Source organism: Schistocerca americana, chromosome 6, assembly GCF_021461395.2.
Source record: "Schistocerca americana isolate TAMUIC-IGC-003095 chromosome 6, iqSchAmer2.1, whole genome shotgun sequence".
Taxonomy (NCBI): domain Eukaryota; kingdom Metazoa; phylum Arthropoda; class Insecta; order Orthoptera; family Acrididae; genus Schistocerca; species Schistocerca americana.
The window spans coordinates 419434552-419983460 of NC_060124.1; the positions used below are offsets into that span (position 1 = coordinate 419434552).

At 42.8% G+C, this 548909-nt stretch overlaps 2 protein-coding genes and 2 pseudogenes across 4 annotated transcripts; all 4 read left to right on the plus strand.

Annotated features, from left to right (window-relative positions):
• The first annotated feature begins 84346 nt into the window (after positions 1-84346).
• LOC124620783 lies at positions 84347-84487 on the plus strand (annotated as a pseudogene).
• Positions 84488-89273: 4786 nt separating this feature from the next.
• On the plus strand, positions 89274-172324 carry LOC124620180. Its single transcript, XM_047146850.1, has 3 exons — positions 89274-90243; positions 171948-172105; positions 172238-172324. The coding sequence occupies exons 1-3, from the start codon at positions 89274-89276 to the stop codon at positions 172322-172324; spliced, it is 1215 nt and encodes a 404-aa protein (XP_047002806.1).
• Positions 172325-199009: 26685 nt separating this feature from the next.
• LOC124619552 (formin-2-like) lies at positions 199010-444201 on the plus strand. Of its 3 annotated transcripts, XM_047146025.1 has the most exons (19): positions 199010-199273; positions 308755-308940; positions 360734-360909; positions 368820-368985; positions 370257-370334; positions 380142-380350; positions 389050-390073; positions 390350-390370; positions 391397-391481; positions 391700-391926; positions 392010-392071; positions 399455-399664; positions 400165-400359; positions 408184-408313; positions 417464-417556; positions 417641-417692; positions 423768-423917; positions 443653-443725; positions 443873-444201. In XM_047146025.1, exons 1-19 carry the CDS (start codon positions 199135-199137, stop codon positions 443915-443917), a joined length of 3321 nt encoding a protein of 1106 aa, XP_047001981.1. In that variant the 5' UTR covers positions 199010-199134; the 3' UTR covers positions 443918-444201. The 3 variants fall into 3 exon arrangements, with proteins under 3 accessions (XP_047001981.1, XP_047001982.1, XP_047001983.1); XM_047146026.1 differs by lacking the exon at positions 390350-390370; XM_047146027.1 differs by lacking the exon at positions 370257-370334.
• LOC124620395 lies at positions 365988-366105 on the plus strand (annotated as a pseudogene).
• Positions 444202-548909: the final 104708 nt, after the last annotated feature.

The window sequence follows — 548909 nt, forward strand, 5'->3', positions numbered from 1 at the left end:
TGAAAACTGTTGCAGTTATATTATGTAGCAAAACATTTCAATAAATTAACTGATTCACTGTTCAGTTTGTCATTGTGTACAAAAATTTTGAGTGCTTCCGTTAAATCCATTGCACGAAATTTTTGGAAGTGGTGGGCTATCTTAAGATCTTCTTCTGTGTTTTCGAATGGGTGTTCAGTGTTTCTTTATTTGTGTTGCTGATGTGACTAGGTTATGTGCGTACCAGTTGATACTTTTATTGTATTTAATTTGAAAATTCCTGCCAGTTTGTTCCAAGTAGTAGCTCGAGCACGTTTTACATGTTACTTTGTGTTTTCCTGAGTCTGAGAATTTATCTTATTTATTGTTTAAGATGTGTACTAGTCTCCATTGCAGTTTGTTGTTTGTGGCGAAAGCTGATTTCACTAAGAAGGTTTGTTACTTTTTGAAAAATGTTACTACATAAGGTATGCTAGCCATACATTTGATTGTATTGTTGGTTCCTTCTAAAGAGCTGGCAATTTCGTTCTTTTTAGTTGTTTGACTCTGTATACTGTCTATCATTGAGCTGGGAATGTCATTGGCCACTGCAATTTGCTTACTGATGTCTAATTCTGTTTCCCTGTTCTCTTTGTTCATTAGTATTTTGCTTCCTCTGTGTATCATCGTTTTGTTTGCAACTTGCTTGTGTACATCTGAGTGAAATGATATGGCAGGGATTGTGTTGCTGGAGGTTGTCTTTTCTGAATATCTTGAAATTGTGCCTGTTGCTTTTGTTTTATATGCACAAATTTAGAAAATTAATGCTATTTTTTAAATTCAGTTGTAAAATTTTTTCTAGTTTACATTGTTAAACAAATCTATGATGTGACTGGTGTCTTGGGTGTCACCTTTGTTTAAAATTAATATATTATCTATGCATCTTATGTAGCACACTATGTTTTTATAAGAAGGGTTCTGCCTGCTGATATTTTCTGTTCTAGGTTGTTTATGAAAATATTTGCTATTGTGCCAGATATGGATAAGCCCATGTCTAACCCATCTGGATGTTGATAAATATTACCACTGAATGCAAAGCAGTAGTAGTTGATTATTATTATTAGTAACTCTGTAAATTCAATAATTTCAGCTTATAAATAATCTCAATCAGTTACTAAAAAGTATTTCACATATGAAACAACATATACCATAAAAACAGTACCACATTAGCCTTTGAAATAATAGAAATAAACATTCCAGATAGTCTCCAAATTACATCATTAGAAATCACAAATGTATATTACAATATCCCTGTCATAGAAGCCATTGAAGTAATAAAGAACAAAGTACTAAAGCAGAAAAAGTGTTCACTAGCTGAAATTATTGAATTTATATAATCACAAGTAATAATCCTCAGCTACATTTACTTTGCATTCAATGGTAACATTTATCAACAACCAGATGGGTTAGCTTGGGCTCATCCACATGTGGCACAGTAGCAGGCATTGTCATAATCAACCTAGAACAGCCAGGATCCCCAACTAAAAAACATAGTGAACTACATAAGATGTGTAAATGATACCTTAATATTACACAAAGGTGAGACTAACATCATAGATTTATTTAATAACACACACAAGAAGATGTATCTTGCAGCTGAATACCAAAAATGCAAAAGTATTAATTTTCTACATCTGTGTACAGAAAACAAATGCAACAGGCACATGTTCAAGATATTCAGAAAAAAGACAGCCTCCAGCTACACAACCCCTAGCAAAATCATGTCATCCAGAAGCACACAAGAAATCGGCATACAAAATGATGATATACCGAGCACACAAAATCCCAATCAACAAAGAGGATAGGGAGAAAGAATTAGACATCATTGAGAAAATTGCAGTTATACACAGTATTCAGAGACAAATAACAACAACAAAAAAGAAATTCCTGGCTCTCTAGAGAGAACCAACAATACAATCAAATGTATGGCTAGCATACCTTACATAAGCAACATTTCATGAAATAACAACCCAATTTAGGACACATAAAGTGAAAGCAGCTTTCTCCACAAACAAGAAACTACAACAGAAACTAGTTCACACGTTAAACAATAAGTAAGGTTATTCTCAGGCTCAGGAATATACAAAATAACATGAAAATTGTACTCAAGCAATTACTTAGGACAAACTGGCAGGAATTTTCAAAGTAGGTACAAGGAACAAATCAACTGTTATACATATAACGAATTCACAAAATCAGCAATAGCAGTACACATAAAACACGCTGGACACCTGTTCAAAAACATAGAAGAAGATCTTAAGATACTTCACACAACTGCTCCACGTAAATACATTTATCAGTCTGTTATACACATCAAAAATAACATTGATAATTACTTCACAAACAACTCTGTCCATGACCATGCAACAAGAGAGTGACTCAACTTACATTTACCAAGAAAAAATAAACATAAAATTCAAAACACCATTATCTACCAAGGAATAAAACTGTACAATAAATCACAAAAAGAAATTAAAGAAATTGCAAAAATTCACTTATTTAAAAAGGCAGCTAAAAGTACCTGTTGCACAATACATTTTATACATTGAAGGATTACTCAGATAAACCACAGTAGGGGTTTGGTAAAAAAATGTTGTACAAATAAATAATAATAATAATGATTATAAAATGTCCAACATTCCACATAACACCTTCACTTTATGTTTTTTCCTTCTTTTTTCCTTTCTAGAACTACTTATCCCCATGATACGCATAGCATAATACTAACACCTCTTCCTCTTTCTGAGCTCAACATATCACTCATCATGGAAGGATGCTGACTCAGTTTTTCAGGATAATCAAATGGGAAGTTGTGATATAGAAAAAGTCCCAGAGATCACCAGTGTGTGTGTGTGTGTGTGTGTGTGTGTGTGTGTGTGTGTGTGCAGTGAGTGAAGTGTTATAAAACAATGTGTGTATAGCGTGTGCAGTGACTGATAGTGAGATATGAGTGAACGGTGTGGCATTACATTGTTTAATAAGATATTTGTAAAAAAATGTATTGTATACCAGGAATAAATGTAATGATTATGTCTAACTAGAAGTCTGTAAATATATGTGTATAAGAATTAGCTTATTTTAAATTTGTCTAAACTTGTAAATACTTTGACATGTCCTATATCCTTGTACAAAGAGATCTATGGATGAATAAAGCTCCTCCTCCTCTTCCTCCTCCTCCTCCGACTACTACTTAAAAAAATCTCATGCAAGTGATTTAATGGAGTAGCTCGAAATTTTTGCACACCATAAAAAGAAAGAAGAGAAAATTCACAAAGACAAACCAGATAGTGGATCCGTTAATTTCTTCAAATGTTTTGCCTGCTTATGATAACTGTAACAATTCCATAAATATGTACATTTCGTCATTAGCAAAACAAAGTAATCCATAATTTAGCAGTCAATAGTGGTGAAAGTGCTTTTTAGAGTTTACAACCTTACACATGTACATAATGTAATCCAATAATATTGCAAAAATTCTGACTTTGTACGGACTCTTTGTGAAGCCGTAGTGTCGAAATATCTTTGTAGCATGTTTTGTAAACAAACAGTGTAAATGATGATTTGTGAGTGTGAGATATTCTGTATGATGGAGGGACACAACACCTGCGAGTAGTCAAACAAAAGTACCTTTTCTAACATTAGCTTTAAATATAATCAATGATTCATTTTGTCCGAATTTCCGATAGCAGTCTAACTTCAAAAAGACGCAAGAGAGGCAGAAAATCACACACGTAAACCTCACCAAACTTATTCATGTTAACAAATGCACTCGAAAATAATAAATTCTCGAAACGCGTTGTATTAAGTATCGAAAAATAAGTAAGCGGTGCACATTTCAGTATTTAATTCATTAAATAATTTCGCGACCAACACTGTTTTCATTTTGAAATTAAAAATATTTATGTAATCTTGGCTTTTGAATATTTTCAATAGTTCTGGAAGATACAATGTGTGTGAACAGGGACCCGGTCGTCTCGGGACTCAGTATCACCATTGGGGAACAAACTTTGTACAAAGAGACTTGATCAGCCGATTTCGTCACATAATCCTTGGCAGTAGCGCGATATTGGTTGCCCAAATCTTCACCAAATCCCAGCCATGTTTCACTCTTGGGACCGAAAATCGTTCAGAAGTCTGACACTGTGTGAAAAGATACTCATTCGATCAAATGACTTTCTTCCACATCTTCATAGTCCAGGTTTTATGACTTCAGCACCACATTTTTCTGTCAAGGGTATTTGCATCACTTATGAGTGGTTTTGGAATCCCAGCTCGCGCTGCAATTCGCTGCGTCTAGACTCCCTTCGTGGTTCGGTGCAGACAAGGTTCGCGAGTGCGGCATTGGGTTCTGCAGCGACTTTTGCAGCTGTCATCCCCTAGTTTTCGTCACAATCCTCTTCAATGGACGTCTGCCACCATCACACAACACACTTTTTCGTCCGAGTTGTGACTTAGCGGATGATGAAATATTTCGGCATTCAGAGGAGAAAGTTGGGGACTGAAATTTCGTGAAATGACTCCACTGCAACTAAAACCGTTTTTCCATGATTGCTACATCAACTCGTTTATCATATCTGTGACACACTCACCCCTATTTCGCGATTATATAAGACGAGATGCCCTTTCTACAGTCCCGATGTCCTCCATTTATCCTAACTGGTAAAAATCCCACCCTGCACGGCAATAATGCAGAACAGGAAGGAGAAGCGTAGTGTAGATAGTCTCTTTAGTAGATCTGTGTACCTTATAAGACTTCTGTCCATAAAAAACAGTCTTTTCTCGCCTCCCCCCACAACATTTTCTATGTTCCAGTTTAAGTTGTTTGTAATTGTAATTCCTAGGTATTTTCTTGATTCGACAATCCTTAAATTTTTGTTACTTATCTTGTGACCACAATTAACGGATTCGTTTTAGTACTCGTGTGGGGACATCGTAGTTGTTGTTGTCTGGAGTCAACCGGAGGTATCTTGTCTAATTCATCTTCCACTCGGGTTTTACCTTCGGATGACTTTACTAGAGGACAAACGGCAGTATCATCTGGAAACAATCTGAGAGCACTGCTCATTATCTCCTAAATCGCTTATATAGATTAAGGAAAGCAGGGGGCCTCTAAGACTACCCGCGGGAGCTCCAGATCTCATTCGCTTTCACTAGATGACCATCCGTCGGATTCTGCTAATTGTGACTTTTCTGGCAGGAAATCACAGATCCAGTCGCACAACTGAGACGATACTCCATGAGATCCCCTGTAGATAATATTCATTATATTGTGTGAATAAAGAGCCAGTAGAGTTTCGCAAGAACGAAGTTTCCTGAACCCGTGCTGTTTATATGCCAATAGAACGTTTTCTTCGAGGTACTTCGTAATGTTGGAACGCAGTATATGTCCCAAAATCCTGATACAAATCGACGTCAGTCATATGGGTCTGTAATTCGTTGGATTATCCTTGCTTTCTTTCTTGAGTAGTGGTATGACCTGCGCAGCTTTCCGATCTTCAGGTACGGATTTTCTGTCTAGCAAACAGTATATACGATTGCTAAAAATCAAGCTATTTCATCAGCATGCTCCGATAGGAACCTAACTGTAACATAAATTTGACAGGAAAACTTGCTTTTATTGAGTGACCTAAGTAGCTTCGCTATAGCAGTAGTATCTGCTTCGATATTACCCATATTAGTAACTATTCTTCAATCGAATTCTGGAATATTTAATGCACCTTCTTTCGTGAAATAATTTGAGAAAATCGCATTTAGTAATTCTGCATTAGTAACGCTGTGGTAGGTAGCTTTACCATTACCATTAAGCATCGAAGATGATTGTTATCTTCCCGCTGGTATACTTTGCGTTAGACCAGAATCGTTTTGGATTTTTTGTCAGATTTCGAGACATCGTTTCGTTGTGGGAACTATCAAAAGGAACTCACACTGGAGTCCGCTCGAAGTTTCGCGTCTTGAAAACCGTTGTCAACTTTGGATATTTTGTGTTCTCTTAAATCTGAAGACCCTCTGCCTTGTGTAATCCTTACTACTATGTCTGTCTTGCATCTTCTTTCTCTATTCTGCTTCCGATATAGCAAAATTCGCCAATCTCTAACGAGACGTAAAACACTGTACTAGTCTCACTCAGGGGTTAGGAGGGCAGTGGACATAATTTATGGCGCATTACTCACTTTTCAAATTACATGCATGACACATGCTAAAATGTGGGGGGCGTCCTTCAAGTTATCAGCTCAGAGCTTAACCTTCCACCGCCTCCTTTATGGCTTCACGCATAAAAATAGAAAATGCTTCAGTACGCAAACTGTGAGCAAAACCGCCTCTGTTCCATTGCTGCATTGCCCAGGAGAAGTTCGTGTATGGGCCTTTCAAAACATCTGTTTCAGGAGCTGAGTGCGTTACAAATGCATTTGGATGTCAAACATAGTGTAGTAAATGGTTGAAAGTAGCATGTTCCTGGTGGTTGTTAAATGAGTTGAGCAATTTATTTGAAATGCTTAGGCAACAAGTGAATGGGGGAGAACACGGAATTTACAGCATACTTTTTTAAACTGACTTCTACCTTGGAGAACTATTATATCTAAGGCCTTGGAGTAGTACACAAAGCTAACCTCTTCATCTCAGAGTGGCACTTATACCAAAACATCCTCAAACCTTGTTACTTGTATTCGAATCTCTGTCTTGTCATCTGATTTCAGAAGGTCACTGAAAGCGCAATTTTTGCTTTGCTAACACCGCGTGCGGCAGGGAGGGAGGGGCGTGGGGAGGGGGATGTTGAATCGGCACGTATTTTACCTGGAATCAGAGCACGAGGAGGTATGGGGAATTTGTGGGAATGCTAAAGAACGTCCGCAAATAAATACAGCTAAATCTTCATCTACAGACATACTCCACAAGCCATGATACCACTCCTAAATGTTCCCTTTCCCGTTTCACTTGCAAACGGAGCGAGTGTAAAATGACCTTCTATACGCTTCCGTACGAGCCCTGATTTCTCTTATATCGTATTCGCTGTTCTCGCGTGAGATGTGTGAGAATGGCTGTAGAACTGTTCTGCAGTGCGTGGCAAATGTCGGTTCTCAAAGCTTCCTCAATTCTCCCCTCCAGCGATAGCTTTTGAGTTGCCGGCCGGAGTGGCCGAGAGGTTCTAGGCGCTACAGTCTGGAAACGCGCGACCGCTACGGTCGCAGGTTCGAATCCTGCCTCGGGCATGGATGTGTGTGGTGTCCTTAGGTTTAAGTAGTTCTAAGTTCTAGGGGACTGATGACCTCAGCAGTTAAGTCCCATAGTGCTCAGAGCCATTTGAACCATTTTTTTACTTTTGAGTTCATGGAACATTTCCGTAATTCCCACGTACTGATCGATCCTACCTGTAGCAAACCTATCAGAACATTTCTAAATTCGTTCCATTGGTCTTCCTTTCATCCGGCTTGCTGGGGATCCCAAATATTCGAGCAGTACTCAAGATATGGTTCATACAAGGGCTATGTGTCTTTTAAAAATTAAGACCTATGTTTGATACCAGTAGACTTCCCTTGGCCAGGAATGCCTTTTTGCCAGTGCTAGTCACCCTCTTGCGCTCTCCTTGCTCCGTCCGTCATTGGTTATTTTGCTTCCTAGGTAGCAGAATTCCCTAACTTCATCTGTTTCGTGAGCACCAATCCTCGCTGTTCTCATTTCTGCTGCTTGTCATTACTTTCGTATTTCTTCCATTACTTTCAATCTATATTGTGTACTCATTAGACTGTTCATTCCAATCAGCAGATCCTGTAATTCACCGCTTACACTGAGGATAGCAATGTCATCAGCGAATCTTATCATCGATATCCTTTCACCTTCAATTTTAATTCCACTCTTGAATCTTTCTTTTATTTCCGTCATTGCTTCTTCGATGTATAGATTGAACACAAAGGGCAAGAGATTACACCCCATCTTACACCCTTTTCAGCCCAAGCACTTCGTTCTTGGTCTTCCACTCTTACTGTTCCTCTTGGCTCTTGTACACATTATAGCTTATCGCTATTTTTCTAATAGTTTCGAACATTTTGCACCACTCCACATTGCCGCACGCTTTTTCCAGTTCGACAGATCTTACGAGGGTGTCTTTATTTTTCTTTAGTCTTGCTTCGATTATCAACAGCAATGGCAGAATTGCCTCTCTGATGCCTTTACCTTTCCTAAAGCCAAACTGCTCCTCACCTAGCACATTATCAATCTCCTTTCCCATTCTTCTGTGTATTATTCTTGTCAGCAGCTTGGATGCATGAGCTGCTAAGCCTATAGTGCGGTAGTTCTTGCACTTTTCGATTCTGGGAGTCATCGGGATTGTGTGGATCATGTTTTTCAAAAAGTCTTATGGTACATCGGCAGACTCATATTCTTCATACCATCGTGAATCGTCGTTTTGTTGCCACTTCCCACAATGATTTTAGAAATTCTTATGATATGTTATCTATCTCTACTGAGTTATTCAGTTTCAAGTCTTACAAAACTCTTTTAAATTCTGATTCTAATATTGGATCTCCTTTCTCTTCTGCTGTTTCTTCTTCCATCACGTCATCAGACAAGTCTTCCCCCTCATAGAGGGAGTGTACTGTTTCTATCCATCCGCTCTGGAATGCCCATTGCACTCTTAGTGTTACTACTCTTGCTTTTATTTTCACCGAAGGTTGTTTTGATTTTTCTATATGCTGAGTTAGTTCTTCCGACAGTCGTTTATTTTTCGATTTCTTCACGTTTCTCGTGCAGCTACTTCGCCTTAGCTTCCCTGCACGCCCTGTTTATTTCATTTCTAACTGCCTTATATTTCTGTATTCCTGAATTTTCCTGAACATTTTTGTACTTCCTTCTTCCGTCGATCAGCTGAAGTATTTCTTCTGTTACACATGGTTGTTTCGCAGTTACCTTCCCGGTACTTTCGTTATCATTCCAATCTCTGTGGTTGACCTTTTTGGAGATGTCCATTCCTTGTCCACTGAACTGCCTTATCGCAGTGTCTATAGCCTCAGAGAACTACAGGTGTACCTTTTCATTCCTTAGTATTTCCGTATCCTACTTCGATGCGCAATGATTCTTCCTGACCAGTCTCTTAAACTTCAGGCTATTCTGCATCGTTACTAAATTGTAACGTGAGTCTGTATCTGCTCCTGGGTACGACTTACAATCCGGTATCTGATTTCGGAGTCCTGCTTGACCCTGATGTGAACTAACTGAAATCTTCCCGTATATTCCGACCTTGTCCGCTCATGACGGCTCATTTTGTGGTTCTTGAGCAGAGTATTCGCTATTACTAGCCGAAATCTGTTGCAGAACTTAGTCTTTCTCCTCTCTCATTGCTAGTACCAAGCCATTATTCTCCTCTAACCTTTTCTTCTGCTCTTTCCCCCACAACAACATTCCAACCTTCCATGATTATTAGATTTTCATATTCCTTTACGTACTGACTTACTCGTTCGATATCATCATATACTTCCTCCACCTCTTCGTTTTCTGCCTGCGACGTCGGCATGTTTACTTGAACTATCGGTGTCCGTGTTGGTTTGCTGTCGATTCCCACTGAATTACTCACAGGAAATCACTCTCTGCCCAGCCTACTTCTTCATAAAGAATCCTACTCCAATTTTCTGCTGCTGCTTGTAGTACCCTATATTCATCTGACCAGAAATCGGTATTTCCTTTCTATGTCACATCACTGACCTCCACTATATCTATATTGAGTCTTAACATTTCCGTTTTCAGATTTGCTAGCTCCCTACCACGTTCAAACTTCTTACATTCCACGCCACGAGTTGTAGAACATCCTTTCGTTGGTTGTTCAATCATTGTCTCGTGGTTTCCTCCCCCATCTCTGTCCCCTACCGGAGATCCTAGTGGGGGACTATTCCGGAATCCTTTACTAACGGAGGGATGATCATGACACTTTTCCAATTACAGGCCCATGCCCTGTGGATACACATTACGAGTCTTCAGTGCATTGGTTTCCACTGCCTTCTGCATCCTCATGACGTTGATTATTGCTGATTCTTCCGCTTTAAGGTTAAAATGGTTCAAATGGCTCTGAACACTATGGGACTTAACATCTGCGGTCATCAGGCCCCTAGAACTTTAAACTACTTAAACCTAACTAACCTAAGGACACCACACACATCCATGCCCGAGGCAGGATTCGAACCTGCGACCGTAACGACTGCGTGATTCCAGACTGTAGCGCCTAAAACCGCTCGTCCACACCGGCCGGCCCACCTTAGGGGACAATTTCCCACCACAAGGGCAAGAGTATACCCTGAACCTCTCTCCGCTCCTCCGCCCTCTTTGACAAAGTCGTTAGCTGAATGAGTGTGATTTCTTACGCAGGAAGTCTTCGGCTGCCATTGCTGATGATTTTTATTCAGAGATGGTGGCGGGGTTCGAACCTGGGAGCGAGGACGTTTTGATTGCTAATCAAAGACGCTATCCCTAGACGATGGTTATAGCCACGAATACTGTTAAATAGAAGTAATTTAAAACCTGAGGCACCTTTATTATCTTCCCGAAACAGATTTGTAAGAAAAACCACATAGTTAAAGTGACCATTGAAGATGCTCCAGAATAAAACGAAACACGTATGGTCTAAATAAGATTTCTGTTACTGCTGCAAAAAGAGAGTCAGATATGAAGTCAGAGGTGCAATTTCATTCGGAAACTCAGACATTTCGGAGTCGGACGCGAAGCTCAGCTACATCTCTTGTGCAGAAGATATCAGAAAAGAATAGAGGACACAAGTGGAGTAGCGCCCAAAGTTGAAAGAATGGCTGGTGAACATTATGAGTACCGCGTTCAAACAGATACCTAATCTGGAGGAAGACACATATAACGGCGCCGCTTTAATTAAGAAAGAAGCCGATCGACCCTACGGACTCTCATTCAGTTTATTTACTGACTCTTACGTCTAAAGGCCTTGGAAGGGTGGTATATCCACACGATGGTATCAGCTGGTGAAATCCAGGAAATGGAGGCCAGCCAAGTACTCCGACACGGCATGCCGAAGATGGCTATGAAAAGTAACTGATCACTGCTTTAGCTTTTACGTATCGTAAGGCAGCGTGCGATATGGTAAACCAGAGAAAGAAATAATAGCCAGAATTTTCAGTCAGATCCAAATTTCAGCGAGTATCAAGAACTGCGGCAGTATCAGACCTTTTCACAAAGTTTTACGCCTTCAGGAAGATGAACTACATTAATGTTGTCAAAAACGAGGAAAATGTATCAGATAAAATAAGTGTGAAGTGCTTTATCTCGGTAAACGCCCAGTGACAGCTCCATATCTGTTTCCTTACTCTTTCTTCGAACACGCGCTACCTCTTGAAAGTGAAAACCGTCAACCTCTTATCATAGCATCACACGTTGGGATCTCACTTAGTGTGCATTTTTCCCCTCTATATATGTTTTTTCATTCCCTATATGAAGACTAATTAGTTATCTCTTAGAAATAAATAGAATACTGACAGTTGATGTTTGATGGCTGGCATGCACACATCGTGTAAACGGAAATCCATGAGACCAGTGAATATACGGGGTACCTGTCCTAATGCACGGACGGTTGGATATCACCATTTGGTTTGCAAAGGACCTGAAGATGACACTAATGTAGTATTGAAACTGATTGCGTAGTTGCTATATTTTTTAAAAGTTTTGATTGTTGGTATTTGTCATTTCTACAAGTTTATGACCAGTTGCAATTCTACTTCCACTTTAATGATGGATCATCTAAAAAACAATTCCTTACCTAGTCTTTGAAACTTCCCTTCTTCGATGTTCAGTAAAGTCGATGTGCTATCAGTAGTGAAGCGATGAAAATGTCATCCTTAGCGTGTAACGGCTCGTCCACACTGAAGTCACCGGGTAAAGCGCAATAGAAAGTCATGTTGAAAACACCGTGCCGGCCGGTGTGGCCGAGCGGTTCTAGGCACTTCAGTCTGGAACCGCGCGACCGCTACGTTCGCAGGTTCGAATCCTGCCTCGAGCATGGATGTGTGTGATGTCCTTAGGTTAGTTAGGTTTAAAGTTCTAAGTTCTAGGGGACTGATGCCCTCAGATGTTAAGTCCCATAGTGCTCAGAGCCATTTGAACCATTTGAAATCACCATATTTAGAAGCTAATACGAATCCCTTCACTTTCCTATTTAGATTATAAACGAACATTCTGAGACACACGAATCGTCATATGTCTATTGGTAAACGGTCGTGTTGTTTGAACCGATCATTTCGTCTTTAATCAGTTATTGCAATGCAGTATTTGCTCAGACAATGTTCACTCTCAGTAACATTTCTGACTCGCCCGGATAGCCTTACTTGTTAAAGCGTTCGCTTCCGGAACGCTGGGAGCCGAGACAGCCCCAGATCGATCCAGCCGGCGGATTAACAGCGCTGGCCTGTGTGCCGGCCAGCCTGGATGTGGTTTTCAGGCGGTTTCCCACAGCCCACCAGTTAAACACCGGGCTGATTCCCACGTTTCGCACCACAGACACGCTACGCAAACATTGAGACAACGTTCTCACACTTGAACATGAGATATTCTCAAGACGAAGACAGATATGGTACACAGACTCCATCTCGTGGTGAACTAGTGGCGTCAGTAAGCGCGTCCAGCCATCGTCTACTGCGAACATTGCCACAACCGAAGTAACATGGTGATTCCATTGCAACAGGGGAAAAGCCAAAGGAGAAGAGCAAGACCCTCATAACACTTTTAATCAAATGCACTGAGATTACGAAAAGATTTGTTTGTAAAGGAGATTTGGCTTCATAAAAAATTTTTTTCTACATAAAATGATTACTTTCGACATGACTGTTAATGCAAGGCACGCCCTTTGGTGACCCGCAGGCCTTATTGACATACTTAAGCTCGCGAACTGCGACAGGAGCGTTCCTAGCGCAGGTGTTGAGTACTAAAGAGTCCGCGTGGTTAATATCTATGCGGTAAACCGCCGATACGAATTGCACCCTTTTAGCGACACTTCTCACCAACAAATTACGCATTAAAATTATGTTCATCCCAGCTTCAGAGTTTAGATGTAGTTACGCGCTGTGAACATTTTTTATTTAAAACTTTCTGGCAGATTAAAAAGGTGTGCCGGACCGAGACTCGAACTCGGGACCTTTGCCTATTTACTTGCGACATTTTGCAGCAGCTGTCTTAAAACCTTGCATTGCAAAATTTTGCAACGCTTTTAGTATATAAACAACCTTCACGATATGTAAATAAATATAAACATCTGAATGTGGATTGCCAGGCATTTTGAAACGTTGTCATGCAAAATTAATGCCTGTAAAAGCAACTGGTTGGAGCTCAATCATTACAAATTACCCTATACTTCAACAGCTGCAGTGTTCTAATACGTCCACAATGGACAACAGTTATTTGCTAACGATAATATCAGAAAGGATATTGTTTGTTGTTGTTGTGGTCTTCAGTCCAGAGACTGGTTTGATGCATCTCTCCATGCTACTCTATTCTGTGCAAGCTTCTTCATCTACCAGTACTGACTGCAACCTACATCCTTCTGAATCTGCTTAGTGTATTCATCTTTTGGTCTCCCTCTACGATTTTTACCCTCCACGCTGCCCTCCAATGCTAAATTGGTGATCCCTTGATGCCTCAGAACATGTCCTACCAACCGGTCCCTTCTTTTTGTCAAGTCGTGCCACAAACTCCTCTTCTCCCCAACTCTATTCAATACCTCCTCATTAGTTATGTGATATACCCATCTAATCTTCAGCATTCTTCTGTAGCACCACATTTCGAAAGCTTCTATTCTCTTCTTGCCCAAACTATTTGTCGTCCACGTTTCACTTCCATACAAAAATGGTTCAAATGGCTCTGAGCACTATTGGACTTTACATCTATGGTCATCAGTCCCCTAGGACTTAAACTACTTAAACCTAACTAACCTAAGGACATCACACAATACCCAGTCATCACGAGGCAGAGAAAATCTCACTTCCATACATGGCTACACTCCATACAAATACTTTCAGAAACGACTTCCTGACACTTAAATCTATACTCAATGTTAACAAATTTCTCTTCTTCAGAAACGCTTTCCTTGCCATTGTCAGTCTACGTTTTATATCCTCTCTACTTCGACCACCATCAGTTATTTTGCTCCCCAAATAGCAAAACTCCTTTACTTCTTTAAGTGTCTCATTTCCTAATCTAATTCCCTCAGCATCACCCGACTTAATTCGACTACATTCCATTATCCTCGTTTTGCTTTTGTTGATGTTCGTCTTATATCTTCCTTTCAAGACATTGCTCTTCCAAGTCCTTTGCTGTCTCTGACAGAATTACAATGTCATCGGCGAACCTCAAAGTTTTTATTTCTTCTCCATGGATTTTAATACCTACTCCGAATTTTTCTTTTGTTTCCATTACTGCTTGCACAATATACAGATTGAATAACATCGGGGAGAAGCTACAACCCTGTCACACTCCCTTCCCAACCGCTGCTTCCCTTTTATGTCCCTCGACTCTTATAACTGCCATCTGGTCTCTGTACAAATTGTAAATAGCCTTTCGCTCCCTGTATTTCACCCCTGCCACCTTTAGAATTTGAAAGAGAGTATTCCAGTCAACATTGTCAAAAGCTTTCTCTAGGTCTACAAATGCTAGAAACGTTGGTTTGTCCTTCCTTAATCTATTTTCTAAGATAAGTGGTAGTGTCAGTATTGCCTCACGTGTTCCAACATTTCTAAGGAATCCAAACTGATCTTCCCCGAGGTCGGCTTCTACCAGTTTTTCCATTCGTCTGTAAAGAATTCGCGTTAGTATTTTGCAGTTGTGACTTATTAAACTGATAGTTCCGTAATTTTCACATCTGTCAACACCTGCTTTCTTCGGGATTGGAATTAGGAAAGGATAGAATCACAAAATACGGCAATGAGGTACATTGTCAGTCCCATTAGACATGCAGTCAGGAGTAGCTGTGCTACTGATTGATAGCCCCATTGGCTCTTCTGGTTGGTCAGTTGCTCAACAGTTGCACGTCTATTCCCCCATACACATCTCTACAGCCGTCGGTCACCCGTGTCACCTACAGCCCGCGGAGCAGCGAATTTGTCTCAGTGCCGGTCTTGGACGGCGACATTTTGGAATGCACGGTTCAAATGAACCATGGCGGTTTACAAACTGAACCATTCTGGAAATCCTTCCGCGCTTGACTCGAAAGCCACTGGCCTTCTTGAAGTCAGAAAGATTACTCAGTTTCTGCATTACGACAACGACTGCACGGTTTTCAGCGCCCCCCCCCAGCCCCCAGCACGCTTTATATGTATACCCTCCACTGCTAGTGCTGCCAGCTGCCGCATTTGAGTGGTTATTGCACACTGACTCAAACGTCGTCACGTCGTCACGTGACGTTTCAGGACAATAAAGATTTATCAAAAAAAAAAAAAAAAAAAAAAAAAAAAAAAAAAAAAAAAAAAAGAAACCATAATTAAAGTCAGTCTGTGATATATCGTCGGTGAAACATATACAGGTAAGCCGGGTCTAGTGTAGCAGGGGATACAACCCGTCGGCTTTGAACAATGACGTCATTCGTTAGTCATAGATAGTAATGTCTTCACTTCGAGGCATAGATAATAAAGCAGTTCTGTGTTCTAATAAGCGCTATCATTAAAATAATTGAATGTGAATCTAAAAGCGATCGCTTGATATTAGATACAGATGCTTCAGTAGCTGATAAGTGTTTTTTGGCTTTTTAAAAAAAAATCTCACGAGATAGAATAAACTGATCCTAAGATACAGATGCTTCAGCAGCTGATAAGTGTTTTTTGGCTTAAAAAAAAATCTCAGGAGATAGGATAAACTGATACTACTTTATGTTAGTAATAGCGGAGACGAAATAAACATCACATCTACAATTTGTATCCCGTGTTCCACTTAGGGTTTACTGAAGCGGAGGATACATCGTTCAGGTGAAGAACAGGACAGTAATGCTAGTGAAAACGAAGAAATCGCCTTACGACAAACTCGTATTCCGGACTGTACTTAAGCAACACACTTCGAATGAGCTTGTAATTTGTATCCGGTTTCATTTGCGGTTTAGTGAAGCAGGGGATACATAGTTCAAGTGAACAACAGGACAGCAATGCTAGTTGAAACTAAGAAATCGACTACGCTGAACTTGTATCCCGTACTGCACTTAAGCAATACAGTTCGAAAGACTTTCGAGATACAACTGACATACATGTAACGTGATGTATTCTTTGCTAGTAATTTCATTCATTTCTTTCCATTGTATTTTGCGGAGAAATACTAAGATACAAACACCCGATATCGTTAACGTGAAAATACTACTGGCCCTTACATATGTGAAATAAAGTTTATCTCTCTCGCATCCCTTTGTTTCTCAACATTCTCCTCAGCTCTTTCATCTTTTTAATACATGCTCTCTGGCGACTTATGACGTCATTGTTCAAAGCCGACGGGTTGTATACCCTGCTACACTAGACCCGATAAGCCGAATGATTATGACCACTACTCACTGTGGGACTAACAGCCGCGTAGTGGTCCTGCGAACACGTGGCGCGTCAGAAAGTATACGAACGGAGCAGAGACAAATGAGGATTCTTTCTAGAGACGATACGGGCCGTAAAATGAGGAATTCCATTGACATATACAACTTTGACAAACGGCGAATTGTTGTTGTCCGTTGCATGGGAACGAGCATCTGTGAAGCAGCGAAGCTAGTCGGCTGTTCGCGTGCTTCTGTCAGGAGCTCTCGAATGGTTCAAATGGCTCTGAGCACTATGGGACTCAACTGCTGAGGTCATTAGTCCCCTAGAACTTAGAACTAGTTAAACCTAACTAACCTAAGGACATCACAAACATCCATGCCCGAGGCAGGATTCGAACCTGCGACCGTAGCGGTCTTGCGGTTCCAGACTGCAGCGCCTTTAACCGCACGGCCACTTCGGCCGGCTAGGAGCTCTCGTGGAAAGTGGTTGAAGGACGGCGAAGCCATGCGTAGGACGACCGCGCCACATCATTCAACGTGGAGGTCGGAGGCCTGCCCTCACTGTAAAGCGCGCCAGGCGGCGGTCTGTGGCATCTGTAGCATCATCTTCACGCCCCTTCGTAAATTGAATGCTGATGTCCAACTTTCGGAGTATTATAAGAGGAACCATGTAAATTCAATGGTCTCATGGATTTCTGCTTACATGATGTGCGCATTTCAGTCATCTACTAACAACTGTTCAGCTGATACTATCGTGTAAATATAAATCATGAAACAAGTGAATATACAAAGCACCTGTCCCGGTGCACCGAAGAATGGATATCACCGTTCAGTTTCCATAGAGGCCTGAAGATGACACTACTGGCCATTAAAATTGCTACACCACGAAGATGACGTGCTACAGACGCGAAATTTAATCGACAGGAAGAAGATGCTGTCTTATGCAAATGATTAGCTTTTCAGAGAATTCGCACAAGGCTGGCGCCGATGGCGACACCTACAACGTGCTGACATGAGGAAAGTTTCCAACCGATTTCTCATACACAAACAGCAGGTGACCGGCGCTGCCTAAGGAAACGTTGTTGTGATGCCTCGTGTAAGGAGGAGAAATGCGTACCATCACGTTTCCGACTTTGATAAAGGTCGGATTGTAGCCTATCGCGATTGCGGTTTATCGTATCGCGACATTGCTGCTCGCGTTGGTCGCGATCCAATGATTGTTAGCAGAATATGGAATCGGTGGGTTCAGGAGGGTAATACGGAACGCCGTGCTGGATCCCAACGGCCTCGTATCACTAGCAGTCGAGATGACAGGCATGTTATCCGCACGGGCTGTAACGGTTCGAGCAGCCACTTTTCGATCCCTGAGTCAACAGATGGGGACCTTTGCAAGACAACCATCTGCACGCACAGTTGGACGACGTTTGCAGCAGCATGGACTATCAGCTCGGAGACCATGGCTGCGGTTACCCTTGACGCTGCATCACAGACAGGAGCGTCTGCGATGGTGCACTCAACGACGAACCTGGGTGCACGAATGGCAAAACGTCATTTTTTGGCATGAATCCAGGTTCCCTTTACAGCATCATGATGGTCGCATCCGTGTTTGGCGACATCGCGGTGAACACACATTGGAAGCGTGATGGTATGTGGTGCCATTGGTTACACGTCTCGGTCACCTCTTTTTCGCATTGACGGCACTTTGAACAGTGGACGCTACATTTCAGCTGTGTTACGACCCGTGGCTCTGCCCTTCATTCGATCCCTGCGAAACCCTACATTTCAGCTGGATAATGCACGACCACATGTTGCACGTCCTGTACGGGCCTTTCTGGATACAGAAAATGTTCGACTGCTGCCCTGGCCAGCACATTCTACAGATCTCTCACCAATTGAAAACGTCTGGTCAATGGTGGTCGAGCAACTGGCTCGCCACAACACGCCAGTCACTACTCTTGATGAACTGTGGTATCTTGTTGAAGCTGCATGGGCAGTTGTACCTGTACACGCCATCCAAGCTCTGTTTGACTCAATGCCCAGGCGTATGAAGGCCGTTATTACGGCCAGAGGTGGTTGTTCTGGGTACTGATTTCTCAGGATCTATGCACCCAAATTGTGTGAAAATGTAATCATATGTCAGTTCTAGTATAATATATTTGTCCAATGAATACCCGTTTATCATCTCCATTTCTTCTTGGTGTAGCAATTTTAATGGCCAGTAATGTATTTTGTAAAAAGTGTAGATGTAGGCATTCCTTTTTTCTACAAGTTTATGACCAACGCAGTCCCATGTTAACATCAATGCTAGATCATCTAAAATCCAGGCGAATAGTTGCTCGAAACTTGCACTGCTCCACGGACGGTGGCAGTACTGGTGGTCATGCGGGAGGTGGAGGAGGAGGGGTTTTACCGTGGGATGAAGTGTCACCTCTACTAGTAATCGAAGGCATGATAGCGTGAACATTATCGCAGACCACCTGCATCCCTTCGTGCTTGATGTCTTCCCTAACAGCGTTGGCACCTTGCAGCAGGATAACTGTCTGTGTCACAAGAACAGAATCTTGCTACAGTGATTTGAGGAACATTATATTCAACTTACGTTGAGTCATGGCCGCGTAATACGCCTAATATGAACTCAGTGGAACGCATCTGGGACGCTATCGCGCACCGGTCCTGCCTCGACAAACCATCGTCCCCTAATACGTGGGTACTGCGTGACCTATATTTAGACATGTAGTCGCTTTTGCACTGTGGTTCATTAATTGGTCCATTAAGTAGGTGATCGTAATGTTTTGGCTCGTCAGGGTATGTAATTGATGGTATAACGGCGTAGGTTCCTTTCTGAACAGCAAAACATGGCAGAGAGGCAGAGAGAGTATCCGTGTACAGATCAAGAAAAGGCTTATTCTCACTACAATCGACAGAAAGACGACGCCACGAACAAGAGTTCAGGTTCACATGCAGCCGTCACAAGTTTAAGACACAAATACAGAGAGAGTATACAAGCATGACGACACTGAACGGGTAACTCTGGATGTAAAAGGAGATAAAAATCTAACAATCATGGTGGACTGGAAACGCTATTTTAGGGAAGGCATGGAGTCAGAGTTGTGGGAGGACACAGGCTGGGTAGTGAGAATGAGAGAAAAAAAACCCTTGAATTTTGCAATGCACTGTTCAAAGATTACTATACACGTGGGAAAGGCCTGGAGATGTAATATTCCGGCTACAAAGTCTTTCGCGAGGGAGCCCTTGCATAAACAGTCGTGAGTCAGACTTAGCCCCTGACGACAAAGGTCGAAGTAGTCATCGAAAGCTTGTGATTTTATACGAATTTGACCCAGCAAGGGCCGGCCGTTGTGGACGAGCGGTTCTAGGCGCTTCAGTCCGGAACCGCGCTCCTGCTACGGTCGCAGGTTCGTTTCCTGCCTCGAGCATGGATGTGTGTGATGTCCTTAGGTTAGTAACGTTTAAGTAGTTCTAAGTCTAGGGGACTGACGCCCTCAGATGTTAAGTGCCATTGTGCTTAGAGCCATATGGACCATTTTGACGCAGCAAGTAAACGGAGAACTTTTTGTGCGCAGGAAAAGTCAAGATTCTAGCTGAATCATATCATGCCGAGACAGAAATACCGAAATTACACACTGTAATCTAAAGCATGATTGTAGAATACGTAGAAGTTTAAGAGAATCCTCAGCAATAACAAATGTGATACCCTGAAGTTTGGTTCAAATGGCTCTGAGCACTATGGGACTCAACTTTTGAGGTCATTAGTCCCCTAGAACTTAGAACTAGTTAAACCTAACGAACCTAAGGACATCACACACATCCATGCCCGAGGCAGGATTCAAACCTGCGAGCGTAGCGGTCACGCGGTTCCAGACTGCAGCGCCTAGAACCGCACGGCCACTTCGGCCGGCACTCACTGAAGTACTGAGAACGATCATGTAGCGCGGCACTATGGTTATTTGTGCTCGGCTTAATACGTTAGGAATGGCTGGAATTGTTTGGCACTGTCCATTTAAAACATTTTTTAATTTATTAGGCCACAAAATTATTGTTATTAGGAATGGCTGGAACTGTTTGGCACTGTCCATTTAAAACATTTTTTAATTTATTAGGCCACAAAATTATTGTTATTACAAATTCAAGTTTAGCGACAGAAAATTCGTGTGAATTAAGTTGATTTTAACAAGGGAACCTCTATTTCATAAGAAAGAACATGAAATAGTACCATTAAAACTTATAAGACGGCATACAGAATTTGGGTGCTCTTTCAGGACTTGCTTAAGTTTTATCCAGATGTCCTAATGAACAGGTTTAACATTCTTTGGTTAAGAAAAAATACACACAATAGTAAACTTTACGAATGGTGAAAGATAAAAATACCAAACATGACGGGCAGAATACAGACAGAAGCGGTACCTGTAAGGCGTGACTAACTGTGTGTCCTGAGACTGGTCACGGCTCCCAGCTGACATCAACCAAGACAGGCATGGGCAAGGTCCGCCCAGGCCGCACCAAGCCTGACGTCAGGGGCTACATTGTAACTGACTTCTGTAACGCACCAAAACTCTTTAAGACAAGTGAGAAAACGCTTATTACAACCGCCCTATTTAACGTAATTAGAGGGTCTCAAGAGAGGCTGCAACTTCTGACATATTCGAACATGAAATACCAAAAGGTGGCTCAAATAGACAACAGGCCAAAAAAAAAAAAAAAAAAAAAAAAAAAAAAAAAAAAAAAAAAAAAAAAAAAAAAAACTTTGCAGTGGGTACACTAGCCTGAAGATAATAACATATAAAGCGCAGGCAACAGGTGAACACAATGAAACAGTAACGCTTGGCAATTTAAGTCAAAAGCCGAAACAAATTACATGCAAGAGGATTGCTGAGCATAGTGTTACTTGATCGACATGAACACGCCAAAGATGCACTAAATAAGTGTAGAAATAAAGAAGAAAGTGACGCACCACAACGGGGCAAACGGGCAAGCTGCCGAATAATATTCCAAGAATTGTACTATTTACTCCACTGCCGTATCTGAGGAAAACCAGCAACGCACGAGGATAATTACACCGCTCACGCCAGAGTGGCCGAGCGGATCTAGGCACTACAGTCTGGATCCAGGTGACCGCTACGGTCGCAGGTTCGAATCCTACCTCGGGCATGGATGTGTGTGATGTCCTTAGTTTGGTTAGGTTTAAGTAGTTTCAAGTTCTAGGGGACTGTGACCGTGTGGTTCTAGGCGCTTCAGTCTGGAACCGCGTGACCGCTACGGTCGCAGGTTCGAATCCTGCATCGGGCATGGATGTGTGTGATGTCCTTAGGTTTGTTAGGTTTAAGTAGTTCTAAGTTCTAGGGGACTGATGACCACAGATGTTAAGTCCCATAGTGCTCAGAGCCATTTGAACCATTTCTAGGGGACTGATGACCTCAGAAGTTAAGTCCCATAGTGCTCAGAGCCTTTTGAACCATTTTGAACACCGCTCATCCAGTTTTAATAATTCCAGAAGCAGCAAGGTTTCTTCCTCTGGATAAACCAGCACCAACCGCGAGATCTAGAAGACGGAAGCTGCCACACACCGCACATCTTCTGGTCACAGCGCGTCCGTGGTGCAGGAACGTCCTCCTGGCGTGTTTGTATTGTTCCTCCTTACCCGGCCAGCCAGCTCCAAACTGAGTACTTCCGTACCGACCGCCTCGTAGCCAAATCAGACAACCAGCGACCTCTTTCAACAGCAACCACCAGAAAATACCTCTCCGCGCCCTGCCTTAGCCTGCTGTTTCTAAGCAAACCAAAGAGAGCCTCAAATCGCGGCACCACAAACATCCTCGCGAGGTACGACCTAGCAGCGTTGCTCAGATGATGTACTTTTGAACTGTCTGCGGCTGTAGATACTGGGATAACGAGTACCACAACAGACTGCGCAGTTGATGAGAAAGTGCCGTCTTCGCAACAGATAATCACAGACGCTAGGCAAATAAATCTAAGTACAAGGTGGTTATAATTAAACATTTACTACCTGAGCCACAGTAGACAGAAAACTATTTACAATATCGGCACCCAACTTTATAGGAATAATATTCAGATTGTGGGGTGCAGGATTTGTGTTGTTGGTAGTGTCAGAGTCAATAATTGCCGTTAGGCGCCCGTACTGGTACGGCGACGTATGGTTGAAGCACAACCATTAGTGTGCATCACAGTTTCAGACAGTCAATATTGGTCTGGACAAGTTGAGCAGGGTAGCAATAGTGCGGCTGCTCTTCGCGAATACCGACGCATTAAGAGCATACGGAGATATCCTCTTTCCACGCTGGGGTTGAGGCATGTTTTGGAAGTTTGGGAATTGCGTCACAAATTGTTGAGGAAGTTACTGTTGCCCTGGCTGAAAATGCTGTACTTGGTGGCGATCTTCAAGCAGTGCAGGGCCCTAGACACGTCAGCTGGATATTCCATGGTCCACCGTTCGCAATGTGCTGCGACAATTCTGAAGTGGTGTCAATAGCGGATTTCCAGGCTGTCGTGGCTGAAGTTGGTTGTCACACTGAATAACGTTTGTAACCTGGTACGTAAACATGTGACAGTGAAAAATAGTGCAATACGTTCGAAATTCTGAGTAAAATAGGGGTTAGCTATAAGGAAAGGCGAGTAATACACAGAGTGTACAAGAAAAAGAGGGAGCAACAAGAGTGGAAGACCAAGAAGGAACTGCTCGGATTAAAAAGGGGCTAGACAGGGATGCAGTGTGACAGGCTGCAATGACACCATTCGCTGATGACATTGCTATCCTTAGTGAGAGTGAAGAAGACTTACAAGATCTCTTGAATGGAATGACAGCCTTACGAGTATAGAATATGGTCTGAAAGTAATTCGAAGAAAGATGCAAGTAATGAGAGATAGTAGAAATGAGAACAGCGGGAAACGTAGCATCAGAACTGATCATCATAAAGTAGACGAAGTTAAGGAATTCTGCTACCTATGCACCAAAATAACCCATTACAAACGGGCCAAGGAGGGCAATTCTGCTACCTATACACCAAAATAACCCATGACAAACGGGCCAAGGAGGGCATAAAAAGCATACTAGTACAGGAAAAAAGGGCATTACTCGCCAAGAGAAGTCAGGCAGTGTGAAACATAGGCATTAATTTGAGGAATACGTTTCTGAAAATCTGCGAGGGTGAGTCAAATGAAAACCTTAAAGATGTAATAAAAAATTGAAATTTCGCGCCGTTATCCTGTAAGCTGGTAATCGTGATACAAACAGCGTGCAGAATGGCCTGTAGATGGCAGCATAGTGCAGGTGCACACATACCGTGGCACTATCAGTATAAAGATGACCGCCCCACTTGCAACTTGCACCAGAGAAGAATAGCGTTGTGTTATTCCGTTTTTGTGTAGTGAAGGTGTGAAATCTATTGGAATTCATCGACGAATGAAGGTTCAGTACGGTGATACATGTTTGTCACAGCAGCAAGTCTACGAATGGAGTAGGAAGTTCGCAAATGATGTGACTTCAGTGGAAGATGCTCCTCGTCCAGGTCAGGCACAACGAGTTGTGACCACAGAACATTGCAGCAGTTGGAGCCATAGTGAAGCAAAACAGCCGAGTGACACTGAATGACATTACAGCATGTATACAGATTAGTCATGGGTCAGCACACCACATTGTGCATGATGTGCTCCAGTTTCACAAAGTGTCTGTAAGATGGGTGCCACGGCAGCTGACTCCTGGAATGAGAGAACGACGTGTTGATGCTTGTGAAGAACTTCTTCGGCGCTTTGAACGAGAAGGTAATGGGTTCCTTGCAAGAATTATTACTGGGGACGAAACCTGGTTTCAGTTCCACCAACCGGAAACAAAGAGAGTGAGCAAGGAATAGCGCCATTCCTCATCACCAAAACCAAAGAAGTTTCGAACAGAACCTTCAGTAGGGAAGGTTATGCTGACTCTCTTTTCGGACGAAAAAGACGTCATTTTGGAGCATTACATGCCTAGAGGGACCACTGTCACCAGTACATCATACACAGATCTCCTAAAAAATCATCTTCGGCGTGCAATCAAATCACAGTGACGTGGATTGCTGTCAGCAGGTGTCCTTTTGCAACATGACAATGCAAGACCCCACGCTGTCCATACAACAATTGCAACAATCATAGACCTGCATTTTGAGTGTAATCCTCATCCACCATACTCACCAGACCTTGCCCCAAATGATTACCATATGTTTGGACCACTCAAAAACGCAATGGGAGCAAAGAAGTTTCATTCTGATAAAGAGGTACGCCACGCGGTGCATGAGTGGTTGCGCGGACTACCAAAAGAATTTTTTCTAAAGGAATTTATGCACTTTGTAAGCGCTGGAAGACTTGCATTGAGCATGGGGGAGATTATGTTGAAAAGTGATACAGCTTGTGCCACTTCTGAACAATAAATAATATTTTAAAAAGTATTTAAAGTTTTCATTTGACTCACCCTCATACGTTTGGAGCATAGCATTGTATGGTAGTGAATCATGGACTGCGGGAAAACCCAACTAAAGAGAATCGAAGCATCGGGATGTGGTGCTACAGAAGACCGTTGAAAACTAGGTGGACTTACAAGGTAAGCAATCAGGGTGTTCTTCGTAGAATCGGAGAGTAAAGGAACACATGGAAAACACTGACAAGTAAGAGGGGCAGGATGATAGGACATCTGTTAAGACATGAGGGAACGACTTCCATGGTACTAGAGCGTAAAAACTGTAAAGGAAGACAGAGATTGGAATGCATCCAGCAAATAATTAAGCACATGGGTTGCAAGTGCTACTCTGAGTTGAAGAGGTTGGCGCAGGAGAGGACTACGTGGCGGGCCGCATCAAACCAGTCGAAGACCGACGCAAAAAAAAAAAAAAAAAAAAAAAAGTAAAAGAAAAGAAAAAATAAAGTCGAAGATGATACTGCTATTTCATATACAATTAGAATTTAGCGCTCTAAAATCTGCAAATATAAGACACTTTCAATAAAACGTTTGTTTCATCGTTGGTCAATCACAACTGGAATGAGCGAAAAGGCAGAAACTGTGGCATTCCTTAGAATCGTTAACGATCGACTACAACTTGACGGTGGCCGCCATAAGTCTTTCATGGCCTATCTACCTGCGGTCGCTGCCTGTTCCTGCGAGCATGATTGTTAATTAACCATGAGAACGGCAAGGACTGGTCGATGCTCCAGTTCTCCTGTACTGCTTTTGCCATAGCGGCATGGGAGGCAAAGACGATTTAGAGTTTTAAAGACGTTAGATTTGGATGTTAATGGTTAAATGGTCTTGCGTTTTTGTAGGTTTCTAAACAAATATTTCTTTGTTTAGATAGAGCTGTGGACAACCTGCGCTCAGTTTGATGCTATATTCCTTGACTTCAGAAAGGCTTTTGACACCGATCAGCACTGCCGTTTAGTGAAAAAAAAACACCAGCTTACCTAGTGTTGGAGTAGATTTTCGACTGGTTTCAAGACATCCTTACACATAGGACTCAACACGTCGCTTTTAATGGAACAAAGTCGATAGATGTAAAGGAAATTCCCCGAGTACACCAAGGAAGACTGATAGTACCATGGCCGTTTAAAATGCATATAAACGATCAAGTAAAAAGTGTTGGAAGCGCTTTAAAACTGCTCGCAGGTTATGCAGTTGTCTAGGATAGTAGCAACGTCAGGAGACATAATCCATTTGCAGACTGATCTGCAGAAGATTGATGAATGATGCATGCTCTGTCAGTTGACCGTGAACGTAAATAAGTATAACATGTCGCATACATCGGAAAAAAATTCCACATCATGCAGCTACACTACTGATGACGAGTTGCTGAAAACAGTATCTGCTGCAAAATATCTAGGAGTGACTATCCAGGGCAACCTTAAATGGAAAGACCACAAAAAACAAGTAGTGGGGAAAAGCGAATGCCAGAGAGATTCAGAGGAAAGATCTGAAGGCAATGTAACTCATCCACGAAGGAAGTGGCTTACAAGGCGCATGATCCACCGATTCTTGAGTATTTTTCAGTAATTTGGGACCATTACCAGATAGGGCTGATAGAAGAGATAGAGAAGATCCAACGAAGAGCGGCGCGTTTCGTCACGGGATCGTGAAATCGACGCGAAAGCGTTTCAGAGATACTCAGCAAAGTCCAGTGGCAGACATTACAAGATAGGCGTTGTTGTACGTCACGGAGACGTTTGCTTCTGAAATTTCGAGAGAGCACTTTCCGGGAAGAGTCGGACGACATATTCCTTCCTCCCACATACATCTCGCGAAATGACCACGACGAGATAATTCGAGGAAATAAGGTAAATACATAGACTTACTAACAATTATCCTCCCACGCGCCGTTCGCCAGAGGAACAGGGGAGGGGGATCAGCTAGTGATATCGGAAGTATGCTCTGCTACACACCGTTAGGTGTCTTTCGAAGTAAGATGTAGTGGTAATGCGTATAAATTATATAGGAGTAAAACTTCCTGGCAGATTAAAACCATATGCCGGACTAAGATTCGAACTCGGGACCATATTCTCCCCCCTCCCCCCCCCCCCCCGCTTTTTTTTTCCTGATCTCATTTTGTCCGTGAATGTTCGTTGTATTTGTCCGGAGCGGGCGTCCCATGACACCTGTTCAAGTTCATCGTTGATCCGTTCACTCAGTTTTTTTTAATTACAGAGGGCAGCTATGTCCATTATAATTATCCGGGCTGTTATGCCGTGGTCGGTTGATGAATTCTGTGGTGATTCCCAACGTTTCGTCTCCGACTGCGGGAGACATCTTCAAGGGGGTCCGTAGCTTGATGGAAGGTCCAACGCACACACTGGCTCGCTACTGACTGCCACTAAATTCCGTGTCCGCGCGCCCCCGCGCCGCGGTGTGACGTCACGTGTTTTGAAAACGTCAGTGCAATTGGCCGCTGTCCGTCGCCGTCGATCGCCGTTGCCATCACCCAGTAGTGGACGAGTGGTACACATCATCTTTAACACCGGCATCCATATACCGTTTAATTTGACGCCCTCCTCCTTTCGGTTGAAATTATTTGGGTGTTTAGCGATTTCGATTGCCTCCCTGTAGAGCCTTTCGTAGTAGCCGCTCGTGGCCGCTAGTACTTGCGTCTCCTCGAAACGAATATTGTGGTTCCCTGGCTGGAAAGCATGCTCCGCAACAGCTGATCGTTCCGTTTCTCCTCTTCTACAATTTCCCTTGTGCTCTTCCAAATGGACATGATATTTCCGGCCGTGAAAGTTTACATTTTAGTATCAGAGGGCAGCTAACCCTCTGAGCGAACACGCTGAGCTACCGTACCGGCTCCAACGGGGGTACCCAAGCACGACTCAAGACCCATCCTCACAGCTCTGATTCACCCAGTACCTCGTCTCTAACCTTCCAAACTTCACAGAAGCTCTCCTGCAAAACTTGCAGAACTAGCACTCCTGGGAGAAAGGATATTACGGAGACATGGCTTTACCACAGCCGGAATGAAATTTTCACTTTGTAGTGGAGTATACGCTGATATGAAACTTCCTGGCAGATTAAAATTGTATGCCGGACCGAGACTCGAACTCGGGACCTTTGACTTCTGCGGGCAAATCCTCTATATAGGAGTATGTGTTGGGGGTAAGTATTTTAAGAGTGAACGGACAGACAAATCTAGCTGTGAGGAATGTAGATGCATCGCAAGAATCAGAAACAAATGTGATACTACCATAATTAATATCTCTTATAATTATCTTATGTTATTCGACCTGTTCTTCAGTATTGTTCACTGGTGTGTGACCCTTAACGATTGTATAGTAGGAGAGAGAGAGAATATTCAGTTCTACAACAGCCCACAATCGGAAAAGACCATGTGCTTTAGCAAGTATACACGAGAAACGCGCTTCTACAGTTCCGTAGCTTACGTTCAAGAAACATATTTTAATGTTTCTTTCTCAATAGTTTTTTTTTAATTAGAGATTCGGTGATTGTTTTAAAAAATGGCTGCTAGCATCGTTGCGACGTAAAATGCAGTCCACATTATTTCTGCTGATAAATAAGTACTATTCACGGCTACTACAAATGCTTCATTCGTTTTCAGTGTTCCGTATTGTACCAAGTATTATGTGTACTAATAAGACTGTTGCATGAAAAAAACCGTAAACTGGCGCAAGCTGTCTGTTGGAATATGCGAGATGTGTATCTTTTGCAACAGTGCAGCACGCATTCAGAAGGAACTATGGAAAAGAACCGTCATGTAAACAGACGGCTGTGCGTTGATATCGGCAATTTTGGGCACTGGTTGTTTCTGAAAACGGAGAAGTACTGGCCTACAAAGTGTGCCAGATGCAACCGTGGAGAGCGTGAATGAGGGCAGTGAGGAGTTCCTCTTACCTTGATGTGTTGCTGTTTTGGATGTTTCCACAGCTGACTGCTGATTCCGAATATTTCATCTTCCAACAAAATGCGGCACCCTCTCAATGGAGCATCGATGTTCGCCGCTACATAAATGACGTATGGTGAAGATTTTGTGGCTCTGTACCCACTCCCTCCCCGCCACAGGTCGCCTGACCTGATGCTAATACTTTGTGACTTCGGCCTTTGGGGCTGCAGTAAAGACCATGATTACGTATTCCCTAGACAGAAGTAATAAATATCTGAACACATTATATAACCATTTCACGCGGAAGCAAAAAAATATATATACAAAAATTATTGCTATGCTTGGATCTGTATAAAACAAGTGATAGATATTTGCTTGTTTATAAGACAGCTGCACAAGCAGTAAGCAATCGGAGAATGAACTTCGCTGGGGTTTCTATTCCCTCTGCTGTTGTCATACGCCTACTTCTAGGCATGCAAACGATACATCCAAAGACACATATTTTCATCATCTCTGTATCCCTACAAGAAACGATGATAATCGATCTTAACTCCTGTTCTTGTATGAAACACCAGCATCCGTTGGAAATGGTGCGTTCTGTATTACTTCAACTAACAATGCACCGACCCATTCACTATATCTTTGTCTAGCTAGTTCAGTAGGCTCAAATGGCTCTGAGCACTATGGGACTTAACATCTGTGGTCATCAGTCCCCTATAACTTAGAACTACTTAAACCTAACTAACCTAAGGACATCACACACATCCATGCCCGAGGCAGGATTCGAACCTGCGGCCGTAGCAGTCGCGCGGTTCCGGACTGAGCGCCTAGAACCGCTAGACCACCGCGGCCGGCCTAGTTCAGTAGATTACAAGCTTCTCTTATAAGGTGAGTTGGCAGAACGAACAATGTTCGATTGTAATAAAGCAATGAGTGTCGGTTTAAGAAATTGGTGTGCGTCCTTGACCGTTTTTAACTTGTGCTTCAGCTGTATTAATGTTGTGTTACTGCAATCATTGAAACATACGGACGAAATTCTGACAGATCTGTTGTGGAGTCGAAATATAAGAGAGGTTGAGGGTGTGGACGAAATAACACGAGCACCATGCAATGTAGTACACTCACGTTCAGAAAAAACAGAACAACTTGAACGACTTGAGATAGGACGTTCATATTCAGAAGACATGTACGTTAATATGTTCTTCAGTCACCTCGGTTCAACATGTGTCCTGTTGCCTAGCAGCCACAGGGTCCGCCATGGACCCTAATAACTTGTTCCATGCGTAATGACATCGACGCATCCTGTGGTATAACCATCCATGCTGCATTTACCTGGTTCCAAAGTTCATCAGTGGTTCTTAGCATCGGGTCACAGCGCTGCACCCTTCGTTTCACCATACCCGACACATTTTCGATTGGCGACAAGTCTAGTGATCTGCGGGCCACGGCAAAAGGCGGACATTCTGCGACGCCAAGAAGGCACTCGTTCGTACAGCAACATGCGGTAGTGCATTGTCTTGCTGAAAAATGGCGTCTAGGGAATTTTGGAGAAAGGGTACGGTTACGGGTCGCAGGATGTCATTCACGTAGGTCACTGTGACCTAGACACGAACCAACTGTGATCTGTGGTTGCACCCAATAGCACCCGACTCCATAAGACCTCGACTTGGTGCTGTACGTCTTGTGCGAATGCAGTCACTGTGATGCCGCTCCCCCTGTCTGCGGCGAAACAAACAGAACCCGGATTCGTCCTAAAACACTATCTGATGCCACTTCTGTCCCCAGTGGCGTCGTTTCATGCACCATTGCCGTCTATCATGTTTCTGCATGTTCGTCAGAGGTAGGTGAAGAAGTGGACGACACACACGTAACCGACGCCGTAATAAACGGCAACAGACTGTCACCCCTGACAGTATACGATGTGTTTCACTGTACCACTGTTGCGCCAGAGACGAGGAGGACGCAGATCTGTCCTGCAATGCCATTCGGATGAGGTATCGATTTTCTCGAGGTGTGGTCTGGATGGTGAGACCTGACCCATCTCGTCGTGTTCTACGACCTTCCGTAAATCGTTCTGCACACACCCGTTGTACTTCCGAAAATCTTCGTCTCACATGCGCAGCCATTTCCCCGATGGATGCATCACTTTCTCTCATACCAATAATGATTTGACGGTGCGGTTCGCGCTTACGTCTGCGAGGCATCCTGCACGTCTGCTCAGATCAGACTGATACATTGCACTCGATTTATAGTGACAACGAGAGCCGCAAGCACATTTTAGCGGTAGGTGGTGCCGTGGCGTTGCGCCGCGATACCCTAATCATTTCTGCAGAACATATTGTATTGTGTTGTATGTTAGCCGGTGGCCTAGAAACGACGGAGAGGCTCCCTCCCCGCCGCAGCCGCAGTGGTCCACAACCCCACGACGACTGCCGCAGTCCACTTCACCCCTTTGCCACCCCACGCCGAACCACTCTTTCAGGGTTATTGTGCGGTTTGGCCCCCGGTGGACTCCCTCAGGGCACGTCTCAACCAGACGAGTGTAACCCCTATGTTTGCGTGGTCGAGTAATGGTGGTGTATGCGTACATGGGGACCTTGTTTGCGCTGCAATCACCGACATAGTGTAGCTGAGGTGGAATAAGGGGAACCTGCCAGCATTCGCCGAGGCAGATGGAAAACCGCCTAAAAACCGTCCACAGATTGGCCGGCTCACCGGAGCTCGACACAAGTCCGCCGGGCGGATTCGTGCCGGGGACCAGGCGCTTCTTCCCACTCCGGAAAGGCGTGCGTTAGACCGCACGACTAACCGGGCGGCCTACACACTAATGTACATGTCCAGTAAATATTTCTAGTCGTACAAAGTGTCCTGTTTTTTTCTGAATGTCAGTGTACATCTTGTTGCAAACTGGCACCCCTGCGTACGTATAAATACTGAGGCGCAGCTGTCGAGCACAGTTGACGTTATCTTTCAGTGTATTATAAGCTTTGTTCTGCAACGGTTAACACAGGCGATCCGTGAAATGAGTGATCTCTCAGACTTCCAAAAGGCGTAATTCGTTGGTGCGCCGTTAGCGGGAGCATCTGTGACACAAACGGGTAAACAGTTTAATGTTTCATGAGCGACTGTAACCACGGTAAGACAGCATACACAAAACATGGTCACACGTGTGCGAAGAGGAATAGTGCGCGAAAGCCGAAGTTAACTGACAGAGACCGACGAGCATTAAAAAGAATTGTAGCCAGACAACATAAAACTTCCGGGGCAAAAGTGACTGCAGAACTCAACACTCAATTCAGTAGTACTGTGTCGGCAAAAAGAGTACGGCGGGAGTTTCACAAGGCTAACGTTGATTAAAGGGGTGCAATTGCGAAACTCTTAATAGCGGAAGCCAAAGCAAAGCTGCGAAAGAAGTGGTGCCACGATCATGAAACTGGACACTTGATGACTGAAAGAATTTAGTATGGTCCGATGATTCATCGTTTACATTGTTTCCTACAATCGGCGGGGTTTATGTAAGGAGAACCACTAAAGAAACCTACGATAAGGCCGGCCGCGGTGGTCTAGTGGTTCTAGGCGCGCAGTCCGGAACCGCGGGACTGCTATGGTCGCAGGTTCGAATCCTGCCTCGGGCATGGATGTGTGTGATGTCCTTAGATTAGTTAGGTTTAATTAGTTCTAAGTTCTAGGCGACTGATGACCTCAGAAGTTAAGTCGCATAGTGCTCAGAGCCATTTGAACCTACGATAAGGCCTGCCTGCTTCCTACATTCAAGCATAGGGATGGTGCCGTTACGAGGTGGGCGGTTAAATCTTGGTATTCAGTTGGTCTTATCGTTATCCTCACTGGTCCAATCAAATATAAGTTATGTCAATCGTAGAGTTTATAACTAAAATCTGTTCACTTTTTCTCGTTCGCTGAACAGAGGCGAGATCTGTAGCAGCCGCCACAGCTTATTACTGCATTATCAACGGCATAGTCGTCGCTTCTGCTGTACAAAGCGGATGGTCACAGTGCAGCGAGTGACCTACATATAACTGCTTCATTTGTTGAAAAAAAGTGTATGAATCGCAAGTGAGTCTTTAGTGTCTCCGTAGTGCATAAAGGAAAAATGTCTATGGTAGAATATCGAGACGGCGATATTTCCGATATGGGTCAAAACGAGCAGTTTTGAAAACATTTCTATTTATTGTCATGAAAAGTATCAGTTATACGCTAAATGAAGTTGTTGAGACGCAAACAGTGTCAAATCCTTCGAAACTGAATAAACTGTGCATTTTAATTACTCCAGCGCCAAAATAAGGTTTTAGAGGCCTTTTCCGTATTATTGTGAATATTAGTATATATTAATTATAGCTTCGGCGCCGAGAAGGAATCCCTGGAGGGAAGGCGACGTTCTTTTCGAGAAACATACTGAGTAAATTCAGAGAACCGGTATTTGAAGCTGACTGCCGAACAATTTTACTGCCGCCAACATACACAGCGCGTAAGGGCCGCGAAGATAAGAAATGAGAAATTAGGGTTCATACGGAGGCATATGGACAGTCGTTTTTGCCTCGCTCTATTTGCGAGTGGAACAGGAAAGGAAATAACCAGTAGTGGTATAGGGTCCCCTCCGCCACGCACCATATGGTGAGTATCTATGGAGATGTAGATGTAGAGGGCGTAATACAACAAACTTTATGCAGGCGATTGGCTTTATACATCATTTATTGATAGTTTATTTACGGTTGCTGCTTTCAGCTATGTTTAAAATTGTAAATAATGGTAGTATGTAACATGTGCCGTAACTTAAACCCTTTCAAAATATACAGCTAAGCCTGCCCTTCACGGTCTCCCGGCCAACCATGCCATATGACTTTAATTTACTTATTCAAATATGCTTACACAAAGAGTTTGTATACTTAGTTTATGATTACTATTTTAGAAACTGGAATAAGTTTTAGCTTAGCTGTTAAGATTCCTTGGAATGTAAACAATTGCGTATGTGTAAGTGTGAAGACACAGTGATATGTTTGTTCTTGCGCTGTGTGTGCCATAAATGTAAGTAGAGACATCACTGAAATTAGTCAAACATACAACACATATAATGGAGCGCACTAAAACAAATAAATTCTTCTGCACAGGGAGGAATATCAACACATAACACCACTGACATGCCAAGTAACCAGTTAACATCACACTTCAAAGGAATATATAAGTAAAAATTTATGTACATGTAACAGTTCGGCACCCGATTATAACAGCGTACTGCCTAAACGCGTTGTACGAATAAATGTTGTAAATAAACGTAGCAAAACCTGAAAAACTATTTTATAAATGACTACAGAATATTCTGCTAATCGTTGTCATACCAAAGAAAAAGGTTTGGTGTTCACGTTCTAATTCAATACCTTATATCCGATCTTTTCTACTATGAAGAAGTTCTTCGTTGCAGTTTCTGTTCTTCACCTGTGGTATCCATCTACATTTCCCTTATTTTAAATTATGCGTTTCTTCTTCGTTTTGGGCAATAATGTAGTGTTATTTTCTCCAACCTGTTGCCCTTAAACAAAATGCACTCAGCAAATATGGATGGAGTTCTAGTGCGCTTCTCTGACCTGGAATGAAACGACCGTTTACTAATCGCCAGTTAAAAGAGCCCACGTACCTCATTAAACGATTTTTTAAAACTTGAGACGGGATCTGCAAGAGGAAAATAAAAACCGTAGCCTTGGAACTAGGCATCACGAGATACGAACACAAGGTAACACTAGCCACTCGGCAGCTCGAGTAACAGTGAGTGGGTTTGGGTTACTAGGAGACGACTGCCCCACCTCGGCCGAGACTTCACATTGTGTCGAGTGAGCCTGTTGCAAGAGCTCTGGCAGTGCATTACATGTTATTTTTCTTCTAAATACAGTCAAAAGATGGAAGCTGTAGATTAGGTACCTCGCACTTTTAGGCCTTCGTCAAATCGAGAAATGCGACGAATAGACACGCAATGGGACGAAAGATTACAGTGCGAAATTGAAAATCGCTGGTCCAATTCATAAACTGCAACTACGCCCTCTTAACGTAGCGGCGATCTTGAACATTAGCTAATATTTTCATTGTGTCACACAAAATCTCAGATTGCAGTAAACTGCATGGGATAAGATTCAAATGAGTATGTATGACTTCAGCCCCGCTTCCGCCAAAACAATTATTTTAAATTATGCTCCTGGCATAATACGTAACAAACAAAGAAACTATTCCATGTAAAATAGCTCTATATCACAACATTTAAAACAAGGACGTTAAACGATATAGGGAAGAGTAATATTGATACCGTGCGGTGCCATTACTTAAAATGATGTGATTTGTAATTGTGTTGTATTCTACCATTTTCTGTTTTTCTAAATATATTTTACGTCGGTACACAGATTCAAGAAGCTACATAAAAAACATATAGACGACGTTACAAGAGCGTACTCTGGGAAGTAGGGTAGGCAGTTTGACGTCCAGCAGATTAAAAAATGCGATTCTTTTATCCGAATACCAAGCGAGCTAACAAATAAGTGTAATACAAGGGACATTCGATGTTCGGATTACTTAATATGTGGGTTCAGTAAACACAACTTGCCTTACTTCAGTTACACATATTTGATTCATTCAGTCGGCCAAAAAAAATTCAACTCGTACAACACAACTTCAGTGCCGCGACTAGTATGGAAAGTGCTTGTTATATCTTAAGCGACTGCTAGAATGACATTAAATACGCGCATTGCTTGTGTATCTGTAAATGCGTGAACTTCGCTCACTGTAAATATTTAAATTAAATAACTAAATTTCGGTTTATAGATGCTAATACAAAATATTTAGTTTTTATGTTTTTGGAAATCCACGAAGCTACTGAAAAATCATCTTGATACCAATGTTTACGATGAGAATGTTACAACCTGTGGTGAGAATTCAATCATGCTTCTCTCAATACAGCGAAGGACTGTGCAGCAGTGGTGGTAAGTTCTTTGGTCTTCTTTGCCTCGAAGTGTACCGTTAAGGTTCCATTTTTTTATTTCAGATTAACATAGCCCAACAGAGGGAATGCTTTTAACAATGTTGCCACCCAAACTTGTGGATCATATTTGTGACACTCTCTCCCGTTTCGCGTTAATACAAAACGATTTGCCCTTCTTCGAACTTTTTCGAAGTCTACCGTTAGTTCTATCTGTTACGGATCCCACATCGCACAGCAGTAGTCTAGCAGAGGATGGACAAGCGCAATCTTCTGTTATGCCAATAAAACGCTGTCTTTCCATCTAAACCGTTTGTTGCTGTATGCGCTCTATTTTTCACGCCGACAGACAATAGGTTTGGAATGTTAATCATAGTAAGAAGCACAAGAGCAACGAAACAACTACTCCCTTTAGCTTTTGCAGAGGCCAGAAAACAATTGTAAAGCAAGTCGTAATTAGAATCTCACGAGCAAGTTTTCTCACTGAAGTTCGTCCTTCCAGCGACGTTACGGTATAAAACAGTAATACCAGGTGGTCGCTATATTTCAAATTTATAATGCTGCGTGCACAATTCGTTTGTGAAACTGTATTTGGAAATACAGTAGGAGATTATGGAAATGCCACAAAGCGACGCTCAATATCAGCTTTCTTTGATGGCTTCCCTGTGTGGAAGATAGCTCGTAGATTGTTCGTTACTGAGACTGAACATGTAGAGAATTTATGAGGAAATGGACTATTGACACAGTAATGCTTCTGCTTGTGAAGATTATGGGTTGTATCAAAGTAGATACGGTTTTATGTAGTTTTCCGCCTCTGTAAAGTAAAGAGACCTGCTGAGGGACAGATCTCCGCATTTGAGATCTACTACGTCTTGGTTGATACCAATAATAAAACAATACGAAGTCAAAAATATCCGTACCTGTTATGTGAATTTTCACCTTGGGTCGATCTTAAGGTCAGACAGGAGGGAGCGATAGGGTGAGCCATTTTCGGTTAGAAGTGTAAAATGAAGCAAGTCTTCGTCAGTCTTAATGCTCAACTGAAGATAACTGGTAGGTGCCCAGTTGAAAAATCTCAAACTACGACCGGCAGCAATCCCGAAATTTGTTTTAGCAGGGTAAACGTCTTTGAGCGTGTATTTTCAAGACAGAGGGCGTAGAAAAGCTTGAGGTTTAGCCAATCACCTCGAGAAATAACATAAATCCAGCTACCTGGTCAGTGTTTCGCTAACTTGGCTAACCGAAGTCTCCTCACATACACAGCACTAAACAAAACTGAAACGCTTTAAGTGGTCGAAGGATAATTAATATGTAGGCGCTATGGAAAATGCGGCAACTGTGTAACGACGAACTAAGACGTAACTGGCATATCTTCTAGTCAATATACATAATGAGAACGAATACTTTCGCGACGGGACTGTTGTATAAGACATTCTCGGGCTCTAACTGCGTCAATTCAGGCTAAAACCACAAACTTCCGACGACTATCTCTATCATCTTCGTCATGAGCAACTGACTGTCTATACTACTGCGTTGGCTGCTTCATATAGTTCATATTTAAGTTCCACACTATGTGTTTTTGTGTGAAACTTAGCCCAGATTTACCTCCCTTTATAAAAGTCTATGCATTACCAGAACTATGTACTCACAAGCTGTTATCCAACTTAAACTCGTATGCTAACCTTTGACTAAAAAGAACCTATTTTGAACTGAACTGTAACTGGTCTGAATACAATTTGTCTTTGTATTAAGTGCGCAATTGAAGTAAAATAATATCTGACCCTTACCTCTAGTCTTGACAACATTGTTGCAGATTTCTCGAAAACGCAACAGCAAAAACAGCAGGCAGGCAGCGGCTAAGCTAGATTTCTATTTTTAAATAAAATTTCCAAACAATATTCAAATTATTACGTACCATATAGTGCAATTTGGTAATACGTAATGATAAACCTTCTTTAAACAATGGGATGTGGAAAGTAACTATTTCTATGACACGATATCCCAAGACAACGATTCTAGAATGAAGTATGCATTCAGAAAGACATAGCAAAACTTTGCTTAATCTTCACTCATAACAATGTTCTGAACAATATTATGCTTAACAAAGTGAACAATCGTTTAAAAAGTGTACAATGTTAAGAGAAAATTTCTATAAAAAGCAAACTGCTTTATCAATTGTTATGTTAATGCATGACTCTGGGAAATGGAGTGGTCCTTCTCTCAGCTCTGAGCGAATAAGCATCGTATTCATCCTCACTATCCTTTACAATAAATCTTTCTTCATCTGACAGATACAATCACAAGTCAACAACAATACTGCACACGTCACTTACTTACCATAATTCAACTAAGAATATATCAGACTGCGCAGAGGCAGAGGCTGTGCCACAACAAGACCAAAGATTGTGTAACAGTAACATAACTGTTCTCTCTCTGATGTGCACATCGATAACTTACAAAAATCAAAATGAAATGCCCACCTTACGGATAGACGGCATCCGACTGATCAATAATTACATAATGCTGTCGCAGATGGTGACAGCGTCTACACTGGTGGCTCCATCGCTCCCGTAGTAGCGTAAGCATTGTGACGTATATCTCTGCGTCTTCTCCATATCCAGAGCTCGTTTCCACGCATCGCCATCATGGTGATCTTAGCGGTGGATAGACGCGAGCTCTCGATGCAGAAAAGAGGCAGAGATATACTTCATAATGTTTACGCTACTACGGGAGCGGCGGCGTCACCAGTGTAGACGCTGTCACCATCTGCGACAGCATTATGTAATTAATGACCAATCAGAAGCCGTCTATGCGCTACATAAAGCCACCACAGCAGCAGTTAGACTGTCAGTTGCTCCTGACGAAGACGATGGAGGTAAAAACCGAAAGCTATGTGTTTTATCCGGTACTGATGCAGCAAGAAGCCCGAGGATGTTTTATAAAATGGTTCAAATGGCTCTGAGCACTATGCGACTTAAATTCTGAGGTCATCAGTCGCCTATAACTGTGAACTACTTAAACCTAACTAACCTAATGACATCAAACACATCCATGCCCAAGGCAGGATTCGAAACTGCGACCGTAGCGGTCGCTCGGCTCCAGACTGTAGCGCCTAGAACCGCACTGCCACTCCAGCCGGCGATGTTTTATACAAACATTCATTAGTCTGCACTACTATGCTCTACTACAGCATTTAATAGTTTACAGCAAGCTAATTGTACCTCACACAGCTCCTACGCTAATTTCTAAGAGCACACTCGCAGACTTCGTGTACAGTATGCTCTCTACTCTTGCTTTGGATCTATATTTACCCTACCTCTTACGATTCTGTGATCACCAGCGATTATAAAATAATTTAGGGCGTCACATCATACACAGTTTCTACATTGCTTCATAAAATTTAATTGATATCATTTTTCGTTCCAGTTGGTCCTTGTCAGGCCAATTCTCTATTTGATTCATTCTGGGAGAACGTGTCAAGGACAGACATGCAGGTCGGCCGGAGTGGCCGAGCAGTTCTAGGCGCTTCAGTCTGGAACCGCGCGACCGCTACAATCGCAGATTCGAATCCTGCCTCGGGCATGGATGTGTGTGATGTCCTTAGGTTATTAAGTAGTTCTAAGTTCTAGGGGACTGATGATTTTAGATGTTAAGTCCCATAGTGCTCAGAGCCATTTGAACCATTTGAACAAACATACAGTTCGTCTTCGTAAATACCACTAATAATGACCTCTGTCACTCTGGAATGATACTCAGCGAATGAGGGTGGTTAATCTAGGTATTGCTCGATTTCCTAAAGGCTTTACCAGCTGAAACACTAAAGCTGTTGAGAATAATATTCAGACTAACCAACCTCAGCAATAGGAAACACGATGAGGGAATTTGATCAAAAGCTCCAGTTGAAACTATTCTGCACAGTCCAGTTACACTAGTGTGACCACCGCCTTTATTCGACGCCAACATACAATAACCATTCACAGACAGCAGGTGGCAGCATTAGCAGTCGATGGTATATAAAATGTGTCGGCTGGACGAGGAAAACAGTGCAGTCGCTGTTATAATGCGTAAATGGAACGATTTATCTGACGTCCAAGCGGTCATGATCATTGGCTACATGTAACCAGTTCGCGTGCCGCTTTGCTTAAAGTATACCGTACACGGCAAAATGGCGCTATTTAAAACCGACGACAAGGCAACTGTGGTGAACCACGGTACATCCATGACACTAATAGACGTACAACTGTTGAGCAACTCACTGCCAGATGAACCGAGGGGCTACCAATAGTGTCTCCTCAACGACCGTTCAGCGAACGTCGCTGAGTGTGGCTCTCCGCAGCAAGTGCCTGGCTCATTTATCCACGCTGACTGCCGTATATCGGCGACGAAGGCTGGAACTTGGACGCCACTGTTCTCTGTCAGTCGGATGGCCTTTGGCGTGTACGGCGTGATACGCTTGAGAGCAAAATTCTGCAACCACGGGGAAGCACTGTGGTCTGGAGAATGTTTTCGTGGCATTTCCTGAGGTCATCAGTCCCCTAGAACGTAGAACTACATAAACCTAACCAACCTAAGGACAGCACACACATCCATGCCCGAGGCAGGATCCGAACCTGCGACCACAGCACATCATTCTGGAATGCACAGTGGGTCATCCGAAGTACGCATCTATCCTTCTGGACCTCGACCACCTCTAAGTGCAGTTTGTGTTTTGTCTCCATTATGACATCTATCAGCAGGACAATGCAATGTGTCACACAGTTCGCACAGTACATGTGTGGTACGAAGAGCACTACCATGAGTTTGCCGTACTCCTCTGACCACCAAACTCCCCTTAGGACCATCTCAATCTGGCTGTTTGCGCTATGGATCCTCAAACGGGAAACCTAGAGCAGCTGGCCACGGTGCTGGAGTCGGTATGGCTTCACATCCACGTCGGTACCTTCAAATGGGTCAAATGGCTCTGAGCACTTTGGGACTTAACATCTCAGGTCATCAGTCCCCTAGAACTACTTAAACCTAACCAGCCTAAGGACAGCACACACATCCATGCCCGAGGCAGGATCCGAACCTGCGACCACAGCACATCATTCTGGAATACACAGTGGGTCATCCGAAGTACGCATCTATCCTTCTGGACCTCGACCACCTCTAAGTGCAGTTTTTTTGTCTCCATTATGACATCTATCAGCAGGACAATGCAATGTGTCACACAGTTCGCACAGTACATGTGTGGTACGAAGAGCACTACCATGAGTTTGCTGTACTCCTCTGACCACCAAACTCCCCTTAGGACCATCTCAATCTGGCTGTTTGCGCTATGGATCCTCAAACGGGAAACCTAGAGCAGCTGGCCACGGTGCTGGAGTCGGTATGGCTTCACATCCACGTCGGTACCTTCAAATGGGTCAAATGGCTCTGAGCACTTTGGGACTTAACATCTGAGGTCATCAGTCCCCTAGAACTACTTAAACCTAACCAACCTAAGGACAGCACACACATCCATGCCCGAGGCAGGATCCGAACCTGCGACCACAGCACATCATTCTGGAATGCACAGTGGGTCATCCGAAGTACGCATCTATCCTTCTGGACCTCGACCACCTCTAAGTGCAGTTTGTTTTTTTGTCTCCATTATGACATCTATCAGCAGGACAATGCAATGTGTCACACAGTTCGCACAGTACATGTGTGGTACGAAGAGCACTACCATGAGTTTGCCGTACTCCTCTGACCACCAAACTCCCCTTAGGACCATCTCAATCTGGCTGTTTGCGCTATGGATCCTCAAACGGGAAACCTAGAGCAGCTGGCCACGGTGCTGGAGTCGGTATGGCTTCACATCCACGTCGGTACCTTCAAATGGGTCAAATGGCTCTGAGCACTTTGGGACTTAACATCTGAGGTCATCAGTCCCCTAGAACTACTTAAACCTAACCAGCCTAAGGACAGCACACACATCCATGCCCGAGGCAGGATCCGAACCTGCGACCACAGCACATCATTCTGGAATACACAGTGGGTCATCCGAAGTACGCATCTCTCCTTCTGGACCTCGACCACCTCTAAGTGCAGTTTTTTTGTCTCCATTATGACATCTATCAGCAGGACAATGCAATGTGTCACACAGTTCGCACAGTACATGTGTGGTACGAAGAGCACTACCATGAGTTTGCTGTACTCCTCTGACCACCAAACTCCCCTTAGGACCATCTCAATCTGGCTGTTTGCGCTATGGATCCTCAAACGGGAAACCTAGAGCAGCTGGCCACGGTGCTGGAGTCGGTATGGCTTCACATCCACGTCGGTACCTTCAAATGGGTCAAATGGCTCTGAGCACTTTGGGACTTAACATCTGAGGTCATCAGTCCCCTAGAACTACTTAAACCTAACCAACCTAAGGACAGCACACACATCCATGCCCGAGGCAGGATCCGAACCTGCGACCACAGCACATCATTCTGGAATGCACAGTGGGTCATCCGAAGTACGCATCTATCCTTCTGGACCTCGACCACCTCTAAGTGCAGTTTGTGTTTTGTCTCCATTATGACATCTATCAGCAGGACAATGCAATGTGTCACACAGTTCGCACAGTACATGTGTGGTACGAAGAGCACTACCATGAGTTTGCCGTACTCCTCTGACCACCAAACTCCCCTTAGGACCATCTCAATCTGGCTGTTTGCGCTATGGATCCTCAAACGGGAAACCTAGAGCAGCTGGCCACGGTGCTGGAGTCGGTATGGCTTCACATCCACGTCGGTACCTTCAAATGGGTCAAATGGCTCTGAGCACTTTGGGACTTAACATCTGAGGTCATCAGTCCCCTAGAACTACTTAAACCTAACCAGCCTAAGGACAGCACACACATCCATGCCCGAGGCAGGATCCGAACCTGCGACCACAGCACATCATTCTGGAATGCACAGTGGGTCATCCGAAGTACGCATCTATCCTTCTGGACCTCGACCACCTCTAAGTGCAGTTTTTTTGTCTCCATTATGACATCTATCAGCAGGACAATGCAATGTGTCACACAGTTCGCACAGTACATGTGTGGTACGAAGAGCACTACCATGAGTTTGCCGTACTCCTCTGACCACCAAACTCCCCTTAGGACCATCTCAATCTGGCTGTTTGCGCTATGGATCCTCAAACGGGAAACCTAGAGCAGCTGGCCACGGTGCTGGAGTCGGTATGGCTTCACATCCACGTCGGTACCTTCAAATGGGTCAAATGGCTCTGAGCACTTTGGGACTTAACATCTGAGGTCATCAGTCCCCTAGAACTACTTAAACCTAACCAGCCTAAGGACAGCACACACATCCATGCCCGAGGCAGGATCCGAACCTGCGACCACAGCACATCATTCTGGAATGCACAGTGGGTCATCCGAAGTACGCATCTATCCTTCTGGACCTCGACCACCTCTAAGTGCAGTTTTTTTGTCTCCATTATGACATCTATCAGCAGGACAATGCAATGTGTCACACAGTTCGCACAGTACATGTGTGGTACGAAGAGCACTACCATGAGTTTGCTGTACTCCTCTGACCACCAAACTCCCCTTAGGACCATCTCAATCTGGCTGTTTGCGCTATGGATCCTCAAACGGGAAACCTAGAGCAGCTGGCCACGGTGCTGGAGTCGGTATGGCTTCACATCCACGTCGGTACCTTCAAATGGGTCAAATGGCTCTGAGCACTTTGGGACTTAACATCTGAGGTCATCAGTCCCCTAGAACTACTTAAACCTAACCAACCTAAGGACAGCACACACATTCATGCCCGAGGCAGGATCCAAACCTCCGACCGCAGCGGTCGCGCGGTTCCAGACTGAAGCGCCTAGACCCGCTCGGTCACAGCGGCCGGACGTCGGTACCTTCCACAGGCTCACTGTCTGTCTTCCTGCCATGTCTCGCGCTGCAAAAAGTTGTTATTCACGCACCGGACCGGTGTTCCCATTAATGTGATTGAACAGTGTAGTTTCTTCACCACAGGTACACAAAGCGAAAAAATGCAGACATTATAGGACATTTCATATGACCCATCGTAAAGGTCTTGCGTAGCCTTGTAGTCACATGATTAGAAATAATAGCCGGCCGAAGTGGCCGTGCGGTTAAAGACGCTGCAGTCTGGAACCGCAAGACCGCTACGGTCGCAGGTTCGAATCCTGCCTCGGGCATGGATGTTTGTGATGTCCTTAGGTTAGTTAGGTTTAACTAGTTCTAAGTTCTAGGGGACTAATGACCTCAGCAGTTGAGTCCCATAGTGCAAGGAAAAAAAAAAATTAGAAATAATAATTGAAGAAAACATGGGGAAGGATTAGGTTCAAGTCTGGAACGGAAGAGGAACATGCTCATGGGTAGATGAGGATGATAGGACAAATGGTGCTATAAGTTAATACGGAAATGTACAATCGTGCACAGAATTCGCGAGAATACGCCTTTAGTTATGCTGGTCTGCAAAGCTTTACTGTTACGCAGCCTAACAAGCGAGGATAAACGGTGCTAACAACATACTGCCAACTCACATGTGTTTCTAGTTTACCCTACAGTACCCACATAATGGTTGGGCCAAAGCTAGGAATTAATAGAAACGAATTTTAAGCAAAAAGAGTTTAACAAAAACGTCAAATTCATTCTAATTTACCACACGGAAGGAAAATAGTCGTCTGAAAGAACCAGTAATAACAAATTTCTTCGCGTTGCACGCTTTTTTTTAATGACACGATGTGAACCTCGTAAACTGATTCTCACCTGCTGTGAAGTATTATTTTCCCACAGCATCTTAAGCCCTGCATGACTGACGCATTCCTTTCGACGTCCCTGACATCGTAAACTCAGTGAGAGAAGACAGCAATAAGATGCTGCAGTTCTGACATTTCTCACACAAAGGAATGAAACTGAGCTTACATAATACATAATTCCATACATAAAATGACGGGGACAAAACCATACAGGATACGAATGTTGGGTTGCTCGCTGAGCTACCGGTGAAGATGTATTCTGAGAAAAATAACACACAACCAGAGTGCGTATTCTTTTTACCGGTATTAACATAAATCTGCATCTATATGGAAACCAAGTTATATTAACAATCGCTAGCATAGTTGTACTGAGATCCTGATAAATCATTTTGTTGCTAAGAGTCAAACGTTGAACTATAACGAAAGCAACAGCAAATTTCGCCTGGACGAAGATGAGGACAGGTCCAAAACTCACACCCTGGCTCTGGCTGACACAGTCGTACGGAACAATCTGAATTCTATCGGAGGCGGCTTTCTCCTATTCAGTGTGGCCATTCCAGTGGGCACTAGAGCGCGAGTCCGTAGCCGCGAAGCCTCAATTTTTGAAATGCCGCAACGTATACCTTCCTCTGAGAAAATTTATGTATCGATCCCAGTTGCCACAGAAGAGCCAGTTAACTAATACGTGCTGCACCACCACGCTCGCTGAACCCGCACCAGAAGCACTTACTCGTGTTGGTTTTGCGGGACAGACAATAGGGTTCCTGCTTTACACCCTCTGTTACGAGTCGCTGGAGGCCACGGGGTTCCACAATTTTTGTGGCCAGCTACCAGTTTTGTCCGGTGCTAGGACAGCGCCGACTGTTCGGCGTGGTCAATTACGGTACGGAAAAAACGAACGAAAAGTCTGTAGCAAGTGTTTCCATAAAACAAGTATTAGTAATACAAGCGTTCCTCTAACGCATTAGTAAGATGTTACTCAGTTTTGACCTGAAAGTGGTCTGTGTCAATGTTGAGTCTTGTGTCACTCTCAATTTGCATTACAGTACTTCCACAGATTTTTAAAAACTTTGCAATGGGAGTAAACACGTCATGAAACCTAGGTAACTGGTAATGGGGTCACAATCTCATTAAAAAATTATCTAAAAATTATATAGGTCGAAGCAGTAACTTATGGTCATTAACAAGTGTGCCATTCTGAAATATAAAGAGTTTTCCATTTAGCCCGGACAATTTTTCTTAAGATTTCCTTATGCCGTCGGCACAGGGACTGTGGTGTCGAATGTCAACACTGAGCGCGCTGAATACAACGTGCTGCTGAACGTTCAGAAACGATGTGACTTGTGCATATGGTGCGTGGACCCCTTCGTGGTATAGGCGACCGCTTCGCACTCCAGCGGCAGTTGTCTGCTGTACCTGGCTCGTAAATCACACCGTTTACAAAATGGACGGGCGTAAAATTCCTGTATTAGCTCTATTAAAACGTACTTGTTTCCCTTGACACGTTGTCATTAAGGACATCGGCTGATGAAAGTTCCATTACAAATAGCGCGATACAAATTAACAATAGTTCTCCACATAAAATAAACATTATTTCATCGTTTCGCGTTTTAGTAAAACCATAACGTTATTCTTACTTCATCACTGTTCCTACTCACCAGCAGAATCTCTAGATTTTAATTACAGAACCTTAAAGGAAAAAGAATGGCAAAATATCTTACTGCAATTAATGCAAGGTGTACTGCAGATTAAGCCAATCGAACAAAGTCACCCCTCACAAAGAACGCACTTATACTTACATAACAGTGTATTATTACAGTATATACATACATTAAACTAATAAGAAAGTATCAGAACCTATTATAGACAAAAAAAATTTGGATCTAATGGGACGCGAATCACCAACAGTTCAAAGTTTCACTCCTCTGCTGTGAAACTACGCATTACGCTAATGCGGCATCAGATGCCTGCTGATCATATCTAGCTTCTTACCATGTTCTGAAAGCTTTAATTATAGCTATCTTGTTAATTGGTATTTAATTATAACAAACTGTACCCAGAAGAATGCGTTTTTAATGGATCATCGACATATCGTTGCTTTCAAATGGCATACTCTCATAATACGCAAGTTACAATAATTCTTTTACTACGAATATGACGTTTCTCGGCATTTTATTACAACGAATATACAATTAACGGCGGATTTTCGAGAGTTCCACATTGTACATATGGGCTTCAACTGGAAGACCATATGACGCCTCACAACACTGCACCAAAGAGAGATGGTGTGCATGTGACGCAGATGGCGACCTGCCATCTCATTGGTAAACGTTCAAATGCACGTTCAGAATATCTGACATGCTAGATATTGCTCTGCACGTTCAGAAAGACTGCCCAATATGCTATTTCACTCTATGACGTCAGAAACTCGGAAAAAACAACGCCCAACGTTCGGATACACGGTCCGTGTGCCGACGGCTTTACTGATTTTCGATCTGGCTTCTTGTACCTCAGTCACAGAAGAGATTAAAACATTGTCTCCATTAAGGCAACACAGACTCCGCGTTAATCGCGCCAAGTTACGGTGGCACATTTTTCAAAGAATTTTTACTGCTGATTCATATTTAAATATTTGTACATCTAATTATAACAGTGCTATAGGCTTATTCAAAGCTCAGTCTACAGAGAAAATTTATGAGAATAAGTATTTGTTTCATGCATAGTTTAAAAGTTTAGAAATTAACACAGCTCAGAGAAACTGATCCAGTTACTACTAAAACCTCTGACAAATATTAGACAAGATTATCGATATCACATACATCACTTAAAGTATGAAGTCAGGACACATTCAGTGCCAAGGAATATCTGAAGTAGAAACTCATATCACGTACATCCATGAGCCAAGAACACCAGAAATCAACAAAAATAAGTCTGTACACATTAATGAGAATATTACTTTGCAACATTTTACATGTCTCTGCAGTCTACATTAAAATGCTCTTAAACAACTCCTCAAAAAAATTACGTTTTTGTTCTTCTCCCAAACCAGAAATTGTATCTGACTTGCTATTAGAACCTTGCTTAGGAGGCTCCTTGGCTGGAGATTTTCCTTTTTGACTGGTTTGTTTTTCTTTGTTTCAGCTTCTTGTTTTTGATCCTTATCAGAGGTTTGTTCAGAATTGACATTTTCCGTTTCTGATTCTTGTTGCATTTCACTCGACTCCTTAGTTTTTGGAGGATACATCGATAAAACACAAAACTGATATTTATACATGTTGCTCATGCTTCAGATCTGCAAGTTTATGTGCTGGCATGATTTCTGCAAAGCATCATCGTATGTCTTCTTTGCAATATATTGTTTGTAGCAAAGTACTATAATTTTCTTGTGGTTCTTTTTCTTAAACTGTTTATAGAACTCTGTTACAAAGTTGCATTTGTAATCTTCAATGCTGTCCCAACTTTTTCATGAATGACGAAATTAACGAAATTCCTATAGAACGTTATTTTTTCGTTTCAGGAAGTACCTCAAATCCGGAGCAATTAGCTCTTCTGTAGTGATGAATGTATCACCATTTCTTCTGAAAATTACTACTAACTCCTTTATTCATGTCTTTGTGGCCTGTGCGAGTTAACCTATCAATTGTGTCAACAATATTGTCAACAAGTCCACATCTGAGAAACAAGTGTGATTCAAACAAGTCTGTAGCATTCAGCCTTTCGTGTGTTGCTACAATTAACAATTGTACAGCTAACAACCTGATTCGACATCGACAGTACTTCTGTAGTTAGGATTATGTTACTAACGTTCTTCCATATAATATCCCAATGTTTCGTGGGATATTTTTCTGTATTCCTGGCTATACTCCTTCGTAGTCTATGAATTACAGATGATTGACTTTTACTGCCTGTATTGTTGTGAATACTCTCCTGATAACTTACCTCAATGAAGTACGTTTTGACATGGTTCATTTTGAAATTTATGGAAGCCACATTTACGGGGGGATCTAGACTCTTCGGTTCTGTTATTTTAGAGAGACATGTCCTAATGACTTGTGGGTAATTGCGGAGAATTTGAGTCCTCTTTATAAATGAAGGTGTACTCTTTGGCACGATGTCTGTTAACCCCGCACATCCTTGCCAGATCAGTTGACAAACGGCTCTTGCAACATTTTTTACAATGCCCAAGAAGATAGGCATAGCTCCGGATAGATTGCTTTTGACAGGATAGTGCTGTTAATTAGCTGTCCTCTCTGAGTTAAATTGAGATCCCTATTTCTGTTCTCTTGAGAGTTTTGTGAACATCTCCTTCTAGCTGGCATCTTGTTGCGCAACAGAACTGCAAAATGGTTCAAATGGCTCTGAGCACTATGGGACTTAACATCTGTGGTCATAAGTCCCCTAGAACTTAGAACTACTTAAACCTAACTAACCTAAGGACATCACACACATCCATGCCCGAGGCAGGATTCGAACCTGCGACCGTAGCAGTCGCGCGGTTCCGGACTGAGCGCCTAGAACCGCGAGACCACCGCAGCCGGCAACAGAACTGCAGCATTCATTTCTATCTCCCTACCTTTGTGATGGCAACAACTAATAATTCCTACCGTAAAAATAAGACTTCCTGTAGTTTCTGCGTGGATCGACCATCCTATACTCAGAAATGTAAAATTACTAACTCGATGTTTCACCTTAAGCGAGAGTAACTCAAAATATATAATGGAAATGACAAAAAATCAGAATTCTGAGTCACTCAAGGTTACTAAAACGGCAGTAACAGAGCCGCCAAACATATCCTGCAAAGTTTTAATGCTCCATTTATACTAGAAGCAGGAAATATTGCTTTCCAAAGCAACACTTTCTTGAGGTGCAATGTTTGTCAGTAACGCTGCACAGACAGCCGCTGACTCGATTTAGGACCAAAATATCAAACCAATAGTCCAGTGAGTTTTATTCCCATTTCTATAACTAGGGGTTAGAGCTAAAGCATAGCTAAGAATAATATTCATATTTATCCTCTGCAATGTGAGCACAATAAATTGAGTGGTTGTCCCCTTCAGTAGCTGCTAAAATTTTTTTTATTTTCCTGTCTTAAGCATGCTGCAAACTAGCAAACTGATTCGCCAGAGGCAATTCGCTTTCTTTTTTTACTTTCCGTTATTTGTAGTGGATGTACTGTAAACATTATGAGTAGATACCACTTCCTGATCTTAAAAAAAGAGTTTATCTTAGGAAATAATTTCATTGATATCATCCCGAAAGCTATGAATAATTTTAAGTTACAAAGCAATAAAGAGAACTTCGCGAGAAAACTATATGTATTGTCCAACTGAGCGAGCTCAAAAATCTCTGAAGAACTGAAACCAACCGCTGTGGGCAGTACAAATTAGATTCCAGCCTCTGCTAACATGAATGGACAAACAGCTGCCATAAGAAAATGTCGAAATGAACTCCAAGTTCTTACAGTACTGTCTAGAAAACGTCATTTGTTAGCGAAACTGCCATTGAGTCTCTAATAATCAAAAGAACAAAGCATTATCTTCTAGTAAAGATAACAGGAACTCCTATACCGCTGCATTGTCGTTAAAAGCGAAAAGCATCTGATGAATAGACCTGCTCATCTTCACTATGCTTACAACAGACAGAAATCAATAACAGGAAGTTTACCAATCGGAACGCGGAGTGAAGTTTCAATGAAGCATCTCGCGGTTGCCAACGTGTACTCTTAATTTAATCCCTGTTGATTTCATACTAATGAAGCCTCTAGGCTATGAGAATATTCGTGTCAATATTTTCTAGGTGCATTTGGGAGTACAGTTTGCTACGTTTTGGTAGTACCCTACTTGTGGCTGAATATGGCAGTCGGTGACGCTATTTTTAATTTCGTTGCATGTGCTGACGAAATTCAGAATGGGTTGTGAACTGCTCTGACTGTTGTGTTGTCTGCTGCGTGAAATTCTCCAGGACAGTGTTTCGTCGGATGGCAATTGTGGCGAAATAAATAAAAAACATTTTATATTTTAAATTCCACGTCATTGTTGATTTAATCAGAGTTCTCACCTTAGACGTAGAATTAGTCCTTCTGCCACAATATTAATTCATTAGTCGCCATCGATGTTCTTCTCTTTGTTGACCGTGTGTACCATCATGAGTCGGCATCGGTTCACTTCACGAAGACGGTGGAAACCAAGGAATACTATGCTACGTCGCTATAAATAATTTTCGTAACACTTCGATACTTTTCACTATTTTTTATTCACAACACAATAAGACTTGCTGTGCTCATCGTACAAACCATAATTACCAACCACATGGCTGCCTTTCCGCACAGTCCAAAATCACGTCCATCCTCCACAAGGCAACAATCGAAAGTGCCCCTTAGCTCCTTGGAGTATCAAACAAAAGAGAATCCAATGTGAACTTTACAAAGATTATAATATACATGCCTCTCAATTTATCTTTGGCGCAGCTTTTAAGATATTGTATGTCTCTGCATAGGAATGTGTCATTACAACTGCCCCCCTACTGTATACTGTCACTAGAAAATTTTATTTGATTGACAGGATACAGTAGTCGACCTTGCAATTGATAGGTTTGGGGGTCTTTTATTTACAAACTTCATTTTTATTGTCTCATTTTCATGGCACTGTGAATTCTTTGGTATTTCTGAGTGTGTGTCAGTTTTTTGGTATACTTATGCTAATATTTACAAACCTTAATCCTAATATACAAAGTTCTGGTTAATACTGAGAAAATGACATCATGTAGTAAAGTTTGTACAATAAAATATACACTGAATACAACGTTACATACAAATGTTTCCTTCCTCATCAGAGGTGAAAATTAAGTCCTTGTATTGCCTTCTGTATTTATTCTGGGGCGACGAGCTTTGTTCGCTAGCCCGTGTTGAATATGGGCGGGTGATAGGCGCGCCTGATTGTTTGGTCGTCCGTTAGCGGGCGACGTTGGTTGAATACGCGCGCCAGTGCGCTGAATATACACCGACGTGCGGGTACCGTCGAGACTTCCGAACCTCAGTATGCGTGTGCTTTTTGTAGTTCCTTCCAGTACTTAGATTGGATACGACGAGGTACATTGGAATATGTGCCCCGAAGAACACACCACACTATGTGCGAGGCGGAGGATGATCCCGTTGATGCAGCTCCTGGTAAGAAGCGTACCATGTCAAACTTGTTTGGCATTGTCCTTTCCTACTGTGACGCCATGGGTCGTTTGACGATACAAGCTTCAATTTTCGATGTCACTTGTTTAGGCTCGCTGACACTTGCAACGTAGCACTACTTTGCACAATTTTAATTTCTACACACACACCACTTTAACCGCGAGTATTGCGATCGAAACTTCCTTTTCACTACACTTTTTTTTCTTCGCATTAACCCCTTTTACCTATTGTACTGAGATTCATTCCCCTCAATACTTCTGGTCAATGCACATAATTTGTAAGTCACGGGACTTGGCATGAAATACAAAATACATCACATACAATGGAATAACATATAATACATACAATACATTGTTTACATTAACTACAGGAAAAAACTATCGACTAAAATTGAAAAAATTTTTGACCACTCATAGTGGCTTCTTCGTCTTGGATTTTACTGACACACACGCTCGCCTTTTTCCATTAATCTGTTAGAAGGAACAAGTCCTTTGTTTTCCTTCTTGAACTCGAGTATAAGTTAAGGTTTACCTCCGTTACGTATTCTTCATACGTAACGACATGCATCAGCATGCTGAGAATACACCTGTAGCCGCTCCACTGAAGCTTGGGAAGGGAATTTTCTACCTTCTACTTAGGTTAGTGGCAACGACTACGTGTATGCTACGGTTTTTCGCGTATAAAATCTGAAAATACACGAAATAATCATTTATATGCAGCATAACCCTAATATGTACAGTGTTTTGGGCGTAAGCACATTCTGGTGTGCTTGTAAATCATTAACCCTAATAAAACTTCCTACCTTAACATGGACATATAAACATAAAATTTTGAAGTTCAGGGTGTAACTACTATTACTATGTACAGAGTTTCATAATAGCGGCACGCCCTTGTTTGCGTGTATCATCTTCAATTAAAGTGCGCTTATAGGCGTCTTGTGTTATCATGGGAGAAAAAATACAGACATTTTAATGCATCGGTTGTCATGAAAATCTATGTACACGAACAATCAGACTTTCATAGCTTCAGTGCAGCATGAAATTCTTTACGACGCTTTTGTTCATAATTCATTTTATAGACGATTCCTTTGCTTACAGGTCGTCGATCACACTACTTACCTGTTTCTCGTATAGCGGCGAGATCATTTTCATTCTTTGTGACTGTAAATTGTAATATGTGTGAAACATATAATTTTGACATGATTTTTTCCTTTCATGTTTCAAGTGGGTAAAGTAATTCATACCTTCCTTTTGCATACATGAGTGAAGCATCGCTAATATTGCACTTTGTGTCAGGTTTTTCACCTTTTCTCGTACACTCGTAGAGTCTTACAGTTTTAATTAAGTTGTTTCCTGACGTTAGGTATACCTGTTTATACGAGGTTATCTTACAGTTTAATTTTCCTTATACACTTCTACGTTGTTTAAGTTCCGTACATGTACAGGGCTTCTTTCGCCTTTCACACATTCTTACATACGTTTATACACAAAAAAATATCTACCACTATAATATACACTTTGCTGGTGGGGCCCTTTTTCCGTACCCTGCACCATTCCTTCAATATTCCAAAATAATTCAGGGTGTGCTGAGCATCGTCCCTTATACTAATAATACTTACAACTAAATATTTCTTCTTACATACATAACTGCCTTACAGTCCATTAATGCGCAACATTCCCTATTTTCCTCCTTTACACTTTAGCTTTCGTACATGTACCCTCGTGTATAGCTTATATATTCTACAAAGTTGTTTGCTGAGTGCTTCAGGTGTTTCCTAACGTTAATGTGTGTCTCTCTCTCTCTATAAACTCTAGGTATTTGTTTTGAGAGCGATTCAGTTCATTACTCACGCTGCATAGATCTGTTTATTATTTTCCTATTTAAAATAGCTTGTGTCACTCTTTTCCTTAGTCACAAAAATTCCCGCGTTTACCTTGTTGTTCATTCTGAAAATCGCTATCTACTGTGTAATGTAAATGTATGCGTTATCTCTTTGATTTCCTCTTTGCTGCTTTTTCCCTATATGTAATTGTGTGCTGTTCTCGTGTACATAGCCTTTCTTCCGGTTATATATCTGCATTATTTATCTATTTATTTTTTTTCTATTTTCTTTCTCCTTCCGTACAAGCTAAGATTTTACTCAGTATAATATAATATTACAATACCGTCCATGACCAGTATGTACTTGCATGTTCACTTTTATTACGTAATACCAGCTTATAATTAAATTTTCTAAGTTACTATTTACAAGACTTATGTACCCTTTCCTTTCTTGTTTTTGAATGACTTTCGTCTCTGTGTCTCATAGTAAGAGTGGTCTCAAAACTTTTAAACGTTCCGCGCATGCGCGCTTACGTACCACGACTGGACTGTAGGCGCAGGGAAAACTCTGCATTGTTGGTGAACATTATTCGTGATAGCCACCATCGTGTAATAGTCACGTGACACCTGGACTCGACCGCGCATGCGCCTTCGCGCTTTGTATACGCTCAGCTGATCGGACATGGAAGGGGGGAAGATTTCTCCCCGGCTCGCTGCCTACAGCGCGGCCAATGACCTCGTCTTGACATGCAGTTATCGCGTGCTCATGAGCTGAGCATTGGATTGCAACTTCGACGCGTGGTTTCTTGCTCGTCTCAAGCGAACAAACTCTGACCGTCGCGCTAATTTGTCTTTGTTCCCCTCTCTTAAATAACTGAGTTAGACTACAAAAGTACTGTATGGTTTATTTTTATAGTGTTAAGACTCACAGTAACACATGTTTCATTAGGTTTGGTTAAATATGCGCTTTTAAGCTGGCATATGCCCCCAGTTGTTCGCAAGTTTCTTAGGTTAATGACAGCAATTTTACTATGTGATCCAAGGTTGTACAATTTCAATTTTACTAAAATAACATATAACCTTTAATGAAAAAATTCCTTGATTTCCTTGTGAGGGTATAACCCTTTCACCTTGCTCGTTCGTGTGTTACCTAACAGATAACATCCTGGGTGAGGTTTGTCTATTATAATGAAAGGGCCATCATACAACAACTGCCACTTTTTGTTTAATGCCTTAATTTTAGAGGATTTTGGGTGGGTACGTAATAGTACTTCCTGTCCAATGTTAAATTCTGTAACCTTTTTTATCTTTTTGTTGTCATTACAGCCTGCACGAGGTCACTTACCTTGTCCGGTGCTTTCGTCTCTTCTTCACATAGATCATCTTCTACGGTCGCATCCTGATCATATCTTAAAAATAATTGTCTAAGATGTAATGTGTGCTTGCTTGTGCCCCCTGTTGTCAAATCGGTCGGCCGGTGGGGGCTCATTACGACCGATTGTTGTTTACCGGGGGAGACAACGGCGTTGCTTCAGTAGTGTCCGTTACCTCTACAAAGTGTACTGAGTGGTTATTCTGTCGCCAATTAGTTTCCGGACCGCTGCGTGCAACATTTTCTTGCGACCGGCCGTCGCTATTCCTCCTTGGTCTATCATTCCTATTACTGTAACTATTGTAATTTTCATTTGTGTGCCGCCTTTCATCACGCGGGCCTGACCAATCATTCACGTGATTTCTATCATTTCCATACCGGCGTGGACCGTAATCTGTACTATACCTTCGGTCTTCACGTCTCTGTGGCGCCGAATTCCTCCGATTTCCGTAATTCCAGGTTCCATTATTTGGCCTTGTCGCATACGGATGCCAACTGTGTGGGTTTTGTCCACTGCCATTAAAATGATATCCGTTACCGTTGTTTTGATTGGTTCCGGAATATTCATTCCGATTACTTGTGCTCGGCTCTTCGTATATTAGATCAATTGAGTCAAGCACGGAAAGAAAGTATTCAAGGTCGTTCTCCGGTATGGTTACCAATTTTTCGCGTAAGTTCGCGGGTAGTTTGTTTTTCAGAATTTTGAGAACGTCTACGTGCGGTATTGGATTGTTCCAATAGCGCGTCTTATTCAAGTACTTTTCGAAATACTTTCTCAACCCGCCGTTTTTGAGGTTGAACGGTTGTGGGTTGAATACTTCACGGCGCAGTCTTTCTTGGACCCCAGCAGACCAATATTTCTCCAAGAAAGCCCGCTCAAATTGTTCGTAGGTGATGCACTGTTCAGCCATGTCTGTGGCCCACAAAAGTGCGTCGCCTTGTGTGAAGCCTACTACATATCTAATCTTCTGTGCCTCAGTCCAGTTTCTTGGTAAGACATTTTTAAATGCTCTTACAAATACGACTGGATGAGTTTTTCTGGATTCTGTGGAGAAAACTGGAAACTGTCTATGTTTCAACAGGCTCTCATCGACTAGAATCGTCGAGATGCAAGGCGACACGCCTACTGCCTGTTGCAGCACCGCGTTTGGCGAATAGCCATTGTTTGCCTGTGCCGGTGCGTGCACATACGCCGGACTGGGCGCGTGATGTTCTGCGTTATTGACATCGTAATCTGGCACGGGCGAATAAGTGTCGCACTGCCTGTTGCTTGACGTAGGCATGTCATTTGAAACATTCAGTCTACCAGCAATTTCCTTGCGTATTCTGTCCTCGGCTACTTTGATTTCATTACCTAATTTTTCAAAAAGTTTTGTTTCCCGGTCAGTTATTGATTCATTTACGCTACCGTTTTCTAAAGTTTCATTTATTTTGATAATGTCCGCGTTGATACGTCGAGTCTCCTGTTTCAGAAAACCGACTTCTTCGTTAACTTTATTAACTTGGTCAGGTATTTCTTCACATGCGGACTGTACTCTTGTTAAATTTAATTGAATAGCCTGTACGTTTTTATGTATTTCTTTTTGTACGGTTTGTGTTTGATTGTGTGTTTCTACTATTTCTGACAGTTCCTGTTCCTGTTTGGTTGTAAGATCTGACAATTTCTTTTCTAAGTCATTTGCCAATACATTGTATACACTATTGACGGTTTTGATGACTTTGTCTTCGATCTTTTGATCGATTTCATTGGTGAGTTTATTTAAGCGTTGATCGAAATGTCTGTGTATGTTTTCAAATTGCGTGTTTACACTTGAAAACTGCTGTTGGAACCCAATTTCCATGTTTGACAATTTTGTGTTTGTCGTTATTTCTAGATTCGCCAGTTTCTCGCTCACATTTGACATCAGACTATATAATGCCTCAAGCGTAACTGACGAAGCTTGTGTGTTTGTATTTATGCCATTATTTGTTGCCATTGTTTCTCTGCCACGGTCTGATTGAATCGAAACCGGGCTAGGTTCACTGACTTCACGCGAAATATTTTCATCTGATCTGGTAATCGACGCTTCATCGACTGTGCACAAGGTTTCATTTGCAAGTGGTTCGTTATTGTTAATCCCTGTGGAGTGCAATTGAATTGTATTTCCTTCTACATTATGTTGTGCTGAAAAACTAATTGCGTCATCATTTACGTCACTATTGTCAGAATCGGTGACGTGTCCATGAACATTTGTCAAATTAAAGTTCTTCGATTCCATTGTGAAGATATTATTTTTATCTGTACTTTACTGTTAATCTAAATCTTTAAATTCTCTCGCAGTTGAATTAATAAAAATATCTCGCGATTGTTATTTGTTGCGCGTCGGAAATTTACAAGATGGCGCACTACGTCTTCTAATTCTGCGATTGTTGAACATAAAAAAGTAATTATCAAAGTGTAATTGTGTGTTGCCACAAACACTACCAGGATTTTAATATGGACAGGAAAAGGTTCTGCTTTAAGTGGAGCTAAGCCAAGGTGCAGCCACTGCATGCGTTTGCGCTTTCCTACCTTAATTCCGACTGAACTGCATCACTCACGATTACGTTAGTTTTGTAAATCCTTGTCCTTGTTCCTTCTGGTTATTGTGCCATCCGTTTATACAGTTAATATTGTTTCACTTTATTCGTCATTTTCCATGTGCGTCATGTAACAGAGAAACAGTAATTAGTACAAGTACATTTGTAGCACAACAATGAAGTACTTACTCTTTGTTCCACCAGCACTGTCCCTGTCAGCGGTCGCCAGTGTGGCGATATAAATAAAAAACATTTTATATTTTAAATTCCACGTCATTGTTGATTTAATCAGAGTTCTCACCTTAGACGTAGAATTAGTCCTTCTGCCACAATATTAATTCATTAGTCGCCATCGATGTTCTTCTCTTTGTTGACCGTGTGTACCATCATGAGTCGGCATCGGTTCACTTCACGAAGACGGTGGAAACCAAGGAATACTATGCTACGTCGCTATAAATAATTTTCGTAACACTTCGATACTTTTCACTATTTTTTATTCACAACACAATAAGACTTGCTGTGCTCATCGCACAAACCATGATTACCAACCACATGGCTGCCTTTCCGCACAGTCCAAAATCACGTCCATCCTCCACAAGGCAACAATCGAAAGTGTCCCTTAGCTCCTTGGAGTATCAAACAAAAGAGAATCCAATGTGAACTTTACAAAGATTATAATATACATGCCTCTCAATTTATCTTTGGCGCAGCTTTTAAGATATTGTATGTCTCTGCATAGGAATGTGTCATTACACAATCTGAACTGGTTGCAGATGCGATTCTTCAATGTCGTGGATTATCTCTTCTTAGCAGCTTATTGCTCCCTACAATAATTCCTAAAATACAGTAGTGCTCATTCCACTGAAGGGCTGAATGACAACAAACCCATGAGTGAGAGACTAAATAACTAGAGCGCATTTACACACTGTATCTTGCAGTAAATGAACACGACGGTGCAGATGAGCCTACGATGCTGAAAGGGATGGAGCTTATCCCTATCGTCCAGACACATATCGTCCAGGTACATGAAGCCAAGCAACAATCGTCATTCAACAGCGGACGTTGGCTGCTTCAATATAACTCAGACAAAATTTCTGTCAGACAAAGTGGTTGTGTGTGAATACCATTGACAACTGTGCACTCAATACACTATACAGATATGCACGGTGGTTGTTGGATATTTCACTGGATACAACCTAATATTCTGTTACCTGAATATAATATCGAGTTTAAGTTTAAGTCTTTCTGTGAAGACGTGTTGCAGGAAGACTTGACGTTTGTAGCAGATAAAGTCACAGAGAAAGAAAATAGCTGATCTCAAATGGCTCTGAGCACTATGGGACTTAACATCTCAGGTCATCAGTCCCCTAGAACTTAGAACTACTTAAACCTAACTAACCTAAGGACATTACACACATCCATGCCCGAGGCAGGATTCGAACCTGCGACCGTAGCGGTCGCGCGGTTCCAGACTGAAGCGCCTAGAACCGCTCGGCCACCAGCGGCCGGCTAGCTGATCTCAAATTTGAAGCATTCGACACATCAAAATTCAGTGCAAAAGGAAAGAAAACTATTGTAAGTGCTTAATAATGCCATTTTGTTAACTCTTGGTCCCATCTACTTGTTTCCTGATATTGTTCTACAACTCATGTTCAACTGAATGAGAGGACGGTATATTGATAATTTTTACTTATGGACCGTCTGACAGCAACTGAATAAAACACAATTTTAGTGCCATACGCGTTTCGCCTTTATTTTCTGCAAGGCATCATCAGTGGCCTGGAGTATGTACATATGTTTGCTATTTAATTTAGATTTTTGTCACTATACCTATAGGTTATAAACAGTTCTGGTGGTCGGTATTTCCTATTAAGTAGTAATGTTTTGAACTGTACTTACAGGTTGCGTGGCCAATTTCTTACATATTACGCTCCTGTTGCATTTTTGGTGTTGTTCTTCTTCTTATGAGTGACAATTTGCGGTTTTTTCCCCCATTCCACAGCACTATGAACGCTTGTTTCAATGCAGTTCATAGTGCTGTGGAATGGGGAAAAAAATCGCAAATTGGCACTCATAAGAAGAAGAACAACACCAAAAATGCAACAGGAGCGTAATATGTAAGAAATTGTCCACGTAACCTGTAAGTACAGTTCAAAACATTACTACTTAATAGGAAATACCAACCACTAGAACTGTTTATAACCTATAGGTACAGTGACAAAAATCTAAATTAAAGAGCAAACATATGTACATATTCCAGGCCACTGATGATGCCTTGCAGAAAATAAAGGCGAAACGCGTATGGCACTAAAATTGTGTTTTATTCAGTTGCTGACAGACGGTCCATAAGAAAAAATTATCAATATAACGTAATATTACACGCAACTGAGGAAGACAGGACTATAAACGTTGAAGATGTGAATAAGAGAATTCCACATAAATAAAGACAGAACAACATTTGTCACGCCGGCCGGGGTGGCCGAGCGGTTCTAGGCGCTACAGTCGGGAACCGCGCGACCGCTACGGTCGCAGGTTCGAATCCTGCCTCAGGCATGGATGTGTGTGATGTCCTTGGGTTAGTTAGGTTTTAGTAGTTCTAAGTTCTAGGGGACTGATGACCTCAGAAGTTAAGCCCCATAGTGCTCAGAGCCATTTGAACCATTTTTGAACAAATGTCGCTTTCGCATTTTGTCTGTGAAAATAGCTGCGAGAAAGCGTACCAACTCCTGTGCACGCACAAAGTTATGTTAAATCAAAAAAGTATATACCGTACAAATGGGGAAAAAGGCGAATACCAAACTAGATTCCTAATGCTTACTAACGTAACCTTATCCTGGCAACAAAGAACTCATTCCGTTTGTCAACATCTCACGTCGTTTTGTACGACCTGTAGCATCCAAGAGTAGAATAAAGGGCGTCGCAGAAATCTTTCCCTGATAACAAACTTGCTTAAGGCAGAAAATCTGACATAGAGAGACATATCTTTTATCTTGAACTGCAGGTAACATATTCAAGTTTTTACGTACACACACACACACACACACACACACACACACACACACACACACACACACACACACAATATTAATAAATTTCAACATGTGCTCTTTTCATTGCCCGAAGGATATCCAGGCGATATTCCAGTTCCATCGATGTGTTTTGCTCAATATTTCGTGAAGGATGGATGTTATCACGTCAATAATTCAGCGATGTTGTTCACTGATATTTGGTAAACCTGGTCCTTGGCATAACACCGAAGGAATAAATCCAGTGACGTTATGTCCAGTGATCGCGGAGGCCAGTTGATGGGACACCACGCCCGATCCCTCTTGCCGAAAATGTTGTATCCAAAGACGCACGAACATCTAACCCCTAATGAGGTGACTCACTATCTTGTTGGAAAATTAAATCCAGAATGTCCTGAATCTGTGGCACAACTAATAACTGCGATATTTCAAGATAGGTATTGGCTGCGACAGTCGATTCGCTGAAGAAAAAAAGGTCCTATGATTTTATTGAGCCTGAGGCCGCACCACATGTTCAGCAAAGATCTGCCTATGACGGTCTGTCTATGGTGTGCTGTCTGGAAGTTTCCCTGGACTGTTTTTGGTGACTGTGTCTCATGATACCAGAGAATACATTGAACCTGCTGCTGGTTTGAGTATATCTTCTTTGCAAATGGTGTCTGATTCAGCTGTTGTTACATCACTGGACACTGTGACGAACAAAGCAACAGTGCACCAAAACTTTAATATGTCACATGCAATTCAAATTATAAAGCATTTGTCTATGGGTCATATACTACGTCTTGTGAATGTTTGTAATTAAGGAAAGACTTCTGGGACACCCTGTACAACTTCAGTCGATACATGGCAGTCCGTATCAGATTCAAAATGGAGTGGGGCGCAGCAAAGCAGCGTGGCGTATCGCGTTTTGACGTCCATTGATCTTCAAGGGTCTTCGCCAGCTTCTTGTTCGACGGTTAGACTTGAACCTACACGAACACGGAGCTTCCGCTCCAAGCGCTATAAGCGGTTAAATTTGGGTACCTTATAAACATTTTCAACAGTCTTAACGTAAATTAGTTTCTGAGCCAATATGTTTGCTTGCTTGTGTCTCGCAGTCATATCAAGTACTACATAGAACCTCTACGAAAAGTGTCGGTAAGAATTGGCGAATAGGAAACACATGAGACAGATACTGGAAGAGGAGCTAGACAAGGGTGGTGTTCGTCGCCAATGCTTTTCAATACTTATTCTGAGATACTGACAGGCAAAGGCATTAGAAGAGGCATAACAGTAGGAGGAGAGAGGGTAAAGTCAGTTACACGTAGACGATCAAGCTGTGTTGCCTGAATCGGGAGTAGAGCCACAGTTTATTATGGAAGGGATCGCAACAGCATGGAATGTGGATAAACTTAGAAAAGAACAAAGTGAGGACAATCAGTAAACGTGAAAATTCTGTCGCAATATTATCAGAAGCAAAGATCTTGGAATGATTAACGTTTTTTAAGTGGTGACAGGAAATGGTAGCTTTGTGGAAGAAATAAGGAATAGATTATCTGTTGGTTTATTTATTTATTTAATCGAGTCTGAACTACATCAGTAGTTAATATACTAGGTTACAAATACAACTAAATAATAGTTTACATGCATTCATATATATATATATATATATATATATATATATATATATATATATATATATATATATTCATGATCTTCACATATGGTAAGTCGTCATTATTGTCTATAGCAAGTCTACTATCTGTCTCCTGTGTTCGGCACACATCACTGCTGCGCCGTTGGCCAACCACAGGCCTTGGAAAGTGCATGGGGCCAGCAAAGATGGACAGGTCAACAGGTGTGTCATAGTTTGTTTTCCTCCACATTGGCAGGGCTCTTCTTCGGCGTATCCCCACTTGAACGGGTTGTCCATTGATCTTCCCATTTTACACCTAAGTCTATTGAGCCTCTTCCAGACTCTCCATTCCAACTGTGATCAACCAGGATGTTTTTCTTTAATGTTCCAACTTTTCAGGCTGCCTTCATCCAATTTCTGTTTCCACATTGATTCTCTGGTTGTAGTTTGACTTTCGTTTAGTGGACGTTCAACTTTTATCGAATCTTTCCTAGATTTAAGTCTGGTAAAACAGCATTTGAAAAGGTGAACAGTTTGTTGACTGCAAAAAGAATTAATTCCTAGAGAATTTATCTGGCATATAGTGTTATACGTTTGCGAATTAAGGACATCAAAAAACAAGACGTAGTTCGTTGGTTTTGATGTATGGCTGTAGAGGACAATGTTAGAAGTGAATATGGACTGATAAAATGACGAATCAAAATGCACTCACCAGCATAACGGTGGGTTCTTTGGTTTTCTCCAGGAGGGGATTGAGTGGAACTATAACATGCAAAATATTAGTCCACGTTTTGTAGTTTTTCCCCCTCTATAGCTGCCTCTAGTGCCATGGAAGTCATACCCTGATGTCTTAGCAGATATTCTGTCATCCTGTCCCTTCTCCACGTCAGTGTTTTGCACATATTCCTTTCCTCTCCGATTCTTCACAGAACCTCCTCATTCCTCACCTTATCAGTCCAACTAATTTTCAACATTCGTCTGTAACTCAACATCTCAAATGCTTTGATTCTCATCTTTTTCGGTCTTCCAATTTCTTACAATATATAGATACCAATATTTGCTTAACTCCGTGCAATCCATACCAGGAATCTACGGAGTATTAACAACTGCCTCTAAATATTAAAATAGCACTTGATACAGACAAATTTACGAGACTCTTCACTTTAAGAATAACTGACATAATGTTCACATTACTTTTTGCCCAAAACATGTAATACACTGGCACCGATTTTGTCGTTTTGATCGTTGGCTACCAACTGGGCCAGCATTCCTTTACTGACGAGCCCTTGCGCTGGCGTGGAGAAGCTCTAGGAGGCATGGCTTCTTCTGCATTTCTCATTCGTCAGTGTGGTATGCAGCTACTATACTGCGAGGTGCTAACCTTTCTTTGGCACCTCCCTCTTCGTACGGCGCCACAAAGACGTTCTTCTAGGAAAAGGAGAGGAAAGGAAACAAGTGGCAACGATGAGAATGAGGAAAACGCCTTGGCTGGGACATACGAGTGTACCGCGAAGCAACTGCGTCAAACTGGGAGTCACTGAAGGAAATATTGTTGGAGAGAAAGAAGAAGATGACAGTAAAAATGGACCGAGTCAGCAGTAATTTAAGAAAGAGGCACAGAACAGAGAGAAGTGGAGGCCGTCCAATCGATACCTGCCGTAAAACATATGCAGGGTGTTCGGAAAATACCGTTACAAACTTCTAAGACTTTTAGAAGGTAGTGAGTAGATAACATTTTGAATTGGAAACCATTGCCAGTAACGTACCGATTCCGTGCTAGAAACATTTGAAAACATTCTGGTAACGCTACCAAGTAACTGATTAGGCATGACCAAGTAGATCACTTGTTTCACAGTTCCACTCATTAACAGCCAAAGAAATTGCTCCTGTACTCGTTGACGGGTTCTCTTCAACGTGGTGCAGTACAGCCTCTTCTCGTTCGAGCACCACAGTCACGCCTGCTGACCGTGAAGGTACCCTTCTCGAAGCCGTTGCGTAATTGTGGCAAAAAGGGTATGTGATGGAGTCGGACGTTGTGAAGAATGATCTTGATTAAGATGACGAGCAGCTCTTCAATTAGCGCGAGCTTCGCCATTCGTGTCTGTGTACTCTCAACCCTGTCACAGACACATGGATGAGGCCCGAAACCAGGTCAGAGAGGTAGGATACACGTCAAATGACATCAACTGATCAGAAGTAACGGCCCCCCACCACGATGACCTTGCTGCACACGTAGCAAAATGTTTTGCAGCGATGCAGCACGTAAATGGTACATTTCTGACATGGGTTCCCTTTCAAAAATCATGTACTCACTCCCTCCTACAAGTCCTAGAAATTTGTGATGGGAATTTATGAACACCATATATAACGAAGAAGATCTGTTAAAACAGCACATTTACGCTCACAGCCGTCCGGAGTGGCTGTGCGGTTCTAGGCGCTACAAAAAATGGTGCAAATGGCTCTGAGCACTATGGGATTTAACTTCTGCGGTCATCAGTCCCCTAGATCTTAGAACTACTTAAACCTAACTAACCTAAGGACATCACACACATCCATGTCCAAGGCACGATTCGAACCTGCGACCGTAGCGCTCACGCGGTTCCAGACTGTAGCGCCTAGAACCGCTCGGCCACGCCGGCCGGCTAGGCGCTACAGTCTGGAGCCGAGCGACCGCTATGGTCGCAGGTTCGAATCCTGTCTCGGGCATGGATGTGTGTGATGTCCTTAGGTTAGTTAGGTTTAATTAGTTCTAAGTTCTAGGCGACTGATACCCTCAGAAGTTAAGTCGCATAGTGCTCAGAGCCATTTTTGAACGCTCACAATGCTCTTGCCTAGTCATAATTTGAAAATGAAAGAGAACGAGCTTCTGTATTTGGAAATTGTTAAAAACGTCCTGCTGCTATCTATTTGGACTCGGTTAACTCTGAAGACGGAATGTAAATAAGTAACTACAGAGATATGGAAGATATTAATATAAGGATAAATTCCCTAAACCAGTCGGCGAAAAGTGTGTACTTTTGCAAATAAAGCTGACTACATCGTTAAACACATTTGTGTATTTATAACGACGTTCATCTGACGACGTTCGTAGTAGAAGTGTTATAAAAATAGGAATATACACTCCTGGAAATGGAAAAAAGAACACCGTGAATTCATTGTCCCAGGAAGGGGAAACTTTATTGACACATTCCTGGGATCAGATACATCACATGAACACACTGACAGAACCACAGGCACATAGACACAGGCAACAGAGCATGCACAATGTCGGCACCAGTACAGTGTATATCCACCTTTCGCAGCAATGCAGGCTGCTATTCTCCCATGGAGACGATCGTAGAGATGCTGGATGTAGTCCTGTGGAACGGCTTGCCATGCCATTTCCACCTGGCGCCTCAGTTGGACCAGCGTTCGTGCTGGACGTGCAGACCGCGTGAGACGACGCTTCATCCAGTCCCAAACATGCTCAATGGGGGACAGATCCGGAGATCTTGCTGGTCAGGGTAGTTGACTTACACCTTCTAGAGCACGTTGGGTGGCACGGGATACATGCGGACGTGCATTGTCCTGTTGGAACAGCAAGTTCCCTTGCCGGTCTAGGAATGGTAGAACGATGGGTTCGATGACGGTTTGGATGTACCGTGCACTATTCAGTGTCCCCTCGACGATCACCAGTGGTATACGGCCAGTGTAGGAGATCGCTCCCCACACCATGATGCCGGGTGTTGGCCCTGTGTGCCTCGGTCGTATGCAGTCCTGATTGTGGCGCTCACCTGCACGGCGCCAAACACGCATACGACCATCATTGGCACCAAGGCAGAAGCGACTCTCATCGCTGAAGACGACACGTCTCCATTCGTCCCTTCATTCACGCCTGTCGCGACACCACTGGAGGCGGGCTGCACGATGTTGGGGCGTGAGCGGAAGACGGCCTAACGGTGTGCGGGACCGTAGCCTAGCTTCATGGAGACGGTTGCGAATGGTCCTCGCCGATACCCCAGGAGCAACAGTGTCCCTAATTTGCTGGGAAGTGGCGGTGCGGTCCCCTACGGCACTGCGTAGGATCCTACGGTCTTGGCGTGCATCCGTGCGTCGCTGCGGTCCGGTCCCAGGTCGACGGGCACGTGCACCTTCCGCCGACCACTGGCGACAACATCGATGTACTGTGGAGACCTCACGCCCCACGTGTTGAGCAATTCGGCGGTACGTCCACCCGGCCTCCCGCATGCCCACTATACGCCCTCGCTCAAAGTCCGTCAACTGCACATACGGTTCACGTCCACGCTGTCGCGGCATGCTACCAGTGTTGAAGACTGCGATGGAGCTCCGTATGCCACGGCAAACTGGCTGACACTGACGGCGGCGGTGCACAAATGCTGCGCAGCTAGCGCCATTCGACGGCCAACACCGCGGTTCCTGGTGTGTCCGCTGTGCCGTGCGTGTGATCATTGCTTGTACAGCCCTCTCGCAGTGTCCGGAGCAGGTATGGTGGGTCTGACACACCGGTGTCAATGTGTTCTTTTTTCCATTTCCAGGAGTGTATTAATCGACCTAGACGGCTTTATATGCGCAGATGTTTTGGAGAGACATGTTTGTGTTGGTGTTGATCTCCAGTCCTACGACTGGTTTGATATCGCTCTCCATGCTAGTCCATCGTATGCAAGCCTCTTCATCTCTGCATAGCTAATGAAACCTACATCCGTTTGAACCTGGTTACTGTATTCAAATGTTGGTCTCCCCCTACAATTTTGACCCCTCACACTTCCTTCCATTATCAAATTACAAATTCCTTGACGCCTCAGGTTGTGTCCTATTATCCATACCCTCCTTTTTGTCTCGTTTTGGCTTCAATTTATTTTTTCCACAATTAAGCTCAGTACCTACACAATTGTTTTGCGACCTGCTCATCTAATCTTCAGCATTTTTCTATAGCGCCACATTTCAAAAGCTTCTGAGCTGCTTACTGCCCACGTTCCACTTCCATACAACGCTACACTCCAGTCAAATACTTTCAAAAAACACTTCCTGCAACATAATGTTAATAAATTTTATCTTAATAAATTTCTCTTTTTCAGAAATGCTTTTCTTGCCCCTGCCAGTACACATTTTATAACCTCTCTGCTTTCGCCACCATTAATTATTTTATTGCCCACATAGCAGTTTCTCATTTTCTAAATTCCCTCAGCATTGCCTGACTTTAATTACACTCCATTGCCTTTGTCTTACTTCTGCTGATAATTATCCTATAATCTATTTTCAGAGGGCTATCCATTCTGCTCAAGTGTTATTCTCAGTCTTTTGCCATCTGTGTCAGGATTGTAATGTCATTGGCAAACCTTAAAGTTTTTATTTTTTCTCCTTGTAAATTACAAATTGCTCCTTGGCAATGTTGGTCCAGATTGTCCCACTACTCCACGCTGATTCGGCGTACATCCCTCAGAGTGGTTGGTGGGTCACGTCGTCCATAAACAGCCCTTTTCACTCTATTCCAGACATGTTCGTAGGCTTCATGTCTGGAGAACATGCTGGCCACTCTAGTCGAGCGATGTCGTTATCCTGAAGGATGTCATTCACAAGATGTGCACGAAAGTGGCGCGAAGTGTCGTCCATGAAGAGGAATGCCTCGCCAATATGCTGCCGATATGGTTGCACTATCGGTCGGAGGATGGCATTCACGTATCGTACAACCGCTTCGGCGCCTTCCATGACCACCAGCGGCGTACGTCGGCCCCACACAATGCCACTCCAAAACAGCAGGGAACCTCCACCTTGCTGCACTCTCTGGACAGTGTGTCTAAGGCGTTCAGCCTGACCGGGTTGCCTCCAGACACGTCTCCGACGATTGTCTGGTTGAAGACATATGTGACACTCATCGGTGAAGAGAACGTAATGCCCATCCTGAGCAGTCCATTCGGCATGTTGTTGGGCCCATCTGTACTGCGGTGCATGGTGTCGTGGTAGCAAAGATGGACCTCGCCATGCACGTCGGTAGTGAAGTTGCGCATCAAGCAGCCAACTACGCACAGTCTGAGTCGTAACACGACGTCCTGTGACTGCACGAAAAGCATTATTCAACATGGTGTGTTGCTGTCGTTCTTCCGAGCCCATAATCCGTAGGTAGCGGTTATCCACTGCAGTAGTAGCCATTGGGCGGCCTGAGAGAGGCATGTCATCGACAGTTCCTGTCTCTCTGTATCTCCTCCATGTCCGAACAACATCGCTTTGGTTCACTCCGAGACGCCTGGACACTTCCCTTGTTAGAGAGCCCTTCCTGGCACAAAGTATCAATGCGGACGCGATCGAACCGCGGTATTTACCGTCTAGGTATGGTTGAACTACAGACAACATGAGCCGTGTACATCCTTCCTGGTGGAATGACTGGAACTGATCGGCTGCCGGATCACCTCCGTCTAATAGGCGCTGCTCATGCATGGTTGTTTACATCTTTGGGTGGGTTTAGTGACATCTCTGAACAGCCAAAGAGACTGTGTCTGTGTTACAATATCCACAGTCAACATCTGTCTTCCGGAGTTTTGGGCACCGGGGTGATGAAAAACCTTTTTTTGATGTGTATATAAACGTTTATATGATTGGGCACATAGTGGCCACTTCTCCCTGTGGTCTCGCGGTTGTGTTCTCGCTTCTCGAGCACGGGGTCCCGGGTTCGATTCCCAGCGGGGTTAGGGAATTTCGCCAGTCTCAAGATAACTGCGTGATTGTGTTGTTCTCATCAATTCATCATCATTCATGAAAGTGGCGAGATTGGACTGAGCAAAGATTGGGAATTTGTACGGGCGCTGATGACCGCGCAATTGCGCGCCCCAAAAACCAAAACGCCATCATCCGACATTCTATCCACTCAGTCTTTGCCTGCCAGACTCTCATTTGAAACGATGTGGTATTTTGTTATGCTCTGCCAATTGGAATGCTAATCGCCGCAGGTCATTCACTGTAATTTCATAAAATAAACTCTGTTTTTCCATAGACCTCTTCTTTTTAGCGTATTAGCGGAATACTGAAATGTTTTGCTGCTGAAAAATTATCTTTTGTATTGCAAGAGGGTCCCATGTTTGTTGCTCTGTTTTATGGATGTGTTTTCTTGGCATCTTGAAGCTCTTGCAAACTCTTGCAGAAGAGCAGTATAACGAATTATGCAGTCGCGCTATCCTCTGTGCCCTCGGTGGCTCCGGTGGATAGAGCGTCTGCCATGTAAGCAGGAGATCGCAGGTTCGACTCCTGGTCGGGGTAGACATTTTCATCTGTCTCCGTTGATATATATCAAGCCCGTTAGCAGCTGAAGGTATTAATATAATTCTAATAAAGTATAACGAATATTAGTTTTCCGTATAAAGCGATTTTTAGTATTTCAATTTCAATTGTTCGCATAAAGTACGGAATTAGCTTATTATCATTGAGAAATACAGATTGAAAATAAATTGTCGGGAATAGTGGCCATCTGTCGAGAAAAGTGGCCACCTTGGCCACTTTCCCGACGTGTAGCGTGGCCAGTTTTCCCGATCGAACGCCATGTCTGTATCAGTGGCTCACAAACGGAACAATGCAAGCGAAGGAAACGACAGTGACCTATATTTGCAAGCCAAAAGGCATTGCATGAACGGTGATATGGCAAAAATCTATTGCTCTACATATAAGTGAAGCAGCTGAAGTAAAATAAGTGACTTACATCAAACGATCGAAAAACCTAAATGTTTTCACAGAAAGGTAAGACAGAAAGCTTCCATTGTCAACGTCACTAACAACACTAGTGGGGTCGGTAACACGTAGTTTGGCCACTTCTCGGTAGGAAGCAGCAGTGTTGAAGACATCAAATAAGCAATAGCCACATTTCTCAACCTCCACACATTTCCCTTTTCTACCCTACATATTTTTCCGAGAAAACAAATGTTTATGTTTTGAAATATCTGGGCGACATTTTTCCTATTCTTCCACTTGTCAGCAGTGTGGTAAATTTACCACACTAGGTTTGCCAAAAAAGTGTATCATGACTTTTTCGATGCTCAGTAATATCTTTCCCTGCCATTGCTAGTTCCTTATTAGTCTCTGTAGTTCTGTACGTTCCAACTGTTTGTATGGCGAACGTTATCTCATAACTTCAGTGTTGCCATTCAGTGCAGGAGTACGTAACGTTACATTGGTGTTCCGTTTAGCGTGAACACACCGCCATTTGATGGTAACATTCCGTTCCATAGACTTCCCGTGTAAATCGACCTTTACACTGCTGAAACTTCCTCTATCGTGAAAATGGAGGGGCAAGTGATGAGCACCCAACTCGTTCGGGCGTTGATATCAGTTTTCAGCCTCAATGCACGCGCTGCGCAAACTTGGCAACAGAAGACTAACTTCGTTTGAAGCACGGAAACCATTATAGAGGAAAAGCCAAACAGTCGTGTAGTTTTGAAAAGTGATAAGAATGGTATTGTCATGAAAATGATAATCTTAGAATGTAGAAGAGGCTGGATACATCGAAGTGCTCTAAACTACAATCTAAAAGAAACAAACATCACTTCAGGTAAATCAGAAGCCAATTTGTATAGGACATGTGCCTGAAAAAAACCGACCACTCGTAACATGGTTCTAGATAAGACGACGTTATAAGTAGGGCATGACTGCATAAATTATCTGCACATAATGGCGCCTCGAATGGTCGCCTGAAACAAATCAATAACAACACAAAAAGGCTGTACTTAGAGGAAATACGATGGAGTGGTGGACCTGTTAAAGTATTGATGTCGCGTGTTTCGAGGTCATTCCGAGATTTTTCCTTCCTCTACTGTATAATGAGAAGGTCAACTCTTCTCCACTTTCTTCTTACCCTCAGTCATAAGACTATACACCAGAGCTGAAAATGCAGTTTTCTCACGTATGCGGTTAGTATGTAAAAACGTGAAGTAGTAGCTTTATATTTGTATGTACCAACCTGCCGTGCAGTTAAAGGCGCTGCAGTCTGGGACCGCAAGACTGCTACGGTCGCAGGTTCGAATCCTGCCTCGGGCATGGGTGTTTGTGATGTCCTTAGGTTAGTTAGGTTTAACTAGTTCTAAGTTCTAGGGGACTAATGGCCTCAGAAGTTGAGTCCCATAGTGCTCTGAGCCATTTGAACCATTTTTTTTGTACCAACCTGAAATTTCGTGGCAGATTAAAACGGTGTGCCGGACCAAGACTCGAACTCGGGACTTTTGCCGTTTGCAGGAAGGGCTCTACAATCTTTTTTTTACGCCTACTTTATGAGTAAGATGTTTTGGATAATGACAACGCAAATAAAAATCTTTGGTGTTCTAAAAAAATGACGTCTTCTTCATAAATTAAAAATATTTCTTGAAAACGTAAATAAGTATACGTTTTCAACATCAGTGTTTTTCTTCAGATCATGTATCACACCAAGTTTGTTTTGTTTAGATCACACAATGATGTGTAATTAGCATCAATAACAAACAATACATAAAGGGAATTAAAGAAAACGCCCTTCTGGCAGAACTAACGAAATGGCATCCGCGTTCCGTCAACTTGTGAGTAGACGCACTCTGAATCCCAAGGCAGTCAGGCGTGTTCCAGGCACATCTCTGCGACGAATATTGCATTTTGCCGGTGCATTGGATCGAGTCCTGGTATTACACAATAACACTGAAATCATCCACCCCAGCTGCAGGGGGGATCGAAGAAGGCACTCTCCAAAAAATTGGCATTGTACTGACGGTATTGCGAATGGTGCACGAGAAAAGTAAAGCCATCTTGCAGGAACGTCCAAAAATCAAGGACACTCTTATCACCTTCATGGAACAAATAAGAGATCGAGTGGCCTTTTATCCAGATCACAGCATTGGCCTTCGTGCGTGGGAAGTAAGTCTCATCTGGGAACAGAAGTGATTTCGGTGTAATCCATCTGAGTTACCTAAGCATAACTCACAACCCGTTCTCACAGCCCCAATTCCGCCCGTACCTCGTCTCCTGTCTCCTGCCTTCCAAACTTGGAGCTGTGAGACAGGTCGTGAGTCGTGCTTGGATAGCACTTCTGCCGGCACGGTAGCTCAGCGCGTTCGGGCAGAGGGTTAGCTGCCCTCTGCAATAAAAAAGTGAGTGAACGAATCAGCGAGGAACTTTAACTAGTGTCATGGGACGTCCGCTCCGAACAAATGCAACGAACATTAACGAACAAAATGAGAGGATAAAAAGATGGTAGAGCACTTGCCTGCGCAAGGAGAGGTTCCTAGTTCGAGTCCCGGTCCAGTATACAATTTTAATCTGCCAGGTAGTTTCACAGCAGCGCACACTCCGCTGCAGAGTGAAAATTATTGCTTTTTTTTTTTTTTTTTTTTTTTTTTTTTTTTTTTGCAGTTTGTGCCGCCACAACTATAGCGGGTGAAACATATGTTGGATCACTGTTGCACTTTTCGAAAACAACTTACTACATATGAAAATGTGGACTGTAAATAGCCAGTATCCAGCATGATTTTAGTAAACACAGACTCTAATAACAGTTCACACCAGTGAGTGAGCGTAACACACTGATGAGACAAAGAATTGTGGCCGCTGTCCACCACGAGACAATGCCTCCTGGTGACGTTGTGATCAAGTGATGTGGTAAGGAAACTATACCGGGCGTCCCAGAAATGTTGCGACAAACTTCGAGGAGTTGTAGGGGGTGTCTTGAGGAACAAATCAAGGAATTGAACCCATGTCTGGAAGCGTCATCCAACAACGATATACAGCTTCAAAGTTATAAGCGCTGGCGCCTGCAACTAGGCCAACCCTTCGGCAGCAAATGTGACTGTCGGGACGAACCGTAGGCGTACCATCTCGCAATGTTGTTTCTTATTCAGAGATAACAACTGATTACCACGATCGCTAAAGGACAAGATGGACCTCGTTGCTGCTTAGAAAGGCTTTGTCCCTATGAATGCGATGCTCTGTTGCCCCGGTGCAACGGTTTCAGACACGGGTCTCCATCAGCAGTTTATTTTTCTCCTGGAACCCTTCAAAGTCTCCAAAGTTTTCGGGATACGGGAGAAAAATAAACTGTGGGTGGAATTCGTGTGTCTGAAACCGTCATCCACCTGGGCAACAGAGCATTGCATTCATAGGGACAAAGCCTTTCTACGCAGCAGCTAAGCTCCATCCGCTCCACTGGCGATCGTGGCAATCAGTCGTGATCACTGGATAATAAACAACATTGCGAGATGTTCCGCCTATGATCCGTCAGCGTACAAAGTCACGTTTGCTGCCGAAGGGGTGGCCTAGTGGTAGGCACCATCGCTTACAACTACGACTCTCTGGACGACGTTCCGGACATGGCTTCCCATCCTTGATTTGTTCCTCAAGACACCCTCTACAACCTCTCGGAGTTTGTTGCAACATTTCTGGGTCAGCTTGTTTAAGTAGAGAAGAGACGGATGGGGGATAATTCTATGGGAAAAGACGCTGACATATGCACCACACTACGCACGCACACCGACATGCATGTGAGCTTCCATGGGACCTATGGCACTGTAGTAACCGAAGGCACAAATGTCGGCTTGTGGATTACACAAACATTATTGCGAACCACGGTTGTCCCTTTACACTTGTTGTCTTTCCCGATCGCGATGATATCTTCCGTCGGTATAATTGTCATTGCTGCAAGCCCAGAATCGTGTTGCAGTTGTCTGAGGAGTACAATAGTGAACTCAAGTTGATGTCTTGTTCGATGGAACCACCGGCCAATAATTTACGCGAATTCCGTGCCACTTATTAGACACCTGGTGCCACGTATCTCTGGAAACCTACGAAGGACTTGTTGAACCCGTGTCATACACAGAATTGCTGCAGTATTACTTCCCAAAGGTGAACCAACGCGTTATTAAACAGGTATTTCGGCACACCAGTGTATGTTGTTGTTGTGGTCTTCAGTCCTGACACTGGTTTGATGCAACTCTCCATGCTACTCTATCCTGTGCAAGCTTCTTCATCTCCCAGTACCTACTACAACCTACATCCTTCTGAATCTGCTTAGCGTATTCATCTCTCGGCCTTCCTCTACGATTTTTACCCTCCACGCTGCCCTCCAATACTAAACTGGTGGTCCCTTGATGCCTCAGAACATATCCTACCAACGGAACCCTTCTTCTACTCAAGTTGTGCCACAAATTCGTCTTCTCCCCAATTCTATTCAATACCTCCTCGTTAGTTATGTGATCTACCCATCTAATCTTCAGCATTCTTCTGTAGCACCACATTTCTGAAGCGTCTATTCTCTTCTTGTCCAAACTATTTATCGTCCATGTTTCACTTCCATACATGGCTACACTCCATACAAATACTTTCGGAAACGACATCTAATCTCGATGTTAACAAATTTTTCTTCTTCAGAAACGCTTTCCTTGCCATTGCCAGTCTACGTTTTATATCCTCTCTACTGCGACCATCATCAGTTATTTTGCTCCCCAAGTAGCAAAACTCCTTTGTACTTTAAGTGTCTCACTTCCTGACCTAATTTCCTCAGCATCACCCGACTTAATTCGATTACATTCCATTATCCTCGTTTTGCTTTTGTTGATGTTCGTCTTATATCCTCCTTTCAAGACACTGTCCATTCCGTTCAGCTACTCTTCCAAGTCCTTTGCTGTCTCTGACAGAATTACAAAGTCATCGGCGAATCTTAAAGTTTTTATTTCTTCTCCGTGGATTTTAATACCTACTCCGACTTTTTCTTTTATTTCCTTTACTACTTGCTCAATATACAGATTGAATAACATCGGGGAGAGGCTAGAACCCTGTCTCACTCCCTTCCCAACCACTGCTTCCCTTTCATGTCCCTCGGCTCTTATAACTGCCATCTGGGTTCTGTACAAATTGTTCGGAAATTTGTTTAGGTAACGTATTTAAAGTGATTAACGTTGCAAGTCCGTAGTTCAATGTAACCATGACAAAATCCATTGCTTATTTCAAATCTGCTACATAAATAACCGGTGTAGCCGCCAGCATGTTGAATGCAAGGATGCATAGTGCGTGCATTGTGTCGTACAGGTACCGGATGAAAGTTTGTGGGATGGAGTTCCATGCCTGCTGCACTTGATCGATTTACTATACGAGGGACGGTTAATGCTGGCTGTGAATGATGCTGGAGTTTTCATCCGATGGTGTCCCTATGTGCTCGTTTGGAGACGGATATGGTGACTGAGTAGGCCTAGGCAACATACTGACACTCTAATGTTGGGTTCCAACAGCGGTATGTGGACGAACGCTATCCTGATGGAAAAGACCCCCGAGAGTGTTGTACGTGAGTGGCAGCAGAACATATCGAATCACCTAGACTGACGTACAGATTTGCAGTCAGTGTGTGTGTGGGATTCCCACGAGTGTGATACTGCTGTCGTACGAAATCGCGCCCCAGACCATAACTCCAATGTGTCTAGGTCTACAGGTAGGTCTGTTGTAGAGGCTCATTTGGCCAACTTCTGACCAACACACGGCCGTTGCTGGCACCGAAACAGAACCGGCTTTCATCAGAAAGCATGATGGACACCCACCCTATCCTCCATTTAGCTCTCGCTCGACATCACTGAACTCGCAAACGGCAGTGGTTTTGGGTCAGTGGAATGCACGTTACAGGGCATCTGGCTCGAAGATGTCCTTGAAGTAACCAATTTGAGGTAGTACGTTGTGTCACTATTGCACCAACTGTTGCTGCACGCGCAGTTAAGATGCGCCACAGCCGTAAGCCAAACACGATCATCTTCCCTCTCGGTTGTGCCACGTGATCGTATCTTCCCGTGACCACCGCTGCCAGCAATCATATAAGTGGCAGCATTCCTGCCAAGTCTTTCTACAGCGTCGCGGAAGGAACATCTAACTTCTCGTAGCCGTACGACCTTGTTCAATCCCAGAGAACTGTTGATAGTGGTGTCTTCGTCTTCTTAAAAGCATTCTTGACTATTGTCAATTCATTATGTCCAGTGTAAAAGGTAACAAGCCCACGACCGCTACAGCACGTATTTAAAGCAAACCTGATCTGCATTCTCGTAGTGGCATTACTAGCACCGCTCTTATTGCCACTGGGGTGAAATCTGAATAGACGTCATCTTTCTGATGTAGAAACGTGTCTACCAACTTTCGTTTATCTCGCACAACTCCTTCTTGGTGTTGGTATTTTTTCGATCAATGTAAATGGAGGTAAGGGAGACAGATCATTATTTTCTCAGAAAATGCGATTGCGGCCTTACTCACGAGATCTTACGTACTCCTGAAGAAAGTGACGTTGGTAGAACTGTCATTTCTTCAGTTGCTGCAAAAATGATACTGAAAGCCAACACACTTGCTACACATTTTTGAATTCCTGAATTTCAGGAATCTTGCATCAAACCTGACTCATCTTCGCCTCAGTCTCAGTGGTGGAAAGTAATTTCGACGCGTCTAAAGATCCGTTGGTGCAATTAGTGCTCCTTATTGACTTTATGTAACAGTTCTGTAACACTGAATTTGCATTTTACAACTGGGTTATCAAAATAGTCATTATCGTTTAACACGAAGTCTCTATAATGTCATCATCGGTATCGTAAGATCGTTGAAAGCTATGCTGCACAACTCGAGAAGACAGAATACCCATAGGCAGCAGCTGCAGTAGCAATGTTTGTAACATACAAATTGTTGTGGCTGTGCCCTCCTGTAATTTTTGTGTTTCCTGGCTGGACGACGAGACGGTGGTATTATAGGTGGGTGGCCGCTCCCTCTCACTACAACACAAAATTCACACGTGGTTGAAACACACTTTATAACAGGAACTAACTGAGTACTTAACCCCAATGAGATCCAATCTGAAGTACTGTGGTTAACTGCAATCAAACATAGTATAGTAATTCTTGAATCTTGTCCGTGTCCATATCACAACTATGTACAATGACTTACGTCCCCTCACAGCTGGGCGATGACTATCACTGTGGAAGACTAGAGCACAGTGCGACGTATTGAGGTGCAATGTGAATTGAGTCCCGATGCGTCCTGCTGAGGTACTGAGATTGAGAAGTTGAGACAGCTCGGTCGTCGGCGACGACCTATATGCGCGCTGTCCAGGGGGCGTTATCGGCATATAGCCTGGGAGACGTGCCTTTGTCTTCTCTTGTCATAGGCGCGCTTAGTTCAACGCCTGTTATACAAGGTTTCCTAGTGCCGACCGGTGTGCTGGCGAAAGCGTATGTCTGTACACAAATAACAGCGTTTGATGTATCCTACTTACTACAATACGAACATTTCACTGTCTTAAATTATCAGTATTCTACGTTTTTGAAATACTTGTAAAGAATAGAAGCACTGAGAAACTGTCTTTTCCTAGATTACTGTGCATGTCTACATCTACATATACATGGTTACTCTGCAATTCACACTAAGTGCCTGGCAGAGGGTTCATCGAACCATTTTCGTACTACTTCTCTACCATTCCACTCTCGAATGGCGCGTAGGAAAAAGGAACACCCCAATTCGCGTATCACATCAGTGACATTCTCACCCCTATTGCGCGATAAAACGAAATGAGCTGCCTTTTTTGCACTTTTTCGATGTCCTCCGTCAACCCTACCTGGCAAGGATCCCTAACCGCGCAGCAATTTTCAAGCAGATGACGGACAAGTGTAATGTAGGCTGTCTCTTTAGTGGGTTTGTCGCATCTTCTAAGTGTTCTGCCAACAAAGCACAGTCTGTTTCGCCTTCCCCACAATATTATCTATGTGGTCTTTCCAATTTATGATGCTCGTAACTGTAATCCCTAGGTATTTAGTCGAATTGACAGCCCTTAGATTTGTGAGATTTATCGTATACCCTAAATGTATCGCATTTCTTTTAGTACCCATGTGGATGACCTCGGACTTTTCTTTGTTTAGTGCCAATTACCACTTTTCGCACCATGCAGAAATTCTCTCTAGATCATTTTGTAATTGGAATTGACTGTCTGATGATTTTACTAGACGGTAAATTACAGCGTCATCTGTAAACAATCTAAGGGGGCTGCTCAGATTATCACCTAGATCATTTATGTAAATCAGGAACTGCAGAGGGCCTATGACGCTACCTTGCGGAACGCCAGATATCACTCCCGTTCTACCCAATGATTTACCGTCTATCACTTCGAACTATGACCTAATCACGAATCCAGACACACAACTGAGACGATATTCCATATCCACGTAATTTGATTAATAATCGCTTGTAAGGAACGGTATCAGAAGCCTTCTGGAAATCTAGGAATATCGAACCGATCTGAGATCCCATATCGACAGCACTCATTACTTCATGGGAATAAAGAGATAGCTGTGTTGCACAACAACGATATTTTCTGAATCTGTGTTGGTGATGTATCAATAAGTCATTTTCTTCAAGGTGATTCATAATGTTCGAGTACAGTATCTGATCCAAAATCCTACTGCAAATTGAGGTCAGTGATATGGGTCTGTAATTCAATGGGTCACTCATATTTCCTTTCTTGAATATTGTTGTCGTAAAAGCTGCTGTACTGATACCGATCATCACTGGAAGAGGAGAACCACAATATACTGTGTAAAATTTGGGTGCTGTTTGTGCTGAATGGACATGTTCATGTGATTTATCTACCTAGGACAGGTGTTCGAAATTCTCATTTCATTTTTGTTTCCAGAATCGAATCTGTAATCCTAGTATCTACTTTAAAAGCTGAAGCAAAAAAAATTAAATTGTAAGTTAAAGCTCGTGTGAGAATAAAGTGGTTTACCTTACTATGAGTAGCCTGTTGTTTTCATAAAGTTTCTGCAGAGAACCTCCTCATTTCTTACCTACACTGCGCAACACAGTTAAGAGATTTTTTTTTTTTTTTTTTTTTGAAATCTCCTGTCACGACGCATAAATTTGAAATTTGGCTCAAAGGTGTCTAAGACCTTCCTGTGAAATGGTGCAAAAGCATGGTGCCCTGCGACATCACTCTCGAGTTAGGCAACGCTTCGAAGAGCAATGGTCGAAAAGTGCGAAACAAAGGCCGCAGCTCAGAGTTTCATGTGTGGTGTATGAAGGGTTAATGACGTCACGTTGGTACCAAATTTCACCACAATTCTGCCCAGCGCCACCGTGGACGCATCACACGATGGAAAGGCCGTCACACCCCCTCTTACACAAACTTCAGCCCTTCTTTTGACGCCTCGGCGTTGGTGGTCAGAACCGTGCCTCCCAACGTTGAAATCATGCGTTTTTCGTATTGATGGTCGAGGAAAACTGTCACTCGGAATCGACACGACAGGGCCTTAGGGGTGGTTTAGAAGGAATCAGTGAAAACATTGCCACCCTTGGGGCGTTGATCCCCAAACACTTCACAGTAGAAAACGACAGTTGGCAGTGCATTGAGCAACAGGGCGACGTTCTTGAGATGATTTGAGCCGACCGGCGTGGCCGAGCGGTTCTAGGCGCTTCAGTCTGGAGCCGCGCGACCGCTACGGTCGCAGGTTCGAATCCTGCATCGGCCATGGATGTGTGTGATGTGCTTAGGTTAGTTAGGGACTTACGACCTCAGTTGTTAAGTCCCATAGTGCTCATAGCCATTTTGAGAAGCTTTGACACTGCTGATATCCCTTGAAGATTCAATCGTTCTCTAAGGACAGTAAGGGCCATCGACCCCTCTGAAAGTGATCGTATCCCTTTGGGCTGTAGTGCAACCATAGTTTTTGATCTGGTGTACAGACTGGAACCACTAGGAACCGTTCTAAGCCATTCGACCAAAACTGAACACGGTAAGAAGCGGCAAAAGGTGCCTATGCTTCTACAGTCCTCTTGTTTCGATCCATCGTGTGGTGCTGAGACATTGGCACACGAGCGTAAATAGAACGGTAAGGAGTCGGTATAATAGCCCCCAGTTCGACAACACCCTCGGTGCCACCTGCCTGTCTTTGTTGAGCACTATAAAAATGTACCTCGACGGGGAAAACCGATGACGAGAGACCTAGGATGCTGTAGGCTGGCGACTTTACTACTCTTGCAGCTGCTAGTAGTCATCTGGAACCAGAGGATTGTCGAAGAGGTTGCTTCTCTGTTAGCACATTTAGAGTCCGTCACAGTTTTTCTCTATTCAGGTACATTCTTTTAGTACTCGTAAAAGGCAGGCAGGTGGCACCAAGAGTATTTTCGAGCTCCGGGCAGGGGCAAGGGTGTCTAAGAGAAAATCTTTGCAGTTTTATTTACACGTTTGACATTACCGCACTCCTTCGTGATCGTGCCACACGACATCGCAGAAACAGGACGGCTGGAAAAGAATCAGCATCCTATGCTGCCTCCTGCCGCGTTTAAATTTCAATGAATGGTTTTGAATGGTCCCTCGTGATTCCGCACGGTACACCAGAGCAAATATTGGGGTTGCATTTCACTCCAGAGGTGTGCGGTAACGTTCAGTGGGGTTGCTGTCCCCGATGCCCTTAGAGAAGGGTTGAACGGTCGTTGGGTGACAGCAGTCTCAAAGGTTGACAAGAACGCCGCCCCCTTGCTCAACACACTGGGAACCGCGAAATGTGTGGGTAGCAACGTCCCAAGGAAAGCGATGGTTTCACTGACGCCCTGCATGCGACCTTCTAAGCCGCTTCGTGTCGATTGTGAGCGGCAGGGTCTCTGCAATGTTTACCTCGGCCACCCGTAAGAAAACTGCGTGATTTCAACGCCGGGCGGCGCAGTTCTGACCTCCATCACAGAGGCGTCAAAAGAAGGACTGAATTGCGAGGAAGACGGAATGTGACGACCTTGTCAGCGTATGACACGTACACAGCGACATTGGGCAGAATTGTGATGAAATTTGGTTGCAATGTGATATTATTAACCCACCGTACACCTCACATGAACTTCTGAGCTCTAGCCTTTTTCCCGCATATGTAGACGCCTTACTGTTGGCAGCGACGCCGTGCCCGAGGGTGACGTTTCAGTGCCGCCACGTTTTTGAATCGTTACAGAGGGATGTTGTAGACACCTTTCAACCAAGTTGCATACTTCTGCGTCGCAATGGGGGGCAATTATGGAGTTTCGAAAAAGTGATCCTTTAATTGTGCCCGGCCGGTGTGGCCGAGCGGTTCTAAGCGCTTCAGTCTGGAACCGCGCGACCGCTACGGTCGCAGGTTCGAGTCCTGCCTCGGGCATGGATGTGTGTGATGTCCTTAGGTTAGTTAGGTTTAAGTAGTTCTAAGTTCTAGGGGACTGATGATCTCAGATGTTAAGTCCCATAGTGCTCAGAGCCATTTGAACCTTTAATTGTGTTACACAGTATACGAATCCATTTTGGAGCATACTTGTTAAATCCACACAAAAAAATTTTTTGAAAACGATTGCCAACAGCTGTTAGGCATTTAATAAAATGCATGAAACACAGCTGTCTATGCGTCATTTATCATTAGTACCAATACACTCATCAAAAAACGTTTTGCATCACCCCGGTTCCCAGAACTCCTGAAGATAGACGTTGGCTGTGGATATTGTATCACAGACACAGTCCCTTTGATTGTTCAGAGATGTCACTAAACCCACCAAAGCTCGCATCTCGTGGTCGTGCGGTAGCGTTCTCGCTTCCCACGCACGGGTTCCCGGGTTCGATTCCCGGCGGGGTCAGGGATTTTCTCTGCCTCGTGATGGCTGGGTGTTGTGTGCTGTCCTTAGGTTAGTTAGGTTTAAGTAGTTCTAAGTTCTAGGGGACTGATGACCATAGATGTTAAGTCCCATAGTGCTCAGAGCCATTTGAACCATTTTTGAAACCCACCAAAAGATGTAAACAACCATGCATGAGCAGCGCCTATTAGACGCTCAGTTCTAGTTATTCCACCAGGAAGGAGGTACAATGCTCTCGTGTTGTCTGTAGTTCAACCATGCCTAGACGGTCAATACCGCGTTTCGATCGCGTCCGCTTTGTTGTTTTGTGCCAGGAAGGGCTCTCAACAAGGCCAGTGACCAGACTTCTCGGAGTGAACCAAAGCGATGTTGTTCGGACATGGAGGAGGTACAGAGACACAGGAACTGTCGATAACATGCCTCGCTCAGGCCGCCCAAGGACTACTACTGCAGCGGATGACAGCTACCTACGGATTTTGGCTCGGGGGAACCCTAACAGCAACGCCACCATGTTGAATAATGCTTTTCGTGTAGCCACAAGAGGTCGTATTACGATTCAAACTGTGCGCAATAAGCTGCTTGTTGCGCAACTTCACTCCCGGCGTCCATGGCGACACCATGCAGCGCGGTACAAATGGGCCCAACAACATGCCGAATGGACTGCTCAGGATTGGCATCACGTTCTCTTCACCGATGAGTGTCGCATATTCCTTCAACCACACAATCGTGTTTGGGGACAACCCGGTCACGCTGAAGGCCTTCAACACACTTTCAAGCGAGTGCACCAAGGTGGAGGTTCCCTGCTGTTTAGAGGTGGCGTTATGTGGGGCCGACGTACTCCGCTGGTGGTCATGGAAGGCGTACGATACAAGAATGCCATCCTCCGGCCGATAGTGCAACCACATCGGCAGCATATTGGCGAGGCATTCGTCTTCACGGACAATTCGCGCCCCCTTCGTGCACATCTTGTGAATGACTTCCTTCAGGATAACGACATCGCTCGACTAGAGTGGCCAGCATGTTCGATGGGGTTCATGTCTGGAGAACATGTTCTCCAGACGTGAACCCTATCGAACATGCCTGAGATAGATTGAAAAGGGCTGTTTATGGACGACGCGACCCACCAACCACTCTGAGGCATCTAAGCTGATTCGCAATTGAGGAGTGGGACAATCTGGACCAACAGTGCCTTGATGAACTTGTGGACAGTACGCCAAGACGAATACAGGAATGCATCAATGCACGAGGACGTGCTACTGGGTATTGAAAGTACCGGTGTGTACAGCAATCTGGACCACTACCTCTGAAGGTCTCGCTGTATGGTGGTGCAATATGCAATGTGTGGTTTTCATGAGCAATAAAAAGGACGGAAATGATGTTTATGTTGATCTCTATTCAAATTCTCTGTACAGGTTCCAGAACTCTCGGAACCGAGGTCATGCAAAACTTTTTTTTGATGTGTGTATATTATTTACGTGTCATGCCACGTCATACCAATACTGGTAATTTTGTTTATGCAGCCCCATCAGGAGTACTCTACATTATAAGAACAAACAGCTATCCTTACTCGAAACGAAAGCACAGTTACAACTTGCATCTGATTCATCAACTCTTGAGTTCGGAAACCTCTTCGTACTTTTCATGATAAGCAGTTCCGATGGAGCAGCATTAACGACATTGTCATTTTGGTATGACATGACATGATACGTGAATAAAACATGATCTTTTATACTGTTATGATGGTTATTAGTAAAATACCTACTGACAGTTGCGTGTTATGCATATTATAAAATATGTCCATACTATTTGTACCTGAAATGTGTATCTGGATCGTCGTATAGCGGACGGAATATTTTATTTATTTATATATTTATCGTGATCTGATATTAGAGGACTGATGACAGTTAGTAACGTATCTACTAAAGCAACTACAAGGATTACCACTGTCCCTGTACACACTCGTCACCCTCGCACATCGGATCTCTCATACCGGATTAGGGTTTCGCATATACAATACGGTTTTTACATCATATTTACCTCAGAAATAACAATTTCAGTGTGACAAATAGTATTAAAATGATCTGAGTTTCCACAACGTCAGTGTGAGTAAAATAAAAATATTGACCAAGAACTGATAAATACTGGCAATACTTGTACTACGCTATGAGTGGTAACAGAAACAATAATAATAAAGACAATAATAAGACAATAATAACAATAATGATAGTGGCAGATATAAAAAGAATTAATAGGCGTACCAGATGTTTTCTGATAGGGCGAGTTCTGGGGAAAGGACATTTAAGGAGAATCCACCAGCTAAGAATAATGGGAAATGAGGAAGATCTGGTTGGAAAGAAGGATGTGCGAGGGTAACGAGTGTGTACAGTGACAGTGGTAATCCTTTTAGTTGCTTTAGTACATACGTTACTAACTGTCATCTGAAGCTGGAAATGTTATTCAGTCCTCTAATATAATGTAAGGGGTTTATCCAAAGTCGAGTGCATGCTACTGAGGAAGAATTCGAGAAAGTGGCTGAACGATGGAGTGAGACAGAAAGGATTTTGCTCTAATGGGAATGGGTGTTTCTGCCATGTTGTTGCTAAGATCAAAGTGTAGTATCTGTTCTTATCAGCTTAATATCTGATTAACTCATTTTTGGCTCATGACGGAGTGCTAGGGGCTTGCTCCACCTCCGTCGCGGGTTGGCCCGACATTAAAGGCAAGAGCACTAACGTCGTGAAGAGTTATGAGCGACGGTGTATGTTGATAAAATAGTAGAGAAGGCAAAGGATATGGAAATCTTAGCACTTGTCTGCATGTAGTAAGGGTTGCTGTGCATTTGGTTGTGAAATGTGATCAAAGAGTCAAACATCACAGATAACATAGGCATTCGTAACTAGTTCTAGGTGCTATGAGCTTTCCTAAGAAAGACCTTGCAGGATAATATCGGTGTAATCAATAACTGAACATGTAAGTGTTTGTATAAGTTTCTTTTTCAGGTCAATATCTTCATTCATTTATTGAATTTTTTTAAAATATGAAATGGAGAGATGTTGATACCTCCTTGCACATTGCAATTACGTGCTAGGTCCAATTTAGATTTTCATCTGTTGCTAAAAGCAACTGGAATCACTCAACAGAGGAAAGTCCACTGGACCTGACGGGATACCAATTCGATTCTACACAGAGTACGCGAAAGAAATTGCCCCCCTTCTAACAGCCGTGTACCGCAAGTCTCTAGAGGAACGGAAGGTTCCAAATGATTGGAAAAGAGCACAGGTAGTCCCAGTCTTCAAGAAGGGCCGTCGAGCAGATGCGCAAAACTATAGACCTATATCTCTGACGTCGATCTGTTGTAGAATTTTAGAACATGTTTTTTGCTCGAGTATCATGTCGTTTTTGGAAACCCAGAAACTACTATGTAGGAATCAACATGGATTCCGGAAACAGCGATCGTGTGAGACCCAACTCGCTTTATTTGTTCATGAGACCCAGAAAATATTAGATACAGCGTCCCTGGTAGATGCTATTTTTCTTGACTTCCGGAAGGCGTTCGATACAGTTCCGCACTGTCGCCTGATAAACAAAGTAAGAGCCTACGGAATATCAGACCAGCTGTGTGGCTCGATTGAAGAGTTTTTAGCAAACAGAACACAGCATGTTGTTATCAATGGAGAGACGACTACAGACGTTAAAGTAACCTGTGGCGTGCCACAGGGGAGTGTTATGGGGCCATTGCTTTTCACAATATATATAAATGACCTAGTAGATAGTGTCGGAAGTTCCATGCGGCTTTTCGCGGATGATGCTGTAATATACAGTGAAGTTGCTGCATTAGAAAATTGCAGCGAAATGCAGGAAGATCTGCAGCGGATAGGCACTTGGTGCAGGGAGTGGCAACTGACCCTTAACATAGACAAATGTAATGTATTGCGAATACATAGAAAGAAGGATCCTTTATTGTATGATTATATGATAGCGGAACAAACACTGGTAGCAGTTACTTCTGTAAAATATCTGGGAGTATGCGTGCGGAACGATTTGAAGTGGAATGATCATATAAAATTAATTGTTGGTAAGGCGGGTACCAGGTTGAGATTCATTGGGAGAGTCCATAGAAAATGTAGTCCATCAACAAAGGAGGTGGCTTACAAAACACTCGTTCGACCTATACTTGAGTATTGCTCATCAGTGTGGGATCCGTACCAGATCGGGGTGACGGAGGAGATAGAGAAGATCCAAAGAAGAGCGGCGCGTTTCGTCACAGGGTTATTTGGTAACCGTGATAGCGTTACGGAGATGTTTAACAAACTCAAGTGGCAGACTCTGCAAGAGAGGTGCTCTGCATCGCGGTGTAGCTTGCTGTCCAGGTTTCGAGAGGGTGCGTTTCTGGATAAGGTATCGAATATATTGCTTCCCCCTACTTATACCTTCCGAGGAGATCACGAATGTAAAATTAGAGAGATTAGATCGCGCACGGAGGCTTTCAGACAGTCGTTCTTCCCGCGAACCATACGCGACTGGAACAGGAAAGGGAGGTAATGACAGTGGCACGTAAAGTGCCCTCCGCCACACACCGTTATGTGGCTTGCGGAGTACAAATGTAGATGTAGATGTAGAACCTAGACTGTTCGCTGAAGGAGGGATGTCGATATTCGTTACATTTAGGGTCAAAGATGGCAGGGATTCCCCTTATTTCGGGCCAATGAGCCTAGAATGACCAACCAGTACTGCTTGGGTACTGCTTTAACCCGTAGGGTTTTGATAGTGCACGCAGGAAGGTATTAAGATTCTCGATAGCTGACTTCAGGTTTACATGTTTTGCTTTTTGATATAACCGGTGGTCTCAGTGTACATGTAGTACTTGCTGTAAGACAAAACTGATGGCACATCACTGACGTACAATGAACGCCAAAGCTTGGGGGATGCCTGATCCAGCTGCCTCCATCGTGACTTTATGGTACCGCACGTGACGCAATGCTGTCGAGACGTCAGGTGTGAGTAAACCCATTGTACTGCACCTGGCGAGAACTCCAGACTGCTAAGTTTGGCAAGTGAAATGTCGAAGTCGGCAGTGTGAAAGGCTTTGCTGAAGTCTAAGAAGCGTATGGTAGTTGTGTCTTGCGCACCCATGGCAAACTGCGGGCCATCTGTAACCTTTATTAAGGAGGTATTGTGCTGTGATGTTTACGGAAACCTGATTGCTATTCTCCGAGCGCTATTCGGAAAATAAGGTCCGATCGCTCACGAAATGGAAAACACAGCGAAAATCCGACGAAGCTTTGCATAGATGTGTTGCACAGTGTCCCTACTATGCCTGTCGATCGTGCCACGTCTCTCTTTTCCGTTCGGAGAGCACAGTGATGCCTAGTAAACGGTGTTTCCCGCCAAGTATGAGTGCCTATGAGAGATTTCGGCTGCTTTCATGTAGCCCACACAACGTGTCTCTCATGCATCTACACTACTGGCTATTAAAATTGCTACACCAAGAAGAAATGCAGATGATAAACGGGTATTCGTTGGGTAAATATATTATACTAGAACTGACATGTGATTACATTTTCACACAATTTGGGTGCATAGATCCTCAGAAATCAGTACCCAGAACAACCACCTCTGGCCATATTAACGGCCTTGATACGCCTGGGCATTGACTCAAACAGAGCTTGGATGGCGTGTACAGGTACAGCTGCCCATGGAGCTTCAACACGATACCACAGTTCATCAAGAGCGTATTGTACCGAGCCAGTTGCTCGGCCACCATTGACCAGACGTTTTCAATTGGTGAGAGATCTAGAGAATGTGCTGGCCACGGCAGCAGTCGAACATTTCCTGTATCTAGAAAGGCTTGTACAAGACCTGCAACATGCGGTCGTGCGTTATCCTGCTGAAATGTAGGGTTTCGCAGGGATCGAATGAAGGGTAGAGCCACGGATCGTAACACATCTGAAATGTAACCTCCACTGTTCAAAGTGCCGTCAATGCGAACATGAGGTCACGGCACTCCATACCATCGCGCCGGGTTCACCGCGATGTCGACAAACACGGATGCGACCATCATGATGCTGTAAACAGAACCTGGATTCATCCGAAAAAATGACGTGTGGCCATTCGTGCACCCAGGTTCGTCCTTGAGTACACCATTGCAGGCGCTCCTGTCTGTGATGCAACGTCAAGGGTAATCGCAGCCATGGTCTCCGAGCTGATAGTCCATGCTGCTGCAAACGTCGTCGTCGAACTGTTCGTGCATATGGTTGTTTCCTTGCAAACGTCCCCGTCTGTTGACTCAGGGATCGAGACGTGGCTGCACGATCCGTTACAGCCATGCGAAATAGATGCCTGTCATCTCGACTGCTAGTGATACGAGGCCGTTGGGATCCAGCACGGCGTTCCGTATTACCCTCCTGAACACACCGATTCCATATTCTGCTAACAGTCATTGGATCTCGACCAACGCGAGCAGCAATGTCGCGATACGATAAACCGCAATCGCGATAGGCTACAATCCGACCTTTATCAAAGTCGGAAACGTAATGGTACGCATTTCCCCTCCTTACACGAGGCACCACAACAACGTTTCACCAGGCAACGCCGGTCAACTGCTGTTTGTGTATGAGAAATCGGTGGGAAACTTTCCCCATGTCAGCACGTTGTAGGTGTCGCCACCGGCGCCAACCTTGTGTGAATGCTCTGAAAAGCTAATCATTTGCATATCACAGCATCTTCTTCCTGTCGGTTAAATTTCGCGTCTGTAGTACGACATCTTAGTAGAGTAGCAATTTTAATGGCCAGTAGTGTACTTCCTCGTGACAGTTCTCGGCCGCACACTGCAGGGGCAATGAGGACGTTCCTGGAGCTTTTTCGACAGGAAGTGTTTGACCACCTACCATACAGCCCGAACCTGGTTCCCTCTGATTTTCATTGCTTTGTTCACATGAACCGCTAGCTCTGAGTACAGCATCTCGACACAGACGACGTGTTGCAGACCAGCGTAAAGAATTGGAGGAACAAACCGACGGATGCCTTCTATGACGAGGGTATCGGAAAGTTGATACAATGCTACGACAAATGACTAAATAGGAGCGGCGACTATGTAGAGAACTAGCTGGAAGGTATAGCTAACTGCTGTTTGCATTTCGCAACCGTTCGGATCTTACTCTCTGAATAGCCCCCGTAGTATTGGTTGCAACACTGTCAGTAGAACGAAGATGACCACCTAAACTGTCAGGAAGTTCCGTATAAAAGTGTGTTGTAAGTTTTGTGGGAATCATCAAAATAGGGGTGTTGTAACAAGCTGGGTTTGGGCAAGTCGTAGTACCGTCGCTTCGAACTGCAGCCGCGCCATCGACAAGCGACGTACTTGTGCTGCCTGTCAACGCGCAGTCGCCACGGCGTTGTTTGGTCGACACGAGCGTTTCGACCCCGAATTTTCTGTTGCAGTGGTGCCAACCTCGGGACCTGCAGCCACCTGAGGATCGGGGTGCCGGCGTATCGAACGAAGGATGGGGGATGCGGCGCCCGGGCAGCGCGCACGCGCGAGGCGGGCGGCCGTCGATACGGAGGCGGCGCGCGCCGTCGACGTCTGCGCCGCGGGCGCCCGGCGCCGGCGCAGCCACGGCGCGCTCTCCTCCTCCGCGCCACCCCGCCTGCCGCTGGCCAAGACGCGCTCGCTGGGTGCGCTGCACTCGCCCCCCGTTTGCGCTGGCAGCCCTGCCGACGCCGGGGGTGGAGGGGGGCGTGACTCAGTGCAGTGCACCGATAGCGAGCCGGCCGGCCGACCGGAGCCCAAGGCGTCCATATTCGACACAGTCAGGCAGCGCTTGCTCGACGCGGAGCTCGTGTGGCCGCCGCCGCGGGGTGTGTCCGACGATGACGCCGCCGCGGCGGTCAATACCGCGCTGCTGCAGAACGCGCAGAGAGATCTGATCATCGAGAACACTTTCCTCGCGCTACAGGGTAAGTACGGTGTCCGCTACTCGCGCGGGAGCAGCAGCCCTGCGCCGTCCGAGGGTGACAGCGGCGACGACGACGATGACAGCGACGAGTCGCTGAGCTCCGGATCGGACGAGGCTGACGGCGACTTCAGGTCGATCTTCCTGCGGCCGCTGTCCAGCCTATTTAGGCGCATCTATACCGGCCCTTCGTCCGCGATGGGCAACCTCCAGGCGTCCGAGGGCAAGAAGGGCGGCACGGGTGGCAAGAGCCCGGCCAAGAACAAGAAGGACAAGGGGCTGACGGGGGGGCGCAAATCTCCCGGCCAGGCCAAGTCGGCGAAAGCTGCAGCCGCCGCCGCCGCAGCAGCAGCCACTGCTCGCCCCCAGCAGCAGCGCCGCCAGACCGCCGACAGTGCAGCCGCGCCGCCGACAGATGGCTCCGCCGTCGCGGTCACCTGTTCCGAGCGCGTGGAGGACGCCGGCAGTCGCACGCGGCAAGCGGTCGCCGGGGCTTCCGACGAGAAGTCAGACGCTGCAGGTACGTCGACGAGTTACTGGCCAGAGCGTCTTGTCACAGCTCGATCGCCAGTAGTTGTCACTATAAGCAATGTCCGTGTCGTGAGATACTCCCCCTCAATTCTGTAGATCGTGCTTGTGTGACAAGAGGACCTATTCCCGCGCTATTGTCAAAACTTGTTTGTGACCCTAATAATCGAAGACAGCTCAAGAGGAACAGTGGCTGGTTTCGGAACCGTTAACAGGATAGTACAGGTAAAGTTCTCATTTCTACCACCTTCAGTGAATATCCTATAATCGCTTGCTAGGATAGATACATTATGAGGATTCAGGTCCGCTTGTTCATTCTTATGCCCAAACATGTTTCAGAACATTTGAACGATCATCAGTCGTATCTCTTTCACAAGCTGCGACATCGTCGCGAAAAAACACAGTGACCCGTATGTGTAATAAGTTTCTTTAATTTACGTCTAAGGTCGCAATCTTTTTTGTTTAACAGATTACCGGTTTCGGTCTTTAATGACCATCATCAGATCTGTTTCATAAATTAGATCTGTTTCATACATTAGGACTGTTTCATAAATTAGATCTGTTCCATACATTAGATCTGATGATGGTCATTAAAGACCGAAACCGGTAATCTGTTAAACAAAAAAGATTGTGACCATAGACGTAAATTAAAGAAACTTAGTCGTTTCTCTTATTCAGATCTGTGTAGTGTAAACACAGTTTAAGTAATAATTGTTTGGAACGAAAATAAGGTCTAACATCTATTGTGACATGCACCTTATGGTAGAAGCTCACATTTTGCCCATGTACATAATTACGGACATATATTTCTGCCTTGAGCCAACACTATCTTCTTTAACACCCGTGTGTGTTTCGGAAACGTTTCATCATTACCGCTTGTTCGTTGTATTTTATTACTATCACATATTTGTTTCTGTGTGGCTGTCTTGTCATTCGCAGTGCAGCCGATATTTTGATCTAATTTGTCATTGTTGTTTGCACGTTTTAGTGCTCCTATGCAAACTGTACTTTCTAACACGCACTGTGTCAGTGTTTACAAGATCTTTGCCTGACGAATCTCCTATAAACGGTGATACAGAGCGTGTTAGAAAATGCAGTTTTCAAATAAACAGTGACAAAACTAGAGCAACAATCAGGTGTACTACAAACGACATACATATATTGATAGAATACGATGAATCCACTGAAAATGATGAAACTTCACCAAAACCTACACAGACGTTTAAGAACAAATTATTTAGACAAGAAAAATCTTCAGAATAACATAAGTCTGTTGTAATTTTCATCTTTCGGAATGTCAGGTTCTGTAGGCCCCATTTTGTGTTATTATGCAGCCTGTCATCTGCCACGAAATGACTTATAGTGGATTCAAATGGTTCAAATGGCTCTAAGCACTGTGGGGCTTAACATCTGAGGTCATCAGTCCCCTAGACTTAGAACTACTTAAACCTCACTAACCCAAGGACAGCACGCACATCCATGCCCGAGGCAGGATTCGAACCTGCGACCGTAGCGGTCGCCCGGTTCCAGACTGAAGCGCCTAGAACCGCTCGCCCACACCGGCCGGCACTTATCGTTGAGCCATTTGTACAATTTGAACTTATCGTTGAACTGGATGGCGTGTTAACAAATCACATTTCTTATAAACGTAGTTTTGTTGCACATGTTATTTCACGGCCCTGTTTTGCCATTGCTTGTGTTAGCGATACTTTTCTGTTACCTGTCCTCACCTGCCACATTCATATGTCGTAGGGACAAACACAGGAAACCAGTAAACATTATTGATCAGTCACACTTTTTCCTCAAAATGCGAAAATATTTTGTTGACGTCGATCTACATAGGAAGAAACGAACACCATAATAAAGTAAGGGAAGTCAGAGCTCCCACGGAAAGATACATGTGTAGATTTCTTCCGCGCGATGTTCGAGATTGGAAAGATAGAGAATTATTTTGAAGGTGGTTCAATAAACCATCTGCCAGGCACTTCAGTGTGATTTGCAGAGTATCCATGTAGATGCAGACCGTTTATTAGGGTTCCCTTCCTCAGTCTGTTTACCCTTACAGGATCGCTTTCTTGTCCGTCTGTCTGTCCGACTGTTAAGAAACCCCTCTTCTCCGGACGTGTTAGGCGGTGTAGAAAATTGAAGCTTCGAAGTCAGTGCAGCCAAAAGATAAAGCCATTTAGGTCACATGTTTTACATTCACAAACTCATTCATCAAAACCCATGGGGTACTTTCTGTTGTCCTAGAATCATGAAATTTTGCGACATCTTGATAGTATCAATGTCGACAGGCAAAAATGCTCGGGATTCTCGATTCCCGGAATGGGTGGACTGTCTACATACATAATTAAGTCTGTACGGACCCCTTAGTGCGCTTATCGTACTGGCACCTGGACATTTTTTTAAATTTTTATTTGACCTCCTTAACATAGTGGTGTTGAGAATGAGATGTCGGCATTTATCTATAGTACCGAAAAATTTCTTCGCGATTTGGTGCTGTCGAAAACACGGTGTCATTTCTTGACGATCAAAGTCTATGTCTAAACTCTAAATACATCATATTGCTAAGCATCGTTAAGTTAAACCAATACTATCTCAGGTCGCTCCTGGGAGCTGGCTCCTGTGATCCGATGGCCAATGTGCTTATTTATCTGATTTTTGACAGCACCTCCAATCAAGCAAACTTTAACCACAGCAATAGATGACTCAATCAGAAGATATCAAACAAAACGTGTACTACAATTATGAGAAACTAGGCTTTGCACGCGAATTTCACTGACATCTTCAGCCGGAAATGACGTGTAAAGTGACCGAAACGTAATTTCAAGACGATTGTGAAACTCAGCTGATGACCTGAGAATGATCAGCAAAATCTGACTGTCATCGGAAGATACAGCTGCTGTTCCGAAACTGGTGGTGCGTCTGTTTTGAATAAACAGAGTAATTAACAGGAATTTGTTGCTGATTTACTCTTGGTGGGAAAAAAAATCGCCGTTAGCAAAAAGACACTTCAGCATACTGCGAAGAGTGCCTTAATGTTCCAATTAGTTAACAGCTGACCTTTAACTCTTAAGTAATTGCCAGTTAGTGATGCACGAGGAACAGGAAAACTGCTCTCCATCTTTCGATACAGTATTTATTATCCGCCAGCTCTTATTTTTGGTGATTGCCTGTTTCGGTTTATTTAACAAACCGTCTTCAAGAGCTCGTCAGACGTAGGCCTACTTAATAATTTTGTGTGTCATATCATACGATATATCGTTTGTAATTAGACCCTTTACAATATTTGTGGGAGATTACGTTAAATAAAAAGGAATCGATAATTAAGAGAAATCTGCACTCATTCCAGTGGATAGAAATAATGCTCACGCTGTTTTCCCAGACACAGTGATCCACCCTCACCTCACACTGAACCCAGGACGTATCTTACTTCAATAGTATATTTATGTCAGGTTTAATGCCTATTCTTGGGTATCTTATATACGAGGGCTATACAGGAAGTAAAATATGGTCGCGAAATGGAAAACTCAATAAAGTTCAAAAATGTTTTATTAGCAACAATTAGTTACACCTTCAAGCTACTTCTCTACATAGTCACCGCTCTCAGTTAGACATCTGTCGTAGCGTTGTACCAACTTTCCAATATCATCATCATCATCATCATAGAAGGCACCCGTCTGTGCGCTCTGCCAAATTCTCTACTCCGATCTGCAGCTTTTTGTCTATGCCAAAATGTTGTCTTCATTATGGTGGATGTCCAAACACCACCGAAAACGCTGCAAGAGCGTTCTTATTGCCCCTACAGTGTACGGCCGAGAATTATCATGAAGAAGGAAATGAGTGACAGTCACGTTGTGTGGGCTGCATGAAGTCAGGCGAAATCTGTCACAGGCATTCATATTTGGCGGGAGACATTACATTGTAGGCATCTTTACGTGGTCACTGTGTGCTCAGAACTGAAAAGAGCGACGTGGCGCGATTTACGGTCGTACTACAGACACTGCCCAACAGATCTATGGAAAACTACATCGGATTTTCATTGAAGTTTCCATTTCGCGATCGATTGGACCTTGTTTTCCGAATAGCCCTCGTATTTGTGTCTGTGCTCAAAGCTAAATTTTTATTGTTCCATATTTTTCTAACCTTTTGTATCTCTAAACTTTTTATCTCAGATAGTAAATTTTATATACATATCAGGTTCGGCTGAAATTCCTCTAGCCCAGAGTTATTCTGGGAAATGCCTCCACATATATGCATATGTATACTGCATAACAGCTTCGTGTTGTGTTTTGAATTGCACAGTGCGGATTTAGTTATCAAGTCTGATGACTATCTGTATTTGTTTGACCAATGCCTTGTGATATACGACCACTTGGATGCGGATAATATCCCATAACTGGCTGTTAAGTTAAACATTCTTTCACATAATATGTATACGGACTTGCGTCAGAATGTCTCCATTAGAGGCTTGACAATTCTGGAATGAATAGCAGTCTGTTGATGGTAATATGTTGTCATTTAGTAGTAAAGAGGCGCTGTAGTATTTCGCTTTCTACGATCCAAGCATTTTGTTACTTGCTTGAGCGAGGCCCCTCCACCACCTGCACCTCTGGGTCCCCTAATCAATCACAAATAATTTAATTGCTAAAGTGGTCGTGTTGCAAAGGTTATACATTTCAGCTACTTGGCACTTTATATGGCTGCAGAGCACTGCTGGGTGTTTCTAGGAATTGCGAGTTGCCAGATGCAACAGGTGGTCTGCAGTAGACTTAACAGAACAGTAAATCGAACCCCCGCCAAGTAGTTCGCGCCTGATGGAACTGTGAGTGAGTACTTTGCTAGCAGGCCCGCTTAGGCAGGTCCAGCCCCCTCTGGAGGAGTGGCGTTCAGACCCCATATGGCCGTCCAAAATTAGAGCTTGCACTACTTCCGTAAATTCACTAACAAGGGGAGGCCGCCAATTGTGAAATTCAGATTCGATTCATACTGTGCATAATAAAAGCTCATGGCCAGAGGTGTAATGTGGCAAAGCACCAAGATGCACTTCTCAGCCGTTGTCGAGAAAATCGACAGTTAAAAGAAACCGTTGCGGTGAAATACTCTCGACGATTACTAATTTTCTACAGCGTCGTGGCGCAGCGGTAAGCGCTCGGTTTCGTAATCCGAAGGTCGCCGGATCGAATCTCACGCCATGCAATTTTTTTTTATTATTAGTTTTTTGTAATTAAAATATATATATATATATATATATAAAGTATTAATGAATTGCTTATGCATGTTGGTGAAGGCGGATCGCTCTCCAATTGTACCGCCTCCATTTTTCCGTTTTTTTTAGCAGGGGGTACCAAAGATCTCCCGTCCGCACTGATCTTCGACAATGTTATAAGTTGCGCTAGGGACCGCATCTACCTTCTTTCGAAGTTAGCAGGCAACTACGCTGTTATGCGGCGGCTCGTTTCGGCCCATTCAACATCTGTCATTCAAGTGTAACGAGCGAGTAACGGAGTTTATATCTCATACCTGCCACAGCAAATTTGTGTTCGTGGGGTCGCTATTCTAATTCGAACGTTTGACTTACGCTATACGTATTCGTTGCGGAATATCGTTTCTACGTCTTCCGTTAACTATACGTGGTTAACATTATGAAGACAATTAATAACATTTGTGAAATACAACTTGTTTGCGGAAAACATGATGATGTTCGAAGTTACCAGTTTTTCCACGACAAACGACTTTCAACAACTTATTATATGCATAATTGTTGCAATTGATTGCCGGGAATTTTATATATATATATATATATATATATATATATATATATATATATATATATATATTTGAATTATAAAAAACAAATACTAAAAAAAAAAGTTGCATAGCGCGAGATTCGATCATGCGACCTTCGGATCACGAACCCGAGCGCTTACCGCTGCGCCACGACGCTGTAGAGAATTATTAATCGTAGAGAGTATTTCACCGCAACGGTTTCTTTTAACTGTCGATTTTCTCGACAACGGCTGAGAAGTGCATCTTGGTGCTTTGCCACATTACACCTCTGGCCACGAGCTTTTATTATGCGCAGTATGAATCGAATCTGAATTTCACAATTGGCGGCCTCCCCTTGTAAGATAAATGTCGGGTCTCTTTGAAAGGGACGTGACGGATTTTCGTGTCCGACATTGATCTATCCGATCTTCTGACACGTCACCGGGAAGCTCTGATTTCCTGTCCTTTTAATAGGCACGAGACAAATTTTCAAGTCACTGTCTCCCCTGCCGAGAATTCTTCCGGGTTGTATGGCCGTGGTCCATGGAACTCTTCTATCCCTGACGTTTCGTCCGGAGCTAAGTCGGCAAGACTCAACACAACCAGGAGCACCTCCGAAGATGTCCAACGTAGTTTTGGACGAAACGTCAGGGATAGAAGAGTTCCAAGGACCACGGCCATACAACCCGGAAGAAATCTCGGCAGCTGAAACAGCCGGTCGTGAAAGCCTTCATTGTATCATTGTCTCCCACCCAGCAACATCGTGCGGCGTATTAGACCTTCCCGTTTCGCGCACATTGGTACTTGTCCTTCACGTAGTATGTATGTTGTATTTTAATGGTAACTATTCAGTGTAGGTGATTGTCTGGTGTCGCAAATTGTCGGTGTCGATCAAAGACAGAGTGAAATGAGTAATGAGAATGCGGTATCTGGTGCCTTACACGCAGCCTCTCCCTGTTTTCCGCGTAGCCTAACGTCGCAGAAAGATAATGCATTCTCCGTGAGGGCATGTCTGCACCAACAAAACTTTCAAACTACTCTAGTTGAATTCCTTCTATGTAGATGGTTCGGTGTTTCCCCAAATGGTTATGGACCCTTATATTTGTCTGCGAGACACTTCAGGAGACCGGGAAAACGAAGTAAATGTATATTTCTGGACAAGAAAATTGCATCTTAACGACGTAGTCTTTGAGAGAATGAAACTGGTGCCAGTGTGGCCAGTGATACACGTAAACGATCAGAATTGGGCCAAACCTTTGTTACAAATCTCTGTTACGATTAACTGATCGAATACGGCCTTTACATCTCGAAACTGAATGTGAGATGTGTTTGATGCGGTTTTGGAATGTTATTGCACGCAGTTCATTGTCTTAGTATTGTGAAGATACTGACCAGGGAATTCTTAATTAACCACTATCTGTATAGACTACCATGCTTGAATATCAGTGTAATTTTGTAAATAAGATGTCAGTTTCTGACGAGTAACGCGTAGGTAAAGATATAGGCTGTAAAAGCAGCACGTTTTCTTTCTTTCTTTAAATATGGCAACGTATAAGAATGGATAATAGGTTGTTTGTTGTCTTTCCCCATGGGGTTTGCAATAATTTAGGCTGTAGTCCTTAGTATGGACGTTTGAGGAGCGGAATGGAATGATGATGTCACGCACTGAAACCAAGTAAAGGCAACCACTTAGTGGCCAGTACGCTTTATCACCAGAACACGCTGCGTTGGGAAAGCGAAGCGATTAAATGCCCAAAACAACAGATAACCATAACGCTACAGGCTCTTCCTTATAAATCCATCTTTCCCGTTTGTTGCTGCTAATGTGACATGCGTGACTACTGTCAGGATATCTACAGTCTTACATGTGAAAGCAACTGGGCCGCGACCTTTCGACATTTACAAGATAAGATAAAAGCTTAACGTATTAGGATAGCACACATTAGGAAATGCTGGTTTGTGGAAACTTGTGAAATTTGCAACAGAATTTCAAAGGAACATCGAAGCATCCGAGTTCCGAGCACGTGGGTTTTCCATCAGAAGAAACGTTTTACCAAGCGGAGCGACAGATGGCGAGGAGGCACCGTAAGTCTTCATCCCATTTCGCAGAGTACTGTTTATTTGTGTCAGCCTTCATTCTACACCAGAAATGGTTCTTTATATTCCAGGGACAAGGTCTTTCCTTTTTGCCTTTTCTTCAGACTTGTCTACAAAGACCCACCGCAGTCTCGGAAAACATTTCCTAACCCTTACATTTATATCAGATGTTACCATACTTCTCGTTTTCAGGTTACTGAAAGTCGGCTTTTTGTATCTGTCTACTTCTATCATTGTCAACTATTTTGTTGCCTTGATAGCAAAACTCATCAATTACTTCAAATGTAATTACAATGAAATGAATACTCCTAGCTGCATATAGGCTTTGATATGTCAACGGGGACAATTGAAAATGTGTGCCCCGACCGGGACTCGAACTCGAGATTTCCTGCTTACATGGCAGACGCTCTATCCATCTGAGCCACCGAGGACACAGAGGATAGTGCGACTGCAGTGAATTATCTCTGGCACGCCTCCCGTGAGACTCACATTCCCAACTTATTGTCCTGCACTATATTCATACTGTCCCTGCCCATTATACTCATTACTCGCGGCTTTTTGGCCAGTTCCCGTAAAAATTTGGGCACTGTTTGTGCACCCGCACAGAAGAAGATGGTCAAATGGCCGGTGAGCCTTAACTATTTATATGTGAAGATGGTATCTGTTCTTTCGGACATACCCAAAAGAACAGATACCATCTTCATGTATATACTTCAAATGTTCCATTTCCTTATCTAACTCCTTTGCAATCTTTACTTCCTTAGATTTAGTTCCTTCAGTAGCCTATCGTTCAGCATTTTCCTCCATCGAACTCAGATCAGCTGCCAGGTTTTAAGCTTCCTCCCATTTCATGTCCACATACTGAAGATCTCTTGCAAAAGTTCATTTCCAGCTGTTGCGATGTATTCCTCTTCTCCTGTATCCATCTCCTGGTTTCTCTCTAATTTTATAGTTATGGTCTCCGCGAGGTGTACACTGATGAGCCGAAACGTTATGACTACCTGTTTAATAACGTGTTGTTCCACTTTTCAAACACAGAACAACAGAGATTCTGCTTGGCATGAATTCTACAAGTCCTTGACAGCATTCCAGAAGTATGTGGCACGTGATGTCTATTCTCAGGTCAAGCAATTCACGCAAATTAGGGGATGATGGTCTAGGGGCACGCAGCTGGCGCTCGATATGTGTTCCCTTTGGTACAGATGAGAACATTTGCTGATCAAGACATTGCTGTGAGTTCACTATAATGCCCATCAAACAATTGTGGCGCGATCCTGACCCTGGAACACGAACACTTATCCTGCTGGAAGATGTCATCGCCATAGGGGGAGACTTCAAGCGTGAAGCGATGCAGGTGGTGCGCAGCAGTGTTCACATAGTTCATTGTTGTCATGACGCCTTCGATTACCATCGCAGATCCCATGGAAGCGCAACTCAGTGTACCCCATAGCATAATTCTGCCCTCACCGGCCTGCATCTGTGGCGCGGCGCATGTTTCGTGCAGTCATTCGCCTGGATGTCGGCTTGTAAGGACCCAGCCATCGTAACAAGAGCTGCTATACATTCGACAGGCGACACGTTTCTATTGACCCACAGTGAAAACTCAGTGATGCTGTGTCCAGTACAACCGAAACTAACAATGTCTTTTGGGTCAACACAGGTCGTGTGACGTGGAGCTCCAAGTTCAACATTGGGCTTTGAACTGTACGCTCCGAGCCGGCCGGAGTGGCCAAGCGGCTCTAGGCGCTTCAGTCTGGAGCCGCGCGACCGCTACGGTCGCAGGTTCGAATCCTGCCTCGGGCATGGATGTTTGTGATGTCCTTAGTTTAGTTAGGTTTAAGTAGCTCTAAGTTCTAGGGGACTGATGACCTCAGATGTTAAGTCCCATAGTGCTCAGAGCCATTTGAACCATTTTTGTTTTGTACGCTCCGAAACACTTGTGCGTGCACCAGCATTGTACTCTGACTTAATATCTGCCACAGATCGCTGCCTATCCTGGATTACACATTAGGGGATCCCACGACAGCTACGTCTTGTGAACACTGGACTCGCATTCGGGAGGACTACGGTTCAATCCCGCGTCCGGCCATCCTGATTGAGGTTTTCCGTGATATCCCTAAATCGCTCCAGGCAAATGCCGGGATGGTTCCTTTCAAAGGGCACGGCCGAGTTCCTTCCCCGTCCTTCCCTAATCCGATGAGACCGATGACCTCTCTGTCTGGTCTCCTCCCCCAAACAACCCAACCCAACCCTCTAGTCTTGTGATGAGATGTGTCGTCCAATACCACACGGCATATTAGTTATTTCACCATCCTCCAGCCGCTTTCCTTAGGTGCTCACGACAGTAGTACGCCTACAAGCCTCTTCTGTTAGAAGTAAAGTATCTATCGCAATTCGTCCACGTAACTGTCAGTGTATTGTTAGTGGTAAGTCTAGGAGGCTTGTATAGGGGAGATCGAGACCTGGGAGAACTCCCCTGAACCAACAAGATCGAGGTGCTGTCTTCCAGGCGACCAGCTGCACCGTTTCAGATATTGTCCTTTCCAGCCGCAGCGCCACAACAATGTGGCCTTTGTCAAAACCGTTTATATCAGTGGATTTCACCATTTGTGGCCCGTATCATCGCTGTAATGACTGCCCATTCGTTGCTCTTCCACATAAGTTCTTTCCTTACTGCGTCACGCGCCCGCAGAACCACCAGGCCGTTTTCAACCCCACGGTGGGCAGTGGTCGTAATGTTTTGGCTCATGATTGTACCTCGGATGGAGCAATATATTGGTTGTCTCTTCTCGGAATTTTAATAGTAGACCTTACCGTGACGCAGAATGCATCTCTTGCAGCGTCTGCCACTGCAGTTGACATCATCTCCATGACGCTTTCGCGCTTACTAAATAAAACTGTAACGAATCGTGTTGCTCTTTCTGGATGTTCTCTATTCCCTCTATCAGTCCTGTCTGGTTCGGATCCCGTATTGACGAGCAATATTCAAGTATTGATCGAACGAGTGTTTGGCAAGCTACCTGCTTTGTGGATGGACTGTATTCTCTGACGATTCTTCCGATGAAAGCCTGGTATTTGCCTCACAAGCGTTTAATTTTATGTGGTTGTTCCACTTCAATCGCTCAGTACACAGTCTCCTAGACATTTTATGGAAGTAACAAGTTGCAGTGATTGTTTTCAGTCGTGTAATCATACAATAAACGGTCTCTCTCCCTGTGTAAATGCAATTCTTTACATTTGCTTGTGCTGAGGGCCAATTGCCACTCCATGCACCAGGCTTCAATCCTCTGCAAATCCTCCTACATTTCTCTCAAATCCTCCAGCGTTGCGACTCTTCTATATATATACAACAGTCCGCCCCGATAGCTGAATGCTAACCGTGACGGACTACCGTCTCAAGGAGCCCGGGTTTGATTCCCGGCTGGGTCGCGGATTTTCTCTGCTCAGGGACTGGGTGTTGTGTTGTCTTCATCATCATTTCATCCCCATCCGGCGCGCAGGTCGCTCAATGTGGCGTCGAATGTAGTAAGACCTGCACCAAGGCGGCTGGACTTGCCCCGGCTAATGACACCAAACGGTCATTTCCATTTTTTCTATACAACAGCGTCATCCGCGAAAAGCCTCATGAAACTACCGACGTTATCCAATAGGTCGTTTCTATACAAGGTGTTTCAAGCCGGCCGGTGTGGCCGTGCGGTTAAAGGCGCTTCAGTCTGGAACCGCGTGACCGCTACGGTCGCAGGTTCGAATCCTGCCTCGGGCATGGATGTGTGTGATGTCCTTAGGTTAGTTAGGTTTAATTAGTTCTAAGTTCTAGGCGACTGATGACCTCAGAAGTTAAGTCGCATAGTGCTCAGAGCCATTTGGCCAAGGTGTTTCAACATGAATTTACGCGTTTTAAGGCTTTGTAACATTAATTACATTCAAATTACAGTTATAAATGATACATCAAATGAAAAATCAACTTAGTTTTCCATGCGAGTACCATTTGTCACAGAGCATGCATACATGGTGTTGACAGGCGAGTTCTGCCCAAACTTTGATCAGTGTATCTGGGGTAATTTTTGTAACAACTGCTTCAATATTCGCATGGCGTCAGATCGGGTGACTGTGGAGGCCATGCAAAACAAACTATGTCATCTGCCCCCTTGTGGCCAATCCAGCGCTCAGGTACAAGCCGTTTAACCAATCGCATACTGAGTTATGCCAATGAGGCACCATCTTGCTGCCAAATAAAGTTCTGTGGTTCAGCTCGTTTCAGTTGAGGACAGAACAACAGTTCTAACGCATCAAGATAAGAAATACCAAGTACAGTTACTTCTCCGAAAAAAGAAAGGCCCGTGAACTTTACGCCGGGATATGACACAAAAAGTATTCAATTTATGGGAGTCTCGTTGCAACTGTACCATATCGTGGGGATTTATTGAACCCCAGATGCGCACATTATGTGTGTTCACAGTCCCACGTCGGTGAAATTCATCGCTGAAGACGACAGGACCCAGATAATCTTCGTCATGCAGCAACATACCGTTTGCAAAGCTGGAACGTAAACCGTAGTCTGTATACTTTAGAGATTGTGACATCTGCAAAATATGACGATGTAGCTGTAAGCCTCTTCGTAAATCCCACACAGACGTCAATGATGACTAACCTTCCGAACTTAATTCTTGGGTCTACGCGTGTAACACTCACACTCGTTCACAACCTTCTTCAGTCACTCTTGGTCGTACTACACTCTTCCCTTTGCGTACAGATGTATAAACAAAACTGTTTAATCATACAATGTAAGCTTTCACGGCTGGTACTGACATCAGTTGAAACTTTCAGGCAAATAGACTTTCTCCTAACGTTTCCTTTCCAACCAGAGCTCGAGGGATCGCCCAATATGCGGACAGTGTAGAGGGCGCCAGTCGATCACGTGATGCCGGCCGGCTAAGAGATTATCTCTGGTAATGCCAACATTCTCGATTGAAAATAATCGATCGTCATTCTTACATTGCAATATTCACATCCAAATTTTATTTAATTTAACGCTTTTCTTTTCTGTTGTTATTATTACAGTGTATTATAAATCTCAATAGCCTCTCTATACATAACCGCATGATAATGCAATGTTTTCCATATGACATTTGTCTCACAAGGGGAGACCGCCAATTGTGAAATTCAGATTCGATTTATACTGCGCATAATAAAAGCTCATGACCAGAGGTGTAATGTGGCAAAGCACCAAGATGCACTTCTCAGCCGTTGTCGAGAAAATCGACAGTTAAAAGAAACCGTTGCGGTGAAATACTCTCGACGATTAATAATCTTCTACAGCGTCGTGGCGCAGCGGTAAGCGCTTGGGTTCGTAATCCGAAGGTCGCCGGATCGAATCTCGCGCCAAGCAATTTTTTTTATTATTAGTTTTTTGTAATTCAAATATATATATATATATATATATATATATATATACTTACTTACTTATCGCGAATGGACCCAGAAGGATCACGCAAAGCTTTCTGACGTCGTTTCTTCCATACTTCTTTCATTCGTTCTCCATGTTTTCTTTTTCTTTCTTCTGTCCATTTTGTTCCTGGTCTCTTTAGTGCTTCCTTCTCCGACAATACAATCCGCTTTTCCACCTTATTTCTAAAAGTTTTTCTATCTTTGACATCTTTAAGTTCAATATTTGCTTTTTGTAAATCTAATTTTACTTGGCTAATCCATGGTGTTGTTGATTTGACTTTTTCTATGTAAGTGAGAATTCTGTTGGTGAGTCTTGTGGGGGGAAGTCTAGTGACATGTCCATAAAATTTTAATCTTCGCCTTCTTATGTCTGCTGCCAGGTTTGATATAGTTTCTGTGGTTCTTCTTGATTGTATCCGGTATCCTTCTTCTGTTAATTTTGGACCTAAAATCTTTCTCATAATTTTGCGTTCTTCTTTTAGTATTTTTTCTAAATCACATTTTGTGTGGAGTGTGAGCGTTTCACTAGCTTATAGTGCTGCTGGCTTAATTACTGCGCAGTAGTGTCTGATTTTTGTGTTCGAGGAGATGCTTTTTTTATTGTATATTTCATGTGTCATACCATATGCTCTCTTCATTTTCTGTTGTCTGATCTTCTGTGCAACTTTCTCTCCTCCGGTTGGCTCCAAAATTTCACCTAGGTATTTAAAATGTTTTACTCTATTTATTTTTCCATATTTTGTGTTCAAACTGTGTATATGGAATTTCGTACAGAAAAATTCTGTCTTTTGAAACGAAATTTGTAAACCTACTTTATCCGCGCATTCCTTAAGGATCTCTATTTGTTTGGTGGCGATTTCTTCATCATCTGCAAGTATGGCCAAGTCGTCCGCGAATGCTAAACAAGATAGCTCCACGTTGTCTTTGGTTCTACCAAGATGGATTGGTTTCCAGTAGGATTGATTTTTTAATTCTTTTTCCCATTCCTTAATGACTTTATCCAGGACTATATTAAACAGAAGTGGAGATAGCCCGTCACCTTGACGTACTCCAGTTTTTATGAGAAAAGGTTCAGAGATTTCTCCCCTGAATTTAGATACAGTGTCTGTCAGTGATTCTTTGATAAGCCTTAGTGTTTTGGAGTCAAGTCCAAGTTCCTCTAAAATGTTACACAAAGATTGCCGGTCAATTGAGTCATAGGCTTTCTTAAAATCTACAAATGTACAAATTATGGGGGCGTTTCTAATTGCTTTGTGTTTTAATATTGTCTTTAAATTAAATATTTGTTCTATGCATGAGCGACCGGGGCGGAAGCCTGCTTGATAATCACCAATTTGGCGTTCCAGCTGCTCTTGTGTTCTTTTCTGCAGGCATGTTGAGAGAATTTTGTAGGTGACTTGTAAAAGTGAGATTCCCCTGTAGTTATTGACATTTGTTCTGTCTCCTTTTTTATGTAACGGGTGAATAAGGGCAAATTTCCAATCCTCTGGTAATTTTTCTGTTTCCCATATTTTTGTTATTATTTTTGTGAGCTCTTGCAACGTCTTTGGCCCTAGGTTTTTTAATAGCTCTGCAACAATGCCATCTTCGCCAGATGTTCTATTATTTTTTAAGTTTTTAATGTGACATTTGATTTCTTCCTGTGTTGGTGGTAATGAATCCGGTTGAGCGTTGGCACTGATTTCTTTGGGAAACCTTAAACTAGGTTCTGGGCAATTTAGTAGGTTAGAAAGATATTGAGCCAATACTTGACAGTTTTCCTGGTTTGTTAGGGCTAATTTACCATCTGGTTTTCTGAAACATAAATTTTGAGGGATATATCCTCGTATTTTATCTGCGAAAGTTCTGTAGAAGTCTCTTGTATTATAGTTTTGGAAATTTTCTTCTATGGCATCCAGTTGTGCCTTTGTGTACTTCCTTTTTGCTTGCCTAATAGATTTTGAAACCTGTTTTCTAACCTCGTTAAATAAATGTAGACTTTCTTGTGATTTTTTACTGTTATATTCTTGAAATGCCTTTTTTCTCCTTTCCAATGCATTTTCACAGTCTGAATCCCACCAAGGGTGTTTGAATATCTTTTTCAAGGGAATAGTTTCCTTAGCTATTCGCGTGATTTTAGAATGAAATTCTTCCCATGTGTTTGCCTTTTCCTTCTCCCATTCTTCTTTTACTTTAGATTCTTTAATCTTCTTGGTGTCATATTTCTGTATTTCTGTTTTCTTCTGATGACTTCTTCGTGCTGTAAACTTGATTTTAATTCTAGTTAGGTAATGGTCTGAATCAATGTTTGCTCCTCTGCGTACTTGGACGTCGTAAATTTCTTTTTGTACTGGGTATGAAATCGCCACATGATCTATTTGAAACTCGCCAATTTGTTGTATAGGAGATCTCCATGTCTTTTGTTTTCTTGGACATTTTCGTAGAGATGTTGACATTATCTTCAGGTTATTCTGCTTACATAGTTCGACGAGCCTTGTACCATTTTTATTGGCAAATTTATGTGCAGGATATTTGCCTACGGTTTTTTGGTGGATTTTCTCTCTACCAATTTGGGCATTAAAATCGCCGAGTAGAACTTTTGTATCATCTTTTGGAATCTTGGCCATTATATTCTCCAAATTTTCCCAGAACTTTTCTGTTTCTATGGGGTTTTTCTTGTTGTCTCCGTTTGTGGGAGCATGAACATTAACCATTGTGTATGTTTTGTTGGCACATTGTGAGCGCATCGTCATTATCCTATTATTTACGGGAGTAACTTCCTTGATGGAGCTGAGCACGCTCTTGTGTATGATAAACGCCATCCCGAGATGGAGGGCTCCTCTTCCGATTCGTTGCCATAATCTGATGTTTCTTCATCTGTAAAACGTGTCTCCTGTAAAGCTAGTATTACTATCTTTTGCTTTTCAAGTTCTGTTGTAAGGTTTAGAAGTTTTCCTGGTTGGATTAATGTATTTATGTTAAAGGTTCCAATGTATGTAGGTGTTTTAAGTGGAAGTTTGCCAGAGAGCTCCGACTTTCTCTGATGTAATCGTGTAAGTCCAGGTTCCCCAGAATCCGAATTCCCGGTTGCCATCTGTTGATGGGTGGATTGGTTACCACCTGGGGTAATGTTGTTATTACTTGCACGAGTCATACTTGCTTGTAATCAAGTTGGTCCAGTGTTTCCACTGGGTGTTTAGAACCAGGGATTGTTAGTTCCTGGTGCATTATGACCAGCCGCACATTGTGTGAACAGACGCTGACCAGGATGCCGATGGTTCCCACTTCAGACGCGTCCTGGATTTGGGTGTTGACAGTGCTTATTGTATTGGCGGCACTTACTCGCCATGACACAGCAACGTCTTCGGGTTCTGTGGTTTTGAATGAGTGTGACCCTTGCCAAAAGTCACCCTCCCACACCCTCGTGATGCTGCCGCCTCGGTCCGGGCCTGCTTATTTGGGTTTCCCCTTATTCGCAGCTGTCCACCATATCTGATGGATCGTTCGCTATCCGCCACCTGCGACCCGCCCTGTACCTGAGGCTCGGCTAGGGTATATATATATATATAAAGTATTAACGAATTGCTTATGCATGCTGGTGAAGGCGGATCGCTCTCCAATTGTACCGCCTCCATTTTTCCGTTTTTTTAACAGGGTATACCAAAGCTCTCCCGTCCCCACTGATTTTCGACGATGTTATAAGTTGCGCTAGGGACCGCATCTACCTTCTTTCGAAGTTAGCAGGCAACTACGCTGTTATGCGGCGGCTCGTTTCGGCCCATTCAACATCTGTCATTCAAGTGTAACGAGCGAGTAACGGAGTTTATATTTCATACCTGGCACAGCAAATTTGTGTTCGTGTGGTCTCTATTCTAATTCGAACGTTTGACTTACGCTATACGTATTCGTTTCGCAATATCGTTTCTACGTCTTCCGTCAACTACAAGTGGTTAACATTATGAAGACAATTAATAACATTTGTGAAATACAACTTTGTTTGCGGAAAACATAATGATGTTCGAAGTCGCCAGTTTTTCCACGACAAACGACTTTCAACAACTTATTATATGCATAATTGTTGCAACTGATTGCCGGGAATTTTATATATATATATATATATATATATATATTTGAATTATAAAAAACAAGTACTAAAAAAAAAAAGAAGATTGCATGCGCGAGATTCGATCAGGCGACCTTCGGATTACGAACCCGAGCGCTTACCGCTGCGCCACGACGCTGTAGAGAATTATTAATTGTAGAGAGTATTTCACCGCAACGGTTTCTTTTAACTGTCGATTTTCTCGACAACGGCTGAGAAGTGCATCTTGGTGCTTTGCCACATTACACCTCTGGCCATGAGCTTTTATTATGCGCAGTATGAATCGAATCTGAATTTCACAATTGGCGGCCTCCCCTTGTCAGTGAATTTTATTTCATGAGCACCCACTTGGTAAAGATGGTCTGCTACGGCTGATATATCCGTATACCCCAGGCGGCAATTTGTCTTGCGCAGACAAGGGTAATCCCACGGTCCTGGTGAGATGTATGGACTATCATGAAAAAATCACTAATATTTTGGATCCAGCTTCAGGAGGGTCCGACTACGAAGTTTTTAAAAACCGCCAGTCGATTGGTGAAAAGCGTCTTCACTCTGTTCTGACGATAAGTATCTGCTCTGAAAAACGGAAACGTACCCGCCTAGGCTCTATGGATTACCCAAAGTGCACAAATCACAGATTACTTTGAGGCCTATTGCGAGTGCTATGATAGCTCCCACCCACAAAGTAACTGGACGCCTTGCCTCATTACTGCAACTTTGTTGCTGGAACTGACAGCCATGTTAAAAACATATATCATTTCATTAACAAATCAAAAGAAATGCACGTGGCCAAGGTGATACCCTTGTTAGTTTTGATGTTGTGTCATCTTGATTCCAGTGAACGAAGCTATCTCATGTGGAGCGGATATTTTTCCAGCAGATATTGTGGAGTTATTCAGACACTGCCTCACCACGACCTGTTTTCGGTACAATAATGATTTTTATGAACAGATTGACGTGATGGCTATGGGCAGTCCTCTCAGTCTGGCTGTGGCCAGTTTGTTTATGGAGACCCCTGAACAACGGGCGTCGCAGACTTCCAGTAAAAGACCAGCCAGTTGGTACCGCTATGTCGATGATACTTTCGTAGTATGGACTCACGGTGTAGAGGAACTGGATGCCTTTCTGATACACCTGAACAGTGTCAGTCCGAAAATACATTTGCTTTGGAGGCGGAGAATAATGGCCAACTGAATTTCTATGATGTGGCAGCTATCAAGCGAGGGAAAGAGACCTTGGGCCATAGGGAATATAGAAAAGCCATCTGCGTAGAGCTTCTAACCACCACCCCAGACAAGAAAGGGCAGTTATTAAAACCTTGGTAGACAGGGTGCACAAAATTTGTGAACCGACTTATTTCAAAGATGAGCTTGGTTCAAATGGCTCTGAGCACTATGGGACTCAACTGCTGTGGTCATCAGTCCCCTAGAACTTAGAACTACTGAAACCTAACTAACCTAAGGACATCACACACATCCATGCCCGAGGCAGGATTCGAACCTGCGACCGTAGCAAAGATGAGCTTGAAGTTGATATTCAAGAAGAATGGTTATTCTAACAAGGAGATAAATCGACCTAGGGAGAGAATCAGGATCGACGAGAAACGACGGCCGCTCTAAGGGCAAGATTTCCTTCCGTTCATCAATACAATTACAGATGGCATTGAGAAAATGTTGAGCAAGTGTGGTGTGGAAACTACCTTCAGACCCACCAGGAAGATAAAGCCGACAAAAAGTATATGACGCTCTTTGGCTACACTGGGCATATATAAAATCCCCTTTAGTTGTGGACTGATTTATATTGGTACCACAAAAAGAAGTGTTAACGCCCGTCTGGTCGAACACAAGGCGAATTGCCGCCTGGGACATACGGATAAATCGGCCGTAGCGGAACATCTTTACCAAGAGAGTGAACATGAAATAAAATTCACTGAGCGTCTCCTGACAGGTCGGAGAGGGAAAAAGGGATTACTGGTCAGTCTGCGCTCCCGAGCGGTACAGAGCAGAAGGCAGGAGAACAATTCACAGTGACAGCATTTGATTGTTTTCTTCTATCTGAGCCAACAGTGATACAGGCATTTACTAGAATTGCAGGTGGTGAGACTCGGTAGGAAACTCGTTGTGGAGACTCTTGGACAAACAGGGTTTTGAAATAGTTGTTTATTCCAGACAGGGCTAACTAATACCCTTGAGGCTAGTTCTAGGTTTAGAAAAAGTATGAATAACACTGTTACAACAGAACCCAGTGCAGAAGTCCCAGGAGAGGATGCTAACCACAGTAGCAAACACTAGCAGCATCTTAAGACAACAAACTTAGTTGCAAAACAAAACATACTGAATGTGACACTGTTCACTGAGGCATTCCAAGAAAGAGAGAGAGAGCAGACTTACGTGGAACTGGACCGAGGCTGGAGTCGACAGACGCGGATTCGGCGCCCAGATCGTCTGACGGAGAACTCCGCCAAAATGCGGAATCTAGGGGTTTTAAAGAGTCGCGTGGGAGCACTGTTTTTCCCACTTAAAGCCACCCAGCCAATCTCGTAGGTCTCTTGCAGGTCCCTGCCAATCATCTCCTAAGGCGGAGATGTTAATGCAGTTGCACTAACTAAGTCCGTATTTGGTATCAACATTGTTCAGCTGAAAGCTAAACCCAACTGATCTGCCAAATAAGGCTTGCAACATTATTGTTATACGTCATTTAGCCCCGCCTCTCAGGCTCCCCGGAGTAGGGACTGCTAGGTCAACAGTTTTTTGGCGTTTTCGCTCTCTTTCTAATCCTTGTGAGCCTACTGACGTTGCTGTTCTCAGGGCTGGTATCATGCTGGCTTTATACGCTACTACGTGCCTGTTGGTTACAAAGTTCTACGGTGGCAACCTACTACAGCGTCTATACGACATATGAAGTCACATATTAATTCCTTGAAGAGTAAATAGCGCCCTGGGGCCGCTTCTGGGGGCGTCTGAATTTTCGCAAGGCTCTCCCCATACGGTTTTCTTCATGTAACAATATCTCTCCGAGTGTCGTCTGCCCTCAGCATCGTCTCTGCTTCCGCGCCTTGGAACGCCTGTCCTCCTTTCTCACAGCTTCAAGATAACACTATAGTATGAAGGAATAATCAATATATTACAGAATGTCATATCGAAAACATCGCATTATCGTGCGCGTATGTAGAGAGAGGCCATTGAGATTTATGAACACCATAATAATTTTAACAGAAAAGAACGAAGTGTTATATTATATAAAATTTGGATATTAACACTGCAACATAAGAATGTCGATCGATTACTTTCAATCGAGAATATTGGCATTAAGAGATATTCTCATAGCCGACGTCACGTGATGGACTGTGGTGCCCTCTATATTGCCCATATATTTGCTCTCCCTCGAGTTCTGGTTGCAGTTCGCAACTTTACATCTGAAAATACCTACCGAAGATTTCTTCCTCAGACGGAGAGGAAACGTCAGGAGAAATTCTTATATATAAACCACGGCCTATTAGTCCGGAAGTTTTAAGTCTGTTTGAGTTGCTCTTTCATTTGGTGTATTATTTATAATTGTAAGTTGAATGTAATAAGTAATACAAATCCTTAAAACCCATATATTCATTTTGGAACACCCTTTATGTTTTCCTGATTTGGGGTTTCTTACGTCTTTCAAGCATTTCGTGTAGGCTGCGTAGACCACTTCTTTCACAGAACTTCATCATTTGAAACGTGATCGCTTCGCCTCAAGCAGCATCGTCCGTGAAAAGAATTGAGCTTGTATGCCGCTTTTGCTGACATTTTCCAGATCTCACATGCATGTACGGTCGTCGTTAGGATGACAGGGGAGTGCAATCGAACCTTTGTCTACATACTTATAGAGTCTAATTACCATGTAGATGACTTACGTTGGAAGACTGCAGAAGCTTTCCCAATGGTACTGGTGATGTCTGCATCTACGTCCCCATTATTGCTTGGTTGATTCAGAGGAGGGGACCAAACAGCGTCGTCATGGGTCCCATAGGATTAGGGAAGGATGGAGAAGGAACCATGGCGGCATTTGCCTGAAGTGATTTAGAGAAATCACGTAAAGCCTAAATCAGGATGGCCGGACGCGGGTTTGAACAGTCGTCTTCCCGAATGTGAGTCCAGTGTGCTAACCACTGCGCCACTGCACTCGGTTTCCCGTTATTACAGATAAGGCTGCCGAGATGTGGAAATTCGTCAACTCTTGTAGAGCCTTCTGTTGCATTATAATTTGAGTAGATACATTCCACTTTTTATGTACATTGTTTCTGTTGTGACACTACTATTTTTGGTCATACAGAACTGTCCATTCCATCCGGGTTGGCTGGTCATCAGCTGCAAACTTCGTGCGGTTTCTGCCAGAAGAAGGATGTCATCAGTAAAATCGGATTCACAAGCCTTAATTCTGCTGCAGTGCACATGTTTTCCTTTTCAAAATACAGCTACGGTCGCAGGTTCGAATCCTGCCTCGGGCATGATGGATGTGTGTGATGTCCTTAGGTTAGTTAGGTTTAAGTAGTTCTAAGTTCTAGGGAACTTATGACCTCAGATGTTCAGTCCCATAGTGCTCAGAGCCATTTGAACCATTTTTTCTTTTCAAAACATTATTTTGTTACACTGCTCTTGAAAGCCAGGCTGAATTAAAAGATCATCGACAAACTCCTTTCGTTTCTTCTCTGAGACCTTTAATTCCGTTTCCATATTTCTAGATTCTTTTACTGCTTACAATCTTTGTGAGTTGAATAACATGGTGGTACACAATACCCCGGTTTTACTCCTGTCTCTATTACTGCCTCCGACTTAAAGAACTGTAGTATGGTTTTTGCGCAAGTTGTGAATAACCTTTCACTCTGTGATAATTTCAGGATTTGGGAGAATGTGTTCCACTCAACACTGTCAATTTGTTTTCTAAATATACAAATTAGGTCCTTCATTCTATCTTAGGAGGTGGGTCTTAGGTCCAAGCTGATACGAATGCCACACACTTGTTCAGTAATTCAGTATAGGTCGTACAAACGTCTTGTAAGTAACTTCTTTTGTATACAACCAACAGTTCCCCATTGCCTTACCGACCAACGTCATTTGCTATTCCTCCAGATGAGCCTACAGGGTAGTTCTACTTCGTATCTCTATATTCCTGCTATCAGATAAGTGTGCGGTACGACGGACTCAAGTTCTGACTCATTACCCGAATAGTCAACAGATGTGTCACACTAGTAAATAATTAAACTGCTGGTTTAGGGGACACCAGTATTCACTACCGCTAACGCACACCTCTGCAATAGTGCACGATTCGGAGGTGGCTTGTTATAATCCTGAAGGCGGAAGGAATTTTCACCGCTAGTCTTTGGCCGGCAAGGGGAGTCCAGTTGGCGGTGTGATATAATTGATCATTAGTCTTTTGCGCCAGTGTCCTTGGTTACATTTCGAACATTTCTTCAGTACCTCGTGTTGTGAGGGCAGGTGAATCTGTTGTTGATTCGTTTGTTGGATACTGCGTTAATACTCCAGTTTTTGTTGTTGTTTTTATCTTATGGGACTTAACTGATAGCCGGCCGAAGTGGCCGTGCGGTTAAAGGCGCTGCAGTCTGGAACCGCAAGACCGCTACGGTCGCAGGTTCGAATCCTGCCTCGGGCATAGATGTTTGTGATGTCCTTAGGTTAGTTAGGTTTAACTAGTTCTAAGTTCTAGGGGACTAATGACCTCAGCAGTTGAGTCCCATAGTGCTCAGAGCCATTTGAACCATTTGAACTTAACTGATACGGTCATCAGTCCCTAAGCTTACACACTACTTAACGTAAATCACTCTAAGGACAAACACACACACCCATGCCCGAGGGAGGACTCGAACCACCGCCGGGACCAGCCGCACAGTCCATGACTGCAGTGCCCATGACCGCTCGGCTAATCCCGCGCGGCAATACTCCAGTCAAATTGTGTTTTCATCAGGGAAGTTGTGGGGAAAAAATTAGTTGTGATTTCGTCCATTCTATATGTTTTTTGTGGGTGCTGAATCGGAAACGGTTTGCAAACAAAACTGAGTGACGTAACATTGTAAAATCGAAAAAAAAGGTAAAAGATCGCAGTTTTTGGCGGATTTTTTCTTATAATTCGTAAATTAACAACTTTTCATAAATAACCTCGCCATTCGAAATGAAAGTACATAATTTCCAGCAAATTTTGCTATTGAGCTTTCTTTTCTCCCACGAACCTTTCGGACACAAGGGCTAGTTGAAAATTGGCGTATTTCGGCACTTTTTTCACCACATAACTCTATTTTTAATTGCTGTCAGTGAATTCCTCCCTGTTCTCACCACATTCTTTGTTTAGATCGTATATATAAGGTAAAGCTCGTTATTTCAAAAATTACATAGCATTGAAATTATTTAATGAAGACTGGAATTGCGCAAATTAATTTACAAAAAAGTTGAAATCTGAACGAAAAATCGTGAAAAATTATTACATATTATTATATTACATATTATGTGTATTACATTGTTATACGAGCAAAAACTGTATGCGCCGTTGTCGTTTAGAGGTTCTTCGAAAGTGATGGGTTGTTCAATCAACGTTAGGGCTTGTTTATCTGGAAAATAAGAGGCGGCAAGAAAACAACTTTTTATCATATTTGTGTGTGTGTGTTTCAATTATAAGTGGAATGATGTTTACCTTATCGTTCCTTTCATTAAATTTAACAGAGGGTGGTTGGTTCAAATGGCTCTGAGCACTATGGGACTTAACTGCGGAGGTCAGCAGTCCCCTAGAATTTAGAACTACTTAAACCTAACTAACCTAAGGACATCACACACATCCATGCCCGAGGCAGGATTCGAACCTGCGACCGTAGAGGTCGCGCGGTTCTAGACTGTAGCGCCTAGAACCTCTCGGCCACTCAAGCCGGGCTAATAGAGGGTGGACTGGGCGTTGTGCTCACCATCATCTCATTATAACTGACTCGCAAGTTGCCCAATGTGGCGTCACTGAAATAAGACTTGCCACCCAGCGGCCGAACTTCGCCGGATGGGGCCTAATCAATGCCACATGATCATTTCATGTCATTTCGTCTGTCACAGAGATCGTAGAAATACGATGACGGGCCGTACGGAGGCGAACAAATTTTTTTCCTCACTTCATACACTAATGGAACAAGGAGGGTGTTGGAGTAAACTTCTCTGCTTCATGCACTGTAAAAGTGCTGGTGGAATATGTAGCGCAGCGCTAATGTAGTAAGAGTCACTGGACGTGGCCCATGTGAGTTGCAGAAACGATAAAAACATCGGGTAATACTGATTCACAGCCAACTTAAATCGTTCATTGTAATTTGGGCGGGATTAGCCTGGCGGTCTCAGGCGCTGCAGTCATGGACTGTGCGGCTGGTCCCGGAGGAGGTTCGAGTCCTCCCTCGGGCAAGGGTGTGTGTGTTAGTCCTTCGGATAATTTAGGTTAAGTAGTGTGTAAGCTTAGGGACTGATGACCTTTGCAGTTAAGTCCCATAAGATTTCACACACATCTGAACATCATCATTGTAATTTGAACCCTAATGTAAACAAACGCCCGCTCCGCACGCTCAGCGATCGGTAGTCGGGAGTATTGTACCAGATGATGTGACTACACTTGAAATAGGCCCTACTTCTGCATCAGTTGCTTTGGTTTCACTCTGGCGTGAATGACACAAGAGGGCACAAGTGAAATGTTTAGTGCATGTAGTTCTTGTTCCGAATCTGATAGGACATTCGTTTTCTCCGGCCCGCCAGTCGTGGAAGAGGTGGACGAGGAGGAGAGCAGTGTTTAAGGTCCCGCCGACAACTAGATCATTACAGACGGAGCTCTAGCTGGGACGAAGGAAGGATGGGAAAGAAAAACGACCGTGCCGTTTCAAAGGAACTATCCTTGCAGGGAAATCAAGCAAAAGCTAAATCTGGATGGCCGGACGCGGGTTTGAACCGTAACCTTCCCGAATGCCAGTCTAGTGTACTGACTACTGCTCTACCGCGCTCGAGCCGGCCGATATGGACGAGCGGTTCTAGGCGCTTCAAAACTTCGCTGCTGCTACGGTCGAAGGTTCGAATCCTGCCTCGGGCATGGATGTGTGTGATGTCCTTAGGTTAGTTAGGTTTAAGTAGTTCTAAGTTCTAGGGGACTGATGACGTCAGATGTTAAGTCCCATAGTGCTCAGAGCCATTTGAACCGCTCTCGGTCCGCCAGTCGTGCACATGGCTTGGTGTTCGTATGCTCTGTGAAAATGTTTCTTCGTGCTCTCTAGCAAAACACAAGCGAAAAAAAACCGTTAGAAAAGCAGCCAGAAACAAATGTGCTTAAGTTGATCTAGAAGACTTTCGGAGGGGGGAGTCTCTCCCGATACGGTAGACTCCACAGAACATCATTTAAATTTACCAGAGTTTTTTGTGTCGTGTGTAGTAGGTACATGGAAAGAAAGAACCTACCCCAAGTAAACTGCCTACTTCCGTCAAGAGGAGAATACGGTAGTTGCGTGCGGTAGGAGAATGTGGCAATTTTGTAAAAAGTGCTGTGCGGAGAATGTGCATGCATATGAATTGAATAGGTTCTTGGGTGCTGTAGTTGATCGAATGCTTATCAGTTCACACGGACGTGAAAAAAGTCATGGGGTACCTCCTTATATCGTGTCGGAGATCCTTTTGTCCAGCACAGTGCAGCATGGACTCGGCGACACATGTGCTCAGCGAGACATGGGCTCAGAGAGACATGGGCTCAGCGAGACATGGGCTCAGCGAGACATGGGCTCAGCGAGACGTGGGCTCTACAAGTTGTTGGAAGTCCTCTGCAGAAATATCGAGTCACGTTGCCTGTATAGCCTAGCAAAAATGCGGAAGTGTTGCTGGTGCAGGATTTTGTGCACGAACTGACCTTTCGATTACGTCCCATAAATTTTAGATGGGACTAATGTCGGACGAACTGGATGGTCAAATCACTCGCTCGAACTGTCCAGATTGTTGTGCAAGCCAATTTCGAAAAAAAAAAGTTCAAATGTGTGTGAAATCTTATGGGACTTAAGTGCTAAGGTCATCAGTCCCTAAGCTTACACACTACTTAACCTAAATCATCCTTAGGACAAACACACACACCCATGCCCGAGGGAGAACTCGAACCTCCGCCGGGACCAGCCTGACAGTCCATGACTGTAGCGCCCTAGACCGCTCGGCTAATCCCGCGTGGCCCAATTTCGAACAATTGTGACCCAGTGACAGCGCATTGTCACCCATAAAAACTCAATTGTTGTTTGAGAACATGAAGACCATGAATGACTGTAAATGTATGCGATTGCAGTCTTTCTCGGCGTATTCCACTGATGAAAAAAAAAAAAGGTTCAAATGGCTCTGAGCACTATGGGACTTAACATCTGAGGTCATCAGTCACTTAGAACTACTTTAACCTAACTAACCTAAGGACATCACATACATCCATGCCCGAGGCAGGATTCGAACCTGCGACCGTAGCGGTCGCGCGGTTCCGGACTGAAGCCTCTAGAAACGCTCGGCCACATTGGCCGTACCTATCATCTTCTCGGTGAAGATGATGGGTACGAAACTCATTGAAACTTTTCGACAAGACGACGCCACCACTCGGCTGATAACCCGAAAAGAATTCATCAGTGACTGTAAATGGTTTCGAAGTAGCCGAACATAACCATAGGACCCAGTCCATTCCATGTAAACGCAGCCCACACCATTATGAAGCCACCACGAGCTTGCACAGTGCCTTGTTGACAATTTACTGTAGGTTCATGGCTTCACTGGATCCGCGCCACACTCGAGCCCTACCATTAGTTCTTACCAACCGAAATCGGGACTCATCTGTCTAGGCCACGGTATACCAATCGTCTAGGGTCCAGCCGACATGGCGACGAACCCAGGACAGGGGCTGCAGGCGATGTGCTGTTAGCACAGGCACTCGTGTCGGTCGTCTGCTGCCATAGCCCATTAACGCCAGATTTCGCCACACTTTCCTAACGGACACTTTCGTCATACGTCTCACATTGATTCTTGCAGTTATTCCATGCAATGTTGTTTGTCTGTTAGTACCGATAACTCTAAGCAAACGCCACTGCTCCCAGTCGTTAAGCGAAGGCCATTGACCACTGCGTTGTCCGTCGTGAGAAGTAATGTCTCAGATCTGGTACTCTCGGCACACTCTTAACACTATGGATGTACGCCCCCGGTAGCTGAGAATGTCAATCCTAAGGACCCGGGTTCGATTCCCGCCTGGGTCGGACATTTTCTCCGCTCAGCGACTGGTGTTGTGTTGTCCTAACCATATTTCATCCCCATCGACGCGCAAGTCGCCGAAGTGGCGTCAAATCGAAAGACTTGCACCCGGCGAACGGTCTACCCGACGGGAGGCGCTAGTCACACGACATGTACATTTTAGAACACTATGGATCTCAGAATATTGAATTACCTAACGATTTCCGAAATTGAACTTCCCCTGCGGCTAGCTACAACTGCCACTTCGCGCTCAAAGTGTATTAATCACCTGAGTACAAATGACAGCTCAACCAATGCATTGCCTATTTATATATACCTGGCGTACGTGATACTGCCGCCGACACTCTATGTGCGTATCGCTATCCGATGCCTTCTGTTATGTCAGTGTAGCAGATGACAGCTCCAGTTGTGAATTGGTTTCACGAATTCTGGCATCGAAAGAATTCAGAGATTACCAACGACTAATGCTCAGTATTGTCTTTCATGATTTCGCTATTTGTCTATACAGTGAAATTTCGACAGTTCACTATTATACATAACTCACGCTGGTAAAACATCCTATTTCTTGAAATATGTATTTCTGCTGTTCGTTCTCTCTAGTAGCTATCGCTTTCCGTCTGGTCTCTCGTGAAGTATTTTACAGAGTTTTTCCGTATATTATTTCATCCTAAGTGTGCTAAACGGAATGTGGATTTGTGCTGATTCCGACTATGCATTGTGTTTAGAACCCTCACAGATACGAGGAATGTCACCTACTCGTCCAGGATGCACTTCACGTGCTTGCGCGCAGACCATCCTTCAACCATGTTGCGGGTAGGTCAGTGGCGCCAAAGATCAATTGACTGTGTCGAGTGTAGAATTCTAGAATCTTGGAGAGGCTGTACACTGTGCATGTACAGAAATAGTGGACTGTGGCATTATCTGCTGACATCGGAAGTTAATTCTCGTCAAGTACCGTAATGGATTGCGTGCTTCTGTGTCTCATCAATACTTATCTTGTTGTTTGATTTGTTTTCACGACACATTGCAAAGGTTCCACGAGGCCTGGTATTTTTCTGACTAGGTTTTTCTCACAAGACAGACGAAATATCTAAAAGAAAAGAGGTATTTACATTTTACAATAGTTGGAGAAAGGAAACACCTGCAGTATGCCGGTCTGAGTGGCCGAGCGGTTCTAGCCGCTACAGTTCGAACCGCGCGACTGCTACGGTTGCAGGTTCGAATCCTGCCTCGGGCATGGATGTGTGTGATGTCCTTAGGTTAGTTAGGTTTAAGTAGTTCTAAGTTCTAGGGAACTGATGACCTCAGAAGATAAGTCCCATAGTGCTCAGAGCCATTTGAACCATTTTTGAACCTGCAGTATATATCAATAATAAGGTAAATAGGTGAATGTGTTTAATGAAAATAGTTTCAACACTGAAGAAGTCAGATCCGTTTAACGGTAAAAGTAGTCTTCGATGTCATTTGGTATTTACAAGGAAACGTCACTAATTTGGACCTCACATTTTAAGCAGAGAAATTGGCCAGGTGCAAGTAAGGTTCAGTACAAACTTAACTATGTACATACACAGTTCATCCATCCCAGGAACCGAGAATCTCGCCGATTTTTGCCTATTATCGACACTGATACTGGCAAGATATCAGTCGCAGGAATTCCAAGACGTTCGAGAATGTTTTTATATTGACTTTGAAGTCTGATAACAAAGAAATCTTTTTTTATGTGATAGAATTACAAATTAATAAATTTCGGAATTTTTTTCCTTTATTTTCATTGCGAAAGCATGGTGCCAGCCAAATTTCATTATTCTAGATCAACGTGCAGTACCGTGAGTGAGCTGGGCAGTATCAAAATACGTGACATAAATAGCCGTACCTACTGATTGCATTGACTTAGAAGCTTACATTTATTACACCGCCAGGGTAGCACAGATCGTAGTATGTGACATCAATTTCAACTTTATACGTGTACCCGTTCCTGGGAAGAAGTCTTAACAGACGGGCGGACAGACAGACAGTCGGGTAACAAGTGACGAAACCTTTTTTTTTTTTCTTCATGTGATTTAGTTACAAATTAACAATTTTCGGATTTTTTCCTATAGCTGTACTGTGAAACCTTCCTTTTTGCCAAATTTCATGACTGTATGTCTGCGGAAAGTATTGTGCAGCTTTTGGTGAGTGAGTTTGGTAATATCAAACTGTGTGACAAAAATAGCTTTATCTTCTGATTGCGTTGACTTACAAGCTTACGTTCACTACACCGCCAACGAACTACAGGCCTTGGTGTGTGACATTCATTTGAACTTGATACCTCTAACCGTTTATGAGAAAAATAGTTTTTAGCAATCGGACGGACAGACATACGGACAATAAAGTGATCTGCCCTGTATAAGGGTTCCGTTTTTTACCGAATAAGGCAAGATATCAGCCCCGCAATGGATCGTGGACGAATAGTTGGGCGATAATTCTGACGGTACCCCGTTACGACCTTCTTAAAGTACAGCCTTTAATCTATCGCGCGCAGACGTTGTTTGTCACTCGCTCTGCTCCACTGCAGCCGCTTAATGCGCCGGCGCGATTTATTGTACAGCGGAATGACAAACAGAGCCTTTCTATTCGCGGGATGTTGGAGCCGAGGGAAGGGCCGAGGGTAAGTGGACATATTTGCCCAACATGTTCTGAAGTCTTGTTCGAGAACAGTCCTGTTATTCTATGCGAAAAATATAAAGTAATGTGAGTACGTAATATGTCAACATCACGCACATACGTTCAGTATTATTTTAATAATATTCTCATATTGAAGAACTATAGAGGCCTCAAAATCCAAGTGACTAAACCTAAGCAACTGACTATCACTTTCAAGATTGGCGCTCTACTGCAAATTTACTTAACCTGGCAACACAACAGCGATTTTAATAATTAAATAGCGCTATGCTATTTCTTTAATGGCACTCTAATTCATTTCATTCATTTACACTGCATTTGTGAATGGAAACTTAAAAACGTTCAAACCAGAGAGATCTCACGTACAAGCTACAGATAAGAGACGACTCACTTTGACACAGTGAACAAAAGTCTTTCACAAACCTCTTATACGCTCCGCTGTACAGTACATACAACTCGTCCATTATGCAGCTGCAGTAAAGCGGAGCGAGTGACAAACTGTGCGGGCCAAAGTTTAAAAGCTGTACTTTCAGAAGGTCGTAACTGCATACTGTTAGAATTAACGCCCAAGTGTTCTCCCACGCTCGATTGCTGGAGCCAATATCTTGCAGGGGTGCTTTTATCTCCTTAAAATATTAGGTCGGTTTCCTGATCCTTCCTTGTTAGAAAGGAAAGATGATGTGTACAAATGGTAAAGTAAAAAGGCGCCATATATTCCAGTTTAAATATTGTTTGATATTTAAATATTTCTCATTTATTGTTCCGTCTCAGTTACACATTTTTAATTAGATTATATGTTTCTATTGCTCAGGATTATCTTCAGATCTAAAACAAAACTAAATATATTACCGTATAATATTTTTAAAATATCAGAAAAGAAAAGAATTGTACATATATTTAGAATTTACGTAAGTAGCTGCGTCCGCATCCCTGTTGTCTTCTGAGAACCATACATGAGAGTACAGCGTCTATGAACTGCGGAGAGAGGGTCTTATACTAAAATTGCAAAAACTCAGTTATGTAAAAAAACCTTCTGTTAAAATATCAGAATGGATACGTAAGACTGTAAGACTGAATAAAAAGTAGATTATAAAAGTGGAAATAAAGTAACGAAAACTGAATTAGTACCTTAGAAGACAGTCAAAGTGCGAAACCCTAAAAGTATAAAATCATAAGGTATAAAAATAAAGCATAAAAATAAAAATTCTATAAAAAATTTTTCGTTAAAATATTAAAAGCAGAGGCCTCGAACAATGAGTGTAAAGAATGTAAGACATAAAGATGGCAGAATTACGGAAGTTGAATTATGTAAAGTATCTAGAACAGCATGAAGTATCAGTAAACATTATAAATTATAAATATATTGAAAAGCCGGTCTGCACGCTGGCCTGCTGCTAGGACGGTGTGTGGGCCGACGCTCTGCCGGTTGGAAGAAGCTTTCAAAGTGTCTAAAAAATTCACTGTTAATAAAATCGTTCTGTTGATTTAATATGTTGCCAGGCTCTTGCAGCCGGTGTGTAAAAATCTCAGTTTATTCCAACTTTGTCAGGTTTTCCTTACGTTCATTGTGGCGCGCTTCCAAATGCGTTTCAGTAGTTCCACCAAGACGCTTCGATGTTACATGATGTTCAAAAATGGTTCAAATGGCTCTGAGCACTATGGGACTCAACTGCTGAGGTCATTAGTCCCCTAGAACTTAGAACTAGTTAAACCTAACTAACCTAAGGACATCACAAACATCCATGCCCGAGGCAGGATTCGAACCTGCGACCGTAGCGGTCTTGAGGTTCCAGACTGCAGCGCCTTAAACCGCACGGCCACTTCGGCCGGCCATGATGTTCACCAAACGCTGTTTTTTTACTGTAAAGTGAAGCGTGTTCTTTGAAGCGTATTTCAGACGTCTTGCCTGTCTGAACTACGTAAACTTTTGGTCAGTTTCCACACTGTAGTTTCCACACTTGAGTTTCCACACTGTAGTTTCCACACTGTAGTTTCCACACTGTAGTTTCCACACTTTAGTTTATATACACCCACTGCTGTGAGTTTCGAGGTTTTCTATTCACATGGTGCCTCAGTCTGAAGCAAAAATTGTCATTAGTCTTAAACATTATAGTTTGGAAGGGACTTGCTCTATTCTTTTCTCGGGAGTGTGGAGGATTTACCGCACGAGCTTTATCAAGAACATCTACCATGCATTTTGCTTTGGCCGTTAATTATCATTGCTAGTTCTTGCATCCGTCATAATTTGCCTTTCATCTTTCTGGTAGCAAACTGCACAGGAAACAGCTATCACTACATACGCAGTCTTGGCACCGTCGTAAACGTAAACTGTCACTTGTGAAGAAAACTCCAGGGTACATTATCACCACAAGTAGAGAACAAAGTCGCTTGTTTAAAAGGGCTTCAGGCGATGAGCGAACTGCAGCACAAGCGTACCTTAAAGATGCATTTACACATGTGTGACTTCCGTGCGCGCTACGCGTATGTAGCCGTTGCACGAAGAGGCAAGGAGGTGCATGCACAGTTGCAAAGTCGCGAATGTCTCAATTTTGCGCGGGGACGCAGGAGTCTCCCCACAGCAGAAGGGAAGACAAGTGTATCTACTTGCCGACTATGGACTGCCTGCTACAGAAGGAATAAAGCTCTGTCCGCTGGAACCGGCTTTGACACTTGTTCACCTCTCATACGTTCCATACGACGGTCATCGAGTTTGATTCTTTTTGACAACGATCTTCATACTCAGTTGTCATATTCCAGTCTATTATTTTAATATAAACTTCTTGGAAAGTGCTAATGTCAATAGTAGATCCAGTGGCCAGATTTCCTCTGTGTATATACCGACGGATTCAAAATTCCGCAGCCGGCCGCGGTGGTCGAGCGGTTCTAGGCGCTTCAGTCCGGAACCGCACTGATGCTACGGTCGCAGGTTCGAAACCTGCCTCGGGCATGGATGTGTGTGATGTCCTTAGGTTTAAGTAGTTCTAAGTCTAGGGGACTGATGACCTCAGATGTTAAGTCCCATAGTGCTTGGAGCTATTTTTTCGGAATATATTCGCAGCACGCGGATGGGACGGGCTATCCATTCGCTGTGGGGAAGCTGAGCGACATCCTTAGGCACTGTCCTGGATCTGAAATTATCTTACACAGACTACTTAGATGAGATCAAGGCTCATGCATACCAACAATGGCAAGAGATGTGGAACTTTCCAAGCAAACGAATTTCGCTTTTCCTCAACATCTACATCGGACAAACGTTTACGCTTCGCCGGCATGTGAGTGTAGTTCTGAGTTGGAAGCTGATGTCAGCCACATCTTGTTTGTACGTCCCAAATGACAGCGAACGATTGGACTTTATGAAGACATTGCTGAGTACGAGCTACCATCTTACTCAGTCAGCTACTTCTCTTATTTACCAAAGACATTGGCCTTTATAATGTGGTTAAGTTCCTTAAGAGTACTGAGCACAGTCTGTGGGTTTTAATGGTTACATACGCCTTTTTTGTCTTGCTTCTGAAGATATTTCAGGAGTGGTGTGAACTATAACTCAATACACTTTTAACTACCTTTTAATCTAATTGTTGCAAAAATATAGTGGACAGAGCTGTGACAGATTGAGCTTCTCTACTTGTAGGTATGCATTTGTGTATTTTTTATTCAATTCTATGTCCCTTGTACCTATGTGTTATTGATGGTTAAATCGAGTTGCTAGTCGGAAGGGCAAGTAAATAAGTAAATAGATGCCCCTTCTTGCGTGTGCGGCAAGCGCAGCGACGCGGCGACTGGTCTCAAGGCGCTCAGGTGTAAACGCACGTTCTTAATCGTATGCGACTGTATTCGACAGGGCGTGATTTACGATCTACGCGAAGCACACTCTAATGAGTCAACAACAAAGGCAGGGGAACACAAAGTGCAATGTTTACTTCGGTCCTAAACTTAACGACTAACAGAGTGTAGCAGTCAATACTGCGTTCTGTGAGTGGATCAATACTCGGAATTATCGGTCATTGAAATACTTCGTGTAATTGTGTTTGAAATTGTCATTATCTACCGTTTCCATTCCCTGGTTGAGTCTATTTAGAACAGAAGCCTGTGCACTTTTCCCTGTTTTTCCAGTGCGTTCCTCTCTCCATTCAGTCGCAGTTCTCTCCCCTTACCACCACACAGAAGCATGGTCTGCAGAATGAATGTACTGCCAAAAAGTAAGGAACTGCTATACCGCGCGCATTATGCTCAGGTATTCACGTATGCATCTGAAATGTGTGTAACGAAGAAATGGCGGGTGAGCAGGAAACAGGCTTCTGAGATGAAATTTCAAAGAAGGAGAATAAGACATACTGGAGTTGGACAGAGTAAGGTTGGTTGGTTGTTTGGTGAAGGAGACCAGACAGCGTGGTCATCGGTCGCATCGGAATAGGGAAGGAAGTCGGCCGTGCCCTTTCAGAGGAACCATCCCGGCATTTGCCTGGAGTGATTTAGGGAAATCACGGAAAACCTAAATCAGGATGGCCGGACGCGGGATTGAACCGTCGTCCTCCCGAATGCGAGTCCAGTGTCTAGCCACTGCGCCACCTCGCTCGGTCCAAAGTAAGGAATCAGACGGTCAGAGAAATAGTGAAAGAGAAGCTACAGAAAAGATAAGATTAGTATGGTATGGGCATGTTAAAATACACTACTGGCTATTAAAATTGCTACAACAAGAAGAAATGCAGATGATAAACAGGTATTCATTGGACAAATATATTATACTAGAACTGACATGTGATTACATTTTCACGCAATTTGGCTGCATAGATCCTGAGAAATCAGTACCCAGAACAACCACCTCTGGCCGTAATAACGGCCTTGATACGCCTAGGTATTGAGTCAAACACAGCTTGGATGGCGTGAACAGGTACAGCTGCCCATGCAGCTTCAACACGATACCACAGTTCATCAAGAGTAGTGATTGGCATATTGTGACGAGTCAGTTGCTCAGTCACCATTGACCAGACGTTTTCAGTTGATGAGAGATCTGGAGAATGTGCTGGCCAGGGCAGCAGTCGAACATTTTCTGTATCCAGAAAGGCCCGTACAGGACCTGAAACATGCGGTCGTGCATTATCCTGCTGAAATGTGGGGTTTCGCAGGGATCGAATAAAGTGTAGAGCCACGGGTCGCAAAACATCCGAAATGTAACGTCCACTGTTCAAAGTGCCGACTATGGAAACAAGAGGTGACGGAGACGTGTGACCAATGACACCCCATACCATCACGCCGGGTGATAAGCCAGTGTGGCGATGACGAATACACGCTTCCAATGTGCGTTCACCGCGATGTCGCCAAATACGGATGCGACCATCATGATGCTGTAGACAGAACCTGGATTCATCCGAAAAAGTGACGTTTTGCCATTCGTGCTCGCAGGTTCGTCGTTGAGTACACCATCGCAGACGCTCCTGTCTGTGATGCAGGGTCAACGGTAACTGCAGCCATGGTCTCCGAGCTGATAGTCCATGCTGCTGCAAACGTCGTCGAACTGTTCGTGCAGATGGTTGTTGTCTTGCAAACGTCCCCATCTGTTGACTCAGGGATCGAGACGTGGCTGCACGATCCGTTACAGCCATGCGGATAAGACGCCTGTCATTTCGACTGTTAGTGATACGAGGCCGTTGGCATCGAGCACGGCGTTCCGTATTACCCTCCTGAACCCACCGATTCCATATTCCAACAGTCATTGGATCTCGACCAACGCGAGCAGCATTGTCGCGATACGATAAACCACAATCGCGATAGACTACAACCTGACCTTTATCAAAGTCGGAAACGTGATGGTACACATTTCTCCTCCTTACACGAGGCATCACAAAACGTTTCACCAGGCAACGCCGGTAAACTGCTGTTTGTGTATGAGATATCAGTTGGAAACTTTCCTCATGTCAGCACGTTGTAGGTGTCGCCACCGGCGCCAATCTTGTGTGAATGCTCTGAAAAGCTGATCATTTGCATATCACGGCATCTTTTTCTTGTCAGTTAAATTTCGCGTCTGTAGCACTTTATCTTCGAGGTGTAGCAATTTTAATCGCATGTAGTGTACTTCCTGAAAAAGAACGGAAAATCGTCAACACTAAAATCTGAAATTAGCAGTAGCAGGCAAATTACAAACAGAAAGCACTGTGGTATCCCCGTCTGCGGATGCGCGGTTCGAACGCACTTAAATCTTGATGTCCGCAGCTCGTGGTCGTGCGGTAGCATTCTCGCTTCCCACGCACGGGTCCCCGGGTTCGATTCCCGGCGGGGTCAGGTATTTTCTCTGCCTCGTGATGACTGGGTGTTGTGTGATGTCCTTAGGTTAGTTAGGTATAAGTAGTTCTAAGTTCTAGGGGACTGATGACCATAGATGTTAAGTCCCATAGTGCTCAGAGCCATTTAAATCTTGATAACATGCGATTGTAGCAGCGGTACCCGATCTAACAACTGCGCCAGACACTTGTTGTCTTATATCATTACTGGCCGCAGCGACGTATTCTGCCTCTTTACATATCTCTGTATTTGATTATGCATGCGTATACCAGTTTCTTTGGCTGTACAGTGTATATTGAGTTAAATCTTTATTAAATATATCCATATTCATTTACATACAACGTTCATCATTATATACATATTGTATATCGCTCATCGTTTCGTAGCCGGCCGGTGTGGCCGTGCGGTTAAAGGCGCTTCAGTCTGGAACCGCGTGACCGCTACGGTCGCAGGTTCGAATCCTGCCTCGGGCATGGATGTGTGTGATGTCCTTAGGTTGGTTAGGTTTAATTAGTTCTAAGTTCTAGGCAACTGATGACCTCAGCAGTTGAGTCGCATAGTGCTCAGAGCCATTTGAACCATTTCATCGTTTCGTACCGGCTAAGCGACTTTGATATGCTGAAGTTCCGTCTAATGCAAACGCGTCGCCGCTTGACAGTGAATCGACCTTGAGCCTGATGCGCGACTGAGCGGACGGCGAGCGGGTAATTATACAGGAGTAGTAGTGAGGACGGCCGCCCGAGGGCAGTCGGGATCAGCCGCGCAACCACAGGCCGCCTCCCGCTGCTCGGCTCTGCCGCCAGGAGAACCGGCTACGTGCCAGTGTGTTCCTGAGCGCAGCGCGACACATTCCACAGGTCGGCCCTAGGGCGGCGCGAGGGGCCGTGCAGCTCACGGCCGGCGAACAGGTTACGTCAGAGGGCAGGGCTTCGGGTTCGCTGAACCGCTGCACGTACCTGTATAACTAAGCCGCTATCCCCGAACCCAGTACCAGTTGCAGGCTGGCTATCTTCCAAGGCAACCCAAAATATTGATTTTTAGTATTTCGCGTAACTTTTGACCGAACTAAAAAATTTGAAATGCTGTGATAAACTAGTCATTACGACATAAATTCTTCAGTCAAAAGTCTATCTCAGCAGGACAAATATTACAGTTAGAACTGAAAGTTTGTGTTGAGGCTGCGTTGCTGACTGTGTGCAAATACCCAGACTATATTCATCCAATATCTGAAAATGACAGCACTTAGCTGCTTCCAACAGACCTTACATATACTTCAAACCTTCACGAAACAGTTTCTCGCTCATACCACTCCCCTCTCCTCCTCTCCATAAAATGATGAAGGAAGAATATTTTTCGCGTGATAGTATGGGGTGCCATTGGTTACACGTCTCGGTCACGTCTTGTTCGCATTGACGGCACTTTGAACAGTGGACGTTACATTTCAGATGTGTTAAGACCCGTGGCTCTACCCTTCATTCGATCCCTGCGAAACCCTACATTTCAGCAGGATAATGCAAAACCGCATGTTGCAGGTCCTGTACGGGCCTTTCGGGATACAGAAAATGTTCGACTGCTGCCCTGGCCAGCACATTCTCCAGATCTCTCACCAATTGAAAACGTCTGGTCAATGGTGGCGGAGCAACTGGCTCGTCACAATATGCCAGTCACTACCCTTGATGAACTGTGGTAACGTGTTGAAGCTGCATGGGCAGCTGTACGTGTACACGCCATCCAAGCTCTGACTCAGTACCCGGGCGTATCAAGGCCGTTATTACGGCCAGAGGTGGTTGTTCTGGGTACCGATTTCTCAGGATCTATGCACCCAAATTGCGTGACAATGTAATCACATGTCAGTTCTAGTATAATATATTTGTCCAATGAATACCCATTTATCATCTGCATTTCTTCTTGGTGCAGCATTTTTAATGGCCAGTAGTGTAGAAGTCTGGGATAATACATACTTGGGCTCACCCGATACTCATATAGCAAGAAAATCTTTGAATAAGGCTTTATACACCTTACAATGCAAAACACTGTAGGACAGAACACTTGAAACAGAGGTGGGGATGCGTATGATAAATCACTAGCACTAACAGTGAAATTCAATCCGAACTGGTCTCATCATTTATTCAATGCAGACGATGAGGAAAACATGATACATTTACGTAGAAACGTAATGGTTGCTGGTACCTGCCCTAGAGGGCACATAGTGAGTGCAAAAAGAAACCAAGTACCTTGCCCGTGGAGATTGTAAATCATTGGAAAATCGTAAAATAGCAATAATTTTATGCTAAGGGAAGCACACACTCCCTCCACATCCACACTAACATCACGCAAGAGGCGGAAAAGAATCTAGTAGAATTACAACTTTCACCACGAATACATACAGTCGGTAAAAGTTTGATCCATCGCCTAATGTTTCAGCGATTGACACCGAAAACATATACCGTAGAAATGAGTGGTAATCACGACATGAAACATTATTCAGATTGGAAATACTCAGTAATGCACAGGGATACGGATAAGCCTCGTACGGACTAGAAAAAAGCCACTTGTCCCAAACCACACAAAGAGAGACCAAGAGAAAATATGAAAATTCTGAAAATTGTTAGAGAATTAGCCCCATAAGAAAATTACCGCAAGTTAACTGCAAGAGGAAACAGATTCCGAGAACTGGCGGCTCAGTAATCCACATCCTAGCACGTGGGATATAGCAAACAAAGGCACACGTACAAACGGATAGGATTTACAGAAGGAAAATGAAGCTAACGAGACAGAAGAATTCAGAATATAAGAAAAGGAAGCACACACATTCGCACTGAGGAATACGAATTCTATGGATCCCAAACATAGCTCGTATACTACGATCTCACATTCCTAAGTTACGGCTGAACAATGTCACTCCCTGTAAAATCGACCAGTTACTCAAACTCTATCACAACCTAAACCCAATAAAATGTTCGATATGATTATTAAGATCAGAAGCTGTAAAAGGAATGATAATAATGATATTTGGTTTATGGGGCGCTCGTCTGCGTGGTTATCAGCGCCCGCACAAATTCACAGTGTTTGAACTGTGCAGTCTCGCCACTTTCCCGAATGATGATGAAATCTCCGAGCGGAAAAATCCCCGACCCGGCCTAAGACTTGAGCGAGAATGAAACTTACACAAACTCAATTACTGTACTCAGTTACTGGAAACGAGCTCCACAAGAAACCTCACTGGTCGAAATCCCAGGAACGACTGAAAATCCCACTAGCAAACTCTGGGTCCACAGAGGTAGCTGAAGAGATCAGAGAGAACCCTTTCCGCGCCTTGCGAACTTAAGCACAACAGCCCTACGACCGAAAGAAAGCACACCTCTTTGCCTCTCCATTCGCCTGTACGCCTACAGTAGTTGACTAAACTGCGGCAGTATTAGACATGAAATTTACCCATCACCAATCACTGTGAAAACCCGTTTCACAGACACATTAACTCACTCTGTCATTCAAATAGGAGAGGAATTGGAAAGAAGGATAGGAGTGTAACATTAAGACATCACAATCAAATGTGGGGGAGATAAAGGAAACACGGATACGTAATAGGTCGACATGTATGTTTGTAAAACATACCAGAAGCTGGTGCACAGATGCGCCAGTGCTCCTCAGGCCAGTGATGAAAGAAGCGACACGTCACCGATACATTGTGCCCAACATTTGCAGCAATTCGTCGATACGTCCATCCAGCTTTCTGCAGGCCCATAGTGTAACCCCATTCAAATGGCTGTAGCTGTTCAACAGGAGTACGTTCTGGTTGGTGGATCATGGTTGTACCCTAAAATGAATGTTGCAAACACTGTTCACCTCTAAACTGAGCACAGTTATTGCATATAAAATCAAAATATAGGGTGCCCCTGAGCGCCATCTGATCGCTTACGACCGTGACAAATGAATAACACTACAGCCACTCAAAATGAACATGTTGTACCCTGGTGCCACTGTCCACGAGGTTGTTGAATTTTTTTCCCGGCGGCATACGAAAAGAGAATAAGTAAAAACCGCGTTAAATACATAATGAAATAAATTCTAGCAATACCTACTAATTATCTTACAAAAGTGTCAGATTAATCTGATTCTAACGGAAAAGCTGGCCGGAGTGGCCGAACGGGTCTAGGCGCTTCAGTCTGGAACCGCGCGACTCCCTACGGTCGCAGTTTCAAATCTTGCCTCGGACATGGATGTGTGTGATGTCCTTAGGTTAATTAGGTTTAAGTAGTTCTAAGTTCTAGGGGACTGATGACCTCAGCTGTTAAGTCCCATAGTGCTCAGAGACATTTGAACAATTTCTAACGGAAAACTGATCCGTGTATCAGCCCACGTATATTCGTTTTACCAAGGCATAGTCTCCTGATCTGGTTCTCTGTGACAAATACCGCTGGCTCCCATATGCACTACTTGTCAAACATATGTTTTTGCTCTGTAATATATCCGTCCGGATAACCGAGCTCATTAACGCGCCTCTTCCCGGATGCAGGGAGACAAGTCTGCCCACAATCGGATGCACCCCCTAGACTAGTGACGAGGGCTTGCAAGCCGACAAGCCTGGATATGAGTTTTTAGGTGGTTTCCCACACCCAGCTAGGTAAGAACCGGTATCCACGTCCCGTCTCAATTACACGCTTGGAAACGGTTCTCACACATGCACATGAGATCTAGTCTAGGTGCGAACAGACAGGGTGTGTAAATTCGTCCCGGGGAGGAGTGGTGGCATCACGCAAGGTACCCGTCCACCAGCTGTCACTAACATTGCCAGAACTGATGTAACAAATGTCGACCTCAAACGGGAAAAACTAAGAGAGGAGAAGAGGGAGAAGGTACTTCCTCTGTAGTAAATATTCAACTTCTTGTATTTGGACATTGTGGTCTTGTATATTTCACAATGGTTGACTTGCACATTAGATTCGCAGGAAGTGCAAAATGGCTAAGCAGCAATGTCTAGAGGACAAATCTAAGGATTTAGAAGCAAATTTCACCTTAGAAAATAGATTAAAGAAAGGAACCTACGTTTCTAGCATTTGTAGACTTAGAGAAAGCTTTTGTCTATATTGACTAGAATACTCTCTTTCAAATTCTAAAGGTGGCAGGGGTAAAATACAGGGAGCGAAAGGCTATTTACAATTTGTACAGAAACCAGATAGCAATTGTAAGAGTCGAGGGACATAAAAGGGAAGCAGCGGTTGGGAAGGGAGTGAGACAGGGTTGTAGCCTCTCCCAGATGTTATTCAATCTGTATATTGAGCAAGCAGTAAAGGAAACAAAAGAAAAATTCGGGGTAGGTATTAAAATCCATGGAGAAGAAATAAAAGCTTTGAGGTTCGCCGATGACATTGTAATTCTGTCAGAGACAGCAAAGGACTTGGAAGAGCAGTTGAACGTAATGGACAGTGTCTTGGAAGGAGGATATAAGATGAACATCAACAAAATCAAAACGAAGATAATGGAATGTAGTCGAATTAAGTCGGGTGATGCTGAGGGAATTAAATTAGGAAATGAGGCACTTAAAGTAGTAAAGGAGTTTTGCTGTTTGGGGAGCAAAATAACTGATGATGGTCGAAGTAGAGAGGATTTAAAATGAAGACTGGCAATGGCAAGGAAAGCGTTTCTGAAGAAGAGAAGTTTGTTAACATCGAGTATAGATTTAAGTGTCAGGAAGTCGTTTCTGAAAGTATTTGTATGGAGTGTAGCCATGTATGGAAGTGAAACATGGACGATAAATAGTTTGGACAGAAGAGAATAGAAGCTTACGAAATGTGGTGCTACAGAACAATGCTGAAGATTAGATGGGTAGATCACATAACTAATGAGGAGGTATTGAATAGAGTTGGGGAGAAGAGGAGTTTGTGGCACAACTTGACAAGAAGAAGGGACCGGTTGGTAGGACATGTTCTGAGGCATCAAGGGATCACAAATTTAGCATTGGAGGGCAGCGTGGAGGCTAAAAATCGTAGAGGGAGACCAAGAGATGAATACACTAAGCAGATTCAGAAGGATGTAGGATGCAGTAAGTACTGGGAGATGAAGAAACTTGCACAGGATAGAGTAGCATGGAGAGCTGCATCAAACCAGTCTCAGGACTGAAGACCACAACAACAATATTCACCAGGGGAAAGATCGATATCGCCTACAGAAAAATTAAAGAGGACTTTGGAGAAAAGAGAAGCAGCTGTATGAATGTCATGAGCTCAGATGGGAAACTACCACCAAGCAAAGAAATGAAAAGTGGAAGGAGTATATACAGGGTCTACACCATAGAATGCGTATATCTATGGGGTGAGTATAGCCTACTGTGTATGTTAGCAACATCAAACCGGGCTACTCATGTGATTTTGGGACGACGCTGCTTCTCTAAAAGTTGCGGTAATAGCGACACTTGAATATTACATGTATTGGCCTTGTTTTGGATACGTTTCTGCACGTTTGAGTTTTAATAACAGCTATGGTGCAGTATTGTCGTTCCTACGGATGTAAGGAAAAGTATGTGAAAGGAAGACCCATTACTTTTCGTAGGTATGTAGGACAAATGTACGACTGTAAATGTCGTATTGATATGAGGCACTTTATACGTCGAAAAACATCGAGACACAGTATTACAAAGTCTTGTATTGTAGGGATAATTTCTGTGATTTTTATTGTTATGTGTTTACAAGTGCTACACTACTGGCCATTAAAACTGCAACACCACGAAGATGACGTGCTACAGGCGCGAAATTTAACCGACAGGAAGAAGATGCTGTGATATGCAAATCATTGGCTTTTCAGAGCATTCACACAAGGTTGGCGCCGGTGGCGACACCTACAACGTGCTGACATGAGGAAAGTTTCCAACCGATTTCTCATACACAAACAGCAGTTGATCGGCGTTGCCTGGTGAAACGTGTTGTGATGCCTCGTGTAAGGTGGAGAATTGCGTACCATCACGTCTCCGACTTTGATAAAGGTCCGATTGTAGCCTATCACGATTGCGGTTTATCGTATCGCGACATTGCTGCTTGTGTTGGTCGAGATCCAATGACTGTTAGCAGAATATGGAATCGGAACAAATCGGGCAGTCACATCTCGATCCCTGAGTCAACAGATGGGGACGTTTGCAAAACAACCATCTGCACAAACAGTTCGACGACGTTTGCAGCAGCATGGACTATCAGCTCGGAGACCATGGCTGCGGTTACCCTTGACGCTGCATCACAGACCGGAGCGCCTACGATGGTGTACTCAACGATGAACCTGGGTGCACGAATGGCAAAACGTCATTTTTTCGGATGAATCGAGGTTCTGTTTACAGCCTCATGATGGTCGCATCCGTGTTTGGCGACATCGCGGTGAACGCACATTGGAAGCGTGTATTCGTCATCGCCATGCTGGCGTATCACCCGGCGTGATGGTATGGGGTGCCATTGGTTACACGTCTCTGTCACCTCTTGTTCGCACTGACGGCACTTTGAACAGTGGACGTTACATTTCAGATGAGTTACGATCCGTGACTCTACCCTTTATTCGATCCCTGCGAAACCTACATTTCAGAAGAATAATGCACGACCGCATGTTGCAGGTCCTGTACGGGCCTTTCTGGATACAGAAGATGTTCAACTGCTGCTCTGGCCAGCACATTCTCCAGATCTCTCACCAATTGAAAACGTCTGGTCAATGGTGGCCGAGCAACTGGCTCGTCACAATACGCCAGTCACTACTCTTGATGAACTGTGGTATCGTGTTGAAGCTGCATGGGCAGCTGTACCTGTACACGCCATCCAAGCTCTGTTTGACTGAATGCCCAGGCGTATCAAGGCCGTTATTACGGCCAGAGGTGGTTGTTCTGGGCACTGATTTCTCAGGATCTATGCACCCTAATTGCGTGAAAATGTAATCACATGTCAGTTCTAGCATAATATACTTGTCCAATGAATATCCGTTTATCATAAATTTGCATGTGTGTTTGAGTAAACTGCCAGCAAATGTATATAAGTTGCTGATATGTTCATAAGCAGACAAAATTTTAACATGACAGCCTGATTAGTTTCCTCCAATTTATTCAGGTTCTCAAACCTCTGTGCGTATCTATGTATTTCTGCATGAGACATCTTCCCATACAATATCATTGTAACGTAATTAAAAAACCGATTCAACAGTATGAAAAGTGCAAAAGAGAACGTTAAGAAGTATAGTTGGCTGTCAATTCTTATCCCGCTACCGAGAAAGCATAAATGAACTGGAATCTCAGCTCTGATACTGTGGCGAAAGAGCACAGTACCATTGTTCTTCACATCTTTGAGTCAACTTAAGTACCTGGTATCAGATTATTAAGATGTGTGTGTAACGCATATAAACTATATAACTGCACTTCTGAAGGTGATCTGTCTGTAGCAGCGAAGTAATAACACTCAAAACAAGCTAAGCGCTATATCGCTAAATTACGCCATTCCAAAATCACGTGATTTGTGCTGTAGCAGATGTTGCGGACAGAATTCTCGTTCTGCGCATCCCAGCGCTCACACCATATATAGTAACGAGATGAAGCCAGTATTACAGAGAAACCAGTACTAAGCAAAGAAGCCAAAGCTGAAATGTGGAAGTAGTTTATAGTGGGTCCATCAAGGGAGGTTAAAGCAATATTACAGAAGAGGAAGAGGAACAGATGATCAGATGGGAGATATGATATTGACAAAGCACTTACAGATCTAAGTCCAAACAAGGCCCCGGAAGTAGACGACATTCCATCAGCTTTGGGAGACCCAGTCAAGACAAAACTATTCCATCTGGTGTGCAAGAGGTATAGACTGGTGAAATACTCTGACTTAAAGAAGAATGTAATAATTCGAATTAGAAAGAAAGCAGGCGCTGAGGGGTGAATATTACAGAACTATCAGTTTAATAAGTCATGGTTGCAAAATAGTAAAACGAATTCTTTACAGAAGAATGAAAAAGCTGTAGAAGCCGACCTCGTGGAAGATCCGTTTGGATCCCGGAGAAATGTAGGAACAGGGATGCAATACTGACACTACGAATTCTTTTAGCAGCTAGGTTAAGGACAGCAAACCTACGTTTATAGCATTTATAGACTTAGAGAAAGCTTTTGACAATGTTGACTGGAGCACTGTCTCTGAAGTCCAGCAGTAAATTGCAGGGAGCGAAAGGCTATTTACAGCCTGTACAGAAACCAGAAGACAGCTGTAAGAGACCAGGGCCTTGAAAGGGAATCAGTGATTGAGAATGGAGTGAGACAGGGTTGTTGCCTATACCCGACATTACTCAATGTGTACACTGAAAAAGCAGTAAAGGAAACCAAAGAAAAATTTGGAGTAGGAATTAAAGTTCAAGGAGAAGAAATAGAAAACTTTGAGGTTTGGCGATGGCATTGTAATTCTGTCAGAGACAGCAAAGGTCTTGAGAGAGCAGTTGACCAGGACATAAGATGAACATAAAAAAAGCGGAACAGGGATGATGCAATTAAATCAGTGACACTGAGGGAATTACGTTAGTAGATGAGTTTCGTTATTTGGGCAGCAAAATAAATGATGATGGCCTTAGAAAATGTATCCCATCAACAAAACCGGCCGCGGTGGTCTAGCGGTTCTAGGCGCTCAGTTCGGAACCGCGCGACTGCTACGGTCGCAGGGTCGAATCGTGCCTCGGGCATGGATGTGTGTGATGTCGTTAGGTTAGTTAGGTTTAAGTAGTTCTAAGTTCTAGGGGACTGATGACCAGAGATGTTGTCCGATAGTGCTCAGGGCCATTTGAACCATCCAGCAACAAAGGAGGTGGCTTACAAAACACTTGTTCGACCTATACTTGAGTATGGCTCATCAGTGTAGGATCCGTACCAGGTCGGGTTGACAGAGGAGATAGAGAAGATCCAAAGAAGAGAGGCGAGTTTCGTCACAGGGTTATTTGGTAAGCGCGATAGCGTTACGGAGATGTTTAGCAAACTCAAGTGGCAGACTCTGCAAGAGAGGCGCACTGCATCGCGGTGTAGCTTGCTGTTCAGGTTTCGAGAGGGCGCGTTTCTGGATGAGGTATCGAATATACTGCTTCCCCCTACTTATACCTCCCGAGGAGATCACGAATGTAAAATTAGAGAGATTCGAGCGCGCACGGAGGCTTTCCGGCAGTTGTTCTTCCCGCGAACCATACGCGACTGGAACAGGAAAGGGAGGTAATGACAGTGGCACGTAAAGTGCCCTCCGCCACACACCATTGGGGACTGTGCGGCTGATACCGGCGGAGGTTCGAGTCCTCCCTCGGGCATGTGTATGTGTGTGTGTGTGTGTGTGTGTGTGTGTGTGTGTGTGTGTGTGTGTGTGTCCTTAGGACCATTTAGGTTAAGTAGTGTGTAAGCTTAGGGACTGATGACCTTAGCACTTAAGTGCCATAAGATTTCACGCACATTTGAACACACCGTTGGGTGGCTTGCGGAGTATAAATGCAGATGTAGTTGTAGAAGTCGAGAGGATATAAAATGTGGATTGATAATGGCAAGAAAAGCGTTTCTGAAGTAAAGTTCGTTAACATCGTATATAGATCTATGTGTTCGGAAGTCTTTTCTGAAGATATTTGTCTGGAGTGTAGCCATGCATGGAAGTGAAACATGGACGATAAGCAATAGAGAATAGAGACTTTTGAAATGTGATGCCACAGAAGAATGATGAAGGTTAGATGGGTAGATCGCATAACTAATGAGGAGTTACTGAATGGAATTGGGGAGACAGGATATTTGTGGCACGACTAAAAGAAGGGATCGGTTGATAGGACACAGTCTGAGACATCAAGGGATTACCAATTTAGTACTGGAGGGAAGTGTGGGGGGTAAAAGTAGTAAAAATGGCTCTGAGCACTATGGGACTCAACTGCTAAGGTCATTAGTCCCCTAGAACTTAGAACTAGTTAAACCTAACTAACCTAAGGACATCACAAACATCCATGCCCGAGGCAGGATTCGAACCTGCGACCGTAGCGGTCTTGCGGTTCCAGACTGCAGCGCCTTTAACCGCACGGCCACTTCGGCCGGCTAAAAGTAGTAAAGGGAGACTATGAGATGAGTACTGCAAGCAGATTCAGAAGGATGTAGGTTGCAGTAGTTATTCAGAGATGGAATAGGCTTGTACAAGTTGGATGGTTGGTTCATTTGGGGAAGAGGACCAGACAGCGAGGTCATTGGTCCCATCGGATTAGGGAAGAATAGGAAGGAAAGTCGGCCGTGCCCTCTCAAAGGAACCATCCCGGCATTTGCCTGAAGGATACGGATGGCCGGACGGGGGTTTGAACTGTCGTCCTCCCGAATGCGACTCCAGTGTGCTAACCACTACTCCACCTTGCTCGGTTATTTGCGTAGGATAGAGTAGAATGTAGAGCTGCATCAAACCAGTCCTCGGACTGAAGAGCTCATCAGCAACATCATGTCTTGGTATGACCTCGCGTCCGCCAAGTGGCACCGTCACGGATTCTTGCAGCCTACTTCCAGAACGTGACATCATTCACATGTTTCTCACTTAACATCCGGAACGTGTACGGAGCGGTGACCTGAAGTCTCCTGAAGTTGGTACTGTGTTTATTCGCAGCCGTACACACTACAGACATTGTCTCTTTGCAACTTTCTAGGGGTGTTGTTGTTGTGGTCTTCAGTCCTGAGACTGGTTTGATGCAGCTCTCCATGCTACTCTATCCTGTGCAAGCTTTTTCATCTCCCAGTACCTACTGCAACCTACATCCTTCTGAATCTGCTTAGTGTATTCATCTCTTGGTCTCCCTCTACGATTTTTACCCTCCACGCTGCCCTCCAATACTAAATTGGTGATCCCTTGATGCCTCAGAACATGTCCTACCAACCGATCCCTTCTTCTGGTCAAGTTGTGCCACAAACTTCTCTTCTCCCCAATCCTATTCAATACTTCCTCATTAGTTATGTGATCTACCCATCTAATCTTCAGCATTCTTCTGTAGCACCACATTTCGAAAGCTTCTATTCTCTTCTTGTCCAAACTATTTATCGTCCATGTTTCACTTCCATACATGGCTACAGTCCATACGAATACTTTCAGAAATGACTTCCTGATACTTAAATCAATACTGGATGTTAACAAATTTCTCTTCTTCAGAAACGCTTTCCTTGCCATAGCCAGCCTACATTTTATATCCTCTCTACTTCGACCATCATCAGTTATTTTGCTCCCCAAATAGCAAAACTCCTTTACTACTTTAAGTGTCTCATTTCCTAATCTAATTCCCTCAGCATCACCCGACTTAATTAGACTACATTCCATTATCCTTGTTTTGCTTTTGTTGATGTTCATCTTATATCCTCCTTTCAAGACACTGTCCATTCCATTCAACTGCTCTTCCAAGTCATTTGCTGTCTCTGACAGAATTACAATGTCATCGGCGAACCTCAAAGTTTTTATTTCTTCTCCATGAATTTTAATACCTACTCCGAATTTTTCTTTTGTTTCCTTTACTGCTTGCTCAATATACAGATTGAACAACATCGGGGACAGGCTACAACCCTGTCTTACTCCCTTCCCAACCACTGCTTCCCTTTCATGTCCCTCAACTCTTATAACTGCCATCTGGTTTCTGTACAAATTGTAAATAGCCTTTCGCTCCCTGTATTTTACCCCTGCCACCTTTAGAATTTGAAAGAGAGTATTCCAGTCAACATTGTCAAAAGCTTTCTCTAAGTCTACAAATGCTAGAAACGTAGGTTTGCCTTTCCTTAATCTTTCTTCTAAGATAAGTCGTAAGGTCAGTATTGCCTCACGTGTTCCAACATTTCTACGGAATCCAAACTGATCTTCCCCGAGGTCGGCTTCTACCAGTTTTTCCATTCGTCTGTAAAGAATTCGTGTTAGTATTTTGCAGCTGTGACTTATTAAGCTGATAGTTCGGTAATTTTCACATCTGTCAACACCTGCTTTCTTTGGGATTGGAATTATTATATTCTTCTTGAAGTCTGAGGGTATTTCGCCTGTTTCATACATCTTGCTCACCAGATGGTAGAGTTTTGTCAGGACTGGCTCTCCCACGGCCGTCAGTAGTTCCAATGGAATATTGTCTACTCCGGGGGCCTTGTTTCGACTCAGGTCTTTCAGTGCTCTGTCAAACTCTTCACGCAGTATCATATATCCCATTTCATCTTCATCTACATCCTCTTCCATTTCCATAATATTGTCCTCAAGTACATCGCCCTTGTATAGACCCTCTATATACTCCTTCCATCTTTCTGCTTTCCCTTCTTTGCTAAGAACTGGGTTTCCATCTGAGCTCTTGATATTCATACAAGTCGTTCTCTTATCTCCAAAGGTCTCTTTAATTTTCCTGTAGGCGGTATCTATCTTACCCCTAGTGAGATAGGCCTCTGCATCCTTACATTTGTCCTCTAGCCATCCCTGCTTAGCCATTTTGCACTTCCTGTCGATCTCATTTTTGAGACGTTTGTATTCCTTTTTGCCTGTTTCACTTACTGCATTTTTATATTTTCTCCTTTCATCAATTAAATTCAGTATTTCTTCTGTTACCCAAGGATTTCTACTAGCCCTCGTCTTTTTACCTACTTGATCCTCTGCTGCCTTCACTACTTCATCCCTCAAAGCTACCCATTCTTCTTCTACTGTATTTATTTCCCCCATTCCTGTCAATTGCTCCCTTATGCTCTCCCTGAGTCTCTGTACAACCTCTGGTTCTTTTAGTTTGTCCAGGTCCCATCTCCTTAAATTCCCACCTTTTTGCAGTTTCTTCAGTTTTAATCTACAGGTCATAACCAATAGATTGTGGTCAGAGTCCACATCTGCCCCTGGAAATGTCTTACAATTTAAAACCTGGTTCCTAAATCTCTGTCTTACCATTATATAATCTATCTGATACCTTTTAGTATTTCTAGGGGTGTGCCTTCAATATTCAAGACTTTGCAAGATTAACTATTTTATGGAACAAGCATGTGTCGTCGCAAATTTTTGTTCAGAGGAAGGAGGGAACTCGCAATGATCATAGATGAAATTTGACATTGTCAAATGGAGCACACGCTCTATTTGGAGTACACTCTTTTATTTATTTATAAATGTCTTGATCGTATGTTCATGATGTTATGTACGACTTTTGATTTTGATGATGTTGACGCTGTAGTGCCGAAACTGTAACGAATAAAAAGTTTGGTGAAGGTAGGGTTTACTAATGGGCATAGCAAAAGTCATATTACATGCTTTTCACAAAAGTCATATGGTAAATTTTTCGCATTACTGCAAATTGATAGCGAAAACTGGCATAAATGAAAGTGTAAACAGTAAACAAGCGTTCGCAAAAAATCTATCTGAAATACTATCCTAATTAATGCAAATGCATTCGAAATGTAATCTTTTTGATTAAATTCAGATAAAGTTGGGTTCAAATTACACCTACGGCTTGTGGTTTCGGAATCTGGTGGCTCAATGACGAGGAATCGGCATATGTCGCTGGTGATGTAAGACGAAATCTGCTGCTTTGAAGAAACTTTTAGTGGTCAAGATCGCAGTCAATACTATTTATTCCGGATGGCCTGTTTCAACAGTTGAGCCTGTTACCGGGAGATGACAGGCAATGGCAGTCTTAGCTGATGAAGCGGACCTTAGGCGTAAATACAGATCCCTACTTGTCATCTCTAATTATGAGAAATTTCAGTGAAATCGAATGTGTCAGTATGGTCTACGGACGAGACCACCGAGCAGTCGGATTTTTTGTAATTTTTATGTGTGTGGTACGTGAAGGCAGAGCTCAAGTATCAAACTTCCAAAGCAGTTCGATGAAACTCTCAAAAATTCTTAAGAAATTCGACTCTGAAGTTTTCCGAGAGTATTTGTCACTAAAATTAGGAAATTTCTACGTTGGGCTACGTGGCTGTCATGTGACCAGCCTTGTCTCCGATTGCTGGCCGAGATAGAATTTTTAAACAAAGACCCATGTTCGACGAACATTTCCATGAAGCGTAAAATACATACAGATAACAAAAAATCCGTAGAACTGGAGACTGGGACTCGCTGGTTCGAATCTCGTTTGTCATTTTTTGTTCTTTTTCAAGTTAAATTAGAATACCTACGTCATTTAAACATAAAAGTCATGGAATATTTGATAATTATCTAATTATCGTTTTTATGCTTATCACATGTGAATTGAGGGGCAAAACGATAAAAGGACAGCATATGCGTAGTGTGCTCGATGCCGTATTTTTACGACGATTATCACTACGCTGATGTGAGACCACATGTGTGGTATAATCCAGTGGACAGTGTCCAAATAGAATACATAATTTTTCATTTTACCCATAAAATTTAATTTGTAATGTTTCGTTAAACAATATTAACTAACAATCTTTTCTCACATGTCCGTATTAAGAACTTATACACTCCTGGAAATTGAAATAAGAACACCGTGAATTCATTGTCCCAGGAAGGGGAAACTTTATTGACACATTCCTCGGGTCAGATACATCACATGATCACACTGACAGAACCACAGGCACATAGACACAGGCAACAGAGCATGCACAATGTCGGCACTAGTACAGTGTATATCCACCTTTCGCAGCAATGCAGGCTGCTATTCTCCCATGGAGACGATCGTAGAGATGCTGGATGTAGTCCTGTGGAACGGCTTGCCATGCCATTTCCACCTGGCGCCTCAGTTGGACCAGCGTTCGTGCTGGACGTGCAGACCGCGTGAGACGACGCTTCATCCAGTCCCAAACATGCTCAATGGGGGACAGATCCGGAGATCTTGCTGGCCAGGGTAGTTGACTTACACTTTCTAGAGCACGTTGGGTGGCACGGGATACATGTGGACGTGCATTATCCTGTTGGAACAGCAAGTTCCCTTGCCGGTCTAGGAATGGTAGAACGATGGGTTCGATGACGGTTTGGATGTACCGTGCACTATTCAGTGTCCCCTCGACGATCACCAGTGGTGTACGGCCAGTGTTGGAGATCGCTCCCCACACCATGATGCCGGGTGTTGGCCCTGTGTGCCTCGGTCGTATGCAGTCCTGATTGTGGCGCTCACCTGCACGGCGCCAAACACGCATACGACCATCATTGGCACGAAGGCAGAAGCGACTCTCATCGCTGAAGACGACACGTCTCCATTCGTCCCTCCATTCACGCCTGTCGCGACACCACTGGAGGCGGGCTGCACGATGTTGGGGCGTGAGCGGAAGACGGCCTAACGGTGTGCGGGACCGTAGCCCAGCTTCATGGAGACGGTTGCGAATGGTCCTCGCCGATACCCCAGGAGCAACAGTGTCCCTAATTTGCTGGGAAGTGGCGGTGCGGTCCTCTACGGCACTGCGTAGGATCCTACGGTCTTGGCGTGCATCCGTGCGTCGCTGCGGTCCGGTCCCAGGTCGACGGGCACGTGCACCTTCCGCCGACCACTGGCGACAACATCGATGTACTGTGGAGACCTCACGCCCCACGTGTTGAGCAATGCGGCGGTACGTCCACCCGGCCTCCCGCATGCCCACTATACGCCCTCGCTCAAAGTCCGTCAACTGCACATCCGGTTCACGTCCACGCTGTCGCGGCATGCTACCAGTGTTAAAGACTGCGATGGAGCTCCGTATGCCACGGCAAACTGGCTGACACTGACGGCGGCGGTGCACAAATGCTGCGCAGCTAGCGCCATTCGACGGCCAACACCGCGGTTCCTGGTGTGTCCGCTGTGCCGTGCGTGTGATCATTGCTTGTACAGCCCTCTCGCAGTGCCCGGAGCAAGTATGGTGTTCTTTTTTCCATTTCCAGGAGTGTATTTGCAATGAAAACCGCAATTTTGCTGCGATATGCAATTCGAAATAAGTAGACGTCCTATAATAATAATAATAATAATGGTAATTAGGTATTATCAATTAGCATATACAGGGCGATTCTAATTAACATTCAAAAACCTCCGAAGTGACGTAGATAACGCCAAGGCAAGTAATTTGACTTAAGACACGCGGGCCCGCAAAGATCAGGAAATACCTCGGAATGGGCCGGTCGCTGTGACCGAGCGCTTCAGTCCGGAACCGCGCTGCTGCTAAGGTCGCAGGTTCGAATTCTGCCTCGGGCATGGATGTTTGTGATGTCCTTAGGTTAGTTAGGTTTAAGTAGTTCTAAGTCTAGGGGTCTGATGACCTCAGATGTTACGTCCCATAGTGCTTAGATCCATTTGAACCATACGTCGGAAGTGGATGACAAAGGTTGAAAATGTGACGTCATCAAATGACGTACACCGCTGCGCGTCCAGCTGTTGAGCCTATCGGTCTGCCGCACCCAGTCATCCCAACCCAAGTCATGTATTGACGTGAGTGTGATTCCGGACCTATTTGCGCTGTTTTAGCGCGTGCGGTTCAGGGTTCGAGTCTTGCGTCTGACAGGCGGTATGTTTTTCATTGCGTTAGACAATTGTGTGTTTACATTGAGGTGTTTTATTTACTGGTCTGGTGGTCTCAGCTTGTTTAATGCAAATTACAGTACAACAAAGAACTACAGTATTGCGTCACACGTAAATGATCAGTATAATCTTCTAAACTGTGTTTAAAAAGAGGATGGGACAAAAGGAAACTCAGAATAAAAACACCTTTTACTTGGTTACAGCGAGAACAATAATTTGGTACCTTTTATGTTTACAGCAGATCAGTTTACAAAAAGTGTTCGAAATTTGCAGTTTGCCCGAAAGCACGTGTTGCATCGCTCAATCATCCCTTCACGCCCAAGTCCAACCGCTGCACGTGCGGTGAAGTACGTCGTGTGGTGTCATGTTCAACATTTCTCATCCCATTTTAGGGTATCTCCGGATATTTGTGACACCATGTGTGTTTTATGAAATTATTTGTTCCAGCGTCGTCTACATCGCTTCGGAGGTTTTGAAACGTTGATAAAAATGACCCAGTGTATTTGATGAATTTTGTATTTGAGTGATATATGTAGCTAAAATGGATGGAAAAATACGAAAAAGATGACATAACCGAGACTCGAAACAGCGGTTACCAGACTCGGGCACTAGTAAATGTTTTTCATCTTAATGTATTTTATGCTTTACCGAAATACTCGAAGAACATGCACCTTCAGTTTAAAAATTCTACACAGCCCGGGAATCGAACCCGGACCGCGCCTTTGACAGGCAAGCCACGCGCCCCCCCCCCCCCCCCCCCATAAAAATATCCTATTTTAATGAACTGAAGATGCTTGGAAAACTTGAAAGTCGATTTTCTCTAGTGTTTTTGAGAAAGCGTGCATCGAAATATTTAGGCGGATTGTATTTGAGCTCTGAACTTAACTACCATAAATATAAAAATTGGAAAAGAAATTCGTTGCCGTGTGGTCTCCGAAGATGGACAGATCGAGCAGGGGTTGTGTCTTGGACTCCAAGGTCACTTGATGTCAGTACACTCGATTTTTCGTTCAAGTGGTTCAAATGGCTCTGAGCACTAAGGAACTTAATTTCTGAGGTCCTCAGTCCCCTAGAACTTAGAACTACTTAAACCTAACTAACCTAAGGACATCACACACACCCATGCCCGAGGCAGGATTCGAACCAGCGACCGTAGCGGCCGTGCGGTTCCAGACTGTAGAGCCAAGAACCGCTCGGCCACTCCGGCCGGCGATTTTTTGTGTCTAGGCTCATTGAAGAAGTGAAGTTTATAGCACTCACGTCGATACGATTGAAAAAGTAGTGCAGCGAGCTACATGTCAGGATTTACGAGATGACCCGGGATATTACGAGGGCGTGCTCTAAATGTAGAAACTCTTAAAGCTTTTGAAATAAAACAAATCTGATTAACAAAAAAAATGGTTCTGAGCACTATGGGACTTAACATCTGTGGTCATCAGTCCCCTAGAACTTAGAACTACTTAAACCTAACTAACCTAAGGACACCAAACACATCCATGCCCGAGGCAGGATTCGAACCTGCGACCGTAGCGGTCACGCGGTTCCAGACTGAAGCGCCTAGAACCGCACGGCCACACCGGCCGGCGTCTGATTAACGTTCTACATCTTTATTCGTCATGTCTCTACTCGTATATCTGCACCACTCTGCCGCTAGAGAGCTCCGAGTTGTAGCATGTAAAATGGCGGTGTGTAACATAACGTAGTCGGTGAGTGAGAAATAGCGTGCCCTAGTGTTGTTTCGGATTCTAAGAGTTCGTCCTTCAGCATGACAATGCCATACAACGGGTACCACACACGAGCGCTGCGACGCCTTAGATTCACTGTCATCGATCATCTTCCACACAGTCCCGACTTCACCCCCATCTGATTTTCGTCTCTTTCCAAAACTTAAAATAACACTTTCGAGGACTTCATTTTGACAGTGAGAAAGCGGTACAAACAGATATGAGGTTGTGGCTCTCTCGACTAAGTCAAGGATTCTACAGTGACGGTATGAAGAAACTGGTCTCTCGTTGGGATAAATCTGTTCGTCGCCAGGGTGAGATATAAATATGTAGACACTAGGAATAAAGCTGTACAATGTTAAACGTTTTTGTCGTCTTTAAAATACTTTAAGAGTTTTCACATAAAAAATTCGGAGGCATACTTCTGAGCACGCCATCTTAGAAAGAATTCGTAACTCACTACAGATACAAGTGCAGTATTGCATCTGAACATGAGGTCGAACTGGGGAACAGCTCCTTCAACAGGCACGAATGTACAGTGAACTGTAACATGTCACGTGCTAAAGCAGTACTGAAATTCTTGTGACGCAGGCCGTGGGATACAATCCAAAAGTTTGTTTCAAATACAGGGTGGTTATAATTAAGCTTTCCTTATTTAAAACGTTCTAACACGGAAAGTAATTATTGTACGGGTACCAAACTAGGTAGCATTAATGTAAGGACATGGGGAAGAGAAATAATGCAGAATCATTTCACTTGAAACACTTTTAATGTGCTGCTGCAGTACACCATACCATTACTACAAAGGGGGCTCAATATGGCGCTTATCCGTGTCCAGAAGTCTGAAGGACAGGATTGCATTCTGAACAGTAGAACGAAGCATCTCCGTAGATATGCTGGCTCTCTCTCTTGATACGCTGCGCTGCAGATCAGCACATGTGTGAATGTTCCCCTGGTAAACCCTGTCCTTCAGGTAGCCCCACATCCAGAAATCACAGGGAGTGAGATCAGGTGATCGTGCTGGCCAAGCATTTGGAAACGATCTGCTGATAAGTCAACCGTTTCCAAATATGTTTCGGAGAAGCAGGAGAACTTCACGAGCGATGTGCGGTCGGGCTCCATCTTTCATGAAAATTGTTGTGTTCAATGCGTCTCTCTCCTGTAGGGCTATCACATGCTAACTAAGCATATTGCACTAACGCTTGCCAGTCTCACTGCACGCCAATCTGTTCAAAAACCAATGGACCAATGATGAATGCAGCCTTGAAGCCACACCATACGGTGACACGTTCACCAAACAGAGGAACTTCATGCACAGTGACTGGAGGTGAAGATCCCCACACTCGGCAAATCTGTGTGTTTACCTCATAAGTCATAGAAAAATGAGCTTCGTCTGTCCACAGGATGGTCCAGGGCCAGCCCTCCTCAACTTCAATCCTTGTGAGAAAGCGGAGAGCGAAGTCAACACCTCGTTGTGCGTCCTGTGGTGCAGGCTGCTGTACGATATGGATCTTGTATGGATACCATTTGAGAATGGTTCGAAATACCTTCCGTACAGTGGACCACGGGATGTTTAACTGTCGTGACACCGCACGCGCACTGCCTGACGATCGGGAATTGCGCGCGGCGTTGTCTGCCGTAGCAACAGCGATTTCATCAACCACCTGTGGTGCAACTGGTCATCGGCCACTTCCCGGAGCGACGCCCAGTTCTCCAGGTGATTCGAACTTCATCATGCTCCGCACAGCAGGTGGAGAAAGGCGACCCTTCCGAAATCCTTTCAGCCGGCGATATTCTTGAAGTAAATGTCGTGTGACTAGGGCCTCCCGTAGGGTAGACCGTTCGCCGGGTGCAAGTCTTTCGATTTGACGCCACTTCGGCGACAGTTGTTTTCATAATAGAGCTTCGCCAATAATGCCCCGCTCCTTTTGTCCAACTAGGACTGTATGCCCGCGGGGGTCGTCGTACACGGACGTGCGGTGATCGCGTCCTAGCTGCGTAGTGGCGGTCGAGCGAGGCAAAGACCCATTCAGGGGCGTACCGCATTCAACGGCGACAACTAAGTAAGCATCTGCAGAGGATATACCGAACATGGAAGAAATTCGGAACAGTACGATCAGATTTAGCTTCCCATATGATTGCGCCATGGACTGATGACTGACTTTTTGGGAAAGTGAGTGTATCTTCAAAGTGAACAGGCCCTCTCTTTCATTAGCAATATAGAACTGAAAATTTGAAACTTACTTGAGACTAAGATATATATGTTCATTTAGAGTAAATTTTAAACAAATTAAATACAGCACAAGAATATTATGAACTCAGAACAATCATGAACTCAAGAGACACGACAAAATTACGTTCAGACTCAGGAGTACATTGGAACGTAACCCAGAGGCTACAGTTTTAAATTTACAGCACTTTATTACAATCTTCTACATCGCAAATGAAATGACATAATATCAGAGACTTCACTGGTCTCATACAGATACGATTTTATGTATACAGACTGAAGCGGCGAGTAAAAATTTTTACCAAAGCCTGGAATCAAACACGGATCTCCTGCTTACTATGCAAATGCGTTTGCCATATTTTTGATTGTTTTAAAGTTTATAAAAATTTATTCATCAACAGGATTCACAAAGCGTTAACATTGGCTTTAAATTAGATGTATAAATGGTAAGAACTTCCCTTTTCCATTTGTTGTTCAGGATTTCTTGTTTTTCGTTCTTCAACTGTTGTTTCAGTTCATATGTAGACTCTCCTCCCTCGTTGACTATGTAGTTTATAATATACTATATGAATCTTGTAAGTGTTCTTGTCTTGGATGCTGGAAACGCTTTTACGTCCATATACCTTATTTTCTTGTCGTTTACTTCGTTAACAATGGTTGACAGCAAACTTGCTGATTTAAACTTAATCCGTTTCCAGAAACCTGCAGCTCTGGAGCAGCCTACCGTTCAGTGAACGGCAGTGTCGATCATTACACAGTACTGACAGTATGGATGACTAGTTAGTTTTAATCTGTGGCGTCGTGCAGCGGTCGGGAACAAATCATTTATAAACATGTAAGCAGCTGAAAGCGACCTCGAATTTAAGTATTTGTCTGCAAAATTTGACCAGACCTTCTTCCAGTTAAGTCTTGGCGTTTCATTTGGTTTGGTGGAGGACGTGGAGTTTTTTTGCCCAATAATTTCGATTATTTTCTTTGCCGGATAGAATCTTGCGTAGACTCTTGCATTGTGAGTCTTCTCTAAAACATATGTTGTAATTGCCAAGGCACGAATTAAATTTGCTGGCATCCTTCTACCATCTCTATTTTCTGTCACTATACCCCAGCCATCCTTTAGTAAGTCCGTCTGACTAGTCAGTAATTTGAGGGTTCGTATGAGACTTCTCACTATAAGGACTGAACATTTTGCCGCTTGTAGCCGAGCGGTTCTAGGCGCTACAGTCTGGAACCGCGCAACCGCTACGGTCGTAGGTTCGAATCCTGCCTCGGGCATGGATGTGTGTGATGTCGTTAGGTTAGTTAGGTTTATGTGGTTCTGAGTTTTAGGGGATTGTTGACCTCAGGTGTTAAGTCCCATAGTGCTCAGAACCATTTGAACCATTTTGCCGCACAATCTGTTAAAGCTAGACCCCCTTCGTTAAGTGGTTTCGTTAGTTGATCCATGGCTTTTCGAAACGACATACCTTTCCAAATAAACCAGCCAATGTACTTGTTAATTTGTGCTATACGTTTACTATCGACAGGTATGATATGTGCAACATACCACATTTTGGACAGGACCAGTATGTTTACACATTCAATCCTTTGAATAATGTTTAAGTTCCTTGTACTGCTCTCTATCAGGGCACCTCTTACCTTTTCTACCAGTCCTTTGGAATTGGCGTCAATTAACTCGTTTAGGTTTTTCCTTAGTTTCAGTCCCAGCACTTCCGTTTCAACACATCCGGAGAAGGGATGTGGAATGGGGGCGAGCACTTTCATTTAGCCACAGTAGCTGTGTTTTTCCATTGTTTGTCGTTGCCCCTGTTGCTAATTTATAATCATCCATTATTTCTGACACTTTTGCGGTGTCTTGGGATTCTTTAATTATAATCCTCACGTATCAGCATAGGCGTTTACAGTGAATCGTTGTGCACCAGCATGTAATCCTTGTACTGAGTTGCTGACTGTACAGTTTAATGGTTTTAAAGAGATGACAAACGGTATCATTGATAAGGAAAAACCCTGTCTGATAGAACGTTGGACTGGGGGTGCCTCCGTGAAACATCCGTTTATTGCACCTTGGAAAAAATTTGGTACTGGTATTGGTTTGGTACCAGTAAATCTATTGTTGCTTGTGGAAATTTGAAGTGCTCCTTAGATATTGATGACTGGCTTTATCGAACGGTTTCTGTAAATCGACGTCCAATAGCCCTAGTGTTTCTTCCTTATGCTTCCATGAGTAGAAGGTCGTATCTCTTAAGGAGCAGATACCATCTGTAACGCTTTTGTTAGGTATGCTACACGTCTGCTCCGGCCCAATGACGTCTGGAAGCGTTGCTTTAATCGTGCCGCTGTGGCACGAGATATTATTTTCAAGTCTGCGCACAACATCGTTATCGACCTGAAATTCGTTCTTCCTCGAGGTATCGGTTGCTTAGGGACGAGTTCGAGAATTCCGAGTCTGCACTCCTGTTTCTCTCTTACCACTTCCATGAGTTCTTTTTTAATAACAGACCACAAAACTTTATAAAATTCATAGGGAATACTGGCTCCTCCTGGGTTCCTACGTTTTGGCAAGCCTTTGGCAACATCTTAAATTTCTTCCTCAGATATTCCTTCTGACAACATACTTTCGTTCGTTACATGTGACATACAAATTTGTAGTAGCTGTGCTGCTTTTAGAGGATTAGATGGTCGTACTCTGTACAGTCCTTGGAAATGTTCTTTGGTCCCTTCCCGACTAATATATTTATTCCCACCCCTCGACAGTATGAAACTAATATATCTCTGTTCGCATCTTTTCTATTCTCTTGTGAGCTGGTAAATACTCCACTTCTCATCTGGCATACGTTCATAATCCTTGCAGGGAAATTATCACCTTCTAGTTCACTTTCTTGCAGTTATAAAATGTTCTTTTTGCATCTTTTCAAAGTATTTGCTCGCTCTTCCCCGTTGTATACTTTTGCTTGCAGTTGAAGAGTGATACACTGGTAACAATCGATGTTATTTATCCTGTTTTCATTAATTCTATAGACAACATTTATAAATAATTTCCAAACACAGGGTTTTACAAGATTTTCGCGCCACTCAGTCGTGTCACGGAAGAAACGTTTCCAGCACACCCACGATTTGTAGCTAGCAGCGAACTCCATATTCACCCATGTTATGCGGAACAGGTTAAAAGTATCCTCTGCCAATTATTTTGGGACGAGGCAGACCTTTTGCTTTAACAATAACAGCGTGATGGTCGGAAAATCTGACAGGACCTACGTCGTAACCTTGCACATTTACTCCTGTTGTGCTGAGATTCTGTCAAGCCTTGATGCTGATCTTGCCGAGACATCCGAGTAGTGAGTGCGTGTAAGCAAGTCGCTCGACTACATCTTCCATGTTCAGACCTCCAATCAAGGGTATCACAGAAGGGTGTTGTGCATTTTGAGTCTATCTCCCTTAAAATGCAATGTCCTACGATAACGATGTCGCCTTTTCCCTGTCTGAGAAAATATGGGATTTCATCGCTGAGAAACCTTTCCCTTGCCGCTCTGTTGTTTCATCCGGAGGAATGGTAGAGGTTTAAAAAGGGAACCCCATTCAGAACGCCTTCGACAATACGTCCTCCCGACTCTTTTTCTACATCCTTTAGTTCTAATCCATTTCTGGTTAAAATACAGCAATCTCTCGTACCATAATCAATATTTTTATATAAATAATATGTCTGAAAGAATTCTACCTCTCCGAAGACGACTTATTGCAAGGAGGCAACATCAATATCGTTTGTGCTAAGAAATTTCTCCTAAATGTTCATCTTTTTTTCTTTTCTAATCCCACAAATATTTAACGTTATAAACGCGAGCACTATTCTAATTTCCATGCAGTTAATAGTTAATATTTTCTAACGATAAGTTTTATTTTTTTTTGTTCGAATTCAGATTCTATTTGTTCACTTTCCATATCAATCTTCTCTGTGCTTTTGTGTTTTTTCCTTGTATTGCGTACCAAGGTTAAGTTTAGTTTGACCTACACCTTTGATGAGTTTGCTCCACTTTGGTGTTTTAGAGACATGGTTGCTGGTGACTTTGTTTCCCTAGCAGTGCGCTTAGTGATTCGTCAGTGACAGTGAAAGTTTTTTTTCAAAGCGTGTTCCGCTTTGTTTCCTTGCTAGTTGTTTTCAATTTCATTTGCAACTGTTGAAGTCTTAGTCAAGCGTTCCTGCATAGTAGCCGGTTGTGCTCCTTCGTCTATTAACTGTTGTTTACTTTCTTGTGGGGTTAGGCTCAGGTGGTCTGTTATATCTGGTTGATGTGACTGGTGTACCACAGCTTGCACTTCATTTTCTGCTTGCATCTCACATTCGTTCAGTAAATTAATTGCTTTATCAGACTTTTGCTTTGTTGGTGTTTGTTATGGTTTCCCATCATCTTCTTCTCCTGAGTTCAAACTTTCCTTTTCCAGTGGCCGCTTTTTGTTTTTGTGAGGCTCGTTTGGTGTGAGATAATCCTCCACTCTCGTTTCAGGGCACTACCTTCTAGGATGTAAAACATCGTGACAAACTGAATTACATCCTTCCGACAGGTTAACTCCCAGCAATAAACTTTCTCATCAGCATCGTTTGGTTGCAGATGACAAGCTACCTGTAGTAACTGACACACAAGTGATCCAGAAAATTCATGCACACCAAATGTACAGGTATTTACAAAAAGAAACGATCTGTTGTTTGAACTAAAGATGCACATAATTTTATAATCATTTATCAAAAATGTTCACATTGCAGAATAAATAAAAACGAAAACCCACTGATGATGGCACAGTGGTTCCGAAACATGTTTGGGTACTGAGAAAAAAAAAACTGGTGGACCTCACATCCAATACTTCAATAAAATTGAAAGGCACAAAAGCAGCAAAGTGTTACGGACTTGCAAATGTTCATCCATAACATGCCGAAGCAAAGCATACAGAAGAACGCCTTCCCAACTTGACACCAACTAAAGGCGCTTAGCGTAGATCGTATTCCACCTTAGTGATTCATCACAATGCATTCGCCCAGTACGGTTACAATGACCAAGTGAAATCTGTGCAACGAGGAACTTCCTTCACGCTCACTCTCTCTCTCTCTCTCTCTCTCTCTCTCTCTCTCTCTCTCCTCTCACTCTTCATTTAAGGCCCTACCCGACGGCTCTATAACAAGCAACAACATTGCTCGCCTTTCCACTGCTGTCTGCTAGAAGTATTATACTTCAGTATCATCTCGCGTCTGCTGAAAAATCAGCTTCGACGAAGCTGTAATCCGCTCGGTGGTGAACCGTCACATTTGCTTGCACGTCCGCAACTGTCTCCACCGGGCCGCGCTTTTTTCCTTTAAAGTGTGGGCCTGCATGCGCGCCACCGCGCGGTGAGCGATGCATCGCGGGTCGATAGCAAGACCCTCTGCAACCGACTACGGACCCTCTCAAGAGGATATATAGGGTGAACCAAAACTCCACGGACAAACTTTCACAGGTTATTCCGGGACACCTTCTGTTGCGTCTAGGAATCCTGCATATTCGGTTCGCTAGACAAACAACCAAACAACTTGTATTAATGAGTTTTATTACATCAAGACGATTACAATACTTAACTGTGATAGATGTGTCGCAAGCAGTAGGCGACATACAAAATAATCAGTCTTCACCAGAACAGACAAACACTTGTCTGTGCTACGTATAGATTTGCTAATGATAGTCTACGATGCGGCGACTAACAGAGTGGCTAACGTTGGAACTGCTATCGAAGTGGGCTGCCACCAGTAGGACGCGGTGCTTAGGTCCTCTTCACTTAAGGATCGCTGCTGTCGCATTGTCGTCCTGGAGGGATGTCAGCGTGCGATTGGCTGACCTGTTCTCTGTCGTTCCCGACTGGCGTGCGGGCGCTGACTTTACGCTGTACGACCTGAATATTTTGGCATAAGGGACTTACGGTCTCCGCCAGCTCGTTCAGAGTTATTGCATTTAGTTTGTTTTCTTGGCTCAACTAAATCTGCATCTGTATTGCAATGGAAACAGCGTGCAACAGTGTAGGTATCAACGGTATGCGCTGGGTGTCTTGTTTCCATTCGCTCACGGTACCTACTGTTAACAACAGTAGTACCTTTACTCTTCATTTTCAGGCTTCTATTCAATCTTGCGTTGGTTTTTCCGCCAACGTTAGTTGTAACTTAACAGCGATAGACAGCTGTATGGATAGGCTTACTAATGAAAAGTTGGCCGATAAGTATTTCGTGTACGGGTTCACTGAATTCAGTGTAAAAGCGGCACAACTACGCTATGCTCAGCTATTCGCTCTATGGACGGCGAACACGCCACAGTACAGTGTTCCGTCCAAGGGTTGTTCCATTACTCTGTGTTGAGTGGTGTACGTTCTGGTTATTACATATTAAAAGTTCTTCACTGATGTGAAAGTATTTTCTCAGAAAAAATGGCGATTGTGGCAACATACCGAAGAAATCAGTTACTCTGTAACGAGCCGGTCTAGACTTCGGGTCCTTCATACCAAAATACTCAGAAGGTATCGATGAACATCTGAATATTTGTCGGTGGAGTTACGCTTCACGCTGTATATGGATTTCAGTTTGATTTACTTCAGAACGCAGTTTTGTTACACTCAGAACTAATATGCCAACGACTCATGGATAAGACCGAAAGAGAGACTGATATTGTGACCTTGTAGGGCAAAATCAGGGTATCAGTATTGCTGCCTGGATAGCAATTATGCACCGTTTACGTACATATCGTTCCCCTTTTGAACTGAATTGCCAGACGAATACATTCTGTCGGCGTTGACGGCTCATGACAGGGTTCTTCAAATAAAACAGAGAAGTGGCCAACGAGTACCAACTTAAATGTTTGTATGTGTTCGAGCGGGCCTTAATGATGTAGATGTCTCGCTTTACATTGATGTTAAAGATTCTCTGGCTCTGGCCGTATATGAGAGTCTTCCCGAAAGACGTCGGTGCGGTACGTGGAAAAATTCGTCACATGCAGCTCCAATGCATTCGCATGCGTAGTCCAACTACAAACAGCCATAACCATAGAAGACACACGCAAAGTAAGGTAACCAACGTATCCTGCCGTGTCTACCAATTAAGTCAAATTAGTAAAGTTGGCTAGCAACACGTTAGAACAAGGAAACATCGACCAAATCCAAAGCCGCGGGAGCGCAGAAAATTTAGCACAGAATACCACGCCCACAGCCAAACAGCGTAGTACAGAGACAGAAGAGTCAATGACACAATCACCTTCGTTCCAATTGCAACCGCATTTATAGCCGGGAGAATTCCAGCTAACACTTAAGAACGTCATGAACAGTCACACAACCGCAAGAATCTCCTTTTTTTGACGAGGGTTACACAGAAAGGAATTCCCCGCATTTTTTTTTCTCAGCCGAAAACAATGCTACGAATTCGAAACGTTATGTGTTGTATGTATTATTTAAAGTCTCCTGAGTGAGTGCGCCAAGTTTCCGTCACTTCCGACAGATAGCGAAGCTGCAGGAAAGTTTCAAAATGGCGTCTGTTGGTGATGTACGTTACAAGCATTGAATTTCTCACTGCAGGGAAGAAATTGTGTGGAATATTCACAAACGCTTATGCAAAGTCTATGGGGCGTCTGCTGTCGACATAAGTGCAGTTAGTGACAGGACACGGAGTGTGAGGTCATCAGAAGGCGGTCGGCGCAACTCCATGGTTTGCGGCGGTCGGGGAGACGATCCACAGCTGTCACACCTGAAATGTTGCAGCGAGCTGATGATGTCATTTCCCATTAAAGGATGCCATTCGTGGAAGACATTCTGAAGACGGTGAGGAGGCGATTCACACAGTGAAGCACTGGCTCCGCCACCTGGAAAATGGTTCACATGGCTCTGAGCACTAAGGGACAGAACATCTGAGGTCATCAGTCCCCTTGAACTTAGAACTACTTAAACCTAACTAACCTATGGACATCACACACATCCATGCCCGAGGCAGGATTCGAACTTGCGACCGTAGCGGTCGCGCGGTTCCAGAATGAAGCGCCTAGAACCGCTCGGTCACAGCAGCCGGCCCACCACCTGGACAAGGATTGATACCGACAGGGCATTCACGCTCTTGTTTCCCACTGGAGGAAGGCCATAGAACGAGATGAAAAAAATAGGATGTGTAGATGAAACACCATTCTTTCGAGTGTGAAATTCTCATTACGTTCAATAAAGAACTGTTGAAGAAAAAAATGCGGTGCATTACTTTCTGGGCAACCGTCGAATGACATTACCGGTTTTGGTCTGTTTTAGATCATCTTCAGACCTACCACCATGATGGTAGACGGTGGCAGTGAAAGGAGCCGGCGCTATGTCTCCACGAACGCTAGCTGCTCAGTGATAGGCCTGAAGATGGTCTAAAACAGACCAAAACCAGTAACCTCGTATAAAAAGCAGTTTCTTGCGGTTGTGGCCGTTCTCGTTCATTCATAAGTATTAATAAAACCCCTGTTTTCCAAGACACAGGTACACATGATTCCCGCTGCATCACCAACTAATGATAACTTTCCACTAACGACGGAAAGGTAAAAGTGTGCAATCTCCCACAAGCATAAAACGAAGTCATTGGACAGTCTGTAAAACACTACGTCTTTATCTCAACAGGCTACTCACCAGAGACAGTAGAGAGATAATCGAATCTTGGCTTCACAATGGATCTGAGCACTATGGGACTTAACATCTGAGGTCATCAGAACTACTTCGAACTACTTAAACCTAACTAACCTAAGGGCATCACAAACATCCATGCCCGAGAAAAATAAATAAAAAAATTAAAAAAATAAAAAAATTAGGAAATCATGCAGAAAAACAAACCGGAGATTTTCCGAGATTTAAAAACGATACCAAGGCGAATGGAGCTGTAAACCCGCTAGCTGAAACACGAACTGTAAATGAAATTGCACTCCCTGCAGCCGGCCGTTGTGGCTGAGCGGTTCTAGGCGCTTCAGTCTAGAACCGTGCGATCGCTACGGTCGCAGATTCGAATGCTGCCTCGGGCATGGATGTGTGTGATGTCCTTAGGTTAGTTAGGTTTAAGTAGTTCTAAGTTCTAGGGAACTGATGACATCAGATGTTAAGTCCCATAGTGCTTGGAGCCATTTTAAGCATTTTGCCTCCCTGACAGTACGGCTCAAAGATACCCTGGTCTGAAGATACGTCTGCTTGACGACAGTCATAAACACACAGACGTACCGTTTAGCTACCATAAATGCAAACAGGATACCACCTAACAACAAAAATAATTATTAAAGCGTTAACTTGAAGCAGTTACCGATGTAGCGTTTTTACAGGAAGTAGGCCTTTCTGGCGTTGCGGACGCCAGCGGATTTGACTGTTGTCAGCCTCGGACTGGAAGCCTATACAGCGGTTCTGTTCAGGCAAGGGACACGGTGCACATCTAAAGCTTTTCCTTTAAATAATAGAGGGGATTTACACACAAACTGCAAAGATTTCCGTCCTTCGGGCTCAGAGAGAGAGAGAGAGAGAGAGAGAGAGAGAGAGAGAGAGAGAGAGAGAGATGATGATGATGATGATGATGATGATGATGATGATCTTTAAATCATAGCTAACCCAACTTCTGACAACTTTCGGAACACATACTATTATACGCTTACGAGACAAGTCATGGGCTACTTCCTAATATCGTGTCGGACCTCCTTTCCTTGACGTAGTGCAGTAACTCGAGGTGGCATGGACTCAACAAGTCGTTGGAGGACAATTGCAGAAATATTGAACCATGCTGCCTCTATAGCCGTTCATAATTGCGAAAGGTTTGCCGCTGCAGGATTTTCTGCACGAACTGGGGTTGGGGTTGTTTTGGGGAAGGAGACCAGACAGCGAGGTCAACGGTCTCAACGGATTAGGGAAGGACGGGGAAAGAAGTCGGCCGTGTCCTTTCAGAGGAACCATCCCGGCATTTGCCTGGAGTGATTTAGGGAAATCACGGAAAACCTAAATCAGGATGGCCGGACGCGGGATTGAACCGTCGTCCTCCCGAATGCGAGTCCAGTGCCTAACCACTGCGCCACCTCGCTCGGTGCACGAACTGGCCTCTCGATTACGTCCCATAAATACTCGATGGTATCGCCCGCGATCTAGGTGGCCAAACCATTCGCTCGCATTTTCTCGAACGTTCTTTAAAGCAGTCGCGAACAGTTGTGGCCCAATGACAAAGCGCATTGTCATCCATAAAAATTCCATCATTGTTGGGGAACATGACGTCCATGAATGGTTGCATATGGTCTCCAAATAGCCAAACATCCGGAGGACCCAATCCACTCTATGTAGACACAGCCCACACCAGATTGCATAGTGCCTTGTCGACAATTTGTGTCCACGGCTTCATGGGGTCTGCGCCACACTCGAACCTTGCCATCAGCTGTTACCAACTGAAATCAGGACTTATCTGAGCAGGCCACGGTTTTCCAGTCGTCTAGGCTCCACCCAATATGGTCACGAGCTCAGGAGAAGCACTGCAAGCGATGTCGTGCTGTCAGCAAAGGCAATAGAGTCTGTCGTCTGCTGCCATAAGCCATTAACGCCTAATTTCGCCGCCCTATCCTAAAGGATACGTTCGTCGTACGTCTCACATTGATTTCTGCGGTATTTCATGCAGTGTTGCTTGTCTGTTAGCACTGACACCTCTATGCAAACGCCGCTGCTCTCGGTCGTTAAGTGAAGGCCGTCCATGGTGAGATGGAATGCCTGAAACTTGGTATTCTCAGCACACTGTTGACACTCTGGATCGCGGAATATTGAACTCCCTAACGATTTCCGAAATGAAGTGTCCCCTGCATCTAGCTTGAACTACCATTCCTCGATTAAAGTCAGTTAATTCTTGTCGTGCTGCCGTAATCACGCCGGAATCTGTTTCACATGGATCACCTGAGAACAAATGACAGCTCTGTCAACACATTACCATTTTATACCATGTGTACAAAGTGTTACCGCCATACTTACATGTTGTTGTTGTTGTTGTTGTCTTCAGTCCTTAGACCGGTTTGATGCAGCTCTCCATGATACTCTATCCTGTGCAAGCTTCTTCATCTCCCAGTACTTACTGCAACCTACATCCTTCTGAATCTGCTTAGTGTATTCATCTCTTGGTCTCCCTTACATGTGCATATCAAAATTCCATGACTTCTGTCAGCTCATTGTATGGTAGTGAAACGAGGACTGGGAGAAAACCGGAATAGAACATAATTGAAGCGTTTTGAGATGTGGTACTACAGAAGCATGTTGAAAGTCGGGTGGACTGATAATATTAGAAATTAGGAGTTTCTCCGCTGAATCGGCGAGAAACGGAACTTAAGGAATACACTGACAGGAAGGAGGGGACATCTGTTAAAACTTCAGAAAAGAACTTCCATGGTATTAGAGGAAGTAGTAGAGAGTAAAAATTGCAGGGGAAGATAGATTTTCGAATCTATCCAAAAAATAATTAAGGATGTAGGTTTTTCACCCTACATCTGCTACTCTGAGATAGAGAAGTTGGCAGAAGAATTCGCTGTGGGCGACATAAAACTATTAGAGGAAGATTCTTCGTCCGCAGCTCGTAGTCGTGCGGTAGCGTTCTCGCTTCCCACGCCCGGGTTCCCGGGTTCGATTCCCGGCTGGGCCAGGGATTTTCTCTGCCTCGTGATGACTGGGTGTTGTGTGATGTCCTTAGGTTAATAGGGTTTAAGTAGTTCTAAGTTGTTGTAGGGGACTGATGACCATAGATGTTAAATCCCATAGTGCTCAGAGCCATTTGAACCATTTTTTGAAGATTCTTCATTAGCTATGCAGTCTACGTTCCAACAGTTTAATGTGTGCGTTTTGCTTCCACAGAAAACCCCTCTACTAATACCTTCGTGACACTTAAATTTGCGTTCGATGTTAACAAAGTTCTCTTTTTCAGAAATGCTTTCCTTGCTATTGCCAGTTTCCGTTTTATTCCTGTCTACATCGGCCATCGTCTGTTATCTTGTTGTCTAAATAACAATACTCATTTACTATTTCTAGTGTCTCACAATGTAATCCTAAGAGCATTCCATTGACCTTGCTTTACTTGCATTGATATTCGTGTTATAATCCCAAATCAGTACACCAGCCACTAGATTCAACTGATTTTCCAAGTCCTTTGTCGTCTTTTAAAAAATTACAATGTCTTCGGCGAGCCTCAGAGCTTCAATTATCTGACCTAATTTCTTTTTTGTTCCCTTTACTGTTTGCTTAAAGTACATAGTGAATAACATCGTTGATACGCTGCACCCTTGTCCTACTCCCTTCCCAAGTATTGCTTGCCTTTCATGACTTTCGATTCTTTACTGTTGAAGATTTTATTAAAAACCTTTATTTCTCCATCATCGCAATCTGGAGGTGATTACTAGTTTCAAGCGGTCATCTTCAGACGAGGATACACATATGCGGTGTCTAAATCAAGAGAATAGAATTTAGAAACCGCACTTTTGTATTCTGTTCTGAAGACGACCGTTTAAGCGGTTGAAACTAGTAATCACTGTTCTCTATTTTGCAGTCTTGGGCAAATTTTTGATAAAATCTGCAACTGTCAAGTTTACAGATACCTATCTTCGCTCTCCACTTTCAGGTAATTTTCTTTCGATTCTTATAACTGCAGTTAAGTTTCTGTACGAATTGTAGATTTCTATCCCTGTGGTTTTCCCCCCCGCTACCTTCGTAATTTTTAATAAATTAAAGGTTAACTTTGTTACAAGGTGAAATAAGAAACTAATTTTCCAGTTTTTCGAATACCTGGCCGCTCGAAGTCCGTCTGCACATGTAAGGAACTCAAAATGAAACCTATTGTCGGGATAGCCGATACAGATACCCAAACGGGTAAATTACGTCAGTCGCTCGATTTAGTCATGAATATAGCACTGACGCAATTGGCAGCTGTAAAGATATGAATTATGTAAATTTTTGGAATGAGGTGGCAACCCAGGGATTCTTGGCGATTAGCCAAAATGACGATAGCTTAAGTTATGTGTTTACGTACCAACATAGACACGAAGAATATTTTTTCTGAGATTCTGCCATGCTGTCCAGTTATTTATCGATGATTGAGTTGGCACTGAATAGTCCAGTTAATTTTTAGCGCTCGCTGTTGTTCTTGATGATGTGCGCTTGCAAAGTTGGACGACTGCTGACCGAGCGAGGTGGCGCAGTGGTTAGCACACTGGACTCGCATTCGGGAGGACGACGGTTCAATCCCGCGTCCGGCCATCCTGATTTAGGTTTTCCGTGATTTCCCTAAATCGCTCCAGGCAAATGCCGGGATGGTTCCTCTGAAAGGGCACGGCCGACTTCCTTCCCTGTCCTTCCCTAATCCGATGAGACCGATGACCTCGCTGTTTGGTCTCTTTCCCAAAAACCAACCAACCAACCAACGACTGCTGAATAACCAATGACACTGGAAATTTTATGTAAAATGTCTCCAGACAGCCGACGTTATACATTGTATTATGGTTCTGTACCACAATCGACGAAAACGGAAACCTTATAGAATCACTTTGTTGTCCGTCTCTGTGTCTGTTGTTTGGACCTCTTTCTATCAAGGACGGGTAGCGGTATTGAGTTGCAGTTTATGCCAAATACTAAGATCTAAGATTCCATGGCAGCGTAAACGAGTTTAAGCTTCTAAGTCATTGCTATCAAAAGATACGGGCATTTAAATCAAATATTTTCATATTCACACAGCTACAGATGAACTGTCTACAGATATAATTAAATTTGTACGGAACCGTCAGAGCGCGCGAGTACTACACACACTTATCCGGTTTTTTATGTATTTTAACTTGTTTTGAAGGTTCTCCTCACATTCTATCTCAAAACTAGTTAAGCGTTAAGTAAATGGTATAATAGTGGCAGTTTCAGATATATCAATATTGTATAAAATCTCCAAAATGTAATCAGTGACGTGACACAATTCCAGTGTCATCTTCACAATGTTTTAGATTCTAAAAGTACAGCGTCGTAAGGAGTCTCCAGTTTTGGCCTGTGATCACCGCTATAAGCATTTTACGAATAAACTTGTAGAAATTTAAACGGAAAGCATGGGTCGCATGCGATACATAATTGATCTATGAACAGTTCAGCTCCTTACTGTTATGTATTGCACGCGCACCACGTTTTTCGTTTTAAATCCTCCAAGCATTTTCATAGCTGTTAAAAATTCACAAGCACAAATTTACAGGACTATCTGTTTGGGGTTAGGAATTGTATGGGGCTAGAAGAAATAATTTTATACTTTTTAGTCCGTTGTAATCATTTGTTCGTCTGTACGTGTATTTCATCTGCAAATTTCCGTCCCTTTCGGAAAATTCCCTCGTCGTGCGTCTTTCTCAGTGTCTATTAGGACTGTTAATATTTTTAAAAATATCGAGCATACCATATATCGATATTTAAATGTTACTATTATCGGCCATCGACATACCGAAAAAATTACCTATATATCACTGGAAAAATTACGGCTTACCGGCCTATAAAAATATTGGCTGCATATCGTACATACACTGCCGGTTTTAGAGCCGTTTATTTAAATATTGATTTATTATTGATATTAGCACCCTGCTTATCCCTCTTAGAGCAAGAACTGAAAGGAAAACGATGAACGTTTACGCTTGGCAGTAACCACATTGCTAACAATGGTAACTGCATGTAAGTGGCGCTATAAAAGGTGTCCCATGGGTACCTTATTCGGTTTCGTCATCCGAATTTGTCTGGAACACTTCATGTCCACTTCCATGTTTTTATTTCTGCAAACGCTAGTGAACCAGCTGCTGTAGCGTCAAAATTGCGTGGTGAAGTCAACATTTCCCCTTGCAAGTCTCCGCCCGTCACAAAGACCAGTCTTGTCATTTAGATATTTGTTCATCAGTTTCAGCAACTGCTTCTGAATAATGGTCTTGTGAAGAAATAGCACACTAGTTGTGTCAAAATTTGTTTTTTAACGCAACTGGTGTGCTATATCATCACATGGGAAATCTTATTATTTCATTCACACCGCTACAGCCAGTGCAATTGGACTACTTCTTTGTGCCAACAATACTTGCTTCACACAGTCTATAATTGCTTCACACAGTCAAAGAGAGAGACTGGACGTCATGAAAGTTCAAAAAGTAGTAAGACTTCTCCACACAGTCAAAGTAAAATTATGTTCTACTGCAATTTCAAATATTTGCCGAAAATTGCGAAACAAAATATAAGACTATCGGCACTCGATATTCCCATTTATAAATCGATATATCGACGACATAAATTATATTGAAGAAATATCAATATGCGAGATATTTTTATTTTATGCATCTCTAGTCTCTATAGCAACAGCAGCTTAAACATGGATAGTATCCAGCGGAGCTTGTTCGTGCGGACGGTTTCGTACCATTCTGCAGCTATCGCACAAATGTGGAATAGAGAAGCCAGATCATTGTTCAGAAAACGATTAATTCTACTGAAGAGAAATACGAAGAGGCTTCTGCGGATGACTTGCCGAAATAAAACATCTAATAAAAAACTGTAAACTATTGCAGCACTGCCGGCCGGTGTGGCCGTGATGTTCTAGGCGCTTCAATCTGGAACCGCATGACCGCTACGGTCACAGGTTCGAATCCTGCCTCGGGCGTGGATGTGTGTGATGTCCTTAGGTTAGTTAGGTTTAAGTAGTTCTAAGTTCTAGGGGACTGATGACCTCAGATGTTAAGTCCCACAATGCTCAGAGCCATATGAACCATTTTTTTTATTGCAGCACTGCCCGGAAAAATGCCATTATAACTTCGTACATCTAATCAGTTTCTCTAGTAACCCTATCAGCATTCCTCCCCATATGTTGCGCTTAGCATATTACATCCTTATCAGTATGTTATCTCCTTATTGTTAGCGCTACCGCTAATATCTCCTGAGGCTTATTTCATAGCGAGGGGGCGGTGTCAGATCGCTTGCTGAACTGAGACAACCGAGGACAATATTTCATCTGGGAAAAGAAGTAAGTGGTGGCAAGTATTAGCTTAACCTTGAATCAGGTGCGCCTATCCGTGTAGAAACATTAACGCCTCTTGATTTTTATTGTTTGCTAGATTTGCTTCTCTGTGCTATCATGGGAGTATATGTTTCTTGCTAGCATTTTGCCCGTGGCTTCGCCCGCTTACAAGTATGTCACATACATTCACACATATATATTTCACATACATTTGATATATTTCACACATAAAGGGCTTTTCAAAAAGAAGGAACATATTTCAAACATTCATTGTTTCCAAACTACAAAAGATAGAAACACAATTCCAACATTCCTGGAAAGAGGAAAGTTTAAATTTTTATGCATTCAGTGTGAGTACCATGTGTTATACTACAGATATCAAGACGGTGGCTCATTTAGTGCCAAACACAAAGCAGCTGGACTCTCGTTTTCGAATTCACAGTTTCAACAATGCGATGTCACAGACTTTAAAGAGTGTGAGGCATAGGGGAGAGAAAAACGTGGTCTTTTACGTAACCCCGCAGATAAAAGCCACAAGGTGTGACGTCTGGAGACCTGGGAGGCCACCAGCGATGAAGTTCATCTTCTGCTCCTCTCTTCCAATCCAACGTCCTGGAATGGTGCCATTCAGGTAAAGTCGGACATGCTTAGAGAAATGAGGCGGGCAGCATCTTCAATGAATACGAAGTAATCTGTATCATCAAATTGATATTTAGATAGGTTAGTTCTGTGATAGTTTTCTCCATGAAGAAGAAAGCAACAGCGCCATTGCGACTGTGATTGGTACCTCTACGCAGACTGTTCAAATTTTAAACTGTTGCCTGTAAAGGAGCTTTATAGTTATGGTGCTACCATTTGTAATTTGGAAGACATAAATGTTTGAAATATGTTACTTCTTGTAACCTCCCAACAGTTTAATCCCGTAACCTCGCAATAAAAATTTGACTAACCTCGCAAAGAAAATGCGTCTCGTATATAGCCTTTCAATAATTAACAGAGTGTGAATCTAAACTGGAAAATCTAAACGTCAGCAATGCTGCGTCATGGCCCTGAGAAGTCATTCTGAATAAACTGAAGATTCCTACCTCAATGAAGTCGCCGGATAACGCGTATATATCTGCTCCTATAACAAATTTTTCTGGCGCAGCCCAGTGCAATGCTGGTCACTAGAGTTTGTTGCAATGCTGGCCACTAGATTTTGTTATGTATGAACGACAACTGATTTTATTTACGATAATTGGCATGACGATGGATAGGAGGAATTAGTAAAAACTTTAAATTCAGATGAATGACTGTCAAAAGTTATCTTTATAAGAAAGGTTATTATTGAAAAATTATTGAAAATTATTTACATGTGACTTTGATATAACAATAGTACAAAATGAGTTGTTGCAAATTACATATGCCCGCGGCAATAAATAATAATAATTTTTGCTTTTACCTTATACTACATCGCTCAGGCACCGCCATCGTTCTCCACGACAGGTCTTCGTAATTCCATACAGGACACAAGTGCTTTCTGTGAAATATACAACTCGACAACTGCTGTCTAAGAGCGACCTGACCCAACCGCCCGACTGCGAGCTACTACCCCAACTGCTGCCGACACTGCTCTCGCCGACACTACTCTCTGGTCAGCGATTCTATTGTAGCATACATATCGCAGGCAGCGCGTGAGCAATCCATCGAAATTACATCTGCTCGAGTGCGCTAACAATAAATTCCTTAGTCATAGACCTCTTACATTCTTTTCAATAGTCTTATATTTGTACTCATAATTTCGCCGCGAACTTTCATCTAAATTCTAAGGAAACTTTTAATTCTGCCGGTAACCGTTTGCTGTACACAGTCCATCCCTTAGTGCAACTGGATCAAGAAAGCTTCCACTTCCTTACTCTTAATGGGGCCACCGTGATGTTCATGTGGGTTCCTGGTCACGCTGGTCTGACGGGGAACGAGACTGCTGACGCTGCTGCCATGACTGAAGCTCTCGTACCCTCGGCCCGCTAGTTCTTCCATTCCTTTCAGATGATCTCAGTCTGTCAGCAGGTGGTGTGACTTTGGCATCACCACCGGTCTTCCCTTCATGGCAACAATCTCCGGGGAATTAAACCTCTTCCAGCGGCTTGGCCGACCTCCTACCGGACCTCTCGCCACTAGGAGGTCATTTTAGCTAGGTACCGTACTAGGCACTTTTTTTTAGCCATCGCCATTTGTTAAGTAGTGATCCCCCACCACGTTGTACTCATTGTCATCAACATTTGACTGTACGCCATTTCCTGACCGACTGCCTTTTTTTTAACCTTACTGTTATGTACATAGTTCCGCGTAGTCAGCGCGTACACAATTTTCCCAATAGAGCGCGCCCGCTAAGCACAACAGCGCAGGCACAGCGCTCGTCCGTCTCCGCACTACGAGATGGCGCTGTCTTAGAGACGGACCAAATTCTGCTTCCGCCGATCCGTGTATTAATATGTAACGCAGCCAATGAGATTGCTGTTAACGTAGAAGCTTTTCTCCTCGCGGATCACACTCGCGCAGTGATACCTGAACGCTCGAGGTATTATAACGAGTGTACAGACCTCCGATGAGTCACTCTGCATTTGTTCAAATGGCTCTGAGCACTATGCGACTTAACTTCCGAGGTCATCAGTCGCCTAGAACTTACAACTAATTAAACCTAACTAACCTAAGGATATCACACACATCCATGCCCGACGCAGGATTCGAACCTGCGACCATAGCGGTCGCTCGATTCTACACTGAAGCGCCTAGAACCGCACGGCCACTCCGGCCGGCAGTCTGCATTTGTCTGTACCAGTCTGCATTTGTCTGTACCAGTCTATAGTCAAGTTTCAATCTGCGCCTTATAAGATTATCATATTCCTGTACATAGCCATGAAGATAAATGTATTGACACTTTGTCAAGTATCAGAGATATGTGAGAATAAGATTAACGTACCAAGACCAAAGGAACTTCAGATTGTCAATTGTAAATAGCATCCAGAATCAAGTTAAGTAATTTTATGTTGTTATTATTTTAATAAATGTGTGTGAAAATTAATCAAGTTCTGTTTAAAGTTGGTCACCGTCAATCTGCTACTCTAAGCGTGCAAGGGGCATTTCTATCGTCTGACCTAACGGCAGGAGATGAACACGCCACAAGACCAGGAGACATATTGCTGACTCTCGCCTACTTCCTTAGAGCGACAAGCCAAATAATCTGATGGTGTGTGTATCGAAGGTCTTCAGTACGCACACCACACTTACGTTATAAAGTATGTTTACCGTCTGAAAATGGTTCAAATGGCTCTGAGCACTATGGGACTTAACATCGGTGGTCATCAGTCCCCTAGAACTTAGAACTACTTAAACCTAACTAACCTAAGGACATCACACACATCCATGCCCGAGGCAGGATTCGAACCTGCGACCGGAGCGGTCACGCGGTTCCAGACTGAAGCGCCTTTAACCGCACGGCCACACCGGCCGGCTTACCGTCTGAGTTATAGGCCGTTTTAACGAGGGACGCGTGGGCTGTCGACCGCGTTTTACTTTTTCCCCGTCGTAGGAATATGGCGAAGGATATTTAAGCTTTAGTTCGGGACCTCCGTTGTCTCTACGGAGTATTTTGTGAACCTTTCTCCAAGAGGAAGTCGTCCTTTGCTCTCTTTCCTTCCGTCGATCGCGCTTACCGTGTAGTCCCTTTTAACTACTTTTTCGTCTTAGTGTTCTAAGGTTCTGACAAGGCCGCGTATGACTTTGGTTGTTTTTGCGCCCTAAAACAAAAACAAAAAGACAAGTTTCACGGGAATCTCCCATATCCGTAAGGTTGATCAGGTTCCGATCAAACAAACGCAGCGCAGCGCCTAAGGTTCACAGCCACCACACAGGTGGTGCTGTTCCAGACCCTGCTCCTGTGCTTTTTTCCTCAATTTCATCGTAAAGAACATCATTACAAAGTAAATGTGTTGCAAAATTATTCGAAGACAGGCGTTATCGCCGTAGTAATTTCATTAATAAATCAATCATTACAGCCGGCCGAAGTGGCCGTGCGGTTAAAGGCGCTGCAGTCTGGAACAGCAAGACCGCTACGGTCGCAGGTTCGAATCCTGCCTCGGGCATGGATGTTTGTGATGTCCTTAGGTTAGTTAGGTTTAACTAGTTCTAAGTTCTAGGGGACTAATGACCTCAGCAGTTGAGTCCCATAGTGCTCAGAGCCATTTGAACCATTTTCAATCATTACAGTAAACGTTCTTCTAATGTTTATTCCGTTTGTTACACAGTAGATAACACAACTATGTTACTCGCTGTCGCTCGCTGTCTTAGAACAGAATACCGGATGGTATTTGTCGTAGACGCAACCGAAACGCAAATTCGTTCAACACGGAGCACATCACCGAGTACATTTCATGAAAGCCACTGCGTTACAGGCAAACAGATTTTACGGAAGCGTTACTGGAAAACACAGTTCGTTTAAATTAAAAAATATTGTTCTTTCTTCGTACAACGCCGATGATAACCACACGTATTTGATATTTCCTGTGAAAGCAGGAGCGCTAATTTGATGCAGAATTAAATAATCTGTTTTTACAGAATTTTCCCTCGAAGCGATGTATGGATTAATTTTTACCAAGTCTGGAGCATTTACAAGTTCATTCGTGAACATTTTAATCTGCCTGCCCGCATCTCGTGGTCGTGCGGTAGCGTTCTCGCTTCCCACGCCCGGGTTCCCGGGTTCGATTCCCGGCGGGGTCAGGGATTTTCTCTGCCTCGTGATGGCTGGGTGTTGTGTGCTGTCCTTAGGTTAGTTAGGTTTAAGTAGTTCTAAGTTCTAGGGGACTGATGACCATAGATGTTAAGTCCCATAGTGCTCAGAGCCATTTGAACCATTTTTTAATCTGCCTGTAAAAATAAACAACACTGGTTTGACAAAGTGAAGTATATGTGCGTGGTATAGTTTTTAAATAATTGTGTTTAACATAATGATAACTTGTACCAAGAAACTGATAAGAAGTACACAGTCAGGATTTGAACCTGTGTCGCCGGTGTGATAGCGGTAGACCTTAGCCGCTGCGCTACGCTCTCTTGATGAGGAAACCCCATTAATTTTAGCGGCACAGGAGGTGCACATAATTTTCTCGGAAATTAGGGGCCATCGCATAATAAGCCGCTAGCCGGGTACTCAAGACAGGTCCCTCTAAAACAGTGTTTCCCAACCTACTGTTAGACCACTACCCCTGCGTGGGATCAGATATTATTTAATACCTCCTCCCTCCTACACGACTCCCACCCCTCAACCGCTTCCCCCTGCCTTCATCAACTTAAACGCATAACTAAACTTCAGAATGAAAAAGAATATTCTTTGAAAACCTTCGTTTATAAAGTGATGAAAGATAAATGATATTTATATTGTGTGTGTTCGCGCGCGTGTGTGTGTGTGTGTGTGTGTGTGTGTGTGTACACACACTATAGCTGCCGTTTGCAAATCACTTGACTGCTGGACTCCTTACTTCTGAAGTGGCGGACCCCCAAGACACCAGGCTGTTAACGTTTTGTGTCTGGCCACTCTAATAACAACTGTAATGATAATAATTCTGTGTACAGCAGTACAGTGTTGTGCTGTCGATTAGCTCATAAATTTGTTTCAAAGTAAATAATGAAGCAATTTCTGATCTATTGCAGGAACTATCTGCAACTTGCAGAAAACATTTGCATCAGATGTATAGCGTCTGTTACGTATGTCTTACACTTACTTTCATAGATATACAGCTCAAACTACGTGTGTAATCGGTGGTGTATGTGAGGTGCATCGCGTGTCATGTATTAATGCTAGTAATTGAAGGAAAAGTAATTATTGATAACTTATACAATCAGTATTAAAGTGTTACAAAATTGTGATAACAGAAATGATGTTTTATAAGTAATTTAGTTTCATGACTGAAAGACAATCACAAACTTTTGGTTCTTTCACCCCTTAGAAAATCTCATTTTACCCCTCAGGGGTTAATTACCCCAGATTGGGAACCAGTGCTCTACGACATACACTATGTGCTCAAAAGTATCCGGAGACCTGACTGAATATGACTTACAAGTTCGTGGCGCCCTCCATCGGTAATGCTGGAATGCGCATAGCCTTGATGACAGCTTCCACTCTTGCAGGCATACGTTCAATGCTGGAAGGTTTCTTGGGGAATGGCAGCCCATTGTTCGAGTGGTGCACTGAGGAGAGGTATCGATGTCGGTCGCTGAGGCCTGGCACGAAGTCGGCGTTCCAAAATATGTCAAAGGTGTTCTATACGATTCAGGTCAGGACTATGTGCAGGCCAGTCCATTACAGGGACGTTACTGTCGTGTAACCACTCCGCCACAGGATGTGCATTATGAACAGGTGCTCGATCGTGTTGAAAAATGCAATCGCCATCCCCGAATTGCTCTTCGACAGTGAGAAGCAAGAAGGTGCTTAAAACATCAAGGTAGGCCTATGCTGTGATAGTGCCACGCAAAACGACAAGGGGTGCAAGCTCCCTCCATGAAAAACACGACCACGCAATAACACCACCGCCTCTGAATTCTACTGTTGGCACTACACACGCTGGCAGATGACGTTCACCGGGCATTCGCCATACCCATACCCTGCCATCGGATCGCCACACTGTGTACCGTGATTCGTCACTCGACACAACGTTTTTCGACTGTTCAGTCGTCCAATGTTTACTCTCCTTACACCAAGCGAGGCGTCGTTTGGCATTTAGCGGGGTGATGTGTGGCTTGTGAGCATCCGCTCGACCATGAAACCCAAGTTTTCTCACCTCCTGCCTAACTGTCATAGTACTTCAGTGGATGCTGATGCAGTCTGGAATTCCTGTGTGATGGTCTGGATAGACGTCTGCCTGTTACACATTACGACCCTCTACAACTGTCGGCAGTCTCTGTCAGTCACCAGACGAGGTCGCCCTGTACGCTTTTGTGCTGTATGTGTCCTTTGACGTTTCCACTTCAGTATCACATCGAAAACAGTAGACCTAGGGATGTTTAGGAGTGTGGAAATCTCGCGTACAGACGTATGTCACAGGTGACATCCAATCATCTGACCACGTTCGAAGTCCGCGAGTTCCGCGGAGCACCCTATTCTGCTCTCTCACGATGTCTAATGACTACTGTGGTCGCTGATACGGAATACCTGGCAGTAGGTGGCAGCACAATGCACCTAATTATTTTTGGGAGTGTCCGGATACTTTTGGTCACATAGTGTAACCGAGATCATCAAAATCCGTGATTAACAGGTGTGATGGTCCCATTGTCAGCGTAGAATACTGTAACTGAGGAATTAACAGTATATTCAAAAAAAAAAAAAAAAAAAAAAAAAAGAAAGCTGTAATAGTTCATATTATACAGCACTTAAATGTGTCCTAGACAAAATGTTTACAAATGCTTCTCAAAAGACAAGCTCATGTCTCATAACAAGAAAAACAGAAAAAAGTACCGGTGCGCATTTCTTCGTGTAATTCTAAGATCGTCCACTAGAGTGAAAGACTGAGCAGGTACACTATCCTCAGTGACGACACTCTCCCCAACAGTTGATGCCGAATGTGAAGTCATTTAAAGAAATATACAAGGCTGTCACCCCACAATAAATACAGACGTGTAACTTAAGCGTGAATTCCTAAGTAATCATTTAGAAGTAGGCGAGTGTAACGCCCAGGTGGCGTGCTCTATTACAGCGGTCGCGCAGACGCCAGTTGCTGCTGGCCCGGGAGAAACGGCGCCGTCGCCGCCGGCGGCGACGACGACGGTGACGACGACGACGACGACGTACCTGGTGACGGACTCGTGGCGGCATGTGAAGAAGCTGGCCATCACGACGCCGGGCGCCGCCGTGGCCGGGGGCGGCGCTGCCGCGGGGGCGGCTGCCGGGGGCGGCGCGGGCGCGGACTCGTCGGCGCTGATGCTGACGCCGCCCAGCCGCGAGTCCAGCTCGGAGTCCGTCTTCACGGACCCACTCACCCCGCAGGGCTTCGCCGAGACGTACAGCGCACAGGTGGGTCACCCTCTGCTGTACCGGGGCAAACCTCCGCCTAAAGGCGGTATTTCATACTAGTAAGCAGAGTTGTAAAACTATCGTTGGCTACCCTAGACTATAATACACAGATGAACCAAAACCTTGTGACCACCTGTTCAATAGTGCGTTTTTCCACTTTTCAAACAGAATAAATCAGAGTTTCTGCTTGACGTGGATTCTGAGACGACCGCTAAACCCGACGCGCAGAATAGGTGATTAGGATTATAGAAAGGGCCAAATAACGTGTCGGTCAGTTTCACTTCAAAATTTTAATTTATTGTAAAGAACTGGAAGCCAGGCGTAGCAAAGCTAATGCAGTGAGCGCTCAGTTACGATCTACTTTCTGCAAGAAGGAAGTCAGCACCAAGACTAAGTTATCTGTGCACCGTTCAATCTTTCGACCAACTTTGTTGTATGGGAGCGAAAGCTGGGTGGATTCAGGTTACCTTATCAATAAGGTTGAGGTTACGGATATGAAAGCAGCTAGGATGATTGCAGGTACTAGTAGATGGGAACAATGGCAGGAGGGTGTCCACAATGAGGAAATAAAAGAAAAACTGGGAATGAACTCTATAGATGTAGCAGTCAGGGAGAACAGGCTTAGATGGTGGGGTCATGTTACACGCATGGGAGAAGCAAGGTTACCCAAAAGACTCATGGGTTCAGCAGTAGAGGGTAGGAGGAGTCGGGGTAGACCAAGGAGAAGGTACCTGGGTTCGGTTAAGAATGATTTTGAAGTAATAGGCTTAACATCAGAAGAGGTACCAATGTTAGCACTGAATAGGGGATCATGGAGGAATTTTATAAGGGGACTATGTTCCAGACTGAACCCTGAAAGGCATAATCAGTCTTAAATGATGATGATGATGATGATGATGATGTAATTTAATAACACCTTTAAACCAAAACGGCACATAGCCGAACCTTTACAGCTACGAGTTTCAAAATTCAATTCTTTCACAGCTGGCCGGCCTCCAAACAAGAAATCTTAAAAAGCAACAAGATAAATTTCAAGTGACTGAAGACATGCAGTTAAAATTGCAAATAAAATAATTAAAATACATGTATATATGTATCACAGCTAGGCGGAAAGCCTCAACGGAAAAGTGGATAGAACAATAAGGTAGACGGCCGCAATGTTTTCGCTTAAGGGAAAATTTTGAGAATAAGGCTTTAAGCGGCTGAAGGCCCACAGTTGATTTTTTCCAAAAATTCAAAAATACCTTAACCTTTAAGTTTTCAATGGCCGAACGCACACTAAATGAGAAAGCAACGCAACGACAATAACTAAATTTAAGAATAAGGTTGTAAGTGGCTGAAGGCCCACAGTTGATTTACATAAATTGATTTACATAAAACACAATTTAAAAATCTTTTCTTTCAAAGCATTAGCTATAACAGAATACCAACAGACCATTAAACACCCACGAAAAGGACATTATAGACAACGGCACTCAGACGCCTCCAGGGGGAGGGGGGCTGCCCTCGAAACATTAACGTTCACTTAGGTGACACTGGTGGTGGGTCCAACTACACTTGATCCATTGGTAACCCAACCAAGAGACAGTCATGGACCGACCGACCAAATGACTTCCTAGCCACCAATCGGTACATAAAAACTCCAAGACCAAATGTTCCGGACGTGATTATCCCCAATGAAATATGTATTAAGCTGTCAAAACTACACACCATGTTGGACAGCGACAACCGCCAGCGGACCCAGCCGACTCCACCGCACGGAGATATCCTCCCTGGTCTGCACCAACCGACCGACTCACTGCCAGTACGCCGACAACATTTAAAACAAGTTGTCAGTGGAAATAACACCAACTACACACACAGTTTAACACACATGCACGTAGACTTGAACGACACTCAGCAGTGGCTGTGCAATCACGGAGACAAATCAGGTGTCGATACACACGCACAGCCAACCCATAAGCGATAGGCGAGCCAATTCACGTCGTCCAGTAGGAGGACCGACCGACGATCCACGAAGACAGTCCCCGGCTCGAGTGATGTGTGGCGGCAACGGCCGGGAGAGCCATGGACATCTAGGCCTCACCGCTGCTCCAACCCGACTGACTTGTGCCGCGTTCCAACTTAGCGACTGGCAGATCCGAATTGCCCTTCTGGCACGTTCCAGCTGACTCCACGACAGACTACAACCGGGAAGTAATAGCAGTGTAGCGAAGACAACGCGTGACGACTGTATCGATAGGCGCTGCTGCTGCCGCTGACGGGCAGACAAGCAGCAACTCAGTGGCAGCAGAAATTGAAACCAACATAACGAGGTGGCAACACGAAAGAAACAGGATGCAAAATAAGAGATGGCACAAGCGCGAGCCACGCGCGGTTCATATTTTAAAAGTCATTTACAGGATCTCAGAAGTGTGTGGCACCAGATGTCAACCCACAGGTCAAGCAATTCCCGCAAATTGCGGGATGGTGGTTTACGCGCACGCAGCTGGCGCCCGATATGTGTTCCAGTGGGTGCAGATCAGGCACGTTTGCTGGCCAAGACATCAATCTGAGTTAGCTATAATGTCCCACAAACCAGTGTAGCGCGATTCTGATCTTGGACAGTTACCTTACTGGAAGATGTCATCGCCATAGGGGCAGACTACAGGCATGAAGCGATGCAGGTGGTTCCCAATCACGTTGACGTAGTTCACTGCTGTGATGATGCCTTCGATTACCACCCCAGATCACATGGAAGACCAGCTCGATGAGCCGGCCTCGGTGGCCGAGCGGTTCTAGGCGCTCAGTCCGGAACCGTGCGACTGCTACGGTCGCAGGTTCGAATCCTGCCTCGTGCATGGATGTGTGTGATGTCCTTAGGTTAGTTAGGTTTAAGTAGTTCTGAGTTCTAGGGGACTGATGACCACAGATGGTAAGTCCCATAGTGCTCAGAGCCATTTGAACCATTTTTTGAACCAGCTCGATGTACCCCCTAGCATAATGCTGCCGTCAGCAGCCTGCATCTGCGACACAGTGTGTGTTTCGTGCAGCTATTCGCCAGGATGATGTGTGGGGACCCAGCCATCGACCTGCTGCAACAAGCAATGCGATTCGACAGTGACCCGTTTCTATTGATCCACGATGAAAGTGATGTAGTCCCCACTGCAATCGTATCTGACCATGTCGTTGGGTCAGCACAGGAACACGTAGGGGACGTGTGATGTGGAGCTCCATGTTCAACAGCGGCGTTTGAACCGTTTGCTCCGAAGCACCTGTGCCTGCATCAGCATTGTATTCTGTCGTCAGATCTGCCACAGATCGCTCCAGCATTACAGAGTGGTACAGTGCCATACGGCCTATTCGTTATTTCACCATCCTTCAACCACTTTCCATAGGTACTCACGACGGTAGCACGCCAAGAGGCGACCAGTTCCACCGTTTCAGAGATTCTCGTTTTCAATCGCAGAGCGCCACGACAATGCGCTCCTTGTCGGAACCGCTTATATCAGTGGATTTCCGTATTTGCTGCTCGTATCTTCTCTATAATGACTCCCCATTCGTCTCTCTTGCGCTTACAGTCTTTCCTTACTACGTGTCAGCCTCGATAGCTGAGTGGTGTTCGGTCAGCGGGCTGCGTGCTCTCTGTAATAAATAAATAAAAAAAAAAAAACTGAGTCAAGGAATCAACGGTCAACTTGAACGGATGTCTTGTGACGTCCGCCCAGACCAAACGCAACGTAATATATATAAGTGTTCAGCGCGGCAGAATTCCATGCAAACAGGCCCGGGTTCGATTCCTGGCTGGGTCGGAGATTTTTTCCGCTCATGGACTGGGTGTTGTGTTGTCTTCATCATCATCTCACCCCATCAGCATGCAAGTCGCCGATATGGCGTCAACTATAAAGACTTGCACCAGACGATCGGTGTACCCAACGGGAGGCCCTCGCCACATGACATTTCATTTCATTTTTCGTTACTGCGTCACGTGCGCACACCACCAAGAGGCATTCAGCCTCGCGCCGGGCAGTGGACATAATGTTTTGGCTCATTAGTGTAAGTAAGCGGGAACTACGGTAGTTTTCCTAGTGGGTTAGGTCAATTAACCGCATTACCTGAGTGTTAGATGCGCTATATGCCAATCGGGCCTATCATTTCGATCGCTTAGTTTACATACGCGATCAGCGTCTTACTAGATTCCCTTACAAACCAGAAGCAGTGGACCGTGTAGAAAAAGAGTGAGGATCTATAAAGGGCCAAGTAGCCCATAGAATATTTTTGTTCTTCATGCTTATTCTCCTGTCTGTTACTTAAAAATGAACAATATTTACAGCAAAATTGAACTGTCAATGTGTAACAAAGGTTTTATTCGAAAACTGTTGATTTGCAATGTGAAACAGAGGGGTGTTTTGGTAAAAATCAAAAAAACAATAAATGTTTATCAAATAAAAAAGCAATTTCCTCAAAAAGGTAAAATAAAAAAAACCCAAAACGAAAAAATGTCAGACATCATTTCAATACTTCGTCGAGCTTCGTATATAAAACATCTTTCGTTATTCATAAACACCTTCCACATTTATCAACAATAACAGAAAACCTCTCCGTTTAATGAAAAAAGGTTCTGGTGAATAGAAAATAACAGTAATTGTACAATTTTTTTATGTTTATGTTTGTATCAAAAGTAATTGCTTTGTTACATGAAAGCGCAGAAGTTGTACGTGATAAACTAATCTTTATTATGTGAGACCTTAACTTTTCGCGGCGAATCGAATGTTCAAATAACTTACGGGTTTGCTGCCGGGCGACGTCGTCGAACACCGCCGATATTTCGACAGGAGCACACCCTGCCATTCTCAAGGCACAAATGCAAGGAAGAAAAAATTTGCTTGCACATTTTTTCTTCCTTGCATTTGTGCCTTGAGAATGGCAGGGTATGCTCCTGTCGAAATATCGGCGGTGTTCGACGACGTCAACCGGCAGCAAACCCGTAAGTTATTTGAATAATCTTTATTATGATGTTGATGCCTTTCAACAGCTGCGGTTGTCTGGAGTATAAAATAGTTTGTAATTTTTATTACTTAATAAGCAGTTTATGGATATAAAGCACACAATGCACCAACACTGTGCACCAACACTGTGCAGTTACTTATGTGCAAATCAAAAGAAACAAGAAAGGAAGAGAAGTCGTCGGAACCCAGTTGCCCTCTCACACATTCATTTATGTTTCTTTCCCTACATATGTTATCAATACTACCGGTAATCCCACCATTTACTACGAATTTATGTTCTCTACCAAAACTCCTGAATCATATTTTTGGTAGAATGTAACTCTAGTAACAAGCAAAGGTTTTGAAACAATTACACATTGGCAACATACAGTCGGTTGGAACAGCAACCAACAGAATATAAAAAAGTAGTTTGCTTGAGTCAGTAGCCGCACTTTTATTCTGCCTGCTGGCTACCGGTTTCTATACCAAGTACCATCATCAACCTATCACCAGGAACGCATTTCTCAAGCTCGCTTCCCGAGGAGTTGTGTCGTATGTGACGCATCTACTTCAGAAGTGAGCTTCAGAACTGGCTGCCACCTTACGGTGTATGGCGAAGGCTACTTCGAGTACCATTGTCTCCTCCCCCTTTGCCTGTTCCATCACCTAAGGTTCGTGGGAAGAACGATTGCTGGTAAGTCTCCTCCGTGTAGACTCGTAACTAATTTCATCTTCATGGTCTTTTCACGAGGTGTGCGTCCGACAAAGCAATATATTGGTTGACTCTGCTCAGAATGTACACACTCGCAATTTTAATAGTTGCCCATACCGTGAAGCAGAACGCCTCTCTTGCAGTGTATACCACAGGCGTTGACTGAACATCTCCATGACGCCTTCGCGCTTACTAAATGAAATTGTAACGAATCGTGCTGCTCTTCTTTGGATCTTCTCTGTTTCCTCTGACAGTCCTAGCTGGTGCGTATCCCACTATTAGGCGAACGAGTGTGTTGTAAGCTGCTTCTGTTGTTGACGGATAATTCTAGACGACTCTTCCAAAACAGTCTGCTTAGCGTCTGCCTTACCCAGAGACAGGCTGGACAGTGAAGGGGGAGGAGTGTTATAGCGATAAAAAGTACAATAGTATCGAAGGAAATTAAACTGAGATCCGAAATTTGAAATAATTTGGCTGAAGGTCACGGTTAAAGCAGGCTCAAACATGGTAATTGGATGTCTCTATAGGCCCCCTGGCTCAGCAGCTGTTATGGCAGAGCACCTGAAAGAAAATTTGGAAAATATTTCGAGTAGATTTCTCGACCATGTTATAGTTCTGGGTGGAGATTTTAATTTATAGACTGGAGACTCAAACTTTTATAACGGTTGGCAGGGACAAGGAATCCAGTGAAATTTTTTTAAGTGCATTATCTGAAAACTACCTTGAGCAGTGAAACAGAGAACCGACTCGTGGCGATACATATTAGACCTTCTGGTGACAAACAGACCCGAACTATTTGAAACAGTTAACGCAGGACAGGGAATCAGCGATCATGAAGCGGTTACTGCATCGATGATATCAGCCGTAAATAGAAATATTAAAAAAGATAGGAAGATTTTTCTGTTTAGCAAATGTGACAAAAAGCAGATTTCAGAGTACTTGACGGCTCAACACAATAGTTTTGTCTCAAGTACAGATAGTGTTGAGGATCAGTGGACAAAGTTCAGAACCATCGTACAATATGCATTAGATGGGTATGTGCCAAACAAGATCGTAAGAGATGGAAAAGAGCCACCGTGGTACAACAACCGAGTTAGAAAACTGCTGCGGAAGCAAAGGGATCTTCACAGCAAACATAAATATAGCCAAAGCCTTGCAGACAGACAAAAATTACGCGAAGCGAAATGTAGTGTGAGAAGGGCTATGCGAGAGGCGTTCAATGAATTCGGAAGTAAAGTCCTATGTACTGACTTGGCAGAAAATCCTAAGAAATTTTGGTCTTATGTCAGAGCGGTAGGTGGATCAAAGCAAAATGTCCAGACACTCTGTGACCATAATGGTACTGAAACAGAGGAAGACAAAGGCCGAAATACTAAATGTCTTTTTCCAAAACTGTTTCACAGAGGAAGACGGCACTGTAGTTCCCTCTCTACATTGTCGCACAGATGACAAAATGGTAGATATCGAAATAGACGACAGAGGGATAGAGAAACAAAAAAAATCGCTCAAAAGAGGAAAGGCCGCTGGACCTGATGGGATACCAGTTCGATTTTACACAGAGTACGCGAAGGAACTTGCCCCCCTTCTTACAGCGGTGTACCGTAGGTCTCTAGAAGAGCGTAGCGTTGTAAAGGATTGGAAAAGGGCACAGGTCATACCCGTTTTCAAGAAGGGACGTCGAACAGATGTGCAGAACTATAGACCTCTATCTCTAACGACGATCAGTTGTAGAATTTTGGAACACGTATTATGTTCGAGTATAATGACTTTTCTGGAGACTGGAAATCTACTCTGTAGGAATCAGCATGGGTTTCGAAAAAGACGATCGTGTGAAACCCAGCTCGCGCTATTCGTCCACGAGACTCAGAGGGCCATAGACACGGGTTCCCAGGTAGATGTCGTGTTTCTTGACTTCCGCAAGGCGTTCGATACAGTTTCCCACAGTCGTTTACTGAACAAAGTAAGAGCATATGAACTATCAGACCAATTGTGTGATTGGATTGAAGAGTTCCTAAAATAACAGAACGCAGCATGTCATTCTCAATGGAGAGAAGTCTTCCGAAGTAAGAGGGTCGTAGGACCGTTGTTATTCATAATATACGTAAATGACCTTGTGGATAACATTGGAAGTTCACTGAGGCTTTTTGCGGATGATGCTGTGGTAAATTGAGAGGTTGTAACAATGGAAAATTGTACTGAAATGTAGGAGGATCTGCAACGAATTGACGCATGATGCAAGGAATGGCAACTGAATCTTAATGTAGACAAGTGTAATGTGCTACAAATACTTAGAACGAAAGATCCTTTGCCAGCCGGTGTGGCCGAGCGGTTCTAGGCGCTTCAGTCTGGAACCGCGTGACCGCTACGGTCGCAGGTTCGAATCCTGCCTCGGGCATGGATATGTGTGATATCCTTAGGTTATTTAGATTTAAGTAGTTCTAAATTCTAGGGGACTGATGACCTGAGATGTTAAGTCCCATAGTGCTCAGAGCCATTTTTAGTATATTGTTCCCTTCTATGAATATCTCGCGAAGAGACCACGAGGATAAAATCAGAGAGATTAGAGCCCACACAGAGGCATACCGACAATCTTTCTTTCCACGAACAATACGAGACTGGAATAGAAGGGAGAACCGATTGAGGTACTCAAAGTACCCTCCGCCACACACCGTTAGGTGGCTTGCGGAGTATGGATGTAGACGTAGATAAATTAATTTTGTGTGGTCGTTCCAGTTTAGATCACTCCTTACGCATATCGCTAAATATTTTACGGAAGTAACTGCTTGCAGTGATTGTTCTGCAATCGTGTTATCCTCCAATAGAATGTCTTTCTTTCTATGTATTGCCAATACTTGCATTTGTTTATGTTGAGGGTCAATTGCCACTCCCTGCACCAAGCGTCGTCCACTGATAAAATGTACTGCTTGGTCTTACATCCAATGTCTCAATTATCTGTTGGACTTACTCCAACCTCTGATTTTTCCTAAATTTTTGCTCTCTACAGCTCCCTCTGGTAACATGGAAGTTACTCACTCATGTCTTAACACGTACCCTGTCACCCTGTCCCTTCTTGTTGGTGTTTTCATATGGTCCTTCCTTTGCCGGTTCTGGAGAGATCTTCGTTCCTTATCATACAAGTCACGCAAATTTTCAGCGTCTTTCAATAGCACCACTTCCGTAAACCCTCGACGCCAGTTTTTTAAAGGCCTCGTCGCTACTGTTGTGGAGGCCAAGTTGGCACTGCAGTTACGGTAGGTCGAGCTTGTGAGTTCGTGAAACGGCTTCTGGTTCAGTACACCGCTAAGACAACTTCTCCCTGCCACTATTACACAGCTGCGCCCCAGAGTCAGGTAACAGGATAGGAGAACGAAGGTTCTACAACACCCAACAAATTAGTAACAAATTCACACAAATGAGTTAAGAAGCCTTACTTATCTTTGTAACTTAGAGAACAATGAACTTTGCAACACTGCATGTAATATAATACAAAAGAGACCCTCAATGGCAAAGTGCAAATAATCGCGGGTAAACTTCACAGTATATAGGAAATGCAATTTACAACTGTCCACTTCTAAGCGCTCACTAAATGACTTTCCCTGTCTAAGTCAGCCCTGGACGATGCTCTATAACCAAGTGGACAGAGCTGCTCTTCTATCTTCCGAGCATGCTTCTGTCCGTTGTCGTCCCGTCACTGGCGGATTATACTCGGCCGGCAGTTGGCCGAGGCGAAGTCGATATCTTCATCCTCAGCCCCCCCCCCGTGTCGCTGGTGGAACTCGCGCAAGTGGCGAGTCTCTATTGTACTAGCACCGTCTCGCATCTTTGCGTCTATGATGCTTTTGCCCTGGCAATGTCTTGTTCGGACGACACAGCAGCCACATCATAAACATCTTTGTACATCCATATTTAAATTGGATGGTGGTGGGACATCAACTGGTATAATTTTTATTAAAAATGAAACTCCTCCAGCTGTACGTAAGATTTCATATTTATTTGGCAACTAGTTTCGACGTTGTGTCAACGCTATCTTCAGGCCCGTACACTTTGATGATATCAGTTGTGTGTGGCTGAGTACTAGAAGTCCGCGGTGAGACCAATACGTGCTCCACAGTAACTGCACGTATTGGTCTCACCGAGGACTTAAAGTGCTCAGCCACACACAATTGATATCATCAAAGTGTACGGGCCTGAAGATAGCGTTGACACAACGTCGAAACTAGTTGCCAAATAAATATGAAATCTTAAGTACAGCTGGAGGAATTTTTCATTTTTAATAAAAACATCATAAACAGTCCGATTCTCGTCTCTTCTGGTTTTCCCATTGTCCATGATTCACTTTCATAGAATGCTGTGCTCCAAACATGTATTCTCAGAAATTCCTTCCTCAAATCAAAGCCTACGTTTCACACTAATAGACTTCTCTTGGCCTGGAATGCCCTCTTTGTCTGTGGTAGTCCTCCTTGCTTCGTAGCCTTAAGCCCAGCTCGCATGGAGTAAGATTCGCTGTAAGCTTAGTTGTTGGCTCGCACAACAGCACCCTTGCAGCCTCTTGTCGCCCACTACCCAGCTGCCCTGCAGGGAGCTGTGCATATTTTCCGTGATTGGTCCTGTGTTATTTTCCTCGTAAGGTTTACTGAATGCTACCTGCTCTGGCCAACCAATTGTCCTGTTCAGCGTCTGATGTCACATAGTACAGGATGGGATCTCTCGCCATTTAGCCCTCGAGACGAAACAGAATGCCACGCGCCCGCCGGCCGATCTGCAGTCTTTCTGAAAGCTTGGTAAAGGAACCATCCGGTAAAAAAAAAATTGGTTCTTGCACATCTTACAGCTTCATTCGTCAACTTCATGATGAAACCAATGGTCATAGTTATTATGGTATTTCGAGATTAGGTGAACTACAGCAAGAAATTGTTAAAGCTTACAGTGAAAAATAGGAGTCGCTATAAATTTGCGTTTGGTGCTTGTTAGGACATATGTTGCTGCATATGAACTGTAGTTAACATACTGAATCATTTTTTTAAACTTGGAAGGGTATCGCTATTCGTTTGCAATCTCAAGAAAATGGACTGTGTGTAAAGTTCTTTGCTTCTCATAAACTTCCCTAAGTTGATAGTTTAATAACACACTGTTTCAGGTTTCTGTCACAATTTCAGCTGCATTAGAATGTTAGTGAAATGAATATTTATAAACTCTGCTGTGTTTTGGCAAAAGAAGCAGATTTTAACGTGGCAACAAGTGAACTTACATATACGAGGGTCAGTCAAAAAGTAATGCCTCCTATTTTTTTTTCTACGTTTAATTGTCAGGAAATTTAAATGCAATTACATAGGTTGAAAACCACAACATTGAGGATCATTTTGTCATTTTTCAATGTAATCTCCGCCCATCTCTACAGTTTTGGTCCATCTTTGAACAAGGGCATGTATCCCAGCACGGTAAAAATCACAGCTCTGCTTCCTAAGCCATTGACGCACTGATGTTTTGACGGCCTCCTCATCTTCAAAATGAATCCCACGATGAGCTTCTTTTAGTGGCCCGAACAGATGGAAGTCTGATGGTGCCAGGTCAGGGCTGTATGGGGGATGAGGCAAAACTTCCCATCCAATTTTGACAATCTCGTCAGAGGTGTGACGACTGGTGTGTGGTCTTGCATTGTCATGCAAAAGAAGAACATCTGCCATTGATTTTGTTGGGCGAACTCGCTGAAGACGTGCTTTAAGTTTGTTGAGGGTTGTGACGTATTGAACAGAATTTATTGTGCATCCCTGCTCCAAAAAATCAACCAGAATCACACCCTCTGTATCCTAGAAAACTGTTGCCATAACTTTCCCTGCCGATCGCACAGTTTTGAATTTTTTCTTCCTCGGTGAGCTTGTGTGACGCCACTCCATTGACTGCCTCTTTGATTCGGGTTCAAAAAAATGCACCCATGTTTCGTCCCCGGTCACAATTTTTTTCAGAAACTCATCTCCCTCCAAACGGAAGCGCTGCAAGTGTTGGGAGGCTATTGTTTTCCTTGCCTCTTTATTCTGATCGGTTAACATTCTTGGAACCCACCGTGCACAAACTTTTGAGTACCCCAATTGTTTAATAATCGTGATCACACTGCCTTTACTAAGAGAAATAATGCGACACACTTCATCTGCAGTCACCCGACGGTCACCACGAATGATGTCATCAACTTGCTGAATGTTGTGTGGAGTCACTGCACTCACCGGCCTGCCGCTCCGCTTTTCGTCAGTCAACGGTGTTTGCCCTTCAGCTTCCTTACAACGACGAACCCATCGTCTAACAGTGCTGACATCCACTGTCACAACACCATACACCTTCTTCAGTCTTTCATGAATGCGTATGGGCGTTTCACCTTCTGCATTCAAGAATTCAATCACACAACGCTGTCTCAAACGAACATCGATGTCGGCCATCTTACAAACTTCTGCTGTGCTGCCACCTGTTGACACAGAAAGTTACTACTGCAGTGGATTGCAGAAGAAGGTTTGAGGAATGGCGCCAAATTCAAATTTTTCACTTAACTTAATTTCTTTAAGTAGAAAAAAAATGGGAGGCATTACTTTTTGACCGACCCTCGTAGTTGAAAACCCGTCAGTCATAACATTTCACTGAAGAAAAATAGGGGGTATCAGGAGACCTATGGGAAACTTTCGCCCTTATATAGTTTTATATAATGGTGGTATTTGGAATAAGTGTAGTCGTTGGGATAAGGCTAGTTGTGGGAATAAAGAGAAAACATCTTTAAAAATGAACTGAACACTGTGAAATAACAATCGTGAATTCATGATTCATCCTTATATACACGTTTCCATGCACATAATATTGAACATAATTCCTTACAGATCATTAAAAGACCTGGGTGTAAACGATATTCACCGTATGACTGTAATGTTTGTGTACTTTTTGTTTTTCATTTTCTTTAAGGGATAGGGGCAGAGATAATGGACTACCACAGTTGTCAAAATTATTGTCTATAACAACGCTGTATAGAAATTATTCAGTTAAGAAGTACTTTAAAACAAATAAAATGGCATTTGTAATTAGAGAATATGAAAAGGAAGTCTCTTATTCATGATTAATAAGTTAGCTTCATATGAAATATAGGTATGAAGCTGGCCATCCGTGATGCCATTTTGCCTATTGATGGTTAAGTCGTTTCTATGTCAAAATTTCCCGCCAATAGTACTTTTTAGTGCAAAATTAATATGCAATGTCAGAATCCGGTTAAAAAAAGCTTACTAACTATACCTCATTCATGACTGTACGGTAAGTATGTATCGAGAAAAAGGGATGTTGACAAATAATATACTTGATAAGAAGTCTGGGATAAATAAATCGCTGATTCTGTGGAACTTTCGGTGGAATTTTATACTCCAGTGTATTTTAATAATGACTGACATGGACTGAAACTTACCAAAGGAGTTTATTTCTGTATCTGAACTATCCAAAAAATATTGTTAAATCCTGCCTAGTTTTCGATATAGGGCGTCTAGGAAACCTGCTTTCTAGCATCGCTAGAAAACATTCAAAAAAATCGTATTAATGAGTTTTATTACAAAATGAGCAATTACAATACTTAGCTTTGTGTTACACAGATGTGTCGCAAGCAAAGGGCGAGATACGAAATTATCAAGTTTCTTCACTATAACAATTCCAAAGTCTGATACATAGAGCGTTCAAGCGAAGTAATGAGCTTTGACGCTTCTGTGCTAGTCGCTAGGCTTGAGGCTGCTGTTCGACTAGGCCGCGACCACTCGGGCGCGGCGCTTATGTCCTGTCCGCATAGGGACCACTGCTGTCCCGTTGTCGTCCTGGAGAGGGGTCGGGGAGATTGCGCGTGTCGGCGCTTGACTTTACGCCGTAACAAATACGAAAACAATAAACAGAACCTACTATGGAATCTGCTACTCCCTACCATACACAGAGTGAAAGATTGTACTTTTTCATCACAAACATGTTTCGGTTCATAAAATACACTCCTGGAAATGGAAAAAAGAACACATTGACACCGGTGTGTCAGACCCACCATACTTGCTCCGGACACTGCGAGAGGGCTGTACAAGCAATGATCACACGCACGGCACAGCGGACACACCAGGAACCGCGGTGTTGGCCGTCGAATGGCGCTAGCTGCGCAGCATTTGTGCACCGCCGCCGTCAGTGTCAGCCAGTTTGCCGTGGCATACGGAGCTCCATCGCAGTCTTTAACACTGGTAGCATGCCGCGACAGCGTGGACGTGAACCGTATGTGCAGTTGACGGACTTTGAGCGAGGGCGTATAGTGGGCATGCGGGAGGCCGGGTGGACGTACCGCCGAATTGCTCAACACGTGGGGCGTGAGGTCTCCACAGTACATCGATGTTGTCGCCAGTGGTCGGCGGAAGGTGCACGTGCCCGTCGACCTGGGACCGGACCGCAGCGACGGACGGATGCACGCCAAGACCGTAGGATCCTACGCAGTGCCGTAGGGGACCGCACCGCCACTTCCCAGCAAATTAGGGACACTGTTGCTCCTGGGGTATCGGCGAGGACCATTCGAAACCGTCTCCATGAAGCTGGGCTACGGTCCCGCACACCGTTAGGCCGTCTTCCGCTCACGCCCCAACATCGTGCAGCCCGCCTCCAGTGGTGTCGCGACAGGCGTGAATGGAGGGACGAATGGAGACGTGTCGTCTTCAGCGATGAGAGTCGCTTCTGCCTTGGTGCCAATGATGGTCGTATGCGTGTTTGGCGCCGTGCAGGTGAGCGCCACAATCAGGACTGCATACGACCGAGGCACACAGGGCCAACACCCGGCATCATAGTATGGGGAGCGATCTCCTACATTGGCCGTACACCACTGGTGATCGTCGAGGGGACACTGAATAGTGCACGGTACATCCAAACCGTCATCGAACCCATCGTTCTACCATTCCTAGACCGGCAAGGGAACTTGCTGTTCCAACAGGACAATGCACGTCCGCATGTATCCCGTGCCACCCAACGTGCTCTAGAAGGTGTAAGTCAACTACCCTGGCCAGCAAGATCTCCGGATCTGTCCCCCATTGAGCATGTTTGGGACTGGATGAAGCGTCGTCTCACGCGGTCTGCACGTCCAGCACGAACGCTGGTCCAACTGAGGCGCCAGGTGGAAATGGTATGGCAAGCCGTTCCACAGGACTACATCCAGCATCTCTACGATCGTCTCCATGGGAGAATAGCAGCCTGCATTGCTGCGAAAGGTGGATATACACTGTACTAGTGCCGACATTGTGCATGCTCTGTTGCCTGTGTCTATGTGCCTGTGGTTCTGTCAGTGTGATCATGTGATGTATCTGACCCCAGGAATGTGTCAATAAAGTTTCCCCTTCCTGGGACAATGAATTCACGGTGTTCTTATTTCAATTTCCAGGAGTGTATATTGATAATCTTTTTACATCTTGATGGGTTGTTGATAGGATTCTGCAAATTTAAATGTTTTTATATTTCTCAAATCATTGAGTAATATAAATAAATTCATTTGTCCAGTTTCGGTCCGTATCAATTACTATTAAAATGCAATGGGATAAGATTCTGAACGGAAGTAGAGATTTATTTTCATCTGAGTTCTTAATCACGTTGTTTCCTTCACAGAAACGTTATCAATGACGAGATTTGAGTAATACCAAAGTTCTCTTGTTTCCACGTTGAAATCCGCTTCTTTTGCCAAAACACAGCACAACGTACAAAAAATAATCTCACTAACATCTAATACAGTTCAAATTGCGACAGAATCCTGAAACAGTTCATTATTAAACTTGCAGCTGAGGGAAACAAAAGTCGATAGTTTATGAAAATGTCCCTTCTCGGTATAAAAATAAAATGTAATTTCTTCAAATGTATTGCTCCAAACCCATAGAAATTCTCACTTCACCAGCTAGGGCTCTTAAAACTTCATTGAAAAAATCTTTCTTTGCTTGAATAGGCACTAAATTTGGAAGTTTCACATATTAATATGGCAAAATACTCTCCTCTTTGTATGCCATCTTTTGCCAAAATCTTGGTTCGATAACGCAAAACATTTATGGGATGCTAGGAATGTTACCAGAATCTTTTTCTGGCTGTTTCACTGGCACCCAAGTTCAGACGAAGCGCTTTATGTGCAGTCCATTTCATTGAGGTTGGAGAAAAAATGCAATATCCTTTCAAATTTAAAGAATAATTCAATACGTTAGCTACAGTTCGTACACAGGAACGTAAGACCTAACATGCACCAAAGTCAAATTCATAGTGACCCTATTTTGTGCTGCAAACTTTAAGAATTTCTTGCTGTAACATCACGATAACTATGACCATTAACAAAATGATAGGCAGTTGAGCATGAAGTTGACGAATTAAGCTATGAGATGTGTGAGAATATTTTTTTGAATAGTTTCCTTACAATCGTTTAAGAAAGATTGCAGATAGGACATATGTCTACCGTAACCTAATAGGCTTAGCAGCTAACAGGACCCAAGCCCCCCGAACAAGTCTACCAGCTGATAGTAGCTTGGAGCCGTCCCTGCCTGCTCAGAGTGTGAAGGAAAATGCTACTTCAGAAAGGTTGCCCTTGTGAGTCCCAAAAATTGTTAGACGATGGACATACAATGTTAAGAATTGCTAAAGCTTTAAATAAAACTGCTTCTGTTGAAGACACAGATGTGGTCGATAGTAAGATGGTCTTGGCCCTGCAGAAACAGTTGGTGACAAAATTCAGAGGCAGAAAATAGTTTATGATGTGAAGAGGAAAGCTACAGAAGATATATGTTAAAGACCATAAAAACTTATACATATTTAACTAAAAGGAGAATACTCGAAAGAAATAACTATTAAAGATGTCAACAGCTTTCGTAAATCCATTTACAAACCTAGGAGAGAAATTCAGCCAAAATTACTTACAAATATCGAGGAGGTTCGTGTTATCCAGAACACGTTAAGTGTGAAAACTACGGCTGGGACGGATTTCTTGCTACAAAAAGTGATTTTGATAAGAACATCTTAATCATGTCATGCTAAAAACCTCAGAATACTTGGTGTGACACAATGTATGTTGATGGAACATTGAATAAGTGCCAAAAGTTTTACTGCCAGGTGTATATGATCCATGGGCTTCTTAATTTACGTTACATTCGAGTGCTTTTTTGTTTGTTGAACGATGGGAAAACATATAATCAGCATGTCTCTTCAACAGATGTTGGTAAATGTGATAACTTAGGCCTGAAATTATCTCCAACAACTACGTTCTCGGACTTTGAGGAAAGCTTTTTTTAAAGCTATAAGTCTGGACTGAGGTAAAAATCCAGTGATGTACATTTCATCTGACACAGAGTTTGTGGTTAAAGATAGAAACGTTGGGACTTGCACAATATGCACGTGACTGCTATTCCAAAAATGAAATCCGCGAGTTTCAGTCCTGTGTATTTGGTTTGTCAACGCTGTATCCCTATGTATACATATGACTGGTGACTGACTTAATGTCAGTTATGCCTCTGTCTGAAAAACTACAAATGTTCCCCCATATACTTAGGCAGAACTATACTTAAACAGGAAAAATTAGGCTGCGAACCACCAATGTTTGCGAAAGTAAATATAGTAGTCAGCTCTACTCCTACAGCACAGATACACAGAGATTCATGAAGTACTGAAGCATATTGAAATCGACACCAAACTTTTAATCAGTTCCTCACTGTAGAGATTAAAAATTTTTAAGGATTCAGTGTGTAAAATTAGTCACCTATAAACTTAAACGTGGAAGTACAAACAAAACTGAAGAAAATATTACTATTTTTAAAGACGGGCGTAATTATTAAAATAGTATGACAGTAAATTTGTAAGTATATTCAAAAATACAAAAAATGTTAACTTGTGGGTAACTTTTTGAGTAATTTTGGTGTCTGAGGCAGTTCGCCACCTCGTGGTGCACCCTGGGTAACGCTAAACGAACTGGTACAACAGCACTAATCCATATTTAAGCATTAGAGGCTCGTTTTCTTTTGATCTCAACGTGCAGGGCAGTTAGAGTTGTTTTTTGTTATTACCTACGACAGAAAAGTGTTTTCCAATTTCGAACAGAAGTATGCATGTTACTCACTCCCTGCTTTAAACGGCAGGACTGGATCCATTCCCTGAACGTGGTAGGCGTTGGTTCTGCGCCCACAGCGGACTCAAACTTAAAAGTGGTGCTTGTAAGACGAAAGTTGTAAAATAACATTATGTTGTCATCAGGTAAGAAGAAATAGATAGACGGCATTTAGTAAGATGAACACACGCCAGTGCTACAGGTGTCATTTCCACCAATCGCATCGTCGTCTGTTAGGCCCCATTCTTGCGTCATGACTCAGATGGGCTTCACTGCGCCATAAGGAGACAGCCTCTTCGTCGACGGCGTGTCACGTACCGCTGTGAGTCACGTCGCTAGCGTAGATTAGTTCTGATAATTGTCGCCGTCTGGTTGGAGAAACAGCTTCCAACTGCTGCATAGCTGCTTTGTTGTAGGAGGAGGTTTACTGGAGATGAATCCATCGGTCAGATGCCAGTCAGTGCCCTCTCAAGTCACTGAACTAAATTTCCTATACCGACATTCTATGCTGTCCAGCTGTTCTGGCTACGAATTTTTATCACCGTGAGGAACTGTTGTAGTGACAGTAGGTTCAAATGGCTCTGAGCACTATGGGACTTAACTTCTGAGGTCATCAGTCCCTTAGAACTTAGAACTACTTAAACCTAACTAACCTAAGGACATCACACACATCCATGCCCGAGGCAGGATTCGAACCTGCGACCGTAGCAGTCGCGCGGTTCCAGAATGGAGCGCCTAGAACCGCTCGGTCAGCCCGGCCGGTGTAGTGACAGTAGGCTCGTATTCGTGAGGTATGGGGTCCATCTTAGTTTGGGACTTTTTCCAGTTTTCCTAAATCATTTAACGCCAATGTCGACATTGTTCCTTCAAAATCAGTCCGGCTTGAGTTTTCTCTTTAGTTTACCGAGCGTACCCCGAGTTACTGATAGCTAATAACCGCATCGGAGTTGCGCTTCACTGCATATACGCTGCAGCAATGCCCTCAAACGGAAACTTTTCGATCGCCCCTTGTACATATTTGAAACGGTGATGTTCTGGTAAAACGGAACACGGTACACTCATTAAGAAGCTGAAGGACATGTACAGGGGAAAAAAGATGATTTGGGGATGGACAAGAAAGCCATTTTTTGTGGTCTCTCTCTGTGCGTGAAGCTCCATCACCTCCTGATGACCTCCACGTCACTGTGTCATGAACGAAAACTTAAGTTCTTTTTTTATTCCACTTTCGTAAAGGACATCAGGGTCAACCTATAGTCTGTAGTCTTCTCACCTGTATCGCTGCACTAAATTCAGTTATTTACCACCGAGCGAGGTGGCGCAGTGGTTGGCACACTGGACTCGTATTCGGGAGGATGACGGTTCAATACCACGTCCAGGCAAATGCCGAGATGGTTCCTTTGAAAGGGCACGGCCGACTTCCTTCCTCGTCCTTCCCTAATCCGATGACCTCGCTGTCTGGTCTCCTCCCCCAAAACAACCACCTTCTTATTGACCAGTGTCCTATAGTCAAGGCAGCAGATGATCTCCGACAGTATCCCTGAGAGTTGGTACCGCTGTTGCCAGCTTTCAGCTGCGAAACACTAACGGCTACAGGCGAAAGCAATAGCCGTCCACAGAGCTGTGACAACACTGAGGCTTTGCCGTAGAGACGCGAACAAAATTGCATTACATTATTGGATGAGGTAGGCCCGCGAAGCTGCCGCGCCCAGCCCACAGGAACTGTCGGGGATCAACTTACGCCTCCTCAACCGTAGACACTTCATATCAGTGCCTAACTTGAGTTTCCAAGTTGCCGGTATGTAGCAGCTGCCTCACTGTCCCATGGGCCTCTTCGATCTTGTGATGTAGTGGTGTAGAACATCTCCGAATTGCCTCTTCCAGTATCTCTAAGCGTAGGTTCGTTATTCGGTAGGGTCCATTTCCGCGTAAGATCCGCCTTACTCATTTTGCTGTATGTCACCTGTATACGGTGTAGGCGCGTTTTTCTGGTCGAGTTCCAGCAGACAGAGCTCCTGGAGAGCATTTTTTGAAAGCATTGTATTATATAGGGCAACGGTCTTGCTGCAGTGGTAACACCGGTTCCTGTAAGATCACCGCAGTTAAGCGCTGTCGGGCTGGGCTAGCACTTGGATGGGTGACCATCCGGTCTGTCGAGCGCTGTTAGTAAGTGGGGGCCACTCAGCCCTTGTGAGGCAAACTGAGGAGCTACTTGATTGAGAAGTAGCAGCTCTGGTCTCGTAAACTGACATACGGTCGGGAAAGCGGTGTGCTGACCATGTGCCCCTCCACATCCGCATTCAGTGACGCCTCTGGGCTAAGGATGACACGGCGGCCGGTCGGTACCGTTGGGCCTTCACGGCCTGTTCTGCCAGAGTTAAGTTATTGTTTTATATAGTCTTAGTTTTGAGGCCATATTTTTTCTATGCTAATAAAAACCGAGATAAATTACTTCGGTATTGCTACGGTCATGATCCGTGAGGCCTCAATATGCGTGTGAAATAACAGTTGCCTATCCAGAGACACATGTAAATACCGGACTGTTGTGCTCCAAGAGAGGTTTCTGCCGTGCAATTGAAGAGGCTCTCGCAAAGCCGGTGTTTTTCTGCTAAAACAGATTGTCATCGTCGTGTCTGGATTTTTAACTATATTTACCCTACTCCAGTCTGTCTTAATGCCCAATTGGCGGTCGATTCGTCGAACATTGGTGGCATGTTGAAGTGTTGGTCACATGTTCCGCAAGCCTCAGAGGTTGTTAGGGGCCTGTCACTACATCCAGGGCTATTGGTTCTTCAGTCTGCTTCTTAATCAAACGTTCAAAAACTTTGCTCAAACTGCTGTGTAAGCCGATGGAACGGTGATTAGTCGCTTGTGTGAGTCTATGGCTCTGTTTGGAGTTGGTGTTACTCTAGCCTCATCCACGTAATCGGGAAGTAATTGTTCAGAAAGCAAGAATTGTATATCTGGGTCAGTAAAACTAGCGGCTTCCTCGAGAGGTCTTAGAGCTGTGTATTTGTAATCTTGTCTGGTACAGGCGCACTTCCATAATTCAGCTTGCGAAAAACAGTCCCCGCTGCCAGTGGCGTTGTTAAACGTGACTGTACCTGCGATTCGTTGACCCGGGTGCGCTCCGCTAGTTAGCTCGTTGTGAACTCATCTTCCTGTTCCGCTAAATTCAATGGTTATTGAATTAAAGGACACTGTGTTTCATACGTCACGGCAAAGGTTACCGCTTTGCACAGTTGACCTCCAGACATACCTTGAGAAGTAAGTAATGGGTTTTTGGGAGTCTTTTCTGCTCGAACGATCTTCCGAAACTTCCTGTCGTTCTTAGTCTGCATTACAAAAAGCTCAACATTTTGTCTTCCCACGTTTCTTTCAAGAAGGGATCTTCGTAGCTTCCTTTGTAGATAGTGCAGTGTCCGACGGTACCTGGGGTTCTTCGTTTCCTACTACTGTCTCCTGTACCAGTTCTTTTGGATTTTACTTAAATACGTCGCTACACTGCATGAAGGAGAGGTGATAGCACTAACAGTTTCTCAGTGGTACGCCATCTCCTATTTCGTGTTTGCTTTTTCTTGGCTGAAAGAGAGAGGCTGAGGTTGCCTAGTATGTTCCTTAAATCTTGTATCGAATGTCTACCCAGTCTCTCCAATATAATATTTGAGACACATTCCAGATTTTACATATACCACCAGGCTGTTTTGTGATAAATTTTGCCTACATATTGCTTTGAGCATTACATGTAATGTTTCCAATGTTACATGTTACGGAATAGACTTGAATAGGCTTCGCAAACGGCGCGATTGCAGTGCAACTGAACAATAAATTGCTTGCGACCTGTTGCCAACCAGTTGCCAGCGTCTCGGCGTCAGCGTTGTCAAGCGATCTGAGTTGCGCCTAGTCCTCGAAACACATTGGTTTAATATAAAATTAACAAGCACGGTATCAGTACTAGCTTTGGGAACTGAATGAACGTCCCAATTCGCTCAACTTCAAGCTTCCAGGCTACTGCAGGGAGGATTTGACAGAGAAAGCAGTAATCTTTTGTGTGACTAACAGCCTGTGTCGCCCTGTAAAATTACATTCTGCAATGGAAGTGAACGGTGAAAACGGCGAGAAAGTGACAGAGAAGCCCCAAATCTATGATACTTCTAAACATAGCTGTGTTCACATAGAAATGATTTAACGAACGCAAACCATTAGCACCACATTTTCATGTATATGAATCTCAAAATTTATTTTTCGGAATAAAAATAACGTCCCGTAACGACGGAAGAAATCAACTGCTGAAAATTACTGTAGGACTGTTTAATCGTTCTATAAAAAACTATGAATTTCTAATCGTCCTTTTACAGGTCCTTGGCTGCTACACAGCCTGCAGTTTGCGGTTCCTTGGATGTACAGATGAATCAGAGTTTTCTTAGTTTTCTCATTAGCACCTTAATAATAATAATAATAGTACGAGGTGGAATACAAAATTTTTCGGGACTGGTGCTGCCATCTGCAAAGTAGGAGAAGCAAATCTTTGCACCACTAGGTGGCGAGAGCTGCATATCTGGTGAGTCAGTTTGCGGAATGGCATTCAGCTGGGAGGACATGTTGCGTGTCCACAGTAATTTCCGTAATACAGTGATTTTACGACGCGAACAGAACAGCGTGTGTTTACTACATTCTGTGCAAATCTCGGGAGAAGTGCTACGCAGACTCTTGCAATGATCCAACAAGTGTTTGGGGGACAGAGGTGTACGCGCGTGTTTGAGTGACATGCTCGGTTCAGGGCCCGCCGTATAGACGTCGAAGATGATGCTCGCACTTAAAGGCCCGTTAGCTGCACAACGCCATTGTTGCCAAACTTCAACAATAGGTTTGTGCGGATCGACGTCGACCCATTCAAGACCTTGCAGATGAAGTGGTTATTGGTTATGGCACATGTCAAGGAAAGTTGACTGATGAATTGGGCATGCAACGTGTCGCCGCAAATTTGTGCCAAGGATCTTGACTGCCGATCAGAAGGTACAGCGTGTTGAAGTGTGCACGGACCTTCGCCAGACCGCATCTGATGATCCAATCCTCTTGTCACGTGTTATCATCGGCGACGAGAGCTGGATTTACGGTTATGACCCAGAGACAAAGCAACAATAGTCCCAGTGGAAGAGTCCGGCATCTCAAAGACCCCCCCCCCCCAAAAAAAAAGCGCGACACGTGAAGAGAAAGTGAAGAGCATGATCGCCGTTTTCTTTGATACCAAGGGAATTGTGCACAAAGAATTCTTCCCACTCAACCAAACAGTGAATTTCACTTACTACTGTGACGTTTGCGACGGCTCCGTGAAAACGTGCAGCGACGACGGCCCCACTTTGGCGTCAAGGGAACTGGTTGCTGCATCACGAAAACACGCCCTATCACACGTCCTTGCTCACCAGGACCTTTTTGGAAATAAACAACACTGAGGTTGTACCCCACCCAGCGTACTCTCCAGTTTTGGCACCTTGCGACTTCGCGCTATTCCCAAAACAGAAACTCAAGTTGAAAGGCCGTCGGTTCGACACTCTAGAGAGGATTCAAGAAGCATCGCTGGCGGTGATAAACACCCTCAAAGAACAGGACTTCCAGAAAACGTGTGACCAGAGGCAGAAGCACTGGGACCGGTGTGTACGTGCGGATGGGAACAACTTCCAGGGTGATGGTGACCATTAGTCCAAAGGCAAGGTTTTCAACAGATGCCCCGAAAATTTTGGATAGCACCTCTTAATAATAATATTGAACCACATCTTCCTGTGAGCTTGAATCAGTAGTCACCATACAGAGAGTAGCAAAAGGATTCTCGGATGCGACAAACGATACTCCCTTTACTCCGCGCTCGCACGCGGCTGCTGCATTTCTCATTTCTGAGTTGTGCCGTCTGCGGTGCTTCCAGCAAATCGGTAACCAGTTGTCTGTTTAAATCGCCTGCCAGTTGCGTTCCTTTTCAGTAGCTCCATGTGCGGACTGCGTAACTGTCGAGCCTGCAGTAGCGTATAGGAAAATAAAACGTTACAGCAGTGGACCGCGGGAAGTTGACGTCGTTAAAAAAAATTATTTTGATGGTGGATCTCGAGCACCAAAACACTACACTGTCCAGTCACACTACTATGACCGCCTGTCAAAAACCTGAATAATCACATCTAGCATCGCTGACTGCCACGAGACGTGCAGGAGGAGAATCAGTGAGGTGTTGAAACATAGCGACGGGGATACAGAGCTAGGTTTCTCGGTTGAGGGTCCTTGGGAACAGCATGATCGAGATGGCCCCACTGATTCTCGATTGAGTTTAAAGGCGGGGAGTTCAGTGGTCAGGGGAGCACGGTAAATTCCTCCTGGTGCTCTTCGAACGACGAACGTATACTGCGAACAGTGTGACACGTTGCATTGTTGTGTAGGTAGACACCGCCGTGCGGAGGAAAAACAAACTGCATTTATGGGTGGACATGATCCCCCAAGGAGAGGTGCATATGCGTGTTGAACCATCGTGCCTTGCAGAATGACGAGATCACCAAGGGAGTGCCACAAAAACATTCCCCAGACCATAAAGCTCCTTCCTCGTTACAGGGTGTTAGCTTTCAGACGTTTCCATACCGTACATGCCAATGGCCATCTGCCCGATGGACATACAAGGTGACTCATCTGGAAAGGCCACATGTCGCCACTCAGTGAACGTCCAGTTGGGGTGCTGGCGTGCAAGTGGAGCCTTCGTCGCCAATGAAGGGCAGTCAGAGTGGGTGCATGAACCAGACACCTGCTGCGGGGGCTCATACGCAGCAACGTTTGCTGACCAATCACTGGGGAGACACTGTTGGTAGCCCCTTCGTTCATCTGGGTGGTCAGTTGCTAGACAGTTGCATGTCTATTCGCCTGTACACACTGAGCCGTGGTGGTGTTGCTGGCGTCGCCTTTCCAATTCCTCGATCTGTCGGGGGGGGATGTCCCTCTGGTTTGAGGCCACTAAGATCTTGTTGATGGAGAGGAGGCGTGTTTTGGCGTGGCGAGTTGGTGGGTGGTAGCAGAGCGCGATTTCGATCCACAACCTCTGGGTTATGGGCCCAACCACAACAATATCGAGCGTAGATCTTAATGGTCTCAAACCAGGGGGACATCACACGACAGATCAGTCTAGTGGCACCAGGAGCTCTAAAGGTGACGCCAGCAACCCCGCCACAGCTCACACATCTCCAAAGCAATAGTTCGCCCCTATCTTCTGTGGCCTGTGATGCACTAGAGTTGCCTCAGCGCCGGTTTTGGATAGCGCCATGCACGGTATACTTCAACCATGGCGGCACGCGAGCAGTTCATAAACTTACACGTTTCGGGAATGTTTCCACCTTTGGCCCGAAAGCCAATGACGATGCCGCTCCATTTCCACACAACATGATTACACTGTTTTTCCGCGTACCACCAGTACTCTTTACATAAACTCGACTGCCAGTGCTGCCACGTGCCGTCCGTGAGTGGTCATTGCGCGTCGACGTCGAGGCGTGGTCACATTAATGTGACTGGACCGTGTATTAAAGGTAGTTGCTTAGTGACGATGCTCCATTCTTTTATTTTGTAAGGTGGGCCATTCCTTGTAACCGCATTTTAACTATTGGCTGAGCGACGCAACCTGATGTCGGGTTTCGAAAAAGACGATCGTGTGAAACTCAGCTCGCATTATTTGTCCACGAGACTCGGAGGGCCATAGACACGGGTTCCCAGGTAGATGCCGCGTTTCTTGACTTCCGCAAGGCGTTCAATACAGTTCCCCACAGCCGTTTAATGAACAAAGACTATCAGACCAATTGTGTGATTGGACTGAAGAGTTCCAGATAACAGAACGCAGCAGGTCATTCTCAATGGAGAGAAGTCTTCCGAAGTAAGAGTGATTTCAGGTGTGCCGCAGGGGAGTGGAGTGCCGTAGGACCGTTGCTGTTCACAATATATATATATAGTGTATAACAACGGAAGTTCATGAGGCTTTTTGCGGATGATGCTGTAGTATATCGAGAGGTTGTAACAACGGAAAATTGTACTGAAATGCAGGAGGATCTGCAATGAATTGACGCATGGTGCAGGGAATGGCAATTGAATCTCAATGAAGACAAGTGTAATGTGCTGCGAATACATAGAAAGAAAGATCCTTTATCATTGAGCTACAATATAGCAGGTCAGCAACTGGAAGCAGTTAATTCCATAAATTATCTGGGAGTAGGCATTAGGAATGGTTTAAAATGGTTGTTATTGTTGTGGTCTTCGCCGGCCAGGGTGGCCGAGCGGTTCTAGGCGCTACAGTCTGGAACCTCGCGACCGCTACGGTCGCAGGTTCGAATCCTGCCTCGGGCATGAATGTGTGTGATGTCCTTAGGTTAGTTAGGTTTAAGTAGTTCTAAGTTCTAGGGGACTGATGACCTCAGATGTTGAGTCCCATAGTGCTCAGAGCCATTTGAACTGGTGCAAAAACAAGGTGATGAACGATTACATAACTTTGTACGTAGGTGCTATGCTGAAGTGAAGTGTCCTAGCTGGCTGCACCTGATCAAATGGGGAGAATCTGTAGCGATGCTCGTAGAGCTCTCCTGCGCTGGGTAGAGGGCGGTGTCGTCGGTGTATGTCGTAGTGCCAACCTAAGCAGTGGGATCGTAGCTACCGATACCACAAAATCAGAGAGATTAGAGCCCACACAGAGGCATACCGACAATCTTTCTTTCCACGAACTGTACGAGACTCGAATAGAAGGGAGAACCGACAGAGGTATTCAAGTTACCTTCCGCCACACACCGTCAGTTGGCTAGCGGAGTTTGGATGTAGATGTAGATGTTGACACTCGAAGTAGAGCGATCAGTAGCGAGTGAGGGAAAGCAGCCACCCTAGTGCGTTGCGCACGCTGGGGAGCACAGCGAGTGCTGAAGGCCTCCCTCCCTCTGCGCAGGCGGCGGCGGCCGCGGCGGCGAGCGACGCGGTGTCGCTGTCCGCGTCGGTGGTGGACCCGGACGAGGTGACGCTGACGCTGACAGAGGACGGCTCCAGCGGCGCCACGACGCCGGGCTGCTCCAGGCGCGCCGGCAGCGTCGACGCGCTCGCCGCCGGGATGCCGCAGGAGGCGACGCAGCAGCAGCCGCAGCAACAGCAGCAGACGCAGCAGCCAGCCGCCTCCTTCACTCTGGTCCGCCACCGCAAAGTGGAGCTGGCGCCCGTTCCGGCACCTCCGCCACCTGCGCCCCAGACAGGTAAATCTCGCACAAAATTGTGTCGCGCCTGCACAGGAACGCATTCTTGTTGTCAACGCTGAGCGATTCCATTGCATTTACAAGTTGGCTGGTTTTTAAACTGCAAGGTGCGCCTAGCAGGTATCGTAAGACTATTACACTACTGCCCATTAAAATTGCTACACAACGAAGATGACGTGCTACAGACGCGAAATTTAACCGAAAGGAACAAGATGCTGTGATATGCAAATGATTAGCTTTTCAGAGCATTCACACACGGTTGGCACCGGTGGCGACACCTACAACGTGCCGACATGAGGAAAGTTTCCAACCGATTTCTCATACACAAACAGCTGTTACCTGGTGAAACGTTGTTGTGATACCTCGTGTAAAGAGGAAAAATGCGTACCATCACGTTTCCGACTTTGATAAAGGTCGGATTGTAGCCTATCGCGGTTGCGGTTTATCGTATCGCGACACTGCTGCTCGCGTTGATCGAAATCCAATGACTGTTAGCAGAATATGGAATCGGTGGGTTCAGGAGGGGAATACGGAGCGCCGTGCTAGATCCCAACGGCCTCGTATCACTAGCAGTCGAGATGACAGGCATCTTATCAGCATGGCTGTAACGGATCGTGCATCCACGTCTCGATCCCTGAGTCAACAGATGTTCGACGACGTTTGCAGCAGCATGAACTATCAGCTCTGAGACCGTGGCTGGGGTTACCCTTGACGCTACATCACAGACAGGAGCGCCTGCGATGGGGTACTCAACGACGAGCCTCGGTGGACGAATGGCAAAACGTCATTTTTTCGGACGAATCCAGGTTCTGTTTACAGAATCATGATGGTCGCATCCATGTTTGGCGACATCGCAGTGAACGCACATTGGAAGCGTGTATTCGTCATCGCCTTACTGGCGTATAACCCGGCGTGATGGTATGGGGTGCCATTGGTTACACGTCTCGGTCACCTCTTGTCCGCATTGACGGCACTTTGAACAGTGGACGTTACATTTCAGATGTGTTACGACCGGTGGCTCTACCCTTCATTCGATCCTTGCGAAACCCTACATTTCAGCAGGATAATGCACGACCGCATGTTGCCGGTCCTGTACGGGCTTTTCTGGATACAGAAAATTTTCGACTGCTGCCCCGGCCAGCACATTCTCCAGATCTCTCACCAACTGAAAACGTCTGGGCAATGGTGCCCGAGCAACTAGCTCGTCACAGTACGCCAGTCACTATTCTTGATAAACTGTGGTATCGTGTTGAAGCTGCATGGGCAGCTGTACCTGTACACGCCACCCAAGCTCTGTTTCACTCAATGCCCAGGCGTATCAAAGCCGTTATTACGGCCAGAGGTGGTTGTTCTGGGTACTGATTTCTAGGCACCGAAATTGCGTGAAAATGTAATCACATGTCAGTTCTAGTATAATATATTTGTCCAATGAATACCCGTTTATCATCTGCATTTCTTCTTGGTGTGGCAATTTTAATGGACGGTAGTGCGGTAGTGTACGTTGCCCTCCAAAATCATGAGTGGGGAAACTTAATGTCAGCAAAAAGACACATAACGCAATGACTGTGATTGATTCCGAGAAAATTATAGTTAAAACAAATGCGGTGCAGCGGCAACATTAATACGATAAGGCCTTGACACACACTCAACATGGGTTTAGCAAGCATCGTTCCTGTGAAACACAACTAGCTCTTTATTCACATGAAGTGTTGTGTGCTATTGACAAGCGATTTCAGATCGATTCCGTATTTCTGGATTTCCGGAAGGCTTTTGACACTCTACCACACAAGCGGCTTGTAGTGAAATTGCGTGCTTATTGAATATCGTCTCAGTTATGTGACTGGACTTGTGATTTCCTGTCAGAGAGGTTACAGTTCGTACTAATTGACGGAAAGTCATCGACTAGAACAGAAGTGATTTCTGGCGTTCCCCAAGGTAGTCTTATAGGCCGTTTGCTGTTCCTTATCTATATAAACAATTTGAGAGACAATCTGAGCAGCCGTCTTAGGTTGTTTGCAGATGACGCTGTCTAATAAAGTGATCAGAAGATCAAGACAAATTGCAATACGATTTAGAAAAGATATCTGTTTGATGCGAAAACTCTCAGTTGACCCTAAATATGGAAAAGTGTGTGGTCATCCACATGCGTGCTAAAAGGAATTCGTTAAACTTCGGTTGCACGATAAATCAGTCTAATGTAAAAGCTATAAATTCAACTAAATTCCTATGTAGTACAATTACGAACAACTCAAGTTGGAAGGGACACATAGAAAATGTTGAGGGGAAGGATAACCAAAGACTGCATTTTATTGGCATGACACTTGGAAAATGTAGCAGATCTACTAAGGAGACTGCCTACACTTCTCTCCTCTGTCCTCTTTTAGAATACTGCTGCGCTGTGTGGGATCCTTACCATATGGGACTCACGGAGTACATCGAAAAAGTTCAAAGAAGGGCAACATGTTTCGTATTATTGCGAAATATGGGAGAGAGTGTCACAGAAATGTTACAGGATTTGGTCTGGACATCATTAAAACGAAGGCGTTTTTCGTTGCGACGGAATCTTCTCACGGAATTCCCATCACCAGCTTTCGCCTTCGAATGCGAAAATATTTTGTTGACACCGACCTACATAGGGAGAAACGATCACCACGATAAAATAAGGGAAATCAGAGCTCATGCGGAAAGATATAGGTGTTCGTTCTTTCCGCGCGCTATACGAGATTGGAATAATAGAGAATTGTGAAGGTGGTTGGATGAACCCTCTGCCAGGTACTTAAATGTGATTTGCAGAGTATCCATGTAGATGTAGATGTTTGACGTATGGTTCGTGGGGGGGGGGGGGGGGGGGATGCTAATAATGGCGCAGTTGCTTTTATTGCAACTGCGAAGCTCCAGTGGTTGTCGCGGTGTTAGTTGAAAAAGGATAGTACTACAGAATGGAAAGAAGTCGCACCTCTGGTTAGAGTTGAAAGCATACTGTTCATTGGCGTTAAAATGCACGCCTTCGGAATGAAGTTAGAAGTAATCGAATAACTGTGAAATGCTGTATATCCCTACACAATGTCTCGTGGTTACGGCTCAGTATCACCATAGTACCGCAGGTGAAGTTTGAAGTGGTGACAGAATCAGTCACTGGTGGCACCAATGACTGTCGCCAGCAGCTAAAGAGGGAAACTCCCCATCGCACCCCCCTCAGATTTGTGGTAAAATGGCCCAGTGGATAACCCGTCAAAAACTAAGCACAAATGAACCATGTAAACATGAATAAGGTGTACTGAATTACGAAAAAAGAAGCAAAATAGAAACGGTGAACAGTCCAAGCTCAAGATGTGGAACATCGACCGTTTTAACTAGACAGGATATCGAGGTCATGGGGTTTCGGTGTTGGACTGCTCAGAGGGAGGTCCGTGTTCAAACCTCCCTCGTTCCCCAACTTTTTTTCTCAAAATTATGAACTTTCCGTCCGTTTATTGACGTGTCTGTTCACTACATTCAGACTTGGGTCTGCATGGTGCTGTAACGTCGTTGTACGAAAGGGACCTCCAGACGTAAGTACCTCCTATTTGTTCTACACAAGTGCCACATGTTTTTAGTCTTTCTTTCGGTTTTAGAAGTTTTGATGTTTGAATTCGTTTGTTGTAACACAGATCTTACCCGTCTATTTGTTGTTTTCATTACTGTGAGTGGTCTATGCGGCATCTCGGCTGCTCTCACTATTCATCACATTTACTTGCGACGGTAATGTATGCTTACTACATGACTGATGTTCTATAACCAACTTACGGTATGACAATTGCCAAGACTACAGAAGGAGAAGAGACACGTCAGTGATCGAACAGCTCATAAACTTGTGGAAAAAAAGGGACACGAGAGAGAGTTGAAGATGTATCTCCCGCTTGGTATTCGAACACCGTGATCACACAACCATAACATCTGGGTTTGTGCAGGTCCCTCGATGTGGGACATCTTAGGCTTGGACCGTTCACTTTTTCGATTTTGCTTCCTTTTTCACAGTTCAGTACACCTTTCTGTTTCATGCTTGATCTGTGGTCAGTTTCTGACGGGTACCCACTGAGCCATTTTACCACTAAACCTGAGGGGAGTGCGATGGCGAGTTATCCTTGTAATTGTAGATTAGTTTCAAGTTTCTGTAAGTCAAAAATACATCGGCTCAGTCAGTGCGGCAGGCCGGTGGTGTCAACGACGGCTCCCAGTGTAGAAGTCTGGCAGCGTAGGCTGCCAAGGATTAAATGGTTTCTAATCAGAATTTAGTTGAAAGGAAACATCGCGTTTTATTTGTAGAGATCCGTCTTGATCATACAAATTTTACAGTTCACAGTTACCGGTTTCTGCTACTGTCATCTTCAATCTGCTGGCATACCATTGCTGTAGGGATGTTCTTCATAGTCAGACACGCGTGTATGTACGCAATGCCATTAAATTTTTATTGGAAGAGGCAAATGTGGAAGCAAAAGTCTATTTAGAAACTGTGCTCCAGACGTGTTATGACGGGGTCACGATGTTCATACACTCCTGGAAATTGAAATAAGAACACCGTGAATTCATTGTCCCAGGAAGGGGAAACTTTATTGACACATTCCTGGGGTCAGATACATCACATGATCACACTGACAGAACCACAGGCACATAGACACAGGCAACAGAGCATGCACAATGTCGGCACTAGTACAGTGTATATCCACCTTTCGCAGCAATGCAGGCTGCTATTCTCCCATGGAGACGATCGTAGAGATGCTGGATGTAGTCCTGTGGAACGGCTTGCCATGCCATTTCCACCTGGCGCCTCAGTTGGACCAGCGTTCGTGGTGGACGTGCAGACCGCGTGAGACGACGCTTCATCCAGTCCCAAACATGCTCAATGGGGGACAGATCCGGAGATCTTGCTGGCCAGGGTAGTTGACTTACACCTTCTAGAGCACGTTGGGTGGCACGGGATACATGCGGACGTGCATTGTCCTGTTGGAACAGCAAGTTTCCTTGCCGGTCTAGGAATGGTAGAACGATGGGTTCGATGACGGTTTGGATGTACCGTGCACTATTCAGTGTCCCCTCGACGATCACCAGTGGTGTACGGCCAGTGTAGGAGATCGCTCCCCACACCATGATGCCGGGTGTTGGCCCTGTGTGCCTCGGTCGTATGCAGTCCTGATTGTGGCGCTCACCTGCACGGCGCCAAACACGCATACGACCATCATTGGCACCAAGGCAGAAGTGACTCTCATCGCTGAAGACGACACGTCTCCATTCGTCCCTCCATTCACGCCTGTCGCGACACCACTGGAGGCGGGCTGCACGATGTTGGGGCGTGAGCGGAAGACGGCCTAACGGTGTGCGGGACCGTAACCCAGCTTCATGGAGACGGTTGCGAATGGTCCTCGCCGATACCCCAGGAGCAACAGTGTCCCTAATTTGCTGGGAAGTGGCGGTGCGGTCCCCTACGGCACTGCGTAGGATCCTACGGTCTTGGCGTGCATCCGTGCGTCGCTGCGGTCCGGTCCCAGGTCGACGGGCACGTGCACCTTCCGCCGACCACTGGCAACAACATCGATGTACTGTGGAGACCTCACGCCCCACGTGTTGAGCAATTCGGCGGTACGTCCACCCGGCCTCCCGCATGCCCACTATACGCCCTCGCTCAAAGTCCGTCAACTGCACATACGGTTCACGTCCACGCCGTCGCGGCATGCTACCAGTGTTAAAGACTGCGATGGAGCTCCGTATGCCACGGCAAACTGGCTGACACTGACGGCGGCGGTGCACAAATGTTGCGCAGCTAGCGCCATTTGACGGCCAACACCGCGGTTCCTGGTGTGTCCGCTGTGCCGTGCGTGTGATCATTGCTTGTACAGCCCTCTCGCAGTGTCCGGAGCAAGTATGGTGGGTCTGACACACCGGTGTCAATGTGTTCTTTTTTCCATTTCCAGGAGTGTAGAAAGAACGATATGCCAAGTAGACAAGTAGCAATTCTAAAATTGATCAGGAATGGTATGAAGAAAGACACTGCAGTAGCTACGTGGGCTGCCGTTGAAATAGTCATTGAAAAATCACAAACAGAAACTTCTGAATGTAGTACGCAGACCTATAGTTTTGTTTCTCCCTGACTCTTCTTAATCAGGTGACTGCAGGACGATACAAGACGCCATAGACAGAATTTATAGCTCGTGTGAAGAATGGCATCTGGTTCTAAATGTATAAGGGGTGATTAAAAAATGTCCATTTGCAGTCTTTGCTACAGCATGTATGCAACCCATCGCGACTCTAATGAGGGTATATAGGGTGTAAATTTTAAGTTGACAAAACAGAATAACTCGAAAAATAAGCTGCACACGAAAAAAAGTGTAGAATTCAAAGTTGATTATTTTCGAGGGGGACTTCTGCTGGTGCTAAAATTAGCCCGCCACCCCAGCCCCATTGGGGTGGGGCTGAGGGCAACTTTAAAATTTCAGATGGGAACACCCATATTTTATTGCAGAATCTGATTGTACATGAAAAACTACGTACATTTTGTCTTACACATTTGTTTTGGTTCTTGGTAGTTAGCGCTGTAATTCAAGAAAATCCATGTTCTCATTTTTGTGTGGAAAATGGTTACGGATAAATAAAAAATACTTATTTACTTCGTAAAAATTGATTCGCTAAAACTAAAACTCTCCCTCTCTCCTCAATGAGTGGGGTTTAGAGAGAGAGGAATTAGAGTTTTACAAATATTGACCCAGATATTATTTCTTTTTTTTTGTCAACTTTTGTAAAACTAGTTCCTCTCTCTCAAACCCCACCTTGTGGGGAGAGAGGGAGTGTTTTAGTTTAAGCGAACAAAATTTACAAAGTAAATAAATATTTTTTATTTATCCGTAACCATTTTCCACGCAAAAATGAGAACGTGGATTTTCATGAATTACAACGCCAACTACCAAGAATCAAAACAAATGTTTAAGACAAAATGTTAAGTAGTTTTTTATGTAGAATTTGATTCTGCAATAAAAGATGGGTGTTCTCATTTGATATTTTAAACCTGCCTCCCGCCCCACCCCCAGAGGGTGACTAATTTTAGCACCAGCAGATGTCCCCCTAGAAAATAATCAACTTTGGATTCTACACTTTTTTCGTTTCAAGCTTATATTTCTTCGTGTCAAGCTTATTTTTCGAGTTATTCTGGTTTGTCAACTTAAAATTTACACCCTGTATAAGCACCGTCATGTCGCGAAGTGGTTAGTTTGGCCTTTGAATGGAAAATTTTCGATTGCCTCTTATAGAAACATGTACGTTAACATAGTTACGTAGGAGAAACAATCCTGTAATCTTCGAATACTGCATTAGTAGTGTGCTGCTTGACACAGCCACGTCGGTTAAATATCTAGGCATAATGTTGCTAAGCGATATGAAAGGGAACGATCATGTAAGGATTGTAATAGGGAAGACGAATGGTCGACTTCGTTTTATTGGGAGAATTTTTAGAAAGAGTGCTTTATCTGTGAAGGAGGCCGCGTATGACACTGCTGTGACCCCCTCTTCAGTAGTGCTCGAGTGTTTGGGGCCCCCACCAGGTCGGATTAAAGGAAGACATCGAAGCACTTCGGAGGTGAGCTGCTAGATTTGTAACGAGTAGGTACGATCAACACGCAAGTATTATGGAAATGCTGAGGGAACTCAAACGGGAATCTCTGGAAGGAGGGCAACGTTCTTTTCAAGTAATACTATTGAGACAATTTAGAGAACCAATAGTTGAAGATGACTGCAGAACGATTCTAGTACCGACAGCATAATTTCGCGAAAGGACCACGGAGATACGAGAAATTAGCGCTCGTACGGAGGCATACGGACAGTCATTTTTCCCTCGCTCTATTTTAGAGTGGACAGGAAACGAAATGAAATGACTAGCAGTGGCATAAGATGCCCTCCGCCACGCACCATGTGGTGGCTTGTGGAAAACGTACAGGGTGACACAGAAAAACGGGAACATTTCCACAATCCAATAAAACTAGAAGTGATGAAGGAAACAAATTGCATTCATAGGAATTGGAACCTTACAACTTTGCCATTTACGAAACACTGATGGCATTTATGTTTTTAAAAATTACGTCCTTTAGATGGCATCCTCCTGTACGAATACATTTGTGAAATCTGCTGTTGAGATTCCTCATTGGCCGCTGCAACATCACAGCTGGGCGTACTGTGAATCGCATCCCGAATTCTCTGTTTTAACTCATCCAGGGATCTAGGTCGAGTCGTGTGGACTTTGCTCTTGAGGTAGCCCCACAAGAAAAAAATCACAAACAGATAAATCTGGCGATCTGGGAGGCCAGGGAATGTTACGGAATCGTGAGATCACACGGCTGCCAAACAATTCGCGCACATAAGCCATTGATTGCCGTGCAGTGTGTGATGTCGCTCCGTCCTGTTGAAACCAGGCTTCTTGAACTTTTGGGTAGTTGTTCAATGCAGGTCTAACGAAAGTTAGTAACATCTCCACGTAACTATCGACATTGACAGTTACTGTGTTTCCCTGTTCAGTTGCGAAAAAATACGGTTCGATAATCTGATGTGATGAAACACCAAACCATACTGTCACTTTACTAGAGTGGGAAGGGCGCTCATGAACGTTATTAGGATCTGTGTGTGCCCAGTAACGTTAGTTCTCTTTATTCACATAACCTGTGAGACGAAAATATGCCTCATCTGACATCCACAACTTGTTTAGAAATTCGTCGTCATTGTTCATTTTTGTTATCATTTGTTGACAGAATCCTAATCGCAACCGGTAATCGTTGTCCTTCAATTGTTGCACCATCTGTAGTTTGTATGGATGAAATTTTAAATGAAGATGAAAAATTCTGCGAACACACATCTGGGACATTCCAACCACTGGTGCTTGCTTACGAATTGAACGCCGTCGCCTCCGTAAGACAGACTCGCCTACAACATCAATGTTCGCTGGAGAACGCACACTTCTTGGTCGTCCTGTTGGTTTCTTCTTGAGGGCAGATCCAGTCGCTTCAAAGTTATTAATCCAACATTTTATCGCGTGTTTCGACGGAACGGCATCATGACGTCCTAAATTATAAAAACGTCGAAACTCCCTCTGCCCCACTACCAAACTATCATTGTTTTTATGAGACATTTTTATGATTAACGCACGCGGTTGTCCGTTCCACTGATCCATGATTACTAAAATGACGGACTGTTTACTCCATAAGTGGCACGAACCCGTAGTGCTGCCACCTTTCCATGGCTGCCAGTACTCATTTCAAACATTCCCGTTATTCTGTGTCACCCTGTAGATGCAGATGCAGATTTAGATGTAGATGTAGACGTAGGTATTGGTATAGATGTAGCTGTCCGTAACGTAAGTCGTAGTCCATGTGCGGACGGGCCCACAAGCTGAACTGCTGTCCAGCATCCACAGTAACAAAGTCTGTGATAGTTTGACACCAAGTTTGAAGCTCGGAATCCTCAGTGACCACAGTCGACGACGAGGAGGCTCAGGAAGACGGTGCAGGCGGAAATGGAGAACGAGTTTAGTGCACTAGTCCTCAGAAGCCACGATCAATCAGGCGAAGATTCGAGTAAAAACACCTGGCTGCTGTTGGGGACGGTGGAGATGAAGTGGTTTCGGATCGACGGTTGGCCTGCGTCTCGGTTCGGCTGCCGGTTCCGACAGGTTCCATGGCTGGTACTGAACTCGGCAGCTCAGGCCGCGCATCGACATAATCACTGTAGTGGCGGAGGTATACGGCACGACCTACTTGCGGGCATGTGGCCTGGCAGACTCGAATAACATTGTGGTTGTCCTATTGTCCTGTTGGTGACGTGGGCGCCACTGATCGCAGCGGCAGCTGCCATGGTTTCCTATGACAACAACCCGATATTGCTATCGTCGTCTCGGACTGTTGTTGTTTGTTATTTAGTTTGTTTTATGTGGCCTCCAGAGTTCGTACAACATTTAGCCATCAACAACACATGTTTATATGGAACAGATAATTGCACAGAGAAAATACATAAATACATATTTACAGCATTTAAAGCTCAGTTCTTTTCACAACAAATGCTTAGCAAATAGATTGATAAGTAAACTAGACAAACTTACATTATTAATTCACTCTACTTCTTAAATTTGTTAATAAGTGAGATAAATCTAAGCCAGTAATATCCAACAACCCCAATCCTTTGGCTCCATATCCACCTGGACTGAAATTGCTAACGTTCTCTGATGGGCGGTATTTGGCTGCAGTCATGAAATGACTTAAAACAGTTGAGATTTACATGCTCTATCCTAAGATTCTCCTGCCAGGTCTTCTCAGGGTGCAAGTCGCCCATTTGCCTCCACCCACCTCCAGTCCCATACTAAGAGCCACTCCAGATTCCAACACTTTTGACTCAACCCTGCTGATCTAAAAGGTGTTTTTGTTTTATTCCGATAACTCAGTTTCACAGGTCATCCAAAATTCTTCAACTTCTTCTGTAAGTTAGTATGCAACTCTCTCAAAAACGAAAGATTTTTCTTTTGTAGACGATTGACAAAAGCTGCTCTTTATTTCAGTAACTACTTGAAACTCCGCTGTCTATTTCATTATCACAACCATCTCCGATTATCAACCATCTTTATGGTAAATGTGTACACTAAATAAGGACATAGCACAAACATAAATTTAGAGTGCACTTGCTATAGATATGCGAGGCCGTATAAATCAGTTGGCCATTGGCGTTTACGGTGTGAAACGTATGAAACCAACACCCTGTAACAATTGTCGGAAATGTCCAGGTCGGACGAGGGAGTGTTACGGGCTGGGCAATACTTTCCTGGCATTCCCTGGCTGATTTTCTCATTCTGAAAGGCTCAATGGACCAACAAATGTATGCATCTATCCTTGGAGACCATGTCCACCCCTACACGCCGTTTCTTTTTGCTCTGCACGGTAGTATCTACCAGCAGGACTATGCAACGTGTCGCACAGTTCACAGGGTACTTGCATGGTTCCTCTACTTTATGTGTAGCAGCATTCGGCGCTACAAAAGTGGTTATTCAGATTTTTGTCTGATGGTCTCATTATTGTGATTAGACAGTGTGTATCAGTCCGGTGCGTAAAAGTTAAGGACGAAAGTAACTTTCACATGATGTGTTATTGCCAAGTAACATAGTACAATTAAACTCGGACCGTATATATGCTATGTATAGTACAGCACAGTACAGAAGGTAACAGAAAGAATTACGCAATAAGACTAACAAAGTGGCACTTTCATTCAAAAATAATAATTCACTGAAGTCACCAAAATGTTTGATGCATATTACGATAGGTGTAACATGGTTACTGACAGGCTGTGTGATCACCGCGGACGGCATTCCCTACTCTGCAGCGTGGTCCCATGCTGGTCACAATGTTGGTAAGGAGCTCTTGTGTTATCGCGTTCCATTCCTCCACCAGTGCTGTAATACGTCTCCCCAACTCATCCCACACGTGTTCGATGATATTTAAATCCGGGGAAGATCAAGCCAGTTCATCCGGCGAATTTCCTCTCGTTCCAAGATCTGCTCCACCTACTCTGTTTGCCCTGTCGCTTATTATCAACCAAAGAATGAAGTCAGGGCCGAATGGACCCCTGGACAGATGCACATAGGAAGGAGTACAGTGTCACTATAACGTTGATCGGTGAGTGGACCGTGTTCAAAGATTTGAAGTCACCACTCCCAAGCAACATTATGCCCCTACACCATAACACCTTGAACACCAAATCGATCATGTTGGACAGTGTTCCTGGGTCATTACGTGGTCCAACATCTCGCCATATGGAGGTACGTCCAGAACCACTACTCAGACTTAATCTACTGTCATCTGAGCAGAGCACACGACTCGTCTCGTTTTTGATCCAGTCTCTAGGCTCTTGGCACCAATGCAAACGGTGCCACCGATGTGCAGGTGTCATCGAAACACAACGTACTGGACGTCGAACAAAGACACCACCCCCATACAGCCCATGCCACTGTGGAGCGTGAGACTGCTTATCTTCCAGTCCTGCTGGCTAAATGTGGTTGCAAATGCACCCGCTTGTCGGCTTGGGTCCGTTCTTGTGTGTTGCACAATGCAGCTGGCATCTGCTGCTGTGGTTGACCATGGTAGACGACCATTTCGGGCAGCAGTGTCCGTGGTTCGGAACGCTCCCCATGCACGTAAAGGCCATATTCGTCTCACCTCGTTCTTCCTCTAGTTTAATGATGATTGCTCCCCATGTGGATTCGTCCAAATGTTGCGTCCATCACAGTGCACCGTATTGCTCGCTGACTGACACATTGTTTCCCATCCTGTTCCTTCAACTGCCTCGTGTTGCGCGGCCAGCCACATATGGCGGTATAATCACACTGACCTTACGGCACGTGATGTCCAGTTTTCTATGTACGAATGTGAGACCTCTGGAAACATGCTCCCGCACTTTCAATCATTTCTAACGATTTGTTAATATGTTATGCTTCTTTATCGATCTCGTCCTTAGGTTTTGCGGAGCAGTGTAGTTATGTCACGTCAATCTTCTGAATGGCAAGGTTGTTAACACAGCCTATCAGAACTGATGAACGTGAAAAATGACAAACATTACGCATCCTAGCTTACAAAGGAGTTATAAGATAAAGTGTGGGGGTGGTGGATATTTATCAGCCCACTGACTGGTCTGCTGCGTCTCAGAGAAGACCGTGCACTCTACATCCTCAATTATTTGTCTGATGTATTCCCTACAGTTTTTATCCTCTAATAGTTACTCTTGTACCACGGTAGTTATTTGCTGGTGCGTTAAAATCTGCCTTAACCCTTCTTCTTGTCAGTGTTCTCCATATTCTCCTCTCTCTCACAAGTCCACATAATTTCCAACATCTTTCTATAATACCACATATCAAACGACTCTCATCTCTTCCTTCCCGATCTTCACACAATCCGTACTTCATTTTCATACCTGATGAACATTTACAGCAATCCCCCTCCCACCCCCCCCACCCCCAATTAAAGCACTATTTGATGCTAGGAGACTTCCTTTGAGCAGGAATTCATTCTTTACCAGTGCTGGTCTGCTTTTCACCTCATCCTTGCTTCGTCCGTCATTTGTTATTTTGTTGTCAAAGCAGTAGTAGTCCTTCACTCCTACTTCGCTGTCAGCAATTTTGATGTTACGTTCATTACTAATCTCATTTCCGCTAATCCTCGTTTCTTTCATTTTTTTTTCTTTTGTTTACTCTCAGTCCCTCCATTCAACACTTCCTGTAATTCACTTTCGCTGTCGATGACAGTGTCATCAGCTTGAGGAAAAGACTTTTTGAATGTTTAACATCAAAGCCACCTATTACGGAGAACAAAATTTGTTGAGAGTCAAATGTGGATATTAAAGATATCAGTGACATTTCATACGGTAACTACTTACGTATTTTCTTAATTGTGGCACCTTTACTATCCAGCTTGATGTGATGTGATCTACGTTGTTGCTGGATTACACTGCGTGTTACGCTGTCTTATTTATCGTAGTTGTTTTCGTAATTTTGACAGATGTTGATACAAGGAATTTTATTATAAGATCTTATATAATCTCATAAGTATTCAATTTACTTGGCGATTGTATTAATGTCACTGACTACACTGAGTGTGAGATAATATTATATCACATTACAATTCTACAATAAATTTTCTATTCTTTTTCAGCACTATTTAAAACGATACATAGTCTTTAATTCGTATTTGAATTTAATCCACGATAAATAAGCCAGCGCGACCCCCAATATAACACAATAAGAACAAATTCGTCGCTGAATATCATTCTCACGTAGATCACGTCATCCTGGACAATTCAGGTACACAATTAAGAAAAGATATGTTATGCACATGCACTAACGTAATAGTGTAAGGGGTAACTATGACTGACATTTTTAACGCAAATATGAGATACATTTAAGTGTTATGACATAAAAAAAACAGTCCACACTAAACATATCTTAAATACAAATGCGTAAGCAGTTGTCATATGAACCATTTTATCACCGATGCCTTCGCTATCCACATTCAGCTCTCAATAAATTTTGTTCTCTGTATTAGGTGGCCTATGAAAATGGGCAAAGCTCGAAATTGGTCAGCCAGTAAATAACCAGCAGCTTTGATGAAAAACATTCGAAAATGCCGTTTCTTCAGTATTTGAGACCTGCAAGACAAAACGTACTGAAAACATTTATAACGTTATCAGTGAATCTTGTCACTGATATTGTTTCACTTAATTTCAGACCCAGTTCCGAACCTTTCTTTCTATTTCTGTGATCACTTCTTTTATGTATAGATTGTACAGTAGGAGTGAAAGGCTGCATCCGTCTCTTACACCTTTCTTTTTTTAATCTGGACAGTTTGTTCTTGGTCTTGCAATCTTCTCATCTGGTACACTCACAGAAAGATGGATAGCCAATAGGCAATCTCTGATCAAGAGGAACTGGGATAGAGCATTAGTTGTGAAGGCGCAGTTAAATCTGATCGTCAAATATATGATAAACAAGTCGAAGAATGTAAGACTAGACATGTGTGCTGTGAAATGATTCAGCGTAAACAGAATACATGTCAATAAAGATAATCTAATGCAGCTTCATGCACACAGTGTTAAAAGTTAATGAATAACAGTATTTAGCTTACCAAGAGAGATTTATCATCTAGATTTATACACAGTAAAGAGATAATGAAGTTAATAATGTGTCTCACGGCCTGCTGGAAAGTTTTTCTGGTTGGGCGGCTCTCGTATATCCGACTGTAGCGTGTGTGTATGTATTGCGTAGTTTGGCGGTTAATGACTGAGCCAGTGGTAATCGCTGTAGTCTCTACCGCCCACTAGTGGGGGTTCCGTATTTCATGGTGGGTTGTGGATGGTAGGGTTTTTAAAAACATTTTCATTTGGTTTCAATAAAACTTTGACAAAGTGCTTAGCAACTATCTTTTATTATATGCTTTAAATTGCTGAAACTCTGGTTTATAAATTTTACGTTGTGAAATTGCTTACCTACTTCGCAAGCTACCATTGTTGTGGAACCGGTGGACTGTTAGAAAATATTACTGCTAATAGAGGTACAGAAGTGAGCGTTGGTTAAAACAGTTGATTACCCCAGCTCTGATCGAAGGGAGAGAGTGAAACTCGCCACAGGCACAAAGCCCACTCTTCACACACAGCACCAACGGGGACGCCAGTATCAACGTCCCCGCACGCCATGCGAATAACAGTGTCACACTACCTCAGTCCAGGAGACACTGTGGGGGAGTTTGCAATTTGATCCAGGGATTCGGTGTGTTGAGTCTGGTGATAGAAGCCTTGTACCATCACCTGCTCTCCCTCCCTTCCCTTCCCTTGTCCTGTCCGGACGATTTCAGGCGGTGAGATTTTTCTCATAGCAGGGATTCGAATCGGTTACTTCGAATCGAGCGCGACTGCGAAGCGAGTGGTAACAGCGTCTGCGGAGGCCCGTTACGACGAGGTGAGTCGCCGGGAAGCCTCTGCGAGGGTCACGGCCACGTCTGTAAACAGAGATAAGTCAGCATGAAAGCAGACCCGCCTGCTGCACTGTTATCTACCGCCTTAGCAGCTGGCTCTGTTTGGCTCTGCTGCGCTTCATAAGACTTGACATCATTACCATTTCAAGCATTTCGGCGTCATTACTGTCTGAACTACATTGTGGCAGATGGTGAAATTTATTTACACACACACACACACACACAGACACACACACACACAAACACGCCGCGCACGCCCCAATGTGTAGTGCACGTGCACTTCGGGGCGGAGCGCGTTTCCCCAAAGCGGAGCAATTTGGCGGCGCTTTGCGGGTTCCATATCCCTTAGGTTTCTTTCGTCGCTTATAAAATCTACAGTTTTTGACTTACCGGTGTAATTTTTTTTTTGAAGCTTAAAACACGCTCTTTACTGGCATACTATTTTCATTATTCCATATCGCACATTTTTTGACTTAGCTGTGGTGTTATAATAGAAAAAAATAAAAAATTTGAGTTTTTTTACTTTTTTTTTAGTTGAGAGGTGATGCATTGAATTAGACATGTTGAAATTAGTTGTATCTTATTCTTTAAAGTTTTAGCTTTAAAACGACATATAAAATACAAGTCTATCTCTTATGGGACGTCCGTGGGAAGAAAAATAAAAAGTCTATTTTGAGGGTTGAAAAATTTGATTTATGTCAATAAACTACAAAATTTCATAAAATTTGCTTAAAACAAAATTTACAACTTTGGCATATCGATTTTTCGATAGGAAATCATATTTTACAAGTGCTTTGGGTTCTTTGCTACTTTGTGATACCTGTTGAAGCACTCAGGCACATGAAGAGAAGGGTTGGACGGACAAGTTTCGCAAAAAAAGGGAGACCTTTTTCGCCCTCCTGGCTTTGAGCGATCACTGCAAACGACAGTCACCCTGTTTTCCGGTGACCATTCTTGCGATAGCATGGTGCAGGCCGTCCATCCTGTGTAGGTCACCACGCTCAGAGCGTGCCCTCTTCCTCGTTGGGTTGGTTGAGCCCTGACGTCGCCCACAAGCTCCTTGACGAGACTCTTCCGAATCTGCAAATGACTCTTTGGTGTCTCTCCTCTTTTCTTTGCTATGATGACATATAGCAAGTAAGCGTTGACGATCCCCACCTGAAATTAGCCAGAACAATTACCCTTTTGTCAGGATGCGTCCCGTCCCGTGTCGATACTCCAAGCCAGTCCCTAAATACAGCGCTGGGTGTATGCCGCGACAATCGGGCCACGTATACGGGCCTCGCGTCTCGAAATGGTTAAGGCAGTGAGATGACTGCGAAATTCACTGCCTCTCATTAAAACTACAATACTACCATGCAGGTGGACGGCAACTAACGTCAAATTAGTATGAAGTGAAGTACGTACTTGGATATGCAAATGATAAGCACCTCGGCGCAATGGCACAAGGTAATTTACGCAGCAAAAGCACAGTGTCACTTTTTCGGAACCCAGTAATAGCCTCCTATTGCAACGCAGATGTTTGAAATTTGGCTAAAAGGTGCCTGCGACGTCCCTCTGTAATCGTGCAAAAGCTTGGCGTCCTGTGACGTCACCCTCGGGCACGGCGATGCTTCGAACTGGAGGATATAGACAGGTGAGAAAGAAGATCAGAGCTTAGGAGTCCATGTGTGATTTAAGTTGGGTTAACCCTTTGCCTTACAATTGAAGTACCGTGAGCCGTAATTGGCTGCAAGGTATGGATGCGCCGTAGGATTCCCGGCGCTTACACACGCTAAGGCTTCGGTGCACTACGCCTGGTGGCGTCCGAAGTCGTGCAGACGCCCTCGGAATTTGTAAATACGTGTGTGATATACCAGTAACGTGACATTTCTACAGGAATCATAAATGATGACGATTAGTCGCCCATTGGAAACGAAAGATTCATTGTCTCAAACGCAACGATATATTCACAAACGTTTTATTTCCCCTTATAAGCAAAAATACATTGATGAAATACATCTTAATAATAATATTCACAACAATGCTATGATCTAAGACTGTATAATATTTTGTTCAAAACATTTTGGGACCTGTTACGTTAGTACGTTGCAAACATATTTTCAAACGCAACTTCTTCACAATGACATGTACACGAATTTAATCTTCGATTGTATGATATCGTTCAAAACAATCTGGCACATGTAATGCAACCCTGCAGTTTTTGCATTCCCACGTTGTTTCGCTGCGTCTTTTATGCTTTCTGCACACTACACAAGCTCTCGCAGGATTTACTTTTGATGGTGCTGGCTCAATATGTTTGGGAAAATGTGCCCAATGTCGCGCGTGCAGCCTTTGTGCTCGTATATCGCCGGATGCCAATCGTCCCTCCCGATTATATTCCTGTAAAGGTGTAGTTTTCAACAATGATTCTGCAATGTGAGTCCTATATTCTGCGTAGCTCTGTCGTTTGCCGCAATGTATTTTGTAATACAAAATGTACGTGTTAAATAAAGAAACATCAAATAGGTAAATGAATATCTTGCGGTATCCTTTCATACATTTCCTCATCACAGGGAAGCATGAGAGCATCTGATCTTGGCGATCAATTCAGTCATGCCTCTGTTGTATTCGACGACACATTTCGGTTTCCACGACGCATTGCGGAAAAGTGGGCCTGTGGCAATCATTTCTACTGTTGAATGTTTTGTGGAAAGCATGTAAACGTCTCGTTTATCTTTCCATTTTAGTGCCAATATTCCATTACAACTCCTCACTGTATATTCACCCTTCTTCAATTTTGCCTTCAGGAAGTCTGTGGGCATATTTTTTTCTGTTTGAGCGCACTGTTCCAATCACATCAGTTTTATTCGTGAGGAGAGTTTTGTAAAGTTTCGGTAAAGAAAACCAGCTATCTAAATATAGAGTATGCCCTTTGTGTAATACCGATTGTGATAGTTCTAGAACTACACTTTCAGAGGCGCTAGCACTAGCATCACGTTTGTATATCTTAAAATCATAGTAGTATTCTGAACTTGACTCACACAATTTATAAATTTTAATACCAAACCTTGCTATTTTTGATGAGTTAAATTGTTTGTAGGATAAGCGCTCCTTAAATTTCATTAATGATTCATCAATGGCAATATTCTCTTGCATTATGTACACTTCCTTAAATTTTTGATTGAACGTATCTATGACTGTCCTTAGTTTGTACAGCTTATCTGTGCTCTTGGCTAAACTGTTATTCGCTAGATGCAGAAATCTACTTATCTGCAGAAATCTCCTGAATGGCATCGTCTTCCTAAATATTGGCGTTTCTATAACGGTGCTCCTAGACCAATACATCTGAATCGACGGTTTCCTTACTTCAGCCATAATTATACATAGCGCAATGTATATTTTTATTTCATTACAGCCGATAGGAGACCACTTTTGGTCTATTTTTCGACTCTTCTGTTCATTGTTGAGTACGTCTTGTGCAAATCTATTCGTCTCAGTTGCGATGTTTTCCCAAAATGTACTATTAAATATTACATAGAAAACGTCTAATTCTCTTATGCTTGTACTCACGTGCTGTAAAGCTGGTTCCTGTATTCCGGGCATTTCCGTGTACGTCCAGATTCTTGGTTCATTGTCTTCCTTTTGCCACATCCACGACTCTGATTGTTGCTGGTAGGTGTGCTCTTCTTCGTCAGTATCATCTTCAATCACCAGCCACTTATACCGTTTTCGTACAGGAGGTAAAACGTCGCCACCACTGTGACTGCCGCTGTCAAAATATCCTGCAAAATCATTGTTGGCTATGCCACCACATGTCTCCCTTTCCTCGTGAACACGTTCACTACACGTCCGGAACATTGTGAAAGTATTTTTGTAATGTCGGCAGATCCGAATGCGGCGAAGAACACTTCGTGTATGTCGCGTGTACTCGATCAGCTCCGCAACGTGTCAGAGACGTTCTGTTAACATTTGGCGCGGCTGACCGACGACGTCTCTCACCAACACCGACTCAAAGGAAGGCCTCACCGCTTGTTGGTGACGTCACGTCAGCTAGTCACGGCGAACGCCAGGTCTGTTGCAGGCAGAAACGCCTGGGCCCGCTTATCACTAAAAATCTCTTATTTTTGGACAAAATGTTTGGTATTGTTTTGGATTCTGCAGTTTTATTTAGATGAAAGATTTTGTTACTATCGTAAAGCTACAAATGAAGATCATAGTTCTGTATTACTGAATACTGTCGAAACAAACGTAGATCAATATGAGAAGATGCTTTGCCCCATTGCAAGCTTCGGAAATTTTACATTCAAGTAACTATATTTCCTTGATCCATTTTGCTATCGAAACTTACCCCAACTCCCTTACAATTAACTCGTTTCTTTTATTTATTTATTTATTTCCGTTTGACATCGTCACTGGAAATGTGAACTAATTTACATGTGTCAATGACCAACTGTTGCCAGTCATTAGATTACAGTCGTTTTCAACGAAGGGAATTCTAAACTGGAAACAAAATAGCTTCATACGTCGAAAATACTGCTGAGGTTAAACTTTTTTAAACATGCACATTAGAAAATATAAATATTCCCCTCTTGCAACTGAAAGGAGAAACTTTATAAGATAAAAAAATTTTATTTGATAAAACAAGTATCTCTCTTTTGCCTCTTCTTCAGTCCCCCACCCCCTCCCCCAACGTGTACAATCGCAAGACATTTCATTAACATTGCTCCTCACCCTATAATCAACCAAGATACCTAAAGAAGAGCACCAATATGTTCACAGTTTCTTGTAAAAGCAGCCCAGTACAAACGTAACTTTCTCAGATTTACAAATAAGGTAAAGAAGCGCGAATTCTGTTGCTGCTGGTCCATGAAGTTGGTTTTGTATGTCAGTCCTTAAAACAGGTGGAAATTTAAGTTCAGGAGTACACTATTTGTTAAGAAGTGTAATGAATTGCACAATTAATTGATTGCAGAAATCTCTCAGAACAATGTGTGTTGGTCAACTATCGCCAATAGTTTCACATTTTCCTGTGTCAGAGAGGGAGACACCACCATTATGAGTATGCCAGCAACAGACCTGGCGTTCGCCGTGCCTAGCTGACGTGACGTCACGAACAAGCGCCGAGGCCTTCCTTTGAGTCGGTGTTGCTCTCACACGAGATGCGCTTGTTCGGAGCGGTAAACGTACCACGTCTCTGATACGTGTAGTTAATGTTTGGCCAGGTCGGCACGCTACGTCTCTCACACGGCATTGTAAGCTAATGGGTTAATGATATCACACTGGCAGAAAATTTCATCACAATTCTGCCCATCGCCACTGTGGACGTTCCAAACTATGGGAAGATCCTCATACTCCTTCTTACCAACGTTTCGCCCCCTTCTTTTATGCATCTGCGATAGAGGTTAGAACCGCGACGCCCAGTGTTGAAGTTACACAGTTTTCTTGTGGATGGCCGAGGAAAATATTTCAGCCTTCAGACACACTGCCGCTCACTACCTACGCGAGAAGGCCTCAGGGGGGTGGCGTAAAGGGCGTCAATGAAACTACTCCTTCCGATGGGGCGCTATTCCCAGGCATTTTGCTGTAGAACACGACAGTTCTCACAAGGGAACCTCCCCATCGCACCCCCCTCAGATTTAGTTATAAGTTGGCACAGTGGATAGGCCTTGATAAACTGAACACAGATCAATTGAGAAATCAGGAAGAAGTTGTGTGGAACTGTGAAAAAATAAGCAAAATATACAAACTGAGTAGTCCATGGGCCACATAAGCAACATCATGGACGAAGTGTGTTTAGAAGCGCCGTGGTCCCGTGGTAGCGTGAGCAGCTGCTGAACGAGAGATCCTTGGTTCAAGTCTTCCCTCGACTGAAAGTTTTACTTTCTTTATTTTTGCATAGTTATTATCTGTCCGTTCGTTCATTGACATCTCTGTTCACTGTAATAAGTTTAGTGTCTGTGTTTTGCGACCGCACTGCAAAACCGTGCGATTAGTAGACGAAAGGACGTGCCTCTCCAATGGGAACAGAAAACATTTGATTGTAAGGTCATAGGTCAACCGATTCCTCCACAGGAAAACACATCTGATATATTCTATACGACACTGGTGACGGCATGTGCGTCACATGACAGGAATATGTTGTCGACCCACCTAACTTGTACACTTGGCGAATGGGTAAAAAGGTTCTTCTACCTTGCCCGATTTAGGTTTTCTTGTGGATGTGATAATCACTCCCAAAAAAGTGATGAAAACATAAGAGTTTGTCACATAAACAGAAAATAAAAAAATTAAAATTTACACTTGATGGAAGATTTGAACCTAGGACCTTTCGTTCCGCAGCTGCTCAGGTTACCACAAGACCACGGCGCTCCTGCGTTCGTATTGTCCTTATTGTTGCTTATGTTCCCTTGAACTACTCAGTTTGTATATTTTACTTATTTTTTCACAGTTCTACACAACTTCTTCCTGTTTTCTCAATTGATCTGTGTTCAGTTTTTCAGGGCCTATCCACTGTGCCAACTTATAACTAAATCTGAGGGGGGTGCGATGGGGAGGTTCCCTTGTCAGTGCGATGAGCAGCAGGACAACGTTGTTGAAAACCTTTGACACTGTTTGCACCCTCGAACGATTCAACACTTCGCTAAAGATATCGCGGGCTTGCAACCGCGCTGAACGTGATCGCACCCATTTGGAGTTTAGTGCGGCCGCAGTTTTTGCTCTGATATACAGGGTGGAACCACTAGGTACCGTTTCAAACCAATCGATGTAATTCGATCCGAAACAGCAAAGGATGTTCATGCTTTTTCAGTCCTCCTGTTTCGGGCCCTCCTGTGGAGTGATCAAGGAGGGATACGACATGGACAAATGTGTGAAAAAAACGGCAAGAGGTCCCTCTAAGACCCCCAAGTTTTGCAACACCCTCAGTGTCACCCACGCACCTTTGTTTAGTACTTTAACAGTGTAACTGTACAGAGACAGCCAGTCACTGATTACTAGGCGTGACAGGCAACCATTTCGAAACGCCTGAGATGCACGGCTTTATTTCGATGAATTAGCACCATCTGGCCACATGTGAAAGGGATGCCTGTCACCTCAGCGCCTAATAAACAGTGACTGGCTTTCTGTGTACAGTTACAAAGATGCGGAGCTGGCACGGAGGGTGCTGCCGATATGGCGGTTCTTAGAGGGAACCTTTGCCATTTTATTCATTGTCACACCGCCTGCAGGAGTGGTTTTATTGACGCCATTTATGCCACCCCTTGGGAACTTTTGATGTCGAAAGTAAGCGGTGATATGTCTGGAATGTTTTCCTCGCCACCCATAAGAAAAACATGTGATTTCAACGCTGATCGTCTCAGGTTTGACCTCCATCACAGAGACGTCAAAAGAAGGGGTGAAAAGTATATTAGAGAGGGGAGCGATGACTTTGCCACCGCGTGGCGTTGCGCAGAGTTGTGGTGAAATCCGGTGTCAATGTGACAAAATTAACTTACTTTACATCTAAAAGAGCTTTGGCCTCTTTTTCGCATGTGTCGATACCTTGCTTTTTCAAGCGTCGCGTAGCCTGAGGGTGACGGCGCAGGGCTCCACACTTTTGCACAATCACAGAAGGAGTTTGGGGTGCCAACTTTGAGCAAAATTTCAAACTTCTGCGTCGTAATGGGAGAAAATTATGAGATATCGGAAAAGTGACACTTTAATTGTGTTGCACAGTGCTGGTAAAAGGAATGCCATATAGATTCTGCTTATAAGGAAAGATGAAAACAGCGGCTTTGTCATTCAGAAAGCGCTTCTGAATGTTGGTTCTTTGTTAAAAGGTGGTGTGTGCGTCTTGTAAGAATGAGCTCTCTGTTCCGGCGTAACGTCAAGCGCCGCCACTACGATCAGCAGTGAGGGATGTGAGACGATGTCAGCCAATAGTACGCTGGCGGTCCCCTGTCTAGGACAACACCGAGATAGGAGCAACATGACGCGAATATAAGTGCCGCCTAGCTGCGGCCCGAGTTGAAGAGCTGTCCTACAGCAGCTACTTATGAACTTGCTTGTACTGGAATGGTATGTACTGAAAGACACGGATTATTTGCATGTCGCCATTTGTTTGCGACACAAATTTGTGATACGCAAAGTATTGTCTTTTATCTTACTGCAATAAACTTCATTAATACGATTTGCTTGAATTGCTGTCTAGCGATCCGAGAAAGCAGGTTTCCTGGGCACCCTATATTAAACGACGGTACTGACCGACCGCCATATCCTCCTCAGACTATAGGCGTCACTGGATGCAGGTTTGGAGGGGTGAGCACACCCTTATCCCGGCCGTTGTCAGTTTTCGTGTCCAGTGGCGCTACTTCTCAATCAAGTAGCTCCTCAATCTTCCTCACAAGGGTTGAGTCCACCCCGCTTACCAACAGCGCTCGGCAGACCGTATGTTCACCCGTCCAAGTGCTAGCCAAGCTGACAGCACTTCGGTGATCTGACGAGAACCGGGGTACCACTTCGCCAAGGCCGTTGGCTGTAAGAGTGAGCATGTGTAGGAATTTGATAGCTCTAGATTCGTGGCCTGTGGAGACTTCGGTTTATTGTTTCAGATATTGTAACCCACTTCCTGTAAATATGCAACAGTTGGTCCAAGACTCCTATAGTAAATGCCACGCAGGAACTCATTGGTCCGACGCGGCCAGAAAAAAAAAAAATTCAAATGTCTGTGAAATCTTATGTGACTTAACTGCTAAGGTCATCAGCCCCTAAGCTTACACACTACTTAACCTATATTATCCTAAGGACAAACACACACACACCCATGCCCGTGGGAGGACTCGAATCTCCGCCGGGACCAGCCGCACAGTCCATGACTGCAGCGCCTAGACCGCTCGGCTAATCCCGCGCGGCAACGCGACGAGCGATGAAAGGACAGGCGTATTGTTTGCTAGGTCGTGCAAAAAAATGGTTCAAATGACTCTGAGCACTGTGGGACTTAACATCTGTGGTCATCAGTCCCCTAGAACTTAGAACTACTTAAACCTAACTAACCTAAGGACATCACACACATCCATGCCCGAGGCAGGATTCGAACCTGCGACCGTAGCAGTCGCGCGGTTCCGGACTGAGCGCCTAGAACCGCAAGACCACCGCGGCCGGCTAGGTCGTGCAGTATAGGAGAGCCACGTCACCTTCCTTGAGTCATGAACTGATCTTGTTTGCAGCAAGTCAGGTATCCACACGGATAATGGTACAACGTCCGGAGCACCGCTATCAGCACGGCGACCATTGTTGGGGCTTCAGTCGCCAGCAGAGGTAGAGACGCACCAGCAGTGGTGTACTCAGTGACAACACTGGACTTTTTCAATAAGTTCCGGTTCTGCACACAGCTTTATATGTGTGCTGTGTGGAGGTGCCAAGGAGAACGAACGTTTCCAGGTTCACTGCGTCATCGTCATATAGGTCGAGCACCTGGCGTTTCAGTATGGCGTACGAGTGGGTACTTGTACAAATAATCTCCTTTGGATCGCGTAGCGGGTAATCTGAACAGCAGGCGCTACTTTCCTGACGTCTTAAATCCGGTGGCTGCACTCTATATACGAGGTTTCCGCGACACCTTCCGATAAGATAACGCAAGGCAGCCTATTGACTGTGCGTCTTGACCTACCTCGATGCGGAGTGTGTTCGACTGTTTCACGTTCTCCAGATCACTCTCTCAGTGAAGAGATCTTGTCACTGGTTGTCGAGCGACTAGCGCACCACTGCTCTCCAGCCACAACGAGTGATGACCATAGACATGTTGTCATTTTTGTTTTCGGCCACTTTTTCCGCAGTCGTAGTTATATAAGCTATATAGATTAAACACCATCTTTCGCGACGATAATAAAGTCTGATGAAGACCAAACGCACTCTATATTATTCTAAAGCATCTTCAGTGACCCTTCGTATATCTATCACAAAGAAAAATAACTAATACTCATTCAGCATTTGCAGGAAAACACCACAATAGACACAATCCTACATCAACCGTCTAATTACTCACAGGTTCAACAGAATTAGATCCCAGATGTATGCTCCAGAGACTAAACACACTACCACTTGACACACACTACTATAATAAGGAGCTGGACGTAATAACTCAGATAGAAAAAAATAATGGAAACGAGAAATCTATTGTTACAAAATTGACCAACGAGACTTGGAAAATTCAGAGATCCACAACACCCACCATAAGCATGGTCAGCACCAAAGCTACTAAATAACAATGGCACGCCACAGGAGCTCAACATCCAAGCTGGTATGCACACACATACAGAAAAAGGCACACAGAGCTGGGAACATTCTCAAGAAACAAGGAATCAAAATAGCATGCCAAAGCAATAACACAGTAACGAAATGTCTGAAGAAGGAAGATGACACTAGTAATCGGGCAATGTCGGTGTGGCCCAACTTTGTATTGTTGCCAAATTTATTCAAGATGGTGTATCCAAGATGGCGGCCATACATGTGGCAATGTCGCACTGACGTCATGCTGGGAAGTTCAAATTTTCGCGGGAAAATAGGTCAATTGGGCTACCTCCACTCAGGCTCCCTACTGTATTTCGGCTAAGGCATCCGATCTTAACCTCTCAGAACATGTGTGGAACTATTTGGAACAGCGGGTGTAACTTAGCAATCAGTGTCACCGCGATCTGGGTGCTGTAAGGATCTAATAATCAGTGCTTTGTTTTACCTGTATAGCTGGAGGAACTTCCTCGGTGTAATAAGGCCAGAGATGATGTTACGTGATACTAGAGTGATGTCTCCTGGGGGTAATTAATCTTTTGTCCAGTGTGGTTATTAATTTCCCAAGTATTGGGAGGCGAATGGGTGCTGGCGTGCGGCCAGTCTAGTGGGAGGCGGTTGCGCGTTTGTACGATTTCGACAGTGGCGGCGTTAAGCGTCAGTTATCAAGCTTCCACGGACCTCAGTGGACTGCCTGGGGCCTCGCGCGTGCCGTACCTCTCCGGAAGGCTCCTTAGGAGATGCGATGCACGTGAGTTGCAATTTGCTTTTTGTTTATTTATGGAAATGAGACAGTGTGCAAGTACAAACATGAGTTACCCTACTCCAGTTCTAGTTTTATTACTTATACTAGCTGAGCGCTCAGCATGGTCTAGATATGTATTCATTCCAACCTTGTGTTAGTCCATCTCCCCCTTTTCCCCTCTGATCATCTCCTCCACCCCCACGCCCTGTCCCTCTCCTCCTGCCCTCTCTGTCGAACTGCTCCTACCCCTCTCTTTGTCCACCTCCTTTGCCCGCTCTATCCCCTCACTCCCTCTAAGTCAATCTCCTCCCCCCCCCCCCTCCTCTGTTCACCTCCTCCTCCCTCCTATCTGTGTCCATCTTCTGCTCCCCACCTTCTCTTTCCATCACCAAGGTATCACCCCTAACCTAACAGCAGGCTGGTGGTTCTTACTTCCACAGCATTTCTTTCCAGATAGTAAGTAATGTGTGCATCAAGTTAGGTTAAAATTGATCCAGATGTTTAGGACGAACTTTTTCACCACTGCTTTGTAGGGTACGCACATGTCACATATATTTAGTATACATCTATCTTCGCCCAGTTGTTCCGTTTTCACTTAGGTCAAGCTTTATAAAATCATATCTTCTGAAGTGTATATTGTAGAGTGGACATTCACTAGTATGTAAGTGTACAGTGTGAAAAAATGTGTCGCGAATACAGTTGGTTGTAAAGAAGTAATAAATTAAAACGCCATGCCCGACGTGGCACTTTCACTGGTTAAACAGTAGGAATGTAGTAAGCGATAAACTTTTTTTCCTTTCATCACTTTTTGGGGATTATCAGCGAAAAGTTTCATAAAGGTTTGAAATTATGTGTGAAGTTTGTTCCAAGACACTAAGTGCACTCATTCTTAAATAACAAGCTGTGCTTTCGCACGTCGTGGGCTACGAATCTTTTTCAGCGCCACCCATTTGATAGGTAGAAGGTTTTTACCCCCTCCCCCAGTGATTATTTCCAGACAGTAAGTACGTGCACCAAGTTTGTTTGAAATCGGTCCATGGTTTAGGGAGGAGAAGTGGAACACAGATACATATGTACATTTTCAACACATTGTTGTTTCTAATATGTATGACTCCGTCTTTTTCTGCAGTATTTTTTTGCACGGAATTTTTGACAGTGTTCGTTGCACAGTTCAGACAAGCAGTCTTCATTCGGCTGACGGAATGTCGGATTTCGTAGTTTGCCTGTTCCCATTATTCCGCCATTACCGCGTCGGTTGAGTAGAAGTCATCCCAGATATAGTTGTGTTTTTCTATGAGTATTTGGCGTGTATGGCAGCTGCATCTTCATTGTGATATTTTACATGAAGAACGTTTCTTTCATTAAGATAAAAGCTGTTTTTACCGGTGTCCAGGACTCGTTTAATGTAGAAGGATTTGACTTTCTCTGATGTTACGAGGTGGTCCGCTTTCAGTTTGTCCCATATTATATGGATTGGGAGGGTCGTCTAATAATGGCTTGTATATGCGTATATATGTCATGGAAGATTGTAGTTTTAATGGAATGTTTGTTAATGGTGGGAGAGTATCACACACAGCGTTACTGTACTTAAATAGGAGTGACAGACATTTGGGAACGGTGTGCAAAAATTCCGTGTTACACTCGTCTCATTTTATTGCTCTGCTGGATGATGGGTATCTCTTATACACACTTATTGAAACTGCAAAAAATAATTTATGAGTATTACAGTTTTTTTTAGTTTCATCTTATATATTGCACTCAAGAGCCAAAGAAACTGGTACACCTGCCTAATACCGTCTAGGCACCCAGAAGAGCTGCAATACGGTGTGGCATGGACTCGACTAATATCTGAAGTAGTGCGGGAGGGAACTGACACCATGAATCCTGCAGGGCTGTCCAGAAATCCGCAAGAGTACGAGGGTGTGGAGATCACTTCTGAACAGCGCGTTGCAAGGCATCCCAAATATGCTAAATAAGGCTCATGTCTGGGGAGTTTGGCGGTCAGAGGAAGTGTTTAAACTCAGAAGAGTGTTCCTGGAGTCACTCTGTATAAATGCTGGACGTGCGGGGTGTCGCATTGTCCTGCTGGAATTGCCCAAGTCCGTCAGAAAGCATCCTGGACGTGAATGAATGCAGGTGATCAGACAGGATGCTCACGTACGTGTCACCTGTCAGAGCCGTATCTAGACCTATCAGGGGATCCACATCACTCCAACTGTACACGCTCCACACCATTACAGAGCCTCCACCAGCTTACGGAACGAGGTGGTGCAGTGGTTAGCACACTGGACTCGCATTCGGGAGGACGACGGTTCAAACTCGCGTCCGCCCATCCTGATTTAGGTTTTCCGTGATTTCCCTAAATCGCTCCAGGCAAATGCCGGGATAGTTCCTTTGAAAGGGCACGGCCGACTTCCTTTCCCTTCCTTCCCTAATCCGATGAGACGGATGACCTCGCAGTTTGGTCTCTTCCTCCAAAACAACCCAACCCTCCACCAGCTTGAACAGTCCCCTGCTGACATGCAGGTTCCATGGATTCACGAGGTTGTCTCCATACCCGTATTCGTCCATCCGCTCGAAACAATTTGAAACGGGGCTCGTCCGACCAGCCAACGTGTTTCCAGTCATCAACAGTCCAATGTTGGTGTTGACGGCCCCGGGCGAGGCGTAAGGCTTTCTGTCGTGCAGTCATCTAGGATACACGAGTGGGCCTTCGGCTCCGAAAGCCCATATCGAAGATGTTTCGTTAAATGACATTTGTTGATGGCTCAGCACCGAAATCTGCAGCAGTTTGAGGAAGGGTTGCACTTGGCTCACGTTGAACGTTTCAGTCGTCCTTGATCCCGTTCTTGCAGGATCTTTTTCCGACCGCAGCGATGTCAGAGATTTGATGTTTTTTTCAGATTCCTGGTATTCACGGTACACTCGTGAATGGTCGTAAGGGAAAACCCCCACTTGATGCTACCTCAGAGATGCTGTGTGTAGTATCCTGCTCATTCGTGTAATGTAGGTTGCCTAGGAAGCCGTTTTCTCGTATCGCTAGACAACAGTTCAAGCAAATCATATTAATGGAGTTTATTACAGTAAGTTAAATTGACAATACCTAACTTCGCGCCGGCCAGTGTGGCCGTGCGGTTCTAGGCGCTTCAGTCTGTAACCGCGTGACCGCTACGGTCGCAGGTTCGAATCCTGCCTCGGGCATGGCTGTGTGTGATGTTCTTGGGTTAGTTAGGTTTAAGTAGTTCTAAGTTCTAGGGGACTGATGACCACAGATGTTAAGTCCCATAGTGCTCAGAGCCATTTTGAACCTAACTTCGCGCATTCACATAGGTGTCTCGCAAGCAATTGGCGACATGCAAATAATGTGTCCTTCGGTATATACAATTTCAATGCAAACAAAGCAATTCAGTTCTAAAGTCACTGCTTTAGAGTTGTATGACGACTCGTCGTCCACTCCCCCCGCGGCTAGCCGCCGCGGCGCTTATATTCTCATCGTGTAGATGCCGATCCTGTCTTGGTGTTGTCCTGGTCAGCGTACTATTGGCTGGCGTCGTCTCACAGCCCTGTTTGCTCCTCCGTCCTTCACCGTCGTGCCGGCGCTTGTCGTTACGCCGAAACATACGTCCCAACGGTTGTGCTCCGACTACAACACCACGTTCAAACTCAAATCCTGACCACCTGCCATTGTAGCAGCAGTAACCGATCTAACAACTTGCCAGACGATTGTTGTCTTCTATAGGCGTTGCCGACCGCAGCATATTCCGGCTGTTTACATATCTGTATATTTGAATATGGTTCAAAATGGCTCTGAGCACTAGGACTTAGAACTACTTAAACTTAACTAACCCAAGGACACCACACACATCCATGCCCAAGGCAGGATTCGAACCTACGACCGTAGGGGTCGCGCGGTTCCAGACTGTAGCGCCTAGAACCACTCGGCCACATCGGCCAGAATTTGAATATGCATTCATATACCAGTTTCTTTGGTACTTCAGTGTACATACACAATGCTCTGACATAGTGACTACACTAATCATACCTATTACAATTTTAAAATACGTAGTCAACCTCCTCCTTCATTCCATATCAACCCCCATTTACTCTGCAACACCATTTCACAAATAATTCCTTCTTATAAGCTTTGAATTCCACGTGTATTACATCCAAATCTGTTGGAGTAGGTATACCACCTTGCGCTTACTTTCGATGCATGTACACGTATACAGCTACCTAAGTCAGCATCACCATCATCAGGTTCGTATTCCAATATACATTCTATAATATCGTAAAAGAGCTTGTTGATACCAAATCACAACTGACTTCGTTTACCCACTCCAGTACGTATCACACCCTGCAAACCATGTAAGTGCAGGACGCTTTGATGCTTTAGAAATGCGCACAGCGATAACTCGAGCTGTTCATTTTAACGTAACAATACCAAACACAACGAGCATTGACGCACTGACACTGGTGCCGTCGAAGACAGGAATGCCAACACAATATGCTGTACGTAGCCGTCAACTGCCCTTCATATATGTCAGTTTACCGTACCACTTCTCGCACTCTATTTCAACGACTGTCACGTTCGTAGTTTCCACTATAACTCTGGAGTCATTGTCAGGTGCTGCCTCAACGTTAATACACGTAGACCTGTTCGAGGTCGAGTGATACGTACTGGCAAAAAGTGAAAGCACTTTGACAGCTCAGTTGTAACTGCGTGAGTGGACATGCCGTCTACCAAGCGTGTTGTTGATCTGTGAACCAAATGCATCTTGTTGGTACTGCTGTGATCATATCGGTTGGTATATTACATGCGAAAATGCAACGGGAAAAATAGCTCTGAGAAAGACGATTTATTTCTCCTAAAAACATAAGGGCGGATTAGGGTATGTATGGAGGTATAAGACGATCATTTTTTAGTCGGCGTGTGAGAGTGGGATAGATGGATAATCGATAACATTTCTACAAGGAACCCTTCCACGATGCACTGTACAGTGGCTTGGAATTGTCTACAAGAAGGTCGAATTCAGAAAGACCTGTGGGGGAGGTCTGTGCAGAGACTGGTAGTTAACCTGAACGTAACTAAATCCAACTATTGCAGATAAATAGGACCAGATATCCTCTGTACCAGTGGTTCTCAAACTTTTCGATAAAGCGGACCCCCTGTTTATTCAGAAAGTGATCTGCGGACCTCTTTGCAATGCTATCTGAAATTTCACATACTATTAAAAAAAAAGTACTAATTAGAGTTACCACTGACAAGAAAAATATCAAGAAAAGCAATGCAATAAGTAATTTATTCTTAAGATACATATTTGTTGCCTAGTGAACAAAATTTTAATTGAAAATACAATGACTTATAGTAATACAGTGACAGTACGGTAATACAGAAAATACAGTAATACAGTACAGTAACGGAAAATCAGTATTCCTTTCAAAAGAAAATCGACATCAGAAACAATATGCACAAATGTGGTGGCAATAATGTAAGGAATGAAATACTTCGTGTTTTTCCATAATTCCACTGAAATCTGGAATAATTTTCGTCGTCATCAATCTCAGATCCGATTACACTTTAAGACGATCCCGGTTTAAGGTTTTAATACAGCAAAGAGCAGAAGAGGTTTGCTGAGCTAAGCATGTTGTTGGGAAAAGCGTCAAATGTCGCAATGCCTCTTTACACAACTTATCATGCTTACAGAGCACACGCAGCCAAAAGCTATGTAGTTCATTTACTTTGAAAACGTTTTTCCATGAAGTATTGTAGGATAGTTCCAATAGCAATTTTTCTTCTGTGTCGCGGATTTCTACATCAGTGAAAAGGGGTTCAATCCAGCAATTACCAAGTTGTTCTCGAAAACTTGCAGCTAATGCTCTCAAGTGTCTTAAAAGTGTTCGTCCACTTCAGCAGAGTTGTCCTCTGAAGAATCAGTGAACTGCTTGAGAATTGGAAACAATGAATAGTTATTGTTTTGTGCATCTTCTGTCCACAGCTGTAGTTTCCAATTGTAGCTTCAACTTTACTCTCAGCTCTTAGTAATTGAAAAAATACTTCCTGCATAACAGCCTCACTTCCATTTAACCACAATCTGTACAGGTCCCGTGGACCTCACTTTGAGAAACTTGCTCAACACTATCGTCAGAAACATTAACTGACATAAGATACTGAAGAGTCAGCCAAAGCGGAAGAAGAAAGGGGTCAGATTCGTTTTTGAGGAATATAAAAGGAATGTAATCCACTCACGAAGGGAGTTGTTTCCAAAATACTGCTTTTCACAAAAAAAGTATCTCGACTCGAATGGTTGTGGTTGACCTGCTAAGCAGTTACATCAGTATAAATGATCTGGTGAATAGCTCTGTAACACTGCTAGGAACGAATTACGACGAAAGAAGAAGAAGAACAGAAAAAAAACATGATCTATTTGTCTCGAAGTTACAAGACTAAGATCAGGAATCCCACATGCGGGTGTCTGTTCACTCTGTGTATGTTTGTGTGTTGGTAGGGGGGGGGGGAGGAGGAGGGGGGCAGATAAATCTCATCCGCATGCGATTCTTCAGCGTCATAGGAATCAAGAAATTTCGTAGATGTGGAACGAGTTTGCCATTATAGTAAAATAATAAGGGATGGGCACCTTGTAATGTAACGGTTACAGAAAGAGAGAAGTACCGACGACTATAGATCAATTACATTTGAAACTCAGGTAGACGCAAATGCAACTTATCTAAAACTGGAAGATTCGTTAATGGTGATAATGTGGGAGGAATCGATTGACAGAGGGGGGGGGGGGGGGGGGAGGGGAGGCGATCTCTTCACAGCTTCTTCTAAGTGTTGTGAGCAAACATGTTACTTCTTACCATGTACGTCTCACCAAATGATTGCAACGAAATTGGGGATAATACGTAGGTATTACCGGGAGAGACTATTTTTTTTACACTCATTCGAGAAATAATGAGAGTGCATAAATACCTTGAAGCAATAAGGGGCATGTAGCATCTAAAACAGACAAGGGGTTCGAAGTTATCAGTTACTTCTGGAAGAGCATGTTAAACATCGCCAAGATAGCATTTTCATTCAATTACTGAGTTACGGAATGTAGTAACGTACTTCGATAATTATTATGAGTCCTCTGCTAAGTTGCAGTAGAGTAAATAAAGTGCTAGAGACTTCATGAGTGGTGGAGAAGAACATATGGATAGTGCACGTTCTTCCGTGAGTTTTTTGTGTCTACAAATGGATGGACTAACATCGTAATGGGCACACCAAATTTACGTTGTTTATTCTTAGATATAATCCAGCGAATGAAGTTGTGGACTTGGGCTGCAACTCAAAAATTTTGACATTCTTTCTGTGCGCCATTCAGGGGTGGTACAAACTGCGGAGGAAAAACTAATATACTTGTCAACTCCTAGAAGTTAAACTTTGTGCATCTGATTGTTCCGATAGTGAAATGTGAAACGAGGGGAGAGCCATTTGCCGTATTTGGAGCGTCAGTTCATGGGTGACACAGTCATTGACAATCATTCTGTCAGAATGAGGGAAAAAAATAATTATCAGCCCGTAATTGAACATGAATTTCGTATAACAAATGGAGTCGTATACCTCTGGAAACGCATAAAAGCTTTGTGTCAAGTAGAACTGACGTCGTATTCGGCGTAAATGGTATATCAACTAGCTATTAAGGTGCTGGAATGCATTCCATCCATATTACACATCAGTGGATTAGCATACAGATTTTTAACAAATTGCTGGAGATTGTGTGGTCCGCTAACATGAAAATTGTTTGTCGTCCTACAGTTCAACAGTCTGCGTGTGGCAGATGCTACACAACATCTGTTTGTTTAACATGGAATACGTTAGGTATGTAATGGAAAAAAGAACACATTGACACCGGTGTGTCAGACCCACCATACTTGCTCCGGACATTGCGAGAGGGCTGTACAAGCAATGATCACACGCACGGCACAGCGAACACACCAGGAACCGCGGTGTTGGCCGTCGAATGGCGCTAGCTGCGCAGCATTTGTGCACCGCCGCCGTCAGTGTCAGCCAGTTTGCCGTGGCATACGGAGCTCCATCGCAGTCTTCAACACTGGTAGCATGCCGCGACAGCGTGGACGTGAACCGTATGTGCAGTTGACGGACTTTGAGCGAGGGCGTATAGTGGGCATGCGGGAGGCCGGGTGGACGTACCGCCGAATTGCTCAACACGTGGGGCGTGAGGTCTCCACAGTACATCGATGTTGTCGCCAGTGGTCGGCGGAAGGTGCACGTGCCCGTCGACCTGGGACCGGACCGCAGCGACGCACGGATGCACGCCAAGACCGTAGGATCCTACGCAGTGCCGTAGGGGACCGCACCGCCAATTCCCAGCAAATTAGGGACACTGTTGCTCCTGGGGTATCGGCGAGGACCATTCGCAACCGTCTCCATGAAGCTGGGCTACGGTCCCGCACACCGTTAGGCCGTCTTCCGCTCACGCCCCAACATCGTGCAGCCCGCCTCCAGTGGTGTCGCGACAGGCGTGAATGGAGGGACGAATGGAGGCGTGTCGTCTTCAGCGATGAGAGTCGCTTCTGCCTTGGTGCCAATGATGGTCGTATGCGTGTTTGGCGCCGTGCAGGTGAGCGCCACAATCAGGACTGCATACGACCGAGGCACACAGGGCCAACACCCGGCATCATGGTGTGGGGAGCGATCTCCTACACTGGCCGTACACCACTGGTGATCGTCGAGGGGACACTGAATAGTGCACGGTACATCCAAACCGTCATCGAACCCATCGTTCTACAATTCCTAGACCGGCAAGGGAACTTGCTGTTCCAACAGGACAATGCACGTCCGCATGTATCCCGTGCCACCCAACGTGCTCTAGAAGGTGTAAGTCAACTACCCTGGCCAGCAAGATCTCCGGATCTGTCCCCCATTGAGCATGTTTGGGACTGGATGAAGCGTCGTCTCACGCGGTCTGCACGTCCACCACGAACGCTGGTCCAACTGAGGCGCCAGGTGGAAATGGCATGGCAAGCCGTTCCACAGGACTACATCCAGCATCTCTACGATCGTCTCCATGGGAGAATAGCAGCCTGCATTGCTGCGAAAGGTGGATATACACTGTACTAGTGCCGACATTGTGCATGCTCTGTTGCCTGTGTCTATGTGCCTGTGGTTCTGTCAGTGTGATCATGTGATGTATCTGACCCCAGGAATGTGCCAATAAAGTTTCCCCTTCCTGGGACAATGAATTCACGGTGTTCTTATTTCAATTTCCAGGAGTGTATTATGGCATGAAACGTGTCAACAGAACAAACGTAGAACAGACATTAAAAAAAAAAAGAGAGAATGAAAATGTATATTTATAAGGCTACATGCTGGCCATTTCCGTTTTTTCTGTATGAAAGACTTTTTATTTCAGTTTAAGAATACGTCTATGGTACAGACGTAGTTGTTAAGGAGATACATCTGTAATCTACATGCGAAAACACTTCTGCTATCTGTTCAGGCATTTTCTTTCCATGGACAGATTGTCGAAGAGTTTTTATAACTGCATATTTCGCCCTTTCTGTTCTCAGGTTGGATTCGTCAATGGGTAATACGGACCATTAATTTTCTTTCTGGTGCTGCAGTGGTGAATATCTCTGTTAATCTGAAAATCCAGCGGATAGTTGATATCGAATTTCGCAATTGAATAAATATACTGCAAAGCTGTGTTTAATATTCCCAGCTGCCTGCAGTGTGTATCTTTGTGAACCGCACACGTAATATTAATTACGTTCTTTTGCGCAACTAACATTGTGTCTAAGTGAGGATGTACCCCATAATATATCCTGGAAGACATCGATGGGTGAAGGTATGCAAAACATATCAACTTCTATATCCGCAAAGTAGACAATTATGCTTATCGTAACAATAGTGGAATCTAAATGTTGTTGCAGGTGTACGACACGGTTTTTCCAGTTTACGTTTTCTTCATTACGCACGCCTAAGAGCTTCGAACTGTCTGCCCTGTCCATTTTTCTTGTTGGTACACTAGGTTAATAGAAGGTCGGATATCTGACGGTACAAAACTGAATGGGCTGTGTTTTTTCAAAGTTCACAGCTAGCCCATTTGAGCAAAACCAGTCAATAACTTTCACAAAATCATCATTTATTATTTTCTCTGTTGATGCTCCTTTTCTAGGTTTCACAACAATGCTTGTATCAGTTGTAAACAGGACCAATTATCATTTCTGATTCAAATAACATGGTAGTTCATTAACATAAAGCAAGAAGTATTCTCCGTCAAACACCGTGAGGTGGTTTGCGGAGTATACCTGTGAATGTAATTCCATGGTCTGTTCCTTCTCCAATTACTGTCAAATGAGGCAACAAAATGTATTATATCCTACTGCTGCTGTACTCTTTTCTGATCGAACTTCACATTCTCAAAACGCTTCAAGAAACGTTAGGGTGGAAAAGCGTCCACGTCATTAAATGGTTCCCACATTCCGCCTCCAGACTGAACGGTACTTCAGTATGCATCTCAGTCATAGATAGCAGGTTTACTTAACGAAGTGGAACTTACGACTGATCCAACGATTACCTCAGATAAACACCGCTATGAAGTCTTCGCCAACAGAGCATAAAAGCCGGTATGGGCTATCCACGCTCTAGTTGTTGGGCATCTATTGATGGTTTTCCGAGCACACACTGCTGCTGAACACACGGATTCCGTCCACACCGGCTGTTATAAACAGCTGTATTCCGTTTTGCCCTGATAATCTACGGAACGGTCAGAACAAGCACTGCTGCACAGACCGAAGAAGTAAGAATCTGTTATACTCTGCTTGACTACTAGATTCCGCCTCCTATCGAAGCAAACAATGGCAAGTCGTTCTAGAACAATTGTTCTTTTCATTTCTTATTAGCCGGCCTAAGTGGCCGTGCGGTTAAAGGCGCTGCAGTCTGGAACCGCAAGACCGTTACGGTCGCAGGTTCGAATCCTGCCTCGGGCATGGGTGTTTGTGATGTCCTTAGGTTAGTTAGGTTTACCTAGTTCTAAGTTCTAGGGGACTAATGACCTCAGCAGTTGAGTCCCATAGTGCTCAGAGCCATTTGAACCATTTGAACCATTTCTTATTAGCAGGACTGGAGAAAGGGTAATTTCTGTAAGAAATCTTGCGGAGATTTTCTTAATTCCGCAGTTTTCTTTCATTACCTTGGCCAGAAATTCTATTGAATCTGTTTTGGTTTTATTGCTTCGAAAGGTGCTGCCCGAGCAAAACAGCTTAATAATTGATAACCGCATCATTTCCGAATAGTCTTCAAGAGCTTCCGATACTTTCTACTAGACCATTTATATATAACGCCAACAGTAAAAGTCCCACAACACTTCCGTGCGGTTCTCCGAAAACCACATTTATTTCTGTCGTTTTTATTCCCTTAAGAGCGACTTGTTTCCTGTCTGCAAGGAAGTCTTAAATTCAGTAGCAAGTCAGGCCCGATACTCTGTAAGTACGTATTTTTCTTTCAGCAAACGGAAATGTGGGACGATGGCAAATGCCTTCCTGAAGTCAATGAACACGGCATCAACCTGAGCGCCGTCGTCTACAGCTGCATGGATATCATGGGGGAACAGAACGAGCCGAGTTTCGCAATATCTGTGTTTGCGAAATCCGTTAATTTTCATAAGAGCATATTTTCGTTCTCCAAAAACGTCATAATTCTTTAGAAAATGTTTTTTATTCCAGTCTTTGATCACAGTATCAATTCTTTAGACGATGACCGGTTTCCGTCCGTTATGACTGTCCTTAGATCTTTTTTACACCATGTCCTAAAGTGATAAGGCCATAATGGCATGCTGATTATATTTATATTTTGACGATGCCATTATGGTCTTATCACTTTAGGACATAGTGTAAAAAATATCTGAGGATGGTCATCGTCTAAAGAATTGATATTGTGATCAAAGACTGGAATAAAAAAAATTTGGCAGTATTGGATCACTGTACACGCGACCATGTCGCAGTTGGTGATAATTCTTTAGCATAAAATTTGTTCCATAATTCTACTACAGATTTACGTCAGCGATATAGGACAATAATTATGTGCATCTGTACAATGACCAGTCTTGAAAATGGGAATGACTTGCGCTTTTTTTTCGAGTCGCTAGGTACCTCTCGTTGCCCTAGCGATCTGCGACAAAAGGCTGCAAATCCGTTTACATAATCTGGGTAGAATCGTATAGGTGCCTCACCTGGTTCTGATGCTTTCCCTACTAAGCGATTGTAGCTGATTTCAAAGGCACAGGAATCGCGATTTGGAGAGGGTATTAATTTTAAATAATTTGTTTTATTACTGCTCATGCGGCAAGCCCTTTGTCTATTAACGACAGACGTTTCTTTTATAGTGGTCTCTGAGTTGAGAAGTCAGCGGTGTGGATTCTGTTGGTGTTTCGCCGAATACGACATGTCTTTGTTGGTGCGGTCCCAGTCCATTAACATTGCCCATTCTGTTTTTCCTTTGTTGGGAGTGCGCCATGAAAATGGCTGGTCGGTCGGTGTAGTTCGGCATGAAGTACAGTAGATGCTTTACCTTTTCCGCCATGGGTGTCTATTTGCGAATATTAACAGGGTAAACCAGTGACCTACGCTCACATGTTTCATATAGTTATTTTTCCCCTCAGTGTTTTATGCGCTTGCTAAGTTAACTCTGCTTAAGACTGCTGAACGCTGACGATAATACATTTCCGAAGCAGTATTGTGCAGTGACAATTTTAAATTTATCACTTTCGATTTCTTACTGTCTTGATTAAGAGTATACATAGTTTTTTAACCTTTTCGATATGAAGACACAAATGAGCTAATTGCAGTAGCTGCCTTTGGGCGTCGATTTAAATCAATGGAGAAAGTTGAAAATTTGTGGCGGACCAGTATTCGAATCCAGGTCTCCTGTTTACTAGGCAGATGTGCTGACCACTGCGAAATTCGGATAAGGGTCATTGCAACTCCAAGAGCTACCCTTGCATGCGTTCCGTCAGACTCAAACTTCCAACTCATCCACACACTGTTGATGTAGTGCTCCTTGCCCATTATCCTCATTATTCACGACGTTTTACCGATTCCCGCAAGAGTTCGAGGGTGGTATGCGTCTGCACCGGAGTGATCGATTGGTCGCCCTCACATTAATTGCATGTGCGGTGTCTGTTCTTCCGGACCCATTAGCAATATCTTTACAATACATTTAATCTCTCTGAAGTTTGTTGTGAGGACTCGGGCACTATTTGAAACTAATAGTGGCATTTACAAATGTAACTCTAGGAACGAAAATATCGCTCATTGTCCACAAGACCACTTTCCTTGTGAATTAAGGGAGCTGTCATATCACTACTGTTGAAAATAGTCCCTCCTTTGCTTTCTATAAAGAATGTTGAGTAGTCGCTTCTGGTTACCCATCCTTTATTTTGTAGTGGAACTGATAGTTAACAGAAACAATGCATAGAAAAGGGTGTCAACATAACGTTCAGTAGCGTGGATATGACATAGTTAATGTTGTTGAGATTCCGGTTCGTCAGTGCATGGTTACACACAGTGAGCAAACGGCTCTTGACCTCCGACCCTTCAGATAGCGAAGTGACGTCATGCTGCAGAACATGAGAGCGGGTTTTTGTGGGCGATCGCGTAGAATAAAATCGCGGAACTTTTAAATCTGTAAAATCTAATACACATTTTCAATTATTCACTGAAGAACATTTGGAAGACAATGCTAATTCAATATTATCCAGATGATGTAACTTTTCCTGATTAGAATATCTACTAGTACATTTTAAGAATGTTACAGAGCCCTGGCGTAAATAGTGGCAGTCACTTATTCGCCTGAGAGAGTAAACAATTGGGTCTTCTCCTTTGCAGTTAAATATAACTTCAATATAACATCACTGGTTCTCGTTTTCACAAGGAAGTGACCTTACTGTATCAAGCACCACAGCAATAGATTCTCTTCAGTTTGGGCGCAGGCAACGTACAACTGCAGAGATGCTACGTTCGAATGATTATATTATTGCAGAAGAGTTGTCTTACTGGCAAACAAGCTTACGCAATATTCAACTAACGTATAGGATGCGTGTGACTGAATTTCGCGTCAAATGCGACAAAAAGGGCACTTAGTCTGCTTTGTATGGTGCTCCAAACCTTTAGGGCAAAAACTGACAAAGATAACGAACTAATGGACGTAAATGACTATGTATTTAGACACACCTCTTGCGCCTTATAGCAGCAACTTAAGGTTATGTTGCAACTGTTCATCTGTATCCACAGCTGTACTCCACAAACCACTGTTCGGAGTATTGTGGAGGGCACCCAGTCTACCCTTCTCGTCCGTTGTGGATACTCATCAGCGTCCTTCTAGGCGAACAACCAGTCAAATACACAACAGGTGTTTATACTTGTTTCAATATCAGAATGGGAATATGACAGAATATTCAAAACAAGATCCCTCTTTTAACTACAACCGTTTCGTGAAATGGTTCGTCTAGAAGTAAGAAATAAAACAGATTAGAGAAACATTTGACGCACCTATGAATGATGTTAGAAACCATGTACAGCAAATGAGCAGCCGTCAGAAAATTTAAATTTTAATGTATAACTTAGAATCTTACAATTTTAAAGAGTTCTAGAGGATATTTGTCTGGTGGATTGTGTTGAACAGTTAAACACTGAACTTTAAATTCTCACTCGGCACCTCATTTGCTGTACAAAATTTTGATCATCATTCGAAGGCGTGTCAAATGTTTCTCCAATCTATTTTATTTCTTACTTACAATCATTTCAAGAAAATTTGATCTTTTATCCAGCTGATTCATCTTCAACAAGATCCAACACCAAAAATAATACTGTACGATTTTTTTGTTTTGCTTTTGGCAGGATCTTGGCCAGCTTTCTGTTGGCTGAACTACCTCGTTTCTCCTAATTTTCTAACCACGGCCATAATTTTCAGGCGTTATATTATGCCGCACCATTCAGTAGACCCATGTCTCCGAGATATCGAAAAGCAAATTTAAAAAAATGCTCCATCTTCGAACATCAGTCATTAACTGACAAATTCTACGGTCACAGCACAGACGATTGTGTATTGTTTTTCAGGTAGCACCATCAATGCTGGTACAAGTAACTGTTTATTACCATACAAACGAAATGTGTTCAAAAAATAACCTGAGTTCTTGTTTTTCTGGAAAGATTTTACGCATTCGTCTACTTCCTATTTCCCCTTACAAATAATTCCAGGTAGATGTTATACACTTAAGACAGCGCTTATTCAATTCAAAAACATAATGGAATTTGATCTTTGGTATAGCTTTTAGCTCTCTCGACGATGCCTCTGTAATCTCATCTACGCTCCTAAAATGACAGCCATTTAAGATTATCCTTATTTTTGGGAACAGAAAAATCTCACTTGACGTCATATCTGGGACACCATTACAAAATAGTTTGTGCCCGAAAACTCCGGTATAAGGAACGTAGAGTGGGACAAAGTCCATGAATTATTCCGCCATAAATCAGAGGTTTGCAAGCAGATGGCGAAGAACTTTGAAGTTGTACTCCTTACTGAACGTTTAGCCTTGTTGCAAGAACTCGTGGAGGTCCATGCCATGAAAATCGAAGAACACAGCAGACATAACCTTCACATATGACCTCACTTGCCGAGCCGTTTCCGGTCTTCCACTGTGACGAGTATCGATATCATATCTTTAAACTCATTTTTCGCCGCCTGTTATGACACGTTTCAGTAGTTCTGCATCATTGTTGACCTCATGTAAATGCCTCCCGAGTAACTTGCATTCGGCACTTTTTCCACCAAACTCAACCATTTCGAAAAAAAAAAAAAAATTGTACACGTTTCATACCCGAAAAACTTACGTGGCATGAACTAGTTGATATGATATCATCATCAGCGACTTCGATGGTAGTGATCGTTCACCACCATTTCTCTCGCTTTGTTCACGATTTGATCGGTTGTGTCCTGGTGCACGTATGGAGCTCGTCATCTTGAACGCCTTCACGGCTTTCTTCGAAATGTTTATACCACTCGTAAACCCTTGTTTTACTCAGTCACCAAAAGCAACATTTAATATTTCTAGAACTTTGCCGCACTTTACTCATTTCTTATAGAAAAAAATGAATGCAAATTATCTGATCCGTTTTTTAATTAAATAAGTGATCGAAGAAACTATGGAAACACAAGTAACATTTTTGACAGCTGCAACAGACCAATAATAGATATGCTAACACTGCTGATACATTTCCGACATGTTTACCATCGAAACCACGTAAAAGCTGCGTGAATCGAACAAAACAGGTAAAATTACAATGTTGCCTTTCGTTTTTGAACACACCTCGTAAGTAATTGACGAAAGTCACGCAACACACATTGCTCATTCAAGACCTTGTATCGCCTAAAGTATTCATTTTCGCCCATTGGTTCCTTCTGTAAAAACAGTTAATGCTTAGCTTAGGGTCCACTATCGTCTGTATAGCTTCTTCAGTATAGGATTCTGGCACCCTGCAGTGTGGCATCCTGTATGTATGTGCACTTCGAACAAGGGAAGTCCACGTCCTGCATCGTGGACTGGAGTGTACCTCTTTGTCCTTCAGGTGGACAATATGAATCTGAGGGGTACAATTTTGTTACTTGTTAGACTGCGTAACGTTTCTCTTAAAAAAAAATTGTTACACAGTCGATGCTTCGACACTCTAATGAGACTGAAACGTCGATTATGCAAGAAAAAAAAACTGTAGAGGAGCATGAGGCGATCTATCAATCTAGAAGATTTTACTTTCAACAATAACGACCACTTTTATTTATTTACTCGTTCGGCATTCATCAAATATTTTATTAATTAAAATATTCTGATAGCTCAGACTATACTCAGTGTTCTTTATAAACAGCCGCGCGGGATTAGCCGAGCGGTCTAGGGGCTGCAGCGATGGACTGTGCGGCTGATCCCGGCGGAGGTTTGAGTCCTCCCTCGGGCATGGGTGTGTGTGTTTGTCCTTAGGATAATTTAGGTTAAGTAGTGTGTAAGCTTAGGGACTGATGACGTTAGCAGTTATGTCCCATAAGATTTCACACACATTTGAACAGTTTTCTTTATAAACGTTCTCCTGATACCATACAATATTACAAATATTCTTGAGTCACTGTGTGGCTAAGTCGAAGAGTGTGTGTGTGTGTGTGTGTGTGTGTGTGTGTGTGTGTGTGTCCGTGTCCTTCAGCTCACCCTCGTAACCACGCAACTTCCCGACATTCACATTCAGTTTCAGTACTAAGTTTCGATTCTTATGTCCTCTTAAAGCCCACAGTTCTTTCAAAGCTATCTCCGAACCGAAGACTTGCAGTTCATTCAGGACTGTCTGATAGGCTGCATTTGTTCATTAGTCGTTTACACTTAGCAACACTTGCCCTGACACGGTTCACAGTTGTCCGCTATTTCCTCGGGGAGGATGAATCTATCAATCTCCATATTGGAGTCGTCCACCAAGTTTCGGTTCTTATGTCCACTTACAACCCATAATTCTTTCCAAGCCATCTCCGACTCGAAGCCTTGCAGTTCGTCGCCAATTTTTCATTAAGGTGACCTGGATTGAAGTCTGTTTAGAGCTGATAGTTCTTTGTGTATTGGAAGTTCTGGGTTGTCTAGGTTTTTTTATATGAAATTATGGCTGTGTTCGCCTAGTTTCAGAGGGCTCTACGTTTGCTATGACGGGAGGCCAGGCACATGCGGTAGCCCCGAGTGTTCCAGACCACTAAAGCATGCAAATCACAAATTATAGCTATGTTCGAGTCCTCGGGACAGACTGAAAAACAGTGAACATCTGACAGTGCTCGTTAATCTCTTGCCAGAAGGAATGTAGAAGGATAAGAAAGAAGCGTTGCCGTTCAGCTTCTCAAGTATCCGTAAAATACATGCCACAAGTTCCAGGCACTCATTTCGCGTGGCCTGCACCCACTTAAACGAAGCCACAGCAATAGCGGCGGTACGGTTGCACAGGTTTCTAGCGGGTGACTCAGAGGAAATGTGCCAACACCCTCGCGCGATCGATCAATCTCTAACCGCGCGAAAGCGGAAGAGCTGTGTCGATGCGGGAGGACATTACGCGTTTAGTGGGAGGACTGTGACTGGCGGTGACACTAATAAATAATCAGTTATCTAACCATAACGGTAGTTTAAGGGACGACGTCATACCAACAGGTTGTTAGCTTTAATGAGTATTTTATTAATCACCGTCAGTGAGTATGGGATTCGGATGTGGATACGTCATCACCGTACATCCATGACAAAAGTCAGATGTCATGCACGTCTATGGACACAACCACGGAATATGTATCCATAACCATGCATGCACAACTTGTTTGCATTCCAGGTAGCAGGACAGGCACAATAGACGCGACTCCCCCCTTACCCCAATAGGGACGGCTGTGATTCATTCTTAACATTTTTCGTGATATCTGGGAAGGAATCATGCACTCTTTGGCCCTTGTCGTTAATACATGTCCCGCTGCCACATTTCAACTCTCCAGTATATAATATCTGATCAAAAGTACCCAGACACCTCTGTGTGATGCCAGCATTGACCAATGGATGACACGGTGGGCGAACCCGCCAATATATAAAAGTGGGGAGAGTGTGTTGTCAATAGAAAAGCATTAACAGCAGAATGGGTCGATCACGAGAGCTCGGTTACTTCGAACGTCAACTAGTCATTGGTCTTCACTTGAATAACAAATCAATCGGGGACACTTCAAGCTTTCTAGAGCTACCCAAGTCGACTGTTGGTAATGTGGCTGTGAAGTGGAAACGCGGAGAAAAAACCGCAATTAAACGAAAGCCGGGCACGCCTCATTTACAAACAGGGATCGTAGAGCATTGCGGAGGGCGATTGTAAAAAGACGCATGAAATCACCGGAAGGAATCACTCGTGAGTTCCGATGTGCTATTAGCAGTCCAGCTAGCAGAATGCTTGTGTGTAGGGAGTTGAAAAGAATGGAGCACAGTGCTCGAACAGCTCCTCCCAAGCCACACGTTTCTGTACTGAGCGCTGAGCCACACTTGAGGTGGCGTAAAGAGCGGTGCTACTGTGCAGTGGGTGACTGGAAACGAAGAATCACGCTGTACCATGTGACAAGCCGATAGAAGGATGTGGGTGTGGTATCGATAGCTACGATGTCACCGCGTAGGTGCAAGTTCTTAGGTTGTCACTACGACAGACACCGACGACAGCGCCCTCTAGCCGGCGCTGTGCAGCTCTACGAGCGCCGCTCCAGATTCAGCCCATTTGATTCCGAGTAGACGATCAAGCAATAGATTTCTATTTGATAGTGGGCGAGCCACTACAGATTTTGCCTGTGTAACATTAGTGAGCTTTGATACAAACGGCTTCGCACGTACGTACTCATCTGTACGCAAAGTAATCACATCAGTCGTGTATGTTCATACCCCAGTAAAAGAGTTGTAACCTATGTGCAGTAGCGAAGCATTTCACGTTTTCCTGTTCCTACTCACTTCCTACATTCGGCCTACCCATCAGTTTACAGGAGCAGACCCATGCGCCGCCTTCCAGGCGGGATACAAAACTGGGTTTGGCGAATGCCTGGACAACGTTAGCTGCCCTCTATGTAGTGCCGACGGTGAAGTACAGGGGCGATGGGGGGGGGGGGGGGGGGGGAGAGGGACTGGTTTTCGTTTTTCCCCTGATTGCACTTGATAAAACGCTAAATGTAGAAGGATTTGAACACATTTTACATTATTGTGTACTGCGTACAGTAGAGGAACGTTCCGAGACAGCTATTTTTCCCACTAGCACGAAAGTGCTCTGTCATAAGCAGGATCTGTGAGGTATGGTTTAGGAACAGTAGCATTCCTGAAGTGGACTGGCCTGCCCAGAACTATTATTTGTTGGGTAGATTTTAATTCCTGACTTCCCCCACAGTTTTTACCCTCTAGTATCATGAGGGTTATTCCCTGATACCTTAACACATGTCCTAAGAACCTGCCCATTCTTACTGCCAGTGTTTTCCGTAGTGTGACGTCCCTTCCATCCTTCTTCACTCGCCGGGAAGATACGCGACTCGTAACGATGTTCGTCCCCGTCGGTGTGACGTGGAACAGCACCTGTAACTCTCCTAAGAACACAACTACTCGCGTGGTTTAGAAATATTCTGTTATCTGTCCGCAACAGTCTTATCAGCCTGTGCGAACTGGTAAACTGCAATCTTTTAATTTTATTTTTATGCCTGGTTAGTTCCGTGATGAAGTAAAAATCTTGATTCTTGATTTCATCATTACGGTCGTTTTTCACATCATACATAGCGAGGATGAAAATTTGCTGTCCAGTATTCCGTTGCTATGCCGTTGCTGCGTCCAGTTATTAACAGCGGTCCAACGTAATTCCAGAGATAACTTATGTTGGAGTGATTTTTTTTTTATACACCGTAATAATGGTTTAAACTAATCACTCTTCACTGTCCATTATTCATATACTCGCTTACTCACTTATAATGTTTAAAGAGTTAGGCGACACGTAAGATTCACCTTTTGACTCAGATTTTATTATTCTTTCTGCAATTAATTGTTTGTCCCTGCAACACACGCACACCGATATGTCATTCAACTTCTGTTGAGTTCAGTAATCGTGATGCTGACGACAACTTTTGACTAATCGGCATACTTGCCTTTCTTCGTGTCTTCGTTTTATTGTGTCCTACTCAAGACTATGAATTGTTTTTCTGTTGTAGACCCATTGCTCTCAAAGTTTGTAACTGTTCATCAGTACGAAGGCTAAGTCCGATAAACCAATATCACTCAATTGAAGTCTAACACTCGTCGCGTTGAGAACGGTGAAAATTAACTTTCTTCGGTCGAATGACTGAGCAATATTTCAATCTCTATCTCACGGATTATCAAACTTCCAAAACTGAAACAATGTAACAACGTTTGGCATCCAGACAACTATTGCAAAAGTACTCTAGAGCGACTCAAGAGCAACTAACTAACTGAACATTTCTATATCCGAGTTGAATTGTAGTCGCATTGAATTTTCTTTCGATCCGGCTAGAACTCTCTTCAATGGTAAATGTTATCTATGACTGAATTATTTTCTTTGATTTAATCTTCGTTCATATGATTTTGAATTTATTCTGTAGATGTTTGATAAAGAATCTATGATAATCCTTTCCTTTTATCTCCCCTTTTTGTATGCTATTCTCAGTATTTGAATAATATGGGTGTTAATCAAAATATTACCAGTGTAGATTTTGTAGTCAATAGTTTCCGCCACTATCAAGATGACTCACTTCCCTACTTTAAGTTTCCACAAAGTTTGTTAATTGGGGTTTTCTGTCCTTGGGGCATTGCAGTACGTTCCCTTCTTCGCCGATTCTGCGGAGAACCACCTAGTTCTTTGTCTTGAAACAACCTTATTTTCAATATTCTTCTACTGCACCATGTCCCGAACGCTTCGATTCTCTTCTGTTCCTGTTTTTCCAGTGTCCATTACTCACTAACGTACAATGCTGCTCTACAAACGTCCGTTCTCAGATATTTCTTCATCAAATTATGGCTTTTAATTGATGCCATTGGACTTCTGTTATCCTGGAATACCCTATTTGCCTGCACTAGTCTGCTGTTCATGTCGTCCTTGCTTCGCCCCTTGATGGGTTATTTTGTTTCCAAGGTAGCAGATTTTCTTAACTCGGTTTAATCTGTGATCACCAATTTTGATAAGCTTCTTATAACCTTCTCACTATTCTCATTTCTACTGCTTCTCCTTACTTCTCATTACGAGCCCTGTAATTCTTCTTCACTTTCACTTAGGATAGTATAATGGAACTAGTCAGTACTCTGATCTTTTCCATATCATAGAACATGATTCATTAAATTCATGACACGATCCAATAGAATTACAATAGTAAATCAGAAAACCTAGGTGATTCTTATTTTTTTCATAAAGAGAACTAACATTTAAAATTGACATCATATTTATTTCCAATTTAATTTCAAATTGTAATTATATTTTAAAATAATAATTATTATTATTATTCGTGTTTGTGTCATTTACTCCGAAAACATTCGCTAAGAAATATTAAATATACGTAAAATCGACATTTTTAACAGCGCTGAATTGCGACGTTATATATATTTTTTCTACTTCTTGATTTGCGTGTAACAGGCAGCAGTTTCTCAGCAGTAGTTGCAAGATGTCTGTGTAATAATTCAGAAGCCTGAAATGGTGTAAGAAAGAAGTTGTATGTTGGTGAATAATGGTCTGAGAAGTACTAAAGGATGGAAATCAGAAATTATTCTAATCCATTTGTGGAATACAGCAAACCAGTGCTTAACCGTATTGGTTAAAAACAGTCTTCGTAGCAATTTTAGTTTTTTTATTTTTCAACTGCGCGCTTCATCTTCTTTAGGTATCTTCAGGTTGATCTTAATTTGGTATTTCTTAGAAGGATCCTTTAAACAGTGTAGCCAAAGGGCATCGTCGAATACATCAGGCCAACATCGCCTTCGTTAAACTCAGTAAAAACTTCCTAGATGGACGTGAGTGACTCCAAGACCTGCATAACGCGTTCCCGTTCACAGGAGCGAGTAATAGAATAAGATGGGGCTCAAGTAATAAGCATAATGCCTGGCGATGTTGGTCTGATGTATTCGACGATGCCCTTTGGCTACACTGTTTAAAGGATCCTTCTAAGAAATACCAAATTAAGATCAACCTGAAGATGCCTAAATAAGGTGAAACGCGCAGTTGAAAAGTAAAAAACTAAAATTGCAACCAAGACTGTTTTAACCAACACGAATGGAAACCAATTTGTTAAAATTTCCTTGAATATGGGATCAAGAAAGTAAATGGAAGGAAAAAATTTCATCAGACAGCAGTGTCCGTATTTGCCAAATACCGACCCAATAATATTCCTAGACGACAATGATTAATACATCGAGCCATAATTTCGACAAAGATCTTCGAGAACCAGATGAGTACTTTTTTAGTTTGGAACTTCCCTCTCGCTTAAAATGGTTGCGCACACTTAGAGTAGTTATACCTAAAATTGTGCAGGAGAACAATTGATTTTTCTTAGTAATAGAGAAGGTCTTCGCCATAATAGCAATGTCGTAAGCGACTCTTACTTTTTAAAGATCTTGAGAATAACTTGAAATATTCTGCACTGGAAATATTCTGTTACAGAGGACAGGCTATGTAGTACGTACTCTAAAAGGGGGAAAATCCATTTCCACGACCACCAGATATGAATTTTTTTAAAAGGTATTACGAAGAGCCCTATGACGTGTGAGGGGGTGGCGGGGGTCGGAGGGGTGAGCGGTAAATTGTGTATACCTTGTGTGGAAAATTGCCCTCGAACGGGCCCTGGGTTTACCATCAGAAATTCCGCCCACGCACTGTTCGTGAATGGAAAAGAAAAGAGGGGGACTGGGAATGTTACACGGATCACGCTCCGCCACACACGGCATGGTGGCTTGCAGAGCATAGATGTAGGTAGACGTGTTCACAACGCGAGTCGCCGAGCTCCAGAAGGCCGGCCGTGGTTCCGGAAGACGGAGGCCGCTGGAGGCTCCAGTTGGAGTCATTGACCAGCAGAGCCTGGGTAGGCAGCTGGTAACGAGGCCAAACGCCGCCGCCGCCGCCGCCGCCTCTGCCTGGAAGCTGTCGCGAGCGCAACAGCCCGTCTTCACCTAACTGCACACCGCGCCGGCGTTTCCCGCACCGGCGCGGGATGCGTCGTTGGAGCATCGTCTGCACAACAAAATTGCGCTATTCCCTGCAACTACAGCGGCAGCACGCTTGAGTCGTCCTCACATGGGACGTGAAAACGCACACGGACGAGAAGCAGGTGACGTCACAGCGCGGAATTTTACTACATTACGGAACGTAAAATAAAGACTCTGGCATGCCAGATTTTTTGCCTCGCGGAGAGGAACATGGCCATTGAGATGAGACACAGTTTTACGTCACGAGCAGGACACAAGAGCCACCATATTGCATGGCGTGTTTGGTGAGTTGTCTTTCTCACAGTGTGTTTAGTGTGAACATAAGCTGCTTCAGAGCATCAGCAGATTAAGAATCTCTCGGAAACGCGTCGTTTCATCTACGATTTGTTATAATCAAATGACAGGAAACTACCGTAGTGTCACAACTCGTTTGCTACGAAAATATACCGTTTCAAAGCTACGGCACAATGATGATATACAAAAGCCCATCTTTTCGGTACAATTTCTGTATTAAATATCAAATAATTAAATATCAAATACATTTGTAGATACGGTCTTCGCGCTGGGTATGCCACATACGGGGGCCTGCTTGCTATGTCGAATCTGTAGCATATTTGATAGCATCATGAGCTCTCAGTTCCGAAGGGAAAGGTAGCAGGTTCGCATCCACTTCTTGCCTTTTTAGGGTTCTGTACCTCAGTCTGTAAAAACGGAAACCTTATAGGATCACTCTATCTGTCTGTCAAAAACCCTTATTCTCAGGAACGGGTGGCTGAAATTTATGTTAAATGCTAAGGCCTACGGTCCCGTGACAATGTAAAAAAAAAATGAAACTTTTAAATCAACGCAGTCGAAAGATACGGCCATTTTCACATTTGTGACACCTGCAAACTCACTCATTAAAACCTGAAGGGGGTACTTCCGGTTGACCTAGAATCAGGAAATGTGGAAGAACCGAGGTTTCACATTACATCTAAAGGGGAGAAAAATCAGAAAATTTTTAATTTGTAATTGTATCACACGAAAAAATATTTTAGTCATTTATTTCCCGACTTCGGTCTTAAAACGTTCTCGAAAGTCTTGGAATTCCCAGGATCGATATCTTTCCAGTATCAGTGTCGATAACACGTAAGTGTCGAAATTGTCGATTCCTGGGATGGATGAACTGTGTGTACATAATTAAATTCGTGCTGGACCCTCGGTGTGAAAGTCCTACTCGCGCCAGGCCATATTTTTTTTTTTTTTTTTTTTTTTACCTTTTGCTTTGTAAATGATACTGGGTATTTGTTTTCGTTTAATAAAAGTATTATCTCAAAAGTCCGTATTTATTATGAATAATGTATTTGCTGCTGTTCTTGTTGAAAAAGCCAATGACTCGAATATTACGCCAGTAGCCAGAATTCTTAACATGACTAGCAGTTTTTGCTCTTATGAAACCGTGTGTAAAATACGTATACACCTGTCTTTGGGTTTATGGACTAGCTCATGTTTGTATCATGCCGGTAAATATCTTTTACGATGATGGTAAGCAGCTTCGGAGAAATCTCTTCTTCCTTTCGAATGAAATTACGAAACTAATCTCGATGCTGTAATCTGTGTGATGAAGTATGTTATTTCAGAATGTTGGTAGTCAATGCAACATAAATGTTCAAATGTGTGTGAATTCCAAAGGGGTCCAAACTGCTGAGGTTATCGGTCCCTAGACTTACACACAACTAACTTATGCTAAGAACAACACACACACCCAAGCCCTAGGGAGGACTCGAACCTCCGGCGGGAGGGGCAACGCAATCCGTGACAGGGCGCCCTAAACCGCGCGGCCACTCCGCGCGGCAACGCAACGTAGAGAACATGGACATATGCAAGCGCAAACTGACATTCGACAATCGCTAACGGAGTTGACGAAGCAAAGTTATTTTACGCGCGTCCGATTTCGTAAGGAACTGTGTGGTCTGCGAGCCAAATAAAACCGACAACGGCCGCTGTAGAGCGCTGAGAGTGCAAATCACGTTTACCACCTTATCCCGCGTGCCGTCGGCACTGTCTCCCGTGAGATCAGATAACCTGTCCGCGTCCACGTAAACGATAGCTGCCTCATCCCATGTGAGGATGGCTTTATTCGTAACCTATCTTACCCAAGATACGAAGGCCTCCGTTCAAGTTTGTAAAAATGACCATCTGAATGCGCTACTGAAACATTATGTTGCAGCAGAACCTCCTTTCTCCATACTGGGTTGGAGCGCTACCATTTACACAGCATCCGTGGCAAAAGCTGAAGCTGACATTTTATGGAGACGGTGAGGGCCTAGTATAGAGTATAACCAAAGTTGGCCTGAAAACTGATGCTCTGAAAAGACGGAAGAGATTGGATCGCACCAATCCATCTTTTTTTTTTTAAGTCATTTCGAAGAGCAGCATACAATGGTGCGATCCAATCTCTTCCATCATTCAATAATTAAAGAGACAAATTGGTCTGGGGAAAAACTGTTAGTGGGGTAAGTTTGGTACTTTTATGGCTTTAAGTTGGAATCACTAGGAGGAACCCTGATCAGCTGATGTATCAACATTGTTTTGTTGTTGTTGTTGTTGTCGTCGTCTTCAGTCCTGAGACTGGTTTGATGCACCTCTCCATGCTACTCTATCATGTGCAAGCTTCTTCATCTCCCAGTACTTACTGCAACCTACATCCTTCTGAATCTGCTTAGTGTATTCATCTCTTGGTCTCCCTCTACGATTTTTACCCTCCACGCTGCCCTCCAGTACTAAATTGGTGATCCCTTGATGCTTCAGTACATGTTCTACCAACCGATCCCTTCTCCTAGTCAAGTTGTGCCACAAATTCCTCTTCTCCCCAATTCTATTCAATACCTCCTCATTAGTTATGTGATCTACCCACCTAATCTTCAGCATTCTTCTGTAGCACCTCATTTCAAAAGCTTCTATTCTCTTCTTGTCCAAACTATTTATCGTCCATGTTTCACTTCCATACATGGCTACACTCCATACAAATACTTTCAGAAACGACTTCCTGACACTTAAATCTATACTCGATGTTAACAAATTTCTCTTCTTCAGAAACGCTTTCCTTGCTATTGCCAGTCTACATTTTATATCCTCTCTACTTCGACCATCATCAGTTATTTTGCTCCCCAAATAGCAAAACTCCTTTACTACTTTAAGTGTCTCATTTCCTAATCTAATTCCCTCAGCATCACCCGACTTAATTCGACTACATTCCATTATCCTCGTTTTGCTTTTGTTGATGATCATCTTATACCCTCCTTTCAATACACTATCCATTCCGTTCAGCTGCTCTTCCAAGTCCTTTGCTGTCTCTGACAGAATTACAATGTCATCGGCGAACCTCAACGTTTTTATTTCTTCTCCATGGACTTTAATACCTAATCCGAATTTTTGTTTTGTTTCCTTTACTGCTTGCTCAATATACAGATTGAATAACATCGGGGAGAGGCTACAACCCTGTCTCACTCCCTTCCCAACCGCTGCTTCCTTTTCATGTCCCTCGATTCTTATAGCTGCCATCTGGTATCTGTACAAATTGTAAATAGCCTTTCGCTCCCTGTATTTTACCCCTGCCACCTTTAGAATTTGAAAGAGTATTCCAGTCAACATTGCCAAAAGCTTTTTCTAAGTCTACAAATGCTAGAAATGTAGGTTTGCCTTTCCTTAATCTATTTTCTAATATAAGTAGTAGGGTTTTTTGTTAATAACCTCAAAAACACATTTCAAGATGGCGAGTCCGCTTGGAACGTTAACATACGTTGGACAACGTTTTGTTATTCGTTTTTCGCTTGCTGAAGGCAAGAAACCACTGAATATATACTGTAGAATGTCTGAAGTTTATGGTGAAGGTTGTATGATTCGTGCAAATATTTACGAGTGGGTAGAGCAGTTCAAAAATGGTCGCGACTCACTGACTGACGAATACCGTTCTGGCCGACCAGTTGTTGTTTCAACTCCCCCACTTGAAAGTCGGATTGATGACATTATTCGTGACGCCCTCTGTATGACTGTGGAAATGATAGTTTATAATGTTCAAGTTAGTACTGGCCCAGTTCATAACAATATCTGCAACAAGCTGAAGTACCGCAAAACGTGTGCAAGATGGCTCCCAAAGGAGTTGACGCGGCTACTGAAGGAAACAAGGTTGAGAGTGTGCACAGAGCTAAAGGAACGTTATGACACATGAGAGAGAAGGTGAGCACTTCCTCAACAAAATTTTAACTTGTGATGAAAGTTGAGTTCACTATTATGAGCCAGAATCGAAAAGACAAAGCATGTAGCGGAAGCACACCAACTCATGTGTCAAGGAAAAATTCAAAACCGAAGCACCAGCAGGAAAAGTCATGTTTACGGTATTTTGGGATGCTGGAGGTCCAGTTTTTTTGTGATTATCTCGAAGAGCAGTATACAATGAGCAGCCAACACTACCCGTATTTGCTTTTAAACAACGTGAAGCCAGCCATGAAAGAGAGACGTCGGGGATCCCAGAGGCGAGATATGATTCTCCAGCAAGACAACGAACGTCCTCATATTGGTCAACTAACCCGTGAAATCATCGACAAAATGCGCTGGGAAGTTCTGCCTCATCCTCCTTACAGGCCTGATTTAGCACCTAGTGATTGCCATTTGTTTGGTGCAACGAAGGAGGCATTACGTGGGAAGAGGTACCAGTACAACGGGGAATTGAAAAAAGTTCGTGGGAAATTGGTTCAAACACCAACATAAAGAGTTCTTTGTAGCCGGAATAAAAAAGCTTGTAGCCCGTTGGGACAAGTGCATAAATGTTCAAGGAGATTATGTTGAAAAGTAGAAAAAGTATTGTTTTGTAAAAATACTCTTTTTTTTCTCCAGACCAATTTGTCTCTTTAATTATTGAATGACCGTAGTACATTCTGTACACTTCTAATAAGAAAGGCCGGCCGCGGTGGCCGTGCGGTTCTAGGCGCTCCAGTCCGGAGCCGCGCTGTTGCTACGGTCGCAGGTTCGAATCCTGCCTCGGGCATGGGTGTATGTGATGTCCTTAGGTTAGTTAGGTTTAAGTAGTTCTAAGTTCTAGGGGACTGATGACCACAGCAGTTGAGTCCCATAGTGCTCAGAGCCATTTGAACCATAATAAGAAAGTAACTCCAGGTTTGATTGGGGATATGCTATCTATGGACTGTGGTGCCCGACATAAGGTTCTGTGCAGTACCAAGAGCCCTTCCGAAACTGATAGGGTGAATATTATATTCTGTAATAGAGTGGTAGTGCTCAATCATTTTCTTCTTTCTTCCCCTTTGGCATTGAGATAGAATAGGGTACAGGATCTGTTTCTCTAATCTTCGTGCGTTCTGTATGAGCGTAAAACAGCTTTAAGGTCGCTACTGTGTAGAAACTTGCGATGATGTGTTCGTGGAGGAAATTGCAGGTACGCTGGAGAGGTTCCGTTGGAGTTAATTAGTGACGCCAGGGAGGCCACAATGTAATCTAGGCCAAACCGTCTCGCTTGTTAGGCGAATTAGACTTGCTAACTGCGGAGAGAATTTGATGGAAGGCTGAACACGATTTTATAATTTCTTCCGGGAGCAGTTCCGTCTGCTCGCCAGCCTACTCGGCTACTCCACACCTCTCGCGCTCGTTTCAAGATACTGTGTTCCGCGTGACATGTTTTACCGGTCGTTCGCTGTTCTATTCCTTCGCCTGTACCTGTATCAGGGTCAACACAATTTTTTTTAGTACTCGAAGGAGAACGTATCAGTTAAGCTTTGTAGTCGTCAATGCTTGAAAGAATTAAGGCTATTCCGAAAGTAGGAAAGGCTATAGTGAACAGTTTGTTACTTCACCTGTATTGATGTATACATTACATTAATACGTAAGAGGAAATGGAATTAGCAGTTCGTACGAGGCACCCAAAGCAGGAAAATACGAGGGCAGTTCAATAAGTAATGCAACACATTTTTTTTCTCGGCCAATTTTGGTTGAAAAAACCGGAAATTTCTTGTGGAATATTTTCAAACATTCCCGCTTCGTCTGGTATAGTTTCATTGACTTCCGACAGGTGGCAGTGCTGTACGGAGCTGTTAAAATGGCATCTGTAACGGATGTGCGTTGCAAACAACGGGCAGTGATCGAGTTTCTTTTGGCGGAAAACCAGGGCATCTCAGATATTCATAGGCGCTTGCAGAATGTCTACGGTGATCTGGCAGTGGACAAAAGCACGGTGAGTCGTTGGGCAAAGCGTGTGTCATCATCGCCGCAAGGTCAAGCAAGACTGTCTGATCTCCCGCGTGCGGGCCGGCCGTGCACAGCTGTGACTCCTGCAATGGCGGAGCGTGCGAACACACTCGTTCGAGATGATTGACGGATCATCATCAAACAACTCAGTGCTCAACTTGACATCTCTGTTGGTAGTGCTATCACAATTGTTCACCAGTTGGGATATTCAAAGGTTTGTTCCCGCTGGGTCCCTCGTTGTCTAACCGAACATCATAAAGAGCAAAGGAGAACCATCTGTGCGGAATTGCTTGCTCGTCATGTGGCTGAGGGTGACAATTTCTTGTCAAAGATTGTTACAGGCGATGAAACATGGGTTCATCACTTCGAACCTGAAAAAAAACGGCAATCAATGGAGTGGCGCCACACCCACTCCCCTACCAAGAAAAAGTTTAAAGCCATACCCTCAGCCGGTAAAGTCATGGTTACAGTCTTCTGGGACGCTGAAGGGGTTATTCTGTTCGATGTCCTTCCCCATGGTCAAACGATCAACTCTGAAGTGTATTGTGCTACTCTTCAGAAATTGAAGAAACGACTTCAGCGTGTTCGTAGGCACAAAATTCTGAACGAACTTCTCCTTCTTCATGACAACGCAAGACCTCACACAAGTCTTCGCACCCGAGAGGAGCTCACAAAACTTCAGTGGACTGTTCTTCCTCATGCACCCTACAGCCCCGATCTCGCACCGTCGGATTTCCATATGTTTGGCCCAATGAAGGACGCAATCCGTGGGAGGCACTACGCGGATGATGAAGAACTTATTGATGCAGTACGACGTTGGCTCCGACATCGACCAGTGGAATGGTACCGTGCAGGCATACAGGCCCTCATTTCAAGGTGGCGTAAGGCCGTAGCATTGAATGGAGATTACGTTGAAAAATAGTGTTGTGTAGCTAAAAGATTGGGGAATAACCTGGTGTATTTCAATGCTGAATAAAACAACCCCTGTTTCAGAAAAAAAATGTGTTGCATTACTTATTGAACTGCCCTCGTATAACTGTGACACAGAGATTTTTTCGTATAATATTACAGCGAATCAAACAGAATTGTCAACGCAATGTTTTAAACTGACAGTTACCGTTTCACCCGGAGAATTACCTGATACAACAGGTCGTTCAGTTGCTACAATAATTGCTTGATTTCAGCAATAAATAAGGAAAAGCAACTAGACTCAGTAGTTCCCTTATTACAGTGTCACATGCGCGAATTCCGCGTTGTACAAGCGCCAGCAGCTTCTCAAAGTACACAACACGTCCTTTCTGACGAAGTTCCTAAATATTGTGGTTCTTCGGGCCTCAACTGCTTCACTAACAAGGTAGTATATATCCCTTCTTCCCAGCCAGGGTTGAACCCAGTTCCTACTACTGCTATTACATCGTCGTTCTCTCTAGGCGCTACAGGCTGGAACCGCGCGACCGCTACGGTCGCAGGTTCGAATCCTGCCTCGGGCATGGATGTGTGTGATGTCCTTAGGTTAGTTAGGTTTAAGCAGTTCTAAGTTCTAGGGGACTGATGACCTCAGAAGTTAAGTCCCATAGTGCTCAGAGCCATTTGAACATCGTCGTTCTGCCCTTCCCTTAACGACTTCGGCGGTCACGGCAAGTGCTGCATAGATAATACGTGTGTAGGCAAAAGACTGTGAAATGTAAACATAGACAATCATTTGCTTGTATTTCCCGTTCAGTTTACAACTGGTGTTTTAGGTGGGGGCGCTGTGGACTGCAGATGTGCGCTGCTATGTTGTTTCGGATGACACACGAACGGTAAGGAAAGATAACGCGGTTCGTGAACTATACTTTGTGTACGTGCAGCTGATAAAATAATTATACGTCTGTTAAAACATTCTTGCACAGAAAAACAATTGAAATAAACAATAATAATATAAAACTGCTGTTTTACGGTCGAATAATGCAGCTCTGCGTGCGTTGAGGAGACAACGGTACATTCGCTTTTAATATATTCTTCTACACGAAAACGTAGGAAATGGGAGAAAAGCTTTTGATGTTACTAATAACCGAAGCGAACGCGTAATACAATTACTATTAACACATTCTTCTAGAGAGAACCTCGCGAAATTAAAGCAAATCTCTGTTTTTGGAGCTAATAACTTGAGTTAGGCGTGCAGCAATTCATACATACATCAGTGTTAATACATTGTTCTACAGGAAAGGATAAAAAATGAAAATATGATCTTGGTGTACGATCTAATAACTAACGAAGAGAGGTCTCCACTGGGAGAGATCGACTTTTGAAACCATATATACTGTGGTGTACGTTAGGGTCCAAGGTATCACATTGTGTAGAGGTTCACCCTAGTGGACACTCGGTTGCAAGTAATAAACGAAAAAAAAGTTGTGGAATTTCGCGAGAGAATGTATACCATTAAAATAGAGTGCACGTACTGTCAGCTGACGTAGTGCAGCAAGGAACAGCGTATCTGCTTACTGTGCAAGAGGTTGTGGGCTCAAATCTTCTCAAGTGCTGTAATATCTTCATTTATTGTCAAATCTTTATCGAAATGACTGATCACTACATTATTAAATCCTGTAGCGAAAAATACATTTTTGACTGTATTGCACAAGCAATAGAAACAGATTATTCTACTTTTGTTTCTTAATCAATCCATCAGCATTTTCAAATACTCAAATATTATGATGAATAAATAACAAATAATTGAAATAACAAATACAAGGATTCCAAATGAGACAAAACAGGAACAATAAATGAGACGTAGTGAAAAAAAATTAATACAATCTTTTCTGCAACCTTTAATCCACATGTAAGGGCTGAACACGTAGCTCTTGTGCACACAAATCTGCCTCATCTGCTGACTCGGTAGAGCTGTTGCCGATGTCCAAAGCAGCTGTCTCTGTCGAGTGTGAATCGGCCTTGTCCGATATGTCCTCAGAACCACGCGACGAAATTTCACTGCCACTCTCTGGCTGATGTTGAATAATTACGCTCTCAGTAGCTTCGTCCATCACTACGTTTCTGTGCCAGTATTCATCCATAATAGTTTTCACTTATCACACGCTTTCTTCCAGCCGTAGTCACTTGTTTAAGTTGGGAAGGGGTAACGCTGCTGACGCTGTTCGATGAAACTTTGTGCTCCATTAAGTTCCGAAAGTTTATGTTCCAATAAGTTCCAGATAAGTTCTACGGTTCAGATTAGAGTTGTAGGGTGGAAGGCGTAACACTACGTCCATTCCCGAATCCTTTCAGTGCTCTATCTACTGTATATTGTGGCTCAGGTTTGTAACGTTTCACAACTTCCAAGAACTCGATGAGTGTGAGATTCTCACCGAACGGGATTGTGTGCTTAGACAGCCATGACTGTTTGTATACTTGTTTTACGAGATGTGTTAGGCACTTTATGTTCGTGAACACAGTGGTAGGGTGCATTGTCTAATACCGCAATACTTCTACGTGGAATTTTTGATATTAGACGCTCTTGCAACCATTTTATATAATTTTCATTGTTGATTTAGTTGCGATAATCATCCGATGTTGATCTCTAAACTTAGGTGAGCTCTGCATCCTCAGTGCACCCCATTCCTCCTCCCGCCAGAACCACTATTGCTCGTTGTCCAGAACTTTTTCTACACACCTGGTACGTTACTATGATGCCAACATTTACTGATAGTATAGTCTGTATGCACCCATGTTTCATCAGTATACACGACGGGTTTCTTCGCACCTTTCTCGTTTTCTCTCAAAGTTCTAAGAAAACGCGCACGCCATGCTACAATTACCTCTCTCTCAACCAGAAATGTTCGTCTGTATTTATGTTTTTTAAAACGAAACCCCACATCTTTCAAAATTTCCAGACAGTGGTTTGTTTCCCCGTATCCTCCTTCACCCAATTGTAAAGCTTTTGAAGAGTCGGCATTTCTCTTTTAACGTCGTAATATTCCAAGAACTTTCTTTTCAGTAAACACGTGCCAAAGGCGTCCAGACACTTCGTTTTCTTTCTTAGTCTCTTCTTCCTTGGTGTCACAATTTTCTGACCACTCCGTCTGGCTATCTTAACGTCGTTCGCAACATTACGCACTGTCCTTACACTCTTTCCTATAGCGGCTGCTGCTCTCTCAAGAGCTCTATCTATCAGTATCACCAAACCTTTCCGTTTTCCTTCTCGACAGAACTGTACTACGTTATTAATCAAGACTTTTCCGTCTCATCCTACTCTTCGATAACGTATATTTGCGCGATCACTCACTACGTTTACACGCGACACAGCTTCCGAAAGACGAAAACCGTATTTCGGGAACCGTTTATCGCTGTCGTGTTTACATGGTAAGGACTGAAGCGGATCTGCTAGCACAGTTTCATAATGCACCGGAAAAACAGCTGTTACAGTTTCTGATTTAGGCGCCACAATCGCTATATCTCTCTAATTAGACGAGGTGTAAGCAGCTTCAGTCTAATATTGCAACTTATCCTTCGCTGCACAAAAAGCTCACCGTCCATATTGGCAGAAAATTTTTAAAAATACACGAACCCTGACAGCCCAAGCACGTTTCAAAACAGGTTGCGTTTACGTGGGAGCGAAAATCGATTGCGGAATTGGAAAACAGGCAACTACAAACGGATTTCCAGAATCGATTTTGAAGTATTTACATGACCACCCAGAAGCGGTATTGGGGAATCTGTTTACGAAATCCAGTTTTGGGAGGCCCCAAGTAAACGGGGTGGCTGTCCATTTCAGCAGACGCCAAGAATACACAGCTGTAGTAACGCACTATGACAATAGCGTGACTGTACAGTGCCGAGCCACGTGCGTCATTCGTGTACTGTCGAGTACTGTCGGACGCCTTCGGTCCTGTCAGTACGTAAACAGTTTATTTCCGCGTTCTGCTGTCGGCACTTGCGAACTGAACAGGTAATACCTGCGTGGCAAAACGAACACTTAAATCTACAATTCTGTATTGTCATGACGTAATATCATGATAGCTACACAAGAGAACAACTGCTCTACACATATCAGAAGTTTTAACAAGAGTAAATTGCAGTTTTACAGATAAAAATTTCGCACTCAGTGACATAAATAAGAATAAGCATTCAACTCAGAGTATGTACCCTTGAGACGCTGGTCAAAACCTGTATACGACAGGTGTACTGTGTACTACTCAATCACAGTGTGATTGCACTTCGGCGTCGTCAGAAATGCGCAGTGACGTCACACTAAACAAGTACAGTGGTGGCTAAGGAAAATTCACCGCACTATCAATGCTTTGAGATCAGCTGTTCGTATTCTATCAAACCCGATTACGCCGAGTCACGTTAAGACGACGGAAGCGCCGTCACTCCCAGATGCATTAATATTGTACTCGACTACACTGAGGTCATAAAAATCACGGGATAGTGACATGCACATACACAGATGACGAAGTGTCGCGTACGCAAGGTCAGTGCGCTGGTGGAGCCATCACTTGTACTGAGGTGATTCGTGTGAAAACGTTTCCGACATGATTATCGTCCCACGACGGGGTTTAACAGACTTTGTTTGCTGAATGGTAGTCGGAGCTAGACGCATGAGACTTTCAGTATCGGAAGTCGTTAGGGAATTCAATATTCCGAGATCCACAGGGTCAAGAGTGTGCCGAGACTGCCTAATTTCAGATATTATCTCTCACCATGGTCAGCACAGTGCCAGACGGTCTTCACTTAACGACCGAGGGGAGCGGCGTTTGCGTAGAGTCCCTGGTCAATTTATTGCGCTACGGTTTTTAAGCAAATTTTGATTTATGTCTAACGAAATTTGTTTTTTTTAATAAATAAGTTGTGATAAAATGATGTGTAGCCTACCTCATAATTAAGGTAATATAACAGATAAGTTAAACGTAGTATCTGTTGAAAATATTTTATTTCAATAATTACAATAAAAATATAGTGAAAGTGAAAACATTAGTTTTAATGAACTTAGAAATATATATTAATACCTTCAGCTGATGTCAGGCGTTGGTATATATCAACGGGGACAGGTGAAAATGTGTGCCCTGACCGGGACTCGAACCCGGGATCTCCTTAAATGGCAGACGCTCTCCATCTGAGCCATCGAGGGCACAGAGGATAGTGCGACTGCAGGGACTATCTCGCGCACGCCTTCTGCGAGACCCACATTCTCATCTTGTACTACATTCGTAGTGTCCCTACGCAACAGACTCATTACTCGTGGAAGGCACCATACTCATATAAGTATTAGTTTTAATATCTTGTTGAGCCAACTTTTGGAGCTATGAGAGGCTTAATACGACGTGGCATGCTGTCGATGCAGAACTCTACTGTGTCCTGCATTTGTGGATGATGATACCATACATGGATGATCTTCTCTAACAACTGTATTTTTGTTGTGATGAGATTTTTTGCCACCTCCCTCTTAATTCTTTCCCATACATTTTCTATGGGGTTCATGTCGAGACTATTACCGGGCCAGTTTAACAGAGTGATATTTGTTCCTTCAGAAAGGATTTAACTGATCTGGCTGTGTGACAGGGAGCTCCAAACCTGCATAAAAATAAATGGTTCCCCATTCGGGAACCATTCTCTGAGCTGTGGTATTAACCGTTTTTGCAGGACTTCTTGTACTGGTCTTGCCTCATTATGCCTTTAACTACGTAAAGACGTCCTGTACCATTGCCACAGATGACAGACCAAATCAACACCTTAGTTGAGTGTGTTACAGTCGGGATAATGCAGTCGGGATGAAATTTTTCTCCTGTTCGACGGCGCATTTACTGAAATTTGTTAGTTAAAATTTCAAACGTGCTTTCGTCGCTGAAGCTTACCTGTAAAAATCAAGAAACACAATTAATATGCTATGGATAAATAGACATAGGTTATATCATATCGTAAATAATAATTTTAAAGTTAAATTGCTGATCTCCAGAATTCCACATCCTTATCACACCACTGCTTAGTCCGCGTCAGGCGCTTTGCTTTCATTGTGGCTGTTAACTTTGGTTTTCTAGGGAATCGACAGGCCTTGAAATCAGTGTCCTTCAACTTTCTGCTAACAGTGCGTTCAGATGCATACACATCAGTCTCTTCCAGTCGAGAGTTTATCTGTTTCGTTGTTGCAAACCTTTTATCTAGGCAAATTCTTTTGAGAAATCTTTCTGACCTTGGGGTGAAAATTTGTTTTCTTCCACATTTCTTCCTTCTTCTGGGGATCAGTTCTTCAACTGAATAAATTTTCTTCTTTATGCGCCTCTCGCTAGCTTCTCACATTTCCAATCTTTCTGAAATTTCCCGATTGGAATATATTTTCGTATTAACGAGGGCTTTGACCTCAGCTTTTTTACGTGGTGAAATGTCCCCTCTTTTACGCATTTTTTTAGTTCACAATTAGTAATGTCTGGCTGCTAAACAATCAGTTGTAATGCTGATACTACGAAATTGACAATCAAAGCAAACAAAGCATTACACCAGTTGCACGCGAGAACACCACTGAACAGGACCTTGCCTGTTCGCTGTACTCTGCACATTGATACCTACAATAAGTCAACAGTCCAATGTCTCGTAGCAACAATAGATATAAAATTGAACAATGTAATAAGTGTTGTGAATAACTGTCATTTTCCGATTAATCGCATTAAATATAGTACTCAACACGTAATTATTACAAATAACATTAAAAATGAGCAGTGCGTCTAATAATTTGCCCAGGGACTGTAGAGTTGTCAGTGCGAACAGACAAGCAACACTTTGTGAAACAACAGCAGAAATACGACGAACGTATCCGTTAGGACAATGCGGCGAAATCTGGCGTTAATGGGCTGTGGCCGCAGACGACCGACGCGAGTGCCTTTGCTAACAGCACATCGCCTGCAGCGCCTCTGCTGGGCTCGTTTGAACATCATACTTGGACTCTAGACGACTCGAAAACCGTGAGCTGGTCAGAAGAGTCCCGATTTCAGTAGGTAACAGCTGGAAGTAGGGTTCGAGTGTGGCGCAGACACTGCGAAGCCATGGACCTAAGTTGCCGACAAAACACTATGCGAGCTGGTGGTGGCTCCATAATGGTGTGGGCTGTGTTTACATGGAATGGACTCGGTCCTGGTTCTGCTCAGCTACTTGGAGATTATTTTTAGCCATTCATGGACTGCCGGCCGGAGTGGCCGAGCGGTTCTAGGCGCTTCAGTCTGGAACCGCGGGACCGCTACGATCGCACGTTCGAATCCTGCCTCGGGCATGGATGTGTGTGATGTCCATTGGTTAGTTAACTTTAAGTAGTTCTAAGTTCTAGGCGACTGGTGACCACAGATGTTAAGTCCCATAGTGCTGAGAGCCATTTGAACCATTTTTTTGAACCATTCATGGACTCCATGTTCCCAAACAACGATGAAACTTTTATGGGTGTCAATGCTCCATGCCACCGAGCCACAGTTCTTCGTGATTGGCTTGAAGAGCATTCTGGACAGTGCGAGCGAATAATTTGGCCACCCAGACCCCTCGACATGAAACTCATCGAACATTTATGGGATTTGATGGAGAGCTCAGTTGATGCGCCTCATCCTGCACCGGCAACACTTGGCAATTATGGACGACCTTAGAGGCAACATGGCCCAATATTTCTGCAGAGGAGTGCCAACGACTTTAGTCCAAGCCACGTCGGGTTGCTGTACTACGTGGAGCAAGAGGAGGTCCGACACGAAATTAGGAAGTGTCCCATGATTTCTGTCGCCTCAGTGTAATCTACATCTACATCTACGTGATTACTCTGCTATTCACAATAAAGTGCCTGGCAGAGCGTTCAATGAACCACCTTCAAGCTGTTTCTCTGCCGTTCCACTCTCGAACGGAACGGGAAAAACGAGCACATAAATTTTTCTGTGCGAGCTCTGATTTCTCTTCTTTTTTATCGTGATGATAATTTCTCCATATGTAGGTGGGTGCCAACAGAATGTTTTCGCAATCGGAGGAGAAAACTGGTGATTGAACGACTCCTTTGTTTTAACTCCATTCACGTATCATGTCTGTGGCACTACCTGCCCTATTTCGCGATAATTCAGAACGATCTGCCCTTCTTTGTAGCTTTTCATTGTCATCCGTCAGTCCCACCTGATGCAGACCCCACACCGCTCAGCAATACTCCAGAACAGGACGAGCAAGCGTGGTGTAACCTGTCTCTTTAGTAGACCTTTTGCACCTTCTAAATGTTCTGCCAATGAATCGCAGTCTTTGGTTTGCTCTGCCGGCCGAAGTGGCCGAGCGGCTCAAGGCGCTTCAGCCTGGAACCGTGCGACCGCTACGGTCGCAGGTTCGAATTCTGCCTCGGGTTTGGTTGTGTGTGATGTCCGGTGAGTTAGGTTTAAGTAGTTCTAAGTTCTAAAGGACTGATGACCTCAGCAGTGAAGTCCCATAGTGCTCAGAGCCATTTGAACCTTTTTTTTAGTTTGCTCTACCCACAACATTACGTATGTGATCGTTCCCATTATTGTTATTTGTAATTGTAATCCCTAAGTATTTAGTTGAATTTACAGCCTTCAGATTTGTGTCACTTATCGTGTAATCGAAATTTAGTGGATTTTTTTAGCACTCACGTGAATAACTTCACACTTTTCTTTACTCAGCTTCAACTGACACTTTTCACGCCATACAGATATCTTATCTAAATCATTTTGCAACTCGTTTTGGTCATCTGACGACTTTACAAGACGGTAAATGACAGCATCATCTGCAAACAATCTAAGACGGCTACTGGATATAGGAGTGTTGTGTTGACGCTGAGTCTAGTGCGAAGCTACAGTGACGCCGTTTTCGGTTCCGCTGACGCCCAGTTCGAATAGATCTTCAGTCTGTGAGGAGGTTTTCGTGTGTGCCGCCTTTTTGGCAGCCTGTGGTGGTTTGCACGGCGGGCAGAGCGGTCGCGAACAAAGCCAAGCGGCTGTGGGTCGCACAGGACAGCGCGGCGTTGCCGGCTCAGGGCCAGCGCGTTCGCACCGGAAGAGCGGGTCAGCTCAGGGCTCGCGGCTGGCACCGGCCGCGGCGTGCCTGGGGTCCCGCTCTATCGCTAGCAATACGGGTCAGCGCCGCCCACACCCACACACATCACCCCCCCCCCCCCCATCCACCCACCCACCGCCTTCGTAAAGCTGCCGCGCCGCGACCGTCCGACGGCGATAATGGCTTCCCTTGCGCGTCTCGGCTGAACAGGCGTAAACTGTAGGGTAACTAGCGCCGCGCCCAGGGCAAACTTAGATCCCTTGCACCGCCCCCCCCTCTCCCCCCCCCCCCACCAGTTCTCTGCGGACGTCTACACATTTTTTTTCTTTAATCCTCGTTGCTGTTTTGCCTGTTTATCTTTTTATTAAGCTTAATGAGATATTACAATGAAGTGGAGGTGACATACAGTACAACTCCAGCTCTTCCATCTCCAACAATCCAGATCATCAGTTTTCGGGTCACTTTGAGGAAAAAGAAATTTGTACTGTATGACTAAAACTGTTGGTTCTAATGGTTCTAATGGCTCTGAGCACTATGCGACTTAACTTCTGTGGTCATCAGTCGTCTAGAACTTAGAACTAATTAAACCTAACTAACCTAAGGACATCACACACATCCATGCCCGAGGCAGGATTCGAACCTGCGACCGTAGCGGTCGCTCGGTTCCAGACTGTAGCGCCCAGAACCGCACAGCCACTACGGCCGGCTAAAACTGTTGGCTTTTGTAGATAGTTATTACAGTAACATACCGTACTTAACCGATAGGTGGGACCGAACGATAACAGTAGTGTCCAATTTTGCATATAAATACGTATAAATTATGTTTTGTTGGGACCAGAGCATTTGTAGACTTAGCGAAAGCTTTTGACAAAATGGTTCAAATGGCTATGAGCACTATGCGACTTAACTTCTGTGGTCATCAGTCCCCTAGAACTTAGAACTACTTAAACCTAACTAACCTAAGGACATCACACACATCCATGCCGGAGGCAGGAATCGAACCTGCGACCGCAGCGGTCTCGAGGTCCCAGACTGTAGCGCCTAGAACCGCTCGGTCACTCTGACCGGCTGCTTCTGACAATGTTGACTGGAATACTCTCTTTCAAATTCTGAAGCTGGCAGGGGTAAAATACAGGGAGCGAAAGGCTATTTACAATTTGTGCAGAAACCAGATGGCAGTTATAAGAGTCGAGGGACATGAAAGGGAGGCAGTGGTTGGGAAGGGAGTGAGACAGCGTTGTAGCCTCTCCCCTATGCTATTCAATCTGTATATTGAGCAAGCAGTAAGGGGAAAAAAAAGAAAAATTCGGAGTAGGACTTAAAATCCATGGAGAAGACATAAAACCTTGGAGGTTTGCCGATGGCATTGTAATTCTGCCAGAGACAGCAAAGGACCTGGAAGAGCAGTTGAACTGCATGGACAGTGCCTTGAAACGAGGATATAAGATGAACATCAACAAAAGCAAAACGAGGATAATGGAATATAGTGGAATTAAGTCGGGTGATGCTGAGGGAATTATATTGGTAAATGAGACACTTAAAGTAGTAATGGAGTTCTGCTATTTGGGGAGCAAAATAACTGATGATGGTCGAAGTAGAGAGGATATAAAATGTAGACTGGCAATGGCAGGGAAAGCGTTTCTGAAGAAGAGAAATTTGTTAACATCGAGTATAGATTTAAGTGTCAGGAAGACGTTTCTGAAAGTATATGAATGGCGTGTAACCTTGTATGGAAGTGAAACATGGACGATAAATAGTTTAGACAAGAAGAGAATAGAAGCTTTCGAAATGTGGTGGTACAGACGAATACTGAAGATTAGATGGGTAGATCACATAACTAATGAGGAAGTATTGAATAGGATTGGGGAGAAGAGAAATTTGTGGCACAACTTCACTAGAAGAAGGGATCGGTTGGTAGGGCATATTCTGAGGCATCAAGGGATCACCAATTTAGTATGAGAGGGCAGCGTGGATGGTAAAAATCGTAGAGGGAGACCAAGAGATGAATACACTAAACAGATTCAGAGGTATGTAGGTTGCAGTGGGTACTGCGAGATGAAGAAGCTTGCACAGGATATCGTAGCATGGAGAGCTGCATCAAACCAGTGTCTGGACCGAAGACCACAACAAACAACATTGCTGTTTCGCCTGTTTATCCTTTTATTAAGATTAGCAAGACATTACAATGAAGTGGAGGGTACATACAGTAGAACTCCAATCATCCCATCTCCAACAATCCGGAACATCAATTATTCGGGTCACATTGAGGAAAAAGAAATTTATACTGTATGACTTAAACGCTTGGCTTTTTTCGATAGTTATTACAGTCAAGTGGGACCGAGCGATAATGTGTAAGTCGAATTCGCGCAAGTCGGGTCCAGTTTTGCATATAAGTACATACAAATTACAAAATAAACAATTTTTTCAGCCTTCAGTTGCAAGGTAATTTTTAATCGTTTACCTAAAAAAAAAACATACAAATTATGTTCATTTGGGACCAGAGACTAAGGAAACAACGCAGTTCAGAAGAAAATGTGTAATAAAATATTCAGTAACACACAAATTATATTCAAGTACAATATTGCCTGTTTCAACAAAGTATACCAAGTTATTGTGTCCTGAAAGTTTCATAAAATATAACAATTTCGCCTGACGAGCCATTTTTTCTTCTCACGCAAAATTTCCTCATAGCGCACTAATAAATGTTTCATCCCTCGTTTAATGGGGGAAATGCGTATTTCGTTGAAGTCCCTTACCTTCTTAAAGTTGTAACCCTTAGTCCAATTGAGCGCAGGCCTTTTGTGAACGTCGCAACCGTCATTTAATCCCCTGATTTAACTGGACCTAAAAGTGTCAAGGTTGTTCAGTGTTTTGCTCTTGCTCACGCGTTTCTGTAGGGTCGTCAATTGTCGACTCCAAGCTGTGTGAATCCAGTAATTCTTGAAAGCCATCATTATCCACCTCTAAATTTAATTGTATGGCAAGATCGACCACTTATCCAATCACATAATCAACTTGATGACGACCTGCTGCGGATACCCGCCTGGGTTTCAGTAGTGAAAAAAATGGATACAGTTTTTTCCAGATGGTATTTAAAATTCATTGTGAAATTTCATTCCAAGATAATGCAATAATTCTCACTGCATCTAAAACATAGAATTGCACCCAGCAGAGTCCATTGTTTTGTAGACACGCAAACGATCTTCTCGTGTAGTAAGCTTTAAATGTTTTGCTCATTCCCTAGTCCATCGGTTGAAGTAAAAACATAACTTTGACATCGTCATCTACATCTGTACTCTGCATACCACCGTGAAGTTCATGGCAGACGATATGTCCCATTGTACCAGTTATTAGGGTTTCTTCCCGTTCCATCCACGTATCGAGCGCGGGAAGAGTGATTGCATGAATGCTTCTGTTCGTGCTGTAATTATTTTAATCTTATCTTCACGATCCCTAGTGAGCGGTGTGTAGGGGGCTCTACTGTATTCCTAGAGTCATAATTCAAAGCCGGTTCTTGTAATTTTGTTACTAGACTTTCTCGGGATAGGTTACGGTTACGTCTGCCTTCAAAAGTCTACCAGTTCATTGTCTCTCTGACACTTTCCCACGGAGCACACAAACCGGTGACCATTTGTGCTGCTCTTCTCTGTATGCATTCAATAACCCCTTTTAGTCCTATGATACGGGTCCCACAGACTTGAGCAATAGTCGAGAATCGGTCGTACGAGTGAGTTGGCAGATTGCAACAGCGACTCATTGATATTACGGTCTTAGAATATTGAATTTTTTTCGTTTTGTGAAGTGACAAATTTTACATTTTTGAACATTCAAAGGAAGCTGCCAATCTTTGCACCACTTTGAAATCTTATCAAGGACTGACTGAATATTTATGCAGCTTCTTTCAGATAGTACTGCATTACAGACAGCTACATCATCTGCAAAAGCTTGAGGTTACTATTAATATTGTCTGCAAGGTCATTAACACACATCATGAACAGCAAGGATTCCAATACACTTCCGTGGGGTACACAGGAAGTTACTTCTACATTTAACGATGACTCTCCATCCAAGGTAACAAGCTGCGTCCTCTCTACAAGATGTCCTCATTCCAGCCACAGATTTCGCTTGATACCCCATGTGATCGTGCCTGTGACAGTAATCGTAGATGTGGTACTGAGTCAAATACGTTTCGGAAATCAAGAAATACTCCATCTACCTGACTGCCTTGGTCGAAAACTTTCAGTATGTCATATGAAAAAAGTGCGTGTTGGGTTTCACATGGTCGATGTTTTCGGAATCCATTCTGATTGGCACGGAGGAGGTCATTCTGTTCGAGATACTTCATTATGTTTGTGTTCAGAATATGTTCTAAGATTCTACAACCCATGTCAACGATATTGGACGGTAGTTTTGTAGATCACTTCTACTACCCTTTCCGTAGACGTGTGAGACCTGTGTATTTTTCCAAGAACTAGGCGCGGTATTTTTGTTCGAGGGATCTACTATAAATTAGAGTTAGAAGTGGGGCTAACCTAACCGGAAATTCAGTATAGAATCTGATAGGAATTCCATCGAGCTCTGGAGAACTGTTCAGTTTTAATGATTTCAGCTGTCACCACTGACAATACTTACTTCGTTCATCTTTTCAGTGGTACGAGGATCAAATTGGGGGAACTGTCCTGAGTTTTCCTTCGTAAAGGAGTCCTTGAAAACAGAGTTAAGCTTTCCAGCTTGTGCTTTACTACCCTCAATTTCAGTTCCTATCTCATTAACTACGAACTGAACACTAACTTCGATGCAACTAACAGCTTCTACATACGACCAGAATTTCTTTATTAAATTACAATGGAATCCAGACCTTTGGCTGCTTACAGGCGTTGATAAATATCAACGGGGACAGTTGAAAATGTGTGCTCCGACCGGGACTCGAACCCGGCATCTCCTGTTTACATGGCAGACTCTCTATCCTTCCTTTTTTTTCTTGTTGATCTCATTTTCTTCGTTATTGTTCATTCTATTTGTTCGGGGCGGACATCCCATGACGCTTGTTGAAGTTCATCGTGGATACATTAACTCAGTTTTTTTTTTTTTTTACAGAGGGGAGCTAACCCTCTGACAGAACACGCTGAGCTACCGTGCCGGTGTCCTTCTGAGTCACCGAGGACACAGAGGATAGCGCTACTACAGGGACTAATCTCTCTCACGCTCCCCGTGAGACCCACATTCTCAATTTATTGTCCACACACTACATTTCTAGTGCCCCTGCCCACTATACTCATTACTCGCGGTAGTAATGAGTATATTGGGCAGGGGCACTACAAATGTAGTGTGTGGACAATAAGTTGGGAATGTGGGTCTCACGGTGAACGTGCCAGAGATAAGTCCCTACTGTCGCGCTATCTTTGGACATATCCGAAAGAACAGATACCATCTCGATATAGAATTTCTTTATGTTTTGTGGAAGATCATTTGACAGTATTTTGCTACGGTAGTCACTGAAGACTTCACGCATTACTCTCTTGACAACAAAACGCGTTTCATTCAGCATCTCTCTATCTATTGCCCTATGTTTTGTTTTACAACAATTATGCAATAAAGACTTTCTTTAGAAGTTTCTTTACAGTGACCGAGGGTCCCTTCCATTATGAACTGTTCTACTGGGTACACATCTATCCAGTGCATAGGCAATTATTCTTTTAAACTTATGAGCCATAGTTCCTCTACATGCTCTTGCCCTGTGCTGAAAGTTTCAAGTTCCTCATTGATATAGGACACTGCTGATTTTTTATCTAGTTTAGTGAATATATATATTTCTCCTTCTTTTAGTTATTCTTTGTAACACATGTGTGGACATTAGAGTAATAGGGGGATGACCTGGTGCCTTGTCGTTTAGCAGCGTCACTTTAAATGGGATTTGTTTTAATTTACAATGACGTTCGACATGAAGTATGAAGTGATGACCATTGCTCAAAAAGAGAAACTATCACCCACGCTTTAACATTAGACTTATAAATCATAAGCAACCCGGTTTCAGGTGTATTTTTTAATACTCTTGAATTTTTTAAGCGATAAACTGAAATGTTTTACAGTAACCAGCTGCAATCTCGCCAGCCATCACTGTCAATCGACCTTTGGCGGCTTTAAAACTTTGAAAGGCTTTCTCTTCTCACGCGATGCAAGTTCTTTTAGTCCTGTTGTTCCGGAACAGACCACTTTCATCTATGTTGATCATGGTTTGGCTGGTATAGCCACTCTCTTCTGTCATTTCTTTAGTTTCCCTGGCTAGAGCGACGCAGTCTATCAGCGCTTGCCGCCTCTCCACTATCTGCGATGCAGTGGCAGTTACGACGACTTTTGAATCGGCGAAACCAACCATTGTTAACGTAAAGTATTTCATCTTCGGGCAACGGCATTGCCGCAGTGGATACACCGGTTCCCGTGGTATCACCGAAGTTAAGCGCTGTCGGGCGTGGTCGGCACTTGGATGGATGACCATCCAGGCCACCATGCGCTGTTGCCATTTTTCGGGGTGCACTCAGCCTCGTGATGCCAATTGAGGAGCTACTCGACCGATTAGTAGCGGCTTCGGTCAAGAATACCGTCATAACGACCGGGAGAGCGGTGTGCTGACCCCACGCCCCCCCTATCAGCATCCTCCACGGAGGATGACAGAGCGGTCGGATGGTCTCGGTAGGCCACTCGTGGCCTGAAGGTGGAGTGCTAAATTTCATCTTCGACCGCCTCCCCGGTTTCTTCTTCTAGTCTCTCAGAAGTCATCTTCGTCAGTTTTTCACTCTTACTTGGTAATCACATCATAATTTTAACATTGTTTCCATCTGAGCGATAATACCCTGACGTTTACGAATGATAGTTGAATTTGAAGACTGAGCATTTGACAGCATCGGCAATTTTTTCTTTAGCTTTCATAATTGTTCTGACTCTTGATTTCGATAGATCAAACTTCTTTGCCAGTTCATAAATTTTAAGTTTTGCGTCGAAGTCTTTGATAATATTAAGTTTACAGTTCAAAGATAATGATTTTCTTTTCTTGTCTGACGCAAATAAATCGGTTCTGCTTCGGTTGAACGACACAGAATCTGTCAATCAACCCAGCTCTGTGGATAAAACCATTCCGCAAGAAAAAGGTCCGAACCTCTCGTAAGCAGGACACTATGTAGGCGGAGTGAGGGAATAAATGTACTCAGACTAATCGCGTAACTCCAGATATGCGTAATTACTGTACACTTTACGTTTTTTTACCGTTCTGGAATCAATCCGCAGCGAATATATCAAAAGACTAAATCTTCCCGTGAGCAATGAATACAGTACGCGCATTGCTGTGCTCGCAATACGCACATTGTTTTTTTTGTGTTGCCCGTCATTCCTTGCAGGCTACATCAGTCTGTCGTGGCCTTTAACACTGATTTGTCGCTATACGTTTCGTCTTCGGTGTCTTTTGTTTTGTGTAAGTGTTACAATTAGTGTGGGGCACATGTATTTTTAAAGGAAACGCGTTGTCTTATCGCTGGTAAACACAGTAAAGTCCTTGAACAATTAGACAAAGGCGTGAGTGCTAAGGAGTTTGCTGATATATTTAGTGTTGGTCCATCAGCAATTTCAGACATAATAAACAAGTCCTCAATTTTAAACATTGTCTCTGTCCTTGAGAATGAAGATGGGAGCTCGTCGAGGAAAGCAATGAAAACGGCAGAAAACAAAGAGCTTGTTGAGGCGGTATCCAAGTGGGTTTTGCAGCGGTGAGCAGTGGGAAATCATCTTCAGGACCGATTTGTTTGCGGAAAAGCAAAACTCGTAGCCGAAAAAATCGACAGTTCGTCTTGAAACAAAGCAAGCAATGGCTGGCTAACGAATTTCAAGGCATGTCACGGTATTCGTGAGTATGATTTAAGTGTTGAAAAACAAAAGCAGCAGAAAATTTCAAAACTGAAGCAGAGTCGCATGACCCTGAATTTTTATATAAGCATTACATTTCACAACTGTATATAAATGAGTTAGTAGATAACGTCGGACGTTCCATACGGATTTTTGCAGATGATGCTGTTGTATTCAGAGAAGTCGCAGTGATAGAAAAACTGTAATGAAATGTAGGAAGACCTGCGGAAGGTCGACGCTTGGTGCAGGAAGTGGCAGTTGATCCTCAACGTAAACAAATGCGAATACATAGAGAAACCCTTTATTGTGTGATTACAAAATTGCAGACCAATCACAGGAAGTAGTTACTTCTGTAAAATGTCTAGGAGTATGGGTATGGAGCAGTTTGAAGCGGGATGACCACATAAAATTAATCGAGAGTAAGGCAGATTCATTGTAATTATCCTCAGGAAATGTAGTCCAACAAAGGAGGTAGCTTGAAAAAACACTCGTTCAACCAGTACTTTAATCTTGCTCGTCATTATTGGATCCGTGCCAGATAGAACTGGTGGAGGAAATACAGAAGATCCAAAGAAGAGCAACATGTTCATTTAGCAACCGCTAAAGCTTTGCGCAGGTGCGCGACCATCTCCAGTGCACACGCTGCATGAGGGGCGTTCTGAATCGCGGCTTGATTTACTGTTAAAGATCCGGGAGCGTACATTCGAAGGAAAGTCAACCAAGATGTTGCTTTCTCCTGCGTATATCTCGCGAAAAGGCCATAGAGATAAAATGAGGAAGATTCGAACCCACACGGAAGGTTATCTGGAATCGTTCTTGCTGTGAACTATATGCGACTGGAACCGAGGAAGGGGGAAGTGACACCGGTACACAAAATGCCTTCCGCCACACACCGTAAGGTGGTTTTCTGAGCGTAGATGTACATGAACATTTACCTAATATTTTATTCGGCGTTTCCCTTGCCTCTTTAATATGCTATCATTTCAAATAATTGCCCGCATCTCGTGGTCGTGCGGTATCGTTCTCGTTTCCCACGTCCGGGTTCCCGGGTTCGATTCCCGGCGGGGTCAGGGATTTTCTCTGCCTCGTGATGGCTGGGTGTTGTGTGATGTCCTTAGGTTAGTTAGGTTTAAGTAGTTCTAAGTTCTAGGGGACTGATGACCATAGATGTTAAGTCCCATAGTGCTCAGAGCCATTTGAACCATTTTTTTCTTGTTGACTTCTTGCGGAACCTCTTCATTCTTTACTCGAACAATCCATTCGATCCTCAAACATCTCCTGTAAACCTACATTCAAAAGTCTTCTAATGTTCCTGTCTTCGCCATTATCTGTATGTCTCTTGTGACCGATCCATAAATCTGTCATGCGCGCGAACGGCTCTCGGCCGATTTAGTAAAGTTCGACACGCGCTCATTTGGATTGTAACCTATCTATTTTGTACAAAATTGCAGATTTCTGAACCCATATCAGCACTCATTTGCTTGACCTATAACTGAGCCTATCAGGTCGTTCCTCTTCTCACAAGGATACATTGTTACCTGTAAATATTTGTATCGTCATCTACCACGTTATTGTGCAAGTAACACTTTAGTGTTTGTAGAGAGTTCATGGAACCACTGTCAGACTATTTCTCGACCATTCTACTCTCGAACAGACGTTGGAGAAACGATCACCTAAATCTTTCCTTGTGTCATCCGATTTTATTTGGATGATTGTTCCCCCCTGTTTACATACTTGAGAGTGAACAACATATTTGGCCATTCGGAGGACAAAATTTGTGATGGAAATTTCACGAAAGATAACGCCGCAACGAAAACGCCGTGTCAATAATTGCCACCAAAACTCCTTTTATATCTGTGACACTCTCTCCTTTATTTGCGGTAATACAAACCGAGCTTCCCTTCGTGGAATTTTTTCGGTGTTCTCCGCAAATCCTATATGGTAAGGATGCCATACCGCGCAGAAATATTCCAGAAGAGGACGGGCAAGAGTCGAGTAGGCAGTCACTTTAGATTTGTAACATATTGTAAGTGTACTGCCAACAAAATGCACTCTTTAGTTCACTTTCTACACGACATGTGCTACGAGATGGCCGGAGTATAAGTTGTTCGTAATTGTAATCATAAGTATTTAGTTCCACCGACAACCTTTAAATTTTTAATATTTATAATGTGAGCGAAATGCAACTTTTTCTGTATGCATGTGGAGAACGTAACGTTTATTACTGTTTAGGTCAATTGTCGCCTTTAATGCCATGTAGATATCTTGAAAATGATTTAGACAATTCACAATTAAATCAATACAATGAAATGAATACCCTCAGTTGCATATAGGCGTTGATATACGTCAACGTGGACAGTTGAAAATGTGCGTCCCGACAGGGATCCCCTGCTTACATGGCAGACGCTCTATCCATCTGAGCCACCGAGGACCAGAGGATAGTGCGACTGCAGGGACTTATCTCTGGCACGCCTCCCGTGAGACCCACATTCCCAGCTTATTGTCCCGCAAGGACATGTCCGAAAGAACAGATACCATCTTCATATACATTTTCAATTAGTTTTGAGCTTCTGGTGACTTCAATAGATGGTCAATATCATCTGCGAACGATCCAGTAGAGCTGATCAGATGGTTTCCTAATTTTTTTCTTATAGAATAAGAACAACAGAGCCTATCACACTTCACTGGGGAACCCACAAACATCACGTATGTTTCACTAGGTGACTTTCTATCCATTAATACGAACTTTCTGAAAGGAAATCACGAATTCCGTCTACAACTTGTACGATATACCATACATGCAGTCAGTGTGATTAGAAGCCGCTTGTGAAGAATTGTGTCAAAGGCCTCATCATCACTTCTCCATGCTACGCCATATCCACATTTCACAAGCTTCAATCCTTACTGCCTTACTGCAGGTTTTGACTGCATAGCCCTCCATGCTTCTGTCTTCTGCGTTCCTCGTCGTTCTCTGATACCCTCCTTGAGGCCTGCTGACATCATCCAGCATCTGCAAGCTTCTTCTGCCCTTCCCTCTCTTTCCCGGAACGAAACCTTCAATTGCTTCTACTAGAAGGCAATCTCTTCTTAGATAGTGGCCTATCCACTTTATTTTCCTGTTCTTCACTGTCACCAGCATCCTCCGTTCTTCTCAAATTCTCCTCAGTACTTCTTAATTCCCGACTATCAATCCAGCTGATCTTCTCCATGTTACGCCATATCCACATTTCACAAGCTTCAATCCTCTTCTCATCCTGCTTCCTCAAAGTCCACGTTTATGCTCCATACAAGGCTACGCTCCATATTAAGTACTTAACCAGTCACTACCTTAATTCCTTGTTTAAACAACTAGTTAGGAGCTTTCTCTGCTTTTGAAATGCCTCTTTCGCCACAGCCATTCTCACTTTGATATCTTGTTGTCAATCCATGTCTTCTTTAATCCAACTTCCCAAATACTTGAATGCTCTTGCCTGTTCCATGATTTCTGCCCCAACTTAATTTTCACTTTTCTTTTCTTTAGGCCTATGACCATGCTTTTGGTTTTCTGTTTATTAATTTTCATACCATATGCTGCACAAGCTTCGTTGAGGTCATTTAGCATTTGTCAGCGTCTCTTTATTTTCTGCGAGGATCGCCATGTCGTCTGCAAATCTTATACATTCAATTTTCCACCCACCTATCCTGACTCCTCTTGTCCCATCCAAACATCTTTCCAGTACTTCCTCCAGATACATGTTAAACAGGATGAGCGAGAGAACCCATTACCTATTCGTACCCGAGCTTTCTGATTCAGGTACAGATTTGCGATCAATCTTCTCTTCTTCCACTTTACTCCCTTCTTTTTCAAGATATCTAACAGCTTATCCCACTGCACTCTATCAAAGGCCTTTTCGAAGCCTATGAAGGCAGCATACACTTCTTTTCCTTTTTCTTTGTATCTTTCGCTGATGGTTCTTAGAAGTCCAATGTCATCTCGTGCTCCCTTTCCCCTTATGAAATCATATTGTTCTTCACCAAGTACTTATTCCAGCGTTCCATATAGCCTCCTACTCAGAATTCGAAGAATTACTTTTACTGCCTGCGATACTAGGCTGATTGTCCTGTTGTCTTCACACTTTTTGGGATTATTGGTCTTTGGGATTGGGACTATTATACTTACGCCATTCCCCTTTGTTATAGATGTAGTTACAAAGAGAGGTCAACTCATTTTCGCCTGCTCCTTTTAAACTCTAATATTTCTGCCGGAATGTCATCTACATCACACGCTTTGCTGTTTGTAAGTTCTTCCAATGCCTTATTTACCTCTGAACCTAGGATAAAATCTCCTTTTTCATCTTATTTACTGATTCTTCTTTCTCAATCTGCAGATCGCAAGGGCTTAGATCCGCTTCTTAGAGTTTCAATATATTCTTTCCGTCTGTTCTGAACAGAGTGTGGGTCACTTAAGAGTTCCATGTTTCCCTTCTATCTCCATATTTGTTTTGTTCTTCCTTCCCTGAAATAGTATTTCCCTGGCTACTCGATACATCTTTTCGTACTTGCCCTCTTTCTCCAGTGTTTCAATTTCTGAGCAGATTTCTGTCGTCCATTTTTCCCTGGCCTGATCAGTTACTCTTCTCAGCTCACTGTTCAGTCTTATAGATTGCCTTTTTCATTCATCGGTTTGTGCGGTTTTCCATTTTCTTCTTTCTGCCATCTTCAAGATCATGTCATTGGTAACCCATGGTTTCCTTCGCTTGCACTTCACCAGACCAACAACATCTTTACTGGTTGCTTTCAGGGTGTCTCCGAACTGGTTCCACCGTTCATTTATGCCCTCTGTCTTTCCTCTAATTTTCCACTTAAAGCTTTTTGGTTATTCCTTCTTCCCTTAGAGCATCCAAGTTAATTTCTCTCTCACTTTATCTACCAACATTCTGTTCAATCTAACCTGCACATCTGCTACAACCAATTTGTGGTCAGAGTAAATACCTGCTCCTAGATAAGTCTTGGCATTTCTCATGTATGTCCGGAATCTACTCTGTATTAGCATGTAATCGATCTGGTATCTGATACTGTCTATATTCGATGTCCATGTGTACCGTTTTCTTTTTTAATGTTCAAAAGGCGTGTTTCCAACTACCAAAGAGTTTCCTTACAAAATCTGACCATTCTCGCACCTCTTTAGTTTCTGTTACCCAATCCAAACTTTCCAACCACATCTCCCTCTTTCCCTTCTCCAACCAACGTGTTCCAATCTCCCATTACTATGACGCACGACTTTTTCTTCTCTCTCTCTCCACCATCGATTCAATTCTGCTGTAGCAAACTTCAGTCTGATCGTCGCTGTGTTGGCTGGTTGGCATGTAGACCTGTATCAGAACTACATCTTTTTCGTGACCTTTCAACCTCAGCATCATCATCAATCTGCTATTTATGTATTCCACCTTAATCATCATGGTTTTTATCTACGTCTTTACCACGATAGCTACTCCATTCACTTCGTTTTATCCTCGCCTGAATAAAATAGTTTGTAGTCATCACTCTGCACCATCCCATTGCCTCCCCATCTCACCTCGCACATTCCAAGAATATCTATATTGTTGTGCTCCATCTCTTTTTTTCGCATTTTCCAATTTGGCAGATTGTAAGAGGGTGCGAACGTTCCCTGTAGCTTTTCCTCTTCCCTTTTGCCGGCCGCGGTGGTCGAGCGGTTCTATGCGCTTCAGTCCGGAACCACGCGGCTGCTAAGGTCGCATTTTCGAATCCTGCCTCGGGCATGGATGTGTGTGATGTCCTTAGGTTAGTTAGGTGTAAGTAGTTCTAAGTCTAGGGGACTGATGACCTCAGATGTTAAGTCCCAAGCCATTTGAACCATTTTTTTCCTCCTCCCTTTTCTTTATCTTTACACTTCAAATTAGCCTCGATGTGCTCCCCTCCCGGAGATCCGATTGAGGGGATGTTTTACCTCCGGAATCATTATTTTTCACAGTGGGCCATGTCAAGTGCGCCTTGGGAACAGTAATGTGGTAGCTCCCCGTTGCTTTCCACAAATGATGCCAGTTGCCCACTCTGGGTCAGGTGCTATTTGCAGTCGCTCATTCAGAGTTAGGCACCGCAGGAGGTACTTGATTTCCCTCCTACCACCCATATCTGGGAGGCGTTGCCCGATCCGCCATCTTGGGACACGCCCTCTTGGGGTTTCAGGCTTTCCCGAGGAAGGCCTTCAGGAAAACTAAAAATATGCCAAAAGCTTCAGATCTCCTGTCGATGGCATTCATTACTTTTTGCGAATAAAGAGCCAGTTGCGTTTAACATGACCGATATTTTCTGAGTGTATATGTTGTCAAAGTATTTCATAATGCTGGAATATAGTATACATTTCAAAATCTTACTATAAATGGATGTCAGTGATATGGGTCTTTAGTTCAGCGGATTATTCCTATTTCCTTGTGTACTAGTGTTACCTGTGCTATTTTCAAGTTTTTACTTGTGGATCTTGTGTACGATTACTAAAAATGAAACTATATCATGAGCGTACTCTGAAAGGAAGCTATTCGTAGGTGTGTGGATTGGAAGAAGAGCTTTTATGAAGTGACTTAAATTGCTCACATCGGAAGATGTTCTTGATTTGAATCCCTGAACATTTACAGCTGCTTCTTTGGCGAAGGAATTTCGGAAAACTATGTACAGTAACTCTGCATTTGTTGAGCTGCCTTCAGTAACATAGCCTGGCTTCAGGCCCGAAACTTTTCAGTAGTGCACATGTAAATAAAGAACTATAAGTTCATTTAACAAGCAGCTAGGAAAAATATTAAGATTTTAACAGTTCGTTAAGGCTGCGTATCCAATCGTAATAACTGCTATTGACGTATGGCTGCGACCGCCCACGAAAAAAAATCGTTCTCGCAACTACCCAGTTGCTGTAATTCGATCTTGAAATTTCCTCACAGTGAATTAGTCGCAAGTCTACGAAGATAGCCGGCCGAAGTGGCCGTGCGGTTCAAGGCGCTGCAGTCTGGAACCGCAAGACCGCTACGGTCGCAGGTTCGAATCCTGCCTCGGGCGTGGATGTTTGTGATGTCCTTAGGTTAGTTAGGTTTAACTAGTTCTAAGTTCTAGGGGACTAATGACCTCAGCAGTTGAGTCCCATAGTGCTCAGAGCCATTTGAGCCATTTCTACGAAGATACCTCCAACAACAAAGCAAATTATAAATATCTAACAGGAGACTTCAAAATAGGTTTGTTTATAACAACTCATGTGCTACCATTCCTTATGGTCCATTGTGCAGTCTCACACACACTAAACATCACACACAACTTCTTGTATACTTTTGAACATCGAAAACATATTACATAAACATAAGTTACACAGATGTTCCTACACAGATGCGCAGAATCTCACATCGACAACATCACATACGAAGAACACAAAAAACGCACTTGAAAATGAGAATCATTTCCCGAAACGCGTCGTGCGAAAATTAAAGAAAATCGTGACTGGTAGCAGATGAGTTATTTATAAACAAACCTATTGATTTCACAGTCGTAGGCTTTCAGAACCATTTATAATGGATCAAATCAGAGGAAACTTCATGTTGCCATAATTTCGAAATATATATTATTTTGAATGCAGATTAACAGCAGCGACAATGCATTTTCACGGCTGCCGTGTCTGCTCCTTTTAGTATTGCGGGAAATGGTTCAGTGGCACATCTGGTAATTTGCAGGACAATTTCAGATAAATGAGATGCTCGGGGGAACAAAATGGTAACCGCTGAAATGGGAGTTTGCAGATATAGATGATTAAAGTTTGCAGTTGACTCACAAAACTGTGTAACTTCAGTCTAAAATCCATACAGGCAAAAAGAACAGACAGACCATAACACAAATGTACAAGAATAAAAATGCTAAAATTGATTTCTTTTGTTTCCGCCAATGATCACAAAACTTTTGGTCCTTAGACTACCGGCTTCAGTCAGCAATGATCATTTTCAGATCTGCAGCAAATCATGGGAAATGGAATACAACTGATGAACAGATTACGTCATAGAACAGTAAAATATGCCATAACGAAAATTACTTTCATGGATATGATGATGCTTGCCTGTTTTATAACTTATCTTGAAGTAATAAAGCCATAATGGCATCGTCACAAAATACTCGTAAAATAAGCGTAGCATCGCCGCACGTTTGTAAAATGTGATGTAAACTAGGCTACAGTTCTGTTAGTTATACTTTCTCTATTGCTACTGGTCGTAAACTGCAGTACAATAGCCACAACATGCATTTTGCCGTAAGCTCGTTAGATGTCGCTACTTTAAGTCTACACATATTCGTCAGTTATAAAAATTAAAAATAAATTCTCAAGGTCGGACACAAGAATAGAAAATGCAGCCCCGTCCAAGACGCCGACCAAAATCTACGCGTTACGATGATTGCATAATCAAAACAAAAGTGATTAATTGGTTGATCGCTTAACAGTAATGACCAAAGATAACATTTGAGTAAGCAGCCAACTTAACGAGATCCCAGAAAAACAAATTCATTTAAGTAAACTTAAGAAGTAGCAAGAAATGCTTGAGCGCTAATACCTGATCATGAGATCACAGTAGTAATAAAATATAGAACAAATTCCTTCTTTTAAGAGAAGTGCTGCTGGATCTCACCAAGACCTTCCAACATGAGAACAGAAAATGAGCCTACATTCATCGGCCGACTGCGGTGGCCAGCGGGATCTAGACTCTGCAGTCCGGAACCGCGTGACTGCTACGGTCGCAGGTTCGAATCCTGCCTCAGGCATGGATGTGTGTGATGTCCTTAGGTTAGTTAGGTTTAAGTAGTTCTAAGTTCAAGGGATTTTTGACCTAAGATGTTAAGTCTCATGGTGCTCAGAGCCATTTGAACCATTTTTACATTCCTCGGGCTGCTGGCGTTTATCACGACCATGCCCGATGTTACAAGTCACGCACAAGTCGGGCAAGCGAGAACTTGCCACCTTAAATAACGGTGTCGATATTCGACCTCAGTGGTCACTAATACATGTGATGCCCTAGAACATATTAGAGCCAAATTACTTTTACACCATGCAATAATGAGAAAGATCACCCAAATGCTGAACAAATTGCAATAAGAAGGAACACAGTTTAAATACACTCAAATATATCAGCCATGAAAGGGTGGGGGGGGGGGGGGGGCGCATTTAGTAGCTTGAGTACGGAGTGACGGACAACGGCGGGCAAACAAGTCTAACGGGAGTAAATCCACCAACGGAGGACATGTACCACAATTCATAAACAGAAGTACCTCACCCACAAATAAGGCAGGATAGGCGGTTACCAGAGGAAATCAACTTGACCACGACGTCCACATCAGCAGACGATTGCTCCAAAATCCAGATAGTCGAACGGGCACAGCAGTGTAGAGCCCAACACTGCACACGAAGACGGCCCTGTGTAACTAGCCGCCCACTACGAGCAACCTCGGATCACGCCCTGTAATGGTAGGCTCACCATTCGTCACAAGTTCCTCTCTCTCACTGCCCCACCAACCGTCAACAAGGCGCCACCAACTCCCTCTAACCATAGAGCCAACAGCAAGACGATCGAAGCGCCACCCGGTCGCGCGACAGGAAAATGAATTGCGCCAGTAAGCAAAGATATAATAGCACGGACAACCACCCGACACGGTTCAAGTTCCATAAGTTTGATCTTGTCTACGTTATTATTTTTATCCAAAGTGACCACAAGAGCGTCTCAAAATAATATTTATGTTCACCTAATTATTTCCCTTCAGCAATTTTAAATTTAAATTTATTCGTGTTTTTAAATTTACACCATATCACTGTAATAACTTAGACAGGGTGAACCGAAATTCGCGCACTCGGGCTTTGCAGCGCGACTCCTTACATGCCAGCGGTAAAAAAATGTCTGTCACAAAATTTCGTCCGGCGAGTACATCCAGCAGTAAAACTATGTTAAGAGTGGCAATCTGACAACACTGTATTCACATATATGGTAACTACCTCTGCCAATACACGTTACTTGTGTTGTACAGATAGTGCTGTATATAACGTTTTGGGTTAGAATGCAGGAGGTCAATGGTTCGATCCTAGTTTGAGGCATATGTTTTTAATTTGGTAAATGTAGTCCAGGTGGTACGGCAGCTGGCATCTTAATCGTCCTGTAGAAAATATTTGCACTTACATACCACAATCGTAGAAATGGAAGATTGGTCAGCTTTTAAAGCAGTCCTTTCCACGTCGTGGGCGTGAATTTATTCGCACCGTTTCATTTACTAGATTCGAAACCTGTTTTTTTGTATCCTTCTCCAATGGTACCATAAATTAGTAACAAGCATTATTTTTGCCTCGTTCAAATCCATTACATATCGTTAGGGTCTTAAGTTACCATTAGGACTAGCAACGTGCTTTGCGAATATTGTGAATGCTTCCAGCAAGAACAGGAAGTCAACGACAACTTCGTGAACACCGTAATGTGACCGGAAGAATCAGCATTCATTCTTGAGGGTGTCTTCAATACGCACAATGCCTACTATTGGTGTGATGTTAACCTGTACATCACCTGCGACCGTGGATATCAAGTTCGCTTTGATATCAGCATCTGGGCCGGAATACTTGGCTACAGGTGTTTCGGTCCCTACATATTGCCTGACCGCTTCACTGCACGAAGGTATCATACATTCCTCTCAAACCACCTGCCTGATAAACTGGAAGATGTTCCACTACGTGTTTGGCAGAGGATATGGTTCCAACACAATGGTACACCTCCACACTCTGGGACAGTATTTGGACAGAACATTTACAGGGAAATGGCTCGGACGTGAACGTCCAGTTGTAAGGCCACCGCGTTCACTTGACTTAAATCCCCTGGATTTCTTCCTGTGCGGACACTTGAAGGAGCGCCGGCCGAAGTGGCCGTGCGGTTAGAGGCGCTGCAGTCTGGAACCGCGAGACCGCTACGGTCGCAGGTTCGAATCCTGCCTCGGGCATGGATGTTTGTGATGTCCTTAGGTTAGTTAGGAACTAGTTCTAAGTTCTAGGGGACTAATGACCTCAGCATTTGAGTCCCATAGTGCTCAGAGCCATTTGAACCATTTGAACTTGAAGGAGCACGTGTACTCTACTCCGCCGATGAATATGAAATAGTTGGTAGTGCTTGTTCATGCTGTCACTGGTTGCTAATGTGCGACATCTAAGCGCCCATATTACTTGTAGCATAAATGACAAGCAGATGTGTTATTGTACTGTGCAATCATCTTTAGTATCTCGAAACTGATATTGTTTTTGTAGTTATTCTCTCCTATGACAGGTCATTTGTTTCAACTGTCTATTTCTTAAATGTCTAGCCACGTATTTGATTTGTTCAGCGTTACAAAATGTTGTAAATTTACGATACATCTGACGTAAGAAACGGTGTATATTACAGTACGAAATGTCAGAATAAAATTAGCAAATAAAATATGTGCCGTAACCCAGGGTATGCTAACTCAAAACTCTAGCATCTGCACCAACTGTATAGCAGGATTAACATGTGTTAACAGAGGTGTTTACCGCACATGTAGTCACAGTGTTGCCACATTGCCACTCTTTAACGTCCGTTTCCTGCCGGATGTACTGGCCTGACGAAATTCTGTGAGAGAAATTTTTTTATCGCTAGCATGTGAGGAGTCGCGCTGTGAAGCCCGAGTGCACGAATTTCGCGTCACCCTGTGTATTTGGCAAGGCCACTATACATTTTACATATTGTACGCTTCATTTATTGCTAAATGCACAATTTTTATAACTGACGAATATATGTAGACTTGTAATAGCGACATTTAACGAGCTTACGGCAAAAACGCATGTTGTGGCTACTGTATTGCAGTTTACGACCAGTAGCAATAGAGACAGTATGACGCTAACATAACTGTGGCCTAGTTTATACCACATTTTAGAAATGTGCGACGACGCTGTGCACATTTCGTGTATATTTTGCGACGACGCCACTATGGCTTTACTATTTTACGACAAGTTGTAAAACGGGCATGCCTCGTCATGTTTTAAGCGCATATTTTCGTATCCACGAAAGTAATAATTTTTCATAATGGCATGTTTTATTGTTCTAAGACGTAATCTGTTCAATAGTTGTATTCCATTTCCCGTGATATGCTGCAGATCTAAATATGATCGTTGTTGACTGAAACCGGTAGTCTAAGGACCAAAAGTTTGGTGGTCATTGTTGGAAATAAAAGAAATTCATTCTACAGTTCCTGGATCACTGTTTCAATCCGCTACCATGTCGCAAATTGTGAAAATAAACACATTACTATGGGGTATATACCATTGTATTACACTAATCACGTACGCTAGCAACAAAATATAATGGTAGATAATCGTATTAGAACAGTTCTACACAGTTCGCAGAAGACTTTAACTGTATAGCTCGTTGCATGAAAGTATTTTATCGCAGACGTGTGCATTGTCATTAGTGTTGATTTTAGGGAGAAGAAAATCCATGGTGAACAGGAGGGATGTAATCTAAGAGCGTGAGAACGTCCGTACGTAGTATTTTAATCGAAGAGTAAGACCTGTGTTTTATTTCCCAAATTTCCGGAAACTTACTATAGGCCAGGTGTCATGAAATAACGACTCGCTAATAAATAAAGATCATGGTTATTCAGAAGTCACCTTCAGCCTTCAAACGTTCCTTAGGACGACAGCAGATGCATTCTGTACATCAAAGTCACAAATTTCCCAGCATGTTTTGAATGCCTCACACTGCTTTCACCAGCTTCCTCAAAACATTTAAGAGGTTAGTGGCTGTTATGTCCTACATACTTTTTATCGACAGTTTATCCAGAACGAGATTTTCCCCGCCAGCGCTACGCCTCTTCTGCTTAAACTTTCGCTGTGAGGCGCATCTCACCTTTTTCCGAGAAGACCTCTTCTTCGTCTGTAAGTGAAATGTATTCACAGTTGCGAATATGGACAATATCAGCTGTAGAATGGAATGACAACAATGAAAATTTGTGCCAGTTCGGGATTCGAACCCGGATTTCCCACTTATCGAGAGTGGTCGCCTTACCATTTGGCTATGCGAGCACGACTCACGGCTAATTCCAGACTTTCATATGTCGTCAACCATGTGTCTACACCTTATACTCGTACATCCAATATGTACATTACTGAACAGGAAAGATGCTTTTGCGGATAAATACTGAGGCATCAAGGGATCACCAATTTAGTATTGGAGGGCAGCGTGGAGGGTAAGAATCGTAGAGGGAGACCAAGAGATGAATACACTAAGCAGATTCAGAGGGATGTAGGCTGCAGTACGTACTGGGAGATGAAGCAGCTTGCACAGGATAGAGTAGCATGGAGAGCTGCATCAAACCAGTCTCAGGACGGAAGACCACAACAACAACAATATGTAGTGTCTGTGTTATTCCGAATTACGATGCAGTGTTCCTTCCGACATACGTGCATGTCTGAAGGAACATTGCCCCGCAATCCGGAACTACACAGGCACTGCAATATCGTATCTTCATCTGTTCTTCTGCACCTACATGACAGGTATCTGAGACAGTTACACAGTCCTCGATGTCTACATCTCTACATCTACATGACTACTCTGCAATTCACATTTAAGTGATTGGCAGAGGGTCCATCGTACCACAATCATACTATCTCCTACCATTCCACTCCCGAACAGCGCGCGGGAAAAACGAACACCTAAACCTTTCTGTTCGAGCTCTGATTTCTCTTATTTTATTTTGATGATCATTCCTACCTATGTAGGTTGATCTCAATAAAATATTTTCGCATTCGGAAGAGAAAGTTGGTGACTGAAATTTCGTAAATAGATCTCACCGTGACGAAAAACGTCTTTGCTTTAATGACTTCCATCCCAATCCGCGTATCATATCTGCCACACTCTCTCCCCTATTACGTGATAGTACAAAACGAGCTGCCCTCTTTTGCACCCTTTCGATGTCCTCCGTCAATCCCACCTGGTAAGGATCCCACACCCTGCAGCAATATTCTAACAGAGGACGAACGAGTGCAGTGTAAGCTGTCTCTTTAGTGGACTTGTTGCATCTTCTAAGTGTCCTGCCAATGAAACGCAACCTTTGGCTCGCCTTCCCCACAATATTATCTATGTGGTCTTTCCAACTGAAGTTGTTCGTAATTTTAACACCCAGGTACTTAGTTGAATTGACAGCCTTGAGAATTGTACTATTTATCGAGTAATCGAATTCCAACGGATTTCTTTTGGAACTCATGTGGATCACCTCACACTTTTCGTTATTTAGCGTCAACTGCCACCTGCCACACCATACAGCAATCTTTTCTAAATCGCTTTGCAACTGATACTGGTCTTCGGATGAACTTACTAGACGGTAAATTACAGCATCATCTGCGAACAATCTAAGAGAACTGCTCAGATTGTCACCCAGGTCATTTATATAGATCAGGAACAGCAGAAGTCCCAGGACGCTTCCCTGGGGAACACCTGATATCACTTCAGTTTTACTCGATGATTTGTCGTCTATTACTACGAACTGCGACCTTCCTGACAGGAAATCACGAATCCAGTCGCACAACTGAGACGATACCCCATAGGCCCGCAACTTGATTAGAAGTCGCTTGTGAGGAACGGTGTCAAAAGCTTTCCGGAAATCTAGAAATACGGAATCAACTTGAGATCCCCTGTCGATAGCGGCCATTACTTCGTACGAATAAAGAGCTAGCTGCGTTGCATAAGAACGATGTTTTCTGAAACCATGCTGATTACGTATCAATAGATCGTTCCCTTCGAGGTGATTCATAATGTTTGAATACAGTATATGCTCCAAAACCCTACTGCAAACCGACGTCAATGATATAGGTCTGTAGTTCGATGGATTACTTCTACTACCCTTCTTAAACACTGGTGCGACCTGCGCAATTTTCCAATATGTAGGTACAGATCTATCGGTGAGCGAACGGTTGTATATGATTGCTAAGTAGGGAGCTATTGTATCAGCGTAATCTGAAAGGAACCTAATCGGTATACAATCTGGACCTGAAGACTTGCCCGTATCAAGCGATTTGAGTTGTTTCGCAACCCCTAAGGTATCTACTTCTAAGAAACTCATGCTAGCAGATGTTCGTGTTTCGAATTCTGCAACATTCCATTCGTCTTCCCTGGTGAAGGAATTTCGGAAAACTGCGTTCAATAACTCCGCTTTAGCGGCACAGTCGTCGGTAACAGTACCATCGGCACTGCGCAGCGAAGGTATTGACTGCGTCTTGCCGCTTGTGTACTTTACATACGATCAGAATTTCTTCGGATTTTCTACCAAATTTCGAGACAATGTTTCGTTGTGGAACCTATTAAAGGCATCTCGCATTGAAGTCCGTGCCAAATTTCGCGCGTCTGTAAATCTTAGCCAATCTTCGGGATTTCGCGTTCTTCTGAACTTCGCATGCTTTTTCCTTTGCCTCTGCAACAGCGTTAGGACCTGTCATGTGTACCACGGGGGATCAGTTCTATCTCTTACCAATTTATGAGGTATGAATCTCTCAATTGCTGTTGCTACTATATCTTTGAATTTGAGACACATCTCGTCTACATTTGCATAGCCAGTTCGGAAGGAATGGAGATTGTCTCTTAGGAAGGCTTCTAGTGACACTTTATCCGCTTTTTTAAATAAAATTATTTTGCGTTTGTTTCTGGTGGATTTGGAAGAAACGGTATTGAGCCTAGCTACAACGACCTTGTGATCACTAATCCCTGTATCAGTCATGATGCTCTCTATCAGCTCTGGATTGTTTGTGGCTAAGAGGTCAAGTGTGTTTTCGCAACCATTTACAATTCGCGTGGGTTCGTGGACTAACTGCTCGAAATAATTTTCCGTGAAAGCATTTAGGACAATCTCGGAAGATGTTTTCTGTTTACCACCGGTTTTGAACAAGCATTTTTGCCAACATATCCCCACCAACTATAACCGTATGAGTGGGGTATTTATTTGTTACGAGACTCAAATTTTCTCTGAACTGTTCAGCAACTATATCATCGGAGTCCGGGGGTCGGTAGAAGGAGCCAATTATTAACTTAGTTCGGCTGTTAAGTATTACCTCCACCCATACCAATTCGCACGGAGTATCTACTTCAACTTCACTACAAGATAAACCACTACTGACAGACACAAACACTCCACCACCAATTCTGCCTAATCTATCTTTCCTGAACACCGTCTGAGACTCCGTAAAAATTTCTGCAGAACTTATTTCAGGCTTTAGCCAGCTTTCTGTACCTATAACGATTTCAGCTTCTGCGCTTTCTATTAGCGCTTGAAGCTCAGGGACTTTCCCAGCACAGCTACAACAATTTACAACTACAATTCCGACTGTTCCTTGATCCAAGCACGTCCTGTATTTGCCAATCACCCTTTCAGGTTGCAGCCCACCCCGTATTTTCCCGAGGTCTTCTAACCTAAAAAACCGCCCAGTCCACGCCACACAGCCTCCGCTACCCGTGTAGCCGCCAGCTGAGTGTAGTGTACTCCTGACCTATTCAGCGGAACCCGAAACCCCACCACCCTATGGTGCAAGTCAAGGAATCTGCAGCCAACACGGTCGCAAAACCGCCCGAGCCTCTGATTCAGACCCTCCACCCGGCTCTGCACCAAAGGTCCGCAGTCGGTTCTGTCAACGATGCTGCAGATGGTGAGCTCTGCCTTCATCTCGTAAGCAAGACCTGCAGCCTTCACCAAATCAGATAGCTGCTGGAATCCAGAGAGAATTTCCTCAGATCCAAAGCGACACACGTCATTAGTGCCGACATGTGCCACCACCTGCAGCTGGCTGCACCCTGTGCTCTTCATGGCATCCGGAAGGACCCTTTCCACATCAGGAGTGACTCCACCCGGAATGCACACGGAGTGCACACTGGATTTCTTCCCCTCCTTAGCCGCTATATCCCTAAGGGACCCCATTACGCGCCTAACATTGGAGCTCCCAACTACCAATAAGCCCACCCTCTGTGATTGCCAGCACCTTGAAGGCTGAGAATCATCCTCTGAAACAGGGCGGGCAGCTGCATCTGGCCCAGCCAGAGACAGTGCCTGAAATCTGTTTGTCAGACGCACCGGGGAGGCTTTCTGATCAGCCTCCGGGGACGTCTTTCGCTGCCTGCCACGCCTTGGAACGACCTCCCAATCAACCACAGGCGAGGGCTCAGCCCCACTGCGGGCAGCAACCGGGGCAACCACAGCGGCAGACCGATCTGGGGACAGACGGGACGAGGTTGACATCCCCGTGATACCGAAGTCCGGCCCCCCACAGTGGTGCCCATTGGCAACAGCCTCAAGCTGTTCAGGCCAGTTAGAAATACTTCGCAGATTACTTGTATAACAATAAATAGTATTGCTATTACTATTATTATTACTATTATTGTTGTTGTTGTTATTGTTACTTGTAAGAATATAAATGAAGAAATATGCAGATACTCACCTTCAGGCCTTCAACAGCAGCCATTCAATAATAACCCCATGTTTCATGTATTTCTGGAGCATGATGATATGTACTGGGTGGTTACAATTATAGTGTAGATACTAACAGATGTCCGGTCTGGGCTGTAATCATCGTATAGCAGTGAAACATCGTGGATATTCTATTGCGTTAATGTGGAACCGATTTAAGGTAGAAACGAATTAGTTATAATCTTGGCCACCGTGTGAAAATCTGGCTTTGTCTATGCAGGAAAGATGTATGGAAATATTTCCATATGTGATGGATTATGAACGAGACGTGGCCGGAAAAGATCAGACAATTGAGACATGCTTGATGCTGGTTTTATTATTGACCGCTACGTACACAATTTTTTCAGTAAGAGCACTGGAGACGTCGACGAGATGCTGTGCAACGCCAGATTTGCACCTGGTGCCCAAAATTAGAACTAGTTTTTTCCAGCTTAAATTGGTTCCACATTAGCATATCTACCAATTTTTGCTGGCATACGATAATTAAAACCCACACTGGACGTCCGTGAGTAGCTGCACTAACCAACCGCTACTTGAACTTACCATTATGTTCGTGGAGCATACTTAAGTACAACAGAATTGCAGATCTACACGCGTATGTTTTATTGGGAATGTATCGGGAACCTGGTCGGAGATATCAGAATCACTAACAATATCGTCGTTTTTTTGTAACACGTCAAATGTGGCTACATTGTCGGAAAACGTACACGGGTCCCTCTTAACGCGTCATTTTACCTGTCGCTCGTCATTATGGTACCGCGGCAGGCAGCCACTGGCCTTAACCATGAAAAGCATCGCCTCGACATCTGGTGTGTGAAATTTGAACTTTCTGCTGGTGTATTGTATTCTGATGCTCATAGGTAGCGCCGATTGCCCTGCAACCCGAAATACATGACACATTGTGTTCCTCCGAGCCGCTCAAATCTTACGTGTAACAATGTATTTCTGAAATTGAGTATGAGAGTGCAGCATGCTTCCAGGGACCAGAGAGTTACGCCTCGACGCCCATGACCGCTAAGAAAAGCAGGAACTACGCTCGTCTGCTGCCTCCCCCCTCCTCCCCTCCCTCGCACCCAACTGGTGCGTTCCAACGCTTCCTGGAAACGGGCGACCTTACCTTCTGTCCGCCCGGTAAGCTGTAATCCTTTGTCATATTGCAACAGGCGCCTTTAGAACACAATTTCAAATTAAATAGGCCCTAGAGTATGCATCGACACCGAAATAGCCTCATGATGCTACACAGGCGTTTCTCACGGAGAAATAGCCGTAATGCGGAAGGTTTTGGGATTGACATAACCACACTTTTGTAATACGGTACATCGTTACTGAAATGGTCCGCGGTTCCGCACTTAGTTTCATGTTGTTACATCGGAAGTGATTTCATCCCTTTTGATTCTATCCATTTAAGCGAGTTTAATTAAACTCTTGTATGTAATCCATAGACACGGATTTCCTGCACTATTTCATGCTCAATCATACCATTATAAACATGTACAATGAGGCAGTTCTATATTTATTTCTATTTTGTTCTAAGACAGTAAACAGCAACCAATTTCTCCGAAATTTCTTCAATTATGCTCATGCGTTTGTCAGGCAGTACATATTCGTACATCGAAAATGACCTTTCTACGTCACATACTGAAATGAACAAACTTCGGAAAAACTCAGACCAAGTTGGAAGTCTTTAACGTTTTCGCCACATTTTTTTTTGTCAACTCGACAAACTCAATATTAGGGCCTGATTTGATAAGTTTGTTCATCTTATCTTTTTCTTGGAACACGCACTTTTCAACAGGATGATACAAACATTTTTCAACTTCTTCAATAATAAATTGTCAGAAATTCCACCAGTTAACAGTGGTTTCTAACTTCGGTGCTGCTGCAGACAAAAGTGCAAAATTTGATTTGATGTAAATCAGGTCTTGCTTTAGATCTGTTTTCTTGAATGCCACTCCCTCACCTTTAATGCAAGTTGCATTATTGGCGTCGAAAGTGTATATGATCTAAAACCGAAAAAAATACAGGGCAATAACTGAAGGCTTTACAATAGTATGAAGCAAACAGATGTTAACGTCAATAAATTTGCGGAAATTTACCGACTTAACTTCTTTATAATTATGATAATAAAAAGTCACAGCATTCATCGAGGTACTCCATTCGGTTAAAATAGTTTATGGTGGCAAAACTAAATCTAGTAGTATATCTCTAAATGCGGCAACGCGGACAGGTACTCACAAGAATGGACTTAATAAGAAAAAGTCGGCATATGACTTAATGCTGTCAGAGTTGTCAAATGTTTGTATTTTGCGTGTCTAACTGCCTCTTTACGGAGGAGGTCAGTGTATTCACTTGGTCATATTTTGGAAGTACAGTTTCACTAGAGTGTGTAGCACAGGTATTAAATATTCATTGTGCTTTTCGTTAGGATAAAATATTTTAATTCCTTTCCCGGCATTTGTCATATAAAGGATAGCTTGTTTACCACTGCTAGGACTTTTTCATTGAAATTGATTGGTGTGAAGTACTTCTATCAACACCTATCGAGCCGACCAATGGCGTTTGAGGTCAGTATGGAGTTTACAGATTAACAAAATTCGCAGATTACTTCTCTTCTGCACTTCTTGCGTACTTCCTATGCAAAAATATCAATGAAACGTGCTCTCATACAAGGTGTTGCAATATGCGCATTGTTGCCAGAAAGTTGATGTAATGCGCATTATAAGCGAGTAAGTTCATTGTTACACTACTGGCCATTAAAATTGCTACACCACGAAAACTACAGACGCGAAATTTAACCGACAGGAAGAAGATGCTGCGATATGCAAATGATTAGCTTTTCAGATAATTCACACAAGGTTGGCGCCGGTGGCGACACCTACAACATGCTGACATGAGGAAAGTTTCCAACCGATTTCTCATACACAAACAGTAGTTGACCGGCGTTGCCTGGTGAAACGTTGTTGTTCAAAATGGTTCAAATGGCTCTGAGCACTATGGGACTTAACATCTATGGTCATCAGTCCCCTAGAACTTAGAACTACTTAAACCTAACTAACCTAAGGACATCACACAACACCCAGTCATCACGAGGCAGAGAAAATTCACGACCCCGCCGGGAAAACGTTGTTGTGATGCCTCGTGTAAGGAGGAGAAATGCGTACCATCACGTTTCTGGCTTTGATAAAGGTCGGATTGTAGCCTATCGCGATTGCGGTTTATCGTATCGCGACATTGCTGCTCGCGTTGGTCGAGATCCAATGACTGTTAACAGAATATGGAATCGGTGGGTTCAGGAGGGTAATACGGAACGCCGTGCTGGTTCCCAACGGCCTCGTATCACTAGCAGTCGAGATGGCAGGCATCTTATCCGCATGGCTGTAACGGATCGTGGAGCCACGTCTCGATCCCTGAGTCTACAGATGGGGACGTTTGCAAGACAACAACCATGTGCACGAACAGTTCGACGACGTTTGCAGCAGCATTGACTATCAGCTCGGAGACCATGGCTGCTGTTATCCTTGACGCTGCATCACAGACAGGAGTGCCTGCGATGGTGTACTCAACGACGAACCTGTGTGCACGAATGGCAAAACGTCATTTTTTCGGATGAATCTAGGTTCTGTCTACAGCATCATGATGTTCGCATCCGTGTTTGCCGACATTGCGGTGAACGCACATTGGGAGCGTGTATTCGTCATCGCCATACTGGCGTATCACCCGGCGTGATGGGTTGGGGTCCCATTGATTACACGTCTCTGTCACCTCTTGTTTGCATAGACGGCACTTTGAACAGTGGACGTTACATTTCAGATGTGTTACGATCCGTGGCTCTACCCTTCATTCGATTCCTGCGAAACCCTACATTTCAGCAGGATAATGCACTACCGCATGTTGCAGGTGCTGTACATCTCTCACCAATTGAAAACGTCTGTTCAATGGTGGCCGAGCAGTTGGCTCGTCACAATACGCCAGTCACTACTCCTGATGAACTGTGACATCGTGTTGAAGCTGCATGGGCAGCTGTACCTGTACACGCCATCCAAGCTCTGTTTGACTCACCGCCCAGGCGTATCAAGCCCGTTATTACGGCCAGAGGTGGTTGTTCTGGGTACTGATTTCTCAGGACCTATGCACCCAAATTGCGTGAAAATGTAATCACATGTCAATTCTAGTATAATGTATTCGTCCAATGAACACCCGTTTATCATCTGCATTTCTTCCTGGTGTAGCAATTTTAATGGCCAGTAGTGTATATCGACTAAATCTTCGAGATACTCATTTACTCCACAAATGGCCAAAACATGAAAACATGCGTGCAACAAGCATTTACGTCGAAATCCGGGCTCTAGTACATACAGTACTGTCTAGCTTTCGGAGTGAAAGTTAGACAGACACAATTTTTACGTAGAGAAATGGAGAGGAATGCTGACATTCATAATGATAAATGCATCTGTTTTACTGAACAATCATAATATTAATACGTGAACATGGAACACTGAAGTACCGATTTTTAAAGGTAATTAAACGAGGAGGCCAATGAAACTTATATACTTCGAAAGGTACTTTGCCATAGTTGTGCACAAAAAGAAATCATGTGTATACATAGCCATTAAGAAAAGTATAAGGAAGTAGACATACACAAATGATAAGTTTTCCTCGGTCTTTTACATTGTTACCAATTCCTGCCGCGCATGCCAATCAGGTGCTATGGTAGAAATTACACACGAAAATAAGATTTCGTGAAATCGCATTTTAGGGACGTTCATATTTAAATGTTGCAGATGGCTGCGGCATTTACATTGTGTTGTCATAAGTTAATCTGCCGCCGTTAACACATTTATTTTTCCATGCACAGTATCAAAAACTCACTTCAAATTATCGAACAGTTAAAGAGGAATGAAAGAATTATTTCAAGAATATTCGTAACTCCAATGCAACATTTGCAGTGGGTGAGTTCTGAGAGTAAAATTTCAGTTGCAGGTGGAATATATCACATTAAGATGGATGAATTTTTAAAAAAATATAATCGCAGATCAGGTCCACTGACTCAACTGGTCGAATCTCTACCACAGGCGATACTATTATTTATTAAAAGGCAGCGCACGTCCTTGAGGAAGGCCATTTCTCTGAATCCTCCACAGACCTTTTTTGTTTCGATGGGTGACAAACACAGAATGAATTATGTTAAGCGGTTGGTACAAGAACTAAGAGAGGTAACCATACAACGCAGCTATATACTCCTTTGCGTGCAGTCATTTGCCATGAACCTCACGCCGCGATCTCGAACCGTTCACGAAATAAAAAAAGGGCACTCCACCAAATCCGTTCCCCCTGTAGTGGTATTCCCACATATTCTGTGACAGAACGTCTTGTAGTTGTGTTGGAAATAGTGAAAGGTAACATCAGTAGATTACAGGGGTGGACTAGGTCTTGCTAAGTACTGGCATAGTGTCTCGATATGTCTAAAACAGACTCCAAAGATCATTGTCGAAATTATTGACACTACTTCGATGAAGTTTCTCCATCTTCACAGGCCCCCAGCGTTTCTGACAAAGAATGTCTCATGAGACGCCGGCCGCGGTGGTCTAGCGGTTCTAGGCGCGCAGTCCGGAACCGCGCGACTGCTACGGTCGCAGGTTCGAATCCTGCCTCGGGCATGGATGTGTGTGATGTCCTTAGGTTAGTTAGGTTTAAGTAGTTGTAAGTTCTAGGGGACTGATGACCACAGTAGTTAAGTCCCATAGTGCTCAGAGGCATTTGAACCATCTCATGAGACACTCGAAATTATAAACTCCTTCCATAAGCTTCCATGGCCCTCTCACAGTCGAACAGCAGGCTCGGAGGAATTGCAGGAATGAGCCAATAGGCTAAGTGATAAACGGAGCAAAAAAAAGGAGGAAAATTCGGTAATTTCGTCAGAGCTGTGTTAGTCCCATGAAGATTCTGTTCGTCGCAAAATCGAAACCACAGTGAAAATGGAAAAACTTTTTTATTTGCAACAGTTAGTTACGCCCTCTAGCTACGTCGCTCCGCCTTAGACATTTGTTGTAGCGTTATACAAACTTTAATATCCTAGTCATAGAAGGCAACCTCCTGTTTTTCCTCCAATTCTCTACGCTGGTCTGGAGCTCTTTCTCTGTGCCAAAAGTCTTCATAGCCGTCAGTTCATGTGAGTAGAGCCGCGCAGGGTAGCCTGGCGGTCTAAGGCGTATTTCCACGGTCCACGCGACTCCTACCGTCGGAGGTTCGAGTCCTCCCTCGGGCATGGGTGTGTGCGTTGTCCTTAAAGTAAGTTAGTTTACGTTTAAGCAGTGTGTAAGCCTAGGGGCCGATGACCTCAGCAGTGTGGTCCCATAGGAACGTACCACCACCATGTGAGTAGAGATGAAAAACAGAGGGAGCCAAGTCCAGCCTGTATGGTGAGTGATCAAACAGTCCCCATCGAAAACGCTGCAGGAGCATCTTCATTGTTCCTGCAGTGTGCGGCCGAGAATTTGTCATGAAGAAGTAAGTTCGTGACAGTTATGTTATGTGGGCTGCATGAAATCAGGCGAAATCTCTCAGCAGGCACCCAAACTTGACGGGAGACCCTATTTGATAGGCATATTTACGTGCTCACTGTGTGCCCAAAACAGAAAAGAGCGAAGTGTCGCGATCGACAGACATACTAGAGACACTGCTCAACACATCTATGCAAAAGTTCATCAGATTTTCACCGTGGTTTCCAATTCGAGCCCGATCGTACCTTAATAAAGGAACAGCAATGATATGCCATTTGAACCAGCAATTATTACGAGACAGTAGCAACTATAGTTGGTGTACGATGGCGGTCGAGCTTAGGCTTGTACTGCGCACTTACATCACGCATTCTCCGATAGCCAATGCGCGTTCGTTAGTGTTCTGAGCGCCCTGCTCTGAATGGGAGCATTAAGCGTGATCGTAGCGAGTTCTTTTGTGAATTTTTGTTCCATTTGTTGCGAAATGTCATCGCTGATGTTGGTGATAAGCGATAAATTCCGCATAAGGAAGCGAGAGACTTAATTTGCAGGACATACGCTTTTTTCAAGCGAAAGGCACGCGCATGAGCGTGCGGCAACAGTCGTTTGGAATCGTTAACAACGCAATCCCCATCCGTGCTTCGACGTGCTCCAACCGCCATCGTTTGGATCGCACTGTAGTAGCTCCTTTTCCTTAAGGGGGGACGTTAATGAAAGACACACACTATTTCAAAAAACGCTCCAAATCCACAGTTTTGGAGATATGGCAATAAAATTTTGTACCACGCTTTACATGAAAGTAACACATTTACATATAAAATCCTTTGATTATATACATTCAACTTTTTTTAAATGCAATTTGAAGTTTTATTTTTAAAAAATAATGTAAGTTCCTTTTTCTCAGAAAGTATTCAAGAGATTTCTACAAAAATATCTCTGTTTCATCTCTTTATATGTTGTAAGCTCTCTCATGAGGTTTTTGGAATAGGTCAAATAGGAGAATTTTCATAATTTTTTAATTATAATTCCACAAGTAAAATTTTAAATTCATGCAAAATTCCAAACACTTTGCCCCATGTCTGAGCTTACAATCAGAATTCCAAAATTTGCACTTGAGACAACGTTTATTAGGTTTACAGAAATATATGTACAAAATTTCATAATTGTAGCATTCGTAGAATCTGAGGAAAAGGTACATAAACTTTAAGAAAACAAACTTTTCAGGAAACGTAATTTAAAGTTCAACCTAACTTTTTTCCTTATGTCACTTCTTCAGAAGGCACCACATTTGTATTTTACTATAAAAATTGAGCGACCAGCCACTTTTTTGCGTTTTATTTATGCCAATATGCATTTTGGGTTTGCACCCATCTTCCGCCGGCAAATTACATGTCTCTTCAGTTTCTACAGATACATGTAATTTACCAGCTGAAGATGGGTGCAAACCCGAAATGCATATTGGCATAAATAAAACGCAAAAAAAAAGTGGCTGGTCGCTGTATTTTTATAGTAAAATATAATTATCCAGGGCCACGGAACTCAAAAGTCCAAATAAAACGGACAAATTGTTATTACGACATTTGTACTCTGGGTCGTTTTTCCCTTCAAGGCTCCTCTTCTGGTTTCGTGTTGTCTGTCTTTTTTTCTTTTACCAGGTCGCCAACTGACTTTTGAGCTGCAGAGACGCGCTGTAAATCTATTTTTCTCAGGATGTCTTGAGTAAAATTTCCTATCTTGAAGACCATTCTTTCTAATACCTTCATCCTCCCGACGTTCCCATCATTAAATACAATAACTGCATCATAAGTTGCAATTCTGACAACTGTAGCAGATGCAGATGTGTTTTCAGGACATCGTTTCCATATGAGTGAATTTAGAGATTCATTTAGATTATGGGTTTTGCCATGAACACACTTTTTAAGAAGTGCAAGATCGGCCAGAAACCTGTAAGTGGGCTTGGCAAGATCCAGGATACAATTTGGAAGCCTCTCCTTGTGAATGTAGGGTTTGTTACCCCTCTGAGCTTGGTGTGGCAGGAAGACCGCGTCACACTTTTAATTAATTTTCAGGCACTTCTGATGCTATTTCAACATTGAAACTTTGGGAACTTATTGTCCATGAGGTCTACTAACAAATAAAAAATAAATCGAAAATTGATATCTTGGTCAATTTCATCAACGTCCCCCCGTAAGCATTATTAGTGCAGGTATGGTCATAACAACGGCACATAACTCATTTTCTAGGGTGAACGGTTCTTTTTATAAATATGTTCGTAGGGATAAAACCCTTTGAGTTTGTCGGCATCAATATGGTATGGGTTAGCGTTAATTAAAAACTTCGTTAATTACCTATCTCTGCTTTATTTATTTGTGCACTAAAAGTCAAATGTCTTCGGCACCTAGATATTCAGTTTTGGAACTTGTTTAGGAGACAAATCACTATGTTTTTAAGAACGTGCAGGCCAGATTGTAGATGCTGCAGACTCGTTGACACATGAGCTGCAGCACGCAAAAATTTATAAATGAGGCTACATCAAATAAAATAAGACTGTAAGCAGGCGTCCGTTTTATAAGCACACCAAATATTTGTACACTTAGTTTTCTAATTTTTCGTGTGGTGTTTGTCATAGGCCTGTGTTGTACATGATTTTGTACATGTTACTCCTGATTGCCGGTTGTTAGTATTGACTAATGTACTGGTTGAGTTATGTTTCAATACTTGCGGTGAAGACGACGATAATGGGCGTCGTGACCGAAACTGCTTACCGAAAATAAAGGATATTTATCATTGCAACTTCGACATGATCTACGAATCCTAGTTTCAATTAAAATATGTTCTAGCACGGAGGCAGTTTGACATTGAAGGCCGTTTGGGGATAAATTACTACAATAGTAGCAACATACAAAGTAAACAAAAATCTCTGGTATAGACGCGTCATCGAGTTATTTGGCTAAGAGTTTTAACTTTCCGACTGTCTTTAGAGACGGAGTACAAACTCGGATTACGAAAGGGTGGGGAAGGAAATCGGCCGCCTTTTACCTCCGCGAAAGATCCCCAGCACTCTTTTGGCGGCAATCTGAGTGAACTTAGGGGCCATCTAGGAGGGACTGGAGGAGGAAAAGTCCCGTTCCTATCCGGAATTGAATGCGGAACTTGCAGGGCCGAAGTTTATACTCTACCCGCCAGACCACCACGGCCAAATCAACACACAGAGAAGGGTGGAAATTCTGAAATGGGCTCAAAGAACCTGAAAAAGAAATCGGTGTACATTATCATACTAAGTGCCATCGTAAACACGTGTGTTATTTCTTCTTGAAGGACTGCTTGGAATTAAAACACATCTTACCGTGGAAGTATAATAAGGGGATTTGTCATGACGTCAAAGGCTCAAGCCGACGTCCGTAGCGTTAGTGGCCCCAAAACTTTAACTTCTGGTGGAAGTGTTTTGATAAATAGAAATGCCAGCTTGTATCTTTACAGGTGTACTAGTAGTTCTGATTCTAGTCTACAGTGTAAAGAAATCACATTTAATTCGTAAGTAAACTGGATGAAGCGATATTTTCTTTTATATATATGAATTTTCGTTGCGCTGGTTACGTCTACTGTATTGGTTTTATTTCTGTAATTTAATTTTAGATTTTCAATCAGTACAACGCGAAGAGCGCTCTAGCTGAACGCTTTGAGAAGGGAATATTGCAAACCGTCCAAACGTTGCAAAATATGGACTCAGCATTTTTGGGAAGAGGACATAGGCGATACATCAGTTTCGTCATTCCGTATTAATGAAGACGCTGGATTACGAAAAAACAGCCTTCTCACATCACATACTTCTCTTCTTGATTATTCGAAACGGGTAATAGATAGTTCATTAACGAGGGCGTCGTATTACGGGACCAAATACGCCTTTAAGACCAGAAAAACGTCTGTAAATGCGTCTCTCTCACTGTGTTATTCACTGCTTATTTACTGCTTAGAAGAATCGGAGCTACTAATATAATGGCGCCGGCTTCAAAGCAATGTACATCGTTAAGTCTGTAGCGCCACCTCGCCTTATTGAATCTCCCTGTATCGTATTAGGAAACTGGTGTTACCTCTGATATTGGTTAGAGATTACGTAAGGATACGGGGAAGTTGATGTCGCGGAACATGAATTCTTTCCAATTCAGACATGATTCGATCCTCACTAAAGATTGATATTAAATTAATTACAGCCATTGTAAACTCCCAGTCATTCTTAGTTTCTGGAAGAGTACAGTCGTCTTAATAGAAAGGTGTCTGTATACTTGCAGTAATAAAAATGATAAAGTGTTAAAGTGCCAACTTGTGTACCTCGTTCTTATTGCATTCCTTCCTGTTCCGAGACCGTGAATCCATATATGTGATAAAAATGGATGTATGTATGTGTGTATTTGTGTGAGTATTTCGCACATTTCCTCCTAAAGCAATGGACCGATTTCAACCACCTTAGTGCACCTATCCCTTACCCCTTACGATCAGGCAACAAATCGCTGAAGTTTTAATACGTTTACTCTTTACTGCTAAGACATTCCTACAGTCGAGTCAATTTATCCCTGACATCTGGCTCCGCTTTTGACAGCATTCAACTGCGGAGCGCAAACGGGTGTAGGCGGAAACAATATCTGTGTATACGGCTACGAGGGGCGTTTGAAAAGTCCGTGCAAAGTCCGAGGGATTGCACCACCGGCGCGTATCGAGGTCGTGTTTAGTTAGTAGCATCTTTGGAAAGAACTCACGCCAAGTTTCAGCCATATTGGTCTATTTCTTTGTGTTTGGCATTCATGTGAATCAAGGAAGTCGAGTCATTTCGTACACTTTCCCGGCGTGATAACAGCTAATATTCTTCACGGGTTTGCAGCCGACGACATGATCCGGCTGCAAATCCGAGAAGAATATCAGCAAGGAAGTCGAGTGATTGTCAAAAAATGGACGAAAAAGAATTTCGTGTGGTGATTAAACATTACTTTATCAAAGGTAAAACGCCTTAGGAGACTAAAGAGAATCTTGATAAACAGTACGGTGACTCTGCGCCTTCGATTAGAACAGTTTATAAGTGGTTTCAAAATTTTTGGAGTGGCCATATGGGCACAAGTGATGCTGAACATTATGGACGCCGTGTGGAGGTTACGACTCCAGAAATCATTGATAAAATCCATGATGTGGTGATGGATGACAGAAGAGTTAAGGTGCGTGAAATTGCTAGTGCTGTGGGCATCTCGAATGAACGGGTACATAATATTTTGCATAAACATTTGGACATGAGAAAGCTATCCGCAAGATGGGCTCCGCGATTGCTCACGCTTGGCCAAAAACGGAATCATGTGATGTGTTGCATGGATGGTTTGCAACTGTTCAGGAAGAATCCGCAGGACTTTAAGCGTCGTTTCGTCACTATGGATTAAACATAGATACATTACTATACTCCCGAGACCAAACAACAATCTAAAGAATGGGTTACCAAGGGAGAATCTGCACCAAAAAAGGCGAAGACCATTCCTTCGGCCGGAAAGGTTATGGCGACTGTCTTTTGGGATTCGCTAGGGATAATCCTCATCGACTATCTGGGAAAGGGTAAAACTATTACAGGCGCTTATTATTCATCGTTATTGGACCGTTTGAAAACCGAGCTGCAAGAAAAACGCCGGCGATTGGACCGCAAAAAAGTCCTTTTCCATCACAATGCACCAGCACATATCTCAGCAGTTGTGGTCGCAAAATTAATGGAAATAGGATTCCAACTCGTTTCTCGTCCCCCCTATTCTCCAGACTTGGCTCCCTCAGACTACTGTTTGTTCCCCAATCTGAAGAAATGGCTGGTGGGACAATGATTTTATTCAAACGAGGAGGTGATTGCAGCAACTAATAGCTATTTTGCAGACTTGGACAATTCCCATTATTCGGAAGGGATCAACAAATTAGAACAGCGTTGGACGAAGTGTATAAGTCTAAAAGGAGACTATGTCGAAAAATAAAAAAGGTTTACCCCAAACACGTAAGTAGTTTTTATTTTTGCACGGACATTTCAAACGCCCCTCGCATGAATAGACGTTGCCAGAAGCAAGTTTACAAAATCGCGTCGGAGACATGCGGAGCAGGTACGCCCTGCTTACAGAAACTGTCTGGGATCATCTTATACCGAGTCTGCCGCATAATTTCAAAGGTGTTTTCACGAATACATGGAAATGAAATTTTTTCGAAATTACACTACAAAGTTCACTTTTTGTTTTCGTTTCTAATAAAACATTGGTACAATGAATTCCCGGGCAGTGCCGGGTTTATCAGTCGGTTATAACATGTATCTTACGAAATATTAGTAAATTCGCATTACCTCTGGTGTTGGTCAGAGATGCCGAGGAATCGTTGGCGCGGAATATGAATCCTTTCCAATACTGTCATGACTCACTGGGCACTAAAGAATAATATAAAATTAATTACGGCCATTGTAAAATCTCACTCATACTTAGTTTCTGGAAGAGTGCAGTCGCCTTTATACAAAGATATATAAATGTATTCTTCGCAGTAATAAAAATGATTAAGTATTAAAGTGTGCAATCGTAGATCGCGTTCTTTTCTCAGTCCTTCTATTTCATAGATATGAATAATTATATAAACTCACGGTCATCAGTAAGATTTCACAGTGAATTCAGAAATAATATGATTGAATTCGACCGTGTCTGGGACGGCAGTTACCTGAGACGAGAATTCAATGCTCATACTAAATACGGCAAAAGAAGGACATGCTGCCTTATCCATTACTTCAAAGATTATCTTTTATTGTAATAATAGTATTCAAAAGAATTAAATTCCTGACTATCCGCGTGCCACCAGATACTGCAGGCGAGAGTAATATCTGTTCTTTCGTCAGAATAAAATCCGATTATAGAACCATTTATTGATTTCTTTTTCGTTGACTTCTTGTCGAAATTTTGCCCCAGGCTACTGGAATTTGCTTCACCATCTCTTTTATTCGTAAAATCATTGCTTTCAGTGCAGGACATTAAGGCATGTCACAGATTTCCTATATTTTTAGATTAAGAGACAGCCTTTTTGGAGATGCAACTGTATCCATCTACATCTATACTCAGCATACCACCAAACGATTCGTGCCGGAGGTTGTCACGCTCCACTGATTCCAGTCCAAATACTGTTGGGTGGGACCGTTTTCCGCTCATAACAGTCGCGCTTGTGACAGAGATATCTCTACTGTTTGAGACGCAGCAAGTCGATACACAGCTAAACTCGATAGCTGCCTTTCTAGCGAGTTGTGCATAACACGGACAGTACTTAGATCTGCGTTACTTCAACAGAGAGCAACACAGTTCAACGTTGATCGAGGAGGTTTTACTAGATACTCGGGCGATATCAGTTCGCATTGCTGACTACTTGGTAATAACACAGTGACTCTGCATACTGGCTTCACATTTGTGTTTGAAATTGCTCTGATGAGGTTGCTATGTAACCAACATTAAAATCAAAGTTAATGCGATTTAGACTGGTACATTATATTCACTTATTTATTTTGGTCATCTGTCTTCTGACTGATCTGATGCTGACAGCCACTAATTCCTCTCCTGTGCCTACCTCTTCATCTCAGAGCAGCGCCTGCACTTTCTGTCCTCAATTGTTTTTTGAACGTATTCCAGCATCTCTCTTCACCTACAACTGTTTCTCCTTCACATCTACCTGAAGTACAGTGAAAGGCATTCCTTGGGTACTGACCTCATGTCCTGTAATCCTATCCCTTCTTTTCGTCAGTGTTTTCCTAATGTCCCTATCCTCATCGATTCTGCACAAAACCTCGTCATTCCGTATTTCATCAATCTACGTCTGCATCTACACACGTACGCCGCAAACCACCATATGGTGCATGGTGGTACTAATTACCTTTACTGTTCCACTCGCAAGTAGAGCGAGTGAAAATCAACTGTCTGAAAGCAGTTCAGCAGTAGTGCCTTGCGAAAAGAGCGTCGTCTTCGCTCCAGTGATTCCCATTTGAATTCACGAAGCATCTCCGTAATACCTGCGTGCTGGTCGAACCTACCGATAACAAATCTAGGAGCACGCCTCTGAATTGCTTCGATGTCTTCTTCCATTTATCCGCCCTGATGGGGATACCCAGTACTCAAGAATGGACCGCACTAGCGTTCTATACGCCGTTTTCCTTACGGATGAGCTACATTTTCCCAAAATTGCCCCAATAAAACTAAGTCGAGTATTCGCCTTCCCTCCTACATGCCTGACGTACTCATTCCATTTCATATCGCTTTGCAACATTTCACCTAGATATTAGATGGATTTGACTGTCTTAAGCTACACCATACCAATGTTGCAAATTGTTTTTCCTACTCATCAGCATTAACTTACATTTTCCTAGATTTAGAGCAAGCTGCCGTTCATCACACCAACTATAAATTTTGTCCGTCATCTAGTGTACTCCTGCAGTCACCCACCCAACGACGACACCTTCCCGTACGTGACCGTAAATTGCTGCTCATCCTGTCTTCAGATTATTTACGTACATAGAAAATAATAACGGTCCTATCATACTTCCCTGGGACACTGCTGACAATACCCTTGTCTCTAATGAACACTTGTGGTCGAGGACAACGCACTGGATTCTATTCCTTAAGAAATCTTCGAGCCACTCACGTATCAGGGCACCCATACCGCATTCTCGGACCTTCGTCTACAGTCTGCCGTGGGGCACCGTGTCAAACGATTTTCGGAAATGTAGGAATACGGAATCTGTCTGTCTGTTCTCCACCCATGGTTTCCAGAATATCGTGTGAGAAAAGGAGAAGTTGAGTTTAACACGAGCGATGCTTTCTAAATTAGTGCTGGTTTATGGACAGAAGATTTTCTGTCTGATGGAAATATATTCTATTGGAACTCAGAATGTGTTTACCCACTTGTAAACATCCTTCTTTAGTACCACATCTCAAACGCTTCGATTTTCGTCTTTTCGAACTTTCTCATAGTCCATGGTTCTCTTCCATTCAGTGCTATGCTCCAAATGTACATTTTCAGAAATCTCTTCCTCAGACTATCAAAATGAGGTGGATATTTGATACTAGCAGACTACTTTCGGTCACGAATGACCTCTGAGCCTTAGCTAGTCAGCTTTTTATATCTTCCTTACTTCGTCCGTCACGTATTACGAGGGTCGTTGCGAAAGCAAAGCCTCCTATTTTTATTCATGGAAAGTACAGGAGATACATGAATCACAACAGCACAGCTAAATAGAGCAATATTTCAGCTGCAGACTGCGCTTTCGCCAACGATAAGCCAGAGCCTGCATGCAACGCTTGTAAAAATTGGAACAAGCTGAGGCTAACCACTTCTTTACAGCTTTGACAACAGTATCCGAGTCTGGAAAATGTTCGCCTCGTAGTCCATCTTTCAGAAGCCCACGGAGATGGAAGTCTGAAGGCGCTAAATCGGACCTGTACGGTGGATGTGGCAAGACAGTCCAGCCGAATTTTGCAGTGTGCTGTGGGGCCTGGCGTTATCATGTTCCAGGTGAAAGCTGGTCATTTTCTTTGGCCATACCCTGGAAATTCGGGCTTTCAGCTTAGTCAGTGTCGTCTTGTAGCATGTTGAATTGACAGTTTCTCCAGGCTCCAGGACAACCAAAGGAACCACTACCTGGCTATCCCAGAAGACTGTGCACATCAGTTTGCCTACAGACGGCTTTGTCTTAAATGTCTTCTTTGACACTGAATTCGCATGTCACCATTCCATAGACTATCTTTTGGATTATGGCTCGTAGTGGCGACACCGTCTCATCTACGGTGACGTCACCTTCGGCTTCATATTGATCCAGCGGATCCCTACAAATTTCTATTCGATGAATATTTTGTTCGTTTGTAAACATACGCGGGACCCATCTCGCACAGACTTTGTAATAACCAAGATGTTCTAACATTGTTTCCAAGACATTACAGACGAAATTCAGCTGTGGACACAATTCTCTGGTCGTCACCGCCGATCAGCACGCATGAATTGAACAAGACGCTCTTCGTTCCGAGGGATGACAGCTGTGCACGGTCGGACGCCCCGTGGCTTGTCATGAATACCCTTTTCACCGCCGTAAAATGCCGTACCTATCGCTTTACATTGCTCAAGTCTCCGTACACCTTTAGCAAGCGTCCATGAATAACAAACTGCGCAATTTTTTCTGCAGTGAGGAGTTAAATCACACATCGCTGTTTTATTCACGTGTCCATATCAGACTCTATTTTAGAACACTGCTCTGCTAGCGCCAGCTACCGCAGAACAACGAAACTACCTGGAAATGAAAGAGGAAGGTTCAAGCACTAGCACTACACCAACGACATCTAGTGCGGACATTCAAAGTCACCACAAAAAATTGGAGGCGTTACTTTCGGAACGACCCTCGTATTTAGCTTTCAAAGTCGCACAACGCCTTCTCTTCGCCTACTTCGCGATTCTGAATTTTGATGTAAATTTTACCGCTAATGGTTCAAATGGCTCTGAGCACTATGGGAGTTAACATCTGAGGTCATCAGTCTCCTAGCACTTGGAACTACTTAAACCATACTAACCTAAGGACATCACACACATCCATGCCCGAGGCAGAATTCGAACCTGCGACCGTAGCAGTCGCGCGGTTTCAGACTGAAACGCCTAGAACCACTCGGCCACTCCGGCCGGCTTTACAGCTAATCTCGTTTTTGTTTCCCCTCTTTGGTTTCGTCTTCTTCGGTGTAATCTTAGTACGTTGTGTGTGCTCATAAGACCATTGTAGTTCCACAGGTCCTGCTGTTTTACGTTTGTTTCTGAGAACAGCAGTGTCATAATTGAATGATATCATTGATGTCCTTTCACCCTGAATTTTAATCCCGCTCCTAAACCCTTCCTTTATTTCCGCAACTGTTTCTTTGATATTTAGACTGAGCGGTATAGGCGAAGCATCTCACACTTTTTCTTATCCGTGCATTTTTCTCTTGGTCTTAAATTGGTAATCGCTGACGTTCCAGCACGGCGGCAAAAATTCTCGATACGCTGTTGGAATAAAGGAGGCCTTTGCTGACGATGTCGGTGTTCCTGTTGGCAGGTGGGGAGCAGCAGCAGACGGTGGACACTCGCCGCCACTCCTCGCTGAGCGACTCCATTCCCGACAGCAACGTGCTGAGGAAGGTGGCCAGCCTCACGCTAGACAAGGGCACGCTCGAGCAGAGGGTCAACCGGCCGCGCTTCGTGCCCGAGAAGCTCGACTTCCAGATCTACCAGAAGTTCGAAGGTAAGCGCACCTGTTACTCAGCTGCGAAAGCACGCTAGGGGTGCCACCTAGGGCTGGACAACTTCTCTCGGAGGGGGGGGGGGGGTACGAATAAAGAAAACACAAATAGTTTACTACAAATATATTTAATACAGGGTGTCCCACATAAAACCGGTTGGTATCACGCCCGACGTTAAAGTAACAATGAGGTAGATTCTCTTAAGGATTCGAAAGGGAAAGTGCAAGATCCCCTCTCTTCTAAACTGATACTGTTATTACTCAGCTTAGCCGAGAGTCCATAGAGGGTGGTATATGTGACGCACAGTATAACTGGTCAGCATTTCCACCCGAAATTTGCGAGTGTAAGTCGGACATTCCTTGATCCGTCTTGGTGGGTCGTGTCGTCGGATTTCCTCCAACCTGTGAGCGGTGCAGCTCTCGTAAATGTCGTCCCGCGCATATTCTTCATTGGCGCATTGGATGTCCATTGGCGCATCGGATGTCTCTGTCTGTGGAAGCTAATTATCTGAAATTGCTATCGATCAACTTTGGGGTATCTATTTACTCGAAATTAATATTCAGAATGCCGTAATATCACTTTTATTCCTATTAGATCAATAATGAAACACTCATGTCACAAACTACTCGTAACCGAGAGCATGGCTACCATCGAACAAGACAGGAAGAGCTCTTAACGCCGACTGCCGACTTTGGCGCGCAGTCCGTATCTCTTACTAGTTTCGTCACAGTTCGTGGATTTCCGATCAAGTTCGTACTTACTAAGTTATGCATTTGTTAATGAATGGGTGTGAATTTTAACGAGGCAAAATTATGATAAATAGTTTTAAACATCCAGAGGCTCCTCCTAGTATTCATGTTGTCATAAATGACTTTAATTATTAAATATAAATAAACAAAATCGGTGACTTTGGCGCCAAGATGGCGGTACTTCCCGTCATGTATATTTCCCAGGCTGACGCTTGTTGCTACGGTGCAGCACCGAGCCCCATCCACTACGCGCGACATTTGGTCGCTTCGTCACCTAGCCAGCCAGCGTGGGAAATGCTCTCCGACTCATGGCCGGCTACGGACTACAGCACTTCCTAACTATCGTGAATACGTCAATAAGAGACAATAATTTATTAAGACTGGTAAAAATGTCCTCCTCCCGTAAGAGGCACCTTACAAAAGGCAACCTGTGGAGCTGCTCAGGATAGAAGGTGTGGTAAGCGGCTGAGCACGGTAGCTGGACATTTATTGGTTTACTTGGTTCACAGAAAATTCATACTTTTTCTTCCTTAAAGCATTAAAACCAATAATGCTATAACATATATGATGATGAAGTCTCATACTCCTTGACAGAGCGTAGGGGACGATGCTACAGACCCGCACCGCTGCACTAGGCAACGTCCTAGCGGAGGTGGTTTGCCATTGCCTTCCTCCGACCGTAATAAAACATTAATATCATGCAAATTTATTAGAATGTAAAATATTTCAAAACATTTAAAGGCAATTACTGATACTCTAAATTACCCAAAATTTTATTTCTATCTAACATTAGAGCCAATAACCATTTTAAAAAATTTGCAATGATCCAAGGTATTTAGAATAATCACTGAAATTCTAGATTGCTCAAGTTTCCTTTTCTTTAAACTTTAAAGCCAATAACCTGAAAAATTTAAAATCTTTCAAAGAATTCTTTCTAAACCAAATAAGCTTCAGAAACTTTTTCATGTTAGTGGACCGTAACTGCCCATAGGGATACTGACATGAGAATGATTTAACGCCAGTTCAACTAATTCGATTGTGAGAAAACCAAAGTTACGGTAGTTGTAGAAGAACCAACAACAAAATTTAATTACAACTGCGGGCCGGAGTGGCCGAGCGGTTCTAGGCGCTACAGTCTGGAACCGCGCGACCGGGCATGCCTCGGGCATGGATGTGTGTGATGTCCTTAGGTTGGTTAGGTTTAAGTAATTCTAAGGTCTAGGGGACTGATGACCACAGCAGTTAAGTCCCATAGTGCTCAGAGCCATTTGAACCATTTAATTACAATTCACTGAAACATAACATGCACTAATGCGCCACACACAAACGAACCTTTCATCAGCGTCAGATACTTCAGTACGTGGCATATTGTACTACAGTCCCAAGCTAAGGACCAACTCTGTAAACGATTAATTGCCTCTATCAGTCTTAACTTTACGCTCACCCTGCCTCTTGAATACGAGGCAAATTGGAACAATACTGTCAAACCTTGGTAGGATTGATTGACAACTTTAGAATCACAGAAGTAATTAACTTCCTGAAATGCAAAATTCGGCCATTGCAACCTGAGAATATGTATCCACATTCACGAAATACCCCGAAGCAGACGCCACTTCTCTGGAATATTAGGCACACAGTTCAAAATGGTTCAAATGGTTCTGAGTACTATGGGACTTAACGTCTGAGGTCATCAGTCCCCTAGAACTCAGAACTACTTAAACTTAACTAACCTAAGGACATCATACACATCCATGCCCGAGGCAGGATTCGAACCTGCGACCGTTGCGGTCCCGCGGTTCCAGACTGAAGCGCATAGAACCGCTCGGCCACAAAGGGCTGCCGCACACGGTTCAACATGATTTACATGCCCCAGAAAGTTTACAAAAAAATGGTTCAAATGGCTCTGAGCACTATGGGACTTAACAACTGAGGTCATCAGTCCCCCTAGAACATAGAACTACTTAAACCTAACTAACCTAAGGACATCACACACATCCATGCCCGAGGCAAGAATTCGAACCTGTGTCCGTAGCGATCGCGCGGTTCCAGACTGTAGCGCCTAGAACTGCTCGGCCACCACGGCCGGCAGAAAGTTTACATCAGAAGGGTATTCGATTAGCCACACATTCATGGAAATTTGCAGAACACTGCCAGGGTAAATTTCGTGACAGTACAATCAATGATAAGCCTAAGTCGCTCTTCGGCGCAACATCCAATTTGATGTGTTCCGGAAGAAATAGGAAAAAGTTCAAATGTGTATGAAATCTTATGGGACTTAACTGCTAAGGTCATCAGTCCCTAAGCTTACACACTACTTAACCTAAATTATCTTAAGGACAAACACTCACACCCGTGCCTGAGGGAGGACTCGAACCTCCGCCGGGACCAGCCGCACAGTCCATGACTGTAGCGCCCTAGACCGCTCGGCTAATCCCGCGCGGCTAGAAATAGGAAAAATGCTCCCAAGACTCACTAACTGTAAACAGTTCAATTTACAGGATGAACCTGCACGGGACCGGAGTCGATCACAGACGAACGAATTACTGTTCCAGCCAAGGCGAATAACCTAGTTCAGACATCTTCAACTTTTGTAGTCCTGTCTTCCTCAGTTGCGTGTAATTTACGGTATGTTGATAATTTTTACTTATGGACCGTCTGACAGCAACTGAATAAGACATAATTTTAGTGCCATACGCGTTTCGCCTTTATTTTCTGCAAGGCATCATCAGTGGCATGTTGCGTGGACAATGTCTTACATTTTACAATGCCTTACATCCTGTTGCATTTTTGGTGTTGTTCTTCTTCTCATGAATGCCAATTTACGGTTTTTTCCCACATTCTACAGCGCTATGAACTGAACGCTTGTTTCAATGCAATGTTTTGGTTGCATTGCATTAAAACAAGCGTTCAGTTCATAGTGCTGTGGAATGTGGGAAAAAACCGTAAAATGGCATTCATGAGAAGAAGAACAACACCAAAAATGCAACAGGAGCGTAAAATGTAAGACATTGCCCACTTCAACCTGCCACTGATGATGCCTTGCAGAAAATTAAGGCGAAACGCGTATGGCACTAAAACTGTGTTTTATTCAGTTGCTGTCAGACGGTCCATAAGTAAAAATTATCAACAGACCCAGTTCAGATTCCAAACTGAACGCCGACGTTCACCAAAATCAGTAGGAGTGCGAGGCACTAGTTCAGATGTGATCCCCGCCATCTGCCAACTAAACAGCAACCTTCGGTCCGTAGACCCACCACTCGGACGACGCCGTCGCTGGCGTAGCACTTTCCGAACTTACAGTCCACAACTGTAAGTCCAGTCCATGAACGATGGCCGTTCGCGCATGTCGAGGCACGGACGGAAATTGCATACTTGACGATTCAAAGCGACAGTTGCGATACGCGCATGCGCGTCTTTCCGCTTGAAGAAAGCATATATCCTGCAAATTATGTCTCTCGCTTGCTTATACAGGATTTATCACTTACCACTGAGACGTAGTTGTGTCCGGCTCATCGAAAATCGCGCCAGGCGGAGTGCTTTCGCTTCGCGTCGAGTGTTTGCGGTGGCGCTTTCGGTTTGGCGCGCTGCTTGTATCGCTAACGCCCTCTGGCGGGAAGTGGAGCAAGTGTACGGTCGCGTGAATTTCGAGGAGTACGTACCGGGCGGTGACGGAGAGAGGTGGTGGCGCGAGCGGTGCCCTGTTGTTGGGGGTCGTCAACTGCTCGCCGCGTGCTTTGGCCGACCTCTTGGCTATCAGGGGCGAAGTCTGCCTTACCCGCATGTACGTGGCTTATGAAGCTTAGACGCCGTGGTGCAGGAGATCAGCGCGTGGGACCGTATGTCTTCTTATCGGCAGTTAAACCACTGGCAGCGGTTGGCTCTGACGAGCATTTGGAAGTGCGACGTGTTCCCGGCGCTGGGGTGGAGTGTGAGAAGTTTTATATATATGGTGTTACAAAAAGGTACGGCCAAACTTTCAGGAAACATTCCTTACACACAAATAAAGAAAAGATGTTATGTGGACATGTGTCCGGAAACGCTTAATTTACATGTTAGAGCTCATTTTAGCTTCGTCAGTATGTACTGTACTTCCTCGATTCACCGCCAGTTGGTCCAATTGAAGGAAGGTAATGTTGACTTCGGTGCTTGTGTTGACATGTGACTCATTGCTCTACAGTACTAGCATCAAGCACATCAGTACGTAGCATCAACAGGTTAGTGTTCATCACGAACGTGGTTTTGCAGTCAGTGCAATGTTTACAAATGCGGAGTTGGCAGATGCCCATTTGATGTATGGATTGGCACGGGGTAATAGCCGTGGCGCGGTACGTTTGTATCGAGACAGCTTTCCAGAACGAAGGTGTCCCGACAAGAAGACGTTCGAAGCTATTGATCGGCGTCTTAGGGAGCACGGAACATTCCAGCCTATGACTCGCGACTGGGGAAGACCTAGAACGAGGAGGACACCTGCAATGGACGAGGCAGTTCTTCGTGCAGTTGACGATAACCCTAATGTCAGCGTAATGGAAGTTGCTGCTGTGCAAGGTAACGTTGACCACGTACTGTATGGAGAGTGCTACGGGAGAACCAGTTGTTTCCGTACCATGTACAGCGTGTGCAGGCACTATCAGCAGCTGATTGGCCTCCACGGGTACACTTCTGCGAATGGTTCATCCAACGATGTGTCAATCCTCATTTCAGTGCAAATGTTCTCTTTACGGATGAGGCTTCATTCCAACGTGATCCAATTGTAAATTTTCACAATCAACATGTGTGGGCTGACGAGAATCCGCATGCAATTGTGCAATCACGTCATCAACACAGATTTTCTGTGAACGTTTGGGCAGGCATTATTGGTGGTGTCTTGATTGGGCCCCATGTTCTTCCACCTACGCTCAGTGGTGCACGTTATCATGATTTCATACGGGATACTCTACCTGTGCTGCTAGAACATGTGCCTTTACAAGTACGACACAACATGTGGTTCTTGCACGATGGAGCTCCTGCACATTTCAGTCGAAGTGTTCGTACGCTTCTCAACAACAGATTCGGTGACCGATGGATTGGTAGAGGTGGACCAATTCCATGGCCTCCACGCTCTCCTGACCTCAACCCTCTTGACTTTCATTTATGGGGGCGTTTGAAAGCTCTTATCCACGCAACCCCGGTACCAAATGTAGACTCTTCGTGCTCGTATTGTGGACGGCTGTGATACAATACGCCATTCTCCAGGGCTGCATCAGCGCATCAGGGATTCCATGCGTCGGAGGGTGTATGCATGTATCCTCGGAGGACATTTTGAACATTTCCTGTAACAAAATGTTTGAAGTCACGCTGGTACGTTCTGTTGCTGTGTGTTTCCATTCCATGATTAATGTGATTTGAAGAGAAGTAATAAAATGAGCTTTAACATGGAAAGTAAGCGTTTCCGGACACATGTCCACATAACATATTTTCTTTCACAGCAGAGCGCTACTGAACTCTCATTGGCTTCCGGAGTATGCATGACGTAGGTGCGCAGAACAAGCCTAACTCCACCGCCATCGTTCGTGACTCCAACTATAGCGTGCGGCCAGCACACGCTGCACGGCTACTCCGCCCTTTGTCGTCCAGTTCACCAGTCACCACAGGCTCGTCCGACGCGCACTTTAAGCTGCTATCCGCGCGTAGCGTCTCTGACCACACAGCAATTTTTCTTTGTGTAAAGGCGCGCTGACGCCAGGAATCGATACGGCCACATGTACGCATCGCAGAAATACGAACCGAAAATCATACGACCGTATCACAATGAACTAACTAAAAACGAACAGGTCCATAAGAGACGCTGGAACTGGTGGCTGTTGTGGACTGGCAAGACAGCCAGTCCACAGTGACGGGTAGCCGAAAGGCACGCGTTTAAGCTCACGCAGGCTGGCGTGAGGTCTGGAACAGTTAAAGGATTTGAGTCTAGCAAATAAAGTACGTAGCTGTTGGAATACTTAACTTTAATCCATAATGGGTGAACATCGGTCTGACGGTACATGCATCACAAGATAAATAGCAAATGATAATGGTGCCTTGCTAGGTCGTAGCAAATGACGTAGCTGAAGGCTATGCCAACTATCGTCTCGGCAAATGAGAGCGTAATTTGTCAGTGAACCATCGCTAGCAATGTCGGCTGTACAACTGGGGCGAGTGCTAGGACGTCTCTCTAGACCGGCTGTGTGGCGGCGCTCGGTCTGCAATCACTGACAGTGGCGACACGCGGGTCCGACGTATACTACCGGACCGCGGCCGATTTAAAGGCTACCACCTAGCAAGTGTGGTGTCTGGCGGTGACACCACAGTGGCCATGGGGAAAGAGGCATCGCTCACTTCGTGTGATAACGGGACCAGCAATACTCTCTAATTCTGCATGCGTGATGTTCCTAATTTCTCTAGTAATATTCTGTTTAAGACCGTGTGTTGTGAGAGTATTTTCAGCATACACTTTGCTTTTTAGGGTGTCACATGGATAAAAATCACAGTGTGCAGGGAGCTTTGGGGCCAGAGGCCTGTATTGACTTCAGGGACTCGTTTGGTGATGTGGGCCGTACTTCGGTTGGATGTGCGAGCGCCTGTTCCATCCTGTTGGGATACTGCATACAGCTTCTCCGCTTCTGTTAATTGTGCATAGAAAGAGATGATGTTTGGCACTGTTTAAGGTTTAGCTGGAAAATGTGGGACCAATAACGCACATGCTGGACAATACACACCAAACACTTACGATCTCTGAGTGGAGAGTTTCTTCGCGCAAACTGTGTGGGTTGTCCTGCAACCAGTATCTGCTAGTCAGGGAGTTTACATAACCTGACAAATGAAAGCAGGTCTCATCCAAAAAGAAGTAAAGCGAGGGGTCCAAGTAACCGTTAGCAATTGATGTTAACAGTTACCTGTAGTTACAATAATTAACTCTTTTCTTCTGATCAGATTTCAAATCTTGCACCAGTCACTTACGATAGGGTCCTAACTGCGTAGCTTTTGGCATACGATGACACGATGTACGAGATTCACTAACCTGCTGCGATAACCTTCTTACCGACTTGCAAATGTCCATCCGAATTCTGTCGGTAGTTTCCGGGGTCCTCACTGTCGGTCGCCTGTTCCTCTGCACAGTCTGAACGCATTCTTGTACAGATTCTGAGCAGTGCTGGTCGGGGGGAGTTTCCTACAAGGGTACTTCCATTGAAACATTTCTTTACGCTCCGTGATGGAGCCTGTCTTTTTGTAACACTCCGCAATATCAGTTCTCTGTTTTAATGTGGGCCGGCCAGGGTGGCCGAGCGGTTCTAGGCGCTACAGTCTGGAACCGCGTGACCACTACGGTCGCAGGTTCGAATCCTGCCTCCTGCATGGATGTGTGTGATATCTTCAGGTTAGTTAGGTTTAAGTAGTTCTACGTTCTAGGGGATTGATGACCTCAGATGTTAAGTTGGTTGGTTGGTTGTTTTGGGGAAGGAGACCAGACAGCGTCGTCATCGGTCTCATCGGATTAGGGAAGGATGGGGAAGGAAGTCGGCCGTGCCCTTTCAGAGGAACCATCCCAGCATTTGCCTGGAGCGATTTAGGGAAATCACGGAAAACCTAAATCAGGATGGCCGGACGCGGGATTGAACCGTCGTCCTCCCGAATGCGAGTCCAGTGTCTAACCACTGCGCCACCTCGCTCGGTCAGATGTTAAGTCCCATAGTGCTTAGAGCTATTTGAACCATTTGGAATTGTCTGACTGCTGACAAAATACGAAATTGATCATCTCGTTAACTTTATTTAATGTGTTATTAATGAAAGAAAGATACATACTTTTAAAGACCAGCAAAATGCTGAAAATTTCCGGAAACTTACTTTGTGCGAGGTGTCATGACATAACGGCTCGCTGATAAATATAGATGATGGTTATTCAGAAGTCACCTTCAGTCTGCAAACGTTCCTTAGCAATATAGCCAGATGCATTACGTACGTCAAAGTCACTAATTTTCCAGCATGTTTTGAACGTTTGCCTCACACTGCTTTCACCTGCTTCCGCAGAACATTTAAGAGGTTAGTGTCTGTTATGTCCTACATACTTTTTATCAACAGTTTATCCAGAGCGAGATTTTCCCCCCTGCGCTACACCTCTTCTGTTTAAACTTCCGTTGTGAGGCGCATCTCACCTTTTTCCGAGAAGACCTCTCCTTCGTCTGTAAATGAAATGTATTCACCGTTGCGAATATATGGACAACCATCAGCTGTATAGAGGAATGACAATGAAAATTTGTGCCGGTTCGGGACTCGAACCCGGATTTCCCGCTTATCGAGAGCGGCCGCCTTTCCATTTTTATTTATTTATTTGTGTTTGGTCGTTGCGAACATCACATGACATCCGTTCAAGTTCGTGTGTTCATCCTTCCATTCAGTTTTTTTTTATTACAGAGACCAACCAGCTCTCTGACCGAACACGCTGAGCTACCGTGCCGGCGTCAATTATGTGTCTACAACTTATACTCGTACAACCAATGTGTACATTATAGTACAGGAGAGATGCGGACTGCTCCATTTCTGTAACAAGTCAACAATACGAACTCCTAACAACAACAAAAGAAAGTCTTCTCCTTTCCATTCGTGTTTGTAGCATACGGATCTGCTATTTAAACGGGAAATGAATTTTTAAGAACCTTTACAGGCAATATAATAAGTTCAATTCAAAAATTAGATAAAAAAAATAAAAAACCTCCAAGAAAACGTCCAACAGTATCAACACTGTTTCGTATTTTTGAATTCATATTTTTTGTTGCTCTTTGGTGCTTCGCCAACGGCCTTGCCGCAGTGGCGACACCGATTCCCGTCACGTCACCGAAGTTAAGCGCTGTTGGTCTTGGCTAGCACTTGAATGGGTCAGCATTCGGATCTACCGAACGCTGCTGGCAGGCGGGATGTACTCAGCCACTGTGACGGCATTTGAGGACCAACTTGACTGAGAAGGGTCACGTAAACTGACAACAGCTCGTAGAGCTGTGTACTGAACACACGCCCCTCCGGTTCCCGATCGAGTGACGCTTAGCGGAAGAGGATGACACGGCGGTCGGTCGGTACCGTTCCCCGTTACTAGCCCTGTTCGGACGGAGTTTTTGCTGCGTCATTGCCCCATCTCTTTCAGAAAATTCAAGAATTCGCCACAGCTTACAGAAAAGTTCACTTTTATATGAAGGTCTTTTTCACTAAGGCCGATTCCTTTCTTAAGGTCATTGGTTCTTCATTACACTGAAGATTATTTCAATAAATGTGTTACTGGTAGGAACTGAAAATATATGTGATACAAGCCTAACAACTGGGAATGGAAGATGTCTACTGTGGTCTGCCACGTAAAGAAATCTAGGCTACCCAAATGTGGTCTTTTGCTTTACTTTTATAAGTCCAGCATAAGCATTCCGGAAATCACAGAATTCATTGTATAACTGGTTTACATCTAGGTTGAGATTCAATTTGTTGGTAACCTTTAAAACGTGGAACTGCTGCGGGTCATAAACTTGAAGAAATAAGGAATACCAACAGCTGCTCTTTTTATAAAATATGTAAATTGCGCGGCCAGATTCGACACAATATTAGTCTCATCTTCAGGCCCCTACACAAACTGAATGGTGAAATCATTCGCTTCCCACGCCCGGGTTCCCGGGTTCGATTCCCGGCGGGGTCAGGGATTTTCTCTGCCTCGTGATGGCTGGGTGTTGTGTGCTGTCCTTAGGTTAGTTAGGTTTAATTAGTTCTAAGTTCTAGGGGACTGATGACCATAGATGTTAAGTCCCATAGTGCTCAGAGCCATTTGAACCATTTGGTGAAATCTAACCCTCAGTGCATAATGACAGGTACCATGTACATTCATTGGTCTCATAGATTTTTGCCGGCCGGAGTGGCCGAGCGGTTCTAGGCGCTACAGTCTGGAGCTGCGCGACCGCTACAGTCGCAGGTTCGAATCCTGCCTCGGGCTTGGATGTGTCTGATGTCCTTAGGTTAGTTAGGTTTAAGTAGTTCTAAGTTCTAGGGGACTGATGACCTCAGAAATTAAGTCCCATAGTGCTCAGAGCCATTCGAACCATTTCATAGATTTTTATTTACACGATATGTACACTCCAGGAATACAACAGTTGTTGTTAGAGACCAGTCAATGTACATGGTACCTGTCCTGCACCGAGGGTTGGGTAGAACCATTCAGTTTCCACAGGGGCCTGAAGGTAATACTAGTGTAGTGTCGAAACTGGTAGCGTAGCTAACATACTTTATAAAAAATACGTATGTTGGTATTCTTAACTTCTATAAGTTTAAAACATATTCTTATTGCAGGCGATACGCTACTTGTTCTTTAAGCGAAAGACTTGTAAGCAGACTGAACACATTGTTCTTGGTAAAGCCATACTTTCGGTGAAAGTAATCAGTGCAACGTGAGAAAGACGATAGTGCATCATTTTCAGAACTCAGCCTCTTCTTCCAGGATTTCATGAACTTTCTTTCCTAAGAATTTATCCTGTTTCCTACCCTCCATCTTGCTAGCCTCTTCTTCCAGGATTTCATGAACTTTCTTTCCTAAGAATTTATCCTGTTTCCTACCCTCCATCTTGCTAGCCTCTTCTTCCAGGATTTCATGAACTTTCTTTCCTAAGAATTTATCCTGTTTCCTACCCTCCATCTTGCTAGCCTCTTTTCCAGGATTTCATGAACTTTCTTTCCTAAGAATTTATCCTGTTTCCTACCCTCCATCTTGCTCCTAAGGTCTCTTATTCTGTCCAGCTCAATAAAGCAACAGAGTTGTTTTCCAGTTCTCTAATAGCAGTTTCAAATAGGGGCAAACTATGCTGCAGAAAACGTAGATAGCATTCAGGAACTGAATTTTCAGGTTCTGCAGCATCATGTTCCCCATTCTATGTCATAAACTGCCATATCAATCTTGAACAATCTTTCCCGCACTTTGAAATAATGTGTAACCAAATGGCACTCCAGCAGTATACAGTTCCGTCATTTGCGGTAAGCAGCGAGAGCCACCTTATGCAAACGTGTCGTAATATTTCCTTAAGCTCCATCTCCATTTTGAGAACTAATGCTTTTACATATAATGAAATACTTTAAGACCATACTTTGCAGTATTACTGAAGACATGGCAATTGGAATTAGCTCTCAGAGTAGATGGATTTTCGTTTTTTAGTAAGACAGAAACCAAATTGTTTTTGCCATAGTTCACGGGAGCATTGTCAGCACCGTATGCACGTACTTGATTCAGATGAAAGCCGTTATACTCTCTGATGTTCTTTATTGCACGGAAAATGTCTTTGTTGGTTTCTTTGGAGTGTTCATTAAAGTCTAGAAGTCTCTGACGTATCTCGTGGTCAACATGAAGGTACTGAACTGCGTAAAGAAAAGCTTTTATATTTCTTGGGTTTGAAGGGTCTGAGGACACAGAAAAATAAGAAGCGTTATGAAGCTTGCCCATGACTACATCTTAACTGTAGGGCCAAGAAAATTTTCCGAGACAGCCGTTGCCTTACTTCTTCCACGCGAAATTTTGGATGCAATATTACTGAATGGAAACAAGAAATGATGGAACTTCATTTCGCAATCCAGTGACTTGTAGCTAAGGGCGTTTTTACTTTGTGATAAACCGATGCAACTTCAGCACGTATCACGACATCATCTTCAGACATATGTTTCTTCACAAAGAAAGTTGTAATTGTTTTGTGCCAGAATGTTTTTTATCTTCTGATGATCCGTTACAGCTTTTCTTCCTTCAAATTTTATCGGAAACTTGGCGGGCCAAATCAAACACTTTGCTGTGAAAGCGTTTGCTTCCATCAACAATGTGGAAAAGTCTTCAGCTAGCGTTTGTCGAATGCCATACATCTTTTAACTTTCTTCTTCAAAATTAGCGGAGTTGACGAACCGTCTTCGTCGTTAGAGGAAGGATGAAACAGTCTTTCCGTACGCCGATGCATCCTACTTCTAAAATGATCAAACAGGACGTAACGTGCAGGGAACTCAACTACACATAATAATCTCTAATTTAACAGGCGACAGTGTGTTTTGAATCATGCTTCGTTCGCATGATTCACAAATTCTGCACAAGTCGGGATAAAAGCGCGTCCCAAGTCCCTTTACTGCAGTGCGTAGGATCCGGGGTAAAGTCCGAGACAATCCCGCTGAAAAGTGAAAGAATGGCGTCGGCTCACACTAAAGCCATGAAATACCAGTCCAAAATTTAGTAAACGTTCATCAAATAACTGGTATAATTTCCGCTTCACTGGTTACTGGTTCTGTCATCACTCATCGATCTCAGAATGGGGTGTGACAGCAAAAAATGGTTCAAATGGCTCTGAGCAGTATGGGACTTAACATCTGAGGTCATCAGTCCCCTAGAATTTAGAACTACTTAAACCCAATTAACCTAAGGACATCACACGCATCCATGCCCGAGGCAGGATTCGAACCTGCGACCGTAGCGGTCGTGCTGGTGTGACAACAACGGGCACTAATACAGTCTTGTATTCATTGTGGCATGGGAGCAGTCTCCTTATGTGATATTGAGGAATAATTTTTGCAAGCCTGGAACACATGGTTATCAGGTCATGAAGATTACTGGGGGGAGGCTAGTGTGAAAGAATGGTTTCCCATCCCAGACTCGGTCTATTAGTGAGAAATCAGGCGACTGGGCAGCACAGTCGAGGATCCGTACAGTCCTCAAGGCGTTCGTGGGGTGATTTGTAGTGTGAGTTCTTGCATTATCCTACTGGAATATGCCATTTGTAAACATGTTCATGAAAGGCATTACAAAAGTTACCATTCTGGGCATATACTGGTGCGCATTCAACAACCAGCAAATCAATCGTCTTGCAGTACCTAATAGCTCCCCATACTAGGATTCCACGTTTTAGAGAAGTGGTCCCACAGATTATCTGGTGGGTTTCAATCCTTGGAGGTCTGTGGCCATAGGAGTGCGGTAAACTGATACTGATGCTCTTTGAACCACGCACATACACAATGAGCTGTATGACATGTTGCATTGTCCTGCTGGTAGAAGACGTCGTGCTGAGGAAAAACAAACTGCCGACTTGTGTTGGCCTCTTGTGACTTCCAGAGTGACGAAGACATTCCCCAGACCGTCACGCACCCTCCTCCCGTCTGGGCCCTTCCGACGATTGTGGAAAGGTGTTTGCTTTTGGACGTTTCACGCCGTGCGCCCCTACGTCCACCTGCCTGATGGGGCATACAACTGATTCGTCTGAAAAGGGTGCCTGTCGCTACTCAGAGGACGTTTAGTTGCAGTACTAGAGTTCGGATTCGAGCCTTCGTCGCCGATGGACAGCAGTCAATGTGTGTGTGTGCGTGCGTGAACCACGTGCTTGCTGCGGATGCCCATACGCACCTACGTTCGCTGAACGGTCATTGAAGAGAGACTGTTGGTAGAGCATTGGTTCGTCTGGGTGGTCAGTGGCTCAACATTTGCGTACCTATTCTCCCGAACACATCTCCACAGCCGTCGTTCATCCCTGTCATCTATGGGCCGTGGTGGACCACAGTTGCCAGTTTTGGATAGCGCCATTTTGCCATGCGCGGTGTACTTTAACCATATTGGCACACGAACCTAGCGTCCGCAGCTCGTGGTCGTGCGGTAGCGTTTTCGCTTCCCACGCCTGGGTTCCCAGGTTCGATTCCCTGCGGGGTCAGGGATTTTCTTTGCCTCGTGATGACTGGGTGTTGTGTATTGTCCTTAGGTTAGTTAGGTTTAAGTAGTTCTAACAAGGGGAGGCCGCCAATTGTGAAATTCAGATTCGATTCATACTGCGCATAATAAAAGCTCATGGCCAGAGGTGTAATGTGGCAAAGCACCAAGATGCACTTCTCAGCCGTTGTCGAGAAAATCGACAGTTAAAAGAAACCGTTGCGGTGAAATACTCTCTACGATTAATAAGTTTTCACAGCGTCGTGGCGCAGCGGTAAGCGCTCGGGTTCGTAATCCGAAGGTCGCCGGATCGAATCTCGTGTCCTGCAATTTTTTTTATTATTAGTTTTTTGTAATTCATATATATATATATATATATATATATATATATATATATATATATATATAAATGAATTGCTTATGCATGTTGGTGAAGGCGGATCGCTCTCCAATTGAACCGCCTCCATTTTTCCGTTTTTTAACAGGGTGTACCAAAGCTCTCCCGTCCGCACTGATTTTCGACGATGTTATAAGTTGCGCTAGGGACCGCATCTACCTTCTTTCGAAGTTAGCAGGCAACTACGCTGTTATGCGGCGGCTCGTTTCGGCCCATTCAACATCTGTCCTTCAAGTGTAACGAGCGAGTAACGGAGTTTATATTTCATACCTGCCACAGCGAATTTGTGTTCGTGGGGTCTCTATTCTAATTCGAACGTTTGACTTACGCTATACGTATTCGTTTCGGAATATCGTTTCTACGTCTTCCGTTAACTATACGTGGTTAACATTATGAAGATAATTAATAACATTTGTGAAATACAACTTTGTTTGCGGAAACCATAATGGTGTTCGAAGTCGCCAGTTTTTCCACGACAAACGACATTCAACAACTTATTATATGCATAATTGTTGCAACTGATTGCCAGGAATTATATATATATATATATATATATATATATATATATATAATACTAAAAAAAAAGTTGCATGGTGCGAGATTCGACCCGGTGACCTTCGGATTACAAACCACAGCGCTTACCCCTGCGCCACGACTCTGTGGAAAATTACTAGTCGTAGAGAGTATTTCACTGCAACATTTTTTTTTTAACTGTCGATTTTCTCGACAACGGCTGAGAAGTGCTTCTTGGTGCTTTGCCACATTACACCTCTGGCCATGAGCTTTTATTATGCGCAGTATGAATCGAATCTGAATTTCACAATTGGCGGCCTCCCCTTGTAAGTTCTAGGGGACTGATGACCATAGATGTTAAGTCCCATAGTGCTCAGAACCATTTGAACCATTTTTTTACAAATTTAGCCGCTTCGGAAATGCTTCTACCCTTTGCCTGAAAGCCAATTGCCCATTTGGACGTCACATAAATTACTCCGTTTCCGCATTACGACAACGGCTGCACTGTATTTTGCGTCTCCCGATAGACTTTATATACCTTCCGCTGCTAGTGCTGCCACTTACTGTCAGTGAGTGGTTGTTGCACGTTGATGTCGAACATGGCAGTGGTGACATTAATGTGATTGGACAATATATGTTATGGGCTGTCTGTAACATCTGAGCCGGCCGCGGTGGCCCAGCGGTTGTAGGCGCTTCAGTCCGGAACCACGCGACTGCTACGGTCCCAGGTTCGAATCCTGACTCGGGCATGGATGTGTGTGATGTCCTTAGGTTAGTTAGGTTTAAGTAGTTCTAAGTTCTAGGGGACTGATGACCTCAGAAGTTAAGTACCATAGTGCTCAGAGCCATTTGAACCATTTGTAACATCTGACGAAAATTGTGCTGATATTATCTGCCTACTCGTCAGGACCAGTCGAATTCCTAGATCATCTAGTGGATCTCGCCAGTCAGCTGCTCTGCAGTCATCGCGCTGTGGCCAAATGTCTGCGCAATTTGTCGGTAATGCTCTCATGTCTATGACGCCAATGATTCTTTGTTAGACGGAATTCCTGCAGCTGCCTCCAACATTCGTGACTATGGGACGTGAATTACTTGTCGCCTTACTTCGTAATATCCGCATCAGCGAGGATGTCACAAATTTTCACTGAAACCTGGTAGTCAACGAAGGCAGGATTCGGTTACGATTGTGGACAGGGGCCGTAATCAGTTACTATTGATCGGTTTTTCTTTTAATCACATACAATTTATTTAAAATCAACAAAAAATTAAAATAATGGCAATAATTTAAGAATTGTATCACGGCTGAAGGCCCTAATGGGAATAAATTAAAAATTGATTAAGCTTGTTTCAACTTACAATTACAGTTACTAAAATATAAAAGACAAGTGACCAAAGGTCTTAAAGCTCTCTGCCAAAAATACAATTACCAAATAAGAATTTTAAGACAAGTAACGACATTCAAGGCTGAAGGCCTTAATGGCAATAAATTAAGAATTGTTTCACGGCTCAAGGCCTTAAACGCCAAGAATGGCAATTATTAAAAAATTTAACAAACATACATAAAATATAGACACAGCAAATAATGTTTTGAAAATAACCCAATGTGCTTGCATGTAGAATTTTAAGGCAAGTAACCACAGTCACGGCTGATGGCCTTTAACGCCAAGAATGGCAATTATTAAAAAAATTTAACAACATACAATAAAATAGCAAATACAATAACAAAGGTTAATTCAAAAGGACAAGCAACGGATCACCAAACAGGCGAGACACAGATGGTAACTTGGTAATATAATAACAAAATAATAACACAATAAAAAAGCACAAGGGCCAGTCACAGACGGTGCTCCAGGAATCGACCTCTGAGTAGGTCAGGCCAAAAACACTTTCGAAAGCGATGAGAAAGGCAGCCAAGAGTTGCATTCACACCACAAGCTGGTAACTCAGACTAGTGGCAGTCTGACAAGTGAGTAATGATAATCTAGGTTAGGCTACCTGACGTCCAATAAACCAAATGCAAAGATGTAAATACACGGCAAAGCCAGAACCATTGATCTGGATTCCACCCACGGAATATTGTGCTTAGAGCGCCCAGAACAAGAAAAGAATCAGTACCGCCAAGGCAGAAGACTTGCCAACCAACCTACAATCAAGAAAGCTGTCAAACTTACACGCCTCACCGGACAGCGGGAGCAAGGCGACGAAACGTACACTGCCGTTACATACACTAACCCCCAGGGCCCTTCGATCCGGCAGTCCATGCGCGCCGCCGGCGGTCCCGGCTAGTTCTTGCTCTGCGCGGACCTGGCTACTCCCACGTCCACAACCGAACTGTTCCCTCACACGACGCGGAAGAACAACCACGTCACCCCAAAGATAGGGCCACAGTTACTACATGTCGATAACGCCGCTGCTGCCACTAGCGGACAGGCAACACATGCGAAACCAAGTGGCGCCAATCAACATAAGACAAACAACCGCAACCATGTCAACTAAACGATACAGTCTGGTTTCTTTGATCCATTGCTTCCACAAAACATGCCGTTTAGCAGCGCCAGAAACACCCGGCAAGTCCATTACCTCTCATTATTCAGGCACCCATTGGCAGAGTGGTGAACCATTCTGCTAAAGAGCACTTCACTGACAGGTCATTTCAGTTCATAACGTCCTCGCTAGTGGAAGTGTTAATTAAAAAGACCCGCACTCCCAAGAAACACCGTAAACAGCGTGTTTTACTCCGAACGAAAGAGCTACGCTGATAGAGGACTGTGCCCAATTGCATCGTAAATGAGGGACTGGTCGTTTGACGAGACACGCCGGGCGTCACTGTTAATCAAGCATTCAGTTCCGTCACGGTCTATTTATACCCCACGGTCGATCGCACCTGTGTTTCTTCATTAACAAACACTAAGCGTCCGAAAGCTATTGGATTCGGGACAGTCAGTGTCGAAACCTTGTTGTAAAGAAGACAGCCTTGGAGCTTATTTTACCGTATTGCCGATTTATTTTCTTTATCCCATGTAGGGATGGGAAAAACCGGTCGGTTAAAAACGATACTGGTACTTTAGCTCGGAATAGCCAGCTTTTTTCGGTACGTGTGTGAAACGTGTTTGTGATCATTTTTAAAGACATGTACGGAAATATATGAGTGACGTTGCATCTCTGACAATAATAGTACTTTGACGGAGAACAAAAAAAAAAAAGAGGAAAAGAAAATTATTTACTCCTTCCACGAATAGTAAAGAAATCAATTCTCAACCATCTGTCTGCGAGTTCAAAAATATCCTCTAACGTTTCCGAACAACTGTTCTGCAATGCTCCTATGCGCAACAGACAACTTACCTCGTCTTGCCGCTGCAACTGCGTGATCAGCAACATGCTAAAATATTTCAAAAAGCAATACTGCGATCCATGCAGAGTGCAGTGCGTGGACTAATTACAACAATTACTGCCATAGTTTTATACATAGAAATTCAATGATGAGGAGGGGCTTGCTCAACTAATATTAAACGATGTAAAGGTAAAGGAAAGAAAACAATAAAAACTTTTGATTTACTATATTAAAAAAATTGAAGATTTAAATGCTGACAAACTTTACACAGTCTTTTAATTGTTCCACAATGTCTATATTCAATAAACAAGATACGAATATTACTCTCAGTGTATCCACACACAAATCTGACAAAATCCATCCAGTGCTCAAGCAACCATGCAGCGAAAAGGCAAATTATCAAAGATACTCAATTAAAACTAGTCTCCTCCGGCGCTTCTCTCACCGTCACGGCAGGCTGCGACCTATCATGTTGCGCGGCTTCGCTCCACCGCACGCTGCATCCAACCACTACCGACTCCCCTCAACTGCTCGCTAACTACTACTCGTGATACTAATACCCCAGACTCAGAGTTTATGTATACACACAGCAGAATCATAGACGCACAGCTGTCGCGTTTGCCCTCGGTTATAACAGTTTCTCTCTTTTTTTACTAATAACCGGGTAAAAACACCGAATTATTAATTAGTCATAGCAGTAGTGCTACAATATTTTGTTTTTAAATAAATCTTTTTAAAGAAAGCAATTTTTGCAAGAATGAGATTTTCACTCTGCAGCGGAGTGTGCGCTGATATGAAAATTCCTGGCAGATTAAATCTGTGAGCCGGACCGAGACTCGAACTCGGGACCTTTGCCTTTCGCGGCAAGTGCTCTACCAACTTAGCTACCAGACGAGGTACATGCGGAATTGAATCTGTGAGAACGGGCCGTGAGTCTTGCTTGGGTAGCTCAGTTGGTAGAGTACTTGCACGCGAAAGGCAAAGGTCCCGAGTTCGAGTCTCGGCCCGTCACACAGTTTTAATCTGCCAGGAAGTGTGAGTAATTTTTGTTCGTAAAATTTGCATTGATCTGAAATAGTGCGTTATTATAGAAAATGAGAAAAAGCGATCGTTTTAATTTAATAACATTGCCAACAAATACATAGCATACTCGTAAGAACTGCTACAGCATTACTGAGATAGTAATGTACCTGTTACCATGAGGTGTGGCCTGTTAGATGGCACGCGTGTATATGCAGTGTGCAAAACTTGCGCCGTCTGGTCTATATGGTAGTTTCTCACTGTCGTCGTCGGATTCAAGTTACAGTAAGGAAGTGCAAATTTATAATTATCTGACACGAAAACAAAACAAAAATAACGTTAATAAGTAATAAAGATGGGGTTGCTTAATATTATGTTTAAACAATGTTTACAACCAGATTACTCACGCTTTCGCTATGACTGCCAAATGTATTTCCTAACAGTGGCCCTTGGCGTCAAGTAAAAATTAAACGAAAGAAACGTTTATTAATACCAGGTTTCCTTAAGTAGAATAAAGTGGGAGCACCTGTGGAAAATTCTACTTTCAAACGCTACAGATCTTTCAGAAACAGACGTCTGGTTTTTTCCAATTTTGAGCTTATGAACAATGAGCCTAAATAGTTAATGTTATGTTATTACATTATGCATGGTTAGTGCAGTCGTAATATGGGGTTGGATTTTTTCCAATATGGTATGGTAATTTTAGCAACAGTTAAGGATGTCCCACAAAGAATGTATTACGATCAGTTTGGGTTTAGGAGAGATAAAGGGACCAGTGAAGCAGTTCTGACGTTGCGCTTAATAGTGGAAGCGTGACTCAAGAAAAATAAGACACCTTCACAGGATCTGTAACCTAAAAAAATCGTTTCGCAATATAAAATAGTTCAGTATATTCGAAATTCTGAGAAATACAGGTGTAAGCTGTAGGGGAGACGGGTGATGCGCAATATGTACAAGAACCAAGTAGTAAAAATAAGAACGAACGACCAAGAATAAAGTGAGTGGATAAGAAATTTTGTAAGGCCGGGATCCAGTCTTTCCCCTATACTGTACAATGGTGCGATGCGAAACATTTATGTTTAAACATCATGCGGATATTGATAAAAGGCTGTAATCTGACGACATCTTGAAACCAAGGCTTGCGTAGGATGTGTTGTCGTTGTTGTTGTTGTTGTTATAGTTTTCAGCCTGAATACTGATTTAATGCAGCTCTTCAGTCTGGAACCGCGCGACCGCTACGGTCGCAGGTTCGAATCCTGCCTCGGTCATGGATGTGTGTGATGTCCTTAGGTTAGTTAGGTTTAAATAGTTCTAAGTTCTAGGGGACTGATGCCTCAGATGTTAAGTCCCATAGTGCTCAGAGACATTTGAACCATTTGATGCAGCTCTCTCTGCTACTGTATCCTGTGCGACCCTCATCATCTACGAATGACTATTGCAGCCTACATCCTTCTGAATCTGCTCACTGTATTCATCTCTTGGTCTCCGTCTATGATTTTTACCCCCCACAGTTCACTCCAATAATAAATTGGTGATCCTTTGATGTCTCTGATGTGTCGTATCAAACAAATTCTTCTTCTTCTTCTCCCCAATTATATTCAGTACCTCTTCACTATTTACGTGATCTACACATCTAATCTTCAGCACCACATTTCGAAAGCTTCTATTCTCTTTTTGTCTGAACTGTTTATCGTCCATGTTTCACTTCCATAAATGGCTATACTCCAGACAAATACTTTCTGAAAAGACTTCCTAACACTTATATTCGATGCTAATGAATTTCTCTTCTTCAGAAATGCTTTTCTTGCCATTACCAGTCTACATTTTATATCCTCCCTACTTCGGCCTTTCTCAGTTATTTTGCTGCCCAAATGGCAAAACTCATTTACTACTTTAAGTGCCTCGCTTCCTAATCTAATTCCCTTACTATCACCTGATTTCATTCGACTACATTCCGTTATCCTTGTCTCGCTTTTGTTGATGTTCATCTTATATACTCCTTTCAAGACGATGACCATTCCGTTCAACTGTCCTTCCAAATCCTTTGCTGTCTCTGACAGAATTACAGTGTCTTCGGCAAACCTCCAAGTTCTTATTTTTGTCCCTCAACTGTAACTCCTACTCCAAATTTTTCTTTGATTTCCTCTGCTGCTTGTTCAAGGTACAGATTGAATAAGATCGGGGATACAACCCTGTCTCGTTCCCTCCTTAACCACTGCTTCCCTCTTATGCCCCTCGACTCTTATAACTGCCGTCTGGTTTCTTTACAAGTTGTAAATAGCCTTTCGCTCCGTGTATTTTACCCTTGCTATCTTCATAACTTCAAAGAGAGGTTTCCAATCAACAGTGCCGAAAGCTTTCTCTGTATCTAAAAATGCTACAAACGTAGGTTTGCCTTTTCTTAACCTATTTTGTAAGTCGTAGGATCAGTATTGCCTCGCGTGGTCCTAAATTTCTCCAGAATCCAAAATGATCTTCCTCGAGGTCGGCTTCTACTAGTCTTTTCATTCTTCTGTAAAGAATTCGTGTTAGAATTTTGCAACCACAACTTATCAAACTGACAGTTCGGTAATTTTCACACCTGTCAGGAAGTGCTTTCTTTGGAACTGGAGTTATTACATTCTTCTTGAAGTCTGATAGTATTTCGCCTGTCACATAACATCTTCCATACCAGATGGAAGAGTTTTGTCATGGCCGGATCTCCTAAGGCTGTCGGTAGTTCTGACAGAATATTGTCCACTCCTGGGACCTTGTATCGACTTAGATCTTTCAGTGCTCTGTCAAGTTCTTCGCTCAGTATCGTATCTTCCATCTCATCTTCATCTGCGTCCGCTTCCCTTTCTATAATATTGCCTTCAAGTTTATCTCCCTTTTGTAGACCCTCTACATACTTCTTCCAAAAAAAATGGCTCTGAGCACTATGGTCATCAGTCCCCTAGAACTTAGAACTACTTAAACCTAACTAACCTAAGGACATCACACACATCCATGCCCGAGGCAGGATTCGAACCTGCGACCGTAGCGGTCACGCGGTTCCAGACTGAAGCGCCTAGAAACGCACGGCCACAGCGGCCGGCTACATACTTCTTCCACCATTCAGCTATCCCTCCTTTGCTTAGGACATGTTTCCCTCCTGAGCTCTTGATATTCATACAGCTGCTTCTCTTGTCCCGAAAGGGATCTTTAATTTTCCTGTAGGTAGTATAAGAAGAAATACTTCAGTTGACTGATGAAAGGAGAGAGTACAAAAATATTCCGGGAAACTCAGGACTACAGTAATATAAGTCGCTGAGGAATGAAATAAATAGGAAGTGCAGGGAAGCTAAGACGAAATGGCTGCAGGAAAAATGCGAAGACATCGAAAAAGAAATGATTGTCGGAAGGACAGACTCAGCATACGGGAAAGACAAAACAACCTTCGGAGACATAAAAAGCAAGGGTGGTAATATTGAGAGTGCAACGGGAAATCCACTGTTAAATGCAGAGGAGAGAGCAGATAGGTGGAAAGAATACACTGAAAGCCTTTATGAGGGGGAAGATTTGTCTGATGTGATAGAAGAAGAAACAGGAGTCGATTTAGAAGAAATACGGGATACTGTATTAGAATCAGTATTTAAAAGAGCTTTGGAGGATTTAAGATCAAATAAGGCAGGAATGATCCATAACATTCCATCAGAATTTCTAAAATCATTGGGGGAATTGGCAACAAAACGACTATTCACGTTCATGTGCAGAACATATGTGTCTGGCGACATACCATCTGACTTTCGGAAAAGCGTCATCCACACAATTCCGAAGACAGCAAGAGCTGACAAGTGCGAGAATTATCGCACAATCAGCTTAACAGCTCATATATCCAAGTTGCTTACAAGAATAATATACAGATGAATGGAAAAGAAAATTGAGGATGCGCTAGATGAAGATCAGTTTGGCTTTAGGAAAAGTAACAGCACAAGAGAGGCAATTCTGACGTGGCCGTTAATAGTGGAAGCAATACCAAAGAAAAATCAAGAGACATTCATAGGATTTGTCGACCTGGAAAAAACGTTCGACAATGTAAAATGGTGGAAAATGTTCGAAATTTTGAAAAAAGTAGGGGTAAGCTATAGGTAGAGGCGGGTCATACACAATATGTACAACAGCCAAGAGGGAACAATAAGAGTGGACGACCAAGAACGAAGTACTCGCATTAAAAAAGGTGTAAGACAAGGCTGTAGCCTTTCGCCCCTACTGTTCAATCTGTACACTGAGGAAGCAATGACGAAAATAAATGAAAAGGTCAGGAGTGGAGTTAAAATTCAAGGTGAAAGGATATCGATGATACGATACGCTGATGACATTGCTATCCTGAGTGAAACTGAAGAAGAATTAAATGATCTGCTGGACGGAATGAACAGTCTGATGAGTACAGAGTATGGACTGAGAGTAAATCGGAGAAAGACGAAGGTAATGAGAAGTTGTAGAAATGAGAACAGCGAGAAACTTAATGTCAGGATCGATGGCCACGAAGTAGATGAAGTTAAGGAATTCTGCTATCTAGGCAGTAAAATAACGAGTGACGGAAGGAGCAAGGGGAACATCAAAAGCAGACTAGTAATGCCAACAAGGGCATTCATGTCCAAGAGAGGTCTACTAATATCAAATATCGGCCTTAATTTGAGGAAGAAATTTCTTAAAATGTACTTCTGGAGTACAGCATTGTATGGCAGTGAAACTTGGACTGTGGGAAAACCGGAACGGAAGAGAATCGAAGCATTTGAGATGTGGTGCCACAGACGAGTGTTGAAAATTAGTTGGACTGATAAGGTAAGGAATGAGGAAGTTCTACACAGAATCGGAGAGGGAAGGAACGTGAAGAAAACACTGATAAGGAGAAGAGACAGTATGATGGGACATCTGTTACGAGATGAGGGAATGAGTTCCATGGTACTAGAGGGAGCTGTAAAGTGCTAAAACTGTAGAGGAAGAAAGAGATTGGAATACATCCAGCAAATAACTGAGGACGTAGGTTGCAAGTGCTACTCTGAGATGATGACAAAAAAATAAAAAATAAAAAGACGGGGTTGCAGTCTCTCTCCTGCGCTTTTCAGTCTGTACGTCGAAGAGGCAATGACGGAAATGAAAGATAGGATCAAGAGAGACATTAAAATTCATGACGAAAGAATATCAATAATAAGATTCGCTGATGACGTTGCTATCTTCAGTGAAAGCTGAGAAGAGTTACAGCAGACATTAACTGGAATGAACAGTCTAAGAGCAGGAGACATGGACTGAAATGCAACCGAAGAAAGGCGAAATCAACGACGACTACCAAAACTGAGAATGTTGATGAACTTAACGATAAAGTTGAGGACCACGAAGTAGACGACGTGAAGATATTCTGCTACATTGGAAACAAAAAACCCATGACGGAGTAAGCAAGGGGAATATTAGAATCAGATTATCACAGGCAATGAGAGCATTCCTGAGCAATAGAAGTGTGCTGGTGTCAACGATTAGCCATAATTTGAGAAAGAAATTTCTGAGAATCTACGTCTGGAGCCGAGCATTGATTGGGAGTGAATGATGGACTGTGGGAAAACCGGAAAAGAAGGGGAGGCGTCTGAGATGTGGCACTACAGAAGGATGTTGAAAAATAGCTTAACTAATAAGAAATGAGGTTCTCCACAGAATCGGTGAAGAAAGGAACATACGAAAAACATTGATAGGGAGGAGGACTAGGATGGTGGGACTTGGGTTAAAACATCAGAGAATAATTTCCATGATACCAGAGGGAGCTGTAGAGGATGAAAACTGCAGTGGAAGGCAGAGATTGGAATATATTCAACAAGGGAAAAAAATGGTTCAAATGGCTCTGAGCACTATGGGACTTAACATCTGTGGTCATCAGTCCCCTAGATCTTAGAACTACTTAAACCTAACGAACCTAAGGACATCACACACATCCACGCCCGAGGCAGGATTCGAACCTGCGACCGTAGCGGTCACGCGGTTCCAGACTGAAGCGCCTAGAACCGCACGGCCATAACGGTTCAACAAAGAACTAAGAACTTTGGGTATAAGTGCTTCTGTGCATGTGGATATGTTACTGTGAGATGAAGAAATTAGTGATTTATAACGATCCCCTAGACATTACAAAAGCCGGGCCATGGTTCATGATAGGGTGTGTGATCACTGTAGACAGCAAAACACGTACGCTCTGCAACGTGTTGCCACGCTGACCACATGATTGGTAAAGAGTTCTTATGCTGGGGTGCTTCATTCCCCCACCAGCACCAATGACAGCTGCTGGATGGTCGCTGGTACATGTGGACGTCCTACTGTGAGACGAAGAGGTTGGCGCAGGAGAGAGGAAGGCGTGACGGGACGCTTTAAACCAGTCGGAGGTTTGATGGCACAGAGAACAAAAAAAAAAAAACCCTCAGAGCGGTTTCGTAAAGCGACGAGCGAAGACCCGTTTTTATTCATGTAAAGGAATTAATTAAATAAACTTCTCATAGGAAATTAAACGTATGTTGGACCACCAGTGCTGAAAGTTCTTCCGACGTCCGTTCTCTCAACGTGTTTTCGTGAGAGAATTTTTCACATCCAATATATAAAATTTCCATCCATTTTATATATTTCTTCTGTTTCCATCAAAGTAGACCAGTCATTATAGCAGTAGCATCTAGATAACACATTATTTAGAACATTACTTATTACTGCACATTTTCATTGAGCAGTCTAAGTTGAACTTCAGCAATACACGATGTTATTGTACGGCATTACTGACTGTGTGTGGGATACTTATTTTGTCCTTTAGTAACAAGAGTAAGAGAACCCTGGTCACTTGGGTAGTTTCAGTATACACACGGACCAACTAAGTAGTGTTACTTAAGAGGTTTTACTTTGCTCTGTGAATGGATCTAGTAAGTCAACTCTGACAGTTAATTTTAGCACCTTGAGTAAAGTCGATTATGTTGGTCTGATAATCAAATAAGCGTATATGGCTTCTACTAGTGCTTAAATTAATGAAGTAAACATCGATATACATCACCTTCACATAATAAGAGTAAATATTACGGATCAGAAAGCGCGCAGTTCATGTGTTACTGGTAGCGTTCACAAGTGTCCCGCATCCCGCGGTATGCCCTACTTTTTAGGGATGTCGTGACCCATTCCAGTGGCGGCGTGGAGCCTCATCCGACGCCCTCTTGTTGTTAGATTTGCATTTGCAGTAGAGCTGTCTAACTCTTTAAATCTCACTTTCTCCTTCAAAGATCTGCAGGAACAGGCCTCTTTAGCAAATCACGTACGGAAAACAATTTCATACTTAATTTTCTGATATACTGACATTTCTTACCACCATCAGTAGCCTTTGACTCACAATAGTGGTAAGTAAATTTAATATATTAATTGTATATATATAAAAATCGGATTGTTTAAATGTACACTACTGACCATTAAAATTGCTACACCAAGAAAAAATGCAGATGATAAATGGATATTCATTGGACAAATATATTATACTAGAACTAACATGTGATTACATTTTCACGCAATTTGGGTGCATAGATACTGAGAAATCAGTACCCAGAGCAACCACCTCTGGCCGTAATAACGGCCTTGATACGCCTGGGCATTGAGTCAAACAGAGCTTGGATGGAGTGTACAGGTACAGTTGCCCATGCAGCTTCAACACGATACCACAGTTCATCAAGAATATTGTATTGTGACGAGCCAGTTGCTCGGCCACCATTGACCAGACGTTTTCAGTGGGTGAGAGATCTGGAGAATGTGCTGGCCAGGGCAGCAGTCGACCATTTTCTGTATCCTGAAAGGCCTGTACACTACTTGCAACATGCGGTCGTGCATTATCCTGCTGAAATGTAGGGTTTCGCAGGGATCGAATGAAGGGTAGAGCCCGAGTCGTAACACATCTGAAATGTAAAGTCCACTGTTCAAGGTGCCGTCAATGCGAACAAGAGGTGACCGAGACATGTAACCAATGGCATCCCATACCATCACGCCGGGTGATACGCCAGTATGGCGATGACGAATACACGCTTCCAATGTGCGTTCACCGCGATGTCACCAAACACGGATGCGACCATCATGATGCTGTAAACAGAACCTGGATTCATACGAAAAAATGATGTTTTGCCATTCGTGCACCGAGGTTCGTCGTTGAGTACACCATCGCTGGCGCTCCTGTCTGTGATGCAGCGTCAAGGGTTACCGCAGCCATGGTTTCCGAGATGATAGTCCATGCTGCTGCAAACGTCGTCGAACTGATAGTGCAGATAGTTGTTGTCTTGCAAACGTCCCCATCTGTTGCTCAGGGATCGAGACGTGGCTGCACGATCCGTCACAACCATGCGGATAAGATGCCTGTCATCTCGACTGCTAGTGATACGAGGCCGTTGGGATCCAGCATAGCGTTCCGTATCACCCTCCTGAAACCACCGATTCCATATTCTGCTAACAGTCATTGGATCTCGACCAACGCGAGCAGCAATGTCGCGATACGATAAACCGCAATCGCGATAGGCTACAATCCGACCTTTATCAATGTCGGAACCGTGATGGTACGCATTTCTCCTCCTCACACGAGGCATCACAACAGCGTTTCACCAGGCAACGCCGGTCAACTGCTGTTTGTGTATGAGAAATCGGTTGGAAACTTTCCTCATGTCAGCACGTTGTAGGTGAATGTTCTGAAAAGCTAACCATTTGCATATCACAGCATTTTCTTTCTGTCGGTTAAATTTCGCACCTGTAGCCCGTCTTCTTCGTGGTGTAGCAATTTTAATGGCCAGTAGTGTATTTAAATTTTATAATGAATCGTTTAATATTACAAGGAGTAAAATACAGTATTGTAGTGGCAGGAATCAAACCTGAACCAATGATTTTCCTGTCAATGTACATGATCAATAGTGCTGGAAGGGATGATGTCTCATTAAAGCATGCACACTCGAAAACAGACAGCTGCGCCCCTTGTCTGAGTTGATCGTGGCGTGACTGACCATCATCTCAGCTCTAGACGCTGGTTCGCCACAAAACATGTTTTCGTCAGGTTTATTTGAATACAAGCATGCATTAGAAGAGAAATAACATTGTTTTAGTGCGACATTTACAGTGCTCTGTAGCACATAAGCATCTGATAACTGGCAGCGTCTTAAGAGCCTAACAGAAGACACCTGACTGTGTGCATTGCTAAAATTTCAAAATACAACGCATATTCACTTAATAATGGTAGAGTACATTAAAGTTTCGAAATAAGTTTCTTAACGTGTTGATGGCGGTAACGACGTTAGTTGTGCACCAGGAGGTTGCGATCAGTCAATGAAGTGAAGGGACCCTTCAGCGCATACTCGAACTGTATGTTTCGAAAACACTCAGCCAGGTTCCTTCAACTGTTGTATTATTAAGACGACGCCACTGTTTTCTGAATATGCCCCCATTTCTTCCTCAGTCTCGCCCACTGACTAACAGCGACATTTCTCGGCGGCCCCAGCTATTACTTCAAACTGCTCCGGTGGTGACCACACCTCGTGCGTGACCATTTGTTTGTTTCATGCTTTAGTTTGTTGTGCTTAACAAAACTTTGCTGGCACGAGACTTTTAGACGCATGCACATCTCATTCTGGTAAAATGCATACACTGAGATATGTGGACCAGGAAGGGATTGTCGAAGACTTCCGAAATCACCTTTGTCAGGTACGGGGCCAACAAAATATATGGGCCCTGCAACGAACTAGTGACGTCACACTAGTCGGCGCGTCAGCTACACTTCGCGATTGCTCGGATTCGAGCATTGCCCACGAGAAATCATTTTGTAATTGAAAAGGTACACACTAAATGTTTCCAGGGCTCTCGGGCGTCCATCCGGATGCGATCGTTGAAGTCCCACGATATTTCGGCGAATAACCTTCCCGCCATCATCAGGTGGTTCTGATGGAATGGTCTGTCTGTCAATGTTATTTATGTCCGTCAGTCGGACTTCGATTCCATGTGCCGACGGTCCGATTGCGGCCAACACTAGTTCTCTAAATTTTGTCGGTAGTGCTCCTCGAAGAGAACGTCGTCTTCCTTCCAGTGATTCGCATTTGAGTCGCCAAAGCATCTCAGTAACACGTGCGTGTTGTTCAGATCTACCGGCAACATATCTAGCAGCCCGCCTCTGAATTGCTTCGATATCTTCCTGTAATCCGTCGTGGTGCGGATCCCGAACACTCGAACAATACTCAACAATGGGTCACACTAGTGCCGTACAGTCGGTCTCCTTTACAGATAAAGCACGCTTTTTTAAAATTCTCCCAATAAATCGACGTCCCTACAACAATCTTTACATGACCATTTCAGTTCACATTGCTTTGTTGCGTTACGCTTAGATATTTAATCGACGGGACTGTATCGAGCATCACACGACCAACGCTGAACCGAACATTATGAATTTGTTTTTCCTACTCACCTTTATTAACTTATATTTTTCTACATTTAGAACTAGCTGCCAATCATCAGACCAACTAGAAATTTTCTCTAACAAGGAGACGGCACGACCGTGGGGTCGGGGATTTGTCCGAAATTTTGTGTGGTGGAAGAGGACCCCTAACACCTCACGTGGTTAAAATATTAGGACGCACTACTCGGAAAATCCCGAGAAAAATCGATCCAAAGTTTCTTAGGTGCCTTATGGGTATAAAATGTTAGTCCACTGCCGAGCCGTCGTCTGGCCTAGATGGTGCGCGGGCCCCCGGGACACAAACATACAGAAAATCCAAGTAGGCAGGTTTCCCCACTGAAACTAATAAACAGAGTCCCAACAGCATCAAACAACCCCAGGCTGAGAAGGACCCGAGTCCTCAGCAGCCGCCACTACCCGAAAGGGTATGGCAATCCTTAAAAAAAAAACACACACCCGGGCGGCCGGCTGCTCAGCTCTAGTTGACGCAGCGCCGACACGGTAGCTCAGCGTGTTCGGTCACAGGGCTAGCTTCCCTCTGTAATAAAAAAACTGAGTTAATGGATCAAAAACGAACTGAAAACGGTGTCTTTCGACGTCCGCCCAGAGCAGATACAATGAACGGAACGAACAAAATGAGATTTTTTTTAAAAAAAATGGTCAGGGCTCGGACTCTTACGCTAGAGGTCTCTGGTTCGATTCCTCCTCCGGCACTTTTTTTTTCTTCTGTTTCATTTTCTTTTGTTATTCCACCAATTATTCAAAACGTTTCTCAAACCTACATATTTTGGCTCAAGAACGTAAGGTTTTTCATTCACTAAAAAATAATTCGTACTCGTTCTATTTCGTTTCATGGTGTTTCAAGGTTCAAAGGGACTTTGTAAGGGTCCCCTTGGGATTATAACGGTCATCTGCGCATAGGACTGTGCGCGAGCCATGAGAAGTAAACGGCAGTTTGTTTTTCGATTTCGTCGTGAACAAAATTGCCTGTTTCAAATTTCAACCTGTTATTCCTATCCGAGATTAAACATGTCGACTGAAGAAGTTGCTGGCTCATCTGGAATTGGAGAAGAAATTCCTGAAGAATCCATTCATAGTGATCTATCAAAATTACGATTGAAGGACGCAGTGGTGTATTATGAAAAGGTGTTGACGGAAAATAATTTAATTGCATCGACATCTTCGGTAGAAATCTCTCGCGATGCTACGTTATTGGCCGGAGAACTTTATAGTAATACACTGGAGCTTTTGGGTGAAAAAACATTCCTAACTGAAGAGGAATTAATTCACACTCATGAGGATTGCGAAGAATGTGAGGGGAAAAAAAGATATGCCGCCAATTGAAGAGAAAAGAATATCTTTTACAGTGGTAGAAAGATACTGAAAGTGGTGGTACGCGAATGGATAAATTTGAGGCGATAGATTCGTGGACCTACGACCGTTTTGTGGAAGCAAGACAACAATATCAGCAGGTCACGACAAGCGATTTACAGCAATGGGCACGGGCTGCGGCTGCACAATTCGTCAATTTCAAATTCAAGGCGTCTGATCGATGGGTCACGGCATTTAAACAGAAGCACAGAATTTCACAACTCAAGATCACGAAACTGGTTTCGAAAAAAGAAGTGGCGTCAATGGAGGACATCCAGGCGTCTGCGGAGACCTTTCGTCAGCAGACGTGCCGTTTAATCCCTCAATACCGTGAGGATTGCGTGATAAACACTAACCAAACAGGTAAATACAGGTTTTCTGCGTACAAAATGTTTTTACCGATGTATAATAAATCATTTCAGATTTAAGTATAGAAAAAGATATTCACATACACATTAGAATATTGTTTAATATTAAAAATAGTATTTTTTTCAGGATGCCAATATCAATGTTTTCAACAGGACTCCCACTGAAAAAGGGAGTAAAACAGTTTTCGTGAAAAAGTCCGATTTGAATAAAGTGACGCATTCGTACGCCGCACATTATTCAATAACATTATCCGGAAAACTGCTCCCACATGTTTTCATATGCTTACAAGAAGCGACCGGTTATTTCGGCTCCCGTATTCACAAATTAATAGATGGCTATGCCAATACTTAAACGAACGTCATCGTAACATCATCGAAGTCCGGAAAATTAACAACAGTTTTATACATGGATTTTCTCCGGAAATGTTTAAACTCTTACGTCGGGGAGAATAAATATTTACTTCTCATTGACTCTTGGGGTGGCCAAACGAATCCGGAGATATATGATGCAATTTTTCAAGATGACGAAAATATGCCAACTTGGTCTATAAAAGTCATACCTCCAAAATGCCCTTCTGTGGTGCAACCTTGTGATGTTTTCTTTACGGGCAAGTTAAAAATTTCATAAAGCGCTTGCAAAATTGCAGTGCATTGCAACAGGAGAAACGTGAAATTTATTCCCAGGAAGATTGTATAAAAATTCATTATATAATACACTATCAATTATCGTCACACAATATTCCGAGACATGATTCAATACGCCTGGTTTGCCTCAAAATTATTAGAAACTCGAAACATTTTCGTAAATGTTAATGGGGCATGTTTTTGTACAGATTTATTGTAAACGCCCTGTGATTGTAAAAAATACGCTTTTATATGTTGCGCAAGACGTCGCAAAAATTATTGCTTTGTTTGTTTGTACGATAATTACCACTGCGGTTCTTGTTTATAATTGTTATATGTATAAAAATTGAATGTTTCCCAATCGACATTGTTATTCTGATTAAAAACCCAATGTTTCTCCTCATATAGTTTACAGTGAAGGATGGAAAACCCACCGCCATCAGTTGTGTTGTTGGAAAAAAAGAAAATAATTTTTATTCAATAATGCAACTAATTTGCTAAAGATAATGTAGGTTTGAGAAACTTTCTGAATAACTGGTGGAATAACAAAAGAAAATGAAACAGATGACAAAAAAGTGTAAGAGGAGAAATCGAACCAGAGACCTCTGGCGTAAGAGTCTGAGCCCTAACCATCTAGGCCAGTTTTTTTTCTCCCAATTTATTAGTCATAACATTCCACAGTAGTACATAATTTTCAACTGACATTTAAAAGTAATAAAAGAAACTAAAATTAATTACAGGTTCCTTGGCATTTTAGAAAAAATCCAAGTCTAAACCCGGCGGCTCGACAATGGACTAACATTTTATACTCATAAGGCACCTAAGAAACTTTGGATCGATTTTTCTCAGGATTTTCCGAGTAGTGCGTCCTAATACTTTAACCACGTGAGGTGTTAGGGGTCCTCTTTTACCTCACAAAATTTCGCACAAATTCTCGACCCCACGATCGTGCCGTCTCCTTGTAAGTCATGTTGTGTCGTGTGGAAACACCACGAAAATTCGTATAGTATTTTTTGAGATTAGCGAGTTCAAAGGCACACAGACACGATGGGTTAACAGATTTATCAGCGGTATAGATATTTTCTCAGCCATGTGTGTTTTCAAAAATGGTACAAATGGCTCTGAGCCTTATGGGACTTAACTTCTGAGGTCATCAGTGCCCTAGCACTACTTTAACCTAACTAACCTAAGGACATCACACACTTCCATGCCCGAGGCAGGATTCGAACCTGCGACCGTAGCGGTCGCGCGGTTCCAGACTGTAGCCCCTAGAACCGCTTGGCCACTCCGGCCGGCCATGTGTGTTTTAAGAACGCATTTTCTTGAATAATCTTCTCTGACCTGATAGCACATCAGAAGGCTGACGGGTCGCGCGCGGCTTGTGTATGCTACAGAATGGTTCCGTACGTGTCTGTTGCGACGCGGCGCCTGCATCGATAGCGAGGAGAGGCATGGACTATCAGACCAATTGTGTCATTGGATTGAAGAGTTCCTAGATAACAGAACGCAGCATGTCATTCTCAATGGAGAGAAGTCTTCCGAAGTAAGAGTGATTTCAGGTGTGCCGCAGGGGAGTGTCATAGGACCGTTGCTATTCACAATATACATAAATGACCTTGTGGATGACATCGGAAGTTCACTGAGGCTTTTTGCAGATGATACTGTGGTGTATCGAGAGGTTGTAACAATGGAAAATTGTACTGAAATGCAGGAGGATCTGCAGCGAATTGACGCATGGTGCAGGGAATGGCAATTGAATCTCAATTTTAGACAAGTGTAATGTGCTGCGAATACATAGAAAGAAAGATCCCTTATCATTTAGCTACAAAATAGCAGGTCAGCAACTGGAAGCAGTTAATTCCATAAATTATCTGGGAGTACGCATTAGCAATGATTTAAAATGGAATGATCATATAAAGTTGATCGTCGGTAATGCAGATGTCAGACTGAGATTCATTGGAAGAATCCTAAGGAAATGCAATCTGAAAACAAAGGAAGTAGGTTACAGTACGCTTGTTCGGCCACTGCTTGAATACTGCTCAGCAGTGTGGGATCCGTACCCGATAGGGTTGATAGAAGAGATAGAGAAGATCCAACGGAGAGCAGCGCGCTTCGTTACAGGATCATTTAGTAACCGCGAAAGCGTTACGGAGATGATAGATAAACTCCAGTGGAACACTCTGCAGGAGAGACGCTCAGTAGCTCGGTACGGGCTTTTGATAAAGTTTCAAGAACATACCTTCACCGAAGAGTCAAGCAGTATATTGCTCCCTTCTACGTATATCTCGCGAAGAGACCATGAGGATAAAATCAGAGAGATTAGAGCCCACACAGAGGCATACCGACAATCCTTCTTTCCACGAACAATACGAGACTGGAATAGAAGGGAGAACCGATAGAGGTACTCAGGGTACCCTCCGCCACACGCCGTCAGGTGGTTTGCGGAGTATGGATGTAGATGTCATTCATCCAAAGAAACTCACTCAAGAAGAAAGAACCGTGTAAAAATTTCAACAAAAACTAAGAACAACATGCCATGAAGCTGGTGTGATCCCATCCACAAATTCAGCTTTATCCTTTTCAGATTACTTCGAATTTTTCATTTCTCTCGTCATATGCAGCAGATAATCTGCACGAGATTCTACCCCTTTTCCTTTTCCCTATAACAGTTTGTTTACACTGTGTGGTTGCTTATACAGTACGAAAAAACTGCCAACACTTAGATCAGCAATATTTTTACGATAGTTTTCTTTAGGAAGTAGATATTACTCAAATTATTAAGTAACGGTTGCCTTCCTAGTTTCAGATTTTGTATGAGTGAACGTAATTTGCGTAATTCCGTCACATTATATTTGGGCAAAGATTTATGTATTAAGTTGAAGGAATTAGTGGATAACAATGTAAAGCTTGCACCAGTCAAATGGCCCAGATTATAATAAAGGGCCATGAGACTGAGTACACTCATGGCTTGTTGTTGTGATTTTCAGTCCAAAGACTTATTTACTAAAGCTGTACATCCTATTCTATTGTGCGCAAACCTCTTCACCACCGAATAACTACTACAACCTACACCCTTTTGAACCTGCTAACTGTATTCATCTCTTTGTCTCCCTCTACGATTTTTATCCCTCCACACACACACACACACACACACACACACACACACACACGCACTTGCCTCCGGTGTTAAATTGGTGATTCCATGATGTCTCAGAGAGTGTCCATTCAACAGATTCTTTCTCTTAGTAAAGGCGTGCTGCAGATTCCTTTTCTTCTCAGTTCTGTTGAGTACCACGTCATTGGTTACAAGATCTACGCATCTAATCTTCAGCATTCTTATTAGCCCTAAACATCCCAGGTACGGTCTCACAGATCGCTAGCGTTTATTGCTAAACTGTTCCTAATGGTTAGGGGTGGAACAGCTGATACCAGTATTCTCTAGTTATTTCCCGAAGCTGCCGTGGTTTCCTTCGTCAGTAGCCACTTCAATGTGACGTGGATCGATACTATTACTGATTCTTTCGTGCTAACGGTCTCTGAGACCGCACCTGTGACTTTGCGTTATGGATTCAGTAGCCAGGTGGTCGTCTACTATTTGTGTTACAGACCTGGTCCTCGAGGGTACTGTTTTAAAATTGTCTGAGGACAGATTAGGAAGTGATGTTAGATCAGATAGTAACAATGAAACTGAATGTGAACATAATTCAGAACTGAAACAGTGTGAAAGCGAAGAGGACTCTGTTTTGTCACCTGCGAATTACTTGAATGAAACAAGTGATCAGAGTGATAAGGACGGAAGTGTAGAGGCTGAATTTTTAGCTAAACATTCTGCTGGAAATGTAGTTGGTCCAAACAAATGTCGCTGGTCGCCAAATCCTCTTCTCATGCGATCTGGTGTTTGGCAGCACATCATCATTCGTTTGTCGACACTGCGACCACCTGCCAAAGTAGGTAACAGTCCAGATCCTCATACTCTTTGGAATTTGCTCATGACTGACGAGTATCATATTGAAATGGACTAATGTAAAAATAACCAAATAAAAGCGTGAGAATGATCCAAATGTTTGGTATGAAGCTGATTTAAGTGAACTTAAAGGCGTTTTTCGATTTACTATTTTCAAATCCAGCAGAGAAGATTACAAATCGTTTTATGACACAGATGGTACTGGACGTGATATATTTAAATCCGTTATATCCAAAAACCGGTTTGGTGTTCTCATGACATGCTTGAGATTTGATGGTCCTGCGACCCCTTTTTGAAGGCGAGCAAAACCATCCTTTGGCTCCAGTGTCAAAAATTTGTACAAAATTTATTGACGAGTGTCAAATGTTGTACAATATTGGAGAATGCGCTTGTATCGATAAAATGCTGGTATCATTTCGTAGCAAACGCAGATTCAGAATGTACATTACGAACAAACCAAGCATGTATGGCTTGGAAGTCATGTGCCTTACTGACGCTCGCACTGGTTATCTGTTTACTGCATACATTTACACAGCAATGGATTCAGATGGACAAAATACAAGCGCAGTTGAAAAACAGTTCCCCAAACCACCTCATGCTGTGATTAGACTAGCTAAATCTATTGAACACACTAACCGCAATATTACTGCAGACAATTGCTTTAGCTCAGTCGAGTTAGCAATATGTCTCAAGTCAAGAGAACTGACATAAGTGGGAACACTGAAGAAGAAGAAGAAGAAGAAGAAGAGGAAGAAGAAGAAGAAAGAGAAATACCAGAAGAATCTTTAACTGTGAGAAGTAAGGAAGTCGGTTCTGCAAAGTATGCATTCACGCACCATCTAACTCTAGTTCCATTTGTGCCGAGAAAAGGTAGGGTAATGATTCTAATATCGTCTGTGTACCATGATGAATGTAAAGATGATGATACATCTAAACCAAAAATAATTTCATATTATAATCAGACTGAAGGTAGTGTTGATGCCTAGGATGAAAAGTGTGCAAAGTATTCAACTGCACGACGTACGCAACATTGGCCATTGGCATGGTTTTCCGCATGTTGGATATAAGCTCCTACAGACACTACTCAAATCAGCCGCTTTAATTTTTTGAAGAAGTTTGCGTACACGTTGGTGACCCCCACAAGTGGAAAAGCGAGTCAAGAAATCTTAACATACCTCGTGAACTTCGTGCATCCATTCGCCGTATTTTGGATGTAACAGAGCCAGGAGCAGAAGTCGTCGTAGAACGACTGGAAAAACGCAAAGAGTGCTCCACCTGTGACCCAAAAAAGAAGAGAAAGAGTTCTTACGTTTGCCATTGTTGCAGTAAGCCAATCTTCCTTGAGTCCTCTATAAAAATTTGCAGAGCGTACAAAGAAAACTTCTGAGAATGAAACTAAAAAACAAAAAAGTGCTAGTGTAATTTTTATTTTCTTAATGTTGTGTGGGAGTTTATGTTTTTATTATTACATGTATAATAAACAATAAAAATATAGTAAATAGTAAAATTTGGGTTTTTGTAGCTTTAATATTATCATGTAATGCTACGTTCATTTTGTACAGTTTTCTACTTAAATGCGTTTTTTTTCTTAAAAATATACTTTAAAATTATTTGAATTTACTTTTGTGTGTTATTAATATAACGTGTTACATAAAATGCTGAATTACCTCAGTGACATTGCTGAATGCAATTTTTATGGCTATTAAAACGTAGCGGTCTACGAGACCACGCCTGCGACAGTGTGCGAAAAAGGAAAAAAAAAAGGAGGCTAAGGGTTAAGCACCACATTTCAGAAGCTTATTGTCCACGTTTCACTTTCGTACAACGCTACACTCCATAAAGACTTCGTAACACTTAAATATGTATACGATGTTAACTAATTTCCCTTCTTCAGAAACGCTTTCCTTTCTATTATCGGTATACATTTTATATCATCTTTACATGGAAATTCACCAGTTGTGTTACAACCTAAATCTTGTATCGTTTCCTAATCTAGCTCCCTCGCATCGCCTGATTTAATTCTACTAGATTTTACTAACCTTATTTTGCTTTTGTTGGTTTTCGTCTATATCCTTCTTTCAAGACGCTGCCCATTCCGTTCAACTGCTCTTCTTCCAATTTCTTTGCTGTCTTTGACAGAATTACAACGTCACTAGCAATCCTCAAAATTTTTATTTCTTCTCCCTGAACTTTAGTTACAACACCAAATTTTTCTTTGGTTTCCTTTACTGCTTGATCAATGTACAAACGGAATAACTTCGGGGATAGGCCACAACCCAGTCTCACTCCCTCCTCAACCACTGCTTCCCTTTCATGCCTCTTAACTCTTTATAGCTGCCGTCTGGTTTCAGTATAAGTTGTAAATAGCCTTTCAGTCCCTTTATTTTACCCCTGCTACCTTCAGAGTATCATAGAGTGTATATTCCTGTCAACACTCTCAGAAATGTTTCTCCAAATCTGCAAATGCTATGAACGTAGGTTAGCCTTTTTAATCTATCTTCTAAGATTAGTCGAGGAGTTAGTATTGCCTCACGTTGTCCAACTTACCTACGGAACCCAAATCGATCTTCTCTGAGGCCGGCTTCTACCAGTTTCTCAATTCTTCTGTAAATAATTTGTGTTAGTATTTTGCAACCATGACCTACTAAACTGATAGTTTGGTAATATTCACGTCTATCAGCATCAACCCAAATCGATCTTCTCTGAGGCCGGCTTCTACCAGTTCCTCCATTCTTCTGTAAATAATTTGTGTTAGTATTTTGCAACCATGACCTACTAAACTGATAGTTTGGTAATATTCACGTCTATCAGCTTCTGGTGACAGGTGTACTTAGTACAACAACAAATAATTTGTCACCGTAGTGTAAAACAGGCTGAATTTACTTTACAGTTTTGTGTATCATTTAGCTTCTTCACATTGCTTATGGTGTTGGATGGACAAATTTGTTTAAAAATGAATATCAGCTAACGCGTGCAGATGATTACTGACAATCAAAGTAATCAGTTGGAACACGAATCCACGTGACACGCGACTATATACAGCATTTGCCACTAGCGAAATTAACAATCGCGCAGCTACGGAAATCAACAATGAAACAAATGTTGCGCGAGAATGCTGCCGGCTTGCCTTCCAAGTTCTCTAATTGCATACAATATTCTCTACATCTACATCTACATCTACATTTATACTCCGCAAGCCACCCAACGGTGTGTGGCGGAGGGCACTTTACGTGCCACTGTCATTACCTCCCTTTCCTGTTCCAGTCGCGTATGGTTCGCGGGAAGAACGACTGTCTGAAAGCCTCCGTGCGCGCTCTAATCTCTCTAATTTTACATTCGTGATCTCCTCGGGAGGTATAAGTAGGGGGAAGCAATATATTCGATACCTCATCCAGAAACGCACCCTCTCGAGACCTGGCGAGCAAGCTACACCGCGATGCAGAGCGCCTCTCTTGCAGAGTCTGCCACTTGCGTTTATTAAACATCTCCGTAACGCTATCACGGTTACCAAATAACCCTGTGACGAAACGCGCCGCTCTTCTTTGGATCTTCTCTATCTCCTCCGTCAGACCGATCTGGTACGGATCCCACACTGATGAGCAATACTCAAGTATAGGTCGAACGAGTGTTTTGTAAGCCACCTCCTTTGTTGATGGACTACATTTTCTAAGCACTCTCCCAAGGAATCTCAACCTGGTACCCGCCTTACCAACAATTAATTTTATATGATCATTCCACTTCAAATCGTTCCGCACGCATACTCCCAGATATTTTACAGAAGTAACTGCTACCAGTGTTTGTTCCGCTATCATATAATCATACAATAAAGGATCCTTCTTTCTATGTATTCGCAATACATTACATTTGTCTATGTTAAGGGTCAGTTGCCACTCCCTGCACCAAGTGCCTATCCGCTGCAGATCTTCCTGCATTTCGCTACAATTTTCTAATGCTGCAACTTCTCTGTATACTACAGCATCATCCGCGAAAAGCCGCATGGAACTTCCGACACTATCTACTAAGTCATTTATATATATTGTGAAAAGCAATGGTCCCATAACACTCCCCTGTGGCACGCCAGAGGTTACTTTAACGTCTGTAGACGTCTCTCCATTGAGTCATCGAGAAATTAAAGCGCCGATGGAGATCTTCTTGGCGTACTCTCTCCTCTCGGCTTGTTAGGCCCGTCCATGCATAGCCAATGCGTAAATCCGACCACGATGAAAGAGTTAAAAATGATTTTGCGTGCTTCCATTCACTGATGTCACTAAGAATAATTTTCTGGGGCACTTCTACACGCAGACCCAAAATATTAATCCTGTAGAACCGTGTAGTAGGATAAAAGCTTGTATCCAGCTTCGAGCAACAAGTAGACAACTTATAACTCTTACTAGGGAAACTTCCCATCTCACCCCCTTCAGATTCAGTCATAGGATGACCCCAGCTGATAACGCGTCAAAAACTGAACTCCGACCAAGCGTGAAAATAGGACGAAGGTGTACCTGATTGTGAAGAAATAAGCAAAATAGAAACGGTGAACGGTCCAACTTCAAGATGTCCAGCATCGAGCATACTTATGTAGCAATGGCGTCGTGGTTACGGCGTTGGAATGCTCAGGGGGAAATCTGTGCGCAAATCTCGGTCATGCTCCAAATTTTTTTCACAAAATTATGAACTGTCCGTTATTGACGTGTCTGTTCGCTGTATTCAGATTTGTTTCTGAATCATGGTGTAACGTACGTTGTAAGACATAAGTACATCCTATTTGTTCTACGCATGTTTTGACTCTTACGTTCTGTTTTGGAAGTATTGGCTTTTAAATTCCTTTGTTGTAACATAGTTCGCACCCGTTCGTTTGCTGTTTTCATTTCTGTGCTATCACTACAGGGTGGCCCATTGAACGTGACTGGGCCTAATATCTCACGAAATAAGCGTCAAACCAAAAAACTACAAAGAACGAAACTTGGCTAGCTTGAAGGGGGAAACCAGATCGTGCTATGGTTGGCCCGCTAGATGGCGCTGCCATGGGTCAAACGGATATCAACTCCGTTTTTTTAATCGGGACCCCCATTTTTTATTACATATTAGTGTAGTACGTAAAGAAATATTAATGTTTTCGTTGGACCACTTTTTTCGCCTTGTGATAGATGGCGCTGTAATAGTCCCATTTTAGACGAACAGTTGGTAACAGGTAGGTTTTTTTAAATTAAAATACAGAACGTAGGTACGTTTGAACATTTTATTTCGGTTGTTCCAATGTGATACATGTACCATCGTGAACTTATCATTTCTGAGAACGCATGCCATTACAGCGTTATTACCTGTAACTACCACATTAATGCAATAAATGTTCAAAATGATGTCCGTCAACCTCAATGCATTTGGCAATACGTGTAATGACATTCCTCTCAAGAGCGAGTAGTTCGCCTTCCGTAATGTTCGCACATGCATTGACAGTGCGCTGACGCATGTTGTCTGGAGTTGTCGGTGGATCACGATAGCAAATATCTTTCAACTTTCCCCACAGAAAGAAATCCGGGGACGTCAGATCCGGTGAACGTGCAGGCCATGAGGCTGCAGAAATCCGTTCGCTGTGCAGTTCGACAGCTCAACATGCTCCCGGTGTCCGTGTGGCGTGTGTTGCGTCGACATTTACACATGAAACCGTACGAAATTCAGCTACTGCAAGCTTTTCGGGAGGGTGACAAACGACTACGTGTGGAGTTCTGTAATTTCGTTCCTGACAAGATGGAGGATGAGTTTTCTTCCACGCTTAGTGTTTAGTGACTAGTCCGTCATTATGTGAGATTACGGGGTACGGAAGAACCACATGAAGTTGCACAACATGAGAGGGACTCTCCAAAATATGTGTTTCGTGCAGTTTCGAGGGAAAAGGTGCATGGTCCATTTTTCTTTGCCGAGAACACTGTTACAGGAAGCTCGTATCTCGATATTGCTTGGGAACTTTCTTTTCCCACAGCTGAAGACTAATTCGAACGACTTCATTTACCAAAAGGATGGGGCACCGCAACACTGGCATCTGGATGTGCGGGAATTTTTAAAACAAAGGTTTAATCAACGATGGATCGGTCGCACTGCACCAAATCATTCAGTCTTACATGCCTGACGTCCGAGGTCACCGGACCTGACTGTATGTGATTATTTCTTGTGGTATTTTATAAAAGACTTTCTTCGTGTGCCTCTGTTACCAGCAACAATGAATGGAGTGAGAGATCGCATAAAAGCAGCTGTGGAAGCTGTAACCAAAGACATGCTTGCTGCATTGTGGGAACAATCTGAATACCGCATTGACATATGCTGTGCATCTCAAGAGGGGGGGGGGGGTCATATTGAACACCTATGAATTTCCCATTCATCCAAAAACAAAAATTAATGAATTTGTTTATTAGTTTCAGAAATATAGACGTGCCAAATGGGATGTTCTTTTTAATATAAACTGTAACGCGAATTCTTTACAGGCGAATGGAAAAACTGGTATATGTCGACCTCGGGGAAGATCAGTTTGGATTCCGTAGAAATGTTGGAACACGTGAGGCAATACTGACCTTACGCCTTATCTTAGAAGAAAGATTAAGGAAAGGCAAACCTACGTTTCTAGCATTTGTAGACTTAGAGAAAACTTTTGACCATGTTGACTGGAATACTCTCTTTCAAATTCTAAAGGTGGCAGGGGTAAAATACAGGGAGCGAAAGGCTATTTACAATTTGTACAGAAACCAGATGGCAGTTATAAGAGTCGAGGGGCATGAAAGGGAAGCAGTGGTTGGGAAGGGAGTGAGACAGGGTTGTACCCTCTCCCCGATGTTATTCAATCTGTATATTGAGCAAGCAGTAAAGGAAACGAAAGAAAAATTCGGAGTAGGTATTAAAATCCATGGAGAAGAAATAAAAACTTTGAGGTTCGCCGATGACATTGTAATTCTGTCAGAGACAGCAAAGGACTTGGAAGAGCAGCTGAACGGAATGGACAGTGTCTTGAAAGGAGGATATAAGATGAACATCAACAAAAGCAAAACGAGGATAATGGAATGTAGTCGAATTAGGTCGGGTGATGCTGAGGGAATTAGATTAGGAAATGAGACACTTAAAGGAGTAAAGGAGTTTTGCTATTTGGGGAGCAAAATAACTGATGATGGTCGAAGTAGACAGGATATAAAATGTTGACTGGCAATGGCAAGGAAAGCGTTTCTGAAGAAGGGAAATTTGTTAACATCGAGTATAGATTTAAGTGTCAGGAAGTCGTTTCTGAAAGTATTTGTATGGAGTGTAGCCATATATGGAAGTGAAACATGGACGATAAATAGTTTGGACAAAAAGAGAATAGAAGCTTTCGAAATGTGGTGCTACAGAAGCATGCTGAAGACTAGATGGGTAGATCACGTAACTAATGAGGAGGTATTGAATAGAATAGGGGAGAAGAGGAGTTTGTGGCACAACTTGACAAGAAGAAGGGACCGGTTGGTAGGGCATGTTCTGAGGCATCAAGGGATCACAAATTTAGCATTGGAGGGCAGCGTGGAGGGTAAAAATCGTAGAGGGAGACCAAGAGATGAATCACTAAGCATATTCAGAAGGATGTAGGTTGCAGTAAGTACTGGGAGATGAAGAAGCTTGCACAAGATAGAGTAGCATGGAGAGCTGCATCAAACCAGTCTCAGGACTGAAGACCACAACAACAACAACAACAACAACAACGTATATTCTTACCATATGACATATTCTGTAACCGTTGTATACTATGACAGTTGGCAGGACTGCAGAAGGAGAAAAGATACGTCAACGATCGAACGGAAAGTTCATGATTTTTGTGAAAAAGAAATTAGGAGTACGAAGCGAGATTTGAACTCCGATCTTTCCCTTCGCAGTGCAATACCGCAACCACGTAACCACGACGCCGCAGCAGCTACATAGTGATACTCGCAGTTCCACATTTTGTGCTTGGACCGTTCACTGTTTCTATTTCTCTTCTTTTTTCGCAGATCAGTACACCTTCTTCCTGTTTTCATGCTAGATCTGTGTTCAGTTTTTGATGGGCTGTCCAGTGTGCCACCTTGTACTAAATCTGAGCGGCTACGACGGGGAGTTTACCTTGCTAGAACGCATCATCTGTCTACATGCAGATATAGTTTATACGTTTCTTTCGCTAGAGGCGCTGAAAATCGCCTTCCGTTCTAGCCGGCTACGGACGTCTCATTTGGTATTTAGCCGTAGTGCAGCGGTCACGTACCGACGCCCCCAACAGAAAGTTGCACCTATTCAACTCCCACGCCTTCTGACAGGAAGATGCCCTAGACAGACAATCAAACATATTATTTAAGTTATTTTACATGACATATTTAGTCACCTGATTACTCCGTAGCTTAATTTGTATTTTGCTGAGTTTGCTCAGAGGAATTTGGAGGAAATAACTTTGCTCATAAAATCACAACTCCCAAATTATTTAAGTTCGGTTTCAGTTAGTTTTAGTGTGATTCTCTTCCCTTATAAACTAGAATTTATTCCTTCGAAATATTTTCTGCGGTTGTTAGCTACTTTGTGAAGGTGGGTAGCTATTAATAATAGAATGTTCTTCTAGGTCGTATAGGTAGCTCCTCTTTTTACAGCTCTTAGGAACTCCTAGCTCATATTGCCTCGTAACTCAGGCTGTTTTTTATAGTGCAGTGACTGGAAAAAAATCTACAAATGTGTTAAACACAAGCAGACGAGTTATGCAGATGACGAAGGAGATGTTTCCTGAAGACTCTGACTCTCAACTTGCCTCCAGTGATTCATATGTTCCTGACGAAACGACCTGTTGATTGTAGAACACGACACATGCTCATAAATAACCGGAAACGAACTGGATCAGAATATTTTGTATGAAGAGAATTCAGCTATTACCACAAATGTCGATCAGATTCTCCCAGCTGTAAAAGTGGGCAACTTTAATTCTGATGGAACATGACCACGTGTTCCAAATTCCTGTGTTAGTTTATCTCGGGACTATTGAATTGACTTCGTTCATTATTTTTGTATAGCTAAAATATAGTACAAGATATGATAGTTTTGTTTGAGACACGTGGATTTCCTTTCTGAAACTGAATAAGAAATTAAAGTCTTCGAATTTTAACACTTCATTCCTTTTAAAATCGCCCCACAGGCGGATGTACCAACTACCTATCCGCCTCCGAGGCAGATGTTTCCCAGAACACATGGCAAAACGATGTTTTTATCCAAGTGTTAAAAAAAGACACATTGCGAACAGTCTCATAATAAAACTTTCTGGCAGATTAAAACTGTGTTTCATATCAGCGCACACTCCGCTGCAGAGTGAAAATCTCATTCCAGTCTCATAATACATTTACTTTCATACAATGTAAATTAAAAAAATTAAGGGCACAATCTGAAATTAATAACTATGTATACCATCCAAAAAAATAACACTACGAAAAAAATAGCCTCCACTATCCAAAACCTAACCTTACTACTTCTAAAAAAGGAACAAAGTATGCAGTTATAAAAAATATTAAATTTTAACCACCTCTACTGTGAATGAAAAGTACTGGCAGATAATGAAAGTTCTAAAAACAAATCAAAATCATTTCTGTTGGATAATTCTTTCATTACTTAGATCAGTTTTTGAAGAAACAGTCTCTTTCAAAGTCTTTTCATGAAGCGTCTAAGTTTAATGGATCACGTTAGACACAAAATATTTGCTGACATTCCCCAGCGGCGCTAGATGTCTTTTGTAATATGTTATGCCCTTGAGAGGCGGCAGCGCTGCACGGTTTGTATGCTCTGTGTGTTGCCTGTAACACAGTCATCTGCTACGCATGAAAGAGGGCACGTCGAACTTATAATATATCTGTCTTCGCTTAGTGACACTAATCTTCAGGTTTTCTGCTTGAAAATCACTCTATCAATTTATTAGTATGCAGATGCAGCATACCTGATTGTTAGACCCTTTTAATTCAGTGAAATCTTATCGTCTCATAGCCGGCGAATTCAACAAAAAGACGCGTTTTGTCTCTAACAGAAGTTGTTCCTCATTATGTGATCTGCCACTCCTAGATGTTTGCTGCAACGACTTTGAAACACCCTGTATAGTAATTTGCAAGGGATGGTCGGTATTTATAAAATTTTGTTGCCAGTGGCAGCCACTTATCATGTACTACAGCACACTGTAAATATCGCACTAAAATTATGCCATTTGTCGAAGAATGCAAGCCAGTAATCACACTAACATATTTGCCAATGCGGTAACCGTGCTACTACACAACTGCTCGAACACCAACGTTCAGCTTCAGAATATGAAGGAGCTCTCTACGATGCCCTATTTAAAACCGGCACTCAGCTCTGTTAGATAGTCCTGGGAAGTACTGTACGCCCTTTCAGCTCAAGTAGCAACATAAGCTGATGTTCGGCACTCACATCTAATCTGATTCAGTCCACACTTCCGCTTGCTACTGGAGGAAACCCATTGTTGGTATCACCCATAGACCATTGGTGCCTTTTATCAGGAGATTGGCGATTTTACTTTCGGACCAGATAAACATCCAGTGGTCAGGAGAGGTGGAAGTTCTCCCCTCCGGTGCCAATAAAATGGAGAGGGGAAGTTTCCAGAATTAATCTTTCACTCTACAGCGTAGTTTCCACAGTTTTGAAGCTTCCTGGCAGATTAAAACTGAGTGTTGGTCGGGAAACCCCGGCTTTCACAGCCAATTCCGGCAGTCATTTTTTTATTAAAAAACTAAAAACCCGCCTCGATTGCGAAAAAAGCACCTAGTGTTAACCTAGGTTTCGGCGTAGATAACTACACCTTCTTCAGAACAATAAAACCCACAAGTGCCTAAGAAGACCTTTGTCAATGATTAAAAGAACACCATAGCTATACATTTATAAACGAAAAAAAGGAAAACACAAACAGTACATACGTACAAAGTCAAAACCACTACTTAACTTAATGGTGTACGCTCCACCTCACACTGGCCTATGTTCCATGGGCCATGACCCGCCATCATGGCCCATGGAACATAGGCCGGTGTGAGGTGGAGCGTACACCATTAAGTTAAGTAGTGGTTTTGACTTTGTACGTATGTACTGTTTGTGCTTTCCTTTTTTCGTTTATAAATGTATAGCTATGGTGTTCTTTTAATCATTGACAAAGGTCTTCTTAGCCACTTGTGGGTTTTATTGTTCTGAAGAAGGTGTAGTTATCTACGCCGAAACCTAGGTTAACACGAGGTGCTTTTTTCGCAATCGAGGCGGGTTTCTAGTTTTTTTAATATATTAACCAACGATTGCTGACGCGCTGCGATGTTGAAGGTTCTTAAAGTCATTTTTTTATCTGATAGGAAGGTTCTAAAGGAAAGTTGTTTACACGTCTCGCTACAAGCAACCAGTATTTATTCAACACAATTAGAAAAAACAGCTTCAAGAAGTTGTTATGAAGCGTGCCCAAGCCTGGGGCAAGGGGGCGTCGCCCCCTCCTCATCCCAGCTCTCAGAAAAAGGAGTAAAAATGTAATGCAGCCAGGTGTTTGTCGTTCAACAAAATGATTTATAAGTTAGCATATGTAGGTTTTTAACAGGGTCGGAAATGGAACTTTTTTTCAGCTGTTTACAAGTCGCCATTCTTCGTCCATTATATTAAAAATACTCCATGCCGCCGCGCGGGATTAACCGTGTGGTCTGAGGCGCTGCAGTCAAGGACTGTGCGGCTGGTCCCGGCGGAGATTCGAGTCCTCCCTCGGGCATGGGTGTGTGTGTTTGTCCTTAGGATAATTTAGGTTAAGTAGAGCGTAAGCTTAGGGACTGTTGACCTTACCAGTTAGGTCCCATAAGATTTCACACACATTTGAACATTTGAGCTCCATGCCCTCAGGTCTATCCTCCCTCCAACAAATCATCGTATGGGCGCCCTTGATGGCTACAATCCCGCTTTTGTGCGCTTCATACTGCATAAAAAACAAAGGCGGGTCTCCTCTCTTCTTTACCACGTGCATGAGTCATCACATCAAGCTCTCAGTAAGTAGGGCACAGTTCCGTAGCCTATTCAGGAAACGTCTCTGAGGATCTGACTAGAAGGCTTAAATTACGGAACTTTAAAATATTATTTCATGGGCACAGTACCATTGGGCAGGTATGGAAAATAATGAAATATACAAAATAACTTGTAATGGTGGCAAATTCTATATAGGCCAGTCTGGCAGGAAATTGTCAATTCGAGTGAACAGTTCTTGTGGTTTCACTTTTATAATCAGAGCTCAGTGTCAGCTGGAACTCGCCGGATCGGCGTTCTGGCACTTCCTAGGCTTTTTTCCCCACTACAATAAGACGGCAGCGGAGATTTAAAATGGCCCGTGCGTATTAAATCGCAACGTAATTATAATTAGCCTCTGCGCCGGCACCTGTGAATGTGACAATGGGCGACCAACGGGAGGCGATGGGCAGGGGCGTGGGGCGAGATACTGTGAAACTAGATTAACATGTCAGGTAATGAAACATTTGAGTAAGAAAATATAAGTTTCCAGAAAATTCGTGGTGAAACCTAGGGATACAAGTGTACACCCAAAATTTCCGCTTCACGGAACGGCTACTGTGCAGCCGTTTGAATGCTAACGACTGCCAACAGTTGTAAACACGTCGTAGTCACGAAGAATACCGACTTGTAAGTTTGCAGGCTTTCGTGGCCGTTGTCACTGAAGTTAAAATCTCCTGGGTTATTAGGCCGCGTCATTTTTCTTCTAAAATGTTCTACGTTTCCACTCCTCTGCTGGGACACCAAAAGATCGTGAAGAAGATCCCAGCAGAGGAGCAGAAACATCGCACATTTTAGAAGAAACATGACGCGACCTAATAATCCAGACGATTTTAACTTCAATACTGACTTGTGCCTATATGCATCTAACAGAACTAGGAAGCAGAGAGAGACAGCTGCGAGGACAGGCAGTAGAATATGTTGTTTATTTTAAATCTTGTTGTTTTATTGTTTTGGTTATAAGAAATTATGTTTTAAAATCTTGAATTTGAGGATAGTATTTTGCAAAATAAATAAATAAATGAAAATAAAAAAGATCTCTCACAGTAAGTTTTAGTACAAGTTTTCAAAAATCTAAACTTGCAATTTTTATTGTTGAAGGGGAAGGGGGGAGAAGGGGCAGGTGTTTTGTTGTGTGGTTGAGGAGGTGCCTTACAGCACATAATATTTTAGAAATTTTAGAAATGAAGCACTGCCTACAATTTTACTTTGTACAGTGGCAGTTGTGTCACTTACTCATGTAGTCTCATTGTATCTCTAACTTCTAATATTATAGTTGTTTAAGACAATATTAACTTGTTCAGTTGTGCCCTTGAAACGTGCCACAAAAGGTTACTATATTTTGCTAAAGTTATCTGTCTTCCACCATTCCAGTGGGGATTTCAATCAACCTCTCGGAAACACTACTTGGATAGCAGATTAACAGGTTCTAGTAAAATTTTATCAGTCATTGATTTTAACCAGATGTGTTGTTTATGGGTCAACAGCACCTTCTGTTATAAACCTATTAGACCTTGTGCACCACAGTTTTGAAAAGAAGAAGGGGCAGTTGTTTTCCTGTATTGTTGAAGAAGTGCCTTAGAGCATGTAATATTTTAGAAATGAAGCACTGTCTTACAACTGAAGCTTTCTGCAGAAGTCCTCATTTCACTGTTCAGAATACAAACAGGACAATGCTTTACAGATTTAGGTGTGGCAGATGCTATGATTTAGAAACAAGACTGTAGAAGATTACTGTGAGTACTTAGAGGGCAAAAATTGAAACCACAAAACATAACTAATGGTGATGCCCATTAATGTTCTTAATTGTATTTTAAGTGACTATGATTTATTATTTTCACTGATGAGTTCAAGTCATATAGTACCCTTCAAACTTCACGGCTGATTAAAACTGTCTGCTGGACTGGGACTCAAACCTGGGACCATTGCCTTTCCTGGACAAGTATTTAACCAACTTCAGTACCCATCCTTCACCTACAAACTGCCCAAAAAGCTATACTTGTGCTAATATCTCTCTCCTACCTTCCAAACTTGACAACAATTCTCCTACGTACCTTACAGGACAAGCACTCCTGGGCGAAAAAATATTTTGGAGACGTAGCTGAGCCACGCTATAGGGATGTGTTTCCAGAATGAAATCAGTGCACTCTCCTCTGCAGAGTGAAAATTCATGATTGTTCGAGAGATGTTTTTAAGTTCTACTTTGTGATGACTCTAAGACTACAGAAGACACTGAAGTTTTAAATCAGTGTTTTGATTGCAAGTTTGTGTATGTCTTTTCTATACTACTAGAAGTTTGCACTAGTGATATAGGCTCCTCATCTGAGACACTAAAGTTTTAAATCAGTGTTTTGATTGCAAGTTTGTGTATGTCTTTCATATACTATTAGAAGTTTGCAGTAATGATATAGGTTCCTCATCTGTGTGCTTCCTCTGCAGTATTTTCAGAATACCAATAAAAGTTTAATTGTTCTTCAAACAAGATACAATGATGGAAACTTAGAGTTGTCAAAAACAGTCATCAAAAATAAAATTATAATTAGCATTCTTGGCTGTTGAAACATTTACTTCTATATTTCACAGTGCTCTAGATTGTTCCCACACTTGAATAATCTCAAGCACATATAGGGCTATGATTTTGTGTCTGCAGCAACTAAATATGCCCATACAGACAGCAGGGGGTATGATCTGATCTCATTGACAAGACAGACTTAGTGGGAAGGGCAGTAGTTGCAACAAGGAGACAAGCTGTGACCAGTACAATCAACTATTTCACCACAGTGCATGTCCTTTCAAACAAAATTATGGAAGGAGTTGGCTTTCATTCATAACAGGCTATTGCATTATGCCCCACCACTGTCTTCGTAATTTGCTGAAAAAAAAAAAAGTTGACAGGTATAAATATAAAGACAAATCAATGACACATTAAATATGAAAAGGGATGAATTGTTGAATTGTTGTTTTTATAGCACCAGAACAGCTCTGAAAAGCATAAAACACTCTCTCTCTCTCTCTCTCTCTCTCTCCCCCCCTCCCTCCCTCCCTCCCTCCCTCCCCCCCCCCCCCCTCCTTTACGCACACACACACACACACACACACACACACACACACACACACACACACACATACATGCAGTAGCAGCTGCAGCTTTCCATATATGCTGTTATGTGTAGGTGGACAGGTTACATAAGCAGACAAACTGGTCCAGGTATGACTCAGGGCACAGACCAGTCTATTTCCAGCAGACATGATGTGCATGAGTTTGTGTTATGTTTACAGGCCAAATGCTGGTAAACTGGTTCATCTCAGCATTTCCAGAGGACCACTACCTGAAGCTGTATCTGACAAATCAAGACTTAAGAATTCTTGCAGTGCAGTTCTGCACTCACCTTCTGGCAGCTGGTGTAATTCGTCAAATACCTGATAAAGATGCTGCCTTGGACACACTCTTCAGGGTGAGCCTATGAAATGATATTTATAAGTCTGATTGCATGACTTGCTAATATACTTTGAAATGAACGTATTTTTTGTTGTATGAAGCTTATTCACTATTTCAGTAAATTCTTTAATTTCCTTACATGCCTTACTGTATTGAAAATGCTCATGGTATAGGGTATTGTTTTATTCCATTTTATAAGCTTTATATGACACTGAAGTTTTAAATAGTCTCTTGATTGCGAGTTTGTGTGAGCCATATACTGCTAGAAGCTTGCAGTAGTGACTCAAGCTCATGCACTCATCTGTGTGCTTTCTTTGCAGTAATTTCAGAATATCGATAATAGTTTCATTGGTCTTCAAACAAGAATTAAAAAATTTGTTATCTTGTTTTTACAGTATTGTAGGTTGGCTGGAATTGATAATTTGATATCTGGCATGATTCAGTGTTGTTTATTATTAACCCAGCCTAATTCTTATTTCTATTTACAATTTTGTTGTGTGTGTGTGTGTGTGTGTGTGGGTGTGTGTGTGTGTGTGTGTGAGAGAGAGAGAGAGAGAGAGATAATTTTTAACATGTTTTCTGAAGGAAAGCAGATGTGCTCTACTTTAAGCTTAGGGAGATATTGAAGCTGCAGTAGAAGGTCTTTAATTTTATAAATGCTGCATAACATACATTGTGAAAAGCTGAAATTGAAAACAATGTGTGGCAAGGCAGCAGACTCAAGTAGTAGTTTGAGGTAGCACACAGTGTGAGAAAAATTGGGCAAAACTGATGATGTCTACAGCCGTGCAAAACAATTTTTTCTCTCTTGCTATTATTTGTTATTTGGGTGCCAGATTTTAGAATCTTTAAGATTTTCTCTGAAAGTCCACATCTCTTGCAGACTGAGACTTTGGCCCATAATTTGATGTGACCATCCCCTGCTTCATTATTATTATTATTATTATTTTGACATATCTACAGACTTGACCCATTCATTTGCACCTGTTTGTTTGTATGCTGTTCTATACTGTCAGGGAAAACATTCTCTACTGAATGCACACTTCAGAATGATCTGTGTGACAATGACCCAATTCTGGATATCTGTGTTTTGAAGTACACCAAAATCAAAATGCAATATGTGTAAGCTTTGGAAAACTTGGTGGACCTATCATATTAGAGAGAGAATAACAGAGGGCACAGTTACAGTTGCATGTGGATCATATGCATTCATTCTGTCATTATCTCACTCACACATCATTTTCCTTAAATCTGATAATAATCCTGAAGAAGCTTCTGGAAGATGTTCTGTTGTCAAACTAACATAACACAGTCTTGAGGGAAGGTTGACAAAGTATGGCAGAAAGGTCTCTCTCTCTCTCTCTCTCTCTCTCTCTCTCTCTCTCTCTCTCTCTCTCTCCATCTCTGTATCTGTCCATGTTGATATGAGGCTGGGATTCCTAAGTGCAAACTTGGCAGAACACAGCTTTTTGGTTAACTTATCCATGTACTGATGACATCTCTGTTTAATATCCATTTCAATATCTATCTAAAAACAAAGATGATGTGACTTACCAAATGAAAGTGCTGGCAGGTCGACAGACACACAAACAAACACAAACATACACACAAAATTCAAGCTTTCGCAACAAACTGTTGCCTCATCAGGAAAGAAGGAAGGAGAGGGAAAGACGAAAGGATGTGGGTTTTAAGGGAGAGGGTAAGGAGTCATTCCAATCCCGGGAGCGGAAAGACTTACCTTAGGGGGAAAAAAGGACGGGTATACACTCGCACACACACACATATCCATCCACACATCAAATACAGTGTGGATGGATATGTGTGTGTGTGCGAGTGTATACCCGTCCTTTTTTCCCCCTAAGGTAAGTCTTTCCGCTCCCGGGATTGGAATGACTCCTTACCCTCTCCCTTAAAACCCACATCCTTTCGTCTTTCCCTCTCCTTCCTTCTTTCCTGATGAGGCAACAGTTTGTTGCGAAAGCTTGAATTTTGTGTGTATGTTTGTGTTTGTTTGTTTGTGTGTCTGTCGACCTGCCAGCACTTTCATTTGGTAAGTCTCATCATCTTTGTTTTTAGATATATTTTTCCTATGTGGAATGTTTCCCTCTATTATAACCATTTCAATATCTAGAAATTTTACACAAGAAGTTTTGTCTAGTGCATGTGTACTGATTTCTCACTTCTGGTATCTGTAAGTAATTTCTATTAAAAATTAAGCTGTTTACTATGATCCAGATGTATGCCTGTTAAAGTATTTGTTTGCCTATATCTGGTATGAATGTGTTTGGGAGATTTATTATATTTGTACCACCCACAAACATAATCATGTCTGAAAAGTCCAGGGTAAGTTGGAATGTAGCTCAAGAACAGGAGAGGGCCAAGTACTGAACATTTTGGAACTCTATATTTGTTTTCCACACACCAAATTCAGTTTTATTACTGTGGTATCATTTTTTAGTACTCTCTTGATGAGACGTGATGCTACTTATGTAAGGCCAAGTCTTTAAGATCATAAAACATTTGACATTACTTTTTAACACACACTTTCTTTACTATATTGCTTATATTAAGTTCCTTTACCTGTTGATGTGTGTAAGGCTTCATGAGGATATTCCCTAAATACCCGACAATTACATGTGAAACACAGTTCTTCTTTTTATTACAAAAGTTTATTTGCCTAGACCACCCAAAAATACACAATCATTACTAGTTTCAGTGAAATTAAATCACCATTTCAGATCATTTGTATAGCAAAAATGACATGAAGATTGGGATTTAATTTCAGTGAAATTGGTAATCATAGTGTATTTTTATGCAACCTGGTGGACAAACTTCTGAAATAAGAACAACAACCATGTTTAGATTTTGAGATTGCCTCCAATACAGCTGGCACTGTCAAGTAATCATCATTATCCCATATAAAATCTCACACTATCTTAGCACCTCATGTCCAGATCAATCCTCATGTAGAGAATCTTTAGATTAGATTTACTTTCATTGTAATAGATCCATAGTGAGAGGTCCTCCCAGATGTAGAACATGCCAGAAAAACAATAATACATAACAAATATTTACAACTAAAACAAATAAGCTAATGTATCTTCCACAGGTCCCAAGTGGAATGATCAACATTTTTTTTAATGAACACTCTATGAAAGGATCATTTTACAACACTCATTTACTAAGATCGCATTAATGCACTGAATTTAAAATTTAAAAGAAAAAAGTTTATTTTATTTTTTTTAAATTTTTTTTATACAGTAATAAACATATAATAGAACTATTACAATACTTATTTACAATGAACGCATTACTGAACTGAAATGATACAGAAGTTAGATTGTACTTTATATATAAACACACAAAAATCTGTTGTTCTACTGAGAGATTCATCAATGAAGTAGAAGGAGTTGGCTTTTTATGGCTGCTGCTGGCAAGTTATTGAAAATGTGTGTTCCTGAATAATGCACACCTTTTTTTTATAAGAGTAAGTGACTTTAAATCCTTGTGAAGATTATTCTTATTTCTAGTATTGATTCCATGAAATGAGCACTGTTGGTTTGAAAAAGTGATATATTTTTAATGACAAATTTCATTAAGTAATAAATATATTGGGAAGCAGTAGTTAGTATTCCTAGTTCCCTAAACAGGCCTCTGCAGGATGTTCTTGAGTTCACACCACATATAACTCTTATTGCACGTTTTTGTGCCTGTAAAACTTTATCTTGGCTTGATGAATGACCCCAAAAAATAATTCCATATGACATTATGGAGTGAAAGCAAGCATAGTACGCCAGTGTTTTCATTTTTATATTCCCTATGTCTGACAGAATTTGCATTGCAAATAGAGATTTGTTTAGATGCCTGAGCAGTTCTGTGGTGTACTCCTCCCAGTTGAATTTATTATCAAACTGTAATCCTAAGAATTTAACATTGTCCACTTCTTCTATCTGCTTGTCATCATATGTTAGGCATATACTCGTGGGACATCGCTTACAAGTTCTGAACTGCATGTAGTGTGTTTTTTCAAAGTTTAGTAACAAAGAATTGGCTAGGAACCAGTGACTAATGTCCACAAATATTTTATTAGCCGATATTTCCAAGACAACACTTGATTTGCTATTTATTGCAATGTTTGTATCATCGGCAAACAAAACAAACTTGGCATCTGGTAATGTTACTGATGAAAGGTCATTAATATACACAATAAAAAGTAAGGACCCTAAGATGGAACCTTGTTGGACCCTACATGTAATTAGTTCCCAGTTGGATGATGCCTGATAGCTTAATATATGTCTCTTTCCTAATAACACCCTTTGTTTCCTGCAGAGATATAAGATTTGAACCATTTTGTAGCATTTCCTGTTACACCATAATATTCTAATTTTCTTAAAAGGATATTGTGATTTACACAGTCAGATGCTTTTGACAGATCACAGAATGTACCAGTTGCCTGGAATTTTTTGTCTAATGAATTAAGTAAATTTTCACTGCAAATGTAGATAGCCTTCTCAACATCAGAACACTTTAGAAATCCAAACTGCGACTTTGACAGTATGTTATTTGTGATAAGGTGGTTATAAAGCCAAATGTATATTACCTTTTCAAAATTTTTTGAGAATGCTGGCAAAAGTGAAATTGGATGGAAATTTGACGCTATTTCTTTATCTCACTTCTTAAACAGTAGTTTAACTTCAGCATATTTCAACCATTTAGGAAATATTCCACTGATAAACAATTTGTTACATGGATAGCTTAATATGTTATTTAACTCAGAATCACAGTCTTTAATTAACTTTGTTGATATTTCATCATACCCACTAGAAGTTTTTGATGTTCAAGGTTTTATGATGGATATTACTTCTGCTGGGGTAGTGAGGGGCAAATTTATATTATGGAAGTTACTTGATATGTCTGGTCTGAGGTATCCCATGGCAGCATCTACAGATCCTGACAACCCCATCTTTTCAGTAACAGTTATAAAAAAATTTGTTGAAAAATTCTGCAATACTATAAACACCTGTCACCAATGTATCATTTACTCTTAATGCTATTTTCCCCTCTTCATGTCTGGTCTCCTCCTTCACTATATGCGGCAACGGCCTTGCCGCAGCGGATACACTGGTTCCCGTCAGATCACCAAAGTTAAGCGCTGTCGGGCGTGGCCGGCACTTGGATGGGTGACCATCGGGGCCGCCATGCGCTGTTGCCATTTTTCGGGGTGCACTCAGCCTCATGATGCCAATTGAGGAGCTACTCGACCGAATAGTAGCAGCTCTGGTCGAAGAAAACCGTCATAATGACCGGGAGAGCGGTGTGCTGACCACACGCCCCTCTTATCCGCATCCTCATCTGAGGATGACACGGCGGTCGGATGCTCCCGGTGGGCCACTTGTGGCCTGAAGACAGAGTGCTGCTTTTTTTCCTTCACTATATCCCATATCTGTCATTTGTAAGTAGTCAAATGACTTTGCACCAAACAAATATATGTTTCAGTAAGACCACTAGTACCATTACTTTCTAATAGACTTCCCTTACCTTCATAATGGTTTCTAATGAGAAATTTCAAATATATTTTTATGTGTATCAGAGAAATTCTGCACTAGTTCATTTGGGGATTCTGGTAATATAGTTTTTGAAAAAAGCTTTATCTTTTGAAGACAAGATATTGCACCAAGACAGAATGTCAAATGTTGGTGAGAAACTTCAATGCAGTAAGTTGAACTTCAGTACTTATTAGCACATATATTTACTTTCCTCTTAGTCACTTTTGATTGATCAGCATTTTCAGTCTTTCACTGTATGAAGAGCAACAATTCAAGGGTGAAAAATAGCGACCACGTTGATCGTTACTTCTTTTTGAAATGTCACATGTTGCTGTACAATTACCTGAAAACTGCAATTCAAGTAGTGTCAACGCTTTTCATCGGAATGCGAAAAAGTTTTTTTTCTGTTACGTACTCATTATTTGGAACATAATGTAGGGTCAGCCATATTCACAAAATAAAAGAAAGTAGACATATAACTGTGCATTATTTACAAAATTAAAATTGTAATTATGAAGTTTAGGTATGACTATAATTAAAAATTAACATATGTTTACACAGTTTATATAATGATTTAAACAATATCAGGGAAACTTGTAAATATATTTCATGAAAGCAAAACAAAATGCAATGATCCCAGTTACACCCTTATAAATGAATTGTGTATTACTAATAAAAGAAGATAAATGTGAATTGAAAGAGACAGTGGAAGTGGGCATATGCCATCATCACAGCATTGCGTAAATGGGAGTAATGTTTGAGAAAGACAGTTACATAGCTAACATTAGCAATTAAAATTTTAGATGTACTGTGGAAAATCCAGGATGAAATAATAACAATATTATGAAAAGGATATTTGCTACTCACCATACATCGGACATGCTGAGTCGCAGATAGGCACAACAGAAAGACTGTCAATCAAAGCTTTCAACCAAACAGGACTTCATCAGAATAGGTGGGCCTTGGCAGCGAGAGCCTGTGTGTGTGTGTGTGTGTGTGTGTGTGTGTGTGTTTTGTCTATTCTGTTTAAAACCTTTGTTTGACAGTTTTTTGTTGTGCCTATCTGTGACTCAGCGTCTCTGCTATATGTTGAGTAGCAACAATCCTTTACATAGCACAGATATACTGTGAAATAAATCAGTATGAAATATCTCTTCTATGTTGTCTGCAATAAGCATTATTGCAAACTGATAGGATGGGCAAACTGTTTCGCACAATAAAAAAATTTTGACACCAGAACATACAGTAAAATGATACCAACTGAAAGCCAATCATTGAGTACATCTTTGACACACTGATTTGCTGATTTAATCATGCTACAATTAATAGATAATACTAGATATATTTATATAATAGAGGGAAACATTCCACGTGGGGAAAATATATCTAAAAACAAAGATGATGAGACTTACCAAACAAAAGCGCTGGCAGGTCGATAGACACACAAACAAACACAAACATACACACAAAATTCTAGCTTTCGCAACCAACGGTTGCTTCGTCAGGAAAGAGGGAAGGAGAGGGAAAGACGAAAGGATGTGGGTTTTAAGGGAGAGGGTAAGGAGTCATTCCAATCCCGGGAGTGGAAAGACTTACCTTAGGGGGAAAAAAGGACGGGTATACACTCGCACACACACACATATCCATCCGCACATACATGTGCTAGAATTTTGTGTGTATGTTTGTGTGTCTATCGACCTGCCAGCACTTTTTTTTGGTAAGTCTCATCATCTTTGTTTTTTGATATACTAGATATATTGATATACAATGATGAAGATGAAAAAACCAGTACTGCAACAGCTATAATGATATTGTAATATTAAGTCCATGGACCTATGTGCAATTTCCAAGCTTTGTGAAGAATTAGGTACACTTGAAATTACATTGTGATCCCAACATAACCAGATGACATGTTTGGTTTCTCATCATAATTACAAATGTGACATACAGCACACAATAACAATACCACTAACCTGTCACAAATTGTGTTATGTGACATGACACCCACAAGATCATATGCACGGAGGGTATTGACATGTAGTTATGTGTAGGTATGTCTACAGTGAGAAGCAGAGATCTTGCTGTTAACAGAACAAGAACAGCTGACAGATGGTTGATAAGGTGGATGATAGAGTAATATGTAGTTTTAGAAATTTATACAGACAATAGTCATACAAAAATCTGACAAGAAAGAAATGTGCCTCAAGAGAGCATCTGCTCTATTTTCCATTTTTGTGCATATGACACATTTCACTTCTGCCTCTTACCTACACTACTATCATGTTAATGTCATACAATTCTCATGCAACTATGTTATAATAAAAACATGTATTGTATTTAAAATTTCTATGAGGAAGATGCCTTTGAATTGTCTGTGCAGCCGGACCTGATGTATTACTGGGCACATACAGAGGCACCTGCAGCGGCACCCCCAACCCCAGGGAAACTGACAAGTTTAGCCTGGCCTCCTCCCAGCCCTATAGGAATCCCACAGGAACCTGTCAGTTCTGTCGCAAATCGACCAGGAGCACGCTACACAGAAGCTGGTATGTTCACCAATACACTTATTGTATGGAGTAACTGTCACTTCTTATTCAGTACTGAATAAAATCTAGTTTTAGTCTAAAAATGTTTATTAATGCTCAATGCATTCTAAACCCTGTGGGTTCATCTTCTACTGCTGCCTATGAAAATAACATTCTCCTACATTGGAATTTTATCTTTATGTGCTACTTACAAAAATATTTATAAATTACATTAATCCAAGTCAATTTTAAATTTATTTCACAGATATTTGAAAACAAAGGTGGAAGCACATTGGTTGCAAATATTTACAGCTACTTTTCTGTGCAATCTAATTCATTCAACACTACACTTCCTCCCTCACACTTGCATATTTTTGTATTATTTTCTGTATCTTCCTGTGCTGCACTTCCTCCATCACTCTCATGCATTTTAGTGTGTTATTTTCTCTACCTTCATGTGGCACATTTCATCCCTCAGGCTCATGTACTTTCACACATTATTTTCTATACCTTCCTATGCCACACAATGCATATCCTCAAAATTTTAATTTATGCATGTATATATTATCTTTCCATTAACAAGTGACACTCAAAGATAAATTACAATATACTACATGCTGTTGCAGTCATTTTTCGTGCTTGCCTCTCCCCCAGTTAACTCCCCCCCCCCCCCCCCCCCCCCAACTCACAATCATATCTCACCCCTTCTCTCATGCACAATTACTACTCCTTTCACTCCACTCTGTGCTCTTCTTTTACTGCCCCACTTTTGCATTCTTCTGCCACATTGATGCACCTTTCTGCCCCATGCTTAACATCATCCTTATGCCCTAAATTTCTGTCCCTTCCACCTCCATTCTCACCATCCATACCCTGTTCCACAGTCTCTCTTCTTCCCTTTTCACCTCTTTTTTTCACATCTCTCACTAACCTCTAGTACCTCTCTCTCAATCTCTACTGCATCCCCTCTCCACCTCTTCCTCTGTCTTCCTATATTCATCCTATACTCCTCCTTCTCTGTCCTTCCCCACCCCTGCTCCACTCCACCTTATCCCCCAGCACCATCCACACTCCGCCCTCCTGATTCTCCTCCCTTTCCCTCCCCAGCCCCATCTCTGTTCCATTTTCTGCGATCCCCTTCTGTCTTATTTATTATATTAAATATGATTCAACAGTGTAATCCAAGATTTAGGCAAAAACTGTACGTTACAAGGTAACATTGTTATAAATATAGTTAAGTTTGTATAGTGAAATTCTGTCACAAAGTGTTCAGTTTTTGAATCATTTATCAGATGGTACTCCAGTTTCTGCTCCTCCAACACCTGCAGCAGGGAGTGTGGACAAGTCAATACGCAGATTAGAAGAAGAAGGTAGCCTCAATTGTTATGGCTAATGATCCTTTGTGGCATGAGTAAATATGCACTTTGCACACAGGGATTATTTGTAGAAGCTTTAGAATCAGCTGTGTAGATTAATTTTTTTGTTTAGCTGCCATTTATTTTTTACTTTCATTTCCATGGAAAGTAGTTCCTCTTGATGACTTTCAAGTTTTTGGTAACAGTAGAAAACTCTGGTAAACTCTGCTTTCATCTTAAAGCTTCTCAAATTGCTCAGTCTTTCTGAATTATGAGCATTCGTTCCTGTAGTCTTTGCCATCTTTTATCCATCACTTTACAATTCCTGTTTTTTTTTTTTTAATTCAGTTATTCACGTGTTCTCTATGCAATTTTTCCAAGGCAAATACTTTTCAGTCTTGGTGACAATTATTTTTACATTGCAGTAACTGAGACCATACATTGCTACTGCCAGTATTTGGTTTTCAGAAGATGCTTTGGTACTTTAAGTTACCTGATTATTGATTTTAGTTGCACTTTTAAAATAAATTAGTTATTCTGTGGAGGTGATTGTGTAGTGTGTATTACTACACATCTTACAGAGCTCTCTTCAAATATCTTGCAATTTTTGCATTTACTTCCAATATATTTCCATATTAATAGTTATTATGACTACAAAAAGTACCTATTCACATGAACTATGACTTAGTCTACACAAACACAATACAACACATAAATAATGTTGTTTATGTAGAATTCCTTTCCTTGGTTCAGGATCTAAAATGAAGCAGTGTAATTTGGTCTAAAGTTCTTCAATTTGCTACCTGTGAATATGATTTGAGATATTTGACATCGATGCAAAATGGGGAAAATTATGTGTAGCATTACTATTTAGATTTGCTGAATGAAAATGTGATTAATTGCATGAAACATCTTTTAGTTTAAATAGTTTTTCCTTTTTATAACACATTGACGTATCTTTTGAAGTTAATTAGTACACACATAAATATTAATAACAGACAGGAGATAGGCAGCAGCTACTTAGTAGAACTAGGAAAGCAGTTCATTTATTCTATGTAGTTATCTGATTTTCTGCTAATTTAGTTATGTTCATTTGTATCTTTACAAAGCATTAATAATGATAAGCAAATATGAAGACAGCCTATTAAAATAATTTCTCATTGTTATGTGGGGCAGTGGGTTTTATTGTTCATCCACAGCAAAAGGGTATGTAAATTACTTAAATAAATAACCTGAAAGTAGTCTTAAATGTGATACTGAAATGTGATTTATCTATCTTGTAACTTACAATTTTTGAATCATTTGATGTGTAAGGAGACATGTCAAGATTTACAATAAGAAACATTTTAAAGGAAATTATTCAAAAGTTTGCATTATTACGTATAAATTTCTGAGATACTGCTCCACAGATACATACTGCAATTTCTAGTAGATAGACACAAGATGTATAATTATCTTGTTCAAACTGTGAAACTGTCCTAAATGAATTCTCCAATAGCATAATACCACTTTTCCACCTGAAGAGTAAATAGTAATCTTTCAAGTGAACCAAATTCTTTGTTAAATATATTATTACCTTGCCATTGTAGATCTGCATCGTGAGATATACTGTGGGTGACATACAATATGATACAGTATGGAATAATAATACTTTATTGCTCAAATGGTAAACTATAGCAAAGCACATTTGCACGATTCAAAATCGTAGAGCATACTAATTACACACAGTCAGCTTAAAAGATTGTCCATTGTGAAGCCAGATCTACTGTCAGTGCGGTTACACAATGTGGTTCCCCATAGAGTACCCACCGCCCTCCTCTTCCCCCTCCATGGTGTGGACCATTAGGGGAAGGTGTGAATGTATTGTGAAGCCAGATCTACTGTCAGTGCGGTTACACAATGTGGTTCCCCATAGAGTACCCACTCCCCTCCTCTTCCCCCTCCATGGTGTGGACCACTAGGGGAAGGTGTGAATGTGGACCGATGACAGTACAATAAGACGACATCCCTATGATGGTGCTGACATCTCTGATGTGTCGAGGGCATTGCCCAGGATGGTATCCAAGCAATATGTGTTGCTGGTATTGTGGTCTGGCTCCCACTGCAAAGCATCTAGGTGGAAATCTTCCAGGTATGTCATTGGGTGCACAGTCCAGCAGTAGAGGGACTGTTGTGGAATGTCTGTTGCTAGGAGTGCTGTCAGGAGTTGTTGCGGTCCTCAGTTGCAGTGGTGGAGAGGTGTGATGTTCTGAGAGTTGTGATTGTAAAGAAACCACTGGAAGATAGCCTCAGTGTGATGGCTGCCAAGTCCATGTCATTGGCCAGTTCATAGGAATGTGTGCAATGCCGGCTTATGAAACTGTTCCCTGCATTGTGTTTGGTATGTTGACCTTTGGTGACCAGGAATTTGTCAAGCAGTTTGACACTATGATTAGTGGGTCAAGCTGAAATCATTAACAGCCAAGCTGCGTCTGGTTGAGTTGTCATTTTGGGTGATGGAGGTTGATTTGTTGCTGGAGGACGGGTTATCCTGAAGTGTCCATTTAGGTTGTAGATGGTTGATAGATAATGTGTTGTTTCTTCCACTCAGTAGTACTTAAAATTTTTGCCACCTTTTAGAACCTTGAGAGAACCTATATGAGGCTGCAAGGTGTGCCAAATTGTATTGTGAAGCATGGCATGGTCGTAGTCTGCGAGTGCCTTATGGATGAAAACTTCAGGGGCACCATGAGATTGTGGAGGCAGCATATTAAGTCGTGCAGAGAATTCTTTTAGCCTGTGTTGAGAGTGGGAAGAGCTGTGGTTTCTCCTGGCAGCACCTGTAGTGAGATGTCAGCAGAATGGGTGAGTGGCTTGCCATACAGCACTTCAGTAAGGGAGGCCTATAGATCATTTTTGTGAGCAGTGTGCATGCCCAGAATTGTACTGATGATGAAACTTCGGCCCAGCAAATGCTGTGGCACATCAGGGCAGCTTTTAGTATACAATACCATCATTCCACAAGGAATTGCTTTGAGGGTGATGAGCAGTAGTTTGATGATGATGAATGCCACAGAGGGCACATACTCCACTGAACAAGACAGATCCAAATTGTTGGTCTTGGTAGGTGGTTTTGGACACTGGACACCCATGCCGGGAAATCCAAGTGTCAGTGAAGGCTCTGAATGTTGATGCTGTTGACATGACTTGGAGGGGAATGCTGACATGTCTTCAAGGGGAGTGGCTTCTATGCACTGTGTGATGTGGTCAATGACTGAAAGGATGTATCAGTAACCCTCGAATTCAGGGAGAGGTCCCACCAGGTCTAGATGCATGTGTTAGAACTGCCCTTTTGGTATTTTAAACTGTCTGAGGGTTGGTTGTATGTGGTGTCCCACTTCATTGTTTTGACAAGGTATGCACGCGTGTGTCCCCTTCTTGAAATCTTTGTTGATGTTCGGCCATACGAAATGATCTGTAATGAGGCATATCATGGGTTGAACATTGGAATGTGACAAGTTGTGCAGCTGGTCAAATACGATCATATGAAACAGTTGAGGTACGAAGGGATGCGTTTGGTTCTGTGACACGTTACACCATATCTATCTTGTTGTGCTTGTGCCTGGTATCACACAGTGTTGGAGTTTAAGATTAGTTGTTGTATAATTGAGGGAGCCTTGGAGCTGTTTGTCCTGCTGTTGAGCCTCTGCAAATTTATTGTAGTAAGTTTGTGCAGAGATGACATTTATCCATGAGAGGTAATCAGCAACAACATTGTATGTGCTTTTCAGGTGATGCATGTAAGATGTAAATTGTACAGAGTAATCTAGTGGTGAAAATATTCTTTTCATTTATGTTATCATTTTTCCCTTTGAGGGCCTCTCTTAGTGGGTCTGAATAATGGCTGCCTTTGGGAGGTGATGCTGGTAGAAGCTGATCATCCCTAGAAATTGGTGTAATTGTTTGTAGTCTTATGGAGGTGGTGCTTGGTGCCTGTAATGTTAAGAACATGACTGACATACGTAGACTCAGGATGTCAGAGTTCACATTTTTCTTCATTAATTACAACACTGGTTGCAGTAAGTACATCAAAAGCTTGTATGACATGAGAGTTATATGTGTCATTATCCTGGGAAAAAGATGAGGATGTCATTGAGGTAAGCATATAGAAGGTTAGCTTAAATAGAACATTATCTAAAACCATTCCCATGTTTGGTCTATGTTTTTGAGGCCATAAGGTATACAGAAGCACTCAAATATGCCAAAGGCATGATGATTGCTATTTTTTGTACATGTTCTGTACTCATCTGTATCTGGTGGTAAGCGTCTTTGCTGTCCGGAATGCTTGAGACAGGTGCTCCTGCAAGGTAGTGGGTAAAGTCCTTCATATTTGGCTTTGGGTAAGTGTAAATTATGGGATCGGCATTAAGAATTCTGTAATCACCACATAAATGTAAAATACCATATTTCTTTGGCATTAGTTTAACGGGTGAAGGCTAGGAACTGTCTGAAGGTTTGACTATTCTGGCTTTTAAAAGTTAATTGACTGCTGCCTTGGCTGCATGAAGCTTGTCTGGCAGGAGACGGTGTGATCTGTGTTGATCTGGGTGGCCTGGCATGGTGGGGATCTTCTGTACCATTTCATTTGTGATGGTGCACTTGGTGAACAACACTCGTGGAGAATCTGTGGGTAGATGGTTGCAAGGGATGACAGCAGGGAATACTCGCGCAAGAGGAGTGTTATTAACCTTATTGACCTGTGAGGGCTGTGTGCACTTCCTCATGGGCTGGTGTACATGTGTTGGAAGTGTGTTGCACTGTCATGTTTGAATCACCATTCATGGCTGACGTTGGTTGAGATTCACGGCTGAAGTCAGTTGAGGGTTTTGTAGGTGGTGTCATGCTGTAGTGAACTCTTGTAGACATCTTTTGAATTGCCAATCATATTGTTTCATTCTCCTGTTTGACATGTACAGATTTCAGTTAGGTGTGAAGGTAAAGAAGTTGGTTTTGTTGAGTTTTAGTGGGTGAGTTGAAGCAGTTGAGTAGATGACATTACTGATGATCTGTTGGGATGTGATGCTGATCGTGTGTTGGGGAAGATGTAATAAGGATGTGTTGTGATGCAGGGCGGGTGTGACTGATGGTGCTAGCAATTTCATGATCAGTGTCACATTGAATGAGTGTGCTGTTGGACAAATCCAGCGGAAGAAAAGACTGGCAGAGGAAATTGGTGCCAAATACCAGTTCCCTGACATCCAAGATTAGAAAGTGCCATGTGACTGTCATTTAGCACCCTAGGTCCAAAGTGTGAGGTTCAGAGTCATAATTGGTGATTGCTGAGTTGTTTGCTGCATGGAGCTCTACATTGGTAGAGCTGTGTGCTGTGTCAGGAATGGTTGGAGATATTGCACTTATGTCAGAGCTGGAATCAACTAAATTTATTTATTTACATTATTTTGCATGGAGTCATCAATATGATGGCTTTCACAAATGTCAAGTACAGTTAAAAACATAAAATACATTTAGATATTAGCCTTACTGGTAGTAATTAGACTATAAACTGACACTTGTCAAAATACATTACATGTTACACATATTAATACACCCAATTATTATACATTATTTTATCTCTTAAACTTAATCACTTAAAATTTGTTGAGTGAATAGAGACACTTTTCAATTAAAAATTCTTTTAGTTTTGATTTGAATTGCTTTTTATTACTGTTTTTCATGGACTCTGGCAGTTTATTATACCATATCAGTCCATTAGTTTATGGGCTCTGGTCCATCGTTTGAAGTCTTGTTCTTTGTCGGTAGTAATTCTCTTTGGACCTGGTGTTGTTGTCATGTATATCACTACATTTTATTACTTCAGTTTTCTGTGAGACAAAAAAAGTAATTAATTTATAAAGATACCAAGAGTATATGGTGAAGGACTTGTGTTGTATGAAAACATCATGACAAGAGTCTTTGTAGCCTAGTCCATGTATAATCCTTAACCCTCTTTCTTGTAGCAATAGTACTAAGTTAAGGTGAATGTCTGCAGCACAACCCCATATTTATATACAGTAGCTAAGATGGGGATAGATTGTCCCATAATACACAGTTTTAAGCATGTGGGTGGGCTCCATTTTGGACAGTTGACTAAGGAGATACAGCAAATTGCTGAATTTTTTACATACAGGATTAATGTGGCTAATCCACCGGAGGTTTGAGTCCAGATGGACTCCTAAAAATTTACACTCGTTTGCTGTTTATCCCACTATGCCACATACCTCATTTACGCATGAGTGGTGTGAGCTGCCAGTTGTAAATATTAGCATCTGGGATTTATTTACATTGACCTTTAATCCTTGTGCTTGAAAATATGAACTTAATTCTAGTATTTCATTACTTGCTGAAAATTTTAGTTCCTCACAATCTTTACCATGAAATAAAACTGAGGTGTCATCAGCATAATTTACAATGCGCAAGTTAAAGGGGTATCCAACATCATTAATATATGCTAAAAAGAGGAAAGGTCCAAGAACTGAGCCTTGAGGGTCTCCCTGTGTCATGGTTTCACTTGTGGATTTAAAGGTTAAGATCGTATTGTCAATTTGATGTGTAAATTTGGTACACTGTTTCCAATTCACCAGATAGGTGGATAGAAGTTTCATTGATGCATCACTGATTTTTTTATTTTTTATTTTTTATTTTATTTATTTTTTTTTTATTTTTTTTTTTTAAGAGAAGCTCATGGTTTACAGAGTCAAAAGCTTTGCTCAGGTCGAGGAATATTCTATTCCAGCTATGTGCATACCCCATTCTATATTCCTATATGCTTCATGATGTAAGAAACTTGTAACAGCAGTGGCCGTGCTTAGGTCTTTCTTAAACCCATGTTGTGATTCGGTAAGCATTTTGTGTCTTGAGCAAAATGTTGTGACCTGTGATAGGATAACTGTTTCAAATTTTTTACTGATTGTAGGGATTAGTGATATCAGTCTAGAATTTGAAACTTCTTCTTTACTTCCCTTCTTATGGATTGGCTGAATTACACTTATTTTTAAGGTATTTGGGTATATGTTTTCATTAATGCTACAGTTGATAAGATGTAAGGTGTTTAGTTACTTCATTGGCATATTTCTTTAACACCACACTTGAGATACCATCCCACCCAGATGAATGGTTGATCTTTAGTTTTTGTATTGTGTTAAATATATCCTGTTGATGCACCTCCATAAATTTGAGCTCTGTACCATCCGTGACATCATTCCGTGTGCCATCCTGTAGATACATAACAGGGGCTGTTTGGTCAGAAGGAGAGATAAAATGTTTATTGAATAAGTTACATACTTCATTTGGTTCTTTCACTAGATGGCCCTTGTGTCCAATGCTAACTAGTTCACTCTGTCCCTTGCTGGTGGCTTTACAATGTTTATTGATTAATCTCCAAGATGCCTTACCTATGTTGGCTGAACACTCTGTTGCATCATTGTTTATCTATTTCCTCAAGTGTAAAAGTCTGTCTTAAAAGGTTTTTTGGTTTGACTTTACTTTTCCTTAAATATATGGAGTTTTGTTTCCTTATATAAACAGTCAAGATCATATATTTCCTGCCTTAACTTAATTAGCCTAGGTGTAAGCTTCAGCCTAGTATTACTTTAAAGATGAGAGTTGGTTCATACACTGGTTATTTCTTTGACAGGGCAGCAGCAGTTGAAATGCTTCAGCACTGTCCTATAAATTTTTTCTCATTTGTTTTCTAACCCTTTAGTTTGGTTAATAGTGTCCTATTTCTCCTCTGCTAACTTAGTTTTGAAGGTGCTGATGTTGGTACTATTCAAAATCCACTTCTTCTCAATTATCTTAGTTGCTGTTGGTACAGCAAACCTTAAATATTCTAGCACCTGACTATAGTGATCTGAGTACTGAAAATCAACACTTTGAAAGTTAACATTGTCTTTTACATTTTTGTTGACTATTACATAATCTGTGTTACTGGAGCTTGACTCTGTTACTCTAGTGTCAGAGTTCACTGTACTTGTAAGATTATTTGAGTTTAGTGTATCTGTTATTTTCAAATAGGTTATACTACAGGAGTTTGCATCAGTATTCAAGTCTCCAACTATGCTAAGGTCAGTGGGGCCTGTTTGTGTAGTTGCCCTATTAAGTCTATCAATATAGTACAACACATCTGTATTTTGTGGGCGGTACATACTAATAACTTTGTTTAGCTAACCTGCTTGAATGAGTGTTTATGTGGACCACAACACCAACCATTGCAATTGTACCTTCTTTGCAGTATTGTTCAACAAATGAGATTTTCTTAAATGGAAGATATTAATTTACGAATATTGCCACCCCACCCCCTTTGTGTTGTTGCCTGCAGTAACTATCTGCTACCACATAACCATCTAAATTGTCTTTTAGTCAATGTACTGTAATTACTAACAGGTGTGATGAATTCTCATCCACAACTACTTGCAGCAAACTGCACATTTAGATGCATTATACTAAAGGGCACTGATATTTTACACTTTGTGACATGGTATTCTGAATGAGTCAAATTATTACACAAGTCTGTAACACTGCACTGTAACGATGATTTACTCACTTCCAAGCCAGTTTCTTTGGCATGTGAACAGGGTTCCTTCCAATCCAAGGGGTTTAGTTCAGTAAAATCATGTTGCTTGAAACTGAGCATAAAAATACTTGTTGATTATAATCTAAGATGATCAGGTCCGTGGTTTTATGCAGCTCTTTACAAGGTTCTGTTATCTGGTTCACTAACTTGAGCTTTCCATTTCTGTTTAAGTGAAGTTTGTGCCTGGCATGTTCTTCATGTTTCAGTTTACTTATGTCTAGCAAGTGCAACATGATTTAGTTTTTTTACATAGTTTCTGCAGCTCTAAATTATAGTGCTCAGTTTCTGTATTAACACATGACCACTGTGGGAGATCTTGTCGCACTGGAAGGCTTATTAGGGTAACATTTGTGTTGTACAGTTTCGGCAATAACTTCCTGTAAGCTACAAGTGCTGACTTGCCCTCGTTTTTGAAAACATCGTTGGTGCCGCCAATGATTACAATGTGGTCGTCTTTTTTTAGATTGTTCGTTTCTGATAAATTCTTGACTACAGCACTTAATGCAGCTCTGCGTTTAACTTTTGTGAATACAGAATATTCATTGTGTGAAGCTTCATGAACGGGAGCTGAAAGGCTTTTTCCGTGGCTGTCTGCATACAGTAATAACTTTTTGTGCTTCCAGGCATTACAGTTTTTCTGTTTCAGTGTTTATCGGAGGATTCGTTATATTTACTTATGCTTACACTATTCGTTGTGTCGCTGGCTGAGTCTAGTGCTGAAAACTTATTCGATGCAACTGGTGCACTGTTTCTAGTGCTTTGTTTGTTTTTGTTTTTCACTTTCTTAATGGTTTTATGTTCAGTTTTTGGACTTTACTGCAGTCCACGTAAATTTATTTGTAGTTCTCATTACTAAACACAGCTTTGTGCCCTTCATCCCTTGAATGTGGTTGATGATTCTTTGGGGGAGCCATCCAGCCTCTTACAGATCCACAACATGACCACCCTGAAACTCAATGAATGATTTGAGTTCTACTCATCATTGCCGTGCGTAATAAGTTTCAGTATGTATTAACAATTTTATGGCTAAATTAAGCACTAAATTCAAAGCACTGAAACTTTTGCAATGTACATACCTATTTTTAGCTTTTTAAAGTGCTGGCATGAAAACTAACACGTGCTAGTGCTACTATTTTTCCATTATATGTAATTCCAGGAAGCAGTTATGTTTAAAAAGTGCTATAATTTAATATTCACCTTCTCTGTCACAGAATTCCAGCAAGTGGTTATGGGCCTGAAACGAGAACACCGTGAAACTCTAAACAGGCTAATACGAAATCAGGAAGTAGCTTTATTCAACCTGCGGGGAGAGCATGAACAGAAGGTCTACGAGTCAGAACAGAGGATAGCTGAGCTAGAAGAACTTGTTGACTCTTTGAGGCAACAAATGGAAGCAAATAAGACCATAGCTGATATAGAGGTGGGTAGCTTGAAAGTGTCAAGATTACCATAATGTAGCAGATAAGTTTATTTGCCTTCTATATAACAAACAATAAGTATTCTGACATCGTTGCAAATTGTTACTGTTACCAAGTGTTACTATCAATGTTTCATTGTGTGGAATTTTTCCTTTAAATTTTGTGCTAAAATCAAAATTCATGTTTAGTGTAAAAAGGTTTTGGAAGAATATATGTACTGCCCAGTATTTATTATACTTTGATATCCATATTTAAGATAATGTTATTAAACTAAGAAATTTTGTCATGTTCATAGTATCTGTAGTTGCCTAGTAGACTAGCTGATAAATAAATTGAGAACGCATGAAATAGAGCTGAAACCCTCTGAATTGCTCTTTGCAACAGTAAATGTAGTAAGGGAGGTGCATGATGATGTGAAGTTGTTACTAACAAACTTTGATCACTTGCATCACATGACCATAATGGAACATTAAGCAGACATGGCCACATTATTATTCATGTATAAATTATTAAAGGGTTACAGTTGCAGGAAAGCTGCTACATATAAAATAATACAGTCGTTGTGAAAGAATTTATCAGTTCACTTTTCTATCAACTTCAGATTCACTTTACACAGGAAGCATTTCACAGCTTGCCAATTAATAAGTAAGGAAGACTTTTTCAAAGACACTGGAGTCACACATATGGTAGGCTGGTAGATCAAATCCACACCCAGCCATCCAGATTTCTATTTTCCATGGTTTTCCTAAATTGTGTAAGCTGAATGCTTGGATGGTTCCTTCAAAAAAAGACTCTGCTGATTTCCTTCCTCATCCTACTACATTATGAGCTTCCTTCTAAATACCTCATCATTGAGAAGATATATAACCCCCCCCCCCCCCCACCTCTCTCTCTCTCTCTCTCTCTCTCTCTCTCTCTCACACACACACACACACACACACACACACACACACCTTTTTTTCTGTTGCTGCTTACTTTTTATATGCAACATAGGCTGCCATAAAAACTGCTCTATTTAAATACTGCGAAACTAAATGAATAGATTTATATTCATTTTGCATGCATCTGGTGTGATGTTACAGAGACCTCAACAGAAATAAATCAATGTATATGTATAGGTGGTATGTAATTTTGCCACAATAGTGCAGAAGTTTCAAAGAAAACAAAAGCAGACAAATTTATTTGCCTTTAATTTGAAGTTTATGTAAGAAAGCTGGAAAAGAAATACATCTGTATCTTTAGGTCTACTGTGAAAAGATGTTACAGAATTTTCACCGGAAGCATTCACCAGAAAAATTCTTTACCTCAGCATTCACCATGTGTCCATGAGAAAGTGTGCAAAAAACCAGTGGGAAAGTGGTTACATAAAGAGCTGGTACATCAATAAAGAGGATTTCTGTTTGATTTCATGGAGAACTGGACTCTGTACTTTATGTTGCATGTACCTGATATTAGTACGTTCTCATATTGTTGTTCTTGGAAATGAGTACTTTTGTAACCCCTTAATACCTGAATAAATTTCTATATGAAAGATAAAACCAAAAATTCATGGCGCTTTAGAAGTAACTAAAACACTCAGCAAAATGTAGCACTTGTCAGAAGCTTTGGTAGCTTCATGCGGAATCAGCACCTACAGGCACTGGCGCTCAAAAACAGTTTACCTTCCAATCATTAGCACAACATTGGTATGATGCAAATTTACAACATCTGCCATTAAAGGGTTAGTAAGGAATGGTATGGTCTGCATAGACTTAAATGTTTTTCCTCTCCAAAGCATAGAGTACATTCGCTAAAATAAGAAATTCAAAGTATTTGAAAACAGTTTTACCTTGACTGAGTTTGTAAGTTACTACACAAAGTTCAGGGAAGTTAGAGTTAGTACATGACATAAGAGTGTTCGAAAGTTAGCTGTCAGCTGCCCGGTGTGCATAGTGAACCCTGCTGTTTTGGCAAAAGGGTTCATTACAGAAGTGCTGGCCTTAACCTGCCCATTTCCCCATTCCCTGCCCCCATCCCTCCACAATCCCATCCTGCAACACATGTCTTAACATTCCTTCTTGGAAATCATGAGCTCCAGGGTTCCATATTTTGACAGCCTTTGATTTTTTTTTTCTCACTGTCATTTGATTTTAGCTAGAACTCAATTTTGGCTTTGCTTGGTGATTTGTTTTTTGAATTTTGACAATTGTGACAGATATCACACAGTTGGCTTGTGATAATTTCTTGCCATGGTTACATATGTGTGCTAATGGCCTCGATGCAGTGGTAACACTGGTTCCTTTCAGATCACCAGAGTTAAGCACTGTGGGCTTGTCTAGCACTTGGGTGGGTGAATATGGTAGTAACCCAACCATAGCAGGTGTTGAAAATGACCCAGACATTTTTGCAACCTGTATATTACCCAGAAGCACTAAAAAACTAGGAATGTATGGGCTAATTCTTGACATATGGTAAGCTTATAATTACTCTCTCTGTGGTGAGGGTGACAGAATTTGGTGACCCTTGTAGAAATAACGCAGTGTTTCCCAACCTTTCTGAGACCATTGCTCCCTGAGCACAATCAGATATTAATTAGTGCCCCCCTCCCCACCATAATTAAAATTAGTGTTTAACTAAACTATAGAACGAAAATAATTTTCTTTGATTACTTCCATTTTTAAAATGACAGAAAATAAATGACATTTAGTTATTATGGGTGTTCCATTAAACCAAAAAGTAATGATTCAATGAGATAATTGGTACGGGTTATTTTAGAAACCTTCTTTTCTATATAAAATGATGATGCAGTCCTCAGTGCATTGCTATTGCTACTTACAACTCCTTCTCAGAAAGGAAAGCTAACTGTCCATGTTGAGGGTAGACACCTGTGACAAAATATGCTTTCTGTGCACCACTCCTCTTCCTAGAAACACTTTCTTCCCCCTCACCCTGCACTTCCATTCACAAGTAGCCAAGTTAAAATCTGTGTGCTGTACTTATGCATACTGTTTATAAATCACTTGAATGCTAGACTCCTTATCTCTGAACTGGCACAAACTGGAAGACTGCAGGCTGACAATGCTTTGTGTCTGATCACTGCCACAACGACAAATAATAATAACAATAATAATAATACTGAGCAGACCTACAGTAGAGTAGTATCCGTTAAGAAGTTACTGTTGCACTGTGCTATTGGTCAGTTCAGTTATTGTTTCCAACTGAAGAATGAAGCAATTTCTGGTCTATTGCTGGAACTATGTACAGCTCAGAGAAGGCATTTTCATGACATATTGAAACATATGTGATGGATGTGTCTCAATTTTACTGTTGTAGATGCAGGGTACATAGTACTATGAATGTGTGTAGTTGTTGGAATACAAGAGTGGGATGTTGTTCATACAATCGTTTCACTAGCTGTAATCTCCACCATACTGTGCCGCACATTAATTTTAGTATTTGAAAAGAAAATGTAATTCTTGGTAATTTATGTAGTCAGTATTACAGTCACGAAATGTTGATAATAGTAATGCTTGTTTAAAAGTAATTTAGTTTTGTGGCTGAAATACAATTACATTTGTTTCTGCCTCTCAGAATTATAATTCATCCCCAAGGTGGTAATCGCCCCCAGGTTGGGAACCACCACTCTACAGTAAGGTAGTAGCTGTTACAAAGTTGAAATTGTATTGTGCTGTCAGTTACTTAATTCATTGTTGTGAAATGAATAATAAAGTAATTTGTGGTCTATTGTTGGAGCTATGTGGGGCAGTCAGATGAAAAATTACAGATGGAAAAAAATATGTAAACTATTTATTATTTCAAAAGTAATCACCCTAACACACTTATTCCACTGTTAATACCAATCATGCAAACTAAGTGGACACTCAGTGCAGAGGCTGAAGGGAGCAACTGTGAATGGGAAATGCCTTTATAGTCACTCCCAACAGCCATTGAGCCAAGTGTCAACTTTCTTTGCTTGAACAGGACATTTATCCCACTATATGACAGGATGGTCACTGCCTTCATGAAAAAGTGTTTGCAGTTTCCTTCAGAACCATGACTGTACCCAGGCATGCACTTCTTTGTGCGAAGCAAATCAGTGACCACAAATGTCTTTCTTCGGGGCACCAAAACTATGGAAATCAAGGGGGGGAAAGATCAGACTGTACAGAGAACATGTGAGAGTTTCCTTGTGAAATCTCAGCAGCATAGTCAAAACAACAGGCACACCAGCTCCGGGGAAGTCTTTTCCTTTGATTGAAAGGGTCAATGCTGCTCTCTGATTTTCTGTAACAAGACACCACAAAAATTAATGCGCAGTGGTATGTGGGCACTTTGCAAAAATTGAAGCTTCCTATCAACTCCAAACACCCAGGAATGTTGATGTACAGCATAATTCTGTTGCAGAATAATGCTGGCTACATGTTGCCAATGTTGTTTTGGCTAGGCTGCAGAAGTTTCACTGGGAAGTCCTTGTGCACTCTTCTTATAGTCCCAATCTCTCTCCAAGTGATTTCCATATTTTTGAAGCCCTGGAGAAAGCCATGCATGGCTGTTGATTTGCTTCAAGCAAAAAGGTGCATGCCTTTGTACAACTGTGGTTCTGTGGGAAACCACAAACATTTTACCATGAAGACATTGACCACCTTGTCTCAGAGGGATTGTGTTTGAGATGATAAACATTTTACTTTCTTTTGTGCCATTTGTCTTGTTTTCACTTGACTGCCACTTATACTTACAACAAGAAGGCATTTTTGTGAGATATTTAAGCATATGTGATGTTCCTGTCTCATAGATGCATGGTACAAAGTATGTGTGTAGTGGGTGGTGTATGTGTGGAAGATGTTGTTCAAGCACTAGATTCACAAGCTGACAGGTTGTAGCCTCCACCACATTGTCATGGGCTACTGCTAGGACTGTACAGTCTTGATAATTTGAGGTGAATGGAACTGGGGCCACCTTGAACCACTGAAATCGGATTACTGAAATTTATGTGGGAAAAGAAGAAAACAATGTTTATAAGAATAAACCACACAAACAACACCCCATTTGATTTTTTTTCTTTGATTTTTTTCTTTTTTTCAAACTCTGGCTTCTTTAAATTTTTTTGGTTGAGAGATTCTTCAGAACATTTTTTGAAGAAAATTGTTCCAATTTAATTAGCTATATTGCCAAGTCATTTCAGTGTTCTAACTTAACATTCAGAGTCACTTCTTGCTTGTCAAGTCGTTTCAGTGTTCTGACTTACCATTCAAAGGCACACATTTGCTTTTCTTTGTTGTAGCAGTCATTTCTAGGTTTACACACAAAACACTTAACAAAGGAAATGAATGTAACACTGTACTTTACTTATAATGACAAACCTAAACCATTGCTTGCGACAAATGGTGTGATTTTGTAAACAATTAAAAACCAGGAGAAGCATATGTGTAGTGTTGTCGGACAGGTGTTGTTCCATAAGTGGGTGGAGGAAATGGATCCAGGTTCCATATGTCGTAAAAAAAGTTTTTATTGGTAACTTATGTAATCAGTATTACACTCTTGCAAAACAGTGATGGTGGTAATAATCTTTCAAAAATAAAATAACTTACTTTTTTTACTTGTTTTTACCTCCCAGAAAACTCAGAAAATTTGGGAGTAATTACCTCCAAGTTGGGAACCACTGAAATATCCAAATTGCAAGTGAATTGTCTACCTCGCTCATGCCATTTCTGAGGGTCAGATTACACCAATACTTACTAAAATCTGCTATGTCCCCTGTCAGGAGAAGCAAATGCAAAAGGGTAGGGGTCTGTAATGATAGGCAGTTCAGATATATGGTGTGTAATATCTCATTTAAGGAAATGATAGCTGAAAATTGTTCCAGTGACTATCAGAAAGATTTGAGATCAGTCTTGGTCATGAAATTTCATGGAAGTTTACAGTCAACACCATTGTCCCTAGAAGTGATTGTGGCCTCCATGGTTCTGAGTCAAGTTCTTCTGAGAAATGAACAAGACAAAACTGTGGGTACACTATATGAGGATGGTGAAATACCTTTATACCTCAAGAAGAATGTAATAATCGCAATATCAAAGCAGTCAGGGATGAACAAATGTATTACGAAACCAACAATTTGATAAGTCATGGTTGTAAAATTTAAAAACAAATTCCTCATCAAATTCTCAATCGCTGGACATTACTCAACAGCAGTAAAAAACCAGGACTACAGAAGAGCAGAATGACTGATTGAATCAGATATGGGGTAAGATCAGTTTGAGTTCTCAAGAAATTTAGGAATACAAGAGGCAACACTAACTGTAATTAAATGTTGGAGTAGAAATGAAAACTGTAAGCTTTGCCTATGACATTATGCTGTGAAAGATGGTATGTGATTTTATAGGATCATTTGAAGGAATGGACAGTGTCTGGAAAGACTCTTATAAGATAAAAATAAACAAAAGTAAATAAAAAGTAAGAGAGAGAAGTCAAATGAAATTAACTGATACTGAGGAAATTAGATAAGGAAACAAGACACTGGAAGTGCCAGGTATGTTAAGTTATTTTAGGTGCAAAAGAAGTGACAATGAAAGAAGTAAAGAGGAAATAAAATACAGGCTAGCAGTAGTAAGGAAAGTCTCCTTGGGAAAAAGTAATATTTTAACATCACACGTAAATTTAAATGTTAGGAATTCTTTTTTAATTGTGTTTATCTGGAGCTTGTGTTACATGTAAGGGGAATGTGGATGATAAACATTACAGACAAAAAGAGCATTGAAGCTGTTGAAATGTGGTGACAGATAATTAGATGAGTAGACTCAACAATTAATGAAGAGATACTGAATTAATTCAAGGAATCACCAGTTTGGTTCAAATGGCTCTGAGCACTATGGGACTTAACATCTGAGGTCATCAGTTCCCTAGAACTTAGAACTACTTAAACCTAACTAACCTAAGGACATCACACACATCCATGCCCGAGGCAGGATTCGAACCTGCGACCGTAGCGGTTGCGCTGTTCCTGACTGAAGCGCCTAGAACCGCTCAGCCACTGCGGCCGGCTCACCAGTTTGGTAATGGAAGGAAGTTTGTGTGTGTGTGTGTGTGTGTGTGTGTGTGTGTGTGTGTGTGTGAGAGAGAGAGAGAGAGAGAGAGAGAGAGAGAGAGAGAGGGGGGGGGTTTAGAGTTGATGCCAAGGGATGAATACAGTAAGCATGTTAAAATGGATATACATTGCATTACTTATGCAGAGAGGAAGAGTCTTAACGTAGAGGTCCCTCACAGAAGATAACAACAACAAAAAAATTACAGTAGCAATAGCTTACTGTATTTGGCAGCAAGTTTTCTATCATCACTGAAACAATATTAACACACTTTGACAGGTGTACCTGTCCTTTGAAGTGTAAATTACCTTAAAAAAATAAAGACATTTTAAGACTGGAATATAACACATGCCTCACAATTAGCTCTACATCCCCACTTTCTGGGATTGAGTCTGTAGCAAGAAGTTATTAATAATGATGATGATAAAAGAATATAAATATTTGTGTCACTGGCAAGCTTCAGTATTTTATCTATAAAAGTAAATATGCATACTTAGTTGTGAACTTCTACTTTTAATTTCTTTTTGATCAGGGATTTATTGTCTCTATTAATAATGCTAAGTGTACAAAAATAATAAAAAAAATAAAAAACATTTAAATGATGTACAGATGTATGCCTTCATAAAAACACATCATCCTTACTTTCTCTGTTTATGGCATAGACAAAGTTTTATGTTGCATTTTCACTCTTAGTGTTCAACTATACAGAATAATAATATAATCACATTGTTTTGCCATTTTACGAGAAATGCTATTATTAATGACATAATACAGAAATTTTTGTACAGCTTCATTTTGTAGGGTTAATACGGTATTTTGGAAATTTTGTTTTTTGTAATTCCTCATTATTCAAACAGATGCTTGCTATAGGTTCTGGAACTCGATGAAAAAATTGAACTGTGTATGTTGAATATTATCATAATTTAGTTATTGTTTGTTTACCTTTAACCATTCACTGTTAATTTTCCAATATTTAATTAATGACTCTTTCAGAAAGAGGGCTAGGTCTGTGTTTTTAATCCTTATGCTTGACTGGTTGCATCAATTATTAATCACCATGTTATGTAAATCTCTTGGTCCCATTGAAAAAGAGAACACTGGGGCCTTTGAAGAGGCAAGGTATACATGAATAAAGAAAGAAGTTTGCTGTTTTATCAACAGTAAACTGTTCATTACTTAGGACTATAACATTTTGTTTATAATTCCATTTGTGTTGTGTGTTCTGTCTCAGGTTGTATTACTCACCAAATATTTCTTGAAGTCTTCAGTCAATTTTTCACTAAATAATTCACTATCCTTCTAATAATTGCTGTAATTTTAAGCCAAACATCGCAGTATTTAATTTTAATAACTGTGTTTTGTGGTCTTAGTCAAATAACACAGTCTCTCTCTCTCTCTCTCTCTCTCTCTCTCTCTCTCTCTGTGTGTGTGTGTGTGTGTGTGTGTGTGTGTGTGTGTGTGCGTGTGTGTGTGTGTGTGCGTGTGTGCGTGTGTGTGTTAAAATCTCTTTTATTAGTGGAGGTACTGCTGGTTGCTATAATCTTAGTTGTACATTATCGTACTGAGTTATAGTTGCATGAAATGTTCTCAAGAACTCATTTTTATTCAGTTGTATTAGCCAATGTTTCCTTTTATCATTTCAGTCGCTGACAGCAAAAACAAAGGCCGATTTTGACTCTCCAACAAGAGATGGCTCTTTCAGATTTTCTTCTGAGAAGAAACAGAACAAAATGAAAACTAAACCTGAGGACATGGTTGTCATGAGAGCTGTCCCTGCAGTTGTTGAAGAGGAACCAAAGAAACCTGAAATCCACACAAAGAAAGTGATTGTCTTGTGTGAAAAAGCAACAGACACTAAAGACTTAATACCAGTGACGGAGCAGTGTGTTTCAACTACACTGCCTCTTGAAAACAATAGTATGACAATGTCAAGTGAGAAAGTTCAGCATGAAAATAATGAAACATCAAGAGTAGGTGGCATTCTGCATCAGGCATCAGACTTTTCTCCTGCAGTTACAGGAACTGAGACTTCTGCTGAAAGTTGTGTTCCGGATAAAGTACCTCAATCGATGCAGAATTCTGTACCTGTGACAGCTCAAGTTTCTTCTGATCGACTTGTATCTCCTTCTTCTGCCAGCCATCCATCTCCTCCAGCTCCACCACTGATGCAGTCATTTCCACCCACTGGAATGGGAGGTCCAGCACCACCACCGCCACCGCCGCCGCCACCTCCGCCCCCTGTAATGGGAGATGTTCTGTCACCTCCACCTCCTGAAGTGGGAGGTCCTCCACTACCACCGCCACCACCCCTTGGAATGGGAGTATCACCACCAGTGCCCCCTCCACCCTCTGGAATGGGAGGCCCACCGCCACCACCTCCTCCACCCCCTGGAATGGGAGGCCCTCCACCTCCGCCCCCTCCACTCCCTGGAATGGGAGGCCCTCCGCCACCGCCCCCTCCACTCCCTGGAATGGGAGGCCCTCCACCACCGCCCCCTCCACCGCCTGGAATGGGAGGGCCACCGCCACCCCCTCCACCCCCAGGCATGGGAATCCCTCCTCCTCCTCCGGCACCAGGTGGTGGTCCTCCACCTCCACCTCCAGTACCAGGTGGTCCAATGCCACTGCCAGTGCCACCTGTGGGCGGATGGACTGCCGGAAAAGCCAGTGAGTATTTATGAATTCTGCTTATCTTTAATATTGTAGCACTAACTACACTTGCAAGACACTTTTGTCTTTGGCTTGGATTAAAATGAAACTGCAAATAATATTTCCATTATTCCACTTACATTGTTCCTAATTCCTCAGATGCAAATGATTTAAGCATTAGAGCTAGATGCATATTTTTATTTTCTTTCACTTTTTTATTGTACTTATTTTTGTGTTGATTAACTGACACCTTATTTCTCGCATTGTCCTCACCTATAAACCTGAACCTGGTAGTGGCTCCTGGACCTGTTACAGGTAAGAAAACTAACATCAATGCTTGATGCATGCTTCAGTTTTGTTTTTCTTTGTTACTTTTCTGTATCTGATTTTTCTTTTTTGTGCTGTCAAGGGTGGTAGGCTTTACATAAGGCAAAGCAGCCAGAGCTGCAGAGAAACATAACTGCTTGAAGCTTGTTTGCTAAATTGTAGAAATTTGTAAACCAAATAACACTTAGTTTTCATTCTATAGTGTACCAAAAAGATTCTGATTGTCATATCATTAACTATGTTTCCAAACTGCATTAGTTTTTCCAGATAGTATTTTAATTTGTTGCTGAATTCATTACTTTGGGTCCAGTAGAGCTTAATATGCCACCTTAGCTCTGTATATAAATGACTTAACTGCCTTGGATACTCAATGGCATCTCACTGTGTTATTACTATTCTTTTCATGTCACAATCTGAATTTGATTGGTTGCCCCTCAACAACACCTGGAAAAGACGAGGCTGTGTATGAATATAGTGAGACAGAAACTTAAATCTTACTTTCCTGTTTCTATTATGTTTCTCTACACTCTGAATTACTTGTGTGAAATCTAGTACTTTGATTTGACAGAAGAAAGAAGAATTTATTTTATAATGAAGGTTCTTTGCATGGTGTTCTGAGATGCATGTTACATTAGTTTTCTTGTATCTTTTTTTTTTCCCCCTCCAGCTTGCAAACGTAAGTAAAGTATCATGTATATAGTGCAAGTACTTCCCAAAATGAAATTAATTTACATCATAGATGCTGATTTATCTTTTTGGAAATAGTAATCTAAAGTTACAGAGCATTTTGGGACATGAAGTTTGCAATTCAGAAGTAAAAGTTGATAATTTATTTAGTGATTACATGACAACACAAAAATAAGTGGAAAATTATGGATATAATAAATAAGTAGATAATCTATGAATTGTAACCATTTAATTAACATTCTCTTGATCAGAAGGTTTTTCATGTAACGATAATTCATACAGTGATGGTTGGCTCTTTTATACAGTTTCATGATTTTGCATTTACAGTGTTGAGGAAAAAGCCTGTGAACCCTACAGTACCTATGAAACCTCTTTACTGGACTCGAATTGTTGTGCCATCAGCAGAAAGTGTGTAAGTTTACGTATTTCTCTTGTCTAATGCCAAACATGTAAGGAATATCCCACCATGTTGTTTGCTTTCAATGGGAAAGCTTACAATTACTCTTTAATATTTAACTTTACTCATCAATAGTGGTGGTTGAAAACATTACTGCATTTTATTCATTTGAATATACATTCATGAAACTTACTGTGGCTGTTTTAGTCTATAAACATTGATTTTTCATATAGTAAGCAGCAGTCTGCTCTTTGGGAAGATTTGGAAGAAGCCAAAATTGAAGATATTAGTGAATTTGCAAATCTGTTCTCTCGACAAGTGATTGAACGGAAACCAGCAAAGAAGAAAGAAGAAAAACCTACAAAGCAACAGGCAGTAAAAATTCTTGACAGCAAACGTTCTCAGAATGTTGGTATTCTTTCATCTAGCCTACATGTTGACTTCTCAGAAATAGAAAATGGTAATTATATTCAAAGATGATTAGTGTAAAGTTTGTAATACAACATGCAAATTCCAGTTTCTAAGTGTAGTCTTTTTTTTCAGCAATATACAATTTTGATACAACAGTTGTGAATCTGGAAGCTCTACAACAGATATATGATTCTGTAAGTGTAGAAATATTTTTTCATTACAATTGATAAAATGGAAGATTAGACAGTAATAATGAGTTTGTTTGAGCAGTGAATCTCTGACACTCCCTAATAGTTGGGAAACTGGATTAGATTAGATTAGATTAATTGTTCATTCCATAGACCCACAAAAGAGGGGATCCTCCTGGGTGTGGAACGTGCGTGCGGAACATGGTTTGGCTGTAAACGCATGATTCAGAATAGTTTGAAGCATTTTCCACATTGTACCATTATGTAGGTGCGTAGGTTCATAGTGTTTCTTCATAAGTTTAGTAATAAAACATATACACATAACAGAGACTTTAGTCATCAGTAGTATAGTCCCCCTTACGATTAACAACAGTAATTATGCAATTTTGCGACTGTAGAAATCATGTGATCTTCCTGGTTGTTGTTCTTGGATTGTATCTGCAACACGTCTTTGTTGCTGTGATGGTTATAACTTGGGGAAGCAATTCACAGTACACCATACCATCACTGTTCCACCTGATGCACAACATTATTGTTTGTGGGTGCGTGCAGGTCTTTGTATGGGACACAATTCCTTGTCAGGAGTAATGATGCAGCATAGAATGGTCAGTGTTGTTCATGTGCAAATTGATGATGTGCAAGCAGAGATGCACATGTGGCCACCCACTGAGTTTTTTGATTTTGTGGTAACCACACACCCAATTTTTGAACCTTCCCCATTGCCTGCAAATGTCACATGATAGTGGAAGGATCACAGTTCATCACATTTACCAGTTCTTGAATGTACTGATGTGGATTGTTGTGGATTAATGTGTTTGAAAGATCCTCATCAAACCCCAAAGGTCTTTCTGAACAGGAGAGTCGTTAATGTCAAAACAATCCTCCTAAAAATGAGAGAACCATTTTCTTGCCATGCCCTGTCAAGTGGAATTATCCCCATACATGGCACAAATATTTCTGGCTGCATCTGCCGCTGTCACCCCTCTATTGAACTCAAACAGAAGAATTTTTGGTAATTTTCAGATTTCTCCATGTGGCACTCCATTTTATATCATCCACAGCTCCTCTCACTGTCTCCAAATGACAGAATGACAACATGTAAACTTAAATAGCAATGGTGAACTACAAATGAAAAATGACAATTGATAAATAGACTCATAGCAAACTGAATACCATTGTGCAAAACAAAAATGCTACCAGCTTGTGTACTAACCTAATGCAAAGAGCATTGCAAGTCATATGAGCCCTTCACTCCCTCTTCACATGCTGCAGCAGCAGTCACTCTTTAGTGGATGGTGGTTGTAGAAAATGTTATTTCTATACACACAATTCAGTATTTCAGATGTTTTCTAGTGACACTTGACTGGGTAAGAATAAAACATGAAAGAAAGATTTTTTTTTATGTTCTTAACTACAAAGTATGAGAAATAGACATTCCTTACCAATCACAAATTGTAATTAATACTGTGTGTGCTGATGATCACAGTGTTAGGCACTCAACACAAACAAAAGTAACAGCAGCAGCAACAACGAAATGAACAAGCAGATACTGTATGATGAAATTTGTGCAAAACAAAAATGCTACCAGCCTGTGCACTAACCTAATGCAAAGAGCATTGCAAGTCATATGAGCCCTTCACTCCCTCTTCACACGCTGCAGCAGCAGTCACTCTTTAGTGGATGGTGGTTGTAGAAAATTTATTTCTATACACACAATTCAGTATTTCTGATGTTTTCTAGTGACAATTGACTGGGTAAGAATAAAACATGAAAGAAAGATTTGGCTTTTTATGTTCTTAACTGCAAAGTATGAGAAATAGACATTCCTTACCAATCACAAATTGTAATTAATACTGTGTGTGCTGATGATCACAGTGTTAGGCACTCAACACAAACAAAAGTAACAGCAGCAGCAACAACAAAATGAACAAACAAATACTGTATGATGAAATTAGGGGTGTTAATTCTTTCCTACATATGATCTCAGTTTGCATTTATCTACAGTATCTCCAATTCCATAACACTTTGGCTATTAAGTTAACTCTCTCCTTCATATGAAAAATAAAGAAAAGTTTCACAGATTGTAACTGTGGAACATGTTCTTCAGATTGTGTCCTTGACTTCAGGAAAGCATTTGACATGGATACACACTGTTACTTAATGAACAGGATAAAAGTGCATGGAATAAGAGACATATCACATTGGATTGAAGAGTTCTTGCAAGTACAACGCAGTATGCCATTTTTAATGAGGAGAAGGCTTCAGACGTAGTGGTAATTTCAGGCATAGTCCAGGGGAATGTTGTAGGATAAATACCGTATTTACTTGAATCTAAGCTACAACTGAAAAATGAGACTCAAAATCAAGGGAAAAAAAATTTCCCGAATCTAAGCCGCACCTGAAATTTGAGACTCGAAATTCAAGGGGAGAGAAAAGTTTTAGGTTGCATCTCCAATTGAAACAAATTTGGCCCATTGTAATATGAGACACAATTTAGGTCCAATGAATAACGATACAGCTACAGTAGTTTGGTTAGAGTCGTAAGCTTAGCAGTTAAGCTTTACCAGGTAGCCATTGCTATGCGTCAGGCGCTCTGTCCGTATTTATACGGGTACCCTTCCTTTTTCATGTGCTTCGTCTGGTTTGAATTGATTGCTTATTTTTCTTTGATCTGATAAGCGCCGTTTTCTTTGTTATAGGTGTTTACGTCACTCTAAGCTGAAAATGCATTACTGTACTGTGTCATGCATTGTTTGTCGCATTCTTATAGTGCGTGTTTACGGCCTGTCGCCGCTCGCAGCATACCTTGGTTTTGTGCGCGCTACCGCCGCTTACGATAAAAAAAAAAAAAAAAAAAGAAAGAGAGAGAGAGGGAAGAATCGTCTCATTAGCGAAACAATGGCAAGAGACTGCTATTTGTTGTTACTTACACTGCTGCTTTCTATGATAACGTTCAACAAGAACCAAATAATAGACTGCGTATGATAGATGTTCTGAATTAAAGTTTAGCGAAAATTTTTCTCCGTTTGAAAATATTTGCAGGCGCCTCTTTAGTGCATTACATTCTGCACAGGAATTAGATTTATCTTAGATTTAAAAATCTAGTCAATTGCCGTGCTTCATTTCTAACTGTATCACTATTAGGCATAAGAATAGTACGAATATAAACATGACATGATATGTATATTCTTCCGCGTTTGCTGTTGTCTCACTCTAGTTTTGTAGTTTATTAGGCAGACAGGATTTAAATGAGATAGCAGCAAACACGAAACAATACATGGCAAAATGTTTATTTTCGTATTATTCTTATGGTGAAGAGAATACTGCATGTGATTCACAATTCATACAAGTTCCTATTAGCAACCATCTCTTCTCACAAGTAGCAAAAAATTCAGAACGCAGTTTTGGCCATATTGACAAACATCCCAGTCTTGCCAGTCGGATCTTCGTAGTATACTGAAATGCTGCTACATTCGAAGATGAACAATATGGAATTTGTATTTACTTTGTTGGATAATCTATGAAAATGCCGTTGTCAAAACTCGGGGCGGAGAAAAAAAGCTCGTCTTCCACCTTTTTTTTTTTTTTTTTTTTTTTATTATTTATTTACTGACGCAGAGGTTTTGGTACCAGTTTTATCTTTGTGCCTACAAAGCGTGCCTGTGTAGTGCTACATATATTCGACGGCAGAAGTTAGTTGTGGCGGCACCCACCAACATTTTTCAGAACTTCCACTTGCTTTGCACTCAGTTCTAAGCCGCAGGCAGTTTTTTGGATTACAAAAACCGGAAAAAAAGTGCGGCTTAGATTCGAGTAAATACGGTAGTGTTCATAATACATATAAATCATTTGGTGAATAATGTTGGAAGATCCAAGAAGGCTGTCTGCAGAGGATGGTGTTGTATATGGAGAAACCCCAATGACTGTAACAGAATGCAAGATGACCTGCTGAGGATTGGCACTGAAGTAGGTATTGGCAGCTGACTCTCAATATAGTCAAGTATAACACATTGACCAATAAATAGGCAGGAAGACCCAGTCTTGTACAAATAAATGACTCACTGGGAGCATTCACATATCCATTAAATATCTGGCAGTATATGTATGGAGTGATTTAAAGTGGAATGATCACATAAAATGAATCACAGGTATGCCAGATACCAGCCTGAGATTCGTTGGAAGAATCCTCAGGAAGTGAAGTCCACCCATGAAGGAAGTAGCATTTTCAACTACTATCTGAGTATTGCTAATGAATGTGGGATCACATTATGTAAATTGAAGGTGGGGGGTGGAGGGAGAAAGGAAAGAAAACAGAAGGGACCATTACTGTGAGTTGCATTGGGACTTAATGCAGAATCAGCAGTGACAAGTGAAAATGTGCCCCAGACCGAAATTCAAATCTGGGATCTCCTGCTTCCTAGGCAGTTAGATTAACTGCTGCACCACCTGGACTCATTGTTTATTGCAATTGCATGGATTTTCTCAGCATGTCTCTAGGCCAACCCTTATTCCCATCTAGCACCATCTCTCTGCAGTCCCTGTCCATGTCCTCCATGCCTGCCGCATCGATGTCGGACATAACTGTGGATCTGCATTGGGGATGGTAGATTCATTGTCCGTCAAGGCAAATCAATTACATGAATGTGGGTACACAATTACACCTGTCCTCCTGTGATAATCTCAAAGTAGCAAGTATTAAGGACATGGACAGGGAATGTAGAGAGGTGGTACCAGGGGCAATGTAGGTTGACCAAGAGATACGGCGAGGTAATCCATGCATCCGTGACAAACGCTGTGTGTGGGTGGTACAATGGTTAGCACAACTACCTAGTAAGCAGGTGATCACAGATTTGAATCCCAGTCTGGCACACATTTTCACTTATTGATGCTGATTAGCATAAAGTACTGATGCAGCTGACATCAACAGTCCCTTCGCTTTCCTTTCTTTTCTTCCCCTCCACCTTCAATTTACATAATCTGTATCACAGCTGTGGATTCCCCATGGTGTCTGTTCTTTCAGACATTTCTATAAGAACAGATGTCACATGTTCATATATCATGGAATGTGGAATTCTTACCTGATATGATTGAGAGGTGAAATAGAAAGATCTAATGAAGAGGAGCTCATTTTGTCACAGATTCATTTAGCAAGCATGAAACTGTCATGGAAATGCTCATCCAATTTCAGTGGCAGTGCTACTAGAGGGGCACTATGAACTGTGGAGTGGTTTGCTGTTAATCTTAACAGTGTCTGCTATTAGAGAAGTTAAAGAATATGTTACTTCATCCTACATGTGTCACACATAAAGACAATGAAAGTAAAGTTAGAGGGAGTCGAGCTGAAATGGAGGCCAGCCAACAATCGCCAGCCAAAAATTATTCTTCCTGTGCACCATTCATGAGTGGAAAAGGAAATGGGAGAAGTGACAATGGTACACATAGCACTCTCTGCCACATACTGCAGGCTGACTTGAAGAATATAAATGTAAATGTAGATTGATTTCTGAGATACTGTGCAAATCACATCGAACTTAAAGGTGTTGTTGTTGTTGTTGTTGTTTAGTCCAAAGACTGGTTTGATGCAGCTCTCCATGGTGCTCTACCTTGTGCAAACCTCTTCATCTCAAAGTAAGTACTGCAACCTACATCCTGTTGAATCTGCTTACTGTATTCACCTCTTGGTCTTCATCTATGATTTGTACCCCCCACGTGTCCCTCCACTACGAAATTGGTGATCCCTTCATGCATCAGAATGTGTCCTACCAACTGATCCCTTCTTCCAGTCAGGTTGTACCATAAATTTCTCTTCTCCCCAATTCTGTTTGGTACCTTCTCATTAGTTATGTGATCTACCCATCAAATCTTCAGCATTCTTCTGTAGCATTCTGACAGGAATTAGAAATATCAATTACAATAATTTATTGGCATAAGCTTGCTTGTACTGTTTGTCCAGTAGGAGAGTAATCTACTGCTGTGGGCATGTATGACCCTAGTTGTTTTTGTGCCCTAGAAACAAAACAAATAAACTGTACTGCTGATCTAATTCATTGGTTGTAAACAAAACTCAAGAAATGTGACACAGCAGTTCTAGTTACTCATTTGTAACATTTCTAGACGAATGAGCTGGGTCAGCATTAATGGTTTGTGTTGTACTTCCACAACAACTGAACTGCGACAAATTACTACAAACTCCACTGAAAAAATAATCATGACAGTTTTGGTTTTGATTAATAGCAGTATTCTTCATCCTTTGAATCCGTCCAGAAACTTATTATACATTTGAACTAAATACAAATTAATGAAGGAAAGGATATCCATAAATAAAAAAAATTGCTAAACATATTCATGCAATAGTCTAAAATTTTCTCAGGTGTTACTGTCATCGGAAGGTGGGAGGAGTGTTAATCCACTCCAAAATGTTACAAACACAATGTTATTGGTTCGTTCAAGAAACCCAGGGAAATTTCAGAGCATTGACAGGCCATGAAAACCTTCATTTGCCTGTGCCATCCAGATCCTTCCCACCAACACCAGCTTTTTTGAATTGCGCAGGTGAGAAGTCTCCCTGCAATATATCCTACGTTCCTGTAACCCTCCTGGCCTCAAACTTCATTAGTCATTATCCTTGCCCATCTAGGCCTTTCCCTGTTTCCATTCCAGCACTACACAGCCCTCTATTCCACCAATGCACTAGTGTTTTTACTTTTCTCCTTTTCCTCAAACCCTCCCTCCCCTCTTTCTTCCTCTCCTCTTTCTAACCTCCCAACAGCACCTAGCTGCCCTAGCCTGTCTCCGTCTTGTCCCTGCATGCTCCCACTGGCAGCACTTTAGCATCCTCCATCCCTGCCCTGCTATGCCCCCCCTCTCCACCCCCACCACCTCCTTACCCCCACCCTGCTGCCTCCCCCATCATGCACAGCTACTCATAGTCTGTCTTCAACTGCCAGAGGCTGTTGTCATATGTGTGCGAGTTGCGTTTGTGTGTGTGTCTGTCTATTGTCTATTTTCAACAAAGACCTTGTTGGCTGAAAGCTCATTTTGTGACAGTCTTTTTGTTGTGCCTATCTGCGACTCAATATCTCTGCTATATGGTGAGTAGCAACTATCCTTTTCATAATACTGCTACATTCCATTCTGCGTTTTCCATTGTTTGATATATAGAAATAGTCTAATATTTACAATATTGTACAGTCTCATATCTGAGGTTTCTTCTATTCACATTTTTTAAAATATATTTCCAATGTGAAACTGAATTGCTTTGTTATTGTGGGATTCACATTTAGAAGTCAGTGATCATTATTTCACATTCTTCCCCAATATTTCAAAGACATATTATGTAAATGTTGTAAATTGTGCAATTATTAAAGCAATGAACATCTTATATTTCAGAGACCAACCGAAGAAGAGCTTTCATTAATTCGGAATCATGTTGCAACAAACCCAAATATTCCACTTGACAAGCCGGAACAGTTCCTTTATGAACTTGCAGAAATACCAAATTTTGCTGAACGCATTGCATGTTTCATGTTCCAGTCAGACTTTGAAGATGGTATATCTTCTATTGAAAGTAAACTGAACAACTTAAAATCCATTTGTCAGGTAATTTATCACAAAAATTACCAGCAGAAAATTACCAGTGATAAAAATTGCAGCTTTAGAAATAGGAAGAAATTGATTAATAAGAAAATAGCTGAACAGTTTTTTTGAGAAGGTGAAAGAGCACACACAAATGAATAATCTCTTTTCAAATGAAAGCTAATTAATTGTTTCTAGTTATTAAATTATCTTTTGATAAGAGAAGCACCATTTTGTGAGTATTCATTTACTGTCTTCCAAATGCCAGATAACTGCTGTTTTATTTTCTCTAATTGCCTAATAGTATTACACTAAGTTATGCAATTGTTTGAGGATTGTTTATGAGCTAATGAGGAAAATAATGATTAAGTTACAATATTCTGAAGCATCCTTCAAAAGTTTTGAGACCTAACATGTTTATAAATCAGTAAGTAATTCATTTTACAAACACTGTATTAGTCAGTTTATAACTTCATACAAGAAAAATATTTTGTGTGTAAACTCATATGTTCTTTGTTTTCCAGTTTTTGACAACATCAGAAAGTCTGAAGACAGTACTCAGCATTATACTGGCTCTGGGAAATTATATGAATGGTGGAAATCGTACACGTGGACAGGCAGATGGATTTGGATTAGAAATTCTGGCAAAGTTACGTGATGTCAAGAGCAAAGACAATAGTGTTACATTGCTTCATTTTATTGTAAGAGCATACATGAAAGTAAGTAGTTTACATGTGAAATTTTTATGTAAACTTCTTGTTTATAAGTATATAAAAATTAGGAAAAAGAGGTTAAAGAAAGGCAAAATACATTCAGATATTGACCTGTTTTTCTTCTTTGTTTCTAAAATGGACTGGAAATGGTACTGACTACTGAGTATGAGAGAGTTTTAGTGAAGATTAGTTATGATAATAGTACACTAGTGTTGCTATAGTTCTGTCATAGATGCAAATAACATGGGATTTTGTCAAGCAGAGGCATGACTAATAGACACAGGCTGAGCAGTCAGTGTACTAGGAAGACTTAAAGCTCTTGTGTAAATATTGTTTGATGTCTCAGGATTGTTTGCTGGACCATTCTCTTGTTTATATTTTCCTTAAAACCTTTGGCGGTAATCTGATTTATTCATGACATGAACAATCTATTTAGTGACTCAAGGTCAGCAAGTTTGAAATAAAGTTGAAATATTACTGGACATGTCTGTTAAAAAGAAGATAATATGCAGTTTACTGTGTAACTATCTGGCTCCCTATAAAATGACATGTTAGAGATTACAATTTCAAGTGCATGTGAGATTAGCCACAAGAACAGGAATTCATATGAGCCTCTATGGAAGATGTCTTTAGCCAATAACTGGTAGTCCCCATAAGCACTGTATGAAATTAAGCCTGGCACAATCTTCTAACCTATCATTTAGATTTGATTTAGAGCTCAAGAATGCATGTAAGGTGCACTGACATGTATTTCAGGTAACAAGAGGTCACCATTCAGGTTTAATTTTTCTATTATAACTTAGTTGGTATGGTCTCTAACACTTGCCAGTATGAGTGAGTCCTGACATTCCTTTGCACTGTAGCCTTCAGACTTTGATATGGTAGAAGGTCTACTGATAATATATGATCCTCATCCACTTGCCAGACTACAAAGCTTAGATTCATTTGCTGTGGACCAGCAACTTCCATAACAGAATATGATTTCTTTTATTAAATCCTATTAAAGTAAAACAGTTCAATCACTTAGCAGGCTAAGCTGCCAAGATCTACTCACTGAGTATTCTAATGTATTACTTTAATAGCTTGTGTCTTCATTTGGTCAGCTTCTTTAAATATCATGCTTTTACATGAGAAGGTAATCACTAAATCACTTCAGATTTTTATTTTGGAAACACAAAACAAACTTTTGATATTTTTCTGACATATTTTGTGCAAAACTTTGAAAAACAGTAATTAAATGAACTTTTCACATTTTGAATCTTTCAATTCAGTCCAATTCATCCATAATATACCAGGTTGGAAGCAGCCTCTCTTTATCATTCTTCTTCCTTTTCATTTCTTTGTGCATCCTTGTGTGTCTGTCACAGCAAAACAGTAAATAATAATGTAATGGAGACAAAATTTTCCTTCCATCCTTGAGACTGAAAGTTGTAGAACACAGCATTACCTCCATTCGCACAGCATAGTTATATTGTAATACCTTGCAATATATGTGAAACATCCTATTTTCGATGACCGAACATAACCAGATTATTTCATTGTATTCTGGGTTGAAAAATGAGTGTTGACCATTTAAATGCTGTAGGGACAATCAGACAATGAAAGATCCAGGACAAAATAACAATAATATGGCAAGATAAAAAGGTCTACCAACCAATCGTTGCCAGGAGGAAACACAAATAAAAGTTAAGGAAATGTGTAAGCTTCCAGAGTCAGTGGCTCCTCCTCCTGGCAGAAGAGTTGAAGGGGAGAGGGGAAGGAAGATGGATGAGGTAAAAGGCCTGGTGAGGTTTAAGGAAAGAGGAGAGTTATGGAAAAGTTGCCCAGAAGCCTGGATCATGGGAGACTTGCGGACAGGGTGAGAGGGAAAGATTGATCGTTGAGGACTGCACTGGACAAGATTTGAAGATCTGAGAGCTTGAAAGATGGAAGGTGGGTAATGAGCAGTAGCAGAGCTTACTGGCCAAACATTATGCAAGAGTTAACAAGATGGAAAAGCTAAGTGCATTATACATGGTAGACATGTGAAAGGGCAGGGGGGATAAAACATACAGAAAACCAAAAAAGGAGAGAAGAAAGAAATGCTGAGACCAAAGAAATTAACACTAATTAAGGTCAGATGGGTGGTGAGAACTGAAGGCATGCTATAACACCAGTTCCCTCTGTGTAGTTCCTTGAAACTCATGTTAGAGGGGAGAATCAAAGTGGCACCAAGGTCACAGCTGTCATGTTATAGAGCGTGTCTGCAACAGGATATTGTGTGTTGCCAGTATACACCCACTGCCTATGCCCATTCATCCTAACTGATAACTTTGTGATACACATACTAATTTAGAAGGCCATACAGTGTTTACATAACTGCTGGTACAAGACATGTGTTGCTTCACTTGTGGCTCTCCCCATGATGGTATATGTTTTGCCAGTTACAGGGCTGGTATAGATGGTTGTAGGAGGGCGCATAGGGCAAGTCTTATAGTGAGGACAGTCACCTCCAGGAGCCATGTCAGACAAAACGGACTCATTTCAGGGAATGATTTTAGGAAGTAGCTAATTAATAAATTAGAGAACATGATAGTACAGAGTGACAAGAGGTGCCTGTAATCTCTGTATTACTTACTATCCTATTTACACCTTTAAGCTATGAGGTTTTCAAATCTTGTCCAATGTAGTCTTCAACACTCACTCTTTCCTTATCATTCTGTCTGGTAAGCCTACCCAGGATTCAGGTGGACTTTTCCATAACTCAGTGCTTACAAGTGTGTGTTATTAAAATGGGCACTGAATGTTTCATCAAAGCTCAATCCATTCAAAAAGCTAATGGTCCTTGTTAAGCATTTTAGGCTCTTCAGCTCAAACTTTTAGAAATGTCTTACATTTTGAATCTCTCTATTTCTTATAGAAATATAAGAAGCTCTATTCTTTGTACCTGATAAAGGGACTTGTACAAACACTTGTACTATCGGCTATTGTTTACAGCAGTGATATCTTTCTACACTGTATCTGCAATGTTAGTCTTCTTGATCATACTTAGGTATCTTATGCATTACTATCTTGGCTATGTACAGACAGGTAGTCATGCTGTCTCATTTACCATCTCATTGATATATGCTTTTGGCAGAGTCCACCAAAGAGCTGCCTTCTCTAAGTCCCTTGCATTAACAGGTAATCAGCTTTGTAATGGTCTCCCTCACTATACAAAAGAACTGAATAATTCTACCAGCTTTAAAAGACAGAGCTCTAATCACATATCTACAAATACAAATACAATAGTCTGCCTTCATTTTTGCACCCATCTCGTGACTCATTACAACTAATTAGGAGGCCACCATGGTAAGTAAAACTATGTGTTTAATAGTACTGCACCAGAATATGCAATCCATAAAAAAACAAAGTTCAGCAACTAGAAGTAAATTTACAAACACTAGACAGCTCAGTTGTGTGTCTTGCAGAACAATCGTGCAAAGGGAATGAAATCTCGTATTGAGCTGTAGCCTCATATGAACTCTCCATGAAAGGTGGTGGTTCATGTATTTATGTGAAGAGAGGTACTTCATTTAAAGACAGAAATGATCTTACTACATTAAGTGTTGATAAACATTTTGAACTATTGGTTTAAGAGAACACAGCATGTCAAAAAAATTAATGGTAATTTATGTGTACCGATCACCAAATGGGGATGCGGATATTTTTTTCTCAAAAGTAAATCAGACACTAGCTAAGGTATCTTGCTAAAAACAAGCATAATCGTCTATGGGGATCTTAATACCAATACAATGAAGTGAGATTATGTCAGTCATGCCTATTTAAGTATTTTGTACAGTTATGGAATGACTTCACTTGTAAACTGTCCCACAAGAGTAATCAAACAATCTTGTATGTTGATAGACCATGTAGCAACAGATACAGACAGAAAAGAATGCTATATACAGATTCAAAATCTAGGCTTATCAGATCATCTATGTCAGATATTAAAAGAAAATTTTTATGTAGAAAAGCCCCTTACATCAAAAACATACAAAAGGATCTACTGAAAGTCAAACCTGCATGAATTTTCATCTCAGATACAATATTAAGGATGGGAGGAACTCTATGCAGAAACGAATGTGAATAAAATGTTTAATAGTTTCATGTCCATTTTTAAACTAAAATTGGGAATCATTCCCCAAAACTTTGAATATCATTACAACTTAAGAAAAAATATGTGGCTAACCAGAGGTATCAAAAATTCTTTGAAACTCTTACATATTTTGCTCCAATCAAAAATAGACAGACTGACCCAGCCTTTTTGCAATTTAATAAAAACTACAAGAGAATCTACAGAAAGGTACTACTAGCTGCTAAAAACTCACAAAGTGTAAAATAGTATTGCAGGCAGAAAACAAAAGCAAAGCAGCCTGGAATATTATCAAATAGGAAACAGCAAACACAGGGCAAAAACATTTGAATTCACAAATTAAGAACAAAAGTAAACAAATGAACCACCCCACAGAAATAGCTAACTTTGCAAATGTGTACTTCAACAGCATTGTTAAGAAATTACAACAGAACTTTCCAGACACACATGTCTTACCCACCCATAACCATCCACCAAATTCAGTGGCACCCTACCCGGCAACTGAGAAAGAGGTCACACAAGTTATATACCAATTTAAAAAAAATAAAAGATCAACTACTGTAGATGAAATCCCAGCTTGAGTCCCTAAAGAATGTACAAAGTGCATAAAAGCTCCAGTAACAAAAATAATCAGTGAATCATTCAAATCTGGCTGTTTTCCCAAGCACCTAAAACAAGTGAAAATCATACACATACTTAAATATGATGATGCAGAAAATGTAGAAAACTGCAGGCCAATCTCTCTAATGTCCACCATTTCCAAAAATTATTGAAAAAGTAATAAAAAATAGGTTAATGCAGTATCTAAATAAATTTTACCTTCTTTGCAAAGAACATGGTTTCAGGCCCAAAAGAGGTAAAGAATCAGCTATTGCACAGCTTACAAAGGTCATTCTTGAGGTGCTGGATGAAGGTGACCATGTGAATGGAATTTTCTTGGACTTACCAAAGGCATTTGATACAGTAGACCACATAATTATATTACATAAATTAGAGTTACTAGGAATAAAAGATGTCATTAAGAAGTGGTTTAAGTCCTACCTAGAAAACCGGATGCAGCATGTTGAGATTTCACATACTTCAGAAGGATTTCTAGTAAAACACATATCAGATCCAAAAAATATTAATATAGGCATCCCACAAGGTAGTATATTAAGTCCAATCCTTTTTCTTATTTACATTAATGATTTTCCACAGAGTATCAGTTATGGGAAAAAATACTATTTGCTCATGACAGCAACATAGCGATTACACCCAAAACCCCAACATAGTTGACAGAAAAGGCAAATGCAGCCATTAAAGATGTTCACAAGTGGTCACCAAAAAATAAAGTAACTTGAAACGCAAAGAAAACTAATTGTATGTACTTCTGGTTGAATAAAAGATACAATGATGGTAAATTAACAATTAATGATGATACAATAGAATGTGTAAGGATACCAGATTTTTGGGGTTTCAGGTAGACTGCCAGTTAAAATGGACGGAACATGTAAAACCTTTAACAAAGAGACTATCCATAACATATTACGCTCTACGAATACTTGCACCAGTCTGCAATATTTCATGCCTCAACATGACATATTTTGGATATACACACTCAGTTCTCAGTTATGGAATCTTTTTGTGGGGAACAAGTGATGAGAATATTCAGTCTGTCTTCTACGCTCACCAGAGCTGTATGGATAGTAACAAATAGCAGCAACAGGGCCCATTGTACTGATTTATTCAAAAAAACTAGAAATTCTGACTGTCCCATATGAATACATTTTCCCAACTGTAGTGTATGTAAGGAAAAATATTGATCTGTATGCTACAAACAACTCAAAACATGACCATGAAACTAGATCTAGCCACTAATTATACCTAAACAGGAAAAACAAGTCCAAAACACAAAACAGTGTACTATATAAAGGCCTAAAACTTTACAACAGGCTGCCACAGGAAATAAAAGTTGTAAACGAAATTCATATCTTTAGCCAAAAGCTAAAAACATATTTATTAAGTTAAAGTTGTTACAAGGTAAATGAGTATTTAGAATAATTGTAGATAGCTATTTAATACACACAATTACCACATGGCCTATATAAAGCAACAGTATATGGCGTAATTATAAATATTGTAAGAATTGACCTGTAAAAATTGTATGAATTGAATGGTGAACATTGTAAGAAGCCATGAATGTTTTAGTTCATAAGACAATAACTGATGACATCCATACAATTTGTATTGCTATACGGATTAATGAACATATCAATAAATCTATTGAACGATGCAGACTGTATATAAATCTGTTGATAGTGAATTCTGTCTCTTGCAGATTGCAGTGTCATGAAAAATTACTTTTGTACACTTGTAAATATATTTTGTATGTTCTACTATCAGTATTTTTATTTTATTTGTGCTAGTACTGGTACTGCTATTATGAGGGTTAGCTGAAAAGTGTTGCTTCCACATTTTTTATGTTAAAACTCTTAAACCCTATTAAATAAGACAAATGTTATTAACATTCTACATCTTAATTAATCATGACTACATATTTATTTCTCAACATAGTCACCCTAGTGATGAACACATTTCTCCCAACGAGAGATCACTTGATTGATACCGTCACTGTAAAATTGGTTCACTTTGTTGGCAGAGCCACAACCTCACCTCTATTTTCATCACCTCATTGCAATCATAGTGAAGTCCTCAAAGGTGTTCATTAAGTTTTGGGAACAGACGAAAATTGGATGGGGCCAAACCAGGACTCTTCGGAGGACGATCAACGACAGTGAACCTGAGGTGTCGGATTGTTGCAACACTCATGTCTGTTCTGCTATTGTCATGCTGAAGGGGAGAGTGCTCCATGTGTGGATGAACTCTTCAAATTTGAAACTCGATTACCGCAAGCTGTTTTTTATGCACCGACATACAATAGTTACATTACACAGTGCCACATAACATGCTACAAATCAGAGCCCTCTAGAGGCAGAGGGCTGCAATTTTGTAGGCATGAAGAATAAAGATGTAGAATCTTAATAACATTTGTTTTCTTTAAAAAGTTTTAAGAGTTTTACCATAAAAAACTCAGAGGCTTCACACTTCAGGACAACCTCGTAATTCTTAGTCAGCATAATGCTGTCCAGTGGTCCTAGATAGATCTAAATCCTGTTTCATATGATCTTCGTGTTTCTATTATTACCATCATCATTATCATCATCATCATCATCATCATCAGTATCATTACTACTATTATTATTATTATTATTATTATTATTATTATTATATACTTTTATGGACTCACTGGACTGCTTTAGTCATTTGCTGGTAATCTTCTTTGATGCATAGATGTTTTGTTCCTTCCAAATTGCCCAATATCTTTTCATTCATTCTCTCCTCATGTGTAAATAACCTTTTCATTTTGTGTCATTTGTCTGTTTTATTATTTTCTTACTGCCTCTTGTTCTGTTTCTCATTAGTAAAATTCATTTCATCCCAAAGTAACTGTGATGTAAAAAGCACTGTGTGTTGGTTTGATGTACCATTGAATTTCGCAGTCCTAATTTCTCTCTACCCCTGCCCCAGCTTTAATATTCAACAGTGAAATTTTGTGTTATGTTGAAAACTCCTAATGACTGATGTGAATAATTGTCAATGTTTTTTAATGAAAATGTTGTAATGTGGTCAGCATCTGTAACATTTTTATTAACGTAATTGTTAATATCGATTTCTAGAAATGTGACGATCCATTAAATCCTGAAATGGCTTTACCTGTGCCTGAACCAGGAGATATTGAAAGGGCAGCAGTTGTTCATTTTGATGACCTTGCTGCTGACTTACAGAAACTGGAGAGAGATTTGACAGGTATCATTATATATTACTATACTAATGATAAATAATTTTTGTGCAATTTTACACAAATAACTTATGTTAGTAATTATGTTGATATTTTATCATATATACATATATATCTACATCTATTGTTCATAAGTGACCTTGGCAGAAAGTTCTTCTGGTGCTGCTGTATTTTCCCCTATTTCTTGTTCCATTCATGAATCACAAGCCTAAAGAGTGATTGTTGGTAAACCTCCTTATGAATAGAGCCCACATATTGCCAACTTTTTTTTTTACTAGGCTGCAGAAGTCTCTCTGAGAAGTCCTTACACAGCCTTCATACAGTCTCAATCCCTCCCCATGTGATTTCCATATATCTAGAACCCTGAAGAGACATTTCTGGTCATCAGTTTACTTTGCAGCAGAGGTTCCCAACCTTTCTTTGACAGGGACCGCTTTGATTTCTTTGTTGTTAGCAGGGATTACAAGGTTCAAAAAAAGTAAACTGTGTCAATTTAAAAATAAACCTTTATCAAAACTTTTAACATGTTCACTAAAATCAAAAGGAACATGCATTAACAGTACTATCATCATAGAAAACTCAACATTCTTAACAGAACATTAAATTTAGTTTTTGTCAACATGATTTTTGAGCTTGTATCTTGTCTAAAATTTCTGTAATCTTAGAGCTAATATTACTACTCAAAGCTACACACATGATCATCAATTACTTTCAGTCACTTCCTGGACTTGTTTTTAATTACCAGCAAAACAGAAATCCCTTGTTCACATAAATAAGTTCTGAAGAAAAGCATAAGATAGGGCAAGGATATTTCAAAAATGTTTGTCTATGAAACTGCTTTTTCACATCAAAACTCCCCAAGAAAATCAGATTTAGATGCATCCCTACAGTTTCTATCCATTTAGAATTCAATGAGCTCTTCCAGAATTTCTTCTGCAACTTTTCCAACATTAGTGCTAAAAGAGCTACAAATAAGTTTATCAAAAACTTTAGCTTCTACTTTGTTATATTCTGGCAAGTAATGATTGAATTCATTAGCCAACATTTTCATATGGCTCTTGATGTTTTCTTGTATGATTTCCCTAGTAAAAGTCAACTTTTTAATCATCAATGAGTGCTCTTAATTCCCTGAATGTAGAATAATTGTTTTCACCAGTTTTACCTATCCATAACTGAAGTTTCCAAATCAAGGCACAAAGTTTATCTTTATAGATAAATATATTTGAAATACCTCCTACATGTCTGCTTCTATAACCTTCCAACTGCAAGTTTAGCTTATTCAAGTGTGTGAAAATATCAATATGATAAGCTAAATACATTTGAGATGTCTGATCAGTAAAGTGCTCTAGTCAGTCTTTTATTTTTTCCTCACCTGGAAATAACTGAATCTCTCCTGTGAGTTAATATAATCTTCCCAGTAAGTTACTTTTTCACAGCAAACAAATTTCTGTGTGGAAGAGAAGGGTCTCATGGTCAGAGTACATTCAGTGCAGGGCTTTTTCAAAAGAGGGTCTTGGAAGCCAGTGCCTGGTGATGTATTACAGAATGTGTTGTTAATACTGAAGGATTAGTATGTTTTATTAATGTCACAAGACTGGAGCATTATCCTAGCATAGCTGGAGTGCCATCTATACAGAAACTTAAGAACTTTTTGCACATAATGTTAAGCTTCTGAAAATATCCTGTTGTTATTTTGATGACATCCAAACCTCTGAATATCATTTCTAGTTCCTGCAAAATCAGTAATATTCTTCTTTGATTATGTTGTCATCATCCAAAAAGCAGACAAATAAAAGTAACTGACTACATTGAGAAATGGTAGTTGATACATCAGACTGCAATGCATAGCATGGCAATTTTTTAACTCTTAAAAGAAGTTGCTCCTTGATATCATATGACATTAGCTCAATTAGAGCTTTTACCATGTTGTTCAGGAGTGGTTCTTTTTATCCTAACCCAATGACTTCTTAAACAGCTTTGATTAAACAAGGTTTCACGAGTGCTTTTCTATTGTGTGTGTCTTTTTTTGATTCAACTACCAATTTCAGTATCTTAAACAATCTATTAATGTTTTTCCCAGCCAGCCACTGTGGCCGAGCGGTTCTAGGCACTTCAGTCCGGAACCGCACTGCTGCTATGGTCGCAGGTTCGAATCCTGCCTCGGGCATGGCTTTGTGTGACATCCTTAGGTTAGTTGGTTTAAGTAGTTCTAAGTCTAGGGGACTGGTGACCTCAGATGTTAAGTCTCATGGTGCTTAGAGGCATTTTGTTTTCCCAATGGCACAAATCTTGTACTGCTAGGCCTGAGTTTCATTTTTGCCAGAGTCTCTAATTTTCCTTCAGATAATTCTTTTGGTTAGCCAGAGAAATTAGAATGGAACATTTCTAAGTGGATGAGTTATGAGTTACATTTCCCTATGATTCTTCCTGTGAATCTCAGCCTGGCATCTGCTTTTCCTACTATATGTTTTATGTGGCCATTCCACTTAAGATTGCTCTGGATAGTTACTGCTACATATTTTATAGTTAGATACTGATTCCTGCAGTTTTTCATGAGTAGTGTGGTTGTACAGTAGTGGCTTTCATTTCCTATGTACACACAATATTTTACATTTATTGACACTCAGGATCAACTGCTAGAACCTGCATCATCCATCACCCCTCTGTAGGTGATTCTGCAATCAATATTGTCTTTTGACATTCTACTTTCTTATAGACAAGTGCATCATCTGCAAACAGTCTTAAAGAGCATCTGACACTTTCTACTAGATCATGTATATACTTTGTAAACAACATAAGTTTTATCACACATCCTTGGGGTATTCAAGAAATTACCTTTACATCTGTAAATATGGTTTCTTCAGTTACTCTCTTCTAGGTATTTCGTTGTTCTTTCAATTCTTGCTCATTTTCTTCCCAAATCATCACATCATCTGCATATGCCATTTTTTTCATATCATCTGCCATTGAGCCTTGGTGAACTTTCCTTACTATATTAAAAATCACTGGTGAGAGCCACTTCTTTGCTTAACCCCTCTTCCTTTTATAAACCATTCCGATTTTAGCCATCTATCAGAACACAATTCAGGCATTTTTTTATGATTCTCTGTTTCATTTCTTTCAACAATGTCAGGCTATTTTTGTAGATGACATTTTTGTTCTTTGAAAATGTCATAATGCGTGAGCATAAAAAAATGTTCCCAAAGTTGACAACAAATTGATGTAAGTGATATAGGCCTGTAATTATGTATCTGTCTGATACCCTTATTGAAAACGGGAATAGCCTGAGCTTTTATGCAGTCTCTTCATTCCTGTTAGGGGAGCAGAAGATTCATTTTGCCTAATGTCTGTAGAATCACACAGGTCCTGATGCCTTTCCATTGTTGACCAGTGTCAGTTCATCTTCCAACCTGTGATCATCTCAATATGTACCATACCACCATTTTTGTGATGATTTTATTAAAAGGTGGAACCCTGTTACAACCTTCTGTGTTGTAACAACTTTGGAAGACCAGAATCAGTATTTTGATCTTCTCTTGGTAATCTTCAATTCCAGTATCACCGAATAATCGAATAGATGATTTTGATCTCCTTACTGACTTTGCAGAAGCCCACAACTTATTAGGATTATTATTCAGGTAGTTAGGCAAAATTTTACTTTTGAATTAAATGAATGCTTTTCACATTTGCTCTCCTTATTCTTATTTTACCTTTATTCTGCTTTTTAGTGTCAACTAGGCTTTGACTTCACTTAAAATGAAACTCTTTGCATTCATATCAACTTCCTAACAGAGCTATTTAACTACAGTAGGTCATCCCCATCCCTCATAACTTTACCCAGCACACACTTATGGAAGAAGTATTGTATAATGCTTTGTGCAATGCTATCTCCAGCCACAGTGTTGAGTATTTGATGTTGAATACTCAGACATCTCCATTCTGTATTCTGTTACTCCTGCAAAGCAGAAATATTTTCCTACCTCATAACACCTGAAGTCATTGGTATTATGTTTCACATTCTGGCCCTGGATGGGCCGATCACTCCACACTGACTGCCTTGTGATCCTTGGCCAAGGGTGTCATTGGATGTTGTGTGGAAGTGCATGTAGTCAGCAAACTGCTCTCCCAGTTGGTGTTGGGTTTTTAGACCTTGGAACTGCTACTAATTGGCTGAGTAGCCCCTCAGTTGGCCTCATGAACCTGAGTGCACCCTGTTAAAGTCTTCCCATCAAGGAAAAATCCTTGGCCATACCAGGTTGGCCATACCAGGAGTTGAACTGGGGTCGACCACAAGGCAATCAGCTGTGCTGACCACTCAGCAATGGAGTAGGTCCACTGGCATTATCACAAATTAAATGAACTAATGTGCTCATATGTGTTAAATGATTTGCGAAGTTCAGATCTGTTAGTTACTATAGTTCAATTCTTTTATCTTGGCGGTTCGCGCATGCCCGCCCAGATGCGGGAGATTGCTGCGTTGCCAGTTGCACACGCCAAGAGAAGCAGTGCCATAGTATAGTTCGCAAACTTACGTTTAGGGGGGAGCACACAGTTTATGAAGTAAAGCCACCACGGCCACATTAACCCTTTCGCTGCTACAGAGACGTGCTTCCCGCATTCCGCACTGTGCGCGATTTTGTCATCACTGCACTGCTCGCCTGTGCAGACACATGGTGTTTCGACTGCTTTGACACATTTTATCATTCAATTTCACAAAAACTATTTTGCCCAATAATTTCATTTTTACACACCTTCTTGACTGACACCTTCCCCCCATAAATGACTTAATTTTGTTTCGATGTTCAACGCAGTTATTGTGCAGCATTAGATGTAGTAAATCATTGCACAAAATTTTGAAGAGTTTGCAGAGGTAAAAGTCCATAGTGTATACTGTCCGCATGGTCGATTTTAGCTGCCACTAGAAATTTCAAAAAATTACATTCAAACGAATAAAATTCATAAAGTAAGACACTCTGATATTGTTTTTAAATAAAGAAAATATTAGGCACTGAACAAGGTTTTAACTCAGAACCTTTTGCTTAGTAGCTAAATGCTTTAACCACTACGCTAACACAGCTCGACTTTAAAATTGCACACAAAATACCGATAAACACTGTTGGTATGACTATGAATTACCCACGCTTCGTCGAAGTACAATAGGAAAGAAACAATTACCGCTGTTCTTTATTGCGAAAAAGCGGTTAGTGAGAATGATACAAACACCTTTCCTTGCTATCGCCTGCATTAGGAGGCTTATTGCTTGTTTGGTTTAATTAATTAATAGAATATGAAACAATTGGTATAAAGAATGCTTTTTCCAAACTTTCTATAAAAGAAAGTCTGCTATCAAGACATTGCTTTTGTTCAGTTACTTTATTTATGACTGAATGTTTCTAAAACTGAAGACACTCGTCCATGCTCTCAGCTCTGCACTGCAGTCAAGCTCTGCTAATGTTGTTCTCTGTTCATTGGCTGACTGTGTTTTGTGACGTCAGATGCGCAGAACGAACCTAAACTCGGCCGCCGTCGTAAATGACGCACACTTTAGAAGGTCCAACACATTACCCTCCTGAGTCGATTTTCTAAGTGCTCAAAGTAATTTCAGACAACACATTCAGGGAAATGGCACACGAACCCCTTTCTCTGGTGCCAATTTTAATTACATGACTCTCCTATTCTATAGCTGGCAAACTCGAGTTACCCCTTGTTACAGTATCATGATCAGGAAACTTACAAGCAATATTATCAAAGAATGCCTGCAAGCACTCTGCCACTAAACTTCTGACTTAGGTTACCATCAAACTTCCAGCTTGCTGGAGTAATTGCAGAGCTGCAACTTGTGTTAATCAATACAACAGAAAAGCAACCAAAGTTGTAAATTTCATTTTTATTTAATTGATAACTAGTCACGGGTCAGGACCCATTTTCAAATCTTCCTACAGAACAGAAAACTAAAATTACAATAATGGACAGTACAACTATTTCCAAATTGTTAAGAGCATGTCCATGTCAAAAAAACCATATTGTTTCAAGATATATGTACCATATAGTCAAAATGGTATTTACCAAGCCGTAAGAACCCTGACAAGATAACAAACATATACATATAACAGTGCAAATGAACAGTTACAGAACATATGGATAACTGGCAGTCTACTCCTCCTGCTGCCATAAAGAAACCTCGGGAAAGGGACACCCTGTCAGGATGTAGGGAATATATTTTTTACTTATTGTAATATTCTCCAAACATTCAAATACATTAACTGATACAATAACAGTTCAAGTCAACAGTAAAATTAATTCTTTTAAAAGTTTTTACCGAGAACAGTAAAATACTTTATCACTGAACAGTGAAGCACAGCAGTGCCATAATGGTACATAAAAAAATCATTAAATGTGAAGAACACTATTAGTATTAAAAGAAAACAAATAATAGCTGATGTGGGAAAAACGGAAATGGAAATAAAGCGAAAGTTATTAGAACTGGCCGAAATGGTTGTTTAAAAGGCGAAAGGAGCTGTTTGTGAACTAGAAACGGTGGATATTATAGCGGCGGTAGTGCTGAAAGCGGCAAAAAAATTTTTTGGTTATGGTTTGGAAGTGGGTTACGTATTGTTGAGTATATATATAGGCGGGATAAAATAGTATAGCAGATTACGGTGAAAAGGAGAAGGTGAATACAAAGTGAAACTACTGGCAAAAACAGAAAGAGGAAAATAAGACGACAGAAAAGATTTCGAAATGGAACAGTGACAATAACAAACGTAATTGTTGGATTCAAATTAATGATATCAATATAATGGAAGGAAACATTCCACGTGGGAAAAATTATATATAAAAACAAAGATGAGGTGACTTACCGAACAAAAGCGCTGGCAGGTCGATAGACACACAAACAAACACAAACACACACACAAAATTCAAGCTTTCGCAACAAACTGTTGCCTCATCAGGAAAGAGGGAAGGAGAGGGGAAGACGAAAGGAAGTGGGTTTTAAGGGAGAGGGTAAGGAGTCATTCCAATCCCGGGAGCGGAAAGACTTACCTTAGGGGGAAAAAAGGACAGGTATACACTCGCACACACGCACATATCCATCCACACATACAGACACAATATGTCTGCTTGTGTCTGTATGTGTGGATGGATATGTGCGTGTGTGCGAGTGTATACCTGTCCTTTTTTCCCCCTAAGGTAAGTCTTTCCGCTCCCGGGATTGGAATGACTCCTTACCCTCTCCCTTAAAACCCACTTCCTTTCGTCTTCCCCTCTCCTTCCCTCTTTCCTGATGAGGCAACAGTTTGTTGCGAAAGCTTGAATTTTGTGTGTGTGTTTGTGTTTGTTTGTGTGTCTATCGACCTGCCAGCGCTTTTGTACGGTAAGTCACCTCATCTTTGTTTTTATATATAATTTTTCCCACGTGGAATGTTTCCTTCCATTATATTGAAAACAAATAATAGGACACTCGAAAATCTTCATCACCCTAATTTTTGATAAGAATTTTTAGCATATTGCAGCCCCATCAGCAACTGTGATAGACTAATATATTGAAGAATCTGCATCAGTAGCACAAATTTTCTGGTCTTTACCAGGTTTTGGCTAAATTAATCTAGCCTTTTCAGAAGCATAAAATTACTATTACATGTCAGAGTAAGGCACAGTCAACATTAAAATTAAAACCTATACTTACACATTTTGTCAATGAGGTAGGCAATTTTTTCTTCTGTAATGTGAACTACTCTGTGATTTTTTAGCTTGTTCCATAATGAAATGTGAATGAATTTAACAGTTTCTAAATTGGCGTCTTTCATATTGCTAAGGTTTATGGTAAATGGTCTATGTAACATACAATGAAGTAAAGTTTTATAATTGTGGGAAGCCATAACTAGAATGCAAACATGGAAGAGAATAAAGATGACCATTCACCAATTAGGTTCACAATGTCCTCCTATGGAGTGTGTGCAAGCACATGCACACACAGACCTAATTTTGTCGTAGAATTGCTATCTGAGTGACATGAGCAGTTATCATATGGAAAGGGTAAAAGCATACAGGAAGATGGAAGGGGCAGGTAGTGGCTAAGCAGAGAGAGGACAAAAATAAGCGAGTTCACAGATGGAACACTGTGAGGATAGTTTAATTGATGAATGATTCAAAATATAGTGTAAAGCAGTGAGGAGATACTGGGAAAGGTGGTGGAAAGGCATGGGAACAGAGGCAGAGGTAGGTGTAGGATTAAGGTTAGTGGAAACTGAGGGACATATTGTATGGAGAGCTCCATGTATGCCATTCAGAGAAGTTGGTATTATACATGGGGGAGTGGAAAAGAGGGGTGGGGGTATATGATTCAGGTGATATGGATTGTGAAATAGTCATTGAAGTGGAGAGTATTGTGATCAGTAGCATGCTCTGCTACTTGATGGTCAACTCTTCTCTAGGTCACTGTTTGACAAGAGAAATTTATTAAGGTAGACTGCTAGTTGGTGTACATGCCCAGATAAAAGGCTGTGCTGAAGTTTAAGGGGCAATATGACATTGATACTTGCACAAGCAACTCTGCTTATGATGAGTTTGAATTATTAGGACCATATGTGAATATGGTGCAATGTTCCAGAAATAAAAAGAGAAATATCATTGAAAATGATGAAGACATTCACTAGACCACATTATCCTTTTATGTTTGTTTTCCTTGTCATTCAACTACTAAATAATTTGATGTTCGAGTGTGAATTATTAGGACTATATGTGAATATGATGCAATGTTCCAGAAATAAAAAGAGAAATAACATTGAAAATGATGAAGACATTCACTAGACCACATTATCCTATTATGTTTGTTTTCCTTGTCATTCAACTACTAAATAATTCGATGTTGTACATCTATCATTACACAGCCATAAAAGATTCTCTTCTGTCCAGTTCTGTGTGGTATGTAATGTGTCCCTATTGTTCAATTCAGGATATATTTTTGTAGTAAACTATTTTCTTTAGTGGATAAATTTCTTAAATATGATTTGAACATTATTTCTTTCTGTGACCACTGTCTGTCTGGTCTTTAATTTTTTATGATAATGTACTGTATACTCTTGTTCTGCAGTTTTTACGTAGCAAAAATGTAGGAACTGCTGTGGATTACTTATTGTTTTTATTATTTTGTACAGCATGCAGCAATAAAACACAAAAAGTTATTGAGGCCTCTTCAGAAAATAATTTACAGCCTTTCAAGGATAAGATGGAATTTTTTATAACAAGAGGTAATAAAACATTATTATTTTGGAATGTGTTGATTTTAGAGAATGTTGCCTTTGGAATGTTAAAGGATGTTTCTTTCCTTGTAGCGAAGAAGCAGCTGCTTGGTGAAACAGAAAATTTAGAGGAATGCAAGCAAAAGTAAGTGTAGCTAAAAGACATCTAAGTACAAAATTTAGTCCATAAATATCCAGATGTTGCCTTAGAAAATACACACATGTGAAATAGGGTGATTTATTGTACAGAATATATTCACTGTTTAAGCATTTATTGAAGTATCTCACACTACAAACTTTAACTATGAGAATTGCTGATAATACTTAGTGGTGCAGTAACTATTCACAAAATAATGGTTCATTCTTCGTGTAGCCATAGTTTATAAAGTTATTACCAATTTTCCACCACTTACATAAGTCATGGCACTGAAGTGGTGTTATGTGTCAGTCATTTGTGTAGAACTGGAAGAGTAAGATTGGTTGATGTGTAGGCAAGACTGCAAGGCAGGAAGAAGCCATCATGTTTGGATGTGCCCTCGACCACACTGTGAAAGAAGGTGGCCACTTTGTCGGTGTGTCAATATCAATGCAGATTGCCTGATTTGTCTCCAAGGAATGATGTACCACTCGTGGAACACAGCACAGGAACAGTGGTTTTGAAAAGTTCTTAACCAACAGAAACTGGAGATGAGTGTCACACCATGTCAGTCAGTTTCAAATCTGACAGAAATTGCTGCTATCTGTGGATCCAAGTCAGTCTTAACCAATTACTAAAAGGACACCATGAAGGGATTGCAAGCAACTGATATTTGAATTCAGGTGCCTCACTAACAGTTATTGCTCACAGGCGCATATAAAACTTCACATCTTAAATTCATCAACATAGGCCCCACCCAGTCTAAATTTTGCCCCTTTCAAATAAAGTAAGATGTCAAGTGCACCAAAGGCCCAATAAAACATTTAAACTGCACTGTATAGAGATTGCAAATCAGGTTCTGTAAAGTTTTGTGAGTGTTTTCTGTACCACAATGTGAGACAACTCATTGACTTTTACTGTGAATGTGCATCAGGATGTTTATTCCAATATTTTTGGTGAATAAATTACAGCCTTTCTTCTACATCTTCATGATGTGCTTACTGTGGACACATCTTCCAAATCCACAGCTCGTGGTCTCGCGTTCGCATTCTCGTTTCCCGAGCGCGGGGTCCCGGGTTCGATTCCTGGCAGTGTTAGGGATTTTCACCTGCCTCGAGATGACTGGGTATTTGAGTTGTCCTCATCATTTCATCCATGTTCATGAAAGTGGTAAGACTGGACTGAGCAAAAGTTGGGAATTTGTACGGGCACTGATAGCCACGCAGTTGAGTGCCCCACAAACCAAACAAACATCTTCCAAGATAACAACATCTGTGGTCAGAGAGCTGCATATATGTGTTCCTAGTTTGGCAAACACTCCAGCACACTACTGCATCTTCATTGGCCTGCTAAACAACCCTGTCTTAATCAGTGGTAGCTGAAAAAAACTTCAAAAGTCAAGATCACAAAATTTTATTGGATGACAAGTTACAAAAGAGCAGTGCTGTCATCATTGGATCTTATGCTTATTGAATTTATAACATCTTATCCATCAGTGTTAGAAGTCACTTCAAAATGCATCTGTACACCCCACCGCCATGCAGTGTGAAGCAACTTGTAATAGTGAAGGATAATATGTTTAAAAATTCAATAAGCCTAAGATCTGATGATGAAAACACTGCTGCTCATCCAACAAAATGCTTTTTCAGCGATCTTGGCTTTTGGAGTTTCCTTCAGTTACCATACATTTCAGATTACCCCCAAACTGTCCAAGTCAGGAATCTTAATACTATCGAAAATGTCTTGGACTGTTTGGAACAAGGGGTAAAAATACAGCATTCAACATTTTTCTTAATGTAATTTCTATGTATGATATGATAACTTATCAAGGCCAGAAGCAATTTTAGCAAGTTCTCCTGGGTGTGACTAATATTTTGTCTGGTATGCTTATTACCACTCATCAGCTAAATTTAGTACTCAATAAAAAATTCCTCAGTTCTGAAAAGGAACAAAGATGTATTTTGCAAATCATGTTCTGAAGTGATAAAGTTAATAGCTAAAATCAAACAATGGAAAATCCAGGATGGAATACACTCCTGGAAATTGAAATAAGAACACCGTGAATTCATTGTCCCAGGAAGGGGAAACTTTATTGACACATTCCTGGGGTCAGATACATCACATGATCACACTGACAGAACCACAGGCACATAGACACAGGCAACAGAGCATGCACAATGTCGGCACTAGTACAGTGTATATCCACCTTTCGCAGCAATGCAGGCTGCTGTTCTCCCATGGAGACGATCGTAGAGATGCTGGATGTAGTCCTGTGGAACGGCTTGCCATGCCATTTCCACCTGGCGCCTCAGTTGGACCAGCGTTCGTGCTGGACGTGCAGACCGCGTGAGACGACGCTTCATCCAGTCCCAAACATGCTCAATGGGGGACAGATCCGGAGATCTTGCTGGCCAGGGTAGTTGACTTACACCTTCTAGAGCACGTTGGGTGGCACGGGATACATGCGGACTTGCATTGTCCTGTTGGAACAGCAAGTTCCCTTGCCGGTCTAGGAATGGTAAAACGATGGGTTCGATGACGGTTTGGATGTACCGTGCACTATTCAGTGTCCCCTCGACGATCGCCAGTGGTGTACGGCCAGTGTAGGAGATCGCTGCCCACACCATGATGCCGGGTGTTGGCCCTGTGTGCCTCGGTCGTATGCAGTCCTGATTGTGGCGCTCACCTGCACGGCGCCAAACACGCATACGACCATCATTGGCACCAAGGCAGAAGCGACTCTCATCGCTGAAGACGACACGTCTCCATTCGTCCCTCCATTCACACCTGTCGCGACACCACTGGAGGCGGGCTGCACGATGTTGGGGCGTGAGTGGAAGACGGCCTAACGGTGTGCGGGACCGTAGCCCAGCTTCATGGAGACGGTTGCGAATGGTCCTCGCCGATAGCCCAGGAGCAACAGTGTCCCTAATTTGCTGGGAAGTGGCAGTGCGGTCCCCTACGGCACTGCGTAGGATCCTACGGTCTTGGCGTGCATCCGTGCGTCGCTGCGGTCCGGTCCCAGGTCGACGGGCACGTGCACCTTCCGCCGACCACTGGCGACAACATCGATGTACTGTGGAGACCTCACGCCCCACGTGTTGAGCAATTCGGCGGTACGTCCACCCGGCCTCCCGCATGCCCACTATACGCCCTCGCTCAAAGTCCGTCAACTGCACATACGGTTCACGTCCACGCTGTCGCGGCATGCTACCAGTGTTAAAGACTGCGATGGAGCTCCGTATGCCACGGCAAACTGGCTGACACTGACGGCGGCGGTGAACAAATGCTGCGCAGCTAGCGCCATTCGACGGCCAACACCGCGGTTCCTGGTGTGTCCGCTGTGCCGTGCGTGTGATCATTGCTTGTACAGCCCTCTCGCAGTGTTCGGAGCAAGTATGGTGGGTCTGACACACCGGTGTCAGTGTGTTCTTTTTTCCATTTCCAGGAGTGTATAACAATATTATGAAAAGGGTAGTTGCTACTCACCATATATAGTGGAGATACTGAGTCGCAGATAGGCACAAGAAAAAGACTGTCACAAAATGAGCTTTCAGCCAAAAAGGCCTTTGTCAAAAACACACACACACACACACACACACACACACACACACACACACACATGCGTGCAAACGCAACTCTCACACACATCATGACCTTAGTCTCCAGCAGTTGAAGCCAGGCTGCGAGCAGCAGCACATGATAGGAGAGGCAACTGAGTGGGGGTAAGGAGGAGGCTGGAGTGGGGGGGGGAGGGGGAGGGATAGCAGGGTATGGGTGGAGAACAGTAAAGTGCTGCTAGTGGGAATACGCAGGGACAAGGTGGAGAGAGGGTAGGGCAGCTAGGTGCAGTCAGGAGGGTAGACAGAGGACAGGGGAGTGAGGTGGGGAGGTAGTGGAAAAGGAGAGAAATAAAAAGACTGGGTGCATTGATGGAATAGAGGGCTGTGTAGTGCTGGAATGGAAACAGGGAAGTTAATAGCCATATTTTCAGTAGCATATAAGATTAATTATGCAAAGAAACATACATAATTTTATGAAGATACTGAGATTTGTTTTTAACTTACTCAAAAAAACTTGAAATAGGAAAAAATTCATTTAACAAAGCACTGCTACCATAAAATTTTTGCAAAATTGTGTAACTATATCTGCTATACTGTCATCAGTTTTGAAGCTTATCAAGTGATCATTTTTCATTACACTTTTCAACTGTACTGTTGATTGTGATTTATTTGTCCTTAAAATGGACCCTGTGCTATGCAGCTTTTTGATTCCATGTAACAGTTTTGGAAATCATTCGTTACTTTCATTGAGAATAGTCAAATCTTTTGCAGGTATTACTCATAACAAGTGCCCTCTGCTTTTGATTCCCATTCTGAATGTTAAATTTCTCCATTGCCACTTTCAACATCTACACACAAACTGTTCAAATCACTGTGAAGTGCATGGCTGAGTGTACTGTATGTTCTGGCTTCTGCCCATTCCAGCAGTGTATGGGCTGCAGGAAGAATGTGTGCTTAAATTCCACTGTACATGCTGAAGTTAGTCTAACATTGCATGTAGAGGTTTGAAGAATATTTCTAGATTCTTCTTGTAATACTGGTTTTTGGAACTTTGATAGTTGGCTTTTGTGATATAATTCACATCTGTATTCAAGAATTTTCCAATTTAGGTATTACAGAATTTCTGTGACAGTCATCCAGAAATCAGACAAACACGTGACCATTCATGCTGCCCACCTTTGACACATGGACCAGAAAGCAGTGATTGTCTCCTACCCCCATTAAACCAATTTAAGTTTACTGCATTGTGTATATCCTGACTTTAAAATTTTATTTGGATTTTGATACCTGCAGACACTTGCCTGTTTGTTTACTTAATACTCATTGTCTTCAGATTTGTGAATATTGTATTCCTCATTGTGTGGTTAAAGCATTTCTTTCTCCAATAGATTCCATGGAAGTATCCTGTCTTACTGTGGATTAATGTGCTTGAGGTTTAAATTCCTGATCTGATCCCTTTTCTCTCATTCAATACATTATTTAGCAAGTAGTTCAGTAATTGGAATTACTGACTGATAGTCCAGTAGTTCCCATGTGTATATTTAACAGCATCCTGCATCCTGATGATCTCTGTTAAATACACTAGTGCACCTCCTGTTTATATCATATAAGTTTTTAGTTCTCTCTCTCTTTTTCCATTTCCCTCTCTCTCCCCAACCCCCCACCCCCTCCCCCTCACCCACCCATCCACCTCTGCTGAGTTCTGTACCTTCAACACAATATTAAATTATATCTGGTTTACATTTTTCTTCTTTGAGAGCCAGTCTATCAAAATACTACATTATTAATGATTTAGCTGTAATACTGAATTCTTCTCTGTATTTTAGTCATAGTTGCTGGTGCCAAATTCTTTGATGTTAATTACCAAGATCAACCTTTGCTTGCCATGCCTACAAAGTTGAAACCAATAATAAGTGTATATACTTCAGCTGCAACTGTGTAGCCTTGGACATATTTTTCTTCACCAGTTGCTGAGCATACTAGCTCTGGAAAAATGTACAGTGTTTTATTTAGTAACAAGTTGTATTGTATCTTTTGTATAAATCATTTAAGTGTTATAAACTTCTAGGTGAAAGTTTGGCTTAAATTACATGAAGACAGCTAAGAGCACCATTACTCAAGAAACTAAAATGCTTGTTAATTACTGTAAGCAGCCCAGTTCCTGATACAGAGAAATTTGTTTTAGGGAGAAAATTAAGACAGTTGTAGGTTTAATTGCCATTTGTTTCCTTAATAATTCATTATAGTGGCTGATCATTCCCCAGCTGCCTTGAAACATTCTTCTGTCCTCTTTAATCTACTCATAAGTTTTTTACAGATCCTACGTTTATAGTGCTTCATGTCGTTATGGGTTGATTTGTATTTTTGCCATTACCATTGTTTCCATTATTTGGAGGTAAATAGCAATAAAGTAATTCAAATGAGTACCCATTGTATACTGATATTACTATTTGAAGAAAGAGGTGTTCATTGTCCTATGTATGTTATATACTTGTATAGTTAATTGTTCTCTATGCTTCAGGTTTTATGGCACAATGGAATTTTATCAGTACCAGCCGAAAGGTAATAAAGAAGATGTAACACCTAAAGATTTCTTTGCTTTGTGGCTACCATTTTGCTGTGATTTCAAGGATATATGGAAGAAAGAGCAGCAGAGGTTAATAAAAGAAAAGTAAGTAACAAATTTGTTATGTAAATTGAACGGGGGATTTGGGGGGTTCCGGGGGGTAGGGGGGGGGGGGGGGGGGAAGGAAACAAAAGGGAAGGAACTAATGATGTCATTTGCACTGGGACTTTGTGCAGAAAAAGCATTGACAAGTGTATATGCTTGCCGGACCAGACTCAGACCCAGGGTGTCCTGCTTCCAAAGCAGTTGTGTTAACCATTGAGTCACCAAAACACAGTGATTTTTGCAAATTCACATACTATCTCAGCATGCTCGCTAGCTGACCCACACTCCCACCAAGTATTACCCATGTGCAGTCCCCGTCCATGCCTTCCGTGCTTGCTAATTTTAGATTCCCACTGGATTTCAAACATAAATGTACATGCACATTGAATGTTACAGATTTATTGCCCATCAATGAGAATTAATAACATGAAACTGTGGTTTCTATTCTTTTGTGGTGTAATATAGGTAGATTGGTACTAAGGTGATTATGTAGTTAATGTGATTTTTTACTTTTTGTAGCTACTCAACATATAATTGTAGCGCTCCTTGTGTGCAAAGGAAATAAAAAACCAGAAGAATCAGATGGCTCAATGTACTTTTGTTGTAGAAATTTTTGCAGAAATTATAGCATATCTTTATACTTTCAACCATTGGTTGTGGAATATGAGCAGTTGTTCTTCTGCAAACAAGTATGCATTTTATTCTGTATTTGGTTCCTTAGTTAGGTTTTCATTTTATTGCTAAGAATGTACTAAAATGTACCTTTAATGCATTTTACTTTTTCACAAATTGACAAGAGTGAAGACAAATAAACCATATGTTTTCTCAGGAGCTAGATTTCCCAAAACAGCTAAATAAAAATGTTCTTGTCATTGTCACTGTTGTCCTCATTAACCTATTCCTTGGTGCTTCAGTATGTGTCTTATCATACTATAACTTTTTTGTCAAATTATGCCATGAATTTCTTTTCTCCCCAATCTAATTCAGTATGTCTACCTGATCTAGCCCTCTAACCTTCAGCATTCAGCTGTAGCACCACATTTCAAAATCTTCTGTCATTTTCTTGCTCACATTGTAAAACATTCCCAAAGAAAAGACTTCTCATATTTACATTGGTATTCAATTTTTACTTAATTCTTTTTCAAAAAATCAAACAATTGAATCTCCAGGTAGGAATGTCAGCAATGTAGGAAAAGACAGATTGCTACTTACCATAAAGATGAGATGCTAAGTTGCAGAGAGCCACAATTAAAAGACATATATAGCTCTTGTTCACAGTCTTCACCAGTAAAAGAGAGGCACACACCATTCACACACACACAAGCAAACACACCTCACGCCCACACGAACACCAATTCCAGCATCTTGCAATGGAATGCATCATTGCATGGGGTGCAAGAAACAATTGGGAAAGGGTGGGGAAGGGGAAGGGAAAGGGGAAGGGGAAGGGATGGTGTACAGGTGGTGAGAGAGATGAATGCTGTCTCGTGGAGTGTGCAGGGACTAGAATGCTAACAAGCACAATGTTAGCAGGTTGTGGGCAGGGAGGTGGGGGAAAAGGAGCAAAAACAGGGGAGGAGCGGGGAAAGAGGAGGTGGATGCATTGGTAGAGAGCTGCAAATAAACAGGGTGGGAGATGAGAATGGGGAGGAGGTGATAGGACAGAGGGGGTAGAAACTGTTGGGTGGAAGGTGTGGGAACAGTATTTTACAATAGATTGAGGCCAGCATAATTACGGGAGCAGAGGATGTGTTGTAAGGATAACTCCCATCTGCGCAGTTCGGGGCAGTTCAGAAAAGCTAGTGGTAAAGGGTAGGATCCAGATGGCTTGGGTAGTGAAGGAGCCATTGAAATCAAATATGTTGTGTTCAGCTGCATGTTGTACCACAGGGTGGTCTACTTTGCTCTTGGCGACAGTTTGGCAGTGGCTGTTCATCCTGGTGGGCAGCTTGGTCAGTAGTCATATCAATATATAAAGATGTGCAATGATTGCAGCAGAGCTGTAAATGACATGGCTACTTTCACAGGTGGCCTGGCCCCTGATGGGGTGGAATAAACCTGTGACGGACAGGAGTAGGAAATGCTGTGGGGTGGATTGGACAGGTTTTGCACCTGAGTCTTCCACAGAGATATTATCCTTGTGGCTAGGGATTGGGAATAGCTTGGGGATGGAACAGGATGCTGTGCAGATTGGGTGAGCTACAGAACATGACTTTAGGATGGGTGAGAAGTATCATGGGTAGGATGTCCCTCATTTCGGAGCATGATGATATGTAATCAAAACCTTAGCAAAGAATGTGGTTCAGATGTTCCAGTTTGGAGTGGTATTGGGTGATGAAGGGGACACTCCTTTGTGGCTGGTTCTTGGGGGTGGTGGGAGGAATGGGTGTGTGAGGGGAAATGGCACGAGAGACCTGTTTGCAGACTAGGTCTGGGGGATAATGCCTGTCTGTGAAGGCCTTGGTGAGACCCTCAGCATACTGAGCATGGAAGTTTTTGTCACGGCAGATATGCAATCCCCAGGTGGCCAGGCTGTACAGGAGGAATTTTTTGGTGTGATAGGGATGACAGCTGTCAAAATGCATGTACCGTTGGTGGCTTGTGGGTTTAACCAACAGTACCTGCATTTTGACAGCTGTCATCCCTTCCACACCAAAAAATTTCTCCAATCCAGCCTGGCCACCCAGGGATGGTGAATCTGCAGTGACAAAAACTTCCTTGCTCAGTATGCTGAGGGTCTCAGGGCCTTCACAGTCAGGTACTATCCCTCACACCTAGTCCGCAAACAAATCTCCTGTCATGCCTTTTCCCCTCACACCCACAATCCTCCCACCACCCCCAAGAACCAGCACAAAGGAGTGTCCCCTTCATCACACAGTACCACTCCAAACTGGAAGAACTGAACCACATCTTCTGCATCTTAGGTGTTGTGAAACAACTCAAATCACTTAAGAAAGGCAAGTCTTCCAGTTCAGATGGTATACCAATCAGGTTCCTTTCAGAGTATGCAGACACAAGCGCCTTTCTTAGCAATCATATATAACTGCTCACTTGACGAAAGGTCTGTTCCTAAAGACTGGAAAGTAGCACAGGTCACACCAATACTCAAGAAAGGAAATAGGAGTAACCCATTGAATTACAGACCCATATTACTGACCTCAGTTTGCAGTAGGATTTTGGAGCATATACTGTACTCGAACATTATGAATCACCTTGAAGAAAATGACTTATTGATACATAACCGACACAGATTCAGAAAATATCATTCTTGTGCAACACATCTAGCTCTTTATTCCCATGAAATACTGAGTGCTATCAACAACGGATCTCAGATTGATTCCATATTCCTAGATTTCCAGAAGGCTTTTGATACCATTCCTCACAAGCGATTATTAATCAAATTGCATGCATATGGAGTATCGTCTCAGTTGTGTGACTGGATTCATGATTTCCTCTCAGAGAGGTCACAGTTCGTAATGATACATGATAAATCATCAAGCAGAACAGAAGTGATATCTGGCTTTCTGCAAGGTAGTGTCATAGGTTCTCTGCTGTTCCTGATTTACAGAAATGATCTAGGTGATAAGCCGAGCAGCCACTTTAGATTGTTTGCAGATGCCGCTGGAATTTACCGTCTAGTAAAATCATCAGACAAACAATTCCAATTACAAAATGATCTAGTGAGAATTTCTGTATGGTGCGAAAAGTGGCAATTGGCACTAAACAAAGAAAAGTGCGAGGTCATCCATATGGGTACCAAAAGAAATCCGATAAATTTTGGGTATACAACAAATCACACAAATCTAAGGGCTGTCAATTAACTAAATACCTAGGAATTACAATTAAGAGCAACTTAAATTGGAAAGACCACATAGATAATATCGTGGGGAAGGCAAAACAAAGACTGTGCTTTGTTGGCAGAACACTTAGAAGATGTGACAAACCCACTAAAGAGACAGCCTACATTACACTTATCTGTCCTTTGCTGGAATATTGCTGCACAGTGTGGGATCCTTACCAGGTGGGATTGACGGCAGACATCGAAAAAGTGCAAAGGAGGGCAGCTTGTTTCATGTTATCGCACAACAGGGGTAAGAGTGTCACTGATATGCTATGTGAGTTGGGGTGGCAGTCACTGAAACGAAGGCTGTTTTCTTTGTGGTGAGATCTATTTACGAAATTTTAATCACCAACTATCTCTTCCGAATGCGAAAATATTTTGTTGACACCCAACTACATAGGGAGAAATAATCATCATAATAAAATAAGAGAAATCACATCTCGAACGGAAAGATTTAGGTGTTCCTTTTTCCCACATGCCATTCTAGAGTTGAATGGTAGAGAAGAAGTATGAAAATGATTCGATGAACCCTCAGCCGGGTACTTAAGTGTGAATTGAAAAGTAACTGTGTAGATGTAGATTGCATATCATTGTGCCCTGAAATAAGGGACAACCTACCCTTGATACTTCTCACCCCTCCTAAAGTCATATTCTGTAGCCCACCCAACCTCCACAGCATCCTAGTCCATCCCCAAGTGACTCCCAATCCCAACCCCTTGCCACAAGGAGCAAATCCCTGTGGAAGACCCAGGTGCAAAACCTGCCCAGCCCACCCACCCAGCACATCCTATTCCAGTCCTGTCACAGCTTTGTCCTACATTATCAGAGGCCGGGCCAGCTGTGAAAGCAGCCATGTCATTTACCAGCTCTGCTGCAATCATTGCACAGCTTTTTATAATGGTGTGACTACCAACCAGCTGTACACCAGGATGAATGGCCACTGCCAAACTGTGATAAAGAGCAAAGTAGACCACCCTGAGGTATAACAGGCAGCTGAACACAACACACTTGATTTCAATGGTTGCTTCATTACCCAAGCCATCTGGATCCTCCCTCCACCGCCGGCTTCTCCGAGCTGTGCAGATGGGAGTCATTCCTACAACACATAATTATCCTGGTCTCAACCTACGATAACATACTGCCCCTACATCTTCCACCCAAGTTTCCACCCCTCTGTCCTATCACCCCCTCCCCATTCTCATCTCCCAAATTGTTTGTTTGCAGCCCTCTGCTAATGCATCCACCCATCTTTCCCCACTTCTCTCCTTTTTTGCTCCTTTTTCCCCATGTCCCTGCCCCACAAGCTCCTGACGCTGCACCTGTTGGCATTCTAGTCTCTGCACACTCCACGAGACAACATTTGCCTCTCTCTCCACCCATACACCATACCTGCCTCGCCCTCTCTAGATTGCTGTTTGTGTCCCATGTGATGTATCATTGTAGCCTGTGATGCTAGAGTTGGCAGTCATGTGTGCTTGAGGTGTGCTTGTGTGTGTGTGTGTGTGTGTGTGTGTGTGTGTGTGTGTGTGTGTGTGTGTGTTTGTGTGTGGATGGTGTGTCTCTCTGTTACTGATGAGGGCTGTGGCTGAAAGCTATATGTAAGTGTCTTTTAATTGTGTCTGTCTGTAACTTGGCATTTCTTTTTTATGGTAAGCAGCCATCTTTTTGAGGAAAGCTTTCCTTGCACCTGCCATTCATCATTTGACATTCTTCTATTTAATTCTCCTGTGGTTAGTTATTTTGCTGCCCAGATAGCAGATCTCATCTATTACTTTTAGGGTAAAATAGATAAAACAGTTACCTTAGAGTAGCACAAAAAATTAACTCAGATCAAACTGAACTGAGATGTATGCATTGTATAAACTTTAATCATATTGTTTTGCTGTGAAATAGGACCAACTTTGATTAGCCAAATTAAACAGAACCAATCAAGCTCAATTGCAGTTTTGAGTTCCCGACCTAATGACACTTCAAAAGAATGGATTTGCATGAAGACAGAAGTAAATAATAAAGGAAGTACTGTTAACACTTCTGCTGAAGTTCAGAATATTTTTTCCCTCCAATTTGTAAAGTTAAGTTGATGAGAATACTGGTGATGCAAATAATGATTGGAGACATTAATTGCTCCTATAAGAAATCTTGGAGACAACTCATAATTAATGTGAGAAAATTTTGAAGTATTTCATGGACACTTAGTGGTGCAGTAACAAAGGGAAATTAGAATTATTTTCAGTAAAAATTAAATATATGGAGTTTGACAGCAGCCAATAATGAATCAACAACTCTTACATAAGTGGTTTTTACGCTTGAATAGCAGTAACTATACATTTTGCATTAAATTCTAGACAAGTCAGTGGGCACTGGAGGGTGATAAATTAACTACCAAATGCCCACATGTTGTTAAACAGCTGTGGCAGCTGCTCATCTATTGATGAACAGAAATAGCAGCCACATTTAGATCAATCAGAAAAGTCTTGTTACCAGCCAATAATTAAAAGTAATTGTGTCTTGATATCTTGGAGGTTGCATGCTTGAGTCGAGGTCACTCCTAAACAGTGTTTGATAATGTACAAAATGCTGAGTGGTACCGTGTTGGATGACTGATGTACCTAAGCAGACAATGCCAATGTTATATTTGCCACTCTCTACATTGACAGAGAGCCTGTAAACTACAGAACTTTTGTTTGCACAAAATGCCGCTAATATCCATGGCAAACAACATGTAACATTCAAATAACTTCACTATCGATAGCTCTGACTTTGGCCATCTTTGGTGGCACTAGTGTTCAGGTCTAACATGTAACATGTATGTCTTCATCATACTCAATAAATATCTGAAAGTCTGATACATTGCAACAAGATGCCACACTTACCTACAGTTTGCGTTGATAATCAAAGCTGCCATTTTAGACCAACACCAGGCGGCCATAAATAGGGACAGAAAAAATATCATTTTATTTTGTAGCCGAGTTCAGTTTTTTTTTCAAAATTCAGTGTTATTTTGTGCAACATTCATTGTTATTTTTTGCTAACATTGTTGTTATTTTTGCCAATATTGATGTTATTTTTTGCCATATTTGGTGTCATTATTGTAATATACTTTATTCTTTTTCCAAAATTGGTACTTTTTTGCCAGTTTCAGTGCCCTTTCTATCAAATTTGGTGTCTCTTTTTTTGCCAACTTCAGTGTTACTTTTTTGCCAAATTTGGTGTTGATTTTCTTGCCAAATTCGCTGTTGCCTTTTTGCTGAATTTGGTGTTGCTTTTTTCCTGAATTTGGTATTGCTTTTTTGCCAAATTCGGTGTTGCTTTTTTTCTGAATTTGGTGTTGCTTTCTTTCTGAATTTGGTGTTGCTTTTTTTCGAATTCGGAGTTGCTTTTTTTCCGAATACGGTGTTGCTTTTTTTCTGAATTCGGTGTTGCTTTCCTTCTGAATTTGGTGTTGCTTTCTTTCTGAATTTGGTGTTGCTTTTTGGCCGAATTTGGTGTTGCTTTTTGGCCAAATTCGGTGTTGCTTTTTGGCTGAATTCATTGTTGCTTTCTTGCCGAATTCGGTGTTGCTTTCTTGCCGAATTCGGTGTTACTTTCTTGCCAAATTCGGTGTTACTTTCTTGCCAAATTTGGTCTTACTTTCTTGCCAAATTTGGTGTTACTTTCTTGCCAAATTCGGTGTTGTCTATTGTGTCAAATTTGGTGTTTTTTGTCAAATTCAGTATTGTATCTTCAAGATTTGTTTTTTTTGCCAAATTCTGTATTATTTTTGCTATTATTGTTGACTTTTTATTGACAGATCAAAGTTTCTTATGCGTGAACCAAACTGTCAATTTAAGATTATATATGAATCTCAACCTTGAGGGGAGTAGAAATCAAAATGCAGTTGTAACATTCATAAATATCAGTTGCCAATATTAGTAAACTGCCATCCTCAGATTTACAAATCTTTCATTTGGAAAAATTACAGATTTTATTACATCTAATAAAAATTTTATATCACATGTTATTTTGCTGAAAACTGCTAATTTTGCTTTATTTTTCATATTATCATTTTTCCTATCCCTAACTATGAAGATAATTATTGTGACATTCACACTGTTTTCCTAGCATTCTGAGCCAATGTGCTGTTGAATGTTCTTTGTTTCTCCACTCCCTTCCCCCCCAGCCAATATCTGATCATTTTGATGTTTTTTTGCTGTGGGGATTATTCTGCTTGTTTTCCTCCATATTTTCCTACTATGCAAACTTTTTGAAATGCCAATACTAAAAATCGAAGTAGTCACATCAGGTACTTGTGATGAAAAAGGAATGCCATATGATGATAAAAGAACCTGGTTCACCTCAGCAAACTCATGTGGCACTATAGCTGGAACTGTAACTAACTTCTTACAATACACTTTCCCAAGTCACAATAGTTTTACAGTTGAAAAACTAGCAATGAAGGGAATAAATAAGAACTTCAAAATTGGTGTTGATTTCAACCAAAAAGATAAAATAATGGACAACAGTAAATGGCCAAAGAACTCTATGATAAGACATTTTTTATTCCGGAGGATGCTCAGTGGTGCTCCAGTGCATTAAATCTCAAAATTAAAAACACTCCAGTAGAAAAGGAAATGACACCATTGCAAATATGCAGACTTTGTTATAGGCAGTCCAAATGTAGTGCTCCAGGATAAGACTTGGTGTATTATCACTCTTTGGTGAGGAAGTGAGACCCAGTGTATAATGTATATCTGAACAGTGGCATGTCCAACTAGGAATATAATGCTGGAGAGATGTTGAATATCTGTAAATGATAACATATTATAGGAAACTACTATCCATGGCAATGTATCTGTGTATGCAAATAATAAGCTCAGTGCCAATTAAATCAACTTAAATAACTTCTGTGTAGATTTGGACATAGAATTAACTGCCCATCAGTTGACTGCTTATGAGCTTCCTGTGCCATAGGACTGTGTCAGATGTTTATCTCTCCTGTTACTTGCCGCTGTGTTCGTGGACTTTGTCTTATCAAGAACCTGCTTGGCTTCATCAAGAACAGACATTTCAGTTGTTATATAGTTGTGTGGGGACTCATTCTCAGGAGTTGTACTTAGATGGTTTGTGTAATAGATAAACAACTGGTACTGAAAGATGTGTGTTTCAATGCTGCCATTTACAACACCAGTTAAGGACACTTCAAGATGCTAACTTAATTGTAATCTGTGTGTACTGTTCCCTAGATGGAAATTTTGAAAATTTCATCAACCCATTGGAAAGGTGTCTCTGTAACCTAGTGCACCTAGGACAAAGAATCCCCTTGTGTGGTGTCGTCAACATCCAGGTCGGAGAAGATGATATAAAGAGAGAGATTTTATGAACTTGGTAAGCTGCTATAGACAATTTGTGGGAAATTATCTGTTAACAGTGGAGATGACACAACTGTCGGTAACCTAAACTGATGGTACTACAAAATTGACCTCAAACTTGCAGATCACAGTGCAGTAATCATCATGCTATGGCTAAAATCAATGAGTACATAACAAGTTCTCGGCCGACATCCAATTTCTGTTTTCAGAAATTGGGTTATTACAGAGAAAAGTTTAAATGCTTTCACAGCTGCATTGACACAAAATATTTGAAGAATGACTGTCAAATGATTCATTCAGTTGCCTGTTCCAGACGATTAAAGTCAAATTTGAAGAAAATTTTCCACTAAGAGATATTCAATTGTGAAATCAAAATGCATACAGTAAACTGTCAAAGTAAAGAGGTGGTATATCCCTAGACTAGCTGAAATAAAATGCATTGTCTAGATACTAAACAATAAGGTCAAAGAGGTAAAGATATTGACATTAAGGGTAGACTGTACAACAATTATTTACTGGCCAAATGGATTTACAGAAAGGCAGTAAAAAAAAAAAAAAATAATAAAAAAAAATAAAGAAAGACAGCAATGCCAAATTTATTGATGAAGCTCGCATTCCTTGCAAGGTAGTGTGAGGTCTGTTAAGTTACGTCAGGACTGAACCTCATTCTGTTGACCCACATTTACTATTGTACAATATAGAAAATTTTTGAAATTTTGTTCATTTTTTTAACTAAGGTCAAAAGTGACCTCTATTTGGCAATGTTTATACAGATAGCCCTTAGTATCTTGTTTCCTAATGTAGCATCGACAGCATCACCTTATTTAACTAGAATATATTCTACTGCTCATGTTTTAATTTTATTGCTGCTCATCCCACTGCCTCTTTTTCAAGACACTATTAAATCCATTGTACTGATTTTCCAGGCCTTTTAAGGTCTCCAACAGAATTACAATGTCATTTTCAAAACTCATAGTTTTAATTTTTTCTCCCCATAACTTTTCCAACTTATTCCTAGGTTTCTTTTACTGGTTGCCTTGCTTGCGGACTGAATAACATGGGGATTTGTTACAGTACTGTCTCATTCCCTTCTCAGATAATGTATACTTCTTATATTCATTGACTCTTGCAACTGCTACCAACTTTCTGAGTTCGATTTTTTACATTCATCTGTTTGTACCACTAGGTATTGTTAAGTCCATTTCTACTTCCTTTTTGGCTATTTTAGCATTGGGAACTCTAGAACGATACAATTACTTGGATCTTGGGATGCCATTCTGTCCTCTTGCATCATTTGGGCATTAATAATAATAATAATAATAACAATAATAAAGATTTTATTGTCTTTAGGCCATTACAGCAATTGACAATGTCAAATGAAGTTACAATTTATAATATAGTGTGATAAGGTATTGACTACTGAAATATTTTAGCTTATATTACAATAAATGTACATTGAGTCATCTGTTGGATTACTGCATTTTACAGTTGAAGAATTCATTGGGCAATAAACCATTCATGCAGTCTTTCTTTGAATGTATGTTCCGGAAGATCCTGTATGGCATGTGGCAGCTTATTAAATAGCTTGTGCCCTGTGACTTCATAGCTATTTATTGATTTTGATAGTCTGTGGTAAGGCATGTATATGTGTTTGATGCTTCTTGTATTGTAACAATGTACATTTTCTCTACGTTTCACATCTTGTAGGTTCTTCTTCGTAAAGATTAAGACATTGTATATATAGAGGTTTATTACAGTCATAATTTTTTGTTTAGTAAATAAGGGTTTGCAGTGAGCCTTATGTGAAGAATTTGTAATTATCCTAATGGCTTTCTTCTGCAATAATAGGATGTCGTGTATATGACTACAGTTACCCCACAAGATAATGCCATGGGATATTATACTCTTGAAAAATGCAAAATAAGATGATCTGATGTATGTTTCAGGTACACAATTTCTGAGTTGTCTTAATAAATAAATTACTCTAGATAGTTTACTACTAATATAGTTTACATGTTGGCCCCAGGATAACTTTTCGTCTAAATAAACTCCCAGGAATTTAACAGATCTAGGGTCATCAGATAGTGGCTTGTCTCTTAGAGTGAAGATTATCTGCTGAGTTTTATTTTCATTTAGCAGGAAACCATTTGCTCTGAACCAATATGCTGCATGAGTGAGTGTATTTTCAGCACAGGTTTTAAGATAATTAAGATTGTTACTGCTATGGAGAAAAGTCGTATCATCTGCATACAATACAGTGGTGGATCTAATAAATGAGGGGAGGTCATTGATCATTATCAGAAACAGGAAGGGCCCCAGTACAGATCCCTGAGGCACACCTACTTTAACATTTTCTATGCTTGATGTTTCCTTACCAACACAAACTACCTGTTTACGGTTGTTGAGATAAGCTTTTAATAGTCTGAGACTGTTTTCTTTGATGCCATAGAATTCTAGTTTCTCTAGTAGTGGCATGTGCTCAACACAGTTGAAGGCCTTGCTTAGGCCACAGAATGAGACCTGAGCAAAGCCTTTGTTCTCAAAAACTTTGAGGATGTAACTGACTACCGTGTTGATTGCATCAATGGTCGACAGATTCTTCCTAAACTCGTATTGTGTAGCACTAATTATTCCTAGATTCTCAAAGTGAGATGATAATTGTTGGTACATGATGCATTCTATTACCTTGGAGAATGCGGGTACTATTGAAATAGGCCTGTAGCTAGATGGAGAGTCTTTATCTCCCTTTTTGTATACTGGGATGATCCTAGACAGTTTGAACTCATCAGGAAGATATCCCTCAAGTAAGCACTTGTTTATGCAATGGGTTAAGGGGTAGAGAATGCGGTCACACACTTTTTTTAGCAGGTTGCATGATATGCCATATATATCTAAGCTATCAGATGATTTCAGTTGTTTTATGACCCCTTGTACATATCTAGGCGATACTTCGGAGAAGGGTACCATGCTTGTATTTAGTGACTGTCTACCCAAATTTTGGGAGAGTAACTCTGATGGACTAATGTCTGGTTTGATAATTGCGTCTCCTATTTCTTTTACTGAATTAATAAAAAACTCATTGAGTGTTTGTGGTGGGATATTAATTTTGTCTTTTTTAGTATCTCTGGCAGCACTGTTAATTGCTTTCCAAGCGGTTTTGCATTTATTGGTGGAATTATGTATGCTGTTGGCATTGTAGGTTTTTTTGGCTTGCAGGATGGCTTTTTTGTATTCATTCCTGCATTCCACATAGGCTGATTTGGCACAGTCAGACTTCATACTATTGTATATGTTGTACAGTAACAAAACTTGTTTCTTTAGATCTGTCAGCTGTTTAGTGTACCATATATTTTGTCTGTTTTGAGATCTGTATTTGGGCTGCTGTCCTTTATTTTGATTTTCTTTATGGGAATACTATGGTTAAATAGGGTCAAGAATGCATCAAAAAATCTATCAAATATTATTTTGGCTGGCAGGTCATTACTTGATGTGTAATGTCCATTGACAATACAATGGCCAAACCAGTCTCTGTCAGCAAGGGAATTACGAAATGTGTTAATTTTATCCTGAGTTATGGGTCTGGTAATCACAACTGTTGGGACAGGTCTGTTTGTATTGCTCCTATTGAGGGGAATTTTACTTGCATAATTTAGAGATACGGAGTCATGGCCCGAGAATGGGAACACTACAACTTCGCATGTGTTTTCAGTGGTCTTGAAGTTTACAAAGATGTTATCTAAACATGCTATGTTTCTTGTGGGCCTGTTATTAACATGATGTAAATTGTATTGTCTTAGTAAGTTTTCCAGATGTGCAACACTACCCTTACATTTAGTAACATCAAAATCAGCATTCAAATCACCTCCTATTGCAATATCATAATGTAGCCATTTAATATTACTTAATTCACTCAATAGCATGTCCATTTTTTCTAAAAATATGTTAATGCTTCCCTTTGGTGATCTGTACATGGATACTACTATTAGCTTATGACTATTAATGATTATACCCGTAACTTCAAAGTGCTGTTGATCACACAAGGAATTTAGGTCTAGTTTGGTTATTGTACAATTGAGTGACTGGTTGGAATAAATTGCCACACCACCTCTAATGTGCTCTTTCCTGCAGTAGCTATTTACTATACTAAAATTGTCAAATTTGGCAACTGCAAGTTCATTCTCATTAGCCCAGTGTTCACTCAGACAAATAATATCAAACTGGTTATCAAGACCAAACTCATTTATGATAAGTTCTTTATCTTTCAGTCCTTGAACGTTAAGGTAACATATTTTAAGATCCATGCTCTTATTGCTTACACACTGAACACTATGGTGATTGGTTTTCAAACGTTTTTCAGGGCTTATCTTTTGGATTTCTGCCTCTTGTTGCCTTTTACTAAAAATTTGTTCACTTGGAGTGGTAGCACATCTACTGTTGTATACCTACTCTTCCCTCCTTGTGATGATATTGTAGATGAAGCTGCTACTAGACGAATTGATGGAACTGCTGCTGTGGTGTCTGGAGGCACTGTTGTGGCATCTGGTGACTGAGGAGATAAGGTGGTTGCTTCTTCTTCTGCTGCTGTTGAATCTTGCTGGTGAAGTGTGATAGGTACTGCTGCTGCTGCTGTAGGCAATGTTGTGGCAACTGGTGACAGTGGAGATTTGGATGTTGCTTCATCTTCTGCTGCTGTTGAATCCTGTAGATGAAGTGTGGTAGGTACTGCTGCTGCAGCATTTGTTATGTGTGTAGGTACAATTGCTGCTTCCACCTCTACTTCTACTGCTGCAATAGAAGTAACCATTTCTTCAGGCTCTGCTTGCGTCAAGCAAGGAACTGGAAGAGCAGCAATTACTTCTTGGTTATCAGATGCTTTCAGTATCATGCTGATGTTTTGGCACAGAATCTTCTTGCCTCTGTTATTAAGGTGCATGCCATGTCTCGTGTAACAGTCTCTTTGCAAGGAGTCCATACTTATAAAATATGCATTTTGGTAGGCCCTGCAAATCTTTGAGTATTGCCTGTTTGCTTTTATGATTTCCACGTTCACACATGACCATTCCGAAAGGTCATGCCTATGTGGAATTCCGACTACAAAAACTGATTTCTCTCCTGTTGAATTTAGTATTGCCTTAAGGTTTTGTGTTGCATTGTGGAGGTCATTTTTATATACATTATTGGCTCCAGCTATGACGACAATATGACGATCATTTTCAGTTTCTATGTTTCTAACGAGTTCTTGGATGGGTGCACCTGGTTTGACAATACTAGTTGCTTGTATACAAAGACTGTAACGTAGTATTTTTGCGATCTCACATCCATGGCTATCAGAGAATATTTTCACTTTGAGTTTGTCTTCACGTTTATTGCGGACGTTTCTGCTCATGTGCTTCTCACTATATAGATTCGGTGTGTTGTTGTCATCACAGTTTTCTCTGGATTCCACATTTATATCTGAATCTAGTGCATGAAAATGGTTTTTTGTTACCACAGTAATTCTACAGTCACTGGGTTTCACACGACCAACCCTTTCTGGCCTAGTAAACATATGTTGCCTTGTTCTTTCTGCCTTTAGGCCTATATCCACTTCAGAGCACTTGTTTATTGTAGGTAGGACACTGAAACCGCTTTTATTGCTGCGGTTCGTTCCATTCGTTGTATTTATCACCTTTTCAGTTCTTTCTTCCGTGATCATGCTAGTCCTGTGCTCCCAGTTCCGTGTTTTACTTGCTTTGGCGATCGGGATATTACGCGCCTGTTTCAGTTCGGCATTTTCATTTTCTAAATGCGCAATGTCCCGCCTTAGTACATCTACAATTAATTGCAGGCTTGATACATGTTCATTTAGCTTCACTATTTCACTGTTATAATTTACATATGTTCCGTTTTTCACCACACAACTATAACTTTTGTTCACTTTCTCACTATAAACAACTGTACCGGACGCCATGTTCATCATTAGTGAGTGATCTTAAATATGTTTCATTGCCTATAAAAGACAATGATCTGGGTTAGAGACCATGTACAGTACACCATTTTAATATAAAAAAGATTATGTCTCCCGGTACTGGCTACTGATTGTATTGGCATTTTCAGATGCCAAAATCTAGACAGGGTTGCACCTTGATTTTTTTTTTTTTTTAATTCTTGACACCCAGCAAATTTTTGGACTTAAATACATATTTAAGTTCATAACAATAGAGCCCAGTTTTATTGTGTGTCACTATAATTCTAAAAAAATCACTGGTCTGTAAAGAGTTAATTCATTTGTGTTCTGCAAATCACCAATTCAACTTATTTGAAATGGTTTGTAAAGTATTTTGTAACCAATTTTGTAATTATTTGTAATAATTCAGTCTGCTGGGAAGAACTGGATTAACTATGTAAGCATTGGTAATTAAATAATGTACAGAACATGTCCTTTAAGATGGTGTTCTTCTGGAATCACCGGTTTTTATCTGATATTCTAAAGTCTGTACTCACTTTAGTAAGCAGCTTTTGAAATGATAAATGTATCAGCAAATTTTTCACATTGTAGTGATTTTTCTTATGCAGTCAGTAATAAATGTAAGGTAATTTCATTTTCCAGAAATTATATTAACAAACATTGCTCTTGGATTTTGAGGTAATTAGTCACCATACCTCAAGTGATAGAACACGAATGTATTTGGCATCCTGGATGGTGCCTAATTGCTGCAACTTGTTAGGCGCTGGCTGGGTTTTAATTTGGCTCTTGTCACATCCTATATATCTTAAGTTTGTAACTTGAAGGCATGCCTCTTAACGAGCATACTGACAGTAAAAATTAAATATAATATAAACAATTAAAAAAACTGATAGACCATTGAGACAGTATTCACAGCTAACTATGCAAAAGTGTGTGAACATAATATTGAGTGAATGTATCAGCCAAGAACAACAGATGATATGCTACTGAAGATGATTGAATTATCATAATGAAGAGAAGGCAGTTCTGAAGGCAAGTCCAGGAAGACTAAAATCAATAAATTCTTGCCAACAGTTGCCAATGATTTAAATTTATTACAATCTATCTTACTGGTGCTGTCACCAAGGAGTATAGTATCATTTCCATTACTAAGTTTATTCATTGTTTACCTAATATTGAACTGAGTTGCCTTCACTTTGTTTGTGAGATTTTGAATTTCATTCGCATAGTAAACAGTTTATTGCCTTTTTGATGACACAATAAAGAATACTGCAATACTGCTTGTAGTGTCCCTTTAATTATCGACTGTAACTAGCCGTCTGTACTAAACATGCACTGACTGATCGAAAATTTCTGGACATCTATTAGTCAACATTAATATGGGATGGGGTGTGCCCATCTTTTGCCATTATGATGGGTTGAACTCTGCTGGGGACACTTTCATTGAAGTGTCTAAATGTCTGTGGAAGAATGGCACGTTATTTGTCCTGAAGAGCTAACACTAGAGAAGATAATGATGTTGGACACTGGGGTCTGGAATGAAATTAGTGTCATAATGTATCCCAAAGGTGTTCCACTGGATCCAGGCCAGTTAATTTCAGAAATGTTTTTGTCCACAAATGATGGTTTATGACAAGGTGCAGTGTCCTGCTGATACAAACATCATTATCTTTTAATTGTTCCTCTAGGGAACACAGTACACAATACTGTAAAATGTGTTCATTTCCTTCTGCATTTAGCAATTATTTTAACTCAATACAAGGATTGTGACTTGACCATGAAAAAAACAAAACAAAACAAAACAAAACAAAACATACCTTATCACCATATCCTATGCAACTCACCCTTGGCAGTACACAATGATAGCAAGTAACATTCTCCAGGCATTTTCCAAACACAAATCCTTCACTCAGATTGACACAGGTTATAATGTGATTTCTCATTCCAAATCACTCATTTTCGGTCATTTACTATCCTGTGACAACACTTTTTAAACCACTTCAAGTGTTGGTTAGCACTGAGTAGAGAAATGTGTGGCATATGAGAAGCTTCTTGACCATTGTACCTCATCCTTTTTAACTCCGTATGCATAGTTATTGTGCTAGCTGGGTTGTTGGTAACACTTGATTGATTCCTTCCACTGATTTGGTGTGATTTTTTACAACCATCCTCTGCAATAGTTGATGGTTCTTGGCCATCAGTACAAGTACACGAGGTCCGTCTTGTCTTGGTTAACTGTGGGTGTTCCTTTTCCTTTCCACCTCACAATCACATCACGTCACCAATTGTACAGCTGGGTAGCTACAGAAAGGTTGAAATGTCCTTGATGGATTTGTTACTCAGGTGACATTTACAGACTACTCCACATTTGAAGTAACTGAGCTCTTCTGACAACTGTTCCACAGTTACTGCTTTTCTACAAGAACAAATTATTGCCAGCTGTCTTTCATGCTGGTGGATCCACCTCTCAGAGAAATCTAGTGGTCAGTTCAACATTGCTCTTTTCTGACTCAAAATACTTTTATCCAAGATGTTAACCATCATTTTCCTTGGCTTTCACTGTAATTGTTTCTGATGCATTGTAAAATGGAACTGGATTCATAATTTTGTAAGCATATTTTCAGGGAGGGATGAAATTTCTCATCTATGTATGCCCTTGGTAAACATTTCCCCCTTGTACTTCCACTTAACTCACTCAGAAAAGTGTAACAGGGTCATAATTTATCTTTTTTTTTAAATTACGTGTTTCCTTTCTTAATTATACCCTTTTAATAGGGATGCTTTGTTGGTGCCATTTGACCACCATAGTCACATAAATCATTTTTTGTGGCCCTCCTATCTAATTCATGAAAACTTCTTTATTTAGAAATAAACTGTCTGTTGGAATTGGGCATCCTTCAAGTCTCTTTGAGAACATTACTGTTGGGATTCAGCCACAGCTGAAGAATGGTAGGTCAAATGTCCTTGATCAGAACAGTCTGAGATAAAATCCATATTGAAATCTCCACACAAAACTGCTTCCAAATTATTTGTAGTATATCTTATTGGTGCCCCCACTGATCACTTAATAAAGCTTAAAAAATTCCTTTTTAAGGTCAGTACAGTGTGGGAACCACTATCTCTTAATGTTTTCAAGTATATTATTAAATTATATACTCAAAGAGCTGCTCACTACAATATTCATTTATGTCTATGTTATGGAACTTTATTCCACTTTTTGGTACACAGCTACCCTCCCCTTTCCTCATATTATGCTATGTATGGGATGTTATGTCCAAATATATTATGACTGTTATCCTTTGTGCAGCAAAGTTGCCTGTTTTTGTTTCTCTGTTGATTCCTGTAACTGTGTCTGTAACTATAGTTAGTTAGCAACTCTGTCTTCTGGAAAAAGGTCTTGAAAGTATTGGAAATCACAGGAAGTGGACAGACAATGCTCATTACACTGAACACTTCTATTTCATTTAGTATGTACTGAATGATTTTAATTTTCCTGAAATTAGATATTCGGATGTATGGTGCATTATGAAGTAATACCAACAGGAACATTAACTAAAAAGTCTGTGATGTACAATATTCAATATCTGCAACAGATGGTTTCATTCTTGGTTTGTTTGTGTGAGTTATTGTTATAGAATCCATGTGTAATGAAGTTATTGGTCTGAAAGCTGTTACTCTTTGGCTTTTGGGATGTCTTGGTACAATGAAAATGACTCTTGTTTCTTTATTGTATTTAAATTGTCCACATGCTTGGTTCTCTTGGACTACCACTACAATGTAATTGTCCTCTATTGATCAGCCATTGTGCATTATAAAACTCTTACAAGATAATGTGTATGCCAGATTTTTTTCTCATCTTTTTACAGCCTCTGATTTCTTCCTCAAAAATAGATTTTGAGAATATAATGAAATTTTCGTTAGTAATACATGACACACAATTTTGCAGTAGCATTGCTGTTCTTATCATGTTGGGTAGCTGTGAACAGTAGATCATTTCCAAGTGCTCTTTAATTTTAACAGAAACTATTGTTATGACCAGAAAACATTAAATTGCTCATGTATGTCTGTTTACATCTCTCCTGTTCTTGACTAATGTGATTAATACTAAACTTCTTGTCTGTGAGGTTTTATTTTCATAACAGGTGATAAATTTTCCTTTCAATTGGTTTGTGAATGGGATTTGTTTGTTACTTCCAAGGCTCTGATTTCTGTCCGCAAGTCTTTGTGCTGGTTGTATGCTAATAAGAAGCTCATTCACACTAAATTATCCAAATGACTCTTTTCATTTAAGCTGATGTGCTTCGATGTTAAGTTGTTTGTGATCTTTTTATGACAATATAGACTTACATAATATATTAATTATTTATTAGCTTAGCAGAAATATAGACCACATGTCCATGTCTAAATATGATAAATAAGGCAGAATAAGTGCTCAGTGTTTTCATTTACTAGAAATATGTGGAAAACCCCTCCCATGTTATTTGGCAAGATTCTGTTCTTCCATGAGAGTATGTTCACTTGCTGTTTGTGACTAGTGAAAGCAATGAAATATAACTTACATGACTTCTGAGGTATTTGACATAATATTTTTGTTTCAAGGCTACAAGAAGTGAAGCGGAAACGTGAGGAGAAACTGGATGTAAAGAAATCAAAAATAACAGGTGGTGGATTGGTAAGTTGAATGATTTTTGACATGAATGTAATTTTAAAATATTATTAGTATTTTTTTAATTTGGAGATGTTCTATGTACATAATTAATATTGCTTGTTTATTAACTAACTCAAGTCCTGAATCAAAATTTCTTTGATTTACTTACAGAAAGCAAAAGTACAGATGCGAGCAAAGATGACACCTGTGAGTTAAAAGCAAGTCTACACAATGTACCTGTTCATCTGCATAACTACTCATGCCGGTCACCATCATCATTGCCACTTTTATTCGTGCTGCTGTTTCACCAAGCTACTTTCAAAAATTATGTAAATGTTACATATGGTGCTATTAAATTAAAGCAGATTCATTATTTATTAACACACTGTAAATAGCTTGTATTATAAATGGATGTAAATTTAATGTACTGTCATTTGTGTTTTTCAGTAACAATGTACATAAAACAAAACTTAATTTTAAGTAAAGAGCTTCTAATGTGACAACATGTACTGTATCTCTAAACTGACATTGTTGATACCAGCATCATCCAGTACCATACAGCAATGGATATACTGTTGCTGAATTTGTCCAGTGGCTGTTATACAAGTCATGTGCACAAAATGATTTTGCCCATGTGCAGAAACGTATCCTTGTTGTCTGTGGTGGGCAAGTCCATCTCTTTGTTTTGAAAGGTTGGATGATTTACTTTGCTGTTGCCTACTGAGTTATCCCCTTTGTCTTTTAGAAATGGCTGTCTTAGTTGATTATGCATTGAATTTGTTATTTGATATTCTAGTAAGAGATTATTGACTTGTTGAATTATTTGTCATACTGGTATAACCTGTTAATAAGATCATCCACAGACTCACTACTTATAGGTTTGAAGTTTTGCTTTCACTACTTATAAATTTGAAGTTCTGCTTGGGTGTAGGCTTCAGCAGTTTACGTACCACAGTGGGAGCTCCACCACTACCATCGTCCTCCCCCCCCCTCCTGTGCCACCTGTACAGATATGGGCCACATTACTTTGTGCACTCTCTCAGTGGCAGCTGTAGCCAATGGTTGACATTTTTATTTTCTGATATCTTAAGTGACTGAACCTACACAATATCTTCATCCATCCCTACACAAATGCTGTTCCCAACTCCTTGCCTCATGGCTCGTATTCCTGTAACAGATCTAAGTGCAAGACCTGTCCCATGCATCCTCCCACTACCACCTATTCCAGTCCTGTCACAAACATCACCTATCCCATCAAAGGCAGGGCTGTGTGCAAAACCAGTCATGTGATCTACAAGGTAAATTGCAACCACCGTGCTGCATTCTCTGTGGGCTAGACATCCAACAAGCTGTCTTTCCGCATGAATGGCCACTGACAAACTGTGGCCAAGAAACAGCTGGACCACCCCATTGCTGAGCGCACCGCCCAACACAACGATCTTAATTTCAATGACTGCTTCACAGCCTGTGTCATATGGATCCTCCCCACCAACACCAGCTTTCCTTAACTTTGCAGGTGGGCACTCACCCTGAAATATATCTTACGTTCCCATAGCCATCCTGGCCCCAACCTTCGTCACTCATTGTCTTACCCATCTAGATCTTCCCTGATCCTCCTGAGTACACCTATCTACCCTACCCTCTCTCCTCCTCACCCCTGTATGCTCCCACAAGCAGCACTTTACCATCTCCCACCCCTACCCTGCTATCTACCCCCCTCCCTGCCCCAGCCTCCTCCTTGTAGTTTTATAATTATTTTAAGTGGGACGTACATGGCTCACAGGATTAATAGAGGAATCAATTGTTCCCTAAATTTATTGCTCCTTGAGTCTAGTGAGACATGTCCAGTGAGAAATACATACATCTCATTTATTTTTACTGGGGATTAGGATCTGTAAAAGGAAGAAAATAAGTACTGTTACTGTGTCAAACAAATTTCAAGATAGTAGTCCAGTTATAGTTTTGTCAGCTCCTTACGACTTGAAAGATATAAGATACTCCACGAGTAAACCTTTAATGGGGCTGTAGGCCGATTTGACCAGCAGAGAGAAAGATATGCTATTGGCAGTGGGTCACTCAAGTGGTGGCATCATCTTTCTTATTCTCTTTTGGACATTGCAGTAGTAAATATACTGAAGTGTCAAAGAAACTGGTATAGGCATAAGTTTTTCAAATACAGAGATACATAAATCACTGCAGTTGGCAATGCCTATATAAGACAAAAAGTGTCTGGCACAGTTGTCAGATTGGTTACTGCTGATACAATGGCAGGTTACCAAGATTTATGCGAGTTTGAACATGGTGTTATGGTCAGCACATGATCAATGGGAGACAGCATAATCGAGGTAGCAATGAGGTGTGGATTTTCCCACATGACCATTTCATGTGTGTACTGTGAATACCTGGAATCCAGTAAAACTTCAAATCTCTAACGCTGCTATGGCTAGGAAAAGATCCTGCAAGAAAGGGACCAGTGATGCCCGAGGAGAATTGTTCAACATGACAGAAGTGCAACCCTTCTGCATATTGCTGCAGATCTCAACACTGGCCAAAAAAAAAAAAAAAAAAAAAAAATTGCCTGGTCGGACAAGTCTCATTTCAAATTGTGTCAATCAGATGGACATGTACGGGTATGGAGACGTCATGAATCCGTTGATCCTGCATGTCAGCAGGAGCTGTTCAAGCTGGTGGAGGCTCTGTAATGGTGTGGGGTGTGTGATATGGGACCTCTGATACATCTAGATATGGCTCTGACAGGTGACACGTACCCAAGCATCCTTTCTGATCACCTGCATCATTCATGTCCATTGTGCATTCCAACAGACTTGGGCAATTCCAGCAGGACAATGAGACATCCCACACATCCAGCTTTGCTACAGAGTGGTTCCAGGAACACTCTCCTGAGCTTAAAAAAATCCACTGGGCACCAAACTCCACAGACATGAACATTATTGAGCATATCTGGGAAGCCTTGCAACATTCTGTTTAGAAGAGATCTCCACCCTCTCATTCTCTTGTCGATTTATGGATGACCCTGCACGATTCATGTTGTCAATTCCCTCCAGCATTACTTTAGACATTAGCTGAGTCTATGCCATGTCATGTTGTGGCACTTCTGCTTGCTCACAGGGGCACTACGTAATATTAGACAGATGTACCAGTTTCTTTGGCTCTTCAGTGTAGTTTCATCTTGTGGAACCACAAAGCAGAGAAAAAGATGACTAACTTTCTTTTCACCTTGCTTTTGTAAGGCAGATTTCAACTGGGAGAAATACAAAGAGAAGGGAAGGCAAGCCTTCAACACAAAAACAAACAACCAGTTTGTGGAGTTTTATATTTCATATCAAATCAAGAGAAATCATATAAGATTACAGCACTGAATAAAATACACTCCTGGAAATTGAAATAAGAACACCGTGAATTCATTGTCCCAGGAAGGGGAAACTTTATTGACACATTCCTGGGGTCAGATACATCACATGATCACACTGACAGAACCACAGGCACATAGACACAGGCAACAGAGCATGCACAATGTCGGCACTAGTACAGTGTATATCCACCTTTCGCAGCAATGCAGGCTGCTATTCTCCCATGGAGACGATCGTAGAGATGCTGGATGTAGTCCTGTGGAACGGCTTGCCATGCCATTTCCACCTGGCGCCTCAGTTGGACCAGCGTTCGTGCTGGACGTGCAGACCGCGTGAGACGACACTTCATCCAGTCCCAAACATGCTCAATGGGGGACACATCCGGAGATCTTGCTGGCCAGGGTAGTTGACTTACACCTTCTAGAGCACGTTGGGTGGCACGGGATACATGCGGACGTGCATTGTCCTGTTGGAACAGCAAGTTCCCTTGCCGGTCTAGGAATGGTAGAACGATGGGTTCGATGACGGTTTGGATGTACCGTGCACTATTCAGTGTCCCCTCGACGATCACCAGTGGTGTACGGCCAGTGTAGGAGATCGCTCCCCACACCATGATGCCGGGTGTTGGCCCTGTGTGCCTCGGTCGTATACAGTCCTGATTGTGGCGCTCACCTGCACGGCGCCAAACACGCATACGACCATCATTGGCACCAAGGCAGAAGCGACTCTCATCGCTGAAGACGACACGTCTCCATTCGTCCCTCCATTCACGCCTGTCGCGACACCACTGGAGGCGGGCTGCACGATGTTGGTGTGCAGGACCGTAGCCCAGCTTCATGGAGACGGTTGCGAATGGTCCTCGCCGATACCCCAGGAGCAACAGTGTCCCTAATTTGCTGGGAAGTGGCGGTGCGGTCCCCTACGGCACTGCGTAGGATCCTACGGTCTTGGCGTGCATCCGTGCGTCGCTGCGGTCCGGTCCCAGGTCGACGGGCACGTGCACCTTCCGCCGACCACTGGCGACAACATCGATGTACTGTGGAGACCTCACGCCCCACGTGTTGAGCAATTCGGCGGTACGTCCACCCGGCCTCCTGCATGCCCACTATACGCCCTCGCTCAAAGTCCGTCAACTGCACATACGGTTCACGTCCACGCTGTCGCGGCATGCTACCAGTGTTAAAGACTGCGATGGAGCTCCGTATGCCACGGCAAACTGGCTGACACTGACGGCGGCGGTGCACAAATGCTGCGCAGCTAGCGCCATTCGACGGCCATCACCGCGGTTCCTGGTGTGTCCGCTGTGCCGTGCATGTGATCATTGCTTGTACAGCCCTCTCGCAGTGTCCGGAGCAAGTATGGTGGGTCTGACACACCGGTGTCAATGTGTTCTTTTTTCCATTTCCAGGAGTGTATATAAACTTAAAAATTTAGAATGAATATGAACAAAAGGCACAAACAATAGTTCTCTATGCATACTGGCCATAAGGCAAATCTACTAAACGAATTTAAGTGTTTTGTCAATAAATACATGCACAAATATGTCTTTTTCTAGCAGACAATGTAAAAACGAAAATAAATGCCTTTACCGAGATCATCTCTGCCAGCTGGGGGGAAAAAAAATAACACCACACTGCCAAAACACCATTTCACACAACGCACAACTGAAACTATTAAGCAATATTTCATGCATTAGATGTCTAACAATGAGGCTGTTGGCTCCAAACAGTTGATACTTTCAGTGCTACAATGCAGCACCACACAGATGTGTGACTTTCTTATACCTGTGAATTCAGGGTCGTGAATGGGTTAATATCTTTCGCAATATCATGGCTGTAATAAACAAGTGTTTCCAGGCTTTGAGGGTCAAAGTTGCTGTAATTTATTAAAATCAGTGTTCTGAGACTCGTAGCCCAGAAACCATTAAAAATGAAATTCTCAAATAAAATTCAAAATGAAGGTGAGGTTGGAGATGGTATCTATGCAGTATTTTTAAAACTTAAACTTAACACACTTTTCATTATGTTTCATATTTTTTCTGAAAAACACAACTTTAAATGGAATAAAAATAATGCCATGTTGTTCAGCATTTGATTTAAGAACAATATTAGTGGAGATTTTTATGGTCTCTTCAATGGAAAGCTGCAAGAAAAAAGTTAATAGAAACAGTGACAAAACGCCCTGTCTGCACTATGCCAAATTGTGTAACACAGTGTTGCGAGACCTCTTCCCATACTGAGTGGTAGGCAGCAGCCAAACACAACCTAATTACAGCTCAAGCTTAAATATTTATTACTTAATTACTTTTTTCCTGATTTCAGACGAGAGGCCCCATAAAACTCAAAGCTGAAATCAGTGTGTAATAAAATGGGGTTCAAGCCTATTTGAAGTTTAATCTTTATGGAAACCATGTTTGTTCTTAATACACGAAAATGTTTTTAAAAAATTGTGTTAATTAGTTTTTTTTACCTCCATCAAAAATTGACATTTAGCTTCAAAATGAATTGTAGTTTACTGAAATACGATATAAGGTTCTTGAGTTGCACAGAAGACAAATTATGTTGTTCAGAAAATAAAATAAATTTTACTGAATTTAAACTCAAAAGTTAGTAAACAATTAAGAGATAACTTTATGAAAGTTGTTTTCTTTCACAGTAATTGGCACATCTAAAAATGATTAATGATTAAAAAAATACAAGGTTAGTTTTCTCATTTTTCATCTGATCTAAAACGAAATAGCTCATATCCAAGACAAGCTGAGATGGTAGGATGCAGCCATGTTCCAGTCATGGGTGGTCACTGTCTTCTCTACTGCAGAAATCCATGTGTCTCAGTGGCACCACAATGGCATTACCCCGAGTTGAAGTCTGGACAAACACTGAAGAGCAGTGCGGGATTATGCATGTGTGTGGAATTGTATGACCTGTTTTTATTGTAGTTTTGTTATATACCTGCATACTATGTATCCATTGGCTGGAGTGAGATTAGATTAGATTTTCTTCTGCTGGTCAAAAAATACATACTTTTTCCCATGTAAATAAATGCTGTATCAAAGTTTTGCTATTGGAACTGCTGCAATAAAAAACCAAAAACTTATTATAAACAGCTTAGTTATTACCAAATTTTTTTCCACTGAAATAAATATATATTATTAAAACATTTCTTCTCACTTTTACTTACATCTTGACAATATTGCTTAAAAAACTTATTTGATATGCAATAAACTTTGCTGGTAAAGTATTCAAACCAAAAGGAGCAATGACATACTTTGCTATTCCATGTGTAATTTCATATTGTATGAATTTCATACCTATTGAAATGATAGCAGAACATTTCAATACTGCCTGCATACAAATACTTGTACATTGTTCTAAATCTCCATGTATATCATATTCACATACATAACTTACAACAACATCACTGAACAGTACCTGGACATACAGTTGCCATCAACTTGGGATGTCTGTCTGCTGCAGTGCTTACTGCCAATGCAAGATAACCATTCCTGAATGATGTAAATAAATACACTGCAGATGGTTTTCAGATGTTCACTTAAATGTAGAAGTCACACACGAGTCGATTAGGGGTGCCATTATTGTTAAAGACATTAATGTCTGGAGAAAGATGAAATGAATCCTACTCGGTTATTAATAACCCATCAATGTATTTCTTCTTGCTACATAGATGGCACCATTCCATGTTGGTAATCTGCACTTTAGTAATACATAGAAGACTCTCAAATCCTATCACTACCGCTCAGGGATGATCTGACACTATGCCAACATTTACATGTTTCGACACACACATACTTTCAATGTGTCTGTACTGGTAAACAGCAGCAAACTTAAATGACTTAGCAATATGGTTGGGGTTTATATACACAAGTGCAAACGTTTCACAGTGGTGTGCAGTTAATATGATGTCGTATAAACTTCAACACTTGTTTATTTCCTTATAGTGATGATGCTACTAGGGCAAATGGTTGTGTTTGAAAGTGGAGAGTGTACTTAGATATATGTAAGTATTTACACTGCGAAATGTCACTCAAAATCTGATCAGATTTATGATTCAATGGCGAAAGAATCACATTTTGGAGAGGGTATAAATTTTAACAAATGACTCATTTAATTAGTATTCATGTGGTTTGCTCATCATCTGTTAGTAGTAACAGTTCTTTTATCATGAACTCTTGGCGAGTGTACTAAAGAAATCACTTTTCCAGTAGGAAGTAGATGCTGCTCCTTTTACGCCAGATGCATCTGTTTACAAGTGTTAGCAGCGTAAGCCGATGATTTATCATCATATGCTTCCATGGACAGGTAGCTGTCTTCCTCCATGTTTTACACCCATGCTACAGTAACACTGACAAAACCTACTGAACGCTGACTGTCATGCATTTCGAGAACAACATTATATATTGACTTTTTTATTACTAGCTGACATACAGTACATATGGAAGTACAGGGTGATTCAAAAAGAATACCACAACTCTAAAAATGTGTATTTAATGAAAGAAACATAATATAACCTTCTGTTATACATCATTACAAAGAGTATTTAAAAAGGTTTTTTTTCACTCAAAAACAAGTTCAGAGATGTTCAATATGGCCCCCTCCAGACACTCGAGCAATATCAACCCGATACTCCAACTCGTTCCACACTCTCTGTAGCATATCAGGCGCAACAGTTTGGATAGCTGCTGTTATTTCTCGTTTCAAATCATCAATGGTGGCTGGGAGAGGTGGCCGAAACACCATATCCTTAACATACCCCCATAAGAAAAAATCGCAGGAGGTAAGATCAGGGCTTCTTGGAGGCCAGTGATGAAGTGCTCTGTCACGGGCTGCCTGGTGGCCGATCCATCGCCTTGGGTAGTTGACGTTCAGGTAGTTAGAGACAGATAAGTGCCAATGTGGTGGCACTCCATCCTGCTGAAATATGAATTGTTGTGCTTCTTGTTCGAGCTGAGGGAACAGCCAATTCTCTAACATCTCCAGATACTGTAGTCCAGTTACAGTAGCACCTTCGAAGAAAAAGGGACCAAAAACTTTATTGGCTGAAATGGCACAGAAAACGTTCACCTTAGGTGAGTCACGTTCATACTGAGTTGTTTCCCGCGGATTCTCAGTGCCCCATGCTGAACAACTGTTGTCGATTCACTTCTGCCGTACTCAATAACACAAAAAGCTTTCTGTTGAGCGGTCGCCATCTTAGCATCAACTGACGCTGACGCCTAGTCAACAGAGCCTCAAGCGAACAAATGTACAACTAAATGAAACTGTATAGCTCCCTTAATTCGCCGACAGATAGTGCTTAGCTCTGCCTTTTGTCGTTGCAGAGTTTTAAATTCCTTAAGTTGTGGTATTCTTTTTGAATCACCCTGTATATAAGTGGGGGGATTCATGGATTACAGACCCCTTGTTCCCTTACCATAACGCAGAAAATGCGAATATTTCCTGAATATCCGCTTTGTGAAACCCAGTGCCACAAGTTAGTTGTCACGCATCGCAATTGGTTGAGATAGCAACGGACCATGAAGCTGTGATGCAACAAACGGTAGTTGTGCTCTGCATTGGGGTTTGCCTCCCCCCCCCCCCCCCCCCACCACACTTCTCCCATCCCCCCCTCCCCGTCTACTTGCACGCCACGGACTGAAGCCAGTCGGATGTGTAACTGTGTAACTTTGCTTTGGGCAGTCAACAAATAACGGTGAAAGTTTCTGGCGTCGTAAATCAACCGATCTGAAACTTCGTGTGCTGTGTTTGATTAGTCACATGTGAAAAAGTATTAAGCGGACAAGTCAGAAATCTCTTTATGGTTTCTATCCAAAAAAGAGAGACCAAATTTTCATGAAATTGTTTCAAAAGACTGTGGCATGGTTGCATGTGATGCGAAATCCCACTATGAAGAATTAGACACAGCAGGCCCGTCCATAAAACCTGAGATTGAAGCGAAGAAGAGCAAGTCTCATATTTACTTTTTTTATAAATGAACACACCGCCATTTGACTGTATTGTTGTTTATTTAATTACGACCCAGGTTTCAGCCTTTTAAGCCATTTTAAAGTGATTGAGGTTATGTCCTTAACATATATTGCAGGACATCAAGCTCAAAATTGGCCTGGCACTGGCAGTATATGTTAATGAAATAAACCCCATCACTTCAATATGGCATAAAAACCTGAAACCTGGGTCATAATTAAATAAACAAAAATACAGTCAAATGGCAGTGTGTTCATTTAAAAATTAATGTATGACTTGCTCAGCAGCATCAAAATCTCTTATTTACCACTGTGAAAAGGTTTATTTGATTTTGAACTGTAATTCTGCAAGAAAAAGGTTATTTCCCCATTATCTTTTCTTTTATCCGTTGTTTATAGGTACTGCCAGTTGTAATGACTAATTTTTTGAGTATTGTGCAGAGTCATTTGCTTCGTGTTTCTTATTAGGTTGCGGGAGGAAGGCTGTTTGCCGCCTACTGTCAGATTGTTGTCCTACGGATATGGACACTGGAGTTTAGGCTTTAATTACAAGCGAATGAGTTATGGCAATATTTTTCTTGTTTATTTGTGTGTTAGGCTATATGAGACAATTTGGTTTTCATGTTCAACAACTACTTTTATGTATGATTGTAACAAGCGCAGTGCAAATTTTGGGCGTCTGCAAATATGATTGCTCACTTTGAAATTCTTGAAAAGTATTAGTCCCATGTTAATGAAACTGTAACACTTTGAAATTCTTGAAAAGTATTAGCCTCGTGTCAATGTAACTGTAATAGGTTGTAGTCACATGTATTGGTTGTGTAAATCTCAACTTAAAGAATTTTTCAATCATCAGAAAAGGTTTTATAATTTTTCTAAAGTAATCTTTTCGCAGCCCAGTATAAATGTCTAACAAAAAGCGTGGGTTTGCTTTGAAGTTCTTTTTCATGGTAATCTGAAAATACAACCACTGGAATCATACGGTGTGATATGGATTTTGTCAAGAGTAATATTTAAGAGTTGTCATGTGAACACTGAACTGTGGTGAAGCAACTCCGTGCTTTCTGCGTCAGAGGCTCGTACAAGAATGCTGAGTTTTTGGTGGTTGAAAAATATCTGTGACAAAGTTACAGGCAAGTTAAGTGATAGTCACTCCAACTTTTTTTGAAAGATGACACATCAGCTGCACGCTATGTAGAGAGAGAAAGGGTAAGAACCTTTAGAGGTGTGAATGTTGCAGTGGAAGTGGGGGAAGATCTTCCTCACTCCTGAAGTTTGTGATACGTTCTAACCATTTGCTTGCAACGACATTGAGTGTAAGACGTCAGGATGGACGACATGCATGGGAGGCCGGAACGGTTGGCCCTGTCAGTGGGGAAAACCAAAACAGGGGCAGTAGTCACCCATGCTTCAGTGGCAAACATCCCGAGCCTTGCAAGAAAGAAGAATCGTGGGATGGTTGACTGGCGTAGCCACGGCATTGGTTCGCAGAGCTAAGAAATTGCGCAGTTGTGTATAAGGGAGAAGTATTACAATTGGTGCCAATAGTTGAACAGAATCATTCATGACACACAAGGAGCTGTGCATCTTGAATTCATGAGTACATTATAGCATTGCACAGCTGTATGACATCTATTTCAAGAGTAATACAGCTTTCTATAAACTATGATTTGACAAGCATTTTAATTTAAACTTTTGGCAATCCAATACAGCTACACCTTTCCCTGATAAGCCAGATTATAGCACTTAGATACCGTAAACGCATATTAACTTGGTTTATATGAAAATCAAATGATATGAGAGTAAAGACAACTTTAATTAATACGATTAAATTGAAACAGGGCTTAAAGTACTTCACAGAAGATTGAAGTATGACAGCAGCATGTGTTCCATTCCAAGAGCTGAGAACGCAATTGAGTCTGCTAAGTACAGCCGGCTTCCACCACTGTGCTAGCACTCTTCTGAGCAGGTGTGTGATTGAGAAGCCCATATGCCAATGGCTGCACACGCGGGAAACTTGAGGAAATGTGATTGCAACATTACTTCTAAAAACAGGTGAATATTGCAGCATACTTTATTTTTCTACAAAAGCAATAGCTTTAATTATGTGATTAGATATTAACCAATATTGTAAGCAAAACTACAGAAAGCTTTACATACAGTCACTTAACACTGAGTTACAGAAAGCCCTATGTACAGGCATTTAACTTCACATTGTGATATTTATTAACTTATACATTTTCTAGTTTAGGATATGTAATACGTTGTCAGTAACTGTGGTTAGTGATAAAGTCAAGGAGTTATGCAGATCGAAATCTGTTAAACCCAATAAACTCAAATGTCGGCAGAACTATCTCAATACCATAACAGAAAAAGAAGTTCTCGCACATGTGTTGAACGAAACACTGAATAAACTTTAGCGTATCGTCCGCGCAGTCTAGGATATTGCTCCAGGATAACATTTTATAAGAGTCTTGTAAACTCCAGGGCTGGGCAAACTGGTCATGTTTGTACGAAGGGTACCCAAAAATACCGGAATTATTTTTTAAAAGCTATATATTTTCAAATTGTTTACAAAACAATCTTATCCTCTTCAAAATACTCTCCATTACAACTAATAAATTTGTCCCAACAGTGCTTCCAGTGTCCGAAACATTTTTGTAGTCATCTTTAGAAGTGGTTAACAGCGCCTCCCTCTTTTTGTTTTTGACGTTCTTCAGTGTTGTCAAATCGGTCTCCCTTCATGCCCCTTTTCAAGCGTGGAAATAAGAAAATGTCTCACAGAGCCAGGCCAGGAAAGTAGGGTGCGTGGGGCAGCAGAACCATGGCATTTTTTAAACAAAAACTATCTAACCTAGATGACTGTTGTGCAGGTGTGTTATTGTGGTGGAAGAACCAGTCTCCTGTCTGCCACAAATTGGGTCCTTTTTGACGAACACTGTTGTGCAATCTTCTTAAAACTTCCAAATAAGAGGTCTGACTGGCAGTCTGACCTGGGGAACAAATTCTGAATGAATTATGTCTTTTGCATCAAAAAAGCAAATCAACCCTGTTTTGATGTTTGATTTGACTTGAAGACATTTTTTTGAATGGGGTGGCGATGACGTCTTCCATTAGCTTGACTGTTGCTTTGTTTCTGGATCGTAACCATAGCACCATGACTGGTGATGATCCCTGACAGAAAATCTGGATCAGTCTCAAAGCACGACATGTTTGAACTCGACGTTCCATTTGACTGTCAGCCAAAATCCGAGGAACAAACTTGGCGACAACCCTTTTCATTCCCAAATCTTCCGTTAAAATTCGCTGAAACGAGCTCCAGGGAACCCACTTATCTCCAACAGTTGTTCAAATGTCTGTTGTCTGTGAGCAGAAGCTCTCGAATTTTTCAATATTTTTTTCGATTTGTGCAGTTGATGGGCGTCCAGAACGAGGTTTGTCATCAGTCGACATGTCGCCATTTTTAAATCGAGCAAATCACTCGTGCAGTTGAATTTTTCCCATAACATCACCTTGGTAAGTTGTTTTCAACATTAAAACGTTTCAGCAACGTTCAGCAACGTGGACAAAAAATTTCGCACCTGCACATTGTTCACATAAGCATGCCATCATAAAAAAAGAAACAAGGCCAAAACAACTCTAGCAAAAACAGTCACTGCAGATGAACAGAACAAGCCAGATCGACAACACACGTGTACTGAACTGGCAATGAGTTGCGCTATACACGCCTAGCGGCAGAAATGCGTACAACACAAGCTCCGCCCACGACAAAGTCATTCTGCTTTTTTGGGGTACCCCTTCTACATCTATCAGTTCAAGTTACAAGTAATGAGGTGCATTAGCAAGCGAATATAAGAGCAGGCTGACAAATAAATCTAAAACTTCTTCAGTCATGTGTTGTTCTAGAACCTCTCAGAGAACTTACAATGGAAAGTTTCTGCTACGGAAACGTAGCCAACCATGTCTGATCCACAGCTGACTGCTATAAGTGGAATGTCCTATATCATGAATGTGAAGCAACTTTTTCCATAGAATTGCCATTTGTTTGATAGCATGTCTTGTCACCATATCTGTTACCAAATGATTATCCTCTTGCATACAGACTCTTATTGATTTCAAATAATTGGTGATGTTGACCAGAAAAGATTTTGTCACCACTCTACTACAGTTTTTTCTTCAATGGATGGATGTCTTCAGTCCAGCCATCATTGTCGTTCGTTAGAAGACAAGTGCATTTTGTCATCTTTGTGGACAAGTGAGTATACGCCATAGTATTCCTAATGCAAGACGTAAATCTGATTTAATGAGAGTAGTATTGTCAGCAAACTGCTTCGTGTGTAAAAGGCGAACGTTTATCTCTAGTGGCTTCCAAGTGCACCCTTCATTTTCCTCTTTCTGCTCTCCCGTCAGCCCTACTCGCCCCTGCACCAGGAGCACCACGCAGGAGCGAGGCCGGAGCGCTCTAGGCTGTGGAGCACTGTATGGCCAGACCTGTAGTACATACTTTAATCAGTCTCTAAATCTAATTAATATTAATTTTAAATGACAATTATGTGTCGAATTACGTACGATGATGGTGGAGTGAATAAGTGCATTACGTAAATCGGCCCTAATTCAAATCTGATATACACTATGTGATCAAAAGTATGCGGACACCGCCAAAAACATACGTTTTTCGTATTAGGTGCATTGTGCTGCCACCTACTGCCAGGTACTCCATATCAGCGACCTCAGTAGTCATTAGACATCGTGAGAGAGCATAATGGGGCACTCTGCGGAACTCATGGACTTCAAAAGTGGTCAGGTGATTGGCTGTCACTTGTCTCATACGTCTGTACACGAGATTTCCACGCTCCTAAACATCCCTAGGTCCACTGTTTCTGATGTGATAGTGAAGTGGAAACGTGAAGGGACTCATACAGCACAAAAGCATACAGATGGACCTCGTCTGTTGACTGACAGAGACCGCTGACAGTTGGAGAGGTTTGTAATGTGTAATAGGCAGACATCTATCCCAGCCATCACACAGGAATTCCAAACTGCATCAGGATTCACTGCAAGTACTATGACAGTTAGGCGGGAGGTGAGAAAACTTGGATTTCATGGTCGAGCAGCTGTTCCTAAGCCACACATCACGCTGGTAGATGTCAAATGATGCCTCACATGGTGTAGGTAGTGTAAACATTGGACAATCGAACAGTGGAAAAACGTTGTATGGAGTGACAAATCACGTGGTACACAATATGGCGATCCGATGACAGAGTGTGGGTATTGCAAATGCCCAGTGAATGTTATCTGCAAGCGTGTGAAGTGCCAACAGTAAAATTTGGAGGCGGTGGTATTATGGGGTGGTTGTGTATTTTCAAGTTGTTTTGCATAGCACTATCACAGCACGGGCCTACATTGATGTTTTAAGCACCTTCTTGCTTCCCACTGTTGAAGAACAATTCGGGGATGATGACTTCATCTTTCAACATAATCGAGGACCTGTTCATAAGGCATGGCCTGTGCAGAGTGGTTACACAACAATGGACTGCACTGCACAGAGTCCTCCCCTGAACACCTTTGGGATCTTTTGGAATGGCGACTTTGTGCCAGGCCTCACCGACAGACATCGATACCTGTCACCAGTGCAGCACTGTGTGAAGAATGGGCTGCCATACCCCAAGAAATCTTCCAGCACCTGATTGAAAGTATGCCTGCGAGAGTGGAACCTGTCATCAATGCTAAGGGTGAGTAGTAGGGAGTTGGCAGCGTCAGTGCAGAGTGCATTGTTGCCAGATGTATCCAAGATAGCAGCAATGACATCATCCAAGATGGCAGCCTGTAGTCTTGGCAACAGCGTATGACGTCATCCAAGATGGCACCTGTGATGTCAGCTGATGACGCGAGTATCGTTATCCAAGACGGCGGCTTTTGGCGGGAAAGTGCCACGCCCCCTGCCATGCCACCATGGTGGGAAGTTTGAATTTTGGCGGGAAATTGAATTATGCGCTTCTACAGGTTACCTGGCAGTCCCCCACCCCCTCTATCTGACTTTTTCCATGATATCGCGTTATTCTCTTGGAAAATGGGCGGGAAAATTTGTATTTTCGAGGGAATTTTGCTCCAAGAGCTTACTCCTGCAGCCGAGGGGAGTTAGTATGGTGCTACACCCACGAGAGACTGCTCATGTTGTCATTCAGTTTGAATATAATTTGTTTATATTTGTATAAATTTGTTGAAAATTGTTTAAATTTACTATCTACCTACAGCAGTATTGGCTTAGTGTGGTGTTACCACCACAAGAGGCTGAGGTATCAGTGCTTGTTGAGTTGTTGTGGTGGAAGGAGCATGAGAAAATGCTGGTGCCAAACAGGGGAGTTTTTAATACCTTTATTTCATGCACTCATTCAGCTGAGGCGTGCATCCACAGCTCACTGCATGAAGAATGGAAGCGAGTATTAGTCCTTGAACATATGAAGAGGAACAATACGGACCTGTAAATAAATGCTTTGCGTTGAGATGCATTAAAGATGCATTACACAACCCATGGAAACATCTATCTCTGCTGGAACTGTCTATCATTTATAAAACCTACATATAAGCTCCCACCCCACAAGAGACAACTGCCTCCGATCCAGCGGACCTAAGAGGTGAGCTAGTTTGCGAGTTCACTGCTAGAGGGAGCCGTGATAGGTCATGTGATAGTGCAATTCAGCCAATAGGAGCACAGCATCATGATGATGTACACAGGATACAGACGTGCAAACTACTTGTAGATCACTGAAATAACGCATGTGAAACGCTATGCAAACATGCTCACAATGTTTAAACATGCAAAAATAATGCAGTGCACAAACACTCAGTGCACTTAAAAAACCCAACATATCAGCGACACGAAACCTGATTCTACTGGATGGAAAGCACAATGCACCCCCTAATAAATGGAACCTGTCCAGATGCGGGAGATGAAGGTTAGAGTAGTGTACTTTATTTATTTTGGTCAAGAAACTGACGCAAAGATCGATCCTAATTATGAAATCACAAAGATCGGTCCTAATTATACAACTATATGTATAGTACTGCACAAGGACAGCTTAAAATCACAATACAGCTCAAAAACTAATGATACCATACATCTGGTGCTATCCTGCTGCAAAAAAATTTCGCATTACCGCTTGAAATTGACGCAAATATCATCCCTAATTACATAATTAATCACAAAGATCGGGCATAATTACACAACTATATGCATAGCGCTACACAAGGATGGCAAAAAAAGCGCAATATGCCGCAAAAACTGACCATACCATACAACTGGTGTTATCCTGCCGGGAAAAAATTTCGCAATACTACTCGAAACCAGTGACAGAAACACTCAAACTCTACCCTACACCTACAAGCTAGGGGGAAAAAGGCTGGGGGTAAGGTACTATCTTTGTTCTTTTTTGTGGTTGACTAGATGCTGGTGTTGGACAGAGAGGAATTTAAAATGTGTATTCCATGCAAGCATACAGTATATATCGTTGTTTGATGTCAGAGTTCGCTACAGACTCCTGCTAAAAATCACCCTACAGCCCAGGTAATTGAAGCCAATACACACTGTCAAAGCTGATGGAAAAAACGCGTCGCAGTTCTAATTACACTTCAAAATTATCGTGAAGAACCAGCATTCGTACTGAACGGGTCATAATGCAGCATACGTACTGGGAAAAATCTTCGTCCTATAAGACTGCGGAGGAGGCAGTAGTTGAACTTGCGTTCTCCTCGATGTGCAATCACAAACTGCCGAAAATCGAGGCCCTCTCCCCTCATATAGGTACGAAAAGGGGGTTACAATACTTTCAACTACCTAGTTTCAACTACTATACAAGGTCACCCGACCTCCCACTTTCCACAACCGAAATACATGCCCGTGGATCACTGTGTATAGGAAATGTCTTAGGAAGATTAGAGAAGAAGACAAGCAAATATTCTAGTACCAAATCTTTATTAATTTTATATTTACCTACAGAAAACGACTCTTTCCTTATTTTTGGTAGGTGTAGCTTCAATAATGTTCGATTTCGTTTTTAACTTGTAACTTGAATCCACATCTGAATCATCTATTTCTTTCTCCAGCCAGTAATTTGACAAATACAGAGAGGGTGTATTTCCGAACTCCAGTATATATCTCATTTTTTTCCTGTAAACTGCTTCTTTTATGCATTTAACAATTACTTCTGTTCCTTCTGGTAGTTATTCTAGACGAAAGTATTCTGGAACTTTAATTTTTCCTCTTTTTTTGCATGACACTGTTGTTATAACACTCCACATCCTCCTAGGTGTAAGCTGGAAGTTCTGCTGCACATTGTTGCGGTATTTCGGTATAGAACTTTAAGTTTACAACTTCTGCAAACGAATTGCCATTAAAGGTTGTTATTCAGTTTGTTTTAAGCTCTGCAAACGGTTGTTCTGTTGCTAAGCGTATGACATCGAGCCCACCAGTTTTCGACATAATGTACACATCCTTTGAAAGCAGCTCTAAGGAGGAATAGAGTTTGATAAACATATTATTCGTGTGTCCTTTAAAATAGTAAACATGCTCCAATCCGTCGTTTTCGGCCAGTACTCCAACATATGGGCACCTACCATTGCTCTTTACAGTAAACGCTATTATCTTGTATTCCCAGTCGTCGCTAGATTTCTCCACACACTGTGTTTAAAGCCATACGTAAATCTGGCCTGCACATCAGCCATGGCTTCTACCTTTTCAGTTTGCAGCTTATATTCTTCCTTTACAGCAGTTGTCTTCTCTGTACACTCTAGTTTTCTTTTCTTTACTTCGATGTCTTCCATTTCAAGTTTTCTTTTCCGTGCACATACCACATTAACTGTAAAAGGTGTAATTTCTTTAATGGGAAATGGTTTAATTCTATGTGATACATTTACTCTTTTTCTTAGGACTTGTGGAAGTAACGTCGGTCGTGTCAACCAGTCCCAATTCCGCAATATCTATATCGGACGGTATTGTGGAGAACAGTGTTCTAGACTGAGAAAAATAAGTTTCTCCTGCTTTAACATAACTCTTCTGTGTAATACTTATATTGTCTTTATTCGAGTCAAGAGTTAAGAGTCTCCACATAGTTTATAGGAAGATAATTAAAACTGAATGCAGACAGAACATAGATCATAAGGTTTCCTCTGTCACAGCTCGTGATCGTGCGGTAGCGTTCTCGCTTCCCACGCCCGGGTTCCCGGGTTCGATTCCCGGCGGGGTCAGGGATTTTCTCTGCCTAGTGATGACTGGGTGTTGTGTGATGTCCTTAGGTTAGTTAGGTTTACGTAGTTCTAAGTTCTAGGGGACTGATGACCATAGATGTTAAGTCCCATAGTGCTCAGAGCCATTTGAACCTCTGTCTGGAGTATCTGGAAGACTTACCCGAAAATTGACAGGTGTTCAAGTATTCTTAGTACCCCAGGACACAAACTACAGAACGTTATTAAACACAACACAACAGTTATTCTGTACATTATCCATTAATTGGCCCACATGGAAGCAAGTGGCACAAAGTAAAGTTATTGATTGGCGACTCCATAGTGTCCTGTGCACTACGACCAGATAATGGGTATGTGATCGCCGTAAGCTTATTGACACCAGTGCTTACTAATTTAAGTTATATATTACAGCACTGAAGATGGTCACTAAGTGACCGAAAATCGATTTTGCGATAATAAACAAAAATATACGACCAATGCTGTCTATCCTTCCAAGTATACAAAGTAAAGTGGTGCACATTGTAAACACTGTTTATTGGTGTCTAATACACGTGAACACTCGTGCACAGGGCCGAATACACGATCCATTCTATAGTTGTATATTGTAGCCTCCAATCTAGTAATGCCATGCTGTTTAGCCAAGGAAGACCTAACTTCCTCCTAGTCGCATGTTTAGACACTTTATAAAACCTATAATGTGGGTACCAATATCTTTGTTCACTCCTGGACTTGGTGATATGACATATAAATTTATTATATATCTTTACTCTACAGTTGGAGCTTAACCACGTTAGACAGTCTATTCCAACTGTCTTATCGTTGTCCACAATCACATTGCCCCTTCGCAGGTGATCTCCTTCCATGCAGAAGTTCTGGATTGATATTAAGTAGTCGCACATCTCCATTTTGTTAAAAATTCCGGCGAAGTCTTGCCTTGTGTCCAAATCCAAAAGGTAATAGTCGCCTACACGTAGCTGTTGCAATATTCCAGTGAGCTCCTCCATTAGAACATCCATTTTAACGTCAGATAGTTCCACTTTAAATGGTATAACCACAGGATTTTTATATTTCTTCGAAATAGTTTCCAGTGCTTCCTTGCCGATTTTTCTTCCGTATCCCTTTTGCTGTGATACCGATGTTCCCGTGTAGGAGAAAAGGCAGCTTCGCCTTGATACCATGTCTTGCAGTGAGGACTGGAGAATTTGCTACGTAGATAATAGTTAAATGAGACACATATATCCTTCTTCAATATTACAGACCATCCTCGTTCTAATTGTTCTTGACAGTCTACTTGGTCACGGGTTGTAATCACAATAATGTTATCGCAAAACGGTTCTGTAATAGGTGTAAGCACTTTTACATTCTTCTTGCTAAATAGTTCACCGTTTTCGGTTTTATTTATGTTGCCAATGTCAGTAGACAGATTATCCAGGTTCTGCTGTAATAACCACAAACCGAAGCGTTCGTCCGTTGATCCTGTCTTCCTCCCTAATAGCTGAGGGATGTTTAGCACTTTGGAGGAATCCATGTGGACACTTTCAACTACCGCGAAAGACTGATCAGTTGCAGTTGTCAAGCCTTCTTTTATACGCTAAAGATCGAAGATCATTGCACTTCCGGCCATGTGATTTGCGGTCATACACTCTGCTTAACTCCTTGCCCAATTGCGCTATTTTGTGTGCAAGACGTCCGTGGCAGGGGGGGAGACTGCCCCTCTAAGTTCCACCCTTATATATGGGGTAGAACCAACGCATTTGCCGGAATGTGTGGTACTGCATTGTACTTTGGGGTCGTTTTTGGACAGTATAGTACGGTGCAATATCCAGACGGTAAAGTATGGAGCTATACTTGTACATGGTTTTGTACAGGGTGGTACAGGGCGGTGTTTGTACAGTAGCTTATAGCACTGTACCCCGAGATGGTTTCTGGAGTGGTGGTACAGTGCAATAGACAGACGTAATAGGGTAGCGCTATACCCAATATGATAGCGGGATTATGCGGTTTAGGACAGGGTGAATGGGTTACTGGAACCGGAATGTATGCGGGACTCTGCCAGATAGTTTGCTATCTTACGCGACTTCACAGCACTCACTGCAGTATCCATCGTTCAGTTTGAGGCGGAACAGACACGCTTTTAATAATCTTTGAGTGAATGTTCTTTTTTTTTTTGACAGTACAATTTCCCAGTTTTAATCAATTTATATATTGTGCTGAATACGTTAATCAATCATCTGTCCATTAACTTTTTAAAGTTTATTAGAAGCACTGTATCGACTATTTATTTATTTCCATTATTGCCTGACTTTATTTATATGTGATTGGTGATTGCCTGCAAAACCTTTCGATTAAACAGCGGATGTTGGGACACAAAGCAGTGTGGCTTTCATCCTAGCCTTCAGGCACAGAACCAAACGAGTCCATTAGTAGAACATCCATCCCAAACCCGTCGTACTCGTTTCAATGAATGTGAAATCTGAAATGAAATTAAATTAAGGCCATAGTACAAAGTCGAACAATAAGCAGCTCACTGCGTAATAGCTACTGCCGCGCCACCAAGTATATAATGAAGACCCAAAGAAATTGGTACACCTGTCGAATATCGTGTAAGGCCCCCCGAACACGCAAAAGTGGCGCAATACGACGTAGCATGGATTCGACTAATGTCTGAAGTGGTGCTGGAGGGAATTGAAACCATAAATCCTGAGAGGCTGTCCATGAATCCTTAAGGATACGAGGGGGTGGAGACCTCTTCTGAGCCGCGCGGGATTAGCCGAGCGGTCTTGGGCGCTGCAGTCATGGACTGTGCGGCTGGTCCCGGCGGAGGTTCGAGTCGTCCCTCGGACATAGGTATGTGTGTTTGTCCTTAGGATAATTTAGGTTAAGTAGTGTGTAAGCTTAGGGACCGATGACCTTAGCAGTTAAGTCCCATAATATTTCACACACATTTGAACATTTTGAACCTCTTCTGAACAGCACGTTGCAAGGCATCCAAGATATGCTCAATAATATTCATGTCACTGGAGTTTGATGGTATTTAAACTTGTCTTATATAGAGGTTGCCGACTGCATCGCCGTATTCTGCCTGTATAAATATGTCTGCATTTGAATACGCATGCCTATACCAGGTTCTTTGGCTCTTCTTTGGTAGATTGCTGGCAGCAGCACCCGTCACGAAAGCTTCCGAACTGCATCGACGAGGTCTGGGCAATACTAAAGAGCTCAGGCGTAACTAAAAATGAATCACACAATATATCAACAATATTGCTTATAGACGGCACCACCGCATTTAACACAGTTTAATCTTAAGCAACTAAGGAACAAATCTTATCGATTTCGCATCGGAGAGCACGTTCTCTCCACAATAACTGTTTCGATGTTTAGGTGTTTACAGCATTGGTAGGACGAAGTTGAAAAATTCTGAAATCCTTTATGTAAAATTTGATTTTGATTTAATTCACACTGCATAAAGACGAATTAATTTTTTTTAAAGCCGATGTTACCAAGATTTTAACGTTGCCCTTCCACATAATCTTGTTGGAAACCTTGTGCATAAGAAAGAAAGCAGACTTTCTCTGTGTTGAACAGGCAACTGTGAACAGTTCATAATACTGATTCCAACTAATTACTTCCATGACTTGTAGAAAAATGAATACAAATTATATAAAGATATCGTAGAACATACTTTATTGTAGCACCACCGTCGTTATTTCTGTAAGAAGAGCTGCACAGCTATTTGTATTATCAATTTCGTGGAGATTATTCTGGGTGATCTTCCCAATAAAACTCAAAGCACATTAAAGCTGGGTATTATGGGGGACCTGTACGCTGTTACATTTACAATCGGTCACAGCTCGGACAAAGGCATTATTTCTGACACAGGCCATGCCGCAACAGGTATTCACTATCCTGTAAAAGAGTCACATTCATTCCAGGAAAAGTGTCGCAGACATATTCGCGAGACAAAAATATCCATGATAATGTAGCATACTATGGTTTATCGACCATTGCTGTAGCTATCTGTATACCGGCGAAAATGGAAGCGTGCTATTCTAGTGTTTAACTTTAATTCTTATATTTATTTTACAGAGGGGGTAGATTTATCTGCGTCTGTGTCCATGGATTATGATATTGAAATGTATGTTGGTCATCCTTGAACCAATAATGAGGAAAAGTGAGAGCACAAATAGAGCCTTGGACCCCATAGGATACCTTCAAGTTTCCAGTCACTGGCAAGAAGAATCTTTCTTTTTAATGTCATTGGACCAGCAGTCACTCATGGCTTGTGTATTCAAATGTCATGCAGGAAGCATTCTGGAAAGTATGTGTTTTGGTTGGAAAACTGCAAGGTGGTCGTGGTCATCAAAAACTCGGAGCCTTTGTTAGCAAATCATTTACTAACTGGAAAAAAGCTTTAGAGAGTGTTGCTCATCATGCAGTGCGAAATATCATAAATGTGCTGTTGAGCAGGCAGCAAGTTTTATAAAGGTTGCACAATTGTGGAAACAATTCTTCTGCGTGGATGACATAAAACTGCGCTAAGAGGATCCCGTGATTCCGGAGAAGTTGGAATAAACTAACACCGCACGTAACGATAGTAATTTTAGAGCACTACTTTATTTTCGTGTTCGATCTTCCGATAAAGCACTTAAGAATCACTTGCTCACACAAAAAAATTCACTATAGGGCAACGTATACCTCTTCAGGAATTCAAAATGACATTATTGAACTATGTGGTAATACCATTCAATTGCAAGTCCTTAAAAGGGTCAAAGAAGCAGTTTTTTTTTTTTGTTTTTTTTTTTTTTCTGGCTGACGGAACAGAATCATAGCAAGCGAAACTGGAGTTACGTTTATGATACGTGGTTTCCTCATTTGGGAAACCGATCTCATGAAGGATTTTCTCGAATTTAAGTATGTGGAAGATGTTTCAGCCCAAGCACGCGCAACAACGATTATAACGCAACTCATAACTCGGATGTGAAGAAAGTGGGAAAGGCTTTGATGGCACTGCAGTGATGAGCGGCCAGTTACGAGGTGTGAGAACAATAATTGCAGAGCGATACCCAAGAGCGCAATTCGTATACACTGTGTGGCGTACGTTATTAATTTAGTTCTGTCGCATTCATGCGAGACATCTATGATGGGGAATAGTATCGGAATTATAAAGTGTGTAGTAAACTTTTTTTGACAATCTCCACTTCGGGACAACCTTTTGAAGAAAATTGCGGAACAAATTAACTTTTCTCATTCGACGCTTATCTCCCTTTGTGAGACGCGGTGGACCGAAAAACATGTGGCTGTCGAAAGATTTGCAGAAATACTTCCTGTAATATGCGCAACACTTGAGACACTTCATGACGCTGCTAGCAGGGACGCCGCCACTCAAGCATGACAACTGCAGACCCCCACAGGAAGTAGACAAGTTTATTGTGTCACTAGATAGACTAAGAGAAGTATATATATATATATATTGCAAAGTAGTCTTTACTGTTTTCGCATAGCCACAAGTATTGGTCAAGTCCACATTGATCTCATTCATTTCTTTGCTTAGATTCGCCGTATATATATATATATATATATATATATATATATATATACGGTGAATCTAAGCAAAGAAATGCGTGAGATCAATGTGGACTTGACCAATACTTGTGGCTATGCGAAAACAGTAAAGACTAGTTTGCAAAATACTCGGAATGAAATTCAGTTCTGAATCCTTTTCGAGCAGGCATAACAGATGAGACCAAGTGATATAGCTGTTCCAAGAACGACTGGAAGGCAAACCCAGCGCAGCAATATACCAGCAGAAACTTTCAAAATATATTAGTGCCGAAACGTATTTTACCCTTCTATTGAGCATATGATTACCGAATCGATGTTCGTTTTAAACCACGCGAAGAAACCATCGACGGGATTCAGATGCTTTGCCTGAGAAAACCAAAAATGACTCCAGCATGAAAGAAAGTCTTAAAAAGACAGCACAAATATTTCTGCTTGAAAACGCAGGCACAGTATTTGTGAGTGAGTGTGAGATATGGCACTACCACTGGAAAACTGTAGAGCAAAAATCCGTCACTCCAGTAGAAGATATTGATCAGTGCAATGAATAGTTCTTCCCTTTTATAAAAAAGCTTCTCATCATTTTAGCCACACTTCCAATGTCTACCGTAGAAAGATGTTCCTCCACTCTAAAGAGGCTAAAATCTTACATTAGAAATAAAATGGGAGATGACAGACTTACTGATGTTAGTCTAATGGGTGTTCATCGTGGTCTGGCTGAGCAACTAGATTCTGAAGAAATTATAAATAAGTAGGCAATAAGACGAAAAGGCTAAATATAATACTTTAAAGTAAAGTTATACTTGTCATTTATTAAATTTCAGTAACTTATGACCCAAAGTTACAGCCAAATGCCAAAATGTCACAAACTTAAATATAAACAAAGACTACTGTAATAATATTGTAATATTTTATTATGTAATACAATTAATTATATAATTTAATAATACGGAAACAACTCCAATTCTAGCTTTGTTTCCTTTGTCATCCATGAGTACCTTATTACATACGTTACATATTTTTTATTTGATGGTGCCTAGATTAATTAGTGCTTGCCTGCCGCTTTACTTGAATGTCACGTGGATTCCAATGTGCTTATTGGATTTAATTTCCAACTGATTGATTTTACTGGGGCGTTTGCGGGTAAACAACAGTGTATTTTCATGGCGTGAACGAAGTTATGGGCAAAATCTAGTTTACTTTCCTAAAGTGAGGTTAATTTCCAACTGATTGATTTTACTGGGGCGTTTGCGGGTAAAGAACAGTGTATTTCCATGGCGTGAACGAAGTTATGGGCAAAATCTAGTTTACTTTCCTAAAGTGAGGTGATGGACGCCCCCCCCCCCCCCCCCCCCTTTAAAAGCGTAGGTACATCAGCGACAATACTGATTCTATGTCAACTTCATTGATATTATTCATAGAAGTTACCGTTTACTATAGTCTCTGAACAAAGTAGTTTTCCCGCTTGTTAGTGACGAAACAGCACGGCATAGGGCTGTTTGTTTGTGTGTCGTCTTGCGCTACGCGGTAAACATCTCTTGTGTATACGTGCAGTAAGTGTCTGTTAGTATCGAGGCTCGTTGTGATACTTTTATGCCCTGTTAATGGCATTGTTTCAAGGCACATCGGGGTGAGATGAAATGGATCGTACTTACGTCGTATGTAAGTATTTTAGTAATAATTTTATGACATGTAGTTCTCTGACGATACGAGTGTTTGTTATGAATATGGTGTCCCTGGCTTTAAAGATAAAAATTATACAGATGCTGGAGGATCTTTAAAAGAATATTCCGAACTCGTCCTGGCAACTACAAGCATTTAAAAATTAAGCATACTAGTTACAGCTCTACAGTACCTTTAATCGTTTATGAAGTTTGTTGTATGGACTCGAGATCAAGAAATAATAGCATTTACGAATACCGTATAGCTCTAGGAACGAAAATATTCCCCACTATCCTCAACGTAACCGCACTGTTGCATAGACAGGAACAAAATATACAGCCATAAAAATATATTTTCAAAAACAAATTGACATAATTTTTACTCGACAACTTTTCCTACTCCATAGCCGAATTTCTAGTAGCAAGAGTGTATGGGGTTGGCTTACAAAATCAAATTTTATCGTAGATTAAAATGTTTTCACGGTAAATGTATCTCCCTCGCGAACCTGTTACGAAACACGCATAAAAGTAGAAAAATACTAAGGAACTAATGTCGGCAAATGTAATATCTAGTTCTTTACTTATATAAGCAATTACGCCTTATCTTAGCAAATTGACTTCACAGCAGTAGTTCACTGCATACATTACAGCTCCTGGTAATGTTTTGCCTACCCATCACAAACGTTCCCGTCGTTAGTTGTATATATAGACGGACAGCTAAAACCCTAACCAGCTCTTCATTTTTAGTTTATAATGTGTTTTAGATACAGATAGATAATCCCAACGATCAAACACAGACGATTGCCATCTACTAAAAGCGAGCCGTCGGTGTTTTCTCTGAAGTGTTACGTTGTATGTTAACGTAGAAATTGTGTGGGTCGCGTTGTTCGAATGTTTCAGTTGAGGTGAGTCGTTTTTATTTTAGTAATGTCCTTTACGTCTTGCGGGAGTATTTTACTACACCTGTAAAAGTATATTGGAGATGATGATCCATAGGGGAACGGCGTTCTGGGTTGTGCTGTACGCAGCATATCTCCGTCCTCTAAGAGGTGGCCACAACATACTGGACTGTAGCGTAGGCGTGGTCCTAGGTCTAGGTTACACAGGAAAGGGACAATATGTGAGCTGATGAAGGCAATGAATGTGCCTTGACTACTTTTTAAATTGTGTACTTTGAGCTTTTCATGGTTATGTTTACGTTCTTGATCGAAAGCTAATTATTACGTTGTAGTCTGATATTTCCAAGTTTGAAGACATTGAAAACAGCAATATTCCCAGCTCTAAGCGCCACCCTCCCCCCCCCCCCCCTTTTTCCGCGAAGGACCTATTAGCATGCCGGATTTTATTTTGGGCTGTATGTCCGCCATGTTATTAACGTCACAGTTGTAAGAGCGCGGCATCGCACTGTTAACTAATCCCAAAACTCATTCCCGACCATTTGCTTCTGTCTCAAAATATTCAATTTAGGGTCCTACTCTGGAAAACTAAATTTTACCTTACACAATCTGCATGTGGATATACCGATAGAATAAGTTTTCATATATAGAATAATGTGCATTTTCAATGGTTGGCTGTCAGATGCATACTTGAGTTGGATTGTATGTGATTCTCCCACACATATTATAAACTTTCTGTTAATATTCGACACAGCTCATGGCAATGTTTGAGTGGTTCCTCATGTAAAGTGATGGATTAATTTACATATCACATCTGTTGCACGATGTCACAAAGCGGTTATCTGCAATGTCATACAATGAAGGCTTTCACGACCGGATGTTTCAGCTGCCGAGAATTCTTCCGATTTGTATGGCCGTGGTCCTGGAACTCTTATATCCCTGACGTTTCGTCCAAAGCTACGTTGGACGTCTTCGGAGGTATTCTTGGTTGTGCTGAGTCTTGCCGACTGTCGGGAAGACTCAGCACAACCAAGAATACCTCCTAAGATGTCCATCTTAGCTTTGGACGGAACGTCAGGGATAGAAGAGTTCCATGGACAACAGCCATACAACCTGGAAGAATTCTCGGTATCTGCAATGTGCTTGATAATAGTGCCTCGAAATCGGCTAGAAGTAAATAAACTGAAAATTACACAGCCCATAACGGACAATGTTTTCTTTTCAAAAATGTATCAAGGATGTGGACCCGTGTACGAACAAGATTATTAATATAATGATCTTGTAGACGGTAAATGTATTATATATTTACAAACACACGCACATACTGCGCAAGAACTGTACGGTCCGACACGGAGTGTACTCTTACCGCTATTACTAAACATTTCCCTTCCTTTTCCACCCGCAAATAGAGCGAATGGGAAACGATTGTGTATGTTTCCAATTTCCCGTAACTTATCTTCGTGGCTCTTACGCGAGATCCATCTTGATGGCAATAGAACCGTTCTGCAGTCAGCTTCACATTTTGGTTCTCTCCATGTTGTCAACAACGCTCCTCGAAAAGAACGTCGCCTTTCGTTCAGGAATTCCCATAGGAGTTTCCGAAGCATTTGTATTTAACACTTGCGTGTTGTTCGAACCTACGGGTAACAAATCTAGCGGCCCACCTTTGAGTTACTTCAATGTCTTCCTTAAATCCGACCTGATACGGAACATAAACACTCGACCAGTAATCAAGAATAGCTCGCACTAGCTACCTATTTGCGATCTCAGTTACAAATGAACCACACTTTTCCAAAGCCTGCCAATAAACCGATGTCGACCATATGCCTTCCCTACCACGATCATCGTATGCTCGTTCCATTTTATGTCGCTTTGCAGCGTTACGCCCAGCTAGTCAAACGACTTGGCTGCCAAGCAGGACACTAGCACTATTGTAACTGAACATTAGAGCTTTCTTCTTACTCATCCGCGTTAACTTACATTTTTCCACATTTAGAGCGCTAACTGGCATTCATCATACCAGAAATTTTGTCTAAGTCTTCTTCTGTCTTCCTACAGTCATTCAACTTAGACACCTTACCGTCCACCAAAGCATCATCAGCCAACTGCAGACGGCTGCCTACACTGTCCGCCAAATCATTTATGTATACAGAGAACACCAGCAGTCGTATCACACTTCCCTGTAGCACTCCTGACGATATCCGTATCTGATGAACGCTCGCCATCGAGGGCAACATACTGGACTCTAGTACTTAAGAAGCCTTCGAGCCACTCACATATCTGGGAACCTATTGCATATACTCGTGCCTTCGTTAACAGCCTGCAGTGAGGCGCCGTATCAAATGCTTTCCGGAAATCTAGAAATGTGAAATTGCTTGTTGTCCCTCATCCATCATCCGCAGTGCATCATGTGAGAAAACAGCAAGCTGGTTTTCGTACGAACGATGTTTCCTAAAACCGTGCTGATTCGTGTACATAAGCTTCTCGGTCTCAATGAAATTTATTACTCAATAAAAGAATACGTTGTCCGTTGTAAACTGTGTTGTGCTTTATTAAAATCGTACTATTAGCTAATTTCTAGCGTGAGTCATTGTTAAGCACATTTGCTATGTCACGTATTACATATCGTGTCCATTAAATTTGCCAGGTTGCAGCACTTAAAAGTATGTTAAGATGGAGTAAATTTTTATGTATATAACGTAAGAGGTGATGAGCACGATATATAATACAGGACATAGCAGATGTGACTGATAATGGCTCACGGCCGAAAAGCTAATAGCAAGATTTTAGTAACACACAACACAGCGAACAACGGATAATGTACTCTTTTATTAAACACTTAAAGGGCTGTGGATTCCCACGGACTGAAAAAAAAGTATTTCAACTGAGAAAATGTCCAAGGATGTAAATATACTAATATCTACAAATATATACTAACATGAAAGAATTGAGGAAGTATTGGGCGGTGGCGTGGGAGGAAATCTGTGGCCTTTTAAGTTTAAACAATCCAGAATTCATCTTCATGGATTAGGGAAACTCGTCCAATAGGTCGGAATGGGGTTTGAATCCCTATCCTCGCTCACTATTTTCTTTTAAAAGACACCATCAATGTCACAAACCTAGAGACTACGAATTGTTTACATTAAGCACAACATTTTTTGTTAGACTTCGAAACACGGACACTACTTCGTTACAGTTCAGTATCTTATATCAGCTTCAGTTCGTAATTGGCAGTCTCAGTTGGCGATCTTCATACCGATCAAACAGATTCTCGGAACATACTTGCGCTTCGAGTAACTGGTTAATAATGTGGTTTTATTTCAAAGGGACTGCAAAATACTCCTGCTGAACACACGAAAAAATAAAAGTTGCTACCGAGAGAGGTGGCGGCTTGGGCAGAGCGGCCGTTCAATTCCCGTACGGTAATATAAAATTTAGGCTTTCGTGACGTCTACAAATCTTGCAAGGCGAGTGCCGGAAGATTGCTTTAAAAATGGGCAGCTGATTCCTTTCCCCGTCCTTTCCAAATCCGATTATGTGTACCGTCTCTAATAAGCTCGACGTCAAAAGGACGTCAGTTCTAATCTGCCTTTCTGAAATACCAATTCGTTAACTAATATACAGACAAGTGTACACTGCTTTGAAGACAGCACTTTCAGTAGACTTTCAGCAGATGCGAAAAATGTATAACAAATCCCAGACTCTAAATGAAACGTAAAAAAGATTTCTCACGATCAGTGGCGGCGTTTGGCGACGGCGACCGCAGACGGACTCGCGCCTGTGGGGGCCTCGCAAAAAAGTTGAAGCTGTTGAAATTTTAGCTAATTAGTTGTCCGCCTCTATTTCCGTACGAATGTATTTATCTAGGGTCGTTTGGCAACATTCAGTTAAGCTCCCTTACTAGATGCATATAAGGTGTACACCTACGCGGCAACACGCCAATCATAAAAGTTTGGGAATGCAGACTGGTTCTGGTTAAGCCTATTAGATTACGTGATTCGCTCGGGATATACCTGTCGCGAATCAGCGCATGCGCACTAGATGGTAGTAACGCGTGGAACTCGAAAGAGACTATTTTGTTGTAAAGTCGTTCGTACAGACTAAAAAAAAAATTAAAATAAATCATTAAATTATATAATTAGAGAGGAAGCTGCTCGCCATATTAAAGAAAGATGCATGTTAAACCGAAAACACACTTGCTTTCCTTTATTCCATATTCACAACACGCTTGGTGTGCACAGTTTTTCTGAACTGACACTTCGATCCAACAACAAGCAAATGCAACAATCTCTGTGGAAGAGACAATACAGACAGGAGCATTGTCTTCGCCAGTAACGCCGACTCTGAAACTGGTCCAACCAAGTGACACTTCAATCTTTTTTCTTCAAGTTATTGAACTAGTACAAGTGAATAATTCTTTCATCTCTGTGGTTGTCTCAATTTCAGCCAGCCATACTGAGAGAGACACACTGAGTGCTTTAAGTACCCTACTATATTTATCAACGTACTTAGCACAAAACGTTTAGCTCATCAATCCAGAGGACTCAAAAGAGACAGACATAGGGAGAAAATGGGAATCCGCTGCATCAAAAAGAAAACTGAGACGATCATATCTAACCAAAGAAAACTTCAGGTATAACTGCTCCAGATACCTCCGATGAAGCTCTTATCCAAGTGTGTTTAGCCCCCTGCGGGCCTGGGGGTTAGAATAGGCCCAAGGTATTCCTACCTGTCGCAAGAGGCGAATAAAGGGAGTCTAACACCTTTCGGCATTTATGTGATGGTCCCCTGCCGCGTTTGACCTCCATTTTTCAAAATTTTCCTGAAGAGCGAGCCAATTGAGGAATGGCGCCTTACATGGTATACTGTGTCCATCGTGCATGGAGATCTTTAGCCCAAATTGTCGTCCAGACATTGCCATCCTGCTCGTCCTCCATCTCTTGGGCGAGGACACCTTCCTGGGTGAGTTTTCCTCCACCCACTATTCAGTGTCGTTTTCTGCGCCGTCAATGACCATGGAATTCTTTGCACCACATATCCAGCATGGTAGCCAGTCCATTGTGGTGGGGCCACCATGTACCCCGTTGGTTGTAGCCCCCTGACCACACAGTGATCCGTCTGCTGATGCCCACGCCGTTAACTCCCCACGTGCCGAGGAATAGATGCCCCTCACCCAGGGCCATGGGGGCTCCTGGCAATGGTCATCCTGCCAGGTGGCCTTTGATGCGGCTGGGTGGCGCCCATGGGGAGGGCCCCTGGTCAGAGTGGGTGGCATCAGGGTGAATGACAAGCGATGAAGCGTAGTACATCATCTCTTGCTAGTGGTCAAACACCAGCAGTCTCTAAGCATTCATCAGCCCAATTCAGTGCACAGTAGTACGACCCCCAAACCATTGCCCTCCCTGGCCACAGCATGGGAGGAATGTCAGGCTAAAGATGGCAGCGGATCTTATTCACCCCGGTACCTTGCATGTTCAAGAGCTGATGGGGAATCTTTCATGATGATGAACCCTCAGTTCTTTGTTGAGCATTTAAAGGACAATTTTGGAGAGGTGGAGGGATTGTCCAAAATGAGATCTGGGTCAGTCTTGATCAAAACAACATCCTCTGCCCAGTTATGTGTGTTGATCGCTTGTGTCAAAGTGGGGGATGTTTCTGACGACGAGCTGGGTGCAAATTAGATTGGTGAGGTGTTCATTTGGTCCAACTTATCAATCGGGGTCTGAGGGATAATCAGGTTGCCACTGGTGCCTTCATCTTGGCCTTCTAAGGTGACACACTACCTGCGAAGGTCATGTTGATGGTTTACCACTGTGATGTCAAGCCCTATATCCCTCCCCCAGTGGGGTGCTTTATATGCTGGAAGTTCGGCCATATGTCTTTGTGCTGTACTTCGAGCATCACATGTTGAGACCACATCCCAGTACTTCATGTGCCCCACCTATCATGTGTGTCAACTGCAGAGAGCACTATTTGCCTTTCTCGCCTGACTGCAGCATTCTCCAGAAAAAAAAAAATCGTGGAGTACAAGATCTTGGACCAACTGACCTACACTGAGGCTAAGACAAAATCTGAACACCTATATTCTGTATATATGACATCGTCTTATGCCGCCTCTACAACAGTTATAGCCTCATCAGCTCTGCCAACGATCAGGGATATCAGTCCCCGCTTCTGCACTGGAGAAGTGTATGTCTTCTTTGGCTCCTCTCACTAGGAAGGGGTCCCTGGGATCACTCCCTCCCCACGTTTCTCCTAGTGGGAAAAATGCAACCCACCAGTGGTTGAAGAGCCTGAAAGCAGTTGATCATAGGGCTTCACACTCATCCTCAGTCCCAGAGACTGAATCAGTGAAGTTCTCCCAGCCAGGGAAACCCAAGAAGCAGTGAGAGAAATCCAAAAAGATCTCCAAGACCAAGGGAATTGTGATGGCACCCACACCACCGCTACCTACAAGCTCTGCTTCTGTGGGTTAGGTAGAGTTTCAGGTGCCTGCTGAGGATCTAGATCTCGTCAGACCCTCAGAGACAATAGATATAGACAGCTCAGGCAATAAGTCGGTGGCAGCAGGTTACCCTGAGAAATAAACAACCTCATTGAATGTTCCATGCCTTCCCAGTCTCACAATGAAGTCATCATCCAGTGGAATTGCGGCTGATTTTTCAACCACCTGGCTGAGCTAAGGCAACTGTTAAGCTTTACACCTGCTTTCTTCATTGCTCTCCAGGAAACATGGTTCTCAGCAATGTGGACCCCTGCTCTCCGTGGCTGTAAGGTATATTACAGGAACCATAGCGACTATAATTGTGTGTCAGGTGGAGTTTGTGTTTATGTCCTAAACGCAGTCTGTAGTGAAACTGAGCCCCGTCAAACAACTATTGAATCTGTGGTTGTCAGAATAAGGATGATGCAAGAAATAACTGACTGCAATGTATATCTTCCTCCAGATGGTGCAGTACCCCTGAATGTATTAGCTGCACTGATTGATCAACTCCCCAAACCTTTTGGAGATTTTAATGCCAGTAACCCCCTTGTGGGGTGGCACTGTACTTTCTGGCAAAGGCAGAGATGTCGAAACATTACTGTCACAACACGACCTCTGCCTCTTAAATGCAGGTGCCCCCACACGTCTCGACTATTGGGTGCCATACGTCACATTCCCAAGTCCAGGCAAAGATCAAACGTGTTTTTGGGTACCAGACCCCGATAGGTGTTATCTACTGATGCCTTTGCGATTGCCAAGCACTTTACTGAGCACTATACTTGAGCCGCTGCATCAGAGAACTATCCCCCCCCCCCCCCCCAGCCTTCCGCACCTTCAAGTGGCAGATGGAAAGTAAAGTCCTCTCGTTCACTACACGCCACAGTGAACCCTATAACGCCCCATTTATGGAGCGGGATCTCCTCAGCGCACTTGTACATTGCCCCAACACAGCTCCTGGGCCGGATCAGATCCAAGGTCAGATGATTAAACATCTCTTGTCTGACTAAAAGTGCCATCTCCTCGTCATCTTCAACCAGATCAGGTGCGATGGTGTCTTTCCATCGACATGGCGGGAGAGCACCATTGTTCTGGTGCTCAAACCCGGTAAAAACCCGCTTGATGTGGGTAGCTATCGGCCCATCAGCCTCACCAACGTTGTTTGTAAGCTGCTAGAATATATGGTGTGTCTGCAGTTGGATCGGGTCCTGGAGTCACATGGCCTACTATCTCCATGTCTGGGCGGTTTCCACCAGGGGTGCTCTACCATTGTTAATCTTCTGTCCATCGAGTCTGCCACACAAGCAGCCTTTTCCAGACGCCAACACCTTGTTGCAGTCTTTTTTGATTTACACAAAGTGTATGACACCATCTGGCGACATCATATCCTTGCCATGCCTGCTCCTGATTTTTGTCCAAAATTTCCTGTCACATCGTACTTTCCATGTTCAAGTTGGTGTCTCCCATAGTTACCCCATATCCAGGAGGATGGGGTCCCGCAGGACTCTATATTGAGTGTACCACTATTTTTAGTGGCCATTAACGGTCTAGCAGCAGCTGTAGGACCGCCCATCTCAGCCTATCTGTATGCAGACGACTTCTGCATTTCCTACTGCTCTACTTGTACTGGTGTTGCTGAGTGGCGCCCACAGGGAGCCATCCACAAGGCGCAGACATGGGCTCTCGCCCACAGCTTCCAGTTTTCAGCCGCTAAGTCGTGCGTTTTGCACTTCTGTCGTCATCATACCGTTCATCCGGAGCCAGAAATTTACCTTAATGCCGATCCACTCACTGTAGTGGAGACATATCGATTCTTAGGACTGGTTCTCGGCGCCTGATTGACTTGGCTACCTCACCTTCGTTAGTGTAAGTAGAAGCGCTGCCTGAGCGACACCAACTGGGCTGCATATCACTCTATGCTGCTGCTGTCCTGCATTGACTATGGGACTCTGGTTTATGGTTCGGCAGAGCCTTCAGCATTGAATTTACTCGATCCAGTGCACCACTGTGGCGTTCGCCTAGTGACTGGAGTTTTTAGAATGAGTCCGGTGACCAGTGTCCTGGTGGAGGCCTGAGTCCCTCCAATGTGGATCCGACGTGCACAACTGCTCACCAGTTATGTTGCACACATTCGTAGTTCTCCTGAACATCTGAATTACCGTCTCATTTTCCCATGTGTAGCTGTTCATCTCCCACATCGGCGGCCCATGTCAGTGTTCACGATTAGTTGGTTGGTTGGTTGGTTGGTTCGCGTGCGATCTCTTCTCTCTGAACTGCAGTCCTTCACTTTACCACCTCCACTTGAGGTCCATTCACGTACACCTACTTGGTGTACACCTCGGCCGAACCTTCGTCTGGATCTTTTGCATGGCCCTAAGGACTCAGTTAACTCCATCACTCTCCACTGTCACTTCCTCTCGATTCTTGACGTTTTCCGGGGATCTGAAGTTGTTTACGCCAGTGGCTCGATGGCTGATGGTAATGTTGGCTTCGCCTATGTCCACAGAGACCATATTGCACAGTATTCCTTGCCCCCTGGCTGGATTGTATTCACTTCAGAGCTTGTGGCCATATATCATGCACTTCATTACATCCGTTCCTGTTCTGGTGAGTCGTTGCTTCTCTGTTCTGACTCCCTGAGCAGCTTACAAGCTATCGACCAGTGCTACCCTCGCCATCCTTTGGTAGCGAACATACAGAAGACCATCTCTGCCCTGGAACGGTCCAGTCACTCACTGTTGTTTGTGCGGATCCCAGGACATATCGGAATCCCAGGCAACGAGCTTCCCGACAGTCTGGCAAAACACGCTATGCGGAAACCGCTCCTGGAGATGAGGATCTCTGAAACTGACCTGCATTCTGTCTTAAGCCACAAGGTTTTTCGGCTTTGGGAGGTGGAGTGGCATAACAGTATGCACAACAAACTGCGTGTCATTAAGGACACTGCGAATGTGTGGAAGTCTTCCCTGCAAGATTCTCACAGAGAATCAGTTGTCATTTGTTGGCTCCACATTGGCCATACGTGGCTCACACATGGTTATTTCCTCCATCGTGAGGACCCATCTCAGTTTCACAGTAGCTCCCAAATGAGTCGTCCACCTATTGCTGGACTATCCACTCTTAGCCGCTCTGCGGCGGACTTTTAACTTTCCCAGCACCCCACCTTCGGTGCTGGGCGACAATGCCTCAAAAGCAGCTTTAGTTTTACATTTTTTTCCTGAGAGTCGATTTTATCATTTGATCTGAGTTTTGGCGCATGTCCTTGTCCCTCTGTGTCCTCCACCCTAGGACTTTTAGGGTGGACGTTTTCATGTGTTGCAGAGTGGCTGGCTTCTCCTTTATTCTCATGGTTAGCCAGCCATGGTATGGTAATCTGCATTCTTGTTTTTAATCTCTTCTCCCTGTTCCTTGCTTCTCTCTGTGGTTTTCTTCTCCTGTTTTGTCCATTGTAATCTTTGTTGTCCTTCTGTCGTTCTTCTGGTTCTTCCTTTCTTCCGTTATTATGCCGTATGTCTTCTTTATTTTCTACTTTCCCCTTGCTAATTGTTCTATGGGGAACAAGGGTCCAATGACCTCGCAGTTTTGTCCCTTTCTCCCCCTCTTAAACCAACCAACCAACCAAGTATCTTTAATTTCTGAAACAGAACCAGCTTCATTGTCGAATGAATCTGTTACCCTTTCTGATACAGCATCAGAGTTGGGTGAAACTGCTGTGGTCCGAGATTGTGAGCCGAATACAGACTTAAAAAGCGATAATCAAGAGTAAACCCTTCACTTAAGTCATTTATGGAATTATATCCAGGAAAGTGGGTATTTTAAGCAACTGTATCATCTGATCGGGGAGGTCGGTAAAAGGATCCAATTATTATTTTATTCCGGTTGCCAACAATCACCTCTGCCCATACTAACTCACAGGAAGTATCTACTTCAATTTCGCAACAAGTTAAACTACTTCTAACAGCAACAAACACTCCACCGCCAACCGTGTTTAGCCCATCTTTTCGGAACACCGTTAGGGTCTTCGCAAAAATTTCGGCTGAGCTTATATCCGGCTTTATCCACATTTCAGTGCCTATACGATTTGAGCATCAGTGCTTTCTATTAGCGCTTGGAGCTCTGGTACTTTCCCAACACAGCTATGACAATTTACAACTGTTACACCAATGGTTCCTGTATCTATGTTCTTCCTGTGTTCAGCCTGCACCCTTTGTGACTGAAGCCCTTCTTATGTTTTCCTGAGACCCTCTAACCTAAAAAACCGCCCAGTCTACGCCACACAGCCCCTGCTACTCGTGTAGTCGCCTCCTGCGTATAGTGGACACCTGACATTCAGCGGAACCCGAAACCCAACCACCCTTTGGCGCATGTTGAGAAACCTGCAGCCTACACAGTCGTAGAACCGTCAGAGCCTCTATTCAGACCCTCCACTTGGCTCTGTACCAGAGGCCCGCGATCGGTCGTGTCGACTATGCTGCAAATGGTCAGCTCTGATTTCATCTTGCAAGCAAGACTGGCAGCCTTTACCACATCTGTTAGCTGCTCGAAACCAGAGAGAATCTCTTCTCATCAAAAGTGACACAAATCATTGGTACCGATGTGAGCCACCACCTGCAGTTGGCTGCACCTTGTGCTCTTCATGGCATCCAGGAGGACCCTTTCCACATCTGGAATGACTCCACCCGGTATACACATGGAGTGCACATTGGATTTCTTACCTTCCTTGTCAGCCAAGTACCTAAGGTGTCCCATAACACGCCTAATGTTGGAGCTCCCAATTAGCAATAATCTCACCCTCTGTGATTGCCCGGATCTTGCAGGCTGAGTGGCTTCCTCTGAAACAGGACAGGCGACAGCATCCGGCTCAGCGACAGTGTCAGCCACAGACAGCACCTGGAACCTGTTTGTCAGACAAACCGGGGAGGCCTTACGTGCGGCCACCTGGGAAGTCTTTCGCCGCCTGCTTCGCCGCGGGGCGACCTCCCACTCGACCACAGGTGAGGGGTCAGTCTCAGTGCGAGCAGTAACTGGGTTGGCCACCGGTGAGGACTGATCGGAGTACTCTGATGCGCTGGACTCTGTTGGATCCCACAGCTGGCCCACAACAGTGGTGTCCATCCACTGCAGCCTGAAGCTGTGATCGAAGTGTCACCAACTCAGCTCGCATCCGCACACAACAATTGCAGTCCCTGTCCATACCAAAGACCTTGGAAAACTAAACTATGCAGATAAACGGACTATCGGCACACGCAGCGCAACTCTAATATAGACCCTGACGAAAACACAAACTGTGTCTAGTAATACGCAGATATTCGAAAACCTAACTACCGAAGCACTCAGGTGAAACTAAATAATTTGTCCCGATAAGGAACTTGTAATATGTCACAAAATCGATTTACTTTCTGACGCAAACGAAAACGCGAGAACTATGGGTATTAGATTTTAAATTTACACGCAGGAACTTCTTACTAAACTATTAAAGCACACAGGTGATATAATAAAATTCGCTCCTGGTTAGGAACTCGTAAATGTCTCAAAAGCGGATTACTTATCTGTTGCTGCGTCTGTCACGATCGGCTACTGCTGCCTGAAAGAAAACTTGAGTTTGATTTCAAACACGTACCCGACTCATATGATAATAGCTGGTGGTGACTTTAATTTACCCTCGATATGTTGGCGAAAATACATGTTTAATTCCGGAGGTACGCATAAAATATCATCCGAAATTGTGCTAAACGCATTCTCTGAAAATTATTTCGAGCAGTTAGTTCATGAGGCCACGCGAATAGTAAACGGTTGTGGGAACATACTTGACATCTTAGCAACAAATAATCCTGAGTTAATAACCAGCATCAAAACCGACATAGGGATTAGTGAACACAGGTTTGTCGTAGCGAGACTGAATATTGTAATCCCCCAAATCCTCCAAAAATAAGCGAAAAATATACCTATTCAAAAAAGAGACAATCTCCACTCATTCCAAATTAATAATATAATTGTAAACCAGATGTGGCTTAAATTCAAAGAAATAGTATCAGCACCAATTGAGAGGTTTATGCCAAATAAACTAACAAACGACGGAGCTGATCCTCCTTGGTACACAAAACGGGTTAGAACACTGTTGCAGAAACAACGAAACAAACATGCCAAATATAAACAGACGCAAAATCTCCAAGATTGGCGATCCTTTACAGACGCTCGAAATTTAGCGCGGAGTTCAATGCGAGACGCCTATAACAGTTTCCACAACGAAACTTTGTCTCGAAACCTGGCAGAAAATCCAGAGAGATTCTAGTCGTACGTGACGTATGTTAGCGGCAAGAAACAATTAATGCCTTCTCTGCGCGATAACAATGGAGATAATATCGAAGACAGTGCTGCTAAAGCAGATTTACAAAACACAGCCTTCCGAAATGCCTTCACAAAAGAAGAGGAAGTAAATATTCCAGAATTCGAATCGAGAACAGCTGCCAACATGAGTAACGTAGACGTAAATATCCTCGGAGTAGTGAAGCAACTCAAATTACTTAATAAAAGCAAGTTTTCTGGTCCAGACTGTGTACCAATTAGGTTCCATTCGGAATATGCTGATGCATTAGCTCCATACTTAACAATCATATACAACCGTTCGCTCGACGAAAGATCCGTACCCAAAGACTGGGAAGTTGCACAGGTCACACCAATGTTCAAGAAAGCTATTAGGAGTAATCCACTAAATTACAGGCCCATATCATTAACGTCGATATGCAGCAGGATTTTATAACATATATTGTGTTCCAACACTATGAATTACCTCGAAGGAAACTGTCTATTGACACACAGTCAACATGGGTTTAGAAAACATCGTTCCTGTGAAACACGACTAGCTCTTTATTTACATGAAGTGCTGGGTGCTATTGACAAGGGATTTCAGATAGATTCTGTATTCCTGGATTTCCGGAAGGCTTTTGACAGTGTGCCACACAAGCGGCTCGTAGTAAAATTCGGTGCTTATGGAATATCGTCTGTTATGTGACTGGATTTGCGATTTCCTGTCAGAGAGGTTACTACAGTTCGTAGTAATTGACGGAAAGTCATCGAGTGAAACAGAAGTGATTTCAGGCGTTCCCTAAGGTAGTGTTATAGGCCTTTTCCTGTTCCTTTTTTATATGAACGATCTGGGAGACAATCTGAGTAGCCGTCTTCGATTGTTTGCAAATGACGCTGTCGTTTAGGCCCCTATCGACTAATAAAGTCATCAGAAGATCAAAACAAACTGCAAAACGATTTAGAAAAAATATCTGAATGGTGCGAAAAGTAGCAGTTGACCCTAAATTAGGAAAAGTGTGAAATCATCCACAGGAGTGCTAAAAGGAACTCGTTAAACTTCGGTTACACGATACATCAGTCTAATCTAAAAGCCGTAAATTCAACTAAATACTTAGATATTACAATTACGAACAACTTAAATTGGAAAGAACACATAGAAAATGTTGTGGGGAAGGCTGACCAAAGGCTGCGTTTTATTGGCAGGACACTTAGAAAATGTAACAGACCTGCTAAGGAGACTGCCTACACTACGCTTGTCCGTCCTCTTTTAGAATACTGCTGTGCGGTGTGGTATCCCTACTAGGTAGGACAGACAGAGTACATCCAAAAAGTTCAAAGAAAGGCAGCACGTTTTGTATTATCGCGAAATATGGGAGAGAGTGTCACAAAAATGATACAGGATTTGGGCTGGAAATCATTAAAAGAAACGCGTTTTCGTTGCGACGGAATCTTCTCACGAAATTCCAATCACCAACTTTCTCCTCCGAATGCGAAAATATTTTGTTGACACCGACCTACATAGGGCGGAACGATCACCACGATAAAATAAGCGAAATCACACCTCGTACGGAAAGATATAGGTGTTCATTCTTTCCGCGCGCTATTCTAGATTGGAATAATAGAGAATTGTGAAGGTGCTTCGATGAACCCTCTGCCAGGCACTTAAATGTGATTTGCAGAGTATCGATGTAGATTCGCAGCATCGGGATTTAATTCAAAGTGCCCCCCCCCCCCCCCCCCCCAACAAAACCTTGAGAAATCTGATTAAATTTACCTCAAAGATGCAAATAAGACATTTTACTAAATCTCATTTTACTAAAAAATGGAGTAACAGTGAACAGCTACATCACAGATGGTTAGCTTCCTCTATATCTCAAGAGTCAAGACAGTTTATTGCTTTCGCCTTTTTTCATAAATCGCAGACACAGATGGTAAAAGGATGATGTTGTGACAGGAAAGTTCGAAGTGGGATATTGCAAACGCATGGACGAAGTCAAGGACACGTGGAGTGCATGGTTAGATGGATGGAATTCTGTAAAGCAATCAAATACGGAAAAGCAATAGGCAAGGAAAACGAGAGACTGATTAGGGAATCACAAAAGTATTGGTATAACTTGTTTGAAAGATTGATCGAGATTATAAAATATTTAGCTTCACACAATCTGGCGTTTAGAGATCTTCTAGAATCCCTTAACCTGAACGATAGTGAAAACAGTGGAAATTTTATTGACCTGTTTAAATTGATATCCAAATATGATCTAACACTAAAAGCGCACTTGCAATGTATTGACGAAAAGGAACTTTGTCAGCATTATCAGAGCCACGACATACAAAATGAATTAATTACATTAATATCCAAATCTGTCGAGAACAGTCGAACAAGCAGAATATTATGCCTTCATGCTCGATTGTAACAGGGTTTCGAGCTGTGTTGAACAAATGTCGATAGTATTAAATTTTTTAATTCCTCAACTGGAGAGATAGAGGAACATTTCGCTGGGCTTATTGCAACCACAGAAACAACAGGGAAATATTTAACAAATGCCATTTTAAAGGAACTAGAAAATAATGGCCTAGACATCCAGAACTGTCGAGGATAGGGATATGATAACGGTGCCATATGGTTGGTATTAATAAAGGTGTTAGAACAAGAATAGTCAATATTAATCCACGAGCTTCGCTCACCCCGTGCGGATGTCATTGTTGGAAGCTGCTTATACTAGATGCCGCTAACACTTCAACAGTAAGGCGGCTTCATGAATAAAGTTTGTGATATTTACAAAGTCAAGCAAGCGTTGGGATCTTATAATATCTAAATTGACATTGATATTTTAACCTCTGTTTGAAACACGATGGGGAAGTAGAATCGGAGTTGTAAAAGCGATATTTTTGCAATTTGATGTCACCGAAAGTGTGAGTGACCTGAAAAATAGAACTGATGATTCCGAAACTATTAGCGAAGGCAATGTTAATTTTGGATTTACTGTTGCAATACACGTGTGGTGTGAGATTTTACTATGTTTCAGCAATATAAGTAAACTATGGCAACCTGTTAAAGTGAACTTGATTATCGCTATTGATACTTAACGTTCATTTCGTGGCACTATTCAAGAATCCGTAACATTGGATTTGAAACAAACGTTGCAGAAGCTCGACTGTTTGTAGAAAAAAGTAGTTGCGAAATTGAGTGTCAGTTTAAATAAAAAAGAATGGCACCGAAAAAACGAATGTTCGGCTATAAACAAATTGATGAATCTATAAAATTTGCTGAAACGCAGTTCAGAGTTAGCTTTCGTAACACAATGATAGCAGCTATAACAGTAGACACTGAATGTCGACTCAAAGTCCCCAACGAATATTTTGAACGATTTGGTTTTATTTACGACAAGAATTATTTGAAATCTTTATCCATGGGCGACATTCGTATACATTGTAATGATTTAGGTACAACACTTCCAGAAGGCGAAAATAGCGACATACAGCATTTCGAACTTTATAAGGAACTCCAACTTTTAAAATCCAGCCCACAGGACTCAAATCAAAGACGCAAAAACTTATTAGTATATAGTAGAAAACGATTTAGGAAGAAGTACATCCAAATCTTTGCATAACAATTAGGATAATGCTCACAGTGCCAGTTAATACAGCTTCTGCCGGGAGAAGTTTCTCATAGCTAAAAGTGATTAAGACATACTTACGAAGCACGATGTGCCAAGAGAGACTATCTGCGTTGTCAGTACTATCAATTGAAGTGAAAATAGAGGCTGGTATTAGCTACGATGTAATCTTAAAAAAAAAATTCAGTGAAGCGAAAAACTGGAAGTTTTTTTTATTTGCTTAGTGTGATTTTTGTCATTGCAATAATCCTTGTATATTATAACAATAAAATTTGGGTATAATTATTATTAGTGCATAATTCAATTAATTTCCTTTCTGACTCGCAAGTGAGAAGGGCCTCGCAAAGCTGACTCCTTGCCGACGTTCAGTTTTCCTCTATTGCTGTCACTGCTCACGGCATACTTCTTTTATTGTGAACAGGAGTTCGTCGTATTACTTAGTCATTCGATGTAATGTCGCTAGGTAGTTAGTTTCATGTTCCATGGATGATTTTGAGCGATGAATCGTAATTACGTGATGTGCTTGTACACTGCTGGCCACCGTAAATGCAACACCAAGAAAGACAAGAGGTAGCACAACAAAATTTATTTTGTAGATAACATGTTGACCAAGTATCAAATGATTACGTTTACAGACGTCTGTGACATGTGGTTCCTGCCAGAATCAGTAGCCAGAGTAGCCACCATTGATGGAGATCACCGCTGCCACACGTCTCGGCATTGAGTCAAAGAGACGTTGGATGTGTTCCTGGGGTACAGCAGCCCAAGCAGCTTTCACACGTTGCCAAAGATCATCTGGTGTGGCAGCTGGGGATGTAATCTGGGTCACTCGTTGAGCAACCATGGACCACATGATTTCTATCGGCGAAAGATCCGGAGAGCGAGCCGGCCAGGGAAGCACTTCAATCTGGTTATTGACGAAGAACCTTTGGACAATGCGTGCCACGTGTGGTCGCGCATTATCCTGTTGAAATATGGCTGTGGCCGAACCCTGAAGGTAAGGAAGGACAACTGGCTCCAGCACCTCGGATATGTAGCGCCGGCTATTTAAAGTACCGGCAATGCGTACTAGAGGCGTGCGAGAGTAATATCCAATACCGCCCCATACCATAATACCTGGTGCAAGACCAGTGTGGCGGTGCATAATGCAGCTGTCCAGCATCCTCTCTCCACGGTGTCTCCACACTCGAATCCGACCATCGTGGTGCTGCAGACAGAAGCGTGCCTCGTCAGTAAAGACAACGTCATTCCATTCTGCCGTCCACATCCGTCTGTCATCACACCATCGGCGACGGAGACGTCTATGGTTCTGCGTCAATGGTAGACGAAGCAATGGACGTCTTGCGGACAGACCACTCTGCTGTAAACGGCGTCGAATGGTACGCGCAGACACTGGATGATACGTTACAGACGCAATGTGCTGTGCTATGGTTCGGGATGTCACTGAGCGATCCGTCACTGCCATGCTTACAATTTGTCTATCAGCACGTGCAGTGGTGCACCGAGGTGAATGCGATAGACCACGTCGGTCCGTCGTACCCTCCTGCATCCAACGGTCACACATCCACATTACAGTTGTTTGGTTTCGTCCAACACGACTAGTGATTTCTCTGTATGATAATCCACAATCTCGGTAAGCCACTATCCTTCCTCTGTCGAACTCGGATACTTGATCAAATGATGTTCGCTGTTGTCTACAAGGCATAACTACTAAATGTATATAGGAATTGCTAACACGCCCTAATCCCCCTCCTCCCCCCTCTCTGTCATCATTGCCCCCTGTTTCAGTTTCTTCCTCCGCCCCTCTCCGTCTATGTCCACCACTGCTTTTCCCCTATCTTTGCCCCCCAGGGGATCCACAACTCTTTTGTGGATACATGCATGGCGAGCACGGGTCCCCGAGCTATTGCAGCCTTCCTTCCTACCAGGGCTGCATTTCCTTCCCTTTCCTCTCCTTGCTCCTTTCCCCTCGCCCTCTCCTCTCCCTCTCTTGGTGTCCTTGCTTATGTTGGCCCCCGCTATCCTCCTGGTTCTGTTGGTTTTACAATTTGGCTTTGTTGTGTAATCACCACCTCCTTTTGGCACTCCCTGGTGCCCCTCTGGGGTTTGACCTCCATTACTAAACTTCTCTTCCGTAGTGTGAGCCATTTGGGGAAGAGCACCTTACCTAGTGTCTCCGACGTGTGCCCTCCTACTACATTCCACCTTTTCTTTCATGTTGTTGTCTGATGCTAGGGTGCATAGCCAGCATGGTAGCCAGCCCGTGTATTGTACCCTTTTGGTTGAGCCCCCTGAACGCATAGGGATCATACTTCTGATACCTGAGCTGTGACCACCTCATGCAAGCCTCGGAGTGGTTGCTCGTCATCCTGGAGCATCGGAGCTCCCGGCAATGGCCGCCATGCCAGATGGCCCTTGCTGTGGCTGGGTGGCATCCATGAGGAGAGCCCCTGATTGGAGTGGGTGGTATCAGGGCGGACGCTATGCAAATGAAATGCATACGGGTCCATAACTCTGGCCGCTCTTCTGCGGCCATCTCTCTGTGTGGAACTGATTCTCTGAGTGCTGCTTCTCTCGCCCCTTCGGCCTTCCCTTCCATGGCTACCCCCTGGGAAGAGGGTCAGGCCCGTCGGCTAGGGGCGAAACCTTTCCCCCGTTATCTGGTTTGCACCAGGACTGATGGGGATACTTTCACCAATACCAAACCTTTATTCTTTGTGGAACACACTGAAGACAAGTTTGGCGAAGTGGACTCCCTGAGCAAGATGCGGTCGGGTTCGTTGCTGATCAAAACTGCTTCATCTGCCCAATCTGCTGCCCTTCGTGCCTGTACCCATCTTGGCACAATTCCTGTGTCCATTACCCCCCACCAGTCTCTAAATATGGTTCAAGGTGTGATTTTTCACAGGGACCTCATCCTTCAAACTGATGAGGAACTTGGGACAATCTCGGACGGCGGGGTTTTCACTTTGTTCGGCATGTTCAGAAGGGTCCTAAGGACAATTGCATTGATACTGGTGCCTTTATCCTGGTCTCTGAAGGGGATACCCTCCCTGAGAAAGTAAAGATTATGGTTTATCTATGTGATGTGAAGCCGTACATCTCACCTCCTATGAGGTGTTTTAAGTGCTTGCGTTTTGGACACATGTCTTCTCGCTGTTCACAGGCCCCTCTCTGTGGTGACTGTGGATGTCCACTCCATGAGGGGAGTCCCTGTGTTCTCCCTACTGTGTGTGTTAATTGTCATGGAAATCATTCTCCACATTCACCAGATTGCCCAGTATATAAGAAGGAAAAGAAGATACAAGAGTATAAGTCCCTTGATGGTTTAACCTACACAGAGGCTCATAAGAAATATACACGTCTTCACCCTGTGTCGATGTCGTCTAGTTACGCTTTAGTTACATCTTCACCCCTTCCTCTCCCTTCCTTACCCCAACCCCGGACCCCTCTCCTTCCCCCCTCCCCTGCGGCTACCACACCTTCTCCTCTGGGCGCTGCTCCCCCTCCCCAGCCGGAGAAGTGTCCCACTCCTTTGGCGTCTGCCGGTCAAGGGCACATCTCCCCGGATGCCCCTTCCCGGCACCTTCCAGGCCAAAGGTCTGCTGCCACGCGACGACCGCGAGAGCCGCGGTCTGTCGGCCCCCAGGTCGCCCGGTCTCTTTTTGTTCCCGATCTTGCTGCAGCTGGCTCCTTTATGCCACACAACCCTCCTCGATCTCAGCCTGAAAAGAAGAAGAAACATAAGTCCTGGGACAAAGAGCCTGTGGTGTCACCAGAGGTCCCATCCCCGGCTTCACAACCGGATTCTGACCTGTCGTTCATGGACGTCGCCCCCTCCTTGTCGGTGACGGGTGGGGACTCGGCGGTATGACTGGCTTTAGCGTGTTCAGCCCCCATTTAAATCATCGTTCTGTGGTTATCCAATGGAATTGTAATGGATACTATCATCACCTTTCGGAATTGAAATCCCTTATTTCGTCTTACTCTGCAGCTTGTGTGGTTCTACAGGAATCTCATTTTACTGATGCTCACTCACCAACCCTCCGTGGGTTCTGTGTTTTCTGCCGAATTCAGGTCGGACCCCTGCTGGCTTCTGGTGGCGTTTGTATGTGGGATCCGTACAGACATTGCTAGCATGTGGATTCCTCTTCAAACTATATTGGAAGCGGTTGCTGTTAGGGTCCACCTGGACTCTGGGGTCACAGTTTGCAATCTTTATCTCCCTCCTGACAGGACTCTTGCACCTGCTGCCTTAACTGCCCTTCTTCAGCAACTTCCTCCTCCTTGTGGATTTTAATGCTCATCTACACGAGGTCTTCTCATAGACCAGTCTATTGCAGACCACGACTTGTGCATTCTTTATGATTGCTTCCCTACTCATTTCATTGCCAGTCATGGTACCTTTTCTGCCATTGACCTTTCTCTTTCTTCTCCCTCTCTCCTCCCTTCATTACACTGGTTGCCACACGACAACCTTTGTGATAGTGACCATTTCCCGTTGATTCTCTCTCTCTCCCCTCCCGGTCCCCGATGGGCAGGTTACCTCATTGGTCTTTCCAACGTGCCGATTGGCCTCTATACACTGCACAAGTCGTGTTTTCTCCCTCTTTGTCGGGTTGTATTGATGACGTCCTACGTGACATGCCTCACGTGATTGTTTGCGCTGCTAGCCTTGCTGTCCCGCACTCATCTGGACCATTACGTCGCCGGCAAGTCCCGTGGTGGAGTTCGGCCATTGCAATTGCCGTCGAGCTTTGCAACACTTTAAGAGGCACCCATCCGTAGCCAGCCTTACTAACTTCAAACGCCTTCACACTAAAGCCCGTTATTTAATCAAACAGAGCAAGCGGATATGTTGGGAATGATTTGCTTCTTCCCTCGGTTCTACTGTCCCTCTGTCACGGGTATGGGCTACACTTCGCTCTCTCCAAGGTTGCCATCGGCAGTCCACCCTCCCAGGCCTTCACCTCCCAGATGGCCTTTGTACGGACCCGTTAGTTCTTGAGGAACATCTTGTGACCTATTTTGCAGTGGCATCAGCATCAGCCTCCTATCTGGCTGCTTTCCTTCACCAGAAACAGCGGGCCGAAGCTTCCACCTTATGTTTTACCACTTGTGAATCAGAATCTTACAATGAACCTTTTACTGAATGGGAATTTCTTTCTGCACTTTCTTCTTCTCATGATATGGCCCCTGGCCCAGACTCCATTCACAACCAACTGCTTCAACATCTCAGTGCTCCACAGCGGCAACATCTTCAGGTGTTTAACAATATCTGGCTCCAGGGTGACTTCCCTTCTCAGTGGAGGGATAGCATCATGGTTCCTGTCCTTAAGCCTGGTAAGTACCCCCTATTTGTTGACAGCTATTGGCCAATTAGTCTGACCAATGTTTTTTGTAAGTTACTTGAACAAATGGTAGCCCGTTGGCTCAATTGGGTCCTTGAATCTCGGGATCTATTGTCCCCTTACCAGTGTGGGTTCCAAGAGGGACGGTCTCCAATCGATCATTTACTTCACTTGGAATCCACAGTTTAGCAGGCTTTTTCCCAGCGCTGCCATTTGGTTGCAGTATTTTTTGACCTTCACAAGGCCTATGACACGGCCTGGCACCATCACATCTTACTTGCACTTCATCAGTGGGGTCTTCGGGTCCCACTCCCAATTTTTATCCGCCAGTTGCTGTTACATCGGTCATTCAGGGTTCGGGTTGGTACTGTTTTTAGTTCTCCACGGACCTAGGAGATTGGCATCCCACAGGGTTTTGTCTTAAGTGTCCTTCTTTTCCTCATTACTATCGATGGACTTGTGGCCTCTGTCAGTCCTTTGGTCGCCCCTGCCCTGTACGTGGATGATTTCTGCATTTGGATCAGTTCCTCTTCGATGGCCTCTGCAGAGCGGCAGCTCCAGGGAGCTATATGGCATGCCTCTGCATGGACTCTCTCACACGGGTTTCAGTTTTCTCCTCTAAAATCGTGGGTGGTCCACTTCTGTCACTGCACTATGATCCACCCTGATCCAGAGCTATATCTCAATGCACAATGATTGCCTGTGGTCCCACAGTTTCGTTTCCTGGGTCTTCTTTTCGGCAACAAGCTCACTCTTGGGGTGCAGACCGTTCCCTCCTTCTCCGTCTTTATCGTGCTCTAGTTCTGTCTTGCTTGGACTATGGTTGTCACGTTTATGGTTCAGCTGCTCCTTCCACACTGCACATGCTGGATCCAGTCCACCATCGTGGTATTCGTTTGGCCAGCGATGCCTTCCCTACTAGCCCTGTTGATAGTCTCCTGGTTGGAGCTGGGATCTCCCCCTCCCCCCCCCCCCCCTTTCTGTTCGGCGGTCCCAGCTTCTGGTGTCTTATGCACTCGCTATCCATTCCTCTCCCACTCATCCTTCCTATTCTATCCTGTTCCCAGACCATGGACATTGCCCACCTGATTCCCGCCCGAGGGCTGGTTTACCGTTTGGACTCCACCTTGCATCTCTTTGCCGTGATTTTCAGCTTCCTTCTTTGTCCTGTATTCCTCGTTCCCTCTCCTCCACCCTCCTTGGTTAGTTCCTTGGCCTCGAATTCAGATGGATCTCTGCCGAGGTCCGAAAGATTCCATCCCCCCAATGGTGTTCCATTCCTTTTTCCGCCAAATTTTATGGGAGTTTCGGGATGCTGTTGTTTTTTTACACTGATGGCTCTAAATCTGCTGATCATGTGGGGTATGCCTTCACATCCTCTGTTGGAATGGAAAATCATCTGCTGCCACTTACATGTGGGGTGTTTACTGCAGAATTGATGGCAACTTTCCAGGCCCTTACCTTTATTAAACAGTCCCAACACAACTGCGTTTTGTTATGTACGGACTCAATGAGTGGCCTTCTGGCTTTTGACCGGTGTTTTTTGTGCCATCCCTTGGTCTCTACCATCCATGAACATCTCGCTGATATTCACCATGCTGCTTGTTCCATTGACTTCCTTGGGGTCCCTGGCCATGTGAGTATCCTAGGTCGCTGATCGTTTGGCTGGGGGAGCAGTCACTTACCCCCCATTTTCTGTAACCCCTCCTGCAGCAGATTTACGGCTTCACATCAAATCCCACTTCGCACTGTCATGGGCCAACTCTTGGGAGGCTACTCCCCTGTCTAATAAACTTCGTGCAATTAAGGTGACACCAGGCCCGTGGCATTCTTCCTTTCACCTCTCCCGAAAGGACTCTACCACACTGTGTCGTCTCCGCATTGGCCATACCAGGCTGACCCATGGTTTTCTTTTGAGTGATGAGCCACCCCCACTTTGTGGTTGTGGAGCCTTCCAGTCAGTAGCCCACATTTTGGTTGAATGCCCCCCTTCTTTTGGCCCTGAGTGCTAAGTACAGACTCCCCCACACTTTACCTTTGATGTTGGCTGACGATTCCCAGGTGGTCTCTCTGGTTCTCGGTTTCCTCCAGGAAAGTGGTTTTTATTCTGTTTTAAGGTTTTTAATCTCCCTCTGGTGTTGGGGCAGGGCGGTGAGTGTTGGGGTATCTCCACTGTAAGCTGTGTTTGGAGGTTCCCGACTCACCTCCCTGACCAAGATCCTCTTTTCTTCCCCTTTTACTCGTTTTTTTTTTTATTTTTTTTATTTTTTTTTATGACTGCCCATTTACATTTTTAGACTTTTCCCTTTTATTGTTCTGACTTTCCTGAGATCTCACACTAGCAGAATGGACCACATTTGAAACAAGGAACTGATGACCTTGCTGTTTGGTCCATTAAACCCCAAACAACCAACCAACCCCATATCTTTGACCACGAGCCATGTTCATTGGTGTTGCAAACGAAAACCTGATTGGGAACTGATACTGCTTAAAAAGAATGAGTAAATCGGTTAGGATCACTGGTATACGAGGTGTGAGACTGACCTCTCCAGCGCTGGATCTGCGAGTATAGTAGCATCAATGACAGTATTTTGCGTAGTTCTAATCGGCAAATGGGTAGGATTACATGGTTATGGACAATTCAGATTCCATAATAGTCTTATCAAAAAGCTATCGCAGTGTGAAAACAGAATGCGAGAAAGAAAACAAAACTGCATATTGTCATGTATACAGGTTTTTAAATTATATACGAGTATAAGGGGAAAGAATATGTATGAGAGAAGCAATTTGTCTATTGGTTTAAATGGCGTGATGTTGTACGTCATAGTTACAACTGACTGTGAGAAAGAAGACGAAACCAAACTTTTCACAGCACAACACAGAAAAGCATTTTTGTTCTTGGAGTCGGTTTTAAACAAAAAACCTGTCTGCCACGAGGGTTCCGTACAAACCTAATTGTGTATCTAGATAATTTATCCATCCTGGAAATAGAGAAACTTGACCATTTTGCTTGCTATCTATATTGGTTAGATACACAACTGCCCATAGGCCTACTGAGCAAAAGGGCTGTTAAAATATGGGCGGGCGGACAGACAGTCTGATAACAAATGAAGAAAAATAATTTTTTCCTGTCTTGTTATTGCAAATTAACAATTTTCAGATTTTTTCCTTTAGTTATACTGTGAAACCATGCTTCTTACCGAATTTCATGATCCTAGGCCAACAGCAAGTACCCCATAGGTTTTAATGATACCCCCAGGGGGTCCACAACTCTTTTGTGGACACGTGCGTAGCGAGCACGGGACCCCGAGCTAATGTGGCCCTCCTTCCTTTCCGGGCTGCATACCTTCCCTTCCCTTTCCGCATCCCTCCCTGCCCCCCATCTTCGCCCCCCCCCCCCCCTCACCTCTGTCTCTTTCCTTCCCTTTCTCCCCCTCTGGCAGTATGGTTTGTGCCTACGTCCGGAGACGGACGCTCGAAACTGTTCCAAATTCCTTGCTTTTACACTTGCAAGTCCTCGTCCTTCCTCTGTCTTTCTCTTTTCCTTCCCTCTTCTCCTTGCCCTTTTCTCCGCTGCGGTGCTTGAGACCCCCTTTTCTTTCCTTTCCCTTTCTCTTTTTTCCTCCCTGTGCGTGTCTGAAGGCCGACCCACGCACTTCCATGCGTAGCCGGTGACGGGGTAACGCGTAATTCCCCGCCCCGGGTAGACAGGTAGGACACGTACGTACCCCCTGGTAACGGCCAGGCCCAGGGAGGGGTGATTACCCGAGCTGATACCTTCCGAAAGTGCCGATTGGTCCCTCCGTCCGTTTGTCGGGAGGTGTGACCTGAGGTGTGAACAATCACCTAAGGCGGGTGTGCCCTCGGTGAGGGCCCCCACAAGGGAGGAGCGCGCCATCGGAGACGCCGGTAATCATGGGGGATTCTTCCGCAATGGTTTCCTCACCTTCCACTATGTCTGCTCACAAACGTAAGTTCACTGAGTCTCAGCCACCGACGGTTCTTCCATCGTTGCCACAGTTCCTTGTTGTTTCTCGGTCTGACGAACGTCACGACTTTTCCACGGTCAACCCTTTCATTATTCAGAAAGGTGTCGACGCAATTGCGGGTCCTGTAAAGTCTTGTTCCAGATTACGGAATGGTACCCTGTTGTTAGAAACACACAGTGCCCTCCAGGCTCAAAACTTGCTGCGTACTTCTCTGCTCCACACCTTCCCTGTCCGGTTGGAACCGCACCGTACCTTAAATTCCTCGCGTGGAGTCGTTTATACACGCTCCCTCGATGGATTGTCTGACGAAGAAATTCAGCACTACCTGTCTGACCAGGGCATCACCGCTGTTCATCGGGTTATGAAAAGGGTTGACTCGAACATCATTCCAACCCGCACTGTCTTCTTGACATTTGACAAAGTTCAACTCCCATCAAAAATCAAAGCAGGCTATGAGATAATTTCCGTTCGCCCTTATGTCCCAAACCCTACGCGTTGCTATCGGTGTCAGCGGTTCAATCACACCAGCCAGTCCTGTTCCAATCCGGCCAAATGTGTTACGTGTGGCAAGGATGCCCATGAGGGTGCTTGTCCACCTCCATCCCCTCACTGCATCAACTGTATGGGTGACCACGCTGCTTCCTCTCGAGATTGCCCCGTTTTTAAGGATGAAAAGCTCATCCAGGAAACAAGAGTGAAGGAAAAGGTGTCGACCTTTGCTGCTCGAAAGTTACTCGCCAGTCGACAGCCCACCGTGCCTCAGAATAGAAAATACAGCACTGTCCTTGCTTCTCCTCGGCCAACAAAGGAGGCGGCCACGCAGACTTGCGACCTCACATTTAGTACCACGGTCGTCAGATCGGCCAGCGCAAAGATCGCCCGTTCAACCTCACCACTTTCGCCTGCCCACTCTATGGCTCGCCCTTTGTCGGGTTCTGCTAAATCTCGAGCCCAAAAGTCAGACGCCAAGTCTTCGAAAAAAGAGCATTCTCGTGAAGAGTTTTTACGTACTGCAACTTCACAACCATCGGTTCCTCCTTCATCTAAACATCATACCTCCAAGAAGGCTACGAAGAAACACAGTTCCTCTCCTTCTCCGCCAAGGCGTGTCCCAACTACAGCACCACCTGGCGGAAATCGCCCTCGGCCGTCTTCTGTGTCGCCGAGGCGCACTGCTGGTGGCCGGTCAATTGGCCGATCGTTGGTGGCAGGAGCTGCTCCTGACCAACCTATGGATCAGGATCTTCTGCCTTCGACTTAATGCCATTCCATGCTGTCGGTCGCAAGCTCTGAGCAGTCGTTGAGTTGACAGCACCCTTGGTCACGTTTCTCCATTTTCTGTTCACCCTATGTCCATTATCCACTGGAATATCCGCGGCATTCGCGCCAATCGGGATGAATTGTCGATCCTCTTACGATCCTACTCGCTGGTCATCTTCTGTCTTCAGGAAACAAAGCTGCATCCCCATGACCGCTTTGTTCTCCCTCATTTTCAGTCCGTCCGATATGACCTCCCCTCTGTTGAAGGCACTCCAGCCCATGGAGGACTCCTGATTCTGCTCCGTGATACTCTCCATTATCACCCAATCCCCTTAAACAGTTCCTTCCAAGCTGTCGCCATCCGTCTTTCCCTTTCTGGATACACGTTCTCTCTATGTACGGTATACATTACATCGTCTACACCACTGGCACGAGCTGATCTCCTTCATCTTCTTGATCAGCTTCCACCCCCCTATTTGCTGGTTGGGGACTTCAATGCCCACCACCCGCTTTGGGGATCTCCACATCCTTGTCCACGTGGCTCACTATTGCTAGACGTCTTCCACCAAGCGGATCTAGTCTGCCTCAACACTGGGGTCCCCACATTTTTGTCTGCCTCCACGGCAAATTTATCTCATTTGGACCTTGCGGTCGGTACTGTTCCGCTAGCTCGGCGCTTCGAATGGTTCGCCCTTGATGATACACACTCGAGTGACCACTTTCCATGTGTTCTTCGACTGCAGCCTCAACTGCCATATATGCGCTCGCGACGCTGGAAGTTTGCCCAAGCCGATTGGACACTTTTTTCGTCTCTAGCGACATTCGATGACCGTCGCTTTCCCAGCGTCGACGATGAGGTCACACATTTTACCGAAGTTATTCTCACAGCTGTGGAACGTTCAATACCACGCACCTCCGAATTGCCCCGGCGCCGCCCCCAGTTCCTTGGTGGAACGAGGCATGCCGTGACGCAATACGTGAGCGGCGACGTGCTCTTCGCATTTTCCGTCACCATCCAACTTTGGCCAACTGTATCCGATATAAGCAGCTCCGTGCGCGATGCCGTCGCGTCATCCGCGATAGCAAGAAGGCAAGCTGGCAATTCTTTATTAGCTCATTTAACACCTTCACTCCCTCCTTGGAAGTTTGGAGTCGGCTTCGACGGTTCTCAGGCGCGCCTAGTTTCTCCCCGGTCTCTGGGCTCACTGTCGCGCATGATACCTTAGTGGGCCCCGTCGCAATTTCTAACTCATTGGGTCAGCACTTTGCTGAGATTTCGAGCTCTTCAAATTACCCGCCAGCGTTTCTCCCGAAGAAACGTGCAGCGGAAGTGCGACATCTTGCTTTCTCCTCTCGAAATCGCGAAAGCTACAATACTGTTTTCTCCATGCGCGAACTCCAACATGCACTCTCTTCTTCTCGCTCCTCCGCCACAGGACCGGATGGTATCCATGTCCAAATGTTGCTGCATTTATCAACCCATAGCCTGCGTTACCTCCTTCGCCTTTATAATCGAATTTGGACCGACAGTACCTTTCCCAGGCGATGGCGGGAAGCTATTGTCATTCCCGTTCCGAAACCTGGAAAGGACAAACATCTCCCCTCTAGCTATCGCCCCATTTCTCTCACGAGTAGTGTCTGTAAGGTTTTGGAGCGTATGGTGAATTACCGTATAGCTTGGTGGCTGGAATCCCGCAGTCTTTTAACACCAGCCCAATGCGGATTCCGACAACATCGTTCTGCCGTTGACCATCTTGTTGCTCTCTCCACTTATATCATGAACAATTTCCTCCGGAAACGCCAAACGGTAGCAATAATTTTTGATCTGGAGAGAGCATACGATACCTGTTGGAGGACAGGCATCCTCCGCACACTGTTCTCTTGGGGCTTTCGAGGCTGGCTGCCCCTTTTTCTTCGCGAATTTATGGCAGAGCGCACATTTAGGGTGCGGGTGAACACAACTCTCTCCCGTACTTTCTCCCAAGAAAACGGGGTACCCCAGGGCTCCGTGCTGAGTGTTGTACTGTTTGCCATCGCCATTAATCCAATTATGGATTGTCTCCTTCCTGATGTCTCGGGCTCCCTCTTTGTGGACGATTTTGCGATCTACTACAGCTCTCAACGGACCAGCCTTCTTGAAAGACGTCTTCAAGGATGTCTCGATCGCCTCCACTCGTGGAGCATCGAAACCGGCTTCCGTTTCTCAGCCAGTAAGACCGTTTGTGTTAATTTTTGGCGACGTAAGGAGTTTCTTCCGCCCTCCTTACATCTAGGTCCTGTCAACCTTCCGTTTTCCGACGTCGCTAAATTATTGGGTCTTATGTTTGACAGAAAACCGTGCTGGTCCTCCCACGTTTCCTATCTTTCGGCTCGTTGTCTGCGTTCCCTTAACACCCTCCGTGTCCTGAATGGCACCTCTTGGGGAGCGGACCGAGTGGTCCTTCTCCGCCTCTATCGCGCCTTAGTGCGCTCGAAATTGGATTATGGAAGCATAGTCTACTCCTCTGCTCGGCCGTCTATTCTTCGGCGTCTCGACTCTATCCACCACCGTGGATTACGTTTAGTGTCTGGAGCTTTTTACACCAGCCCTGTGGAAAGCCTTTATGCTGAGACTGCTGAACCTCCGCTATCCAATCGGCGGGCAGTCCTTCTGAGTCATTATGCTAGCCATCTGTCTTCCATGCCTGCTAATCCAGCCCATGACCTTTTTTTCGACGCCTCCTTTGATGTCGGGTATGCAGGCCGCTCCTCCTCCCTACTACCCCCGGGAGTCCGCTTCCGTCAACTGCTCCATTCTCTTTCCTTCCGCTTTCCTAAAACCTTCTTGACAACTTGGGGTACAGCACCGCCTTGGCTCCGTCCCCGGATCGACTTGCTCAGAGACCTATGTCAATTTCCCAAGGATGGTACCCCTACACTTGTTTACAGTCGGGCATTTGCTGCTCTATGTGCACAAATGACGGAAGCCACATTTATTTACACCGATGGCTCGAAAACATCGTTAGGTGTAGGGAGTGCCTATATTGTTGGCGACACCCCAAATCACTTTCGGCTTCCCGACCAGTGTTCGGTTTATACTTCGGAGCTTTACGCTATTCTCCAGGCTGTCCACTACATCCGCCGCCATCAGCGGATGCAGTACGTAATCTGCTCAGATTCTCTCAGCTCTCTCCTAAGTCTCCAAGCTCTTTACCCTGTGCACCCTCTGGTCTACCGGATTCAGGACTGTCTGCGCTTGCTCCACCTGGGGGGCGTCTCAGTGGCGTTCCTCTGGCTCCCGGGACACGCTGGTATCTGTGGAAATGAGGCGGCTTATATAGCGGCCAAGGCTGCAGTCTCTCTTCCTCGGCCAGCTATTCAGTCTCTTCCGTTTACCGATCTACGGAGCGGTTTATGTTGCCAAGTTGCTCATTTATGGCATGCGCATTGGTCAACACTTCCCCATAATAAATTGCGGGAAGTGAAAGCCCTTCCTTGCGCATGGACCTCTTCCTCCCGAACGCGTCGTCGGGAGGAGGTAATTTTAGCTAGGCTCCGGATAGGGCACTGTCTTTTTAGTCATCGACATCTTTTAAGCGGTGATCCTCCCCCACTCTGTCCCCACTGCTCTCAGCCGTGGACGGTCAGACACCTTTTAATTGAATGCCCCTATTTTAATCCGTTACGCTCCCATCTACAGCTATTGCCTGATCTATTGTTGATTCTTGCAGATGACACGTGCTCAGCCGACCGCGTTCTCGAGTTTATTAGTGCCAGTGAAATGACGTCAGTCATTTGAAGCTTTTTTTTGGGGACAACCAACCCCTTTCTGTAGTGGATTTTTAAGCATTCCTTCTGCTTTTAGTTTCTCAAATTTTATGACTTTGTTCCCATTGCTGCTTGTTTTAAATTTCGGTTTTTTCCTGTTTCCTAAGTCACGGGCTGGGCGCTAATGACCATAGAAGTTTTGCGCCCTAAAACCACAAAAAAAAAAAAAAAAAAAGTCTCTGAATATGGTGCAAGGAGTGATTTTTCATAGGGACCTCATCCTGCAAACTGATCAGGAACTCCGGGCTAATCTGGAGCGTTGTGGCGTTCATTTCATTTGACATGTGCAGAAGGGTTGCAAAGACAACCACAGTGATACTGGCGCCCTCGTTCTCACTTTTGAGGGGAATACCCTCCCAGAGGAGGTGAAAATATGTGCTACAGATGTGACGTGAAGCCGTACATCCCTCCACCTATGCGATGCTTTTTGTGCTTGCATTTTGGGCATGTGTCTTCCCACTGAATGGCAGACCATCTGTGTGGTGACAGTGGACACCTACTCCCTGAGTAAATCTCTTGTGTTCCACCACCTGTGTGTCAGTTGTCATGATAGTCACTTCCCTCGCTCACTGGATTGCCCAACCTATAAGTGAAACAAGAAGATCCAAGAATCTAAGTTCCTAGATCACCTGTCTCATGCTGAGGCACACAAAAGTGAGAGAGACTCCATCCAGTGTCACCATCAACTTTTGCCTCTATTACTCCATTACCTGCCAATGTGGATTTGCTAATCTCCTATCGGGCGCCTCCCCAGGTGGCGGATTGGGGAATGTTCATCAGATATGGTGGACACCGGGGTAATAAAATACCCGGGGCAGACCAAAACTGCCAAAGCAACAACTGCTGCTTTGTAGTTGGGAGCTGGGTCTCCAAAGGCTAAGGGAAGAAAACCCTGATTAAAAATCACCCGTCCCCCTGTAGGGGTTAGACACAGGGTTGATAACCCGCTCTGTAAAAAAATAATTGTTGCGAAGCTTCTAGAAAGTAAAGCCAGCTGGAAGAAGGAAGACGGATGGAACACAAGTAAATGAAGGAGGGAAAATAACAAAGAAGAGAAATGTAAGGTGTAGATCAGATCTATACAGGGTCATTACAAATGATTGAAGCAATTTCACAGCTCTACAATAACTTTATTATTTGAGATATTTTCACAATGCTTTGCACACACATACAAAAACTCAAAGTTTTTTTAGGCATTCACAAATGTTTGATATGTGCCCCTTTAGTGATTCGGCAGGCATCAAGCTGATAATCAAGTTCCTCCCACACTCGGCGCAGCATGTCCCCATCAATGAGTTCGAAAGCATCGTTGATGCGATCTTGCAGTTCTGGCACGTTTCTTGGTAGAGGAGGTTTAAACACTGAATCTTTCACATAACCCTACAGAAAGAAATCGCATGGGGTTAAGTCGGGAGAGCGTGGAGGCCGTGACATGAATTGCTGATCGTGATCTCCACCACGACCGATCCGTCGGTTTTCCAATCTCCTGTTTAAGAAATGCCGAACATCATGACGGAAGTGCAGTGGAGCACCATCCTGTTGAAAGATGAAGTTGGCACCGTCGGTCTCCAGTTGTGGCATGAGCCAATTTTCCAGCGTGTCCAGATACACGTGTCCTGTGACGTTTTTTTCGCAGAAGAAAAAGGGGCCGTAAACTTTAAACCGTGAGTTTGCACAAAACACATTAACTTTTGGTGAATTGCGAATTTGCTGCACAAATGTGTGAGGATTCTCTACCGCCCAGATTCGCACATTGCGTCTGTTCGCTTCACCGTTAAGAAAAAATGTTGCTTCGTCACTGAAAAAGAGTTTCGCACTGAACGCATCCTCTTCCATGAGCTGTTGCAACCGCGCCGAAAATTCAAAGCGTTTGACTCTGTCATCGGGTGTCAGGGCTTGTAGCAATTGTAAACGGTAAGGCTTCTGCTTTAGCCTTTTCCGTAAGATTTTCCAAACCGTCGGCTGTGGTACGTTTAGCTCCCTGCTTGCTTTATTCATCGACTTCCGCGGGCTATGCGTGAAACTTGCCCACACGCATTCAACCGTTTCTTCGCTCACTGCAGGCCGACCCGTTGATTTCCCCTTACAGAGGCATCCATAAGCTTTAAACTGCGCATACCATCGCCGAATGGAGTTAGCAGTTGGTGGATCTTTGTTGAACTTCGTCCTGAAGTGTCGTTGCACTGTTATGACTGACTGATGTGAGTGCATTTCAAGCACGACATATGCTTTCTCGGCTCCTGTCGCCATTTTGTCTCACTGCGCTCTCGAGCGCTCTGGTGGCAGAAACCTGAAGTGCGGCTTCAGCCGAACAATACTTTATGAGTTTTTCTACGTATCTGTAGTGTGTCGTTACCATATGTCAATGAATGGAGCTACAGTGAATTTATGAAATCGCTTCAATCATTTGTAAGAGCCCTGTATATTGTAACTGGGAATGTGAGATCCCATTGCCCAAGGGCACTGAAAGTAATGCTAGATCAAATAATGAATCTAAAGCAAAGTATAATAGCAGTACAAGAAATTAGGTGGTATGGAAGTGACGTTTTAGAAAACAAAGGAGCAAATATGTTCTATAGCTGCAGCAAAAGAAATCATGAGTTGGGGACAGGATTTGTTGTACATCATCAATTAAAGCATTTGGTAATAGGGTTTACACACATTAGTCCAAGATTATCAACACTCAGGCTAAAGGGGAAATTCCTTAAATATTCCATAATTAATGCCCATGCACCAACAGAAGAATCTGGAGAAGGAGAGAAAGCAGTATTCTATGAATCTTTGGAAAGAGCATATGATGTGTGTGCACAGTATGATATTAAAATAGTAGCAAGAGACCTAAACGCTCAGGTGGGGAAAGAATGATTTATAGACCGATAATTGGCCCCCCACAGCAAACATGCAACAAGTAATGAGAATGGAACAATGCTTACACTCTTTGCAGCATCTAGAAATATGGTAATAGGATCAACACTGTCCCAAAATAAAAAATATATAAAGGAACATGGACTTCACTAGATGGAAACACAGTAAACCAGATCAACCATGTGTTGATAGATGAGACACAAATTGGACCTATTGGACGTGAGGAGTCTCAGAGGCCCAAACATAGATACAGATCATTTTCTGGTATGGGCACAAGTGAGGACAAGGATATCTAACACAGTGAAAGGAGTCTGACCCAGGTTACAGAAATATAATATACCAAGTTTAGAATTGGTGGAAGTTAGTGAACAGTACCAGGAGAAGATAACTCGGATTCTGGAAAATGTTGAAGAATATAACAACATCGAAGATCAGTGGGAAGAGATAAAAAGGACAGAGACATCAGCAAGAGAGATATTTGGAATTGGGTCAAAACAACTAAGAGCATCATGGTTTGATACTGAATGTGAAATAGCAACTGAAGAAAAGAACAAAGCATATAGATGGACACTGTATTCATACTGTGCAAGGAGGACAGTAGAAGAATACAAAGAAAAATGGAGGATTGAAAAGAGGACTCACCAAAGAAAAATGAGAGAATGGATGAAAGCAAGTCAAAGAAATGGAGCTCATGAGAAGCAAAAATGAAATAAGAAAATTCTATAGAGGTGAATGCGGCAGGGAAGCCTTTTGGCAGTAAAACAAGCTTAATAAAAGATGACAGGGAATATAATAAGTGAAGAGAAGGGAATATGTGAAAGATGGCACAGGTATTTTGATAGTCTTGTCAAACCTAGAATAAATATACCAGGGAATCCAATAGAAACGAATGGGGAAGAGGACCCAGACAACAACACTGCCCCACCAGATATAGAAGAAGGGAAAACTGCCATGAAGAAATTGAAAAACAACAAGGTGGTAGGGACAGATGGTATTCCAGCAGAACTGTTTGAGCAAGGAGGCAGGGAGCTGGAACAAAGCCTTCTGAAAATCGTCACCAGAATATGGGAAGAGGAGAAAATACCCCAACGATGGAAAGAGTGTATCATATGTCTCATAAGAATGGAGATTGGATGGAGTGTGGCAGTTACAGAGGGTTCACACTACTTAATCTGGGATATAAAAAATTCTCTAATATACTATTAGACAAAATCCTCTCAATCACACAGAAGGAGAGGGGGCCGTACCATTGTGGATTTCTCCTGAGGATGTCAACTATAGAACAAATATTCGGCTTAAGACAAATTCTGGAAAAAAACAAATGAATACTAGGTTGGTACGCATCACCTCTTTATAGATTTCAAAGCAGCTTATGATATCATAAATAGAGCACTCCAGATGAACTGGGAATTTTGAGAAAGTTGGTAAGGCTTGTGAGAATGACAGTGAGTGAAACACAAGGTAGGAGAAGAATAGGAGGAATGATGTCCAATACATTGAGTATTAAAAACAGAGTGCAACAAGGGGATGCATTGGCATGTCTTCTCTTTAATGCCACCCTGGCGAGGGTGATGAGAAATGCAAACCTTCTGAAAAGGGGAACAATATTCTATAAATCACTGCAGATACTGGACTATGCAGATAACATAGATATTGTACCAAGAACCCAGAAAGCAATGGAAGAGACATTTATAGCTCTTGAACAGGCTAGTAGGAACACGGGGTTAATTATTAATGAACAAAAAACAAAATATATGGCAGCTGGAGAAGAACACAGGGAAAATATGCCAAATACAATATCAACGGGCAATTACAAGTTTGAGTGAGTTGAACATTTCAAGTACGTGGCTCGACAGTTACCCATATAAATGATAACCTCCTATGAAATTAAGCAGAGATTAATACTAGCCAATAGAGCCTATTTTGCCCTAACAAGACTTCTATCCTCAAGGCTCCTGACTCACACCACTAAATTAACTATATATAAAACACTTAAATGAGCAGAGCTTGCATACCCTCTGCAACCTGGATGTTAACAACTAAAGATATTGAAATTCTGGATGCATTTGAAAGAAAGGCACTTAGATGAATCATCACCCCAATCTATGGAAGAGGAAGAGGGAGGAGGAGATTTAACCATGAGTTGTATATCTTATACAAAGACCAGCCCATCAGGAGGACAGTGAAATCATCCAGACTTTGGTGGCCAGGACATGTGGCTCGCATGAACGATACAGAAGTATGAAAAAGAATATTACAGGGAAAGCCAGGAGGGCAGGAGGGCAGAGAGAATGTGCTCGAGCAAGAGCCAGATTGGAAGAGGGAGTAATTGAAGATATTAGGAAGATGGGCTACAGAAACTGGAGAGTATTGACAAGGGACCAATAGAAATGGAAATAAATTGTAGAAGAGGCCAAGGCTCATCATGAGCTGTAGAGCCAAGAAAGGAGGAGGCTTCATAACCTCCTCCTGTCTCTTCTTTACCCCCTCCTCCTCCCCTGCAGTTCCTTCGACCCCCTGTTTGGGAGCCACTCCCCCTCCCTGGCCGAAGAACTGCCCCTATTCTTCAGACCCTGCCAGTGATCAGGCTCCCTCCTGGGACCCCTCTCCATGGTGTCTTCAGGCTGGAAGACTCCTACCAGCACTCGGCCATGAGAGACACCGTCAGTGCACCCCATGCACCCCAAGATTGCCCACTGTCTTGTGGTTCCAAATCTTGCAGATGCTAGTACTCCCTTTGTGCTCTGCCCTCCTCCACCTCTGAAAGAGAAGAAAATGAAACATAAATCCCAAGAAAAGACACCCCCGGTGCCCCTGGAGGTGCCATCTGCCCCCTCGCAACTGGAGTCTGACATTTTATTTATGGATGTCACCCCATCCTTGTTGGTGATGACTACTGACTGAGTGACATGACCTCCTCTTGGCTTCTTTATGTTTAACCTGGAATCTTGCCACACAATCATCCAGTGGAATTGCAATGGATACCGTCATCACCTACTGGAAGTACAATGCCTTGTCTCCTTCCATTCTGTGTTCTGTCTTGTTTTTCAAGAAACGTATTTCTGTGATCACTACTCTCCAACATTTCGTGGTTATTGGGCATTCTTTCGGAACCGCACTGGCCCCGGGGTAGCATCCGGTGGGGTCTGCACTTTGGTTCACTCTGATGTCATCAGTGACTGGATCCCCCTCCAAACCAACTTGGAAGCAATAGTGGTTCGAGTGCAAACAACTCCGGCAATCACTATTTGCAATGTCTACCTCCCTCTAGGTAGGCCACTACCTTATGTCGAACTGTCTACCTTAATCCAGCAACTGCCAACTCCATTTCTCCTCCTTGGGGACTTCAATGCCCACAACCTACTATGGGGGAGTGTCACTTAATTGGGTAGGGGTCTCCTAATTGACCAACTTATTACAGACTTCGATTTGTCTCCCCTCAGTGATGTTTCCCCTACCCACTTCAGTGCCCCTGCTGGCACCTTCCCTGCTAACAATCTCACAATCTCCTCCTCTGCCCTCGTGGTCATCCCATGGTGATCTTTGTGACTGTGACCATTTTCCAGGGTTTCTATGGTTCCCCTGCTGCCACCAGGCAGACAGGCCCCCCATGTTGAGCATTCCACAGGGTCAATTGTCGTTTAAATACATCTACTATGCACTTAGACAGCTCCCGCTCAAATTCCATTGATGCAGTCAGGCGAGGTGTATCTGCCACTATCCTTCATGCTGTGCTACTACTGTCCTCCTATCCACAGGTCCCTCTTTTCGTCGATTGGTACTGTGGTGGAACAAGGATGTTGCAGTCAATGTCCAGCGTCACTGATGGGCACTACAGTGATTTAAGCAACACCTTTCACAGACCAACCTCCTCACTTTTAAGAGTCTCTGTGCTGTGGTTCATTACCTTACTAAGCAGAGTAAAAAGGAATGCTGGGAGTGCTATGTTTCCTCCTTGGGGACGTTTGCATCTTCTTTGTAGGTTTGGCCCAAGCTCCATAGCCTTCTGGGCCACCAGTGACAGTCAACTGTCAAGGGTCTTAACCTCCATGGTGATCTGTGCACTGATCTATTGGTCCTCATGGAACACCTCATGACACACTTTGTGATGGCATCGGCATCCTCTTCCTATCCTGCTACCTTTCTCTAGCAGAAATGCAGAGTTGAACAGATCCCCCTCTGTTTTCCACTCCATGCTCAGCCCTATAATGAACCCTCACTGCATGGAAATTCTTGCAGGCTCTTACTCCTTCCCGAGACATGGCCCCAGGCCTTGATTCCATCCACAACTAGATGATCCAACACTTGGACGTTCCCCAGAGGCAACATCTGCTCAGCGTCTTCAACTGCATTTGGCTTGTGTGTGCTTTTCCATTGCAGTGATGAGACAGTATAGTTATCCCTGTCCTTAAGCCTGGGAAGAACCCAATGTTCCAGGACAGCTATCGCCCAATTAGCCTGATGAATGTACTTTGTAAACTACTCAAGAGAATGTTAAGCTCCAGATTGTGTTGGGTACTAGAATCTCAGGGCCTTTTGTCCCCATATCAGTGTGGCTCCTGGGCAGGATGCTCTCCAACTGACCATTTACTCAGATTGGAATCAGCCATGTGACAGGCTTTTACTCACCCCTGGCACCTTGTTGCTGTCTTCTTTGACCTACATAAGACATACGACATGGCTTAGTGACTTCACATTTTAGTTACCCTCCATAACTGGAGCTTCCATGAGCTTTTATCTCACTGGCTCTTCCGGGTTCGAATTGACACTTCACTCAGCACCCTCAGATTCAGGAGAATGGTATGCCACAGGGCTCTGTGCTAAGTGTCACACTCTTCTTCATTGCCATCAATGGGCTAGTAACCTCTGTTGGACCACTGCTTACTCCGATGTCATATGTCAATTCTTGCATCTGGTGCAGCTCCCACTCAGTAGCATATACTGAGCACCAGCTCAAAGGCACAATTGGATGGGTCTCTGTGTTGGGCACCTGCCAAGGCTTCCAGTTCTCTCCCTCCAAAATGTGGGTTATGCATTTTTTTGTCAACCTACAGTACTTCTCGATCCAGAACTTTATTTAGGCAACTGACTCCTTGATGTTGTAGCACAGTCCCATTTCTTGGGCCTTATTTTTGATAAAAGTTGACATGGTTGCCCCACATTCGTCATCTAAAGTCTGCATGTATGCAGAAGCTTAATGCTCTCCATCTCTTGGTCCACCCATCTTGGGGCACAGACCATTCCGCTCTTCCCCATCTTTACTGTGCTCTGGTCTTGTCCAGACTAGATTATGGTAGTCAGGTTTATGGCTCAGCAGCTCCTTCCACTTTGAAACTGCTTGACCCTGCCCATCATTGTGGGGTGTGTCTGGCTATTGGTGCCCCTCACACTAGTTCCATTGACAGTCTCCTCACAGAAGCAGGGATTCCCCCTCTACACATACAACAGAGCAAACTCTTTGTTTCTTACACAATCAACATTTGTCAATTCCCTGACCAGTCTGTGTACCATGTGCTCTTTGCCATCGACGGATGTCTCCCTCCTATCACTCGCCCACGGGTGATATTGCTGGTTGGGATGCGTCACACTTCCCCCCATTGGGATCACCATCTCCACTCACTGTAATGAACCCCATGTCTTTCCCCTCTCCACCCTCCCTTGGATGATGCCTAGACCACAGATTAGGACCGATCTGTTCCAGGGCCCTAAGTTCTCTATCACTCCTATGTTCTTCTGGCATCTTGTATTTGCCATCCTTGAAGAGTTCCAGGTTACCACCACCTTTTACTCTGATGGTTTTAAGACAATTGATAAGGTGGGATACGCTTTCACATCTCCTACTGGCTTCAAACACCATTTATAGCGGGGATTATGTAGAGTGTTCATACTAGAGCTTCTAGCCACTCACAGGACACTCCTTTTTGTTTCTCAGACCTCCCTCCACAGTGTTTTAATTTGTTCGGACTCAATTAGCATCCTGCAGGCTATCAACTGATGCTACTCTCGTCACCATTTGGTCTCTGCTATCCATGACCTCCTCTCTGCCCTTGAAGGTGCCGCCTGTTCAGTTGTTTTTCTCTGGTTCCCAAGTCGTGTGGGCATCCCAGAGAATGAAATGGCTGACCAGCTGGCTAAAGAAGCAGATACTTAGCCTCCCCCTCTCCCTCCCAATTTCCGTTCGTGATTCCAGCTGTGGATATGCAGATCTACGTCAAATATCTCTTTGCCCAAAAGTGGAATGCCATCTCAAGTGCTATTGCTCATAGTAATAAACTCCACACAGTCAAGGAGTCTACTGCAGTTTGGTGCTCTTCCTTCTGTTCCTGTCAGTAGTAGTCCACTGCTTTACATCATTATGCATTTGTCATACCCGGCTCACCCATTGTTTCCTCATACGTAATGACCCACCCCTTCAATGTTGTTGTGGAGCCAGATTCACAATATTTGAGATATTGGTGGAATGTCCCATTCTTTCAGCTTTTTATGTTAAGTTAGTCTTCCCAATTCCTTAAATTTAATATTAGCAGATGCTTCACAGATAGTTGAACTGGTCCTCAGTTTCCCCTGTGAAAGTGGTTTTTATTTCCAGATATAAGGTTTTACTTTACCCTTGGAGCAGGAGCAGGGTGGTTGTGGTTGGGACTGCTTTTCATGTCTTCTCAGTTTGGGAGCCAATGACTGCCCCCTTTTTCCAGTTTTTAGATTTGATCTCACCTTTTGTGCCTTTTACTGTGTGTGTTTAATGTTCATTATCTTATAATTTGACTTCCCTGACTGGATTTGTCACTTTTAATGGACCCTCTTTCTGCTGTGACTAACTTTTGAATTGTGGGACTGATGAGCTTGCCATTTAGTCCCATAACTCCCTCTCAGTTAATCAATCAATCAATCACTTAAAAGTACATAGCCTATGTCTGTCTGAATGTTTATTAGCATATCGTATAAAAATTTGAAGTAATCGATCCACACTTGTTGTGTGAGGTTTTCTAACAATGTTTCCCCCTTGACTTATCATTATACAATGCACTTTCAGCTTTTTTGTGTGTGTGTGTGTGTGTGTTCATGTTTTTAATTTTTTAAGTTTTATTATCAGTATTCAGTGTGGTATGAAGAACTGTTTAGTGACATGGTAGTTTTGCCTTAATTGATAAAATGGAGAGTAAGACAAAAATTAGAAATAATATAAAAACAGAGGGTTTAACAGTTGCAAAGATCTATGTACATCACTATGTCACATTAAAAGATCTATAAGAAAACTGTGGATATGTTAGATGACAATCAGTTTCGGTTTAGGAAAGGTAAATGCACCAGAGAGGCAATTCTGACATTGTGGTTGATAATGGAAGCAAGACTAAAGAAAAGTCAAGACATGTTCATAGGTCACCAATCGCTCTCCCATCATAGGGACAAGCTCCAGGGAATTAAGCCTCTCCCATCTGCTTGGATGATTGCCTCTCAACCCTTTCACTGGGAGGAGATTGTTTTATCTAGGTTGCGTATTGGGCACTGTCTGTTTTGGCCATTGCCATTTGTAAATGGTGCTTCCCCACCACTACGTGCTCATTACCCTCAACCTCTGACCACCCGCAATTTCATGATGGAATGCCCTTCTTTTTTATTTTTTTAAAAAAATACTTGCATTCTCATTTATATTTGCCATCTGAGTTATCAGCCATTTTAGCAAAAGATGCATGGGCTGTTGATCGTGTTTTACTTTTTATCCATCATAGCAATATGGCCAAGGACGTAATCTTCTGTTCAGGACCTACGTTTCTTTATGGTGTATTTTATGAACATTTCTCTAAGTCCCTCTTTTTTACTTGTCCTTCCTTCCATCGGTTAGGTTTAATATGTAGTCATTTTTAGCTCTTTTACTTTTGTCTTGGTGTTTTAAGGTTCTGACATGGGCACTTGTGACCCTAGTTGTTTTTGAGCCTTAAAACAAAACAAAACAAATGTTCATAGTGTTTGTCAACCTACCAAAAGCATTCGACAATGTAATATTGTGCAAGACATTTGAAATTCTGAGAAAGATAGGGGTAAGCTATAGGGAGAGATGGGTAATATACAATATGTACAAGAGCCAAGAGGAAATAATAAGAACAGATGAAAAAGAACGAAGTGCTGAGATTAAGAAGGGTGTAAGACAGGGATGTAGTTTTTCGCCATTACTGTTCAATCTTTACGCCAAAGAGCAATGATAGAAAGAAAAGAAAGGTTCATTTGTGGAATTAAAACTGAATGTGAAAGGATTTCAGAGATAGGATTCGCTGATGACATTGGTATCCTGAGTGAAAGTGAAGAAGAATTACATGCTCTGCTGAATGGAATGAACAGTCTGAGTACAGAATATGGATTGAGAGTAAATTGCAGAAAGACGAAAGTAATGAGAAGTAGCAGAAATGAGGACAGCGAGGAACTTGACATCAGGAATGATGATCACAAAGTAGATGAAGTTAAGGAATTCTGCTACTTTGGCAGCAAAATAACCAAAGTCAGACAGTGCAAGGAGGACATCAAAAGTAGACTTGCACTGGCAAAAAGGACATTTCTAGCCAATAAAAGTCTACTAATATCAAAAATAAGCCTTAATTTGAGGAAGAAATTCCTGAGAATGTAAGTTTGGAGCACAGCATTGCATGGTAGTGAAACATGGACTGTGGGGAAACTGGAAGAGAAAAGAATTGAAGCATTTAAGATGTGGTGCTACAGATGAATGTTGAGAATTAGGTGGACTGATAAAGTCAAGAATAGGGAGGTGCTGCCCATAATTGGAGAGGAAAAGAATATGTGGAAAACACTGATAAGGAGAAAGGACATGAGGGAATGACTTCCATGGTGGTAGAGGAGGCTGAGGAGGGCAAAATTTGTAGAGGAAGACAGAAATTGGAATACATCCAGCAAATAATTGAGGACGTAGGTTGCAAATGCTACTCAAGAGGTGAAGAGGTTGGCACAGGAGAGGAACTCATGGCAGGCTGCATAGAACCAGTCAGAAGACTGATGACTCAAAAAAAATTAACAACGCCTCATGTTTATCATTAGCAATAGGGTTTATCTGCTGTGGCTTACTGCAGCACCATTTGAGAAATATATAGTTTATATGTGTAATGTTTACATACATTGGACCTGCTTCGAAAAAAAGGGGAGATGGTATTCCTCTCAGCCTTGTGAGCGCAGATGAGAAGCTTCTGTACCTTGATTGCTGGGTATTATTCCATGATTTTAGGTTTAGTACTGATGCCCATCTTCATATAATATCAATATTTGTAGTTGGCCAGTAACCTGTCAAACAGGTTACTGCTGTTCCTGTAAGACAGGTTACTGTTTAGCCACCCATATTACCTGAAGATGGGTGACAGTGGCCAAAACAGCAACCAAAGGAAAGCAAACATCATCAACAGACTGAAATAGTGTTATCTTTTTTTTACCCCTAGAAATTTGGGTCCCGCATTACTCCTAACCGACAGGTGCAACTATTTTAGATTTGTTTTTATTACCTTTTTATCATCTGTTTTACAAGAGATTAAGTGTATGTCTTACGCACTGTAGTTTCGTATGAACATCTTGAAATTGCTTTCATACCAGCTCTGATTAGCCAGTGGTAAATAATGTAGTCCACTCATACTGTACAGCAAATATGATTGTTTCAGTTATAAGAGCTTTCTGTCATTGGAGGCAAAGTGGTCAGTTAGCGTCTCTGCCAAAGTACTTTGATCTCATAAATTACTACTGTGGGTCTGGGGGTTACAGTAGGCCCGAGGTATTCCTGCCTGTCGTAAGAAGTGACTAAATGGAGTCTCTCACTTTTCGGCCCTATGAGTTCAGGTCCCATTCTATGGTTTCACCTGCCACTTCCAAAATTCTACAGACGTGCAGGCCATATGGGGAAGGACACCTTATGTCGTGCATGAGTTACCCATAGTGCCCTTAGATTCGATCTCCTGAATGTCTTGTCATGGCTTTGCATCTCCAGCTGCGATTCAGATATTTGGGCGAGGACACTTTCCAGGGTACATCATCTTCTTCCGTTGTCTCCTGTCCTCTTTCACCATCATGACAATATTGGATTTATCTGCACCCAATATCCAGCATGGTAGCCAGTCTGTTGTGGTGGGGTCATCATGTACCTATTTGATGGTAGCCCCTTGACAACACAGGGATCGCACTGCTGATGCCTGAGCTGTAAACTTCCCAGGTATGCCAAGGAGTAGATGCCTGTCTTCCTGGGGCATCAGGACTCCCAGCAATGGCCATAATGCCAGTTGGCCTTTGCTGTGGCTGGGTGTTGCCTCTGGGGAGAGTCACTGATCAGAGTGGGTGGCATCAGGGTAGATGACCCACAATGAAGCGGACTAAGTCGTCTCTTGCTGGTGACCTTATGGCACCAGCAGTCTCTAAGAAGGGCAAGATAGAATACAATGCCAACAGGTATGACCGTAAATCGTTTCCCTCCCTTGCTATACCATGGGAGGAACTTAGGGCTACAGAATGGAGCAAGCCATATTCGCCTTAGTTTTTAGTCTGTAGCAGAACTGATGGGGACTCCTTTCTGCCTATGAAGCCTCAATTTTTCATTGAACACCTTGAAGGTACGTTTGGAGAAGTGACAGCACTGTCCAAGATGCGAAATGGCACAGTCTTAATTCAGACAGCATCCCCAACACAATACCGAGCACTACTCACCTGTGACAAGCTGAATGATATTCCTGTTTCTGTCATTCCCCATATAAGCCTCAACATGGTCCAGGGGATCTTGGTCTTTGAGGGTAATTCATTGCCTGAAAAGGTCAAGGTGATGGCTTACCACTGTGACGTTAAACCATATGTCCCTCCCCCTATGCGGTGCTTTAAGTACTGGAAGTTCTGGTAATGCCTTCCTGCTGCACTTCCAGCGCCACATGTCGAGACTGCAGACATCCACTGCACCCAGATAGTCCATGTGCACCACCTCCCACTTGCATAATCTGTGGAGAGCACCACTATCCCTGCTTGCCAGACTGCCCAGTACTTCAAAAGGAGTGGGATATCATGGCGTACAAGGCCCTGGACTGGTTGGCTTACACAGAGCCTAAACATAAATTTGAAAGATTACACCCCATTTGATTGACATTGACATATGCTTGTACTGGTTGTTACCTATCTCGTTTCTTGATAACTGAATGATGTGGAATCTTACGCGGTATATTGTGGTAAGACCACATTCGCACCACGTGTTTGTAATTGATAATAATACGAGTAGTTCCAGCACAATTTCAGCAAGGCTTATTTATTAGTAGCTGCTGAAAGATTACACACTGCAGATCTCGTTTGTCTAGGGGTTTTTGAAGTTTTGTCTGCAAAATCATTACTCTAACAAGCATGGTCTGGGTTTTCTTCTTGTTTGAAATAAACACTACCGGATTCGAATTACTTTCGGCTAAAAATAATATTTATTTGTACTTTTTGTTTAGTCACTACAATATTTTCACTACGAACATTGATACCCTAAAAATGCATTATACTGTACTGGTCACTTAAACACGTCCATCTCCCTCCAATACCAACAAAGAAGTGGCGGGCAAACCAACATGTGCCCGGAAGTTGCAGACATTCCTGCATTCCAGATTCTTTGGTCTTCTGACCTTAATACACTCCAAAGACACACATAAATAAATACATATAAATATACAACATTTATCATCTCAAACAAATCCATTATTTATCATAAAAGAAAATATTCATAAATAAATAAATTAAACACATTGTTTGGCAACATAATGAAGTTACCTTAACTCTCTACTGTGGGCATCGTACTTTTCGCATGAGATAAAGTTTATCTCTGACAGTTAATTACATTACAATAGCCCACCAGGACTTACAAGTGTACCTTGGTCCACTTGTCAGTCCGATACAGAAATTGCATCATTGTCTTGTATACAACTTTTTATCACAACTGTAGTAAACTGTTTATTCTTTCATCAACCCTTGACTTCCTCCTTTGTCTCACAACATAGATTACATACATACATATGTCAATTTGTTGCCCAGAAATTTACTATAAAATAATACTAAAGTTAAAACATTTTCTCATATTAGAACAAACATAGTACCAACTCCTATATCATCAGTGAGGTTGCAAAAGTATTTCAATTCAACAACACTATTCTCTCATGAGCCTTGTAAATTATGTGTTATCAAAATTAAGAGACAAAATAAGCCAACAAATTATCTGTGTTGTGTTACACACAGAGCTGAATAAAAACAGTTATGGTGAGCATGACGTAAAACAAAAGCACACTTGCATATACAAGAAAATATATTCTATTAACTACACAATTTTTTTTTAAGCATTATGGTCTATTTAAGTGAATGAACAAGATTTCAAAATTTATGAGATTTGCTATTCTCAAACTGTGAGGGTGGGTGACATGTCTTGTCTCCTAGCATCATCAGTAAAATAAAATCCCTTATTTATCAAGTTTACATATTTTGCAATTCATTAAATACTGTAAAATTACTTAAAAAAACACATAGGAATCATGAAATCTAATCTTATAATAGAATTATGTGACAATCAGTCTAGATACAACATCGTTTTGCATGAGATGTGTTACATGGCATAGTATGGTGACCGCATTTTTTTTTCTTTTTTTTTTCTTCTTCCAGTAAAATTCTTTCCAGATAAATTCACTGAATCCATATCCCTTTCCAGTATCCTTACCTGTATCATTACTACCAGAGTTATATGCTGTTATTACCCTAATTGAATTTTCTTTGGCCTGATTACTATTCCTGAATATTTCATTAATCCAACTACATTCATTTGTGCTATTGTGTGTCTCTCCTTTATATTTCTCTCTTAACATTTGTGCAATGTGATACGCAGTTCTATGCCACCAGCCTGGATACAAAGTTTCACATATATCAAGTGTTACCTTTCTGAAATTTTCATCATCCTTAATGGCACTACTGTTAACCTATAAGTTAAACAAAAATTGCTCACTATCTGACATTTCATCATTTACTCCCCTAATGCTGTTAAGATTACCTGCTGTCAATTCCTTCTCATTGTTCTTCCATGTATTAAGATCAAATAACTCATTGGCTGAACTTCTGGCATCCTTATCATTGAAATTGTCAACTGTGTTCATGTGTACCTCGCTAATTTCACTACTATCCTCTTTTATATTAGTAATCCCTAAAGCTTGCAACTCCTCACTTACACCAATAAAACATCTATCTTCACTACTATCCTCAATCTCCTTTTCTTCCCAATCAACATCACAAAAATTATCATCTTTATCCTCTGCACTCTTACCTTCAGTATGCAGATACACATTTAAATCATCCTTACTAGGTGCTCTTTTCATTCCTAGCCCACCAGACTCTCCCATAAGTACTCTAAGTCCTAATACACTTCGATCATTTGAACAACTATTTTCCAGCAAGGTGCTTCTCTCAGCCCACTCATAGAATGAATCTAAGTTTAATTCTTCACAGTTTTCTAAGCAATCAGTGTCTTTAAATAACTTACCTTTTGTTTCTGGTTTATTTGTATGACATATATTATTTGTAACGATATCTGAATGCACAACTTTAAACGCATTATGGATTTTCTCTCTATCTGTACTAACTTCAGTTTTCAGATTTTTTACTTTTGCATCTACATTTTTTACTTTTCTCCCGACATAATTGACTTTACCCGTGATCTTAACCATATTACGACTCAAACTGGAAATTTTTGCTTCTACTTTTTGAAAGTGATCGTCATTTTTCTTTTCATATTCTTTGAACTGTTTTTCATATTTATCACTCATGAGCTTCTACATCTACATTGATACTCCGCAAGCCACCCAACGGTGTGTGGCGGAGGGCACTTTACGTGCCACTGTCATTACCTCCCTTTCCTGTTCCAGTCGCGTATGGTTCGCGGGAAGAACGACTGTCTGAAAGCCTCCGTGCGCGCTCTAATCTCTCTAATTTTACATTCGTGATCTCCTCGGGAAGTATAAGTAGGGGGAAGCAATATATTTGATACCTCATCCAGAAACGCACCCTCTCGAAACCTGGCGAGCAAGCTACACCGCGATGCAGAGCGCCTCTCTTGCAGAGTCTGCCACTTGAGTTTATTAAACATCTCCGTAACGCTATCACGGTTACCAAATAACCCAGTGACGAAACGCGCCGCTCTTCTTTGGATCTTCTCTATCTCCTCCGTCAACCCGACCTGGTACGGATCCCACACTGATGAGCAATACTCAAGTATAGGTCAAACGAGTGTTTTGTAAGCCACCTCCTTTGTTGATGGACTACATTTTCTAAGCACTCTCCCAATGAATCTCAACCTGGTACCTGCCTTACCAACAATTAATTTTATATGATCATTCCACTTCAAATCGTTCCGTACGCATACTCCCAGATATTTTACAGAAGTAACTGCTACCAGTGTTTGTTCCGCTATCATATAATCATACAATAAAGGATCCTTCTTTCTATGTATTCGCAATACATTACATTTGTCTATGTTAAGGGTCAGTTGCCACTCCCTGCACCAAGTGCCTATCTGCTGCAGATCTTCCTGTATTTCGCTACAATTTTCTAATGCAGCAACTTCTCTGTATACTACAGCATCATCCGCGAAAAGCCGCATGGAACTTCCGACACTATCTACTAAGTCATTTATATATATTGTGAAAAGCAATGGTCCCATAACACTCCCCTGTGGCACGCCAGAGGTTACTTTAACGTCTGTAGACGTCTCTCCATTGATAACAACATGCTGTGTTCTGTTTGCTAAAAACTCTTCAATCCAGCCACACAGCTGGTCTGATATTCCGTAGGCTCTTACTTTGTTTATCAGGCGACAGTGCGGAACTGTATCGAACGCCTTCCGGAAGTCAAGAAAAATAGCATCTACCTGGGAGCCTGTATCTAATATTTTCTGGGTCTCATGAACAAATAAGGCGAGTTGGGTCTCACACGATCGCTGTTTCCGGAATCCATGTTGATTCCTACATAGTAGATTCTGGGTTTCCAGAAATGACATGATACGCGAGCAAAAAACATGTTCTAAAATTCTACAAGAGATCGACGTAAGAGATATAGGTCTATAGTTTTGCGCATCTGCTCGACGACCCTTCTTGAAGACTGGGACTATCTGTGCTCTTTTCCAATCATTTGGAACCCTCCGTTCCTCTAGAGACTTGCGGTACACGGCTGTTAGAAGGGGGGCAAGTTCTTTCGCGTACTCTGTGTAGAATCGAATTGGTATCCCGTCAGGTCCAGTGGACTTTCCTCTATTGAGTGATTCCAGTTGCTTTTCTATTCCTTGGACACTTATTTCGATGTCAGCCATTTTTTCGTTTGTGCGAGGATTTAGAGAAGGAACTGCAGTGCGGTCTTCCTCTGTGAAACAGCTTTGGAAAAAGGTGTTCAGTATTTCAGCTTTATGCGTGTCATCCTCTGTTTCAATGCCATCATCATCCCGTAGTGTCTGGATATGCTGTTTCGAGCCATTTACTGATTTAACGTAAGACCAGAACTTCCTAGGATTTTCTGTCAAGTCGGTACATAGAATTTTACTTTCGAATTCAATGAACGCTTCACGCATAGCCCTCCTTACGCTAACTTTGACATCGTTTAGCTTCTGTTTGTCTGAGAGGGTTTGGCTGCGTTTAAACTTGGAGTGGAGCTCTCTTTGCTTTCGCAGTAGTTTCCTAACTTTGTTGTTGTACCACGGTGGGTTTTTCCCGTCCCTCACAGTTTTACTCAGCACGTACCTGTCTAAAACGCATTTTACGATTGCCTTGAACTTTTTCCATAAACACTCAACATTGTCAGTGACGGAACAGAAATTTTCGTTTTGATCTGTTAGGTAGTCTGAAATCTGCCTTCTATTACTCTTGCTAAACAGATAAACCTTCCTCCCTTTTTTTTATATTCCTATTAACTTCCATATTCAGGGATGCTGCAACGGCCTTATGATCACTGATTCCCTGCTCTGTACATACAGATTCGAAAAGTTTGGGTCTGTTTGTTATCAGTAGGTCCAATATGTTATCTCCACGAGTCGGTTCTCTGTTTAATTGCTCGAGGTAATTTTCGGATAGTGCACTCAGTATAATGTCACTCGATGCTCTGTCCCTACCACCCGTCCTAAACATCTGCGTGTCCCAGTCTATATCTGGTAAATTGAAATCTCCACCTAAGACTATAACATGCTGAGAAAATTTATGTGAAATGTATTCCAAATTTTCTCTCAGTTGTTCTGCCACTAATGCTGCTGAGTCCGGAGGTCGGTAAAAGGAGCCAATTATTAAGGGTCTGGTCTAACCGAACAGCGTTGTTTTGCTCCATTTGATCCAAACGAATCTCATTAGCATCGAGTCTGTCTTTAATATTTCCTAACCACTGTCCGTTTTGTCTGTTAGTGTCATCAATTGCCTTAAATTTTCCCTCCATATAATTCATTATTTTTGATAGCATGTCTTTAACTTCATTCTGTCTCTCCGTATGAGTTTCAACTTTGTCTACAGGATTCGGACTATTACTGTTGCATTCACTTTCGTATGATAAACTTACATCTGTACTAGCGTTGGCGACACCGTCGTCAATACCTTCCTCTTTTACAATAGTCATCTTTTTACACAGGAATAAACAAAACACAACAAATTTATCTTTTCTAAAGGATACTAAACTATCTTACTCACAGTTTACTGGTTTTCTTATCTTATAACGTCTTCTTTGTTGATTGCTGCGTGATGGAATTCACAACACTGAAACACTACACTTTATGAATATTGCTTTCTTTTTTTTTTTTTTTTTTTTTTGCACAACACTTTACACTTTTTTTCTTCTTTCTTGACTTATTGCGCCGTTATTCTTGCTCCAGTAACTGCATTCCGATGTCTTGAAGGTACCAGCATACGATTTCCTTTGTCTTGAAGGTATCAGCATATGACTTCCTCGAACATTTTCATTCAGAATGTACGAATTCTGTCGTTTTCTTCGCAATCTCGGTGGTAGTTTATTTCGGTAACATTTTCAATAATCCCGGACGACGCCACCATATTGTACTGGTTGTTACCTATCTCGTTTCTTGATAACTGAATGATGTGGAATCTTACGCGGTATATTGTGGTAAGACCACATTCGCACCACGTGTTTGTAATTGATAATCATACGAGTAGTTCCAGCACAATTTCAGCAAGGCTTATTTATTAGTAGCTGCAGAAAGATTACACACTGCAGATCACGTTTGTCTAGGGCTTTTCGAAGTTTTTTCTGCTAAACCATTACTCTAACAAGCATGGTCTGGGTTTTCTTCTTGTTTGAAATAAACACTACCGGATTCGAATTACTTTCGGCTAAAAATAATATTTATTCGTACTTTTTGTTTAGTCACTACAATATTTTCACTACGAACATTGATACCCTAAAATGCATTATACTGTACTGGTCACTTAAACACGTCCATCTCCCTCCAATACCAACAAAGAAGTGGCGGGCAAGCCAACATGTGCCCGGAAGTTGCAGACATTCCTGCATTCCAGATTCTTTGGTCTTCTGACCTTAATACACTCCAAAGACACATATAAATAAATACATATAAATATACAACATTTATCATCTCAAACAAATCCATTATTTATCATAAAAGAAAATATTCATAAATAAATAAATTAAACACATTGTATGGCAACATAATGAAGTTACCTTAACTCTCTACTGTGGGCATCGTACTTTTCGCATGAGATAAAGTTTATCTCTGACAGTTAATTACATTACATGCTGCAGCTACATCATCATTGCCCTCCCAAGTGCCTATGATTCCTCACTTATGTGCCACAAATAGTGGGCCTTCCGGGTCATCAGAATACATCTGCCCCCTTGGTGGTAGGGGCAAATCTTGCTCCGTTGCTCCCAAAGCACCTACTTTGGGATCAAGTGCCCCCCCCCCCCCCCAAATGCAGGGAACATCGAGACACTCGCCAGTGGCTCAAGCAGAGCTTCACGGTCTTCCTCCATGCCTGAAGCTGTTTCAAAGATATCTTCCCAGTAATCCCCTAAAGAGAAGTGAAAGCACAAGCAAACTAAATAGTAGTCTGCTAAGAAACAGGACCCCCCTGGTGGCCCCAACACCACCACTCCCTATCAATTCTGCATCTGAGGATGTGGTGGAGATCTTAGTGTCTCCTGTGGACCTGGATCTCACTGATGCCTCATCCACCATAGAAATGGCTACAAATATGCAGTCATTGGCAGCAGGTGACCCTGAGGCATAACCTGCCTCCTTCCATGCTTCATGCCTTCCCAGCCACATGATAACGTCATCCTCCAGTAGAGCTGCAGCGGTTTTTCCACCACCTGGCTGAGCTATGTCAACTGTTAAGCCTTACACCTGCTTTCCACATTGCCCTTCAGGAAACCTGGTTCCTGAAAATGTGGACCCCTGCCCTCCACAGCTATAGAGGATATTACAAGAACCATAGTGGCTATAATAGTGTGTCAGGTGGAGTTTGTGTCCATGTCCTGAACCCAGTGTGCAGTGAACCTGTGCCCTTTCAAACCCCTCTTGAAGCTGTGGCTGTCAGGATAAGGACGACGCAGGAAATAACGGTCTCCAACATGTGTCTTCCTCCAGATGGTACAGTACCCCTGAACACATTGGCTGCACTGATTGATCAACTCCCTAAACCTTTCCTACTTCTAAGAGATTTTAACGCTCATAACATCTTGTGGGGTGGCACCATGCTTACTGGCTGAGGCAGACATGTCGAAAATTTACTGTCACAACTCGACCTCTGCCTCTTAAATACAGGTGCCCTCATACATTTCAGTGTGGCACATGGCACATATTCGCCCTTTGATCTGTAGATTTGCAGTCCTGGCCTTCTCCCATCCATCCACTGGACAGCACGTGATGACCTGTGTGGTAGTGACCACTTCCCCATCTTCCTTTCACTCCCACAGTGTCAGGCCCATGGATGCCTGCCCAGATGGACTTTAAACAAGGCGGACTGGGAAACTTTCACCTCTGATGTCAGTGTTAACTCTCCACCACATGGTAACATCAATGTGATGGCTGAGCAGGTGACTACCACAGTCATCTGCCACAGAAAACTCAATCCCTTGCTCTTTATGGTATCCCTGGTGAAAGAAAGTCCCTTGGTGGTTGCCGGAAGTTGCTGAGGCAATTACTGTGTGTCGGCGAGCTCTGCAGTGGCATAAGCAGCACCATTCTCTGGAGCACCTCATAGCCTTTAAATGGCTCCATGCTCACATTCACCAGCTTATCAAACGATGAAAACAAGAGTGTTGGGAGAGATGCGTCTTGACCATTGGGTGCTATATGTCACTTTCCCAAGTCTGGGCAAAGATCAAATGAGTTTTTGGGTACCAGACCACAGCAGGTGTTCCCGGTGTTAACATAAACGGAGTGTTATCTACCGACACAAAAGTGACTGCTGAGCAATTCCGACTGCGGGTCGGAGAATTACCCCCAGCCTCTTGCACTCTCAAATGGCAGATGGAAGGGAAAGTCCTCTCGTTCACTACACCCCCCAGTGAACCCTATGACTCCCCCTTTGTAGAGTGGGAGCTCATCAGTGCCCTTGCACATTGCCCTGACACAGCTCCTGGGCCAAGTTGGATCCACAGTCAGATGATTAAACATCTCTTGTCTGACTACAAGCGATGTCTCCTCATGATATTCAACCAGATCTGGTGTGATGGCATCTTTACATCACATTGGCAGGAGAGCACCATCATACCAGTGCTCAAACCCAGCAAAAACCCGCTTGATGTGGGTAGCTATCAGCCCATCAGCCTCACCAACTTTCTTCGTAAGCTGCTGGAATGTATGATGTGTTGGCAGTTGGGTTGGGTCCTGGAGTCACATGGCCTAGTGGCTCCATGTCAGGGCTGCTTCCGCCAGGGTCACTTTACTACTAGTAATCTTGTGTCCCTCAAGTCTGTCATCTGAACAGCCTTTTCCAGATGCCAACACGTGCTTGCAGTCTTTTTTGATTTACAAAAAGATTATGATACGACTTGGTGACATCATATGCTTGCCACATTGTATGAGTGTGGTCTCAGATGCCTGCTCCCAATTTTTATCCAAAATATCCTATCGCTTTGTACTTTCCGTGTCCAAGTTGGTGCCTCCCGTAGTTCCACCCATATCCAGGAGAATGGGGTCCCACAGGGCTCTGTATTGAGAGTATCTATTTTTAGTGGCCATTAATGGTCTAGCAGCAGCTATAGGGCCAACCGTCTCACCCACTCTGTATGCAGATGACTGCTGCATTTCATACTGCTCCACCAGTACTGGTGATGCTGAGGGGTGCCTACAGGGAGCCTTCCACAAGGCAGTCATGGGCTCTATCCCATGACTTCCAGTTTTCAGCTGCAAAGTCGTGTGTTATTCACTTCTGTCAGCGTCGTACCGTTCATCCAGAACTGAAACTTTACCTTACTGATGACCCCTCACTGTAGTGGAGACATATCAATTCTTAGGACTGGTTTTTGATGATCAATTGCTTGGCTTCCTCACCTTTGTCAGCTCAAGTGGAACTGCTGGCAGCACTTCAATGTCCTCCACTGCCTGAGCAACATGAACTGGGGTGCAGAGTGCTCTATGCTGCTGCAGCTCTACAGATCCTTTGTTCAATATCGCCTTGACTGTGAGAGTCTGGTTTATGGTTCGGCGGTGCCCTCAGCGCTGCATTTACTTGACCCAGTGCACCACTGTGGCGTTCGACTAGAGACAGGAGCTTTTAGTATGTGCCTGGTGACCAGCATCCTGGCAGAGGCTGGAGTCCCTCCATTGCATGTCAGGCGTGCACAGCTCCTCACCATTCACATTGCACACATTTGTAGTTCTCCTGCGCATCTGAATTACCATCTCCTTTTCTCACCCATGGTGGCTCATTGCCTGCATTGGCAGCCCAGGTCATGGCTTACAACTGCAGTTCGCATCCAATCCCTTCTATCTGAACTGGAGTCCTTGCTTTTACCACCTATACTTGAGGTCCATTTGCCTACACCTCCATGGTGTACAACTAGGCCACATCTTTGCCTGGACCTTTCACATGGCCCAAAGGACTCAGTTCACTCCGCGGCTCTCCGCTGTCACTTTCTTTCGATTCTTGACATGTACTGAGACCATGAAGTGGTTTACTCGGACAGCTTGATGGCTGATGATAATGTCAGTTTTGCGTATGTTCCTGGAGGACATACTGAACAGCAGTCCTTGCTCTATGGCTGCAGTGTTTTCACTGCAGAGCTGCTGGCTATATCTTGATCTCTTGAGCATATCCGTTCATGCCCTGGGGAGTCGTTTCTTCTGTGTACTGACGCCTTGAGCAGCCTACGTGCTATTGACCAGTGCTACCCTCATCAACCTTTGGTAGCGACCATCCATGAGTCCGTCTATGCCCTCGAACAGTCTGGTCATTTAGTGGTGTTTGTGTGGACCCCAGGACACGTCAGAATCCCAGGCAACAGACTTGCTGACAGGCTTACCAAACAGGCTACACGGAAAAAACTTATGGAGATCGGCATTCCAATAACTGACCTGCATTCATTTTTACACCACCAGGTTTTTTGGCATTGGGAGACAGAATGGCATAGTCTAGTATGCACAACAAAGTGCATGCCATTAAGGAGACTATGAATGTGTGGCATCTCCCATGTGGACCTGTTGCAGGGACTCTGTGGTTATCTGCCAGCTCCGCATTGGCCACACTTGGGCATCCCACAGCTACTTCCTGTGCCGTGAAGACCCGCCTCAGTGTCGATGTGGCAGCCGGTTGACAGTTGCCCATATTCTGGTGCACTGTCCCACTTTGACTTCCCTGTGATGAAATCTTTGGTTACCAAACTCGTTGCTGCTTATTTTATCTGACAACGCCTCCTTGGCTGATTTGGTTTTACATTTTATTTGTGAGGGTGGGTTTTATCATTTGATTTAAGTTTTAGTACATGTCCTTTGTCCCTCTGTGTCCTCCACCCTAGAGCTTTTAGGATGGAGGTTTTAGTGTGTTGCAGAGTGGCTGGCTTCTCCTTTTTATTCTCATGGTCAGCCAGCCATGGTATTCTGTTTTGTCATTTTAATCTCTTCTACCTGTTTCTTGCATTTCTGTGGTTTCTTTTCTCCACTTTTGTCCATTTAAGTGTGTGTTGCCCTTCCATCATTCTTGTGGTTTTTCCTTTTTTGTGTTGTCAGTCTCACTTGTTTTATTCTCACCCTTGTGGCATTGTTTTATTTGGAACAAGGGACCGATGACCTATCAGTTTGGTCCCTTCCCCCTCTTTTAAACCAACCAACCATCTCATAAATGAAAGCCCAACCAAGTTACTAAAGAATATTTCATAGTGACATTAAGAAGTGTGTGATGGCATGAAGGACATCAGTTACATACACTTTATTTATATGAGAGTTCAAACCTTCATCTTGCCTACAAAATTGGCTGCTTTGGCGGCTTGCACTGAAATACCAGTAAAGTGTTGGAACCATGTTACGTCAGTGTGGATGAACAGTGGACAGTGAGCATACAGGCTATGAAGCAAAGTAATGCAAGTGGTCTAGAGATTAAGGCAGTGGACCACCAAACACGTGCAATAGGCCTCAAATCCTCCTCGGACGATTTCCACGGTTTCCTAATCCTGCAGTCACAGTGGCACTAATATCGGATTCTGCAGACATCATCCAAACATGGCCGGTCTTTTCAAGTCAGTTTGCCACTAAGTGCATAGTCACAATGCAGCTTATCTCATCACCAGAACTTACAGGTTTTGGATGACAGTTGGTGAAATTCAAGTCAGTTCATATTGTTCAGTGATAATGGCTGACATGATACAAAACATAACTGTGGAAAATTGATAAGTTTAGTAAAATGAGTAGTTTGTGACAGCCTGAGGATGAAAAATATCAAATCAGTGTATGGCTCGGAATCTACAGACTGAAATCACAGGTTTGTTGGAAGCCACAAGTAGGCAAAATTTTTATTGGAAATGTTAGGTGTAGATCATAATCTAAAAAATAATTTAAGTGATGAAGATGGTGCACTTTATGATTGAAGTTACTATATTGGGTCTTTTTGGGTTGTGGTAGGTGGATATTAGTTGTCTATGAATTATTGTTACTGCTCACTCCCTCCCAGGGGCCCAGTATTCATTTGGTGGGTATGGGCCTGGCGATCCCAGGTTCCTGATCTGGGGACTGGTAAGCACCACCAGTGCTGTATTTCTATAAGCTCCATGCATGCTTCAGTGACCACCATGGGGCTTAGTGGTGGAATGTTGTGTGTTTCAGAGAATGGGGGCCTTGGCTTCACTGCCTTGACCATGAGGAAGGTGCATGTCTATAATTAAACAAATAATAATATAGATCATGAACCTTGAAGTGAGCTACATGCTGCTGACATGAATGGCTGTTGAGGTATAATAGTCTCTAGTGGGCAACCTCTGTGGCAGCTGCCACCCACCAGTCAAATAAGGCTTGCTCAGGAATGCCAGGCTCTGTCTGGGTTGACATTTGTTTTCCTAGTGTCTCGTAGGATTTCTATGGAAGGGTCTCCTCAAACTATTACTCCTGATGGGACGGGTGTACCATCAGGTAGTACCTACAGCTGCTCATCAAAGATAGCTCAGTTGGTCAGTTCTCCTGAATAGTAGTCTCAGAATCATAGTAGCAGGGCAACTGTGTGCCATAACACTCTCAGTGTAATCAAGAGAACATGAGGAACCTTTGACAAGTTCTCCCCTTTCTGTATTCACAAGGTATTGTAGGGTATGGCTGGGCCCTTAAAAAGTCTCAAACTACTTCATAATGAAGCACTCCTAGTTGAGACTGCTATCACAGACCAAGTACCTAAGCTTCTGGGATGTAAGACCATAGGTTTCTACCCAGTCGAAGCTGAGTTGCATAACACCCTTAACTTTTGTAATGGTGTGGTTACTTGCTCGGATGTAATGGAGATGGACCCTGCAGAGCTGCATGATTAATGGAAAAATATGGGTGTCACGGAAGTACAGAACTATACAGGAAGAGTCAGTGGCACATTGGGAAAATATGCAACATTTGTTCTAATGTTGAGCACTTCAGAATTACCTGAACACATCCTTGCAGACTATATCCATCTTGATGTTTGCCCATTTGTTCCTAATCCAGTGCAATGCTTCAAATGTCAAAGATTTGGCCATACCACTATGGAACGTAAAGGGAGGGGTATGTGTGGAAATTGAGGAGGCTTTGCTCACTAATTTGACATTTCTTGTACACTTCCTCCAAAATGTATGAACTATGGGAATTGCCCAGTATGGAACAGAAAGTGAGAGGTTTACAATGAAGAAAGGAAAATTCAGGAGTTGAAAGTAACTAGATGCATACCCTATGGTTAAGCTAAAAATGCTTCCAAGGCTGTGCAGCCACAGAATTTCACTACCTCTTTCACATCAGCCCTTAAGAAGCCAAATATGAGAATGTGCACTTGTCAGTATACTCATGGAGAAAACTCAACACTTGAACCAGAAAACATTCAGAAGTCATCAATAATGGGCTTACAACCTAAGCCACATACTGCTGCCCACCATTAGAAGTTGACTAAACTGTCTCCTCAACTCAAGCAACAAGCTCCTCCCGTAAGTAAGGAAAAAGTCCTTAAAAAGTAGTTCAAATCTGAAGAAAGTAGCAGTTAAACCTTTGGATCAGTGAGCTCCCTCCCTTTCAGATGGGGACTTTACTCTTGAGGATGTAGATTTCCAATTGAAGGAACTGGAGAGCTGGGCACCAGCTAACATTCCCCTGCCCTCGCTGGTATATCACTGCCTCTGAGGGAGAAAGACAAGACCAACTATCGCTAATTAATTGCTCCCATAGGGACTTCTGTGTTGCAGTGGTATTTAAATGGATTCCGTTCACATTTGGCAGAATTACAGCTCCTGGTCCAGGAGGAACCGTTCTGCATCTGCTTGCAGGAAACTCATTTTAAAGTCACTGACACACCTGCATTACGGGGCTCAACCCCTACTGGAGGGATAATATTACTGGAGACAGAGCTAAAGGTGGAGTGGCAGTTTTCATTGCGGTGCAACTTCTCTCACATCTGTGTTAACATGGCTATACAAGCAGTTGCCATGAAAGCCCTAGCACCATTTAACATCACAGTGTGCTCTTTATATCTTCCACCTCATGATCCTTCAGATGCAGATGCAATGACAGAACTCTTCTGGGAACTCCCTCACCCATTCCTCTTGTGGGGGACTTCAATACACACAACATGCTGTGGGGCTCGGCTGTCCCTCGCTTTAGGGGTTGAGTTATTAAACAACCTGTCCATTATGAGAATACCTTTCTTCTGAACTTGGGTCAGATGACACACTTTCCCACAACAGCAGGACCTTACTCAGCAACTGACCTTTGTTTTTGCTCCATAGCTATTGCAGACTTGGTACAGTGGGAAGTGGCTATAGATTTACATTCTAGTGACCACTTACCATTGTGGATCTGTCTGCCAACTTGGACGGTGATCGACAGAAGACCATGAAGATGGATGATTCTAAGGGCAAATTGGTTGCTGTAAAGCCAACAGGGTATTTTTGAACAAAAGGGTTGTACCCAGGAGACAGTGGCACATATCACTTGCGCAATCCAGTGGGCTGTCGCAGGGTCCATACCTAGTCTGGCAACCACCTCAGACGACGACCTGTACCTTGGTGGAATGATGAGTGTTGATTGGCAATCAGAACCAGACAAATAGCTCTACGGAACTTCACACACCATCCACCTACAGAAAACCTTCACGCCTTCAGAGCTGTCAGAGCACATGAGAGGCAAGTAATAAGACTGGATTAGGGAGTCCTGGAACGAATTCACAACATCTGTTAATTGGTCCATTTCTGCTGCACAAGTCTGGAACACAATAAGGCAGATTTCAGGCAAGGGCAGTACACATCCCCCTGACAGGCTTGTCGAGAAATGTGGTCTTGGTGAACATGCCTAAGACATGGCTCAGGTGTTAGCTGAACACGTTTTTACAGTCACTGCATCATCCAGATAAGCTCCTGCATTTCAGCTGTTCATTAACAGTGCAGAGATAAAAGAAGTTCCATTTCTTCTCATATAATGAGGAAGTACATAACCTTCCATTCTCCATGTGGGAGCTGGAATCAGCTCTGTCCATGACCAGAGACACTGCTCCAGGATCTGATAAGATTCATTGTGCCATCCTCCATCATCTCTGCTCTGAAGCTAAAGGACAACTACTCTCTTGTTTGTCATATCTTGTTTGATGGACAGTACCCTATGACTTGGAAGGAGGCAATATTAATTCCATTATGGAAACCAGGGAAGGACCTTAGCACCACTAACAGTTACTGGAATGTAGCTGTTACCAGTTTTATGTGTAAGACTATTGGATGCATTGTCACCTGGTCTGGCTGCTCAAATCCCGAGGTAACCTGAGTTGCTCTCAGTGAGATTTCAGGCACTACTGTTCTGTCCTTGACAACTTAATTCTACTGGAGCTGGTGATACAAGAGTTCTTGTTACACCACAACCATCTGGTTTGTGTGTTTGTTGACCTTGAACAAGCATACAACACTACTTGGAGGTACAACATCCTTCACCAACTTCATCAATGAGGACTACATGGGCATCTGCCACTTCTTATCCAATCCTTCCTTGAAGACCAGCACTTTCGATACAATGTTGATGATGCCTAGTCTGATAGATTGGTTAATTTTGGCAAGGGGACCAAACAGTCCGGTCAGTTCCAGTGGATTAAGGAAGGATGGGGAAGGAAGTCAGCTGTGCCCTTCCAAAGGAATGATCCTGGCACTTCCCTGGAGCGATGTAGGGAAGGCATGGAAAACCTAAACCAGGATTATGAGATGCAGTTTTGAAGAGTCATCGTCCCAAAGGTGAGTCCAGTGTGCTGACCACTGTGCCACCTTGCTTGGTGATGCCTTATCTGACTGATATGTTCAGGAAAATGAGTCCCCCAAGGCAGTGTACTCAGTGTCGCATTGTTTGCCATTGCTATCAATGGAATTTCCTCTGCAGTCATGAGCCCTGTAAAATGCTCTTTGTTTGTGGATTAATTAATAATCTTCTACTCTTCCTTTGAGCTTACAGTGACGATGAGGCAGTTACAGCTTACCACCAGGAGGCTAGAAACCTGGGCAAAGAAAACTAGTTTTCATTTCTCATAAGAGAAGACTGCATGTGCCAGTTTTAACAGTGCTCGTTGAAGTTTTAACCAACCAGTGCTCATAATGGTGTATAATATTGTACATTTTCAGGAAACTGTGCACTTCTTGGATTTATTCTTTGACTGCAACTTGACTTGGTTCCCACACCCAAAAGACCTACGGATGAAGGGCTTCCAGCTGTTGAATATTTTGAAATGTCTTAGCAGAAAAGCATGGGGAGCTGACAAGTCTCACCTCCTGCAGTTTTATAGGGCATTTGTTCTATTATGTTCATATTATGGCCCAACTTTGAACAGCTGTTCAGGAAATGGCCCCATGCGACCAAGCCATTTGGGATACATGCTGCTGACTCTCAGGGATCTGGATCTATGAGACCTCCAAATACACAGCCAGGGCCAGAATGCCCTGTAGCCTTGGTGTCTTCAGAGGCCCAAGGTGATTTTAAGCTTGATTCAGTACAATAAAACTTGTATTCCAGAATATGTTTTTACAACTTTGCTTTCTTCCATTTTATGTATGTACAACAGTTTCATCGTTGTTTATACAGATGGATCCCAGCAAGAGAATGTCCTTCGTTGTTCCATTGTTTTCCCTTATAGGGTTTTCAAAGGGCATCTTCTGGAGCAATTTACAAATTATGATCTGGAGTTATATGGGATTATGATGGCACTGGACAGAATTCATACAATACTGTAGAAGGTTTCTTGTCTGTTCCGACTTGCTTAGTGCTCTACACAACTACATCTAATGTATTCAGCTGACTAGTTGATTCAACTCCTCCATTACCCTGTACAGTGGCTCCAACATTTTGACAAGGAGGTGATCTTTTACTGGGTATTGGTTATGTCAGGATGCAGGGAAACGTGTCCAACAAAGCGGCCAGGGAAGTATGTCGGAATGTTGTTGTCTGCCAATGTCCCATCCCATTGTATGCCATTATCTCATTTTCTGATAGATGCATCATGCATTAGTGGGAGACTGAATGGTTGAAGGTGACAGAGAAAACTGCATTTGCTCAAATCGATCACATGGGCATGATGGAAATCATGTTAGCTTCACTGCTGGAAGGAGGTTCTGCTTACCAGGCTGCACATTGGACATAGCTGTTTAGCAGATGGCTTCCTCCTCCAGTGGGATGATCCACTACTATGTGAGATTTGTGGTGTACCAGTTTTAGTTCAACATATTTTGGCAACATGTCTCTTATATACTGATATCAGAGGAGCCCTCAGTCTTGGTGGAGATCTGCCCACCATCCTCTCTGATGCTGATTCCAGTGTTACAAGAGTGGTGACATTTTGTGAACTGTTAGGTGTCATCCCTAAATTGGTGCAGAAGGGAGGCAGACATTAATGGATTATAAACTGCTCTGCATTTGGGGACAGCCTCCATCCTCACCAACAAGATTGGCATCTAAAGTCATCATCATCAAGAAGTTACTGTTACTGACTGCTGGCATTTTTCTGCCAGTAGGCTGGTTATTCTGTCCCATGAAGTGGTTCACAAAAGTGATGCATGAATGTTTTTCCACTTTACAGTGCTTTAGGGGTTCAGAGTCTCTTATTCTAGACTCCATGCTCATCTTTCACACACATGCTGAAGACAGTCATTGAAGGTTAACTGACATATGTCTACAGAACTTCAAATAAATTCAGCAAAACAGACTTCTAGTGCTTGTCTAGGTGTGTGATTTGAGCTCTGTTAAAAAATTTGATACATTACAGAGGCAATTCTGGCTCGAGCAAAACTAGATGTGACACTGATATTTGGCATTTGATGATTACATCTTTCCAAAGATGGTGCCTATACCGCATTTTGAAAAGTAGAGTTTCATAGTTTTTGTGGGATATATTGGATGTTATTTACCATGTCCTAAACAATAATTTAGAAGGTAATATTTTCACTCTTGCACCCCAAATACTACAAAAATTTTTAATTTATTCTGTATTGAATTTTGGAGCTATGCTTTGAGCAAGTGCCCCAAAAAGACACTGTAATACATTTTATTTTTTATTAAGAGCTACACTGAATCTGAAGTAATACTGCCACCAGAAATCTTGTTACATCATGTTATATCGTCAAGATGAACACTTATATTTCAAAAGATGACACAATACATGTAAGTCACAGAGCGAGTAGACCACGTAAGGCATGTGTACATGGAATGGTCAAATCTCTCCTGAGTCCAAGTCTAGCGGATGCTAGCCGGCTGGCCGCTTAGGTGGTGCGGCTGCTGCATGGCTGGCAGACAGCGCCGCATATAGAGGATGTGCGTAATTGCGTGACGGCACTTTGAATGATCGGCACATCACAACACTTTTCCCCTCTTTGAAATTTTTGCACTGGTCTTGATGGAGGTGGCCTGTAGATGGCTAACGTCCATAGGCGTTGTTTGACTGGCCGTGAAGTCTCGAGGAGGAGGCTTGCCGTACGGACGGAAGTGTCCATGATGATAACGGGTCAGGATGACAGGAGATGTAGGGGTCGAATCTGCTGGGGCCCCGTGCACCAATCTGCCCGTTGCAGCAAGTCCGATTGATATAACAGGAGACATGGGTAATGTGTCGACGTCCGCAGGAGGAGGAGGCGAGTAGAGTTGCTCCGACAGATGATGGTCATCCTGTTCCTGCATGGGCACGTCTCCTGGTGGTGTCTGTTCTTGTGCTGACGCTGAGATGATGGTAAGAGGGCTGCATTGTGAGTAATGAGAGATGCCAAGATCCCGAGCGTCGGGTAGAGCTGAAGGTGGTGTAGCAGCATCCGGAACAGGCGTTGCCTGCACCCGAGGCCGAAGCTGGTCCAAATGATGCACTGCAACACCCGTGTCCATCTGGATTTCATACAGGCGTTGGCCACGGTGTCGTAAGATGCGGCCAAGACTCCATTTTGGCCGCCTGCCATATCCCCGTACCCATACAAGGTCGCCGGCAGTGAACTGGCCAACCGAAGGCACCCGCGGCCGTGAGGTGGAAGGCCACAGAAGATGAAGTAGCGTGCGGGGCTGTCGGCCATGTAAGAGCTCAGCCGGGCTGTGGTCATCCATGGGGATGAAACGGTAAGAAGCCAGAAATTGGAGAAGTGCATCATCAGCAGGAGAACAAGTCAGGAGTTTCCTCATCTGAGCCTTAAATGTGCGGACCAGTTGTTCAGCCTCACTGTTAGATTGCGGATGGAACGGAGGGGCCAAGACATGCATAACGCCATGACGAGCACAAAAATCCACAAATTCGGAAGAGGCAAATTGCGGACCATTATCAGTAACAAGAGTAGAGGGAAGGCCTTCCAAAGAAAAAATGCGGGTGAGAGCACTTTTGGTTGCCGCGATGGTAGCCGACGTGCAACGGACAATGAAAGGAAAGTTAGAGTAGGCGTCAATTACGAGTAGCCAATAAGTACCTGAAAAAGGTCCCGCGAAGTCAGCATGAATGCGCTCCCAGGACTTCTCAGGCAAAGGCCATGGTGACAAAAATGACTTCGGTGCGGCGGCCTGTGTCTCACAAGGGCTGCAGGCAGCGATCATGTGTGCTATTTCAGAGTCGATGCCAGGCCAGTACACATGACGGCGTGCCAGAGATTTTGTGTGAGACACACCCCAGTGCCCTTGGTGAAGGAGGCACAAGACCAAAGCACGCAAAGACGCAGGTACCACAACACGTGGTGACGCATTGTCGGTGGAAAGGAGGATAACACCATCCCTAGCCGTGAGGTGGTAGCGCAAAATGTAGAAGTTCCACAACGGATCAGAAGTCTTAGCGGATGGACGATCTGGCCAACCCTTCTGAATACAGCATAAAACCTGGTAGAGGGTAGGGTCATAACCCGTAGCAGCCGCCAGCCGTTCGTCGGTGATGGGGAATCCGTGCACAACCCGCTGCTCGGCAACATCCAGGTGGAAACACAAAAGTTTGTCCCTATCGAATGCCAGATCAGAACCCATGGGAAGGCGAGACAGTGCATCGGCATTCTCATGTTGAGCTGTCAGCCAGAAATGAATCTTATAATTGAAATGAGACAAGTAAAGAGCCCAACGCTGGAGGCGATGTGCAGCCTTGTCGGGAAGCGACGTTGATGGATGAAACAAGGAAACAAGTGGTTTATGATCCGTAACAAGATGAAATTTGGATCCATAAAGAAAAACATCAAACTTATGAAGAGCATAAATATTGGCCAAAGCTTCTTTTTCAATTTGAGAATATTTTTGTTGGGCATCCATGAGCGTTTTGGAGGTGTAAGCAATGGGTTGTTCAGAACCGTCAGAAAAATGGTGCACGAGGACTGCACCAACCCCGTATTGAGAGGCGTCTGTGGCAAGAAAGAGATGTTGGCCAGGTCGATAAGTAGCCAGGCATGGGGCCTGTTTCAACATAGTCTTCAATTTCTGGAAAGCCGCATTGCATGACACGGACCAGTGAAAAGGCACATTTTTATGCAACAGGCGATGCAATGGCTGGGCCACCGAAGCTGCAGGTGGTAAAAACCTGTGATAGTATGTTATTTTCCCCAAGAAGGCCTGTAGTTCCTTCGCAGATGTAGGGCAAGGAAGGGCATCGATCGCGGCGACAGTTTGCTGAAGCGGACGAATACCATCTCGAGATAGTTGGAACCCCAAGTATGTGATAGATGCATGAAAAAATTGTGATTTCTGAAGATTATCCTTAAGACCGGCAGTTTGTAGGACATGAAAAAGTGTGCGGAGATTCTGAAGATGTTCTTCAGTGGTGTAGCCGGTGACAACAATGTCGTCCATGTAATTGATACATCCATTCATCAAGTAATAGAAACACCTTCTTTCACCACATAAATTAGCCATTGTGTGCTCATAACCTCATTGGCAAAACTTTTATACGCTAAAGTTACCACTGTTCCATAATAAACCATATTCTCAACAATGTGACTTGGAGAGGTCCTTAGTACATATTTTTGTAATAAATGGGTATTTTGTAAAACTTGTCTGGTAATTCCAGTAACTGAAGATGGAATGTGCTGTGCTCAAAATGTTCTTTTTGAGGCAGATATAGCTCATTTGGAATCCTTTTAATAGATCCCACTCATAGAGGTTAAAATATAACCTAATTCATACATGGACTAGATTCTAACCGATCCTGCTTGACCCCACCAAAATTGACGAAAAGATATCAGATGCACTGTGACGAGGCTGTTGCCCAATGGTATTGGGTGACCTCCGGCAAGGGCATCTGACGACTGTTGTGCCACTGTTAATGCAGCCTGTGTCTATCAAGGTGAGTGCTGCAATGGTCCATTCAAAAGGGGCACAATTGATATCCTTCTCAGTGTCATATGTGAGATTATGACCAGTCTCTTCTGACCTCACCATTGACAGAGGGTTAACCTAATCTTCCTTCCTACATGTCACAAGTGAAAGAACTGTGGAGATAAAATTAATCTTAACAGTGGCAAAAACTTTTTGTAATAGTAGTTTTAAATAGTTGTTAACTTCTGGTTGCGCTGCAAGCATACGCATATATCTCTTTGCCTTTACAAATGTCTGCTTGTGTCTGTGTATGTGCGGATGGATATGTGTGTGTATGCGAGTGTATACCTGTCCTTTTTTCTCCCTAAGGTAACTCTTTCCGCTCCCGGGATTGGAATGACTCCTTACCCTCTCCCTTAAAACCCACTTCCTTTCCTCTTTCCCTCTCCTTCCCTCTTTCCTGATGAGGCAACAGTTTGTTGCAAAAGCTTGAATTTTGTGTGTGTGTATGTGTCTGTTCGTGTGTCTATCGACCTGCCAGCGCTTTTGTTCGGTAAGTCACATCATTTATATAAAAACAAAGATGATGTGACTTAAAATACGAAAGCGCTGGCAGGTCGATAGAAACACGAACAGGCACATACACACACACAAAATTCAAGCTTTTGCAACAAACTGTTGCCTCATCAGGAAAGAGGGAAGGAGAGGGAAAGAGGAAAGGAAGTGGGTTTTAAGGGAGAGGGTAAGGAGTCATTCCAATCCCGGGAGCGGAAAGACTTACCTTAGGGGGAAAAAGGATGGGTATACACTCGCGCGCGCACACACACACACACATTCCCCCTGCGGGTCCGGGGATTAGAATAGGCCCGAGGTATTCCTGCCTGTCGTAAGAGGCGACTAAAAGGAGTCCCACCCCCTCAAGGGGGTCGTTAGCGCCTGCGTCCGGAGATGGACGGTTCCACGACCTCTATTTGCGGTCATTTTGCTTTTTCACTTCTCGTTTCTTCCTTCCTTCGGTTGGTTCCTTTCTTTGCTCTTTTCCACCTCACTGTCTTCCTTACTCTTTCCCTTGTCTTCTTCTCCTTGCCTTCTCATTGCCTTCTTCTCCTTGCCTTCTCATTGCCTTCTTCTCTTTGCCTTCTTCTCCTTGCCTTCTCCTTACCTTCTTCTCCTTGCCTTCTCTGGTCTCCGCCTCGGCGTTTGAGACAGTCTGTCCTCTCTCTCCCTCTCTCTCTTCTTTTTCCTCTTCTTCCTTCCTCCCTGTGCGTGCCTGAAGGCCGACCCATGCGTTCGCACGCGTCGCCGGTGACGGGGTAACGCGTAATTGCCCGCCCTGGGTAGACATGTAAGGCACGCGCGTACCCCCTGGTAAAGGCCAAGCCCGGGGAGGGGTGATTGCCTGAGCTGATACCTTCTGACTATGCCGATTGGTCCCTCCGTCTGTTTCTTGGGAGGTGTGACCTGAGGTGTAAACATTCACCTAAGGCGGGAGTGCCCTCTGAGAGGGTCCCCACAAGGAAGGAGCACGCCATCGGAGATGCTGGCAATCATGGGGGATTCCTCCGCAATGGATTTCACTCCATCTGTCTCGACTTCTGCCCAAAAACGAAAACGTGACCAGCCACCAGTGACCAAAATACTACCGCCTGCCCCACAGTTCCTCATCGTTCCTCGATCTGAGGACGGAAAGGATTTTTCCTCTGTCAACCCTTTCGTTATCCAGAAGGGTGTAGATGCCATAGCCGGATCTGTCAAATCTTGTACCAGGTTGCGTAATGGTACCTTATTACTAGAAACTGAGAGCGTCTTTCAGGCGCAAAAACTGCTTCGGGCCACACTCCTGTACACGTTCCCTGTGCGGGTGGAGGCTCACCGAGCTTTGAATTCGTCTCGTGGTGTGGTCTATACTAGCTCCCTCGACGGATTGACTGACGAGGAGATTCAATCATTCCTCGCTGAGCAGGGCGTGACGGCTGTCCATAGGGTCATGAAAAAGGTCAACAACGACCTTGTACCGACCCGGACACTTTTCTTGACCTTCGATAGTGTTAAGCTGCCATCGGGCATCAAGGCGGGCTACGAGGTTATTTCTGTACGCCCCTATGTCCCAACACCTACGCGCTGCTACCAGTGTCAGCGTTTCAATCACACTCGACAGTCTTGTTCCAATGCGGCTAAATGTGTCACTTGTGGCAGGGATGCCCATGAGGGTGACTGTCCACCTCCGTCTCCTCGTTGTGTGAACTGTCAGGGTGACCATGCCGCATCCTCCCGCGACTGTCCTGTCTATAAGGAAGAACGCTGTATCCAAGAAATTCGGGTCAAAGAGAAAGTGTCCACCTCGGCTGCTCGCAAGCTATTGGCTAGTAGGAAGCCCACGCTGCTCCCAGCGGGGAAATACAGTACTGTCCTCACCTCTCCTCAGACTACCAGGGAGGTGGCAACTCAGACATGTGATCTGACCTTCAGCACCACGGTCGTCCGTTCGGCCAGTGCTAAGATCGCCCGGTCGATGTCTCCTCTTCCTCCCGTCACCCCTCAGACACAAGCACCTTCATCAGCTTCTGCCAAGACGAAGACCCAGAAGTCAGATGCACGGGCCTTCAAGAAGGAACCGTCCCGTGCAGACTTCCTACGTACCTCGACCTCCCAGCCTTCGACCGGTACTTCCACCAAACGTCCTTCCAAGAAGGCTCATAGGAAGCACAGTTCTCCTTATCCGCCACGGTGCATTTCTTCTCCTGCGCCACCCAGCGGTTGCCGCCCCAGGCCGTCATCCATTTCGCCTGGCCGCACCGCTGGTTGCCGAACATCTGGCCTTTCACCGGCGGAGGAAGCTCCCCCTCCTGGCCATCTTCCCAAGATGGCCGATGAACCTATAGACCCAATGGACGATGACTGTCCGCCTACTGATAGCGGCGGCAGTGCTCGCTCGAAGCCAGGCCCTCAGCGGCCTTCGAGGTGACCCCTTCTTTCATCTTCCTTTTCTTCTTACGATGGCACTTATTCACTGGAATATTCGCAGCATTCACTCCAACCGAGAGGACTTGAAGTTGCTGCTCCGCTTGCACTGTCCGCTCGTCGTAGCCCTCCAGGAAACAAAGCTACGCCCATGCGATCAAATTGCCTTGGCACACTACACCTCTGTGCGTTTTGACCTACCCCCTGTGGTAGGTATCCCGGCTCATGGAGGGGTTATGTTGCTGGTCCGGGATGATATTTACTACGATCCCATCACGTTGCACACCGGCCTGCAGGCAGTTGCCATCCGCATTACTCTCCCCACTTTTACAATTTCCATTTGTACCGTTTACACCCCATCGTCATCTGCCGTTACCAGGGCAGACGTGATGCAACTTATTGCTCAGCTACCTGCACCATTTTTGTTAACTGGAGACTTCAATGCCCACCATCCCCTTTGGGGCTCTCCAGCATCCTGCCCGAGGGGCTCCCTGTTAGCAGACCTTTTCAACCAGCTTAATCTTGTCTGCCTCAATACTGGCGCCCCTACTTTTCTTTCGGACACATCTCACACCTATTCCCATTTAGACCTCTCTATATGTACTCCCCAACTTGCACGCCGGTTTGAGTGGTATGCACTTTCTGATACATATTCGAGCGACCACTTCCCGTGTGTTATCCATCTCCTGCAGCATACCCTCTCTCCGTGCTCCTCTAGTTGGACTATCTCAAAGGCAGACTGGGGGCTCTTCTCTTCCAGGGCGACCTTTCAGGATTAAACCTTCACCAGCTGCGATCGTCAGGTCGCACACCTCACGGAAGTCATTCTCGCTGCTGCTGAATATTCCATACCTCACCCTACTTCTTCTCCACGTCGCGTACCGGTCCCCTGGTGGACTGCAGCATGTAGAGACGCTTTACGTGCTCGTCGACGTGCTTTACGCACCTTTAAACACCACCCTACAGTGGCGAATTGTATCAATTATAAACGATTACGTGCTCAGTGTCGTCGTATTATTAAAGAAAGCAAGAAAGCCAGCTGGGCTGCTTTCACAAGCACCTTCAACAGTTTTACTCCTTCTTCTGTTGTCTGGGGTAGCCTGCACCGGATATCTGGCACTAAGTTCCACTCACCAGTTTCTGGCTTGACGGTCGCGAATGACGTCCTTGTGGCCCCTGAGGATGTCTCCAATGCCTTCGGCCGCTTTTTCGCCGAGGTTTCGAGCTCCGCTCATTACCAGCCTGCCTTCCTCCCCCGCAAACAGGCAGAGGAGGCTAGGCCACCTAACTTCCGCTCCTCGAATCGTGAAAGTTATAATGCCCCATTCACCATGCGGGAACTCGAAAACGCACTTGGCCGATCACGGTCCTCCGCTCCAGGGCCTGATTCTATTCATATTCAGATGCTGAAGAACCTTTCTCCTGCGGGTAAAGGTTTTCTTCTTCGTACTTACAATCGCATCTGGATTGAGGGACATGTTCCCGCATGCTGGCGCGAGTCTATTGTTGTCCCGATTCCTAAGTCGGGGAAGGACAAGCACTTGCCTTCCAGTTATCGACCCATCTCGCTTACCAGCTGTGTCTGTAAAGTGATGGAGCGAATGGTTAACTCTCGATTGGTTTGGCTGCTCGAGTCTTGACGCCTACTTACCAATGTACAATGTGGATTTCGTAGGCGCCGCTCTGCTGTTGACCATCTGGTTACCTTGTCGACCTTCATTATGAATAACTTCTTGCGGAAGCGCCCGACTGCGGCTGTGTTCTTTGATTTGGAGAAGGCTTAAGACACCTGTTGGAGGGCGGGCATTCTCCGCACCATGCATACATGGGGCCTTCGCGGTTGCCTCCCTCTTTTCATTCATTCTTTTTTAATGGATCGACAGTTCAGGGTACGTGTAGGTTCTGTCCTGTCAGACACTTTTCGCCAGGAGAATGGGGTGCCACAGGGCTCAGTTTTGAGCGTCGCTCTCTTCGCCATCGCGATCAATCCAATAATGGATTGCCTCCCAGCTGATGTCTCGGGCTCCCTTTTCGTGGACAATTTTACCATCTATTGCAGCGCGCAGTGTACACGTGTCCTGGAGCGCTGTCTTCAGCGTTCTCTTGACCATCTTTACTCCTGGAGTGTCGCCAATGGCTTCCGTTTTTCTGCCGAGAAGACGGTCTGTATTAACTTCTGGCGCTACAAAGAGTTTCTCCCACCGTCCTTACGACTCGGTCCCGTTGCTCTCCCAATCGTGGAGACAACAAAATTTTTAGGTCTTACATTTGACAGGAAACTTAGCTGGTCTTCACATGTGTCATATTTGGCTGCCCGTTGTACCCGTTCTTTAAATGTCCTCCGCGTTCTCAGTGGTATGTCGTGGGGAGCGGATCGAACCGTCCTGCACGGCCATCCATCTTACGCCGCCTCAACTCCATACAACATCGAGGTTTACGACTTGCGATTGGAGTGTTTTATACTAGTCCCGTAAAGAGTCTTCATGCTGATGCTGGCGAATTGCCACTCACCTACCGGCATGATATACTGCTTTGTCGGTATGCGTGTCGGCTACTGTCAATGCCCGACCACCTGTCTTATCGTTCCTTTTTTGACGACTCTCTCGACCGTCAATACGGGTTGTATGTCTCTGCCCTGCTACCCCCTGGAGTTCGCTTTCGTCGCCTCCTTCAACACCTTAATTTTTCACTCCCTGCAACCTTTCAAGTGGGTGAGAGCCACACGCCACCTTGGCTCCAGGCTCAGGTTGGCGTTCACCTTGACCTCAGCTCGCTCCCAAAAGAGGTTACCCCCGGTTCGGTCTACCACTCCCGTTTTGTTGAACTTCGTTCAAAGTTCATCAATATGACCTTCATTTATACAGATGGCTCAAAGACCAATGACGGGGTCAGGTGTTCTTTTATTGTCGGGGCACAAAGTTTCAAATACCGGCTCCATGGCCATTGTTCGGTCTTCACAGCTGAGCTCTTTGCCCTCTACCAGGCTGTTCTTTACATCTGCCGCCACTGACATTCTGCTTATGTCATCTGCTCCGATTCCCTGAGCACCATCCAGAGCCTCAGTGATCCGTATCCAGTTCACCCTTTCGTGCACCGGATCCAACGCTCTCTTCAGCAGCTGGTGGACGTCGGTTCTCCGGTTAGCTTTATGTGGGTCCCTGGCCATGTCGGTATCCCTGGGAATGAAGCTGCAGATGCCGCGGCCAAGGCTGCGGTCCTCCAGCCTCGGACAGCTTCTTGTTGTGTCCCTTCATCAGACTGTAGCAGGGTCATTTGTCGGCGCATTTTATTGCTGTGGCATGCCGATTGGGCTGCACTTAAAGACAACAAGCTTCGGGCCTTGAAACCTCTTCCCGCGGCTTGGACGTCCTCCTCCCGCCCTTCTCGGCGGGAGGAGGTCGTTTTGGCCCGGTTACGCATTGGACACTGCCGGTTCAGCCATCGCCATCTGCTGACGGCTGCGCCGGCGCCATTCTGCCCATGTGGGCAATTGCTGACGGTCCGCCACATTTTAATGTCCTGTCCAGATTTTAACACACTGCGTCTAGATCTTAACCTGCCATGTACTTTAGATGCCATTTTAGAGGATGACCCACGAGCAGCTGCTCGTGTTCTTCGTTTTATCAATTTGACAAACCTCTCTAAGGACATTTGATGATGCTGTTTTTTAATCCTATGCCTGTCAGTCTGTCTTTTATCGTGTTTTCCCTTTTAGTTGTTGTTTTAAACTTGTGCCTCGCGGTGCATTCTTAACGTAGTCAGGGCGCTAATGAACATTGAAGTTGTGCGCCCTAAAACCACAAAAAAAAAGAACAAAAACACACACACACACACACACACACACACACACACACACACACACACACACACACACACACACACACACACACACACACATCCATCCACACTTATACAGACACAAGCAGACATATTTAAAGACAAAGAGTTTGGGCAGAGATGTCAGTCGAGGCGGAAGTGCAGAGGCAAAGATGACGTTGAATGACAGGTGAGGTATGAGTGGCGGCAACTTGAAATTAGCGGAGATTGAGGCCTGGTGGGTAACGGGAAGAGAGGATATATTGAAGAGCAAGTTCCCATCTCCGGAGTTCGGATAGGTTGGTGTTGGTGGGAAGTATCCAGATAACCCGGACAGTGTAACACTGTGCCAAGATGTGCTGGCCGTGCACCAAGGCATGTTTCACCACAGGTGATCCTCATTACCAACAAACACTGTCTGCCTGTGTCCATTCATGCGAATGGACAGTTTGTTGCTGGTCATTCCCACATAGAATGCATCACAGTGTAGGCAGGTCAGTCGGTAAATCACGTGGGTGCTTTCACATGTGGCTCTGCCTTTGATCGTGTACACCTTCCTGGTTACAGGACTGGAGTAGGTGGTGGTGGGAGTGTGCATGGGACAGGTTTTACACCGGGGGCAAATACAAGGATAAGAGCAAGAGGGTAGGGAAGGTGGTTTGGGGATTTCATAGGGATGAACTAATAGGTTACAAAGGTTAGGTGGACAGCGGAAAGACACTCTTGGTGGAGTGGGGAGGATTTCATGAAGGATGGATTTCATTTCAGGGCAGGATTTGAGGAAGTCGTAACCCTGCTGGAGAGCCACATTCAGAGTCTGGTCCAGTCCCGGAAAGTATCCTGTCACAAGTGGGGCACTTTTGTGGTTCTTCTGTGGGGGATTCTGGGTTTGAGGGGATGAGGAAGTGGCTCTGGTTATTTGCTTCTGTACCAGGTCGGGAGGGTAGTTGCGGGATGCAAAAGCTGTTGTCAGGTTGTTGGTGTAATGGTTCAGGGATTCCGGACTGGAGCAGATTCGTTTGCCACGAAGACCTAGGCTGTAGGGAAGGGACCGTTTGATGTGGAATGGGTGGCAGCTGTCATAATGGAGGTACTGTTGCTTGTTGGTGGGTTTGATGTGGACGGACGTGTGAAGCTGGCCATTGGACAGATGGGGGTCAACGTCAAGGAAAGTGGCATGGGATTTGGAGAAGGACCAGGTGAATCTGATGGAACCAAAGGAGTTGAGGTTGGAGAGGAATTTCTGGAGTTCTTCTTCACTGTGAGTCCAGATCATGAAGATGTCATCAATAAGTCTGTACCAAACTTTGGGTTGACAGGCCTGGGTAATCAAGAAGGCTTCCTCTAAGCGACCCATGAATAGGTTGGCGTATGAGGGGGGCCATCCTGGTACCCATGGCTGTTCCCTTTAATTGTTGGTATGTCTGGCCTTCAAAAGTGAAGAAGTTGTGGGTCAGAATGAAGCTGGCTAAGGTGATGAGGAAAGAGGTTTTAGGTAGGGTGGCAGGTGATCGGCCTGTTAGTTCATCCCTATGAAATCCCCAAACCACCTTCCCTACCCTCTGGCTCCTATCCTTGTAACCGCCCCCGGTGCAAAACCTGTCCCACACACCCTCCTACCACCACCTACTCCAGTCCTGTAACCCAGAAGGTGTACACAATCAAAGGCAGAGCCACATGTGAAAGCACCCACGTGATTTACCAACTGACCTGCCTACACTGTGATGCATTCTATGTGGGAATGACCAGCAACAAACTGTCCATTCACATGAATGGACACAGGCAGACAGTGTTTGTTGGTAATAAGGATCACCCTGTGGCTAAACATGCCTTGGTGCACGGCCAGCACATCTTGGCACAGTGTTACACCGTCCGGGTTATCTGGATACTTCCCACCAACACCAACCTATCCTAACTCCAGAGATGGAAACTTGCTCTTCAATATATCCTCTCTTCCTGTTACCCACCAGGCCTCAATCTCTGCTAATTTCAAGTTGCCGCCACTCACACCTCACCTGTCATTCAACATCATCTTTGCCTCTGCACTTCCGCCTTGACTGACATCTCTGCCCAAACTCTTTGTCTTTAAATATGTCTGCTTATGTTTGCATATGTGTGGATGGATATGTGTGTGTGTGTGCGAGTGTATACCCGTCCTTTTTTCCCCCTAAGGTAAGTCTTCGTGTGTATGTATGTATGTGTCTGTTTGCGTTCCTATCAACCTGCCAGCACTTTCGTATGGTAAGTCACATCATCTTTGTTTTAAAAAAATATATATATACATACACACTAAATTGGGACAACATGCAACACTCAACTTGTGTCTAATATCCTTGAGAAGTGTGGTTTAAGTTTGAAAAAATATCCAATTTCAGACCAGGTGCACAAATGTCAGACATCTGGGATGATGATGATGATGATGATGATGATGATGATGATACAGAGCTTTTGCCAACCATGGATTGAAGAGCACCAGCTCCACCTGACTGCTAGTTATTTTTGCAGTATTTGCATTTTGCTTACTACTGTAGTTTGTCTTCCTGTACTCACACTGCAAAGAGACAAAACAAAAAAAGAAAACTCAATGAATGCTTGGAGAGGCAAGGCTTCCACTTTGTACACCATGTTTGGAGAGGCTCACCCGACAAGAAGTTAGGCACTAGTGCATTCATCCTCATACCTGAGGGAATTCCTTTTAGAAAAGGTCAAAATCGTGTGTTACTGCAGTGATATGAAGCCACATTTTCTACCCCAATGCGGTGTTTCAAATGCGAGCGGTTAGGATGTGCCTACCTAGTACACATATGACCCACTCTGTGGAGACTGTGTTGAATCACTTCACGAAAATTCACTATGTCCACTAACAGTGGATTGTCAGTTGCGGAAATGACCATTCCACCTCCCTGATCTAAGTTTGCTAACATACCCAACAAATGCAAAGTAAAGGAACTGAATCTTACTGACCATCTCTCATATTTTAAAGTTAGGAAAAAATATGATTGGTTGTATCCAGTCTCCATGGTATCAAGTTTTGCCACTACTGTGACCAGGTCATAATCAGTTGTGGTGTGTTACTCTCTCATCATCAATGTCTGGCAGCCGTGCTAATAAATTTAATCATGGAAGCAGTAGGCCCTCCCTTCTTGTAGTTTTTGCAGCATGACCTTCAGGAACCACTCAGTGTAGCCAGATAAAGAAACATTCCTCCTCCTAGGACTACCAGCCAGTGACAGGGTTCCCACTTGGTTGCTCTTCCCCCCCCCCCCCCCCCCCCCCCCCCCCAACCCCAATAGTCCTCAGATCAGAGGTCTGGCAGGCACCAGCCAGTGGCTGAAAGACTCTCAAACTATGGGTCTCAGGGCTCCAGTTCAACCATTCCTACACCCACAGTGGACAAGCCTTCCCTAGAATCTCGACTGCTGAAAGTGAAAGAGGAGGAGGAGGAGGTTACTCAGGTGGCACCAGAGGTGCCAGATATCCCCAATGCCATTGGGTTCTGAACCATGATTTGTTGATGTGGTTGCATCCCCAGTGGTGATGGATGATGATCTGGGCTGTAACCAGTCCTCCTAGCCCTTTCATGCCTATTGAGGACATTCTCACCATGATGACCCAATGAAAGTGTAATGGATATTACTGTCACCTGCTGGAACAACTACTAATTTCCTCTTGCTCTGCAATCCGTGTTGCTCTCCAAGAAACACATCTCACTGATGACCGTTCCTCAATGCCTTAAGGCTACTGTGCTTTCTGTTGGAGTCATACCAGGCCTGAGAGGTAGGGATGGGAAAAACCAACAGTTAAATCAGATACAAGTATTTGTTTGGTCTTGATTATAACAGGTTTTTCTCACTTTTTACTAATAATCAGATAAAAACAAAGGAATATCAGTTTGCCACAGCAGCAGTGCTAAAATTTTGGATTTAACTAAAACTTTTTTTTAAAAAAAGTGATGTTTGTTTGCTTTCAAATATTTGATTATTATAGAAATCGAGAAAACCAACCAGCATTATTTTAATAACAATGTCTTCAGTTAGTGACTAGCAACAACAAATAACAGAATTAGTACAGCATTGCAGAGACAGTAATGGACCTGTTGCCATGTGGCGTGTAGCGTTGCCAGATCCAAAAACAGAAAAACTGGACTCTACATTATGTTTAGTTAGATTTTTTGTCCTAAAGGCCAAACTGTCTATTTTAAATAAAAATATTCATTTGTATATTTTTATCCATTTGTTAATAACCAGCTGCAGTCCAGTTTTTACGAGACCAACCTTAAACTTACTTAAGCTATTGTGTATGATTTCATACACAATGGTAAGAAGACGTGGACTACAGAGTGTGCGGCAACTGTCATCGTAGGAAAGCTGGACAGAGCAGAAATGATTAGTCAACAAGTTAACACAACAGATAGATGATTTACTTAACTTGTTTCTCACCAAGCATATGAAGATTCATTACAAACAATGCAGCAAGCGATAGTGTCCAGCTGTCTTAATGTCAGTGAGGACTATGCTTCCTGAAGTAAGCACGAGAAATGATGTCATAGTGAAGCAGCTCAAAGTGTCAATGGCTTGAGTGTTCGCTGCTGGCCACCCTTTATCATGGTGGCAGAGGGCAGTCATAGTCCAGAGCCACTGGAGGCACTGCTAAGGGGGCGTGCACCATCGGGTCCGCCAGATACTAGGCGACCCCTGTGGTGTCTGACTGAAACTTGAAATTTTGTTGCCAACCTAAAGATGCTGGTAGGTTGGTATTGATACATGATACCACATAGCAACACAAAGAACCTAAAGAAAACAATTGGCATACATTGTCATACTAAGCATCATTGTAAACACGCATCATTCGAGCAAACGTATCCAAACACCATATTAGTGGACATAAATATGGGTTGTGTGCAACCTTCACCTCTATGACAGCTTGAAGTCTTTGAGGGACACTTTCAATGACATGTCTGAATATCTGCAGAGAAATGGCAACCTATTCTTCCTCAAGAGTTGAGAGCAGAGAAGCTAGTGATGTAGTTTGGGATCTGGAGTGATGTCAACATTATAGCTCATCCCGAAGGTGTTCAGTTGTGCTCAAATCAGGACTCTAGGTAGGCCAGTTCATTTAGTGGACATTATTGTCCACAAAGCATTGCCTCACAGATGCTGCTTTGTGGCAGGATGCATTGTCAAACTGATCAAACAAGTCATCGTTTCCAAACTGATCATCTACTGTACAAAGTACAAAATCCCATAAAATGTATTCATATCCTTCAGCACCTTGTGTTTACTTGAGCATGAAAAACACTCCCATACTCCAACACTACCTCCTCCGTACCTCACTGTTGGCACTACATATGATGGCTGTTAATGTTCTCCAGACGTCCGCTAAACCCGACACCTTCCATGGCATTGCTACGTAGTATAGGATGATTCACGACCCCAAATTACTCATTGTCAGTCATCCATTGACGACTGGCATTTCTCTTTACACCACTTCAAATGTCACTTGGCACTGACAACAGAAGTGTGTGGCTTATGAAAAGCTACTCAAGTACTATGCCCCATTATTTTTAAATCATTATGCACAGCCATTGCGTAAGCTAGACTGCTGGTAGCATTTTGGAACTACAGTGATTCCTTGTGCC

What these genes read in the sequence shown, in the direction of transcription:
- LOC124619552 (XM_047146025.1), top strand. Translation starts at nt 199,135, where the DNA reads ATGCCGCAGGAGGCGACGCAGCAGCAGCCGCAGCAACAGCAGCAGACG. An exon ending in GGCTCCTGGACCTGTTACAG is followed by an intron (nt 390,371 to 391,396) that starts GTAAGAAAACTA and finishes TTGCATTTACAG; the next exon opens with TGTTGAGGAAAAAGCCTGTG. An exon ending in ACTGGAGAGAGATTTGACAG is followed by an intron (nt 408,314 to 417,463) that starts GTATCATTATAT and finishes TATTTTGTACAG; the next exon opens with CATGCAGCAATAAAACACAA.
- LOC124620180 (XM_047146850.1), top strand. Translation starts at nt 89,274, where the DNA reads ATGGGGGATGCGGCGCCCGGGCAGCGCGCACGCGCGAGGCGGGCGGCC. An exon ending in CGAGAAGTCAGACGCTGCAG is followed by an intron (nt 90,244 to 171,947) that starts GTACGTCGACGA and finishes GCTCTATTACAG; the next exon opens with CGGTCGCGCAGACGCCAGTT. An exon ending in CGACGCCGGGCGCCGCCGTG is followed by an intron (nt 172,106 to 172,237) that starts GCCGGGGGCGGC and finishes CTCACCCCGCAG; the next exon opens with GGCTTCGCCGAGACGTACAG.